Genomic DNA, 487,587 nt, shown 5'->3' with positions numbered 1-487,587 from the left:
AAGTTGATAGAAGCCTTACCTAAAGTGGGTTGATCCCAGGTCCAGCTTAATAAAAAACATTTTTTTAAAGGCACTCTCCCCCACATGAAGATTCAAGCTCCCCATCTGCCCCCTGAAGGGGGCCAGACAAACCTGGAAACTCCAGGTCAACCTCAAGATGATGCTGAACTGCAGCTCCCATCATCCCTGGCCATGAGCCATATTAGCTGGAGCTGATTGGAGTTCCCCCATACTATGCTAACTGCAGCAGATCTCCATGGTTTCCAAGAGGGTCTTTCCCCCGCTGCACCTGCAGAAGCCGGGGGTAGAACCTGGGACTGCCTGCATGCAGAAGGGATGCTCTGCCACTGAGCTGCAGCAGCTGCTTTCCAGCTAGCAGGAGATTGGAGGAGAAAGGGGTTGTTTTTATCCAGAGCTGCCACCCCAGATGCTTTGATCTGAGCCTCTTCTTCCCTGTGTTATCAATGAGGGGCTGCCATCCTTGCTCCATTGGGACTGCAAGGGGCTACACTCCTCTTGCCCCCATCAGAAAGAAAGAGTTGTTTCCTCTTGCTGGGCCAAGGTAGCCACTGCAGCCATACAGCTCCATGTCCCGAGAGAGCCGGCAGGCAGGTTAATTATAACAAATGGCTGTAATTAGCAGAAGGAAAATCAATGCAGGAAAAATTACCCTCCTGCTGCCTCTTGTTTTTCAACATGGATAATTGCCTGGGACACAGGTCAGCACTTTGGAGAAGGAGGCTTCTTCAGTCAGTTTCTCTCTCCCTCTCCTCTCTCTCTCTCTCTCTCTCTCTCTCTCTCTCTCTCTCTCTCTCTCTCACACACACACACACACACACACACACACACTAAAAACACCACACACTCTTACCTTGGAGGAAGCTTCACCAAATACAGCATTAAACAGGACTTACATTCTATCTATCATCTATCTATCTGTATCATCTAACTACCAACCTACCAACCAAAAACAACAGGACATATCTTGAGTAGATATTGTTAGGATTGTGCTGACACATGGGATTTTCCTGATCGGAGGGTGAATGCACTATATATCTATCTATCTATCATCTATCTATCTATCTATCTATCTATCTATCATCTATCTATCTATTTAAAAAATGCTTTGGGAACCTAGCTGGTCTGAAAAGAGGTAATGTAAATAAATTCAGTAAACTGTGTATCATAAATACTGCACAGACATTTTCACCCAGGCATCCTTTTTGCTTAAATGTGCACAGATTCGCAGACAGTCTTAATGTTTCTATTCATGTCCGGAGAAGCAGAGAAGTGAGTTGAAGAACAGAACATCTACTGTTTTTAACCTGGCCTTTCAAACATGGAAATCTGGGCCAAGGGAACCTCAGTTGCGGTCCTCCCGGTCTCAGGGTCCTCTCCTGGCCACGTCCCCATTCTAGGCCACACCCCTCACCTGGTCCAAGCCCCAGTTTCCTTGAGTGCTTTTGCCTCCCACCTGCGTGGGAGGAGAGGGGTGTGAATGGAAACCTCTGACTGCCTAAGAGCCTCGTTTATTGCTTCACCCATTTTTGTCTCCATTTTGACTGTCCTCCCACCCACCCCCGGCATGTGGCCCCAGGCTGGTTATCAATGAGAAAATATGGGCTGGAAAAGGGCCATAGCTCAGTGGTTAGGGCATCTGCCTTGCATGCAGGTCACAGGTTGAATCCTTGACATCTCCAGGTAGGGCTAGGAATGAGCCCAGTTTGCAATCCCAGAGAAGTGTTGCCAGCCAGGGCAGACAATACTAAGCTAGATGCTCCGATGGCCTGACGCAGTAGGAGGCAGCTTCCTGCGTTCTTGTCTCTGATCTAGACTATACAGATGGCTGGCAGCCGTTTGGCATGGACGGGTTAAAAATATATCGAGAATACAAAATGTGCTCATTGCTGTGGCGCTGAAAACATCGGAGAGCTGAAAACCTGCCTGGCTGAACACTCAGCGGATTCAATAAAAGCACCGTGGGATTAATTCTGCGATGCTGCCTTAATGTTTGGAAGAGGGCTTTGAATTGACAGGCAAGTCCCACTATTGACGGATTTCAGCCGCGTCCCGAAGTATTTATCTGTTCAGCAGCAACAAATCGTTGATGACTCATTCGTCAGCACTAATTCTCCTCCTCTTCATGTTTGTTGTACATTCACTCTCTGCCCCCCCCCTGTAGGTTTTTCTCAGCCTGCAATTTCATTTTTATTGTTTGCCGCCGAATACTCCAACATCTGAAGGTCATTTTTTAATTCACAAGTTCTTCCCAGAAATGTCTACACATCCGCTCTCGCCTCCCACCCACTTTGTGCAACAGGCACCTCTAACATGCCCTCCTCTTTCCACCGTGATCCTGTCCCTGAACGTAACCACGTGGAGGCACATGCCGCTGGAGGCACACGGCGTCCTTGGAACAGTGGTGAGGAGACCCCTCCTGGAAAAGCTGGTGTCTGGCTCTATCTCTCTAACTCAGCAGCGGCAACCTGGCAACGCAGCTTCCTCTCCCACTACGAAAGGGAGGCTCACAGAGCATACGCAGAGTGGGTACACCTCCCCTCATGGGGCCCTTTCCTTTTGCACACATCCACCCTTCCTTCCAAGGTGCAAGCGATGGCAGGAGGAGGAGGAGGAGGAGACAGCAATATAAGTGCAGTGGAAAAGAGAGCAGAGCCCAATGCTGGCTGTGAAGGCACAAGCCACAGTGGCTGCTATCCAGAGCCCTCTGAGGCAGCACCTAGAGTGGCCTTCAGGTGTTTTGGAATACAACTCCCATGAGCCACAGTTGGCTCAGCCCAATAGAAGTTATGGTCCAAAACAGATGGAGGGCACCAGGTCGGGGAAAGCAGAGCTGGGGAACATTTTTCAGCCTGAGGTTCACATTCTCTTCAGGCCAATATGCCCGCGGTGATGGGGGAACCAGAAGCAAAGGTGGACAGACCAGTTTGTTTAAGTTTTATATTTGCAGAGTATGTTAGTTTCTGCTCATTCACAGCCTCCTTCATGCTGCTCCAGAGAGTAGGGCTCGAACCCATGGATTCAAGTTACAAGAAAGGAGATTCCGACTCAAGATCAGGAAGAACTTTCTGACTGTAAGAGCTGCTTGACGGTGGAATGGACTCCCTTGGAAGGCGGTGGGCCCTCCTTCCTTGGAGGTTTTTAAGCAAAGGTTGGGTGGTCATCAGTCATGGATGCTTTAGTTGAGGTTCCTGCATTGCAGGGGGTTGGACTAGATGACCCTCAGGTCCCTTGCAACTCTGAAATTCTGCCATTCTGTGATTCATTTGAAGGAAACCAAACTCTGGAAGCACTTGGAACCACAGGAGTCTCCTAAATAAATAAGCCGTATCTTAAACCACTGCTTGACTCTTCAGTCCCAAGAGCCTCCTAGTGATGTCTTCACCAAGCCAGGGCGAGATGTGTCAAAGAATCCCTGGAAAAAGCAAAGAGACGTTTGACTCGAACACATCCAAACTGACTGTGTGAATCAGGCAGAATGCTCAGCCCCGTCCCCTCTGGCCCAGTCAGTGACTTTTTGTGGTCCACGGAGCCAAGAGGCCTCCTTCCTTCCCCCTCGCACAGCAGCCCAGGTTCAGCTGCCTGGGCCAAGTAGCTGCCAGAGAGTCAGGCTAATTAAGCCACTCAGTCAAAAGGTCGGTATTTGCTAATTAAATGAGTGTTAACAAGTGCCTGAGAGCCAAAAGGAGAAGGGGAGGGGAAGAGACTCGGCTCCATCACATGCTGAATTAATATCAGAGGGGGGGCCACTAGGCAGCCCAGCCTGGCCTGGAGACACTGGGGAAATCAAGGGCTTCCACCTCTCAATAAGCAACGCTCACCCGCAGATGAAAGGCTGTCCTTCTCTATGGCCATTTTTATACAATATGATCCAAGATCTTAAAAGACAGCTTGGTTTCTCCAAATGCAGCAAGCTGCCTTTTTATCAAGTCAAAGCATTGCCAAATATTATCTAAACTAGTAAGCGGTGGCTTCTCCAGGGTTTTAGGCAGGGCACATTCTCAGCCCTACCTAGAGATCCCAGGGATTGAACCCTGGACCTTCTGCATACAAAGTGGATCATCTACCCACCAGGGGTGTTGCTCAGGGTACAAGCCCAGGGCATAAATCTGCATGATGTTTGCATATGCTAATTTATATGCAGAGGTACAAACGGGTTGATTTCAGAGGGAAAATGAAGTCTGGCTCTTGCTGACAGGGCTTACTCTCACCCTCTCCTCAGTCTGTGGGCAAGAACTACTGCTGACGTATATAAGGAAACTAAAGCAAGTCTTAAAGAAGGTAAAGGGACCCCTGACCATTAAGTCCAGTCGTGGCCGACTCTGGGGTTGCGGCGCTCATCTTGCTTTATTGGCCGAGCCAGCGTACAACTTCCAGGTCATGTGGCCAGCATGACTAAGCTGCTTCTGGCGAACCAGAGCAGCACACGGAAACGCCGTTTACCTTCCCACCAGAACGGTACCTATTTATCTACTTGCACTTTGATGTGCTTTCGAACTGCTAGGTTGGCAGGAGCAGGGACCAAGCAATGGGAGCTCACCCCGTCGCAGGGATTCGAACCGTGACCTTCCGATCAGCAAGTCCTAGGCTCTGTGGTTTAACCCACAGCGCCACCCGCGTCCCTAAAGCAAGTCTTATCCACCATCTAATGCAGGGTAGGGAATTTGTCAGCCCCAAAGCCACATTTCTTTCTGGGCACCAGATGCCAGATGTCAGTGGAGGGCAGGACCAGATGCAAAAGTGGATGGAGCAGCAAATGCAAAGTTTGCCTTTCTATGGCAATCTGGTTTCTATGCACACTCACATATCCTGCTCTGTCCTCCATCCAGACAAGCAAGAGGCACATTCGCCTGCTCCAAGTCACCATCACTCCATGGAGAGATAGTGATTTTGGAGATAGCAACTGATACCAAAGGCTGGGAAACTCACACTGTGGCTGCTTAACAATGTTTCCTTCTGCAGGCCCCGAGGATTAGGAACCCCCTGGCAAAAGCAGCTGCCCCCTGTACGCTCATCAAGCTCCATGAAACCTCTGCCAAGCAGGCAAGCGTGTCTCCCTCACAACTTGCCAGCACCCGGGGTTTGATCAAGCTGGGTGAGATCACTATGCCTCCTGTTCCTCTACCAGGGTCTCTTTCTAGTTCACAGCGCATGTTAGCAGCTTCCCTGTGCCTGCAAGATGATTGACAGCTCTGGGGAAGATTCTGCTCATAGCAGGGCAGCCCAGAAGAAAGAGCATCCTCAGCAGGGCCAAAGGGTGGGGATCTCCATCTGTCAATTTCCTTCCCCATTTGCTCCTGACAGCTCCATAGGAGTGGGCCGATCTCAGCTCCTGTTTTAAAAAACAAAACAGATTCATGGAGGAGAGGGCTATCAGTGACTACTAGACACAATGGCTATGTTCGATCTCAAGTGTAGGAGGCAGTATGCTTCTCATTAGCAGTTACTTGGGAGCACAAGTGGGAAGAGCTTGTGGGCTTTCTGACTGACCAGTGTGAGGTCAGGATGCTGGACTAGATAAGCCTGAGGTCTGATCTGGAAGGGCTCCTCTTATGTCCTTACCTGACCCTCTGAACCTGACTGCTGCCTTCTCATTTTCACTGCTGGACACCAAACATGGGAAACAAGTAGACTGATAAAAGCAGAGCTGTATGGTGGGGACCGGGTAGGGGAGCAGGAAATAGAACCCATAGAAAAGCTGAAAAGGGCATCCCATGATCTGAGAAGCACCTTGGACCACTGGCAGAGAATGCATCACCCTTCCACCTGCCAGGCACAGCCAACATTTTGTCTTGTGCGAGGCCATGCGTCACAATGCACATGGAAAGGGCAGCGCTCGTTGCCGCATGCGCTAGGACGGAAGTCACTGCCTGCACTCGGAGGCAGCGGCTTCTGCAAAGCAGGAACATTACTCAGAGTAGCCCCTTCCCATCTGTGCTCCCAGCCCTGGCAGGTGCCCAAGAGTCTGCCTAGGACCAGAGCCCAGCAAAAGAGAAGCTGCGCTGGCTGAACACGCAAAGCGGGCAGCATTTCCTGCCTCTAATGAGAACAATTTGCAATGCTGGCTGCTTCCTGGTGAAGTCTCTGGAACACAGAGTTTCCCTTGAAATTTGCTTGATAGAGTAGAAGGCATGCTAAACTTCATTGTCCAAGGAGCTCTGGTGTCCTGGTCTCCACAGAAATTAAGTTCCTTCTAGAATGGAGGAGGGATCCAGCCACGGCAGCACGCAGGGGCATTAATTGTATTTCTTTACCGCATTTTTGAGAAGGCACCCAAGGGGGTTTATAATTCTAAAAATAACGAAAACGAAAACAAATAAACGATATTAAATGTAAAGAGCAGGGTGAGGGTGGGGGAGAAGAGAGAGATGCAGAGGTATTCACAGGCCGAGGAGGGATTTATGCCAAGGTCAGATTGGCTAGTGCCAATGTCTCATCTTTTCTGCTCTTCTCTTGCAGAACAGCTCAGATGGACTGATCTAGTGCAGCCCTGCCTTTCAAAAATGGCCTTTTCACTCATTGAAACTCTTACGCTACGTGCTAGAGGGGCCCATGGCCTAGCCTCAGGAACACAGGAAGCTGCATGATATGGAGTCAGACCCATGGATCAGTCTCGCTGGGCATTGAACTTGGGATCTTCTGCAGGTCATGCAGATGTCCTGCTATTGTGCTATGGGCTTTCCCCAAACCCTTTGTTTTTCCCAAAAGTTTTAAGGCTGAATCAGGAAGTCACCAGTTCTCAGACTGCCATCCACAGTAGCAGCTCTTCCATGTTAGAAGCAATGAGCCAAAAAAGTCGCCATAGAGACATAAGAGTATGAGATTCTTAATCCTGGGATCATGGGTTTGAACCCCATGTTGGGCAAAAGATTCTTGCATTGCAGACAGTGCACTAGATGACCCTCACGGTCACTTTCAACTCTATGATTCCATTTCTCACTCTCTCAATAGGTATTGCAAAGAAAGAAGAATTTCAGCAACTGCAACAACTCACCCTGTGAAGCACTGAGGAAAGTGATACCTAAACAAAGTCTAGATTCTGCACTGCCACCTTGTGGCATCTAGAGTCAGATGGCCCTGATCATTAATTACCCTTCCGAAGCTGAGCTGAGAAACTAAAGAGGCAGGGAGTGAGGGAAAGGTACCAAAGAAGAGATCAGATCTGATCACAAAGGTCAGCTCCTCCTGTCTCCAGGGTACTTCCACGTGGGTTATAGGTTGTAAAGAGGAAATCCTGGAAACAAAACTCTCTTACTTTCAACATCTTGAGTGTGAAACTTACTGCTAAATTGAGGGCTTACTGCCACCAAGTGGAACCAACATGTACCTGCAGGTCTCTCTTTGAAAAAAATGCCATGGAGAGGATTTCTTCTTTGGGTTAGTTAACTCAGCCAAGGAATGGAGATACTCCAGATGTGCACCCCCCCTTCAAAAAAGAAGAGCCTCCATGGCATTGGCACAGGCTTTGAGAGGCAGATTTATTAGACTTGTTAGTTAATGAATTCTCTCATGGTGGTCAAAACAAGAAATGTGATAGCCACATATGAAATCAGTTATTTTGGCACAAGCATTCATGGGCCATTTTCTCAGTTGCATGAAGCAGATTTGCAATGGCTGTCCTGGACTGTCAAGCAGTTTACCCCCAGCACCAGTGCATGATCATATGTGGACTGAAGCTGTACTTAGAAATGGGTTGACTTTAGATTTCCTCAGCTTCCATCCATCACGTGCAAGCCAAGTATGAAGAGGCTGGACGAAACCACACTTAAAGTTTGGCAGGATTTCAAACAGTGCAGAGACTTCATGTGCAAGCTCCCACTGCAGAACAAAAAGCACCACTCCAAGCTGTGAAATCTCCCTGAGCCAAACAAGAGATGCAATTGTGTCCTCCCAAATATACTATTGGAGCAATGCACACATGGAGTGCATGAAGCATAAAGGGAGGGGCAGTACCTCTGGTAGGTGACACATCGTGCTCCTTCTGGGGTAGTTTGTCCACCTTCGGTCCCCACCATACACTCAGCTCTCACCTATAGCAGCTGTCAGCATGCAAGAGTGACAATACCCCAGGAAGTTTCAACTGGCCAGCTAAACCAGGTGAGGGCAGCTGATGGGTCTCAAACCCTCAGAAAGTTAGGGACTTTCTCTGCATGCAAAGACAGGCTCCGGTGGATTGAGTGAACTAATAGTGGAATCAACAGTCAAAAAGGTGGTTTCTGCACACGCTGTACAGGGAAGCGAGGGGCAGATGTGGCATGTCAACCTGTGAAGGTAGCTCATCAAGAAGGAAAACTCTGGTCCTAAACCTCTGCTGCTTTGTGGATTTATCTTCAGGGGGGAAAGGCTAAGGAGCAAACCCTACACAAATCTGGAATGGAGTCCCCAAGACAGTTGGATGGCATCTTGTACACCTTCCAGCACCTCCTGCTGCCAAGCTGGTGTCAGGTGTATTGCTGGATCTTGTCATCTGGGCAGCCCAGGACCTCCATACACTATCCAGGCTTGTGCCCCAGGGGTCCCTTCAGTGCCAACACAGTGGTTTGACTTCACCCCCGAAGGCACAATTGCATCGTCTCTAGAGACAGGAGGATGCCAACTAATGCATACACCTATACCTCATTCCCAAGTCAGCCCTTCTTCAGAGCAACATGTGACATCTACCTGCTCTGTCCACAAAATTTCACAGAATGGACTGCTGAAGCATGAGGGGGGATTTGTAACTTTACCTGCTCCAGATCTGTAGCATGTCAAGAGAATTAATCTCATCTCCAGATGACCTATGGGGATGGGTAGATAAGTGGCAACGCTGCATTTATGGCTTGGCTAGTAAAACTAAACCAGACAGTTTGATCCATCTTTTAGATTTAGGGGAGCTAGTCTCAAACGTTTGTTGGGGGAGATATAGGTTTATTTGGGGGGATTTATTTGTCCTGTCTTCACGCTTTTTATGATGGAGGACCGCTGTAGTCACCCCCAACGACACCTTCTCAAGATGGAGGGTGAGGGAACAGCTGCAGTCGCCTGTGGTTCCTGCGCAATGTTTGCCATCTTGCCAAAGGTTGCAGGCAGCTTTACCTGCAGCAATTGCATGTTGATTGCCCTCTTAAAAGACAAAGTCCAGCAACTGGAGGAACGTGTAGCTACGCTCCAAAGAATTAGAGAGCTGGAGCTCTTCTTGGAAGCAACAGAGCACACCGTCTCCACCAAGGAGGAGACAGGGGACTCCCCTGAGAAGGAGGCTAGTTCACCAACACAGGAGCCAGATATATGGAGAAACGTGACTCAAAGAAGTAGGAGGCCCAGGGTTCGCTCTGATTGTTTAGAAATACGCAATCGCTTTGAGGTCCTTTCCCCTAGCATGGAAGACGAAGAGCAGACTCCATTTGAGGATCTCTCCCTCATTACAGTCGATCAGGTATATGAAGACGAGCAGCAAAGGCAGTCTTCAGGGAATGTGCAGGCGACCTTGGAACGGACAGCTCACGGAAGAACCCCGACCAGACCTAAGAGGAGGCGTGTAGTGGTGATAGGGGATTCCCTACTGAGGGGAACAGAAGCAGTGATCTGTGGGCCTGACAAGATGTCTCGGGAAGTGTGCTGTCTCCCCGGGGCTAAGATCCAAGATGTAACTGAACGACTGCAAGGAATCATAAAACCCACTGACAAATACCCCTTCCTCTTGGTTCATGTGGGAACCAATGACACTACAAGCAATAGCCTCCAGAAGATCAAAAGAGATTACGAGGCTCTGGGCAGGAAATTGAAGCAATTAAATGCACAAATTGTCATCTCATCTGTCCTCCCAGTTGAACGACGTGGCCCAGGGAGAGAGGGAAAAATAGTGGAAGTGAACAACTGGCTTCGCAAATGGTGTAAACAGGAACGGTTTGGATTCTTAGATCACGGAATGCAGTTTCTTGAAGATGGACTTCTGGCAAGCGATGGGCTGCACCTCACAACGGTTGGTAGGAATGTTTTTGCAAAAAATCTCAGAAACCTCATCAGGAGGGCTTTAAACTGACTAATGTGGGGGAGGGAGACAGTGCTCCTGAAGGTAGGAGTCTATCAATTGATGAAGATGATCATCCAAATGTCATAGACCGAATGGAGCAAACAGCACGCAGACCTTGTGGTGGGAGGAAAAAATCCTTAAATAAGAGACACGGGGGAATGATTAATGGACTTCAATGTCTGTACACTAATGCGCAAAGTATGGGAAATAAACAAGATGAGCTTGAGCTCTTGGTACAGCAAACTAAATATGACATAATAGGCATCACTGAAACCTGGTGGGATAAGTCCCACGATTGGAATGTAATAATGGAGGGATACAATCTATTTCAGAGAAACAGACCAGACAAGAAAGGAGGAGGAGTGGCGTTATATGTCAGGGATGTGTATACCTGTGAAGAGATCCAAGATTTAGAACCTCAAAGCCAAAGTGAGAGCATTTGGGTCAAAATTAAGGGAGAGAAGAATAACAGTGACCTCATTGTGGGAGTTTACTATAGATCCCCAAGCCAAACGGAGGACATAGATGATGCCTTCCTGGAACAGATGGCCAAGCATGCAAAAGGAAGGGAGATAGTAGTAATGGGGGACTTCAATTACCCGGATATTTGTTGGATGTCAAACTCAGCCAAGAGCATAAGGTCAAACAGATTCCTCACTGGCCTTGCAGACAACTTCATTGTCCAGAAAGTGGGAGAAGCTACAAGAGGAACAGCCATTTTAGATCTGGTCCTAACCAATGTTGATGACCTGGTTAGTGGGGTAGAAGTGGAAGGATCATTAGGCGCGAGTGATCATGCTCTTCTGAAGTTTACTATACAGCGGAAAGGAGCAGCCAAGCATACTAGGACTCAATTTCTCGACTTTAAGAAAGCCGACTTCATAAAACTTAGGGAAGTGCTGGGTGAGATCCCATGGACAGTAATACTAAAAGGAAAGGGAGTTCATGATGGCTGGGAGTTTGTTAAGAGGGAGATAGTAAAAGCACAACTTCAGGCAATACCAATGAGAAGGAAACATGGAAGGTGCCTAAAGAAGCCAGGGTGGCTATCTAAAGAACTTTTAACTGAGTTAAGATTAAAAAAGGATGTGTACAAAAAATGGAAAAGGGGGGAAACCACCAAAGAGGAATTCAAACAAATAGCCAGCACGTGTAGACACAAAGTCAGAAAAGCTAAAGCACAGAATGAACTCAGGCTTGCTAGAGAGGTTAAAAGCAACAAAAAAGGCTTTTATGGGTATGTTCGTAGCAAAAGGAAGAACAAAGAAACAGTGGGGTCACTCAGAGGAGAAGATGGTGAAATGCAAACAGGGGACACAGAAAGGGCTGAACTCCTCAATGCCTTCTTTGCCTCAGTCTTCTCCGATAAAGAAAACAATGCCCGACCTGAAGAATTTGGAGCAAATGATTCAGCAGAGGAAACACAGCCCAGAATAACTAAGGAGATAGTACAAGAATACTAGTCTAGAATGGCTAGTCTAGATGTATTCAAGTCTCCAGGGCCAGATGAACTGCATCCAAGAGTATTAAAAGAACTGGCAGATGTGATTTCAGAACCACTGGCAGTCATCTTTGAGAATTCCTGGAGAACAGGCGAAGTCCCGGCAGACTGGAGGAGGGCAAATGTTGTCCCTATTTTCAAAAAGGGGAAAAGAGAGGACCCAAATAATTACCGCCCAGTCAGTCTGACATCAATACCAGGGAAGATTCTGGAGCAGATCATTAAGCAAACAGTCTGTGAGCACCTGGAAAGGAATGCTGTGATCACCAATAGTCAGCATGGATTTCTGAAAAATAAGTCATGTCAGACTAACCTGATCTCGTTTTTTGACAGAATTACAAGCCTGGTAGATGAAGGGAACGCAGTGGATGTAGCCTACCTTGATTTCAGCAAGGCATTTGACAAGGTGCCCCATGATATTCTTGTAAAGAAGCTGGTAAAATGCGGTCTTGACTATGCTACCACTCAGTGGATTTGTAACTGGCTGACTGACTGAACCCAAAGGGTGCTCATCAATGGTTCCTCTTCATCCTGGAGAAGAGTGACTAGTGGGGTGCCACAGGGTTCTGTCTTGGGCCCGGTCTTATTCAACATCTTTATCAACGACTTGGATGATGGACTCAAGGGCATCCTGATCAAATTTGCAGATGACACCAAACTGGGAGGGGTGGCTAACACCCCAGAGGACAGGAACACACTTCAAAACGACCTTGACAGATTAGAGAACTGGGCCAAAACAAACAAGATGAATTTTAACAGGGAGAAATGTAAAGTATTGCACTTGGGCAAAAAAAATGAGAGGCACAAATACAAGATGGGTGACACCTGGCTTGAGAGCACTACATGTGAAAAGGATCTAGGAGTCTTGGTTGACCACAAACTTGACATGAGCCAACAGTGTGACGCGGCAGCTAAAAAAGCCAATGCAATTCTGGGCTGCATCAATAGGAGTATAGCATCTAGATCAAGGGAAGTAATAGTGCCACTGTATTCTGCTCTGGTCAGACCTCACCTGGAGTACTGTGTCCAGTTCTGGGCACCACAGTTCAAGAAGGACATTGACAAACTGGAACGTGTCCAGAGGAGGGCAACCAAAATGGTCAAAGGCCTGGAAACGTTGCCTTATGAGGAACGGCTAAGGGAGCTGGGCATGTTTAGCCTGGAGAAGAGGAGGTTAAGGGGTGATATGATAGCCATGTTCAAATATATAAAAGGATGTCACATAGAGGAGGGAGAAAGGTTGTTTTCTGCTGCTCCAGAGAAGCGGACACGGAGCAATGGATCCAAACTACAAGAAAGAAGATTCCACCTAAACATTAGGAAGAACTTCCTGACAGTAAGAGCTGTTCGACAGTGGAATTTGCTGCCAAGGAGTGTGGTGGAGTCTCCTTCTTTGGAGGTCTTTAAGCAGAGGCTTGACAACCATATGTCAGGAGTGCTCTGATGGTGTTTCCTGCTTGGCAGGGGGTTGGACTCGATGGCCCTTGTGGTCTCTTCCAACTCTATGATTCTATGATTCTATGATTCTGTGGTTCCCATCCACTCCCATAGATACCCTCTAGTTATTGTAAATAGGATCCTCTGCACTTCACATTAAGCACACTCCATTTTTCCAGCAGAGCTGAGTGATCAACCAAGCCCAGCTTCTATTAATCGACTAAGTACATTCATTTCCTCAGTGGGATGAAGCGGAGGTGAAAAGGAAGCTCATCCAGACAGTAAAGAGTAAATTCCTGGAAAATAACTGCATCAGATTCTCTGGTGGCTTGTTTGGTCTTCACTTCAGCTCAGCTCACTTTTGCTCTCAGAAAACACCATGCCTGGTCTACATTAATCCATTAAGGAGTTGACACTGAAATGGCACTGTGGTAAGAATCAAGTATCTCCGGTGAATCCCTTGCAAGATTCAGTGTAAAAAATTTAAGAAGCCATCTTGTACCAAGTCAGAAAATTGGTTCATCTAGCTTGGTAATGTCTGCACTGACAGGCAGCAGCTCTCTGGAGTTTCAGATGGGCAACATTCCCAGCCCTACAGGGGCTTGAACTGGGACCCTCTGCATCCAAAGCCCGATGCTCTACCACTGAGCTATGGCTCTTCCCCATACATATATAAGGAACTTGCATTTATCACCTTCTGTTCTACTAAATACCCAAATTACCCAGCTCTGTATCTGTCAAAAGGGAACCTAAGTGAGCAAGGAATGGTAGGTCGCCCCTTTCATCCCCCAACCAGGGAGTTAATAATATAAAATGGGATCCAACCAGCACTGCCTTCCATTCCCCAGGCTGCTTCAATACTGAAATCGCAAGTGGTACCAGCCTCCTTGCCCAACTACTGGAGTGCCCACAAAAAATGAGTGGGCATGAGATGGAGATGGCAAAGGGGCTATGCTCAAGTGCCAGGATTCCCGGCCCATGTTGCTCTTTCCCACATCTCTAAGACAAGCACCACATAGTTCCAAATCTATCCTTTATTGAGGTGCTCCGAACAAAGAGTTTATTTCTTCTTTTCCACATCCTGCTCTGCTGCTTCCTTGGCTCGCTTAGCCCGGATGCCAAAGAGCCGAGCATTTGCCCGGGCCATGCGCAGGCTGGCAAAAGCCTTGAAATTCTTCTCTTCCTCCGATATAACCCGGGCTTTCTCTTTTTTGTAGACCTAAGGAAAGAACCAGACAATCAGGGCACACACCAAAAAGCTGCTGCTTTCTTCCAATTTCTGATTCAATATTCACCCACACTACAGCTCAGTCTAACACCTTTAAGTCACAAGCTGTATATACAATTTACCTTTAAAGCACACCCAAATCTCATTCATTCCTTCAAAGAATTCTGGGCAGTGTAGTTTATCCCCCAGAGAGTTACAATTCCTAGCAACCCTCAACAAATTGCAGTGCCCAGAATTCTTTTCAGGACAAAATGTGCTCAAAATATGTAATATGTATGCAGACCCAGCCCCTTTCTGTAGCAGCACTCAGAACACCGGAAGAGCCTGCTGGATCAGGCCAACGTCCCATTTAGTCATGCATCTTGTTCTCACAGTGGCCAACTGGATGCCCTAATGTGAAGCCTACAAGGAGAGCCTAAGCACAACAGCACCCTCCCTCACTTGTGATTCTGAGCAACTGGAGTTCAGAGACATACTGACAGTGGAGTTGGAACCCTCATGGCTAGTCCAGGCACAGAAAAAATTCATTGCCAAAATGAGGCAGAAAATATTTTCTGCATCACTAGCAGAATCTAGTGATCAGTTAGAAGGACTGAAAATGAAGATGGTCAGCAGCATAAGGCCTTGGATATAAACATAGAGGATATCCACTTTTGAAATAATAGGAACAGTTATGGTCAGTCAGTCTCAAAAAGGAAGAGTCAGAAAAGGCAACCAAAATGACCAACAGGTTGGAGCATCTTCTCTTATGAGGGAAGGCTAAAATATTTAGGGCTTTTCTGGGGTGGGGAGAAGCATAGTAGATAGCTTCCCTCTTTCATAATTCTAGAGCTCATGGGTCACCCAATTAAACTGACTGGCTGTAGGTTCAAGATAGACAAGAGGAATAGACAAGGAGAAGTCCTTTTCTACTGAATGACTAATTAACTTGTGGAACCCACTGCCACAAGGTGTGACAATAGCCACTGGCTTAGGTGGCTTTCAAAGGAGATGAGACAAATTCATGTGGTAGGCGACAGTCAATGGCTTCTAGCTATAGTTGTATACTAGTTTATTTTACATTTACATACTGCCCCTCAATATACTGGATTTTCAGGGAAGTCACCTTTATTTCTATAAAATAAAACAAAAATAAATAAATTGAACGCCCATATGCAGAAATTCAGCACTGAGTAGCTCTTGCTGGAGGACAAGCAAGAGCAGAGAGGGCTGTTTTCTTTAAGCCCTGCTGCTGCTGGGCTTCCCAGAGGCACTATGAGAAGTAAGGCCTTTAGAAGAGAACGATCCCCAGCAGGACTCCACAAGGCTAACCACCTACTTGACTGCTAATATTCCATTTCTGTTAGAAATTCAGTAGCATCACAACTATCACCATTCACTTGTTCAGATTTCTTGTACAGCTTACTCGAAAATCAACCAACAACCTTCAATATTGATGGCAAACTTGTGTTTTGCAAGATTCCAAGGACATAACTATGCTTGAGTGAATGAGAAGTAGCCAACTCAACATTGAAGCTGCTCCTTTCTGTTAAGTCACAGAACATCATTTGACACCCAAGAAACACAGCCACTCTCAAGAGATCATTTCACTGAAGTTGGAAGCAGAAAATTTCTCATTATAAAGTCTACAAATTTCAGAGGAAAGATCTATGGAAGTCACTTACATTTTTGATGGGCATAACTGGTCCAGAGAGCTGTGTGGCCATCTTGAGCTCTTCAGCCTGTGGAGAGAAGAAAATGTTCAGGAATTAACTTAACTATTTATTCCACCTCACTTTTTTGGACAGCAAGAAAAAAAACCCTAGCTTGGATTATGTCATACAAGTGCTGAGGGAGCCTCTAAAAATCTTACTGTAGGGGCAAGGTTAGGCAGAGTTGAAGACGAAGAATACTGAAATTTCCAGTTTAGCCTTATATTGCTGTCATCTCACTTTTCCTCAACACTTCTGCTCTCTCTCCAATACAGGTAACTGCATTACCTGTATGTACCGTACATGTATGTGCACACTTTGAGAATCATAGCAACTAAGAAAGAGGGCCCTGGAACAAACTTTTTTTTAAAAAAATTATTATTAAAGATTTATTAGTTTACAAATATACGTGCATCCTCTCTTTTTTCAAGCTGCATTTTCTACAGATCAGTTTCATTTGTTGTGAGACATTAGTGTTGCATGCAGTATTGGGTTGGGAAGAGGGGGAGGGTGGGGGTGGTGAGTGGGGTGGTAATGCTTCTACTTAGTGGTTTTGTGTCAGCGACACTTGTGGGGGTTATCTATCTATTTGCTTGTTACGTTTCCTTGGTGGTGAGGGGACGGGGGTGGCCTTGTCTTTGGGTGGCTGTATTGGAAGACTTGTGATGTTGTGGCTGAAGTAGCATATGACCACCAGCAATGGAAAGTAGGTAGTGTTTCTGCCTCTTATACTGGCTTTTTTGTGCCCCAGTCATAATCAAGTACTCCTTGGAAGTTGTGTCCTTGGGAGTTTTATAGTGTGCTTTGCAGCAAAGCTTTCGCCCCACCAGACTTATTAGAAATAAAGCTCCCTTCTCCTGCAACACCTACTTCCCCTGAAATTCTCCCCTATATACTTACTGCACTGTCGCCCTTCTTAGGGGCAGAAGGTTTCCGGGGAAAGAGAATGATCTTAGAGCGGTATTCCTTCAGCCGCTGCACATTGGCCTGCAGGGCTTCTGTTGACCTGTTCCGGCGCCTGGGGTCTACTGAGATACCAATTGTCTGGGCAAACTTCTTGTTGATGCCAGCCATCTAGGGAAAGCATATTAACCTAAGCCATAAGTAAAATCAACTTGTACATTGCCAGCCCTGTACCTGCTATGGAGGCAGAACAGTCATCAGCTGGAAAACTGATGTTGTTTTGAAACTCTTTAATAATTATTTTTTTTACAAAGAGAAGGAAAGTTTCAAAACGTAAGTAATCACGGTACTGAGATTCCAAGGACAGAGCCATCATCTGATTGAAAGGCTCTCAAAGAAACGGCATGTGGCTTGCAAGGGCAACAAAGAGAGACCTTCTGGTAGGATGCTAATGTACCTGGCCAAACAATTTTTCTCCAGTACCTAAAAAGAAATCTCCACCAAAATACTGAATAAAAATGTGTAAGGCTAAACTCTTGTCCTTTAAGCAATTAGAAACAGACAACAGAAGAGTGTGGGTTTCAATTTTTAACTGCCTAAAGTTCCTCGTATAACCCACTCTGAAGGAACAGGGATTAGCTATACTATCGCTATAAAACTCTCCATCTGTTTAATTCAAGAACTTCCACTATAAATACAAAAACTAATCCTCCAAGAAATCTGATTCAATGAAGTTATTTGGTTATATGGAAGCTCCACCAACCACTGTACAAAACACATCAGATTCTGATATATCTTAGCTCATATTTCATATGCCACAAGCCAAAACAACCTGTATTTCAGAGGCAGGCACTCATGTGTTAAGAGACACCTATGCTTTTTTACTTACTCTCAGCTCCTCCAAGCTGAATCCTCTACCAGCACGGACTTTTGTGTGGTATCGTACAGTGGGGCACCTCACAATTGGCCTGATTGGTCCAGATACCGGACGTGGAGCAATACGACGGGCCTTCGCCTGTCGGGTCTTCCTCCTGGGTGCAGAAAGAAGTACAGAAGGGTTATGTTAAACCTGTTGTCTCTCCAAATATAACCCTTACTGAGCTCCCCTTACAGATAAACTTGGGATTGGTTGCAAGGGAAGGAGGCATAAGGCAAGCATAAGAACAAAGGAAGTCCTCGTGGATCAGACCAAAGACCCACTTAGTCCAGCAACATGGCCAATCAGACGCCTAAAGGAAGCCTGCAAGCAGGTCCCCAGTGCAATTGCTCCATGTAATTCCTAGCAGCTGGTATTCAGAAGCATACTGCCTCTGACAGTGGAGGCAGAACTAGCCATCACTAGGAGCCACTGATAGCCTTATCTTCCATGAATTCATCAAATCCTAGCACCACTCTTGTGCAAATGAATTCCATAGTTTGAGCAATGTGATGTGTGAAGCTATGCTCCTTTTGTATGCTTTACTGGAAGACCTGGAATTCTAGTATTATGTGAGAAAAAAAATGACTTTTTTCCAAATCATGCATAATTTTATGCCTCTTATGTCCCTCCTTACTCACCTTCGCTCCCACCACAAACTACGAGTTGCAAATCTAACTTTTCCTTATAGGAGTTGCTCCAACCCCTTAATCATTTTGGTTGCCCTTCTCTGCACCTTTTCCAGCTGAACAATATCATTTTTGAGATGTGGAAATCAGAACTACAGACAGTATTTAAACTGCGGTAACACCAGATTTAGATAAAGGCATTAAGATATAGACAGTTCCGTTTTCAATCCTTTAACTGAGTAGATAGAAATAAAAAACGCTACAGCCATCAGCTTATATGGGTTCAAAGGGTCATCAATGTGGTACAGCGATTCCGGAGAATTTTCATCATCTGGCTGAAGAACTGAACAAGTGTCTTGCAGAAAGCCAAAAATGGCAAGGCTCACACTTGCTTGCCTTTTGCATTATCCAGACAGCTCTATGTTAGCCAAGCACCGGACACAAAGAACACAAAATGCAAGGGGCTCAGCAGACCTCACCTGCGGATCTTCCTAGCAGGCTGATTAAACCATGTGGCCACTCGTCTTTGCCAGTCTTTGTGAAAATGGGGATTCAAGATCATGCCATTCCGGCTGGGCGCCATGGCTCCTTATGTCCCTGAAAATACAAACAGTATGGATTAGACTCCTTGTGTTTTCCATTTTAACATCTCTTCTCAGCATACAAAATATTATTTATCCTTGCAACAGTTCTGTGAAGTATACTGGAGACACATAATTTCATGCCCTTCTAAGCCCAATGGAAACCTAGCATTTGGATTCCTAATTGTGCCAAAGGTTGGAAACTTGCAGGCAGAATGCAGTTATGATGCAAGAAACCTTTTACTAGTAATATTAGGAAGAGCTTTGAACCATTCATCAAATATCCCACACTCTGTTTAACAATATCAAACATGCATCACTGCAGCATCTCTTCTGCAAGAGACCTTACAATAACATAAGGAGCTACCTACTTGCTTAATTTTGGCTGGTCCTGGCTACGGTGATTGGCAGCAGCCCTTCAAGGTTCAAAACCCTTCAACAGGAGATCCCAGAGAATGAACCTTCTACATGTACTCCTGCTGAACTATGGGGCCCTCCCTTACATATGAAACTGCTGTATAGGATCAGGCTATTGGTTCAGACTAGTACTGAGTCTTCTCTAGCAAGGCATTCAAGATGCTAAATATCTTTCCCCCCCCTTTCCTCCCCTCACTCTTGTCTTATCCCTCAACCCCATACTGCCTATTAAAAGTAATGTCTTATTCTGAATGTGACTGACTTGTCACATTGTATGAAGGATAAACAGACTTCATTTTTTTTAATGATACTAAAGATCTAACTTGGAGCCTCTTGCCAATGCCCTATCAGAATGGTAAAATATGGGGTCATCCCAGCCAAACTTACAAGGCTGCCTTCATTCGGATTCTGCACATTGCTTCACTGAGCCCAATACTGTACTGACTGATCTGGCTGGCTGTGGCTCTTCAAAGTCTTCCTCGTCCTGCTATCCAAGAGCTTAAACCTATGGCCTACTGCATACACCCACTAAACTAGACTCCATCCCCACACAGGAACCTACCTCATGCTGACTCAAACCCTGTTAAGCTTAAGAAAAATGTTTTATTTCACTATGAATAAGATAAAGCTGGTGGCTTTAAAACTGCTTGTTTTAAACATTCAAAAGCTCGTTAGCATTCAGGGATACAATGGTAAAGGGAAAGGGAAAGGACCCCTGACAGTTAAGTCCAGTCACAGACGACTCTGGGGTTGTGGCGCTCAGCTAGCTTTACAGGCCGAGGGAGCGACACTTGACTAAATCCCATAAAGGGGAAACCATTTCTGCAGAGTCAACAATAAAATCCTCAATGAACACGAAAGCACCCAGCAAAACAAATGCCCCGCACTTCTTCAGGACATTACATTTTAGCCAAAACTACTACAGTTAATGACTTGTAATAGGTCGTTCTTCACTAGCCAATATCACTCCGAAATACTGTAGCTGTGGCTTGACTAACCGGGCTACAAATCCTATTGATTGGTGCAATAATTCTTGGCCAGAGACAGAACCTAGTACCACGATATATGAATGAGCTACGGGTGCCCCTGGGACGCTGGCTTCACTTACCCACCACTGGATGCTCTCCTCGAGGGCCGCTAGCCGTCTTAACCGAGGCGCCAGAGGCTGGGCCCGCCTGCCTGCAAAGCCTGTGTCCTCCACTTCTGTGCTGTGGCTGGGCCTTTCTAAATAACGAGGCAGATCCAGAAGCTCAATGGAGCGCAAAGGATCGCCTCTAACAACCAGGCAAGAGCCCGTCAGTCTCCCCACCGGGACCCCATAACCTTTCCGTAACGTCCACAAGACCCTCTAGAACCCGGGAGTCCGCCCCCGGAGTCCCCCATCCCCGCGCAGGCTACGGATGAAGGCGGATAGCCAACCAAGCCTCCCCCAGCACGAGAACTCACCTCCCGGGAGAGAAAATGGCCGGCCGGAAAAAGAAAGAACTCTTGCCAGGAACTCTGGGATATCTGAGCCGCCGCGCGTGACCCGGTTCAGGAAATGCGAAACGCTCCGTCCGCGGCCAATCAGGGAGAGGGAATTACCCTCACTGGCGTCAGCCGCTATGTCCAACACATTGTCTTGCCAGTAACAAAGATGGCGCCCATCTTAAAGGTACCGCGGCCGTTCAATTCTGCCGGCTCGTAATGGATGGAGCGGCGTGGGAAGGGAGTCTCCTATTCCAAGAGTCACATTTACTGTTCCTTTTCGTTTGGCATTTGACCCCACCCACCATCGGGATGTAGTCCCTGAAGGTTGGCCAGAGAGAAATGCAGCCATCGGGCTGAAAAATGCCCCTCTCCCCACAGGTTTATAATGTGTCTTTCCTTGGTATCAGCACAGGAGGCAATAGGTAATGCAAAGGAACAAACTACTGCTGAAACTGCACTCACCATTGTGAGGGGTGGGGAGGTGATGATGATGCCTCACCAGCTACTGCCTGGGTTGGCTCAAAAGCACAAGAATTCACCTCCCACAAAAGCAAAGGTAGAAAAAGGTAATGTAAAGGACCCCTGGGTGGTTAAGTCCAGTCAAAGACAACTATGGGGTTGCGGTGCTCATCTCACTTTTCAGGCCAAGGGAGCTGACGTTTGTCCACAGACAGCTTTCTGTGTCGTGTGACCAGCATGACTAAACCGCTACTGGCAGATGGAGGACCATGATGAGTGCCAGAGCACACGGAAATGCCATTTACCTTCCCACCACAGTGGTACCTGTCTATCTACTTGCACTGGCTTGCTTTCGAACTGCTAGGTTGGCAGTAGCTGGGACAGAGCAACAGGACCTCACACGTTGCTCAGATTTGAACCACTGACGACCTGATGATCACAGCACCACCCATGTCCCAAAAGCATATAGCCTCTGACTGGATATAAGGGGCCAAGGGGAGAACCAAGGCATAAACCTTCCTGAAGAGAGCATGGTAAGCAACAGCTGTATCATTCAGCACTGGGTGACCACCTTCCACATGGAGGTGAAGTGGCAGACAGAAAGCAGCAGCTGACTGATGTCTGGTGATGGACCTGGTGGAAGTTGGCAGGTTTGCTGGGTGGAAGCTGGTGACGTATGCATTCAGAAGCCAGTGGATGCTGAAAGGCTGGAGCAGGCTGATGTTTGTGGATGTAAACTGGTTGAGGTGAATGGTGTGTGTCTGGGTGCACTCTGGAAGCCGCCCTCCTGGCACAGGGTGAATACATGAACCAGAGGATATTCAGGGGTGGAAGCCAGTGGAAGTTGGCAGGCTGAAGTGAGGGACGAAGTTGCCAGGCAGAAGCCAGTGGAGGTGGCTGGATGATGCTGTCAGATGGCTGCCATCCCCCTCAGTATGTCTGTTTGTGTTTCAGGGTTGTCTGAAGCTGGCAAGGTTTTCTCTGAGACCAGCCATGAAAGTAGTGAAGAGAACTGCAGGCTTTGCAAGTCCCCTTCTATTTCTGAAGAAATGTGCTCATTACACAGGAAACCCAACATCCCACTTTTATAGTGCACAAGTCCTGCTTACTGGTGTCCCATTGGCATCTGGTTAGCCACTCAGAATACAGAATTCTGAACAAAAATCCAGCATGCTGTTCTAATGTCCTTAGAATTGTAACCCCAATTGCACTGTGACAAACTTAATAAAAGTTCTGCAGGATCTGATAAATCAGAGTTCAATACCTTGCTCCCCAGTGGCCAGGCACCATGAGCACTGCCTTAACTGTGGCCAATAAGATTCTCCGTTGGGCCAAATCTAGGAGATTCTCCCCTATTGCCACTAAAGGGAACAGACAGCAGTGAATTGTACATGTTGAAAATGGCACATATTAATGTCATGGATAGCATCTGCAGTAACCTGAGCCTACAGTAGCCTGAACTGATGCACGCATATCTAAAGTCTTACTGAGCTTAAAAGGGCTAACAAGCAATATTGCATGCATAACATTGTAGCCCGAATAACACTGTGACACACTTAAAAAAAGCTCTGTAGGATCTGATAAAGATACTTCAGCATCCTGCTCCCCAACAGCCAGGCACTATTGAGCACTGGCATAGCTTGGCCAATGAGAATTTTTTATCGCATCTGGTATAGCAGACTCCCCACTAGCGGCATTTTAAGCAAGGGAACACAGTGCACTTCATTGAACAGACTACAGTGAGTTGCATATACTGAAAATGGCACATATTAATGTCATATATTGTATCTGCAGTAATAGAACAGTTTAAATGATGACTCATGCCCATTGAGAATGACGATAAATGACTAGTGAGCGGTATTTGAGTTCTGTAAAAGTTTATTTCATTTTTTAATAGATGGCAAAGATACAAGCAGCTGAGATGATAGAGATTTATTACAGTTTGTGCTAGGTCATGGTTTATAAATACATTGAGCAGGAACTCTTGGAAAGATAAGAAAAGTGGAAAAATCAAGGTGGGGAACACTTGTGGCTCTCTTACCATCCCTCCCCCAGTGACAACTTCTTCAATTGAACAATTTTCAAATTTCATTTTCCTGAGAAATACCCAACTGGAGAGACATACCAACCATTTCAGATGCCAAGACCCAGCACAGTTAAATTTAACATGACTTTCTTGCTCCAGAATTTCTTTCAATATGATGCCACTATAGATGGAGGTTTTTAAGCAGATGCGAGATGGCCATCTGTCATGTATGATTTAGCTAACATTCCTGCATTGCAGGGGGCTGGACTAGATGGCCCTTGGGATCCCTTTCATCTCTGCAATTCCATGAGCCAAAGCATTAACCACCCTTGTGCTAAAGCTTAGCTACTGCCAGTGAGTCTGGCGAGTCTGGCTCCCTCTTGGAGGGAAATGGGCTAAATTACTGCCACTGTGATTCAGAAACTTAGCATATTGCCCCACAGATATTGTCACAGATATACAGCAATTTGGTACAAATTTGTCAATAGACCACTAGGTGGTACACACAGATCACCAATGACTTTTCTTTCAAGGCCCACTGGGGGAGATGGAGAAAGGGACTGCTTACAGACCAATGCTGAAATGCTTGGTTTTCTTCTATGTCGTAGTGCAATATCACATGTTGAAATACATATTCAGGAGGATCATATCTCCAGGGATTTTGATAGCCGCAGTTCTAAATAGCAAACTCTCTTCACGCTGAGGCAATTCAGAGTGCAAATGTGTGCACGCTCATCCCATCTATGCACGAGGGTAGTCTCAGAAAAGAGGCAGTTTTGAGAACTGCCAATTAAATATTGGCAGGAGTGGAGGAAAATCTGGACAAGGGTTGTATAAGGATACAGACAATAGTCCTCATGGAAATAATCTATGGAGTGTGTTTGAAAATGCAGCTAGCCCTTTTCTCTCTCCACTCCACCTCCCTTCAGCTGTTATTGTACAGCAGGAAACTGACTATCCCTCCCCCCACCCAACTCCTGTTACAAGCTGCTTTAGAGACACATTCAGTCTAAAGGCCTGTGTGTAAGAACCAGAAGCTACCAGCCAGCCAGAGTACTCTCCGAAAGGCTTGAGGATTCTCTCTCCCTTCCAAGTCACTCCAGGGAGCCCCACCAGCATTCAGAGGTTGTGCCTGCCCCTATCTTTGTGGCCAGAGTTACATAGGTCAAAGGACCTATATCTTTGTGGCATGGTGACATAGGTCAAAGGAAATCTACATCTCCATTGTCCATATCAGACTTTCTACACCTCAAGAGACATGCGTAAAAAACAGGGAAATATTTGTGTTGTTGGTTCTAGGGAGAAGCATTAAACTCTGGATGCTAGTGATGCAGCTATTGCTGTCATGTCAAAGGAGGGTTGCAGTGTGTGGCACCAGAAAAAAGAAGAAGATGAAGCCGAGCACAGCAGCTGCTTTTGTGGGAGGACTATGACACAATGGCTGGTTCTGCCCAGACTGAGCACACACATTCCCATAACTGTAACCTGGTGACCCAGAGGCACTGGGACCCTTCCCAATGAGCCTTGATGAGCCCATACACATACATCAACCACAGCTTGATCATTTTTAGAGCAGGGGAAGCTGGACCCTGCTCGCAGCCCATCACAAAATATGAGCAGAGCAGCCTACACACAGGCATGAAATAACTCTCTTTGCGCCTCTAGTTCAGAAAGGAAGCTGCTCAGTCCCTTCTCTCACTTGGCCATTTTCAAACTGGTCTCTGGTCAAACTCTTCCTCCTCCTCTCGGCTCTGGGGTGACTGAGGTGCCTCTTCATCTCCCGTATCTTGTTTGTCCCTCTCAGCCTCAATCCAGCTCTGAGGGCTAATCATTTTCTTGGGCCCATGTGGAGGAGGCCCAATCAAGGCTTCTATGTCATCGTAGTTGATGACTTCTTTCTCCAGCAGGGCATCGGCCAGCTAGACACAAGAAAAGGTGACAGATGGTAAGCATTTGCATGCACACACAGGCCAGAGAAACCTAAGCATGGAAATAGGATACACTGGGGCTCAGCCATCCACTGGCTGAAGCAAGGACCAACTCACCTCAAGGAAAGCACTCTCAAGGACAGGGATGGAAACCTAAGACCTTTCAGACGTTGCTGGACTCCAAATCCCATCAGTCCCTGAAGCCAGCATGGCCAAAGGTCAGGGATGATGGGTGTTGTAATCCAACAACATTTGGAGCACCACAGGTTTCCTGCACCTGCTTTAGGACACTACATTCCATGGATTCTTTTTTTCCTTCTCTCCCCCCTTGATCTTAAAAGGAAGCAACAGTTTGAGAACAGTTTATCACATGCAGGAAAGAACTTGCATTCTACACACACCTCTCTTCTCCCATGCCAGGTGCCATTGCATACAGCAAAGATAACCATTAAGAGATGTATTGTGTATGTAGCTATGAAAGAAAAAAGTATGGCAGTGGTGTGAATGTACAAAGAAAGGGACAAGGATGCACATGTGGGGCCATTTGAGGAATGTTACATCAGGCCTCCTACCCTGCAGCTCTAAGAGTTTCTCCCTTCACACTCTTGGCATCACAAGGAGCTGAAATGCGCCACAACCCACTGCTTCTTGCCACTATCAGCCAAGGAAAAGGGCTGCCGTGCTTCCCAATGCAAGTGGCAACCAAAACAGTATCTAAGACTCTGCAGAGGAATCATCTTAGTTTTGCTCTCTTAGTTGGCTCTCAGCAGAGGAGCTGCTACCTTGTTTTTAAAAAACCAGTCCTCCCCTGCCAAGTTGCTCAAAGCACTTTTTGAAGCCTCACAAGCTACCCTGTAGCTAGGCTAAAGAGAAGCAACTTGCCCATGGTCAGCCACTGAACTTTCAACAGCAGAGCAGGGTTCTGAGTCTGGATCACCCCCGCTTCCCAGTCACCCCCACGCCCAATTCAATCTGAATCCCTCTGGTGTTCTGCAAGTCTTACTGCTTTCAGTTTGTCCCGATTCTCTAACAGCAGTTTCTCTGTGCGCCTGTAGGCTTGGGCCACCAGCATCTTTGCTTCCTAGAAGGGAAACAAAAACCAGAGGAGGAGTTATAGCAACAAGGCTGAACCAAGAGAGATGAAGATTCTGAGCTGCAGTTCATACCCCTTCAGCAAAGACACAGAGCCCCAGAGATCCTAATGAAAAACAGCTCATGAGTAAAGAACAGCTTAGTTGGGTGCAGAGTGTGATGGCCCATCTCACATTTAAAGTAGGACTAGGCAATGTTCAGCCTAACTATTTCCCTCCAGTTCTGTTTATATGCTTCCTTCAAGTGATTAGTCCTAACCTTTTTCTAGCACTTGCCGTAAGTCAATTCAATGAGCGGCTTTTATTGTGTGGGACCACTTTGGGGAAGGAAGGCAGTGACTTAATAAGTTGTGGGTCTTTATTGGTTTAGAATTCTACCAGCATCATCCCCTTAGGACTGGGACCTATCCAAGACTAGAACCCTTGAAGCAACTGAAAAGCACAGCAAAGATGCTGGTAGCAGCAACAAAAATGTATGGGAAGACATGGGATGGTGTTCAGCTAGACTTCAGGATTGGTGGTTTGCCTCCTTCCTACTCCATAACCACACACACTTTGCAGTGCCAAGCTAATCTTATTTGCATCCTGTTTACAAGGGTCAAGGCAAGCCAACTTGGGCAACAAAGCCCTCTCCTTCGAAAAGTGGCATTCGCACTGCGAATTCCTCTGGGCTAGTGGTTACAGTCTCAGATGATTAGCCTTATTCTCCCTGGGAAACTGCAACATAACAAAATGGCTCTGCTTCAGGGCCCTTTAAAACCTGTGAACAGGCAAGCATTTTTGTTGGAGCTTTATATCCATGAAGAGAACTTACATGGTCCATAATTTGCTGGAGTCCGTGGCTGAAGGGACGCCGTCCTATCCCTGGGGTACTTTCTTTTTCTGGGAAGGACAAGTATCCAACATTGGGTACCATCCCATATTGCTTCACCATTGAATAGGCTATCTTGGTGACCTTCCTCAGGTCATCTTGTGCCCCTGGAGTAAGCAATGGATAAAAAAGAACTTAAGGGGTGGTGCTACATGCATCAGAAGTGTCAAGATACCCCCTCCTATTCTGGGGGGGGGGGGAGAATGTCTATGCAAGCTCATTGGCTTCATTGCTCAAGCACAGTGGAAGGACATTTAACAAAGAGAAGCCTGCAGCACCACTGAAAGACAGGAGGTCAACAAGATGAAGCACATATTTGGCTTCCTCACCTGTAGTGACTTTATTAAAGGTGATGGCTTCTGAAACTCTCCCTCCCAGGGCCATGCACATCCGCTCAAAGAGCTGGTCCTTGGTAAGGAGGTATTGGTCCTTTGGCAGGATCTGGGTGAAGCCCAAGGCAGCATTGGTGCGAGGAGCGATGGAAACCTGTGAGATAGTGGGAAGGGAAGAAAAGAAAAAAGGAGAGGCCCAACTTGTATTGCAGAGAATGAGTTCAAGAGGCATCAGCTGCTCTTGATTACCATGTCCCATGTCCCAAGCTCAGGGCAGAGAGCAAATCTACCTTCATCGCTGCCTCTGTGTGCTCCAACAGCCAGCCTACAAGTGTGTGACCTGACTCATGAAATGCCACAACTCTCCGCTCCTCCGGCGACAGGATTTTGCTCTTTTTAGCGGTCCCTGTGGGGCAGATGGAGGACATAAATTCCATTTCCCAGGATATGCTACTAAGGTGCACCACTATTTTAATCTGCAAGGCTGAGAAGGGAAAAGGCTTTCTCTGCCCCTTATGCACTATCACTTAGCTGTAAGTCAGAGAACTCTCCGCTATCATGACCCAAGGCCTAAGAGAGCCAGCAACAATTCTTTATTGCATTGATAGTTGCAATAACACAGGTCTGTCAATTCATCCTTCAGACCCTGATACCACTTTTAAACAGCCTATTAAACTCTGGCCCTACGGGAGTGTATCCAAATAAATGGTCCATGTAGGATAGGGCAAGCCCTTAAGATTTCTCCCTGGAGAAGGCAACTGCTGAAATATATATGCACAGGTTGGATTCCAGCAATGTATCCCTTGATAAAAATCAACACACAAAAATCTCCTGCCACTCACCAGGCAGTCTTCAGAGATTGTGGCTATGCACGAAGCAAGATCCTAGCAATACATAGAAAACCCCCATTAAGGCCAGCAAAGCCGAGGTAAAACATATACACCCAAACAGAGAGGCTTCTTCGTGGTCTGTAATTAAGCAGACCTGATTCACACCACTCCATTTATGCTCCTCCACCCTGCAGCTGTCCACTGGCAGCTTGGCTGTGTTAAACTGGCGATGATGGCAAAACCCTTTATCATGTGACACTTTACCGTAGACTGAAGAAAACTGACCAACATGTCACCCAAAAAGAAACCTTACCTGCAATGACTCTCTCCACGGCGTACTCAAAATTGAATGTGTCGATGGACTTATGCCCCTCCCTTGCTGCGTGGAGAGCGGCCTCATTACAGATGTTGGCTATGTCTGCTCCTGTAGACAGAGCAACACGCACTCATTGGGTTTTCTTGGGATCAGAGAGCGGGAACAGAGCAGGTAACTATCAAGCCCAACATGCTCTCCCAAGCAATGATCCTCCATGGAACAACTCAAAGAGGGTGTATAAAAATAGTACAGCACTCTGCACCCAAGAATCCACCTGAAGGGTAGGTAATGACTCCAGGGGAATCAAGCAAACAAGCCAACCTGTAACACCAACACGGAAGGAGTAGGGGAAGAAATTGCCCAAGTCACCACTTGCCATTATGAGGAGGGGATGAAATTTCCTTCCCAACACCTCAAAATATGACCAGTTGGACCCTGAGAATGATGTACCATCTTCCCAAACCCCAGGTTGGGACCAGTTCTACCCAACTGAAGACCTTCCTCTTCCAACAAGCCTTTTAAGTGGAGGCTTTTCCCTGTCTGTGTCTATATTGGAGCATTTTTTTAATGTTTTGTTTGTGTGTCTGGCAACCTAGGCTCCTCAGGGAGGCTGGTATACAATTTTAATAACAATAATAACAGCAACAATGTCCTCCTGTCTTTAGCCACCAGTTTTTCTTAGGTTGCAAGAAAAGAAGATGAGGCAGTGCAGCCTTTGAGGTGCTGGCACCACCTTGCCTGATGTCCGATGCTACCTGAATGTTAACTGCTCTCCACTTGCATCAAGAGATTCCTCTTCAATACCTGAATGTGATGCCCTAAAATGCTGCTCGTTTGGGGTTAAGATTCTGCAACTTTTCAAATCCATTACATGCAATGCCCCATTACATCCCTGTGGCATTGTTAGGTTATGTAAAGAAGCTATGTGTACCTGCTTCGACTCTTGTAGCCCACCTGTTTACAGTGGCAACTTTCCCCCCCTAAATCACAGAACAGCATCAAACCTTAGTAGCATTGCTTGATAAGGTGTGGGCATTTCTAGTATCTGACAGAGCTGCTTCTTTAAGCTGCTTCTATGACATATTTTTAAAAACGAGATTGTTTTGTTTTAGTCAAGGTAATGAGAGGCAGAGCTGACATTCCAGGCTTGAAATGTTTAACAGTGTATTTATTATGTAGTTGTTGGCAGAATATATCCCTTTTTTATCACTCTGGCTACGTAACATGCTTGATCTCTAACTCTGATTTGTTATTTTCCCTGAATTGGACTTCCTGTTGTCAATAATGTTGCCACATCTTTTTAGGGGTACTACTGGCAACCATTAGTGCTTTCTATGAATTTCTTTTCAATCAGCTTCCCTTTGTCACATTTTACTGTGATAAAAAAAGTTGTTCTGCAAATAAGAATTTTTAAAAAGCAGAGTACAAAGGAGGGAGAATCAGGAAGTGAGGGGGGAAGGGGCTGTTATGCAAAGCAGAAAGAAGCAGGATCTTGCAAGCCTCTCGCTGTTGTGCTCTGTATGCTAGATTTAAAACCACAAGGTGACCCTCAAGGAGAGGCTTCATGGTGGACAGCAATGAGTTAATCAAGCGCCGTCTCAAGCTGGGCTTAGGAGAGGGTGGTCTGGGCTTGGCATTGCCCGCTGGGGCTCTTCTGACCACAATCACACAAGTTTCTCCAGGGAGGAGAAGGCACATCTGTTCTGAGTTTTGAGCATGTGGGTGGTGTGGGGGCTGCTCAAAGGAATCACGGACGAGGCAGAGCGGGGGCCACCAGCGGGGAACTCACAGAGGATACTCCACAAACAGGAAATTCACAGCTTTGTTCTGAGCTCAGAGATGGACTAGAGGCTCAGGAAAGCAGGAATGTCCTACCCGTTTCTCTCAAGCTAATCCAATGCTGAACTGCTCAGTTAAAATATTTTAGACTGCAGAAACATTTCCCCAGATAATTGCACTGATTTTCCAGCTACTAAGTTTCCAGCAGGCACAACCAGAAGCAGCAGCTCCAACCCCACAAAAATCTGGGTCACACACGCCAAGCACGAATTGTTTTTTACTACCTCTATTGGAAGAAAAACTAACAAAAATGCTGGAAAACTGGCCGATTCATGGATTTAGCACAACCAGGCTAGGTACTAGTCTGTGTGTCAATTTCCATCCACCATAACTACAGCACTGGGGGAGGGGGCTTTGGCCCTCTTTTCTTTCACATCACACACAGCAGCATTGGAAGGAAGCAGCCGGGTGGAAGGTAGCCAAGCCATACATGACTAAAGTGCGCTACAGAGATTGCTAACATGTGGCTGGATGCAAACAGCAACAACAACAAAACAAAGGAAAACCAGACAAACAGCTGCTCTTACATACCACTGAACCCCGGAGTGAGCTCAGCCAAGCGCTGGGAATAAAAAGTGCCAGCCTGAGACAGCTTCAGGCCCTTCAGGTGCTGCTCAAAGATCTCCCGCCTCTCCTGCAAGGAACAAGACAGAGCAGTTTTGCATGGCGCAGCGGATGCTGAAGGGCAGAAATGGGCATCAGAAGAAAGGAAGATGCTGACATCACCTTGTCCTCTAAAAGCAGAAGGGTGGGTAGAAGGGAGTCCCAGGTTCACAGCCTTCCTGCTTATTTATACTTATTTGTTTATTACTTATTCTTGCAAAGAATGATGGACTAGGTAGACCTTCATCCACCCCTGCAACTGCTTCTCTAGACTTTACAGAAGATTGCTATCATCCCTATGTCAAAACATGCATAAACCATCCAAAAACTATTGGAGCCAGTGGGTAGTCTCACTAGGACGTGGGCTTTGGCTTGAGAACACTGTGCATCCTCCTTAGCTTGGGATAAAGCAACTGAAAGGAGAGAGAAGTGTCAAGGCAAAAGGACAGGAGTCCACAACATAGTCTAAAAATATTAGATTTTTTAAAGCATTTTTTAAAGCCTGTGTGCCAGTGTGCATAGAAAAATGCACGCTGCCCCACAGAACCTGAGTAGTTTCTATTGAAAATACAGACTGTAGGCAAGTGGTAGTGAACAGAGTGCCCTCCAGATGTTCCTGCCAGCCTCAGCCAGCACAGCCAATGGTCATGATGCAAGTTGCAGACCAGCAATATGAGGCAGGGCTGAAACCCCTGTTGTAGGCTCAAATCAAGATGCCTTTTGGGAGAGGCCTGAAGAGGAGCTGGAGTAGATTGCCACCCCAGCAAGGCTCACCATGCAATTAGGGTTGCTGCTGCTTCAGAAGCAGGATTTCTGAAAGAAGGAATCTCTACTCAACGGAAGATGTCAGGCTTGGCAAAGCCATGATTATTACAAGGCAAAACCACCAGGGGGCAGTCTCTCTCTTGCTTGCGTATCTTTCCAGGCTCTGGATATTTCCACGGCTTCTTTCAAATGCAGGACAGATGTAAAGAAGTCATTGCAAGAAGTCATTGGCTCTTCCCTCCAAAGGTCATTCCTCTCGCTATACCCCCCCTCCTATTAATTTTGATTTATTCCTTAATGTTTCTATCATCATAGCACTTGCATGGCTGAGCAGGCGGGGGGTGGGGTGGGGGGAGACAGACAGACAGAGGGAGGGAGAGAGAATTGGGGCTTTGCAGATGCTCCCCTCTCCTTGAATGAAGAGAGGCAATTTGCAATTGGGGTGAGGGGGCCAGATCTAGCTGGCTACAGGCCAGCAAGTGACTCATTCAGCTGGTCCAGGCGGTCCTGATTAAAGCAGTGGGCTCAGCTGCCAGGATTTCCTTCTCCTTCCTCCTTCAAGGCAGCTGCACAGCTCACTTTTCCGGTGCCAGATCGTATCAGGCATTTGAGGTATTTTAAGCGAAAACCTGGAGGAGCAGGAGGATAGTGAAGCCCCAGATGGGAGGAGGGGATGCTGGTGCTGTTTAAAAAGGAAAACCCTCATCTCAATTCAGGTCCTGCTTACCGCCCAAGCGGATGCAGCCATTTATGAGCTGTTCCGGGGAGGGCAGTGGGGAGAGAAGGAAACCTTACATAGGATTAATGGAGGGGAGAGGAGGAGGAGGAGGACAAGGAGGTTCCTTTTCTTTGGGCCGTTTTCTATGCTTCCCACTGCATGCACTTAACTCTGCCTACTGACATCACAAGAAGCCCCAAATGTCTTCTGGAAACACGCAAGACTCTTTTCTACCTGGCTAGCAGTCAAATACCTAGGGATGCAAGCAGGGAGCTATTTTAAGTTCTGTGGGGTTTTTTTAAAAAAAAAAACATGCTTGAACCACAGAGATTTCAGTTGTGTGTGTGTTTTTAAAAAGCAGACCACGCAAGACTGAAGTCAGGCCAAGCCTGCCTTAAGAGTTCTAAATGCACAAATTCATACTGTGTGATTCTGCATCCATCTACACACACAAATCTGATTGAGAGCATTTGGTCCTTTGCTTAAAAGCACCACAGCAAAGGCACAAGGGTCATGTTCTGAGAACTATTACTGGAGTACTCCCAAAAGGTGCCTCTCGCATAACCAGTTCCTTTCCTTAGCACAAAAGTTGTTGCTGCTGCTGTTGTTGTTGTTGTTGTTGTTGTTGTTGTTGTTGTTGTTTTAAGCAACCTTGTGTGGAAATCCTCATAGTTCCTGACTGTCCGATTGACACTGACTACTGAACTTTATGGTTTGTGCTCTTCCAATTGTGGGTCAACATAAACCCAGCAGAAATGGTTTTATAGGTTTACTGAGCTCATATAGGCCTGCAATTTGAACGCACCATTCGCAAAGCCGAGATTCTGCTAGAGCTCCAACAGGAAGCAACAGAAACACTCTTATAGCAGAAAACCAACAATGGAGTGAATCCAGTTCCTGGGATTGAGTGCACCACTTTTGAGTCAAATACTAAAGAAAACAATCCACTGCCTAGCCTCTGCCACTGCCCAATACCTTAACCACAGAATCCAAGAGTCACAGCAGAGGTGGGTCCAAATAATACCTGCAGAGTAGGCAGATCAATAAAAATGTGGCGGTCAAGCCTCCCAGGTCTCATGAGAGCATTGTCCAAGATATCTGCCCGGTTGGTGGATGCTAGCACTATGACATGATCGGTGGTCCCCATGCCTGCAACAGAGAAAAATGTGAAGAGCAGAAGTGAATGGAATGTGCCACCTGTGCAAGAAGCTCCAGAGAGAAACATTTCCCTGCATGAGAGGTCAAATGTACACAAACATGCTTTAATATGCAAGGTCATGGGCGGGGAAAGAAGAGGCTGCAATCAAGCAGGTGCTAATGGACCTATCTAGCGAAAATTGACTGACGTGGATTATATAAATGCCAGAACGCTAGAGATCTGGACACAATTTCCTCCTTTAAATGGTTTATTGCACATTTTATACAACTAAGAACACACAGAAATATATATTTTTAATTGTCCTGTCCTTACAATTCCAATCCCTGAATTGCAGAAGACACTAAGCCCGCTAGACTCAAATGTGACCAGCAGTCATACAACTTATTTGTTAATCCATTGATGCAACTTCTCTCACAATTATGTTAACAGTTTGCATTCTAGCAGTTGTCAGTATACTGAAGATAACATTTTAGCGGCAGCGTGCATTTGGCAGAACTGCCATCTTTAAATGGCATTACCACAGCTGTGGGGCAATGCAGCCAGCCAAATACAAAGCTACACAGGAAGCTCTTGGCATGAGGCAGATATAGCTAGGCTTCTTCCTTGCTTGAACTGCAGAAGCACACACTGCTGCCTTAGAGTGGGGGCAGCAGGGGCATATTCTCCCCACGCTGCCCAAGAGATGAGCACAATAGCTCACCCAAGGGATTTATCCTCCAGATAACCCAGAGGTCCACTCTCTTACTGCATGCTGCTACCTAATGAGCCTCAATTCTGCCTCCTTGCGGGATGCTGTGGAGGCAAATTCCAGAAGACAACAAAGCACAACTGTGCATCAGTCTGTCAGGGTATTTTGCAAGGCAAGAAGGAAGGAAATAGAGGCACTGGGAGTCAGTCACGTGGGCTAAGCAGCTTCATTCCTATGGCAAGATTAGTGCAAGCAGAACATTAGCTGCTTTGCTCCTGGGAAGAAGTGCTCCCAAAATAGATCAGACAACCAGCAGATCCATCACCCAACACAACAAGCTTTCCAGTGCTCGCCAAAGACACACCATCAGAACAAGGCCTGGGAGTGCAAGGCTCCAGACTGAGCCTTTTATACTCCTGTGACCCCTTGTCAATCTATTCGCCGCCCTCCCCCAAATCAACACCCCTAGCTTCAACATGACTGAACTGGCAACGGAGTGTGATTAAGGCAACAAGACTCCTGGAGAGGAGCTGCCTCCCCCACTCCCAGGGCACAAAGGGCAGAATGAAAGGAAGCAATTCGGGATCTAACAGGTGCTCTTCCTGTTACACAACCACCCAGGCTCTCTCAACCTACTGGGATATGCATACACTTCTGTTTCCACCCAAAGTATGGCAAATTTAACAAAGCAAGCAACCTTCTATTCAGGGATGAAGAGTGGTCGACTGCTTGCACACTTTAGCTGAAAGCAGGGAGGCTTCTGACCATCTGGTGGAAGATTATTCAATTTTTGGAAGAAGCAAGGCTCAAATCTAAGTTTTAGTAGAGCCCAAGATCAGTATGTGCATGGAGAATGGACCAATCATGCTCAAAGTTGTATGGTAGAGTTAACACTGAATGTGAGCATGCACGCACATACACACACTCTTCATATAATCTTTCTGATGGAAGGGACCTTAGAGGTCAACTAGTCCCCCTCTGGCTCAATCCCGGACCTGCAATGCAGAATGCAAGCACAACATCCCTGACAGGTGACCACCCAGGCTGTAATTCAATACGCCCAGAGAAGAACAGTCTGCCACCTCCCAAGGCAGAGTCTGTTCTGTTGTCAAACAGCTCTTGCCATTCAGAACTTTCTCCTAAAGTTCAGCTAAAATCTGCATCTCTGTACTTTTCGCCCATTCGTTCTAGACCTGCTCACCCTTGGAGGAAAAGAGAGCAAGTCTGCTCCATGCTCTCCTGAATGACAGCCCTTCCTATATTTTAAGACTGCGATCATGTCTTCCCCCAACCTTCCCTTCCCCAAGCTGAACATACTTGGCTCTTTCAACTGTTCCTCACAGGAGCTGCTTTCCTCATATTCCTTAGTTCAGCTCGGTTCATTCTGATCAGCCAGTATGAAGCAAAAGAGGGTGCTTTCGTGCTTTAGCAGAGACTCTTTTAAAAGCACATCATTTCAACCTCACTCATCTAATTTCAGCTACACTAGCAGTACAGAGTGGCTGCATCAATATTAGAGGCAAAGCAAGACGCTGGCTGGGTCTGTCAAGCACACCGCAGACTGCTATGCTCGGGCCAGATGAAGCTTCGGCTGGCTCCCAGCCAAGGCACTTCTGAAGAGGCCTTCTCCCAGACAGACACCAGCTGAAGCAAAAGGCTAGCTAAGGCTTGAAGTCTTGGGCCACCTTTCCAGAACCACTTGGTGCTTCTTAGCATCGGCCTCCCCCTAAATGTTGTACTTATTTCAGGCAGGGTTTGGGATCTTGTGGAGCTCCAGGTGTTGCTGGATATCATGTCTGTCCATTGCTGGCTAGGACTGATGGCAGTTAGTGTACAACATAATCTGGAGGGCACTAGGGAGTACCTGAAAATATTTTCCCCAAGAGAGCTTAGGGAACAGGAAATTCTAGAGCTACAGACACATACGTGCACACACTTGTGCACACAAGTGGAAAACCAGCCAGGTGGTACATTTCAGAGAGTTTTAAGAACCCATCAATAGGTCCAGTCTCAATACCTTGAGTCCTATCAAGAGACCCAGTGATAGCAGTAACACACAAGGCATGCAATAAGCAACCAGAAGAAACCTAGCAACCAAGCAAGAATCTCTCTTGCTTCTTGCTGCCAGGTCCGAAAGACAGTAGGCAGAGCTGGGAGAGGAGAGCAGTGGGAGTGGCCAAAGTTTTGCTCTTCCTTACCGGGGGGTGGGGGTGGGATTGCACTGGCTGAAGGACTGAAGGCAGAAAGTTAGACAAGAGCAGAAGGAACTAACTGTATCTGCTTCTGCCCCTCTGCATCCAATCTTTCTTTTCCAAGTAAACAGGCTTTAAACTTACCCATCTTGGAAAAATGTTTATGCATTTATTAGAGTTATATCATTGCTTACCACATCTAACTAATCTTAATTGGAATGGCCTGCCTGTAACCTACAACTGTGACCCTCCCTTTCTGGATGCAGGTCGAAGTCAAACTGGAGAGTGAGGGTAGGTGGCAACATCAAGTGTGATAAGGAGACTTTGGAACTCTTTGGAGAATCTGGGAGTACTTGGGCAACAGAGAGAAGCTTAGCAATGAAGGAAAAAACGGGGAGAAAGGCAGGGAGCGGGTGGGGGCATGCTTGAGCTGCCATCTTCTGTGAGTAATACCATGGCAACAGTAGGAGGAGAGTTTTCCTCCTGGAGTGGAGAAAGGGGAAATATTTCTGACCACAAGCCAAGGAAAAAAGCAAGACTGGAGAATGCGCCTGAGCTACTGACCATCCATTTCTACTAGCAGCTGGTTTAAGGTTTGCTCTTCCTCTGTGTTGGAGAAGCCAGACATGTTTGTGGAGCGTTTCTTCCCCACAGCATCAATTTCATCAATGTAGACGATGCAGGGTGCACGGGCTCGGGCTTCTTTGAAGAGGCTCCGCACGCGAGCAGCCCCAAGTCCTACCGAAGGGAGTAGGGGGAGGGGGGAAGGAGAAGAGAGAACAAATCCATTCTAATAAATAGCCTCATGCTCTGCTTCCTGAATCTAGGCCCTCGCAAGCTTCCGCCAGGGTGAATCTTAAATGTGTCCCAAGGCTGCTGGTTGTGCTTTGTCCAACAGGCCTACAGTGCCCTTGTTGCTAATAAAAGTAGCTGGAAATCATAGGTGCTCTGGTGCTTGAATCCCACTTGCAGGCTTCCTATAGGCATTTAGTTGGTCACTGTGAGAACAGGATACTGAACTAGATGAGCCACTGGCCTGATCCAGCAGGGCTCAAATATGCTATTATGTTGTAGGTTATCAGAGGGCTGCCTGGTTTCAGGTGCCAGCAGAGATGGCAGCAGCAACAAGAAACCAAATTGAACTAGGAGGATATTTGCTGCCTAACAGCAGACCACGAAACAAGAAGCCCCCAACTTTTTTTGCAGGGTGCCTTTGCCTGAACTAGGTTGGCTCCTCCAAAAGGATTTTCTGCTGCTCTCCATTCAGAACTGGGTGTCTCAGTTAGAAAGTTCCAGGGTCAGAAGTTGAGCAGAGTGGAAGAAATGCAAAGCAGCAGAATTGGTGTCAAGAGGGGAACTCTCTCTCTCTCTCTCTCTCTCGTGTGTGTTTGTGTGTGTGTGTGTATTTGTATGTATGTATGTATGTATGTATGTATGTATGTATGAGATCAGTCAGTGAAAATGCCGTACTGCCCCAGGACACAAGCAGCAGTCTCTGTGAGAGGGCTTCAAAGTTTCCTACAAATAAACTAACTGAGAACAAAGCTTTCTTCCTGGTAAGCCACATTTTCATTAAGCCCACAGGAACACACTTTTTGTTTGTTTGCTTGTTTCAGGGGAAAGCTGAGCAGGCTCCCACAGAGTCCTCCTTCCAGCTCTCACCAAGGAGAGAGACCCCTCTGCCTTTTGATCAACTGTGGAAAGGAAACTGTAGTGGGCTAGGGAGGGAAGGTGTTTACATCTACCCAGATATACACCATCCCTATTCAGCTACTGCATTTCCCCTTGAGTGGATGCCTGGAATCTTGCTCAGGCCGCCTTCCTGGGGGTTGAGAGCCCCGAGTCAAGTTCTGCTCCACAGAAACAGATTGCAAGGACCACATTCCTTCTGTACAATGCCTCACACCTAGCTGGCTCTGTTAAATAAATCAAAGCTGACTGCCGAAGAAGCAAAGATTTAAAAAAATTAAAATACACACACCACCTCTAAGTGAATCCAGCCTCCCCGCCCCAGGACTTACCTCCTATCACCTCCACAAACTCAGAGCCAGCTATTGCCAGGAATGGCACCTGGGCCTCAGTAGCAACAGCTTTTGCCAACAAGGTCTTGCCACAGCCTGGTGGTCCAAGCAACAGGGCACCTTTGGGAACTTTAGCACCAAGCTGTAGGTAACGATCTGGGCTCTAGGAGTGGGAGGAGAAAAAACTTTTTTTAAGCTGCATACTCATTCTGCATCTTCTCCTGGAGGAAGCAAATCATAAACTTCCACTGATGTTCTTTCCCACATGTATGACAGCATGCAAAAAGAAACACCCCCTCATGTCCCTTTGTGGCTGGGCAGACAAGATGGTCGCCCATTCAGCCACACCACACCCCTTGCTCAGAGACAGGCCCTCTGCCCCTACACCACAAAGAATCAGGCCCACTACTACTCATGAGGCCTATAGCTAACAGTGTGATGGAAAAGGCATAATGAAAAGAGTGCTATTTGAAAAAGGATACCCCTATGCCCAAGAATCCTGGGGCAAGTGTGACCCAAAAAACAAATACACTACAAATAAAAGGTCCCACAACATTCCTGCACAGGGTAAATCAAGCAAGCATAGCCAAGAGATTATGGGAGTTGTAGTGCCGCAACACCTGGAGGGCCAAAGGTTCCCCACACTTGCATTACTGGATTCAAAGCATTGCCCACTCAATCCCTCCCATTCCCAACTTCCCAGCTGCACTTGCCAGCACTTGTCTTACCTTCAGATAATCCACAAATTCCTTGACCTCCATTTTGGCCTCATGCATTCCTGCTACATCCTTGAAGCTGATCCCTTTCCCAGATTTCCCATGCACAATAGTGAAGCGGGCCATCTTCAGCTGACTCTGTTGAGGATTGGGCAGGGTGGAGGGGAGAGAGAGAGAAAGATATGGCCGAATAAAGAAAAGCAGGGGTTATACAAAGCCCTGATTCTTATGAGCTTGGAGGAAGAGCAGTTCACTGAGCAATGAAGTGCTCACACTGCATTTGGCAGGGCCCATGTGCCATCCTCCATGGGGCAGACCATTTATTTGCCTTTCTGTTCTATTTTCTGCTTTAGGTAAGTAGGGCTGTGGTTCCACTCACTCAGCTGCTATCTTGATCTAGGTTTTAATGTTAGTAGCAAGCTGGAGGGATGCCTCAAACAATTGCTGCTGCCACCCTCCAGCCAAGAATCTACAGACAGAGAAATCAGATGGAAGGAGCTCTCTAGAACTCCTCTCTTGTAATTTTAGTTTTGCTAGCCGGGCTGGCGAACACTCCACCAAAATGGCAGCATGATCCACTCAATTCCCTGGCTTTCAGAATGCTGCTTATGCAAGAGATTTGGTGGTGGGGCACTTTTTTATGGTGGCAGGGGGAGAAGAAGGCGAACAGAACAACAGGGACCTCAAAAGCAACAGGCAACTGCATTCTAGCCTCCATTAAACCGCAGCGACAGACAAAACAACAATTTAGCTAAACAGCCTCTGCATAACTGCTCATTATCCTTTGCTGAAAACAGCTACTAATGTTGGCTTTTCAACTAAGCTTACAGTAGGCCACAAGCTTGAAAGTGCATCAATAAAAGTGCCAGGGGTGTCACCCACCTAAAGGAAGTAAAGAGGGAACCTTGGGAACTTCCACAGCTATGAAGTAAAGGGAGTAGGGCAGAGCTGACTGGGCTACTGAACTGCAGAACAATTTTTTCAGCCCATTTCCACCTCCCCCAGCCCCTCCCAAGCAGGCAGGCAGGCAGACAGACAGAAATCACCATCCTTCCCCTCAGCTGACCGAGCGGCAGGGGTTTGGCTGATGCTGGGAGGGAGGCATGTGACAGGAGGTATGAAGGCCAGCTCACAGCACAGTCCAAAAAGCTTAGGCAGCTTTAAAGACTGAAAAAAGTTATTTTGCTAAAAGCAAGGGATTTGTGTTCGCTGCTGCATGCGAGATTTGCTGGCAAGACAAAAGCAAAAGAAATGCCATTCCCAGCTGCAAGTCATTAGTGAGCCCTGAAAACAGCAGAGAACTGCCCTGCAGATTCCCTGAGCTCAGTCTTCCCAGCCTAGAGGGACAGAGGACGCCCCCCCTCCACCACCCCACCCATGAGGCCAAATACTGTAAAGTTCCGTCAGCTGATAGGAAAAGCAGCAAGACATAGCACAGGGCCGCCCAGCCTTTGGCACAGCTTAATTCTCATCCGCTGTTGACTTTGCTGGGGGAGGGAAGAAGAAGCCAGGCCCACCCAAAACAAAGCAGGAGGGAGAACTACTTACAAAGGCACTGAAGCCTCCTTCCCTTCCTGCCATCCCGGCCAGGCGAAAGATGTACCACAGGATGCCAACACCCACAGCAGCCATCCCCAGGGCATAGAGGACGCTGCAAAGACAACAGCAAACCAGGGTCAGACCTAAGCAACTGCTGTATCAGTTATGAACGGACAAAAACATAGCCAGTACTGTATTTGTGGGACAGCTATGGCAACATTTCAAGATGCAGGGACAGGAAACCTGTGGCGCTTCAGCTGCAATTCCCATCAGCCAGCATGACCAAAGGTTAGGGATGATGGGAGCTGGAGTCTTACAACATCTGGAGTACAGCTTTTTTTTGGGGGGGGGAGCCTGTCTAAATCAAAGAACAGGTTAAGAGCCCAATGAGCTTTGGGGGCAGTGTAAAGGGGCATCTTCTGTGCTCTCACTCTCAAGCGTTAATGTGCAGCTGGCATTAATTCCAATAAAGCTTTGGGGGAAGTTCTAAACAAATGTCGCTAACAGAGAATGTGTGTTGTCTCTGACTGTGGGCAGATTGCTCCATTGAAACATAGGGAAATCTAGGAAGCTGCCTTACTCAGAGTCCACTGGCCCATCTAGCTCAATTGTCTCCACTGACTGGGAACATCTCTCCGGCATTTCAGGCAGGGTCATTTCCAGCCCTGCCTGGAAACACCAGTGGGGACTGAACCTACAATTTTCCATATGCAAAGCAGTTGCTCTACCAATGAGCTAAGGCCCTTCCCCAAGTCAGTGAAGTGCTTCAGACCAGCTCCTCTGAGCGACTGTCGTGGAAAGCAGGCCTCATCCAGCATGTGGGGCAATGTCCTCAGGTGTCTGAGATTCAGTGGGCATAGGTGGGGAAAGTGGTGGGTTGCTGGGAGTGCTAGAGGTGGCCAAAGGATTTAATACCATCCTCATTCAAGTCACAACTCTCAATGACTGCAACTTTCAGGTAAATAACCAACCTTTCACAATGCAAGATTGCCAAGTGATAAAAGCAAAAGTTATTTTTTTTAAATGCCCACCAAAAATAATTACATGTGGTGGTTAAGGCACAGATTCAACAGTGAAAGCAGCACAAGGGTAGCTTCTACAAAGTTTACATTCCAAATGGAAAATAAGGTAATGGCGGAAGAAAGCATCAATTGATCTGTAGCCAGTAGCTCATGTTGAAGGGATCCATGGAGAGGACTTCGGACGTTCTTCATCGTGACTCCTGGAAGTGTCATAGTTCAGTGGCTGAGCATCTGTTTTGTATGCAGAAGGTCCCAGGTTTCAATTCCTGACAACTATAGGTAGGGCTGGGAAAGACCCCTGCCGAAAACCCTGGAGAGATGCTGCCAGTCAGACCGATGGTGTGACTCAGTTTAAGGCAGCTTCCTATGTAAGTCAGTCAATAATTTAGTTTGCCTGTCAGGCTCTGAAAGTAAAGCACAATGGGGAGAGTGAATAAAAAACCTTCCTCCCTCCCCACAAACCCAGAAATGTTTTGCCCATGAAACTCTTTTCATAGTCTCCTCAGAAAGCCAAGCCTGGCCCTGGAACAGAATGGTTTATAGGCCTCCTTCCATTCTTATTACAAGAGAATCTCGTCAGCCAGAGATGACAAGATTCCATAAATCATTTTTTTGTGGATAAAAGCTGCTGCAGCAGCAGAAAGAAGACCACAAGAAGAGCTGGCTCTTGCCATCATTAAGGAGAAACAAACGTTCCAAGCCAGCATTCCTGCATCTTTAGAAGCTTCTGCCCTCCTCCTGTTCTCAGCATCAATTCCCATTCTGACTTTACATCAGTATTAACAGCTTTAGCCTTTGCAAAATCCTTGTGACAAAGGATGTGAGGTTCTGCATAACAAAGTCCATACGTTTAATGGGAGCACTTGCTTCACATTGACATTTGGGGTTTGATTAGCAAAACATTTCTGCTCAGCATGGGGCCTATGAGTCAGTGTCCACCAAAGGTACAGTCGGCTGTTGTCTTAATGGGCAAACGCTCGGGAGTTTATTTTTATAAGCCAAAGATAATACCGTGTGGGAGGCTCACTCAGGCTGTTAAGGCATTATCTCCATTGGATCCCCCCCACTATGATCATTGCCATGTTCGCCAAGCCACCCTGCAGTATTCATGGGGAAAATAGATTGGCACACTTTTCACAAGAAAATACTTTTGCAAGTCTATGGTGCTTAGGCTAGGTTCTGGTTGCCCCAATCCACAGCCCCTTCCCTTGCTGTTCCCATGGAAAAATTCACAGAGCTAAGTCATACAATTAAGTTCTGAAGCAGGCAAAGTCACCTCCTAGCTGGCTAACCGCAGGAAGTGGTGTGTGTCATGCGTTTTACACATTTGTGGTTTGTGGTGGCTGCTGGTGTTCCAATCTAGGCCACCAAGTCTTTTTAGGACATGCTTTGCCAAGCTGGCACCCTCCTGATAATTTGGACTACAACTCCTGCCAGCCCAAGCCAGCCCAGTTCTGTTAGCTGAGCCTAATGGCAGTTGTAGTCCAAAGCATCTGAAAAGTGTCAGGTCAGGGAAGGCTGCTTGGAGACACTGTACACACAGCCATGGCAAGCAAGAGGAAGAAGCACAGAGGGCATGGTGGGGTGGAGAGAGGAAGGCAAGAAATGGAGGGTGGGGCAGACAGTGCCTTGCAATGGTGGAGGAGCTTTCTTCTAAATGTGTCATACTTTCCAAAGAAGCCAGTGCGCTTGTAGGAAACGGGGATCCTGTCCTTCAGGTCAATGCTCAGCTCTTCCTCAGCTGCCCGCAGCTTCTCCTCAAACTTGTCAATGTTTGCTACCTGCATTCTGTACATCAGGGCAAGCCTCTGGAGACACACAAAAGCAACGTTAGCAATGCCGAGGCCAGATTCAGGACACTGATCAACTGGGAATTGCACAGGTGGAAAAAAACTGCTCAGGGCCACAACCTGTCATGTGTGAGTAGGTGGGGGAATTCCAAGGGGGATGAAAAGTGGCTGCTGGGCAAGGAATTAAAAGCTACGTGACCTCTTAAGCTTGCCAAAATCTCAGGTTGGCTTAAGCACAGACAAAGGTGCACTTTGCTACAAGTCAGAGGAGAGGCTTAAGTAATCAACAGGCAACCCATTCTTATTAGCTGCCTTCTCTCTCAACCTGGAAAACTCACAAGGCCATGCAAGTTTCACTGTTTGTGGCAACTGCTATTGTTATGGGTACCAGTAATCAGTACAGAATTATTTTATTGTATTATAATAAGTTATTTTAGATCTAATGGAAGGGCCACCCACTGCAGGCTCACATGGGTCAGGTGCTAAGTTAGTCAGGACTCACAGGAGGATTTTTCCTGTGGCTGTACCCACATTCTGGAGGAAGGTTTGGAATGCTCTCTTTTAAACCTCCTCCATCAGGAGAAGGCAGTTTTTCTCGTGCAAGCCTATTATTATTATTATTATTATTATTATTAATAATAATAATAATAATAATAATAATACCCCACCTATCTGGCTGGGCAGCTTCCAACAAAAGATTAAAAATACATTAAAACATCAGTCATTAAAAACTTCCCTAAACAGGGCTGCATATTAAAGTTGGATGCTTTCATTATCTGTCATGCTATTTGTGTCTTTTGGTTTTGAATTGCATTTATTATTGGATATTTCTTTATTGTTAGCCACTTTGAGAGTACTCTGGTCAGAAGAAATCATAGAATCGTAGAGCTGGAAGGGACCCCGAGGGCCATCTAGTCCAACCCTCTTCAGTGCAGGAATCAAAACCCAGTATTCCCAGGCAGTGTCCCATCCAAGTACTAACCAGGCCTGACCCTGCTTAGCTTCTGGGATCAGCCAAGATCAAGCATGTTCAGGATAGTATGCAAATTGTTCCAGAAAAAGCAAAAAACTGCTCACAAAATTCTAATACTGTATTATAAATATGTGGAGTTTTCCAAGAAACAGTTTATGAAAGTCATCAGGATGACTTGTGCTTAAACTCTGCATTTAAAACCAAGACAATGAAAATCACTGTGATAGTTTCATTTAGATTCTACATAGGCAACTTCAGCTGCTTTCCCTTAAAGGTCTCCATTAAAGTCAGTGAGAGATTTCTCTGTTCCTCAAATCATTTAATGCAGGGATGGGGCAGAAGATGTTTCAGGATCTACTGGGTGAACTCTGGGTGACCTTAAACTGATCAGCAAAGATTTCTTATTCCAATTTTAAAAATAAAAATAAAAATAACAAAACCAAAAACCCTAACTCTCAACTAAAATGAAGCTGCTGAAACAAAGCACATATTGGAAAACCATAATTGATTTGTGTGTGAAACTCCTGCAAGTTCAATTCTAGTACAAATAACAAGTTCTGAGGCTAGACAAGTGCTCAGAGGTACCATGGTCTGAATTCTAAGTGTGCATCATCCTTCCACCCAAAGCTCATTTGGGGGACCTCAAGGTTCTAGTAACAAAACAAGAGTAGATCCTGCAAGTCTGAAGTCTTCCCTCCCTTAACTTGAATTACCTAAAAATTTAGCATAGATATTATGTTATCTTCCTTGTCTGAACAAGGAGATGAACAGATAAATGAAAACAATCAGAAAAGCATTCTTAATGTTGATATCCATATAGGAAAACTTCACAGAAGTTTGACAGCTTTCTGCTTATGAGGAGAAAAAGCAGATTAGGAAAAAACAAGATTATTTTTCAAAGAACCACCTCTGAGTTGACCAAGACAACAGGCCAATTTTAGGGGCTGGTGAAGAACTATGGAAGCATTTGGACGTTCACACAACTGTTTGGCAGGCACAACACCAGGAGAAATCTGTGAAACTTAAATGTGTGCGGAATTTCTACTACCAATCCTGAAGCCTACATTCCTATATCAATCAAAGTTGGCCAAACGGAAAAGTCTTTGCTTAACCTACTTTGCAATACTTTAAGGACTGATCTTGCTGAAAAAGACACTCACAGGCCGTCCAAACACAACTGCCCCTGGATGTAAGTAGATTTCCACAATGTCGCTCTCTGGCACCACTTGAACTCGCTGCACTTCCCCTTTCGCCAGCATCTCATTTACAAAGTCGTTCCAGGATATGTTGCCTCCACTGGTGCTCAAGGAGTTTAGCAGGCTCATGATGATGGCAATGAGAAAGAGGGTCCTCAAGCGCTCCCGGTACATCTGGTCCTCCCTCTCCCGGCGTCTCTTTTCCTCTTGAGAGAGGAAACATAAGAACACATCAAGATTAGCATTACGAGCTGGAGAGCAGATTGATTATGCCCCAAGCCACAGACCCCCACACAGTCTGTTTTTTGTTCCACATTTCATTTTCCTAGGAAAGCTAAGCTGAGCTAGGAGAGGCAGCATCTGGTTTGCAGTGTGCTATCACATTACAGCCCCTTTTTCCAGGGACTGAATGAGGAGAGACCAAGAGCAAGGTCACACAGCAAAGCTGCATGTAAAATGCCTGCTTCAAACTAGGCCAACAGCTCAGGAGCAGAGCATGTTTACGGAGCTGCCTACCTGGAGTTCCAACATTAACACACATAGGGAAAGGGGAAGTTTGCATTCGATTAGCCAGCAAATATTTGCTCTACCCAGCTCCAGCTTTCCACATTTAGCCTGTTTCAGCAGTTCTCTCTCATGAGCCAGTCCAGACAGCGTGTACAAATCAGCTCACATTCTACAAGAGGAAAAACAAGGAGATCCATTTTTTTCTCAGAAAGGGTCCTAAATGCTCAACCAGATAATGCTAGGCTAGACTAGGGCAAGATGCCTTCTGTCACACCACTACCACAAATACAGAATGAATGATGCAGTTTTGCACCAATTGAACAATTTGCAAAACCCGTTTGAATCATGCGGAGAAAGCTCTTCAGCCTTCACCTGGTCCTACTGCTCTGCATAACTTGCACTTGGTTCAAACGGATGTGGGATCTGAATTGGGCTCCTACCCTTTGAAATGAATGGAGGCAAACTGCACAGTAGCAGCACTCAAAGCTTGCAACTTCTGCCAACACTAGAAAGTATGGGCCATCTCTCCAGCATTCTAAGCCCCTTCTAAGGCAGGATTCTCCAACCTAGTGCCTTCCAGAGACTTTGGACTCCCACATTCCATCAGCCTCAGCCAGGACAACTGTACTCTTAGAGCAGGGATAGGGAACTTATCTCCCTACACCCAACACAGGCCACTATTGACCCATTTTTGCATAGCACTGTGCACGGAAGGCTCAGTAATCTGCTGCCTGCTGGTGCTTGTAAAGTGCTGCACACAAGGCTTTGCAGGTGCAAACCTCTCCCGGCCTGGCCTTGTCTTTACCTGCCAACATATATGATGTCAGGTGTAAGGAAAGTGTCTGTGGCTTCCCCAATATGGCCTTGTGGGCCAAATGGAGAAGACGTAGCAGGCCTGAATAGGCCCACACGTAAAAGTTTTTCCATTGCTGTCCTAGAGCTAGGGGCATTCCTAAAATTGCAGAAAACCATCTTGGTGGCTGCATCTACAGGTCACTGGCCTGATCCTGCAGGCTCTTCTTATTTTGGATTCTAAGTCTCATTTCATCCTGCCTTGCTCTTTGATCCAACCTGAACGGCCTAACTGCTGCCCATCTCTGCCAATGGCGCATCATCCATCGGAGCCATTAAGGAAGCCTCCCAAATAAATCATGGCTGTTTTGTTGGAAAATCTATCTGCTGTAGCCAAGATTAGATTTATGTTAACAAAGGCATTTATCAGCAACCACCACCAGTTTAAGCAGACGCAAAAAGAAAAAGAAAAACCCCACTGTACAGAGATCCAGCCTCATCCACAATTTCAAGCTGGAGCTGCCTGATCAGACATCCAGCACCATATTTCACTCATGGCTTGCTCTGTCCTCACTATCCAATGACCCCCACCCTTAGAGGAAAGTAGTGTTTCTCAGATAAAGCCATCATTCACCAAACACCAGTATCTTAGTAACTATGCCCTGCCCACACCTCTTTTGTCTTCTCCTACCATCTCACAGTCCTTTGTTATATCAGAAAGGCCCAGCTACAGCAGAATGAGAAAATCTATCACAGGAGTTGCAAGCAAGTGCCCGATAAAGAATTTTTAAAAAGCAACATGGTAAAAAATAAAAATAAAGCCCAACAACCCACAGAAACTTAACTCGGGGGAAGGATTCCCACAACATACAGAGTATGGGGTGAGATTACTTTCTGGGTTCCAGGTGTATACTAAGGTTGCATTAAACAACTTATCAAAGAAGAAAAGGGAAAGGGAAAAGGAAAAGGAAAAGGGATTCTATTGATCACAGGTATGGACAACTTTAACACCTGCTTTTCTGAACTTCTGCATATACACACAAAGATCCACCCACATTTGACCAAGAAGAACTCTACCGGTACTTAGCACCCAAGCTTACTAGTTTTTTTCAGAAAACCAAAATGACATCTAAGAGCTTCCAGGATCCAAAGACATATTTTGTCTGATGAGGTGTTCTGCGAATCATGAAAGCTTGCACCAACTTTAACCTACCAAGTCAAGTCCATAAAAAGCATCAACACACTAATGTCATTTATCTTGATTACCACAAATTATACCCTACATATAAAGCTCTAAGTTCATTAACCTCCCCATAGGCTTAGGAGACAACTGGAAAGCTATTGCAGTTGTATTTTCTGGCTTGAGAGCCCCCAGCACTGTCAGCCATGGGGTTCAGAGCTCTACAATTTTTAGGACTCATACCAGCAAAGCGTCTTGGTCTAATCAACTTCTTTTTGCAAGCAATGACCCCTTTCACTGACAGAGGAAATCCTAATAAAGTACTGCTCTCTCCTAAGTTTCAGAGGCAATCCAAACAGATGTGCCCTCTGCGTTCTTTGATCAGAGTTGTAAAGGGCTTTCCCCCATCACTTGGGCCTCTCTCATAAGGTGGAGGTAGAATTCAGAGGCTGCTGTGGGAAAATTCAGAGAGATGCCGGCTGGCCGTAGAATGGCTCTTGTCTGCAAGCACACCAGAAAACGGCAGGAGGAACAGATGAAGAGATCTGCCTGCACTGCTCTGCGTTTTGCCCCCCTCTGCCATCCATCCTTTCCAGTTGCTCAGAGCCTCTGCCACCCAGCTCTGCCAGGCTACCAGCAAAGGGACCCCACTTTTAGCAAAACAGCACACACATTCACCTCCCAACGCTGCAGAGTGGTCACACTAATCATTCCATAAATAAGTCATATACTAGCTGGAAGAGACACTTCTTGTCAGCAGCTGTGGGACCCATTCCAGCCTCAGAAAGCCTTCATGAAGAAATGATTTGCCATTAACCCCAAACCTGAACTCCATGATTAAAAGCTTGCAGGGGCTGCAGTGACAGGCCACAGGACTCTTTGTAAATAATTACTGCTGGGATGATCTTTCCCCCAAAGACACAGAGGAGGATTCCACCTCGCAAAGTCAACTTATCCATCCATTACAAGCGGGGAAAGGCTGTAGCGCTCAGTAGGTCATGGTGTACACACATCAAGCCAAAAACAACCACACCTCCTGGCCAAGATGACTGCTGCATATTATTTTGTGCAGCCTTTCAGGCACCGGAAAGGACGTACTCATAACATAACATACTCATAGTAGGAGCTCCTGAAAAGACCTTGCAACAAATGTAAGACTCTCCCTAGTAAATAGCTCAATCTATAGTATAAGGAAGGTGTCTTTTCTCCTCAGAGGTTGGGAGAGGGGTCATGATGAAAACAGACCCTATTCCTGCTCTGAAGTAACTGCTGACTGGTGTGAACTGGGACTGCATTGTGACAGCCAGCACCTCTTGCACTCAGCATGCACATTACAGCATCTAGATATCTCCTTGCTAACATGACACTGCCTGTTCCATCTGAATCCTGCAGTTTGGCTCACTGGATGCAACCCTAGCCCTGGATTTTGCAGATTCAGATTCATGTTCCACTACTGCCCTGGCCTCTCTCCCTCCTCCTTTCTCTCCCATACACACACTGTCTCAGTTACCTATCTGTAAAATGGGAATGGCAACAACCGCCTCAGAGGGCTTTTGTTTTAGCAAGCACAGCAAGAACTGTAAAGGTCTAAGCACTTTTTAATACACAATGCATACAGTGAAGTGGCATAGTTAGGGGCAGAAACTAAAAACTAAGATCTGACATGGCAGATCATTAGCCTCGAATACAGAGTATGGGTTTACTGGAGAAGAAATTAGCTTGAAACCACCTGGGTCCAGTGGCAACAAGCTGCTTGTTTATCCCCGTTCTGGACCACAAGAGACACTCATCTACTGTTGCACTTTGCACACAGAGCAGAAGGAAGGTCTAGTGTTGCTAGTGTTCAAAGCAAAGGAACAATGGGAGGAGATGCTTCCTCTTGCCTTTTTACCAGCACTGCAGGCTCACATGAAAGAGCAGGAAGCATCTCATTTCCAGCACCTTTATCCAAAAGAGCAGCACTAGGAATTTGCAGCCACAAGGCAGCCAAAGTGCAAGCCTGCTCCCTGCCCAGAAGCCCTTCTGGTCTCTCAGCACTGGGATACGCACACATGCACACTTGTTCTATGGAGGATATGTCTTTCCCTTTTTTAAAATGCAGAGTCAAATTACATCAAGGAGGAAAAAAGAGGAGGGGCAGAATACAGCCACCACTGCGGCTGTTTAGCTTCATCTATGAAATCTGCTGAAAGCTCCAAGGGAGGGATGTTAAACTTGGGGGCACTGTCAGGTCAGCTCAGCCTCAAAATGCAGGTTGTGTGAAAGGGGGGGGAGGGCAAGCTATTCTGAAGCTAAGCATCTGTGGGAGGCCCTTGTGATCTTTTTATAGCTCAGCAGAGGAAATTTTAAAGGAGCTCTCTGCAATATTTTCAGAGGGATGGGGGTGGCGGGACAGGACTATCACTGCAAGAGGCACATGCATACTCCCGCTGGCCCCCAAATCCTGACACAGACTCTGCTCAAATGCCTTGCCAATCTTCAGAATGCTTTTCCCTGGCAAGTGCCAATGTCCTCTCCCTAGAAGGGAAACAAAGGTTAAATACTCAGGTGCACATGGCTAGATCTAGGGATGCAATAGAATCAGGTGGTGGAGTGGACTGCAATGCTCAACTTGTTTAGGTGTTATTCTCGTTGTGTGATTACTCAAAATGAGAGCCTACGGGTATTTGGCAGGCTTCCTCTTTGCAGATATGCAGTGGGGTCAGCGAATGGGCCCCTGCTGTCTCCTTGTACAATGTGAATCATGGGGAGCAATAAAACCTGAATAGGGCTGCTATATTTCCCACAGATAGGGGATATGGTTTTTGAAAACCCACACATGTAAAAGTTCTATGCAAAACAGAAGACTTGGGCTACAATCCTAACCCTACTTACCTATGAGTAAGCCCTGTTGAATTCAATAAGTCTTACTTCTGAATAGACATAGCTAGATTACACTGCAATACATCAATAATCCTATCCCTTTGCCTGCAGTGCTGGCCTTTATTGACATAATATTTTTAATGTAAAGGAGCATTCAAAAATGGAAGAACCCCTTTGCACTTTAAAGTGGTGCAGTCGACTTCACCACCTCATTGTGTCACATATAATATCACCAGAGCCAATATTCTTCATCCTCATAACAGTTTCCCTGAAATTTCAAAGGTTTTAAATGTCCTAGTAAAATAATGGGTGCATCCCCATGGAGGCGAGTCTGACATATTCATTATACAGCTTTTGGAAAATAATCTTTACCCTGACTTGACCCCTGAGATGTATATTTTTAGGAAGCTGTTTTAAACTGTTTTAATTTACTTTTTTTAATTGTTCCAACCCACCTTGGATCCTTAGGGTAAAGGCACGTAAATAATAAGCAGCTGATAAACACAAACATGTAAGTACCCCTTAGAAAAATAATTTAGCAAGACTATCCCTTCCCATCTGCATATTTCAAGAACATTTTTTAATTAAAATAAAAAACTTTCTTCTTCAATGAACACTGTATTCCCCTCTCCTCTAATACAGCCAACATCTGCTAAATGTTAAAATATATTAATTGCCTCCCTGCCAGCAGCATGGCTCTCTCCACCCTGATGAAGGCTTCCCCTTCTTCATTATATTTGCATGGTTACTTGATACCCAAAGCAGGAGCGATGCTAAAACCACTGAGGCATCAAGCTGAAAGTCACTCCAAAAATGTTACAACTGTGCAAAAGCAAATTGGTTGAGAATATTGCCTGTGTAGACTCTGAAAAACTTTAGCTGGATCAATAACACATGCCTCAGTAGAAGGGTTTCTGCTCCAAAATAAGGCATCCATTTAATATTAGCTTCTAAATAGCTTTAATACCTGAAATACATAAAGCTGTATATATTCAAAAGAACTGCAATCAAGTTCTGGAGGCTGAGATGGGAGTGTGGACACAGTCTTAAAGCCTTTGCAAGTCTTCCTGTGCTCCCCTTTTAAATCTCCAGTTTCACAGGGGGAGGGGAAAGACTCACAAAGCCTCATGAGGAATTTTGACAGCTGGGCTAATACGCCCACTTGGCATTCATGTGAGAGCATAATGATGTCCTGTGATCGACAGATGGGTATCCTGCCCCCCGTCAGATCACCTGACAAATTTGGTCTATAAGACCAATGCTGATAAAGGCCCAGCCCATGGAGCCAAAAAAGTGTTCCACCTCTGTTGTAGTCACTTCTGACTGGAAACTTCAGAGCAAAACTGCTATTTGTACTTACCCTCATCTTCGTCTGGAGATTTCCCTTTGGATCCTTCACCACCGCTGCCATTGCGATGAGAACCAGAGGTAGAAAAATAGTCAGTGCCACCTGTCAACAGATTTACAGTCAGAGTTCTGAGCATCTCAGCTTGTAATAAACAAGGTTTAAATTTCTCAAACTTTCCTATACAATTTGTTGATAATGTCTGTTGAATTAGATCTCAAAGTCATTTGTTAATTGTCAACTCTGCTAAGAGCCCAGCTTCACAGAACTTCTCCCTGCTTCACCTGGAAGCATACATTCCTTCAGACAGGCTGAAGCACAAAGAGAGATGGGAAGAAGGGTCTCTCCCTGAGGCTCTTTCTCTCCCTCAGCTGTTTCCATTCCAGCTCACCATTATTAGAACTATCATGTAATTCTGTGTTTTCTGCCTGTTTGGTTATTTTCCTCTTTCCCTCCCATCCCCTCTTCCTTTCATGTTGTGTCTTTCAGATTATCAGCTTTCAGACAGACTGTCCTGTTTTTATTGATCTTATATAAAGCTGGTTTAGAAGCTTTTTCAGCTAAAGTGTGGGGTGAAATACTTCTAATAAATAATCAAGGCTTCTGTGGACATAGCACAATAAATCTTTCATGGGTGGGATTGAACTTGTGACATGCAGCAGCTAGGGGGAAAAAGAGAAAAAGAAAGTAATGGCAGGATAAGCAACCAAGGGAAAGTGTACATCTTGTAGGCCAGTTCTTCTCAAAACGTAAACCAGCAGCATGGACAAGAAAGTGATATCTAAGGAACTAATAAAATTTATTGATTGCTGATCACCAGGGCAACAACCAAAAATTGGAAAACTGCTGAACTGTTGACATTGAATACTTGGCACATTAAGCTGTGGCAAAGAGCCAAGGCAGAAAAACTGATTTACCAACTTAAATTAGCTAAGGCAAAGCTCAAAATACTTGATTTTTATATAGTGTGGCATGATTTTATCTCCTATACAAATTCAGCAACATTTATCCTAAGCTTTTCCTCGGATTATGGAAAAGTATAAACTGTAATATTATGATGAAGCATAGAAAAAGCTCCAAGTTGCAAACAGATCTTACATTTATGTTCACCTACATATAAAGAGGAGAAATGTGTTATATACATTGCCTTGTTAGCAATTTCAAAATGTTTGTTTTTTTATTTTGGAAATATTTTTTAAAAAGGGAATATCAGGAAAGCCTGGTGGGGGGGAACAATGTCTGAGCCTAGCCTGAGGCACAACTCTTTGGGGTGAGTCTGGTCACACCTGGGTGGGACCCAAGAAAAGCCCATCCCTTAGCTGCCTAGTGTGATTTCCCATGTAACCCTCACACTTTGGAAAAAGCGATTCATTTGTCCAATATATTCAGAGCTCAACATTTGCATTTCAATGGCTTCAGACTTGGCTTCTGTTTGTGCATCCAGCTTTGAGTAATTGAGGAAGCGATACACTTAAGACTGCAAAAAAATTGGGGGTGAGGAAGAAATAGAACAATGGCCAACATGTTGGCCACTGCCATGGCAGGAATAAGTTCCAGTAAAGGCACTATTGTCGTCAAGCTTTCTTTACTCACCCAGAAATTTCCAGAGTCGGAAGGGGATAAACTGGCTTTTTGCTACCGACCGAAAAAGTCTTCCAGGTGTGGGGGAAAGCACTTGAGACAGAAGGCTCTGAGGAAACAGAACAGTGCAAGGGTTACAGGGAATCATGGATAGATACCGGGGAATGAAGTCATGGGTGGAGTCAGGGGCTTTCTAGGGTGGAGTTTGATGGACTTTTTGACAGGCCAGGAGGCCACACTAGGAGTGATTAGCACAAAAGCATGGTTTATCAATTCCTCCTCCTGAGAATATCTGGTGTATATATTAGAATGTCCAATACCAGACTAAATGCAAAATAGCTACCTTACAATCCTGTATAGGAATAATTAATTACATTTACAAGAGATGTTGTAAGAATCAGTGGCAAAATGCATGTGAATTTGCTCTGCCCTCTCAAGCCTAGTTCGTAGACATGGTGGCAACCCAGAGTGAAGGCTATCACTTAAGGCTGCAGGCAAGGAGTTGCATAGTTAAATGTACCTCCAGAAGGTGGATGGTGAGCACAATAGGGCTTTTTCCATTGTGAGACCTGCAAACTATTGATTGCCACCAACTCTGCTGTCTTTTTGGAATCAAGGATTTTTGGAATCTTTTTAATTGCTCATGCCCTTAGAGATATTATGTTTCATATACATTCTTTATTTATTTTTTATTATTATTATTATTTGATTGCTCCTGACACTCTTGCTTCATGCTATATGATTGCATTTTTTAAATGGTTAAACTTTGATTCTGGAGGAGATTAATTTCTGAACAGTCAGAGACAAGCGCTCTAAACAAAGATGCAAGGAGCCAATCCCTCAATCTACAAAACTGGCACGTCAGGGAAAAGCTTATGTAAGAATGATTCCCTCTGATACACCAATTTTCTGGGTGCAGAGACTTTTTTGGTATTATTATTTATTTTGTGCATGAACATGCACTGCCTTAGGTTCCACGACGGAAGGTAGGTGGGATATAAATGTAAATGAATAAAGCCTTATCATTTCCTATCCCATCCTTCCCACACACCCAGCGTTTTATCCTCTCAATAACCCTGTGAAGTAGGTTAGGCTGCAAGAGAGTGAATGGCCTAACGTCACCCATTGCAACTCAGGGCTGATAGACCATTTGAACCCAAGTCCGAAAGGAACACTCTCCGCTATATCACGTTGATTCCCCCCGCTTTCTCGGTACTGTACAACCCACATCCTACTTTTTACCAAGGCAGGGGTTACAATCCTATACACGCTTACTTGGGAATAAGTCCCACTGAGCTTGATAAGGCTTTCTCTTGGACAGATGTGCAAAGGATTGCACTCTCATTTGCTGGTTGTGCAGCTGCAGAAAGTTCTGTGGAAACTGGGGGTGATTAATAGAAAAAACCCTCATGACTGTCACCACCAGGAGCTGGCAGGTTTAGCGGGTTCAGGCCGGGGGGGGGCTTTCCTCCCGGGTGATGAGGCAGTTTTAAGAGACCTCGGTGCCTCACCGCCTCAGCCTTACCTGAAGGCCGTCGCCACCGCTCTCTGTGCAGATCCTGGGCCAGCCGCTCTGCAGAGCCCGGAGCTCGGCCGCCGGGAAAGCCCGCGGCGCCAGTCGTAGAGCGCGGCGGCAGCTCCTCCGGAGCAGCAACAGCAAGGAGACCGCCCCGGTCATGGTCCAGGCACCGAGCTGTTCAGCTCCCCAGTGCGGACGGTGAGATCCAGGCGGGGGCCTGGCGAGAAAGCCGAGCGGAGACTGGAAAGGAGGTGGCTTCCGCCATCTTAAAAGCTGGCAGCCGCTCAGCGTAGCCCGCTCTCAAGATGGCCGCGCCTGGCTGTTCTCACCTAATGGGAAATTCGGCTGGAGGGAAACGCGGGGCCAAGACTTCGCCCACGCTCGGCCCAGAAATATGCACTCTTTTAAGTGCGGCCGCCTCCCCTCAGACACACTTTTCAAAACTTGCATTTCTTCTTTTTGACCCGGGGGGGGGGGAGAGGAGCTAGGGAGATATCTGGACATCGCTGTTTCGCTCGTCATTATTACTGTTTTTTAAGACTTAACATTAAAATCCAGTCATCTGAGGATGGGAATAAAACTGAAGGGACAAAATCGTACATTATTTCTGCAAGCTGTTCCCCTACTGCATCTTTGACAGTTTAGGACTCTGTAACGCTTTCAGCTCAATAAGCGTGAAGTTGTTTTTCAGCTATATTTGTGAAAGGAAGGTGGTTTCAGCTGCCTATTTGTGGAACTAGGATAGCAGCAGCATTTCCCCAGCGACTTGAACTTGACACCGCACTGATGAAATATACACAAACCGATTAAGCTGCTGTACTTGGATTTAAATAGATTTCTGACTACACACTATATCCTTCTATATCACCGCCTTTTAGAAATTTGCTGCTGCACACATTACAGATAGCTATGTGAAGGCGAGTAACTACTCCATCAGCCAGGCACTGCTTTCTAATCCTGAAACTAGGCTGAAAGCTAGCTTTCTATTTTTTTTTTAAATAAATTTTTATTAATTTTCCAATACATATTAAATAACAATACAAAACAATACAAAAACAAACAAACATATAAACATGTATAATTTCTTAACCTTCTTTTCCTTAAACCTTCTTTCAACGACTTCCCCATACCTCCTTTTTCTGCATCCTTGTTTTAAATTTTTCCAGCAACCCCTAATTTTAGTTACTTATGGCAGTTCCTTTAAATCCTTTTTCCCATATCCAATTGTTTATCGCTGCAATTCTATTTCGCATTACTCAGAACATTTTAGCACTCATTAATTTTACAACAGTTCTTAAGGTAAACTTTAAATTTTTTCCAGTCTTCTTCCACTGTCTCTTTCCCTTGGTCTCGGATTCTGCCGGTCATCTCAGCCAGTCCCATGTAGTCAATCACCTTCGTCTGCCATGGTTTGTACATTCAGATCAAAAGTGTGTGGCCAAGCAGAGAACCAGATTTCAAAACCTTGCTTTATTTTCTTGGACACAATAACTGCTATTCACAAGCTTTGCTTTAATGATACATCATATTTACTTTGTCATCATAATTACATTGACATGCATGTATAGTTTTATGCACACACTGTCAGAAGTTTAAAAGTGCACAACAGATAATGGATCATAAAGTATGAAGAAAATGAAAAATTATAATAGTTTTAGAAAAACAAACAACACTAAGAGAGTACATTGGTGGTTTTTTAAATACAGGAAGTGGGAAGGTTCGGCATCATAGAACACATATATTAATTCTGGTTCCCACACTGGGCGTAGTATGTTTTAAATTTGCATGTAGGGCACATGTGGGCTATTAAAAGGGTGTTAGCTTCATTCAGAGGCTCCTATTGAACCTGCACACAAAACACACACACACACACCTTCGATACCTCCAGGGCCCCCAAAACAAATGAGGAAAAAGCAAGGGATTAAATTTGCAATTTTTTTATTAAAAAAAAAAGCTGGGTAAGCAGGAGACATTTCTTAAGAGTTGAGCAACAGAACAAGGCTGTTGATAGAGTTATAAGATCACTGATGTCACCTTCAAGTTAATGGTATGCTTCCGTGCACAAATTTAAAACCATTAAATTTGCTTGAAGAACAGGTCTGCAGTGCTGTGAGCCTTTCACAATTTCACTGGCAGAAAGCTGTCAGACTCTTCTTCCCTAAACAAGTTGTTTTCTGTAGGGATAACATAGCAACAATCACTCCCAAACAACAATAGTGTTGCAAAACTCACTTCTCCCACTGAAGTATCTCAGTTACCATATTTGTCACAGACACACCCAGGATGTTAACTAGCTTCCTCTGGATATGCCTGGATAAACTTTCAATTCAAACTAGGAGTCTGTTACTAAATAACCTTTTTGTATCATATTAGAAGTCAGTATTACTGGCTTAACTGACCAACAGCTTCATTAATAGACATGAAATTCAAGTAGCTACAATTAAACTCTGGTAGCCAGACAAAATCTGCATCCCTACATTGGGATGTGATTTGCTGAAATGTGAGACATTAAATATGGGAGCACAATAAAACCATTAAGTTGGGGAACAGAATGGATGTGCATTGGGTGGGGACAAGGGGAGGTGAGTGTTGCCTCACATTTTAAGAGTTATGGAAAATATAGTGTATTTTGCATTCACACTTTTTTTTTCATAAGTAAATTTTACTGGTTTTGCTGGAGGTTATTTTCAAGTGAGCATCCTTAATATTACAGGATTATTTTAGTTTCCATGTTATGCTTTAGTTATAACTGGTATGACAGAAGTGCCTTTTCATTGACTAATGCTAGGGGTCCAACAATGGGGGTGGATGGCAAGTTACTTGACTGGAGGTGAGTTGAAAAATATGACTCTTCTGCCTCCACCACAAATATCTAGTACTAGAAGGTATGAAGTTCAACAGACAAATACTTTTTTGCATACACAACACATCTATCTAGAGAAACAGGATTTTTTTTTTATATAATAATTTTGTTAGTCAACAAGTGGTCTAAACCACTGAGCCTCTTGGGCTTGCCGATTGGAAAGTCGGTGGTTTGAACCCCCACGATGGGGTGAGCTCCCGTTGCTCGGTCCCAGCTCCTGCCAACCTAGCAGTTCAAAAGCACGTCAAAGTGCAAGTAGATAAATAGGTATCGCTCTGGCGGGAAGGTAAACAGCGTTTCCGTGCGCTGCTCTGGTTTCGCCAGAAGCGGCTTAGTCATGCTGGCCACATGGCCCGGAAAAACTGTCTGCGGACAAATGTCGGCTCCCTTGGCCAGTAAAACAAGATGAACGCCACACCCCCAGAGTCATTTGCTACTGGACTTAATTGTCAGGGGCCCTTTACCTTTACCTTTAATGAACTGCAGTATTCACAATCACAACACTTTTTGTGTGGGGTGCTTAAATCAAGTTTTGGATGTCCAGATAGCCCCAAATAACATTGAGCATTGGCATATGTGAAGCATTCTAAAGCAATTGAGATAAAACCCTAAGCAAAACAGGGCACAATTATCCCAGGTTCCTCATAATGCCTTCTACCTTGTCCTGACTTAGTACTCATGAGATGTTAGAGGCCTATCTGTTAGAGGCTTGACAACCATATGTCAGGAGTGCTCTGATGGTGTTTCCTGCTTGGCAGGGGTTGGACTCGATGGCCCTTGTGGTCTCTTCCAACTCTATGATTCTATGATTCTATGTTTTGGCTCCAGAACAAAGCTTAATAGCAACGGTTCCAAATTAATATAGCTGGAGATGTACTACATGGATTACATAATTACAAGCATTAGCATCCACTATCTGAACATGTGAAATGCAACCTTGAAAAAAGGTGACTTAATTCAATGCCATTTGAATGGAAATAAAGTTTCTTTTGGGAACATATCCAGTATTCAGATAACACAGATATAGCCTGATCCAGGCTGGCATTACTGGGATATTTTCCAGCTATGACATCATTGGAAGATATTGGTGGGGAGAGGGCACTGTTTTGAAAGTGATTTTACTGCTGCTGGAAGGAGTTGGTCATGAGAATAATTTAACTGCAACAGTTGTGTGAACCATTTCACAGGTGAAGCTATAAATATAAGCCATATTGTAAATATAAGAGAATACAGATTGATTATTAAAGTTAAATTCTAAAGTCTTGTCTTCTTATGGGGCCACTTTAATCTACTTATATTTTATGACAGAGGCACTATGGACAGTTAATGGGCTTCAAATCTGAGGCAGATGCCAGTTTCTACAGCTGTCCCTAATTATGCTTTTTCCCTCTTTGTAAAAGGTACACATTGTATAGGATGAGATGCAACCAGGCAAAAAGGAAGCTACCGTTTGACAATAAATGTAACCCTTACTCATGCCAGTACCTGAACTTCATGTTTAATTCCATGGCACTGCCACTCATGCAATGTAAGGGTCTCAGAGATTATAGACAGCAGACAAGTCAGAATAAGCACTTGTAAGTCTGCTGCACCCAAACCAACCAAGGTACATAATTTGGTGGCATAAGAATAGCGATTAAAATAGGAAACCATCACACGATCAATGCCTCCTGCTTAGAAAATAGACACCAAGATGCTTACCTAGCCACAGGAGCCTGTTTGCCTCTATCAATAACACAGTCAACTACATTGTGCTTTACGTTGTACAACTAGAGCTACAAGTGACAAAGGTTGCAATCTTATACAATTACCTGTGAACAAGTTCCATTGAACTCAACAGATCTTACTACTGAGGAGACTTGTATATTATTACAGTGTAACAGATGGACAATTAAAAGCAGAAGGGGGAACCCACTTCCCCACAGAATCCTATTCACGAACTCTCAGCCAGGTTCACTATCAATATACACTAGTTAGTAAATAAACTAAAGTCAGTTTGGCAGAACTTAATTCCCATACATTAATACTCCTCTGTGCTCTGGTCCATGGGGTCACAAAGAGTTGGACACGACTAAACAACAATGAGTCACACAGTGAATGAATCTGTGACATCAGAGTAAAGTGACTTATTGGAATAACAAGATGACTTCCAGTTAAATTTTTAATAAAAGCCTTTTGTTGCTGACAGCAACTAAAGAAGATTTAACAGAAAACTATTTTTAAAAGTTTACAATATTTATTTGGCAATAAGTCCAAACTAAACCAACACGGACACAGGTGGCGCTGTGGTCTAAACCACTGAGCCTAGGGCTTGCTGATCAGAAGGTCGGTGGTTCAAATCCCTGCGACGGGGTGAGCTCCCATTGTTTGGTCCAAGCTCCTGCCCACCTAGCAGTTTGAAAGCATGTAAAAGTGCAAGTAGATAAATAGGTACCGCGCCGGCAGGAAGGTAAACCGCATTTCCATGCGCTGCTCTGGTTCGCCAGAAGCAGCTTAGTCATGCTGGCCACATGACTTGGAAGCTGTCTGCGGACAAATGCCGGCTCCCTCGGCCTATAGAGCAAGATGAGCACCGCAACCCCAGAGTCGTCTGTGACTGGACCTAACAGTCAGGGGTACCTTTACCTTTACCCTTACCTTTAAACCAACATAATTTATTTCCAAGTAAAAATGGATAGGATTGGGCTGCATGTCATCTGTTGTAAAGGTGTTAGATAGTCTGCTTCTAAAGAATGCCAGGTCTACTCTGTTTTCTCTCATGTTTTATAAATATATCACATTGCTATAAAGAAGGCAAAGTTTTTAGCGGAAAGCTGCTTTATCTTAGGACATCAGTTCATTGTGAAGAAAAATACATATCCAGCCACTTCCCTTGTTCATTCCCTCTCCCATATGCAGCTACCTACCGTACTTTTAAAACCGAGTTGGTAACAAAACTCACACAAAAATGTTAAATTAGCACAATAAAGCTAGGAAGATTGTAGTATCATTTATTATTTCTGCTAGGAATGTTTAGCATCTTAAATACATTTAAACTTTACATAAAATTATCAGACTACTGCATTTCACAACCATTTGGCCTCACTGTTTACATTTTGTATTATCTACTGATAATCTATGTAGATTGGTTAACTGGAGGTAGCACTTAATGCATGGGATGAAGTGGGGTTAGGGTTGCAAGTAAGGCTCATTGAATTAAATAGTACTTCTAAGTGGGGTGTTAGGGGAGGGGTAGTACTTTTGCAGGGGGACATGTCTTGCTTCCTCTGGGGTAGTTTGTCAACCTTGCACTCAGCTGACACCTATGGCTCCTAGAAACTGTCAGCATAAAACAGCGGCCATGCCTCAGGAAATGGCTTAATAGAAAATATAAAGGCTTTATTGTCACTGTACCACTTGTTTACAGTGAGATTAACCGAACCTCCCCCCCCCCCAATCTCTCAGTCCTTGTTACATTCTGGCTACCTAAACTATGTGTGGGTAGCGGATGGGTCTCAAACCCTCAGTCTTTCAGGATATATTTGGGAGAATAAAAGGCTAAAGATTAAACCTACACAATTCCGGAGTAGAGTCCCAAAAACAGTTGGATGGCTCCTTGTACACTTCTGGCATTCATGTAGCCAAACTAGTACCAAACGCATTGCTCTGCTTTCCTTTGGACCACATCTGCAAGGCTGAAATGGGGGTTTTGTCTTCTGGGCAGCTCAGGACCTCCATACACACTGCCCAGGCTTGCACCCTGAATAAGTCACTTTGGTGCTGCTAACACAGTGGGTTGATTTCCCACCCGGAGGCACACTCCATTGTCTCTTGAGACAGACAGATGCCAACAACTTCTGAGTAGACATAGCTAACCAGATTGTAAGTCTGCATAGTTTTCACCACAATAAACATGCCTCAAGACTCTTTTATATAGTAATGAATTCCATATGCACTCATCCTTGAACAAGAAATATCCACCCTTGTGAGGATTTTACTTATAAGAACCTTTAAATTATTCCACAGAGTATAAAATCAAGAACTGCTAGATGGCCTTCTTTAATAAAAGGTCTTTGCTGCCTCATGGGAGGCTTAACGTTTCACTCTATTTATTGCAAGATCTCTGACCCAGAAGAAACATTAATGCTTCTTCAGAAGAATTATTACTGCCAAATATATTTAGGGAGAAAACAAAAAGAAACTGCCTATTAAGACGTGGCAATAAAAATGATCATATAACTTGCATCTAGGGGTTGGCCAGGTTGGCACCTGTCAAGCCAAGGGCACAGGTCCTGTAGGGGTGCAAAAACCATATCCCTCCACTCAGGCATGGTGTGGCTAGAGGCCACCAGTCCTTCTGCACATTTTGCAGACCATTCCTCCACTGCTCTGGGCTGCCAGGCAAGGTGCACAAGCTTCTCTGGGTGCCTTGGAGGAATCCAGTTGCTGGTGTGGGGAGAAGAGGGGGCATCAATATAGGGCACAAGGGAGCCTAGGTATGCCTCTGCTTGCATACAACATTGCAGAGACTAACAATGCGACTCTTTGGGAATAATGTGTCATTTTTCCTTTTAAAGTTTGTATGATATGGCATCTAGAGAGAGAAACATAGGAACAAAACCCATAGCAGGGAAAGCCACAGAAAGCTTAATAGTGAAGTTAAGGTATTTCCATTACTCTAGTGTCCTATAGTAGGTCACCTGTGAGGGGAAAAGGGGCCTACCAGTAGCAATATACAAGTTTGTCAAAAGAAGTCAGACGTGACCATTTTCTCCTCTTACTACCAAGGGTTGAAAATTTTAGACAAAGCAAGTAAGTGACATGCTATTTCTCTATCACTGCTTCCATTAGCTTAATTCAAACCTGAAGTGCAGTGTGGGCAAGCCTGGAAGTGCTAGTTACTCTCCCCCCTGCCCCCTGTTCATGCTGTAGCAGCAGCCAGGGGAAAAAAAGCTATTCCTTGCTTAGATTTCTGAAAAGTTTCCAATGACTCAATGGTGTACAAACACAGCTCTCTACCAATGTCACAAGCTAAATAAGACCAAAAGCAGCCAGCATTCAGAATCAGTCAGATGAAACACTAGTAGCTTTAGTTCAGCTTTTCACTGTTTAGATTCTACACTGTTAGTAGCAATACAATCCTGCTTAACAATTGCTTTTTGTGAGCATCTTAAAGGTTACAATTAAAGGCAACAATACATTGTTATACTATGTATTGTTTTGTGCTGTATTCTCTGTTTTATTGAATTTGTATGTATCCATTTTACTACATTTTTTAAAACAAAGAAACAAACAAGGTTACAATTCCATGCATGTTTAGGTGGCAGTAAACCCTACTGAACTCAAATGGCATTTACTCCCAAGCAAGCAGGCATAGACTGGACCAAAAGAGATTTAGCTACAATAAAGTGTTGGACTTTCCTTTGGGCGGATGAGAAAGGAAAGCAAGACAGAACATCCTATACATTGTTTTCGGTACTGTCGAAATATCTTTGATTTTGAGGGTTTGGGGAAATGATGAAGCCACCCCACCGAGCCCACACAGATTTATTCGCAACCTAGCAGAGACACAGCAAAGCAGACGACAGCTATATTTAAATGAGAAGAGAAAAGATGAGAAGAAAGGAAAGGGAGGCCTTGATTAGCTCGGAGAAAAGGCTTTCGCCCGGACTAGGCCCGACTTCTAGCGATTAGGCCCTGAATGGGTTACCCATAGCAACCGCAGCTCAGAAGAAGTAGGGAGGGGAAGGGGGGAGGGGAAAGAAATTTCAAACACGTGACACATCACGCGCTTGTCATCAACGACGCGTTAATCCGTTTGCCCAATCCCAAGATTTGCTTTCCCCCCTCCCATCGGGTCCCTCCTCCTTGCGCCCGCGCGCTCCGAGGAAAAGCAACGTTCCTTTAATCGCGTCGCACGCGCGCTCGCGTCACTCCGGTGTCTGCGGCTGCTCCTCCTCCCTGTTCACCCCTCCTCCCCCTCTTACGTCCCACCCTATATCGTTGCTGTGCCGGCAGCCAATGAGACGGAGTGTCTCATTGGGCCAATGGGGAAGCTCGGCTCTGGTGGCGAGAGCAACAGCGGCGGTGGCCGTGGAGGCTGGGGCTGTGTGTGTGGGAAGGGAGGAAACGGCGCTGGCTGGGCGAGAGAGCGAGCGAACGAGGCAGGCACCGCGGCGGACGAGGAAGGCACCGCTGGCGAATCGGCGCTCGGGACAGCGAGGAGGCAGCGAGAGCCGCCGGGAAGGCGGGTGGGCCATGGAGCGGGCGAGCCGGAGGAGGCGACGCCGGCACTCGTAAAGGCCCGCTGCCCCCTGGGCGAGCGAACGAGCGAGCGAGGCAGGCGGGCGGCCGGGCGAGAAGCCTCACGCACTCGCCCTCACGGGCCTCGGGCCTCAACGGCGCACAGGCAAGGGAAAGAGGCGGCGGCGGCGGCGCAAGGAACCACGCGCTCCGGGTAAGGAAGGCTCCGCACCTCAGTGAGGGCTCTCGGCGGGGGCGAAGGGCCTGCCCGGCCTGGCGGCGCGAAGTCCACGGAGGCCCCGCGCGGGGTAGAAGCGGGTGTTGAAAAGGTGCCGAATGACGGGGGTGCGGGCGGGGCGAAGGAGTGCTAGGATGGTGCCTGACCCGGGTTTGCGGAGCGACATACGTTGCATGCGTGAGGGGCGCCCTGGAGGGAGCTGCTGCCGCCACCCCCGAGAAACTGATGAGGCCTACGGTGAAAACGAGGGGGAAAGGGTAATATTGGCCACGTGTGTGTATTTGTGTGTGTCGAGTATGTGGGGGGCGGGGGGAGGGTTGGAAGAGGTATTTAGTTAAAACGAAGTGGTGGGGTTTTGCGGGGGATTAAAAAGAAAAGAGAGGCCTATCTGTATATGAGGAAAGAGCGTTGAGATTACATTGTAGGGCACGTTGGTACGTTCTCTTCTATTTTGGTGAGAAGGAACATTTTGTTTTATTTCCATAAGCATTTGTGGTAAAAGTGGTGGCCAAAGAGCATTGGAGTGTGTGGGATTTTAAAGCCCTTCAATCTCATCCTCTGGTAGATGCACTAGTGTCTTCCCACATTTCTAATTGCCTCTTTGGGGGTGCAGGTTCTAATCTGTATTACTGGTTGTAGGTACAGATCTGTTGTACAGGTTGAGGTAACTACAGGACTGTGTTGTATGTCACAAAAAGTGAAAGGAAGTGGGCAGAATGTGTTGGTGTTCATGAAGAAGCTGATGAGCTGGGGTGTGTGTGTGTGTGTGTAGTAATGGTACGTGGAAAGGAAGGTTGAGGGTTTGCGAAAGACAGACAAGGGTTGAGTCTCTAGAGTTTGACGGGGATGTGATGGGTATGAGAGATTGGGCACGCAGCAGAAATGTGGAGATGGAGTATATTGCATAGATGCTTTGTAGTTGGAAACCAGCTGCTGAAACAGGGAGGTGTGGAGCGCTGGTGCTGCAGAGGCAGATGGTGCAGGATTGAGTGGGGGTGGGGATGGGGTGAGGTCAGAGTCTGGTAAAACTCACAGCAGAAAGGAGTGGAAGTTATGGAGTTGAAAGCCTAAGGTACTAGCAAAATGTCTAGGAGGAGGGATGTTATTTGTTGGAATAGATTCAGTGAAGATTACGCTTGCTATGGTAATTTCCTTTTCCCATTTCATCATCTTTCAGTCAGTGTTAGCTCTGTGTATATGTGTAAAAGAAGAGCTCTTCTTCTGCCTTTTCTTGTTTCTTTTTCTTAGTTTCTTCTGTGGATTGTCTTCCTTTCTCTTAAAACAAGAAATACAAAGCAGCTGCATGTCTCCAAACAGAATTTAGGATCCCTCTCACTCCTCCTGTCTCTTAAGAAAGAGGATTGATTACATGTTTAGAAAGGCAAATCGTCCCCCCCCCTTCTCCAAGAAGCTTGGATGAGCTGAGCCCTCCAATGCCCTCTGCCCTTTTCCCAGAGAAAGCAGCTGTCTTGTGAGGGATGTGTGCATGTGGATTGAAAATCAGTCTGTTCATTGAGACACAAGGGCTGGTGTGTTCAGATCGGCTCCTGCTCATTAAAGTTGTGGCTCTGTTTTGATATTCAGTTGCAGGAAGGAACTTGTCCCCTCCCCCTCAGTTTGTACACAGATCTCCCTTGTCACCAGGAACCTGGCCTTATAGATTAAGAGTGAGCAGATCAGTCACTGTCTTTTAAAGCCAAATGCATCTCAGGGGATAATTCTAGAAACTGAATGGGGGACAAAATAGCTAAGGCAAAGAATGTAGTAAAATTAGGTAACATTTTTTTTTGTTTGAACACTTTGTAGTTTTAATTCACAGATGATCAACTGTAATGGATGATGGTAATTTTGCTTCTTAGTTTTTCCAGCTCACAGTATTTCTGTTATTTTTTTCAACATGGCCATTCCATTATCAGTTCCATTTCCTGGGTAAAACGCCCTCAGAAAACAAACAGAGGTGTTGATTTCAGAATGGATTTTAAGCTTTTGTTGCAGACGTTTCTTCTAGTTAAGAAGGGAGCTTAAATCTGTGATTATTTAAAAAAATGACTCCCAGAGTTGTAGTGAAAGGGAATTCCCAGAGTAAAATGTCAATATCTGAGGCACTTTTAATGGGCAACAGTGGGTATCAGTAGACTGCATGGTGTAGGGAGTTAGAGTGCTGAACTCTGATCTTAGGAAGCAGGGTTCAAATCCCCACTTATCCATGAAGCTCATTATCTGTCAGACCAACCAACCTCATAGAGTTGTTGTTGTGAGGATGAAATGGAGAGGGGGAGAAGTGTGTATGCCACTTTGAGCTCCTTGGAGAAAATGTGGGATATAAATATAAAAATCAAAACAGTAGTTGAAAAATAAGTGAATTATTTGAACTGAGAAGTTTGTATGTAGATAGAAAAGGAGCCTAAAATGTGTTTTGTTTTGTAGTCAGAAAGTATGCATTTCTCTCTCTCTCTCTCTCTCTCTCTCTCTCTCTCTCCAAGTCTACTGGAATTGGATTTCCACATACAGATATGTTGTTTAACCTTAGGAATATCACAGAGGTAGAGTTACCTGGTAACAAGGATAGAATCATACAGGCAGCCTCCATAGTTCACACATGGTTTTCTCATGCTTCTCTTTGCCCTTTTATAATTAACTGCCTAAGCTGGTTGAACAGGACAAGTTATTGAGGATGTTCTTGAGACTCCTGTCAGTCTAACATTAAAGCACCAGTAGCTCTTCAGGACTGGAAGTGTGGATGAGAGTGTTTCATGCGCGGTTGCCATAGATGGGCAGCATAATGGTTCCCGTATGCACAGCTCTGGTCTCATAGCAGAGGGAGATAAATCTGCTCTGCATTTGAAGACACAATTCTTTTTCACCAGAGAATTATTGTTAGTAACACACTGCAAGTGATAACATGGCCTGTCCTTCCCCCACACTAATGTGTACAATACAAAATAATGATTTGGTGGCTCATGCAGCAAGTACTAAAGTACTATATACAAGGAATTGATAAGGCTAGCCTGTGCACATCTAGGCCTTCTCCCAAGATTGAACTGGGTAATATATTTTACATCAGTTTGGGCAAGGCAAGGACAATGTGCTAGTTAACTGTTTCGGGCTAGGAGGGAAGGAATTGTCTTAGTAGGAAAGCTTTAGAAAAGCTGCAGCTCTGTCCCCATTGTATTTTGCATATATCTGGTTGCATGAATTACTTGAAAGCATTGTTACAATTTGTTCAATATTGCGACCTTTATAGTTAGTGCAATTTGATTATATTCCACTGTTCTAATATTGAGATCATATAGGTCCTTGAAGAATATTTGGTTCACAAGTATAGGCTTCTTTTTCATTCTGCTGTTATACTACTCTGAGTATTGTCTGGCTTTATTTATGCTATATCAATTAGGGAAATCTTTTAACGAAATAAAACCTTCAATTCTTGCTTTACATTTAGCTTAAAGTAAAATGAAAATATAATATTTTTATTTGCTTGAAAATACTTACCTTATTAAGATATAACAATAATACAAGCTTTAAAAATTGATGAAATATTAAGTACTTTATTTTTTGCTGTTCAAATAATAGAATGAGTATGTTGTTTTAAGCTTCTCTGCTTTGATATTGTTTCAGGCTTCTGTTGAGCTAAGCAGGCAGATCTTATGCTAGCTTGAGTGGTTAGCTGTGCTTAGTCAAGCTGTACTGTAAAAGCAGTATTACTTTTTTTCACTAAACCAAAATTTATATAACTTCTGTTTGTTTGATCCATATAATTCTAATGTAGTTCATGCAAATAAGGTGCAAATATTTCAGGGATTGGCTTTGAGTTTGCTCATTTCCTGTTCTAAGTGTGGTTTGTAAACATTGGGTTAAAATATGATATTTTTCGTGCTGTTATAGATAAACATACTGATTTTTAGCAATAGGATTCTTAAGTGGGAAAGGCAGCAGTGAGAGGAAACATATCAAGAAGCAATTGCATGTGTTAATGTTCAGACTAAAGGGATGTGTATGGTATGAGTGGTTATAGTTACTGAGCTGGGAGTGAAATCGAAACACCTGCATTGTTCTTTTATTTATACTTTACATCTGCAAAATAGAATGCCTATTCTCTTGGTTTTTTAAAATTCATTTTTTGTGGGAGAGATTTTCTGTACTTCAGTGAATCATAAATGTCTTTAGGATTTTGGTAAACCTTGCTGTTGGTGGAGACACTGATGGCAGGAAGAATATTTTCCTAAATTGAATGATATTTTTAAATGTCTGTTTTCTAGAATTCTTTGTAGATTTGAATTTAATGAATCAGGAGTATTTGCGAAGTGTGTTAGAATGTTCTGAATATTGCAGCACTTTTTTAGTAATTACTTCAAGGGCAACCTTTTGTATGTATCCATATATACACACACAGGTGGCAGCCATTTTGAGTGGGAGTTCCATTCCTGGCCCCTGCGTGTGCATTGGCAGAGCACGCATAACCCTGTTCCACCCCCATTCTGCCCTATTCCAGGTCCAAAAGGACCCACGTGCTGGTAGTTGTGTGTTGATTGGGCACGCACAAAATGGTCACTGCCTATAGTAGTCAAATGTACTGATCCTTGAGTCAGAACATTTAATCTGACTTGTACTTTGCTGCTAGACTGTATGGGGGGCAGTAATTGATTCAGCTTTTGGGAAAAGTATGTTTTGAATCCCAGATGGCATCATTTTCCTTATGATTGTTAGTGTTAGGTTTTAAAGGCATTCCCTGTTGTTTCCATATGAAGTCCAATAAGCCAAGTTAAATAAATCAGTTTGAATCAATGGGAAGAGTGGGGTCATTTATAGTGTTAGAGATGCATAGGATACTACAGGAAAGAAGGATAGGCAAGACACGAATACATTGTAGTGGAGAGAAGCAGAAAGCTGTAGAAACATTGTAAGTGACTTGCTGATTGATTAGTCATTGTAAGTGACTAAGGTGAATGTGGAATTGTGTGTTAATTAATAAGCAATTGGAGACCCATGCATCATATCTGCCCTCCTATGTGTGTTGCCTGGTTCCCTAGATGGTGAAAGAGGTTTGGAAAACATGATGTGAGTGACAAGAGAACTTGGAAGACATCACTTTAAGGATTGTGGGATGAAGGTTATTTCTTTTTATTAGATTTATATCCTGCATTTCCTCCTAAGGGATCTCAGGGCAATAGGGGCATCCCCTTACTTCTCAGAGTGGCTGTCCAGGAAAATTGGTTTCTTGCTTAATATGGATGGAGTGGCCAGAGTTCCAGTGCTGCGATGGAACTCAATAAAAGTCTGTTGACAAACTGGGTTTATTCCTCAGAGTACATGGGTGATGAGCAGCAGTGAGTGTGGTTTGCTTTGACAATTGATTAAATATAACATTAACATTTATTGTTAAATACTTCAGAATTATGATGTATTTGTAAAGTAACCTAAGGTCCCAGCCACAAATACTAACTTCAGAATAAATGTCAAAATTGATTTGTAGTTGAATTTGAGTATATGCTTAGAAATTTGACCTTTAATTGATTTTATTCTCAAAGTCAGAAGTATTTACATTCACTGTTGCCAAATCACTGTGGCTAGTGTTGGCATGCTGTCTACCAAGCAAATGGTGCAGCCTGACATACTGTAAATGTTTAGTTGGAAGTCAGTCCCAGTGTGCTGAATGGGGTTTCTCCCTAATAAGTGTGCGTGGGATTGCAGCTCTCTGGATCTGATGAGTTTGCTTGAGGGTAAATGGAAAGTGTCCAACACAAAGTATCTTAAGATCTACTTTGCAGTGAGCTGTTAAAGATGGATTCAGTAAGTTTCCCTTCAATAGAGCTGCTTTCTTAGTTGTCCTGTGTGTATTAATTTTCTTCAGATGAGTTACAAATGAAAAGGATTGCCTCATAAATAATGGTGTTTTTTGTTATATTAATGTAGATACTTCACACATACAATAACGTGTTTTAATTCTGCATGTAGTTGTCCCAGAGGTAGGCAAAGAGTAACAAATGTTTCCCAGAGTGGAAAAAAGGTGTTCCAGAAGCTTGTTTTGTCAGTTCGTCGTTCTCCATTTTTTGGCTGTGCTTTCAAATAAATTGACGACTTTGTAAATATGCTGATGGGGCTTGCTATCTTAGAGGATAACACTGAAACTCAAATAGCCAGGCCAGACCTGACCACCTATCCTTTTTATAAATCTATGGGACATGATATCCAGGTCTCTTCTGTTCTGAAGCTTTTGTTGTGATCTTTGGTTAAACAAACCTAATCATTGTTCAAAAACTGAAAGGCTTACATTGCATATCTTACATGACACCTTGATTATATTTAAGCTGCATTGTAGAGTTATGAAATACCATTTTGGGGAGGCTACTGTTGCTGTTATGAATAGTTTTATCTCCTTTTCAATTCCCCCTTTCATTATCTAAAACCAAGTTTTAGGTATGAAAAATAGCCTCCATGACAAACTTTTCAACTTCAGCAGTAGCTAAATCTGTCAGATTTCCTAGCAAACTGCAATATCTTTTTAGTTCACTATGTGAACCAAGTATGTTCTATTCAACACAATTTGTGTGAGCATAGATCAGTTGGGATATCATCATTCACTGTCCCATAGACATACAGTGAGTATTAGGGAGCAAGAGCTGAGAGAGAACTTTGGTAACAGTATTTTCTCCCCATTGCCTTCCCAGGTCACGTTTGCAGTTGCTTTTATGCAGTGATGTGAGGCACACACACGACTGTCTGCTTTGTCCCTGCCATCTGGATAAATGCAACATTCCAGTTTGCTGCACTGCCCTTGGCATTTAGGCTCTGAATTATTTATCCTCAAGGAGTCTGTAGGCAGTCTCTTTGCGTCTTTAAAGAAAGTCGAGAAGGGTCTGTTGGTTAAAACTAGTATTCAGCCTGCTTTATATACAGAAAATTTAAAGCGTAGATTCTTCTCTATTGCTTTAATAATGCAAGATTTTATAAAATCACATATTGTATTTAAAAAGCTGTCTGGTTAATGCTTTTGATCTCAATTCACTGTCACAGGCAGGGTTTTTATCTTGGTTGCTATCAGATATTTCATGTAAAAAAATTCCAACTTTTGATATGCTTCTGGTAAAAATATGACATTTTTTAGAAGTGTGGACTGTAATGTTAGCATGTGGAAGAAGCTACCAGGCAATATTTGTATATATTTATGCAATAGAGAAAGGAACTCTGAATTGTGGAGTAGATTGCCAGGGTGGGTGGATGACCATAGCTAACTAATGTCACTCCTTCTCAACCTCTGTGCAGCTGGCCTGTATATAGGAAATAAATTTTTTTAAAAAAAATAAAAAATTGTGTGTGGGGGCAGCAGCATGCCACTGTTAAAATCCAGTCATGAGGTGTACAGTGTGTGCTAACTGGAGTTCACACTGGAAAAATGGAGGACACTCAACATTTCAGAGGATGTTCCAGAATTGATCAAGTGGAGATGGACTAAAAATTAGTTTTGAGCATCTCATACTTTTAAAATGTTTGAAGGCCAATGGTTTTTTGTTCTAGAAATTTGTAAATTATTGAGTGACTAGCTTTACTAAAGATTAATCATTAAAAGGATTGGTATGTTGACCCCTTTCCCTAAATTTAAATCAGAGTTTATTTGCATCTCTGGTGTCTCCTGTAGTTATTCAAAATGACAACCCATTCTGGACTGTCTCCCAGTCATAGGATTAGTATATTGATGGTGGGCAGAAGAAGGAAGGTCTCTGGGTGATTTGGAGTAGATCATTAAGCCTTACCAACTCCAATTAAAATAAATATCATGATAGTTTACGTCAAGTTGCCTATATATTTTTACTGAATGCAAACATTCCCCCTTCCTTCTTAAGCCCACTGCATTTAATGTTAGAAAGTGATTAAAAGACAAAAAAGTAAGAGGAGAAAATGAGACAAAAAGAGGGGAAAACGATCATAAGTAAAAGGAAAAAAGAATACAGTATATATATATTAAGTGACTTACTATTTCAATATGTGTGATGAGCCATACCATGAATTGTATTTTAATTCTACATATAGTAGTTCCAAAAATCATGCCAGGTTGGTTGAAATTTAGTTTCTTTCAATGTTTTAGTGTATATATATGATCCTTTACTGAGCTGTCAGCTTAAAGTGATCATGTGTCCATCCATCAATATTGGGTGCAGTGCATGTTTTAAAAATTGACTGCCTTGAGTTTGCTATAGGATTTTACCTAAGGATTGTTGTATGTTAGAATTATAAAGGAAATGTAATTGGAAACAGCCTTCCCATGGTGTCTGCCCTGACTGAGACATAGAGAACTACATACCCCATGAATTGTTATTGCACTGTCTGTACAAACTTGGCATGGGAATTGTTCACCATGGAGAGCTAACATGCTGCAGGGCGCTGGATGAATTTGAGAGACCTGAATTCAAATCCCTGTTCAGCCTTGAAGTAACTGGGGCCAGTCCTCTCTGTTTAATCCAGTGTTAGAAATCAGCCAGGTGCTAGGCATGTTTTGCAATTGGCACAGGTCCAACTGCAACCACAAAATGCCAGGTTGGTTTCTGGGGAAAACAAAATGTAATTTAGAGAAGGATCTGAAATATTTTCCTTGAAACTTAAATTTGTTTTATTTTGAATTGTTTTATTTGATGTTTTAATGTGTTGTAAACCACTTTGATTTGTTCTTTAAAATATAAAGTGGTATAGAAATGAAAACAACAGCAACAAACTTCATTGGGGGGGCATTCCATTGTGGTGACTGTAACCTAGGTTTAAGGTGCCATTGGGTATTAGATTATATTTCTGAATTTCTAACACTGGTAAACTAATTAACAGGATTGTTGTGAGGATCAAATGCACTGACATAATATACTGCACCTTAAGCTTCTTGGAGGAAGGCAGGAATGCAATTGAGATTAAACCAGTGGTATCACTGTGGTTAAGTATAACTATTATTCCAGTTGTAAACTACTACTTTTTTGCTTTCTGAAACAATTAGTGCTTGCTAGAAATAAGCAAATGATCCCTAATTTCAGACAATTCCGGCAGTTAGATGCACATTTGGTGGCGGCCAGGTGATTGTATGCTATTGCCTGTTGTCCTCCTTCCTCAATCCAGAGGAATTCCTGGAGCATTTGTGCTTCTGTAGTTAATTTGTAGGCTCCTTCATATTCCAAGGCTTCCAGTTTGACCTCCAAAGCACCTAGAAAGAGGTAATGACACAATACAAACGTTAAAGCAAGATTTTATGGGTGGCCACTGCATTGCACTGATGCTATTGCTGACATTGAGCTTTGTTTTTTCATGCCAAAGCCCTAATAATATATAATCCAATGATTTAAAAGATAAGACCAATGTATGTACATGCATTTAGCTCTCTTTTCTTGTATTTATTTTTAGTTAAGACAGAGCATTAATTTCAGAAGAGCTATTTTTGATAGATTGGTGATTGCTTATTTCAGAATTTGATACGTGAATCGTTATGGGATTTCAACTGAAAAAATGTCCTTCCCACTGTGTCACAACAGTGCTATTTATTCAGCCTGAGTCCCCCCCCCCCCCCACTCTGGAGTTATTTGACATCTGAGTATTGGCTGTAGTCCTAAAACATACTTTTAAGGCAGGCAACAGTGGTCTGTAAATATGGTTGTGTAATTTAAAGATTTTGTTTTGCTTGGGTTTCTGCTGTGGCATAGTACAAATGTCCTATATCTGTATATAGTATTGGGTAGCTGATTCTATTGATCTACTGTACTATAATTGCCCTAGCCCTCTGTCTCTGAGTGGCAGGGGTCTGGATAACTTCCCAGGCAAAGTTTCTCCTACAGAGCCTTTCTATTAATGTACAAAAGGACATCTTCGGCTTTACATACCTTTCATCTTCTTGATCTGCCCTCTTTTTGCATCGGTGTCCTTATGACACTGTACTGTTTTGGGACTAAAAGTGGGTACTGTGACTGGGTGTCATCTTGACACTGGCACAATGCCAACCGTGGCCTCTGACCACTTGGGCAACAGAGCAGCTCATCACATGATCAGATGCTTAAGAGTATTTATTTTTGTGTAGTCAGTCTAGCAACCTGTTGGCGTATCTAGTATTCTGTTGCCATATCTCCTTACCAACCTGGTTTAGTATGACTTTTTATTTGCTCTGCAAAGAAAAGCAGGGTGTAGCTTTAAACATATAATTTTTTTTTTTAAAACTTCACTCTTGTCAAACTGGAGCAAAAAAAAATCACACAAAGAAACACATAATTTGTTGACTATTGCTCTGGCATGGCAGTTTTAACAATGTTGGAAGCATGTGTGCATGCTATTTTGTATCAGTTGTGCTCACTATGTTACATCGGGCAGATAATGAGCTTGCTGACCGGAAGGTCAGTGTTTTGAATCTGTGTAATGGGGTGAGCTCCCATTGCTCTCTCCCAGCTCCTGCCATCCTAGCAGTTCGAAAGCATACCAACGTGAGTAGAAAAATAGATGCTGATGCAGCGGGAATGTAAATGGCGTTTCCGTGTGCTCTGGCACTCCTCTTGGTGTCCTGTTGTGCCACAAGCGGTTTAGTCATGCTAGCCACATGACCTTGAAAGCTGTCCATAGACAAACGTCAGATCCCACGGCCTGAAGCGAGATGAGGGCTCTGGAGGCTAGTACTTGGGAGAAAGCTGGTGGAGCAAATCTGTAACACGCATTGTATAATGTAAGCTGTTCTTTTAAGAGTGTACTATACTACAGAACTCCTCTAAACACCTTATATTTACTCATTCAATTATTTGCATCAAATTGTGCTTCATATATTTAGATACTGAAGGTACTTATCTAATCTCTGCTCCCCAATCAAGTATATCGAAATAACTATGTTTAAACATTAAGCTTCGTGGAAAATAATATGCTTCTGGTGCTATCCAGTGAACAGCTTTATAAACAGGGTAGGGCAGGGTAGCCCTATGTAACTTTTCCAGTATAATAAAGGGTTACAGTTCTGGTGAGTTATGTACAGTGGTGGTGGACAGGGCAGGGGAATAAATATCAGGAACCTTGTAGATTCAAGGCACTGTTAGTTTCCAGGACATGAAGTGTCTTAATATTCTCTCTCCTTACAATGCTCCTCAAAATGGTTGAACTATTTGTAGTTAGCAATGTGAGAGTGAAATCTGTAATGCATAAAGTAAAAAACTGAATGTTTGAATATTGACAGTTTCATGTGGAATACAGTACAAGCTATGGTTTTGGGTCCCCCCCCCTAAATCTTTCTATAAGCTATTTGTGGTAACATACAAGAAAAAACAACAACTTTACCCAGATATAAGTACCGTAGCTAGAAAAATCCCAGCTTGTTAAAATTCTACAAATTACATGTCCATTTAAGTTGTGGAGGTTCTGAACCAATGTTTGCAATGATTAATGAGCTGGAGTAGGGCTAATAAAATGAAGCTTAATCCAGATAATGTGGGGGTACTGTTTGTTGATGGGTGTTTTCTGACCAGAAAGTTGGTGTTCATCCTGTTCTGGATAGGATTATGCTTTCCCCTTAAGGATCATGTTTGCATTCTTAAGGGTACATGCACCATTCACCAATGTAGACAGGTTTGCCAGCTGTGGCCTGTTTCGGATGGAGAATGTGGATGCAGCATCCATGATCTAGTAACATACTGTTTAGACTAGAGTAATGTGATGTGCATGGGAATGCCCTTTGAAAACTATTCAGAAAAATAAGTCAGTGAGAAGTACTGAAACTAGATTGCTGACTGGCCCTGGGTATTTGGAGTACCGGTATTTATTACTAGTTTTTAAAGCAGCCACACTGATTCTCGGGCCATTTCTGGACATGATTCAAAATTATGGCATTTATATTTTTTAATTCTGTGGTTTTAGGACTCAGTGTAGTTTACAGATTATGCTCTCACACAAAACTGTCTCAGTGTTTAGATTCTTTACTGAGTCCTTCTGCCTTTGGAGATGAAGTCCAAGATAAAATGTCTATGGTGGTGATTACCTCTGGTTTACTCTGTTTTAATGTGAATTTAGTTCTTTTTGAAATATTTTTATGAGTGTATGTTTTATTTGGTTCAATTTTTTTGGGTAAATTGCTCTGGGAGAATTTTGAAATTTAAGAGCAGGGTAAATATAAACAAATAATTAGAAACTGTTATGCTCACATTTACTTGTTGCTGATCTCAGCAAAATGGTTGATGAGTAGTTTGAATAAATGACCTTGCTATAGGTTTCTGCCTGTCTGACTTGTCAGTGTAATTGACATACCTGGTCTACTGTTGTTATTATTTTTCCTTTGTGGAATTCTTGATTATTTAAACAGGCACTAACTACCCTGTAAGCAGGAGACATTCAAAGTGCAAGTCCTTAAACAATGAAAACAATGTCTTGTTCCAGCCAATTCCAGAATTCTCAGTATCTTAATATATAATTCAAAGCCATATGTTCTCCTAGGAAGCAAGTTACAAACCTATTCACCAGCCATTGTCTACAGAAGTGAAAACTGCAGTCTTAGAATATCCAAATGCCAAATTTTAAATTGCCATATTTTTTTAAAAAAAGCAACAACTTGGTGTATTGCAGGTGTAAATGGTTTTATTTTCTTTATTTTTGTTACTTTAAGGGTGTTTGCACCAAATGGAGGCAAACAACTGTGGTAAATAAGTCTTCGCAATTATTGTAGTTAATTAATATTTTTCACTGACATTGTACATTGGGGCATTTCATCAAAAGCTGTACTGCAAATGTTCCTGCATTTTGCATGTATTGTCATGGAGTGTAATTTTCGCTTAACTGTAGTTTGCTTTTATATATTTTCCCCCTGGTTGTCATGGAAACTCAGTCCAGTGTTGCACTGGCTGCTAACAAGTGCTAGGTTACGTTGCCTTTTATAATGGAGCTGTGTTAGTCATGCTGCAGTTTTTCAGCGATGGAACCCCGTTTGGAGATGTACTTCATAAAAATTATAACATGATTGCAGCATTTTGAGCAGCTTTCAGAATGTAAATATTGGATATTTTATGAACAGTTTCTTTTGTTACAAGAGTTGGGTGCCTAAACTGGCTGTTGGAATCTTCACAGCATCTTTTCATGATAGGGTTTGAAATCTTCTATATTATATTCATAATATCAAATAGCTTGATTAGTGGTATTTTCTTCCTGTGTCATGGAGCTCTGGTGGAAGATGTTAATGTTGTGAAATACAGAAAAGATTTTGCATTCATGTGTTTTATAAGATACCTTTAAAAACGATACCTTAAAAAGTACTCACGGTAAATTAACAATTGCTTTATCTATTGGATCATAGTTTCATCCTTAAAAGCACTACTGTTTGTTCTTATGTGGAGAATGTATTACCATGTTGGTGGTTTAGGTATTGCTGTTAGAGGGAAATTCATTCTTCCTTGTGTTCATATAACTTCCTTAGTTTTTTGTTAAAAAAAAAACAGTGTCAAACTTGGAATATATTTAACTTTAGGGCCATTGAGGTGGCTTTTTTTTTTGAGCAATGGAGTTCTTATGCAAAATAAATCAAACTGAAAAACTGCATGTTCTTTTAGAGTGACAGAACATATCTTGTCTTTGCTTGCTAGTACAGAAGGGCAAATCATGGCCCACAGTACTAAATCAAAGCACAAAATACAGGCAGGCAAATTGTTCTGCGTGATGGGCCACTTTGCAGAATGTGGGTTGCTTCATATTGTGACTCTTCATATGTGTTGTTGTGATGCGAGACCATTAGTAATGGGTGAGGCTTGTAGATCATGGGTAGGCAAACTAAGGCCCGGCGGCCGGATTCAGCCCAATCGCCTTCTAAATCTGGCTCGCAGACAGTCCGGGAATCAGTGTGTTTTTACATGAGTAGAATGTGTCCTTATATTTAAAAAGCATCTCTGGGTTATTTGTGGGGCATAGGAATTCATTCATTTCCCCCCCCAAAAATATAGCCCCCCCTAGGTCTGAGGGACAGTGGACTGGCCCCCTGCTGAAAAGGTTTGCTGACCCCTGCTGTAGATGGTTTTCAGCCTTTCAGCTAGCGTAAGAAAGACCAAGAGCCCAAGTAACTTAATACCTTTGGTACTCAAAATTGATTTAGTTCTTGAGGATATTTTATAGGCTCAGAGAATAAGATATTGAAAAATAGCACAAATATTGCACAAATCTGTTAATAAAAACTGCCTTCATGTATTCAAGTTTGTCTGCTTAGTCATGTGAGCTGGAAACTTTTTTTAAAAAAGCAAAGATTTCAGGGATTTTTCATGAAGCTGTGGGCTGCACAAATATCTCAGCATGTGGTTTGTGGGCCTTACATTGCTTGCTGATTGAGCACAGTCTGTTCTAATTCAACATTTTCTTTTAGCCTTAGACATGATCTAAGATGAGCAAAGGACAGCTTGTGTAATTCTCCAGAACTGTAAATGTACACAATACAAGAAAGCTATGTATAGAAAAAAGCAGTTCAATCCTGCCTAAATCATGTGAACCTGGACTCTAAAATCTCCTTTCAGGTTATGCTTAGTGGTAAGATTTGCTCTTTGCAAGTTCCACCTCAGCTAATTGTTAAGGAAATTTTCAAAGTGCATTGCATAGTTTTTAGGAAAGAACAAATATATTATGTACCTTAGGTGTGTGTGGTTATAACAAACTAAAACAAGTTGTGTTTGTCTTTAATTTCGAGCATCTGTTTTGTTTCCATTTTTTATATTAAAAGGAAAGAGGATGGTATTTAGGATTGGGATAGTAGAAATTAAAAAAAAAAATCATTGCATGAATAGCTTTCTTGATTGTCATGTGCTTCATGTTATTGTGTAGACTTCCAAAATCATGTTATTTTTCTTGCTGAAAAATAGTCTGAACAGATAAAGGTAGGGTCCAGCAAGTATCTTCTGTGTATCCAAGTATTTCCACATGCATTCATTGGGAATACTCTGGGTCCCCCAATTTGAATGTGGCTGATTCATTGTGTTGGAAGCTATTACAAAGCATTTCCCTAAATTTCTGGTGTGCTTATTTGATTGACTACAGGCTGCAGTGAAAAAGGGGAGGCCTCTGTATTGCAAAAATGGGTAGAAGCATAGAGCAATATTTTCACACCTCTTTGCATCCTGCACATTAGCAGTAAGCCTCAATTGTGGAAATGGTGGGGGGGAACAAGAAAGTCAGAAATCTGAGTTTCATTCTGAAGGGACTGTGTTCATGAAGAAGCCTGTTCATGTGTGGAGCTGAACATGAAATGTATGAGTGTAAGGCTTATACCAACTACTGTAGGATCTGGGGAAGTAAGTATTATCTGCATTTTTGAAGGCAGAGCCTTTAACACTGGGTTGGCGAAATGTGACCTTCTACATGTTGCTGGGAGGAAAAAAAACCCATCATCACTGACTTGACCATCCTAGTTGGGGCTGATGGAGATAGGAGTCTGACAACATCTGGAGGGCCACAGGTTCCCCACCTCCACTTTAACTAATGGTTAAAACAAGCCAGATATAAATGGGTTTTTGCAGCTTTTTTGTGTAAAGAAATAAGATTATTATTTATTTATAGCAATTTATACTGCTCATTAGCAATAGGATTTTAGGTCAATGTACAGTTTTTAAACCATAAAATACACAAATACTGCATAAACATAGAATCAAAGATAATGTAAAACAACAGTAGTGCCCAAGGTTTAAAAAGGGCTCTGACATGTTTGCTTTTCTGAGTCCCTTTTAGACCTTGGGCACTGCTGAAAAGCTTTAGAAAATAAAAGCCTCACAAAATAAAAATGGTATTTACCTGGTGCTTAAAAATACTCAACACAGGCACCAGTTGAGGGCATTCCACAACCAGGACACCTCTACTGAAAATGCTTTACCCAGAGCAATTGTTTACCCCACCTCATTTGGCAGGGGCATTAATGTATTGGTGTCCAGTATTGTGAGCCAAGGATACCCATGTAAAACCAAAACAAATGGCTATTGTAAAGTGATATATCTCTTATTGGTCTAAATATATCACTTGCTAAAGTGATACCTTATGTACCACTGAGGTAGGTTAGATGCTATCTTAATTTGTATTGCATTGTCAGGGTCAGCTCAGCAGAGATACACCAAGAAAATGTTGATTTTTACTAGCTGGCTTTAGACGAATAACTGCTAGCTTCTAAGTATTTGACGTATAGGCTTGTAGGGATGTGAAGAACTGAAAGGGGTAGACAATACATATATTGTCAAAAACATTCTCTGAGCTCCTTAAATCAGGATTCATACTCTTTAGGTACTTAGCTTCTTTCAGTTTTCTCTTTACATTAATATATCAACATGAATAAATGTAAGTATGCTTACTCATAAAGTTCAGAGGCAGCCTTTTGAGCTTGATCAAAGATAATCGAGTGTTCAGAAGTTGGATGGAGAGTGGGGGAAGCAAGTTCCAGTTTTCAGGAATTTTTTTTTGGAGAAAGCTAGAATTGTATTAAACAAATACTGCTTTCCATACATGTTTTCAGTCTTCTTTTAGGGATTGACACATTGTGGTTCAGCCTGCCTTCTAGTAATTTAATGAAAAATGTCATAATTATCAGATAGAGAAGTTACCTGTAGTATCTTAGACAAATCTAATAATTGAATAATTTTAGTTTAAATTGGGGGTGGCTAACCGGCAGATGTTTATGAACTACAATTCTGATCACCCCCAGAATCTGTGGTTAATTGTCAGGGGTGATAGGATTATATTCCTGTGGAAGGGAGACTAAAAATGAACAACAAAGGTGGGCTCTGTAAGATATTTACTCTGCAAAGTAAAGTAAACACCTAGGTGTTTCCTTGCGCTGCTCTGGTTCACCAGAAGCGGTTTAGTCATGCTGGCCACATGACCCAGAAGCTGTCTGTGGACAAACGCCGGCTCCCTCACCTATAGCGTGCAACCCCAGAGTCATTCGCGACTGAACCTAACGGTCAGGGGTACCTTTACCTTTATCACCTAGGGTTGATTTTTTTTGAAGATCTTGTTGCGCTTTCTACATGTTTTGTTTATTTAAAATACTTGTTTTGACTGTTTATATTTATTTGTTTATATTGAGATTAATCAAATAATCTTATCCTTGATGGCAGCTGGTGATTTTTTGTTTCTTTTGATTTTTAAAAGATTACTATTATTATTTTTCTTATATTAGCAGACAACCTTTTTTTAGAATTATAGGAGTTATAGTGCAGCAGTGTCTAGAGGGAACCAGGTTTGCCACCCCTGCATTTAATGGCATGCTTCTCAGTAACAGTTGCATGCCCGTCTGTTCTGTAAACTCTTCCTCTTATCCAGGGTACCCCACTCAGAATTTTTTTTTTTAAGCTGCCAGTAGTTCTTTTTAGCTGAATACAACTCCTGTATTAGAGTAACAGACTATTCAGTTGGTCAGCAGGCTGAAATGAGTCATCTTGAGGGATCTGGTTTTGGCTAGAATTTTGCTAAAACAACCACAAAACACTGTTTACATCTGACAAGAACTTGTTTCTAATAAAAGGAAATTACACACAATTTCATATACAATATAGGTTTGTTTTAGGTTTCCAGACAAAAAGGGAGGTAAAGCCCTATTTACAGTGTACTATAAATCCAGCACATTTATGTGCTGCAAATGTGGCTGGAATAGTCCAATATCCCATCAACTGTGGTGTTGGTGACATCTCGCTTTCTGTTATACTAGAAGTAGGGATTGGCACAAGGGTTTCAGATGGCTGGGGCATTAATTTTTCAGTAGCATGAGCCTATTTACTTAGGATTCCCTAATCATTTATTGCTAATAGTATATAAAGGACTGTGCCTGTGCAAGAAAAGCTGTCAGTCTGTTTGAAACCAAAACCTGGCCTCTAAGATATTCTGTGCTATAGCTGCAGTTTTCCTTTTCATTTGAAGTTCAGTATTTTTCAGGGTGCTGCTTGGATGTCAGCAATGCAAAATATCAGAATTAAGAATTGGAGGAACAACACCAGAAATATATCAGTGTGAGCAGACCAGGGTGGAAAATAATGAATACACATAAGTGCTTGGTACTAATCAGTGGATGAAATACCCTGTGATTGTTGGGTGCACACACTAATGCAGGCTTCCTTAACCTTGGCCCTACGGATGTTTTTGGCCTACAACTCCCATGATCCCTAGGTAGCAGGACCATTGGTCAGGGATGGTGGGAATTGTGGTCTCAAAATATCTGGAGGGCCGAGGTTGAGGAAGCCTGCACTAACATAAATGAAAATAAACTTCTTGAGTTGTGGCATTTTTTAAAAAAGATCAACATTGTTCTGCAACAATTTGTTCTTTAAAAGGAATAAGGTAGAATTTTCAGATGGACCAGTGTTTTTGCCAAATAGAACCTCTATGAAGGCTTCCATTTACATTTCACTGAAAGATTATAAGAGTATCAGTTGTTATAAAGATAATTTTCAGAAGTGTTAGATTCCCCCCCCCCAATTTTTGACACATTCTAAGATTATACTTCTGTTCAACATAAAATGCATGTTGCTTGCTTTCTCTTTCCTAACTTCTGGAATAGACATCTGAATTAGCTTCTTAGACACTAAGTACCCAACTAAAATATTTATTTATTACACTGCTATCCCGCCTTTCCTTCAAGAGGGTCATACGTAGTTCTCCATCTTCCCATTTTACCACAACAATCCTGTGAGGTATGCTAGGCTGAGAAGTAGTGACTGGGCCAAGGTCACGCAGTAAGCTTCATGGCTGAATGGGAATTTAAACCCTGGTTTCTCAGGTCCCAATCCAATCCTCTAACTACTGTAGTATAGTGACTGGAGTGTTGAACCTGAACTGGGAAATGAGGATTAAAATTCTTCAACGATGAAGCACTGTAGATTGCTTCAGGCCATATTTCTGTCTAAATTGCTTAGCAGGATTGTGAGGATAAAATGGGATAACCTTTTGAACTTCTTGGAGGCATGGCAAGATACAAATACGATAATCAAGGATGCAGGATACTAATATTTTCTACATTATTATTATTTTTATTATTATTACCACCACCACCCCACCCACCCATCTGGGTTTCCCCACCCACTCTGGGCAGTTTACAGCATATAAAGTTTGCAAGCTTCTACAGTCTTTCCCATAAAAATAGGCCCAATAAAATGTATCACTTTACTTGCTTTGTTTCTTCTTTGTATTACATGCAGCTTCCATTCTGTTTAGCATTGCAAAAGATCCCTATGGCAGAAATAGAAGTGTAACATGAGAGAGGCATTATGCTTTGTCTTTTTTTTTAAGTGCTCTCTTGAAAACTAATCAGTCCTCCTTTGCTTTTCATTTCAACACTCCCTCCCCATCTGTTCTTTACTTTTACCTAGTTCCCTGGAAGTCCATGTACCACCTGCCTCCTAAATTTGCCCTTCTTTTCCAGTTACTTGTCTCCAGACTATATGCTTCTTTTTCATGTTGTTCCTCCTTTTTGATGTTCATGGTTATGTGTTTAAGATTGCTAGTCTGGCTTCACTCTTCTAGCTGACATAGGTGCTATGCACATAAATATTAAAATGTGTTTTCAGGTCATTGTATTAAACTAAAACCAGTTCTGGCTCTGATGTGTGGTTAACTCCATTGCTTAGGAGCATCATGTTAACAGAGCAGGAAATCCTTTGGGTTTTTCTCAGTACAGAAGGCTTGGTACTGCCATAAAAGGAGGGGTTGTTTGTTTTGTTTTTTGGTATATGAAGGGTTCCTTTCCAAATAAAGAGTAGTCAGCCTTGCCTTCATGATTAAATAAGTAGCTAATATTTATGTACATGAAATCTTAAGTAACAATGCATACATTTCATTTTTTAGCTCAGCCCCTGGAGTTCTTATATGACATAATTTTAGCAAACATTGGTGGTTGACTAAGCTGGGATACTAGTATTAAAGACTGCTCACCATCTGCTTCAGCATTTTTGAACATGTCAGAGGTTCTCTCCAAATGGAATGTTCTGTACTTGGCTAGGCCTCCTGCTGTCTGGATTGGTTTGTCATGCATTGTAGCACACTGGTTCATTTTCCTAGTTCAGTTCTGGCTTTTATTGTTATATTTGAAGTTATTTTTATATGTCTATATAGAGGTATCGCTATAAAGCAGGCCTGTCCAACTGGTTGATCACAATCTACTGGTCGATCACGGGCTTTCCCTGGTCGATCCTAAAAAAAACCCCTCAACAAACAACTGTGGTCTCTCCCCCTAAAAAAAACGCTCAACAACTTTGGTGAAGCCTCCCTCAAAAAAGCTCAACAACTCTGGTCAATCCAATGGGAAGATCACTGCCAGTTTATTTATAGTGGGAGTAGATCATAGTCTCTTGGAAGGTGGACACCCCTGCTATAAAATATTGCTAGATATTCAGGTATTGTAGCACAGTTTTTAAAATCCACAATTAAAAGACAGCTCATCCTTTACAAGACCAAAGAGCGTTTTTGGCCGGCCTGGTATGGAGACAGTATAATCCTCTCCTTTTGAATGAGTTAGTACTCTTCAAAGTGCTCTACAACTTATATTTTCACAATGACGCTGTAATGCTAGTTTGTAATTGAGGCTAATTTTTTAAAGGCCAATGTTCAATGACCACTCAGATATAGGTCTCTGAAGCCCTAACCTAACACTCCTATTACTCAATACCCCACAACCTCCAAAAGAGGTTTATGCACGGGACCCAGGTGTTTATAGGGCCAGGCGTGCTAAGCTTCAGCTGTAGAACTGCATCATGCATCCGGCTACAGTTTGATGGCGATTGTTGCATTACTTTGCTCAAATTTAAATAGCCTTGCCACCTTTTGTTTTTCTACTAGAGATTGGTGATTTTTATTGTAGTTGCCTAGTGCTGTCTTTTATAGGTTAGCCTTGACTTCTTTTACTTAAGAACAGCTGGCTTCACTGCAATTATGAGTCACAGTTTGCTTGTTCTGGAATGATAATAGCAAGCACCAGATATCTTATTCTTATGGTAGTGTTAGCTATAAAAAAATTTGAAGGTGATACTTAAAAAGGAAGGATATATTTTATTGGTGAATATTAGCTTTGCTAATGTTTATGTAAATGCTAGCATGGGATAGTTATATGATACAATTGCCAGTAAATTTCACGAGCTCTTACCTGTACGGTACTTACAGCATATTGTTATTACTTTTGTATTTAAACCAGGACAAGAAGTAAATAGTTTGATTTTAAAGTAGTATTTTTTTTCTGAGGGAGCAAACCTGTGCTACTCTCTTTCTTTGTGAATGTATTCTTTCTATTCACTTGTCTTGAAAAAAATTCAGTTTCTAAGAGTAACCAGAATGATTAGTAAATAAGTTATGTAATTATGTGAATCCCAGGTTATCTTGATCAAGTAGGTCTCTATAAGTGTAAGTGCAAATTCAATGGCTAAGATTCCACCCCTCCCCAAAACCTACCAAAGACCAGATATCTTTTCTTCTCATTTTATTCTGGCTTTCTGAAAAGATTTTGTCAAATTTTATTTCAATATTTTCTATGTATGTGACTCTGAAAATAGATTATTTTTTAAGAGGGCTGAAAGGAAAATCCCAGTTGCACAAGTAGGACATCACAGTGCTATCACCCAGTGGACTGTTGAAGTAGCAAAGCACATTGGGAATAGAATTCAACAAGATATTTTTATGAGGTGTAATAATTTTAGCATGCTCCCCCCCCCCTGAAGCTTGCATTGTGAGTCTTTATATTTATGTAAGATCATTTTTGTTTGTCTTTCAGAATACAGAGCTTCTTTGGAGACATCTCTTTGTTGGATTTTATCCATGTCCTGCTAACCACTACTTTCAGCTATGGAATCGGTAACTATTTTATTGCTTCCCCCACCCCAAGCACTCCCCCCCCTTCAGTGGAATAGCTTTTGTAATAGCGAATACAAAAACAGAATATGACTATGAATCGCGATAGTGATTTTTCATTTATTATTCTTAAAATGTAAATATTTAATAGGTTTTAATAAGAGTAGTTGTGTTAGAATTGGTTTTGTAGTGCAGATAAAATGTCTTTAGCTTATTAAGAAACTAGTTTTAGTTGTAGTGCAATGTATAGCAGCATCACAAATAAGGCCTGAGGGTGAACTTCCCTGCAGTACCTGACAAAGGTTTTGTAGGGAAATTACAAATACAGGCTATGGCTTTCATTTTATCATCACCAAGACATATATTGCGTAAGTTATCATCTCAGGGAAACTTTCTGATTTAGATGCTTGGATAAAGCACCACTGTGGCATTTTTCTCTGCAAAGACACTGTTGAATCAGCAGCCAAGGACTTATAAACTACCATAAAACCTGCCTTGCAATTAGGCACTTGGCTGGTTACCTGTGGCAAGCAACAACTATAAGCTGACAATCCTATTACTGTACATGCAAGTTCTCTACAAATTCACTTGCATGCAACACAAGGGAAGAAGGGGAATGATTGGAATCACTATTCTTAGAAGTAAAATTTGTAGAACATTTTCAGTGTGATTAAACAAGGTTTATATAACAGCGGTGACCAAGCAAAAAGAGTAGTCCAGTTATGTGCCATTCTACAAGACCTGCCTCCTGTGTCCACTCATACAGCTCTCCCTCTCATCCAGATTGAATCTGTCAAAGCTTATACATACCACACACTCCATGGTGCTAACAGAGACCCAGCGGTGAGAGGCAAACTTAGTTTTTTGTTCCTGAAAGGAAAAGGTCTTTCCCTACTTCTGGAGGATGGAGAGAAATGTCAGATATTTGGCTAAATTGGGGATTGTTTCCTTACTGTAGGTGAGAAGATTCATGCTGAATAATGTTCTCTCTTAAGGACTTTTTCTAGGGTAGTTTTTACCAATAAGAGATAATTAGTGAATGTGATCTAGGATTTAATTTGACATTATCAGGGTGAAATGTAATCAGTTAACAAGAGTAATGTTTGAACTTGGTGATTAAGTTTCTAATTAAAAGAGGATTCATTAAAATCAAGTCTGGACTTGGTTTGAGCTTGAAAAAATTCTGCACCTTCAGATGCACCCAAACTCTCTATAAGAGTGTGCTAAAAATATGTGCTGCAGGTTTTTGTCACTGCTGACAACTTTCTGAAGCCTGTCAGTGGAGCACCTGTCTCAGCAGTGACATTGAGATGCATCTTCTGATGTGGGTCTTGTGTCAGTTAACAAAACATTGGAAAAGACTGGAATAAAAAGCTGTTTCCTTAGCTTTGATGAGGTAGTAGCAACAGTAGCTTCTTGCCTATTTTGTAATTAGTATGATACAATGCACCCATGGTCGATTGCAGACTCCTGCTGAAGTCCCTTCTTCAAGAGTAATGAGAGAGGTAAAACCTGCTTCTTGGCAAATGGTGTAACTGAGTGTCCTAGTAGTGCATACCAGTGTCCATCACTGCCATTTAGCTCAGTCGGTGAGATGGGCCCTTTTAGGGCATTCCGTTATTAATTGTTGCTGACTTGCAGTTTGTTCACATTAGATTATTGTTTTTAATGTTTGTGTGTTTATTTTATAAGTATTAATCCTTTGGAGAGCAAATAAGAAAAATTGGTAGAATGTTGTTTTTGTGTGGAACAACTAACATACACACTTGGAATAGTAATTAAAACCTGAATTCTTTAGATAGAATTATTTAATATCTCACATTTTACACAAAAAGGTTTCTGCTCATTCTGCTCACAAGAGACCTGGAGAGCAGAATATTGCTGCTGCAGAGCTTAAAGGTGTATCGACAATTTTGTCACTTGTGTCATCACCATACCTGTGCACGTGTAGGTAATTTTCCTTACTGCAGGGGCCTTAATGAGATTGTCTTAAAAGTGGTGATTGGAGCATAAATTTTAATTTGTCATGTTGAAATTAGGTGTGCATTCTTCCCTTCCAGTATTGAATACCCAATAAGTAACAGTGCTAATTTGCACCTGCCACTGATGAATCATAAGGGCTTATTTGCCCAGAGTGATGATTTTGTTGGTATATAGAAATTAAGAATGTTTTCAAATTCTTGGAAAGCTTACTGAGTACTTGCATATTCTTGAGTTGGGGCAAAGTGCAAGACTGTCCAGTGAATTGGATGTGTGGTACTTGATTTGCAGAATTCTTCATGGCCAAGCTATTGCAGAATCTGTGACCAACAATATGATGGCTGTGTGTTAGTGCTGGGATTTCTGTGAAAGAATATGTTCTAATGAAGCTGGAGTTGTGGCAGTTTTATGTTCTTTGGTGACATCTATGCAGTTATTTCCACGCAATATTAGTGTACGAAGTGTATATAGGCTTCTCCTTAGCATTCTTTCTTGTAATAAAAATTGGGTCATGTGTAAATTAATGGAAAGTGGAATAATAATAAAAATGCAGCGCAGCCAAATCACTGTATACCACACGTATGCCACACTAATGAATATGCTCTGTGTATGTATTATTTTCTTGTTGAAAAGCATTTAGGCTTCCAATGTTTATGTACTGTTGAGTTTCTTGAAGAAGCATGATAATCCGGTGCCTTTCTTTAGCACAGAATTCTAGTGTAAGCTGGGAGCTGGTTAAACTCTCAATACTCACATTTTTCATTACAGAAATTGACAGATCAAGACTTTTGAGCAGAAGTGAGATTGTGATGGTGGTTTTGGAAGTAGTATTTCACAGAGTTCATAATGAATATGTAGGTGTCTAGGGAAGCTTTTAATATCTGAAGGACTATTGTATTTTAATCTTTTGTTGGAATCTGCCCAGAGTGGCTGGGTATAAATAAATTGTTGTTGTTGTTGTTGTTGTTGTTGTTGTTGTTGTTGTTGTTGTTAAAAGGATGAATATGGTGGGGCTGCTAAGCAGAATTGTTTTTCCAAGCTTGAATCTTGCCTTGTTCTGACCTTCCGAGAAGAACGCTATTGTGAAGCTGAGCTAGATAGTAAAAATTCAGTTTCAACACATGCTTTAAGAATTGAATTGTCTTTGGAAAAGTCACATTTTACAATGAAGATAGAATTGCTTAGACAAAATGGGGCCAGATCTTGGTATTCATTTAACTCAGGTCTTTTCCATTAGTGGCACTTCAGCTTGGATGCATTCACTTTTAAATATTTACTGATTCTTGACTGCATAGGGAAAGGATTTGTAAAATCAGGATCTGTCACAACCTTGAGTTAGATTTCACTCTCCTTTCCTGAATACATTTTTAGATGTAGCATAAGGTAACAAAAATGTTTTGTTAATGCAAGTTTTAATGACGAGTGAACCTTTGCAACCTAATCACTTTTAACTGTAAATTCAACATCCTTGAAACCAGTGTTAGAAATCCAGCCATATAAGCTAGGCTTCAAATGGCTCTTTAAACCAAAGTTACAGTCTCCAAAATGGAATGTCCAGTTGCCATTTTGGGGCAAGACGGCTCTAAAGTCTTATTTTTCAAATGATGGACAGACTGTGATTGATACTCAGTTAAACATCTGGCTAGTTCAGATGACAACCATGAGCTAGGTTAAGAGCTTTGAGAACTTGAAATGTCTCAGGGACAGTCCACATATATCTTGGCCTATTCCGACCTCTTTTTCTTAATGGTGACTGCTCCTGCTCAAGCTGCACAGAAATAGCATTTTGGTTCCAGAAATTCATTATGATTGTGAAGCTAATTCTACATGATGTGGTATTAGCATGTGAAAAACAGTCCAGATCCAATCAACTACAGGCATGCAGCTCCAAATGGTGGAGATGCCAGGCGCCATCCTGGCACCCAGGCACCTTCACTTGGTTGCAAGTGAACGAAAGCCAGGTGTAAAATGCGCCTTGTGCCTGGCTAATTTTGAACACTGCTCAAGACCAAATACTTCTCTTCAAAGACTTTGCGTGAAGGGATGTGGGTTGGAGCTAGAGGTGAATTCTCTGGAAGATGATAGCAGTACATATATTGCCTCTAGAATACTTTCATATTTAGACTTGGGCCTGGAAGCTCACTTCTGTGGGGTAACTCCGGTCTACCCACTTGGCAGGCATGCACTACCTCAGATAATATTATGGGAAGAGGCCAATAAGTTGAATGTAGCTTTCATATTTTTGAGCTTTGTCTTCCACTGGGCATTAGTGAGATTTACTTGTTCAAATTTTATGTATTTTTGAGGTTTTTCTGTAATCGTACTTTTTGCAACTATATTTGTTAGGGACATTGCCAGAGAATGCATATGAGTGGCCTATCCAATGGTCAGAATCCTGTGTTCACTGTTTACTTTAAATATTGTTACCAGAATATGTGAAACTTTCTTTTCTAGTCTGTGGTAGTATAGCTTCTAATCTTTGTCAAAGGGAAATACTTCTATTATATACTCCTCAAAATATTTGGAAAAACTATCTCAAAGTTGGGGAGCAAACTTGCTATAAGTTGCTTCAGTGGGTAGGACTTGAGCTAAAATTCAAATTCAAATAGGATTCAAATTGGAAGAAAAAGGATTTAAACTAAACATTAGGAAGTACAAGCTGATCAACAATGGAACAGATTGCCTTGGAAGCTGGTGTACTTACCTTCAGTAGAGGTTTTTAGGCAGAGGCTGGATGGCCTCCCCATCATGGAGGTTGTAGTAGTGGATTTTCAGCATTGGTAGGAGTTGGCGTAGATGGCATTTGCCATCACTTCCAACTTTCATTCTCTGCAGTTTTTAAAATGAAGCTTTTAGGTGTGTCTACAGACATGGATGAACATTTGTAGCTGATAAAACATTCTGGAGATCCGAGAGAAGCTGTGGCCAGGTTGGGATTTGGTGCTGCCCCAATGGACAATAGGCAACATTGTAAGCTTTAAAAAAGAATAAAGGAAGCTGCTTGTCTTAGCTTAGCCTTACTCCTCCTTTATTGACTCCCCCCCCTTTGCTTCTCAGAAAGCAGTCATTTCTTCCTGACGCCTGTTGTTCACCTTTCAGGCTGGTCATTTCCTTGTTTCTTTTACCACCTGTTGATTTCCCATCTGTGTTTAGTCTTATCTTTGGTTCTTCTCTTCAGTGCTCCTTCTGCCTCTGTGGTGGTTTCGTTCATTTTTGCTGCCTTTTAAGCCATTAGTTCCTTTTACAGTATTTGCAGTCCTTTTCCTTGGTAGAGCATCTTTCCAAGGTAAAAGTGACTGCTTAAAAAATCCTATACATAGGATCTAGTCACTGTAAAAATAATAAATATGGAGGAGTGTGTGTAAACTAAACAAAAACATAAATGCATTTACTATCCTTATCTAAGGATGGTGCATTTGGCTGTGGTATGACATAGCAGTTGTATTCAGGGGGAAGACTGATGTCTTATGAAGGCATGGATTGCAGCAACTGTGCCAATGCTAAGCAGGCATTGCCTGAATGGAAAATTGTTGGGGGCGCCTCATATACAGTCTCCTGAGTTTCATGGAAGAAAAACTGGACCATAATGTGCTTCTCGCAAAACATTTATTGTTATATATTCTCATAACATATGGACACACAAAAGTGGCTCATGAGGCCTTGGTGATGTTGTTGTTTCCAGATGTAAACATGTTTCCTCCTTGTCCTTTACTATTACATAAGCTATTGAGGAGAGCGTGGACATGGTGCACGAGCACTTTATTGCTCCGAGGCAGATCAAATGACAATTTTTGGAAGAGATGTTCAGTCATATAGTCAGGGGGAGACAGCCTGTAGATAGTTATATGGAGTGGTATGTGTGTCTGATAAACAGGTATGAGAAGGGAAAGTCCAAATGGCCTTTGGTTGGTTGAAATATTGAGGAACTCAAATTGATTCCTTCCGCTAAATTAACAGCCACTGCATTGGTGTTACAGTGTTACTGCATTGGATCTATTTTTGATGTGAAATTCTTTCTATGGTATAATCCTGTTCTTCTTTAGAACTAAGTCCCATCGAGTTAGAAGGGTTTAAAAGGTAAAGGTACCCCTGCCCGTACGGGCCAGTCGTGTCCGACTCTGGGGTTGCGCGCCCATCTCGCTTAAGAGGCCGGGGGCCAGCGCTGTCCGAAGACACTTCCGGGTCACGTGGCCAGCATGACAAGCTGCATCTGGCGAGCCAGCGCAGCACACGGAAACGCCATTTACCTTCCTGCTAGTAAGTGGTCCCTATTTATCTACTTGCACCCGGGGGTGCTTTCGAACTGCTAGGTTGGCAGGCGCTGGGACCGAGCAACGGGAGCGCACCCCGTCGCGGGGATTCAAACCGCCGACCTGACGATCGGCAAGTCCTAGGCGCTGAGGTTTTACCCACAGCACCACCCGCGTCCCTAAGGGTTTACTCCACTGTAAATGTGTTTAGCATTGCAGCCTTAGTTTTCTGGTCCACAAATGTCATTCTCTGTTACATAGACCCCTCAAATGCTTGATGCAATAAGATGTTGCTAAGTTTGGAATGTAAATCATGTGAAAATGGCTCTTAAATTTTGCTTGCTGAATGCCAGATAAAGTGACAGCCATTTCTGTCATTATTACATGAATATATTCAGGTTGCTGAGTTCATTAAGAAACACTGTGCAGTCCTTCATTCAATGTGTGTGTAAATAAATGAATTTTTGAATTGAAATTTTATTTTAAAGGGCCCATCTAACACTGCCAGTACTGGAATTAGGAGCAGCACCAGCACCCATAATTGTGTTGCTTATAACAAACAGAGGTAGACATGTTATTTCTGATGTCTAGGGATGAAGTGAACTTAGAAAAGAACTGGATAAAATATTTCTAAATATGGCCATTCACATATTGCTGTAGGCTTATTTCTTGCATTTCATCTTTTTACGATGATGAAAAGGCATAAACCTTGTGTACTGTGCTTTCCAAGCTGAGCACACCACAGAGGATGACTTGATTAAAATCATATGTGACAAGTTAACATTTTAATGACTAATGCTGCTATGGATCTTGGGAGTGGATCAGCTAATTTTAGATTCTCTCTCCAGAGGCAGAGCTAGAAAATGGAAGAGTCATTTGGGGCCACTATTCCCAATCCTGCATGGTGGAACAATCAGAGTTGCATTTCCTTTTTCTGCAGCATTCTTTTCCTACCTTCTTTCAAATAGCAAAATGATGGGTGATACTGTTATGTTTTCAGCCTAGAGGGGTAGCTGCCCATTACTTCTGTGTTGCAAATTTAACGCTCAGCCAACCTATCCATTGGTAGTTCGTAGTTTCAGATCAGTGATAGGGAATCTTTGGTCCATTAGCCTAATTGGCCCTCCAGGACTTCTCATTTGTCCCACAAGGCTGTTTTGGCCAAGCCACACTCACCTACCCTACACATAATGACATGATCTCTCCCAGCGGCTGCATGTAAATCATTGCAGGAGAACATGTGGCCCGTACTGGGCCCCGATGTTGCAGGTGGTTCCGCTAAATTGTGAACCACCTGAAAAAGTCTCTTGCTGCTGTTTTCTGCAGATGCAATAGAGGCGGAGAAGAAATTCTTCTTCGCCGTCGCTATCGCCACTTGGTAGGCTCGACGTTGAGCTCTAACCTGTGTCCGGTCAGATTCGGAATGAGTTATCCGCCACCGGCGCTCTAGCCGTCTCAACGATTGTTTCATTGCCCTCAGATCCGTGGAAAACCACGGGGCTGTCCGGGCTCCATGCAATCGGAGAGGGCGCTTCGGAGCCAAACAGTCAATAGCCCTGGTTAACTCCACATTCCACCGGGCCACCAGGGAATCAGCTGAAAGGCCATCAACATGGGATAAAGCATCCCCTGGAAACCATTTGGATCCATTAAATGGCGGGGGCGGACCATCCGAATTGGTCCCACCTCCCTGCAGAGGGGATGGGTCGCAGAGAAGTCCAGTTGCACCAGGAAGTGATCTGATCATGGCACTTCTTTCGTTTCGCTTTTACTTAGTGTCAGATCACCAACATCCATAGAGGTAAACACCAGGTCCAAGGCATGTCCGCGGCTATGGGTTGGGCCAGACTTATTCAGGGACAGTCCCATGGAGGCCATGCTTTCCACGAAGTCCCGAGCGGCCCCTTGTAAGGTCGTGTCGGCATGGATGTTAAAATCCCCTAGGACAACCAAGCTAGGTGTCTCCAGGAGAACATCCGCCACAACCTGAAGCAGCTCGGGCAGGGAATCCTTGGTGCAGCGGGGAGGTCGGTACACCAAAAGGAATCCTGTACTGCCCCTATTGCCCAACTTCCAGAACATGCACTCGGAAAACTGGGTCTTCCCAATAGGACGCCTGGTGCAAACTAATGACTTCCTAAAAATCACTGCAACCCCCCCTCCCCGCCCACATGACCTGAGTTGCTGTGCGTAAGAGAAACCTGGTGGACAAGCAGCGGCAAGGACAGGCCCATCTGCTTCATCCAACCAAGTCTCTGTTACACATGCCAGGTCAAGTCCTCCATCCACGATCAAGTCGTGGATGGCAGTGGTCTTATGAATCATTGACCTGGCATTGCACAGCAGTACTTTCAGGTCATGTGGGTATCCCTTGCTGATTCTAGTATCCATCCGGTCAGGACCAGACCCGGAGGCAGGAATAGTCCTCAGACAACGACTAAACCTGCCCCCTCTGTAATGACATGGTCTAGTCTTAGCGTAACTCCTCCTCCTACCCGTGATCACTGAGATCAGTTGTCCCAGTGCATCCCCCCCTATGGAACATGCCCCAGCCATTTTGTGGGCTGGGGCCCACTCCCCGGCAGCCCTGACCCCTCCCCCTGAGAACAAAAGAACACCTTAAACAAACAAACAAAACCAATAAAACAATACAAACAAAAAAACATGTAAAAATTACAAAAACATCAAAAATAAAAATTCCTCAGGCCCAACCAAACATCCATCCCATCCCCACCCCCCACATACAAAAAATCCAAAAGAAATTTTTTAAAAACATTTTAAAAACACTCTGTGCCCCTCCGGCAGTAACAGCTGTCCTAGTGAGGCCCTGGGCCAGGTGGTAAGTGGCAAGAGCAGGGCCCTCAGGGACTCACTCAGGGGAGTCCTCCTGGGCAGCGGCAGCAAGCAGTCCTTGTGAGGCTTCAGGCCCCGCCCCAGGCCAGATGGTAAGTGGCAAGAGCAGGGCCCTCAGGCACTCACTTAGGGGAGTCCTCCTGGGCAGCGGCAGCAAGCAGCAAGCAGTCCTTGTGAGGCTTCAGGCCCTGCCCCAGGCCAGATGGTAAGTGGCAAGAGCAGGGCCCTCAGGGACTCACTCAGGGGAGTCCTCCTGGGCAGCGGCAGCAAGCAGTCCTTGTGAGGCTTCAGGCCCCGCCCCAGGCCAGATGGTAAGTGGCAAGAGCAGGGCCCTCAAGCACTCACTCAGGGGAGTCCTCCTGGGCTCTCACTTGTGGGGTGCTTCAGGCTTCTCCGATAAAGAAAACAATGCCCGACCTGAAGAATTTGGAGCAAAGGATTCAGCAGAGGAAACACAGCCCAGAATAACTAAGGAGATAGTACAAGAATACTTGGCTAGTCTAGATGTATTCAAGTCTCCAGGGCCAGATGAACTGCATCCAAGAGTATTAAAAGAACTGGCAGATGTGATTTCAGAACCACTGGCAGTCATCTTTGAGAATTCCTGGAAAACAGGAGAAGTCCCGGCAGACTGGAGGAGGGCAAATGTTGTCCCTATTTTCAAAAAGGGGAAAAGAGAGGACCCAAATAATTACCGCCCAGTCAGTCTGACATCAATACCAGAGAAGATTCTGGAGCAGATCATTAAGCAAACAGTCTGTGAGCACCTAGAAAGGAATGCTGTGATCACCAATAGTCAGCATGGATTTCTGAAAAATAAGTCATGTCAGACTAACCTGATCGCGTTTTTTGACAGAATTACAAGCCTGGTAGATGAAGGGAACGCAGTGGATGTAGCCTACCTTGATTTCAGCAAGGCATTTGACAAGGTGCCCCATGATATTCTTGTAAAGAAGCTGGTAAAATGCGATCTTGACTATGCTACCACTCAGTGGATTTGTAACTGGCTGACTGACCGAACCCAAAGGGTGCTCATCAATGGTTCCTCTTCATCCTGGAGAAGAGTGACTAGTGGGGTGCCACAGGGTTCTGTCTTGGGCCCAGTCTTATTCAACATCTTTATCAACGACTTGGATGATGGACTCAAGGGCATCCTGATCAAATTTGCAGATGACACCCAACTGGGAGGGGTGGCTAACACCCCAGAGGACAGGATCACACTTCAAAACGACCTTGACAGATTGGAGAACTGGGCCAAAACAAACAAGATGAATTTTAACAGGGAGAAATGTAAAGTATTGCACTTGGGCAAAAAAAATGAGAGGCACAAATACAAGATGGGTGACACCTGGCTTGAGAGCACTACATGTGAAAAGGATCTAGGAGTCTTGGTTGACCACAAAGTTGACATGAGCCAACAGTGTGACGCGGCAGCTAAAAAAGCCAATGCAATTCTGGGCTGCATCAATAGGAGTATAGCATCTAGATCAAGGGAAGTAATAGTGCCACTGTATTCTGCTCTGGTCAGACCTCACCTGGAGTACTGTGTCCAGTTCTGGGCACCACAGTTCAAGAAGGACACTGACAAACTGGAACGTGTCCAGAGGAGGGCAACCAAAATGGTCAAAGGCCTGGAAACGATGCCTTATGAGGAACGGTTAAGGGAGCTGGGCATGTTTAGCCTGGAGAAGAGGAGGTTAAGGGGTGATATGATAGCCATGTTCAAATATATAAAAGGATGTCACATAGAGGAGGGAGAAAGGTTGTTTTCTGCTGCTCCAGAGAAGCGGACACGGAGCAATGGATCCAAACTACAAGAAAGAAGATTCCACCTAAACATTAGGAAGAACTTCCTGACAGTAAGAGCTGTTCGACAGTGGAATTTGCTGCCAAGGAGTGTGGTGGAGTCTCCTTCTTTGGAGGTCTTTAAGCAGAGGCTTGACAACCATATGTCAGGAGTGCTCTGATGGTGTTTCCTGCTTGGCAGGGGGTTGGACTCGATGGCCCTTGTGGTCTCTTCCAACTCTATGATTCTATGATTCTATGATTCTATTCTATGATTCTATGGTTCTGTCCTCTCCCCCATGCTTTTCAACATCAGGAGGTTTGGGCTGGGTGTTCATCAGTATGCGGATGATACCCAGCTCTACCTCTCTTTTAAATCAGAACCAGTGAGGGCGGTGAAGGTCCTGTGTGAGTGTCTGGAGGCGGTTGGAGGATGGATGGTGGCTAACAGATTGAGGTTGAATCCTGACAAGACAGAAGTACTGTTTTGGGGGGACAGGAGGCGGGCAGGTGTGGAGGATTCCCTGGTCCTGAATGGGGTAACTGTGCCCCTGAAGGACCAGGTGTGCAGCCTGGGAGTCATTTTGGACTCACAGCTGTCCATGGAGGCACAGGTCAAATCTGTGTCCAGAGCAGCTGTTTACCAGCTCCATCTGGTATGTAGGCTGAGACCCTATCTGCCTGCGGACTGTCTCGCCAGAGTGGTGCATGCTCTGGTTATCTCCCGCTTGGACTACTGCAATGCACTCTACGTGGGGCTACCTTTGAAGGTGACTCGGAAACTACAACTAATCCAGAATGCGGCAGCTAGACTGGTGACTGGGGGCGGCCGGCGAGACCATATAACACCGGTCTTGAAAGACCTACATTGGTTCCCAGTACGCTTCCGAGCACAATTCAAAGTGTTGGTGCTGACCTTTAAAGCCCTAAACGGCCTCGGTCCAGTATACCTGAAGGAGCGTCTCCACCCCCATCATTCTGCCCGGACGCTGAGGTCCAGCGCCGAGGGCCTTCTGGCGGTTCCCTCATTGCGAGAAGCAAAGCTACAGTGAACCAGGCAGAGGGCCTTCTCGGTAGTGGCGCCCGCCCTGTGGAACGCCCTTCCAGCAGATGTCAAAGCGATAAACAACTACCCGGCATTCAGAAGACATCTTAAGGCAGCCCTGTTCAGGGAAGTTTTTAACGTGTGATATTTTACTGTATTTTTGGTTTCTATGGAAGCCGCCCAGAGTGGCTGGGGAGGCCCAGCCAGATGGGCGGGGTATAAATAATAATAATAATAATAATAATAATAATAATAATAATAATAATAATAATAATTATTTATGATGTATGACAGATAACAGACCAAGTCTCAGCCAGTCGGTGTTTGTCACCATCAGTGATCACCTCACATGATTGCCAGTTGCTGCCTAAATACATAGAATTGCGGGGGGGGGGGGAGGTGAGGTTTGGCTACATCAAATGATCTATGCCATAGGGGAGGGGCCACTATGTCCAAAAGATAAAAGGAAGAAAAGAAACCAGGGAGAGGAGGAGGAGACGACAAGCATGAAAAAGGAAGGGGCCTGTCTTCCAGCAGTGGGACACTTGGAGGCAGAATGCAGAGGCCAGCTGAGCTAGAACCTGAAACCAGAGACAAGAAGAAGAAGAAGAAGAAGAAGAAGAAGAAGAAGAAGAAGAAGAAGAAGAAGAGGAAGACGACGACGACGAACAAGTGCCTGGTTGGAAAGAAGCAAAAGCAACCATATATTCCTAGGGCATAGGCGAGTGGCTGGCACATCCGTGAACCATTTATAGGGGGAAAGGGAAATGTATGGCTCCCTGGTTTGTAAGCATACTCACTAACCCACATAGGAAAAGTTTTGTTTGCAGCTAACAGGTGGATTCTTCGTTACTACCAGTGTAAGTAAGTATGGGATCCTTTGATATTGAATTTACCCCAGTGAGCCCTATTGAGACAGATGAGAACAAACTTTTGTGAGATAAGACTTGGAAGTTTTGGGACACTTTAGTTGGCATAGGGCTCCTCAACATGACTACACCTGCATTTCAGATCCCATTGACTTTTGCTTAATTTTGTGTGGTTAGGTTAATTGTTCAAAGTTATTTAACCATTCTGCTTATTCTCTGGCAGTGATAAACTTATTACTGCAGTCTTGCAAGAAGTAGACTTGCTCTTTGTGTTGTACAAAGAGAATAAAATCCATTTGTTGTACTTAGTCTTTTTTTTTTTAACCTCATTCTTGCAGTCTTGCCAATATCCTGTATTTGTTTTTCACAGGAAAGCTTTTAACTTTTCTTTAATGCAAGTTGAGTTGTGATAGCTTCTGCTTGTTTTAATGTTTTGCTGTTGTAACACAAGGCAAATACGCTCAGGCACTCAAGCTAATTTTTCAGTTAGTGAAAATGTTACTTTTCTCTACTTTTTGGAATGTTACTTTGAATTAGATCAAGGGTTTTTGTTGGACTTTGTTGATGCTCAGTTTGAAGTGAGAGTGCATTTTAGAACACAAAGCACTGTGCCAAGACTATGCATTACAGGAGAAGATGAGCAGTGACAGGGAAACTTGGCTGCCATTACTGGCCTCTTCAATGAAGAGTCCCTGATAAGTTTTCAAGGTACTCCAGGGCTGCCCTGAATGCAGTTTGGAAATCAGCAATTTAAATTTAGTGTAATGTGATGGTTATTCTAGTAGGTTGCCACCTTACTCAAACCAAATTGAGGCCAGTGCTCCATTTTCTAATTTATATCTTCTTAATAAACACTGAAAGCTTGATATTTTTCTTACATGATATGAAGCTGTATGAGTGTTTGCAGAGGATTGTGCTTGAGCAGATGCTTATTGGTAAATAATATACTTCTGACAAAACCAGTGGGTGGGTGGTGGTGTATAGATTTATAAATTTATCCACGGAAATCAAGGTCCGAGGGACAGTGGACCTGCTGAAAAAGTTTGCTGACCCCTGCATTAGTGGTAACAAAATGTTGATTGCTTTTACAACTCTTGGAGCAGCTTTGGAAGGAAGGGGATTACCGTATTTTTCGCTCTATAACACGCACCCGACCATAACACGCACGTAGTTTTTAGAGGAGGAAAATCCGTAGGCATGCCACCCGTAGGCATTTCCTCCATAACACGCACAGACATTTCCCCTTACTTTCTAGGAGGAAAAAAGTGAGTGTTATGGTGCAAAAAATACGGTAGTATATTTAGGTAGAGGATTTTAGTGTAAACTTTTAAAAAGTAACATCTGGAATGTTTGCTTTTTGTTCAGACATTTTCAAATTGAAATCCAAATCAGAAATGTTTTAAATAAAAGTTGCTTCCAAATTTAATTTTTATTTGTTGCATCATTACTTTGTGCTGCTTTGGTGGCTTCCTCACTGGAATGCAGCTCCACTGCAGTAAGGGAAGCTGTGATTTATATACGTTATGCCTTTTGTTGCTGTTTCAATAACTACATCATCATGTTTTGTCTGAAAACACTATACAACACCGAGAATGCTCTTACGCATGTTTGAGGCCAAGCAACAGGATTAAAAACAGAGCATTGATGGAAAAGTAGGGCACCGAGTTGAGTGTAATGAGAACCTGGAATTCTGGCAACATGTTCACAGAGTGCTGTAAAATAATGTAATATTGCTGGAACTATTTTCCATTCACACCCAAAGGTCTTTAGGGAATCTTAGTAGAATTAGTAAGCACAATGTGTTTGGCTTCAGTTAAGATATTGGTTTTTTTGGTAATACTTTATCACTTAGCTTTTGATTGAAGGTAAAACTGAAGTGGTTATTTTACAAAGACAGCTTGAAAACTTTTCTGCCTAGGAGTCAGGTGCTTGTACAGGGCCGTCTTAAGCATATCTGGCGCTGTGGTGCAAAGATTCCTCTGGCACCCCCCCCCCCTTTCCCAGAGTTGTTGACCTTTTCCTAAGCCTCTGCAGGGTTCGCTCTCCCGCGGAGGCTTGGGAAGGAAGCTACACGCCTGTCAGCCATATGGTTGATGGGGCACATGCAGGGAAAGGGGAGGCCGCTGGTAGCGCAGCTCCCCCACTCACTGGGGCGCCACTTAGAGGCCAACACCCTGGCGCAATGCTCCAGTAAGCCCAATAGGAAAGATGGCTCTGTGCTTGTAGTCGCCCTACACACCTGTAGACCATGCACACAGGGGCAGAGGTACTCACCCTTCAGGTGATTTGTGCAGATTTGCTGATGAGTGGACATATTGTCCCCTTTCTCATCATGATCAGTCTGATGATGGAAGGAGCAGTTAACATCTTCATCAGGTGCTGGGTGGGCAGAAAGTTGAAACTTCTATGTCCACCACAGTTTGTGTCTGCTTTAACTTTTTAAATTTTTGCTGCCACCAACATAGTAGGGGGGAAGCTGTGGCGCTGAGTACAGCCACTGGGTTGTTCACCCCTGCTCTGAACTGGAGCAGAACCTTGACTTTCAACCATATATGGGCACTGTTACACTGTTACATCTAATACTGAAATGTTACAAGGCTAAATAAATATTCAGAATGATCAGCTTTAGAATCGTGGGAAAACTCAGAGTGTTGCATTCCAGCTCACTTAGTAATTCAGTAGTGAGTTATCGTCAGTGGGGTGCAGGACCTGAGTTAGAGGATGTAAACTTGGGAGGAGATAGCAAGAGATGAATGGGTTGTACAACTCTGGTAGAACCTGGCCTTTAAATTGTTGTCTGATTAAAAGACCAGGAACCTTGTCCCAAGCTTCTTGCTTTTGAGACTCCAGTTCTCTTGCACAGAATTTCTAGCCTCTTTATACCAGCATGGTGCTTGGACAGGTAGAAATTTTTTAATGGAAAACTTTCCCAGGGCTTTATTTTTCCATCTAAAATTTTCTTAAGTTTATTAGTAACAGTGAATGTATGACAATTGCATACAACATTAAGCAACCCTGCAGTTTCAAAGTTGTAATTAATGTTTTTCAGGTGATTATCACTAGCAAGTATGTGAGTCAGCTTATCGTGCATAATTGTTAACATTGTTAACATTTATTACTGTCAACAGTTTTCAGCACATTCTCCCCTTAAATGTAAACAATTCAAGTAAAGTACATGCTATTGTCTTTAACTTTTTATGAGTATCCCAATTAAAACATATTAATTGTGCTTCAGTTTCCCCCTTGAGTATTTGTATTGGGACAAAAAAAATGCTAAACACAAGTAAAATAAACATGCTAAATTGGATCACTCTGGGAAATCAGATTTTTTTTTATACAAACTAAAGGTTTTCCCATGCTGATTACCTTATGCAAATTGACCAAATTAACCTCATTCATAGGGGGAAATCTGAAAAATTTTCTAATTCAAAACCTTTCAGAAATTAAATTTGAGAAGCAATGAATAAGCTGGTAGTTTTTATTGGTATTTCTAACATGTGCTAATTGTGTATGCAAATCTTTAAGCTTCATAATTTTGTTCTTTATCTATAAGCAGGTCATTTTGTCATGAAGCTTACTTGTGCCTTGGAGTGATGCAACTTGACTCTGACAACAGAATAGAAGGCTCAAGCACTTCAGAATGAAAATATCAGGCTAATGACACATGTACATTGAAATGTATCTGGAGTGTATGTAAGCTGTCCATGACGTGTACTACTGTAGAGTGTCTTACTATGAATATGCAGCAGTGTAGAGCAGTTAACAAAGCAGAGCACAAGCTGTTTGCATGCAAAATTGTCTAGATATCATTAGTAAATCTTACCAAAGAGCTAACAATGTAAACACTGCTTTTGTGACAGCTCAGTGAGAAGGCAAAATATGGGCATGTACTAGTAAAGGGAAGTGTACATTTCCCACCAGCCATGTGGTTCCCTTATTGAAACTATAAGAATGGAATCTTTTTCAAAACTGCAGGACCTCTACATCAGCTGAGAGATCCTGGTCCAGCAGGCTTCACTTAGCGTCTAGCTGTAGCCATTCCATCAGAATGCAGCAATAGAAGGGCCACATGATTGGCTATACTGAGAGACCACCTCCTTCAAGCTCCATTTGTCTTTCAGCTGTTTCCCTCCAAGCTCCTCACTATAAGAACCACATGACAACCTAGAAATGGATGCCTCAGTCCCCTCCCACCATCTTTTTCACTTTGTGCTGCATCTTTCAGATCTAAGTGTCGTTTTATTGCAGTTCACTCAGTATTGACTTGCAACAGATTTTATGTTAAGTCCATTTTTTTAAAAAACTGAAAACACTAGAGCTACATAAAGGTAAAGGTACCTCTGCCCGTACGGGCCAGTCGTGTCCGACTCTAGGGTTGTGCGCCCATCTCACTTAAGAGGCCGGGGGCCAGCGCTGTCCGGAGACACTTCCGGGTCACGTGGCCAGCGTGACAAAGCTGCATCTGGTGAGCCAGCGCAGCACACAGAAACGCCGTTTACCTTCCCGCCAGTAAGCAGTCCCTATTTATCTACTTGCACCCGGGGGTGCTTTCGAACTGCTAGGTTGGCAGGCACTGGGACCGAGCAACGGGAGCGCACCCCGCCGTGGGGATTCGAACCGCCGACCTTTCGATCGGCAAGTCCTAGGCACTGAGGCTTTTACCCACAGCGCCACCCGCGTCCCTAGAGCTACATAGAGCTCACCTATTCTAAGTGATTTGGAATGGTTTGGTCATTTTGACAAGTTAAAAAGAATGGGTAAGGCCATGTGTTGTTGTTTTTTTTTTGTCTCAAATTTATTCAGATCAGTTTGTGGCTCCGTCCTTTTCTTTTCCAGCTGCAATGTAATGCTAGCTTTTATAAATCCCCTCAGGTCCACACCCGGATCTGTAATATAGCTAGTACACAGATGCATTGTTTTGAGGTCCTGCATTTCACAAAGATCAAAGAGTCACTGGACCACATCCACTGAACATCTGAAGCTGTTAAAACCCTCTACAGCCCTTCCGGATCCAGGTGCTTCACAATTACTAGGTTAAAGGCAACAAGAGCTGTTGCTTCTAGGCTTTTTTGTTTAATTCTGACTACTTTGATTTGCTACAGCTGGTGAAACAGATTTGGTTCAGGCATGTATGATGGTAGTTCATTTCATGCTCAGAATTGTAATTATGTTCATTCCTTTCAAGCTCACAGCTGTAAAAAAAAGTATTCTATTATGCTTTACATAAAACTTGCATGGTGCGGGAAACGTTACCAAAATTTACTAGCAACAATAAACTTTTTAATTCTACCACAGTTCCTTGTTTACCTGCCTACTTTTCTTCACGTATAGCTGCTGTAATGTTACTTTTAACTAAAGGCGTGAAGGAGACCATTCCATAATGAAAGGTAAGCTGTTTTAACTTGCCCAGCTGTCATTGACATCTGCCTATGCAGCTTGACTATACCATCAGCCTCCATACTTTACTGCCTATTCATTATCTCCAAATCTTTTTGAGACTCTTGAAGGTACAGCCAGTTGTTGCTTTGCGTGTGACTATAATACATTTGATCTACACTGCACACTATTTTAGTTTTCTTCTGCTAGTGGGTTGGTTCCAAGCAATAACCAGCAAAGATTCCATCTGTGATGGAGTTTTAGGGAAAGCACACAAACATTCCTAAACTACCCCTGGAGACTTTGCCCAATTTAAAAATTCTTGACACCATAGTAAGATGTTCTTAACAAAATAAATTGGAAATGTGTGTGTGAGAAAGATCATGAGGTTTACAGAGGGTAATACTAAAGTAGTTTGAACTCTAAGGGAAGTATTGATGCATAAAAGGGAAAGGCACTTTAAAAAGGATTAAAGCAAATTGAAGTGTGTTGTGAAATCTGCATTGCTTATAGACCATATTGGTTGTGAGTCTTGGAAGACCTGCTCCCTGTCTTGTAGCCTTTTTTTCACCTGGCCTTGGAGGGCAGGGCCCTGACTGACTGACTCCAGTTACAAAGCCTGCTGAATAGACTCTTGGGCTAGGGTATTGTTTGGGAAGAAGGTTTGTAGCTGTAGCTGTTGCTTTTTTGTATCTTTATTTTATATCATGTTGTGATTTATGTAGAAATTGTTCAGTTTGGTTGTGTATATTTTAATGCTTTTATCAATGTTTATGACTATTTTTGTTATGTTGTAGTTATGTATGTTTTCATTGTATAAGCTGCCTTGGGCATGGTTTGAGCTGTGGAAAGGCGGAATAAAAATAAAATTATGTATCTCTAAAGCTTGAAGCCCGGCACCTTGATTTTACAGTTCTACATTAGTTGGTTATACCCGACCCGTTCTACAGGTTGTAGAAGGTGTATGGCTTGTGCAGCAGTGTCAATAGGGAACTGTTAAGCTCTTTGACCTCATCCTCTGAACATTGTTTTAAACAACTTTCAGAACCATCTTGGCATGTCTGGTTAGTTGGGATCCTTATTCTGAAGCACAAGAATGGAATGTGAGCCCCCGTTGGATAACAGTTCTTTGTGTCAGCATCTTAATACAAGTTTTAGTACCCCGTAGACTTAGTATTTTTACATACATGTTGTGTCCTTGCCCTAAGAAGCTTAATTTTGTTAATGGTTAAATAGTTAAGGCCAGAGGAGAGACGCCAGTGTTGTATTAAACTTTCCACATTGACTTGTCTACTGAGGAACCCCTCATCTGCCATGGACCTCTGTATGATGCAGAGGATTCTGGAGCATGCTTTAGGGCAAACATTCAGTTTGCTTGAGCACTAGTCAGTCCTGTCAGCTTGCAGTAGCTAGATGCATTATCCAGAACATATCTTATATTTCCAAGCAGATTACAGGTTAAGATCGATAGTAATTTTCAGGCCATCTCTCAAGAAGCTTGTCTGTCATACTCTGAACTTTTAGTTGAAGAGGTCTTGGTATGCTTCCATAGCATTCCTGGTTTCCCAGACCACAAGTTTAAAAGCTACTGGAAAATGATGTTGGGCTTACTGAGAATTCTGAGTTCCTTATGATCTTTAAATTCACCTGCAGGTGCAGCACAGGGGCGTTAATACGAATTGAAGAACTTTGTCAGTTTGCAATACTTTCCTGTAGCGTACAATGCTTAAGTATATCGAAGCAGGCTACTTGGATTACAGGCTTATTATTTAAAAAGTTGTTGCAGTGATGCCTCCTAGCATGTTTTGAAAAATAGAGTAGATTGATTTTAAATCAAGGTTTCTGTATTGTAATTTATACAGTACTCAAACAACAATGTATACTAATTGGTTACCAAAACAATAACAACATATTGTCTCACAACTAAACAAAGCCTTTATAAATTACTTGCAAACATAATAAAAAAATTCTGAGCACCCTGTTAGGAGGCCAACATTCTTTATAGACAGAGGAAGAATTGCAATCAGACCTGCATCAGCAGTTGGTCCTTGAAGAGGCTGGGGAAAAGATTTACCATCATTGCTCTTTCTGACATTTGCCTTTTGGTGCTGTTTGCCTCCTCTAGAGGACAGATATGGGCTCCAGCTTTATGTCATTTATCCCTCCTCTCTGAACTGAATTTAAGTCAGGTACCTTGGAGTACAGCATGACTAGGATAAGAAACTTTATTGTCAGTTAACTTTTTGTTTTGGTTTGTATTTATGTAATTATGCCTAGATTATGTGGGGGTTTTTTTGGGAGGGGGTAATATGTAATTCATTCTAAATCAAATATTTGCCAAATCATTTATTTTTGCTATTTTGAATTTCTGACATTTTCTGTATTTTGTATATTTGTATTTCCAGTGTTCTCTATTTTGATGTTTTGAATGTTTGCAGTAAGGCACTTTGGGTGTAGCTTGTTGTGGAAAAGCAGCATGTAGTAAAATCAATCAATTGATCAAGTATTGGGAATTAGGGGTTCTGAGCTCGGTACTACTATTAGTTTAGTTCTATTATGGAATGCAGATATGTCTAGGTCCTGATCAGAAATATTGCAGAAATATTGTTGCATGTGTAAGTAAACAGGTTGATTTACTTCTTAGACATTCTCGGTGGGGAAAAAGAAAATGGTTTACATCTTCCTGTTGCGACTTTTAAAGAGGGATCTTCAGATAGACCTTCATTTAAAATGTTATGCTGTATCCCAGCTTTCAGAATTTGCACGTTTCAGGTTTTTAAAAAATCAATAACCCCTCAATGTTTTTTTGGACATGTGAGTGCTTACTTGTGTGCACGCACACACTCCACTCTGGTGATTAACCTATTCCCAAAGCTGGAATTACAATCTGGTTTGCAGAAGTACTTTTTGGGATTGTCGTAGGAAGGTTAACACATAACTTTAGAGGAAACTATCAAAGTTTAGATTGGCTCCTTTCGCAGAAGCTCCCATTTGCTTTTTCAAATCTATAAAGAGATTTTAGGTGGACTTCAGTTTTGCTTCAGTATTCAGTTTTGCATCTGGGGCAAAGGTTCTACTTTGCTCTGGTCCACTTTATGTATTGTTCAACTTTGATAATCAAACTACAATTCATTTCTAGGCATTTTGAATGTGATGTGCCATTTCTGGGGGGCTCTTGTAAGATTTTGTGGGGCCATCCAAGTTTCCGTAAGATCTTATGTGAGCATCCTAGCCTCCAAGAGCCTGCATACCAAATGGGCTTTTTCCTATAAGCAGGGCGGAGGGCTTAATAGCTCTTTCTGAATTGGGTCTGCCTGGGTTACCTGGCACTAAAAGTTTTTAAGATCTCCACGTTGCTTGGGCAAGGCCCACTTGGTGCATGGGTTCTGGGAGTATGGGTCCTGTGGGAGTGTCTTCAAGGTTTTAGGTATTATATGGAACCCTTCCATAACGTGTGGTAATTTTGAAACTGGCTATAGTTGTTTAAGGTAGCTTGCTCAGCCCCAGTTCAACAGTCAGAGATAACCTTTGGAGACTGGAAATCCCAGTGTGTTCCGTTTTTGATCCAAACAGCTGTAATAAATAAAAGATTGTGTTATCTAAGCTCTACAGAAGCATTGCTGGTCTAGTGTGCTGCGTTTTATGCAGATCATGTTAACAGCAGTCTGACTTCATGGGAGCTTGGCATTGTGACTGAACTATTGTTGGATAGTATTTTGAGGGCTTCTGTTCTTGGTATGCTATTATGTGGGGAAAGCTTCAGTTTGTTGTGGTGCCATCCACTTGGTAAAAATGAAGTCTCAGACTTAAAACGTTTCAGTGCTATGAATGAAATGCTTTAGTTGGTGCTTTTTGTTACAAGCAGCTTTCAAAAAAGAACCTCTGTCATCATCACATCTTAAACATGTTATGAAAGGAGTATAAGTATGGAAGAAAGTTTTAAAAAATTATGAAGGGTAAAGAAAAAAATGTGTTAATTGAAAAACACTTGTGAAGCATTATGCAGCCTTTTCTTTCCTCTGAGTAACTTAAAAAAAAATTCTTGCCTGAAATAGGGAAGACTTAGATTATAAATGCTTTTCACATTGACTGCCTTGGTGCTAAGGAAGGCAGAACGCAAATTTAATCCTTTCTTGTGTCAATTCTTAAAATGCCCCCCTCTTTTTTTAAAGAAACCAGCATTGTTCAGTGGTTAGATTTGTTTAGCTTTGATGTAAGGAAGCACAAATAGAAATATCTGTTCTGAAGATCAGCTATGAAGGCATTGGCTGGCTGCATTTGAACATCACCTTAAACAATAGTTTAGTCTGTAAACTTTAGTGAGATATGAAAGATCTAGGTTCCTCCAGGGCTTTTACATTAACCCACCCCCCATTTCTGTTGTTAGTTTCAAACAAGCTAACTTCGATTTATGAAGGTTGTTTATTTAAACTAACCATAGTTCGTGCTACTCGCAGTTTAGGGTCCAGTTGACTTGGTAAGTTTTGGTTAACCAAGAGGTTGAAGCTTCCAAACTTCTAGCCACATGGGAGAAGCGGTGGGTGGGAAGAGTAGAATTCCAGGAGGAGGCTAGAAGTGGCCACATCTTTCTAAACTATTGTTTGGTGTAATATCTGAACATACCAACTATGTCTCAGGTTAAGTTACAGTGTGCTTATGAGCAATGTATTGTTGACAGTTGTCTAGCTGAGAGTCCAACAGTTTTTGGCACCTCATCACCTAGAACTTTCTACCCTAAATGGTCATTAGAAGAACTTGTAACTAAGAATTTGTACCTGTGTTTTTTTCTTTCCTCCTCTCCCAACCATTTGTCTGTTAGTTGTGTCTAGTATGATAAATGAAAGTTGTAATTCAGCAACATTTCATGGGCACCAGGTTGCTGCTCTAATCCTTAAACTAGATTTTCAGATACGAAGCAATTTATAAGATTCTCTTCATAATTTATGCACATAGATAAGCGAAGATTTGAGTGGTGTTAAGCTTCATTTATTCTGTAAGTAAGGCTTTTCTTCTAAATGTAGAGAGAGTGTAGTCTTAACTCTTGAGCTCTTTTAAAATTTGATATTAGGAAAACTGTGATCTGTATAAGATTTTGATTTCTACAGCTGAATTCAGCTGGTCAATTACAGATACAACCCTTTATGGTTTGAAAGCAAAATATTTGAAGGACTGCCTCCTGCCACATAAATCTGCATGCCCCCAGTATAGTATATATTGGAGGACTTATGACTGGGTTGCCTTGATTGCAGCATTCTGACTCTGGAATTCAGTCGCCCTCCCTACTGATGGTTTTTAGGTGAGAAATAAAAACTTTTATTCTGCAAGCACTTTAACCTGCTTTAAATTCTTGCTTTAAATTTCATCACTGACTTTGATTTAATTCTTTCTGTTTTTCATTTTTGTATTGTGCTATTTCAATTTTGTTTGCCAATTTGTGGGTCACTCTGAGGATAGAAAGGTGGAGTATGACTAAATTAAAGTGCTTGTAGCGTGAGGCAAGCTGCCTTGTTAATTCTTATAGCTATAGTGCTCTGCGGGTCTTGCATAAAATGATTGACAAGAGGATGCTAAGAGATCAGCCACTTTGGGTACTGGTGAAAATTGAGAAGTAGTTTGGTGCTTACCCATAGCAGCAAAGTTCTGACAATGAGAGCAATATTTGGGGGAGGGGAGGGTTCAGCATAGTTTGTTCAGATGGCTTCTCAGACTCCTACTTAATACTGCTAATACTTCACATTTGTATATGGCACATTTCAAGAGTTCAAAATGCTGTACATGCACTATTTTAGTCATTCTTAGAACAGCCTTGTGAAGTATTCCAGTGTTATTCCTACATAGCAGGTGAAAGATGAGGCTGAGAGAAGACTGCTTGAGCCTCCAAAGTTTCTAACTTCTTATTCCCACTCCTGCCTACTATGTCACACTGCCTCAAATGCTAATTTGTCTGACACAGATTAACATTCAATTCAGGGAGGGGAATCAAAAATGTGTGGATAACAGCAGAGGTTGTCTGCATTTGATCCAGGTGGACATGTCAGAAAGCTAATATGCACATACAAATTGGATCCAAATAATGCTGGTAGTTGAGTGGATGAAAAGACTTAACCTTTCTGTATCCATGGCATTTGCATCACGGACTGTTGAGTAGACAGAATGGTGTTAGATTCTAAGCAAAATGCTCTCAAAATTGGAAGTCTTAAATATGAGACAAGTTATACAACAGAATCAGGCTGATAGGCATTATCTGTATAGACTCCCTTGAGGACAAGTTGGATGAGGTCATATGAAAGGCATACATGGTGGCAGTTTGCCAGCTGAGGTTCTGTTCATTCCAATTAAATGTTTTGATTGAGGCACAGTCAGAAGAATTGCCTTTGTTTGCTTTTGGGCTTCTAAAATCTTGCAGTGCCCTTTTAGCTTTGTATTTCTGATGTTGCATCTGAACTGTCATGTTGAGGCATATTCCTCTAGTTAACCAGAAAGTAATTGATTATGCTGTTCTTTAGGGGTCAGGCTTTAATGTTAAAAACAGAAGCTGAAGTAGTCTTGGTCCCGAGGAGGTTGGGCATTTCATGTTTAAGGGTTAGGGTAGTCCTCTTCTGTCCAGGAAGCCTGACTTTGGGAATTTTTCCACAGTGGTGATACAGCTGTTTAAAAAGGCAGAACAGACTTTGAATTCTCAAAAGTCAATAAGAGCAGTGACTTCAAAGTGCTATAGCTCAAAGAACATAACACTATTTATATGTTTAAATGTTTGAACATAGTTCAGTTTTTGCAATGATGTGTCTCTCATCAAAAAAAAAAATCCTTACTCATCACTTATTTCAGGTCAGTAGTTCAAATATATAGTGGTATTCTCCTCTCCGATGAAAGTTATATTCTGAGAGGCTGGGGCTTGAGTTACCTCTTCCTGTTAGTACCTGGTGATTTTCTGCCTCTGCAGAAACAGGAAACCATTTTAAGTTGCAAGTGGAGCCGTTTTCTACAACCATAGCCTGGTTTTTCAGCTAAGTTCATGATTAAGTCCTTTGTTCCATATTGTAATACTGTAGTTTGATTCATTCCATAACTAATATGGCATGGAAATTAGTTGAGAAGAATTTTGGTTGTATGTGCCAGTCAGTTACTTTCCTTTGAATGAAACTAGCATGCATGCTTGTCCTAAATGCATTGCAGAAATTCCAATGACTTTCAGCTGAATTTTTCATACAGTGAACTCTCCTCCAGAGGTTTTCAAGCAGAGGACTGGTTGGCCTTCTATTAGTAGTAGAGTTGGACTAGATTATGTCCCTTCTGTTTTTTGTTATTTAATGATCACACACTAAATGATAGTGACTGTGGATGCTATAATGGTTTTACTAGGGCTGTGCATGTGCACAGTAGCTTAGAAAAATTACATTTTTTGTATGTGTACTGAATTCAGCATCCTGAGAACTCCAGCTTTTATGTTAAAAGAAATGTAGCATATATGCCTGTGAATGTAGGCTAGATATTTGCAGGTCATGTCTTTTGAAATCTTTGATGCATGAAATGTGTTTGTGGCTCATTTTGATTTCCAATCGTCAGTGGCCAGGGCTTCTGCATGCTGTATAGCTCTCTGCCTACTTCCAGGGCTAGCAAAAGTAGAATAAATTAGGCAAAATTAGCAAATGTGTTCAAATTTAATTTGTGTAATTTTTGCAAGTTGAAGAATATTTACTCTTGGATTACCTTTTTAAAGAGTGCATGAACTTGCTGGAGCTTTTGTTTTGTATTTAATTTATATCTGTAAAATCATTTTAATAGTGCACTGTCTGGGAGACAGAGGCTTTTGTTAGAGAGAACTTACGTTACTTAAGTGCACTTGTTATATAGCACCTTTTAAGTATAAAATCGAGTTTTAGGAAAGCTTTGGATATCTTTGGAGGTGCCTGTCTGTGTTACTGAGGCAGTTCTTGGCATGTTTTGCACACACTGGAATTTAATTTCTGCTGCAATTGAATAAAAGTGTGTTCATATTTGGTAAGCCTCCTTGCACCTGTCTAATCTGCTTTGCAGCCTGGACATTAACAGAACTGCCTGTCATTCATATAACAGTGTTGTCCTATGTAGTGAGTTTGCATTGCAGGAAGAGAAAAGTATGGTTCAGGAATGGGCTAAACTAAGGTAAACCTCAGTGCTCTCAACTTGAGAATGCAGTGGATGGAAATAAATTGTTGAAGGACTCAGGTTTCACATAGGTAAAACAACAACGTAAGTTCTCATTTTAATGTGGCCCACTTTATTTAACATATTTGTTAGTGATATATAGATGTCCTAAGGGTTGGGCAGATTTTGTACATGTAAAATGTGAAGACAAAAGAACCAGGTCACAACTGAATCCTTAAAACAGGCAACTAAATATGGTTGTGAGCCACAATGACTATGCTGTATCTGCATTAGGTGCAGTATGCATCTGAATACCAGCAGTTGGAAATCACAAGCGTGAAGCACTGGAGAGTGATCTTGTTTTCAGGTCCTGCTTACATGCTTCCCAGAGACATCTGGTTGGCCACTGCAAGAACAGGATGCTGGACTAGGTGTGTCTTTGGTCTGATCCAGCAGGCTTCCTCTTATGGAAGGTACCACTGTATATTCAAAATGCCTAGTCCATTGGTACACTTAAAGCTTCAGACCCATTGCAAGCACTCACAATATGGCCTTCTTGTAAAGGGATTGTTCTACACTTTGTTTCACATTCCTGTCCAGTAGTCTTGAATAAAGGAAAATGTTATATCTCCATGGAGCATAAGGGGAAGAGATTTTCTTGCTGTCAGTAAAAGCCAGGGCAGTAAATCAATCTTCTTTCTCTCAGAGGACAAAGAGACAGGCTAAGTTGCATCCTTGGTGGTCTGGCTGGGGCAGTGTTTATTAGTTAGCCACATGTTATGTTTAGAAGCATTGCCTTTCCCCATTATAACATGCCAGACTTGCCTGCTGTTCTTAGAACTATTTGTTGCATTCTGATGGTTAACTTCAGCAAACAGAAGGTTGGCCTACTTACCATGACATGATGTGTCTAGATTATGTTAAACTGAAGGTTAACATTTTGATGATGTTTGGGATGGTGTGACAGAAGTGGGATTGCATCATTATCTGGTAGCTAAGGGAGAATCCTTTGAAGGTTATAGATAAGGACAAAGCTTAAGGTAGGATAGGGTTATGTGATTAAAAATTACATGTGGTTGAAGCTCGTAAATTACTAGGATCTATATAATAAATTACAGAATCCTATATACTGCTTTAAATAACAATATTTAATTAAAATGGATCTGCAGAGTGGTAGGGCCCACTTTGAGTGCTGTAATTCAAGTTAATGTTGCTACATGTCAGAGGTTGGAGGCTTTGTGAAATAAATCCAGAGCTGCCAAACCATGAGTGCTTAAAGGCAATGCTTATTTTTGCACTAGCTTCGCCTATTTTGGGTGTATATGTTCTTCTAACAGTGGCAAAAGCCATTCTGTATGTCCCTGCTTTGAAGCTTTTTGTGGAGAGGTTGTTATATTTATGCCAGACTTTTTTCTTTGCATGTAAACAATTTTGAAGTAACTAGGACTGTGTCTAAGAACTTAGCTTTTAATGTTTGTGTTCATCTGCATATTGCTGGTATATAAATAGAGAATTTGAAAATTGAAATTGTGACTGGATTATTTTCTGTTGGCTAGTTCATCAATCCTTTAATAGCCTCTCTTGTTAAAAACAAAACAAAACAAAACAAAAGCCTCACAGTCTTAGCTAAATTACATCCATGCTGAAAAATCTCCGTGCTATTTCCCTGTCATACATTTTCCTTTAGATTAACTGTTAATTATATTTTACGTAGCCGAAACTGTGTCTGTTGGTACCTTAACAGATATATTGTTGCATAGAGACCACTTTGTCAGGTGCATGATTACAACATTTCTGACTCACTCTTGCAACATTTCTCGCTCCCTGATCCCAGACCCATATATATGTTCTGCCAACTGAGGATAACACATGAATTTGATAAAGTGGATTGTAATCTCCTCCTCAGTACTTTGCGAAATGAATTAATTTAGACTGGCCATCTTTCCTTAAAAAAATCTTATACAAAACATTCTAAAATTAAATGAAAAAATACAGAATTTATAATGTTTTAAAAACATTATCTATATATGAAGTATATGGTTCATTTTTCCAATAATCAATATATATAATCCATCTTGTCTTCCCCATCCATCTACCCCAGCCAATATTTTAAATTAGAAAAAAACTGATTTTGCACCTGTCATACAATATCATTAATAACTCCACATTTGGTAGTGACTAGAGTGCTGCATTTAGATGGGAGACAGTGGTTCAAATCTCTTGTTAAACCCCCAGGCTAGTTACCACTTTACCAATCTAACCAATCTACCAATCTAACTTTCCTCAATGGCTACTAAGAGGATATTGGTGGGGGAGGCGTATACCGTATTTTTCGCCCTATAGGACGCACTTTTTCCCCTCCAAAAATGAAGGGGAAATGTGTGTGCGTCCTATGGGGCGAATGCAGGCTTTCGCTGAAGCCTGGAGAGTGAGGGGGGTCGTTCCGCACTGACCCCTCTCGCTCTCCAGGCTTCAGGAAGCTATCCGCTAGCCGTGGGAGACCCAGCTCTCCCACGGCTAGCGGAGACCTTGCCGGCAGTCAGAAGCTTGGGGCGCGCTGAGCTCCGCACGTCCCAAGCTTCGGGATTAGTGCAGCGCTCCGCTAGCCGTGGGGCTCTCCCACTGCTAGCGGAGACCTTGCCGGCAGTCAGAAGCTTGGGGCGCGCTGAGCTCCGCACGCCCCAAGCTTCAGGATTAGTGCAGCGCTCCGCTAGCCGTGGGAGAGCCGCGCGGCTCTCCCACGGCTAGCGGAGACCTTGCCGGCAGTCAGAAGCTTGGGGCGTGCTGAACTCCGCACACCCCAAGCTTCGGGATTAGCGCAGAGCACCTGGGGGGAAAAATAAATTTCCCCCCTTTATTTCCCCCCCCCCCAAAAAAACCTAGGTGCGTCCTATGGGGCGAAAAATACGGTATCACCCGAGCTCTTTAGAGGAAGGAGGAATAAAAAATTAATACAATTTCATAATGTTTGAAATTAATTTCTGAGTTGCTACTAAATGTGCTACTAATGTTCTACTAATATCTTACCAGTGCAGTTATCATGGATTTGCCCCTGTTTGCATTGTTTAGCGTCTTTCTGGAAATCTCTGTTCAGTGATCTGGATATAATGAGTGTAGCTTCTAGCAGAGCATAGGAAATTTATAAAATGCTGCCCGATAGTTAAAAAGTTAACAGTTGCAGGTTTCAAAGTTTGTTTTTTATGATAAAATATATGTTCTGCTGAACAAAAGCACTTTGTATCTGATATCTTAGTGTATTAATGGAACCAAATGCCTGGACCAGGGTCCACAATGCTATGCAGTGATTTATCAGCAAGCATTGCTTAAGACATTTGTTAGATAATTCCTCACTAGTTTAGAGATTGCTAGGTGCCCTCTTTGGCCTGCCTTTGAGATGTCATATATTTGTGTGTTTCCACTGAAACCTGTTTTCAGTAATCTCTTCATTAGTAAAGGGGTGTTCTGCAGGTGGATAGTGGGAACCCAAATGAGTCCAAGGAGGTGGATGCTTGAGTCATGCAGTTCTATACAGAAGGAAAACTGACTAACCACTGGGGGCTTTGCATTTCCTCTGCTTTAGAACCCCAACAGCAGAGAGGCTCCTCAACTGGAAGTTAAACTAAAGGGAGAGAAACAGAAACATTTTCTCCTGTAAAGATGGCTTGCAATAACAATATTTAAAAGCAAAACAAGTTGAACAAATATTAAAAGCTATTAGATAAAATTATATATTGGGGGAAAGCTGTAAAATCAAGAAAAAGTTTGAAAGCATAAAAGTCTTTAAAGTCTGCTTAAAGGCCGATGGGCAAGTGTGCACAGATGGAGCTTTCCAAGGAGGGAATTTCACAGATGTAGGACCACAACTACAAATGTCCAGTCCCCAATTCACATAAACTAAATTGACAGAGAACAGGACATCTGGGGAGGTTTATATGGATGTAGGTCAGGAGATAACTAATGTGGTGCCCTCCAGATGTTGTTGGACTTCCGTTCCCAGCAGCCTCAACCAGCATGACCAGTGTCCAGGGATGATGGGAATTACAGTCCTTCATATAAGGTGGCCATAAGCTGTTCAGCACTTTAAAGGTTGGTACTAGCTCTGAAAATGAATGGCTGACCAGTGCAACATATTCAGAGTAGGTACATGATGTTAAAGTCACCTAGCTCTCACAGGCATCATGGCAGCTGAAGTTTGCACCAGCAGGCTGTCTTTGAAAGACAGTCTTACAGTGTCTTGTCTGGATGTAACCAGAATGTGTACAACTGACCAGGTTCTTTCCCTACTTAGCTTACTTATAAATAGCCTTTATTTGCTTAATAATATTTATATCCTGCCTTTCTATTTAAAAACATTCAAGGTGGCCCACAGCACATTTTTTAAAATAGTAATATAATAAGACAAATAAGTTAAAATACAGGAGTACATCAGATAAATTTCCAAGAGTTTAATGAAGTGCATTCAATTCATCAGGCCAAAGGCCTGCTGGAAAAGGAAAGTCTTAAGAAATAGTGGTGGTGGAAGCATCGGAGGAGGGACAGTATGAGCCTTTTTTGGTAGAAGTCTGGACATAATCACAGAGAAGGTTTTCCTTCTGTTACTGCCTGCTACACGTCCACCATTGGAGCAGAGCCTTCCTGGAAAATGTGATGAGTGAGTAGGCTCATATGGGAGTGAGTGGTGCTTTGGTCTAAACCACTGAGCCTCTTGGGCTTGCTGCATGGAAGGTTGGCAGTTCGAATACGCACAATGGGGTGAGCTCCCATTGCTTGGTTCTAGCTTTTGCCAACCTAGCAGTTTGAAAGCATACTAGTGCAAGTAGATAAATAGGTAGTTCTGTGGTGGGAAGGTAAATGACATTTCCGTGCGCTCTGCCTTCCGTTACGGTCCCATTGAGCCAGAAGCTGGTTAGTCATGACCCGGAAAGCTGTCTGTGGACAAAAGCTGACTCCCTTGGCCTGAAGTGAGATGAGCGCTGCAACCCCATAGTCACCTTTGACTGGACTTAACCATCCAGGGGTTCTTTACCTTTTTTATGGGGGGAAACAGGGGTTGTTAGAAATTAAAAGGTGATAATCAACACTTTGAATTGAGCCAGATATAGACAAGAAGCCACTGAAATTGTTGTAAAATAAGCAGTGTCATATGTTCTGGTAAGCACTTAAATTGCAGCTACCAAGTTAATCCTCTCCCCCTCAAAATACGCCATCTGATTTCTTATGCAAGATAGAAGCCTAGCAGTATATTTTAACAGCCTGCTATAGGGGGATCTTGCATATAATTTCTTTGGTACTTAAAACCATTGCAGGGACAGGGCAGCTGTCACTGCCTCTCCATGATATGTGACTGAAGTGGGTTTAACCAGAGTTGGCTGCATTGAGCCAGGAAATGTTGGGGTGAGGGAGAGACGAGATCTTTTCCCTGCTTTTTCAGGGAGTACACTGAATTCCCACATTCTTAATGGTTGAAGCATTGTATTCTAAGTGGTGTAGATTCAGAAATGGAGAAATAAGGGGTTGGAGGGACAGAGGAGAATGTTAATTTATGTAACCTGGTTTACTGCTCCAGGATTGAGGCTCTTCCACAGAATAGAAACAAACCTCCTGCTCAGCCAAGGATTAGATCTTGTTGGCTGATAAAAATAGAGCAGTTTATGATGTCAGTGTCAGTCTTTCTCATCTGGCTGGGTTTCCTGAGCAGATCTGAAACACAGCCCTTCGTGAATCAGTCTCTGTATATGTGGTTCATCCTTTGCCATCTTAAAAAATTGAAAAAAGGAGAAATGTGGCATCATTGCCATTGTTTGCACATTATTTTTAAGACAGCTTTGTAGAGGTGTCTACACTTCCTTTTCGGTCCTTGAATTAAGGGTGTTGTTGAAAGTGTTAATAAAAGGGTCAGTTTTCTCAGGATTAGAAATTACTCCTAAAAAACCTGAAGCCTGGATCTTAAATTTGCTGAATATGTAGCCCTTGACTACAAAGGCCCACTCTTGCAACTACAGAGCTCTTCAAAGTCTCATTGTAGTTCAGTGAGAAGGTGGTCCAACTGAAGTGGATCTTAGTCAAGTGAAATGACTAATACATACAAAGAATTGATTCAATAACTTGGATATGGGGCAAAAAAATTCAGAAAGGTTTTATCAAATAAAGAGCTGAAGTTGATTTGGAAGGGCTGGGTTGTCAATCCTGTTTTGGATAGCAGTCAAGCTTAGAAACAAGCCTATCCAGCATTGAAAAATCACCATTCCATTATAGCAAAAGACCCACATTCTTGAGGATAAATTAGGATTGCCTTTCTATTATTACTGTTAATAATATTAATATTATTGTAAATTGTGGTATTAAATGGGGAGGAAATCTAAGAAAGGTGTATATGTGCAGTAAATGAGACAGCAGTTTTAGATAGAAAAATAGAAGTTGGTTTTCACCTCTTGATAGTTCAGTTTGAATAATCTGTACAATTGTTTCCTTATGCACCCATTAATTGTTTTTTAGAGCACATTCATGCACACTTAGAAGTGCAGGTTTTTTATGTGGTGGGCTTACCGTATTTTTCCCTCTATAAGACACACCAGACCACAAGACGCACCTAGTTTTTGGAGGAGGAAAACAAGAAAAAAGTAATTCTGAATCTCAGAAGCCAGAACAGCAAGAGGGATCATCCGCTGCACAGTGAAAGCAGCAATCCCTCTTGCTGTTCTGGTTTCTGTGATAGCTGCGCAGCCTGCATTCGCTCCATAAGACGCACACACATTCCCCCTTACTTTTTAGGAGGGAAAAAGTGAGTCTTATAGAGCAAAAAATACGGTACCTTCAATCCAGTAGGGTGTTTGTGTTACTGCAGTTTTTATGTTACAGAGGAATTTGGAATTCTGTACTAAAAACTTTGCGATTATTCAAATTTTGCTAGGAGGTAGTTTATATAACATGTGGAAATATTTCCATATTTATAGTTATCCAGGCATTTTGTGTTTGGTTTGCACAGCTTGTGGAGTTTTGAGTACATGTTTTTGACCAGTGACTGTGGAAAGGGAAAGGGAAACAAATCAGTCATTTCTGTGTTCGTATACATTCCCTTCAATTGTAAACCAATAGTGGAGGTGGGGGAGTGTAGAATCTTATACTTTAAATGCCAAAATTTTAGTCAAGTGTTTACAACATTTCTCAGTGTGGTTGGTCTAATGAAAAGATTTGGCTTTCCCCTACAGTGGTACCTCGGGTTACATACACTTCAGGTTACAGACTCCGCTAAGCCAGAAATATTACCTCGGGTTAAGAACTTTGCTTCAGGATGAGAACAGAAATTGTGCAGCGGCGGTGCAGCAGCAGTAGAAGGCCCCATTAGCTAAAATGCTGCTTCAGGTTAAGAACAGTTTCAGGTTAAGAATGGACCTCCGGAACGAATTAAGTACGTAACCAGAGGTACCACTGTACTCTAAATATAGCTTATAAGAAAGATGGGCAGATAGATTGTCTTCTGTTGTGACATGAAACTTCCTGAAACACCTTTGGTAAGAACTGTGGTGGTTTCCAGAAGTCAACTTAGATGGGCCTGAGTTGTAGTTGAAGTGGGTTAATCTATTTTTTTTCTCATATTCTAAGCAAGCTGTGAACTGACCTTGCATCCTCTTCTATGGACATGGAACTTCACAGCAGAGTAGTTCATACATGTATTGGTTATTATTGCTACACTGCAGCCTGCTCACCCCCTCCTCCATCATAACTAACTCTCAGAGAATTCTCAGGCTTCTTAAAAAAAAAAAGACCAGAGATGGTTTTGGAAACAGGAAGCCACAATGAAAACGTGCCTTTAGCATAAAATGAGCTCCAAAGGCTCTGGCAGCCAGCACTTCAGCTGATTGAAGAGCCACGTTAACTTTGTTGAATGGAGCGCTTGTGTTCTCCCACTTAAAATTTTCAAATAGTGCAGTTGGTTCAAGAGGCAGATGGAGACTCCCCCCACCCCCTGAAATTTAAAGTGCTTAGTTCCAGTTCAGTCTAAAGGAGTGAGAGACAAGTGGTGCGGCCACTGTGTGTTGCTCTGTCCTGTCAGACATAGCTGCATAGCTGCTGCAGAGGTTATGTAGCATTTTCTTTATAAGAAGGTTTGTTTGTTTGTGCCTAGACTACAGGCAAACCAACTACATTCGGGCAAAGCAAGAGACAAAGTTGTGTTGTCTGAGTCATTTCACTGTAGGAATGCTGCCTTTTGTTATGCACAAGTGAAAGATCCTTAAAAGAGGTGGCTGCCCTCACTTCCATTGTTTCTCTTTCTTTTCTAAGGACTGTTTTCTGGTCCCAGTGCTTTTGGATGCTCAGCTGCAATTCTTTGTGCTTCTCTTTCAGTGCTGCCTTCTTGTCCTTTTGATCTCCACATCCCAGTTTGTATTTTCTTCTGTCTTCTCCTTTCCTGCTCCCTATTTCCCCTTTTATTAAAGTAGGAGATAGTCAGCTCTAAGGTTGAACAATACGCAGGTTGAAAAGGCTTTGAAGCTGAATTGCATTATTTACTTATAGGTTCCCCCAATCTGCAGATTAAACAAAATGACTTTTACCCTCATGAAGGCAATAACACTCTATTTTTGCTTGAAAGTGCTTTCCCAGACCAGACAATCAATTAAAAACTGATGCTGTGATTCACATAAAGTTCACTGAAATTGATACAGATGATGTGTTTGCTTAAAAATGCCTTTGTTTACATTCTATCAACCTAGCAGATTTTTTACTCCAAGAGAGTTTTCCTTGGAATCTAATTAATGTGGCTAGCTACAATATAATTCTGGTTGTGTGGTAAAATTTAGGTTGTAGTTCTCCTATGAGCATTAATTTTATTAAAATTGTAATAGACAATGATGGCTAGTTAGTTTTCATCTGGGTTACCGTATTTTTCGCCCTATAGGACGCACTTTCCCCCCTCCAAAAATAAAGGGGAAATGTGTGTGCATCCTATGGGGCGAATGCAAGCTTTCACTGAAGCCTGGAGAGTGAGAGGGGTCGGTGCACACCGACCCCTCTCGCTCTCCAGGCTTCAGGAGAGCCCCAGCGCCAGCCCCACAAGACACCATCCCGCTGTCTCCCGAAGTGGTTTGTAGGCTGGCGGCGGGGAGACCCCGCCGCCAGCCCCGCAAGCTCCGGAGACAGTGGGGAGGTGCAGCGCGTCTTCCCGCTGTCCCCGGACCTGGTCTGAAGGTGGGCTGCGGGGAGAAGAGCGCTTCTCCCCGCTGCCGGCCCCACAAGCGCCTGGGGGGGAAATAATTTTTTTTTCTTTATTTCCCCCCCCCAAAAAAAAAACTTGGTGCGTCCTATGGGGCGGTGCGTCCCATAGGGCGAAAAATACGGTATTTTAATACCAATGCAAATAATTTCTGAAGAAATCAAGTGTGTGCAGTTACACTTTTCATGTTGGTGACACACTTTTTGGACATGCATCATTTCGCGACACAGTAATTCAGTTTTACTAGCAAACTGGAGGTTAAACAAACTCCTATCCAACCCTGGGAGGAGCGTGGGGAGCGTTCATGCATCACACCTACACACTGCAGCTGACAAACTAACGTGTCACAACACAGTTTGGAAAGCTCTGGTTAAAGCAATAGTCAGAGGTGCCAGCACTATATTTGTATTGCTGAAGCATCCATACTATACTACATTGTACCATGGTGGTTAGCTCTGTACAAAATTAGGAAATTGTGCCTCCTGCTCTGAAGCTTTGAAAAATTTAATTGGTGAGTCAGATGGTCAGGAAATTAATTGACTGCAGTGGTGGCAAGGAACTTGTCATGATTTATAGATAATTAATGCTGAGTTAAGTGGTAGGGAAAGTACATAAGTCATTGTGGAGGTGTTGGAGGATGATTATGGGGAAGTAGTAGCAAAATTTCAGAAGGGAATGGATAATAGGGACTTGGGTATAGGAGATCTTCAGAGTACAGTGGTACCTTGGTTCTCAAACTTAATCCGTTACAGAAGTCTGTTCCAAAACCAAAGCATTCCAAACCAAGGTGCGCTTTCCCATAGAAAGTAGTGCAGAACGGATTAATCCGTTCCAGGCTTTTATAAACAACCCCTAAAACAGCAATTTAACATGAATTTTACTATATTTGATTCATAACATTGATTCATAAAATGAAAGCAATAAACAGTGTACTGTACTATAAAATAAATAAAATAGTATTGTAGATGAAAAAAAATTAAAATTATCCCCCCCCCCCGCACTGGTGATAGACATTGTTTAGATGGGGGGCTTTTATCCATTTCTGCAGTCACACAATCAATCAATCAGCAGCTGAACTGGGATCCACACAGTCACAAAAACAAATTAACTGAAAAAGCCTCAAAACAAAAAATGCAAAATAAATAGCAAAAACAAAAGCACCAAATATAAGCTTCAAATAACACCTTAGAACACTGCAATCAGAAACGGAAGGCTTGAATTACAATGGGGGCGGGGACTCAAATTAGCAGCGCAACGGGAAACACGGGGGGAAGCACGTTCGGCTTCTGAAAAAAAAAGTTCGAAAATCGGAACACCTACTTCTGGTTTTGCAGCATTCGGGTTCCAAGTTGTTCATGAACTAAGCTGTTCAAAAACTGAGGTACTACTGTATAATGCAAACCAACTTGTTGTGTTGAGATCGCAGCTTTGGTGGAAAGTTGTATTGACTACACTTCCAACTTTTCATCTGTGCAATGTCTACACATCATTTCAAAGCAACTGGCACGGAATCTGGCTTATAAGAACCTGCTTCAGAACTCTAAACCACCACCACCCAGGGTCAGCACTGTGTAGACTTGATTTCTACGTGCAGAATGACTTAATTTTGACTGTAGTTATTTCTTTGCCTAGCTGTGTGTACATACACATTGGAAGGTCAGCAGTTTGAATCCGCGTGACATGGTGAGCTCCTGTTGCTCTGTCCCAGCTTCTGCCAACCTAGCAGTTCGAAAGCACACCAGTGCAAGTAGTTAATTAGGTCCCGCTGCGGCGGGAAGGTAAACGACATTTCCGTGCGCTCTGGCTTCTGTCACGGTGTTATGTTATGCCAGAAGCTGCTCACATGACCCGGAAAGCTGTCTGTGGACAAACACCGGCTCCCTCAGCCTGAAATCAAGATGAGTGCTGAACCTTTAGTCGCCTTTGAGTGGACTTAAACATCCAGGGGTCCTTTACCTTTTTTTAACCCTCTTACATACACACAACGTATGCAATACTTGCTCTCCTCTGTTTTGGCCTTGGTTTGCATCAGCATGTCTGTTCTAACTAAATTTGGTATATATGTACGTCTGTGTGAAACTACTTTATTTAAAGAAGGTAGCATAAAGAAGGTAGAAGCATATTTCACAAAATCTGTTAACCCAGGTTTTTTTGGTTGAATGTATGTTTGGGATATACCAGGGAACACCTCAGGTCTGGTATTCATTTTGGGGACTTGGAAATTTAAAAATAAGTACAATGTTTGTTATAGTTTTTAATTTGTTTCTTCAGTGCCTTGTTTCGCCTGAAGTTCAGGTGACTGCAGCTTAATGCTACATGATTGGCTTGATTTTTGTCCTACCTGATGCCTCTTCTTCAATAGAATGTTTATGGCAAAATTTTGTGGTGAACAAAGGCCCCCCCCAACTCCTTACTGACATTTACTTGTTGGTGTTTGTGTTGCATTTTTTAAAAGTCTTCATTGAAGAATGAGTGGGCAAATTGCAGCATGAACTACCATGACAATTTTTAAAGGGTTTCTACCATAGCTGCAAGCCAATAGCTTTTAGTGCTCCAGTGATTTCTGATGTGTAATAGTTTCCAGACCATTTAATTATTTTCTCTTCAATTCCTGCTTGCATCCTCTTAGAAACACCTTTAAAAATCCTCTCCAGAATGTTTGTGTCGTTGGACTTGCATTCAGGTTCTGACTTCTCCCAATTATGATTATTGCCCAAGTCTCAGTAGAGAAGAAATACTTCCATGCATCTGGTTACAACATCACTCTTCTTTAGGTTAGTCAGAGCAGAAATGAAAGCTCTGCAGGACACCGAAATTAGCTAGACAGGGTATTTCCTATGTTTGTCATTTATATGCTATATGCAGCTGTCCAAGAGTGCAGTCTTTATGCACAAATTCTAGTACAAGCCTCCTTTTCTTCTTCCAAAGAAGCTGATTTGCATCAAAAACTAGCAAAGCAGCTTGATTGAGAATGAAAGAAAAGAGAAACGTAATTCAACATGTAATCTTAGTTTATCCTAGGATATTGCATTTTGAGTCATTAGGTTAGTGTATTGCATAATATTTACCAAAAGAACAGCTCTGCTGGTCTATAGCAGGAAAAAGGTGAATAGTTATATGGGTATCAAGTGAGCAGTTCCTTGGCAGAAGCCACTTCATGGTTTTTGGGACAGTCCCTCTGCTACTAGAAGAGGCTTTTCCCAAATAGCAATGGGGAGCCAGGCTTTGAAGTAAACCCCAGTGTCAGCTTTGTCCTTTCTTTTAGTTTGACAGTACTGTTGATGACCATTACAACATTGGCTGTGCTGCTAACATCACATTCATCAGTTCATCCTTGAATGTCATGTATGTCATCCATCAGTAATGGTCCTCCCAAGTTGTTAATTTGGCTTATCCTCCAGCTTCCTCTATGTGCATTATGTTCACACTTCAGTCTTAGTCCACTTCTGCAGCGAATGGTGCATTTAATCAGTCTCTGAGGTGCCACAGCACTTTATTTATTTTTCTTTAATTTAGAATACTTTTAACCTGCTTTCCAACAGTATAATCAATCAAAATATACAACCATGAGAAATAATTTCAAACAGCCATGGCAAGCAGTAAATTACATCTTTAGCTGGTCTGTTCATCAGTTGAAAGATAATCAGAGAGTTGGAAGGAAACTCGAAAGTTATCTAGTTCAACCCCCCTGAATAGAAAAGTTTTCGAGGCCAGCGTAAACTAATCAGACTTCAGGATCTGATTAATTTCTTACGGGAGATGGTGGCACAATCATGATGCAGCAGAAAATGCAATATTGGCCATTCCTACTATTACAAAAGTAGGAACTTGCAGCAATTTGTTGCTACTAGATTTCAGTGCACAGGAGAGTGTATTAGGGAATCGTGTTACAAGTGTCCTGGACCCAGTACAGTTCATAGAAACTGGAAGCTACCCCTTCTCCAGAATAGAACTGCCCATTTATTAAGACCTACTGGGGAGACTGAATTTGCTGTACCATCTTTAGTTGAGGCCTACTGTGTAGCAGTGGGGAACTGAGTGTCTTCTATTTTAGAGCACTCTCTCCTCTGTGATAAGGCTGACACCTACTCTTAAGTTTTAGATACCTGCTGAAGACCTGGTTACTGGCTCAGGCTTTTAATGGAAACACTTCTCAGCCTTTTGGCTAAGATCAAGTGTAGAAATTGCTATGCAATAAAAGAGCAGGCAAGAGATTTATTTATTTAGACAGTGTAGGTTTGGGTGTGGGGAGCAAGACCTCCCAAACTCCTAGAGTCAATGAAGGGTTACAATCTGAGCAAACACATAAATTTCTGAATTTAGCAAGGACTGGGAATACACCAGCTAGTTTCCTCATGAGGCCAGCCTGGTGATGGCTCACTGAGGATGGGTCATTGAAGAAACAATGGTGCTGATGGCCAGCCATAAGCCCCTCAGTAGAAGCCATCGACCAGGCAAGAGGCTCTGGCAGGAGGCACTGAGGAAGAAATTGCTGGGATTACAGTGGGCAATGGTGCTACCGAATGGGGGAGTTGCATTTTGTAAGGGTTTTCAGGAATAAGTAAGGGACCAGAAGGACATGCGGGGCTGGCCGAAAGGGGCTACACAGATACCGGGGGAGCATGGATGGCTTCTGTTCTGAACCCAAATTTGCTCAAGAAACTCTTGGCATGTAATGTTCTGCAGCCCTTCCTCAAAACTCAGATGTAAATATGTACAGTAGTGGCCCGAATATAAGCAGCATCTGCAAATAAGCCACACCTTTAAAATTCAAGCGGGGAGGGGAGAAAAAAAGGCAATACCCGAATATAAATTGCTCCCTTAAAATTCTGCAGGCACAATGTTCCGTTTTACCGTATGTCTGTTTCAGCAGTGATATAATAAAAGCCAATTTTTGTAAGGTCGTGAATTTAAACCGCACTTTAACTTTCCACAGTTGGAATTTTGGAAAAAGCGTGGCTTATATTTGGGCCAATACAGTATAAATAAACCATATTTCTTAAAGAAACAGCAGACTCTGCTGTGCCAAGACCCCTGGAATCTTCCCATCCAAGCTTGTATTTTGTGCTGTCTTCTCCTTTCCTGTTTCCCCTTTCATTAAGGTAGGAGGTAGAGCAGATCTTAGGCTGTTCCACAGTTACTGGTCAAAAATACTTCGTCTCCCTAAGGCAGGCATGTCCAAAGTCCATTTTGGGGGCCTAATCTGGCCCCTGTGGCAATTTATTTCCTGGGGTAAAATCCTAAAAAGCTCAGCAACTTTGGGGTAAAAATAATAAAAAAGCTCAGCAACTTTGGGGTAAAAATAATAAAAAAGCTCAGCAACTTTGGGGTAAAAATAATAAAAAAGCTCAACAACTTCAATCCAAAAAAAGGCCAACAACTTTGGTTGGCCCTTTGGTCAGCCCTCACAGCCCTTCACTTCATCAAATCTGGCCCTCTTTGAAAAAAGTTTGGACACCACTGCTCTAAGGTCTCTCTCTCTGACCCTCTGGCAAACCTATAACAATACTTTAGAAGCAACTTGAATTTGACGTGCCAACAGACTGGCAGACTGTGAAGCTCATGGGAAATTGGTGTTTTTTTTGTTTTTTGTTTTAAATCAGCACTAATAATCACCCTAATTGCTGTATTTTGTACAAGCTGAAATTTCTGAATTGTTTTCAAGGGTGATCCCACACCAAGTGCATTGCAATAGTATTAGCATGAGGTTACCAGGACATATAGCATAGTGGCTAAATTACTGTCTTCCCAAAAGAGACATAGCTGACATATAATCTATCATACTTGATAGGACAGTACCTAAACCTGAGAATTCTGGATGAGTCTTAGATCTAGCAGCATTCCCAATATACATACTTGTTTTTTTCCTATGGCAGTACATCTAGAACCAGCATTTCTATAATATTTTATTGTCATTGTGTCCCATGACCTTTTCCACATTTTCTGAACATAGCATCAGTTTATTTATCCTCCTTCAGTCTATTATCACCTGCAAATGGTTATTCCTTTCCACATAAGGAAATGAAAAAGAATTGGGAGGTACAGCCCACTCCAAAACTCCAGACCTCCCTAGTAGTTTCACATGGAGATTTAAAAGCATAGTGACCAGAACAGAGCCCTGTGGAAGTCCACAGGGAAGAGCAGCAGTCCACAGCACCACCACCTTCGAAAACCTATTGTGAGCAGAACAATCTGTGTACATCACTAAGTTTTGGGGCAAATCATCTCCTGCACCAACACATTTGGAATACAGATACCCTGAAATCCTGTCCAGTCCAGTACTTCATTTGGGTGCAAGTAATGCTCAAACATGTAGCCCCTATACCATTTTTAAAAAATACATACAAATGAATGACGAACAAAATAATCTTTGAGCAGTCACAAATGATACTGTCACTGCCATACCATTAGTAGACTGTCCTCTGTGAGACTTCTAGCATAATTTCTAGCCCAATACAGGCAACTCCCCATTTGTGTGTGCTCTGTTTGCATGTGACCGAGATTTGTGCAGTGCTGGGAACCCAGAAATGGATCCTGGAAATGAGGAGCACCCTGGAGAGTCCTTCTGGCTCATGAGGAGACCTTCCTTAGAGCCCAAAGAGGACATCCTCTTCGGAGAGTCTCCATGCGAGGCTGAGGGGCTTTCTCAGCTGACACCCAGGGAAGCAGTGACTGCTTGGTGTGCTGTCCCACATACCAGCTGTTTGGTGGGGAAGCTGACTCACCAGAATACTCCCCATTTTACACAATTTTGTTTATGCGCACAGGGGGTTGGAATGTAACTCTTGTGTAAATGCAGAATCACCTGTACATGTTTTAGGGCAAGTCATTCTCATGTATGCTATCCCACACCAATAACTGTCATTGTACACAGCATGAATAAGGAACTGGGATGTGCAGCAACCAATAAGATTTGAGCTACCCAAAAATGCCACTGCTGTATCACCAGAAGACTATCTCCTACAAAACTCCTTAGCATTGTGTTAGGCTTAACAGTAATTCTTTTGGAATGTATTTCTACAACTGCAGGGCCATCACCAAGAAAGCCCTTTCTCTTGTACCTGCCAACGTGATTGATCTTACTGGTGAGCATGCAAGTAGAACTTGCAGTCTTGAGCTTAACAAATGGGTCAGAGTGAAGATGGTTCTTCAGGTAGGCTGGCCACAGATTGTTTAAGGTTTTAAAGATTACTGCTATTAACTTTAACTGGGCCAGGAAGTTCATTGGCATTTTGCACAATTGGTGCAAAAATGGTGTTGTGCTTGGACTTCAAATATTTAGGCAGTTGCATACTGAACCATACTGAAATTTCCGAATCTTGTACATTTTCCAGAATAAACCACAGTCCATTAAGACTCTTGAAATGGTCTTTTGTTGCAAACTGAGACTGGTTGGGCATCTTGAGTGTAGTCAGCACTTATTGCTGCCACTTACTACCAAAAGGAAGACTTTAACAGGAATGGTTAGAGGTCCAGCGCAAATCATATTAAAATTATTAGAAGGCAATTTTGAAAGGCCAATTAATCAGTAAAATCTAATTCTACTGCACTGGCAAAGTAATAGAATAGGATTACAGGCTTATCCTTCCAGAAAGAGATAAAAATTCATAAAGATTTTGTGTTATGAAGTATTCATGTTAAAATAGCAAGAAATAGAATGCTGCAAAGATAAAAAGAAAAAAATGAGAACAGGAGCATGTACTCTCAAAATGTAAAACCTGTATAGGTAGTAAAGAAACAGACATCATATTAGTAAAATGTTGGGATGGGAGGATTGAGATTTTTTAGCTTCAGTTGGTATTTAGTTCATGCCATTTTAATTTTCAGAGGAGCAGCATCTTTCAGGAAGGAAACTGGGAGCAAGAACAAATGTTTTTAATTGCCTTTATTACTCACTCCTAGAAAGAACTGTTCAGTTGTTTGGAGTGTGTGCTTATCAAAAGTGAAGTGGAAAGAAGCCAGTATTCTATAAATTTGCATTGCATCTAGCCAACATTAATATTTTTTGTTGTTGCAATGAAACACAGGATCATCTGCATAGAAGTGCAGCTTATGGGGAAAATGTGTAAGGAATATTTATTTCAAAAGATTATAACCTTGCTTTTCTTTCCCATGGGATTTATACTCTGCTCCACGCAGGATACACAAGTATATTCGGCTAGTGAGTTCCTCTTCCTCCTTGCACTTTATTAATTCCAGCAGATTTTTAGTTCATACAAAGGGCAGCTGTAAAGAACAGCACGCTCATAGTTCCCTATCACGTGCTTCAAACAGCCAAACTGTTATCTACAGAAAGGGGGCGACGGCAAAGTGACAGTTCAGTTCGCCAGTCTTATTTTTAACTGTACAAGGTTTTTCTTCTCTCTATATTTTAGTTTGCTCGTCCACTCTTCAAGCCACTAGCCACCTGTCTCCTTTTCAGCAGAGAGCACAAGGCACTCCTTTTTACTCAGCGATACCTGCTCTGAATGCAGCTCATGTAGCAAAGCAATGTCAATGTGAGAGAGGCAGCACGCACCATTCTGCAGCCAGAGGAAGATGAATTAAAAGGAAGCCAGGGCAATATGAAAGGGCACAGATGTGAGCATCTTCCTTGCAGGGGACCGCACAGTTCACTTGCTAGCTTGTAAATGCCAGAGGAAGGGGTTCTTTCCCTCCCTTCTCTCCCCCCCCACACTTATTGATATGGAACATGTAGAAGCATGTAGTGCTCAGTGTGCAATACACAAATAACTATTAGTAGCAGCCTGTCAGTGTTTGAGGTTCCTAGCTTGACTTGCATCAGTCTGCTGACTGAATGAGCTTCACACATGAATTGATGAAGTAAAGAGGAGAAATGATGACACCAGCAAGCTCCAAGGCACTAGAATTCAATGAGTGACTTTACTCTCAGTAGGGCTCGGTTCACTCATCAGGGGATACCATCTCCCATTGAAGAGAGATACCAATGTATAAGTTTGAGGTGCAGGAGTAGACTATAGTCCAATCTTTTCAGGTCCTTGGTATGTATTTTCACTGTATGAATGCAACACAGTGCCAAGAATTTAAATTTGTGTTCCAGCTGGATTGCTGGTATTGGCATAAACGGGAAGCGGGTGGCACTGTGTCTAAACCACTGAGCCTCTTGGGCTTGCTGGTTGGAAGGTCAGTGGTTCAAATTCATGTGACAGGGTGAGCTCCCGTTGCTCTGCTCTGCCAATCTTGCAGTTCAAAAGCACACCAGTGCAAGTAGATAAATAGGTATCGCTGCAGCGGGAAGATAAACGGTGTTTCCATGCTCTCTGGCTTCCGTCATGGTGTCCCATTGTTCCAGAAACATTTTAGTTGTGCTGGTCACATGACCTGGAAAGCTGTCTGTGGACAAATGCCAGCTCCCTTGGCCTGAAGCAAGATGAGTGCCACACCCCATAGTCGCCTTTGACTGCACTTAACTGTCCAGGGGTCCTTTACCTTTTACCTTTTTTTATTGGCATAAATATCAGTCTGCCATTGCTGCCTAGGGCAAAACAGTTGCCATTTTCTGTCAGTAGAAGAAATGTACATAGTAAGGAGAGAATGAGCAAGAGAGTTTAAATCACGGATGGAGAATCTGGTGTGCCTGATGGTAGATTACAGTTCCCATCATCTCTGACCATTGACTATGCTGGCTAGGGCTAATGGGAATTGGAGTCAGCAACATCTGGAGGGCTCCAGGTTGCTTATCACTGATCTAAATGGAGTGCAAATATTAAAGTAAATGTACACTAATAAATAATGCAACATTTAACATCAAAAGAGTTTCACCATACATCTAGCCTAGTTGTTTTACATGCTGTGCTGTTCCAAACCTATAAAGTTACCAGTTGTTTATTGAAAGCTTCAAGTAGGTGTAGTGAAAATCCCTGCATTGCTGCATGGAAATGTCATTTGGAATATATTCAAGGGAATGGAGACCCCAGATGGCTGCAGTCACAGTTTAATGTACTGTTCACTTCAGAAATGACACGTGTAAGAAGTATTCTTGCCTTGCAAATAAGCTTACTGTTAGTTTGGATTGTTTATATGGCTGTGAAAAGCATTTTTTGTTTTTTTAAAGCAATGACCAACTGTACAAATGTAAGTTAAAAGGCTTAGATGATAGACTACAGTTGCAAACAAACATAATAAGAGCAGATGAAGTTGTGACACAATGTAAAAACCAAAATGCACTAAATCCCTTTTGCAAAAAGCATTTCCTCTGCCAGTCTGGAGTACAAAGGAATGCAAATGTAACATAATGAACACAGTTGAATGCACAACATCAGTGATGCATGTCAAAGTGCAAATACAGCTCATAGTTTGAAATGGTGGAACAAAAGTTGTGGTTGAGCAGCCTGCAAATTGAAAGAGGGCCTATGCACTATTGATGGGAAGGGAAGTTTGAAGGGCTGGAGATTGTGGGTCAGGGAGCCAAACAGATACATGGGTTATACAGAGTTGATAAGTCTCATTCCAGACTCTTAACAAGAATGCTGCGAAAACGTTTGTCAGTTTTTGCTTCTCAGTCATGAAACAGAAGCTATGTAGGAAAGTTGAGGTTGTTATATTTCATATACTGTATAGCTTTGAACTAAACAGTCAGTCTCAATGAAGGCTTCCAAGTCCTCCTCCTCTTCTATGGCAATCACTCATAGCCAAGTAAAGATTGTCTTCCATGAACATGGTCTTAGCGGTGTGTACAAAGCTGAAAGTGAATGAACTGCCGCTAAAACCTTATGTTCATTTTTCACATGGCCTAGTCCTCATCTGAAGACTGCAAAAACAAAGCCATGCTTCCCCTGCTCACCTCTTAAGAGCAGGGGTCAGCAAGGTTTACTTCGCCTGGGCCGGTTCACTCCAGCGGAGATCCCTCTGTGGGCTGGAACGTGTGTGTGCGTGCGTGACTGCGATTTCCAGTATCTGTGCCTGCGCAGACATGATTTCCGGTATCTGCGCAGATGTGATTTTCGGCACCTGAGCATGCGCACTGCAGAAGCGTAATTTCCGGCACTGTGCTGGTTTAGCGCAGCGTGCAGGGACTCGCCAAGTAGGCGGCTCGGTTCGGGGGTGACTTGGGGGTCAGTTAAACGACCCCCATGGGCCGCTTGTGGTCCATGGGCCTTAGGTTGCCTACCGCTGCTTAAGAGGGTCTCTTCTCCAGTCTTCAGAGAATGGCTGGAAGTAGAGAGGCAGAAAAAGGTCCTCCTTTTACTTTGCAGACAAGCCCTGGATTCTTCCTACACCTTCTTTCCTTCATATAAATATATCTTTTTGGCACCACAGTTAACACGTATTAAAGACCTTTACAGCTGATGGCAGACCCACCTTGAGTGTCCAGTTTGCAAACATAAGACTTACCGTATTTTTCCATGTATAAGATGTCCTCATGTATAAGACGACCCCTAGATCTATTGGAAGTCTGGCGGGGAGGAATTTCTCTTCACACACTCTTAGGCGCTGTACTGCACCAAATCTTAGGCGCACTACTGAACCAAGAGCTCAGAAACTGCTTGCGCCTATGAAATTCCCTGTTGGAAAATGCACCTAGAACAATGGGAGTTTTGAATGCTGCTTCAAAGTCCGTGGCACCTTTAGTAAAGGCTGTTCTCCAACTGAAGCACTCACGGGCCAGTGATTGCTTGTTCAAAAGTCACCTAGTAAACTAAATGGCTGAACTGGATTTTTTTTTTTTACCCAGATCTCTCAAATGCAAGTTCAAAACAAAATCCATAGCATCACACTGTCCTTCTTAATAGCCCCAGGGCTAGTATATATTACTTCTGTGGGGGTAATGTCTAAATCTGGCAGAAACAGAGGATAGATGAATGGTGTGGGAAGTCCCCACACTCTCACTGTTTTTTCCTATCTGATTTACCTGTGCAATTTGATAAGATTTAGATCTGCTGCAGCATGGAATCCAGCCATGGTGAAGTAGTATTAGAATTGGGCATGAGAGAATATTCAGAGTGGTTGTAATTTACATGTATTTTTTATTGATTTTATTTCCAGGCCACCTTTAAGAGTAAATCCACTCAAGGTGGCTTAATAATATATATACAAGAACAGCATCAGTTAATGAATCATAATTATAATAGGATCATAGAATAACACACATCCACCCACAGATATTAAAATGCAGTACAAAATACAGTGGTACCTCAGGTTACAGACGCTTCAGGTTACAGATTCCGCTAACCCAGAAATAGAACCTCGGGTTAAGAACTTTGCTTCAGGATGAGAACAGAAATCGTGCGGCGGCAGCGGGAGGCCCCATTAGCTAAAGTGGTGCTTCAGGTTAAGAACAGTTTCAGGTTAGGAACGGACCTCCGGAATGAATTAAGTTCTTAACCAGAGGTACCACTGTATAGCTAAAATTGTTAACATCAATTAAGCTGCAACCCAAGTGAAAGGAAAACAAACTGACCTGATGGCCTTTCCTAAAAGCATCTAATGATAACTCCTGGATGGTAGTGCATTCCAAAGGTGTGTGCCCCTGGAAGAAAAAGGCAGCGTCTCTGTGATATATTCCCTACTGTTACAATCCCAGATTTCTTCACTTTTTTGAAATTGGTGTGGAAAACAAGACCTATAGGCAAACTGAAAAATTCTCAGTGGCTTAAGATCTGGTTCACTTGTTCCTTTGAGGTCCATGTCTGCTAACAGAGAGAATTATTTGAAGATGGTCAACCACTGGTTTTCCCCATAAGGCTTAGTGCTCCCCATAAGGCTTAGTTTCCAGACCCTTAATTGTTTTAGTTGCCTTTCTCTGCACACGTTCCAGCTTGTCAACATCTATGATTTCAGTCAGTCAACCAGCTACAAATCCACCTAACAGTTACCTCGTTCAACCCACATTTTCCCAGCTTGCTGGAACTGTTGGCAAACAGGTTATCTTGGGAACTAAGCTATGTCTCTTACCCATTTTTGATGGTGCCAGTGCTGACCTTCTCAACAGTAATTCTTTATCTGTTGGTTTCCACTTGTCTAGGGTGGGAAGACACATCTTGTTATTCTGTGGGTGGCTGCCATAGTAAAGGTGTCCTATGCATCAATTGCCTAATCCCCATAATACTTGGGTGGCCACATTCTTAGCCATCTGAATTTATTGTCATCTTTAAAGGCAGCTCCACATAGAGCACATTACAGTAGTCCAGCTTGATTGCCATAAGTGCATGGGTAACCAAAACAAGGCCAGACCTTTCCTTATAGAGATACAGCTAGTGTACAAGCCTATCCTGGTGAAATGCAGTATAAGCCACCACTGCTACCTGCTCTTCCCAAGTTAGCACCAAGTCCAAGAGAACTCTTAAACCACACACAAAGTCCTTCATAGGAGGTGCAGCCACACATAAGGCAAGTTGTAGGCCACTATCTGATGTACTCTGTGTCACTGCCCATAGTGTCTCAGCTTATTTGCCCTATTCACCTTAGAACCCCCTCTAGGCACTGGTTCAGTAATTGCACAGTTTCCTTGGGATTAGGAGATAGAAATCCGAGATATTGATGAGACTTTAGCCCAAACCTCAATCTGACTTCCCCCAACAGTTTTATGTAATTGTTAAAAAGTTGGGGGGGGGCAGGATGGAACTTAGTGGCATTCCATGCACATACTTTCTTGACCTGCTTTCTCTCCCCACTTGTCTCCTGGTTGCTTCATTTTGCTTCTTCTAGTTTCTTAGACCACCCAGACTCTCTCCATCCCCAGTCACCCCACTTTCTGTTCAACTGTTTAGATGGCAGCCTCAGCCTCGTAAAGCACATAGAGTTGAAAGAGGAAGTGGTACAGTGTGTCACTCTTTCAGCTTCCTTCTGTGTACTTTCCAGTGCAGTGAGGGGAAGTAACCATGCTTGCCATCTCATGACAAATATGGCAGTGAGTGAAGGGGCTCCAAGGTTCATAGGTACCAGGGAAGGTCCTTAAGGGTACCATTGTACCCATGGGCCAGTGTTAGAAACTCATGTATATAAGCTAGGCATCAAAATGGCTCTTTAAATCAAGGTTATAGTCGCTAAAATGGAATGTCTAGCTGACATTTTGGGGTAAGACGGCTCTAAAGTCTTATGTTTTAAAAATGCTGGACTGACTGTGATTGATTTCCAATTAAACATCTGGCTAGTTCAGTTGATAACCTTGAGCTAGCTTAAGAACTTTGAGAACTTGAAGAAAAGTCACTTGGTCCAGGGCCAGTCCACATATATATTGACCTATTCCTGCCTCTTTTTCTTGATGGTGACTGCTGCTGCTCAGGCTGTACATAAAAGCCATTTTGGTTCCAGAAATTCATCCTGCGTGCAGATAAAATGCAACTGATAGAATTCTACAGGATGTGGTATTAGTGTGTGAAAACAGTCCAGATCCAGTGATCCCCAGGCACGTACCTCCAGATGGTGGCGACATCAGGTGCCATCCTGGCACCCAGGCATCTTCACTTGGTTGCGCCTTGTGCCTGGCTAATTTTGAACACTGCCATGGTCATCATGGTGGTAGTCCTGAGTCTAGTAGAACCAATAGAGTTGCACTCCTTCCTTCTATTCCCTCTCATAAGCCATCTACCAGGGTGACGTAAAGTCTTTCTATCATGAAACCAGGTCTGAAAGTAAACTGGAATGGATATAAATCAGAATCATCCAACACTAACAGGATGGCAGATGTCTGCAGCTCGAGACAGAAGTCATCTATACCTATCTGATTCATTTGCTCCTTCTGTCCTGCTCACAGAGAGCTTCTCTATCACATGGTGTGTTAAAGCTTAAAACATTGTTTGCCAAGCACTTTTGAGATCCCCTCACAAAGGCACTAGAGAGAAGCTATGGGATTATGTAGATTTTATATTTATATCTCTTGAGGAATGAATGAATGAATGATGTTAATTAGGTCTTCAACAGAGAGAAAAAGTGGAAGTCTTCTTTCCAGGCACTAGGCACTATTGGGCACTGTTTCACCTTGGCTCAACGATATACCCAGGAGCACCCCAGACCTCTGAATTTGAGTGACCCAGGGATGCTAAAACTAGGTCAAAGTTTGTTAGATTTACAGAAACCTACTGTTCAGTGAGATAAGGTATCCTGCTAGAGGACAGAACAGACTCTTCGCATCTGCAAACTGAATTTCAAAATAGCATTTACCTTAACTGTTACTCAAAGAAAATCCCACCATCCTCATTTCAGTCATTGGGGAGCTGATATCTGTTCTTAACTACCTAAATTAGTTAGATTACATTTCAAATGATATATAAGGCTTACAGACAAGAAGGGAGAGGAGCAGTTGTTCTTTCGTGGATGACATATTTGGAAGAGATGTCTAATCAACAGAACTGAATCAAAATGGAATCTATACAGTTAACAAAGCACAAGGACACAGAACAACCAGATCCAAGAGGCAAAAGGTTAACAGGCTCTAGTAGTGGAATGGAAAGACAGAGATGACTGTAGTTCAGCCAAAAGGAGTACCAAAAAGTACAGCATATTTCATATCCCCTCCTTCTCCCCAGTGTTAGAAACTGGGATAGGAATGCTAGGAGCCATGTGGCTCCTGAGACCTAGGTTGTGGGCACCAAAACAAAATGTCCAGGTGCCCTCCCCTTTTTTTTGCTGCCCCCCTCCACCAGACCAGGCAGCCCTGCAGCCAAAATGAAAAATAAAAATGCCTCTGGATGAATTGGGGTCTGCAAAATAGTGCTGCAGCAAAAGACGCATCTTTTGCTACATCTCTACCCCACCAAAAACCTGATTCACCCAGCAGCAGGGCAGTAAAAAATGTGTTTTAATTTTTATATATATAAAAAAAATTCAGCAGGGTGAATCAGGGGCTGCTGGGTAGACACTAAACACCTGATTCACTGGGTACCACAGCAGCAGCAAAAAACCAAAGACGCATCTTTTGCTGCTGCGCTACCAGGTGAATCAGCTGTTTGGCGGGTAGAACGGTAGTAAAAGATGCACCTGGATCTCTCCATCAAGTCACAAATGGCTGGTTGCCAGTCGCAAGATGTGACTGGCACCCGCTAATTTTGAACCCTGCTTTTCCCTCCATCCAGTCATTTGCAGCTGCCTATTTTGCAGCATACCTGACTTACAGATAAACCAATGGCCTCCTATAAGTAGTCTTGTGGTCACAAATCAGGCCAGTCATTGATATTATGGAGAATAGGCTGATGATTCAGATTTCTTTCCAAAGATAAACTTTTAGCAACTTCCAGCCACTTAGAATCCTATAAGTTAAGATTTTGCCCTAGTATTGGGTACACCCATCAAACAGTGGTGTTTAATTGGTTTCAGTATTCTAGATAAGTAAGTTAAGATTTTGTCCTAGTACTGGGTTTTCTTTTTTAAAAAAGAGATATCTGGGTTGAGCAGTTACTCTTTCTCAGTGCACAAAACTAACATATTTGCATGATCATGAAGTCTTAATTTATTGGAAGGGCTGTAACTCAGTGGTAGAGTATCTGCTTTGTATGCTGAAGTTCCCTTGTTCAACCTCCAGGTAGGTCTGGGAATGAGCCCAGTCTGGAATCCCAGAGAGCCTCTGCTGTCAGTGTAGTACTAAGGTAGATGGTCTTACTCAATATAATGCAGTTTCCTATGTTCCTATGAGGGACGTGGGTGGCGCTGTGGTGTAAACCACTGAGACTCTTGGGCTTGCCGATCAGAAGGTCGGCGGTTCAAATCCCCGCGATGGGGTGAGCTCCCATTGCTTGGTCCCAGCTCCTGCCAACCTAGCAGTTCGAAAGCATGCCAAAAAAGTGCAAGTAGATAAATAGGTAGTGTTCCAGTGGGAAGGTAAACCGCGTTTCTGTGTGCTGCTTTGGTTTCGGCGTTCCGTTACGCCAGAAGCGGCTTAGTCATGCTGGCCACATGACCCAGAAAAACTGTCTACAGACAAATGCTGGCTCCCTCAGCCTGTAAAGTGAGATGAGTGCTGCAACCCCAGAGTCGTCTGCGACTGGACTTAACTGTCAGGGATCCTTTACCTTTACCTTTATGTTCCTGTGACATGCATATTAACTTGACTGTTTTCTGTTGTCCAAGTGCCCAGAAACATTGAGGGCTGTATGTAGCTTGTGATTTTGCACTACCAAAAAACACTTCCACTGGAGCAATGTGGAGCACCCAGTTTTTGCTGATCTTGCTTCACACTGAACCATTTTATGAGTGGGGTGCAGTTTGCACTGCGCTGTGTGGGATAAGCAAAAATTGGATACCTGGTCTTTCATGAACAGAAGTAGTTTCTGCTAGGTGTAAAGTCATAATTGTGTGTGCATGTGCCTACTGAAGACCATCCTTTTTCAACAAGTATTTTACATGCAGATTTTTTATGACAGTCTGCATCTGTGTTGGATTTGACACCCTCACAAATAATAGTGTTTATTGGATTGTTCTGAGATGTTTTATGGGAAGTGATTCATCAAATAAATAAATGGAATTTGTAATGTTAACTTTTTACTTAATATGTAACCTACATCTTTTTCCACTGGCATCTCCAGGGAAGATTGGGAGAGATTACTTGTTTGAAATCTGGTGAGCCGCCGCCAGTTGTTGTAGACAGTACTGAGCTACATTGACTGGTGGATCTGATTCCGTATAAGGAAACTTCCTATGTTCCTCCATTAGGGCAAAGCTTTTCTGCTGTTCAGAAGCAAGAATTTTTCTGGCATGGATAGAAGTTTCAAACCTGGGCTTTGTAAATTCAGACTTTAGACATCTGAGGAGCATTCTGAAAGAGCAAAAATTTTCTTCAGTATTTGAGCATATGCATGTGTCAAATGTTTGCTTTGCTTCTGCTAGGAGGAGGTATGTGTGTTCTCTTCATGGAGAAAAAAAAAGAAAGCTTGGCAATGACTTTGTATAAAGATAGACAGTTAGAACCATTTGTTAGAACCATTTTATTGCTTGGTGTTGAGCATGGAGGCATTTTCTTACAGAGCACCTTCCAGGTATATTCCAAGCTATGGCTTAAAATGTCTTTAAAATTGCAGCTTATTGTTGGGGAAAGCACCCCCAAATTTATTTCTTATAACTTTTAGAGAAGAGCTTGTGAATTGTTTGTAGTCTTTGTTTCTGATTCTGCTGTACATATTCTGTAATCTTGTTAATAATATTTTAAGCAAATTTCCTGGCTTTCATCTACTGAGGCAATGTATTCCCCCACCCATCTAGCACCACAGAGTTCTCAACATGAGCCACAGAAGATGGACTTCAGGGTAGAGGGGTTGGGGGTATCAGTTGACCACATTACACCATGTTTCTCTTCTTTAGTGACCTAACCAGGCATTAGAAGATGGAGGGGCATGCATTTGGTAGAGGACAACTGAATTTGCCTTATCCAAATTTACAAGCACTTAAGTTTTAATTCCTACAAGACTTTGTCACATTATAAGAAGTGAAAGCTATATTTTATTTGCTCTACTCTTTAAGCCCCCAACCAACTAGTCCTATTCCAGTGAGGTTTGTTATTTTCCAAAACACAATAAGGGCCAAAAGCATGGGCTCCTGTATTTCCAGCAAAACTGATCGACCACAAACAGTGGGTCCGTTTTATTTGGGATGTGTTTAGGAATTTTGTGATGGGCTTCTCTCCACATGATCATTATTTCTTCAGGATTGTGTGTATCGTGTGTCACTCCAATCCATTGTTATTTCTTCCTTTTGCAGTATGTAGTGGAAGATCACGGATCGGCAAGGTTTACCTCTCTAGTGGAGATCCCTCCGTGGGCTGGATCGTGCATGTGTGTGAGCGCATGCACCCGCAATTTTCGGTGTCTGCGTCTGCACAGACTCGTTTTCTGGTGTCTGCATCTGCGCAGACACGATTTTGGGCGTCTGCATCTGCGCAGACACGATTTCCAGCGCCGCGGAAGCGAGTCCCTGCACCACGCTACGCTGGTTTAGCACTGCATGCGGGGACTCGCTGAGCGGGCGGCTCGGTTCTGGGGCGGCTCTTGGGTTGGTTAAACGACCCCTGTGGGTCGCTTGTGGCCCATGGGCCTTAGGTTGCCTACTCCTGTGCAAGATCTGAATTCATGAGATCTTGCTGTTCTTGTTGCATCTTGTGAGGTGTTCATAATCAGTGATACACAAGTGCTGCTATTGTCACTGGGTTTCCTCAAAGGTTCCTAACCATGGCTAGAGCAGAGTCTGAGAATCAGATTTGTATCTTGCAGGCTCTGGGTCAGAGAGTGGGGGTGTCTGTACAATGTTTACTTCATTGAAGAAACTTGCCCTGAGAGAGAGAATGAGAATGAATTGAGAAGGCTGAGTGTTGGGGGTGAAATCCTTACCATATCAACTTTGTCAATCTGTGTACAAGTAGCTGAGAAATAGAAAGCTTGTTCCTGCCATATTTTTCTTGAGCCTTGTCTTGGTGTACTATAAGAGGTCTTGAACTGCAGCAGATGATCTGACCAAAGCACGTAGGCTGAAGTAAGCATAGCTTTAAAGCTGCCATTCAGAATTGTGTTAAGTGTAATGTTGTGCTCTCAGCTTCAACCTCACTGTTTAATTAAGTATTTGCAGTTTAAGGGCAAAACTTTCCTTAGTGAGGACCACCACAATGCCATCTAGAATTCAGAGCAGATTTTGAAGGCTGCTCTACACATGACATTTGCTTACACAGGTGGTGAGGAAAATGTGTACATAGTAGTGTTTGGAGATGTTGGCATCTATATGTGTGTGTGTGAGTTTTGAGTAGCACTACCTACCCAAAGTGTACATGGGGGGGGGAGCCATGTGCCAAGTTCAGATCTGGTGGTGTACTAGTGCAGATAAAAATCAAGGGGGAAATGGGCCTTCCTTGAATGAGAGTTTGCTGCTCTAAATTTCCACACAAAGTCAGATCGTAACTAGACTTTCTGGCATTGCCTTGAAGGTTGTTCCTTTGCTTTGCCTTACTAAAAGTACTGTTGTACTTGAATCAGTTTCTGTTACATGGCTCCATTTTCACACAAAAATTGTTTTAAATACAGTGGTACCTCAGGTTAAGTACTTAATTCGTTCCAGAGGTCTGTTCTTAACCTGAAACTGCTCTTAACCTGAAGCACCACTTTAGCTAATGGGGCCTCCCGCTGCTGCTGCGCCACTGGAGCACAATTTCTGTTCTCATACTGAAGCAAAGTTCTTAACCCGAGGTACTATTTCTGGATCAGTGGAGTCTGTAACCTGAAGCATATGTAACCTGACGCACATGTAACCCGAGGTACCACTGTACTGAACTCATATAAGTTTCTTGTTAGTTTGTTTAGCAACTGTATTTATTATTTCAATTGTAAAATTGTGATTTATGGGTAAGATTCTTGTGTGTGCAGAGATGACCACAAAACTGTTTTTTCTTTTTCTTTTGAAAAATCATTTTAGCAAAACATAGTGCAGCTCCAGTTTGTAGGGTGCAGGGAGGCAACAACAGCATTAGCGGATGTAGAAGTAGCTGGAATGAGAAGCTTTTGTGCCATTAATAACAGTTTTGGCTGGCAGCCAAGGCTCAGAGTGTGGGATTAGCCTGAACAATCAAGACTGCAGGATCAAAACAAGGAGGCAGGAACAGCGAGGTCACACTGCTGCCATCTGTGTTGCCGCAGTGCTGGGAGGGGAACGGAAAAAGATGGGGGCAGGGCTGAATGAGAAACGTGCTGCTCATAGCTGCAGCCTGGAAAGCACCTCACTATCTTTTAGAGAGCTAGTCTTTTAAATTGAGAAAGAAACTGGTGCTGCTTGGAGATTAAAATGCCTTCCTACAGCTTACATAGAGCAACAAAACTGTAAAGGGAAATGTGCCTGGAGAATGTTGCCAATATTTCTGATGTTTAGCCCTTTTATTATCAAGTTGCACACACTCATCTTTTAAATGTTTGGTTTAGTATAGCAAAGGTTCTTGTTTCCGAACAGTATTTATATTTCAGTATTGCTTAAATGTGTAGCACAATATCTTATCACAACTATATTTTTAGGATATTATTTTGGACATAGGTCATTTTGTAACATGCATTCAGACTTCTCAGTAATCTAAGGAAATATTTCTTATTGATCAGGCTGCTGTATGTAAGTGATTGAAGCTATTTTGACTTATCTCCCTGTTCATGAGGTTTCTCCAGGCACACATTGTTTGAAATAGGTGGAAGTAGATGCCTTGCTTAAAGCTTGTCATCTCTGAAAAGTATTTTTCAGAAGGATATTTTAAGTGTTCTGAAGACAATTGCATTGTATCTTTTTGGGGCTAAAAAATAATATCCACATAGTATACCATAGTTATAAATGCAGAGGCAGAAATTTCACAGCAGAGTGTCTTAGTGCGTGCTAAAAATATTCCTGTCTAGTGCAGTTTACTCTCAGCATTCTTTTGTCTGACTGCCTTTGAATGCCCTAATTGAGGTGGGGTTGAAGGCAGTGTGTATGTTAGCTGAATAGCTGAACTCAGTTGTTCAGCAGTGCTCTATTTTTTTGCCTTTCAGTTTTTTCTATAACACAAATCTAAAATTTGGGATGCATTTTATAAAAGGTTTCCAATTTTCTGTGACATAGCCCTAGTTTATCCAGTACATCCATCCACCAAACTGTCTTAAAAGCTTTTTTGCAAATGAGCTTGGACCAAAGTGCCAGCAATGGTTTCTAATTTGCCAGTGATAGAGCTTGGGGAGCTTGCAAGTTTTAAGGAGTCATGCATGTTTTATGTGTTAGTGGGGGCAGGGGGAATCATTTTTGCTTGTACATACTTTAGTTTTCGTTTTTCCTGTTTAGTCCCGTTATGAGGATTCTTGGGCTTGAAATGCACTGAGGTTCATTCCACTTCTCTTGTATCAAATAGATTTTTTTAAAAAGTTTCTTCTTGGTGGTGCTACCCTTTTAAAGTATGCGGTTAGCTTTTTGGGTAAGCAGATCCTTCTGCAGTTTTTCGTTTACCTCCTTGAAGGAGAAAGTTTTATATATTGCAGTGGCTGAAAAGAGCAATTACTGCCTTTCCTGTTTAACAGTGCCAATTTTTTAGGGCCCAAAGGGGGGGATTTTCAGAATTTGATTCCAGCCAATTGGGGAACATGTGAGCAAACTGATGTCATAATGCTACCTTGACAGATTTTGAGGTAGGTTGGGTAGAAGTACATCACATTACTTTTCTCTCCCCCTCCCTTTATGAAGACCTTTCTCCTTTTTCAATTCTTTATCAAAAAAAATTCCAAGTTCATCTCTAGTTTTAGACTAGAGCATATAAGCAATTCCTTTGTGACATAGAACTGTGTTTACTCTTGATTTATTTTTATACTTTGATTCACTGCATATTTGGCTAAAAGGTGCAGAGAGAGCTGGCCACCGCTGGAAGCATTTGACTGTGTGCAGGTTTATGTGTAACTTGAAAATGGAAAAAAGTGTTCACCATAAATAATTTTTGGATGTGGCCATTGTTAAGTGGCTAGATTTCTTTATTAAATTGAAAGGAAAGCAGAGTTTCATGCCCCCAAATTCCTGGTTTGAAGTAACACATGGCTCTTTAAAAACACCTCTCCCCCCAAACTGTGTTAATCTTCCTGGCTTGTAAACCAGTGCTAGTATTGCATGCTTCCTGAACATGTATTAGGTGGGGAAATTGTACATAAGTCTCAAAGAAGCTTTTGTTTAGCTACATTTTCAGAAGCCTAGGTTTAGTCTCCACCATTTTTCCTTAGTGTGAAATGTTTCAAATCTGTTTGGCAGTGATGTCAAAGCAAGCAGAAATTAATCTGTTTTCTAGGATAACTGCAGTGAAGCATGCACGGGGAAGCCTCTGTCCTGCATGTTGTTCTCTCATTACCAAAGAATCTTACCCATCCTCCACTCACGTAAACAGAGCTGGGGAGCATCTCCTCTTTAAACAGAGAGCTCAGTGCTGCATGCAGCATTCTAGTGGCAGACTGGCTGAGAGCCATCCTGTCTTTCCAGCCAGCCCAGTGCCTCATTTACTTACCTTCCATTGGCAGGCTGGAAAAAAGGGTGGGGGTATCTTTCAGAATTATCCCTTGAGGTTTGGGTATTTTATAGTTGTGCTGAAAATTCAGAGGAACTTGATCCTCCTTTGTCTGCTGGAGAGAGGGCATGAGGAGCAGCTGGCTGAGTTGGTGGGTTAATTTCAAATGCTGAATACTCTGCTGCTTTGTGTTGGTTGAAAAGCAGACAGATAACGTTCTTTGAATATTTTCAATATGAGTTGGACTGAATCCTTGTGTCTTTGGGCCTTGGGGAGTGTGGAAAAACCCAGGAGTACAGCTTCTCGGTGCTTGCTGAACCAGTTTTTTAATCACACCACTGGTTTTCTGCGGGGAAGATGTTGGTGTAATTAAGAGTGGCCCGTGGTAGCAATCTACTGATCTGAATGGAGTAGAAAGCTACCAACAGCTTTTGATGGTGCTTGTGTTTGGGGATCATAATACAAGCCTTTCTAGCCAGCGCTGCACTACTCGTATCTTCCCTTTGTACATATAGCTTGGGGAAGCTCCATGCCTCTCCCCAAGGACAAGCCAAGATGATGCATCAGAACAACAAATGTGTGGGCTGCCTACACTTGTAACAGCTTGTTTGATCTGGAGCAAAATAAAACAGGGAACTTTCTTTGCTTTAGGCTTATGTAGTCCAATCTGTCCTGCACATCCTTTTTCTATGAGTTTGCTATGGGGAAACCCCCCCAAAGACCTACATTTTGCTAGTTTAAATTCACCTCACAATATCCTTATATGGTCTTAGGTCATATCCCTTGAGCTCTATTACACACTGTGGCCTGTCTGATCGTGAAATTGTCTGTTTTATGCAGAAGACACAATGGTTGCCAGCTCCTCTAGCTAGCAGGAAAGACATGGGCAAATAGCCAGCAAACCCCACACTCCACGCCTTTGGAATTTGGCTACAATAGGTGACTTGATGGTTTGCCTTTTGTGGGATGGGTGGGGTGAAGTAGAGACTGAGGGTGCTAGACAGCCTTTTAGAGAAAAGCTTGCTGCAGAAATTCTTGAGCCATTCAGATCACCAAGTTGAAATATTGTGATTTTATTTTCCATTTCAATATAACACTGAATATTATAACCCTTTAAAACTTAGGAAGTTTTAAAGGGACCCCTGACCATTAGGTCCAGTTGTGGCCGACTCTGGGGTTGTGGCGCTCATCTCGCTTTATTGGCCGAGGGAGCCGGCGTACAGCTTCCTGGTCATGTGGCCAGCATGACTAAGCTGCTTCTTGCAAACCGGAGCAGCACACGTAAACAGCGTTTACCTTCCCGCTGGACCGGTACCTATTTATCTACTTGCACTTTGACATGCTTTCAAACTGGAAAAACACACAGAGACACACGGTCACACTGCACAGATGTTATAACTGGTCAGAACCTGTACTGGTACTGTGTTCTTGTATAACATGATAGAGGTGAAAGGGGAATAGCACAGTTCATTGCTTGGCCTCAGGGATGTACAACAGGAATGTGAAGACTCACTTCAAAGTAATGTTCTGGTTTCTCAGTTGTCTTTTGGTCTGCTTCAGTTTGCATTTGAATAGTCTTCCTTTTGGGTGCCAACACTGACATTGTCTTTCCCAATAGTAAACTGGACCATGTTCTTAGTTGTTATTGTTGTTGTTGATGATGATGTTGTTGTCGATGTTAATTATTATTAACAATAAAAAGTGGTAATAGTATTATATTTAAATACCACCCATCCTTCCTAGGAGTAGTAATGTGAATTAGGGTCACAAAACTGCTGCATTTCTGTAAGCTCATTTTTTTGTTGCCTATGCTTCTCTGAAATACTTTCCCATGAGTCAAAAATTTTCCAAACTTTTTTTCAGGTCAGAAACAACACAGGCAGTGCAAGCCAGGTTTGTGAAATCTTGCAGTGAGGCAATTGGAAAATATTTTCCATTTTAAATAGGAGAGCAAGCTGCCTAACAACTCAGAAGGCTGAACTGGTTCAGTATGCATCTACAGATCCCTTATATACTTTATTCAGAAGTCAGGGAGCATAGATCTTTGTGTTTTATCATATTGGCTATATTCAGCTACAGAAGGTGTTGCTCTGGAGTTCTGCAGATTCTGCTATATGTAGCACAAGTGGGAAAGTGGAGCATTTTTTACTTAGAAGCTTGTTAAGGAAGAGTAGCTGCACTTAACTGTCACACTTTGCTCATTCTAAATTGCCCTCACTTCACTGCACAGCCTTGGTTTCTCTGGAAGGTATAGCCCTGTGTGTGCTGGGGATGGAAGAATCATTCAATTAGTAGAACTGGATATGAAAATAATAAAGGAACCAAGGGACATTCGCCTATATTCATTAGTTACTTTTGATGTTTTCAGGGATTGTGACCAACATTACAGAATAGTTTTGTAGAGTAGCATCTTCTAAGAATGGAGGGTGCCGCTTGATCACAGTTTAATAGGCATTGGTGTTAAGTGAATGGTTGTGACATGGTGGTGCAGACTTCTATTCTCTGCATCTCACTCAGGTAAATAAGATAAGGATAAGGTAGAAGGTAGTATTTATAGAGAGAAATGCAAAAGTGAAAAATGTTTCAATATAGAGAATTGGGAAGTGAGTCGTTGAGTGTTGACGTCCCCCAACTATGCCATTGATTAATTAGTTTTGTATTGGATGTTCAGTTTATTTATGCCCCTTTCCCGCTTCTTTGCGATTGATTTTTAATTTCGAGTAACAAAACGTACCCATTCAAGGAAAGCAGACCATAGTAGTTGTTCAGAAAAGAAAGAAAAATAGTGGCTGGTTGTAGTTTTAGGCATTCCAAGTAAAGCAATCAAATGAAAATGTCTCTGCATAAGGTTCCAGGAATCAATGGAGGGTGAAAACCGTGTCTTAACAAAGTCAATGACGTATAGAAGGTGTGAGATAGTCTCCCCCTCCCCCCCGATCAATATTCCTTTTGTGAAATGGTTTATTTGTCTGTAAGCGTGATGTCCTATTCTTGCAAAATCCAGGCTTCAGAAAGATTTGTATTTAAATTTTTTCAATTTTTTTTGCAATCACTTATATAGCTGCAGTTAATAAATAGAGGATGTGGTCTTTATTGGTTATGTTATTAATCTGAGGACTAAAATAAGATAGTAGGTCTGAATTTGCATCTGGTTGTAGTGATTTCCCCATCATTCCATTAATGGTTTGAAAAGCTTTTTCCAAAAGGGAATATTTATGGGCAAAACCATCACATGTGTACTAGAGTGCCAGGTAAATTGCATTCCTGCCAGCAAAGGTTGGATGTGTTATGATTAATTCTGTATTATCTAGCTGGGCACATGTACCAGGAATGTGCTATCTTTAGAGCATTTTCTTGAGTTCTAATCGAGTTCTAATGGAGCCAAATGATAGTTTATTCCAAATATATTCCCAGAGTTGTTTTTCTAATTCTTCTCCAAATTCTTTCCCCCATTTAGTCTTAATGAAGTGAGAGGAAGGGTAGTCAGTTGTGTGAGGGTTTTATGTAGATAGATGAATCCCTTTCCCAATGTGTTGGTTGAGTCGAGTAGATGCTTAAAACTACTTAAGCTGTATAGTGTTTGAGTCCTTATATTTGACTCATATGGATTGACTTTCTGCATGAAATAGGGGAATCTTATAAAATTAATGTAATTGAAATAACCTAGAGGAGACAAAGTTTAGTGTGCAGTTAAAGAATGTAATATGGGAACCATAATGGGGTGACCGGAGGCCATTTTGAATCCAACTACAAATTTTTACATACAACAAGCACCAACTATGGAATGAATGTTTATTTTTTTTAAAAAAATATTATTTTCTGTTGATTACTTATGTTACACAGTTTTAAAACCAGTAAAGCATTAAAAAGAAAAAAAAATTTTTTTGACTGATTTAGAAAATGTATAATCTTGTATATCTGTAACCAGCCACATGATATATCTCCCAATATAAAATTTATTTCTGAAGCTGTAAGGGGCTTTTGATGAGTGTAGAAGTCCCTGAGTTCATATAATCCTACTTTTTCCCACCTAGCAAATGAGCCTGATTTGGCTGTTGTGCAAAAGGAAGTGTTGAATTATTGGGACTAAAGGGGAATTAAAAGGGGAAAGTTTCAGTCTCTGTCCCTTCTGTATACTTATAATGTTTTATAGTGTCTTGTTGTCCATTTTGTGATAAGGGAGTGAACAAAGTCTTGACTTTTTAGATTGGTTCATAAAGTCTTGCTCTTCCACTTTTAACCACGGGACCTGGTCTGAGCCTTGCAAAATCAACAGGATGTTGTGTAAGTGGAGTCTTTATACCATTTTAGGTTAGGTATTGCCATACCTCCTCCTTTCTTGACCCTAAGAAACATAGCCAGCGTCTTTTGTTTTGTTTTGTTGCATAAATAGAATTTAGTAGAATTTTTAAAGCAATTTATTAACATAAAAGATGGGTATGTTTATTGATAAGACTCAGAATAAGTAAAGAAAGTGTGGCAATAGCATCATTTTTGTTATGGATACTCTGCCCAACCACGAGAATGTTATATTTCACCAGTTTTTTTAGCTTGGTTGTTAATTTTATCAAGGGAGAAAAGTTCAATTTTTTCTTGTTTAGATAGATTAGGTATATTCACTTCCAGGTATTAAAGTAGGTATTACCGAGTTGCAGGCCAGTTGTTTTCTGCCAATGCAGTTGTAGGTTTGGCGGGGTGTGCATACACATCAACTCAGATTTCGTAATGTTAACAGTGAACCCAAATATCTTGCCATATATAGCAAATTGGTTCATAACAGCAGGGAATAAATTTTCAGGATCAGAAAGGAATAGCACACCATCTGTAAACATATAGATAAGATAGGTTCCCCCCCCAAAAAAAAAACTCATTTTGTTTTACACATCATCATCTGCTTTCAGTGCCAAAGCTAAAGGTTCCATGGCTAGGGCAAAAATAAGGAGAGACAGTGGGCAGCCTTGCTTTGGTACCCATCCAATGGGAAATGTCAAAAGCGTTCCCCATTCACCAAAACTTGGGCCAATGACCCATAGTATAAATTATAAAGCATACCAACCTGGGATGCACTAATACCTAAGGAAAGTAGAATTGTAAAGAGATATTGCCAGTTTAAACAATCAAATGCCTTGACTGATTCCAGCATCAGGAGAACAGAAGGTTCTGGATGTGATTGACTCCCAAAGAATTGCATTGAAAACCTTTCTAATAGGGAAAGCTAAGCCTTATTAATCTGACTTGGTCATGCTGAGCATATTTGGGTAAAATTTATGAAAGCTTTTAAATTTAGCATTCACATAATCAGTGAAATATGTCTATATAATTCAACTAGTCTGAGGTCTTTCTTTGGTTTGGGCACCCAAGTTTCAGGAATTCATCCTCTATTCTATATGTCAGTAAACAATTTCAAAAGAAAGGGTGTTCTATATATTTTTAAAAATAAAAAAGGCAAATGAGTCCATTGGGACTTGGGTGCTTTGTGGAACTTAATATTTTTGATCCCATTTTAGATTTATACTAGAGGAAAATCTATTGATTCCTTGTGAGTCTACTGTAGTTAAATTTGGGAATTTTATTTTTTGTAAAATGTTGTGAACATTTCTTTTTGTCTATAGACTTTTTTCACCTTTATGCATTTCAAGAGAGTCCACCACTTGTTTGCCTTGCTTTTTGTGTCATTGTCTCGCTAGGAGGCTGAGTTGTAGTTGTAGTTGTAGTTGTAGTTGTAGTTGTTGTTGAATCAAAATAATATTTCTTTATCTTCTGAGGTGAATTAAGTATACGTGAGTTTTCTAGAGATCTAAGCTCTGCTCCTTTTCTTCAGTATTTTCTGTACACTCTTTGGCTTTGCATGTGTTTGTCTCATTTCCAGATCTTGTATTTCCTGAATTAGTTAGAATTTACCTTCCGTTTTTCTTTTTAAATTCTGTTTCTTTCACTTATAGGTATGCCATAGACCACAGCTTTAAACATGTCCCAAACCACAATAGTTGTTTGTTCTGCTTTATCATTAATCTTAAAAAAACTAGGAATCTCTTTAAGGACTTTCTTTGTAATAAAATAAAAAATATTTAATATCCAGGGGTCTAAATTTCAATAGAAAGGATTAGGTTTGTGTACTCCCCATTGCATTCTGGATAACAGGGGCATGGTCCCGAGAAATTAAGAAGACCAATCTCCAAGCTGTGAACCTGGGAAAGAAGGTCTTCTATGGTTAATAAATAATACAATTTGGCGTAATTTTTGTACCTTGCTGACCTATGTGCATAGTTCCTTAGCTCTGGGTTGGCTATGCATCAAGCATCAAAATAATTGTGATTATGTAATATGTTGTAGAGGGATGTTTTAAAAGAATGTGGCTTGCACGAGTTTTGTGATAGGTGAGGCGTTTTGCTTTTAGCCAAATAATCAGTAAGTACAAGATTTAACTCATCACCTATCACCATTTCTCCTTGTTTAAATGAGGGAAGTAATGTAAAAGTTTCATCCAGAAATTGTTGTTGCTGGGTATTAGGTACATAAGTAAAGCATAATATCAGCCAGGAGTTATCTTTCTGACCAATCTTCCTTTAGGGTCACTTAGTATATAATTTAATTGAAAATAGAGTTTGGGAGAAATCCAGATTGCCAACCCCTACTTTTGGAAGTACCATATGAAGTACACCAATCTCCACCTCCACCTGGGATGAAGGCTTTTGTATTAGTATTGTGTTTCATTTGTTTGTTATGTGTCTCTTATAAAACACACACACACACACACACACACACACACACACACACACACACTGCTCTGAATTCCAAAAGAGAGTTTGAATGTTTAACTCCCCTTCCCCTCAATCTTCCCAATAGAGTAATCCCTACACCTATGGTTGAGAGCAGGATATTCCATCTCTTCCTTCATTAGGTGAAATTAGGATACGTAAACATTAACCTAGAAGCAGATTTTTTTTTACTTTGTTATATTAAAGAAAGAAAGAAAGAAAGAAAGAAAGAAAGAAAGATAGCCCAGTTCTTCCCATTTTGGTTATAGGGGTCATAGCTCTTGGTCAAACTTCTAGTTGGTAGTTTCAGTGGGATCTCAGGCAGAGAAGAAGTCACCTGTGGTTTTTGTTGCTGTTGCTTTTTTCTCATTTTTTTGCATGTGCCTTTTTCGTCATGTTTATCCCCCACCCACCCACACTTTCCCCCATTTTGCGCCAAGTCTCCTCCTTTGAGTTTTGTGCCTTCCTTATCACTGCCTACTTCTCTCAGTTGTCTTCATTTGGTTTTTAGCTTCCTTTTGTGTGGAGGTAGCTTTAGTTACTTGTTCATAAGTTAATATTTTGAATGGGTAACACCTCAGTACCTGCTGTGATGTAAATTTTAAGTTCATCTGTGTTGCATTGTACCTATGTAGAGATCCTGGTAGATGTTTATCATTGAGTTTTCTATTATGATTTTACCCAGTGTTCTGAACTTTTGAAATAAGTCATTTTAAATATGAAGGAGCTAAAACAAACAATAATGTCTCTCGAGGGTTCACAGCTTTTTGGCTTTGGACGGAGTGCTCTGTGTATCCTCTTGATGTGGCCTGCTTGTATAATGGCAACAGAAAGTAAAGTAGATCCTTCATCCAGGACACAGAAGCCTCATGTAGTTTTGAAAGCTCTCCAGAGATCCTCGGAGGTGTAGATTCTGGTAGTGGTCCCGATCCTGCACAGTTTGCTGTGAGGTTGAGGTTTTAAAATTTTTTTAAAAATTATAGTTCTATTCTTCATGCTGAGTTCAGTTGCTTCATTAGCTGTTGTGGAAACATGTGAGACTGTTGGGTTGTTTTAAAATATCTTCTCTAAGAGGTTTCAGTGCTTTACCTCAGGCAGTTTTAATTAGGGCAACTAAAGCTGCAGTGTCAAATGAAGCTTCTGATCTTCCTTAGGTTTTTTTTTTAAACTGCCTTGAGCCCTGGTGGCCATTTTGAAAATCACTGTGGCCTGAGCTTTTGATTCTCTGATGACCTGGGAAAGGGGTGAAAATCTGTCGTCCAGAGTGCTACTTTGTGGTTCTCTGATTCTGCAGCTCATAGCCCGTTTGAGCAAGACTTTGTTTTGGATCAAGCTAGCTATTTTTACTTCTGGAGAAGGAAGGAGAAGCAGATCAAAAAACCATCTTGCCTAGTTGACGTCACACCCCTCTATGCCCATTTCCCTCTTTGTGATGGGAGTACAAATCACTGCCTGCCTGCCTCTGCAAAGTCCTTTTTGGTGATCTGTAGCCAATTTCTTTTGTATCTGCTCTGATTACCATCTTTATTATAGTAAAACCTGGGCTGACTTGAACACAAAGTTGTGCAAAGACTGACTATATATTGTCATGGCATTACAGAAGGTAGCATGTTCAGTGCTTACTTAAGTAGTTGGGTGGATGGGCTGTGATCTTGAGGCTCATTGTTTGCTGCTGTAAGTGTCCGTGCTCTCTCTTGTTCCAAAAATAGGGATGGAATGGGTAAAGAGAAACATTTATTACAAAGACAAAGCTTTGTTTTACAACCCAGGAATTACAGAATTATATTCCACCAAGGTGATCATATGATTGTTTTCACCATTGCTTTCTATTCTTTCTGCATAGTTACTTTTTATGAAACAATCACTTTTCTCCAATTAACCTAATCAGCTTGCTACGAAGATCAGGATTTTGTCAAACATATGGTCAAAAGAATATTGACACCAATTTTCCTGGAGTTTCAAAAGGCAGGAGGTAATCTGGAAATAGTTTTGCCTATCTTTTGTAACCCTTCATGGTGCCCTTCAGTTAAAAGTGGGGTTTTGCTGTGCTGTGTTTGAGATGCAGTTGAGGGTAGTTCATGAGGTTTTTTATTCTCTCACATAAATTATGAACATTTACTTTATCAGAGATGGCTTTTTTAATTAAAAAAATAGAACCTGTGACTCTTCACAATGCATATTTGCCAGTGATCACTATGACTTTATAGAGAATATAAAAAGTGTTAATTACAGAATGGCAAAAAGTTTGGTCCATTCATAATCACAGTCTTGTATAGAATCTTCATTTTACAGCTTTTGCTGTATGCTGAAGATACACCTCTTTACCCTAGCTGTTGACAGTGAATATATTTTGTTTTGTGAGACCCACCTCTTTTGCTAGATTTATGTTCCATTTGGAATGGTTTTACTTGTTTTTTACTTGTAATGACTTTATCTGTTTTTATAATTGCATATTCTCTTGAAAACAAATATGTAAATAAATAAAATAAAGGCAAGCTAATTTTGGCGAGGCAAAGAGTGGTTTAAAGTGTGTGTGAGACAAGGATTAAGATAGGTTCTTAGGGCAGCCATATTGACATGTCTGCTTGATTCATAATTTTATTAATAATTCTAACATCAAAGGAGGTGCACAGTTAAGGGAAAACTTCTTCCATATCTGTTCAGGCACTTTACATGCAGAACACCTTTGTGAGGGGCACTGGGAAGTTCTGCTGCATATTTCTTTTGGTGTAAAAATCAGAACACCCTACCCTGTACACAAACTAGGAAGTCATGTCAGCAGTCGTGGCTACCTCTGTCCTATTTAGTTTGTCCCTAAGATGCCTGCTTGCCTGCTACTTGTTTTTTAGGCATCTGATTAAAGTTGAGCTGCAGCACAATAATATGTGCATCGCAGTCCTGAACTATTGACCCCCTTTTTCCCCTGTGCTGCACTGTTTTCCTGCCATGGGATTAGCTAAACCACCACCTTTACCGTTTGTGCTCAGATCCATGCTGTTGTCTTTGGCCAGAGGTGCCTCTTTCATGTTTAATAATAATTCTGTAAGTTAAATGTTACTGCTTTCCATATGTTGAAGGTTAATTACTGGGTTGTGTCTTTCATTTGCTTGATTCACAGTAATATAAACATTGACTTATTTATTAAAATAGCCTTGCCTAGGTGAGACGGTTGGTTTTGAGGCCATGTGCCTTAAGTAATGAAGGATTGTAATTTCTATTTAACTGGCAAGACACTTGTTGTGAAATTTTGTTTCCTTTATCCAAGCAAATCAACATGTAAACTTCTAGACATAGTGGTTGACTTGGTCATTCTGGCCATTCTTTTTCAGAAAACAGGTTAATGTTAGATGTTTGGTGTATGACCCCATCACCACACACAAACAAAATGTACACACACAGAGGCTTGATGTGCACATCATATTAAACCAGGTGTAGCCAATGCGGTCTCTCCAAATGTTGTTGGAGTACTCCCATTATTTATTTATTTATTTATTTATTTTATTAAATTTGTATACCACTCTATATCCTTAGATCTCAGTGTGGTTAACAACATAAAATTATTTGACCATTAGCCATGCTTGCTGGGGCTAATGGGATTTGTAGTCCAACAACACCTGAAGTGCACCACATTGACTACCCCTGCTTTAAACTATAGTTAAAATAAACTATGGTTTAACATGAACAAGCGGCATGTTGTTGAAAAGGTAGGTGCTTCACTCCTGCTGGTGCTACACTACCAAGAAACAAGCTATTGTCTGGTTTGTCAAGTCTGAATCCAGACTTGTCGTTTGTTTCTCTCCAAACACAGAAGCAAAAGCCACATATGGTATGTGGCAAGTGTTTTACAACTGGTGTATTGAATGTGTGTGTTGGGGGGTGTTATTGTTTCATTATTTTTTATTATGAATTTTATGCTTTTATTTTGTATTTTTATGTTGTAAACTGCCCTGAGATCCTTAGATGAAGGACAGTATGCAAACAAACAAATTGCTGACCAACTAACTAGAATACCACAGAATTCAGTAAAGTGGTACCTCGGGTTAAGAACTTAATTCGTTCTGGAGGTCCGTTCTTAACCTGAAACTGTTCTTAACCCGAGGTATCACTTTAGCTAATGGGGCCTCCCACTGCTGCCGCGCGGCTGCCACGCAATTTCTGTTCTCATCCTGAAGCAAAGTTCTTAACCCGAGGTACTATTTCTGGGTTAACAGATTCTGTAACCTGAAGCGTCTGTAACGCGAGGTACGCCTGTATAGCTTTCTTCAAAAGGCAGCTACTTCATGCCACACTGATCTCCAAAGAAGTCTGTGACTATTCTGCTGAAAATACAGGTGTGGAGGCAGGCCCCTTTATGACTACCTGTTTTGAAATAAAAAAAACATTATTTACTAGGTTGATCCATTGCTGATTTTAAATCTTGGCAGAAAAATTCAGTTCACCTTCTTTTAGATGCTTAGAATGCTATCTGTTGATAATTGTAACAGAATGCAACATGCTACTGGGAGAGTTGAAAATATTGTGCCACTCATTTGAAGATAAATTCAAACTCTCCTCCAGGCTGAAGTTGTGCTTCAGCCCATAAACAAATATATACAGGCTAGCTAGAGGTCATTAATCTAAAAGCAGTCCAAGCACTTAAACCTATTTGGGCAAAGAAGACTTTCTTGTGTACTATTCCATTGTCAGGGATAGATGTACCAAGATATCTGGGATTAGCCTTTTGGATTAAAGTAATAATTGTTTTAAGTAGTTAAAATGTAAATGTGGTTGCCAACCACAAGGTGCAGAGGCCTGTTTCCACATCTTGGGCTGTGCTTTTGCTGATGCAAGTTGGGTGTTTTTAAATATGTCTTACCTGCCTAATGGCTTCAGTTAAGGTTTCTATATTTTTGTAGCCTTTTGGCTGCTCTTGATTTTCCTACCTGGTGGGATTTGTTTAGATAATTCTTACCTTTTTTATTTTGGAGTTGCAATCTCAAAGAAGAGATTATGCTTTGCATATGCTGCTCAGTACTTTGTCCAGCAAAAATCTTTAGTGAACTTGACTTTCTCAGAAGTCTCAGTAGTACTACAGGAATTGTCTGGAGTCATTGATTGTGTTGTCAGCTTTTATTGAAGGCCAAAGGCTGCTGGCAAGCTGTCTGCCTGCAAATTCAAGAAGGTGACATAGCATGTTGGGTCATACCAATACCAGTTCACCACCTCCCTAAGTAAATGAATGATTACATATGCAGCAACACACAATCTATTCATAGAGATTATCCCTTTAGTCAAAAACAACTACAGTCTTAGTTTTACCCATTTCTGCTTACGCTCTCAGTGAATTTGTGCCAGAATTATTAAACCAAATATAAAGCAAGTTACTGAGAAACGGAATTCAGGGAGAAGCTCCTGTTTCGAAAGGCATGTATTGATAAAACAGTTATTGATATTTTTAAAAGGCTATGTGGTTTCAGCTTCTACTGCAGCAAGGACTTTTTAGCTTAATGCAAAATGTATTTTGCCATATGTTATATTCATTTGTGGAGTTGCACACCCTGCTAGACACTGAGCAGGCATAGGGGTATTTCAAGTCCCAGGGCAATTTATTATTTAAAAGCAGTAAAATTACATTGCAGATAAGGAGAACACAAAGTAGAGAGAAGTAATGATGTAATGGGCATTCGTACTCCAGTAGCTGTAAGAGCCACTCTGTACATTAGTGTGTTGGCTAGGGTGGTTGCTCCTATCAATTATTTATAGTCTTCTGGCACACTGCCTGGATAGGGTCACATCGCTGAAAGCTAACTTTATCTTCATTGTTCCCAGCCTCCTGCCCAGCTGTCACTCTGTTCCCTAATTTAATACACTTTGAGTGTGGTGTGAAAGGATGCAAGGTTTCTGTTAGCCAATGCCCATCACTTAATGCTGAAAGTCATAATTTTAATTTAATTTGGTGGCTAATACCCTAGTGTTTATCTGAGTTTTTCTTCACTTTATTTGCAATATATTCACAAAGATTATTGAGCAGCGTTTTTGAGACCTGCTGTTTTCCCTTTGTTTCATATCTCCGTATTAAGTATGCACCAGTGAAACGCAAGGCAGCTGTACTTCTGAGGTTCACTATTATGCTAACATATCAGATGCAGGGCAGGTGACAAGCATGCTAAGTTTTTCTTCTGTCATAGCAAAAGGTCCTGAAGTAATGGAGTTAAGTTGATGCTAACAGCAGGGGATCCCTGCAGAGTTCTGAACCAAAGGCAAGACAGACTGTATCCTGCTTAAATTTGGTTAGGTGAGACACATACTTTGTTCTGATAGTATTCAGAGTGCAGTTGTGGCTTTTTAACAATTAACAGTTGCTTAAACTAGGGAGGATTTTGGATATGAGGTAATGCCTGTCTACAGTGATTGGCAGGGGCAGGGAAAATAGAAATTTCTCAAAAGTTAGCACTTCCTTGTCCCATATTTGTGTCTGAATGTTTTACTTACTAATAAGCGTATTTTAAAATAGGCTATTCTGTACACTAGATTGTTGTGTAGTTGCTAACACTCTGACCATTTTCTATTTATAGCTCTGGCTTATTAAATTACATTTTCCTGTTCTCTAGCCTTCTGATGCAATTGCTATTGTTAAATACTTGATTTACTTCTGGCTGTTCTGTTGCTGATTTGTTCCCCTTACGGTAAAGACTGTGATGATGATGATGATTATAATAATTCCCACTACCTTGCCAGCTGATAGGATGGGAATCATTGCATAATTTATGCAATTAGATGGAATATTTTAGCAAAATATCCCCCGGCTTTCCAAGGCCTACTTAAATACCTGTGTTTCCTGAGAAAGGACGGAAGAGAATAACCCTGGACCAGAGGTTTATGCAATCAGCCCATAAATAGAACACCAACAGCTGGAGACTGTTGTATTCTAATATTTTTTGTTCTTTAAAATTTGCTTTATTGTTTTAACTTGTAAACTATCTTGAATGCCTTAGCAGAAAAGCAGCGTATAAATGTAACAAACAAACAAACAAACAAACAACTCTTCAAATAGCGTTCATTGTAATTGGGAATATTATTTTTCTTTATAAAGTACCTATTCTAACGTTTTCCAGGCACTGTGCAAATATTTTAAAAAGCTTGATGGAAGGGAAGGCTGTCAGTGACTGCTAGCAACATTTGCTGTGTTCTGCCTCCACTGTTGAAGGCATGGTTGGAGAGGGTTGCTGTGCTCAGGTCCTGCTTGTGGGAGGGATACTTCCCATTGGCATCTGATTGGTCACTGTGAGAACAAGATGTTGAACTAGATGGGCCACTGGTCTGATCCAGCAGGCTTTTCTTGTTCCCTCCTGCAGGCTTACAATTTAATAGACATAATACAAAAGGAAAAGGGAAGGGGGGAGTGGAGTGGAAAACCAATTCAATCACAAATTTTACATAAAGTTAGTAAATATTTAATGATAAGATTGAATGGCAATTGAGGAAGACAGTTATTGGAGAGGAGGAGCCAGGGTGCCAACTTGAAAACAATATTTTGTGGGGAGGTAAGCTCCACCCCGCATAATCAATCACAAGATTTGAATTGCAGTGCCCATCAACTTTGGGAGACCCCGCCTCCCTCAAATATTTTATGGGTAGGCAAAGGGACTTTGGCCCCTATGAGTTGGCATTTGGTCCCAGTGAAGCAGTTGTGGGGTGGGGAGTGCCCCCCCATGCTCTCAAGTAGAATTGCTGCTAATAGGATTTAGTTAGAATTGGAGGAATCAAATGCAATTCAATGGGAATTGACAGCAGGGGAGGACTTTTCTAATAAAGTTTTTTTTTAAATTGTTTTGTGTCTTGGAAAATTTCTTATCAGATGACATAATTACTTGAATATCATTGCCATAGCATTCTGGTGAATTTTACTTTGGCTATATTCCTTCCAGCTATAAAGCTCTGTTCCACAGAAGACTCAAACCACTTAATCTTGGATTTCTTCTTACTTCAGAGAGCAGATGAACACGAAACTAACTAATCTTTCCATAGTTACATGGCAGATTGTTAGTAAGTGATGGAGAGCTCTAAACCAAGTTGCATTGACTGTTGTTTCCCATACTTGCAGGAAAATGTCACTGCAAGCATCTGAAGGGTTTCCATAATTTGTGGGATGGATACATTGCATCGTTATTGATAAATTCAAGATGGAAAATAGCTGGGTAGAGAAAGTATGCAGAGAGATATAACAACCCTAAGTATTTAGGTATTTTGGAAATGTGTCTCCTAATGCTGATAATGTTGAATGGTTTATTTAAATATTAAGGTTCATTATTGTTTCACAAGATGTGTATCTCTTTAAAGGCCAGAGTAAATATCATGACCTAGTTTTATAGCTGTGAAGCAGTATAGCAGGTGCTGTTAAGTTGTGTTAGTTAAGCTGTGTCAGCAATTGGGTGTAGTATATAAAGAGCAGCGTGTATCTCTCTCATTACCCTGGTGAATGGGTCATACTTATAGATTTAATGTAAGAGACGTTTTTGTAATTAAAGCCAAGCAAAATATATTTTTGCGTTTCTTCACTGTTTCCTGAACATGTGGTCTCCCCAGCACGCTTTCTGCAGTGCAATTAATCTGCTAAATACGCAACAGATAGGAGTCAGGCGTGCCAACACTATAGGGCCAAGGTGTCTTCAGCCCCCTCAATATCTGTTGGGAAGGGGCTGGGCCTTTTCAACGTTGAGGAGCCCGAGCGGGGTAAGGCACCAGAGGCTGGCTCCTCCTGAGCGTGAGAGAGGAGGAGATAGCAGCCAATGAAGCTGCGCTGTGCTGCCTCCACACTTGCTCTCCCCCTGACAATGCAATGCAGCATGTGTGTCACGTGTGTCATGCATATGATGTTACACGAGTCACACAACAATCACATGACATCACATCTGTGTACTGGACTCCCTCAATCTTGGCACCTCTGATAGGAGTGCAAGAGTTATATGAGAGATGTGAATTCAGATAATCGGGGTGGGGGGTGCAGTTTCCTGCTACCTTCATAAATGTAACTGTATTATGCAATTTCCCCACTGCATTAAGTGTAACTGAGGTGGCTGTTAGTCAGATACTGGGCATCATTTGCCCCTTTAGCTTTGCCTCTGCATTCAGTTGCATGCTATTCTCATCTAACACCTCAGAAGCCCTTTTTGAAAAAAATGTGATAGCCAAGTACTTTTCTCAGCCCTCAATTCTGCTCATCATCCTGGTGTTGAACTTCGATATTAGTCCTACTCCTTTTTCATTACCCACTTCCTGGTGTCCCTTGTTGACTCTATACAGTGTGGTTTACTTCAGCAAAATAGCTTACATCATGTAGATAAGTGAAATGCTGGACAAAAGTCAGCTGCTCGTTCTCAGAATTGAGAACGGCTTAGTGGTGGGGAACCAGTGTTTCTCCAGATGTTGAGCTTACATCAGCTCCAGCTTGCATGGCCAGTGGTCAGGATTATGGAAGTTGTAGCCTAGCAACATCTGGGGTGGTGGTGGCAAGTGGGAAGTGTCATAGGCCTAAGGGCTACTTCAAATGGTTTGTGTGTGCATGCAACAAATATATTTACAGCCATGTAGTTTCAGAGAACTAGGAGTGGCCACTTATCGTCCCACCCTGTGCACGCATGGCAAATATGCATACGCTGCCATACAATATTAGGAATAGAGTTTAGATGGTTATTTTGCAGTTATGTGTTACGTTTTTTAGTTTGCAGGGAGGTTTGATCAGTTTTAGATAAAATGACATTGTCAATACCTGTGCCATTATGACAATAGTCTTGTGAGAGCCATTCCTTCTGTTTTTCATTCTCACCTGTTTTACATTCTCATGTTTTTTGCACCTTGTTATGAGACCACAAAAACACAGCAATCTCTGGTTGGTACTGCCCCCCCCATCATGGGATTATATGATGAATGACATACTTTTTTGAGGGGGGAACCCCACTCTTTCTGGTATAGCCAGACATAGTATAATTACAACCTCTGTTATTATTTTCTATTCACTAATTTTTATAGGGCACCAAGCTTGTTTCAAAAAGGAAATGATACAGCATGGGTTTATTTGAATGTGTTATTAAGCAAGAGTATTAAGCAAGGCACACGCCTTGGTATCCCCTGAGATCATGAAGCAAGGAGGAATACAAACACTCTTGAGGTTTACAGTTAAGGTGGTCCAAATACATAAGTGGGTGACTAATGCAGTAGCTGTGCTGTCTCCTACATTCATTTAACATGCAAACTGTCATCTTTGCACAACAAATTTAGCTTTCAAACCCACTGTGCGTGTATGCTGTGCACGAATGGTACTGCTCAAATTTTTATTATTATTTGAAAATTCTATTAAGCCTATTTCCTGTTTCTTTCTCTATGTTGCTTTACCCTTCAGCCATTTAATGCATAGAAACAAGATGCAAAGCAGAGGCTTATTCATCTTCCTAGGCACATTCTTTTTTTAAAAAAAATCAGAAATATAGGTCAGAATGAAATGAATAAAAAACAAAAGTATATTGTCCTCCTGTTGTGTTCTGGTAGCTGCTGAGTGGGAGGCTCTCTAAATAGTATAAGATCTTAATGAGGTACCAAACATGAGGTAATGCTGGAATATGAACTGAAAGTCTTTCAGCTGCCTGCTTGTCAGCTTGGCTTCCAGCTTGTTCCTGCTGACCTTATTGCTAGCAATGACTTTTGCCTGCCCTTCTCCCATGAATTGAGATTGGCAGCAGCGCTGTCTTCCCTCATAATGGTCACACATATGCATTAGGCGGTATGCTGAATGTCACCTAGCATATTTGTTAGTAGGTACCAGCAACATATGCGGGTGGCGCTGTGGGTAAAACCTCAGCGCCTAGGACTTGCCGATCATCAGGTCGGCAGTTCGAATCCCCGCGGCGGGTGCGCTCCCATTGCTCGGTCCCAGCGCCTGCCAACCTAGCAGTTCGAAAGCACCCCCGGGTGCAAGTAGATAAATAGGGACCGCTTACTAGCGGGAAGGTAAACGGCGTTTCCGTGTGCTGCGCTGGCTCGCCAGATGCAGCTTGTCATGCTGGCCACGTGACCCGGAAGTGTCTTCGGACAGCGCTGGCCCCCGGCCTCTTAAGCGAGATGGGCACACAACCCCAAAGTCGGACACGACTGGCCCGTACGGGCAGGGGTACCTTTACCTTTACCAGCAACATGGGGAAAATACATCTACATCAGGGAAGCTGGTGGAAAATCCTAGGCATTGGTCTCCTTAAATCCTGGAAATACCATTTAAAAGATGACGCTTCCACGTCTAGGAATGTGAAGTATTTTTCCTGACCACACCAATTTAAAATAGGATGTGTGGGTGTGGGGAGGGTGAATATGCATCAGATAGCAAAACAAACAACTGTCTTACTCTTCCCTCTTCTAAATTTGTTTTGAAGGCCCTGGGCAATGTAGCCCTCTTCCTAGCTTCCCATAGGTGGGGAAACCCAGAGGGAGCAAAGAAATATATGGTTTGGGGGGAAGGTGCAGTAGCAAACAGAGGGAAACCCCCTTAGCAAGTGATTATTTCAGGCCTCTGGTAAGGATAGTCTGTCCTTCCCCTGACAAGCCCACAGGGCAGAGAGGAAGGGAGGGGATGCCCCAGCCCACTTTTGCTCTGCCCCTGCCCCTGCCCCCAATGATTTCAGCCCTGCCCACTGTTTTCATACAGTCCTTCACAGATTACTCTTGAGGGAATGTGAACCTTGACAGAAAAAATGTTCCCCTACCCCTGCTTTAGTAGCCAGCTGGCTATTTTTAAACCATGTGTAATTTATGCAAGGACACGAAGCTAATGGCTTTAACTGTAATTATACACCTAACAGTTCCAAAGATTTGAGGGAAGAGGGGTGCACAAACAAGTTTGCATACATTGAATTACTGACAGTATCTTAATAGTGTGGGTTTTTAGGGCTTGGCTTGGATCCAGGACCCCACCCCCATGCTATTATCCTCTATTTACAGCTTTCAAAAATCAGCTGATGTCACTGCACATATGTTTAGAGCTGTTGCTAAGGTGATTAGCTGCAGAATTCAGCACCTACGCAGTCCTGTTGAAAGGCTGAGAAGCTCTTTGGTTTAATGCCTGTTCTCATATCGATGCATGATCAACCCAAACTGTTAATAAGCATGAAGGAACATTCTGTATTTGGGGTTAAACGCTTTGGCCATGAGTGATAACTGTTGTGATAGCCAACACTTTTCACATTTGTAGGTTTTCTTCTGCACATTTGCCTGTCATGAGCTGTAATTTGCACAGTTCAGCAGAATGCTGTTCCTCTGTCATGAAACTGCTTTATTGTGCTAAGCATATTATTAGTCCCATTTATGTAGCTCACTGGGGTTCAAAACTGTAGAGTTATTATTATGCCTGTTTGGCGACTGGACTTCTGAAGCAAAATGAACCACTTCCTATGACAGGCAGGATCGGAACTCAGATCTGCTTGCCACAGTGGTTCATGGCAGATTTTGTAGGTGCCATAGGTCTAACAATTGTGCATCATTTTATTAACACTTTCATCTAGTTAATTCTTTCAGAGGAGAGCTGTGGTAGTCACTACACATGCTTCTATGCATACCTATATTGTTGGTAGCTTTCTGATTCATCAAAAGGGCTTCTACTATTGCAGTCACTGTGCTTAAAATCAGGTTCCCCTGTATCTTTGCATGCCCAACCATTTTGCTGCTTGGGCTTGTGAATTCTGGCATGTCATGTTTTGTCCGGGGGGTGGGGTGGGGGTGGGATCAAACCCTGATCTGTGTTCTGCAAGTCTGTTCATTTCTGGCAGGAATGAAAGCAATTTATCTTTCACCACCCTGCCTTTAAAAATATGGAACTGTATCCAATTGCTTTTTTACGCCACAGCTGAGATTCTATTAACGTGCACCCTCCAGACTTTTTAGTAAAGCAAGAGAATGCCTTTTATTCATAACAAGGAAGCCGTGAAATACAATAAACCCAACCCACAGCTTCCACTGAGCTTTGGCAAACAAATTACTCTTTGACAGCACTATAGGCAACCCTCCCTCTTGGTGCATGCAAAATAAAACAATATTTCCTCAAAGACCTGAGTAATCATTAGCTTCATTTAGAAAGAGCTTGTTTTTTCAAACATAAAGGGATTTTGTTTTCACTAACAGATGCACTCCAAGTTTCTACTTTTCTTGATGTCAGCATTCTGTGTGGAGGTCTCTGCCTTCCTCTGTATAGTTACCTTTCAGTATAAAGCTGGAATTACTTGGTTGTTGGGGCCCAGAGACAATGTCTAGGATTAGCAGCCAGCCATTATTTCTAGAAACCATGGTCCTTCCTCTTTCCTTCTCAAACCCGCTCTCCACTCATTCCCTATCCCCCTCTCAGAATTGAGATTACTAATCAGAACACCGGAGTAATTATAATTACGTATCTAAACAAATACAAGTTTCTTTTTCACAACTTCATTTCGCTTCCAGAATTAGATAGTTGGGTTTGTTTTAAACCCGTCCCCCGCCAACTTCAAGGGAGGGGTGAGAGGGGAAGCATGCTTCTTTGAAACAGTCTGCTAGCATTGTTTGACAGGAAGATTGCAAAGGAAGTCAGGGGACAAAGATAGCCCTTTTCAAGGCAGAATCTCTCTCTCTCTCTCTCTCTCTCTCTCTCTCTCTCCCCCCCCCCACCCCCCCACGTGTAGCAGGGGAATAAGAGCTAAATTGATCTAGTGGAATTTGAGTTCCCAAGTAAGCATGTGCAGATAGTACTTTCCCCTCACATTTATTAACCACAGCATATATGTAGGGCAACTCTGTTTATTCATTAAAAAAAGGGAAATACTGTAATAAACAGTTGGAATCAGAAATAAGGTGCAGAGGAAAAAAAGCACATGACAAGAAGCATACTATAAAGACAGAAGGAAGAGAGCAAAAAGAGGTGATGGGAGTTGAGAGAAACCCAAAGTAGGAAGGGAGGGAGGTAGAAGAAAGATATGAGTATCAAAACTTGAGAGAAAATGAGTATTGATGTAAGTAGAAGGTGCACAAGTAAAATAGGAGGAAAATAAGAAGATGGGATGGGGACAGAAAAGTTGCAGGAATATTTTACTGAAGTGAAGACGTGTCCCTTTTTTCTTGACAGCACACAGGAAAGCAGCTTACCGTATTTTTCGCACGATTGGACGCACCGGACCATAGGGCGCACCTAGTTTTTTTTGGGGAAAATAAAGGAAAAAAATTTTCCCTTTATTTCCCCCCCAAAAGCAGGTCAGGGAAACCGAACCAGGTCGAGGAACAGCGGGATAGTGGCGCTGCGCCTCCCTGCTGTCCCCCGAGCTTGTGGGGCTGGCTGATGTCTGCCTGGCGTGCGGGGCGCTCTGATTCAGGGCGCCCTGCCCGCCGGGCGGCAGGCTGCTATCCGCAGCTTGGGGAGCCTTGCGGGGAACTCCTGCAGGGCTCCCCACCCTGCGGATGTCTGCCCGGCGCGAGGGGCGCTCTGCTTCAGGGTGCCCCGCCCGCCGGGCGGCAGGCTGCTATCCGCAGCTTGGGGAGCCTTGCGGGGAAGTCCTGCAGGGCTCCCCACCCTGCGGATGTCTGCCCGGCGCGAGGGGCGCTCTGATTCAGGGCGCCCCGCCCGCCGGGCGGCAGGCTGCTATCCGCAGCTTGGGGAGCCTTGCGGGGAACTCCTGCAGGGCTCCCCACGCTGCGGATGTCTGCCCGGCGTGAGGGGCGCTCTGATTCAGGGCGCCCTGCCCGCCGGGCGGCAGGCTGCTATCCGCAGTGTGGGGTGCCTTGCGGGGAACTCGTGCAGGGCTCCCCACCCTGCGAATGTGTTCCCGAAGCGCCGGGCGCTCTGCTTTCAGGGCGCCCGACGCTCCGGGAAGCAGGCTGCTATCCGCAGCCTAGACATCCCTGCGGGACCTCCCGCAGGGTTGCCTAGGCTGCGGATGTGTTCCCGAAGCGCCAGGCGCTCTGCTTTCAGGGCGCCCGACGCTCCGGGAAGCAGGCTGCTATCCGCAGCCTAGACATCCCTGCGGGACCTCCCGCAGGGTTGCCTAGGCTGCGGGTGTGTTCCCGAAGCGCCGGGCGCTCTGCTTTCAGGGCGCCCGACGCTCCGGGAAGCAGGCTGCTATCCGCAGCCTAGACATCCCTGCGGGACCTCCCGCAGGGTTGCCTAGGCTGCGGGTGTGTTCCCGAAGCGCCGGGCGCTCTGCTTTCAGGGCGCCCGAAGCTCCGGGAAGCAGGCTGCTATCCGCAGCCTAGACACGGCTAGCGGAGCGCTAATCCCGAAGCTTGGGGCTGCGGAGCTCAGCGCGCCCCAAGCCTCTGGGTGCCGGCAAGGTCTAGACGGCTAGCGGAGACCTTGCCGGCACCCAGAAGCTTGGGGCGCGCTGAGGTCCGCACGCCCCAAGCTTCGGGATTAATGCAGCGCTCCGCAAGCCGTGGGAGAGCTGGGTCTCCCACGGCTTGCGGATAGCTTCCTGAAGCCTGGAGAGCAAGAGGGGTCGGTGTGCACCGACCCCTCTCACTTTCCAGGCTTCAGCGAAAGCCTGCATTCGCTCCATAGGACGCACACACATTTTCCCTTGCTTTTTAGGAGGGAAAAAGTGCGTCCTATGGTGCGAAAAATACGGTAAATGCAATTCAGCATGGAACTGTGCTGGTAGGTGGGTGTGCAAGGGTTTTGGGTACTGGCTCCACAGACTGCAAACCAGAAAAATGTCAAGAGGGTTGGCTTCTGCAGCTTAGTGAGTCTTAAAATGTTATCACCATTGTGCCATACCTTCTCTGCATCTTGTTGACGTGCATGTAACTAGCAAACAAGAAGTAGGAGGATGATCACTGAAAATCAGGTGCTGCTTTAGAGCTTGTCTTATTTAGAGCAAAGGTTACAATCCATACAAAATCTCATTTCCCAGAAATAAATATATTGTCATTGCTAGCGATCTGACATATGTGTTCCCAGTCTGTTCATTATTACACAATTCTTCTTGGAACCCAAGTTAGACTTGCATCTTCACTTAAGGTCTTGGGAGGATCTCTGTTGTATTACGGCCTGTTTTAGAAGCATCTGAGTGGGTGTGTTTAGTATACAAAAGAAGTTCCTTGAATGCTTTCTTTCTTTCTTTCTTTCTTTCTTTCTTTCTTTCTTTCTTTCTTTCTTATAATAGAAATTCAGGACAGATGCTGTCCTCCTACTATTTAAACCTATGCAACTTCTTAGCATTTACTTTAAGGATGGATTCTGCATGTTGTCCACAAGACTCCCCAAAAGTCAATTTTATTTGAAAGTATTGGGCACAAGTGCCAGCTTTAAAACCTGTTCGGCCACCAAATGACTTTGAGTTTGCAAGTATTTCTGCAGTTTTCTAATAAATGCTACTGGAATCTTCAGAAAGTCTCTGTTGTATTTTCAGTTCCTACTACTTTAGTAGTGCTTAGTAGGAAAGAAATTGATGGAATTTGAATGAAGTAAAAGCAGATGGAGAAGTATCAGGTGTCAGAGCTTGCCTGGAGAGGGCAAAAGCAGGATTTCATTCAAAATCTACTTCCTTTCCTTGGAAACTTGGCTTTTTAATGGTAAAACCTCTTGCAGAGCAGCTTACTTTGTTGGGTTCAGTGATGCTCAGCTACTGTTTTATGGGAGTCAGTGAGGAAAAGGTTCATGCAACATTTTCACATTTTTTAAAAACACTCATAAGATCATTCATTCACAGGCCTGCTTATGGAAGCTTTTAACGTTTAATAGGTTATTGTATTTTAGTGTTTTGTGGGAAGCCGCCCAGAGTGGCTGGGGAAACCCAGCCAGATGGGTGGGGTATAAATCATCATCATCATCATCATCATCATCATCATCACATTGTGTTTTTGCTACTTTTAGTGCTAAGGATGCTGAAAATGTTAAAGAGTGTATCTGAAGTAGCATATACAAATTTTGAAGGCATTCTTAGGATAAAAAGGTAAAGGGACCCCTGACCATTAGGTCCAGTCGTGGCCGACTCTGTGGTTGCGGCGCTCATCTCGCTTTACTGGCCGAGGGAGCCGGCATACAGCTTCCGGGTCATGTGGCCAGCATAACTAAGCCGCTTCTGGCGAACCAGAGCAGCACACGGAAACGCCGTTTACCTTCCTGCTGGAGCGGTACCTATTTATCTACTTGCACTTTGACGTGCTTTCGAACTGCTAAGTTGGCAGGAGCAGGGACTGAGCAACGGGAGGTCACCCCGTTGCGGGGATTCGAACCGCCGACCTTCTGATCGGCAAGCCATAGGCTCCATGGTTTAACCCACAGCGCCGCTTAATAAGGTAATGTTGGTTCTGTTTTGACAATTTTGCTTGGCTAGCTTCATGACACTTATATATTTTGCAGTGCTAATAATCTGAGCATGACGTGCCCATGTTTCAGCATTCATCTCAGTACTGGCCTGAGACTGGTCCCCACTTCCAAGGTAACATGTTTCAGATTAGATCACTGTGGTTAAAATCCTGTGCTGTTAATCAGTGCAGATCACCTTAGAGCTCTTAGTGAAGGAAAGAAAATAGGTCAGTGCAGTATGTCATCCCTTCCACATCAGTCTTGTTCTTAAACTATCTAAACTACCTAACTCCTCTCTCTTACCACCCCCACTCCCCTGCTCTCCTGTCCCATTCCCACTTCTCCTGTCACACATTGCAAAGATGCCTTAAAGAGAATTAACAATTGCCTAACTGGACTTTAACTTTTAAGGGCACGATGGTACAGAATAAAACACAGATGTCCTCTTGTGAAGGGTTAAAAGGCTGGAGAGATCACTGATGTGCAGGTGATCTGTGCTGGAGCATTGGTATTGCATAGAGCTGTAATGTTCAAGACTAAATAAGCAGAAGTAATGATCACTTTATTATCTTGAACCATGCATTGACAAATTATTTACCATGTCGATCTGTTGTTCCAAGGAGCTCATTATGACATACCTTCTGCTGTCCCAATATATCCTCAACAGCCCTGTGAAATAGGTAAGGCTTAGTGTGTGTACGGTAGGGCTTAGTGTGTGTGACTGGCCACATCCACCCAATGAGCTTTAGAGCTTTTTCAGAGCCTGAAGGCCAGCATTATTTCCAATCAGCCACGTATGTTCTTATATGAGGGGTGGTGTGTCCCATTTCACTGCACTCTGCCACCCTCCTCTGCCACTGGCAGAAAAGTAGCGCCAGCCTTGGCACCAATTTTTGGTAAGATTTCAGTAAGATTTTTTGAGAAATTGGTGGCAGGGGCAGGTGGGGGAGCTTCCACTGCCTGAGGTGGCTGCTTCATACTGCCTCATGGGATGAAAAAGAGCCTAAGAACAACCAAACTGTGATCCAGTCCATCTAATACTGCAGTCTGTTCTCACAGTTGCCAGCCAGATGCTGATGGGAAGCCCACAGGCAGGACATAAACGCAATGGCACTTGCCCACTCATATAAAGCCCAGCAGCTGATACTCAGAAGCATACTATCTCTGATGCTAGAAGTACTACGTAGCTGTCATGACTTGATAAGTTTTTTCTCCATTGATTTGTTTAATCTCCTATTAAAAGCTTTCTAGTGGATGTCCATCACTACATCTTGTGATAGCAAATTCTACGGTTTAACTGCACCCTGTTTGTAGAAGTAATTTCTTTTGTCTGTCCTGTATCTTCTGTCATTTCAGCTAAATTGAATAAGCCTGAATTCTAGTATCGGAGGGAGTAAGATGAGCTTCTCTTTACCCTGTTTGTCTACTTCATGCACAATTTTATATACATCTGTCATGCCCCCCTACTCATCTGTCATGCCCCCCTACTCAAAAGACCTAAATTTTTCTCATAAAGAAAAGCCCCTTGATCATTTAGATTGCCATTTTTCTGTGCCTTTTTCAACTCTACAACATCCTTTTTAGAGGTGTGGCAACCAGAACTTGTATGTTGCTTTAATTCATTGCTTTTTGACACGACGTTCTACAGAGGCAGATTGTATTATTATTCCAAGTTACAGGGAACTAGGCAGAGGGCCTTCTTGGTAGTGGTGCCCACCCTGTGGAACGCCCTCCCATCAGATGCCAAAGAGATAAAGAACTATCTGACATTTAGAAGACATCTGAAGGCAGCCTGTTTAGGGAAGTTTTAAATGACTGATGTTTTAATGTATTTTTATTCTTTGTTGGAAGCCGCCCAGAGTGGCTGGGGAAACCCAGACAGATGGGTGGGGTATGAATGAATGAATGAATGAATGAATGAATAAATAAATATATTTAGACACTCATCATTTTGATTGCTAAGTAAGAAATTTAGCTGATGTCTATTCCAGTGCTGTCCACTGACATACTTGTTTTGAGTAACCCATTTGTTCATATAAGTTCAGTCTGCCAGCCTGAGACGGCTGTGGAAGGCATCTGTGTCTGTTCTGTTCTGCTTGGTTTTTTCAGGATGATACCCATTTAAGTCATATTCAGAGTAGATCCATTGATTTCTACTTGAGTACTATACAGCTATCACTATTGGTTTCTAAGTTGCAACTGTATATTCTACACTATGAGTTGGGGACTTTGGGAGAGAAGCTGATGAATTTAATTCAGATTAAGTATTTTTATTTCCAAAACTTGTTATACATATTTTTCAAATAACACTTTTCAAGACACCAAGGAGGCCCTGGTGCTTTGGGTATTGATGAGATTTCATTTTCTGTTCTCAGTAAGAAGGCTGTGCTCTTACACAGTACATCCATTTACAAGGCCTAATACAATGGGAGTGGAACAGTTGGAATGTAGATTAGCAGGCAAATCCCCAGACTAATCAGTGTGTCTGTGTTGTGGCCTTAGCACCAGTGTGAAAAGCTGAGCATTGCTGCTGCACTGCTGGCTTAGGCTTTATGCTGGGAGGTAAATCATTGTGAGCTACTTTCTAGCAAGTTTTCAGACAGGAAAATAAATCACATCCCAGTAAGAAGGAGGTATGTGAAAAATGGCCAAGCTTTAAAGGAAGGCCAACAAAAAAAGCAAGCCTTGTTTGTTGCTGTTTAATCACCATGAAGGTCAGAGACCAGTTTTACAGAGGCAAGCGGGGAAGAACAGCCTTTTCTGTAATTTGGATTATTTTTAAAACAATACAAAAACTCCCAAATGAAAAGAATCCCAGTAGTAGTGGTAGTATCATTTTTTGACTTTTGAAGTGCAAGGCAGAAGCATTAACAGGTAGATGGTTTATTTTTAATCATTTAAATTTCTGTAAAAATTTTATGTCAGGGGCCTAATTTGTTGTAAAATGAATTTAGTGTGCTAGCTGTTGGCTCACAGTAGTTAGGAGCTCAGGGCTTTCTCAGGGTAATAGTCAGATTTGCTTAACTGATTGGGAGAGACCTAGTTTGCTTTGAAGCCCTATATTTCCTTGGATTGGCTTTTTATCTGCTCTGTTTTATATCATGTGCTTGAACAAGACAGCTGCTGCCAGTGTTCTAAGTGTACTCTATAGTAGCCATAGTTTAAAATCTCATACAAACACACTTCTTGTGCATGAAGAGTCTACTTGCCTCTCATACAGGTCTAACCACTGTTTCAAATTTATATTTGAAATTCTTCTATATGGCTCTTTGAATAGCTGTGTGGTGACAAATATGGGAATAGAGTCAAAACAGGAAACAGCTTTTCCAAATGCCATTTGCCTGATGCTGGAAGCAAGTACACACTATAAACACTTGATACCATATCTCTCTCTCTTGTACAGCCTGGACAGTTTTGTTAAGTAACCCCAAATGACAGTAGGCAGCAGGACGGGTCCAGAATTCCATGACACCAGATTATGATGCTTTGATGTGTTCCAAGCAAACTGATACCTAGGCCCTACTTTCACTAGCAAATCTGGCACTGTGATGAGGAAATGCAGTTTGGCACATTTCTGACTTTCTACTGACCCAGCTCAGGCTTACTGCATCAGTCAGCTTGACACTCTTCCATTATTATGTTGCAGTGTCTTTCCAGTGAGTCCAGACTCACAAACCATTAGGGAAGGCTTTCAGAAAGTAACATTAAAAGATGACATTTTAATGAAGTATTTTCCATAATAAATTCCCTACCATGCAATCTCTTGTACCAGAGACTGTTTCTCTCCGATACAGCCACTTTTTGTAGTTTAAAATTGGTAAAACCCGGTGCTTTGAAGTTTTCCAGCTGGAACTGTTGTGTTTCCAGAGGAGGTTACCAGCCAAGCCTCTATTAGTTTTTCACCATATTACTGCTTTGATAAAAGCAGCATTAGAAATTAGAGAAGGGCAGATTGGAACACAAAGGAAAATAAGCATGAAAGAGCCTGGACAAAATAGCCCAGAAGATTAAATGTGAGCAACCGGTCTGAGTGAGTGTGTCAGGCAACTTCAGCAGCAAAAGCCAAGCATCTTTCACACAATTTAAGCCAGGGTAGGCATACTTCTGGCATCTTGGATCTACTTTGTTTGTGGTTTTTTTTACTAGAACCCCAGATTTATCCAATAGCTAGGTGCAATACAACAACAGGGTATGTTGGAAATCTGTACGAGACTATGAATTTGTTTTCAGTAGTAGAATGGAACTGAGCTCACGTTCCTTTCACACAGAAGTCTACACCTGGGTAGCTTGATTCATTTCAAACACACACACCCCAATTTAGGTGAAAAAAGGTAGGTTTGTTGATAATCAAGTTTGCAATCAGAATCACTTGCCAATTCACGGCAAAATTCCCAGATTTACCAGTGGATCTTAATCTACCTTCTGCCTACCCCTAATTTAAGTGAGTGAGACTGAAACCTTAAAACTGAAACAGTTGCTTAATCTATATGAAATTTAATATACTGTACAAAGTTAAGCAACCACCCATTTTGCCTGTATATCTGGACCTGAGAGACTGGCTGCCCTCCGTGCTTTCAGTTGCTAACTACATTAAAAGAAGCCCCCCCAAAACCTATCTTGGTAGTTTTCTAAGTACAGACATACCTCGGGTTGAAGTAGCTTCGGGATAAGTATTTTCGGGTTGCGCACTGCGGCGACCTGGAAGTAACAGAGCGCGTTAATTCTGGGTTTCACCGCTCACGCATGCGCAGGTGCTAAAAATGACGTCACACGCATGTGCAGAAGTGGCGAATCGCGACCCGTGCACGCACAGACGCGGGTTGCGTTTGCTTCTGGATGCGAACAGGGCTCTGGAACAGATCCTGTTCGCATCCAGAGGTGCCACTGTAAGCAATTGCATTAGTTGCCCAATGGTGTATGCTAAAGCAAATGGTAATTGCTTGTAGCATCCCAACCAAATTACTAAATTATTAAAATATTGAAATGAAATTGAAGCTTCTATTCCTACAACTCTATATTGCAAGGCTTTATGGCAAGAAAGGCACCACATCTTTCTTGCATTGAGACAAGAGCATCTTATCCCAAATGAGAACAAAGATTCCAGGTTGCTATACTACCAAGGTGAGACCAGTGCTGGATTTATGTATAAGCTAAACAAGCTATAGCTTAGGGCCCCACTCTCTTCGGGGCCCCCAAAAAAATTTAAAGGAAGAAAACAATGATGTACATTTCCAAAATATAAGATAAAAAACAAAATGGCTTTAGATACCTATTGGGTCCATAAATTAACCATATAGCATATACCATATTTTTCGCCAAATAGGACGCACCTAGTTTTTTGGGCGGGAAATCAAGGAAAAAAATTTTATTTCCCCCCCAAGGTTTGCACAGCCATCCCCAAGCTAGAAGAGGGAGACGGAGCGCTCCGTCTCCCTCTTCTGCCTTCAGGGACAGCCTCTCTAGCCTCCGTGGGGCAGCGGCTTGCCCCGCTGTCCCCGAGTTTGTGGGGCTGGCGGGGGGGGGGAGAAGCAAGCTGTCCTCTGCGCGCGCGCTCTCGCTCTCGCGCTCTCTCTCTCTCTCTCTCTCTCTCTCTCTGGAAACCACCTGTATTATGTTTTCCCTTGTGAAGGTTGACTCCTGGAATCTCATGAAGTACTCACTATGCTTCCCCACTTGTCCCTCATATCTGCCTTTGCCTTGCCTTCATTCAAATTGAGTCCTGATTTTGTGATGCTATATGGCCTCTAATTCTGTCCTACGGCCCTGGTCCTGAATGTGCAACAGACTACAGCCCACTTTCCTGTCAATAACCATTTCTGTTGACAGCTTTCAATACAGAATTCTTCCTTTTTTGAACATGGGTGTTCTCTCTCTGATGTTTTATTTTTAAATTGTTTTGTTGTTTTCTGTAAGCTGTGTACACTGTAGGGTGGAGTATAAATGTGCTTAAATACATTCTTAGAAAAGACCGATGAAGCTAAGCCAAGAGACTGTGGTGCAGGCCACCCAGTGTGGATCATAATTGAGTAGGGATTTGACGCTTGGCCTCCCATGTTCAAAGGCAAGTTTCTCTTCACTGAAATGACATTGAACTGGACTTTACATGAACTCTGGCTTTAGTTTCTCTCTCTGCTGCCTTTTTCTGTGCCTTCATGGTTGAACCTTCTATCAGATATTCTGTCACGTGAGGGCTCCCCTTTTGCAACTCTGGAAATGCACGAGTCCTTGAAGGACCTCTAGCAGTCTCTGATGGAGAGTGCTCATACTTTCAGAAAGTCATCATCATTTATAAGAGAAAAAAAGAAAGGTTCCTTCTTTTAAAAATGAATGTATTTATGCTTCCATCCTCAAAGAAAGATTTTAAAAGGCTTGGAACCACTTGGGTATTCATTTCAAGTATTGGTAGATGTGCAGCCTGTTCCTTGCTTCCAGAAATAATCTGAAGGAAGGACAGAGCTTGTGCATGAATGAGAGCTACTGCTTTTCTTTGGGTCTCTGCAGGGCATGGGGCAGAACCAGAGAGGAAATGAAGGCTGTCTCTTCATGTTGATTTCCACTTAAGAGTAAGAGGGGTGTGGGTGTGGACGTGCACGTGCTCATGCACGTGTGCATGTACTTTCCCAGGAACAGCCATGTCATTCATTTTCCAGGCATCTGTATGAAAAATCTATAGCTTTTATTTCATATTTGCCAAGTGTTTCTCCAGAAAAGCCAATTATAGTATCAAATCGTATGTAGTATCAAAACAACTTGTGTTTGTCCAGCATTTAAAATTGTGCATAAGCCACATTGAGAGAGAAAGAGATTCTAGTAATGACTAGTTGTGCAATATACATGTAAAATTGTTTTGTTAATAAGAATTCAGATCTCTTTACCTTGGCTGGGATTATTTTAATACTATTCTCAAAGGAGAGCTGGATATTGAGGGTGAATGTGGGGGTGGGAGAATGGGACATGTGGGCAGATAACCAATCTTTCATAACACTAATGCAGGGCTAGGTTTGCTATTGGGGGCCAGTGGCCAGTTAGAGGGAGTGATTACTCTTCCTTTGCTAGTTGTATTCACCCAGGATCCCGCCCCCCTTCTATTATTTTTTACCACAGCTATTCTCTGAAATTGTTGGGGGAGAACTGGCTTTTGGACAGGGAGTGGCATTTACAGGTGACAATTGGCAGATGCAATAAGCATTGAGCACCCCTTCCAAGTGCTCCCCACACAGGTGACCTCTGTGTCTATAGTCCTTTTATCTCTGCAAACACAGGCTTGGACCTTGCCTTTTTAAGATAATGCCTAGTTCTGCTCTCAAACACTTAAATCAGAACTAAATTGCAGTGCGCTTAGTGTTCTCAGTATGCGGCACCCCTCCCCCTATAAGATACATTGTGTGTATTCACAGGTGATAATGCTTTTTCTCTGTTTATAACTCGAAATACAGTTCTAGGGAGTTCATAGTTGTCTTGGTCTAAAGGAATATCCGAAATGTTTGTTGGTTAGCCCCCAAAGGGCTTTCATTGTCTACCATGGAACCAATTAGTTTGGCCAGCTACAAAAAAATTCATGACAAGAATATCTTTTCTTTCTGAATCCTTCCCTTCAGTCTAATCTCATAGATAGTCATCTGGTTTCTTACAGCCTCCCTGTAGAACAGGCATGGCCAAACTTGGCCCTCCAGCTGTTTTGGGACTACAACTCTCATCACCCCTAGCTAACAGGACCAGTGGTCAGGGATGATGGGAATTGTAGTCCCAAAACAGCTGGAGGGCCAAGTTTGGCCATGCCTGCTGTAGAACATGAGATGGGCTCAATAACTCTAGAAGTTGAGGAGGACCACCTCACTTTCCCTTTTTAGGATACTGCAGGTAGGGTTGCCACATGCCCTCTTTTTCATGGGTAGAGTCACCATAGCGATCCATAGTTAAAAGTAGAAATCAACAAAAGTGTCCTCTTTTTTTGCTTTTCAAAATATGGCAACCCTACCAGGTGCATAGCTCACCAGAAATGATAGAAACAATTCAGAGTTTGAGAACTGAGAATTAAAATAGCAGACCATACAGAAATCTGAGGGAAAAGCACATAACAGTAGTAACATTCTTGCAGGGTGGATAAAAATCAATGATTTTTTAAAAATTGTTTTTTAACATTTAAATCAGATTTTTTTGATTTAAATCAGATTTTTAAAATGCAATGGTTTTGGAGGAAAAATCCTTCTAAAGATAGTTTTCTGTTTAAGTTTCTGTTTAAGTCCAAAGGCTGTTCATCAGGAAATACAGTGGTGCCCCGCAAGACTAATGCCTCGCAAGACGGAAAACCCGCTAGACGAAAGGGTTTTCCGTTTTGGAGGTGCTTCGCAAAACGAATTTCCTATGGGCTTGCTTTGCAAGACGAAAATGTCTTGCGAGTTCCTGCGGGTTTTTTTTCTCTCCCCCCCTTTTCCCCAAGCCGCTAAGCCACTTATCAGCTGATCTGCTAAGCCGCTAAGCCGCTTAACAGCTGATCCGCTAAGCCGCTTAACAGCTGATCCGCTAAGCCGCTTATCAGCTGATCCGCTAAGCCGCTTATCAGCTGATCCGCTAAGCCGCTTATCAGCTGATCTGCTAAGCCGCTTAACAGCTGATCCGCTAAGCCCGCTAAGCCGCTAATAGCGCTAATCCGCTAAGCCGCTAATGGGCTTGCTTTGCAAGACGAAAAAACCGCAAGACGAAGAGACTCGTGGAACGGATTCTTTTCGTCTTGCGAGGCACCACTGTAAGGATTAGTTTTAAGTTTTTCATGTTTGCTAAAACTTAGTCTAAGTTGGGTTGTTTTTTTTTTTAAAAAATTGTTTAACCACATCATTTAACAAACATGGATACATATGCTATAATGTTATTGTTTTAGTTAAATAAAATGTTTAAATTGTTATTAAGGAAGTAATTATTTTTCTCCTTCCAATAAAGTACAGTAGAAAAGTTGTCCAAATATAAACAGTTAACTTATTAAACCTCACAATAATTTCATAATTATCTGTCTATGTATTTCTAATAGTATAACCAAATCAGTAATTTTTTATATAACTGTAAAAACTACTCTGAAAATTTATTATTCCAAAAATGAAACCTTAATCTGGTTGTAAACATTAAGATTATACCAACAAGAATGATCCTTTCTGTAAAAAAAATGATTTAAATCAAGTCTTTCTGACTAGTGATTTAAATCGTGATGTAAATCGATTTGATTTTAATCAAATCACCCTACATTTTTCTCAATGTAACTTGTGTCCAAGTCTGTCCGTTTATAGAGGTTGCATGAGTAAGAATGGGTAAATTGTCTGTTTCCTCTTCTGTATTTTCCTTAGGGTTTCTCAAGCAATATGATGAGAAAACTCATTCCTAATAGGTGATAATAAGCTGAAAAGATTTTGTTTAACTTTCTGAAGCACCTTCCTTTTGAAACCAGCATCCAATGATGTTTAGATATCTACAGCTTAGTACCAGGTGTCATGTAGGGATCTGTACTAACATCACGGAATCTGTGTGTAAGCAGTGTTTGAAATTAGCCAGGCACCAGATGCATTTTGTGACCGGAAACCAGCCTTTTGTGACTGGATGGAGATGCCCAGGCGCCACCCTTAGCACCTATCATGTCCACCTGCCTGACTGCAGTCACAGCGGGCAGTAAAAGAAGCTCATATTTTGCTGCTGTGCTCCCCCCGCCAAACACCTAGAATCATAGAATCATAGAATCATAGAGTTGGAAGAGAACACAAGGGCCATCGAGTCCAACCCCCTGCCAAGCAGGAAACGCCATCAGAGCACTCCTGACATATGGTTGTCAAGCCTCTGCTTAAAGACCTCCAAAGAAGGAGACTCCACCACACTCCTTGGCAGCAAATTCCACTGTCGAACAGCTCTTACTGTCAGGAAGTTCTTCCTAATGTTTAGGTGGAATCTTCTTTCTTGTAGTTTGGATCCATTGCTCCGTGTCCGCTTCTCTGGAGCAGCAGAAAACAACCTTTCTCCCTCCTCTATGTGACATCCTTTTATATATTTGAACATGGCTATCATATCACCCCTTAGCCTCCTCTTCTCCAGGCTAAACATGCCCAGCTCCCTTAGCCGTTCCTCATAAGGCATCGTTTCCAGGCCTTTGACCATTTTGGTTGCCCTCCTCTGGACACGTTCCAGTTTGTCAGTGTCCTTCTTGAACTGTGGTGCCCAGAACTGGACACAGTACTCCAGGTGAGGTCTGACCAGAGCAGAATACAGTGGCACTATTACTTCCCTTGATCTAGATGCTATACTCCTATTGATGCAGCCCAGAATTGCATTGGCTTTTTTAGCTGCCGCGTCACACTGTTGGCTCATGTCAAGTTTGTGGTCAACCAAGACTCCTAGATCCTTTTCACATGTACTGCTCTCAAGCCAGGTGTCACCCATCTTGTATTTGTGCCTCTCATTTTTTTTGCCCAAGTGCAATACTTTACATTTCTCCCTGTTAAAATTCATCTTGTTTGTTTTGGCCCAGTTCTTTAATCTGTCAAGGTCGTTTTGAAGTGTGATCCTGTCTTCTGGGGTGTTAACCACCCCTCCCAGTTTGGTATCATCTGCAAATTTGATCAGGATGCCCTTGAGTCCATCATCCAAGTCGTTGATAAAGATGTTGAATAAGACCGGGCCCAAGACAGAACCCTGTGGCACCCCACCAGTCACTCTTCTCCAGGATGAAGAGGAACCATTGATGAGCACCCTTTGGGTTCGGTCAGTCAGCCAGTTACAAATCCACTGAGTGGTAGCATAGTCAAGACCGCATTTTACCAGCTTCTCTACAAGAGTATCATGGGGCACCTTGTCAAATGCCTTGCTGAAATCAAGGTAGGCTACATCCACTGCGTTCCCTTCATCTACCAGGCTTGTAATTCTGTCAAAAAACGAGATCAGGTTAGTCTGACATGACTTATTTTTCAGAAATCCATGCTGACTATTGGTGATCACAGCATTCCGTTCTAGGTGCTCACAGACTGTTTGCTTAATGATCTGCTCCAGAATCTTCTCTGGTATTGATGTCAGACTGACTGGGCGGTAATTATTTGGGTCCTCTCTTTCCCCCTTTTTGAAAATAGGGACAACATTTGCCCTCCTCCAGTCTGCTGGGACTTCGCCTGTTCTCCAGGAATTCTCAAAGATGACTGCCAGTGGTTCTGAGATCACATCTGCCAGTTCTTTTAATACTCTTGGATGCAGTTCATCTGGCCCTGGAGACTTGAATACATCTAGACTAGCCAAGTATTCTTGTACTATCTCCTTAGTTATTCTGGGCTGTGTTTCCTCTGCTGAATCCTTTGCTCCAAATTCTTCAGGTCGGGCATTGTTTTCTTTATCGGAGAAGACTGAGGCAAAGAAGGCATTGAGGAGTTCAGCCCTTTCTGTGTCCCCTGTTTGCATTTCACCATCTTCTCCTCTGAGTGACCCCACTGTTTCTTTGTTCTTCCTTTTGTTACGAACATACCCATAAAAGCCTTTTTTGTTGCTTTTAACCTCTCTAGCAAGCCTGAGTTCATTCTGTGCTTTTGTGTCTACACGTGCTGGCTATTTGTTTGAATTCCTCTTTGGTGGTTTCCCCCCTTTTCCATTTTTTGTACACATCCTTTTTTAATCTTAACTCAGTTAAAAGTTCTTTAGATAGCCACCCTGGCTTCTTTAGGCACCTTCCATGTTTCCGTCTCATTGGTATTGCCTGAAGTTGTGCTTTTACTATCTCCCTCTTAACAAACTCCCAGCCATCATGAACTCCCTTTCCTTTTAGTATTACTGTCCATGGGATCTCACCCAGCACTTCCCTAAGTTTTATGAAGTCGGCTTTCTTAAAGTCAAGAAATTGAGTCCTAGTATGCTTGGCTGCTCCTTTCCGCTGTATAGTGAACTTCAGAAGAGCATGATCACTCGCGCCTAATGATCCTTCCACTTCTACCCCACTAACCAGGTCATCAACATTGGTTAGGACCAGATCTAAAATGGCTGTTCCTCTTGTTGCTTCTCCCACTTTCTGGACAATGAAGTTGTCTGCAAGGCCAGTGAGGAATCTGTTTGACCTTATGCTCTTGGCTGAGTTTGACATCCAACAAATATCCGGGTAATTGAAGTCCCCCATTACTACCTGATTTGCCCAGCAGCGCAGCAGCAAAATAGGTTTGTTTTTTGCTGCTTTTTTTTTTTTTTGCTGCTGTGCTGCCAGGTGAATCATGTGTCTGGCGTGGTAGTGGGGTAGCAAAAGACATATCTTTTGCTCCCATTCTAACTTACAGACCTTCCGATTCCCCTGGCAGCAAAACAAAAAAACAAAACTATCAGGTGTTTAATGCGGTAGCAAAGAAGAAGAAGAAGAAGAAGAAGAAGAAGAAGAAGAAGAAGAAGAACGTCCTTTGCTGCCATGGCACCTTGCAGACCCCCTGATTCGTCTGGCAGCAAAATGAACATTATTATTATTATTATTATTATTATTATTATTATTATTATTATTGCTGCTGCGCTATCAGGTGTTTGGTGCTGTAGCAAAAGACACATCTTTTGCTGGCTTTCTACCCTGCAGATCCCCTGATTCTCCGGGCAGCATTTTGTTTTTTAACTTTTTTTTTATGCTGCAGGACTGCCTGGTCTGGTAGCAGGGCAGCAAAAAACAACAACACAAGCACCTAGGTCCCAGGAGCCATATGGCTCCTAGCATTCCTGTCCCACTTTGTAACACTGTGTACAAAATAATTTCACTCAGCAGGTTGTAGATATGTGATTGCAATTATCCACATAAATTAGAAAAAGTGAAGTACAGTGATGGGTCACGCTGCCATTTCTAGTCCTGTATGTTCCTGGTCACCAGCATGTGCATTTGTTCAAAGTTATTACAGTAATAGTTCTAACTACGCAGATAAGAACACTTTGCAGTGAACATTAATGACCCTCATTTTCTTCCATCCCTGTGTGGGAGTATTAATGTTCTAAGTAGTGTAACTACTGGATTGAAAGCTGGCTTTGCTGAAAAAAGGCTGAAAAAGTACTACCAGCATCTTACTTGGGCACAGACTGATCACAACAACTGCTGTGGTGGTTACTGATTCTGTAATGTGAAATTCATGCTTGCTGGCAGTTTGCTTTGTTGAAAAATAACATGATGCAAACAAATACTAAAATACTGTTGTTATTTCCACTGTTTTGGGAAGAAGCCAGTTGGACAATAGCTTGCTTCTGTACCAACATTTGTATTTGATACCTGGTCATTTTTCTTGGTCTTTATATATGTGTTTGCAAGATTGCAATGTATGTAGCCTTGTGTTCATTATTATTGAGTTTGCTCATGCATCAGTTAAAAGCTTCACATGTAAATGCTGTAGAGTTTTTAATAGAGGTTATCATTTTTAGAATTTTTTAGAAAGTAACACACATGATGGGGTGTAAAAATAATAACATTTAAATACCCTGAAAGATTCTTTTTAAATTTGCAGATTATTTTAATTGATTGGTTCCCTCTGCTACATGTAAATGCTCTACAGCAGTTTTAGATAAGCAAGCTAAAAATCTCATTCGAAAAGAAAGTCGGGCAAATGGGCTAAAAGGTAGAAATCTATATCCATCCCCCTGCATAGTGGAATACAAGACTTCAAAGTTTACCTGTTTACTACTGCTTCTGCTACTCACACCAGGTTAATAATTACCAGAATGTACTTTGGTGCCAGGTATTTGTTCTCCTTCCTCATGATGTGCAAAAGCAGATAATGAAATCAGTTTGCTCATTTTGTAGATCCATGAGGCTGACTTTAGCCACGTTGCCAGGAAACTGAAATGGGCCAGGCTGCTTCCAGGGCTTGTGTTTGCACAATCAGCTTTGGGGCAGCAGCCTGCTATCATTTGCAAACAGTGCTCACAAGAGAAAATGTACTGGAATCATAAGAGGAGCTCTTTTCAAAGGCAGCATCAAGCACGTAGGTGGATGTGTTAACATCATGATTTGAATGCAGAACTTTTAGTTTAGTTGGTACAGCCCTCCTATACAGTTGCCTACATTCATAGAGTGAGGGGGTTGTGAAAGCTCCATGAGGTTAATAGTCAGCAATCTCTGTGCCCCAGCTTGGCTGTTCTTAATCCTAGGATTTTTTTCTGAAGAGACTCTGGGAGAGGGGAATCCTGAAAATGTGCTTTCATATTTTGAATAACACAGAATTAATATATTTTGTACATAAGCTGCTCTGGGAGCCTTTTCAGCTGAAGAAAAGGATAACAATTCTTTAAATAAACAGACTCCATCCACCCCAGAATTATTATTTTGGAGGAATGAAAGGATACAAATACAATAAATAAACTTACTGTTTTGTGTACTCATGTCAGGGAATGCCCATGAGCCTGATAGTTGTGGTATGTTAGTTCAAAAGTGATTTGCCAGAGGTCCTTAATATCTAATGTTAGTTAAGGTGAACATAAAGGCACTTGTCTGATGAGCTTATTGTAAAGCAGGGTGGCTCATCTGTGCCTTCCTGATAGTCTTCAACTTTTATTAGCCCCAGCCAGCATAGTCAGTAGTCAGGGATGATGGAAACTGTACTGCAATAACATCTGCAAGACCACAGGTTAGCCACCCCTGTTTTATAGAGCACCCCCATCTCCACAAATAAAGGGAACATTTGCCCAAGCCTAATATTAAGTAGATTGTGAGCAAGCCTTACTCGAAACATAGGCAAGTTACACCCACCAGGAGTGACACCTCAGTGCCTTCCATATATGCTGTGCCAGGAAGATTTTGGGCATCACATGGCAGGACACAGTCTCAAACAAAAATGTGCTCTCCCAATCCCACATTCCCAGCATGTTCAAACTTCTCAGCGATGTCTATGCTGGCTTTGTCATGTCTACAGAATGGAAAATGGCAGGATCCCCAAGGATGTGCTATCCAGGGAGCTGGCTTCAGGCACCAGGCTTGTTGGGAGACCAACTCTGTATTGTGCCATGAAGACTGGCAACTACTACTACTACTACTACTACTACTACTACTACTACTACTTCTTCTTCTTCTTCTCCTTCTTCTTCTTCTTCTTCTTCTTCTTCTTCTTATTCTTATTATTATTATTATTATTATTATTATTAATTTATTATTTATACCCCGCCCATCTGGCTGGGCCTCCCCAGCCACTCTGGGCGGCTTCCATAGAACCAAAAATACACTAAAATATCACACGTTAAAAACTCTGCCATGTGTGAATTACAGACAACCATGCTGCCTGGAGACAGACAGACAGACAGACAGACAGACAGACAGTGTATCCACAGCAGTGACCAAAGGAGAAATGACCACTTGGAGGAGCTCCATGGTGCATCTGTAAAAGTGAAACCAGATGCCTTCATCTGCCACAACTGCAATAAAACATTTCTCTCCAGTACATAGTAGGCACTGTAACTTGACTTTTACCCCTGATGGCACACTCTTCCATTGTCTCTTGAGACAGATTGTAACAATGTTGTGGGAAATGAAGGCTAACAATATTGATACATACAGAGTTTAAATGTTTCGTGAAGGAGGAAATATAGTTGAGGCCTGCAATTCAGAGTTAAATAATTGAGGACATTATTTTGTTAAACAACCAGTAAGAGGTTTAGAAAAGGAGAGATGGTGCTGGATGCTCTCCTTAGAGCAGGTATAGGTAGATTTCTGGTAACAGTATTTTAAATGAAAGTTAAGCTGTATTCATCTTTTAAAGGCATTTTCAAAACTGAGCATTCTCTATTCTTTGTCTTGAAAATAGCAAATTGTAGCAAGTCTGTTATTTTTATATAGAAGTGTGCCTGCTTTTGTTTAACATATTTTCTGTTTTGTTATATAGTGCATGCTTCCCTTAAACATTTTTTTCGTGGAGGGGTAGATATCAGAGATAGATTATTGGATAGCAGGGCAAGGAAAGGAGATCCCTGAGACTTTGGGGTACTACTCCAAGTTCAGTTCTGGTGCTAGATCAATCTTCCTCAACCTGGTGCTGTTGCAGTATTTTAGAATCCAGCTTCCATCACACCTGCCTAACATTGCCAATGGCAAAGAATTATGGAAGTTGTAGTCCAGCAACATCTGGAGGGCACCTGATTGGGAAAGGCTGGGCAGTTTCATATATTCATACTTTACTTTGAATTTACCTTTTTATTAAGTTTGGTGGGGTGGGGAAAATCAATATCCTTTTTCTATGTGCCATTGTGTCCATGGCCATATGGATAAAATGTAAGAGTTCTATATAGCTTGATTATGGGAGGATGTGTGGCACACTACTAAGATTCTTGGCTTGTGTGACAGTATAAAAGTGAAGATACATAGAATATGTACTATGTAATTGTTTTTCTATAGTGGTGAGAGCTATAAGTGAAGACAAAACATCTTGGGCTGTGGAAATGTATGGAAGTAGGAATAGCTGGAGTGGGGGAGTAAAATGGTACAGTGCACAACCAGTTCTCCAGAGAGCAACTTATGTAGCAGAAGAAATCCACTGACATACAAACAAAAACTGCTGCATTTAAGCAGTTCTTGGAATCCTTCTAACATGCTTAAAAGGAACAAGTTTAATTTGAAGGAGGGAAAATATTTTATTCAGTTCTGGAATTCCAGCTTTGGCCATCGCATTTGTACTATAACACAAATGTTCAGGCTTTCTCTTGAAAGAGAATTCACAGCAACAGTGAGGGGCTCATAAGCTATGCTAGTCTGGCTGCCTTTTTAGGAAAATTGGTAGGAAGAAGGATGATAGAATTGTGGAATGGTGTTTCCACGACATATGCTCTGAAATTTGCAGTTTCTTGCCAAAACCCAGCAGTACCAACCGTTTCTTTTGCTGTCTCATTGCCTAGTTAAACATTACGAGGATAGTTCTTTTTCTCTTGTGAGGCTGCTGCTCTACAGAGATCTGTATCTCATACTTGGGGATGAAACAAGCTCATTGAGATTCTAAGCTCCCTTTCAGAACATTTCAGACGATATGTGATCCTTCTTATCTTCTAAAGTAATATGAGAGGCAGCTTTTTCTAGGTGCACATGCTAGACGAGAAAAGAATCAGAATAGGATAGTGCACGCCATATGAAGGTACAGAGCAGCAGGAGAATGTGTACTGTGTGTGAATTTCCTGGCTTCTGTGCAACAGACTTTCTGTCACTTGAGTTTTCTGTATGCACATATTAAACAGCCACCAAATAATTATTTCCATGTGGGAGAAATGTATGAAAATTCATCTGTCTGAACAGACTCCTCAGCAAAGTGCATCATGACAAATCATCCTCCCATTGGAATTCTTTTTTTTTTAAGTAACAAAAGAAAGCTTATAATATTGTTAAAGGACTGGCAATATCAATGTGTGCTACTTCCAAACTTACTTGCCCTTTACCTTAGAATGTTACAAGAAGAATGAATAAGCAACATTCACATCAGTTGGGTGGCATTACTTAACTTTACAGATAGGGCTTGGCTCACAGTTTGTAAAAACCTAGGTTACTAGTTTGTCTAAAGTTAACTGAGCCAAAGGGTAAGTAAGCATATTTGTAATCAGTAACCTGCTAAATTAGTTGATAATTTCTGCTTCCTTGTATTCCTTGTATCTGTGTATTCTCAAGGAGGAAATGAGAAACTCAGGAAAAATAATTGAAGCCATGAAGGTGTTGCCCTTTTTTCTTTGTTCTTGTTATCACAATAAGGTTCACAGTATTTCATTGCTTAGTACTATAAAACACATGTCTGCAGTACAGTAACCAGTTTGTCTAAGATGGGATGGGTATGAGGAGCTGCTTATTCCACTTGAAACAAACCTATAAGCCAGTATGACAAGCTGAATCTCACGGGGCTTCAATCTCCTAAGCACTGTGTAGTAAAGCTGAGCCAAAAGAAGGAAAAGCCAACAAGTCTTTATTTCATATGCCTTTCACTGTAAAACATGAATTCCCAGTTTCTTAAAATCAAGAATAAAAAAATGCAGGTTAAAATTCAGCATTCTCAATAGTGACTCATTTGTGCTAAATGTGGGCCATCCTCCTGCTGTGACAGTGATGCTATTGTGTTTCACAGAATTACCTTTGCATTATTGTTTCCTCTCAGCCTTGTCTTTTCCTGGCTCTAGCATGTAGGCATGTTGAATCATAGTGGCAGACTTCTGGTCTAGCCTGCCCTCCACCCATACAAACCAGGAAACATCTTGCTAAAAAAGCTAAGCTTGTAGGATCTTAAGCAGATCCAGAGAGCCCACAGTGATAGGAGTCTGCAACAATGAAATGAATATAGGGGTTTGAGTTCTCATGCATGGCTCTGCTCATAAGTCACTTGAATCGCACTTTCTTTTTCTTTGGTTTTAGCAGAACACCAAGAGTGAATTTGCAGCTTTAGAGGCAGCCAAATCCTGTGAACAGTTTGCACTCCCCCCCTCTCAAAACACTAAGATGGAAGGCTTTAATAGCTGCTGTAGTACATATGATGCTTAGTTTTTGTCAATAGCATCTCTTAGAGTGGTGAATGGCACTATTTAGAGGGAAGAAATCACAATGAAAATCCTCATCATTATATATTTTACATGGCTGTTTATTTGTATATGTTTTAAAATTTTATATATTGATTTTTATGATGGCCAATATTTGTAATGCCTAATAAAGGACTGGTGAAGCGAAACCTATCATGCTGTAGTATCATATCTAAAGAGGCTTGCATTTCAAATCTTTCATCTTAATTCCTGATTATAATTTAAACACAGGAGCATGTTGTATGCTCCCTGGCATTCTGGTTCTTTGCAGGTGCCTCTCCAAAAGCAGTATTACTTTGAAACCATATTTTCCTGCATGTATTTATAGAGATGAAGCTGACAACCTCAATTACCAGACATCCTCTAAAAGTCAAATCATATTTTAACATCTGGCTGGATAATAATTAGATCCATGTCTTAAATGAATCAGGGCAGGGGCCATAGTCTTGTATGCAGACAGTCCCAGGTTCAACACCTGACATCTTCAAGAAGGGCTGGGAATGTCCAGTCAGTGTAGATAATACTGAGCTAGATGAACCAATGGTGTGACTCAGAGTAAGACAGCTTCCTGTGTTCCCATAGTGAGGCAAATGTCTGGAATCTGATTAAATGAAACAAGTGTTTGAGGTATTTGCCTTACTACTTGCAAATTACAAAGATGGCAGCATATTATTTATGTGCAATAGAGGAAACCCACGTGAGAAATGGGTGAATTGCTATAAGGCTCTAGACTAAAGGCAGCTTACATGGAACAAAATAACTAGGTCAGTGGTTTTGAATCATGCTTCCAGGACCTTCATTCCCAGTATCTTGTGTTTGAACCTCCTCTGAATTTAATATTTGTAGTGAGTTTACTTACCTAAGTATTGAAATCTAATCAAGTCATGTAATTACCACTAAATTACAGTCTAATTTAATATCCAATTTGAGCTATTGCTTGAAAAGAGAGACAGCCAGGATGACTAGAAATGTCACTGGCATGTGAGAACAGTTTTGTGGTTCTTATGGGACTAGCCACCACACAATATTTTGGCAATTAATTCCTTAGGTTAACTTAAACATTTGTAAATGACCCCTATACAATACCATGCAAATTAGAGTTAGAACTGGCACATGAAAACCCATCTGTTGTTTTTGAGATTGCCCTTCTGCTGAAAGCTCTGTGGTGCTTTCTAGAGGGGATTCAGATGAGATTGCTTTTTGGTGGTGGGGTGCACGCGATCAGATGAACAAAGGGAGCTAAAAAAAGTAAACTTGCTGCTTCCTAGCCTCTTTGATTTTAAAGAAGGGATGTTAATGATATTTAAGAGAAGATGATAATGCTTGGTTGGGAAGGGCAACAGGAACAGAAATAGCTTGCACATGACAGCTCAGATGTTAGTCCCATATCCAGCTTTACCTATATCAGCCTGACCATAATAAGGTTTCACAAATCAGCAGGCAGCTTTGATTTATGTGCTGTTATGTCTCAGGAAGACTTTTCCCTTACCCCATGCACCCTTCGTACCATTCCTCCCTGGAGAGATCTTGTTGAAACCAATATATAAAAAATATTTGAAAATGAAACAGCTTCTTTTGCTGTTTCTTAGATGTGTGGAGGATTATATAATGTTTCTGAGCCAACTTGGTCTCCTGCTTCCTTATTTTCTGACAGCCATTAAATTCTCTGGTTCAAGGAGCTAAGTTAGCTGTTTAGAAAACAGAACTGTTTGATGACAGAGTTCCAGCACAGGAAACAGAATTCTGAAAAGTAGATAATAGAAATGCTAGCCTACCCATGTTGGGGGTTAGAAGGGATTTGGGCCAGGTTTTGTATAACATGGGCCCTCACATTTTTTAGCTGGAGTGCAGTTGTACAAAGTGAGCATTTGTTGTCTCCTCTTTCCCCTCACCTCAAACTCCTTAACAATGTGCTGTAAAACAAAATGGGGATTTCAGGCACTGCTGGTAATTGTTGTGCAAATATAATACTCCCTCCAAGCTGCTAAATAGGCCAGTACTCTGTTTACATGAAGAGGCAGCCAGCTTTCCAAGTGTAATGAGTCAGCTACATGAACAGAAGGGGTGCGGAATTAATCTGGCATCCTTTTGACTTTCTCTTAGTGAACTCGGTTTCAAAGCTCCCTGTAAAATAGGTGTGTACCCTGGTAACAAATGGCCACATTGACATCCAGAGCAAACAGATTTTTAAAAATCATAATTGATCTCCGTGCATGGGCAAATCCCTATGGTTCATTTTGAATTGGAATCCTCATTTGGATGTAGTTGTCAGTGACTGAGCCTCTGAGAGGATTGAATGTCCTGGGTCCCATTTCCCACATGTTTCTTTTTATGGTACCTTAACTGTGTGGCCAAAGAAGTTTAGTACACATGCTAATATTCAATGTAGCCTGCATCTGAATTGGCATCAGCTGAGGCCAAGTTATTTTGGGTATTTATTATGCGCCTGGCTGTGCTATCAGTTTGTGGCTGTTTGCATACAACAGTCAAGGTGGTGCAACTCCTTTCCCAAGCTAACAAATACCATACACCTAGCATTTCTTCTGTGTTTGCTAATTTACTTTGAGTCCTAGATTATAGATTAGACTTTTAAAGAAGAAGTTTAAGAAAAGGTGTAGGATATAATGGCAACTTCCCGTCAAAGGGCTCTGGAGTGAACTATCCACCTTTGGTTTCATATTAGGTACTGGTGGGGGGTTGCTTATTTAAAGATGAATGCCTGAGTAGCATAGACTGAAGAGAAGACAACATACTTTCACTGTTTGATTTAGCAAGAGAAGACCTCAAAAGCCATTTAAGCAAGGAGCAGTGCACTGAAAGTGAATGTTAATTGACCCTGCAGCCGGCCTTTCAGATTATAACATACAAAATGAAATACACACCCTGCACCATTCCCCTTCAGTTGATTATTATGTTCATGGCATTGAATACACAAAGGCAATCTTACTTGAAGGGTAGGAAATGTGATGCCCTCCAGATGTTGCTGGACTCCAGCTGTTCAGCCCCAGCCAGCATGGTCAGTAGTCAGGAATGATGTGAGTTACAGTCCAGCAACAACATTTAGAGGGCACTATATTAGCTACTGCCTCTTAATTCCAGTTTAGGTACTTTGCCAGATTTGCTCAAATTGGTTCTGCTCATTCCTGAGATGGAGGTTCCATAAGGTGTTGTTTGTCATCCAGTCAGAACCTTTCCTATAGAGCAGGCATGGCCAAACTTGGCCCTCCAGTTGTTTTGGGACTACAACTCCCATCATCCCTAGCTAACAGGACCAGTGGTCAGGGATGATGGGAACTGTAGTACCAAAACAGCTGGAGGGCCAAGTTTGGCCATGCCTGCTATAGAGGTTGGTAGGTCAATCATTTTTCAAGCAGGCCTGTTAACTTCAGAACAAAAAAGATGGGTTTAGTGAAGAGTTGAGGGGTTGGTGAGAAAGGATCTGACTGCCATACTTACTTGTAAAGATTATTTCTTTTTACACAGTTGCTATGTAGTTGCTACACATGTCTTTCAATTAATTTGATCTCTCCCTATCTTATCACTATCATTGCATCCTCAGTCTTGACTTTTTTTGGGGGTGGGTGGGAATGTAGCATCAACAGTGTGCATGTAACCTTTACAGAGATATAGATTATTTACATATTATTGTCAGTTTCTTCTTGCTGTTCCATTGGAATGCTGAATCCATACTTCAGACACATGAAAAGAGTGTCTGTCTGAATATCTTCTGAAGTCATCATTACACTTTTTGTTTGCTGAATTTTGGTAACTGGATTTGTTGGCTTATTTGATTCAGTGTTTACATCCTGCTTGTCTATCCAACACCAGCCATTCTAGGGAATTATTAATTTGTCTTTCATTAGGGAGGACAGGGGTGTAGGGATTTTATCAAGTTAATGTTTTTTAGGGTTCAGTTTTGTATGATAGCATTTTTTCTTCTTAAAAAAGAGTTGCCATAATTGGGCAAGAGCTCTTGAAATAAGAGTAAACTAGATGTCTGGCTGAAGTCATGTGATGCTCACTCAGACTGTAAGTGAAATCACTATTTTATATTTTATAGTGAATATTTGTATTTGAGGAAGCTTAGCATGATCATAACTCAGTGTGTTCTTTCTCTGGAGTTAGTTAAGTTAAGCAGGTCAGTTTGGGATTGTTGTGCTTTTCTCTTTTCTTTTTTTCTCAGTACAGCTACATGTGTGCTCTCTTCTGTGTTTGATATCCTACTTAAGCTAACATTATGTATGAAGGTGATGTTTTGGTTTGATGAATTTCTCATGTTGCTGCCCAAAGCGGGAGCATGAAGCATTTTGGATGTATGATGTATAGGGTCCACCCAAGCCTTGGGGTGGATTGGGGGGGAAAAGAAAGACTTTATGTAGGACTCGATGATGTACCCACTGCTGATGAAAGGTGCTGAGTAGAAAGTTGTTTAGGCTTTTGACCTCTTATATTGGGGCCAGACACTGCAAAAGCCACTCCTTTCCATCCAATTTCCCTCAGGTTTTTGTCAGTTTCCCCAGATTTTAAAACTCATATTTGGGGAGGGGAGACTTTTTGGTTTTCATTGTCTCTCCCCTTTACCAAACCTGTTCCTCACTGACAGTGAAATGGGGAGTTTCCCTGTTCCTGGACCATTTCCTTTATTTGTTTATTTAAAAGGGAAATAAAACCCTGCTGTTTATGTAGCTATGTTGCTAAATAGTGTCTATCTTATCAGGTGGCAGTTAGATTTTTCCAGTGACCATTTCAGCATTTCTGCTTCATGGCAAGTAGTGTAGGGTTGCCATATTTAAAAAAGTAAAAACCAAGACATCCCAAAAGTTGTTTAGCTTTTTTAAGGAAACCCCCAAAATTGTTTGGTTTTTTAAAGGAAAAGCTATTTTTTTTTTTACAAAAACGCCAAAAGAACCTGCAATTTTTCAATTGACATGCATAAAATCCAGGACAAAGTGCTGCCTTTTGGAAATTCCCCCAGACATAAATTCCACCTTTGAAATTCCAGCAATGTCCAGGAAAATCCAGATGTGTGGTAGCTCCAAAGTAGAGTAAGAACTTTACACTAGCACTTAATTGACTGCTCATATGATATTTACCCCAGGGGAATGATAAAGATGGCTGTATACCATGTTTCAGATCTCTGTTACAATGCACACTTCTTATTGTATATTGCAGGTGTCAGTTGCCTTTTCCACCCTGTAACTAAGCAACTCATAGCATAGGCAACAGAGTTTTGTTGCTGTGCTTCTAAATTGTGCCTCACCCAGACTTATATACAAAGGCAATACTGACCCGAAAGCGAAGGCTGCATATTAACTCTGCTGAGAATATTAGAAGTTGCTTTTATGGTTTACCATCTTTGCTTCAATCTAGAAATGGTTCTGCATAAGAAACATATTTCTTAGGCAGATTGCAGTTCACAAATTGCTTTATGTGATAGTCATGTGAGAATCAGGCAGATTAAGTTTTAATTGCCTTAAGCATGTGCATAGGACACCAAGGTATCACAGAAGTCTTTATGTGTGTCAACACAAAGAAAGTTTTTGGATAACTTTGGTCGCTCTATGGCACCGAATACCTGTCCCTGAGAGCTATAATGTCTAAAGGAACCATAAAGTATTACAGTCGTACCTCGGCTCCTGAACACCTTGGGAGTCGAACGTTCCAGTTCCCGAATGACTGAAAACCGGAAGTGAGTGTTCCTGTTTTCAAACTTTTTTTGGAAACCAAACGTGCGGTGTGGCTATTGTTTCTGGCGCGCCTGCACAATCAGGAACCAATCGGAAGCCGTGCCTTGGTTTCTGAACTTTTCAGAATTCCGTTCAATACATCTGTATTCACAGTTGGTATTTGAGGGACTGTTGTCTATCTTCTATCTGTACAAAGGAAGACCATGTTGGTTCCTGACTCTCTTTCAACTCCTGTTTTGGGAATTTGCAATACTCTGGGAATGCCAGCACAGTACTTCAGTTCATTAAAACAACAATTACTATGCCTCACCCCCTCTTTTTGTTAGCTGTGGCTTGAACATCTGTGTATTTCCTTTATCATTGCAGACTGTTGATGATGAAGCGATGGCAGCATAAATGAAGGCCAAGTAAGGAAGGCAGAACGATGCCCAAGGGTGGGTGTTCTAAAACACCACAACTGGAAGATTTCTCTCTCAGCAACGACATGGTGGAGAAACAAACTGGGAAAAAGGTACTGTGCCTTTAGTATACTTGTCTTCCTCATACTCCCCCCCCCCCATAGTGTTTTTGTTTTATAGTGAGATGGTAGCACAACAGGCCTATGTTCTCAAACTTCTGTGTATGCTGTACTGATTACCTCCTGTGAACTACCAAACAGAATATCTTTCCTTAATTTATTTTAGATTATGTCCCATTTGTCTGTCCCCCCCCCCAAAAATAGTAGTCCATGGGCCATGAGTGGTCCATCAGCTTTGTTTAAGTAGTCTCTGGCATGCCTATGGATTTGTAGTTGAAGACAGCAATGAGTATATCCATATTATTAAATATTTGTGCTAATTTTTAATGACATTTTAATTGCTTATTTTATTAAATAAGGCTGTGAGGCGTGAAGGCCGCTTCCTGCAAGGCCATTTCCACCTGGCCTAGGGGGTAGAGCTCAGACTCACCCAGCCCTACAAAAGAGGCTCCTCGTAAGGCTGGAGGAGCATCGCCTAGCTGTGAGGGGTGAAGGCCGTTCCCTGCAAGGCCCTTTCCACCTGGCCTACAAAAGAGGCTCCTCATGAGGCCGGAGGAACATTGCCTGGCTATTGTTTTATTGATTTAATATGCTGTAAACCGCTTTGAGATTTTTAGTAAAAATATAAAGCTGTATAGAAATAAAAAAATAAAAAAATCTTTTATTTTATTGCATTACAGTTTGAATTCTGTGGAATTACATTTGCTACAACAGGCAGACAAATGATTAAGTGATCCACCAAGACCCTCAGCAATTTTCAAGTGGTGTGTGAGGGGAAAAGCTTGAGACCCACTGATCTAGGTGATGCTACATAAAGTTGATAACTTCCCCCACAACTAGCTTCTGTCATGGTCCATAGCATAGCTGAGAATGAGAAAGCAACAAGAATTAAGGTAGAAAAGGTACGCTGTGATACTTCCTCCTTCACCCTACTACTAGCTGCGAACTATTGTTTTAGTTAGGTAGAAGCTTTCTGTCTTTAGGCCTCACCTACTGCTTGCGTCTGTTGATTTGTTTGTTTGGTAGTGAATTCATCACTGCATTGGTCTGAAATGGTGTTCAGTAAATGAATATCCACCCTGTCTTTTAGAGTTAGAGTAGAGCTTAGAATCTGTCAAGATGGTTGTGAAAGGTAGCAAAAGGAGACCTGAATGTTGAGGCACAGCTGCCTAGTGTTAACTGATTGGCGTAAGGAGAAGGTGCCAGTGTGGCCTAGATCATTTTGTGCAAAATAAAGCTGAAACCCAGGAATTATGAGTGCAGGAAGTTGCAAAGGGAAATACCAGTTTCGTGTGGTGTAAGGCTTTTGCATTAAGAAAGTATGCTGCACACTTGATTTGTTTCTGTTCTGCTTTGGTTTTTTGCCCTATTTCATTTATCGTGTCTTTTTCAAAAGATAAAGCTACATGTCAAAATTTAAAATTAATAAAAGCTGAGAAGAAAAACCTGTTCTAACTTCAGGCTAGGTTTTGTTGCTCCTACTCATAGTTGAGAAGCTGATGTTTATATATGATAGTATGAATCAAAAGGCATTCCATTACCTGTGAGGGTACATTATACATGACATATTTTCCTACCTACATGAATTTGGGGTTTGTGGAGGGGCCAATATGCACACATTAATATTTGAAGATGCTCCTCTTTACCAATGTAGCTAAAATGTGTCATATGAAGCAGTCCTGACTTGCGACTTTTCAGGCTCAGGAGCACTGGGAACAATAACCAGTTTTGTAATAAAATAACCTGGATGTGATTAAAATGACTTTCCCACCATATACAACAGTGCAGATTTGACAAGGTTTAGCAAGAATAATAGAATAGAGTGTCCCTGCATTCCTATCCCTGAACTTCTCAACCTGTAAAGTGTTCAGTCTAGGGTTCCAAAGGGACTGAGCTTTAGAGCTTAGTTAATTGGTTGAAGGAGACTGCACCAACATATCATTGCTTTCTATTTAACTTTAGTGCTCTGAGCTGAAACAATGACTAAGGGGAAAGGGAGTTGGCCATTAGACCTTTGCTTCCAGGGATTGCTGTGTGGGAGCATAGCTTTTAATTTATCTTGTGTTTGTCAACACTTCCTAAAGGCCTCTCTGCTTACATGACTTCAGCTGTCTCAGATTCACTGCTGTGAATACTATTCCAAGACTGCGTTTGTGGAGCCAAAGGGCCTGAAAGCAGTGATAGGGGCTGTGGTGTTGGAAGTAAAAGTGCGTGTGTTGTCCTTGCAGAGTGAAGAATTTTTGGAACCTAGCTGCATTGTGGGATACCAGCTCTGATAGAAATGGATTAAGAAGTTCAGATCACATTTATTCATGACTGAAGTACCATTCTAGGTTCCTCCTAAATTCAGTTGTTCCAGCAATCACACACATATCTGTCCAATTGGAAACATCAGCCTTTGCAGCAAAATAGTGCTGGCATTATGTGAGATCTCATTGCAATTTCACAGAATTTGGCTTAATGGTTACATGCAACCAAGTTGAGTCAATGGAGTGACTGGTTTTTTCCTTCTCAGCTTCTCTTCATTCTGCTGTTACTTTTCCACTTTGCCTCAGTTAGGCAAATTATCTCAGACCCTGACATTTTCTTAGTTTTATTGAGTCAAAGGGCAGGGAAGAGGGTTCCAACCTTAAACAGTAGTTTCCTGTTCTATTATTGAAGGTATCTGAGAACTTCATTGCTGCAGTGCAGTGTTGGTTTGGGGGAAAGCTGACTTAAATATCATTATTATTTTCATTTAATTGTGTGAATTGCAACTTTAATGTACACGACACTTTATAGAGTGTCGTTGAAAAGGTCAGTTCGCTGAGGAGTTTGTAGTTGTAAGGTTCATTAGAGAGGAAGATGCCATGGATGAGGAGCATGGCAAAGGCACAGATAGTGGGGGTCTTCGAGCTATGCTCGCTTCTCAGGTAGGACAGCTCGATTGTATGGTTGCTATGCAATCTTTGGGCACCAAGAATTTGCAGAATATAAATGTTGACATAATCTGGCTATCCTGTATGGAAGCTCAACTCATATATTTACGGTCTCATGTAGTCCCAACCACAGTGTTGCAAGGATATATGAATCAGCCTTTAGAGTTTGGGGCTGCATGTGAGAGCTATTCCCTACACACACTCAGCACAGTGAAGCTGATGAATACACATCTGTAGAGCATGTGTTAACCGTCGTCATGAGCCTATAATCTGATGTACTTATTCCAGCCACAGAAGAAACATTACATTCTAAAGGATGTTTCCACTTCAGAGTGTTGTTAAAAAGGAGGTGCAAATGCTGCTGGGAATTGTTTTGGCTTACAATTTTGTCTTCAGGAGAGGTGGAGTACAATGCATTACCTTTTTAGCTTTGCTGTACATTTCTCTGAGTAGTTATAATCCAAAATGTTACTGTGGAACTTGCCTTGTTGCAGCACAGCTGGGATTGGGGATTTCCATCAGCCTGTTATGCAAAGCTTTCAAAACATACTGGAAAGTTCATTGGTTTTTAAGCTTCAAAGTGAAACTAGCATCCTGGATGAAGTGCAAAGAGAATCAGAATTGTGTTGCCCACAAGCAGGCATGTAATAGTAATTCAACTTTTAGGATAAAACTTGTGATGCCGCTGTCTTGACCAGCTGGATTAGACCAAAGATCAATCTAGTCCTTCATCCTCTTTCCCATAGTAGCCAACCAAATGAATTGGTTCCAATCCATTTTTACCCTGCCTTGCCAATAATAATAATAATAATAATAATAATAATAATAATAATAATAATAAATATTTATACCCCGCCCATCTGGCAGAGTTTCCCCAGCCACTCTGGGCGGCTCCCAATCAAGTGCTGAAAACAATACAGCATTAAATATTAAAAGCTTCCCTAAACAGGGCTGCCTTCAAGTGTCTTTTAAAAATAGGATAGCTGCTTATTTCCTTGACATCTGATGGGAGGGCATTCCACAGGGCGGGCGCCACTACTGAGAAGGCCCTCTGTGTGAATAATAATAATTTCAACGAACACAAAGTGGTTTACTTGATTCCTGTTATAAAAACAACCCTATGAGGTTGTCATGACTGTCCCAAGGTCACCCAGAGAGTTTCATGGCTGAGTGGGGATTTGAATTCAGGTCTCCCTGGTCTTCATCTGCCATTCTAACCACTGTACCACACTGGCTCTGGAAAGTACACAAACAGGGTATGAAGTCACCAGTCTTTCCCAGTGCTCAGCATTATGGAATTCATAATACATGCACTTCATTCTTAGGTATAGACTTTTCTGTTAGATTCTTAGTCTGGTACACTGTTACATTCTATCTCGTCCATCATCCTGCTTCCCACAGTGGCCAGCTAGATGCCCCCAGGAAGCAACAAGTTGGACATGGAGGCAATAGCATTTTCTCATATTTGCTCTCTAGCCACTGGTTTACAGTAGCATCCTTGTCTGAACATAGAGTTGCCATATAGCCACCATGACCAATAACTGCTTAATATACCTGTCCTCCTTGAATCTGTTTAATCCTCTTTTATAGCCTTGTGAACATTCAGCTACCATCACTTCTTGTAATAGCAAAATTCCATATGTTGTGCATTGTTTGTGGGGAGTTGCACAGGAATCTTCTTTTGAGCGGCTTACACGGTATGTAAGGGGACTTGGGGCCAATCACTGTAGAAGTCTGTCCCAGGGATAGCCAACATAATGCTCTCCAGATGTTGTTGGGCTTCAGCTTCCATTATCCCAGCCTGCATGGCCTGTGGTCAGAAATGGTGGGAGTTGTTTTCCATGAACACCATATTGGTTGCCCTTAGTCTATCTTGTTCAGTAATCATGTGAACTAGTTTGTCTTGTTGGTTGAGACTTAGGCAAGTAGTTCCTCACTCCCCCTTGTCCACACAATTTGCCTCTTGCAGCCTGTGTTTTACACTTCATAATTAAGTACAAGCACCCTTGTATTTTATTTTGAAAATGTGCACCCTACCTTTCCTTTGCAAAACCCCCTCAAAGTGGTGAACATTATGTTTGAAATATAAATAGAACAGTAACAAAAACATGGTATTGCAGTAGCAGCAGCCAGCAAAATTTCTGCATTAGCAACAACACAAATAACAAAACTCAGTCAGCAGGTGCCACCATCACCAAAGGCCGTTTTTCACCTGGCAACACAGTATTGACAGTGTATGAGGCCAGGTGTGCCTTTTGGGTGGCGTGGGGGTGAGGGCATTTCTAAGTGAAAGTGCTGTGACTTGTGTAGCTGCTCACTAGTGGATCAGACATGGAGTAGCACATCTGATATGGCTCAAAGCATATAGAAGGAAACTAATGTCTGGGGACAATAAAGTACTGGATAGAAGTGAACAAATGTACTCTGTGCAAGATAGGACTAATATCTGGGGGAACAGTAGGTCTATGGATAGGTGTACAACCAGCCTTGAATGAAATCATACTCTCTCCTTGAAGATGCAGGTTCACAGCTTGGGGTGCTTCTTGACCTAGCACTACTCTTGAATGCCCATGTGGTATCAGTGACTTTCTTTTACCTGTCACATTAGTTTGTTTTATTGTATTGCATGATGAAAAGTTTCAATAAAGTATATGCAGGGGGCAGACAAAAGGTCACATGCAATGAATCTTAAGTTTCCTAGCATATGGATTTACTGTATTTTTCCATGTATAAGATGCCCCAATGTATAAGACACTCCCCTATTTTGGGGGACTCCAAATTAAGAAAACACCTCTTAGCACTACCCGTGTTCAAGACGAGCCCCAATTAAAAAATTTTTTTGGTAAAATAAAAAAACCTAGTCTCATACATGGAAAAATATGGTACTTGCCATGGCATCTTTTTGAAGTAAGCATTATTAAAGTTGCTTTGGCAAGTTTATAACTGCTTCTTAAAACTATGAGCAAAAAATGAAAGCAGGATAACAAATCCAATTTTGATTTCAGAAGGGATCTTTTAGGGTTCTCTTCATGAGAGACAGAGAGCACCAGGAATTTTCGCCCACTGAAATTTATTCTTAAATAGCAAACAATGCTGGAATTATAATTTTTGGCATGTATACACAAGCACAATTGACCCCTTGTTACTGCTGTTCTGAGATTCTCTGCATCAAGCTTTCTACATAAGTGTTTATTGTTTAAGAAATCCCAGTTTTAATGGTTTAACTGGGACTCTGCCTTTCATCACGGAATGCGCACACATGCTTATGTACTTCAGTAAGCGCTCTGCATTCTCCATGTTCTAGAAGTAAGAGTTGTAGCAACTTATGTTCCCAGGACTACATGTACTATGAAGATGATATTATTATTCCCTGTGATTGAAATGGGATTTCTGAGTGTATTTGAAGAGGTACTGGTACATTTTTTGGGGAAAGGTGATTGATTCAATTAACTCAAGGTTGTTCTTCAAGAACCTGCACTGTGGGAAAATACTTTTACAGTGTTGTTAGTTTCCAGTGTCAGGATGGGCCGGGGAGACAAAAACACCCATGAGTTTGGTAGTGGGAAAGATTAACTGCATTGTTACCACACTATTTTTCAGCAGGACTGAAGAAAGAAGTTGCCCATATTAACATCCTAAGGCTTTTCTTGATCAGAAAAAGGCAAATTTTGTGTGTGTGTGTGTGTTACTGAAGTCTCACTGTGGAGTTTGCCAGTCAAGTTTCTGGCCCATTTGTTGCTGAGAGATTGGAAAGGTGGGTAGGAGCTGAGAACTGTGTACATGGATTAGGCAGGGCTTCAGTGCCCTACATAGTTCTGTACCCTTTCCCCTTGGCTATTCAATTCTACAGTTTGCAACCAATCTTGTTCCTTTCTGCCCTAAATGAATTGAAAACTTAGAGACAGAATAAACTACAAATATGAAAATATGTGCAGTACACTGATGTACATCACTACTCCAATCAGAACCTTGAAGATAGTATCTTCCATCTCTCCTACGAATGGTTCACAGGCTAGAGAATGCTTTTTAAAAAGAATGTTCATAAAGAGAAATTATAGTTTTTATTTTGGCTCTTGCAAATTTGTTCTGACACCCTAAAATTTCAACAATGAGAGAATTTCTTTTAATAAGGGCACTTCTCTTTTTTACTTACAAATATTAATAGCATGTCCCCCTTTCTGAATGTCGCTTAATTCTTGACTGCCCACAAAAGCAGAGTTGGACTCTTGTTACATGAAAGCAGTTTAAGAATTCTTGTATGAAACTGAAGCTGATCATACTGCATAGGATTCCTGATTTATTAGTTTGGAATCCATTTGGAAATACTTTATGACTGAAATGTACTTTTTGTTGCTGGTGACTCTGAGGAAGTGGGGAGTAAATAGAACAGACCAGTAGAGGAAAACATATTTTTTAAAATCCCCATCCAGGGCCCATGCCAGAGTATAACCAAGAAAGAGGAAGGAGTAATGTGTATTCATTGGTCTTATGACTTCGAGTCACCTGCCACAATCTTATGAGTGATGCAGTTAGCATTGTTGTGTTGTGTCTCTCCCCCCAATCCCAATAAATTGTTGATACCATTACCCATGTTTACTTAAAAGCAAAATTAAAGTGCATTCCCTTTGGTCTGGTACATTCTTGAAGTAAAACAGAGTCCCAGACACACATACACAAGTTTTTGGTGATGTTTGTGCAGGTAAACAAATGGGCCCATGGCCTGTGCAAAACACATCCCAGAAACATCCTAGAGTTGAAGCTTTGGTGCTGGCACTCATATCTCCTCTCCTGAATGATAGACATTTTGCCTCTAGTGCTAGAACAAGTGACTTCCTACTCAGTTCTAGTCTGACTGCTACAAGAGCAGCATCGCAGAGAACTCTCACTGATTTAAAAAGCGAAAGTACTCAAGCACATGCCAAGCTTAATAAAATAATTTATATTTTAAGCTTCCAAATGCAAATTCAAGAACAATAACTGAGCTGGGTTGATGTGAATGTGAAGCTCCTGGCAAAGTCTTCTTTTGGAGATCTAACCACTTTTATATGTAGGTTTCTTACAAGTGCTCTGGCCCATCAAATTGTGTTTGCATATGCATCAGAAATGAGGATAGCCATCATATGGAATGCAACTTTGATAAAAGACTCCTTTTAAATAAACAGATATAAGGCCTTGGTAGGTCCTTGATAGCTATTTGAATCATTGGTCCGTAACCTCTTGTTCGTGGCATCCTTAAAACGTCTGAGTTTATAAGACATGCAATGGTACATGGTGCAGTAGGTCATTTAGCAGGTTATTTTGAAGCATTTCATTCTGAGGGAGAGGGATCTGTGGTACCAAGAGCTTCCGAAGTCTCAGAGGAAGAATATGTGTGTATGTGTGAGAGGTTTTCCATAAAAGGCTTCAAGCCTCAGTCATCTAGCTGCTTAAGATTATAGTAGATGCTTCTAACAGATTTGGATTTTAGAAAATGTATACTCCCTTTATGGGGATTTTTAAAAAGCTGCCTCTCCACCCAGATGTAAAACCAGAAATAGGTTTGAGAGTTGCCATTGTTATTTAATGGGATTCCACAGTGACAGTGAAGAGTGAAACACTCACTGAAGTGGATGTTCATAGGAGATTGTTGCCATCTTTTCCTTCTGGTGGGAGAACTGACCATCCTTCTCCCCCCTCCTTCTTCCCCCATCCCTTCCTGCACACAGCGAGCACAAGATTACAAGCTGATGTAGACAGAACATATGCTTTAAGTACATTTTTTTCTGGTAGGAAGGGTGATCCTATAAATGGCTGGGAAGCTTTGCAGCAGGCTGATCAGCTGCCAGAATATTCTAATAGTTTGAGCTCACAATGTTATGTGCCACAGGGAAAATCTCTGCCATTTTGGAAGAAGGAATTTCACTTTTTAAATCATAGGATGTATTTCCTCCCTATACACGCCAAATAAGTTTTCAGGAGAAGAAAAGAGCCAGTAAATATTTTTATTTTATTAAAACAACAACCCTAAGCAATGGAGAGGATGTAAATAGTGTTGCCCACTGTAGGCAATGGCACAGACAATATTCAGTGGTGCCCGCACCACTCATGTTCAGAATCACAGTGATTCCTATTGCTGCCAGGATGAGTACAGCCAAGCTGATTCCCACTCCCCATCCATTACATGTATATTGGATGTAGCACACTTGCTACCTAATCAGGTATTTCAGGACCATTCTACAAGGCTAAAATGTTGCAGGGGTACCCTTTAAATCAATAGTCTGGTCAATCCATTGGTGGTGGAAAGTCCTGCAGCTGCCATTTTGGCTTCTGGGAATGTGCAAATGTGTGTTTCTCTATGGACAAACAGGTTTGGTAAGGTCTGTTGAATATCCTCTGGCACTATAAATTTGCTTAGCAAAAACAGCCTTGCTGATTGCAAATATTAGATTCTTATGAAGATCTCTTATTTTCCCTTCTAGGATAAAGATAAAGTTTCTCTAACCAAGACTCCAAAATTGGACCGGAGTGATGGCGGCAAGGAGGTGAAAGAGAGAGCTACAAAACGGAAGCTGCCTTTCACTGTTGGAACAAATGGAGATCAAAAAGATTCGGATACAGGTAAGGGACTGTTTTACAGCTGATTTTTATAAGCCTTTCTGAGAGCCTCTTAGGCTAATGAGCAGGGTATAAGCACTTGAAATAACTTCGTATTTGCAAAATGTGGCCTCCTGTGTGGAATGGTGCAGGAAGGAATGCCAAGGTCTTAAGCAGCCTTCCTCAATCTTGTGTCCTCCAGATGTTTTCGCCTACAACTGTCATAACCTCCTGCCAGGATATTCATGCTAGCTGGGGCTGATGGGAACTCTAGTCCAAATATCTGGGAGGCATTAGGTTGGAGAATGCCGCTCTGAAGGAATGTCAGTCCTCTGGGTGCCTCCATTGTAATTGAGGTGGGGAGCAACTGGGGAGAGGAGCTTCTTGGTGGTGACACCCTATTTCTGGAATTATTCCTGCAAGTGGCTTGTTTGGCTCCTATTTTGCTTTCTTTTGGCGCTAGGCAACCATTTCCTTAGTTTCCCAGACTTTAACTGTTAAAATGTGTTTATTTTGTTGCTTAGTTTTTATCTGATGTTCTGTGCTTATTGATTTTTAAAATTCAGTTACGCAGTTTTTATTGTATGAGTTATCCTGAGATTATATTGAAGGACAGCATATAAATTTTACAAAGAAAATAATCTCAGCCTCACTGGATAAATAGAAGCTTTTGACTTCAAGGGTTCCAATTACTTTTTTAATTACCGTATTTTTTGCTCTATAAGACTCACTTTTTCCCTCCTAAAAAGTAAGGGGAAATGTGTGTGCGTCTTATGGAGCGAATGCAGGCTGCGCAGCTATCCCAGAAGCCAGAACAGCAAGAGGGATTGCTACTTTCACTGTGCAGCGATCTCTCTTGCTGTTCTGGCTTCTGGGATTCAGAATATTTTTTTTCTTGTTTTCCTCCTCCAAAAACTAGGTGCGTCTTATGGTCTGGTGCGTCTTATAGAGCGAAAAATACGGTAATTTATTAAGAAAGCTGTTCTGAATGACATGCTAGCATGTGCTTTTGACATATTGCATAAGGCGTCTTTCTTTCTCCTCAACAAGCTGCATCTCTGTTCACTCTGGTCAACTTACATTGTTTGTATATTGCATAAGGCATCACCGACTGTCCTAAATAGTATGCTTTAGGAAGTTTAATGTTTCATAGTAGTTGGATTTACTACACTTTTGAGCCCTTGCTATGCAAAATTCTGAATTCACAACATCAGTTTACACTTTCTTCTCTCTGTGCCATGTCTTACTGTTTAAAGTTTAAAGTTATGTTGGTATATATTGTAAGGAGGGAAAGTTGGAAAGAGGAACCTAAATTTATAGTTTACCAATGGACTCCCACTACCAAGAAGAAGCCATTTGCTTAACATTTGCACACCATATGCAAGTACCTAATCTGTGCCAGGGATATCAATATGGTGGTAATTGAACATTGGATACAGTTGAAAAGGTGGTGATTGTTTGTTTTGTAGGCAGTGGCTGGCAGTTTACAGGAGGAGGGAGTGGTGCCAGTATTATGTGTTTTGATACATTTGTAGTTATCATACACTTGAACGTCTTTGCTTCTGGCATTGTTGAAATACACTAAGGTGTGCTTGTTCTTGCCAGAGGAATGGGGCAATTTATAGTGCTTTCTTCTTGTTTTGGTCTATGCTAGCTTTCTCCAGTCTGCTGTCCTCCAGATGTTTTGGACTACAGCTCGCATAATCCTTCACCCCCTTAGCTGCACACATTCACTTTCTTGACCCATGGATGTATCTGGCAACTGGATCTGGGAAGCCACCTTCAGTTTTATGTACCCAACATCCTCCAGAGTAACTCATGCCAGTCAAATTGTAATATTGTGGAAAATAATGCTAAGATCTTCCATCTTCTTGCACAATAATTTGAGTGCATGTTCTGCAGTCTTCCTCTAGGCTGAGCTTAGGGCAATGAGGTTGGCATTCAATACCCCTGCCAAAAGAATGAGGAAGAGCTCCATTTGTTGGTCAGTCCAAACATATTGGTTCAAATAGAGTTCCAGCAAACCCCGCCCCCAACTTAATACCATGTTAATGTCCATTTTTTTCCTGCTTTTTGCTTGGTTTCTGGTATTGGGGCAAAGCAATATTTCTGATAGCTGCTAATTTATAACTTTCAGGGATTATTTTTTTTGGGGGGGGGAGGAATTAAGTTGCACTTCTCTCTCTTCTCCCCCATCTCCCATCTCAATGAATTTGTGTTGTGTTACCAAAACAGCGCAGCAGTAAAGTACATCTGTCACCTTTTGCTTCTTACGATGAGTGTGCTGCATAAATAGTGGGCAACACAGGAAGGCTGTTGTCAGATGTATTTTTACTGTTGCCTGCACTAAGAAGCCACAGTTGGCCCCATTATGCTGAGTGCAGTTATCAACATGGCTAGATGTGTCTCACAGATGACTAATCATTCCTATGATGCAGCCTTCCCCAAGCTGGTGCCTTCTGGAAGGTTTGGATGGGTGGGAGTTGTAGTCCAAAACATTTGGAGTGTACCAGCTTGGTGAAAGCTACCATAGTGCATCCTTGTTTGTGAAAATGCTGCCTCTGTGATTCAATGTCTCCAATGACTTCTTTTCCCCCCAAGTGTAAAATTTGCTTCTAAATATATATAAAGTGGGAATTAGGAAGTCTCACTTGATGCTAGATTTTCTCTGTCCCTAAAAATCACAGTAGAAATTGGTGGAGCCCTTAGTATAGCAGCAGGTATACTGGGAATTAGAGGTGCCTTTAGCTGTAAGCCACTATGTTGGGCATGTCAGTCCTCAGAATATAAGGTTGCCACCTTCAGGGTGACAAGTTTCCCAAATGTCATGGTTAGTAGGAGGAAGAGCACCAACCCCATCCTGCTTTCCCTATCAGTGCAGTGTAGGGGCCTTATGCCAATATTGTGTTAAGCTGCTTGTGGGCCCTCTCATTTTTATGAGATTTTTGCTGTGTAAGCTTGCAGGGTTGTGTGTGTTAAGGCAAGTGAGCAGTGATCAACAATTTATGCCGTGTCTAGGTAGCCAAGCCAAAAATTATGCTTGCCAGGACGCTGTGCCCCTCCTCTGGTCTCTGACCTTATGAGGTCAGAAACAACACCTATCTTCATGTCTGGACCTGAGAAGGGGGATAGCGATCATATCTGCAGTTGCATCAGGCTTCTACAGCCCAATGTAACTGCTGCAATGTTCACTACTCCCTGTTCCCTGCTCTAGCTCCAAATGTGGAATTATGGGAGGGAGAGAGAGCAGGAGATAGTTTTTGTTCCTGGCTGCCAGGGTCCTCTTAGTGTTGACACCCAAAATACTGAGCTGTTCTATCCAACTTAGAACTGGAGTGGGGTCTTGGGTTTCCCCCACTGTTGCACTGTGCTTCTTTGTACAGTGCAACTGCAGGGAATATTTCAGACCCTTTGAAGCTGGACAGGAAGACTGGAGTTATTTGATCACAAACATGGGCTGATGGAACATTCAATACAGCAAGCAGACTTGTGGACCCCTTAAGGATGCAGACAAAACTAGGTCTCATTTTTTTAAAAAATTGCCCCAGCCCACATTAGAGAAGGGAACGAATGCTACAACTTCTCCTTCACCCCCGCCCAACTTATACTAAGTCAGTAAAGCCCAAGTCCTTAGATTCCATAACTTCAAGAACAAATCATGACAAATCAAACTTGTGAAATAAATGGACACATGAGAGTGAAGTTTGCCATCTGAGTTGATTAAGCCATTGTCTCCATGGCTGCTAATCCTGGGATGACAATCCTCCTCCTCCTTCTTCTTCTTGTTGTTGATTATTTGATTGTTACACAAAAAATCTTTAATAAATACAGTGGTACCTCGTGTTACAGACGCTACAGGTTTCAGACTCCGCTAACCCAGAAATAGTACCTCAGATTAAGAACTTTGCTTCAGGATGAGAACAGAAATCGCGCAGCGGCAGCGGGAGGCCCCATTAGCTAAAGTGGTGCTTCAGGTTAAGAATGGACCTCCAGAATGAATTAAGTTCTTAACCCGAGGTACCACTGTACTAATAAAAAACCCAAAGTGAATTCAGCACTTGATTTGTTTACAAAGAGAGAATTGGCATTGATGTCATTTGAAAAAGGAGGGAATACTTAAGGATTAGAAGAACTCTGGGTGGAGATTGCTCTTGAAGCAACTCTATATGGCTGTTGCTTCTGGTGTATGAATAATGCATGGTTGCACTTATGGTCCAAAAGTGGGCTATGTGTTCTGTCCATTGTTTCCCTGATGTGACAGATTACACATGGTTCCTTCTTTCTTGTTTATTTTACTCCCGTGTCCACTCATGTGATAAACAACAGCAGCCTCCAGAGCTCTTTCCTCCACTCCTAGTGGTAAGATGCAGTTAGTAGGCATCTGTTCACTGGAAATGTTTTTGAAGTCACTCCCACCCCTCAGCTTGAGCTGAAAACATGTAGGGCACACAGGAAGGCTGATGTGTTGAGGAAAAATAAGCAGCTTTATTATTGAGCTGCGTTATTTACATCTCAGTGTGATGATTTAGAAGCACATTCTCAGAATGCTAAACAAAGGCATTTCCCCCACTTAGCGTGACATGGAGAACATGGCCTGCACACAGTGTTCAAGCTCATGTTACACTATCATTTTTTATTACTTGTAGGACAAATATCATACTTCTTGAACCCATTCAAATAGTCAGGTTTATAGAATCATAGAGTTGGAAGGTACCTTGCAGGTCATGAAGCCCTGCTGGTGGGAAAAGCACACTGCAACATCCCTGATGTCTGCTTAAAAATCTCTAAACTAAGGTGAGTCTGCCACATTTAAAGTCAGTTGAAGCTTCAGATCTTTCTGCTGCAGGCAAAGCACAAATGTTGGTGATGTGTTTGTTTTAAAAGGCAGACCAGCATTATACAGAATGGTAGAGGTGGCATATTTTTATTGGTTCACAGAATTCCTGAGATGGTTTCCTGCCTTGTTCTATATAAAAAAGTGTAATCTGTTTGGGATACCTGATACGACACTCTCTGTTTTGAAGGAACAGTCCATAGTCTACCTGATATTTCCCTCTTCTGACAGGTCTCACATTTTGTTCCTCTCATTCCCCCTCCCCCCATGCCACACCCAGCAGCCTCCAAAGTGTGCTAGAAACATTGGCCGTTCCCCATTTTGGGCAACTGTATTCTGTATATAATTATGTATGATGCAGCCAAGACAGAATGGAACAAGAAAGCAGAGGCCAAGAACATATTTTAGAAATCCTTTCTCACTAATGCGGCCCCAGGCAGCTCTTTGGTGCTGTGTTGAGACAAGGGCTTGGAGCTCTTCCAAATCTAAGCTCTGCACTCTTCAGATCACTAAATCTGGTGATGGGGTGTCTCAGCAGCAGGAGCCATAGTACAAGGGCTTTGAAATGACCTGAGTGATGGTAAAGCTGCTGCAGTTGGTCAACAGGGGAAGCTTCCAAAAATTCTGTCTTTGCTCTTGTTGGCTGTAATCTCCTGCCTGATTTTTTGTGAGCTGCTGGCTGAGTCATGGATCTGACTGAAGGTGCCAAACTCCCCCTCCTAGAGCTGTATGCCTTCTTCCTTTCTGTATATCTGTATTGTGTCATGTAGTCTGCCTGCTTCTACAGTTTCAACACATGCTATTTAGTGGTTGGTATGCTGTTTCAGTTAGGCCACACTGAATGCTTTTAACGTATGCTCTGAATTCCCTTGAGTCCTCTGTTTCTGGAAGATGCAGCTATGGCTTTCTGAAACTTGATTGGGTTGCAGGGCATAGAGTATGGATGGAGAACCAGTGGCTTCTAGGTGTTTTCAGACTCAACTCAAATTAGCCTTGGCCAGCATGGCCAGTGGTAAGGGATGATAGGAGTTGTGGTTCAGCAACATTTGGCGGTCCATAGGTTACTCACCCCTGGCATAGAGAGAGGCCTGTTTAATATCAAAGCCTTCAGGAAATTGGCCATTTTGAAGCTGAGGAACAGAGCAGCTTCTCAAAGCCACACACAGGCTACCATAGTCCTTTTTGCTCCTTTCAAATGAGAATAATATGGCTGCTGCTGTTACAGAGGGAGGAGAGAAAGTGTGGTAGACTTTGTGAGAAGAAAGCCTTTTCTCTTTATGGAGGTCCAGATGGTGGTAGTGGGCAAATGTCACGTAATTATGGGAGACTGTTTATTTCTCTCTATATTAAATATTTATATCAAATATTGATATACCACCAAGCCCTCCCAAGGTAGCTTTCATAAAACTCTTAAAATAAGCAGTTTCCTTTAAAACATAAAGAATTGTTTATTTTTTCAAAAATCCAGTGATACAGCTAAAAACAGCAGCACTTTAAAATATTATGCATCCTGCTCGCAGCACTCATAATAAAAATACTGAAACAAGCCTTTGCAAATTCTAAGTTCCAGGTTGCTCCAAGGTGAGCTATTGTGATCTGATGTCTAGGCTTTTAGGAATAAAAAATATATATATAAAAATTGTCCAGTAGCACCTTAGAGATCAACTAAGTTTGTCTACCTGAATCTAGGCTTTTAGGGTTTAGTCTTGTATTGGGAATGCAAAATGGGTTGCAGTATCTAACAATTAAATCCTTGCAACAATACTGTGAAAATTCTCATTCTGTTTTGTAGAGGTAAAATGACTTTTCTTAGCTACAAGGGTGCTCCATGGTTGAACTGTTGTTTAAAACTAGGGTCCAAGTTCAACATTCCTGCCATTGGCTGCTATTTAGTAATGTTATTTTGAGGGGGAAATGAACTTCAATGGCACTTCTCCCTACCACAGTTTTATGGCGTAAAGGAAACCCACAATACTAGAGAAATAAATAAAAGATTGTACATTTCCTTTATCTGTCACCAAAACATCTTAGGGAACTCTTCCAAATATTAAATCATTCCAACATCTCTCCTAAGATGCAAGTGAACAGCATGTTATGGGCAGTCTTTGGGTCAGTCGAGCTTGGCTATCTTTGGAGTGGAATGCAGCAGTTGTTTACCAGCACAGTGCAAGATTTCACTGTTGGTTACTGTAGGAAGAGAGAATCCAATGCTCATTCGAAACTGGGGGTGTGGGGAAATCTTCAGAAGGCAGAAGGCAATTTAAACCCAGTGTGTGGTAATCTGAAAACTGCTGCCCTTAGATCCATCTGTGGAAGATTGATCATTAACCTGCCTTTTTGCCTGTCATTCTAGCAGCTGCAGATTCTGCCCTGTCATTAAGCTGCTGTGTTTTAAGCTGCTTGGGTGGTTTTATGCACACACACACACACACACACACACACACACACCCCTTGTCTTGTTTTAACTTTAATCCTGTGTTCTTCAGGTCCTTGTTAAGGTAGAAGAGGGAGTAGATGATGCCTGACTCATGATGTTTGTCAGAGGTGCATAGTCCTTGCAGTGTGATAGCAATGCTGATACTGTGAATGTAAGAGATTGTGTTGCTAGCCATGGTCATCTTCCTGACCGCTGTAGCAGTGCATTCAAGTTGTGAGTCACACTTCAGTCCAAGTCCGGAGTCCTCTTTAGCACCAGAGCAAGAGAGAGTACCGTAAACAAGCACAGGTGGAAATAATGGAATTTCCCCAAAACAAATAATAAAAGGTCCCCAAAACCTCACACTGCTCAGCTTCTCATCTGTGCAGCTGCTATGACTAAGACTTAGTTTAGGTGGAAATAGCCAACCTGTGTTTGGGCTGTGCCACTTCAGGCAGCAGGGGTGTGTGCACATAACAGTATGATCCTTCATACAATCAATCAATCAATCAATCAATCAATCAATCAATGCATTCATGCACATAAGAAAACTATCAAGTCAAAGAGAATGACAGGCTTGAACATTCTTCCTGATATACCTAAAGTCTAAAGTGGTACAGCCCAGCCACAGTTTTTTTTTTAACAACAACAACAACAACAAAAAACAAAACCTCATGAGGACTAGACATAAGTTTTGGTTACCTCCCAGCATTGGACATGTTCATAAAAATTGGAATTTTGCATTGCACTTTACCCAGTACATACATGTGATTAGGGAATTTGTGGAGGACACTTAGATTCTTGACTCCAAGTGATGAGAAAAATGTTTTCTGCTTCTTCAAATACAGGCCTTTCATGCTGCAATAGGATATAAGTTTCCTCTGAAGTAAAGAACCATAAAACACACCGGTGGTCTCTGAAAGCAAGCCTTGTATTTTCACTTATCTGTCTTACTCCAGTCCACCTCTGTTCAGGCTCAGGAACAACTTTTCACATACACAATCACAGTAATCCTTAAAACAATCTGAATGACCAGTATTATCATCTTCATATTGCACATGGGAGACTGAAAGGAAGTGCTTTGTCTAAAGCTAAGGGTTCATGCCTGAACTGAGATTGGAACTGAGATGCACTGATGTGATCATGAGATACTGGGTTAGGAGACCTGACAGGAGGCTACAATGAAGCACTAGAACTTAGTGCAATGTGTTGCAGGCTTTCAGATAGACTTCTTCACATCATGAGAGCCAGAAAAAGTCTGTTGCTACTTTCATGAATACACATATGCACATCGTGTGTCAGATTCCAGGACTAGGAACCATATTTAAATTACTTTAGAGTCAGTATTGTTGTTTCTGTTGTTTGTTATTACTATTATTGCAAAAGTGACACAAAGTGACTTACAATGCAATAATGAAAACCTAAAACCAATTACAGCAAACATACGTATTAAAAGCAAAAGATCCCCACATCCATGATACAACCAGAAAGATACGTCTTATAGAATCTGTCCACTAAAAGAGGCCACAAGTATTTGAAATCCGTCAAATAAAGAGCAAGGTCCATATCAGTTCATAGTCAGCTGTTGAATATTTCCCCTAATAAATTCCATGGAAAACTCTGAACAAAATCAACTTTGGCTACAGTGTTATATTTACGATATGCCATTTCTGGCATCAGCAGCTGCTCCTGTTGAAGTGATGTTACATCTTCATGGCCCTGCGAAGCACCAGATACACTAAGGAGAGGTGTTGCCTAACCCCCAGATTGTCTTCATTTAGCAAATAGGTGGCACTGAATCTTTCAGGCTTTGAAAGAACAGGGTTATATTGTGACCTACCTTGCTCTACACACCTGATCACCTTTGTGGCATGAAGAAAGGCAGGTCTAGTTGACTCCAGTGTCTTTACAAAACACTGCTGTGTTTCAGCATCCACTGTGTTAATCTTTAAACGTGTTTGTGATGCTAATTAGTGGATTAGCAATGCGTGATGAGTCAGATGAACTGTCAGCTATTCTTCCCCACCCCCCCATCCTGGAATATGAACATTGTTGGGTTGCTTAACCGGCTGCTGCTGATATAGGTTGAACTGGCTTCCATGGGAACAGGCTTGTTAGTCACAAGTTGCTTAATTGGCTGGAGAATCCGTGAGAATTGCTGGCTTATTGAGAAATGTCTTAGTGTATGAAACTGTTACTTGTTTGCATTTCTGTTGCTGGCTTTAATACCATCCGTGCAGCTGTGGACTCCAATGGGCTGTTCTGCATTGGGTCTTTATTTGTGTAACTTTAGCCCTTTTGCTTAAGGGAAAAAGCCAAGAGACTGTCCTCACCTAGCAACCATAGAATTAAATGAATGGGGGGGGGTGTCCTTCCGAGCCGCACCCTATAATGGTAGTACATTGTACCTAGTCTAGCACACATCATTCTTAGAAACTGCAGCACTAGCTACTCAGCCATCTGTGAAATTTGGCATCGAGGATCTGGCTTGGGGGGGGGGAAGGGGTGCTGTCCTGTCATCTTGGCCCTGGCAACTTCCTTTCTGAAAGGAAGAAATTGAGAGCAAGCTTCAGGGACCAAGAAATATATCCATCAATACTAGCCTTTCCTTGTTGACAAATGCTGTTATGAACAGTGTCAAATACTTCCCAGCCTGGTGGGTTGGTTTAGGGATAAGGAATAGAAATGGCTTCTTTTCATTTCCTGATGGGCAACAGTAAAAGTATGAAAAATATTTTTAATTCCTTGGCAACAAAATAATTTTTAGGAGACTGGGCAGGAATAGAAAGTATGTCAGAAATATTTTCATGCAACTTGTCCCTAAGGAGGGAGTGGAAACCTCAGACTCAGAGTCTAGAAATGGCCCTTCAGCCTTCTCCATGTGGCCCTGGAGATGCTCCCCAATCCACACCCATTACTGACCCTGCTCTGTGTTCTCCTTGATTGATTTTGGCTGACTGGAGTGTGTGCTTGAATTGTGATAAGGCCTTGCTTGCCCGGATGGAAAGGTGTGAGGGGTGTGTGGAAACCTCTGACTTCTCTGTGGCTGTATGTAGCCTGCTTCTCAAAGGCAAAAGTCATACCTGTTGCTCACTTTAGCCTCTGTCTGTGGTCATCACTGTGAAATGCTGTCCACAAGTGAATTCAGCTGTTGGACTGAAAAGGGTCCGTCACCACTGCCATACATTTGTGAGTACAAAACATGCCATTTGACCCACATTGTTTGTGGAACAAACCACAGCTTCTAAGTGACAATTTCCACAATTGCAGAGAAGCATTTTCCAGCTGTTGTGATCACAGGAATAATTTTCAACTAACTCTATCTGCATTCAATCAAATGCTTCCCCAATAGCAACCAGGGCACATCTCATTTTGGATGTCTGAATCCTCCCTAAATTATTGTATTTGTGTGTCTGGGGCTGCATTGATCACTCTGATTTAGACAAGAGCTTGAAGAAGCCTCTAAATGGGACCACGGGGCTATCTAAGCTGTGAAGGGTGGTGGTTGTTTTTTAAATAATTTTTATTGACATTTTCAAAAAAATAATCCATTAATACAATAATACTTCAAGCATCATATAAATCATTTCTATCCCAATTTTCCCCCATCCCCCTGGACTTCAATCAACTCCCATTCTGGTTTATTTTCATATCACCCCAGTTCTTGCTATTTCCCTATCCTATCCTAATTTGAACTTTATAATCTTTTAATAACAATTAATGCTGCTATTTGTAAGTGTTTACTCGAAACTTACTAATGAGTCCAATTCCTTATATTGTTTTTGTAAATAAGCCGCAAATGGTTCCCAGTCTTCCTTAAAGGATTTTTTTGTCCTTATTTCTTAATCTGTCCGTTAATTTTGCCATTTCGGCGTATTCTGTAAGTTTTCTTTGCCATTCTTCTTTAGTTGGTACTTTATCACTTTTTCATCCTTGCGCCCATAATATCCTTGCTGCCGTAGTCGCGTACATAAAAAGTCTGTGTTTCTTTCTTGCCAAATCTTTACCTAAAATTCCAAGCAAAAAATCTTATGGGGATTTTACGAAAGTTATCTTCAACATTTTTTTCATTTCATTATATATCATTTCCCCATAACTTTTAGCTATATTACAATTATACCATAAATGATAAAAAGTACCTTCCTTTTCTTTACACTTCCAGCATTTGTTGGAACTTGATTTATACATTTTAGCCATTTTTCTTGGCATAATATACCATCGATACATCATTTTGATGTAGTTTTCTTTTAGTAAAATACAGTCAGTAAATTTTAAATTTACTGTCCATAATTTCTCCCAATCCTCCAATTGTATGTTATGTCTGATATCCTGAGTCCATTTAATCATTGTAGATTTTACTTCCTCGTCTTTAGTCTCCCATTCAAATAATATATTATAAACCTTTTTTAATAGTTTAAAATTTTCACCTACAATTTCCTTTTGAAATCTAGCTGTGAAGGGTTTTTGATTTCACTTGGATGCCTATTAGAACAATGAGTTTGGTGCCTCTTCATCTTTGCTTTAAATTGGATTTACAGGTAATCTAAATGGGATAGCGTGAAAATCTATACTTGTCATTCCTGTTTTGAATAGCTTGGATGAGGATTGCAATCCTTTTTTCTTTTACTTTTTCATGTGTGTTAAGATAACGTGCAGGTCACCGGGGTCTAACATGGAGGATGCATTTGAGTAGGTAACACTGAGATCAACAACTCTGCTTTGTTTTGTCATGAGGATATCAGCCACGTACTACATAGGTCTGATGGTGGAGGAGAAACATAGGAGACAAAATCCAATTTTTAGGAGCCTGTATTTAATTTTCAGGCATGTGGGATTTTTTCCAGAATTCACCTGTGCATGTGAAGCATTTGAAGATTCTGCGCATTGCAGTAGGAATCATAACTACCTTCAAAAGCACCAGGATGGTTAGAACATAAGGCATATACGTAATCATAGAACTGTAGAGTTGGAAGGAAATTTGAGGGTCATCTAGTCCAGGGCCTCAACTATAATCTCAACTATACCATCAAACAGGATATCACCTGCAGATCCTGCAATATAATTTAGGTCAGACCACACCTGGAATACTGTGTCCAGTTCTGGGTGCCACAATTTAAGAAGAGTATTGACAAGCTGGGACATGTACAGAGGAGGATGACCAAGATGATAAGGGGTCTGGAAACCATGCCATAGGAGGCATGGTTGAGGGAGCTGGGTATGCTTAGCATGAAAAAGAGGAGACTGATAGCCATCTTCAATATAGGAAGAGCTGTCACATGGAAGATGGAGCAAGCTTGCTTTCTCCTGCTCCAGAGGGTAGGACCTGAACCAATGCATTCAAGTTACAAGAAAGGATCTTTCTACTAAACTTCAGGAAGAACTTTCTGATGGTAAGAGCTGTTCAGTAGTGGAATGGACTCCCTCAGAAGGTAACAGACTGTCCTTTCTTGGAGATTTTTAAGCAGACATTGGATTGCCATCTGTCAGGGATGCTTTAGTAGAGATTCCTGCATTCCAGGGGGTAGAACTAGATAGTTTGCAGTAGCTCCAAATCTGGGAGAGTTTTGTACAGTTAATACCAAATGGTTAATACCAAATGAAAAACTACAAAGCCAGCGGACCTGATGGGATACCTGCCGAAGTCTTCAAAGTGGACAGAATTGAACTTACACAACAACTTCACAAGCTCATGGGGGGGGGACTGGGAGAGAGAGGAGATCCCAGCAGACTTTAGGGATGCCAAAACTATCCATCTCTTTTAAAAGGTGATAGAATGGATTGTGGACACTATCGAGGCATCTCTTTGTTAGCTGCGGACAGCAAAATTCTTGCAAGGATCTTAGCAAACCATCTCCTAACAGTATCTGAGGCTACCCTTCCTGAATCCCCAAATGGTTTTTGACCTTCTAGGGAGACAGTGGACATGATTTTCACCACTCAACAGCTTCGCTTCAAGAAAACTGCAGAGAGCAAAACAATCCCTGTACATGGTGTTTATTGACCTGACTAAGGCCTTTGACACTGTAAATCATAATACCCCGTGGACTGTCCTTCTGAAAATTTGTTGCCCAGATAAATTTGTGAACATCCTTCGGCTCCTCCATGATAATATGACAGCAACAATTGCAGATAACAAGGGCTTTCAACGTGAACCACCCACCGTGGGATCAGGTGTTAAACAGGGTTGTGTTATTGCCCCAACTCTATTTGTTATTTTCATCACCATGATCCTACACTTTGTCGAAGGGAAACTCCCCACCGGAGTAGAAATCATATATCGGACAGATGGAAAGCTCTTTATTCTGAGTAGGCTGAAAGCAAAGAGTAAGGTTACCATAACTTCTGTCATAGAGCTTCAGTATGCTGATGACAATGTAGTGTGTGCACACTCAGAGGATGACCTCCAAACCATCCTAAATATCTTCGTTGAAGCTTACGAAAAGCTTGGCCTATTGCTTGACATCCAAAAAACAAAAGTGCTGCACCAACAAGCACAAAACAACCGCTCTGCAGCGCCACAAATCCAACTCAGTGGTGTAACGTTGGAAAGTGTTGATTGCTTCTTCTACTTGGGCAGTTATCTTTTCACAAGGGCTGACATTGATGCCAAAATCCAGCATCGCCTGAGCTCTGCGAGTGCAGCTTTCTCCTGATTAAAGTGAAGAATGTTTTAGGACCGGGACATTCACAGGGAAACAAAATGCTTGTTTAGAAAGCTATTGTACTACCAACTTTACTGTATGCTTGTGAAACATGGAGCACTTATAAACGCCTTCTCCAACTCCTTGAAAGATTCCATCAATGGTGTCTCTGATAAATTTCACACATCACTTGGAAAGACAGGCAAACTAATGCAAGTGTACAGTGGTACCTCTGGATGCGAATGGGATCCGTTCCGGAGCCCCGTTAGCATCCAGAAGCGAGCGCAACCCACGTCCACGTGTCTGTGCATGCACAGATTGCGATTTGCCACTTCTGCGCATGAGCATGACGTCATTTTGACCGTCTGCGCATATGCGAGCGGCGAAACCCGACTTCTGGGTCGCCGCAGCACGCAACCCGAAAATTCAACCTGAGGTATGACTGTACTGGAAGAAGCAAAGATCACCAGTGTTGAAGCAGTGATTCTTCAACATCAACTTCATTGGACTGGTCATGTTGTTTGAATGCCTGATTGTTGTCTTCCAAAGCAACTGCTCTATTCTGAACTTAAAAATGAAAAGTGTAATGGTGGTCGTCAACAAAAGAAGTTTAAAGACTCTCTCAAGGCAAATCTAGAAAAAAGGTAGTATAAAAACCTACAATTGGGAAACACTGGCCTGCGAGCACTCCAGTTGGAGAACAGGCTTTACCAAAGGTGTCATGGACTTTGAAGACACTTGAATTCAGGATGAAACGTGCTAAGATGATGAAACGTGCCCATTTGGCAAACTCTCACCGTTATCAACGCCCACACAGAAACCTATGTCCCCACTGTGGAAGGACGTGTAGATCCAGAATTGGCCTCCACAGTCACTTACGGACTCACTGTTAAGACCATGTCCATGGAAGACAATCTTACTTGGCTACGAGTGATCGCCAAAGAAGAAGAGTGGAGATTCCTGCGTTGCAGGGGGTTGGAGTAGATGACCATTTGGAGTCCCTTCCAACTCTACAATTCTATGAGTCTATGATTCTATAACTATTTGTATTTTTGTTAGAGAATTTGTGTGAAGCTCTTCTGTTTATTAATGTATTTCAGGGCAACTTTTCAGGTTTCCTCTTTTCTTGATATCCTTCTCTTCTTTCACCCCCTCATTTCTCCTTCTCAAGCAAACCTACTTGGCTCACCAGCCTGACCCCCATTTTCAAACTGCTAGCTCTCCCGTATCAACTACTGACATGTTTGGCAACTTATTCCATTTGATTGGTCAAGCATGCTCTAGGCTTGTCCTTCCTCCCCTGTCAGTTACTTTGTGCTAATTATGTACTCCTCTTTCAGTGTCATTGCATGTTCCTCTGGTCCCCAGCCCATTTTCCTCCTCCTGCCTTTTGTATATTGTGGTCGTATGTTTGTGCATTTTACATTAACAAGCTTCAGCAATCTCTGTTTGTGTTCTCCCTACATGCATTCCCTTCCTGATTTCTTGCACTATGCACGGCTGCCCATAGAAGCTGGAGCTCCAACCCACACATTGCAATTCTGCAATCCCCCCCTCTGAGCCTTGGATGTGCTCAGGTAAAACCCACTTCCTTCCATCTGAACTGACATTTGCTAAAGCACAAGCATTTTTATGTACTGCCATGCCTACTGTAAGAATGAGTCACACTCTGCATATGAGACTGTGAATAAGAAACGCAAGGCCTGTCTTGTGCTTCCTCCCAGGGGCATAATCTATCCTTCCTCACTGTCTGTGCAATTCTGATTTATTCTTATTGATCCTTTGTTTGGCTATGTACTTGGGAAGGCACTCTTCAAAAATGAAAGTCTTTTAACAGGACCAGGAGGTGGTCCCTTCTCCACAGTATCTGTAAGATATTGTTTGGGGTATTACCTGCCTGTGCTTTTCTTGCCTTGTCTCTGCAATGATGCTTCCATCTCCCTCCCCCCCAAAGTCCCATCTTTTGTAATGAGTAGAATGCTGCCTTTGGATCTTCTCTACCCTGTAGTCTTAAGAGATCAGTATCAAACCCACCCCCCTGCTATTGCATTTAAACATTCCTCCTTCCATACCCCATCTCCTCAACCCTGAGCTTCACCTGTGATTTAGTTCACTTGTGCTAAAAATGAAGTTGTAAATGGATTGGGGTGGGGGGAATTTCTGGTTAGATCTAAACTAGACTTATGACTACCAATTCCAGATTAAAGCATGTCTGTTTAATGTATAACCGGAAACCTAATAGAAATCCCAAGAACCATTTGAATGTAAGTGAGCAAAGGTTTTACTGTCCTCAAAATTATATTTATTCTCTCCTCTTTGATTTACATGTAATAAAAAAAAGTTAAAAGCAAATTCCTATTTCTCCACTGTAGAGGAGCAGCAGAGTTGAATCTTGAATTCTTGGCTTGTGTACATTTTTCATGCCAATATTGACTTAGGATGAAGTTTGGAGAGTTGCATCGAGGAAAGAAAGAAAAGCCACTGAGCTGGAAATAATAAGCAGAGCTTGAAAAATCCCAAGTGCCTGGTTCCTAGAAAATTGAGACTGATGCCTAATTTTATTTCTGGCTTCTCCAAAGCACATGTTGGTGCCAGGATATTCAGCACTTAAAGTCTGCATTCCTGAGAGTGGCAGGCTGTCCAATCCATGCATGGCCCCAGCAGTTTGTGCATGCTTGTAACTTCAGGTTAGGCCAGGCCTATTCTACTGTTCCTGTCCACACCTGAAGGATCAATAAGAATACATTACAATTTTATAGACAGTGAGGGAGCATGCACAAGTTAGGTTTACCTATCCACATTGCAGAACAGAAAAGTTGTGGAATCAGCCCAGCCTGTTTAGTTCCTTTAACACGAGTCCATGCTGTTCCTTTTACTGATGAGCCACATGGATAGCTCTGGAACAAAGTATGCAGATGTGCCTTAACCAGAAATAGAGATTATCAGATTAAATTTCAGTGGTGGGGAATTATAAGAAATATCCCTGACTTGGCTTAGACTGGGGAAACTATGCTTTTGCATCTGTTTTCTGGCAGGGAGATTACTTTGCGAATGAAGCAGTTTCCTTGATACGTAAAAAGCCAATAACAACTAGAATTGAGTGCCATGTCATTGGCCTTGTTCCTCCATCTGTGCTGTCTTTTGGTCTCTGCTTGCTTTTGCTTCTCTTGTGCCTATAAAATGGACTTGAGGCACGTGCATGTTTCTGATTATGATTGCCCAGTATAGAAGAGACGTGGATGACATTGCCCTAGCAATAGACAGACAGACATATATATACCGTATTTTTTGCTCTATAAGACGCACCAGACCACAAGACGCACCTAGTTTTTGGAGGAGGAAAACAAGAGAAAAAAAATTCCAAATCTCAGAAGCCAGAACAGCAAAAGGGATTGCTGCGCAGTGAAAGCAGCAATCCCTCTTGCTGTTCTGGCTTCTGGGATAGCTGCGCAGCCTGCATTTGCTCCATAAGACGCACACACATTTCCCCTTACTTTTTAGGAGGGAAAAAGTGAGTCTTATAGAGCAAAAAATACGCTATATACATGGTTCTCATTTATTCAGTGTAGGGAACCTTTGGTAAATTAGTCCTGCTGTTTGTTTATGAAATAGATTCCAAGTCACAAATGTTGCTGTAAGGAATTATGAAATAACTATGACTTTTCAAAAACATCTTCAGCTTCCAGTTCTGCAAAAGGTAGAGAGTAATAAACCAGCCAGATAACAAGTTAAATCTATAGTACTGTGTTTCCATTTGTAAATCTAGTGAAATTCAGGAAGGCCTGTTCAAACTCCTTTTTAAATAGAAGTTGTGGGGGGAGGGGTCACAACGTAGAGAGGATGTACACATTTTTATCACAGATCTCCTGCAAATCCTTTAGTATATTTTCCCAACCACTAACTATTTCCTGTCATCTGCCTACCTTCTAGGAGAGTAGAGTCTTTTCAGTTGATTTTTCTGTCTCAGTTTCTAAACCAAACACAAGAGGATGACAGCACATCCTCTGCAGTTTCTAGTCAGCTTTTCCCACCCCCTCTTTTGTCCTTCCTGTTTACATACATACTTGCTTGCAGGCCAGCTATGGGTCTTACTGTTACACTTAGTTGACTTTGCCAAAACTTTTCTGAGTGACTTACAGCAGACTTAACCCCTTGAATCTGAGGACAAAGTCCAAAGTTTTCCTGTGGTTCTTCCACACAGGACGGATATAAATCCAGATTTTAAAAATGCTTTTCAAAATTTAAATAGGATCTTTCAGATTTCTCAAATCTTCAGTTATAGAACATGTATACTGTTTGAAAAAATATAAATTTAATACAAATGTGTTAAAGCATGCACATAGTACCTTACAAATGAATTATGACCACCTGACAAATATACTGCGTTAAAAACTCCTTTTTTGGAGGTGGGGAATGGAAACCATGGGCACAGTGGAATACTAAATTCATAGGTATACAGGAAACTGGCTTATATTGAGTCAGAGAATTGGTCCATGTAGCTCAGTATTGTCTACACAGACAGTGGCTCTTCAGGGTTTCAGACTGGAGTCTCTCCCAGCCTTACTTGGAGATGCCAGGAATTGACCTTCTGTGTGCAAAGCAGATGCTCTACCAGTGAACTGTGGCCCTTCTCTGAGGTTATTGTTGTGGGGGGTGTGTGTGCTGACTTTTCTAATTCCTGCGGTCCTGGTCCAGCAAGGGTTAAAACAGTGTAGTAAGTCTAGAATAGATAGAATTTAGTAGGTCCTTGGTTGAGAAATGGGTCTGCCTGATCAAACTGTCCTCTGCATCTTTCTTGTGTGTCATGTTAAGACCAGAAATCAAGCAGAGTGATCAACATGTGCCCTATCTCTTTAACTGAGCACCAGCATTTTGAGGTCAAAGGGGCAGTATATTTCATATACTTTTTCCTTCTCCAGGGTCTCAAGCATTCCTAGTATAGTTTCACTGAGCAGTTTCCATGATTTGCAGCTCACTAAAATACAGATCTCCTGAGCCTGAAAGTCCTCTTCAAATTGGAAACACAATTTGCCACATGAAGCAAACTATGCAAGTGAACCAGTTTCCTTTCTCTGGATAGTTTATTCTAACTAGAAAATATGTAGTTGTATTTAGAGCACTTGGAGTCAGGGGCTAGGTCATGGGTAGCCAAACTAAGGCCCAGGGGCCAGATCCGGCCCAATCGGCTTCTAAATCTAGCCCGCGGACAGTCTGGGAATCAGCGTGTTTTTACAGTTTTTACATGGGTAGAATGTGTGCTTTTATTTTAAATGCATCTCTGGGTTATTTGTGGGGCACAGGAATTCGTTCATCCTCCCCCCCAAAAAAATAGTCCAGCCCCCCACAAGGTCTGAGGGAGAGTGGACCGGCCCCCTGCTAAAAAAAATGCTGACCCCTGGGCTAGATGAATGAACAAAGGCAGATGATAAGCCTGGCAGGAGAGAATAGCCTCACAGATATGGAACTAGGCAGATAAAAGGCAGAGCAAAAATAGCCTGTCCCAGCCAATCGGGAGGCAAAGCTGAATTTGTAAAAAGGCAGAACCACATATCATTTTGCTCAGTTTTGCTGTACTGCAGTACACCTTGTAGTTCAATTCTAAAAGGCCTTTCTCACTCAGATACACACCTGATGCTATCACTGTTTTCCCCCTGACAAGAGACCCTAACCCTTCCCATCACAAGTGGTGTAAGCTGCTCCTTAGCTCAGAATTCCCAAGGTGTAACCTTTATGGTACCTCAAACTGCCACCAATTCTCCAGACACAGTGAGGTAAATTTGAGTTAATTCTCTCCCTCATAGCATCATTGGAGTGGAGCATTTCTCCTCCACTAATGATGTAGGCCCTTTTGAGCTGTCTCTCTCCATTTCATAGGTAAAGAAGGTGAAATACCAAAAGAGACAAAGAAGATGGTAAAAAAGTTGAAGCAAGCACATGACAAGGCTAGGAACCAGATTCTGCATTGCGTTTACTGTAACCACAATATTCCTTCCTATGAAGGATGTAAATTGAGCATCTCCCAAAGTCTGCATTCACTCAGGCAGGTCCATCTGTCTAATTCCAGCATGTTAAAGTGAGAGTGCGGAAGTCTCTTCAGTTTATTTTTATCCCTATCGATTTCAGGCTTCTAATGTTAAGTGTTCCACAGAGGAGGAATTTTCTACAGTTGCAGAGTTGGTAAGATTAAAAATTTAACAGTCGCAGTCAAACTTCAGAGGCAGAGTTTTTGTGCGGAGGGGAGGATGACTGTGGGCTCGCTCTGACAGCCCGGTAGCATCTCAGTAGTATTAATGAAAGCATTGGTGTTCTAGTTATATACTCACTTTGTAGGAATATGCAGAAAACAGCCCTTCAGCTTCTATTAACCTTCTACTTCAGTTTGTTAGTATTTTGTAGATCTTGGGTAGAAGGGTCTGTCTGGGATTTGTTGGATTTCTTCTGTTACACAAGTATCACCAAGGAAAATCTTACCTTCCTTGAAAAAGTTACATAGGTGAAGAAAATGCTTGCTGCTTGTTTCACTCTCGTGGCTCCTATTACTGGTATTTTCCCCTGATCCAGGCACTGGCAACTTGACCGCAGCACAGACACACATGCAGAAAATATATGAGCTGGAAGACTGTAGCTCACTTGCATTTCAATATACAGACAGTCTAGCGTACTCTGCATGAATGATCATTCTCCCCTGAAAATCTTGAAAGATGTTGAAAAAACTTACATTGCTCTGCTTCTGCTGAGTGGCTCCCCTTTTGTCTTTCTTGTCCTGATAGGTGGCACATAGACAGAGGCTTCGGTGAGCTGTGTAACGATTTGCATTGAATCAGGTGTCTTTGGTTAATTGCCCAGTATACTTGTTTTGTAATTGTCCCAAACTAAATCTTCTCTCCAGTGAAGTCATATTCCAGTTTGGGTTTAGATTCAATAGGAATTCTTTGGAATATACATTATTCTAGAACATGCTTATTTCCTCCAGTAAGTGTGGGTGCTCACCCATAGCCCTGGGGCATGTTCCTTCCTAAATATTTTCTACGTGGTTCAGAGTCCCCTGCAATCTGTCGCATTAGAGGATATGAAGGGGTCTTTTTGGAAATAATTTCAAAGAAATTATCCACCATGATCTGGATGCCACAGTTAATGCAGATCAGCCAAGGGATCTGCTCGGGAAACCATCTGGTTCAATTTTGTTGGGTGATTTTAATTTATTAAGGGACAAGATTCTTGGCTGAATCCAGCCAACCACCTGTCTTCTCAGTCACTGCCCATCTTGGCTTATTGCATCTAGCAAGGAGCATCTAGCAGGGAGGGAGGATTGGCTGAAACCAGGAAATAACTGTTATAGAGACAAAGAGAAAGAAATTCCAGCTACCTTTAAAGGAGGCTGTAGTAAAGTGCTCCCAAAGAAACCTACCTTGGACTCAAAAGCTGAGAATAGCTGTTGGCTAACATTCCATTATTGGGTGAGGTGCTTAAGAGGGTAGGTTGTAGCCAGTTCCAAGGACAAAATGTATGAAACCAATTTTCTCACTCCATTTCAGTAGGGTTTCAGATACGGTTTTGTAATGGAAACTCTTGTTTGCTCTGTGGTATTACTTTTGACAGGAGACAGAGAAGGAGGAGCATAATTCTCCTAGACCTCTGAACAGCTTTAAGTACCATTGACCATGATATCCTTCTAGAGATACTGTCAGAGTGTGTTGTTGCACGATCCAGTCATACCTGAACAGCTTATTCCAGAAGGTGGTGCTTAGAGGGCTTCTGCTGCATTCCATAGCATTTATGCTTTGGGGTCCTTAGGGTTTCATGTTATTCCCCATGCTTATTCCCCATGAAACTGTTGTGGTCATCTGGAAGTATAGTGTGAGGCATCATCTATATGTGGTTGGCACCCAGCTCTCCATTTCTTTTTTATCTTATGCAGGTGAGTTGGTGGGAGTGCTAAATCAGTTCCTGGAAGTGGTAATGGGTTAGAAATAAGGCTAATGAACTGAAGGACAATCTAGTCAAAAGATGGAACTAAGTGATTCATCTACCTAAGAAAGTGGTGTTCAACCTTTATAGAGTTGGCTACATTTCCCCTAAAGAATCAGGTTTGTAGTCTGGGGTACTCATTGATCCAGCTTTGTCATTGGATCCACAGAGTATCTAGCCTTGAGCACTTTCTATCAGCTATTACCCTTCTTGGACTGATAGCCTTGCCTCAGTGGTAATCTTCTGTTCAGACAGTTGAAATGCATTGTATGTAGAGGTGCGTTTGAAAGTGGCTGGGAAACTTCAGTTAGTTCACTATATGGCTGCAAGACTGCTAACTGGGACAGGGTAATATGAGGCACATCATTCCAGTGCTTTGCCATCATTGCTATCACACAGTTTGTTTCTGGGCCCAATTCATTGTGCTAGTTTTGACCTTTAAGGCTCTTCATAGTTTGGGACTAGGGTACCTGAAGGACTTTCTGTCTCCACATTCACTACCTGGACTTTAAGCTCTTCTTCAGAGGGTTTCCTCTGAAGACTACCATAGAATGAGGGGGATTTTCCAGTGGTGACATTGTGGCTGTGGAATACCCTCCCCAGAGATAGTAATCTAGCTCCGATCTTTCAACACCAGGCAAAGACCTCCCCCCCGCCACCGCCTTTTACAGTGGTACCTCGGGTTAAGTACTTAATTCGTTCCAGAGGTCCGTTCTTAACCTGAAACTGTTCTTAACCTGAAGCACCACTTTAGCTAATGGGGTCTCCTGCTGCTGCTGCACCGCCAGATCACGATTTCTGTTCTCATCCTGAAGCAAAGTTCTTAACCTGAAGCACTATTTCTGGGTTAGCGTATGTAACCTGAAGCGTATGTAACCCGAGGTACCACTGTAATCTGGTTTAGTTTTAAGCCATTTTCACTCTCTGCAGTAATGCCTGGGGTTGACTGTGTTTATAATTTTATTGGGTTTATGGTTGTGGAATTTTAAACATTGTTACTATTTGTGAGCTGTCCTAAGAACTTTTCTTTTATAGAATGGCCTATAAATACTGCAAAAAAAATAATAGAAAGTTATGGTTGTGGTTGTGTGGTGGTAAAGGAAATACTCTTCACACATTCTTCTAGGCCACATTTTCCAGGGTTTAGTCCTTGCTCTGGAAGCAGGTATTGGAATCCCCAGTAAACTGTAGCTTAAAGAAGCTGTATGTTATTTTGGCCTCCATAAACTGCTTATGCCAGGGTGGTCTTGTTAGCTTCTGTTGAAATTTATGTCTACAGGCTGGTCATTAAACTGCCTGCAGAGTGCAGGATGAATTGGGGAAAGAGTTTTTTCTGATACAGGACAGCAATATGTTTCTTTAAAAAACAAAAAAACCAAACTTAAAACATCAAAGGAAACATCCCAGGGAATGTACCTGCCTTCCCCTTTTGTTGTTGCAGTCCTGTATATGCAAAAATAAAGTAAAAAGTAATAAAAGGAGCAGCTGACTGTTGCCATACTTAATAACAGGAATCTTTCCCCATGTTTAGTACTAGCTAAATGACCACAAAGAATAGAAAAAAATGACCAATAAAGGGGTTGTTACTAATGCACTCTAGGGATTGGTGCAAGAAGCAACATTTGGTATGTACAATATAAAAATGGGTCAGGAAAGGGCTGCATGGTGGGGAGGCAAAACTTTGCTGACTAACAGATTTTAGAGCTTTCGAGGCTTAAGGACGTGACAGAATTGGGTAATGGCAGAGAAACAGGGACAGAGGATGCAGGAGGTGTTGGAGAGAACAGTATGCACCCATTGTTCTTGCTTTGTTTTGATCAAGTGGCAGCCCAGGGAAACATCCAAGTGTGTTTAGCGGGGTTAGATCAAGGAGGCCACAAAAATGATGGCTGCTTTGACAGAAGATATTCCCCTCTCCCCTTCCAGTAGGAAAAGGGCCCCAGAGAGAGCACGTAACAATCTTATTTTTTTTATATAGAAATGGTGTATATACCCTGCTTCAGCAATCTCTCAAAGCAGCTTACAAAAAGCAAGATAAAATACATAAGCTAGCACACAAGTAACATTAACTGGAGACATAGAAAGTAGACCCAGAAAAAGTACTACTTCGTACAGCCCCTTGTTGTTTATGGAATCCATTGCAACTAGATATGGTGGCAGCCAGTGTCACAGGTGGCTTTAAAGGAAGTCTAGACAAATTTTTATTGAGGATGATGGGGATTTTTTATCAATGGCTATTTGTTAGGATTGCTATGTGGAACCTCCATTTTCAGAGACAGTCTACCATTTAATTCCACTTGCTGAGGGACAGCAGTGGAAGAGCTGTTGCCTTGTGCCCCGACTACTTGAATCTTGTAGACATATATCTGGTTGACCACAGTTATAAACAGGATGCTGGACTAGAGGGTATGATCCAACAGGGCCTTTCTTACATTCAGTACAAGAAGCAGTGTACCTACAAAATGGCAGCGAATATCAGCAGCCTTCCCCATCATCACCCCAAAGCATTTATGAAGTTGGCAAAAATGAAAGTGCTGAAGGGAGGGCTTTTTACTTTTGTTCCTAATTTTTAATGGAACCACCCCTGGTGGTGGCTGAGGTACTGGAAATTTGAGGCAAGTAATTGCAAAGTACAGGCTACTTCCCAACACAAAAGTAATAAAGCCCTTCTCAGGCCCTGTAAGAAGGAATCCAGCAGGTTTCCGTTCCTGTCCTCAGCCAGCTATGATGGGCTGGTAAGTGGAGCACAAGATTTCCACATCTCTTTTAAGTTAATTGATCTCTAATATATTCAAGTGTTGACTTTTTGGTGTCTGAATTGTTGTAACAACCATTCCTCTTTGGGGCATGAATGAAAAACCTTTCCTCTATAGAAAGTAATTCACATTTTCAGCCCCTGAGATCTTGAACCATTTTTGTATCAGGAACAGAGTCTGTCCCCCCCCCCCCCATGCTAAGTTCACGAGTCCATCTCCACTGAGTCTGAATTATGTTTATATTTTTTGCAGTGTCACCCTTGTGTGATGAAGGTTCTTTTTTCTTTGTTTTTTTAACAACAGAACTGATGCTATGATTCATGCTTATGAAAAGGCTGTGGTCAGGTTAAACTGGTCCTGGTAGCCTAGACTTCATTTCCTCAGTCAGAAGACACCTCTGGATATGGCCACAGCCTAGTTAGGAACAGAGTGCTTGGAGGTGGCCTGGTGGGGAATGAAGTTCAAACAAACTCCAGCTATCCTTTCTTTGGCAAAATAGGCACCCAGGGAGTGTAAAGAGATGTGACAGGTAGCATCTGGAATCTCTGCTTCTTAAGTGACATTTTTTGAGGGGAGAACTAGATGTTAAACAATGGAGGAAAGTGTTAATTTGAGATGGTGCAATAGAACCGAGTAAAGCCTGAGGTTGGCTGTCTTGAGATCAAGCATTTTGCTTCCAAGGCATTTCATTGCCAATACTCTGGGTTCAGGAGTTCACATTTATCTCTTGACTTCATTTTAGTCAGGCTATTGAAGACCATCTGTCCACTCACTAGGTATGGTTTATCCCACTGAGGCTTTTGTTTTCAGAGAGAAGATGTCAACCAAAAACTTGAGCTATTTAAGCAGTGTTGTGTTTGGTATGTTGCTGGCTCAACTGTGACTTCGCTGATAAGGCATCCAGACACAAGCACTACTATGCAGTGCCCTGGTTTATTTGGTGCCCTAGTTCACTTTAGCCACTGAAATGAGGCAGCACTCCACCAAGACAGGTTTTGTCACAAGCAGCATTTTTATAGGACATCGAGGGGGGAGCACAGAGTCAGAATAGCCCATGCTATTCCAGAATCAGAGCAGCATGCTCTTTCCCAGCACGAGATCTTTTTGCTCTATCTGTAGTTACATTGTACACTGTGGATAAATATTTGTCAGTTAGGATATGTTGTGGAAAGGACTGAACCAATGAAGAGGGGAAGAAAAAAAGAGGCTGTATGTTTCTTTTTCTAATAAATTTTATTTTATTTTACTTTTTTCATTTTGTGTCCTTTTATGCCACTGATTTCATTTTTGGCTCTACTGCATCAGGATGAAAGAGCATTGGTCAAAGATTTATTGTTGAAGCAATATAAATTCTCTGTTTAACCAGGCTGTGGAACATAATTTCTTTTCTTTTCTTTGTACAGTTGTTAAGCAACATATGCTACAGTTCAAACTGGTGTGTGGTGTGTGTGTCTTTTCATTTGTTTTTGCCTGGGGAACATATAGTTGTAGTTCCCTTCTTGGAACAATCTAGATGGTGTTTGTTGTGGAGGAATCACATGGTCCTAGCATTCAAACTGCAACATTGAGTGGGGAGGGAACTCTAGGGTGGGGAGGGTGGAAAGACAGGTGTTTGGGGAGGGTGTGGAAAGAGAAAAATAGGAGGTGACAGATTGGGGTCCAGAGGTCTTTACTAGTAAAAGAGAAAAGAGCTGCTAAGGAATGCAGATAATAAAATGGACTAATAGAGATGGGGTGCAATGAGAACTGTGGAGTATTGAAAAGCAGGGGTGCCAGTTAACAGATGGGGAAGAGAGAGAGAATGCTATAGGATGCAGAGGGGAAAGGAGACACTAAGAAGCAAACAATTAAAATGTGATAAAAATGTTTTTCTATTAGCTGTGCAGTCCTCTTGAAATAATGAAAAGGATCCTCAGTGATTTGTGTAGCCATATTATAACTGGTCAAATAAGCACATCAAGGTTTTGATTGGATTTGGTTGCATATATATCCTTCTCAGTGTTGCTGTGCATGGGATGTCTAAGTTGTCTCCTATCAGGCACTGACCAGTTTGAGGCCTGCTTACCTTGTAAAGGTTAAAAGTATTGTTTGTGATCTGCCTAGTCACTGGTTGGAAGCAATTTAGAAAAGGAAAGAGGAAGTCTTATGCTATCTGTTCTGTGGAGATTTTAGAAGATTGGCTATTATACTCAAGGATTCCAGTTGTTTAAATCTCTTGCTAATTCTGGACAGAGGCTGTGAGAGATAACAGTCTAGGGGATTTCCTGTCCTCTGGAACAAGATACTTTCAGCCCATCTACGGCAGTGTCCCTAGATTTATTTTCATTCTATGAAAATCCTAGTTATCTTCTGCCAATTGATAACGGAGTCATCAGGTGTGACCTGCTTTAAGAAGCAAGGAAACTTGCTTAGTTGAAAATTATATTTCCCCTCAATCTTAGGGCTCAGTTTTGAAGATAGCAATGTTTTCTGATATCAGCATAATCAATTAAATAATTGCATTTCTATTTATCTAGCTCCTGTGCAAGAGTGTTGTATTTTGTGTTCCAGTATTTAGTTTCTTGATTTTAAAGGAAGGAGTGCTCACTTAAAGTTGAGTGTGTGTTTCTGCATTTAATTTGGGTCTTTCAGGAGCCATGAGATGCTTGTCTGTTTTTTCTCTGGATGCCTAAATATATTTGTTTACAGTGAGCCACTGCTTGGGCTGGACTAAAACTTCTGGTAAAGAAGTTGCTTTAGATAATGCTTATGTTATTCACATTGTAAGCCACACAAAACTACCATATTTTTTGCTCTATAAGACTCACTTTTTCCCTCCTAAAAAGTAAGGGGAAATGTGTGTGCGTCTTATGGAGTGAATGCAGGCTGCGCAGCTATCCCAGAAGCCAGAACAGCAAGAGGGATTGCTGCTTTCACTGCGCAGCGATCCCTCTTGCTGTTCTGGCTTCTGAGATTCAGAATATTTTTTCTTGTTTTCCTCCTCCAAAAACTAGGTGCGTCTTGTGGTCTGGTGCATCTTATAGAGCGAAAAATACGGTAGTTGGCACAGATGTGTCCAGTATAAGTTCAATGCAGCATTTGATGTGGTTATACCATCTTTTTCTATTCAGTCTTCAATCATCGTATGTGTTAAAACTGAACTGGGACATGCTCTACTGTCTACTCCCTATTCGTTGATGCTTCTCTAACATATTCTGGCATTACTAAAGCATATTTAGGCTTGTCAGGACTAGGTTTTTATTCTACCGAGCACGGAAAAAGTAATAGGAGTGAAACCTCCATGGAAAACAGAAGTGTTTACCAGTAAGCCATGTGATGTGCGTGACAGTGGTTGTTCCACTTTTCTCATAGAGTGTAAGCAAGTATGATTTTGTTGACTTATACCTTCTTATTTGGACGGTGTACAATAAGAACTTTATTTTCTACATATACTTTTGATTACATATTTATTGGTCCTGAAACTTTAATTGCATAGAAATACTTGTGTCATGCCTCCTGTAACAAGTTAGCACTTGAATAAGAGAGTATTGAAATGGCCACATTAATTTTAACTGCTTAAAATGACCGCATTAATTTTGGGGAAGGTGGAGTGGGAGCTATGGAGAAGATAACTCTTCTGGCAAGGAGGAAATTAGAATGCTCCTGAAGAAGAAAAGAAATCACATTCATTGAAATTTGCACACTCGAAGCTGAGGAGAATGGGGGAAGGAGGAGACTTAAGGGAGGGAATGGAATAGCAAATCACTTTGTCAGGTCCTGCCTTGGGGCTCAGGGAGAATGGTGTTCATGCTCGGCCACTCATTCAGACTTGAAGGCTGCTGCTGCTTATGCCATAGGTCTGTTTGTTGTACTAAAAATAAAGCTTCCCATTAAGCCATCACAAGCCTTCTGAAATATAAATATGGGCCTTATGAACAACTATGTAGCCCACAGTGACCTCTCAAAATCGAGTGCTCCAGATGGAAACTGTTGGTAGATGTTCAGTGAAGTAAACCCTTTCCCCCAGAATTTGTGAGTGGCAGCACTTACCCATTGCTATTGCAGTGCACACGCGCGTGTGTGTGTGTGTGTGTGTGTGTGTGTGTGTTGATTTGTCTTGTTATAGTGCTGTAAGTCTGTATGTGGAATGGCAGATTTAGTTATACTGTATTCTGATTTTTTTATCTCAAGTGGCTGATCTGGCAAACTCTTCAGACTCTACCAGAATGTTAGCTCCATCCGATACAGTACCATGAGATTAACACTCCCCTTTAAAAGGAATGATTGGGGGGGGGCTGGCTTTGAAAAGCCAGGCAGAGCAGGGCCTACTTTTGGAAGTAGGAATACCACCACAAGACTGAGGGAGTTAACAGTACCACTCTGTTCTGCCTTGATCAGACCACACCTGGAATACCATGTCCAGTTCTGGGCACCACAATTTAAGAAGGATGTTGACAAGCTGGAATGTGTGCAGAGGAGGGCAACTAAGATGATCAAGGGTCTGGAAACAAAGCTTTATGAGGAATGGTTGAAGGAGCTGGGTATATTTAGCCTGGAAAAGAGGAGACTGAGAGGAGATATGATAGCCATCTTCAAATATCTGAAGGACTATCACATGGAAAATGAAGCAAGCTTGTTTCCTCCTGTTCTGGGGGGGATGGGGACGGGACTCAAACCAATGGCTTCAAGTTGCAAGAAAGGAGATTCCAACTAAACATCAGAAATAACTTTCTGACAGTAACAGCTATTTGTCATGGGAACACTCGCCCCCAGGAGGTTGTGGAGTCTCCTTCATTAGAGGTTCTTTGTGTACCATCCTGCTGCTCCCTTCTTCTCTTCATCCCAACTATGGCTGAAGCAAGACAAGTGAAATGTGTGAGAGAGCCTTCTCCCTGGCTATACCTAAATTGTGTTACTCTTTTCTATGGGAGGCCCAGTCGACCTTGTTACTGCCTGTCTCCTGGCATCTTGCTAAGATGCTTTTATTTAGACAGGCTTTTAATCTGCTTGTTTAGAAATTTGTAATGCTAACCCTGACCCTGCTGTTTTTAATATTTACTACTTGTCACAATTGTCTCTTTTCATTGATATTTATTAAGATGTGGTATGTTTTGTTTTCAAATTTGTAAGCCACCTTGCGTACTGTTTTTAACAGGGATATAAATTTTCTAAAATAAAAACAATGAACCCTAGGACTTACTTTGCAGGAAGTTAGACAAAGGCATCTTCAGTATCTTGACACTGTCAGGAGCAAAGGTTTGAAAGGGAAGCTGCTGTTAGCAAATATAGCAAATATCTTCAGAACGAATGAATTTCAGTTGCAATTTTTTCCCCTATCTCTGTTTTCACAGAAAAGCAGGGTCCTGAAAGGAAGAGGATTAAAAAGGAGCCCGCAACTCGGAAGCCCAGCCTGCTGTTCGGAATGGGACTTCCAGGAATCCGTGCAGGTTATCCGCTCTCTGAGCGCCAGCAGGTTGCCCTTCTTATGCAGATGACAGCAGAAGAGTCTGCAAACAGTCCAGGTGTGGACAGTATAATTTGTGTTTAAGGTAGAATTAGGCCCTTATGGTTCTCCCTCAAAGTCTGCAGTTGCTGTCTTAGTTGGGATCTCAGAAACATCCAGTTAGGTGTTCAGCATACAAAGCTTGGAGAATTCCCCCGTTTGCAGCTAGTGAATCGACTTCACTTCTTCCCTTAGATCTCAGGCCCCTTCATTCCTGAGAGGAACCACAGCTGCTTTCTACAGTATTTGCTTAATCACAGTCTTCCATTAATGTCTCCATTGTGCCTGCAGAGGCATTCCTCTGCTTGGAAAGATTAACTCTCCCATCCCCCAATCCCCCAGCCATTTCCTCTGCTTCAAGGCAAGATTGTAACTATATGGCAACAGCTCCCTCTAAAGGCTTTGGGGTTTTGGCTTTGAACTGAACTCCTCCTTCATGTGTGCTTTTCCCCACCTCTCCTGCCAGCAGTAGATACAACACCAAAGCATCCCTCTCAATCCACAGTTTGTCAGAAGGGAACTCCTAATTCTGCCTCCAAAACCAAAGATAAAGTAAACAAGAGAAATGAACGTGGAGAGACTCGGCTGCACCGGGCAGCTATCCGAGGAGATGCCCGACGCATCAAGGAACTCATTATTGAGGGTGCAGATGTCAATGTAAAAGATTTTGCAGGTAACCACTCTATTCATTCTGAATTGACTGCTGGAGTATGTTGGGGTGGGGGTGGGGTGGGGGTAGAAAAACAATACAGTTGTTTCTTGGCTGAGACGCTGAAGAAAACATTATACTAGAGCCCACATAATTAAGTTGCCCAGCTTGAACTAGGATAGGACTAGATTCATCAGAGGAGTAGGTGAGCAACCTGTAGTGGAACAGTCAGAGTAAGTTGCTGAACAGTGATCCAGCTTGGGGATGTGTTGTATTTTGTTCTGTTTTTTTGCTGTCAAGAACCTTGTGATGTTGTCACTGTTTCAAACCCCCCCCCCCAAAAAAAAACACCAAAATGCGAGCAGTGCTGTGAGGAGGCCTAACAGATCCATTGCCTTGGATCAGGGATTCTATCTATGACTTTCTCTTGCCCATTTCATGTTGGTTGCATATTTCTAGCTGTGGCAGAGCTCAGTTACCTATAAAGTTTTCACCTTCCATGCTGTATTCTCCCTCCTGATAGTTGTTGCTGTTCTGTCTTTTCTTTTTATTCTTTCCTCTTTTCAACTGCAGTGTTGTAGCCTCTGTTGTCCTAGCTTCAGCCACTGTGATACCTTCACATGCTAATGATTGTCGATCAGGTTTCCCCCCCTCATTCTTTAGGTAGTCCAAATTAATCTCTTATGTCCCATTATTTTGCCAAAAACTCCTGTTGTGCAAAATTTAACAGGTGCCAAATTGTGTTCATTGGGAGATCTAGGACTTGCTGCTTTGCTATCTTAGTATGCAATTCAGAAGCTACAATAGATGCTTATTTGAAATGACCTAGCACCACCATGCAAAGGTTAAGGTTCACTGCACTTCTATAATGAGCAGCAAGTGCCTTGTCCTGAGCCTTGTAATAGTTAGTACTGGTTAGTACTAATTATAAGTCATTTATGCATCTAGATAACACTCATTCAGTAACTCAGACAGAGGCTTTCTAATAGTGAAGTTGTAGAAATAACTCTTTTGGGGGAACTTTTAAGGATTATTTTATTTGGAAATCAGCCTGTTAGCATCATTTATTCATTACATTCCAGGAGGCTTCAGTTTTTTATTCATTGCATTTTGGTATTCTTGTTTCTGTGGCAGCATTCTCTACCTACTACCTGATGCTGCAAAGCCACCAGAAAGCCAAGCAGACCTGTTTGTGGCATTGCAGCTATTTGTTAATATTCCAGACACTAAGGTTCAGGTGAGAACAGGAATTCTGTGAAAAATAACATTGACCATCTTTCTACATCAAAAGATGGTCCCTCCCTCATGCCCCTTTATTAAACTTCTGTTCTTTCCTTATTTCTAGTGGGGAGCTGGATGTATTTATTATGTTGCCAGACAAAAGAGCCTGGATGGGCTAAATACCAGGCAAGAGTCAAGCTTCTGATGTCTTTACACTAATGCAGGGCTGGCGGGTGGTTCTACAGGCAAGCCTCTGTGCTGCCAGCCAGCATAATCAATGGAGGCACTGCTGTGTGACATAGTTACTGATCTAAAATAGGCCATCCATGTTATGTGTATGTTTTGTATATGCATTTGCAGGTTGGACGGCTTTGCATGAGGCATGCAACAGGGGTTACTATGACGTTGCAAAACAGTTGCTTGCTGCAGGCGCCGAGGTCAACACCAAGGGCTTGGATGATGACACTCCGCTGCATGATGCAGCCAGCAATGGGCACTACAAGGTCAGTTCTTGCCAGATTTGAATAGTCAGCTGTTACACAGGCCCAAATGATCTCTCCCTGTGGCCACCATCAGGCTCTTCAGCTCTTTACTGTGTACTTTTTAGTTTATTCTTCCCTTCTACTATTGAAAACTTGTGGTTGAGGATAAGTTGCAGCCTTTGCCTTCTTCCATTTACCTCCAATAATGCAAGATGTGTCCAGTGTCCTTATTTCTAGGTGTTTGAAGTGTAGCTACCCTGTTCGGTCCCAGAGAAACAAGAGAGACAAACTGGGTAAGGTGATAATGTATGTAAGGGTATTCCCTTATACTGAGAAAGGGCAGTGTCTATATCTAGCTGCTTATCACCTACCGTGAGTGACAAGGGCCTTCTACATGATCTCCTTTGCAATAAGGGAGGCAAGGAATTCAACTAAGGATCTTATACTTGTAGAGCATATTCCCTACCACTTAGCTTTAGCTCATATTTCTCTGATCAATGTGCTAGGCTTTAAGCTACTTTATTACTAGCTGATAGTGAGCTGGTTTGTCAGCCTTTTGGATAATCTTCACTTCTGCTCCTTTGACCATTATAGATGCAACTTAATGAGACTTTGTTTATGTCTAGGTGGTGAAACTGTTGTTACATTATGGAGGAAATCCTCACCAGCTTAACAGGAGGGGAGAGACACCATTAAAAGTAGCAAATTCCCCCACAATGGTCAATCTGCTCCTGGGGAAAGCCACATATCCTTCCAGTGAAGAGAGCTCCACAGGTAAGAGGTGGGAAGTGGCAGAAGGGTGTGGTGCAAATAACCTGTACCTCCATGCATAAGGAGACCTTCAGAGGGCTGTATTGTGCCAGGAGCACACCCTGAAACCTTTTGCTTAGTGCCTTCAGGGCCTTTAATAATGACCTCTGCTCCCTTGAGATTTGCATATTGTTCTTTATTGTTGCATCCTTGCAACAGCCCATCATTGGAAATCAAAGACTAGGCAGCTCCCTAACAAAGACTCCAGGAAATGCTCCAGGTTAATGTGGAACTGAATGCTTTGCTGTTCTACATCCTAAGGTTGGTAGAGCAGAGGCTGAATGTGATGGCATTACTTACCATCACTTTCTCGTGATCCTGAGGAAGATCAGATTTTAGTATTTTGCTATTTTGCTTTCACTAGAATTTATTTGTGAGGTTAAGCAATCAATTTGCCTCTCACCATTGCCTGTAGTAGAGTCAAGGCCTCCCAAACATCACATGAAAAGACAGAAGCAGGCCATTTGATACTTTGCCAGACAACTTTGCAGTGTGACATATCCAGAAGTAGCACAGTTAATGCATATAATAAGTGGGGTCAGGAAGACTAAGTGTGTATCATGAATGGAATAAGATACCCACATTTAGCATCCTCACTCAGCTGGTACCCTCTCTTCTGCCTATAACAAGCCTCAGCTATAAGATGCTCTATGATGCCTATTCGCTGCCTCCTCCCCAAGCCACATGTTCTATGCTGTAACATAATGATGCATTGTGCAGGTGGTTTTGAAGCTCAGCAGGGATGGGATTTTTAAGAAATTTGCTTGGCAAAGAGAGATGCAGAAAGGACTTGTGTCCAGCATTGCTTTGCAAGTAAAAGCTTGTAAAAGGTAGAGTTGTACTTTTTTGCGTAGGGATGAAGAGGTGAGCCTTTGAGAAAATGCAATAAGAGGAAGTTTTTGCAGAGTGATGGGGAATCTGTGCAAAGAAGTGCTGATTAGCCAAGAGTGTGAGGTGTAAATACTTCATTCAGATCTCACCTTCACCTTGGACTTATGCCCTTACACAAATCACTGTTTATCCTAGTGTCATCCCTTCATCTGTAGCAGAAGGAAAACAGCTGGCCTTCCTTATAGGGGCATTGTAACAGTTAGTGGTGGAGTGCACACCAAATCCCCTTAAAGCACTATATAAATACTGTGTAGTAGCTTTGAGGCCTGTATGAGGGTGAAACAGTTGGATGTGGTAGGGATGGGGCTGAGCATGACCAGTGCTCCTGTGTTTTTTAAAAAAAGGCAGCACCTGAGATGAGGGGAATGGATGCACCATTTGCCTGATAATAAATTGGCACTGCAGATGTCTGGCTGTGCTGCAACTTATGGAAGCAGTCCCCTTTGAAACAAATGGATATTACACCCAGCAATCGCTCTTATTGGATTTGCACCCTTTCTGCCCAGATGCTCCAAATGGATTCCTGTCATTGACTCCCCTGCGCAGCTTTGGCCTTTTATTCCAGAGGACCCAGCAGACCACCGAGTAGGTAAAGCAGCCACAGCTATGCTTTGCACATGGAAGATAGATTGTCTGTTCAGGTATTGTGAGCAGGTTTCTGTGGAGAATGATGCTCCAGCTCCAGGTGAAAGTAGGTGTCGTACCTTACTCTTTATTTGTGCTCTTGTTTTTTCAGAGAGCTCAGAAGAGGAAGATGCTCCTTCGTTTGCACCATCCAGTTCCATTGATGGCAACAACACAGACTCTGAGTTTGAGAAGGGCCTGAAACACAAGGCCAAGAACCAGGAGCCTCCCAAAGCTGTCACACCCGTGAAGGATGAATATGAGTTTGATGAGGATGATGAGCAGGACAGGGTCCCACCAGTTGATGATAAACATCTTCTGAAAAAGGATTACAGGAAAGAGACTAAAGCAAATAGTTTTATTTCCATCCCCAAGATGGAAGTAAAAACTTATACTAAAAACAGCACAATCACACCAAAGAAAGCATCCCATCGTATCCTTTCAGACACATCTGATGAAGAGGAGACCAGCCTGCCTGTGGGGACTGGGGAAAAGCTGCGGCTGACAACCCATTCTATCCTCCCCAGCAGCAAGGCTCGAGAACCTTCTAATGCCAAACAGCAGAAAGAGAAAAGCAAAGTGAAGAAGAAGCGCAAGAAGGAAGCAAAGGGCAAAGAGGTTCGGTTTGGCAAAAAAAATGACAAGTTTTGTTCCTCTGAATCAGAGAGTGAAAACCTGGAGAGTGAGGAGGATGACAGAGACTCTGTACAAAGTGCTACCTGTGTAAAGGACTCCAGATTGGTGTTAAAGGAGTCATCCTTGTTTAATTCCCTTTCTGCTTCTTCTGCCTCTTCCCATGGGAGTTTGGGGTCTCAGAAGCATAATGCTACCCTTGCAGAACAACACTCCAAGCACTGGAGGACAGACAACTGGAAAACAGTCTCTTCTCCAGCCTGGTCAGATGTCAGTTCTTTATCGGATTCAACAAGGACGAGGCTGACCAGTGAGTCTGATTACACGTCTGAGGACTCAAGCCTGGAATCATTGAAGCCCGTGAGGAAGAAGCAGGAGCCCAAGAAGCGTGCCCAACATGGAGCTGCTGTGATTGTGGAGAAGAAAAATTCATTCCATGCCAGTGTTGATGGAGCTATTCCAAAGCGAGACAAGGAGGGGAAAGTTGTAAAAAAGCATAAAACAAAACACAAACACAAAAACAAAGAGAGAGGCCAGTGTCCTGCCACCCAAGACATTAAAATAATCAAAGCCTTTTCTTTTGACTATGAGGACTCTAAGCAGAAGACCGATAAGGCTTTGATTGTGGAGACTGAATGCCCTGTTGAGAACAAGCTCAAAGTGCTTAAGCATGAGAGGGAGCACTTCAAGAAGGAAGACAAATTTCAGAAAACTAAATCTGAGGAGAAGGAGTGGCTGTTTAAAGACGATGCTGGAAAAACCTCCAAAGAGGAGAAATCCTTGAAAAAAGCCAAGGAGGCAAGTAAAGATCTCAGTAAAACTTTCAGAGAAGAAAAGAACAGCAGATTGGAAAAAGAGAAGCCCATAAAGGAGAAATCTCCTAAAGAGGAAAAACCTCGAATACATAAGGAAGAGCGAAAGAAAAAATCTAAGGACAAGCAGTTCAAGACTGATAAGAAAAATGAACTGAAGGAGGAAAAACCAGTAAAACCAGAGAAGGAGAAGGCCCTGAAAGAGGAGAAAGAGAGATGTAAAAAAGACAAAGGTTACAGGGAGGAGCCCAACTTTGAAGAGTTTAGTAATAAAAACCAGTTTTTAGAAAGTGAGGACACAAAGTTCAGCCTCTCTGATGATCAGCAAGATCGGTGGTTTTCAGATTTGTCATCAGATTCTTCTTTTGATTTCAAAGGAGAGGATAGCTGGGATTCACCAGTGGCAGACTACAGGGAAATTCAAAATGACACTGTGACAAAACTCATCATAGAAACGGTGAAGGAGGAGATAAAAGACAAGAAGCGGGATAGTAAAGCAAAAGATAAGAGGGAGTACAGCGAGAAACGTAATGAAAAAGACACTTTTCTAAAAAAGAAAGAGAGGGAATATGTTGAGCGGAACTCTGAGAAGAAAAAGGACCAAGTTGAAAAGCATAAAAGTATTTCTAGTTATCTGCCTGAAAAGAAAAGAAAGGATTCTGCTGAAAGCTTTAAAGAGAGAAAAGAAAAGGAGGCTAGTGAAATTAACAGAGAGAGAAGAGATTTGCCCGATAGCTCTAAAGATAGAAAAGAAGTTAAAATAAAACAAGAAGAATCCTACAGAGATGAATTTAAAGACTATGGCTGTGAAACATTCTTCAAAGAAAAATCCGAACCCGAATTTAGTGGGAAAAATGTGGAGAACTGGGATAGGCATCATTCAGGAAAAGAGAAGAAAGATGTGCCAGAGAAGGACAAGAAAGAGAAATTAAAAACAGAAAAGTACAAGGAGAAATTCAAAGTAGAGGACAAAGAGAGAAATGAGAAAGCTTTGCCGGAAAAAACCCAGAAGGACAAAGAATTAGATAAAGGTTTTAAAGAGAAGAAAGATACAAAGGAGAAATATAAAGATCCCCACAATAAAGATAAAGAGAGAAAGGGTTCACTAGACCAAGTAAAAGAGAAGAAAGAGAAGAACTTTTCTGGAGATAGAGAGGATTTCCACGAGAGGAGGGATGAGAAAAAAGGCCGGGAGAGGACATGGTATAACATCTTAGATATCTTCACAGATGAAAGTGAAGATGAGAAGGATGATTACAGCCTAAGTGGGTTCAAACTTGGAGAGGGCCTTGGGAGCGAAATGCATCGTATGGATAGCATGCAAGACAAAGACGATAGCATGGTAGCTGAGAGAGACCTTTATGTCCCTGACAAGCACAGGAAATACTCCTCTGATCGGCAGCATTCCACTGAGAAACAGAAAGACAAAGAGTCAAAAGAGAAGAAGAAGGACAAAGGGTTACCAGAGGGTGGAAAGGAGAAAAAAGAGAAAAGCTCCTTTGAAAAACACAAAGAGAAGAAGGACAAAGACTCAGCAGAGAAGTATAAAGACAGGAAGGAGAGAAGCTCAGTGGACTCAGCCCAAGAAAGGAAGGCAAAGCAGAAATTCCCTGAAAAGGTGGAAAAGAAACATGCTGGGGAAGAGAAGGTTAAAAACAGGCACAAGGAAAAGCTAGATAAAGAGTATACTAAGGAGAAACGGTCTTCGAAAAGCGGAGAAGCAGAAAAGAGCTTGCTGGAGAAACTGGAGGAAGAAGCCCTCAATGAATACAGAGATGACTCCAATGATAAAATCAGTGAGATTTCTTCTGATAGCTTCACAGACAGAGGGCAAGACCCCGTACTCACCAATATCTTTGAGTCTTCCAACCTTTCACTTGCAGATGCCAACGAAGAGAAATTTAAGGAGTCTCTGCCTTTGCCTTGCCTTCCAGATAAACTCAAGGAGAAAGAGAGGCACAGGCATTCTTCATCCTCGTCAAAAAAAAGCCATGAAAAGGAAAAAGCAAAGAAAGAGAAAGCTGAAAAGAAAGATAAAACAGATGAGTTTAAAGACTCCAGCAACAGGAAAGATTCTACTCAGTATGAGAAGGACTTTGCCATGGATGGAGAAGGCATTAGTATTTCTTATGGAACAAAAACAGAGGCTGAAGAGGAACTGGACAAAAACATGGAGTATTTGTTTACTGAAAAAAAGGAAAAGAATGATGCTGAAAGAGAACTTCCAAAGAAGGCAGAGAAAGACAAAGCGTACAGCTCCAGCACAGTCAGCACAACCAAAGAGAAGAAGAAGAGGGACAGGCATAAAGAAAAGTGGAAAGAGGAGAGAGAGAAGCACAGAGACAAACACACTGATGGTTTCTTTAGGCACCACAAGGAGGAGCAGAAGTCTGCCAAAGACAAGGATAGCTCTCAAGTGATCACTGTTAAAGACAAATCAAAAGAGGAAACACCCAAATTTAATGACCTCAAAGTAAAGGAACGACTCAAGGAAAATCAAGAAAAGGACAAATCAGAGTGTCTTAAAATGAGCAACGGGAATGATAAAATAACCTTACCCAAAGAAGGCACCAAGAAGGACATCAGACCCAGGGAAAAGCTTTTGGGAGATGGTGACCTAATGATGACCAGCTTTGAGAGGATGTTGAGCCAAAAAGATCTTGAGATTGAAGAGCGCCACAAGAGACACAAAGAGAGAATGAAACAAATGGAGAAGATGAGGCATAGATCTGGAGACCCCAAATTAAAAGACAAAGTCAAGGCCAATGAGGATATGCGCAAAAGGAGTCTGGATTTGACTACAAAGAAACCACTAGCGCCTGACACTCAGTTAAAGGACAAGAAACTCAAAGATCTAGGCCCACTGGCTCCAGTAGTATCCCCAGATAACAAGAACCAACCTGTTGTTGGGGTGGATTCCAAGGATTGGATAGCCGGCCCCCAAATGAAGGAAATCCTACCTGCGTCTCCAAGGCCAGATCAGAACCGGCCAACAGGGGTTCCAACACCAGCATCTGTTGTTTCTTGCCCAAGCTATGAAGAGGTGATGCAGACACCAAGGACTCCATCTTGCAGCAATGAAGATTACACAGATCTGATGTTTGACTGTGCTGACTCTCAGCATTCATTGCCCATATCCACCATGTCCATGAACGCTTGTTCTCCATCTTTCTTTGACAGATATTCCAACTCTTCAAGTGGATTCCCGGAGAACCCAAGTCAGACCCCAACAAGGACTATCCCCTCCACAAATCTTCACCGTTCAATGTCTGTAGATATCAGAAGAGCAGCAGAGGAAGAGTTCAATGTTGGGGACAAATTTTTCAGGCAGCAAAGTGTCCCAGCCACTTCTAATTATGATTCTCCAGTTCAGCACTTGATGGAGGAGAAAGTATCTCTCCCCTCCATTCCCATAGAAAAGTTCCCATGTTTGTCCCCAGAATATTATTCACCAGACTATGGAGTCCCATCCCCTAAAGCAGAGGCATTGCATTGTGCACCAGGAACTGTGGGCAATGTTGTTCAGTCCCCTGAAAGTGTATTTTCTGGATTGCAAGCCAAATCTTCCCCTTCTCATAGAGATGAACTGCTTGCCCCTTCTGTTGAAAGTGCTCTCCCTCCAGATCTTGGCCTGCCTTTGGATGCCACAGAAGAGCAACAAGCAACTGCTTCCATTATGCCCCCAGAGTCCAGCTTTTTACCACCAATTGAAGACAATGAGTTTGGCTCTAGCATTCCGGAACAGAATAGTACTGAGTGGGAGACCACTTCAACAAGAAATCTGGATCCTCCTGTGCCTCAGAGTTTGATTGGCAATCCTTCTGATCATGCTGTCAGCTGGACAGTGGGATCAGAGCTGCTCATTAAATCTCCCCAACAGGGTCCTGATTCCCCAAAGCCTTTCTGTTCTCCAGACATCCCACATCCCACACCTGTGCCCTTCATTTCTGCAGATTCCCTACATCCCAGTTCCCCCGTTTCATACTCTCTCTCGGTGACTGAATCAAGGCTTGATACAGCAAAGGAAGATGCTGAAGAAGCAGTTCCAACAGAAATGGTGACTGCAGAACAGCAGGCTTCATATGCAGATTCCCCTGCTAGATTAGACACTTTCTTTATTAGTGGTAGTAAGCCTGTTCCAGAGGAAGCATCTGACACACCTTTGCAGCCAGCTAGCATGCCAGCAGAATCGAAAGTGGAGGCTGTTAATGCTCTGGAAAACTCGGAAGAGAGCACCATTGCCCCTGTAAATCCTGAGGAACAAGCTGCATGGCCTGATCCATTTCCAAATTCAGAGGATGACTTAGACCTGGGTCCTTTCTCTTTACCAGGATTGCCACTTCAATCAAAAGATGTTCCAGAGGAAGAATTGGCAGAGTCAGCTGAAAACACTCATGCGGCAGATCAGGAAACCACCAGTGCAGACTTTGTGGATGTTGGGGTGTCTTTGGGGGCTACAAACAAGCAGGATGATCTAACTCTTAACCAAAAGAGCATCCTTCCTGAGGAGCCAGATCTACAAGCTGATGAGCAAAAGGCCAATGAGATTTCACTAGAAGTTGTGTCAGAAGCATCAAGTGCCCCAGAACAGAAAAATATAGAAGAAGTGGAGGCTCCCCAGAATATTCAGGAGGTGACACCAGCAGATCTTGCTCAGTCAGAGACCAAGGAGGAGGAAACCAATTGTGAAGAACTCTCCTCAGCTACTCTTGCATCAGACAGTGGTTCTCAAGTTAGTTTGAGCCAAGCAATCAGAACTGAGAGCACTGATGTTCAAGACGTAGTGGTACCCGGAAGCAACAGCCAGATCCCTTCCTCTCAGACAGAGGTGCTGCAAGGGAGTACCCAGTTAGAATCTACAGAGCCACCACCCAAACCAGTCCCTGAAACCCCAAAGCCCCCCAAAATCGAAGAAATCCCACAACGGATCACCAGAAACCGAGCCCAGATGCTTGCCAATCAAAACAAACAGAATGCTGCTGCTGCTACTACTGCTACTGCTACTGCTACTACTACTACTACAACAACTACTACTACTACTTCTGAAAAAGAGTTCCCCCCTGCTTCTGCCCCTTCAACACGAGCAAAAGGGCGTGTCTCAGAGGAGGAAGATGCCCAGGCACAACATCCGCGGAAGCGCAGGTTCCAGCGCTCCAATCAGCAGCTGCAGCAGCAAATCAACACCTCCACCCAGCAAACACGGGAAATGATCCAGCAGACACTGGCTGCAATTGTTGATGCCATCAAGTTGGAAGACATTGAACCTTACCACAGCGACAGGTCCAATCCCTATTTTGAGTACCTACAGATCAGGAAGAAAATTGAGGAGAAGCGGAAAATTCTCTGCTACATCACTCCCCAGGCACCCCAGTGTTACGCTGAGTATGTCACCTACACAGGCTCATACCTGCTGGATGGCAAACCTTTGAGCAAGCTGCACATTCCAGTGGTGAGTAACCTTACACCGCTGTCTTTATAAACCATGCTAGCATGGAAAAATCCAATCCCACCAGCAATATCTACCCTTCCTGCATCACAAGTGCATGCTGTAGCCCTGGGGAAGGTATACCTGAACTCTGTTACCTTGGCAGAGGCCCCCAAATCAGTGCTAGTGCACTCGGATCTGCTGCCACTTCATATGAGGAAGGAGCCACCATCACACATCCCTGGGCACTGGTGGACCAGCTGCTGTTTGTGGTGTGTGCAGACCAATGGATGTGAATTAAAATTCACTAAATCCCAAATCAGGCATTCTAGACATTGAAAGCAGATCTGCAATTAAGCACAGACATATGCAAGTTCTGCATGTCTTTGTTTGAGTATATAGGAAGGAAAAACTCAGAAAGCTCAGCAGTGGAGCACCTGCTTTGTGTGTACAAGATTCCAGGTTCAGGTAGCACTGGGAAAGGCCCCTGCCTGAAAACCTGGAAAGCAGCTGCCTTCTGTTTGTGTAAACAAGACGTGAGTTAGCAGCTGTGGAGAAGCCCTTTACCTGTCCAGTTGCAAGACAACAACCCTGCAGTGATGCCAGTAGGTTTTACACTACCCTCCCACTTACTTTTGCCGCCCAGATAGGAGGAGACCTGGGATGAGCCAGTGCACCCAGCACTCCTTGGTCCAGTCTACACACACAAATTGCTGGGGAAAGTAGGGCTTTTGTAGTCCAAGATCAAATCTGCTTACTCATTTCTCTAACAATAAAACAATGAACAGGGTGGTGATGCAATGACTACTGCAATTGACACAAGATAATATCACCAAGGCAACTATCCGTAAACAAACAACAAACATCCATAAAAATAGCAAAAGTAGTTTCTTTCCCAAGTAGGTTTTATCTTAAATAATTGCAAGCACAGTAAATAAAGAGTTCACTTGTAATATATCAGTGGTTCAGTGCTCATTTCTTCTTGTTCCAAAATAGATGTTATTTTGAACCATTGCAAACCCAGTAATAAAAAGTCCACTTGTGAGATACCTGTGGTTCAGTGCTTTACAGTAATCAGACGTTTCGTCGCTAAAGAGCTTAGTCATCGAGCTTTGTAGTAAATAATATACAAGAGAAGACAGTATGTAAATGACTTAAAGCAGGGGTATATCTGTCCCCATCTGCATTTTTCCATTGGGAGGAGCATAGAAAGATGACAATATTCTTCAGTTAAACCTCCTTCTCGTTTCTCTGGCAGACCCTCTAAACTTCCTGAAACCCAGGAACGCTGAGACCCACACACCTTATGTTTTCCAGACAGTCTCCTTATAAGCTACTCAGAATGTAAAGGCAGCCCACAGTCCCCAAGTTTCTCCCAGACCTCAGAAGAGTGTGCTCATCTCTTACAACTCTGATCCTAAGCTTGAAGTTTCACACACACTTACTTCAGTGGTCAGATTGGTCAAATTATGAAACTCTACTAAAAATAAAAAAGCAGGCAAAAGGTCAAGGCAGTATACAAAATAAACCAGAGCACTGTGGCTCTGAAACTGGACCAACCATAACCTATTCACTAAACTATAGTTGTTCTGATCGACTTACAAGTAAGCAGTGAGGATAGTCCGTTTCATAGAAACTCTCGTCTGCATCCCTGATGGTGGGAAGGGAACTCAGCTGCAGAGCAGCTCAGCTTCTTAAGTCTTTCTCCCCAATGCTATCCAGAGACAGTTGCTCAGATAGCCATCTTAAATACCCTTTTGCATTTGATTGACTTAGGCCCCAATCTGCCCCACCATTCTCTTTCTTGACAGCAGCTTCCTGTGATCCTATTTGAATCAGCCCTTTATTGAGAACCGTGTGAACTGGATTATTATTTTTTAATACTTAAAAGAAACATCACTACCCAGGTAGAGCACATGCTGCCCATGCAAAACGGTCTTAGGTTCAATCCCCGCCTCTTAAACCCTGTCTGAAACCCTAGTGAGCCACCACTGCCAGTGTGGACAGTGCTGTGGCAGATAAACCCATGGACAGTGTCAGTGGCAAGGACCTTTCCTATTTATCTGAGTACAAGAAGGAGGAAATTAAAGCAATAGATGGAACAAAGCTCACAGTAGTAGGTTCTGCTTATCAGCTGACCTGTCTGAAAGAGGGACATAAACTTTGGTGCTAACAATGTTGTAGGTGCTTTGCTTCCAACTTGGCATTCTGCAGCCTCTTAGCACATTCCTTATGCTCTGCAACAAGGGGAATGTGCAGGTACAAAAGCATCTGTTGGGAAGGAATGGACTCCTAGGCTCTAAAGGAGCTGAACTCAGGCCTCAGTGCTGTGTTGGCCTGTATACCCTGTGGAAGCTAATAGACAAATACTGAACTACGACGTGCAGAGTAGAGCTGAATTCCTTACAAGTGTGCTTGTGGAAAGCATCACAATCAGCTGGTGAGTGGGCGGCAGCATTTGCTCCTTGCTTTACCATGCAGCAGTCAGTTTTCAGCTCACTGTTTTCTGTTCTTTGCAAAATCAGCATGGAGAGGGGCCCCTTTGTGGGGGGGACAGCTACAAGATGCGGGGGAAAAGAACCTCTCCTCTCTCACCTCTTATTGTGTAGCACAGGGGTTAACAAAAGTTGGCATCCCAAAGCCAAGAAAATTATTGTCCAAGTCTTCAGAGTTAAAGAAGCAGTTGCAACAAGAGACCCCATGCGAGTTGGCTATTGATTTTAAGCAGGCTGTTGGTGGCAAACTATCAGAACTGCTCTCTGTGCCTCCTTAGAGAGACTATATATTAACTTTGGGAGATGCTAGTGTAAAGGGGATCAAGGGCGGGAGGGGGGCTGTATGGAGATAAATTAAGTATGGATTGGAAAGTGTGTACTCCAAAGCCACATAAATGATTAACAGCCTCTTGGTTAGAGTATCAGAAAAAAACAGCATCCGGACTGAACCCTCAGGGGAGCCTGGCGATTCTCCTGCATGCAAGAGCAGGGTGTAAATTGCTGAATATGTTGTCTGCTGCAGGAGCGAGATGGCAATCACACTCCAAGCTGCATCTTGTTAGACTGGTTCAAAGAGCTGCCGCTTCCCTGCTTTCTACTCCACAGCATAAACAGCCAGACATTTGGTGTATTTGGGAGGAGGGGATGTCTCTGCCTGAAAGGTGAACAGGAAGAGTACATGAGAGTTCTAGCCCCAGCTGTGTCCTGCTGCGTAAACAAAGCTCTGTTTGGAGCAAGGATGCCTGTGGCTGGGTCTTGACCTCACTGCAGCAGCAGGAAACTTAAGACTGCTCCAGGCACTGCTTGAATGTGAACAGATCTGTTCATTGGAAACAGAAGTGGTGGCTGAAGGTGCTGCGGCTTTGTGACGTTTTTTCTGTTTTCTCTGCATTTCAGATTGCACCCCCTCCATCGTTGGCGGATCCCCTCAAGGAGCTATTCAAGCAGCAGGAAGCAGTCCGTGGCAAACTGCGCCTCCAGCATAGCATTGAGCGGGTAACAGCAAATGCTTAGGTGTCCAAAGGCTGCTGGGGGGCAGGCCTCCCCACTACCCTTCAGGAGCAGGGGTGCCTTTTGCTCCTTGGTAACTCTGTCCTCCTCTCTCCAGGAGAAGCTGATTGTGTCATGTGAACAGGAGATATTGAGGGTTCATTGCCGAGCAGCAAGGACAATAGCCAATCAAGCAGTGCCCTTCAGCGCATGCACCATGCTTCTGGATTCGGAGGTGTACAACATGCCTCTGGAAAATCAGGTCTGGGCCCGTCTTCTGATGGTGATAATGAGTGGGTGAGGCAGAGATGACGCTTTTCTCACCAAGGTGGCTCTGACTTCATCACTCATGCATTGGGCCTGTGCCCAAAAGAATCTGCACTTTTTGTAGCTTTGGCTGGATCGAATAATTATTCAAAAGTGTGTGTGTGTGTGTGTGAGTGAGAGAGAGAGAGAGAGAGAGAGAGAGAGAGAGAGAGAGAGAGAGAGAGAGAGAACACGAGCAGGTATCTCCTGGTGAGCAACACTAAATTTTCCACAGGGTGTTTGCTTTTGTAATTCCTTATGGCATCTTCTCATTAAGCTAATAATGTTGCTTCAGAGCTTTTACATTAAAAAAAGAAATGCTGGGCAACTCTGGGATTGTGGAAACTGAAGCTCTGTTCTCCACCTGCATTTTCTTCCCAACCCCAAAATAATTTTAGTACCAGCAAATACCAAAGATCTGGAGCTGTAAATGAGTCAGACTTGAGCACCCTGTGTTGCTTTGCAGCAAGAAAAGAATTTACAAGTGGCTGCAGCTGAACAGAGCAATGACACCAGCACCTCCTACTGGCCACGTGCTTTGCAGCTGCTTTGCTTGCTTGCCATAAAGCTGTCATTTCAGTGGGAAGCAAGTGCTGCATTGCAGACGTCGGTCCCCATGCACTAGGCGGGATAAGGGAAATTTATTAGCTCTCCATCGTATTGATCTTTTTCATCTGATTTAGAGCTCAGCAGTTCCCAATACATACACTAAGAAAGGAAGATGCTTGGTGCCACATGGTTGGAGGGGTGAAAGTTTTGTTTAAAACAATGGTAGTCAATATGGTGCCCTTTGGATATTGTTGGACTATAACTCCCATAAACCCCACCCAGATTGGTCAGGCATGATGGGATTTGTAGTCCAGAAACACCTGGAGGGCATCACATTGATTAACCCAGAAAGATCCAAGGGAGATCCTCTTTGAAAGGACCAGCTGAATGGTGTGGTGTACTCCTTAAATATTGCAAAAGTAGAAGGCCCTTCACCTGCATGCTTTAGACTCTTCTGTAGTGAGTCATATTTGTGTGCGAGAGAGCGCGGGGGTGGGGGGGAGGGAAGAGAAAACGAGCTCAGAACTTATTTTGGTCTGTGTTTGCCTCTCCTAAACTCCCCTTCATTCTATGTCTCAGGGAGATGAAAACAAATCCGTCAGAGATCGTTTCAATGCTCGTCAGTTCATTTCGTGGTTACAGGATGTGGATGACAAGTATGACCGGATGAAGGTGAGCAGTAAAGCCAAAGCATTGGCAGCACCAGGTCTATGGGGGACCCCCCCCCCACTTGCATTTTAGTAGAGAGGGTTGGAAATAGAGACTTCTTCTGAAGCAAGTTGGTTCTTACCACTTGCTGTTGCCTGCTTGGGAAGTAGGCCCTCTTGCCTGAAATGTGGAGTGATATCTGTCCAGAAGGGTGGGGGTGGGGCAATAATAATTGTCATCACAGAACATCTCCACAGTGCATCTGATGCTTCCCAGTTGAAGGTGCTGTGGGTTTTGAGCATGGTTAACTTGGACACAAACCAGCTGGCATCTGCTGGAATTAGAGAATTGTGGAGTTAGAAGGGACCCAAAAGCTTATCTAGTCCAACCCCCAACAATGCAGGAAAAAATTAAGGCAGCTTCAGGTGTTTATTTATTTATTTATTTACATCCCACATTTTACCCTGACTGGGACTGTACGCAGCTTACAGATAAAATGGAAAAAAAATTAGAAAATTTAAGTATTAAACACAAATAGAATTAAGACAATATATAAAAAGATTTATTAAAAATACAAATAACATCAATAAAAACATAACAGCACCAGCGCTTTCCTTAAAAACAGTCAGTTCCTAAAAGCCTGTTGGAATAAAAAGGTCTTTACCTGCTAGCAGAAGGACAACAAGGAGGGAGCCAGTCTAACTGCTCCAGGACAGGAGTTCCAAAATCTGGATGCAGCCACCAAGAAGGCTCTCTCCCACATCCCCACCAAGTGTGCCTATGAGGGAGGCAGACTGAGAAAAGGGCTTCTCAGAGCCCCAGCAGGTTTGTATAGGAGAATACGGTCTTTCAAATAGCCTGGATCTAATCCTTTCAGAGCTTTATAGGTCATAACTAGCACTTTGAATTGTGCCCAGAAACAGACCAGTAGCCTGTGGAGCTGTGGTAACAACCTTTGGGCCCTTCCGTGTTGGAAAAAGTATGATGCACTCAAGGTTTCCATATTTTCCAAGCAGAGCTTTCATGTGCTGTTCCAAAATGCAAAGATACTTTTCATCCAAGAAATAAAGAAGCTATTATTGCCACAGATGAAGAGTGGGTACACTTGAAATACATTATGATTCACATCTGACAGTCAGAATGCTTTTTTCTTCAACATCTTTTGAGGTTTGCCTCTATTTCATGGTTTGGAGGTTGTGCCTCGGCATCACTCCCACTCCCAAGACTGGTAACATTTGAGGTTAACCTTACAATAAGTCCACATCTCACTGTGCCGTACTCCAGGTAGACTGAGCATGTTGTTATTGTTGTTTAGTCGTTTAGTCGTGTCCGACTCTTCGTGACCCCATGGACCAGAGCACGCCAGGCACCTCTGTCCTCCACTACCTCCCGCAGTTTGGTCAAACTCATGCTGGTAACCTTGAAAACACTATCCAACCATCTCGTCCTCTGTCGCCCCCTTCTCCTTGTGCCCTCCATCTTTCCCAGCATCAGTGTCTTCTCCAGGGAGTCTTCTCTTCTCATGAGGTGGCCAAAGTACTGGAGCCTCAGCTTCAGGATCTGTCCTTCCAGTGAGCACTCAGGGCTGATTTCCTTAAGAATGGATGCGTTTGATCTTCTTGCAGTCCATGGGACTCTCAAGAGTCTTCTCCGGCACCATAATTCAAAAGCATCAATTCTTCGGCGATCAGCCTTCTTTATGGTCCAGCTCTCACTTCCATACATCACTACTGGGAAAACCATGGCTTTAACTATACGGACCTTTGTTGTCAAGGTGACGTCTCTACTTCTCAAGATGCTATCTAGGCCTGTCATTGCCCTTCTCCTAAGAAGCAGGCGTCTTTTAATTTCGTGGCTGCTGTCACCATCTGCAATGATCATGGAGCCCAAGAAAGTAAAATCTCTCACTGCCTCCATTTCTTCCCCTTCTATTTGCCAGGAGGTGATGGGACCAGTGGCCATGATCTTCGTTTTTTTGATGTTGAGCTTCAGACCATATTTTGCGCTCTCCTCTTTCACCCTCATTAAAAGGTTCTTTAATTCCTCCTCACTTTCTGCCATCAAGGTTGTGTCATCTGCATACTCATCCCCTATTTATTGTGTTTGTTTCCATTGCAGAGCAGGCTCACAGGGCCCATTGCTCCAAATGCCTCTCTCATATGGCGGTGTTTCAGCTGGCTCTTCACTGTCAATTCCTCTGTTCCCATCCTATCTTCTTCCTTAAACTATTCTGTTGGGGTTGCCAAGTTCGCTTAGCTGCTCATCGTCCACCTTCTCTGAGTCAGGAGGACTCTTTCTTGATGCCTGACATGCACAACCCCAACGGTATCAATTCTGGGGGAGAGGGTACACCACAGTTCATGTTCCCTGCTCCCAGCCTTTCAAGTAAGCATTGCAAAAAGCAGGTCCAGTTGCAAATGGCACAACTCCTCCTTTGATTCCCTCCCATACAGTCAGCTGCTTTTTCCATTAGACTTTGAAATGTACAGAAAACGTACTAGGTTATAAGTGACTGAAAATGTTTACATTTCTGATAACAGTCTGTTCATGAAACTCAAAAACATTTGCTTTTCTTTAGTTCATTTCCCAGGTTTGCTAATGCCTCATTGCCTATTTATCAGTAATGTAAATGTTTTCAGCCAGTTGTACCCAAGCGTGTGTTCTCCATCACCAGCCACTTACTTTTTGCTGCCTTCTCCCTTTCTTCAGAACTTGAAAATTTGTCAAGGCTCTTGCCCGATTTAAAAAAGACATTCTAATAAATTAAACCTGCATATATACTTCATAGTTTTGAAGAAAGCAGCATTCTTTCCTTGTCTTTGGAGGAAGCACACACTCAGCACAGCAGGCACCATCTGTGATGAGACATCCCCTTCTGTGTGTGAGAGAAGAATGTATGTGTCTTCTGAGTTGATGTTTGCTGCCTGCTATCTTTTATAAGTACTTGCATTAACAATTAAAATTTAATAACTTGCTGTATTACTTTTAAAAATTGACTGAATGCCTTATGCCTGGCCCTTTCCTTATTTCATCCTTAATTGGCCCAAGAAGAGAGATCATATTGCCTGCTTAGAATCTCCTCACACAGCAGCTACTATCTGAGGACCTAGTTTCTCTCTGAAATGAGCTCATTGGCCTTTGGATCCTATTTATGGTTATCATTTTGCTTTTACAAGAGTAAAATGAAACAATAGAAAAGCACAACTTACAACAAAACACTGATGAATAAAACAGTAAAAAGTAGCAGTCAGAAAAGCAGGAATTAACAGCGGAATAATTAAATGCCCAAACCCTAGTGAGATGGAAACATCTTCAACAACAGATAGCTAAAAACAGAAATTGGGGCCCCAGAAGATCTCTATCAAGAGGACAGTCCACAGGAATAGCCAACATAGTGCCCTCAGTATGTTGCTGGACTACACCTCCCACCATTCCTGACCCTTGAACATTTTGACTGGGACTGATGGGAGGTGTAGTTCAACATCATCTGGAGGGCCCTCGATTGGCTATCCCTGCTCTATTGGTCCTGGGCTGTTCCCAGGCTAACATCATCATTTTAAATGCTCCACCCCCACCTAATTGTGTTTGGTTTTCTTTTCTGGTCCAGACGTGCCTGTTGATGCGACAGCAACATGAAGCAGCGGCCTTAAATGCAGTGCAGCGAATGGAGTGGCAGCTGAAAGTGCAGGAGCTGGACCCTGCTGGGCACAAATCACTCTGTGTGAACGAGGTGCCCTCGTTCTACGTGCCAATGGTGGACGTGAACGATGACTTTGTGCTCTTGCCGGCATGACAGTACCAAGCCTGGAGACATTCTCACTGCAAACTGGCATGGGTGGGTGCCCCCTGAGGATGGGTGCAGGCGCTCACACACACCCCAACCGCTTGCTGATGAATCCCAAGTCAGACAAGGAGGAAGCAGGAAAAAAAATCAATGAGAAAATCAATGGCACTTTCTTCACACTGTCTCCCTGCGCACCAGGCAGCAGGAGCAGGGGAAGGTGAGGTGCAGGCAGCTCCTTTCATACCGGTTGCTGTGTCGGAAGGCAGGCAGCTTGCGCACGGCAGCATCTTACCAGACTGGAGGGAGGAAGGAGAGAGACCGATGGAAGCAGGGAGCAAGAGAAACCCTGAGACACCCCCCCTCTGTGCTTCATCGGCTGCCAAACAGCGAAGGGAGGTGACCAGGGCCGTTGACACACTCACAATCACAGCAGTTGTTTCAAGCGCTTTGATTCCTCCCGCCCCCCCATTTGCCTGTGGGTGGATCTTTCCTCAGATAAACTGCAGGGCAAAACTGTGGGGGTAGGTGGGTTCTTGGGAGGGGTGGGAGAGTTCTTTGGTTTCTTCTTGCATCCAGGCTACAGTAAAATAAGTTGATAAGAAAAGAAGAAGAGAGCACTCAGCCAGGCCCTGGAGGTGGCACAGACAAGGGCCAGGCCACTGGACTCGAGACCCAGGACATGCTCCAGGTCTCCTTCAAAACCATGGGGAGGCAGCAGCCACCTGACCCTGTACAATAAGTGGCGCAGAGCAAGGACTTTGCAATTCAGTTTTTAAATGGAGTAAAATCCGTATGGTTTATATATATATATATATAAATATATATAAATATATATATTTTTCCTTTAATCTTGGGCATTTTGTTTCTCTTTCTGAGAACATAACTTGAAAAAAAAAGATAAAACACTACAAGAGCCAATACTCGTATAAAGATAAATTGTATCCCATAAAAGCTGTACAGTTTTTATATTCATTAACAATGTACTTTTGCTGCCTTCTAGATAATTTATTTTGCAACACATTACTGCACAGTTGTAAATAACTTATGTACTGTAACATCACTTTCAGTCATGTGTAAAGAAATAAATAAATTAATTAAAATTACCTTTGTATGTATAGTTCACCCTAGGTAGCACCCTCCCACCACCACCCCTTTCCCACTGCTCACCCCCAGGGAAGGGAAAAGCAACACACACCAATACAGAGGCCAAAAGGGTGAGGGATGTGGCCTTGTTGATCCTGTGGAACAGGTGGCCTGCAAAACAGGCAAGAGCAGAGCATGCCAAATGCTCATGTTTTTACGCTCATCCGGTTTCTTTCCTTCCCAGTTTTGAATTTTGAGCAAAGACCCGGTGCCCATTGTCTGTGCAGAATCTACAGCTACATAACATATTTAAACAGGGTTGCCTTGGAAGGGTCTAAAGGGATGAGATCTCAGGCAGGCCCTTGCGCATTCAGACTTGTGAGAGTCCTGCCTCCTCATGACAGGATGGAGTGAACCAGGGCCCCTGTGGGCTGGGGAGGGTGGGGAGTGGATGAGAGGGAGAGAGAGCAGCTGAAGCCATTTCTCAAACCAAAGCCTGAAGCTGTGACAAAAGGACACAGGTGCTTCAGACGGATGTGCTTGGAAGCAGCCCCCAGCCACAAATGCTGTTTGAGAAGGCAAACGTGCAAAGCAGGGGGCCCTGTAAGCCCCAACATCTCTTCCTCTTCACTGAAGAGGTTTCTGGCCCAACATTTCTCAGGGTACGAGTTGCTGATAATATGCCAGAACTTCAAATTAGGGAAGTTCAGTGCAGACATTCTCCTTGTCCTGACGTGGCTCCCCCATTGTTAGTGTAGGCCTGCTGGATTGCTTGCTAATTTGGTGGTCAACAGGCTGAAGTGTGGTTTGCAGTTTGATAGTTTGGGCTCTGCCACTCTTGCCTTGGAGCACAAGATGAGGCCAGAGTATTCCTGAGTTGAGCTAACAGAACTAAAAATACACCCCCTTCTCCTGAACTGCGTCAGAAGGTGTTATGTGGGCTTGTGTTGTTTCCTATTCCATAGTTGCCTTCTGATGTTGCCTTGGCTCAGTTGCAGAAAATCATGTTGAGCATCTGTGGCACACTATGTAGCCCCTTCCAGATGTGTAGCCACCAGTCAATCACATTCTGGGCAAGAGGATGGCTTAGAGAAGCAAAGTTTATATTCCCCCAGAGGAAAATTTTTGTGGAGGCAGGCTGAAGAATTTGTGGTTCTGTAGCTTAAGGTCTTGTTCCTAAATCCTCACCATTCAGGAAAAGTGCATGTTGTGTTGCGGGGGGGGGGGGGGATGCCTTGCATTGTGTGGTTCCTGTGTTAGCAGAGAGCATCATTTCATTGGTCTTTTGGTTTAGCTAAGTTGAGCTCTAGGCCCACTTTCTGGCTGGTGTGTGACATTTTCTGAGAGACCTTGCTTCTTTGCATCTTCTGTGATTGAAGAGAACCCATTGCTCCCCAGTTTTCCATCAGTGTAAATCCCCTAGCTGAGGCAGGCAGCAAGAGTGTTGCAATGTGGGTTGCTTGATCATGCCCAGTCCTTGTTACATATTCTTAGGTGTGCAGACACTAGCCCCTGGTGACTATGTGAGAGGAAGCAAAGTGCTTGTTGATGTTAAAAGCCATTCTCTTCAGTGCCTGGTCAGTCTGCCCTCCTCTTCTTTGGCTGACCCACATTGGTAGGAGTTCCTCCCACTCCTCCCAATTTTTTAAAAAATAATTTGTATCAGGCCAGGTGTTCCTTTGGCACTGCTTCTCTCTCTACTTTGAGTCATTGGGTGGGGTGGCAGCATGATAATCTGTGAACCATTTTAGAAGACTGCAGGGAAGGGGGAGGCAGGCAGCTAACAAGCCATCAGTCCTACATCATGCCTTAGCAGGGAAGGTTCCTTTTGAAATACAGTTTAGTGAAGGAGAACCCATCTTCCTTTAAACCTTTTGGAGGGAAAAACCATCTAGCAGATAGATGCCAGTTTGGCATTTAAAAAAAGAAGTAAAACCCAAAACCTATACACAGAACAGGCCAGGAAGACTATTTTATATTTTACTTTCACGTGCATATGATATTTTAAAAGTATCACGACAGTTGCCTCCTCTGAATTGTTTGTTGCTGCTTTAAAGGCAGGGCAGTAGCTGTGGCAGGTGCTGTGGAAGACATTTGCTAACCTAGTGATTCCCTTACCCTAAGCAAGGAGGTCTTCCAAATGGCCTTCTCACTCACCATTGGTCAGAATTCTGGGGCTTTGAGAGCAGCCTCTAACATCGATGGCGTAATGATTTGACTTCCCAAAGATGGCATCCCCTGCCAATGCCACCTCAGCCACATATGTCTCCCTTGCTGATTGGCTCCCATATGCCCATCCTTCACACACAGGTTTTTCATGCCTACCTCTAGCTCCTTTGCTCTCACCCTAGCAAACTGCTTTTGTGCTGCTTACTGGACTGTTTGGGTCCTTCATGGTGGGTGTCTGTGTGCAAGAGACACATTGCCTGTAAATGTTTGTGTTCCAACGCTTTAGAGCCTTGAGAGTGAACATTCTGTGCCCTGGAAAAAACGCCGGTTGCTTTTACCCTGTGTTTCCACAGGAACAACTTAAAAGCACTGTACTGTTCTCCATTCACAGCCAGGGTGGCTAAGGAAAGGAATGGCTGGTTTAGCTAGCCTGCCCTGTTCAGAAACTTCCTTTATAACCACACAAGGATATAGCCCTGAGTCACAGTGTAGGCCCTGACATTCTCCCCCCCCCCCATTATTATTTTTTATATCCGTGAATGGAAAGGCTTTCTAAAATCCTCAATTTTAAGACCAGGATACTAGCACGAGCATAACACCCTTCGACACATGCACTCTGTTGATTTGGACTTCAGTGTAAATTCCCCTCCTTGTTAAAAGGCTTCTACCAGACAGTGTATATACATGTAAATAACTCTCACAGGTCAATTCACAACCTTCTATTTGTACTAGTGTGACTTGCGTAGAATGTGGGGTTTAAAACAGCGGCGGGGTGCGTTGTCTGTAATGTAACAATGTACTTTACTCTTTTTTTACAATGTAGTTTGTGTACATATTGTTTGGTGGTGCTGGTGCTGCCGAGGCCCCTGTTCTGCCACCACACAACTGTCCTTTAGCTGTACAACTTCCTGCGGAAAGAGACAAAGCGAATACAGATGTTATTTTCTACAGTTGCATGTACAGAGAGAAGCGCAGAGATACTGTTGTCCCTCAAGAGATAATGTTCATAAATAAATTTTTATAAAAAAACAACAACTGGGCTCTTAATTTCTCCAGCTTTGCCGGGGTATTAGTGTTGCGTCCAGTTTGAGAGGTGAACACCATCTTCTTTGTGTACCCAGCCTTCAGTTTTAGCAACCTGGTGCCCACCAGATGTTTTGGACTACAATTCCCATCATCCCTGGGAGTTGGGACTGATAGGAATTGCATTCCAGAACACTTGGAGGGCACCAGGTTGGCGATGACTGATCCAGACTTTTTGGGCAAAGTGTTCCACATACTCTTGTACTACTAAGTCCTCATGCATGTCCGTTTTTACAGATACGACAGGGATAGAATCAGTCCATGTCTGGAGTGAGGTTTGAACCCAGATCCCCAAGATTCAACTCTCCCTCCTACAACATACCATCTTGGGCAGGCAAGGTAAAATCTCACCTGTGTCATTCTAGAAGATACCAAGGGTATTTGGGTGGGCAGCTGGGGTTCTCTTGCACTAGTTGCTCTGCACTGCAGAAGATCCCAGGCTCATTCCCCAGGCAAGACTGTGAAATACTCCTACCTGCAACCCTGGAGAACTGCTGCTAATCAGTGTAGATTATTGTGCTAGTTGGATCAGGTATCTGACTGTAAAATGCAGTTTCCTTTGCCCTTTGGTGTAGCCCCAGCTGCAGGACAGGCTCATCACATCCAGTACATCCATCAATCTTGACCCGAACAATTTCCTGCCTGCCTTTTGTATTTATGCAAATTATGTGGGTTTAATCCATACTTCGCCCCACTGAAACCAAAGTTGGACAACTAACCTGCCACTTGATTTCATTGGGACTAAAGCATAACTAGCTTAGTCTGGATCCAACTCTGTTCTTCCCCCTGCCCCTTTTATACCACATTAAATGCACAGCCTTGGATGTATGCTGCCGCCTTGTGTGTTAATGTTGTAAAACCTTCCCTGAGTTTTCAAGAATTGAGCAATGCCAGATCTATACCACAAGCTTTTATTGAAAAATGCAAGCTTCAGGCATGAAGACGCCAGATGTGGCTGGCCTGACTCACTCACCTTTCAAGGCCTTAATGCTGACTTCTCTGCTTAACTTCTAAAACAAAAAAATGGGGTTGGGATCCAGGTGTACATCACCTGGAGCACTCCTTTTTTTGGTTCACTTAGTGGCCCCTCCTCTTAATTCAAAGGAACTGTGAGGACTGAACTGGGATTAGGCACTGGAGAAAATGCTCTAAGTGGCCATAACACGCCAAAAGAACTAAGTTCTTCCCTTAAGGGAGAGCTCGGAGCATCTGTTCCTACTTTCTACCTCTAGCATTTTGCAACATCTCTCCACACAAGTACAGGTCCCAGGCAAAGGTCATGAAGGAATAGACTGCATCCACACAGAATAATCCATTTTCTAACACACAGCATCAACAGATCTTGTAAATAACCCCTCTTCTTTCCCTTCACCGGGTGTGGTGAATTTTTGGCCCTTGAGCCACTGAGCCGCAGCTCTTATTATTCGTAGCCATTGACCAGGCTTGTTGCGGCTGATGGGATTTGTAGTTCAACATCTAGACCATGGGTAGGCAAACTAAGGCCCGGGGGCCGGATCTGGCCTAATCACCTTCTAAATCCGGCCCGCGGACAGTCTGGGAATCAGCATGTTTTTACATGAGTAGAATGTGTCCTTTTATTTAAAATGCATCCTTGGGTTATTTGTGGGGCATAGAAATTCCTTCTTTTTTTCCAAAATACAGTCCGGCCTCCCACAAGGTCTGAGGGACAGTGGACTGCCCCCCTGCTGAAAAAGTTTGCTGACCCCTGATCTAGACACTCAAAGGGTTACCCACACCTGGTTTACCCACACAAATACATGTCCCGAATATCTCTCTCTACAATACTACAAGGCCAGGCATGTTAGCATCCCACAGGTGTTTTCCTTCATGTTTTGGTGAGGCTCTTCCATGAAGCTTGACAAATACCGAATTGTATGAGGGAGGGCAGGGATAGTGTGTTCACCACCACACTCTGTGTGTGTATGTGCGCGCGTGCGCACACACATGCATTCACTACAACTGCTCTGTGTATCTAGTGCCACTGCCATTAGGTGCTGTCCAGTAGGGATGGAGAACAGCAACTCTTGGCAGCTGTGACCACCATGGTCGATAAGTTTGGGATAATTGGCAGCTGAAATGCATCAACATTTGACTGCAGGTTGCCCCTTCCTGCCATACCAAATCACCAAAGTGATGCAATTCCAACCCCAGTGAGAATATCTTGGGAAAGAGGCATAAATAGGGTACAAAATTCCCAAACAGCCCCGAAGCACACTGTACGACCTTGGAACAGTTGCTGCTGCTCAGCCTAACTTACCTCACAGGGTTGTTGTGAGGATAAAATGGGGGAAAGGGAAACCCTCATATGCCACCTGGAGCTTGGAGGGAAGGTGGGATGTAGATGCAATAAAATAAAGATGAGGTCTGGGGAGAGGGAGATGAACATTTACATGCCTATCTTATGCTGAGTTGGACCATCTATTCCAGCATTGTTTCTTGACTCGCAGGCATGCTTATGGTGATTTTGTTGTTTTATCACTTTTTTTGCCACCCTGGGCTCCTTTGGGAGGAAGGAATAAATTGAATAAATGAATGACTAATAAACCGGGATGTGCTGTGATTTAAGCTGGAACCTCTTAAGTCCAAGCCACATATTCTGCTGCTGAATTATAGCTTCACTCCAGGCTATGCTTATGAACATAAGAAGAACCCTGCTGAGTCGGGCCAAAGACTCCCCTGAAATTGGCATTCTTTTATGGGCAATTTGCAGAGTTGGAGGCATAAATAGGAGACAGCCATGCACAGCAATAAAGAGTGCAAGGTGAGAGTTTCCAGAGTCCCTGACAGCATCAGCTTTGTGGCTTCCAGATGTTTTGGGCTAGCTGGGACTGGTGGAAGAAGACAGGCTAGTGAAGTTTGCTATATATACAAACAGGTGCACAGTGAACTTTCATCTTGCACCACTAGGTGTCACCAGCAATTTGCTGAAACTTGCTCACCAGACAGAGGCTGATCAAAAGGGCTGAAATCCCAGCTGCTTGTCAAAGCACAGCCACAGCTTGCAGGGAGGTCATGGCAGGGAGCAGAGAAGATTAGCAGCAGCTGCAGCAGAGGTAACCTACTGTTTTATTACATTTAGACTCTGCTTTTGCATGTAAAGTGACCAAGGTGGCTTAACAATTAAAAGCTACTTCTAGCCCCCTTGGGATCAGCTGGGGATCTGGAGAAAATGTCGTCTTTTCTGCGTAGTGTGTGGACAGGGTCTTGCTATTCTGGAAATATTAATTACCAGGGTGAGAATGGAATGGGACACTTTGTTTAACACCTTTGTGCCGATCCTTCCTCTTAAGATGCTCAGAGGGCTGTTTTAGCCACGCATTGTGAGGTTTGCTCACTTTGGCTTCTGCTGCAAAGATTGTGAAAGAGTTGTCGCTTCCTCATTGCAAGGTTTCCATTTCTTCACTGGAAAGTAAGAGTGTTTCTGGCTCAAGGCACTCTGAATTTTGCAAGACCTGGAAACACAAGAAACGGCCTCACCTGGTATCAGATCACTGATCCATCTAGCTCAGGGTGGTCTATTATTTATTTATTGCATTTATATTCCATTTTTTTCCTCCAAGGAGCTCAAGGTGGCAGAGACCCTCTGTTTCTTGCATCCCCCTGTCTGAATCCTTGCAGCAGAAGTTGGACACCCCACTGCCTCACACAAGCAGGTGCTGCTCCCTCTTCCCTTGTTAAATGGTCAGCCTGACAACCAGGAAGGTGACGGTTTGCATCCCCATCAAGGTGCTGTGCTTCTCCACTGCCACTCAAATGAGAGGTCTTGCAGAGAGGGAAAGCAAAAATTGCTTGGGGGCTGAATCAGGTGCATACAATACAGGGCTAGATAGACCCAAGAGGCTGACTCAATATACAGCAGTGTTTCCTTCCCTTAAAAATAATTTTTAAAAGGAGTTCTCAGAACAGTCACAGTTGAGGGCGCCCCCTGCCAACAATTATTTTGATGATGGCAGGCTATTTCCTGCAGTTAACCCTGGGATTTGATGCACATGGACAAAGTTTCACAGGATCTGTTGCTACAGCTCAGCTTGCCATGTTCTAAAGATTTGTTTTGCTGGAATAATCAGCTGGTGAGACAAAAGCTGGCTGTGTTGTGTCCTTTCGGAGCACTTTGGAGCGATGAGATAGCATCCTGATTCACCTCTGCAAACAATAATTTGAAGTGGGTTAAATTGCTGAACAGTCCAGAGATTTAAAGAGCAATTTTCAGGACATGTCTTAGCACTGGGTGAGATTCTGATGTTTAGCAATTTCTATCACCTGGGGGACGGAATATTTAAAGACAACACTGACATAGTGTTGCTTTGCTGGAGGGAGATAACTTCAACCTAGGCTGAAAAAACACAGAACACATTTAAAGCACATTCTCTGCCCTGCCCCCACAAAAAAAAAAAAGAATCCTGGGAACTGTAGTTTGTTAAGGATGCTGGGAGTTGTAGCTGTTCCTGGGATTTTTTTTGTTTATGTGTAAGGGGGGAATGAGCATTAAATGAATAGTATGCATACAGCCAACGTGTCCCAGTAGACAGAACCAGCCTTTGCCCTGCAATACTTGTGTTAAGATTCACCGTGACTAGTCTGATGGCCCCCCAGTCTGTTGAGGTGCAGTGACAAGCTTCTCACAGGGGTGGAGGCTGTTTGGAGCAAGCACAGCAGCACTTGTCAAACACACTTGGCAAGCTTAAACCTGATATAGGATGCAATCACTCAGAGGTAGTAGCCGAAAGAAAGCTGCTTGACCGGAATGTGCTTGCTCCTTCTCTGTTTCAGCTGCCAGAGTGCCAACAATCTTTCCTCCCTCTTCCCCAGATTCTCTCTCCCGGCCCAGATGAGTAAATTGATAAGAGCTCCATTTACAGACAGGGAGGGGCCCTTAGAACAAAAGGCCTTTCTATCAGCAGCCACTCTGTCCCAGCTGTGCAACCTCAGCTGCTGTCTCTGAGCCTTCTCACTGGGCAAAGTTGAAAGCAAGGCCTCTTCTTGACTGTGCACTCCCTGCCCCTGCCCCCCCACCACTTAGGAACAACATTTAGATCTGCATTGTAACATGGAGACATTCCCCCACTACCTTGGGAAAGGTGAGTCTAAGAGGTGGGAAGCCAGGGAGGGAAAGCTGACCAGTCCCTGGGATCATGTGACTCTCAGGCAAGGTGTTTCTAGGACTTTAGGTGGCTGGTGAGTGATTTCAAACTCTGTTTTTATGCAATAACAGATGGGGAGGCCGCTCCTCACTTCCCTAAAAGGCAACTGCAAAGCTCTACCACCAGCAGTTAGTTCTGCTATGGAGTAATATGTAAAATACTATTTAATTTTTTTGGGGGGGGGCGGGGGAAGCATGGGGATTTTTAAAGACTAGAAATAGGGAGGGGTTGTAGCTCAGTGGTTGAGCATCTGCTTTGCACAGAGCAGGTCCCAGGTTCAATCCATGATGTCTCCAGATAAGACTGTGGATGTGCCTTGTCTGAACACAGACAAGAGAGCCACTATGTGTTAGCAGTGCTGAGCTAAATGGCCTGACTTGGTATAATAAGACAACCTCCTATTTTCCTAAAAACAAAAGGAAGTACCGGTAGCTGTAAGCTGGTTGGAGTTTACATTTGGGCGCAGATCTTGGGTTTGGAGGGGGCTCTTTGCGAAAGAATATTGGGTCAAATTGCAGCACCTGTCTGCTCTAGTTTCTTATTATAAGGGTACACCAGGCTAAACGGTGCACTTGTCAGTCCAGGTAAAGGGCCTGTGTTTTCCAGGTCCTTTTTTCAAGTAGCCATAGCTAAGGGCCTATGTATGACCTCCTACCATCTTTCCTGGGTCCTGCACAGTCTTCCTTAATGTAGTGGGAGAGGCCATCCAATGAAGATGACATGGGCGTCGCCAGGATTTTTGTTGGGGGGGGCAAGCCTTTTGTTAGGGAGGGCAGTTCTCTTGTTGGGGGGTGGCAGAACCTCAGTTAGCTATGATTTTATTGATTTGGGGGGGGGGAGCAGCTGCTCCTTCCTGCTCCCCCTTGGCTGTGCTCATGGAAGCTAAATGCAGGAAAATTCAGGACAGACAAAAGGAAGCACTTCTTCACAAAGTGAAGTTAAACTGCCAAACTTGCTCCTACAGTTTGTAGTGATAATATAGCTGTAAAAGGCTTGGGTAAATTCATGGAGGACAAGGCTGTGTTCTACCTCCACTGTAGAAGACAGTGATGCTTCTGAAAGCCAATGGCTAAAAACCACAGGAGAGAGGGAGATCCCTTGTGCTCACATCCTGCTCGCAGGCTTCCTGTGGGCATCTGGTTGGCCATCTGAAGAACAGGGAGGTGGGCTAGATGGGACTTTGGTCTGATCCAGCTTCAGGGCAGAAGCACACCCAAGAGGCAGCTTTGGTCCCTATATGAGTTAGAAGCTGGTGGTGCCCAAGGAAACTTGGTTGAAGGGTGGTTTAAAAAGTGTATTATCATTACTCTCGCAGGATCAATGACAACAAAGAGTCTTGTGGAATTGCCTTCAAGGCTACCTGTTTTGGCTTAAGCTTTAGTGGACTGCAGCCTGTTTTATCAGATGCAGCCCACTCTATCCTCCACAATGTCCAAAGGAAGAATGCTGGACACACACACACACACAGTAATTTGCAAGGCTGGTGGGTGAGCTTTGCAGAGGAATCTGCCTGGCCTCTCCTTCTAGGATCCAGGACACAGTACTGGGCTGGATGGCTCGCCCCAAAAAGTCTGCTCCAGCCAGGCTCTTGATCTAAGGGGGTGGGACTTCTGCAATGATCCTCAATCTCCCTCCTGCTTTTGAAGGGAGAAAAGGCTTTTATTTTGCCTACAGCACTCACACTTTGGAACTCCCCGCCTATCACAATCAGGCAGGTGTCTTCAATGACTCTTTTGGGCACCTGCTAAAATATTTTTGTTTAGGCAAATGTACCCAGGCATGCAGAATGTTGTAATGTGCTTTAATCTTCTGTTTTGTTTTGTTTTTGTTTTTAGTTTATCGTTTATTTTAATTATTTTTGAATAATATATAGTAATTTTTACTTTCCCCCCCCTGATAATTTTATTGTTTTATCCCTTTTGTAAACCGCTTTGAAATTTTAATGCTATCACGCGAATATATGTTGCCATCCCACCACCTTGTTTTCTCATGTAAATCAACAGGCAAAACTTAGGGAAACGTGTCCGGAATCCTTTGACGAATCCACCCGGTACGCCTGCTTCGTGTCCTTACTCGACGGGGCGGACGAGAACCAGTAGGCGGCGCTGAGGAGGAAAGGCTTGTGTCTGCGTCGGCGAGCGGGCCGTCTAAAAAGCGGGAGTTGCAAGCAGCCCTCCTTTCCCTCGACGGCTCTCTTGGCGCAGTCAGGCCGAGAGGGAGGAAGCGAGCGACGGCACCAGGGCGAGGACCGTCGAGAGTCGCTGCCTCGCCGTGCGCTCCCCAGTCCTTTCCTCCTTCCGTGCTCCCAGGGGGCGGCTCCCTCCGGCCGGCCTCCTTAAGCACCCGCCCCACCGCGGCCTCCTAACTAGCCAGCCAGCCAGGCGGTGCTGCTCTTTTGCTCCAGGTGACCGTCCTGCCCGCGGCGCATGGACTTCGACGGGCAGCTGCTGCGGCAGGTGGGCGGCTTCGGGCGGCGCGCCCGGCTCCTGGCTGCCGCCTCGTGGCTGCCCAACGTGCCGCTGGCGCTCGGCCTGGCTGCGGGGCTCCTGCTGGCCGCCACCCCGCAGCACCGCTGCCGCCCGGACCCGGCGCTGCTGCCGCCCGAACTGCGCAACGCCAGCGGGCCCGAGCTGCGCAACGCCTCCATCCCGCGCGGCAGCCACTGCCTGCTTTACCGCTACCCGCCGCCCGGGGGCGGCCTCGAGCCCAACGGGACCGGCCCTTGCACCCGCGGCTGGGAGTACGTTCTGCCTGAGGCCGGCCTCCTCTCCACCGTCGTGACGCAGGTCCGTGGGTCAGAAGGGTGCCTCTGAGGATGTGCAGAGTGGCCCTGGGAAGGGGACGGAAGAGGGAGACCCAGGGTTCTGACCTAGGCAAAACCTCTCGCTGTTGCACATTTTGTAAAGAGCGGGGAGGGGCTTGGCTTGGGCCTCCAGATTAAAGTAGGCCTCAAATTTAGGGTTAATTTTGATTTTTAGGTTTAAAATTAACTTGTTACTTTTTCTGCATTTGATAATTTTTGCAGCTTGTTTTTATGCGGGGGTGAGGGAGGCATTTAAACAAATAAGAGGTGCCATTTGGTAAAATCCATGATTTTTGTTGAACATGAACATGAAATTTATTACAGTCAGAGACCAGCTTGATAATTTTTGTTGTTAACTGATTTTTAGATCATTTTGCATTGTGCGCCATTATTTTTAAATTTTATTATGGCTGGGGCCCCAAAAGCTGGAAGTGGCCTCTGGGCGTCTCTATATCTACGAGAAGACCTAAAGGCAGGCAACACCACCAGCCTCCTGGTTCTGAAAAGTCTCCTCCCTTTTTCTTCTAGTGGGACTTGGTCTGTGCCAACCACTGGCAGGTGCCCCTGGAGCAAACCACCCACCTCCTGGGGTGGTTGATTGGTTACATGGCTTTTGGATCGGCCTGTGACAGGTAAAATATTTCCCCATCACAATGCTGCTTTGCCTTCCCTTGAGCTTGTAGCAACCTTACCTGCATGCTGTGAATCCTCAGTGAGGACTGGAAGCTTGTTACCATGTTCTTAATTAGCGTCCCAATGAACCCAGTACACTCTTAGTGTACAGCTACTGTATGATGTTGTGGTGCTGCAGTCTTGTTGAACCAGGATGTTCTTATCCCCAAGGGAAGCGAATGTAATGCTCAGTGGTAGAGCACTGGTTTTGCATGGAGTAGAGCCCAGGTTCAGTTCCAGTTGTTTTTGTTTTAATGATAAAATGGCAAGTGGCAGGGAAGATCTTTCTCTTCCTGAGACTTTGGAGAGAGTGTTGTCACTCAGAGTCAATGCTAATAGTCAAGAGCAACAAAACAGTTTGACTTGGTATTAGAGCCAGTGTGGTGTAGTGGTTAGAGTCCAGTCCAGCATGCATCATGTTCAGCATCCTGTTTTCACTGTGGCCTCCCAGATGCTTGTGAGAAACCCTCAAACAGGACCAGAGAACAAGAGCACTCTCCCCTCCTGCAATTTCCAGCAACTGGCATTGAGAAGCATGATTTCCTTTGGCCATGGAGGTAGAGCACAGCCATTGTGGCTAGTAGCCACTGGTAGCTTTATTGGCCATGGATTTGTCCAGTCCTCTTTTAAAGCCACTCATATTGGTGGCCCTTGCTGTGTCCTGTGGGAGTGAGTTCCACCGTTTCATAACATTGCTATTGCAAAGGACTTTTTCAAAAAGTCCAAGTTAAAAAAGCCAGACTCCCTTGCTTGTACACCCGTGGACTGGTAACTGAACTGGCCACTTCTGCCCAGGGGGCTGGGGTGTTTGAGCAGAGATGCAGCCAGTGAGAGCTGTAGACTTCTTACTGGGGCATCTGGCGGAGAGCAGGATGCTGGATTAGATGGGCCTTTGGCTCTCCTGTAGAATTCCCCAACTTTGCATCCTTACTCACTGCCCTCCTTTGATTTTCTAGGTTTGGCCGCCGGGCCACTTTCATCTCCTCCTTGATGCTGTCCATTCCTCTGGGCATTGCCGTGGCACTGGCTGTGAATTACGTTATGCTTGTATTTACCCGGCTGCTCTTTGGGGCACTGCTGGCTGGCACCTTCCTCTCCCTCTATGTTGCAAGTGAGTGGCCCTCTCTGCTACCCCACATCCTTGTTAGGTCCTCCGCAGTTGCCTCTGCTTTCAGATAATGGGTTGGGAACTCTGGATCCTAGCCAAAGCAGACCCGTGTGTCTCCCAGGCTACCAGCAAACTCTGCCTGCCATGTGCACCTCTCCTGTACATTCCGCCCCCCGTCTCCATTTCTTGTGTTTCTCACTGGCTTTTCCTCCCCAGGGCTGGAGTTGTGTGACCCTCCGCACCGCCTGGCAGTCACCATGGGCGCTGGTTTCTTCTGGGTGTCTGGGGAGCTGCTCTTGCCAGGGCTGGCGGTGGCTTGCAAGGAGTGGCGGCTCCTCCAGGGGACAATAGTGCTGGGACTCACTCTGCTGGCTGCCTGCTGGTGGTAAGTTTGCCTCTCAGCCCTGAATACTAAGGGGGTGGGAAGCCTTACAATGGAGACACATGACTCCTTGAAATGAGAGGCGCAACAAGCATTGCGGACCTCATGTCAAGGAGGAGATCAGTGTGGTTCTCACGCTCCTGCCGCACTTCGAGCAAACTCTTCTCAGGGTGGGAACTCCCTGTAATTCTCCTGGTGCCTTAAAATATGGGTAGGGAACCTTTTTCAGCCCAAGGGCCACATTATCTTCTAGGCAACCTTCTGAGGGCTGCATTCCATTAGGTAGAGGCAAAGGCAGGCAGAGCAACACACATTTTGTCCAATAGGCCAGTTTTGGCACAGACATCCCTCTCTTTCCTCCATCCAGGGAAGCAAGAGGCATTCCAGCCAGGCAAAAAACACTCAGGACCTGAAGTTGACCAAGTGAGGGGTGTGGCCTGGGGAGAGTTACGAGGGCCAAATGGAGGGTCATATTTAGTCCCTGAGCCTGAAGTTCCCCAGCCCTGCTTTCTCAGAATAAGTACCGTATTTTTCGCTCTATAGGACATACTTTCCCACCTCCAAAAATTGAGGGGAAATGTGTGCGCGTCCTATGGAGCGAATGCAGGCTCCTTGGCTTCAGCAATAGCAACACTAAGCCTCCGAAGCCCAAAGGGAGCACTCCCTCCGTTCTCCAAAGGCTTCGCGTTGCTTTCGCTGAAGCCTGGAGAGCAAGAGGCGTCTGTGCGCACCGACCCGTCTCTCTCTCCAGGCTTCAGGGATAGCCCTGCGCAGACCCTCCGGCAGGGAGAGGCTGCATCTGGCTATGGCTTCTTTAGCCCCGCGCAGCCTCTCCCGGCAGGGAGAGGTTGCGTGGGGCTAAAGAGGAAGCCAAAACAGCCAGCGGGATCCATCCCGCTGGCTGCCTTGGCTTATGACATAGCAGCGCGCAACCCCTCTGGCAGGGAGAAGCTGCACGGGGCTATGGCTTCTTTAGCCTGTACGCTGCTCTTTGGGGCTGGGGGGGAATAAGAATTTTTTTTCATGATTCCCCCCCCCCCCTAAAAACTAGGTGCGCCCTATGTTCTGGTGCGCCCTATGGAGCGAAAAATACGGTAATCTACGCCTATATGACAAAAGTCCTGCAGCACCAAGAGTTGTGTTAAAGTTGCTCGATCCCCTAACCTGGTGCCCTAAAAAGCTTTCAGCTGACACTATGCTGTGGCATTGCACATGTGTGCATTGTTAAATATTGCCCACTGAATGTAGACAAAACACAGCGGTACAGCACACCCAAGGTGGGAAGGGGTCAGAGGGCAGTGCTAATCCTGTGGCTGCCTGCTGTCGGACATGCATCCCCACTACTGCTGCCTCCTTTGCACGATTTCCTTGCAACCCTTCCAGGCAGGAGAGGGTGCTGCTTTGAGCCACTCTGAAACCTCAGCCCCCTTGGCACTTCCTCAGCCTTGCAGAGGTCACTGCCTGAGTGTGTTTGGTGCTGAGCAAACCCTCTTCACTAGAGCACCTCCTTGGCAGAGCCCTTTAGTTCAAGGGCTGAAGGAACACACTTGATCCAGCTGCAACTTGGAGCAGCTTCCTTTAGGCTTGAGCAGTGTGGGGTGTGTACTGCAGAGGAAGGAGTGGATGTTTAAACATTGCAGGGAAAGGGAGAGTCATGCTGGGACACTTATGGGAGAGGCCCTGGATCCATACAAGAAAGCACTAAAAAGCACTTCCCCTTCTTTCTCTCTGCACTGCACAAAGGCAGTGTCCCCAGTTTGAAACCAGGAGAGGGTACGGGCCCCTCCAGAAAAAGGTGGTATTGTGGGTGTCTTCTGCAACATGTTTTTGACATAATAGTAGTGCATCAGTGGCAGGTTTGTTCTACTTAAGTTTGCTCTGCCATCCTGCCCCAATGCTGCCATATTATTGCGCTCCAGAGGGGCTATAGCGCAGCAAAAGCAGGGCAAAAAATAAACCAGAACGCTTGCGGTATAAGACATTTTACAGGATTCCAGGGCTATGCACTGCTTGGAAACGAAGCAGTGTGACTGTTCCAAAACATCTTCAGGCACAAACAGCATTGAGTGTGGGATCCGGTGTGATAGTCCTGTTAGCATGATGAGCACAAATCCTCATGAACACCCAATAAAATGGACGTCCGGAAGGGGGGACCCCAAGTTGCTGTTATGTAATACAAATGACTCCCTCACCCTTTCCTCCCTCTCTTCCTTCTGGATTTTAAAACACTTTCTGGTTGGCGGGCAGAGGCCATTAGTATGGCTCACTGACCTAGCAGCAGAAGGCTGCACAGTTCAGCTGTTCCTTGCTACTTGAGATGTGGCAAGTTGACTGTTCTTCTGAAAAGCCCCCGTCTCACCACACAAGCCACACTTCCTTAAACGCCACCTAAGGAGAGTTTTCAGTGTCATATGCACTCAAGGCTCCCTGTCCCCATAGTTCTCCTGAATTGGTTCATGCTTGGGAACATAACAACCATCAGCTTTAACCCCACCCCACCAAAATTCCTAATAATAATAGTAATACATGTTTTAGATTTTTAATAAACTTTGGGTTGTATTCTCCCTCCCTCTTCTCCCCTGAAAGTTTTGCCTTGTTTGTTTTTGCACAGTGTGGTTGTGGTTACTCCTGTGTGTGCAGGCTGTAGCCAAGAGGCTGGGTTTCCTAAGAATATCCAGCAAGCTTTGGGCTTTGGGTAGTTGCTCTCCATGTGGGGATACACTGTCCAGAATGAAGGAGCAGCTACGCTCCAGCTCTGCCTGCCAGGATTCCACCGGTGCTTGTTCTTCTTTTTTGGGAGCAGGTGTCCTGCCCTCTCCCCTGAGTCGGGCCGCTGGCTCTTGGCCACTCAGCAGCTTGAGGAAGGCAAGCAGGTTCTGCGCGATTTAGCCGAGGGCAATGGAATCCGCCTGGAGGATGACTCCTACACTTGGGAGCACCTGTTTGCAGGTGAGGTCTGAAGGGCTAGGCTTGACCCTCACTCTGAGCCTTGCTGCTTTGTCAGTTTCTGGCTTGGAGCAACGGGATGCTGGGTGCTCATTTGGAGCTCAGGTTGGTGGGGCTGGTGAATATCTGCCCTGCCAGGTTACTTTGGGTGCAAGGTACGCCATCCCCATGCAATGGTAGGCTGGAAAAAGCACCAATTGCCTTTTTGGGATCGATGCCTCTTGACGCACTGTGAGAGAAGCAGGTGTGCAAGCCGCAACATGGGTGGATGTGTTTCTCTGATGTGGGTGGAGTTTTTTGGTCCCCTAGAGTAGGGAATGGGGAACCTGTCACCTTCCAGGTGAAGATAGACTTCCATCCCCCATGAGTGTTAGTCATGCTGGATGGGGCTGATGGGAGTCCAACATTGCCTAGAGCACAGCTGGAGAAACTTTTCCCCTACCCCATCAAGCAGGCCAGATTCCTGTAACTGCCCTCTCAGGCCAAATTTGACAGGAAGCAGGGCTGTCTATCAGTTACCTGACATCACAGTGGCTTCTCTTTGAAGGTGTACTCTCAGCACCCCTTCCAAGGGGCTTGCTCCAGGGGCAGCCACTGTGAAAACTTGAGTCTCTTTCTTTCCCATTTTAGCAGCAGTTTCAGTGCAAGCTTTTTCCTGCTGAGGAACAAGGTGCACTGATGGGTAGTGGGAACCCACCTTCCTCCGGCAGAGGAACAATCAGGAGCTCCCGTTAAGCTCCCATTTGTTCCTTGGAAGTTGCATATGCGGTGTCCTATGATGTCAGTTGTGGGGCAAGTAGGTGATGGTTTCTCAGGAACAGCATCCTTGGCCACATTTGGCACATGGGCTGGAAGTTCCTTATCCCTGCCTAAGAGGATAAGCATTACTTGTGAATAACTCAGGACAGATAGCAAAGAGGATCCACGCATATGTCTGTGAAATGATGGAAGAGGACCTTTTTGGCTTTGGCACACCCAAGGATTCTTGGCTGCCCTTTAGGCACCTGCCACTGACCTTGAAAATGTAAATAAATCTCAAGGCTTCTTAATTCATCTGACATTTTTATTTGCTGTTTGGTCTGTGGTTTTTCCTGCATTGTTGAGAGATTATTTCATTGTGTTAACTTTTTGCTGTTAGTTGCCCTGAGAATATAATTGAATGCCAGCATGTACATTCTTCATGTCAATTAATTTAAAAAATATATATGCTGCGGGTTTCCTGGATTAGTGGTGCTGGTTGTCTCACAATATGTTTTTAATTCCGTCTCCAGAGCTGGACAACCTGTCTGGAGGGGCCCCTCTGCCACAGTACTACAGCATCTGCAAGATCTTCCGCACCCGGGTCATTTGGAAGAACAGCCTTATCCTGGGTTTCACTGCGTAAGAGCCTGATGTGTTGTGGGTTCTTTGAGAACTGGTTGTGGGAGCTGGGAGCTGTGCTGGGAAGTGTCGGCAGCCACTCTGAAATTGCTGTGGTGGTGAAATCTCCCAGCAGTGACAATTAGTTGTAATGTCTTCCTGGAACCTCCACGTCCAGAGGCAGCCTACCTTTGCATACAGTAGCAATTGCTAGGGAGCAACAGTGGGAAGAGGGCTGCTGCCTCTCCCCCCCCCCCCTGCTGCCAGTAGGCTTCCCAGGGGCATCCACTTGGCCTCTTCACAGACCTATACATTGATCCTCTTTGCTATCTGTCCTGAGTTACTCACAAGTACAGTGGTACCTCAGGTTACAGACTCCGCTAACCCAGAAATAGTGCTTCAGGTTAAGAACTTTGCTTCAGGATGAGAACAGAAATCGTGCTTTGGCAGCTCAGCAGCAGCGGGAGGCCCCATTAGCTAAAGTGGTGCTTCAGGTTAAGAACAGTTTCAGGTTAAGTACGGACCTCCGGAACGAATTAAATACTTAACGCAAGGTACCACTGTAGTGCTTCTCCTCTTGGGCAGGGATGGGGAACTTCCAGCCCATGTGCCACCCTCTTTATTTGACCCACGGGACCCATATCCCTGCTCATACTGTCAAACTCTAACCCCTGGTCCATCCTCCTAGAGTTACTGCAGAGCATTTTATCATCTCTCTGCCCCCGCCTCCTGTCTCCCCTACCGTCCAGGTTTATTGGGAGTGGGATCCGCCACAGCTTCACCCGCAACCTGACCTCTTACGCACCGGGCTTCTACTTCCCCTACTTCCTGCTGGTGGCGAGTGAGGCGGTTGCGCTCCTCTTCCTGTGCCTGACCGTGGACCACTTTGGACGCCGCGCCGCCCTCCTGCTCAGCACCATCCTGACCGGCGTTTCTTCGCTGCTGCTACTGGCCTTGACTCAGTGTAAGCAGACAGTGATATGGGTGGGTGGGTGTACCACAAGTTCCCAGAAGAGACCCCCAGCCCACCCCTCCCAGGCTCTCTTCTCCTGGCTGGGTTTAGAGTGATCAAAGCTGCCACGAGCCATCCTCATCCGTGCACATGCAGCTTGGCACCCTTGCGCGAGTTACCTGCGAAGGTTGGGAGCCTTGGGCCTGGAGCTGTGTCCCTCCAAGCCTGTGTCCCTGGCCCTATTTTGACCCCTCCCCGCTCCCCAGTGTGTTTGCTTGGCTGGAACAGTTCCTTGACTTCTGACATGGCCTCTTGCTTGCCTGGTTGGAGGACAGAGAGGGGTGCAGCAAGTGTGTGGGGAAGTCTGCCAATGCACCAAAGGGGGAAATGTGCATATGTCACTCCACCTACTCTGGCCCTCTGGCCCCCCCAGCACTGGCATGTGGCCCCTGGAAAGCAGCCCAGAAGGGAATGTGGCTTTGGACTGCCATGGGTTCCTCTCCTGTGCTAAGGTTTGCTCTATGAAGGCCTCTCTGGGCCATCCACTTTGGTTAGCAGCTGGGCAGACCTGCTTAGCCTGCCTGCCTCTCTATTCTTCCTCCCTTAGACCTGATGTCCTGGCTCATTGTGCTGCTCTCTGTCCTGGGGATCCTCGCGTCACAAGCTGTTTCCGCCCTCAGCGTCCTGTTTGCCGGCGAGGTGCTTCCCACTGTGGTCAGGTGAGGCGTTTCTCCTCTCCCTGCATGTGCTGTGCAGGCACACAAGGCCTAGACTGTATACTGTAAGCCGCCCTGTGTTCCACTGATGAAGGGCGGTATAGAAATGTAATTATAATGATGAAGACGATAATAGACTGGCAGGCCCAGAACCCAGAGTGGGAGGGTGACTGCTGCATTATCTCGGCTGGGAGTTGGGATGGGAGGAACAGGAGAGGCCCAATTTGCGCAGGTCTACCCAGATGAAAGGTCCTACCCAAATGACCGGTCCTATGAACATTTAAATCCCTGGTTGCCACTGGGGAAGAAGTAGGTCTGTGGTAGAGCATCTGCTTTGCATGCAGGAGGTCATATAAATACAGGCATCTGCCTTCTACGGAGTCTGACCATTAGTCCATTTGGCTGAGTGTTGTTCACAAGGGGCTCGCACCCCTGCTTGCTTTGCTTGCCAACCATGCAAATCCAGGACTGCGATGAAGCATTGCAAATCCTCCCAACAGGAGCAGTGTGATGACAACATTACATTTTTATGTATATAGGAAGATATACTGGCAGTGGCAGCTCTCTAATTAAGATGTCATTGGGGTGGAATGTGGGAACTTCTGGATGCAAAGCAGCTGCTCTCTAGCACTGGGTGGCCCCCTCCTGAAGCTCCAGTCATCATTCTCTGATACTGGGTTGCAGGCCTGGTAAAAGCCTTCCTGGGCATGAGGCCAGCCCTGGGAAGAGGCTGCCAGCCAGAGTTTGACACTGATCTGACCTGGGCAAAGGCAGCTCCTTTGTGTGTTTCTCACACAGCCGCACTAGCCATTAAAAGGAGAAGGGGCATCTGTTTTGTAACACAAAAAAATCCTCAGTAAAAACTACATTTTTTTTTTAAAGGAGGAGTGGGCTTGGGGGAGGGAGGAAGATCTTGGACATGGCCCACAGGGAGCCCCACTCTGTCCTTAGCTGCTGAGCTTGTGCCTCATGTAGCCAGGCGGGACTCCTCTCTTCTACCCCCCCCTCACCCTGTCCAGCACTTCTTGTTCCCAACACTGCTGCCCTTTTCTCTTCTGCAGGGGTTCTGGGCTGGGCCTCATCCTGGCCGCTGGCTTGGTGGGCCAGGCCACCACTCCACTCATGGAGATCCACAACAGCCATGGCTTCTTCCTCCACCATGTGATCTTCGCCTCCTTCGCCATCCTGTCGGTGCTTAGCATCATGCTGCTCCCAGAGAGCACCAGCAGGCCCCTTCCGGACTCTCTGCAGGACGGGGAGAGTCAGCACCGGCCCCCGCTCTTCCGCTCCAGTCAGCGCCAGCGCCACAAGGACCATCTGCCGCTGCTCTCCACCCGTTCCACAGCTGGACCCTACGACCCCGACAGCTACGCCCGCCTTGTCTCAGCCACCAAGAAGATGCTGGGCTCCCACCATGGAGCCAGCTCCGGGCAAACAAGACCGCTGCTCCCGGTGCGCTCCCGGAACAACAGCACTCTGGAAGGGATGTAGAGGCCTGCTGGCCACTGGACTGCATGCGAGGAGGGTGTTTAAGTCCCCTCCCCGCGGTTGAAGGACTGCACCATGTTCCTAAAAACTGGAGTGAGGCTGTGAGCACAGAGGGCGGCTGGCCGTCACACAGGATCATCTGCCTCTTGCCCCCCAGACGTTTGGGGCTAGTATGGGAGTTGTAGTCCAAAACACCTGCAGCCCTACCCTCAGTGCCTTATAAACTCTGGTGCCCCCAAGCACGTCTAATAAAAAACTGTGTGACACCTTTGTAGCTCCATCTTCAACTGCTTTATTTCCAGCTGCCCTCCCTTCCTCCCCTCACTGCTCCAAAGCATCCTGGATCTCTTTCTTAAGGGGTGCAGCTGGGGCCCAGCAAAGTGTCTTGAGTCTTCTGCCTTAGCCTGCTCAGGAAGGGGTGTGGGGGGTCCAGAGCCCTCATCTAGCCCAGTGAAGGTCCCTTCATCCGGGGGCTCCTACTACGGTCTTCTCCCCCCCTACCCAATTTTCCCAACCTAGGTTGTTGTCATCATCTGGCTCCACCTACTTGCCTGCTGAGTGCTCAGAGCCTTGGGTGAGAATGGCCAGTGGGCCTATAGCAAAGGGCCCTCATCCCTATCTATGCCTGGGACTCTGTGACTGGAATTGCCTTCCCTCCCTGCTTTGGGCTGGCTCTTCCCAGGAAATGGTGCTGACTTCCTGGAGCACCTGAGTTTAAGGGTCGCTGAGCCCCTCCTTCCCCACGGTGGGCAGTGGTTATTATCTGCAAGGCTGCCTGGGGAAGTAGGTGGCATAACAGGAAGTGACCCCCATAACTGCAGCAGCAGCTGCTGAGAGGAGGGGGGTTTGCTGGCAGTGGGGCCAGCCAAAGACCAAGAGGGTAACTGGGCTGCGTGGTCTCTGTCCACAGCTGGCAGAGTCCAGCACATACTTGGCTGCTGGAACTGCCTCTCCTCTCCCCTTCCCGCCCCCCATCTTCCCCCTACCCCCACTATTGACCGTACAGCTCTGCCAGGCGCCGGAATCGTGGACCCCATTCGTTGAGATAGTCGTAATCCTGGTCTTCGTCAGCCAAGCTGGAGAGGATGGAGCTGAGCGAGCCACCGGCCGAGCCTTCGCCCTCGTAGTCGTAGATGAGAGCCGTGTCATACGGGGGCACGCTGGGGTCACTGTCGGCCGCCTCCAGGCCCTGCGGGGGGAGGAGAGGCAGGGGCGCTCAGCAGAGGACTACCAAGACAAACCACATCCTAAGGACCCTCTCCCCTTAACTGAGACTTGGGTGGTGACAAGCGGGATATACAGTTTTTAAATGATTAAAATAAGATTTAAAAGTTCTAGTTGCAGCCCCCATGGAGCCAAAAGGGCAAGCCTGCATTAAGGGCTAGCTACTTGCCAGGCCTCCTTTTTCCTAGCCATTACCTCTTGCTCCGCAAGGGTAGGATGCCTACAGCTCTGCAGCAATTGCTGGACTCCCAATTCCCAGCACAGCCAGAGGCCAAGGATGATGGGAGCCAGGAATTCGGCAACATCTACCATTTGCCAGGTTCCCCACTCCTGCTTCTTCAGGCCCTGCAGCTTCTTGATAACTTGTGCCAGCACCAAACTGAGAAGGGGGTAGCTCCGTGTGGCCAAAATCAGGGAGGGTTCCCCCCCCCACTTCCAGCTCTGCCCCAATTGGCCTCTGCCATCCTCCCAGCCCCTGATGTGTCTCTTCAGTACCTCGTTGATGAAGTCCTCTATGTCGGAAGGACAGGCAGGCAGCCGCCGGGGGTACTGAGGCAGGCCGTAGCTGTAGGGGGCGTCCCTCCGGTGCGGCGGCTTGCTCCGAAGAGATGGTGGGGGGAAGAGGTCGGGGTTGCGCAGCTGGTTGAGGTCGTAGGCATCCTGAAAGGCAGGAAGAGGGACCTTACAACCATGATGTGTGTGTGAGAGAGAGACAAGGCTTCCTGACCCTGCTGGGGCCTGGCAGATGAAGTAGGGGAGGATTCAAGTTGGGAGACCCCCAATCAAAAATGCATACAAAATCCTGTTATCACCATGGCCAATGGGAAACCTGTAAGGAGGACCCGAGTGTGACCTCACCTCTCCCCACCCATAATTCTTGGCCACTGGCATTCAGAGCCCTCCTGCCTCCAACAGTGGAGTTACTACCAGCCGTTGTGGCTAGCAGTCATTGGCAGTCTCATTTTCCATGAATTTGTCTAGTCCTCTTTTAAAGCCAAACCCAGTTGGCGATCACTGCCTCTTGCGGAAGGGAGTTCCATAGTTCTTTAAGTCCATCATAGATTGTTCAGGCTGCCTTCTCTGCCATGCTCTCCCACTGCACCCCCACATATAATTTGGGGTCTCACCTGGTCCTCTTCTCCGCCTCCTTGTTCGTTGTAGTTGACGATGTTGTCCCTCAAGTCATCCTGAGAGCCCCCCAGGAGACCCTTGTGGAAGGCCTGACGGCGGGAATGCTCCAGCGCAGCCACCAGCAAGGCCAGGACTGCAAGCAGAGAGGGAAAGGTTAAAAGCGGCAGGAGCCGTGTTTGTGTGTGTGTGTTTGTGTGTGTGTGTGTTGTAGAGCATCAAAACATGTCCTTTCCCCATGTTCCTGCAAGTAGGAATGAGCAAATCTCTCAATTCTGGTTTCTCTCAGTTTTTCGTTTTTGTCCAATCCTAAATTCAATTCTCCGTATTAGTTTTCTTTTTCTTTTTAAAGTCCTCATGGAATTTTTTCAGCAGTTTTGCGAGAATTTCTCCTCATATGCACACCATTATGCATTTTTTCCTAATATGGGGGGGCGGGTGTTTGCACAGCAATTTTCCTTAATATATTACATTTTCGGATGGATGGATAGATTACAGCAGAAAATCGATGCAGTGTGAGAAAAGTAATAATTAGTACTCAAAAGGCCAGTGGAAGCAGAAATGATTCTCCCCATTTTTGGAGGAGCAGCAGGGAGGACTTGATGAAAAGTTCCAGAGCAGGGGCCCAAGTTACTTCCCAAAAGGCCTTGCTATATGTGGTGGCTGCCCAGGCCTCTGCATAGCATGACACGCAGCTGTTTGGCAGCTCCTACTCATGAGCAAGTAAGAGACGCAAGAAGCCTGCTCTAACATTGTACCTCAGGTCCCACTGGCCAGGCCGGCCCTACCATTAGGTTGAGCTTGAGGGACTGAACCACATTAGACATGCCCCAGCATAATGCCCTTTTAGGAACAGGTCCTGAATCTCATGCCAGAAGGCGTGTTGCACTTACGCAGGAGCAGGATGGTGCAGCTCAGGATGATCATCAAGGCCCCGAAACTCAGGCCTGCCACAGCACCCACCACGGCAGCAACGTGAGCCTGGCAGGAGCCCCACTTGTCACAGGCGCACACAGAGACATTCAGGAGCTGCTCTCGCACCTGTGGCGGTGTCCCTGAGTCACTGATGAGCAGCGGCAGGACGTGGAGCCCTAGATCCACTTCTCCTTCAGTCTGCAGCAGCGCATGGGTATCTGTAACAGATGAGGGAGTTTCAGGGAGGAGGATGGAGCAAGCAGGAGCCTGCCTGTATCTATTCTTCTGCACCCCCTCCCATAATGCTCTCTGTTACCTTTGCAGGAAGACCAATCCAAGTGGGTCTGAGGGGTCCCAGGACAAGGTGCCCACTGGCTGGCTTACTTGGGAGCAGCAGCAATGGCAGAAACAGCTGTGTTGAGGGACAGGCAGTGCCAGGAAGCTGAGCCTAGCTGCCACTTTAATACCTTGGAGTGATATTGAAGGAAATTAAAATGGTGGCTGGACTTTGTGGTCCAGCCTTGCTCAGAGAGCCAGGTCAATGTCTTTTTTTTTTAAGGTGGGTGCTCAGGCCCCTAGGAATTGACTGGGAATGCCAAACGCTGATGCCATCCCTGGTTGAATCTCTTTCCCACCCTCTGCTAAATGTAGGGGTGCTGACTTCCACCAGGTCAAGGTTACCATTGATGTGTCCGAGAGTCCAATTCTGAGCCATGTCAGGGCTGAGGCGAAAGTGGAAGGGCTCAGCGTGGGGAGCCAGGTCATCATCAGTGGCGCTCAGCACCAGGCGTCCGCCCTGGCTGCATAGCTCACTAGTCACCGGAAGCAGAAGAGGAGCATGGTCGTTGACTTCCAGCACCTCAATGGACAGGGTCCCCGTAGCTGTCAAGGACGGGTTTCCTAAACAAAAAGCAGGAGAACGTAGATGCATTCCTAAGGGATAGCTTTGATTGTGACTAGGGCCGGCCCTAACAATAGCCACTCTCTGCCCGACCTTCTCACCATTATCGCTGGCCAGGATCTGCAAGGTGTACCAGCCGCCTGGGAATGTTGAGCGTGGGGGAACCGTCTGTCGTGTCTGCACCAGGCTGGAGTCAGGGTCCACTTGCAGCCAGCTGGCCAGGTCAGAGGCCTGGAAGTACCTGAGGATACAGGTCAGAGAAAGAGATGCTAATATTCTGTGTGTGTGTGTGTGTGTGTGTGTGTTCATGAACAGCATTTGCTTTCCTAGAGGCAAAGTCACACTCGCCAGGATGTCACACACATCTGGGAGGCAAATTGGGCTTGTGTGGTGGCTCATCCAAAACACTGTCATGACAACTATGCTCTCCCCTGACTGCTGGAGGCTGTATGCCTTTGAATACCAGTCACTGGGAATCACAATGGGGAAGAATGCTGTTGCACTCAGGTTTTGCTTGTGGGTATCCTACAGACATCTAGTTGGCCACTGTGAGAATAAGATGCTGGACTAAATAAGCGTTTGACCTGATCCAGCAGGACTTTTCTTCTGTTTCTGCAAGTTGGTACGTTTTTCTTCTAGGCCATAAAGTCTAGAGACTTATTTAAGACAAAAAGGGGAACAGGAGCTGCAGTTCTTGCAGCGCTGAATTTTATGCCAGGCACCAAGCCATGCCTTTGGTCTGCAGCTCTGGAAGGGCAGAATCCCACCAAGCCCTGGAGGCCAACCCTGCCAGGGGGTTTTCTGCTCCCTTCCTCCTTAAAATCACCCACCTGCTCCCAATGCAAGCTAACCTGGAGTATCTCCTTGGACAGTAGCCTGAAGCCCTCTGGCCCAGCTCACCTGAGTTGCTGCCCTTGCTGGGTGTCTGGGTCACTGGCACGGTAGAGGGTTATCTCTGTGCCAGGGGGCGCACCTTCATTCACGCTTCCCCTCCAGGGATTCTCCCGGAAGAAGGGGGCTTCATTGGCATCGAGCACGTGCACCCGCACTGTGGTCAAGGCCCTGGCAGCCTTTGGGGCAGACAGCTCCAGGGGACTTTGGTTCTGGACAGAGACAAGCAGTTCAAACCGGTCCCGTTCTTCATGGTTGAGGGCCTGACGATAGGGAAAGAGAGTTGGTGAAGCCGTGGTTAGTGGCATGGGACCCTTTTGCTCCCATCATTGCAAATCCCTCAAACAGGGCCAGCATTCCTGCTTCCCAGCCTTTTCTCTGTCCGCTCTGTTTTGAGCTTCAACCAGCTATTGATAGCTAAAGCAAGAGTTGCAAGAACTCAAATCCACTTTGTGGCTTCTGGCCCCAGAATCCTGCTCCCTTCATCCAGGCAACTGGTTGTGGCTACCCTGTGCTGATGGACCTGCCCTTAGTGCATGGTGAAAGGTACTCTTGTTATCATTACCTTGCTTGTTTAAAGTTTGGGATTGTGTGCCTTTATTTAAACTCTACAAAGACAGCTAGCCTGTAAATCCCTCTCCCCTCAAAGTCCATACCCCAGGCCTCATATTTAGGGAATGGGGGAGGCTATGGCTACTCCATGGTGAGCGGAACACACTCTGTGCATGCTCATTAGCACCCGGTGCTTTGGCCATTGTTCCCAGGCTGAACCTGGTGCTCTAAACAGGCTCCAAGGAGGGATCCAGCTGAATGCCATTCCTTACCTTCACCAGGGAGATGACGCCATCGTTGGTGAGGGGGTCGGTGTGGATGGCGAAAGCCCCGTTGGGGTCCCCCTCCAGAATGGTGAACTTAGCCAACCAGTTGGGAGAACCAGGGAGGTCCTTGTCTTGGACCAGCACTCGCCCAATGACCACGCCTTGCTTGTTCTCAGGGGCCTCCATTGAGAACTGCAAGAGAAGGGGGGGGGGAGGAATTATTCAGTTTTTTGGCCTGGCTAGATCTCCCAGTGCACACTTTGCAAGGCACAGTCTTCCCCTTCTTTCTGGTTTTTGAGGGAGAACTGGAAAAGGGGCAGAACTATGTGTGACATCTTGAACTCTTTGTGGGGGAAGTGTTGGGAATAAACAATAATGAAAAATAGCAATTAGATGCTGCCAAGGGGCTTGGCAGGAGCAGCCTGTGCGCTATGGCCCGCACTTGATGTGTTTTGTGGGCTGCACTGATTCATCGGCATGGATCACCTCCTGCTTCACAACTGGAGTGGGTTTCGTTGCTGTTGGTATTATGCAGGAGATATTGGAGAGGCCCAACAAAGCCCTGCTCCACTGCACTCTCAAGCCCCTAACTCCATTCAAATGGAGCAGAAGGAACTTCCAGCCACACCAGCCGGATAAAGAACCCAGCCAGGGTCCTTTATAATCTCCTCTCCCACCGGTTCCACCTCCTGCCTCCTCAGTGGGAGGGGGGTGGGTTCCCCACCTCTTTCTCTGTGAACTCGGGCGGGTTATCATTTATGTCATCCACGTAGATAACGGCTGTGGCGGTGGTGGCCAGGCCCTCTCCGGACATATCTGCCACTTGGAGCGTCAGGTTGTAAATGCCGACGACCTGCACAGAGAGGAGCAGAGGTAGGTGACGGTGTGGGGAAGAGGGTACGAGCCAGAGAGGGAAGCATACCATTCACACGGTTCTAGGACCTGCCTATTCCTCCCTGGCTTCCATACCTACAATACCTTTCGGAAAGTTGTTTGCAGTACTCTATACGTTTGGACACCTCTTAAGATGCGGTACCCAAATTGCACGGCGGTTCCTGAGCTTGAGTAGCAGATTTTTAAAAAATCTATATTTGGATACATCTAGGCATCATTCTGAATCAAGATGGTGGAGCGAAACTTTAAAAATTGCACCGATTGAAACCCCGATTTCAAAACTGCACTGATTTTTGCTGTTGTTTCTTAGAATTATTCAGCAATGCTGGGTGTGAGGCTACTAGTGTCAGATAAGTTTAAAAACCTGGTTTTCTGTCCCACTTTTCTTTCCAGAAGACGGTAGGTCAAAGCTTATCTGTACTGGCCTGGATTTTTGCAAATAAAGTAAAATTTTGGTGTATTTTTAGAAAACTGCAAATCATTTCCTGACATTTCACTCTTTCAAGTATAGTTTTGAGACGTTGTGTGTGTGTGTGTGTGTGTGTGTGTGTGTGTGTGTGTGACACTATTAAAAATAATTCAGGGCAATAATGTTACAGCATTAATGTGCTGCATTCAAAATGATTGCTCCCGTTTTTTCAAAAACATCTCAGCCCAATCGCTTTCAAAATTGGGAATGTTGTAACAAAATAGACCCTAAGGATTCAAATGATCAAAGTTTGTGTGCAGATTCAAATGAGAAATAATGTTTCACCCCAGATTTCCACTGGCTTCATTCTTTGGTGCAGCATACAGTCCACTCTGCTCTTTGGCGCCTACTGACTGGTCACCCACGACTGCATTCCACCCTCAAGCTCTGAGATGAACATTGACAGGCTTGTACCTCCCGGTCAAACCCAGCTCGGGCTGTTTGAACTTCCCCTGATAGCTCGTCAATTGTGAAGACGTCTCCCATCTCTGGTCCCAGGATGGAATATCTCAATGCGGCATTGTCGGTCTCAGGGTCGTCTGCGTCTGTGGCTTCTACCGTCATCACGTAGGTACCTGAGAAGGAACAGAGATGCCTTATTCCACCAGGACAATCTATTTTCCCATCTAGCCCAGTGGTGTCAACACTGACTGGCAGAACTCTTGAAGGTCTTTTTTAAATATATATTTTTATTGATTTTAATTATAACAAACATCGTATACAGCAAACATTAAAAATGTTTATACCATCAATACAATATTGATATGTGGGATTTCTCCAATCTCTTGACTTCCCTCTACCCTCTCCATGGTTCCATTATATTTATTGTTAATTCATGCATGTCCAAATAATATTTTCTATCTGTACATATCTGGTTCGATCTGTTATCACAATACTGCAAATGTTTTTTAGAATCCTGCTGATGTATCAACTTGTATACAATGCTTTGACATATATGCAATAAAAATTTCCCACTCATTTTTAAATTTGTTGTTGTCTTGATTTCTGAGTCTTCCTGTTAATTTAGCCATCTCAGCATATTCAATTAACTTAATTTGCCAATCTTTTTCCGTGGGAGTTTTTTCCCTCTTTCCAGTTTTGGGCTATCAAACTCTCAAAGGTCTAAGGCAGGGGACGGTCATTCCTATCAGCTGCTACTTGTTTCTCACAGTTCCCCACCCTCAGCTTCCAGTTCAACCCACCTTGGTGGGCTCAGAGAACTGGCCCATCCGTATTAAACAAGAACCATGCGAGGGTCTGGCACACCCACCTGGAGGAGCCTCTTCCACCACGTGCCCAATAAACACAGCCTGCCGGAAGAGGGGCCGGTTGTCATTCTGGTCCATGACCAGAATCTCCAGGTCTGTGGGATCCTCCAGTGGAACTCCACTCAGGTCTAGTGCAAAGGCCCTGAGCTGGGCATGGGTAAAGCAAGAGGTGTTGAGTTATTATCATCAAGATAAGCCTAGTTCTGTCTTATAAGATCCACACATAACCAGGGAGACTGTCCCCTTCAAGATCCACAATAAGTATCTTTCATCAAAAGCACTATTTTTCTGCAACATTCACAAATGCATGCATGATGACCCCAAATTAGGAACTGGGGATGTTCATCCCATATTAAGCTTTGGGCCACCCAAAATGACGCCCCACAGCTCCAGAAGAGTGTCCTCTATGAAATGACATTGCTATTGGGCCCAGGCTAATGCTTTGGTCAAAGGACGCCATCAGGCATGGCACCCCCAGTAGGTAGAATTTTTTTTTGGAGAATCTCGGAGGTGACCATTTCCTGAGAGAGATAATATGGGGCAGCCTCAAGTTTATTTTGGAGCTCTGAGAACTTTAGTTCCTTTTTCAGTTTTCTGACTGAGCAGGGTTTCAAACTTTTGGCCAAATAAGGAACTGGCAACCAGCCACCAACTTCACCCCTGTCTCTGACTACTCAGTTGGTCTACCTGTTGGCTTGCAGCACAGACTTGTTCCTCACCTCCTGCCCCCTTCATCTGCCATGACCCTGCCCCTCCCCCCACTTTGGAACAAGGCACTCACTTGTCTGTCTCCACTCACAGTCTGTGTCCTGCCCTCCTTGCTGACTGGGGTGTGAGTTGCCTTCTGCTTGGGAGGTGAGAGAGAACTGCTTGATGGCCAAACTTATCTGCCCTTTGGCTTATGTATTCTTGGGCCAGATTTTGCATTTAGTTGTGATTCCTGCATTGCAGGGGTTGGAGTTTTTGAGCCTTGGGGTCTCTTCCAACTCTACAGTTCTATGATTCTTCCATCCTTAAAATATTCTGGGTCTGGAAACTCTCATCAGCTCCAGCCAGCTTGGCCTATGGCTAGGCATGATGGTAACCCAACATCTCGGACATCTCAGGTTTGGCGGAGTCTACTCAAGGAAATACATTTTGCACATGCTCAGAAGCACCTCACTACCACCATTTGCATGTGTTCCGGAGCTCAGCCCTGACATTTAAAACACCCTCCAGAGCTGCAATGAACCACGAAGCAAGTTGGGCTTTCCTTACCCGAAAGCGTTCATTCTTTTCCCGGTCCAGCACAGTATTGAGGTAGACTTTCCCATTGCGTTTATCGATGGAGAACACACCCTTGGGATCTTCATCCACTCCTGGACCCTTGATGCTGTAGATCACACCTCCGGGCTGCTGCTTGTCTGATTTAATCTACAGAAGGGAGATTAACCCTGTGTGCTGGGAGAGGGCCGGCACTTCCCCTGCTCCTGCCCACAGGTGCTGCCCTTCCCCCTCTCTGTACCCAGATGTGACTTAAATCCCAACCAGGCTCAGGGACATAGAAGGCTGCCTGATTCCATCTAGCACGATATTATCTCTACACTAACTGGCAGTGGCTCTCCAGGGGGATTCAGGCAGGGAGTCTTTCTAAGTCCTGTTTGGAGATGCCGCTGGGGGTTGAACCTGGGAGGACTTTCTGCACGCAAAGCAGATGCTCTGCCACTGAGCCAGGATCCTTTTTTGATGCATGGCGCAATGAAAGGCTTGATGCACGGTGCAACGTCCTTGGAAGGCGAGGGCCAGGTTTCCTGTGAATGCATGTGCTGTTGTGCAAGGAGGGGCTGCCACGTGGGTGCCTGCAAGTCGCAGGTGTGGGGGAGCCTGCTGTGGCAAATGGAGCTGTGCCTTCACCATAACAAAGGCCACACACACATATTCAGTGCTTAAGGTCAACATTCATGGTGTAATGAACCGGTGTGGCTGTAGGTGAAGAAGAGGAGTTTGGATTTGATATCCCGCTTTATCACTACCCTAAGGAGTCTCAAAGCGGCTCTCATTCTCCTTTCCCTTCCTCCCCCACAACAAACACCCTGTGAGGTGAGTGAGGCTGAGAGACTTCAGAGGAGTGTGACTGGCCCACGGTCACCCAGCAGCTGCATGTGGAGGAGCGGGGAATCTAACCCGGTTCACCAGATTACGAGACTACCGCTCTTAATCACTACACCACACTGGCACTGCATGTATTGAAGGATGTGTGCCATTGCCAGACTGTATTTTTAACCTGCCTTCAGAGGCAGAGTGGGAGGGAGAGGAGCAGCCACAACCTGGTTGATTGTGATGGGGCTGTAAGGAAGGGTGCACTGGATCTAGCAATGAGCACAATGAGCAAGTGGGTGTGTTTCTGCAGGGTGCTGTGCTATTGGCACATGGCAACACTCAGCATCTCAATGAAGTTCACTCAGGGCTGGCTCAGTCCAGCCATTTCCTTCCAAGGCACAATCCTGGGTCTGAAGCAGACCTTGGTGGGATGCAAGCAGAGAGCAGGAGCAGCCATGGAAACATCACACCAGGGGAGAAGAGAAGGGCACTTCTTTGCTTCCCAAGCCTTCTCCTGAACCAACACTGTCCACCACTGTTGAATACCAAACTGCCCATTCTCCTCCTTACCTGCACCAAAACATGGGGGAGCCGCTTATGGTTCTCTGACACGCTGATGGGAGGGATCACCCAAGCCCTCTTCACCCTTCCTGTCCCATCCTTCTGCTGCTTTAGATGCAGTACTGGGGGGCTGCTATGGACCTCCTCTTCAGAGCAACAGACATCCTGCCAGGGGGGAAAAGGTGTTATATCAGTCTCTGACATATTGAAGACTTCAGAGGCTTATTATTGTGTCTGCTACACCTCCCCCCCCCATTTTTTATGCCTTCTGTTCTGACTTCAATTTCATGGTGGCTCTGTGTTCTGCACAAGCTGCTTTGGCTCATCATGCTTTCAGCTGAAAAAGCAGGCTATATGTATTGTAAAATGAAGATCTGGCAGAAAAAAACCTCCTTTGTCCTCCAGGGGCCACAGTCCCTGCCTGGCCAGCTCCCTTACTCCCTGCCGCTACAAAACTCCAGCATCTGATCCAATTAGGTTGAGAACTTGGGTGTACAATCAGTCCTTGAGTAGATTAAAAGATAAAGAAATTCATGGAACATAAGGCTATTTATCAATGTCTCCTAGTCACTGTTCTCCCTCCATGTTGGAGGCAGCATGTCTCTGAATACCAGTTGCTGGAACTCACAAGCAAGGAAAATGCTGTTGCACTCAGGTGCTGCTTAGGGGCTTCTTCCAAGAGACACTGAGGGTTTGTCCACACTTCTGCTGGTCCCGTGACTAGAAAGCATGGGCTGGAGTGGTCTCCCACTTGACCTGCACTTTCTAGGCATGGGTTGGAGTGGTTTTCTCCTTGCCCCACTCCTTTCCCAGAGAAAATGTGCTCTTTAGTGCTAATTCGGAGCAAACGTCAACCCAGAGAAAACCTGAATTGACGTTTGCTCTGATTGAGTGCCAAAGAATAGTTTTTTCTGGGGGAAAGAGCAGGACGAGAGGAAGTGTGGATGAGCCCTTATAGCTGGCCACCGTGAGAACAGGATAAGGACATAAGGACATAAAAAGAGCCTCCTGGATCAGGCCAAAGGCCCATCTGGTCAGCATCCAGTTCTCACAGTGGCCAATCAGATCCCTGTGGGAAGACTGCAAGCAGGACATGAGCGCAACAGCTCTGTCCCTATCCTGAACTTTCCAGCAACAAGCATTGAGAAGCATCCCGCCTCCAACAGGGGATGAGGCTGGACTAGATGTGCCTGATTCAGCTTCAGGGCTCCTATGTTCTTTTCTTATCTTGCAGCAGCCAATGGCTGAAAGCATCTAGCTGTGGGATGTAGTGATTCCTAAGAGCCAGGTGTGGGCTGTGCATTCCTCTCTGGTAACCCAAGAACCCTTTGTGGTAGGGAGCAGCTGCATGCTTGCCATCTTTGGGGGAAGGGCCCTACAGTCCTGGAGGAAATGGTGAGGAAGGGTCTTACACAGCCCGGGAGCTGCTAGAGCACAACAGAGGAGGCAGGTTGATTCCAGGGAGTCAGCACAGCAATGTTCTGATTGACAGGTAAGCATGTAACAAGGCGGATTCCTGGTTTTTGGTATATTGCAGAGAGACGAACGGCTGTCAATGAGTGGTCTCAGTGATATGGACAGTGGCTGGGAGTTTGTTTGTTTAAGGCAGAGTCCCTAAACTGTGGTCTGTGGACCACCACTGGCCCACAAACACCATGTTGGTCCTTGCTGTGGGCATGGATTTGTGGTTGAAGGTGAAAGACATTCTGTTGGTTAAATACTCATTTCTTTTTAACTGGATTATTCTTACATTGCATTTTATTATATTGAAATTTGAATTCTAGGGAATCCAAGGTGTAATACAGTAAAATATACCATATAAAAAAATACAAGAAGCAATACAAAACTAAATTTAAAAATACAGCATCTAGTACAGCACATTACAAAGGCTACAACAGGCAGAAAAATCAAGACCAGCAGCAATTTCCAGGTGGTCCACGGGCAAAAATGTTTTGGTGAACTACTGGTTTAAGGCATTTATATGTCACCTAATCACCAAGGTTTTTTAAGCAGAATACATTAAAATTATTCTTTGCGATTTGCTCAACCCCATATTAGGAGGATGAATCCTAGCTTGCTCTCCCATCAAAAGTAGCCCAGACTCTTATCCCAAGCCCTGGTCACGCATTTGGGCTTCCCAGAAGCATTTGGTCAGCCACTGCGAGAAGAGAGTGCTGGACTAGATGGGCCCCCTCTGGCCTGAACCAGCAGGGCCCTTTTTATCTTCTCCTCCAGGCCAGAGGGGGCTCATCTAGTCCAGCACCCTCTTCTCACGGTGGCCTGTGGGAAACTGGCAAGCAGCACCCAAGCACCAGAGCCCTCTCCCCCCCTCCTGCTGTTTCCACCATCTGGCATTCAGAAGCATGACTTCCTCTGAGTGTGGGGACACAGAGCATAGATATCATGGTTAGTAGCCACCGATATCCCTCTCCTCCGCAAATTTGCCCAATCTTCTTTCAAAGCCATCCAAGTCGGTGGCCATCGCTACCTCCCTGCAGGAATGAGTTCCTTAAGAAGAAGAAGAAGAAGAGCTTGGATTTGATATCCCGCTTTATCACTACCCGAAGGAGTCTCAAAGCGGCTCACATTCTCCTTTCCCTTCCTCCCCCACAACAAACACTCTGTGAGGTGAGTGGGGCTGAGAGACTTCAGAGAAGTGTGACTAGCCCAAGGTCACCCAGCAGCTGCATGTGGAGGAGCAGGGAATCGAACCCAGTTCCCCAGATTACGAGTCCACTGCTCTTAACCACTACACCACTCTGGCTCTCTTAGTTTAACTATGTGCTGCATGAAGGAGCACTTTCACTTGTCCTCTGACTCTTCCAACATCCAGGTCCGCTGGGTGTTCACAAGTTTCTAGTGTCGTAAGAGAGGGAGAAAAAGCTTTTATCTGCTGCCTGTCTCCATGCCATCACGGTGTGGATACTAGCAGAACCTGTTGGCTATAAAAAGCAAGGGGACTGTGGGGGCTGGCTGAGAATGTGCTGCTGCTCCCTGCTCCCTCCACATCTCCCCTCCCTGAAGCAGCTGCATGGAGACGGCTGGACTTCTTACAGTGGAAGCTGCCTTAGATTGACTCAGGCCCATCAGTCCCTCCTAGCAGCGGCTTTCTAGAGGTTCAGGCAGGGGTCTCTCCCAGCCCTACCTGGAGACAGAAGCTGGGACATTCTGCATGCAGAGCAGATGTTCTAGCACTGATCTGCTTTGGCCTTCCTCGTGAGCCAGCCAAGATCCCAGCCCAGATTTTGGCACAGTGCAGGCTACGCTACTGCGTTTCTGACCCAAGGGAGGTGATGGCTGCTTCCTGCCTCTCATTCCTTCCCTGTGAGATCTATTTTTGTTTCTATTTTGAACGGCTGGACCCTCCTTCAGCTCCTTTCCCACGTTATTCCCATCTTGCTTTGGCAGACTTCCCTGGCACCCAGCCTCTAAGGAAAGACCCGCTTGCCCCACTGCTGCGGCTGGGAGCCTTGCAGAGAAGAGACTGAGCTGAGCTTCTGCACCGCCTTCACACAAGCCCCATCCCGTCAGCCGCTCCAGGGGTCGGGCAAAGACAAGGCTGAAGTGAACACTTTGGCAAAATCTCTCCAGAGACCGGTTGCCTTGTTCAATTTTTATGCTAGTGCATTTATTACATTTACGTTCCCCCCCTTTCCTCCGCGGAGCTCAAGGTGCAATATATGGCTCTCCCCGTCCCAATTTTATCCTCACAACAACCTTGTAGGTGAGGCTGAGAGACAGGGACTAGCCCAAGTCATCCAATGAGCTTCATGGCCAAGCAGTAGATTTGAACCCTGGACTTCCTTTGAAAATGACCTTTTTATTGAGCATTCATCCTGATTTGCTTGTGGGGTATCCATATGTCTTCCTGACAGTCATTTCTTCATCCCACACTGCGAAAGTCTGATTCTTTCTTAAGGATTCGTTTCAATAGGGAGACAAGAGCATTTTTTATACACAAACCTAAAGCTCCAATAGGGACGCGGGTGGCGCTGTGGGTTAAACCACAGAGCCTAGGGCTTGCTGATCAGAAGGGTGGCAGTTCGAATCCCCGTGACGGGGTGAGCTCCCGTTGCTCAGTCCCTGCTCCTGCCAACCTAGCAGTTCAAAAGCACGTCAAAGTGCAAGTAGATCAATAGGTATCGCTCCGGCGGGAAGGTAAACGGCATTTCCGTGCGCTGCTCTGGTTCGCCAGAAGCGGCTTAGTCATGCTGGCCACATGACCCAGAAGCTGTACGCCGGCTCCCTCGACCAATAAAGCAAGATGAGCGCCGCAACCCCAGAGTCGGTCACAACTGGACCTAATGGTCAGGGGTCCCTTTACCTTTAAACTCCAATATGCGCCTGAACCGCCCACCCGCCACAAAATGGTGACAGTATGGAGGTGCCCCTGGTGTCCTGGGTCACAGGCCAACACTCTAACAGCAACACCACACTGGCCAGGAGAGATGCTTTCGTAACTAGTGTGAATTTAACTTCACATTCCCATGCAGCATTTCTGCCAGTCGTGACCCCCCCCCCAATCCCTTCTCTCCTGCTCCCGACTTGCCCTGAAATGTAACCCAGCTCCAAGCCCTGGATTCCGCAGCAGCAGGTGGCCAAGGGGGGACGCATACACGCATGCGAACCTCCTGGAGCGCAACAAAGAATGCCACACACCCCCATCCTCCGCTGTAAGGGGATCCTTTCACTCTGCCCTGCTCACGCAAGCTGTGAGGGGCCCCTTCGGTGGAAAGGCTTAGGATTTGGGTCAGGGCCTTACAGATCTGCAACTGCATGGAAGGACATCTTCTACTTGGAACAGGGTGCAGTATAAAGTTGGGGGATGCAGGATAGGTGTATATGCACATCAGTGTATACAGTGGTAACCTCGGGTTACATACACTTCAGGTTACATAGGCTTCAGGTTACAGACTCCGCTAACCCAGAAATAGTACCTCGGGTTAAGAACTTTGCTTCAGGATGAGAACAGAAATCGTGCTCCGGCGGCACGGCGACAGTGGGAGGCCCCATTAGCTAAAGTGGTGCTTCAGGTTAAGAACAGTTTCAGGTTAAGAACAGACCTCCAGAACGAATTAAGTACTTAACCCGAGGTACCACTGTAGTGCCCACCTTCCAACTTGTTGAAGGGGGTGTACATAGAATCATAGAGTTGGAAGAGACCCTGAGGATTATGTAGTCCAACCCCTGGCAATGCAGGAATATGCAGCTATCCCATACGGGGATCGAACTTCCAGCCTTGGCATTATCAGCACCACACTCTAACCAACTGAGATATCCAGGCTGATGTGCGCTCTCTCTCTCTCTCTCTCTCTCTCCTTCCCAACCAAGCAAGAAGCTGACCTCACAAAACAGAGCATGAGGGGCTCACCTCTCTGCAAGGAGGCAAGAACCCAGAAATTCAGCATAGAAGGGAGGTTTGTGGAAGCACCCAGCAGTCAAGCAGAGGAGAAGGGTCACACCTCAGGATTTTGTATGGGACTTTCCTTCCCCGCCCCGCCACTTCACTCCCTGGCCATCATTCCAGGAAGAGCTCTGCTGCAGGGTGTCACTAATGCAAGCCACATGGAATTCCAGCTTCTTTGCTCTCGGTCACTGGGGTGGGTTGCATTTTTATGCTCCCAGCTGCCGGCATGGACATTTCACGCTTGTTGTTGACTCAGGGGGCAGCTGGCAGAAAGGGGGAGGTGCCTCCTTCACTGCTGCAGAGCTGCAGGATATCCAGGAGCTGGCTCTCCAAAGTTTGAAGGGCTTTGCTCTCCTCCACATCTACACCACCCTGCCCCCATGAAGAACCCTAGAACTTCCCTTCCTTTTATCTCTGAAGCTTCATAGCCTTTAATGTTCATTGAAAGAAAGTTTCCCATTCCAAATAGGTGGTTGTTGAAGGGAGTAGGGGTCCTGTGCCCTCCCAGGAGTCAAGAGTCTCTGCGTCTTTCTATGCAAAGCAACTGATCCCATCCAGCTCTTTGGAGGGGGAGGTCCAAGGGCCAAAGTGCCATAAGGGAAAAGCGGCTTCCAAGGTGCAAGGCGGTGGGATGGAGAGGACATTCCAGTTGCACAAGCCCTCCGTGAGGAAAGCAAAGGCCTGATGCAAAGGAAGAGGAGAAGGGCTTTCCTTTGCAGGAGTCAGAAAAGCTGCAGCAGCTGAAAGACATGCCTATGAGACTCATTGCTGGTGGGCTGGGGGCATCCTTCTTTACATGTCTTCTCGCCCTAACAATTGAGGATTGTGAAATGAGAGTGTGGACAGGATCCCTCTCTCTGTGCGGCTAAAATGAAGGCAGGCTCCTTTGGGACCTGGAGACCTTTCTCTCGCAGGGCACAACAGCCCACATTTGTAGAAGGCCTGTCTCTCCCTGAAAACACATTATAGTTTTCTAAGCAGTCTGTTGGGACTTCCTCATGAAGCCACCCTGTAAACTGTATTTCCCCCCAGGCATTGAAAAGTTCTGTTGGAGAGAGTTCTAAAGCCCCCTGATAAAGCGTATTTTTTCCTTCAGTTATGACGGAATAGAGCGGAGAGATCCCAGGACATTTACGTGAAGGTTGGAAGTTAAAGGAACAAGCCAACATCTCCATCTGAAGAGGCGGGGGCATTTCCCGAGAGTGGTGAACTGCTACAGGGTTACCAACTTGCACTCCAAACAGAGTCACCACCACCCTTTCGACATAGGTGCTCTCCCTATTGCAGAAATCAGAAAATGGCCTGTAATGGCAGAACTTCATTACTTCTCCCCCGACCCAAGCCAGATGTTTCCAGGCTAAGTATTCTCCAGGGACTTGGAGTTTCCTTTCTGAAGTGGGGTGAGACTTGTTCAACTTAACTCCCAACAACTCCCCCTCCTTCAGAACACAGGTGCTGGACTTACAGTGGATTTGTTGTGGATTCAGTGCCACAACTTGGTAATTTCACACCCTGGACTTAAAGGGTCTTACGGGGAACACTTTAGAGGGCCAGGTGTAATTATGTCAGTTGTGGAGCACACCACGAGCATTCCTGTTCTCCCCACCCCCATTCCATTTGGTGCTGTCCTCCTCCTCCAATCCACAGTTTGCCAACCCAGATTGAAAGAAAAGAAGCTACAAGTGCAGTTTTGCATTTGGAACACATGTAAATGGCAGCACCGCTGTGACTATGGGAATAAAATGAAATTTGCTCTTGCTGCCCTGATGCCAAATGAATTTACTGGGGTGGGGGATGTTATAGAAAAGGGAAAAATATATTTTCAAAGTAAAAATAATAACATAAGCATCTTCATTGCAGGGGGTTGGACTAGATGACCATTGAGGTCCTATGTCTCTACAATTCTATGATTCTGTGAATTGTGTACATGCCTGCCCAGCACCCCCTGACTATGAAAATGTGGGTTGTTGTTTTTTCTAAGTTCAAGAAGCTTTAAAAAAGAAAGAAAGAGGGATGGTGTGGGATCTGGCGTGCCAATGCCGGTCTCAGTTTTCAGAACTTTCTAAGAAGGGACAGAATGATGTGTAAGAATTTAATGTTTAATTAGGAGATTTGTTTGATTAGGTGAAAGAATTTTGATCTGGAAACTGCTACAAACTTTCTTATTATTATCTGGTCCACCAAGTACATTCACCTGAGTTCCACCTTGGTGCAGTCGGAGACACTTGTTGGGTTATGGTTTAAGTAAAGCTTTATTAGAGAAACACACACACACACACACACAGTTTTGCACAAGCATTCAAAGAGAAAATTAAATCAGAGCTTGGAAAATTCATTTCGAAAAGGAACAAGTTCTCACTCACGTTCAACATGCCCAAAAAGGAACGAATTCCAGTTCTCGTTTGTCCCTATACAAAACCAACTAGTTTGGTTCACATTCAGTTCAGCTGAATTCAAGTTTATCCAAATGATCCTCAGCAATTTTTCTTTCCCAGCACTCAAACTGTTACAAGCTGCCTGTTACAAAACACACTTAAGAAGACTAAGAAAACATCCAAGAGCACACACAGTGGCATGTGAATGGTTTAATTTACTTTTCCAAACAATGATCATCTTGAAGCTTAAAGACCCAAAGAGGAAAAAAAACCCCACACAGAGTTGAACTAGAGAAATTGTCTCAATGTCTACCCCCATAATGAACAATATCTGCTCGGTTCACCTGGCAATTACGGGAGCCGCTTTGAATTGTGCTCCAGACATTTCTGAACTAATTCAGTGAACTTCGTTAAGCCAAACCAGCTCATTCCAAGCACGGAACAAAATACAATCGCACAGGTGTATACAGAAAAAGCACAGATTAATCTCTTAAATTCCCAAGGCAGTAGAGATCACAGGTAGAAAAAACGACCTGTCATCCAGGATCCCATACAACACATACAAAAGACTGAATTCCTATATTATAAGGAGCAGACTGCTGGGTAAGATGTGTTTTTTTGGGAGTGGGCTATTGGGTTGTTGTTTTTATTTTTTTATGCATTGTGTGGTTTTATATCTTGATACTATTCTCTGAGCCACCATGAGACCCCCGGGCATAGGATGGTATATAAATTCAATAATTAATAATCATTATCTGCAGGAAGCCCTCACCTTCAGAGCTCAGTGACTGATTGGCTAGATAAGGGGGGAGACGATGCTTCAGATATCCTGGTCTCTAGCTGTATATACACCCAAACCAACACCTTGAATGTAGCTCAGCAGCTAGCTGGAAGCTTGGACGTGTATATTCCACCACATGCTCTGTCTACTGTCCTTGGCACAGCGTAAGCCTTGTCTAGGACAGAGAGGCTGGCAAAATTCCTCCTGGCTGCAAATCAGTCAATCAAATGGACCCTGGTGGCGAGGGAAACCCCCTGATTGGTTCTCCAGGTGGAAATGCCTTTGGGATGGGACTCAACTGCATGCAGGACCCGCCGCCTAACTGAAGTCCCTGATGCCCTGGAGTGCAGAGAAGGATCTTCACCGCCCCATTGCTCTCTGCTCCAGGCTGACACACCTGCCCTCTCCGGTGCTTACCTGAGCCCACAACATGGCCAGCAGGAAGGAGATGAGCCAGAAAGGGGTGGCCATAATGGCTTGCTAGTGGTTGTGCCTCAGGCAGAGCGCAGAGCCGGACAGCCTCCGTTCCCTTCCTTCTCTCTCTCACACAGAGGGAGCGCCTCTGCTATGAGCAGAGCTAAAATAACCGAGACCAGGCTCTGACAGACAGCACATGTGCTGGGGCCTGGGAGAGGAACGCCGGATGGTGGCGGGGAGAGGGGGGGGGGGAGAGATGGCCTGGGAGCTGCATGGCCTGCATATCTCCCCTGCCCACAGACACCCTGAGAAAGGAGTGTGTGTAGAGTGTGTGTGTGTGTGTGTGTAGAATTGACACTTGCTATCCCACCCACCCCTCGCTAGAAGTTTGTAGAATTAACTTTTTGAAAGAAATATTAAATCCCAGATACTAAAGCCAAGTCACAGCGAGGATCAAGAATGGCCTGAAAAGAGGATGTGTCCTCTCTTTGGCCCTTTCCTCCACAGTGGGTCAAACTGTGGACTGGTTGCATGGCAAGAGAAAAAGAATAACTATAAGGAACCATGGAGAGTTGATGCCTACTAGGAGTGGGCCCCTAGAAATTCCATCCCTTCCTCTCCTTCTTTAAAAAAGTAATAGCTTTGGGCCCCTCCAGATGCCCCATTTATGAAGTACCTGATCTGATTTGCTCGGACCAAACCTACACAGAGGTTAGGCTCTGTCCAGCCTTTATCCAGGATTCGTTCTGATATGTTTGCAGGGAAGTTACACAACAAGGAGCATTCATCCTGATTTGCTTGCAGTGTGTTTACAGAGCTTCCTGCTAGTCACCCATTCATCTCACGCATTTGAATGCATCCCCCCATCGCTTTCCAAAAAGTCTGTTTTTGCTTTTAAGTGGATTTGTTGTGCTAAGCTGACAGAGCACCTGACTCCACTTTAATTATGCAAATTCCCGGCATGTGATCAAATCAACCCTGCGAAACAGCAAGAGTCCGGAGGCATCCTTTGCGGTGAGACCTCACCCGTGCAACATCACTCATAGAGACCTGGATCCGCATCTATTCCTTTTATGCAGATTCTGTATGAGGGGCCTATGCTCTGGGTCTTTTAAGCACTGAGACGTGCCCTGATGCAGAAGTTATTTGTAGCCCACCTTTCCTCCAAGGAACTCGGAGCATTCAGAGTTCCTAGGCTGTTTCCCACTCAGGTGCTCCCAAGCCCAAGTTTAGCTCCCAAATTTGGTTTCAGAGGAGCTCTTTCTCTGGACTACTTGGGTGGAATAACAAGGCCTGACAAGCACTGCCAAATGGTCAGGATTGGGTGGTCAGGAGGTTGGCCACTGGCTGGAAAAAACTCAGACGGAGCTGTTTCCCCCTGTTAGTTTGTCCTGTGTAATTTACTTATATTTTATTGATTTATATACCGTATTTGGAAGGCTACGTATTCTTCTATTTTAAAAAGGTATTTTAAAGAGAAAGGAGAAATATAAATTATTATTGATAACAATAAAAAATAGAAGTATGTAGGATATACATTCTACCAAATTTAAGGCTAATATACCTCTCCTGAAGGCACTTTACCACCACTCTGAATGTGAATGAACTTAACCAGAGAAGGAGCAATTTTTTAAAAAGTTGTAATTGTTGTCCATAGGAAATTATTTCTCTGCTTTGCTGTTTCAGCTAGTGTGCACTTCTGTATTAGTTTAAATTTGCTGCATAATGTTATCAGCAATTAGAAGAAGCATCCTGAATTTGCCAGAGATATTTCAGATGATATGGAGAAAAGCATAATTAAATATACTTTATATGAAAAAAACAGCAATAATTATTGATATCACTCACGAGGGCTTACAGCCATTTAAATCAGGAGAGGGGAATTTGTGGCCCTCCAGATGTTGCTGGACTCCGACTCCCATCAGCCCCAGTCAGTATGGACCAATGGTCAGGGATGATGGGAGTTGTAGTCCAGGAACCTATGGAGAGCACCAGGTTCCTCATTTCTGATTTACAACAACAAAATCAAGCCTGCCCCACACTCCAAAAGCAATACAGAAAATCAGAAACGACAATAAAAAAGTGGTGTAGGAAACAAAGCTAGGGCCCTGAGCAACCTTATTCAATAATTACATGGAGTGACAGTAGAGAAGATGTACCTCTGCTATGATGGCCAAAGCCTACACATCTAGGGAGGGAAATATTTTTCAGACTGAGGACTGCAATTCCTTTTTGGGCATTCTTCTGAGGGCCACATATGGGTAGAGAGGCAAGTGGGGGAAGCAATGGATGTGTATTGTTTCTGCACCCCCCCTCCAACCTCCATCCAGATAAGCAAACATGATCAGAGTTCAAGGACCCATTGCAGCCGGGCAGAAACCCCCCAGGAGGGTAGGAGGCAGCGCTGTGGCCTGGGGAGAGTCCTGAGATTCCTCACCCTCCGGGGTTTAAAGACATTGAACAGACATAGTTGAAATAGATCTTACTAACAGTCACAGTCAGCCTCCCATGCAAAAAAAGGGTAGGTTGGGAGAGAGCAGAGTCTGGGGTTGAGCTTTCCTGGCAGAGCCATGGAAAGTTGGTTCAGGGGCAGAAGGGAGAAAAGACGAGAGGAGGTGGCAAGGAGCCAAGGGCCTGGAAAGAGTTGTGGGGGAGACAGGGCAGAAGATCGCTGGAGGCATTTGAGTGCATTTTTGGTTAGCTGTTCTGTCGCCTCGAGGGCTGATTAACCATGACCGCCTCTCCCTCCTTGCAAGCCCAGGTCTGCTAGCCGGGATGTTTCTGAACAGCTGCTGCAGGAATTCCAAATGCTGACATGGGAGGGAGTGTTGCCCAGGGTGGTGGTCACAATGGGGGAGGGGGGGCAAGCAGAAAACAAGAGCTGAGGCTTTTTTGCTGCTCCCTACCAGGCTCTGCTTGTGTCTCAGAGGTCCATGTTTCCTGCTTGCAACAGGTCGCAATGTGAAAATCAAAGCAGGGAGGGAAGAGTTTTTCATCCTACCAAGTTCTCACTCATCTTAGTTCCTTAAGTCTGCATTCCCACCCGCAGCCACCAGCAACCTTGAGCTGCATTGAAGGTGAAGCCCAATCAAGTTTGTAAAGAAAGAAGGGGTGAGGATAAAGTAAGGAGGATGAATATTTAAAGTATTGAATGAAATTATTTAATTTGCATTTCATTTTTTTTTATTAAATATTTATTGGTATTTTCAAGAAACATGTAACAAACAAAAACAAAAAATAAACAAAATAAAAACAACACAAAAATACATAAAATTCAAAACTTAACAGAAAAATAGAAAAAACACATAAAGTTTCAATACTTATTTTCCTTAACCTTATTTCTCAGACCTCCTCACACCTCCCCTTCTTGTATTCCAATTTAAATTGTCAATTCAGCAAGTCCTTAACTTATTTCTTCACCCTAGCTTGAACATTTATTCCAACATGCTATTATTTTACTTTACTTCTTTTTTCCATTTCCTCAATTTATTTTTACCAGCCTTATTTTCATTTAGTTTAAAAAAGAAAAGAAAAACCAATTTTACCTTATCAAAATTACATATCAATACTTATACCTCATTAAATATTCTTAAACCTTTTTCCTAAAGTCGACCAAAATTTCCCTTCCACGGTTTTCCCAATTTCCATACAGCTAACAAAAAATATATAAAAAAACAACAAGGCAGATTATACTTATATACCCTTTGGATTCCCAACCTCCACCCACCCTTTTCCCGGTTCCAGTCCCCAACCAATATCCATCAGTCTTTATGTTATTTAGCCTGGAGATCTCACGTCCGAGGCCCTTATATCTCTCTCAGTTCCTTTCTGCCGGTCTCTTTGATAGTCCTTAATGTTAAACCCCAAGTCTCGGAGAGGCTCCGGCCCAACAGGATCCATGTTGCTTCCAGCCCGTCCTCCACACTTAAAAGCAAAGCCTATGGGGTACTCCAACTCTTGTTTCAAATTTCTTTCAAATCCAAAGCTCCAACTTTCACCTTCAGCAAATTTGTAATCCTCAGGTCTTCGGATCTCCTCCAAAGGGGATCTCTCCATTTTTCAGACTCCCATTCAGACCGGGCTTTCCACATCCAATTTTTATTGTCCTTTTTTATCATCATGTCAGGCCTCATATTGCAACTCTCCTTTGACTCCTGCAGAATTCCAGCTCCTCCTTCATTTTCTTCAAAAGCAACATATTGTTCCATCGTGTCAACACTTTCAGTTTCATTTATTTGTTCAGTTGAATGGGCTTCCTGTTTCAAATCCTTATCAGGCTCAAGACTGTTGTTTACTGTCAAGTATAGTACTGAAACCTCTGTAGACAAAGCACTGTACTCATCTTGTAACTTTCCCAGGAGAACAAATGCTCTGTCCAATTCTGCTTGAATTTTACATGCTCCAGCCATTTTTGTAATGTAATGTCCCTATTACCCCTCTAGGGGGATTTTAGTTCCTTAATATTCCTTTCAGCTCAAAGCCAAAAGTCCAGTTATTTTGTATCAGCCCTCCTTATTTTCAACAAGTTATACCGAATGAGCCAGCAGAAACAGCAGAAACAATGTTCTCTTTTTCCAGCTGACAGCTAGCTGACTGACAGCTAACTTGACAGCTGTCAAACTCTTCAATACAGCAGGCTTTCTCATAGGACGTTCCCGGGTCTAGGGGGGGGGTGAAACTTCAGCTCCCAAAAAATTCTTTTTATCCTCCAGTAAATCTTCTTATAATGTTAAAACCGTGAAGTCAAGATCTTTTATTAACAAGCAAGAAACAGATTCTCTCGACCTTAGCTGCTCGGTCCTTTGCTTTAAGTTGTTTATAAAGGGGGGGGGTGGACTTCCTTTTTAGCCCCTTCCCGCTCGTTCCAGATCCAAAATAGAAATTTTTTTTAAAGTTCCAATCTCCGTATTACTCACGGGTTGATGTTTTGTAGTCCAATCGATCAAAAGAAGAAGTTGGCGCTCTCTGTCAATGGCTTGCGGCTTCACTCCGTAGACGAGGGAGTACTCTCAGCACCACGCCTCACCCTGCCTCCGTTCCGAAGCCTTTAAAAAGGCTCCGTCCCGGATTGGGGGGGCGCAAATGGTGCCCGCCGAGTCTCTGTGTTCACAGGCATCCGCGCCTGTGATTTTAAGGGTCCCCGCTTCGCCGCAGCGGCCAGACCCAGACGCTACGGAGCCGATTCCCTCCGGAGCTCGGAGGGAATCCGCCATTAAACAATGGCGCCAACCCGGAAGTCTATTTAATTTGCATTTCAGGCCAACAGCTTTCCTAAATTTGTGGCAAATGCAAAACCGCCAAGGCATCTGATCCCATTCTGTGGTTAAGGGCACACAGTACATCACACAATGCACAACCCATCTGCAAAACTTACCGCCACACAAGGGTGGGGTATAATATTTTAAAAACAAAATAGTGATGGCCAATAACTTAGATGCCTTTAAAAATGGATTAGGCAAATTTGTGGAAGTGGGAAGGTCTGCCAGTGGCTCTAAGGAACCTCCAGATACAGAGGCAGTCTACCTCTCTGAATACCATTTGCTGGAAATGGGGTCTTTCCTTCATGCCCTGCATATGGGCTTTGGAGGCACTGTGAGAAAGAGGATGGTGGGCAAGGCAGACCTTTGGTCTGATCCAGTAGAACTGCTCTTGTTCTTAAAGCAAAAAGGAAGCCACAGGGTACGTTTTAGAAATGAGTTCACTCAATAACCCAAGGAAATACAGTTGTGATCTCTAAACATCATTTGATGGCTGTTTGGTTTCCATCTATAATTTTTATGAATGGAGCAGTGCAAGGTGGAAGTCCTGTGGAGCTGCACCTTTCATTCTGGAGGGACCTCCTGAAACTGAAACATTTATCCCACCTGCTTATTGCACTGGTTGCCTAGACCTGTACTTTCAAGGCCCATATAAGCAGTGTGCCAGAGGATTTTCACCATGCTTGTTTCTTAGGATAAAAGAAATACAAATACTTTTTAAAAACAAAAAAAACCAAGCTCACTCAATGCAATCCTATAAAATAAAGTGGTATGGACTTTCCAAAATAGGTTCTGGGACGGGGGATGCCCAGCTCAAATCAATTCCCAGGGGGTGGTCTGAAGGCACGTGATGCAGCAGCCTTGCTGAAAACATGCCTCTTTACATCAAGTCGGCACCAGGAGGGGATGCTGGTCTGGGACAACCTGCCCTGTGTTCCACCTGGAGTTCCACTGTGAATGGAAGATGGGAGTGAATAGAACAAACCTATCCTCAGGGGCAAGCTTAGGTAGAGAGCTACCTGGATGAATAGCTGCCATTAAGAGGGTGGTTGTCCAATCAACAGAGCCTCCTGTGCCTGGGGGTGAGGGTGACCAATGTGGTTTTGAATTGGGGGCCAATAGGGACTACTAGAAAAAGCTGTGCCTTGAGGAGCTGTTGGGTTCCTCTTCTGAGTACTAAGGATACTGGCTGGTCAGCAGGAGTCCGCAGGACAGCCGAGAATCAAGCTAAGTGCCTGCAGGATGTCCCAGTCAGAGAGGAATGTCACAGTTGTTCATTTCCTGGGGTCCCAATGCCAGGAATGAGCCCTTCCCGCTCTGCAGGCATCTTCTTGTCTAGCTAACACTGGAGCCAGCAGGTTTCTCTGGGAGTGGAAACTCTCTCTCCCCGCCCCTCTGGTGACACCCAGAGGGGAAGAAAATTGGCTCAGTTCAGTGTAATATGTGCTTATGAAACTGGCACTCCCCCAAAACAACACACAAATTGCAAAGCAGCTATCCTTTAAAATGCACACTTCTCCAGATTTTGAAATTGAACTCTCCAATGAAAAGAATGTGCAGGAATTTGTACATTAGGGGAAAGTGTACATTACAACCCATATATTAGGGAGGACAATATACCAACATGCACATATATTGGGGGGAATTGCTCACATATAAAGTTGTATTTAGGCAAAACTGTATACAAAATGGTGTTTGCGTCCACTAAAATGCTGTCAGTCGCTTCCCAAAGTGTGTGCAATATGCACACTGACTTCAAAAGAGATTCGCAAACCAATACAGAGATGTGGCGAACTGAACTTAAGACTGGAAAAATGAGAAACAGAGAGAATGATAGAACTGTGGAAATGCAGACTTTGAAGAGTCATCTAGTCCAACCACCACTAAAGAATCTCTGAGCAATGGGCACCCAATCCAACCTCCAATGAGAGTCTACTACCTTGCGAGGGAGTCTGTTCAACAGCCAAACAGCTCTTACTGTAAGAAAGTTCTCTCTAATGTTTAGCCAGACTGTTCTTTCTTGAAATTTGAATCCATTGCTTTGGGTCCTATCCTCTGGAGCAGCAGAAACCAAGCTTACGTCTGACAGCTCTTCATATATTTGAAGATGGCTATCATATCCCCAAGGGTGGCGCTGTGGGTAAAACCTCAGTGCCCAGGACTTGCTGATCGTAAGGTTGGCGGTTCGAATCCCCGTGGCGGGGTGAGCTCCCGTCGTTCGGTCCCAGCTCCTGCCCACCTAGCAGTTCGAAAGCACCTCTAAGTGCAAGTAGATAAATAGGGACCGCTTACTTAGCGGGAAGGTAAACGGCATTCCGTGTGCGGCGCTGGTGCTGGCTCGCCAGTGCAGCCTTGTCACGCTGGCCACGTGACCTGGAAGTGTCTTCAGACAGCGCTGGCTCCCAGCCTCTAGAGCAAGATGAGCACGCAAACCCTAGAGTCGGTCACAACTGGCCCATACGGGCAGGGGTACCTTTACCTTTACCTTATCATATCCCCAACCCCTGTCTTGTTTCCTCCAGGTTAAACATACCCAACTCTTCAAGCCAGGTGTCCCCTATCCTATATTTAAAAATGGAAAGCATAATGCTGGTGGTCAACAAAAGAGGTTAAAAGACTGTCTCAAGGCAAATCTTAAAAAATGTAGTATAAACACTGACAACTGGGAAACACTGGCCTGCGAGTGCTCCAAGTGGGGAACAGCCTTTACCAAAGGTGTCATGGGCTTTGAAGACACTCGAACTCAGGACGCAAGGGAGAAACGTGCTAAGAGGAAGGCACGCTTGGCAAATCCACACCGTGATCAACTCCCGCCCGGAAACCAATGTCCTCACTGTGGAAGGAAGTGTGGTTCTAGAATTGGCCTTCACAGTCACTTACAGAATCACTGTTAAGACCGTGTTTATGGAAGACAATCTTACTCGGCTATGAGTGATTGCCAAAGAAGAAGATTTGCACATCTGATTTCTCCTGCCCAAGCATAAAATGAAAAACCAAAATGGACAGAGATTCATTCATCCCTAATGGCTCCTTCTTGGCTTTGTCTGCCTCCCTTGCCTTTTGGTACCCTCTAGATGATGCAAAGGCATTAGGAGTGCAACACAGGGCACGCTGCTGCCCTATGGGCTGAGTATCAGTGGTCTGCGGAGTCATGCAGCATGTCCTACTTTCCCCCTTCAATGCCCCCCACTCTTTGCGCACGCACACACACACACACACACACACACGCACAAATGCATATTGTGGGGTTGTGCCAGCAATTTCCCATCCTTACCTAGCCAGAAGGCCTCACTCAAGGATAATCTATTCTTTGGGCAGTGCAAGGCCTTCCCTCAACTGATGCTTGGCCCACTCTGCTGCCTCTGCCTCCCCTCCAGTCTGCCGCTTTGATGCCCAGGTGCCGAGACCATCTGGCTTCCTGCAGGGCCTGGGCGAAGTCCAAAGATGGCGTAGCAGCACCAGCACAAATATGACACACTTGGCTGCCATGCGCGAGTGTGAGCAAGAGAATGCAGCGCTTCTGTCCCTTCTTTGCTAGGCCTGGGCAGCACCCCCTCCCATCAGCATGCCAGCTGGTATCTGTACTGGGGAGGACAGTGGCAGAGGCGGCAGGAGGAGCTGTTTTAGTCTTCATTTGGTGGGCATCGCATCCTCTGACCTGGGAGGGAGGGAGGAAGCCGCAGTCACCTCTGCTGGCTCCGAGGCTGAAGCAGATGGCTATTTTGAGGATCCAGGAGACGACAGAGGAGCAGCAGGCGCCAGCTGCGCATGGTGCTCTCTTGTGCCCTTCCCAGGTATGGCCGTGGTACAAAGAGGCTGCTCCCAGTGCAGCAAGTCACATGCACTTGCAGTTTGTGCCAGCCAAGGCAATTAATTTGCTAGCAGATGGCACAGCTCTTGGCAAAGGGCTCTCTCTGCTGTGAGCGAGGTGCTGGAGGGAGCCCCTCTCCTTGCTCTCCGCTGGGCGTTTAAAAGTGCGGAGGAGCAGAGGATGGTCCACAGACGCCATGGCCAGCTTTCTCTTTCCCTCTCTGTGCTGATTTTCAGAGTGGAGCACATAGCTTCATATTAATTTTGGAAAGGCCATTCTGCTCATGTGCAATCAGCCTCACAAATCAGTGGTGCTCAGTGAATGGATACGACTGTGCAGAGTTTGGCAGGATAACGCAGAGGAGCTGAAAGTTATATTGGGGGTGGGGAGGGAGGCTGCTGTTAGGGATGGGAGAGAAAGCCACACTTTTTGAGGCAGTACACAAACCGAAACACAGCCCTTTGAAATCCACACTTCTCTGAATTTGGCAATGCAGTTCTCCAGCCAGGTAATGTACACCAATATGCTTATACTAAGCGAAATAGCTGTGAAAATAGCTTCCTCCTCCCTTTGCAGTGTATATAACAGATGTCAGTATTGCACCTTGCTCCAACATTGCTGTTCTTTTTTTTTTTTAAGTGTTGCAATACTTTTATTGGTTTTAACCTTCATTCATTGCCTAATTGAACTTATTTATTTATTTATTTTTTAAAAAGCACAATCAACTTAAAAAGCGTCGCAGAACTGCTTTGGGGATGCGGGAATAAAGGAGGGTGTATGACACACAGGTTATAAGCAATTGGTGCTGTGCACAGCTGGTTTCTGCAGAAATGGTGCAGAACCACTTTCCCTTCCTGAGTTGAACCCTGAAGAGAGAAGAGCACCCTCTTCCAACAAAACCAGCTCCACCTGGTACGCAGGCTGAGACCGTACCTGCCCGCGGACTGTCTCGCCAGAGTGGTGCATGCTCTGGTTATCTCCTGCTTGGACTACTGCAATGTGCTCTACGTGGGGCTACCTTTGAAGGTGACCCGGAAACTACAACTACTCCAGAATGCAGAAGCTAGACTGGTGACTGGGAGCGGCCGCCAAGACCATATAACACTGGTCTTGAAAGACCTACATTGGCTCCCAGTACGTTTCCGAGCACAATTCAAAGTGTTGGTGCTGACCTTTGAAGCCCTAAATGGTCTTGGTCCAGTATATCTGAAGGAGCATCTCCACCCCCATCATTCTACCCGGACAGTGAGGTCCAGCACTGAGGGCCTTCTGGCGGTTCCCTCACTGCGAGAAGCCAAGTTACAGGGAACCAGGCAGAGGGCCTTCTCGGTAGTGGCGCCCTCCCTGTGGAACACCCTCCCACCAGATGTCAAAGAGAACAACAACTACCAGACTTTAAGAAGACATCTGAAGGCAGCCCTGTTTAGGGAAGCTTTTAATGTTTGATGTATTATAGTAATATTTTTTTGGAATCTTCCCAGAGTGGCTGGGGAAGCCCAGCCAGATGGGCAGGGTATAAATAATAAATAAAATAAAATAATAATAATAATAACAACAACAACAACAACAACAACACAATGAGCTTGCTTCTGGAGTGGTGCAGGCCCACACACATCCTAACTATGTTTGTATGTACATAATGCTGTGAGTGAACTACAGGCTAACAAGTGACTGGAAATATCTGCACTATTGGAAAACAGCTTCTTCCAAAGCACAAACCATTTTTTTATTCCTCTTTGAAGCTTGCAAATGTGTTCCTCCGCCAACTTATGCTGGTCCAAAGAGCTGATTTTACCCTGGCATCTGCTGAACTCAAGATCAGCCTGATCACAAATATTCCCCTGGAATGGATGTCAACCACACCTCCTGCACTGGTTGCCTTTACACCTGCAATCTTTAACAGGAAAAGGGGAACGTCCCAAGCTCAGCTTGTCCTGGTAGTGCAAAATACTCTCTGTGGTTACGGATAGGATAAGCCGCTCTTTTTAGGCGGAGCCAGCAGGGGGAGCTCAAGCACCGGCAAACAAAGCCTGGAAAATACAGCCATACATTCCTGCTGCATCCAGGCGATGGGCTGGAGGGGCAGCTATGGCTCATCATGGCACAACCAGCCAAGAGAAGCCTGGCAGTAGTTTGACTCCAACGGAGTCCAGCTTCTCTCTTCTGGTAGAGATCCTGCTCCCACCTGTGGTCTTTCCCACTTTGCAACTGGGGTGCGCCTTCTCCTGTGATGAGCACCTAGTCTTGTGATGGGGGTGGGGCGGCTGCTGCTGCCACATGGCAAGGAGGAAAATGTGTGTGTGCACGCTCTTGCATTTTCAAGGTAGGCTAGCTCTCAAGGTTATGTACTTTGAAGATGCAATCCATACATCTGATGAAGTGGGCTGCACTCCAGAGATGCATGTGCCATAAAAAACGTGATAGTCTTTAAGATGCCACAAGATGCTTCGTTGCTTTTGCTGCAAGAGATGGAGGCTGTGCATACCCACCACACCTTTGAAAGTGCATTCAAAGCACCTTCTTTTCCCTCAAAGAATTCAGGGTGCTATAGTTTGTTAAGAGTCACTGTAAGTCTGTGAGTGGTAAACTACAGTGCCCAGAATTCTTTGAGGAAAATAAGGGGCTTTGCGTGTACTTTAAAGGAAGAGTAGCTTATCCCTCACAGAGCTACAATTCTCAGAACCCTCTACAAACTACAGTTCCCAGGTTTTGGTGGGTGGAAGTGTTTTAAAGGGAGGTACTTTATATTACAAGCAAAGTAATTATTAGTCTGGATCAAATTTGGGTGTTTTTTTGGGGGGGGGAATACATCAGGATATTTAAGGATTGTGGCTAACGTTGTGTGCACACTGTTTCCCAAATGAGCAAAAGGAGTACACTGGATGCAAAGTGAAACAGGAGTGTGTACACCTCTGGAATTTGCAGGGTATATTTCAACAACACATATACTCTTTTCAAGCCTTGCTGATGAATTTTAAGACAACAGCTGTGTAAAAAAAAAAGTGGTTTAAAATCCACTTGGAAAAGTTGTTCTCTATTTTTATGGTGCTTTTGGTTTGCCTATTTATACTTTACTGAATGTGGAAAATAAAACCCCAAGGTGGTTGTCACCAATGGAAGTGAAGGCTCAGAAAAAGCTCAATATGGAGGCCAAATGGCCGAAATATTGGGAAATATTGGAACAAGAAGGAGACAAATTGAAATTGCAGAGTTTTGAGAAATTAAAAGATAAAGTGCGAGACTGGCTTCATTATTATCAAATAAGAGAGGCCTATAATTTGGATAAAAAAATTGGCTTCCAGGTGGAAAAATCAAAATTGGAAACAGAACTGTTAGACCCCAAAACTAAGATACTTTCAAGAATGTATAACTTGCTCTTAAAATGGAATACGCAGGATGAAACAGTTAAATCTGCTATGATCAAATGGGCACAAGATATTGGTCACAATATTATGTTTGCTGACTGGGAACAGTTGTGGACCACCGGTATGAAATTTACGGCATGTAATGCCTTAAGAGAGAATATTATGAAAATGATTTACAGGTGGTACATGACACCAGTCAAGCTTGCAAAAATATATCATTTGCCCGATAATAAATGTTGGAAATGTAAAGAAAATGAAGGTACATTCTTTCACCTTTGGTGGACGTGCCCAAAGATTAAGGCTTTCTGGGAGATGATATATAATGAAATGAAGAAGGTATTTAAATATACCTTCCTGAAGAAACCAGAGGCCTTTCTCCTGGGCATAGTCGGCCAATTGGTGCTAAAGAAGGATAGAACTTTCTTCATGTATGCAACAACAGCAGCAAGAATACTTATTACAAAGTATTGGAAGACACAAGAGTTACCCACCCTGGAAGAGTGGCAGATGAAGGTGATGGACTATATGGAATTGGCGGAAATGACTGGCAGAATCTGAGACCTGGGAGAAGAGTTGGTGGAAGAAGACTGGAAGGAATTTAAAGACTATCTTCAGAAACACTGTAAAATTAATGAATGTTAAAATGATGTTGGATTGAAAATAAGTGGCATTAGCAACAAAGTTATTAAGAATATGCAAAAATGAATTGATAAATGGATGAAAATATAGAGTTATAATATGTTAAGATATAGAGTTAAGATAAACGAAAGAGGGTAAGGATTTGCTGATTTGATTATTTAAATGGGAATACAAAAAGGGGAGGTGTGAGGAGGTCAAGGAAACAAGCTAATGAGTTTAAAGTTACTAAAAACGGATTTGTTTTTAATTCTTTTTTATCTTTTTTTTGTATTTTGTATTTTTATTCATCCTTTTTCTTTTTTATGTATTTTTCTATGTCTTCTTTTTTGTATTTTTTTTCTATGTGATTTTTTTTCTATTTTGTAAACTTATGTTTTTGTAAAATCTCAATAAATATTTTTTTTTTAAAAAAATACTTTACTGAATGTAAGAGGACAGGTCCCTGTCCCAAAGTGCTTGCAGTCTAACATTTGACCTGGAGGTGGATGGGAACAAGAGAGGAAGGAGCGGGAATTGGAGGCGGGGTAAACGGGGGAACATTATCAAGCCGCATGGCTCTCTACCTCCATGGGTCAGAGGTAGGATGGTTCTGAACACCAGTTGCTGGGAACTGCACAAGGGGAGAGGGCTGCTCTTGTGCTCAGGTCCTGCTTGAGGATTTCCCACAGGCCCCTGGATGCTGAACTAGATGGGCCTGGTCCAGCAAGGCTGTTCTTATGCTCTTAATTGTTCCACCTGCTGAATGCACCAGTGGCCATAAACCAAAACTGTTAAAATATTTTTAGGTAGTGTATGACTTTAGATATTGGCAGTAATGTCCGGCTGAACTGAAATGGTTTGAAATCCTGCCTCCCTCCAGCATTTCTCAAGCAAAGGGACCATCTTCTTGTTCCGACTCCCTCTGAGAACTTCCAGTGAAGACCTGGGAGTGGGGGCAGGCGTCAGAAGAGACATTTCCAAGTGGAGTACGGGGCACTGGACCTTTTATTTCTCTGCTGAAGATGCAAAACCTGAGCCTGACCTCGTCGCTGGAATGATGGCAGAGGACATTCCGAGGAGATCGGAAAGCGATGGGTTTTAGGAGAGGCAAAGGCCAGACCACCTTCCATGTGGAAAGATGACAGGGACAGTTCATACCATGCCCTGGAGGATTTGGAGGGGATCAAGCAGCTCCTCCGATACAACCCCTTCCCCCCCTCCCCGTGTGTGAATGTGTGCAGCGTGTGCATTTGAAGGAGGAGAGATGGGCGGGCAAGGGAGGTGTCGCCTAAGGGCCTGAGTCGAGGCAAAGAATCGCATAGAAAGGCCATTGGCTGTACTGTAGTTGTCACATCTGATGTTGTCGAGCGGAGTCACTGATCTGTGCAGGGTGGCTAGTGGCGATGCCACCTTGTCAGCCCACATATGCCCATCGCCTGTGATCCGAGGGTGACGTGTGACAAAGAGGCCACAATGCCAGCTGAACGGGAGGCATATGGGAAGGGCCCCCAGGTGGAGACATCCCTGCAAGGCCTCCCTTGTCATACAGAGACTGTCAGGCTTGCTAAAGTGGAGGGGTTTTTATTTTTGTTTTTTTTGAGCTTGGGTTGAAAAAAGTGGGTGGGGGAGAAAAGCTTTGCAAGACAAAACGGCTAAGTGCAGAAACATCTTTCTCGCTTTCATGCTCAATCTCTTTTTGACCATCGTCCAAGGAAAGGAAGAGCCCTGTTTGATTTGAAAGCTTGCACCGTGAATGTGAAAGGCAAGTTGAGCCATAAGAAAATAAGAAAAGTCTGGTTGCTAGATCAAGCCAAAAGGCCCATCTAGTCCAGCATCCTGTTCCCCATCACAGTAAACTAAACGTCTCTGAGGAGTTGGCAAGCAGGGGTGCAACAGTGGCACTCTCGCCATTTGATTCCCAGAAGCTGGTGTTCAGAGTCACCATCTCTCTGATGGCAGAGGCACAACACTGCCCTCATGGCTAGCAGCTGAAATAAAGAAAGGCTAAAGAAAGTGTTTGCCTCACATGCGCTGCATTTTGGGCTGTCAGATCAATGACTGGGTTGGAGCCTTTTCTTCATAAGGAACATATCCCAACTTCCTGATCATTTTGGTTGCTCTTTTCTGCAACCACTTCCAGCCCCAGAAAACCCTCCAGAATGATGTGCTCAGCCTATCTCCCTAGCTGCCTTTGGACTTGGAAAGATGTACTGGCTGTTCTATAAGAGGAAAAACTTCAGCTCCTCCTGGTCTGCCCTAGTACAGTGTCACCAGTATGCACTGAATTCTCATTCAATGTACCATATTTTTCGCCCTATAGGGCGCACTGGCCCATAGGACGCACCTCGGTTTTGGGGGGGGAAATGAAGGGTGCCCCGTGCTTCGGGCTGCAGGCTGCCGTCCGCAAGCCTTGCGAGCCCGTGGGAACTCCCCCCGGGCGTGCAAGGCTTGCAGACACCTGCGCGAAGCATGGGGCGTCCTCCGGAGGGCACCCCGTGCTTCGGGCTGCAGGCTGCTGCCCGCAAGCCTTGCGAGCCCGCGGGAACTCCCCCCGGGCTCCGCAGGCGTGCGGATAGCTTCCTGAAGCCTGGAGAGCGAGAGGGGTCGGTGCGCACCGACGCCTCTCGCTCTCCAGGCTTCAGCGAAAGCCTGCATTCGCCCCATAGGACGCACTCACATTTCCCCTTCATTTTTGGAGGGGAAAAAGTGCGTCCTATAGGGCGAAAAATACGGTACATCCAAACAGTGGCATTTCCAGCACTCATAATGAACCACAGTACCCAGGATTCTCTGGGGCAAACCATGTGCTATAAACATCCGGTGTGGATCTGCTCATAACACATTTGGTCAGGCCCTTCCTGAGAGCCAGGGCAGGGACACCTTTCAGTGCTCTCAGACTCTTGCACTGAGCAAGGCAACAGTGGCAGCATCTCCAGGCCTGATAGTTTCCAGCCATAAAGCTCAGAAGGCTGTGACTGGCTGAAGTTAGCTTAGGCAACAATGATCACAAAACCTGTCCCTGGACTCCTCCAACCTTGCTGGACAGCTCAGCTCCACCCAGTTGTGGGTCTTGCTAGCCTTTGCCAATCAATCTGGGGAGGGCATTCCACCCACCCCATCCTCCCCTGCCATTTGTCTTGTCTTTAATGCATGGAAACACAGAGAGAGAGACTTTTCATTTCCTGGCAGTGGGCAGAATAAGTGTTTTGACTTTGCTGCTTTGGGTCCCCGGTGGCCTCTGGCCGAAAGAGGCCTCTTTCCTCCCTGCGGGGGCCCTTGATTAGCTGGCTCCAGCCTGACCCTAATGCGCTCTGGCAGGAGGGCAGTCTAGCAGATGGTCCCTGCCACTGGCACCCTGGAACTCCGGTGAAGTGGGTCAGGCTGGGGTTGGCATGTCAGGAGACGGAGAGGGAGATTATGTCAGATCATCTTTGACAAAGGAGGAAGAGGGGTGTGCGCAGTGCCATGGCACGGTGGGGACGGGCGCAAGAAAAGCATATTGTTTCTATCTTGCCCTCTGGCTCCCTCACGTGTGCATGCATGTGTGCAACTGGGTTCGTAATTCAGAAACTTGGGTGGTTGTGAGGCTGGTAGACTTCAGGGCTGAGTGGGGACTTGAACCCTGCTCTCCCAGGTTCCAGTCCAACACTCCAACCACTATGCCACACTGGCTCCCAAATACACTGGCTGGCAGGAGCTGTTTGGGGCTTCAGACCATGGACCAACCTGGAGGTGCCAGGGATAGAACCTGGGACCTTCTGCATGCAAAACAGATGTTCTACCACTGAGCTACAGTCCTGCTTGCCAGACACTGAAACTGATTGCTTTTAGAAGGCTTCACCTCACCTCATCCTGCACTCCTTTCCTTTCATCTGCATGAAAGTTGGCCTATGGTCCACCCGTTTCCCACCCTTTCCTTACAGAGTTCAAACAAATGGTTGCCACACAAGTCCTTTATGGCACAAAAGCCCCACCAGAAAAATACAAAAAGTTGGCCGCTCATCTGATTCTAGAGAGAAATCACTGTGGGTGGGTTGGAAAGCAAAGACTTCCTCGACCTATATTGGCACCAGGAAGAGAGTAAGCCCTTCTTGACACTCCCCCTCCCAATTTGGAGCTGCGCAGGGTGTGATTGGACACATTCATTATATTGCACCCCGCAGCAACTACAAATACTGCTGATTTGGTTCCAGCTAAAACAAACTGGTTGCATTTTGCATTCAAGCAAAGAGGAGCGGGGAGCCAACACACGGATTGTAAATGGGAATCATGTTGCTTCACTGTTCTTCGCAGCACTTAGCACTCCATTGGCACTGCATAAATACAAAGGCAACCCTCCTGCATTCCTCTGGGTTACAAGGGCCTTGGATTTTTGGTTGTGATCCACATAGGACACACTCACAGAAATAAGCTCTGTTACAAGTTACAGCAGAGCTCTCTGATGCTTGCATTGGGTAGTTCCTTAGGTAGACTTTCCCCAGCTGCAAAAGCATGCATCTCTTGCTGCAGCTGTCGTTGCATTCACACTGGGCCAGCAATGTACACAATGCTTTACATAGATAGGCCTCTGCTTGAAGGATCTCACAATCCTGAAAGTCTGAAAGGTGGCAGAGAAAAGGGAGAGAGAAACAGCCACAGTGACAGTTCTATGACAATGTTACCTGGGAATTTGGACGGCCAGCTCACCAACTGGAAAGATTTCAGATGAGGTTGTCATGCCCAACATCCCCTCCAGACAGCCTTTTGATTTTGCATTCATAAAAGATTTGTGCTCATGATGGTGTTTGGACAGTTATCCTGCTTTCAATACCATTTGCACCTCCAAGAGTTTCAGGGCGAACATTCATTTCCAATCGGTGCGTGTATTGGAAGACTTCAGGCCAGTTACTGATTGGAGCTCTTTGGTATGTTGAATGAGCAGTATATGGCTTGTTAATTTTTGGTTAGAGAGCAGACTTCACGCATTGCAGTCACATACAGAGAATGCTTGTAGAGTAAGAAAATAACCAAGCAGGAGGAAAAGGGAGTTGTAAATAGGATGCAACCTAAGACATATCAGTCTAGCTTCAAACAAATAGGGATGTCAGCTAAAAGGTCAAAAGTGCAGGGATAGTGTGGGAATCTGGAGGCCCCTTCCTCCATCTGTCTCAAGCCCAAGCAAATCCCTCTTCTGAAACTTCCAACAGCATGTCCCATAACTTCCTGCTATAATCCTGGAACTTTCCATACTACAAATGTTCTGGATTTTTTGTTTTCTCCCACTTTTGTTGCACTACAACACAGGAGTGTCCCTGTGCACAGCAACGGTGCAATAACACAGACCTGATAAAGTAGAATGATGTGTGAATGGCCTGGTAGAAATCCACCACTAACACAGCACTGTTGCATCAATGGTATGTTGCAGAATACACGCACAGCAAGCCAACCAGTCTGGAGGGGTTTAAAGAGCATCCTTCCCAAGAAAACTGTGGCCACCCTCTCTCCCCACGCTTGTCTTTGTAAGCTGTTTTCTGAACTCAAGATCCAAGAACTAAACCACATAGGCTTGGTCAAAGTAGGGTACTGGGATGAAGGGGCTGTGCCAAAGGCTTCAAGGGAAAAGGTGGGTTTTGAGGAAGGATTTGGATGAGATAAGGACAGTGGAATTGTGTAGGTGTTCTTCAAGGCAATTTCAAGCATAAGGGGGCAACAAGGGAAAATGGGCAGAGTAATTTCAAGGTGTGCAGGAGACCTTTGGCCAGTGGAGGCTGGAAGAACAAAGATCACGGGTGTCATGAACTGGCAGGACAGCAGGGAGGAGGAAGAGGATCCCAGAGATGGGTGTAGCCGGGACTGGGACACGCCGGGGCAAGCAGGGAATGGGGAAGAAAGTACTCACGGCATTGCAGAGAATGGCGAAGGGTGGAGGTCAGTGCACAGGAACCAGAGCAGCAGGACCCATCATCAGAGCCAGAGGGGCCCCTGTCTCCATGAATATGACGGGCTCTGAGGCATAGGGAGCAGCAGGAAGAGTTCTCTAAGAGGCTGAGGCAGGCAAGGGCCCCCAGCCCAGCTCACTAGCTGGCCAGGTGGGGCTCACTAGCTCTGGGAGGAGCTGTGTGATTTCTCAGCTGGAGTAGGCTCAGGACAGGTGAGGGTCATGTGCCTCGTCAAGCCCAGATGCTGCAATCAGCAGGCAAAGCAGGAAAGGGAAGCAGAGCTGAGGTGCTAGGTCTGCTCAACCTCAGCTTGGATGCTCCAGGATCTCTGTGGGACAGTGCTTTGGTTTGGACACTTGACATAAATCCCCAGGTAGGGCTGGGAGAGAGTGCCTGCCTGAAATCCTAGTGGGCACCCCCTGCCAGTCAAGGCAGACAATGCTGAGCTAGATGCAGCAATGGGTCTGACTCAGTATGACAGCTTCCTATGCTCCTATTTAAACCAGGCCTTTATTCAAAACCATGAGGACTGGGACCTAACTTTATATTTAGGGTCAGTAACAAAGTGGCAGAGCAGCTGGTTATTATTATTATTAATAATACTAATAATAATTTTATTATTTATACCCTGCCCATCTGGCTGGCTAACCCCAGCCACACTGGGCGGCTTACCGCATATATACAAAACTGTAAAACATCAGACATTACAGGACTGCCTTCAGATGTCTTCTAAAAGTTTATCTCCTTGACATCTGATGGGAGGGCGTTCCACAGGGCAGGCGCCACTACCAAGAAGGCCCTCTGCCTGGTTCCTTGTAACCTCACTTCTTGCAGTGAGGGAACTGCCAGAAGGCCCTCTGGGCTGAGTGAATGGGGTGGAGAAGCTCCTTCAGGTATACTGGCTGAGGCCGTTTAGGGCTTTAAAGGTCAACACCAACACTTTGAATTGTGCTGAGAAACGTACTGGGAGCCAATGCAGATCTCACAGGACTGGTGTTGTGGTACCGGCGGCCACTCCCAGTCACCAGTCTAGCTGCCGCATTCTGGATTAGTTGTAGTTTCCAAGTCACCTTCAAAGGTAGCCCCATGTAGAGCACATTGCTGTAGTCCAAGCGGGAAATAACAAGAGCATGTACCACTCTGGCAAGACGGTCTGCGGGCAGGTAGGGGTCTCAGCCGGCGTACCAGGTGGAGCTGGTAGACAGCTCCCCTTGACGCAGAATTGACCTGCGCCTCCATGGACAGCTACGAGTTCAGAATGACTCCCAGACTGTATCGTTGGTCCTTCAGGGGCACAGTTACCCCATTCGGGACCCCATTCATGGTTTGCATGCAGAAGGTCCCAGGTTCAATCCCTCAAGTTTCCCAAAGTTGGAAAACAGCTGCTGCCTAAAATCCTGCAGAGCTATCACCAGTTAGCCTCAACAATACTAATTTCGAGGGGGCCAATGGTCTGACTCAGGATAAGGAAGCTTCTTATGTTCCTGTAGTTTGGGAGGGGCAGAGAAGAAATAAGTGGTTGGGTGAGGGAGTAAGTTCATAGAGGATTTAGAATGTAAGGACCTGGAGGTTATGTTGAATGTGGGAGCAGACTGGGAACCAGTGCAGTTGTTGAAGGAGAGGCATCACCACCACATACTGTCCGTGCAGTGAGAGACATGAATGGTTTTGGCATCGCACACACAGGTGGAGAACTTGACCTTCTGCTTGCTGAGCGAGGTGTCAGACCCCCAAATGAACAAAGGCAGCCTGCAAAAGAGGGTGTGTGTGCGATTGGCTTGCACACAGGCGCACACACACATAGCAGGGAGATGCACCACCAGGGAGAGGGAGATGCAGCAGCCCGTCTCTGCATCCCCCACTGCACAAGATGAGATGTGCCATTCTTGGCAGACAGCAGCCCTGCCACTGAATGCCGAAGCAGCAGCAATAAAGGCACCCGAGCCTAGGATTTTATATGGCAATAAAAGATAATGTCAGCTATAAAGAGCGCAGGCAGTTCCCAGCTCTGGAGGGGTGGGGTGGTGGTTGGGGAGAGATGCTGGCTTCCCTTTCCGCACGCAGGCAGAAGAGCCAGGAGCAGCTGAGGGAGAAAGGGAATAGTGTGTGCATTTGGGGAGGGGGTCTGCTGTGTGTGAATGTGTGGCAGGGAAGAGTTTCCTTTTGGCCTTAGGTAGAGGCACAGTGGGGCCTTGCTGTGCCCCTTGCCACCTGGACGAATGCCCCTGAGAGTACACACTACCCTCAAAGGCCAGAGGCCGGTTCCTCTAAACTGCGTCTCATCATCCATGCTGATTTCGAGCCTAGCTGTAGAGCTGTAAAAGCCGCAGAAAGGAGGCCAAGGAAAAGGTCATGGGGCTGGAAAAACTGCCCCAAAAGGAAAGGCTACATTGTTGAGGACTTTTAGTTTGTGGGGGAAAGTGAGAGAGAAGGGATAGGACGGAGGTGTGTGGAAAGAGGGTTTCTCTCCCCCTCTCTCAAAACGCTAGAAGGCCACAAGGTCATGCAATGAAGCTGATTGTTGGAAGATTGAGGACAGACAAAAGGAAGCATTTATTTAGAGAGAATTCTCTCCCCCAAAAGAGGGAGTGAGAGCTAACTTGGATGACGTTATAATCAGTTTAGACAAAGGGCTAATCCACACTTAGCTTTTGCCCTGCTCTTTCCAGGGGGAGGTCTGCACTTTAAGGCTCTGTGTCCGGTTCTTTTTTTATGCCCCCTCCCGAGAATGCCCACTCTTTAAAGTTGAAGTGCAACGAACGGCAATTGGGGTTTCCTGCAGATTGTCGTTGGTTCAGATTTAGCTTTAAAGAGCGGGTTTTCATGGGGAAAGCTCTGGAGAGGGAGAAAAAAGCAGACTTTAAAGTGCGGACCGTGCCTGGAAAGCACAGAGGGAAGGTGAGTGTGAATAAGCCCAATTCCCAGGACAGGTTCTCAAGGATTACTAGCTACGATGGTTATGTTCTCCCTCCACTGCTAGAGGCAGTATGCCTCTGAGAAACACCAGTTGCTGGGAATCACAAATGGGGAGAACACTGTTTCACTCTGGCCCTGCTTGTGGACTTTCCGTAGATGCTGGACTATGCTGGGTTTTCATCTGATCCAGCACAGCTCTTAACTTATCAGCTCCTCCCATACCAGCTCCTTGTTCTGCTCACTTGGGACCTCAAAAATTTTTGTGTCAATGCAGAAAATTTGTCAAGTTCTTTGCAGCACACGCCCACTTCTTTCCCACAAGAGCTGTTCACACTGGGGTTCCTCTGCAGCATCGGAGCTGTGTTGGTTCAGAATGCAGAGAATGAGCATCGCTGAAAACCTCTGACTGGATGTGTGTTAGATTTCACAGAAGGTACTGTGCGATTCACGAGGCTGCCAAGATTTGAGGGGTAATATGCCAAGTAGTGAGAACCCCCAGAGTTTGACCATTTGACTTACCCAGCTGTCATTCCATTGATACTTCACTGAATCCTTGCAATTCAGATGTTCTTTTAAATGCAACTCTCTTTATTTATATGAGCACATACTGCAGCATGGGGGAGAGCTGTGTGGTGCAAAAAGATGACAACCTAATGACCCCCACCCCACTGAAAAGACTGCCCCAAACCAACCAGTGGAGCTGATGTCCAGAGAAGGTACACTAACTTAAGCCAGAGATAAAGCTCCCCGGGGAAAGTCCGTTCAATTTCAATTTGGCCATTTTATCTACTAGCTGAAAGGTTTGGAGGGGCTGAGCCATGCTGGATCAATGCAGGTCTGGTTGGGCGGCTGTGGCTCCTTTCCTCACCCTGATCCAGTCAATAGCAGGGGAACCAGTGACAAATTTAAGAGAAAAGCATGCAGAGCAGGTATATCCATCACATTAACGATCCGTCCCAATTCAATCAATGGGAAGAGTCGGAATCTGCTCCTCGGTCACTTCCTGTCCCAAATTCTTTACACTGCTCTGTTGCCTCTGCACTTTGCATGCTTCCTGAAGCTACTCCACAGGCCCTTGCTTTGAGATTAGCCTCTGCATGGGGGGGGGGGATCCATGGACGTTATGATGCCTGAATCAGTGGATGCTATCGCTGAATCGTTGGGCAGCATTGTCTGTCCATGAACACAAGGGCCATTGCACTGGCAGACAGGTTGAGCTTTGATGCTGTGCAACAGAGCAATCCAATACAACAGATACACCAGTGGAACCTTGATGCTCAACAGACAGCACATTCTATTGTGCGGCAAAGTTACCAGCAACCTGCTTATGCCTTCTTTTGAGCAACAACGCTCCGCTGGTACAAAGCTTCTCACCACCGGGACAAGTATAGCGCTAAGTCACTTTCACATTGGATACAACCCCATGGTTTCATAGATAGCTTATAAGACCCTCTCATTTTAGGCTATTCTCTACTTGCTGCAAGAAATCCTGAACTGAGGACTGTTCACCTTCTGGTTGCAGGCCTCCAGTGAGGGGCAGCCTACTACCCCCCCCCCCTGACTGCTCATGCCAACCAGACATTTCTTCAACCATAATCTACCCTCCTGTGACTTAAAGTCAATTTGATCTCTAATCCTGCCCTCTGGGGCAGCAGAGGACCAGCCTTTGCCCTCTTCTAGCTGACAGCCCTTCAGGGATTTGAAAAGTGCTGTCATGTTTGTTGTTTCAAAATTCTATGGTTTTCATTTGCTTTAATTTGTTGCATTTTATCAGGTCAGGTGTATTTGAGACGTTCTCTTTGGTATAAAATGACTGATAAATGTATCGAGTGACTGTAATAACTAACTAACTAACTAACTAACTAACTAACTAACTAACTAACTAACTTTGACGTATCAGGTCCCTCTGTACTTTTTAAAAACCAAGCCGCAGTATCCACCCGGATAATAAGGCAGGCGTGATAGAGAATGGCACTGATCTGCTAAGGTGGGAGCAATTTGGGAGGTTGGCATGTTTTTAATTGCTTTTATTGCATGGTGTCACTGAAGACTCCTGCAGGCAGCAGTGAAGTAGACAGATGACTTAATAGCCTGTTGACGTTGCAGTCTAACAGAAGGGCTGGCTGCATATGATCCGACTGTCAATGGGGCACACGGGTCACAACTAGAGAGGAGGATGGCAACGAGCAGGAGGGAGGAAGAGGAATGAGCTGGTGGCCAATGGCAGCAAGAGTTCATGGGTCATGGCTGCTTCCAAAGGGGCAGTTTCTAGTGCTACCCAGGCTGCAAGTGGAATTGAACTCTACACTAAGGAGAGCACTGTGCTCTGACTGTAGAGCCCACTATGTTCCATCCACACGGTGTGACATGGGGGGGGCACTTGAAACTCAGCATATAATCACTTTCTGCCCTACAACCCATTTATCACCCCATATATATTTAAATTCCATCTTGTAATCAGCACTAAAATGCTTATATGCTGTTATGAGTTTGCGGGGGAAGGAAGTGGGCCGTTTGTGAGATCCTTCTAACCCCTGGATCCAGCAGGTATTAAAATATAAGCCAGGCTAGCTTCCCGTGTTGAGGAGATTGACTTGGTGGCGGGCCATTAAGAGAACAAAGGAAGGGGTACTGCGCAAGATGCAAAATTAGGGGGCTCCCTCAACTCAGAGATAGTTAGAAGGAAAAATCCAGGGTTCATAGCTGAGTTGAAGAGATGTCACCTAGAAGTAAAGCAGCAAGCTGGAGGGAGAGTCAGAGCAAACTATGAGAGCCGCGTTTGATGTCTGTTTGAATCACGCTTTGGGGTGTTGATGCTGTGAACCCCTCCATCACAGGCTCAAGTTGTATATATGTGCATCATAAAGACACAACAGTCTCTGTTGGGCTTCACTTCAAAGGAAACACAAACCCTGAGTAAGTGCCTGGAACCCCAGGAATCTCACACCTCTCAGAGATTGGGTTGGTGTGCAACGATATGTGTGTAGCAGCATATCAATATAGCACCATAACAATATAGTGTTAATCCGTTGTGTTGTGGTATTACAGAGTTATATGGCACTATAATGCTAGAATAGAATGCAAATTTAAATTTATTTATATAATATATATATATATATATATATATATATATATATATATATATATAAAAACCATATACACACATTCTCTGGTCATAGCAATTTTATCCACGCTATTAATGGGGTGATTGGAAAAGGCTTTTAAAAGAGAACTTTTTAATATAAGATTAACATGATACCCTCATGGTGTTATAGCACTGAACCTCTTTTATTTAATTAATTACTAAAGCAAGAAATTGGCGCTAATAATAAAAAAAGATAATAAATAGGGGTCCTAAAAAAATGGTTCCTGTCCCAAAGGTTACACTTAAATCTGTTCTGCTGCTGTGGTAGGTTCACTTTTAGAGCTATAATTTCTAGAGTGGTTTCAAGGCCTCTCCACAGGGAACCCTAGAAACTGTTATCTCAGTGCAGGGAACAGGGGTCTCCTAACAACTCTCAGCTCCCTTAACAAACTTCAGCTCCCATAATTATTTGGGGGAAGCCATGATTGTTTAAAGGGGCACCACAGTGCTTTAAATGTATGGTGTGAATGTGGTCTTCATGTCTGGCTAAGTCCCTCATGTCGTCTGCTCTGGAGATGGGGAAGCTTTTGGTCCTCCCATTCTTCCTGCCAACTGACTGTGCTGCCTGGGACTGCTGGGAGCTGGAGTCTAGCAACATCAGGAGAGCCACAGACTCTGGCCAGGACTCTCCAGGACTCTCCAGTGCCACTCACCTTTTACCTGGCAATGCTGAGGGTTGAATCTAGGGGCTTCTGCAGATGCCCTTCCACCCAGCTACTGCCTTCCCCTAGGACAAGCAAGCCCAGCTGGACACAGCTGCTGTCCCTTTTGGCACCTCCTACTGCAAGGAGTAGAAATGATAAGCAGGGGCAGAGACAGGAGGGAAGCTCCCTCTCCTTCCTGCTTTAACTACAACACTGTCCCCTCCCCTCCCCACTTGGCACCAGCAACAGTCTCCCACCCAGGCAGGGAGCTCAGGTGCTGAGTTCAAGTGTTCATTGGCAAACGCTGAATGGCCTTTAAAGATCTTGTTTTTCCTTCCTTTCAAAAGAAAGCCCCAAGGAAAACGTCGCAGCCTACCAGCAAGCCCCCTTGGCGGAGCTCACATCCCTCACCCAAGCATGACAGGCAGCTGTTTTACTGTATTTGCTACCTGTGCTCATCCATCAAACCCATCGATCGGGCAACGGCGGAGTTTTATTAATGATCTTGTCAGTGGCCTGGTGCAAGGTGCAGAGGCTTGTCGGGAATGATAGATCACGGAGCGCACCGGCTGCTATTTATTCTCCAGTGACCTTGTCTCTCCCCATTGTTGCTTGCTTAAGAGTTATGAACGCGAGACATGATAATTTGATATTGATCTATATGGTAAGTGAAAAAATTTACTGCGTCGTTGATGTTTTAACCAAGGGGATGGCACGATAGCCCCAAACAGAGTGCTCCTTCCTGGCACCCATGGCTTGGTGATGTGCCCCAATGGGTATATGGGGGTGGGAGGAGAGGAACTAAGGATGCTTGGCTCCTGACCCCCCCACCTCCCCCATTTTTCACAATAAGCTCTATGGTGCCGCTGCGATCGGCAGGATCTGTTATAGCTTGGCAACAGAACTGCAACAGAAGTCAAAGGGAAACCTGGGATCCCCCCCATTCTGGGTTTTTGGGAAAAAAATGTTGCCTGGGAGAGGGATTCCCTCCCCCCTACTTTTAATTATTTTTAAAACTGCCTTCTTCTTGCAGACCATATGCTGCAGCTATGGTTCCAAGATTTTCTCTACAAGCAGAAAAGCTGGAAAAGGGACTGGAAACAATCTGCCATTATCTTTTTCTGCAGAAAGAACCCCAAGAAAATGAATGGTCTCCCCAAAGCCCTGGAAGATAATAGGAACAGAGAGGGGTTAGCGTTATGGCAGGGAAGAGGCTAACCTTTGGGGGCCTGGGGGCCACATTCACCATAGGCCAACCCTCAAGGGGCTACGTGGAAGCACTGGGTGCTTCCAAAAGTGCATGTGGCCCCCTCTCCCTCTCCCCCCCCACAGAGCCCCCCCTCTGCTCATCAAATGATCACTCCAATATCTGGCAAAGCAGTGATTATTTGCATTCAGGAGGCTGGGCAGGGAAGAGAGGTTTAAACCTGCGCCATCCAACACAGCACTCCAATCTGTTTATTTATTGCAGCTCTGCCAAAATCATTAGGGTCTTGGGGTAAAGGGAAGCAGGTGGAAACGACAGGCATCTGGTTGGCCACTCTAAGAACAGGACTCTGGACTAGATGGGCCATTGGCCTGATCTGACAGGCTCTTCTTATGTCCTAAATTTTTTTCTTGGAGGCTGGATCAGGTCCCTGGACCAGGAGCTAGCCAACCCTGCTCTATGGACCCTAGAAGAATGCAGCTACACCCTGATCTAGATAGGCATGAATGACTGCTGGTGTTGGGGTTGTAAAAGGAATCAGGAGAAATCTATGGAGCAAAATGCGTTTCAATGGCCAGTGTGGTGCAGTGGTTAGAGTGACAGACAATGACCTGGAAGACCATTGTCTGAATCCCTACTCGGCCACGGCAGTCCCTGCCTCTCAGCCTGTCCTACTTCACAGGGTTGTTGTGACAATTACACAAGGAGGGGAAGACCCATGTACAGCACCTTGAGCCTCTTGGAGGACTGAAAATTTCGAATATATATATTTTTAAAGAGCCTCTTGGAGGAAAAAGCTGAGATACAAATGTAATAAATAAAATAAATATTGGCTGTGGTGGATTGACAGGTGAGGGCTATTGCTCTCATATCCTGCTTGTGGTTTCTCCTGGAGGTCAAGGCTTGTCCACTGCGCTTGACTACCTGAAACCTTCAGACTGAACCACAACGGCTATTCTAAAATTATTTTGCTCTTAAGCGTTTCTGGGTTATCTCAAACCAGAACCATCCTTTGAAATCTTCCGAGTATGCAGACCTAAGTGGGTTGTGGATTGGCCTTATCTTGGCATGTGCATTAGCTATACTTGAGCAACACTGGCAGGAAGCTCATGTGTGCAGAGCCAGCCCCATGGATGAACACAAGCATGAGCAGGTCTAGGCCTGTGGGGTCTCCAGGTTGAATTGACTCACCCTAGGAAGCCTGTTGGGAGCAGCGCAGAGAGAGGGGGGGAGAGAGAGGCATGCCTGGGTTATTAAGAGAGGCTGACATTTATTTGCTCTTCCCTAATGACTACTCCCTCCCCTTCACCACCCTGCATCTGTAGCCAAACAGAAGGAGAGTGTGGCAGAGCGTGCAAAAGGACAGATCGCAATTTACGGTGGGTTATTAGCCGTCCTCGCACTGAGATTACACTCCCCTAATGAAGGACTCTTTTACGGCACCATAAAAATAGAGGGGAAAACCCCTCAAAAAGGAGAGAAAGAGAGAGAGAGAGAGAGAGAGAGAGAGAGAGAGAGAGAGAGAGAGAAAAGCAGGGAGACTTGGCTGGAAAGAGTGGGATGAAGAAGGGCAGGAGGGGACCAGGGTGCGAAGCAAAGGGTGTTTATATGCATCTGTGATACCTGCTGAATGAGATATTATTTCATCTGAGATGGAGCCGCATGCAGGTTGAAGGTGAAGTGGATCGAGGACTGATGACAGAAAAGGAGCACCAAACGGAAGAGTCTCCCCATGGGGAACGTCTTCAGCCGTAGGAGAATGGGAACTGAGTAAAAGCATTTTAAAGCACATTGATCAGAGCAGCAGAATTCCCAATGACGCTCATTCCACAGCACACGCGAGAGCTACAATGATGCTTCTCCCGTCTCTTGTGGAAGCACATGATAGGCAGAGCCACTTAGGTGCTGGCCACAATTCCACATGTGCCTAGAAAGAACGGGTCTCATAGGTTTCCCCCTTCTTCCACTCCTTTCCAAGGGAAAATCGCTCTTTAGTAATAGATTGGGACAAATGGCAATCGGGGGAAACCCAAATTTCTGTTGGCTGAGTGCTAAAGAGCTGTTTTCCCCAGAGGAAGAAGCGGGAAAAGAGGAAGTATGGATGAGCCCTCAGAGAATGCACTTTTGCACTTTGCCCTTTGATTGGCAAAGTGCTGCCGCCGCCCAGAGTGTCTAATTATAAGAATTAGTGCAAATTGAGATGTTGCTTTAAAACAGAAAAGCAAACAAAGGTGGGTAGAAAAGAGTTCAGAATTAAGTAGAAACTGCCAATTTCATATGGGGATTCTACGTATGTTGAATGTTGCAACACCCCAAAGACAACGGAATTTGTAACACGAAAGGTTGCAGCTTACAGCTTTGTCACTTTGCAACATTCAGTTACGGAAAGCATATGAGCATCAGTACAATGGGCTCTCATAACATTCCAGCTTCCTAAACCAAGTAAGGTTCACAGTCTGAAGTAGGCTGCAATCCTGCACATATTTGCTAAGGTGTGGAAATTGCGGGGGGGGGGGGGGATTGATCTGGTATCTCGTTTGCAGTTCTCAAACCAATACACAAACTGAATTGCAGCTATAGTTCTAAATTCCCACTTCTCTGAATTCTGCAATGCAGTTCTCCATCAAAAAAGAAAATACGTAAATAAACGCAAACATAAAAAGCATATATTTAGTGGGAAATGTGCAAGAAAAAATTGTTTATAGCAGTCAAAACAATGCACAAAAATGCATATTAGGAAAAACTGTTTTTAAAAAAGTGTGCATATTTGGCAAAAATGTGTATATTAGAAATGTGCATGAGCATGTACACATGTTCATGCAGACTTTTTAAATAAAAAACTCAAAATGGTGCAGAAATAGGGCAAAGTGAACTTAAGACGGAAAAAACGAAAAACTGAGAGAAACTGAAATTGTTGTCAGATGCATCCACCCCTAATATATTTACTTCTGAGTAAATATGGACAGGGTTGCATTGTTAATCTCTTCCAATTGTGCCATACAAGCCAACACTTTCTGGTGGCTGTTGTAGCACAAACGTTGCCTGCATTATACATTGGGGGCTTGGGTGGATGCTCAGCCCCACAGGTGAGATTGCTGAGGAGGAGAGAAGGGGTTGATGGAATACACCCTCTTCTGGACTTCAGGATGTGTGTGTGCACGCATGTAGGAGGGAGGGAGGGGATAGCAACAATTTTCATTGTCATTCCCTTTTTAGGAACCCAAAAGTATACAAGAACACCTAAAGATGGGGGTGGATGATGACAGGAGCCACTGGTTTGTTTTATAAAGTCTAAGCAAGTCCATGTTTGCAGAACAGACAATCAGTTTGGTTGTACATGTAATTGTTCAACTGATGAAAACAGGAGCCTTCTGTGGGTAGGGGTGTGTGCTCTTGGGTGGGGCCCAGAGCTTCTGTTCAAAACGCCTTGAGTTCCCCCAGGCCCTGGAAGGTAAAGCCAGCAACCCTGATTGACATGGAGCTCGAAATTGCATCAGTGCCAAACCCTGAACTCGCTGCAGGAAGAACATATTGCCAGCCAAAAACAAAAAAACAAAAAACAGACCGAGCAAGAAGAAAGCCAGATTTTATGAGACGTTGATTCACAAGTTAAGAAAATAAATCGCAGATCCTGTCAAACCTTACTCATCATGAGATAAGGACTTGTCAAAATGCAAGGGTGGCACCAGGGAGTTGGAAAACAGAGCACTCAGTCACACTTTTGGAAAAACCTCACCACGCTGCCCCACATTTCCATGCCAGGGTGTTGTCACGAAGCCTCCCCGTCCTGCGTGACTCCCGCCAGGCGCCCATTGCTAGGTGGAGTAGAAATGCTTGAGAAGCTGCTTCTTGTCCACTTTGCCCATTTGGTTTCGCGGGATCTCCTCCACCACCAGCAGTTCAGAGGGGATGGTGTAAGGTGCCATGAACTCTCTGGGACACACAAGCACATGTTCTGGTTAAGAGACTGCTGCTGCAAATGTCCATCTCCTCTCTACTCCTGCCCAAGCGCTGAATCATGGCTTCCCTTGTGATACAGAGCTGGACAGGGACACTGGAAGGTGCCTAATAACAAATCAGACCCTTGATACATCTAGCTCAGTGTTATTTACTGGCAATGGTTGCCCAGTATTTCAGTGGTGAGTCTCTCCCAGTGCGGTATACCTGGAGATGCTGAGGACTGAGCATGGGACCTCCTGCATGCAAAGCAGTACCTTTCCCACAGAGCTACATCCCTTCTCCAAAATACTCTCAAGGAAAGGACTGTGCACCCCTCAGTATAAGAGTCAACAGATATAAACTATGCAAACATTTGAGCCTGGAAATAATCCAGTGAAGGCTTCCAGTCATTAAGAGCAGGGAGACACTGCCCTGTTCAACTTGGGCCAGGTGAAGTGCTCATGTTTCTACTCCCCCCCCCCACAAATATTCCGTATATACTAGAATACAGATCACTGTGTCATGAGGCCTATGGCCCCCTGACCAGAACAAGCAAGGACAGAAATGTTCAATCTGGAATCAAAACAAGAAGTGGGGCAGATGAAAAGAATGCACTTCTTTGCACAGTGCAAATTCCACTTCTGTCCTAATGGCCACTGGCATAGATGGGCAAAGGAAAGGGTCTCCTATAATAAACGTGTGAGTCTTCAAGGTGCTGCAAGACCTTTTATAGCTTCAAAAGGGGATTAGAGAAGGTCAAGGAGGAGGAGGAGGAGGAAGTCTTTCAGCAGCTGTCAGCCATCATGGCAAATAAGAATTTCCATGTTTAGAGGCAGCATACCACTGCTGTGGAAGATCAAGGGCTGCTGTTTCTCTCATGCTTGTGAGCTTCCAGAGGAGGACATCTAGCTGACCACTGTAGGAAGCAGAATGCTGGACTAGAAGGCAATTTGGCCTCATCCAGCACAGCCCATGTTAGGCTCCTATGCAATCGATTGTGCCTATTCTGATGGAACGCTGTCCTTCAACCAGGGGGTTTAGAGCAAGGGTGGCACAGGAGGAGCAGCTGCTTGGAGGGCGTTCTGTACCCACATATTGCTCTGGGTCACCCAGCCATGCACATGGATGCTTAAGGCTGAGTAACAACGTACCACAGTGTGTGTGTGTTTGTGTGTGTGTGCGTGTGTGTGTGTGTGTGTGTGAGAGAGAGAGAGAGAGAGAGAGAGAGAGAGAAAGTGCCCAGACAAAGCACCTCCAAGAAGCAGAATGGATCACTTTTAATGGGTTCTCATCAATCCTTGCAATTAGATATGGCAGGAAGAGCAAATGACAAATTGTCAACATAAGCGCTAAGGAGCCTTGCAAACACCCGGCCCTCCACACAAGCCCCCCTCCTATGTGCAACCACCTCCCCCCCATTCCTCTTGATCACAGGCATGCATGATGGGGAGGATGCCAAACAAGTTCAGCTTCTTATTAAAGCCCCACCAGGGGACTGTCTGAGCACGAAAGAAAGTCACCTTGCCCACTGCAAAGTGTGCGTGATCATATGCATGTGGGATGCTTTCCCTCACTACACCACTGGCTGCAGGGCATGCCCTGCTCTGACGGGTACAGAGTCTGGAGTGACATGCCAAGCCCGCCCAGCATGTCAGGGCTCTTCTCCTCCCTCAGTGCCTCCACTGCTTTCAAACTATCGATGCCTTTCTGCCATGTGGAGGGAGGCCTCGAGCTCAGGACCGGCTTGTCACCGGGAGCAGATTGGAGGCGAAAGCCACAAAATGAATCACTCTGAAGAAGGACATGTGTCTCCTGCCAGAGAATGTGGCGGGGGGCGGAGGGACGAAGGGAGGCAAGTGGCGTGGAAGATAAAGAGGAGAGACAGGACGAGCGGCAGTGGAAGAAGCCGGCAGGGGTGTGAGACCCGGGAGGCGGCGTGCGGAGAGAGCGAGAGCGGGCCAAAGACTCTTCCCGAGGTGCTCAGACACTGCTGCTCTGGAGAGACCTGCCCTGCAATCTTGGCTGTGAGGAGACAGGCAGGAAACTGAGGCACAAGGGCAAAGAGGGGAGATGTGCAAGGAGATAGCACTTGTTCCCCTGCTGCCACCACCCTAACAGCTCTGACTCGAGAAGTGATGGGAGTGAAGGAAGTTAAAGGCTTGATAACAGCTATGCTGGGCCCTCTGCGCTTGACACGGCTGGTTTTCAGCTTTTGCACCCTCTTACAGCCTTTATGCAACACACCTTATTCTCCCTGCGCAGCCTGCTAAAGAAGCTTTTGTAACACTGGTATACCATTCCCTCTTCTGGCCATCACTGGGCTGTTCTTTCTATTGAGGAGCTGGGCATGGATAATCTTTGCCTGGGAGGAGGAAGTGGGGCTGTACATGAGCACATGTGTTTGGTGGTGACGGGGAACCCACCTCCATAGCACAAGAAGCAGGAAATGACCAATAACCAACACTGCTGGGCTCATAATCAGCTCAACCAGTTTCCAGGGCCACACTTTCAGATGCCACATATACCAGTTCCCAGGAGAATGCTAACGTGGGCATGGTGTAGTGAGCACCCCAGGTTGGTTGCAGTGGAACTATGGGAATGTAGGAACCTGATTTACACTGTCCGTCTGGCTCAGCACTGCCTATGCTGATTGTCGGTGGGTCTCTAGCATTTCAGAGAGAAGAGGTCCTTCTGCATACAAAGCACATGCTCTGCCACTGAGTTACGGTCCTTCCCTAGGGAAGCAGAAGGCTAAACTAGATGGGCTTTTGGTATGACCCTTTAGAGGTCTTTCTATTCTGTTATGTAAAAAAAATGTATGGGTGATGTGCAAGTGCACAGCCAGCCTCTCAAGTGTTATGCGAGGAAGCTGGCATGCAGGCAGGGGAGTGAGAGGCCAGGGCTCAAGGCCTCCACACCTCTGGATTTCTTTGTGAGTTTTCTTTGCTGTTTATTCAGAGCAACAGAGGCTAGCAAGAGTATTCCTCACATTTGCTAAATTGCAAACCTCCCACTGTGATTTTTGCAAATCCTGGGGACTGTTTAATTGGGCAGCTGTGCAGCCCTGGATGAAACAAGAATGCCTGTGGTTTGTGAATAGCACCAGTTTCACATACCCTCTAAAAAAGCATCCAATATGTTTTTGGGAGTGGGGGGTGGAGCAGCCACCTGGGACAAGGGAACCCTTATTCAATTTGTATTAGTTGAACTGCTGAAAAATGGTGTGTGTGTGTGTGTGTGTGTGTGTGTGTGTGTATTCTGCTTCTATCATTTCAGCACACCTTGGAGACTAGCTCTCTAATATAGGCCCAGCTTGGTAGCAGGGGAGGGCAAGAAAGCACATAGGAATAGCATTGCACACAAAAAATCTAGAGCCATGTTTGTAGCCTCATGAGTCAGAAGGAATTAACTGTGTTGTTCCAGACCCATTGGCCTAGAGGGAAGTAGCAATAGATAGTCCAACAACAGCCCAGCCTATACTTGAATAACATATACAGACTAAATAGCTAGGATGCAACCAGCAGTTTTATAGAACCAAGTGGACCCCTATTGGCTCCTGGTGTCACCTGACCCCCTCCACTAAATACTGATAGCTGCAGTGCCACCCTCTGGTCAGTGATGGCATTAAACTGCAACAGAGGACAACTGTACCCTCTTGGCTAAATAATCGAAACACAGACTTCTACAACCAGATGCTAGTCTGATGTTCTGGACTACAACTCCCATTAGCTTCAGCCAGCAGAGTCATGGTCATGCTGGTTGGAGCTAATGGGAATTATAGTACAAGATATCTAGCGGTCACCAGGTTGGAGAAGGCTGAAGTAGGAAATTCACAGTGGAGTAAAGTAGAGGAATGAATGGCATTCTACCAGTACAGTCATACCTTGGATTACACACGCTTCAGGTTGCATTTTTTTTGGGTTACGGACCACTGAAACTCGGAAGTACTGGAATGGGTTACTTCTGGGTTTCGGTGGTCGAGCATGCGCAGAAGCGCTAAATCGCGCTTTGCGTATGCGCAGAAGCGCCGAATGGCAACCTACATGTGCGCAGACGCGGGTTGCAAACATGCATCCCACACGGATCACGTTCGCAACCCGAGCGTCCACTGTATATTTACTTTTTCATTTACCAGCTGAATATATTTTCATTCTTACCGTAGGAAAAATATCATAAATGTTGGGAAGTTTGGAAACCAGCTTGTAAATAACTTTAGTTTGTACCCATTGGTTTGGCTACTGTTCATCCTGCATTTATTCATTTTACTTATTTAATATATTTATACCCCGCCTTTCTCCCAAGTAAGTATTCAACTGGAATAGACAATGGCCTGCCCTAGACCTTCCCATGACACCCCATACCCAGTGGGTGCTGCCATGTTACCTTGCCCATTCCTTCAGGTCCGTGAGAGACAGTGCCTGGCCCTCATGCAGCCTGACCACAGCGCTGATCTTCTGACCCCACGTCATGTCCGGGGCACCAATCACAGCCACATCTGGAGAGGGGGAAAGTGTGAAAGAGTCACACAGAGAAGGTGGGAAGAACTCCCTCCTACAAGAAATTCACCTTACTTTGTCCAAACTTATTTTTGGTCTTTGTGTTAAACTTGGTGCCTGTTTCAGTTTGGTGGGCAGGCTGCTAGAACTGTTTTAATCTGAGGTGACTTATTTAATTTATTCATTATGCTATTATTTATTTCAAAAAATTTATATACCACTTGATAGTAAAAAATCAAGGAAGATTTACAACCCTACTTTAAAACATATTAAAATTACCCAATTTGCAATAGCTGCACTATTTTCTCCCTCTTTCTTTAAACACTCTGCAATATTTTGCCTTAACTATAGCTCGTTAGCTGCCCTGAGTGCCATTTATGGGAGAATATGTCTCAGGTTCAGGTCCTGATGTCTTCAGGTAAGGCTGGGAAGGACCACCTAAAACCTCAGAGAGCCACTGCCAGATACTGTTTACAATCCTCCAAACTGTCTTAGTATACAGGGCAGTTTCGTTTGAGGTGGTGGGAGAGAGAGAGGGATTGAGTGTGTCTGTGCAAGTGAAGGAGGGTGGGTGGGTTTACCTGGAATGTGGAATGCCATTGGGGGACCTGTCAGACCTTGCTGCACTTTGTAAAGCACTAAGTACATGAACTGAACTATGTTAGCAAATCAATAAGTAGCTGCAGGGCGTGGCTAGGCTTTACCAGCAATGCTGGGGTGAGCCAGCAGGTGGCGCTCGACTTCCAGGGCACTGATTTTGTAGCCGCCGCTTTTGATGATGTCAACTGAGGTCCGTCCTCTGATCCAGTAGGTGCCCTCCTTATACACAGCCGTGTCACCTGGAAAAAGAAAGGAGCTGGTAAGATGAGGCAGGTGACATTTCTAGGGGTGGAACAGCAGGGTGGAGATCAACACCTGGAAGCCACTAATAATGAAAGAGGAAGAGGTGTGGCAGCGATGGCAGAGAAGGCAAAGACAAGAGGCAATGGCTAGTGAGGGCAGCTAATAGGATGGAAAAAGGAGGGATAAAAATAAGAACGAATGGATGTTGTGCCTGTAATATACGAAAAGCATTTTAATACCAATTAAAAACAATGCATGTCTATGACAATGCACATACAATATTTGACTTATTATTTGCTGTATTATAGTTATTTGTTATGACCAATGAGGGACACCGCGAGTGAAACATATTTGGCTATGGTAAACATTGCTAACTTATTGGTTCAGTTTGTTTTCATTCTTTTATTTTATGACAGATTATGAGCCATACCTAGCAGTTTCTGGACACCTGGCTGTTCTAATTTGGAAACTTTTTTTTAATAGCAGCTGCTGATCCATACCAACTGGGCAGCAGCACCATCACCAAGGAAGACATCACTTGCCAACTCTAGGGCCTGAGATGGTTGTATTGGGGAAATGTGCTCTTTAGGTACTTTCGTCTCAAGCCACAGGGCTTTACACACTCGAACTAGCACCTTGAACTGGGTTGGTAGCTCAATAGCAGCCAGTGAAGCTTCAGGACCAGTGTGACGCATGGGACCTCCATGTTCACAGCCAATATGCCACTGAGCACTTTCATGGCTTGCCTGTTGGGCTTCCTGGAAGAATCTGGTTGGCTGCTGTGATAAACAGGATGCTGGACTAGATGGATCTTAGGGGTCTCATCTAGAAAGGATTGGTTTGGTTAGATTAGGTGAGCTTGACCAAAGGCTTACCATTGTCCTTTCCGCCATGAGGGAGTCCACCCTGGCCCTGACCAGGTTTCCTTTTGTGGCTTGTCTCCCAGATTCTTCTGCCCTCTCTCTCACTTACCCTCCCTCACATCCTCCAGGGCTCTGGGAAGCTGCAGCCTCCTAGGCAAGAGAAGCACAAGCCCCTCTCTCTTGCCTGTGCCATCCACTGCCATTCTGAAATGTCAGCTGAACACAAGGCTGTTCTCTGAAACATCAGCTCAACATAGATACGGAGGGTCTGTCCTCTGCGGACTGGTCATAATGGTCCTCTTGCCTCAGCCCACACCTGGCTACAGCTTGTTGGCATTCGAGGTATGAGGTAGCAGAGAGAAATGGGATGAACTCACTAGGGCCAAATCTGCACGGTACATTTCAAGCATGATGTCACCATTTCAAACAGTCATGGCATCCCCCAAAGAATTCCAGGTGTACTTTGTTATGGGTGCTGTTAGGGGGCCCCTGACACCCCTTCCCCAGCTACAATTCCCAGAGTGGTTTAACAATCAATCTCTCTTCATAGGGAACTCTGGGAACTGTAGCTCTTGGAGGGGAACAGGGGTTTCCTTACAATTCTCTGCACCCTCAACAAACCACAGCTCCCAGAATTCTTTGGGGGAAGCCATAGCTGTTTAAGGTAGTACAGTGGTACCTCAGGTTAAGTACTTAATTCGTTCCGGAGGTCCGTTCTTAACCTGAAGCACCACTTTAGCTAATGGGGCCTCCCGCTGCCGCCGGAGCACGATTTCTGTTCTCATCCTGAAGCAAAGTTCTTAACCCGAGGTACTATTTCTGGGTTAGTGGTGTCTGTAACCTGAAGCGTCTGTAACCTGAAGCATATGTAACCCGAGGTACCACTGTATCATAATGCTTCAAATGTATGGTGTGGATGTGGTCTAAAACTCTAAATTGCCTTATACTGAGTTGCATCACTGGTTCATTTCACTCAGTATTATTTGACTGGCAGAGGCATTCCAGAGTCTGAGGCAGAATTCCTTCCCTGCCTTCCATTGCTTCCTCTGGAACTAAACTGGCTATCAGGAAAAGCTCCCAGACCACATAGTTGCATTTCTCCCTGCTGGTGCTCCTGCGGCTGCTGACTCAGAGCGCTCACTGCTGGCCTCCTTCACCCTGGGTGGGGGAAGGACCTGCCATGTAATTGATGTGCAGGACAAAAAGGGGTTGGATTGTGCTCATCTCCCCCCTCATTATCTTAAGGGGAAGGAAGCTGTGGATGCAGCAGTGTTTCCAGAGTGGCTGTTTTAAAATTCTTGCAGGTTTTATTAAGAGTGCCTGAGATGGAATTTGCATATGAAGATGCAGAGGTGTCAAGTAGTATAGCTTTGTGAAGGAGAGGTGTAGAGATGGCAAGCGAAATCTTCTTCCAAGGAAGGGTTGGGGAGGTGGGCTAGAGTACTTTCCAACATCTTTCTATGCAAGGCATCTTTCTAGACAATTACAACAAAAATAGCATCTAAGCACTTGTAGCAATCTCTATTTTTATGAAGGCCTCCCAGAACAGAAGCTTCAACAGTGAGGTTGTGTAGTGAAGGTACTGGGGGATATTTAGTTCAATCCTCCTATTGAACTGCAGCGTTCAGTTAATTGCTTTGACCTTATTACTGGACTGAGCATAGCTGTGCAGATGCACCCCTGCACCTCTTCATTCTCCCCCAGTGCTGCTACATTTTACAGGCCTCTTGTCATTACACTGGTGACATGCCTCTTTGAACTTTTTACACCTGAAAATTTGTGGGTTGCTTTTTTAAAATCAAAACAAGAGAGGGAAAGGGCTGATGGCTTCTACATGATCATAGTAAAAGGCTCAATAGTGCCTAATGAATACCCTCTTTTTTTACCTAGTTCCTTGACTAGGTGCAATCCACATACACCTGCTATATTCTGTCAAATATATTCCTAGATGTACCAAGCTGCAACAAGCTGTGCAACAGGAGAAGTCACAAAGATTCCAGTGCAGGCCTGTGATATCATTGAAAGCAGATGTGATCTGCTGTTGCAACTTCCTTCCTTTAGAAACAACGACACTTTGAAAAGGGCTCCCCTCTCTGCTTCTTTGCACCTTCCACTCTAGGCTCCAAAGTGTTGGGCGGTAGGAGCTTCCCTGGAAGCGAGAATTCCAGGTCCCTCTTCGACTTCTGAGAATGTCTTCCTTTGCTTGACAGACTCTCCCAGGGAATTCCCAGCTGCCAGACTCTTTCAGTAGCACAGAGATCATTCACTTTGAGCAGGTACAGACAGAATGAGGCATCTTCCCTACTGGATTCCTTTGCAGAGGCCTGCTACTTGGAGAGCTCCCTTGCTCTCTGAACTAGCATGTTAACAGGATAAGGCTGGGCGTTTCAGCACAGAGACATCTCCCTTCCCACCCCCGCCCCCTTTGGGGAAGGTCTCCTCTGAAGCAGTCAGAAGCAGAAGCAGATCTCTGTGCTCCTCTGGTGGCTTTCATCAGAGAGATATTGAAATTATCCCGCAAATGCAACTAATTAGTCTGAGAGGGGAACAGCTGGAGGGGCAGCTCGTGGAGGATGTGATGGGTGGAGAACAGACTCCTCAAGTCTTTCATGGCACCAAGTGAAGGGCATCCAGGGGTGTGCAAGATGCTTTGAACTGGAGAAACATTCTGGTTCTGTTGGCGGGTGGAGGTGGGGGAGGAGAAAGGGTTGTTCCTTTTGTCTTTGCCACCTCAAGCACCTGCCTGGGGGCACTGGTGACTAGTTCCCACTGGGACTGGTAGGGCAGAAGACAGGGAAACCAACAGTCAGAGGAACCAAAGAGGCTGCAACAATTAATTCTAGTTTTCTCCTCCTCTTCCTTGTGGAATTCTAAAAAAGGGCAATACTGAGACTGAGGAGGAGGAAGTTGATGGGCACTGCCATCCCCTGGACTGGTTGGAAGAAAGAAGGCAGGCAGGTGGGGCAGGTTGAGGTCAAAGGGGCAGTGACCATTCATCCAAATGGATCAGCCTCCAGTGAAGAGCAAACCATGGACAGCAGCACAGTGCTCCAAAAGGGATCCTTTGCCGGGGTTATGCCAGCCTCCTGCTGGACTTGACAACAGCCACGGCTGAAAACTGCCCCAGGAGGTGTTAGTGCCACACTCTGAAAATTCCAGTGCAGGGACAGAGTCTCAGGGCTCACATATAACACAGAGAGAGCAGCAAAGCCCTTGGATAAAAGGCACTCTGTACAAAAGGAGGCTTGTGGAGAACAGGTGCGGGAGGGGATGCAGAATGACAAACAATTAGAGGGAAGGAGTAAGAGATTAATGACGGGATGGGAATCGGTTGTCCCCACAACAGCCATGCGAGGTGCAGAGTTTATGGCATGCAAGGGTCTGTGATGTGTGTACGTGTGTGTTACGGACATAAACCTCCCCACACTCCCCAAATGAAAGCTGCATCAATAGTTCCCCATCTGCTCACATATATCACACACTTCATTCCAGTTTATTAGCCGGAATAAATCATAAATATTTCATTATACATCAACGGTGCTCGACTCCGGGAAGGCACAATCCATCACCCCGATGCTCCCCGCGACCCGCCACCGCGCATTAAGCTTTCCAGTCTATTAAACAAGATTGATACAGTGTGCTGGGATGGACTGAGGGAATGTATTTATAGCACACTGGGGGAAAGGGAGGGCACCGAGAGCACGCAAGCAGCCTGGACAAGATGAAGCTCCCCTCAATGGTACGTGGGCCACGCAGCTGCAGGAGAAAGTGCAGCATCCATCAGGGGCCGAGTCTCCCAGGCACCCGTGAATGATTGCATCAGCCTGGTTTTCTCTAGTGCCATGTTAATTAAATTGTGGGGCACATCGGACACCCCCCTGACCTGTCAAGAGGCTGTCACCTCATGCTAAAAGAGAATATGGAAAAGAATTGGGGAGGGAGTGAGAATCCAGTGGACTTTCCCTCTCCCAGTCCAACAGATGTCTGGTCAACTTTTCCATCAAACAAAAGCCTGGCAGATTTTGTAACAATAATTTGAAATGAAATTGGTCCTATAGCAGGGAGGTTCTTCCTTGCATTTAATCTCCTTAGGGTTCAGAAAGCAACATCTTATTTATTAGTGGACAATGTGAACAGCCATAAGTAAATATGTAGGGACCTGCTGGGTCAGCCAAAGACTCCATTACTCTGTTCTCCAAGTGGCCACCCAGATGCCCACGAGAAGCCTGCAAGCAGGATGTGAGATTCAACACTATATCTCACAGGAGCGTGTTCCATATTTTACTATGTGCTTTGTGAATAAGTCTTCCACCAGCTGCTTCTGATCCACAACCCTCTTGAATATCCATGAGACGTTTTTGCCTATGTCCTCTTTTGCCCTCCTCCAGTACCCCAGTTGAACTGTAACTCGAAATAAGACCCAGGAAGCCAAAAGTGAAACCAATGTTCACTGTGTCAAAAGCAGGGGACCATGTGATGTTGCATCTCCTGTTCGTGTGCATCCAAGTCCCGAGTTAAAATCCAAAATAAGTGAAGAGGAAGAGGGAAGAGAAAAACTGACAGATCTCTGCAGGTGACGACTATGCCTCAGAATAAGAAATTATATCACTCATCAATTTGCAAAGCTCCAGAACTCTGCAGGTGACACAATGCCTCAGACTAAGAAATTATACACCACTCATAAATTCACCAAGATCCATTTTAATACTAATCAGACTTCTTTGCTGTCCCCTGACTATCTCTGGGGCAGATTTTCACTCCCCTGGTGGTTCAGATCTTCCTTCTAATTGCTTAATGTACATTTCCTTTAAGATTAAATAACTTACTCCCACTCCTGTTCACAGTTCACCTCTACCCCTAATATGTCTAGCTATGGATCCCCATCATAATTCCTGGCTCTGGGTGGATGACACAGTTTATATTTCATTTATGCAGGGCCAAATGTTTGCTGTAGAAGACAAAGAACCAGTATGGTATCTGCTTGGAGGGCTTGCAACCTATATTGCTGGACATGGCAGGGAAGAGAGAAGTGAGTGGGCAGGGAAGGAGATAAAAAAAAACATTCAGGAAAGGCTTAGCTAGGCAAGCAAGTCTTCAGGGAGAGGGATGTAACTGAACTGGGAGTGCAGGGAAAACGAGAGATGAGGAATCCAGTTTCTTAAGAATTTGAACAACAACTTCTTCCTCCTGTTCTTCCTCCTCCTTCTCTTCTTCTTCTTCTTCTTCTTCTTCTTCTTCTTCTTCTTCTTCTTCGCAACCAATATCCTAGTCCTTCTTTAATAAAATTAACTCTGAGATTACTGTATGGAGGCAGAAAGATTCCTACATGCCCCAAGGAATGCAGCTCATTTTCAGTAACACCACTCTGAGAAAACAGCCAGTGTTACCAACTGGGGCTCTGATTCCTTTCTCCTTGAGGAGAAAAAGAAAAACTCTCAGGAGAGGATTTGACTTTCCAAATAATTCCTGATACCCCTATTCTCCTCTGAACTCTCGTCACCAGGAAGGACCATGAGGCCAGCCCCATTTTGGCCTGCATTCTGTCCTCAGATTCCTGCTCCAAATTCACCACCACGCTATAGTCAAAGACTCCCAGAGCAAACAAGGTCCCTTTAAAGGTGAAAGCCTCATTCATTGTGGCAACAGAGCCAACACCCTGAAAGAAGCCAAAACCCTACTCAAGGCTCAGTCAGAGGAGACTAGTTGCTGGAGCAACATTCAAATATAGCTTGACTAGCTTCTAGTCCAAACTCCACTTGGAACTCTCCATGGTGCTGACCGTCTCCCTGCTCTGCATATCTTAGATAAGGGGTTCCCAGCTGTGGTCTGCTGAGATGTCCATGAGGGTAGTCTGTATACACACAAATAAAGACAACACAGCATCTAGCACCGTGCAATACAATGATTACAACAGGCATGAAAATCCACACAGATCCTTAGCAATTTTCAAGTGGTCCATTGTTGGGGGTGTGGTGGGAAACCCCGTCTTAAACCTGACTTTCCAGTTTGTCTGAACACATATGTCAGAATCTGACTCCTGTCTGCTAATCAGCCTTGCTGCACTTTTACCCTGGCCTGACCAGACTCTGATCACCAGACTGTGGATCTCCTAGCTGTATCCCACCTAAGCAGCAGGCACTGCTGCCTGAAACATAACACACTGTAAGGAAAGTTTGGCTTGAGGTGGCTGCTAGAGATTCCCTCTGCATCTCTTCCTATAGACTCTTGGTGTCTTCTGGATTCCTACTGCTGCAACGACTAATAAAGCATCAAAGGCTTCTGTGGGGAAAGGAGACAGGACAAAAGGACAGTCCAAACCTTCCTCAAAACCTTGCCATCTGCTTATTATCTATCAATACTTATAAAGAACTTGATTCTCCATTGTAGTCGTCCATCCTCTCGTAGTATCTAGGTTTCACCCTGCTGAGACTCATTTGTGGCCAGCAGGCTGCACAGAAGACACAGCCATTCACAGGTTCCCCCAGATTTTAGGCAAGACGAACTAGGCAGGATTATCAGCTAGGAGTGGGCATATTTTTTCCCCTTTCCTTGCGGTGTGGTGGGTGCATGTCACCTTTCTATAGGCTATGAGATATTGAATACCAATCACAATTGGCAGGTGGGACAGTAAGGCATGTAGGTTTATTATGTATTTATTAAAATAAAGTTTATACTGCTTAACATAATAAAAATCTCGAGGCCAAAGATGGGGAACCTGCAACCTTTCAGATGTTTTTGGACAGAAAAAAGAGACACCTCTGACATATGTCCTGGTCACAGTTTTTCATTTATGAACTCTATCTAATCAATAAAGCTGTGACTGTATTTTAAACCCAGAGGCTGGTGTCCACCTCTTCTATGCCAACCGCATATATTTATGAGTGCCCTGTTTTTCCTTCCATTTCTCACACTCTCCATGAGGAGAAGCTGTGCTCTGCTGCCCTTCCTGGATGTCAGGACTCCGTGGCCAGGAGAGAAGGAGTTAACCAGGGAAGCGGATCTCAGAAGCTCTCGCAATGGAGGACCCTGGAGCACACAGCATCCTGCCTGCCTGCAATGGAATTCTTGTCATGCTCCGAACTCCGTGAGTTTGTTTGTATTCTGTGCACAGCAGCACAGAGCCTGCTGTCGGAGTCATGCTGCGAGAAAGGGCAAAGCCCTGCTGAGATGAAAGAATGTGAGGCGCTGGTAGAGCCTCCCCTGGCATTTACACCTTTAAAAAAGAACAACAGAAAGACAGAAAAGGAAACCCACTCAAGGGCTTTTTTTTTTTTTTTTTGCAGAGAACTCTGCTAATAAGCTCTTCCTCAACAAGAGGCAGGATGGAGGCAAGCCAAGAGTTCTGGGAGAGGCTGCAGAGGAGCTCTCTCTCACACACCTGCTTCAGGTACCTAGGAGGCAGGAGCCTCAGAAAAGGTAGCCTTCCATTGACGAATGCCAAGCCACTCACTCCTACATCTCCATTTGGCTACTAACCACTAATAGTGCTGTTGAGGGACCTGCATGGCAAGCTCCCTGTGCAATAGGGTTTGGGCACACAAAAGTCAAGCTGGTAATTGAGGAAGTGGGCAAAGCAAGAAGTGCCTGCCTTGAAGCACAGGTGGTTTTTTATAATGTGCCAGAGCCTTGATTCCTTGTTGTGCAGATCGTACTGGCCCTGTCACCTCTCCCTGAAGGCAGAAAGGACAGATCAGTCACTGGAATGTGCAGAAATCTCTGGTGTGTGTGTAGACTGCAGACCTTAAAATTAGATCAGGTGCAAATCTGGTATCCCAAAAGGATGGGCCTCCAAAGGGCTATACCTGCACTGGGTGTTTAATGCACCCCCATTGTTCAGCCTGGACACTGAGGTCCTCCTCCGAGGGTCTTCTGTGGGTTCCCTCACTGTGAGAAGTGAAGTTACAGGGAACCAGGCAGAGGGCCTTCTCGGTAGTAGCACCCTCCCTGTGGAACACCCTCCCTACATATAAGCAACTATCTGACTTTTAGAAGACATCTGAAGGCAGCCCTGTTTAGGGAAGTTTTTAATGTTTACGGTGTTTTTACTATTCTGCTGGGAACCGCCAAGAGCGGTTGAGGAAACCCAGCCAGATGGGTGGGGTATAAATAGTAAAATTATTATTTTTATTCTTAAGCGAGAGCTGACTGAACTGCCAACTACCCAACCCTCCTAGGAATGCTACATGGTGATTTGTCTCTTAGCTGTAGGGCAAAATATTTTACAATCCATCTCTCCACCCCCCCATTAAGCCATATCCATCCATAGAGGCACATAGCCCTCTCTTCAGACTAGCTGTTGCTCCCCAGCAGCATACTGCCTCTAAACATGGTTCCACATGGCAAACTCATTCTCTGAAAGAAGCCTTATGCAGTCAAGATAGCACCATACAAGCACAAAAAGATTTACAGAAGTACATTTTTTTGGGCGGTGGGGGTCTCTAAGGAGAGGTGGGTAGGAGACCCAAAAAAGCCCAGGCCTGAACATACACAGGGGCCATGGAATGCTGGCTGACTTTTAGAACTGAAGGAAAGGAAGACTGAAAACAAGCAAAGAGGTGGAATGGAATGGACTATTCTGAAAGAAGACATGGCTGGCTGCCTAGCAGGCTGAAAAGGAGTACTTTGCATTGCAACATTCTGTTGCATGTCCCCCTTATGATGACTAACAGCCACCAAGAGATCCATCCTCTATTAATTTGTCTAATTCCCTTCAGAGCCACCGAAGCCAGTGGACAAGACCACATTTTGTGGCAGTGAGTTCCATAAATTAATTATGCAATGTACTCTGGGATGCAGATAATTTTGGGCAGTCCTGAAGTTCCAGCCATCTGATTTCATTGCATGACCCTGAGTTCTTGTATTATGAAATAAAAATGTTCCTCCCTGTCAACTTCCGTCAAGGTGCTGTGGAGAGTTTCTAGAGAAAAAAACAGGTCACCATAAATAGGAAACTTCCTTCCTTCCTTCCTTCCTTCCTTCCTTCCTTCCCTTTTTCTACTTTCTCTCACATTAGCATTTAAGTATTTATAGGCATCCCTGCAGATGGTGAAAAGGAAAAAAGAGAGTCTGCCATGCCACTCAGCAGCTTGAGAGGCTGAAGCTTGGCAAAAAGTAATTGCAATAACCAAGATGCTGGAGTTAAAACCCCTTTGCTCCGCTCCTGCCCTTTGCAGAACAGCTCCGGGATCAATTACACGTCTAGCTAAAGCAAGCAATAACTCTCTCCCCGCTACGCCCATGCAGTGACCTTCCCGTTGTCTCTCGTGAATGAGCAGGATTGTTAAATAGTCCACCAAGGTAGCAGCGGGTGGGCATAGTGGCAGCAGTGCAGAGGATTCCCTGCAAAAGGTGTCCAAGTAGCCCTTTTATTTAAAAATAGAGAAGCTTCCTTCTCAACCACTGTAAGCAAAGCGCTGCAGCCACCCTCCCTCCTCCCCCCCATTTCTGCTTCCATCACAATGCCATTAGTTCTGAGTAAATATGTTCTCAATTGTCTTGAGTGAAGCCCACAGGGAGGCTTCTGTTGAAAGCAAAGAGCCTGGGGCTATCACTCCCAATGATGTTATCTGCCCAGGATTACAGAGTGGGAAGGAATTGGAAGCCCTTAGAAGTCAGAGGCTTCTTCTTCTTCTTCTTCTTTCACATGTCCTTATCAGCTGGCTGGGCAAAACACGAGTTAAATAAAAGGCTAACTGCTTACAAGGCATTTGGCCTTGAACTGGGGAGGTTGCAAACAAAGCCACTGCTTCCAGACACTGGGGTGACAGAAGGCAGCGTGGGGAGGAGGGGGAGAGGGGATGAAAGCTTTAAAAACTGAGAAAACAAAGCCCTGGATACTGTGATATTATTTCTTATCAGATTCCACCCCCACCTCCATTTTTGGGATGCTGTTTTTCCTTACATGCAAGGAAGAGGAGGATCATAGGATGTTGCCTGCTACAGAGTTGGCTCAATATTCTTTACAGTGCTTTCCAAGAGTTTCAGACTGGGGACATTCCCACCTCTACCTCTGAGCCACAGTGGGCCCTTGCCAACCAACCTGCCAAGTCTTGAAGATGTGAGTGTGCTACATGAAATAACAGAAAATGAAAAAAGAAAGAAAACCTTTATCAGCTGTATGAATGGAACTCAACGTGTACGGTTGTGTCATGACTCCAGAATACTATGGATTCAGAGGAAGTTTCTGCATGGAAGAGTGAAACACCTTCAGAGCCAGCCCCTGAACTATCACGTTCTACAACTCTAAAAATGCTGGCACAAAAGCAGCCCATAGCAACAGTGCCCTTCTGGCTTGAGGAGATTCCATTGCCTTTCTCTGACTCCAGGCCAGAGGCCTCAGTGGAATCATGGTCACCTCTGTGTGGCTAGAGTCAAAACACGTTAAAGCAGGCTAGGTAATTTAACTGATGAGACTCCTCTCACCAAAGGCACAGCTGGAGATGGAGCTGTGTTTAATGTTTCTTTTGGGGTTGCCTGTTACTGAAGCAAAATTTGAGTCTTGCTCAGCTACCTAGTCCTAAGCTCGCAGTGGAGCTGTCCAAAGTGCTATCTGCATCTTGCTGATTTCCTTCTAACGTGGAGAACCTTTGGCTCTTCAAAAGTACACTCTCATTAGTTACAGCAAGAATGGCCAATGGCAAAGGATGATGGGAGTTGTAGTTATCAAATGCCAAAGGTCCCCCACACCAATTATATGTGAACATAAAGGTAAAGGTAAAGGGACCCCTGACCATTAGGTCCAGTTGTGACCAACTCTGGGGTTGCGGCGCTCATCTCGCTTTATTGGCCGAGGGAGCCGGCGTACAGCTTCATGTGGTCAGCATGACTAAGCCGCTTCTGGCAAACCAGAGCAGCACACGGAAACACCGTTTACCTTCCCGCCGGAGCGGTACCTACTTATCTACTTGCACTTTGAGGCGTTTTCGAACTGCTAGGTTGGCAGGAGCAGGGACCGAGCAACGGGAGCTCACCCTGTCACGGGGATTCGAACTGCCGACCTTCTGATCGGCAAGTCCTAGGCTCTGTGGTTTAACCCACAGCGCCACCCGTGTCCCTTATTATGTGAACATACCTGGCTTCTATTACTAGAACCTGGGAAAAGTAAACATGTCTTCTTTGACCCTGCCTTGTTGAAACCAGAACTTTGCACTGCTTTGCCCTGCCTGACCCTGAACTCCTGCTTGGGTCAGAACCTCCATGCTGCTGTGGCCATTGCTTGGAAAAGAACAGCTGAGGTTATGGCATAGCTGGTTATAACCTAAGTTGGAGAGAGAAGACCATATATTCTGATAGCTGGCTTTGAAAACGTAAATATAATGCACAATCTAAACATAAATTTGTGCTTGCTAGTGCATCAAAGCTTGAACAGTAAATGAGGGACAATTACATTTTCTTTGTGCAGTAACTACCCATACTATCCTGAGAGACTGGATAATATTATTCAATGAATTCCAATTTTGCAGCTGCTCATTTCAATGGTCTCAGGGTTTCTTTTGATTGAAGTACAGCAGCTATAAGGCCAAATACAGATTTGTCCAGGGAATGTCCATCTTTAATGTCCTATTTAGGAATGCAGGGAGCTGCCTTATATTCAGTCAGACCATTGATCCATCTCAGTGCATACTGTATACACTGACTGGCAGCAGCTCTCCAGGGTCTCAGGCAGGAGACATTCCCAGCCCTACTCAGAAATGCCAGGGATGGAACCCAGACTGGCGGCCTCTTATGTATTTATGTATATATTTGGGCATTTAGAAATGGCTTCCAAGGCAGTGATGTCCTTCCTGTGGAACCGAGGAAGCCCTGGTGTTGTTATTGGCCCAGTAATGGTATTCCTCATTTGCTTCTATCATATTCCCTTGCGAGAAATCTATTGGGGACTGTGTGCCAGTGATGGACAGGGGCAGAGTCAGTGGTGGGCAAGCCCCCCCATTCCTGTCCCTCCCCCACAACCAACAGGAAATTAAGTTGAGGTCTGCACGTGACCCCTAAGCCAGATGTTCCCATCCCTGGGCAAAGCTAGAGTTCAGTTCCTTTCTGCTGGAGCTAATTAAGTTAGGGGACCATCCATAGGCAAGGATATGTCAAAAGAGACATAATCCTAGAGGTCAAGGCTAAGCAGATCTTCCCAGTCCATCTGAGTTAATCACATCATCCCACCAGGCCACTCTCTGGATCTCAACCTCTAGCTACTAGAAAGCTCCCCCTCTTCCCAGCCTTGGGCGTGTGTATTTCATGCAGCGGGCGTACCCTGCTGATAAGTCATATGCAACATTTGCAGGAGCTCATAATTAAGCAATAATTTAAAACAAAAAAATAGTATTAATCGAATTTATGACTGGGAGAGACAATGTAAACAAACATGGGGAAAATATTGCATGCTAGGATTTTAATTAGACATGTTCCTATTTATAGCTTGTGCCGAACAGGCGCAAGTGATTCCTATCTCAGGTGTGAACGCCCATGAATGGAAACAAATGCCCACCCCGGAGTGGGGAACACCTGCTTCTCTCTGGGGATTGGAAGGAGCCAGAAAAAGCCACTGCCAACTCAGTGTAGTATTGCGGCGTGCCATCTGCTTAGCCTTCTCTGTGCTAGCTGGCATTGAAGGGAACAGAACAAGACCAGCCAAGCTCAAGTGAAGGGGTGTTTTTGTTTTGTTTTTTTGGTCTTCTATCCTCTTAGGGTTGAAGGGCAAAAGGACTCACTGGGGAATGAACAGAACCTTCAGGGCTAACCACAGAACAGATTGAAATTCTGTGCCAATATGACATCTATTCTACACCTGAATGGATTCTGCAAATCAGGCACATCTGCAAATCTTGCATAATTTATCCTTCTTCTATGAGCCATTGGGGGAGGGCCAGGAGTTTAGCAGAGCACTGGCATTCTGCCCTCGAACTGCTAGAAGTCCTGGTCGGTTACCTTCAAAGGTCCAAACATTTTAAAACTTGACCTGCCAGAAGGAAATCCATCAATGACTGAAGTGGATACTGCCAAGTAGTTCCACAGGTGAGGATAATTATGTGGATTCTACCAGATTTACTTTCCTTAGATGAAGGGGGAATTATCTGCTGTGAAAATATATTCTGAGGCTCGTGAGGAATACAGTGACAGCTGTTTGCTTTAGTAGTTCCTGAACTGCAAAGTGTTAAGAAATGTTAGATTTTAAAATAACTATCATTGCACATTAGTGCCATGTTCATGATTTGAAAATCCCCTGCTGCCCCCTTTTTGGTATTCTCTCAATTGTGCTCACAGTCCACCAGCAGCAGGCAGCATCCAAATTTGGAGAAATGTAAAAAGCAACAGACAGAACCTGCATCCTACCTGAACAATGGAATCATCCACACTGCAATCCACACTCCAAAATGTGTCTGATTTACAGCTGTGATCCCTAAAAGCAATGATATTCAAGGTGCTCTGTAAAATGTCAGAGAGTGTTGGGTAGAAAAGCAGAAAACTGCAGAAATAGCAGGAAAAAAATTCTCGCATCCTCTGGGTGCCTTCGCTACTTAGAAACAACAATTAAGATTCTCAGAATGGTGAAATCAAGCAGTCTGTTCTGTGTGGTGCACAATGCATTTGCAGAAACTTGCCAGGCAGCCCCATTATTAGGCAGAGAGAGGTAACTGCTGCAGGCTGCAGAAGCTGGGCAGTGGGACGGTATCCCCCTGACTGGAAGACAGATCACTGTGTGTTATACAATTTGTCTTGGGCCCCTTAAACTAGCTTGCTACCCTCAGGTATCATGGACAATGTTGTCTCATCATCTGTGTTCAGGCAAGATTCAACCACAAGTCCGGTCAACTCCCCTGTGTGTGCATGCACCATCTTATCCTTTGCCTCAGGCTGCAAGATGTCTTGGGCCAGTCCTGGAAGCTTAAGGTATGCGAATATTTATTTTGGACCTATAAGAAATGCATTTGAGAGGTAGAAACAGGGACTTCAGTAAAAGGAACTGTAATATAAACTCTGAATACCAAAATACAGGATTTGGTTACATGCAAAAGAGCAACATTGATCGCATTTATGTTTTCTGCACAGCTCAAAAGCAGGGGAGCTTAATAGAAATGAGTCATCGGTTTAAAGCCCGCATCAAACAAGTTAAATAACTCTTGCTTTCTTAACGACATATTAATCAAACTGCATTGATTCTTGAATCAGATTCCGTTACCAGCCAAGGCCTCTATCTTCCTGGCCCTGATGCAGGCATTAAGGGAGTTTTATTCTGACAGATACAATATAGCAATCAATAAAGTCTTATTATATGGAGCTGATATACATGGATTTGCTTGCAGGATTTATGCACCACTTTCAAAGTCGGCACTATTTCATGTCTCTGCCTCACCCTGTAATTGAAAATAAATCTCACCAAATACTCCCAGGTTCTACTTTCCTAGACGTGTGGGCAAATGTGAATGGAGCGAGCCTATCCTCGGGGAGAACATAGCTCTATGATCTTGCCTCTCCCTGCCACTCATGCTGCACAGCGTGCTTTTCCTTTGGGAGAAATCCTTTGCACAGCGGGAGGGGGATGCACACAGACACTCAAGATGAAAGCCCATCTTTCAACCAAACTAGTGTAGCCACTCTGCGCTCTTATATTCACTTCCACAGAGTTACAGCAGGAAAAGCTCCTGGCGGACTATGTCTGTATTTCAAGGTACTGGGAGAACACAAAAGCAACAGTTGGATTTATGAAACCGTGGACATGATGCTAATGCGCAAGGAGTGCTGCTTTTCGCCCCACCATTTCGTAGCACTTTGTAATTTAGGTAGTACCGTACTCTTCATGAACTTCAGAATGCTGCATGTAACTGCTTGAGTGATTTTGTGAATACTTACATTGAATTCACCTGGGTCACTTCTTCTTGTGGAGAACAGTGGTCTTCGTGATGTGGACTGCATTTATTGCATTTTATGGGGCTCATGTATAAAGGTCTATCTGAACCAAAGTGACCTTTCACATCCCTCACAGGAACACGCACTTTGTCATCATTCCATGGATAAGTCAGAATGTTAGTGAACATTTCATGACACCACAGAAGCTCAGCCAATGACAGAGAGAGTGTTGTTCACACACAGCTAGGCAACCATAAGTTTTTAGCCCATCATATGTGGGGTTGTTTACTGGCATGTCAAGACGCAGAAGAAGATGCTTCTTTATATAAGTAAGAGCCTGAACAGTTGCAAGGTGAGCCAAGGCCAGCTACATTATTTCCTTTCATAAATAAGCACACACAGACACACATCATTAACAGCCCTCCATTATATCCATGGGGCATTTGTTCCCACCTCTAGCTCTCTTTCTGACCCTGACAGACTTTAGCTACCCTATCTGCCTAGAACTTTGGAGCTCCATCTTAATGTGGCTCAATCCATCACCAAGTGCAGCATGTTAGAATCTGCATGTGCTTTCTCTGCTAGCGATTATTCTTCATTTGCTGACCTGCTGGTTTCTAGGATTGTCATTAGCAATAAGCAAAATGCTCAATTATGGCTCAGAAGTTATTAGAGGCAGAGCAGCGCACCGTCGCCAGGTTTACTTTGCTCCAGTTGTGCTCCCACCCCAACTGAGGGCCAGCTTCCACATGCCCTTGAAGAATGCCTCATCAGCAGCCTTGCCACATTGGGCCCCATGCCCAGGATGGGAAGGGGGGGACATAAGTGGCCGTATTCAGACTTAAGGTGGGTCTGGTGGGGCCAGGTTGCCTTTTAATTGTGCTCGGGGGTGGGTTGAGTATAATTCCTTCCCTTGTTCACTGCTGCTTTCTCTATCTTTTCTCTTTATCTGTGACTAGGACTGGAAAAATCCTGAGTGCCTGGTTGCATGAGCAGTTAAGACTCTAATGCTGGCAAGTAGGATTTTAAGGTATTTTCCCCAAGCCATGATAGAGCTGTGTCAGTAAATGCCCCTGTTGCAGTTATAATCTGCTTCATTTGCATTCTTTGGAACACCATGGCAGTAATTAACTCTGTTTAACTCATTCAAATGCTTCCTCTAGAACTCATTTTGCTGCTGCTACAAAATGCTTTGGAGTAGGTACCTCTCTGGGATTCATAATGATAGAAGAGGAAGAGCATGCTGCTCCTCAGTCTTTTGGGTATGGCTGGGTATGTTCTGTGCACCCACAGCACAACAGCAGAATTCAACCTTCTCAGTATCTCATTATTTGCTCTATTTCTTTAAAAAAAAGTTTGTAGACCTCATTGCTACGGGGATCAAGTTTCAAGACACAAGGACAGTATCTGCTAAAACCCCAGAATACAAGTGGGGAGCTCAGGACGACTTTCAGTTTGAAGAGCTGGTCTTTTCTCGGTGAAGCATTCGTGTACCGAAGGACTGTGATGCATGCTTTACCTGGAAAAGGCCCCAGGGTAAAACCCTGGCATCTCCAGGTAGGGCTGAGGAAAGCTCCTGCCTGAAATGCAGGAGATTGGCTGCCAGCCTGTGTAAACAATACTGAGCTTAATGGACCAGTGGCCTGGCTCAGTTGAAAGACAGCTTCCCTATATTCCTTCCTATGCCTCCATACAAAATACATAGTTTTCTGAATAGCTAACAAGGCAGTCTCACCTGCAAACCTGCATCTCACTGCGGACCAAGAGGTGTCAGCTCTGGAAATATGTTGCCTACCATTTATTTTTTTTCAAAGGATCCAAAAGGGGACAGGAGGAAAATTGGGGGGAGGGGAAGGTGGGGTGCAACCAGAGGGAAACAATCAAAATGCCATCACTCTGTGTCAAATGAGATTAACAGTGGTAGGACGGAGGGTGGCTTCTGAGGCTTCTCCAACTTGCTTCTAATTCAGAAGAGCTGTCATTTTCTCCCACCACCGCCCCGCTGCCAGCATTTCTTGCTTGGAAGTTAAAATTTGCCCAGCGAAAGGGTTAAGTTTAATTTATACTGATTTCCATTTAATATCATTCTCTCCCCGTAGGAGCCAGCAGCTGTGAGCTGATTGTAGTTTCTCATTATGCAGTCTGTATCGCTAATGGTCTGTGACAAAGGCATGGCATCTTCCAGGCCATACCCCCGAGAGCCAATTAAACACACATACTCCCTTCCTGTTTGCAATGCATTACAATGAAATTAAACTGAATTTCAAAATCATTTTCTCCTAAAGACATCTCTTTACAATAATTAATGCATGCCATTCGTTTGCATCTGAAATATTCATCAGGAGGGTCAACTTTTTAAAAATCCTTTCGTTCTTTTTTTTTTTTTTAACGGATTGCCCCACAATGCTGCATTGCCCACTAACATCAAGCCGCAAAATCTCACTGCTCACAGGAGGACTGCGGCATGAGCAAAACTTGCCAAACTGCAGCTCTCATTTAAGTCACAAAACCAACCAACCAACCACAAAATGAATAGAATACACACAGTAAAGCCACAGAGAAGGCACCAGAAAGTCAGGTTGAAACATTTAAGTCGGTTATTAATGTTATTATCATATAGCATTTTACTGTCCAAAGTGCTTCACATATGTTATCCTGCTGTAATCCATACAACAGGCCTGCATGGTAGGCCAGCATATTATTCTGATACTGCAGATGAGACGCTGACAGCCACTTGATCTAGAACACTCAGCAAACTATCACAGCGATGAGATTTGAACTGGGGCCATTGTTGGTTTGCAGCTCATTTTATTTGGTGCCATGCTGCATGAGAGTTGTCTTCCTCTCACATTCCTCCTCAGCCCAAATTACATTAAACAAGCAGCGATACAGAAAGGAAGTGCCCCCTGTGTGCAAACAAAGACCTGGGCAGGGGTGGGAATAGACTGAGTGACAGGAATGAAATTAACCAGACACCCAAGCTTTCTGCAGCCTACAAGATTAATGACAACCAGGGCTGAACGAAGAGAGAACAAATGTCCCATGTGTACATACTTACACTGTCGCTAGTAACAGGAATAGGAAAGAGTCAAAAACAAGATGGCTTTGGGTCAAGAGACTTGAGAGGCCAAAATGTAACTCTTAACGGGTCCCCCTACATTCCAAGGCTCTGCTGAGGGATGGAGAGGCATGGAGCTAGCAGAAGGAACCATTCCATTTTTAGGGCACAACTGTATGGCGTCCCCATCAGGGATGGGGATATTTAGTTCCTGAGACTCAACTCAGCCAAGGGTTCATATGATCAGTGGAGAATCCTTGACTGAACCCTATGGGCAAAACACCACTTAACCATATTACTGCTGCAGACAGAACACAAGGAGGTCCCAGCAGGGCTTGGGTTCAAATCCCTGCTCAACGTGGAACAGGAAAGATAAGTGGACACCGAACGGGAACTATGCTACTCTTGACTTGTTGCAAGGGCAAATTGAGTTAGGCAAGTCCAGAGTTATTTGCATACAAGAGATATAAATGATATATTAATTTATGCTTAGCTAACACGGTGCCCTGCAGATGTTGCTGAATTACAACTCCCATCATCCCTGACCATTAGTGACGCTGGCTGGGGCTGCTGGAGATGGAGGACACCACGATGTCTACTCCTGTATTAATATATCAATATTACTAACACTAGTCCAGTAACTTTGTGCGAGCAGCAGCCAGGCGCAAGTGCTGCATCAGCTCCTGGTTCCCAGCCAAACAAACCAGGGCTGAAGATCTTTCCCATAGTCTTGTGCCATGAACCAATATATAGGAGTCTTGCCACAGGGCACACTGCACTAAGACTCTCTCACTTGGGGGTCCTATAAAAAATGTAGTTAGTAGTCTTATGTCAGGTCAGTTACTCTGTCCATCTCATCTCTCTGGCTGGCAGTGGCTCTCCAAGGTCTCAGTTACAGAAGGGACTGCCCTACCACTGGCTACCTGACCTTTTTAACTGGAGGTGCTGCCAGGGATTGAATCTTCTGCATGCAAAGTGAGGCGCTCCAGCACCTCCCCAATCAAGGTACCTGTTTTAAACCAGCCGTCAGGAGTGAAGGCATCCCTGGTCTCCTTAGGTCTGTTCCAGTATTCCAGAAATACCGTAGGCCCCTTCACAAAGAGCTCCCCTTCTTTGTCGTCCAAACCTGGGGTCACCTGGGGAAACAGAGATGCCATGTACTCCACTGCTAGCACAAGTTGCTTGCACCCATCAACCCAAAACAGCTGCACTCTAGCAATGAAGCAAGGGAATCCTGACCCTCCCAAGGCACCTGCATGACGTAGCAACTGCAGCCTTCTCAGACCTATCCTGCTTCACAATACTGGTCCTAGAGCAAAGATGGCAGGTCAGCGTCCGGATGTGGATAGCCAAGTCCCAGGCTGCTGACTCTTCATGACAGGGCTGATGTGTGCAGAAGATGACCAGGCTTCAGATCCTGCCTTCCCCAGCTCTCCTGGAGTTTCAGGACCCAAGTGCTGCTGACCTACATAATGTGTCATCTTGCACTGCAGTGAGCAGAACAAGCTGACCCTTTCATTTTCATTTAAATGCAGCATGTCCTATGCCCTGGGAATATGGTGTGGGCATAGTGGTAGCAGCAGCACAATTCCCCAGCCAGATGGGCAAAAGGGAGTTTCAGCGGAGTTTGTGCACCCCTGCTTGTCTGAATCAAAAAGCTGGATGGGTTCCAAATTCCTTATCACCTGAACTTGGATACTAGCAGAGGTTCAATGCTCCCCCCCATCTTATCTACAGCACAGCTCCTTGGCAGCAGGCACCTCCCTGTTGTGCCATTTTGTGATACTACAGCTGGCTTGCAAACAGTAAAACAGAAAACCCGTGACGTTATCTTAATAGGATTTTGCTTCTTGAACTCGCAGGGTTCGTAGCTGTGCTCCCCAGTGCCTGGGAACATGTGGACCAGTTTGGCACTATCAGCTTGCAATGCCTGAACACTACAGGCGGTGGCAGGGGGTGGGGTGGGGGGAGAGGCAGAAAGACCGGGGGGAGGTTTAAAATGGAGGTTCAAGATGCTTGTGCATCTATGGCACATCCACAAACTTGACATCCCTTCAAAACAACAACAACAACAACCCCTTGAAGTTCCCAATGGAGGGCTTCTTCTGCAGCCAGTAAGCTTGCTTTCCTTTCTTCTTCAAAATCTCCAAGGTACCCTTTTGTTGATACACCGGATCTAACTTACAAGCAGCTGTTGAAAGCATCAGATGGCTAATTGCATAGATATCCTATTCTCCAAGTGCCATATTTTAATGCACGTTTCAGCTGCTTTAATGCGTTCAAGCAACTTTAACATGCAGACACGGTGTGCCCTGGAAGACTGGCGTTTGATAGCTTTCCGCCGCAAAACGGATTCAGCAAGCTGAGCTAGGCCAGCCGGCGCGCCAGATAAGATTACATTTGCCACGCATGAAAATAAAAAGGTTGTAATAAACTCTCTGAAGGAATAAATCCGGGTGATTATAAAATGCATATTTTCAATGCTTCAATGTTACCTCTCTATTAGCAGGCAGCCAAGGTGGCTAGTAGAGAGGTGAGAGCTTTTCTCTGATACTTTCCTCAGGCAAGGCTCAGTTGTTTACGGGTGAGTTCCAGGATAGCCCTAAAGCCTGCTGCCCTGAAAAAACTGCAGCAGAGGAACTGGAGATGGACATCAGTGCTGCTGGAGGCAAAGGACTTGGCTAGACAACCTTTGCTCTGGCCCAGCAATGTTATGGTCTTCACTTGTTTTACAGGATGTCTATGTCTAAATGTAACACTTGCATAAGCCCAATATTCTTGTAAGTTACAGTGGAACAGACTCCATTGGAAAGTGGTAGACTCTCCTTCATTGGATGTTTATAAGCAGAGGTTGGAAGGGCATCTGTCAGGGCTGCTTTAGTGGAGATCCTGCATTGCAGGTGGGTTGGACCAGATGACTCTTCAGGTCCCTTCCAACTCTACGATTCTATTATTCATGCTACTCAAGGAACAGGTGAACTTATGCCAAGTCATTTCATTGGTCTATCTAGGTTACTGAGTGCTAGTCCACATTGACTGGCAGAGGCTCTCCAGGAATTCAATCCGGGTTCTCAAGCAGATGCTCTACCACTGAGCTATGGCCCTTTGCCTGAGGCCTTGGCTAACACACCCATTCACCAGCCACTAGATGCTCTGAATTTGCGTGCTGACACTGCTGTATCCATCAGCTGCAATAATTAAATGGAAATTCTGTGCGCCGAAGAAGTACACCTTGGGATTCCAGATATCAGAAGCAACTAGCCAAGCTCCTTGGAGGAAAAGGTGAGATATAAATGTAATCAAATCAAATAACTATTAGCTGTGATACCTATATGGCACTCTGATGTACATCCAACTGTGTGGGCTGACAGCAGGAGAGGGCTATTGCTCTTGTGTCCTGCTTGTGAGCATCTGGGAGGCACCTGTTTGTCCACTGTGTGAAAGAGGATGCTCGACTACCTGAGACCTTCAGCCTCATCCAGAAGGGCTCTTCTAACATTATTTCAGGCAGTTTTCATTAAAGACTGAAGCATACCTCCTCTGGGCAACAAATGATGGAGACAAACCAAAGGGAAGCCCTTTGTGTCCTGTTTCATGCTGACCATTACTGGAGAGAATGCTAGAGGAGACTGTCAGATCCACCACCAAGGAAATTTGTATGTTCAGCAGACCATGGCCTCTGGGAACTCCTCTGGTTGGGAGATGCTGCCAGTTGCCAGGTAAAAAGCCCTGTACTGAGGTGGGAGAGTCAAAATAGACTGCATATCATGAAATTTAGATAGCCAAGATCACTTACTGTCCTTGGACGTAACATGTTGGGCACATCTCCTGTGCAAGTCCCTTTGAAATCCATGAGAGTCCCTCGAAAATTCATGGCACCATGGGAACTTATGCCATTTCCTTACACAGGAGATGCTCCCTATCGGATTGTGCCCTTGCTCTAGAGAAGAGTCAAGCTTAGGCACCATGCATGGGCACCAGCATTCCCTGCAAAGAGCAAGCAAAGGCAGCAAAAAGTTTTTTTAAAAAATGCTAATCTTCCTAGTGGGACGTGGTTGTAAACGCACCAGCTGTGCTCTCCAAGATCACCGGCGGCGGCACGCAGAAAAAGCAATAAAATTTAAATTTTAAAGAAGCACTTCCAGAATGGCATATTCCCACTCCCACCATCATCACCGCCTGGCACTGGTTAAAAATGCAAAGGGTTTGCACTGCTGGTTTATATTTGCAATTAAATGATTACCTGAATCAAAGTACTTAAGGAATACTAGGAAGTTTCTTCTTGGCGGGGGGGTGGGGAGTTAAGCAGGAGAAAATCATTTCTGCTTGTGCCGTCTGCATAAATGAGTCATTTTATTAATCCATTTGCTTAACAAAAATCAGAAATCTGAATAAACAATTTCTAATCAGAGCGAAAAAAACAGTAGGGAGCTCTTAGTCAGCGCCCCCCTCCTGGTTTGACATGGCCACGTGACACTGGCCATACAGCACCTGCCATGGAACAGGCACAGGCAGTTGGGCGCATAACATTCGGTATATGCTATTGATGACAAGGATGGGGGGTGGAATTGACCAGAGGAGAGAGGTTAAATCCACATTAGCCAAGGGCTCACCAATGACAAACTACAAGGCACCACCACCACTGCAAAGGTCCACATTCTCAAAACTGTGTGTGATCTATTTATGGAATTCACAGGCACAAAGTGTTATGACTTCCACAAGGTCAGATGGTTTAGACAAACTCATGGGCAGCAAGTCTTATTAATGGGAGGAAGATACGCTGCAATATTTGGGTTGCAGGTCCTCACCTCTCATGATAACAGCAGTGCTCTGCTTCTAGGTTCCAGCCAGCCACGGCCTCTTCTAGGACGTCTTTCTTTGTAAATAGACACTCAACATTCCTTGGCTGCTCAGTCCTTCTTGGACTGTTTTTTTTGGGGGGGGGGGCTAAAAATGGTTTGTTTTTTTAAAGTAATTTTTGTACTTCTGCAAACTTCAAGAGTTCTCCCAAGCAAGTTGGCACCTCCTTCTAGTTGGCCCCATTTTGGATTAATTTCTGTTGGCACTCACCACCTGAGTCTGCTGTGAGGGGGAGGAATGGCTGTGTGGAACTTCCAAGTTCCCCTTAATACCAGTTGCCACAGTGCTTTCATGCCCTGCTGGGAGATTCCCCAGAGCAATCGAGTTGGTCCCTGTGGGAAGCAAGACACTGGACTATATGGGCATTCGGTCCTGACCCAGCAGGACTCTTCTTATATTCTTGTGCATGCCTTGAACAAGAGTTGTCATCCAGAGGATGCTGTCCACAGAAGTCATTCAGTTCAACCTTCTGTACAAAAGGAGAACCATTTGCCTGCGTCAGGACCTGTTCATGCCCACCTCATCTGTCGGCATCAGGCCTATGCAGAAGAACGAAGCAACAACCAATCAACGCGTAATCTGGATCAGGATACTGCTGTTATTCCACAACAGGATGGGTGTGACTGGGCAAGTGAATAAATTGGTCACTTGCTGCCTGGGCAGAAGAAGGCTGTGACACCTTCTTCTGCCCAGCCACCTGCATTCCAACATGACTTCTTGCTGGATAGCTTCCCTGTTAATTCAGGACACTTTGCCTTTAACCTGCCTTTGCCTCGCCACACAGCTTCCTAGCCTCAACAGAATGATGGGGAAACCAGTCATACTACACAAGCTGGCAGAAACGGGACCCTCGCTTGCCAGCTCCCCACGGGGAAAAGTAGTAGCAGATGAAGGCAGAGGCAGCCAGCTTCTTTTTGACTTCTGCAATAAACACACCTCACCTGTGCCCTGGGGCACAAGCGCCACTTGGCCAGCGGCATCCTGCCTGCTGCCGTGGCTCTGCATGGGGTGAGCTAAGAGCAAAGGGGCTTATTTTTCACAAGGCCACCAATCCAGGCATCAGATAAAGCAATAAACTTTTAATCGTCTATTCTGGCAGATTTGCTAGTAGTAAAACGCTCAGCAGCACATTACCCATCTCCTAGGCAACCTGGTCCCTCATACCCATTTGTAATTAAAAATCCCCCCATAAGCCCCCTTTCCGCACAAGCGGCATTATCTCTGCTACGAGCTGCGTGTCCTGCAGCAGAGGCTACAGAAGGCAATTGCAAGGCAGCGCCATTTCCCTCCTGCTGGAGAGAAGGCAGATTTCAGCTCCTTGGGGAGACAACACCGAGGATGAGAAGAAGAGGGAAGAAAAAAGTCACCCAGAGCCCAGACTGTAATCTGCAACAGCCACATTTCACATCTGGCTTTGCAACGGTAACTTTTCATAAAGGAGGGTTAGAATAATGCAATCAATTCGCTTTTCATTTTGGGAGGTTTCACATTTTTTAAAAATGAAGGGAGAAAACGAAATGAGAAGAGGAGGAGGAGAAAGGAGAGGAAGCATACGGGAGAGAGATCCTAAATACTTGGCCCAATCTGTAAATCATCAATAATGATTTTATTTGCATGGGTAAAGAATCTGTAATGCAATAGCCAAGTGATCTAGTTTTTGTATGTATGTATGTTTGTTTGTGTGTGTGTGTGTACACACACACACACACACACACACAAATCTAAAAGCAGAGAGTCCAAAACCCAATTTTTTGCTCGTGGAACTGAACCAATTTGCATTCCTCAAGACATTCAGTGCTCACAAGTGGGGAATTGGAGGCAGTTGGAATGACCCAGAAATTCCCATGCATGGTTTAAATCATTGTCTATTCTGTTTTAAAGAGGTGATTAATTTTAATTCACAGGCATGCCTCGGAGATGAGAGAGATCAGAAGAGGACCTGTCATACTGGGAATTCAAAAGCCTGCCTATTCTTATGCCAGTCTATCCTTTATTTATTTATACTCTACTTTTCTGCTTAAAACACACACACACAATCACCAAGTGGCTTATGAAAGGTAAAAACAGGCAACCCAACACAGCAAATGGTCCTAGGAAGAAGAGAAGAGAAGAGAATACAAACATCTGTCTTCAAATATCTGAAGGGCAGAGGATGAAGCAGAAGTGCCCTGTTGCTCCAGAGAACAAGAGCAGCTGAGCGGAAATTTGTAGAGGAAGCGGAGTTAAACATTAAGGTTTTGTTTTTTAAAAAAAGCCCTAATGATAAGAGCTGTTTGACAGCGGAACTGCCTGCCTCAGGAGGTGCTGAGTTCTCCTTTGCAGGAAATACTTAAAGCAGAGGATGGACAAGCTACCTGTCAGGAGTTATATAGTTATATAGTTGATTCCTGTGTAGCAGATCCTGCACTGAGCAGGGGGTTGGATTAGGCGAATCATACTTCTTATGATTCAAAATCCCTGCCATAAATGAACATACAAAAACAAATCCCAAATACAGCAACACCCCCAAAAAACAGCAGAGCAGGTTAGCAGAATGAAATCATACACTAAAAACACACTGGAAAAACTAATGGCCTATGCCAATCAAAAAGACAATACCCTTCTGCATCATTTGTGGTGCCTCCTTCTTAGCATCCACAAAACCACCAGTCCCACAGAAAATGGGCTCTCCCAGAGGGCACAAGGCCAAGTTTTGGCTCTGGAGCAGCCTGCTGCTACTCTCTCCTCCATCCACCCCTGCAGGGAAATGCCATCTGCTGAGTAATGCAGAATGCAGCAGCCTTTCATTGGGGGGAAAAGTCCACTTTGCTAATCTTTCTAACCAGCTCACCACTGGAAAGGAAACATTCCCTGCACTCACAATTTGCTAAATATTTAATCCAGCTCCAGCACAGCTCTTCAAGATGCATCTTGGTGCATCCATTTGCACTGGCCTTGAAAATAATAATAATGGGAGTCCAATATGAGGTGTGGCAGACCTGGGCTCCTTGGAAGGGCATAGTTTCCCAGAGGGACCATAGCTGGAGCAGCTGCCTTGCATGCAAAAGGCCCCAGATTTTATTTATTTAATATTACAATTATATCCCAACTTTTCCGCCAGAAGCTCAAGGGGGCATGCACTGTTCCCCCCCTTCCCCGTTCTATCCAAAAACAGCCCTGTGAGGTAGGTTATCCTGAGAGTGTGCGACTTACCCAAGGGCACTCAGTGAGCTTCATGGCTGAGCGGGGATTTGAACCCAGGTCTCCCTAGTCCTAGTCCAATACTCTAACCACTACACCCCACTGGTTCAATCCTAGCATCTCCAATTATGTAGGAAGTAAGGTCAGACTATTTGCGCATCTCAGTTGGGGCGGGGAATAACGTGTGGTCCTGCACCCCACATGGACTCCAACTTCCACAGCTAGTTGTGAGGGATGATGAGAGTTATGCTCCTGCAACATCTGGATGGCCACAGGTTCCCCAGCCCTGATCAAAGCCAGTGCAGTCTGTTCTGACTGATAGCAGCTCTCCGGGGGCTCAGGTAGAGAGAGGCCCTTGGTGTCACCTGCTCCACGGCCCTTTCTTCTTCTTCTTTTTAAAAATGGGAGATGGCATGAATTAAAGTCGGGAAGAGTGTGCTCCACCACTCATCTAGTCACATGTTGCTTCCTCTCTTCCTGAAGCCCCTGTAGCAACAAAACTGCTCACTCTCAAAAATCTCCCAGTTAGGAGACGTGGCATTTCTGTGCAGCTGCAGAGCCCGTTTTATCTGCTGACAGCGCCCCACTGCCAAGGCTCAGAGTTCGGCTCTTGGATCTAAGCAAGCGCTTCTTTTCTTTTCCCCTTTTTAAGGGGAGGGGGAGAATGGTGGCGGAGTTTGGGGGGGCGGCTTTAAAAATAAACAAACAAACAGACAGACAATACCCGCTATGCTCCAAGAGTTTGCAAGCTCCTGCCAGCTGGGAAGCTACAGCCTATGAAATATGCATCCCAGTGAACAAAGCAAGATGAAATATCCAGAGCTGAGCAACAAAGAAGAAAGGGGGGATTAACCCTTTCCTGCCCCTCAATGCTGATAAAATTAGAGAGCCCCTCCAGATGTCCTTTTTATTGTGATTTTGCGTTCACAATGATTTGCGTTCACGATCGTACTGGGGCCAGGGCAGTTATATGTCATGCCGTTTGCAAAAGTTCCATAGCAGTCATGCCACTTCATTTCCAGTTGGGGAATGACTAGTGATTACCTGCTGAAATCCTGTACTTTTTCATACCACAAATGTTCTGGGTTATGTTTTATTATGTGTTTATATGTGTTGGAAGCCGCCCAGAGTGGCTGGGGCAACCCAGCCAGATGGGAAGGGATAAATATTATTATTATTATTATTATTATTATTATTATTATTATTACTACTACTACTACTACTACTACTACTACTGCGTTCCGAGGCACCGCACGTGCCAGTGAAATCGCTTATATTTGAAACACACTGAAAAGGCCTGCAAACACCCCGTTCCATCCCAGCTCCATTCCATTCCTTTATGTGACTTTTTGGATCACTTCTGGGTTTGGTGTGATGTCCGTGTGTGTAGTCACACACATACTGAACGTGCATAAATGGGGGGCGGGGTTTGCCTGTACTGTCTCTGTGATAGGAGGCAAAGCACAGCCCTATCATGGGCTTATCTTCCATGAAAGTGTGTCAAATCCTCTTTTAAAGCCATCGAAGTTGGCGGCAATCACTGCCTCCTGCGGGAGTGAGTTCCATAGTTCGACTATATATTGCGTGAAGTACTTTCTTTTGCCTGTCCTGAATCTTCCAATATTTTGCTTCGCTGGGTGTCTATGAATTTTACTGAGAGAGGGAGAAAAAGTTTTCTCTGTCCACTTTCTCCATGCCATGCATAATTTCCTCCTACTCACCTTTTCTCTAAACTAAGAAGTCCCAAATGTTCCTCACAGGGGAGCTGCTCCATCCCCTTGAGCATTTTGGTTGCCTTTTTCTACTTTCAATTGCAGTACACAGAGCCAACATTTTCATATCTCCTATGACTCCACGAGCTCTTTCCCTGGCTAGTCACCACCAGTTCAGGCATCATTAATATATAGAATAAAACCATTTTAAATAACCATGCTTTATATAATATATGTGTGTTAGGAAAAACCAGGTTCCAGGCTAATAGTTATCACCTACTGCTTCTGTATTATAATCAAAAGAGTATTGGGCACCTTAAAAGTTGACAAATTTATTACCGCATAAGGTTTTGCGGACTCGAGACCACTTTGTCAATGACATCTTAGTTGGCAGGTATACAAAGGAGAAAACGGTAGGGCAGGAGCTGAATGGCAATGAGATGCAAAAATTACAGCCAGTGATAATTAAAGCTTAAATATCTGTTAAACAGGCACACTTGTAACCTTTTACAACAGCAGTGATAATTGCTGAAATGATTATATTAACACCTTCAGTGAGGCAGGGAACCATTCTCAAGAGTTAAAGATAGTCATCTTAAAGGTGCCACAAAGCTCTGAGTGTTTTTGCTACAAGACACTAATGCAGCTACCGCTCTGGAAATTTGTACATTATAGTTTTCTTACTTGTATTATAAAGGCACTAAATCGCAATAATATATAATATCACATAAAATATACTTTTAAAAGGAACTATTAGCAACAGCGCAGTGGGGCTTGATGCTGATCCTTGCCCTCCTTCAAGCGTATATCAAGGGCAAAAGTATGGGATGGAGGTTAATAATCACTGAAGCCAAAGAACTGCTGAAGCCAAAGCGGAAACTGTGGATGGTGCCGAGGTTCAGAGTGAGGTTTCTCTAATGAAGCAAAGTGGGAGAAAGGAGAGAGAGGCAGCGCCAGCAAACTTCCCGCTAAGTAGCTTATTGATCTTTGGGCTGCGCCAGAAACTAGCTTTGCAAATGACATCAGCTCTTTTGGCACACTACTGCACGGCTCTCGGACTTCCAAGTGCGACTTTCTGAGATGACTGCAAGAATCTTGTCCATGGAATTTAATCCTGTGGGTTAAACTTTCTATCTCTATCTCTCTTTCAAGAGGCAGGTTTAATTAGGGATCTCATAAACTGGAGGCAGGAATTACAGAAGCAAACGCTCAAGTAAGTTAGACCACGTCCAAACATTGGAGTTCTAAAGAAAAAACCTCAGGTGGAGGAAGGAAGTGTTCTAAGCAACAACTGGTCATTCATAACATTTTTGAAGCACCACCTTCTACCACATGAGCCCATCCACTATTTCAAATCATCATCTGGGATGCTGCTCCAGGTGTTCCTTCATTCCTCAGGCAGCAACTAGGGACTGGACCGTTTCTCTGCAGGTGTCCCAATTATGAGGAAGAGCCATGGGAAGTGGCAGAGCACCGCTTTTCTGGCATCTCCAGGTAGGGTTGGGGAAGACTCCCTGTTTGAAACACTGTAATGCCACTGCTGGTCAGAGTTGATGGTGCTGAACTAGATGGACCCTTCAGAGTCTGACCAGGTCTAAGGCAGCTTCTTCTGATCCAATTTTGAAACTTCCTTTACAGATATATTTGCCAGGTGCCTGCTTTTCTGTAACGCACCAAACCCCAAACCTGTTATTTTCTTGTGCTTTGGGCAAGCAGTAGTATAGCAATAAGATTTCTCTTGCTATTATAAAGTTGCTGCATTAGTGATAATGCCCTCTTGTGGATGTGGCTGACAGGGGCAGAATGAAAGGGGAGAGAGTACGAATTCCACAACCAGGAACTCCAACTTTTTCAAAGAGAAACGTTTTCATCACTTTGCATAACTTATTTTGGTTCCAGCCTTTAAAAAGAAAATGCAAAAAAATAAAATCGATAGGTTTAGGGAGGGGAGCAGCAGCGAAGCGAGGAATGGGCAGCCTGTTAATGTCAGCTAGAATGAGCACTGCTTCTGTCTGGAAATCACCCACAGCACAACCTCCAGCACAAGTGGACCTGGAGAAATGCATGATTGACCAAACTGCCTTCTTGCAAAAGAGATAAAAGAATAAAATCATTGGCTAAATTTGTAGAAATTTGTTCTGCCATGTATGGCTTTCTTTACTAGAAAAATGTTTATATTTATATTAAATAGATAGATAGATAGATAGATAGATAGCTATAGATAGATAGATAGATGAGCATGCCAGGCCAAAGACTAAATAAGTGATTTATGCAACCATTTCTTTCATGGCCAAGCTCCTCTGAGTTTACTTTCCCGGTAGATTCTAGAGTGCGCAGCTAGTCTTCTGAATGTGCTGGCATTTGTCCAGGTTGGGTTGAACCAAGAAACCACATTTTGGAGGTTCCCCACTTGAATCAGTATTATAGTAGGAATAGAGGAAGCCGCCTTCTAGCAGAGTATTGTCAGCTCTGACTGGCTGTGGCTCTCTAGGGTTTCAGGCGGATAAACCTTTCCCATCACCTCCTGCTTGACCCACTTTTTAACTGGAGATACCAGGAACTGAAGTGGAGGCTTTCTGCATGCAAAGCAGGTGCTCTGGCTTTCAGCTATGGCCCCTTTCCAGTATTCACAACATGTGTTCAGGAGGCCTAGGCCTACTCAGAAACATAAGTTGAGTTTGCCTCTCCACCTAACAAAAAGAAGAAAACACCAACTGCCCCCAAAGTAGCCTCAGTGATACTTCACTCCTCCTGGCAATGAGACCAAAGCGGACAGGAGAAAATAACCCTTTCCTAACCTCTTTGCCCTTCCTGTCCTCTGCACAAGTTTGTTAATACCTTTGTGCCATTCTCATCGCCTTCAGCATGGATGGTGTAGGCAGGGCCTTCCTTTTGCGAGCTTTCTGAGGCTATGCGCACTTGCACTCCAGGCAGTGGAAGCCCCACCGACCCTAGGGGGAAAAGAAAGAGGAAGTTGAAAGCCAGTGGGTGGAGCAACTGGACAGACAGCAAACCCAGCACCAACCGCTAACAGCAATGGGTCAAAATGTGAGCTATTTAGATCAGGACATTTGCAGAACATTTCCTTGTTCCAGTGGAAATCCATTTTCAGAGTTCTCTCTACTGTGGCTCTCCATAAAAGCTCTCACACACAAAAACATCCTAAGTGTTTACTATTAAAGAAAAATTGAACAGCTTTTGCCCAGTTTGGTTTTTTAATTTGAATCAGATGGCACAGCGTAGCTCTCTTGGCACAGAATTTGGGAAGTAGTACAGCAGCACAGCCCTGGGTCCAGGGCACAGGTCCAGTTACAAAGGGGCAGGCAAGCTGAAGAGGGCCCCAAACTGCTGGAGCTGGGGAAGTCAAGATGGTAAAGGCACAGCAGCAGGAGAAAGGCCACACACTTCTCATTTCACCCGGAAGTCATGCAATGCAGAGAAGAGGCAGGATAGCCCTGATGCTGGAGAGGAGTAGTACACCAGCTTGCATCAACACCATGAGGGAGGATGCAATGGGGACACAAAAGCCCTGACATGACAGGGGAGAGCACCAAGCAAGAGGCAGAGGCAGCTAAGGACCAAGGATACTGCATACTAGCAGGGGCCCAGCAGAATTATTATCATTATTATGCCAACATTTATCAGCTGCCTTATACAAAAGAAAAAGTCTCAAAGCAGCTTGATAAGATAAAATGCAACACACAAAAGCAATTTAAAAATCTGAAAATTTTAAAATGATCAACAACAACACACCAAAAAATCAAATTCCCATCCAGTAACATAATAATGACATGTCCTACCCACCTCACTAAAAAAATGACAAAGGCCTGAGTATACCAAAAGGTTTCAGCTTGGTGTCAAAAGACTGGCAGGGATGGTGTCAGGTGTGTCTTCCTAGGCAAAGCATTCTACAGGAGGAGGAGATGGGACATACTACTGAAAAGGTCTGTTCCGGTGGCCATCCTCCATACCTCCCTTGAGGGGGGCACACAAAGGGGGGCCCTCTAATGAAGGGTGTGGGCTGGTTCATATGTGGAGAGGCAGTCCTTGAGGTACTGTATTCTGAGCTGCATAGGGCTTTAAATAGGGCTGCCATATTTTTAAGAACCCCCAAAATTGTTGAGCGATTTTTCTATTAACTTGCCTAAGATCTAGGACAAAGTGCCGCCTTTCAGAAGTCCGCCCCCCCCCCCGGACGTCCATTCCACCTTTGAAATCCCGGTAATGTCAGGGAAGATCCCAGCGACGCGGACTTATAAAAAATATTGGGGGGGCCCGGGAAAGCTCATGAATAATAAATAAGCTCATGAATATGCAAATAAAGTGGCGCCGCCTCCTCGTGAGCGAATAGGGGAGAGCGTGCTGCGCCTATTAATCAGCTCCAAAGGAAATTGGGTGGAGCTTTTGCTCGGGAGGGAGGGCAGGAGGCATGCAGCCCGCCCCCCCTGTGCATTTTGGGCTGGGGGAGGGGCGGCGATGGCGCTCTGCTGGAGGGGCGCCGGAGATTATTGGGGGGGCGGAGCCCCCCCAAACGAATTTTTGAGGGGGCTCGGGCCCCCTCAAGCCCCATGGAGTCGGCGCCTATGGAAGATCCAGATGTATGGCGGCCCTACTTTAAAGGCCCAAACCAGCACTCTGTAGTGAGGCCGAAAATTAACTGGTAGAATGTGAGCTCCAACATTCCTATTGGGGTGTCACCAGTTGCACCCAGAAGACTGGAGTGGAGAGTGCTGGCCCAACAGCAGCTTTTTCTGTGGCTGCCTCTGAAGAGAACGACCATTTCAAACTTGCCCTTTGACTAACCTACTGACAATTGGCTTTGAAGCTGCTACATCAATCAGAAATGAAAGGACTCCAGCCACCCGCACCCAGGACCTGAAGGCACTGCAGTGTTTTGACAGAGATTCCTCCAACACCAATTTACAATAGATGGAAACAATGGATGGTGCATCTTCCTGAGTGAGTTGTACATGTGTGCCTGATTCACAACCACTGCATGCGCTCTGAAGACATGACAGCAATTTAATTATTGCAAAGATAGGGAGGTCTCTGTACTCAGACTATGCAACAATCCCCCCTCCCGTGCAGAGGAAAACCAACCGCAAGTCTCCCATACTTTAATTCAGTCCCTATATTGCCAAAATAAACTCAATGTATAGATATATTTTAAAAGGAAAAAGCTACCCGCTGAGAGCTGACTTATCGCACTCTTTCCAGAAAGGGTCTATTTTTTTCCTCCCCTCCCAACCCAAAATGACAAACCTTTGAAAGCAGAGGTCTATAAAAGGCTGGGAAACGCTGACAACGTTAATTATAGTGATACCAGCACGACAGTGCAATTAAAGTCTTCGTGCAAAGACAATGACTCGCGCTCCTCGGGGCCGAGTGACATATAAAAATTAAGTCTGTATGGGTAACAGAGGGTCCAATTCGGCTCCCCGGTGATGCCAGGCAAAGATGGCCAGGGGGTGGGAGTGGAAGAAGAGAAAGGAAGATTCAATCCTATGCAGATGGAGAGATGTTTTGGTTGTTGTTGTTTTTTTAAGCAGCCTTGGCCTCTTCTGATTCTTGCCCGGAATCTCACCATATAAACCAGGGGAGAGGTCTCTGCGCCTGTCCCCTTTTAGTTTGTGAGCTCCTGGACTTTTGGCAAGCTGCCTGCCAAGCTAAGCATCAGCCCCGGCAACCCAAGACAGGCAGCCGTCAGAGAAGGGAGCAACCCTATTAGCCCTCCACCAGTTCTCCCCCCACCCCTGTTTAAGTTAGTTGTCAGTTCTTCCCTGATAAATTTAATTGGCCCTGCGGTCTGTGTCCTTTGGTATCAGGGGACCTGGATGCTGTTATGTGTGGTGGTGTCCTCGGAGAATTGAAACAGGCCAACGATAAGGCTCTCAGCACTCTCCCTGTCAACAATCTATGGAGTCCCCGCTGTAGGAGCTATTAGCCGCCTCTGATCTAAACCTCCAATTAAAGTGGTGATTAGGCCCAGTGAGGCATTCGCTGGCCATGAATTATTCATCTCCCTTCACAGTAACAACACCGGGGGGATAAGAGAGAGAGAGAGGAGGAGAGAGAGAAAGAGTGTGTGCACACTGCAGAAAACAGAAGCATTTTAAGCAGGGTTTTAACCATGTACGAGCAAAGCGCTTATCTCCAAATCTTTCATCTCCTCTTCTTTCGGACAGAACCTCTTCTATACTTTTAGATCTCAGCACCTTGAGAACAGAAGTGTCAGGGCTCTACAGATGACAGGACATGGTCCCTGGAGCTAGGGGTGGAGGGTGGAAAGGAGACAACTGGGAGGCAGTGGAGAGGGAGGCTGGGGCGTAAATGCCTCTGCAAATTGCAAAGGCGGCAGGAGGAGAGGGGAACCCCCCTCCTCCTATTTTGCCAGCACTCTAAAATAAACTTGGGATGAAAAATATATTGCACACGTATGTTACATGTGAAAAACTGAGCAGGGGTATGAGTCCTGGCAGCAGAAGACACAGGCAGATCTGCCGGCACACAACAGCTTCCCCTGTCATTCCAACAGAGAAAGCAGATCTGTGGGGAACATTCCTTTGCATGTGCAGAGCTGTATACCTGCCTTTGGAATGAATGAGACGCCCTGTACACATCTGGGCACCCAGTTGCCAGCCAGGTTCCTGAGAGAGGTTATCCAAGGGCACAGGCCACAGGTTTCCTTGAGCTCCTCCTCTATCTGCTCACGCTCCTTCCAAACAGAGACTCACTGGTTGTTCTTTTAGTATGGAGTTCAGGCCTTGTGCAGGTTTGCCCCCATGGTGAGGCTCCCTGGGAACTGACTTGGCAATACGTTTTCTCATGCTGCCTGATGACTCCATACCCCGCAGTGCCAGCTGTCCAGTCCTGAAGCTTTTGGTTGTTCTAATTATTCTCTTTTGTCTGTGTTGTGTCAACCTCAGCATCTCGCTCCTTTTTCATCTTTGTCTCTAGGGAGATTCTTGGCATGCATCCTACTACCGAACACAGCGCTGGAAGAGCGTCATGGCGCTGGAGCACTTTGATCGTGCCACTGCTGCTTAACACCTTAAGCCTGAAAAGCTGCAATCACAGAGCCCAGGATGCTGCCTTTCGCCACCTCCGCTGGGCAGTTCTAAAGAAACCCTGTTCTTTGGGTCTGCTACAACACGGTGGCTGAAAGAGTCTCCGGGGAGCAATATCCGCACACATAAGCTGAAGATGTGTTTGAGGATGAGAGTTTTGCTGGCCTGGGCTGCAGCATTTGAGGTTTTTCAGCTCACGGAAGAGGAGGAAAACTTATAGAAGCATATAAAAAGTATACATGGCATGGAGAAAGCAGATAGAGAAAAGTTTTTGACTTTCTCTCATAGCACTAGAACTTGTGAACATCCAATGAAGCTGAATTTTCTGGGAAAACCAAAGAGCTCAGCACATAGTTAAACTATGGAATGCACTCTCAAAATGAGGCAGTGATGGCTACCAAATGTGTTGAATCCTCTTTTAAAGCCATCTGACAAATTCATGAAAGCTGCCAATGGCTACTAGCCCTGACGGCTATGCTCTGCCTCCATGGTGGAGGCAGTATGCTTCTGAATACCACTGGGGAGGGGAGTGCTGTTGAGCGTGGGTCCCACTTGTGGGTCATTAGCCAGATCAGCAGGGCTCTTCTTTTGTTCTTATGTCTAAAGGGGCAACAGAGTTCTGCTCCAGCTGGGAATAAGCAATACAACAGGCCAGGCCAGCCTTCCCCAACTTGGTGGCCCACTAGTGCTTCCGACAGCTCCCATCAGAACCAGCCAGATCAGCTGTGATGGCAGGGTTTGATGGAGTGTTACTCCAAGGCAGCTGGCGGGACACCAGGTTGTGGGAGAGAGGCTGGGCTATCCTATAAGTTTCTGGCCTCCACACCATCTAAACTGGGCCTCCAGAAGTAAATAAAATAGATGATAGATAGATAGATAGATAGATAGATAGATAGACAGATAGACTCTGATGCAATGGGGAGAGAGCTGAATGAGCACCTGGGAGGTCATACCTCTGCCTCAGAATCACAATGTGGCCTTGGAGAAGTTGCTTAGTCTCAGTCTCTTGCCTGTTCATCTACTGCAAGGATGGGAAACCTATGGTCCTCTAATGTTGTTGGACTCCAACTCCTGTTGGCTCCAGACAGCACAGCTCGTATGTCAGGAATTATATGAGCTGGAGTCCAACAACATCAGGTGAGCCACAGGCTTTCCCAGTCCTGATATACACATTTAAACAGCAGTAGCAGCCTTATTTGTGGATTTAAAGGGACGAGGGTTTACCTGCCAAAACAGACCCTTAGTACAGTCCTGATCTGAAAGCACCTCCCCTTTTTTCTCCAAATGTGCAGCACCTAAAGCACTTTAATCATCGTAGGACAGCTTGCAGCTCTCGCTAGACTCTTACCTGGGATACGCGGGCCATGGAGTGGGTTTGAAAGCGCCATCCCAACCTCCGTCATCCCATATCTCTCCAACAGCGTGTGCCCAGTGATGCTCTTCCACCTCTCCAGGATAGGGACTGGGAGGGCTGCAGACCCTGACACCATCAGTCTGCAAGGAGGGATGCCAGCGAGAGTTAAGTTGCTTAACAACTGCAGAGTAAGATTATTGCCACAGCCGTTCAATATCTATTTAGAACCAAGTGCAGGGGCCTGCCGGATTCTGCTTTCAGCAGCACTACCTAGAAAAGGGGAACTCAGCATCATGCTACCACTCCCTTACACCTTAGGATGGATTCAGACAGGATGGACATGTCTGGGTGGGTAACCGAGTAGGATATTAACTGGGGGTGGTGAGAAAAAAACAATTTAAGATGACTTTGGTAGAGATAATGAATGGGGGTAATTGAAAAGGAATTGAATTGATTTGGAGCAGGATCTGTTGGGAAATTAAGTTGGGGTAAATGAATGGAAGAGAAACTGATCTGGAGTGATCTGTGGTGGGCTGCAGGTTAATTGAAGAATTCCCATCTGGATGGGAAATCAGTTGGCTTGCATTCTGTGATATTAACGTTTTAAATGTGAATCTCGGCCTACAGTTTAGAATATCCATGTTTGCCTCTTTGGGCCCTTCCCCCAAAACTTCTGCATAACTAAGTAATGGACCTGGTTTCCTGCAAATGCAATACAGGTTGCAAGAAGTGCTTGTCCCCCGTGAGCACAGGAACAGCCTCTGGACAAAATGTAACCGAGAAAAAACACCTACATGAGACAGCCACCAGGAAAGCAAAACGTACTGGACAGGCTACTCTCTAGGGCCAGTCTTGCCCCGGAGCAAGACGTTCCCTGGCAATCGCCCCACAAGCAGAGAAGAAAACAGGGCGGCATTTGCTGCTGCAAAGTGGTGACAGCATGATGAGGGTTGGGCACCTGCCAGAACAGAAAAAGGGCTTTGCATCTACATCTTGGAACCCAAACCGAGAGCAGAGACATGACAGATGGTTTTTAACAAGATAGTAGGAGGTTAGCCTGGAGAATAAGCTGGATCCCTGGCTCTTGTCTCTCGGAGGGCAAGCTGTACGGAATCATGGGCTCAGTGTCACCAGATTGGAAGGCGACCATGTAGCTCAACATCCGCCCCAGAAGCAGAATATCCTGTCCCTGAAGTATCCCCTGCCAGGTGCCTGGTTCAGCCTTCTGAAAGCCTCCTTCCGAAAGAAGGAAATCGTCTGTGGTGGGCAGTTTAATTCACTGCACAACTGCAAACCTCCTTGGAGAGCTTCAGAGTGGGGGCCAAATGAAGTGCCCATTGGAATCTAGGAAATCAGATTCTGCAATCTGCACCGCAGCCCCATGGGTCCCTGGACGACCCTTTCCCACAGCTCTCAGAAAGGGCCTGGCAGGGGCCATGGAAGAATTTTAATTAGTTCACATTTAAAGGCAAATCTACCTAATACACCCTTTCCTAAACAATATGTGAGAACTGAAACATGTGCATTTTTCCACATTTTGCAATGCAGTTCTCCAGCCATGTAATGTGTACAAAAGTGTATATACTGGGGTAAAGTGTCCATAAAACCCCCCATATATTAGTGAAAATAGCATTTTTGGGGGGAAACAGCATTGCAAAAATGTGCATTTAAGATTGGAAAAAATGAGAAAAAGAAAGGAGTCTGCTAACTGGCACGCCTCCCTCCCATGATTTCACCCTCTTTTCCAACTTGAAATCAAGGTGCTCTGCCTGCTGTTGGAACTGATCCCTTGCCCATGATGTGGACATCACCCACCCTCCAGCAAAGGTAGTGTGCCTTTGCTAAACTGAAGGAACGGCCTACATGCTTAATTCATGGCAGAACCCATCAGCGTCAGATCTGGGATTTGAGCATGTGTTGAGGATTGTCCTCTGTGCATTCAGAGGGGCTGGAGGTGACCTTAAGCACATGCAGAGAGCCTTCCTTTCAACTGCAACAAACCAGTACCAGCCTCTCAATACAGAATAAATTAGCCCATTTCTGTGATCGGGTGGGTACCTAGGAAAGGATAAAAAGTTACCATTATGCAACTAAATTCAAGTCAGGGGAAGAGGGAGAGGAAACGTGGCTGTGGCTTTGGCTCAGGTAGGACCACCTACCTGATATTTTCCCGGCAGACAGCATGAATGAAATCTTGGACGTGAGGCTGTTGGAAATGCTTGTCATAATGCTCCATCAGCTTGGCATAAATGGTGGGCACTGCCATGAAGACATTCACCCGGGGAGCTTGGGGTTTCAGAAATGCCTCCCAGACCTGGTACAAGGACACAGAAAAGCCACTTGTAAAGGCAACCCAACAAAGCTAAACAATGCTTCCTGCAAGGGTCTCTCTGTCTCCTTTATCCCGGTTGAATGTGTGGGAATCCTGCCCCAGGTCATTTGGAGCTTTCAAGGTTAAAACTGGCATATAGTTGTGTGTGTGTTTGTTTGTTATTATTGTTTCTGTTATGGGGATTTTCACTTTTTAATGGTTGGAAGAGAATCTAATAAAAAAATTTTTTAATGGCATTTTGAATTGGGTCTGGAAATGCACCGGAAGCCAGGGCACATGCGAAGCACTGGCACCATGGGGTATCAGCCTGTTAGGAAAGCTTTTTCCATCCCCCTGCAGCTGAGAAGAGGACTCTAAAGGACCAGGCAGAAGCAGAGTGAGTTGCACTGAGAGCAGAACCTGATCAGCCATATCTAAGCTCTTTCGGGATCAAACTCAGAGAATGACAAATAGCCACTTCACATCCAAAAAGGGGGAAAGAAACATCTTGCTCACCCGCAGTGCCCCACGCAAAGTGGGTCAGACTCCCACATCTGGCTAAGCTGACTCTAGGGTCTTTGGGCTTGACTGAGCAGCCAGCCTCGAGAGCATCGGGAGACCAAGTCGTGAAATGAATATTTAACCTTGGCTAGTGTGCCCCCAATGCTGTTGCTCGCCTCCCTCAGTGCTGCCAAGCAAGAGGGAGAAACCCCATAAATAAATAACGAGACGGCCCTTGCCTGTTCTGTTATGGTAACCTTCCTCCTCCTCCCCTTCTTCCCGGCTCCTGCCCCATTGCTGACAAATGTATTCTCTAACAATTCATGACACCATGGTGCTTCCCTCCCCCCCCCCCGCCAGCTCACCATGCTCAGGCACAAAGAGGTGCATGCAACAGGGAAGGAAGGCATGATATGACTGAAGGTGATCAAGCCACTCTCTTTCCTAAACCAAGCACCCTTCTTCTGACACCAGCTCTGTCCATCAGCTCTTTGAGCCACAGAAATGCCTGCCAGTACATCCAAGAAAGATGACTCCCACATCTAGAGGGTGCTCTGAACAAAAGAAGAGTCTTCTGGGTCAGGTCAACGGCCCATCACCCTGTTCGCACAGTGGCCAACCATATGCTTACAGTAAGTCTGAAAGCAGGACCCCAGCGCTACAGCTCTCTTCCCACTTGTGGCTCTCAGCAACTGGCATTCAGAGGCATCTGTGGAAGGAGAACTTCCTTATGATGCCTGGAAGGAAGTGGCCATGAAGAAACTAGCTACAGGTCCACGAGGCTTGCCACCCCTTCAGAGAACCACAGGGGTTCTGGAAGTCGAACCCGTTCCAGCAGGCTGTTTGACTTCCAAAAGGTCAAAAACCAAAGCACGGCTTCTGATCGGCTGCCAGAAGCTATATTGGAATCCCACTGTTGGCCCTAATTTTCCAATGTGGGCAACCCTAGAATATATGTACATAGCACCTTTGGTTGGTTGAACAATACTAGGATCAAAATATATGAAACCCCAGGTGACTCTGGAAACAATTAAATCACTTAGAAAAATGGAATATATTGATTAATAAAAACAAATTTGATCCATTTTCACATGCTAAACTTACTTTGTGGGGAAACCCCATACTAAGAATTGCATAAAAGATGGTGATATGGAAAAAAATGGATGGAAGCAGGTGTATCAACATTGGACCAACTGATAGATGGGGAAGATGAATTTTATACTTTTGCTATTTTAAAACAAAAATATCATCTATCAGATGCAACATCTACAAGTGTGTTTGGGCCACCAGCTCTTTCAGCTTCTGAGATACCTGAGATATTGGAGCAATTGGACAACTCAATTCAAAAATAAAAAGCCAGCAAATTACTTTCTATAGATATCTATTAACAATACACAAGTTCAATATGCAGACTGCAAGAGTTGATTGGAATAAAGAATTGGAACTTTCATTATTACCCAGACAGTGGGAAAATGTATTAGCTTCAATACCTAAGGTGTCATTAGATTTAAAATTAAGACTAATACAACAGAAAATAATATTCAGAGTTTATTGGACTCCTTTACGGTTGTATAAAAAAGGGTTAGCTAAGAAAGCTCAGTGTTGGAGATATGGCTTAGACAATGCCTCTCTGAAACACATACTTGTACAGTGTTCTTTACTTAACAGGTTTTGGGAGAAAGTGCTGGACTGTGTAACTATGACTGTACAGAAAAAGTTAAACCTTTCATCAGAGAATATTTTATTGAACTATATACCTGCAGTATGGAAATTATCAACAGGAAAACATAAATGGATTTCCATGCCCTAATGGTGGCCAAGAGATTGAAATTGAGGAATTGGAAAAATAAAGATATGATACCCTTCAATCAATGGATTGACGATATGACATCACTGGCAATTTATGAACGGACTGATTACAGGCGCAGACTCTGTAAAGATAAATACTATAACATTTGGAATGAGTTTATACTAAATGTAGTAGGCTATTAACATTTACGTAAGCACTAGGACAATAAAAGTATACCAATTTATACACGAATGTATGGGAATATCGTATATTGCTTTTTGTGTGTGCATATTTTCACTTTTATACATATCGTTTTTGTTGTTTTCCTTCTTCTAACTTTCCCTTCTTTTTTTCTGCATCACTTTATTTCTTTTAACTGAAATCACCTTAATAAAATATTTTTTTTTAAAGATTTGATAATAATAATAATAATAATAAATTTTTATTTATATCCCGCCCTCCCCAGCCGAAGCCGGGCTCAGGGCGGCTAACAACAATCAAATAATCAAACAATCAAATAAACCAGCATTCTAAAAATATTTCATTATAAAAATTAATTGAAATCAAGTTGATGGCAACCATTAAGCAAAACTCTGTGCAGGTTGCCAGAGGAGGGAGTCAGGCTGCGCCCTGACCAAAGGCCTGGTGGAACAACTCTGTCTTGCAGGCCCTGCGGAAAGATGTCAGGTCCCGCAGGGCCCTAGTCTCTTGTGACAGAGCGTTCCACCAGATTGGAGCCGCAGCCGAGAAGGCCCTGGCTCTAGTTGAGGCCAGCCTAACCTCTCTGAGGCCTGGGACCTTCAGGATGTTTTTATTTGCAGACCGTAGGTTTCTTTGTGGGGCATACCAGGAGAGGCGGTCCCGTAGGTACGAGGGTCCTAGGCCGTATAGGGCTTTAAAGGTTAAAACCAGCACCTTAAACCTGATCCTGTACTCCACCGGGAGCCAGTGCAGCTGATATAGCACCGGATGAATGTGGTCTCGCAGCGAAGACCCCATAAGGAGTCTTGCCGCGGCATTCTGCACCCGCTGGAGTTTCTGGGTCAGTCTCAAGGGCAGCCCCACGTAGAGCGAGTTACAATAATCCAGTCTGGAGGTGACCGTCGCATGGATCACAGTGGCTAGGTCAGGGCGAGAGAGATAAGGGGCCAACTGCTTAGCTTGATCCCTGGTACAAACACACAAAGGTGTACAATAGCACAAGTTAATACAGAAATTCCTGAGAAATATATCATGGTTTCCATTCAATCTCTTCTCTCATGCTCTCTCATCTAAACAGCCCCCCCCCCCAGCTTTCCCTTTGGAGTGTTTCTAATTCTCAAATCAGATTTCCAATTAAATAAAAACAAAAACCAAAGATGGAACCCCAACCTCCCTGCCCTAAACAGATAACTGTATCTATATGCAATCCACAAGGGCCTCTTTGGTGAACCAAATGCAAATTGGCGTATCAATTCATGTTGTTACCAAGAAAAGGGAAAAGGGGCCTTTTCACAAGTAACAATCTTCTAATGCATGTTAAATCATCCCTTTACTTTTCTTTTGATCTCCAAGGCAGCTTTGTGTTTCCGTCTTGACTGACAGGGTGCTGGTTACATCGCCTGCAAAGAAATAAATAAAATGCTGCCAGGCTTCTCTCCACACCCCAACCCACCCCCAGCTTCTCTAAAGCTTTCAGTCTAATCCAGATAGCTGAGCATCTTCGTGTCCAACTGAATAGTGCTACTTGGTGGTGTTCTGCTTTGTGGGATAAAAAACTTGTGCAGAGACTTTCTTTTTGAACTTGGTTCCCTTGAGCAAGGATGGGGGGAGAAATCTGATTCAGTTCGCATCTAAAATTTCACATTTTATCCTTTGAAATTTGCACTTTTCCAAATTCTGCAATGGAGCTCTCCACGCAAGTAACACTTATAAAAGTGCACACGCCAGAGTAAAGTTTGTGAAAATATTGGTGAAAATAACACACACAGATTCAGTAGGGAAAACTGCTTTGCAAAAATGTATATATTGGGGAAAATTGCACCTAACGTGTTCAGACGGAAAAAAAACCTTGCCCAAAACTGAATTTTCATGACCAATGTAGAAACGTGAAGAACTAAACTTAAAATTGAGAAACAAGTAACTAAAAGTGACATATTTGCCCATCCCTACCCTTGAGTCACCTAATGCTGTCTTTATCACACTGCTACACAAACACTTTATTGCCATTCTCTGCTAATGGATTTTGGTGGGGAGAGATGCCTCAAGAATCCAGCCTTGAAGTTGGATTCGGCATTTGGCCCTTCTAACCCCAATGTATAGTTAACTTATGGAACTCACTGCAACATGGTGTTAGAAGAGAAGTTAACACCAAATGGTTTTTAAAGGGTTCAGATAAGGGGTGGGGAAACCTGTTGCCCTCTAGGCATTGTTGGACTTTCATATACCCACCCAAGACAACACAGCAAATGGCCAAAGAGCATTGTAGTTGGAGTCCAACATCTGGAGGGTCGCAGGTTCCTAACCTCTGGTTTTGGTGAATACATGGAGAGCAAAGTTCACTTTAATTCAGATATGGGGGACCTGTGGATGTTTTTCTTCTGCAACTCCCATAATCACTGACCATTGGCTATGCTGGCTGGGGCTGATGGGAGTTGTAGTCCAGTGTTGTCTAGAGGTCCAGATGTTCCCCATCTCTCTCTTGTCATAACAGCCAAACACACAGCTGCTGGGCTCAGAGGCAGGTGCCCTGGCTCCCGCCTAACACACACAGACAGAGGCTCTTACATGTAAGTAAAGGTACCCCTGACCGTTAGGTCCAGTCGTGGATGACTCTGGGGTTGCAAGCTCATCTTGCTCTATAGGCCGAGGGAGCCGGCCTTTGTCCGCAGACAGCTTCCAAGTCATGTGGCCAGCATGACTAAGCCGCTTCTGGTGAACCAGAACAGTGCACAGAAACACCATTTACCTTCCTGCTGGAGTGGTACCTATTTATCTACTTGCACTTGACACACTTTCAAACTGCTAGGTGGGCAGGAGCTGGGACCGAACAACAGGAGCTCACCCCATCGCAAGGATTCGAACTGCTGACCTTCCAATCAGCAAGCCCTAGGCTCAGTGGTTTAGACCACAGCGCTACCCGCGTCTAAGTAAGAGATCTTTATTCAGGAAAGTAACAGTACAAGCTCAGCAACAGATACAGGTCCCAGGAGTCACCATTCAGGATTTCAGGAGCAGGAAAAGGAGTTCCGAAACGGACAGGGGCAACACAGATATCCCAACAAGTTCCCCCATCCCTCCCACCAAGCTTTTAAAGATGAGCCATGGCATGCTCACTCGCGATACTCTTTTGCCTTGTGGGAATATGAGATTGCTCCATTGGGGCGGGTGGCTCTGCTCCCATCCACAAAGGCATTGCTAAATTCTAGGTGACAAGACTGCACCTGTCTGTTCAGTCGCTGCCAACTTCTGTTCAGACTCCCCCCACCTGGTTGATCAAATCCCAATATGCTGCTACTGTATACCAGGTACAAATGACAGGGCAGGGATACCACCCTGCAGTGGCTGGCTTGGGAGCTTCCTGAAGGAATCTACCTGGCTGCTGTTGTGAAGGCAGAATGCTGAGATAGGTGGACCAAGGATCTGGTGCAACCTAGCAATTCTTTCACCACCCCTGCCCATTGAGTCTCCACTGACTCCTCGGCTAAGGCAAGAGGTTTTCAGCACAGAGGGGGAAGGAAAAACCTCCTTCTTCCAAAAGCGGCCTGAGCTCTTGCTGTTTGTGATACCCTCCAACTGTTTGTGTGCTCTGCATGATTCTGTTTTAATCACTTATTCATCTGCAGGCTCTGCTGTTCCCTGAGCATCCCAGGCTACAGCTTTTAAACCCTCGCTACGCTGCGGGCATGCTGAAAGGAGCAAACACTTTCCCCAGGACCCAGGAATCTAACAAAATATGACAGGCTCCAGTTTCCTTTCTTCTTCTTCTTCTCATCATCTCCCTCCCTCCTGCCTCTCCCTTCTCCCCCCTCACACTTCAAAAGGCATTACTCTGCAACAGATGCTGAGGACAAATGGCAGATCTGGCAAGAAGGAAAAAAAGATATAACTTTTTCTTTCACCCGTTCCCCAAGCTGAGGATTGTGAAAAAGGATCCGGTATAAAGTGTTCAATGGTGATGTGCCCCTTCTATGCTCTTGCCAGTGTCCCCTTTCAGATGGGGTAGGGGGGTGGAGGGTAGAGAATGAGATTTAAAGAAAGTGAAGGGATGAAACCACCAACAACTTTCTCCAGGAAATATAGGATTGGGAAACCCCCTCCTTAATAAAATAGACCTGTTTCCTAGAGCCAGGGTTTTTGCCCCAGACATATGCCACGAAATATGCCCTGGAATTCCATTTACCCATTATCCAGTCCATACAGCTGGTGAATTCGAAACCCAAACTGGTCCTTCCTCAGCCATAGAGGACAGGCAGGAGCTAAGTAATTTGCACACCTGGTTCCCTGTAGTGACTGTAGGGCAGTCCCTGGGGGTGGGGAGAGCAAGTGAAGGATGGTAGGGATTGCCGCCTTTCCCACAGGCATATCCCACCATTGTATCAAGGTTCCTGCAAGGCCAGGAATAAGGGACTCGGGAGGTGAGATTCAGGAACAGGAACTGGAGCACCCAAAGGAAGCTGTTAGAACAAGTGCAGAAAGGAAGAAGCAAGCCCCAACCAACCAGCCAGCAGTGTTCACACCCGGAGGGTCCAATCCCAGGAGGAGGACCCCTCCAGTCTGGTGTTTTACCACAGGTGTATTCTGCAACATATTATTGACACAATAATAATGCATTAGCACCAGATTTATTCTGTTAGAGGAAGTAAACCTCTGGATACCAGGTGCAGAGATCGCTGTTGTGCTCAGGTCCTGCTTGCTGGCTTCTCATAGGCATCTGGCTGGCCACTGCGAGAAGAGGATGCTGAATTTGAAAGCCTCCAGCAGCCTCTTCTTATGTTCCGATGTACTTCCTTGGAAGCTTTCAAGAGGAGCCTGAATGATCATATTGTGAAGGTTCCCCATATACAAGATATCCTGCTTTCCAGGGTCCCTTCTGGCCTTGCAGTTTGTCGCTGTTGCTGCTTCTATTTGACTTCAAATAAACTTTTGCTTAGAAGAGATGTGCAGCCCCCCAGCCGGAGGAGATTTTGAGCATTTCTGATATTCTGCTCACAAGGGCATAGTTCCACTGGGATCCCACCAAACACTAATGCCAAATTCTCTGAAAGAAGAGGAGGAAAGCAGCCACTACAAGCGTCTCTTGGGGTGTTCTCGCTGTTTCCCTTGGATGCACAGACTGGCCACAGGGAAAGATGCTACAATGACTTGTGACCTAAGGGCACCACTGCGCTGACCCTGCGAGGAGCCTATTGTCACAAAGACCAACCGAACCAGGCTGCCACATGTACGTGTAACTGTAAAGGCACGTCGTGAATTAAGTAATCTAATAAACACTGTAATAATAAAGTATTTATTGCGCATAATGAAGTGTTAGTGATTAGAAAGGTTGGGCACACTGCTGCGGTTTCTCCTGAACCCTTGCCAGTATTACTCAAAGCTGATTCTGGAGGCAGCAGTAGCTTTGGAGGAAAGGTTCCCGGCTTTGTTTTGATCGGCGTGTCGAGTGTTTGAGCTGCCATTCGGGTTTCTTTATATCACCCTGTAATTGACTGCTCTCTCGAGGTGCAAAGAAACAGAAATACAAAAGGCGGAAGGAAAAGCTCAGGCTCCTTCTGCGAAATCCGCCGCTGAAACTGTGCTGCTTTCCCGAGAGCCGATTTCGGTAGCAAAAGGGCACTTTGTAAACAGCTGGTGAAAATAGACTGGAACTCAAAGTCAGCTTGTGTTAAACTCCACAAGAAAGCCCGATTTACCCTCCTGCACCTCCTTTGTCATGTCAATCAAACCACTTTCCTGCTCCCTCGGGAGGCGCTCACAAAAAGGATAGAGAAACAGGGGGGAAAGTAAACAAAAATAAAAAGGCACATAAAGTCCTCCCAAGGCCTTTACTGCACTAGAGAGCTTGTGGAAGAGAACAGGCCAGGCAGCTGGTCCCTGGCCAACCATTCTTGGGCCAAGGCAGGGCAAGTGAGGGCATCCCTTAACCATCTCAAGTTGGTGCCCTCTCTTGCCCTTGCTTGTCAGACTCCACTGAGCTCTCCGGTCAGCACACATCAGTTTGGACTCCCTCTCCCCACCCACCAGAACACAGGCTGCAACATGCAGATGTTGGGAAGGAGATGCAGAAAAACTCAAGTGTGTAAGGGGCAAACAGTATCTTAGTAGCACAGGATTCACATACACACAAGGGGGGTTACTTCAGAAACACTGGGTGGTACTCAACTACTTAGAGGAGACGCACTGAAATGAATGAACCTAAGTTAGTCATGTCCATTAACTTCAATGGGTCTATTCTGCCTAGGCCTATGGTTGAATGGCACCTGATGTTCTCCTTGGACCCCTGCCAACGCATACCTGTTCTAGAACAAGCGTCTGTGCAATACACTGCAGGCAGGCAGCATTTGCTGAAACTGCTTTGCATGTTAGAAGGAGGCAGATTACATTTCAGTGGGGCTCACCCAGAAGAGCTGATGCTCCTGTGATTAGAAGGGGGAACCCACAGCTCTGTACACAGCTACATCATGTGATGAACCACCAGGGCTATAGGCTAGAAATCTCGCTGGCTTGGCCCAGGGGGTGTGTGCCACCCAGGCTGGCCATTGGCTTTCCTCAACAGGAAGGGCTATAAAAGCTTCCAGTTCAGTGTAGGACTTTGCCTGGGCTAGGATAGTATTTCCTGGGTCTGGCTTGGCCTGGCTATTAGTTTGTTTCCTAGCCTGGTCGCCAGCTGAACCTCCCACAGATCCTCAGTCCTGACACTGGCAGATTGTACTTGCTGGTTATCAGCCTAATATTGCCAAGTTCTACAATCAATCCTTAAAAACGATTTGGTCCCATACATTTTATCACCCTTGCAATTCTCCTTTGAAGCCTGTCAAATTTATCAACCTCCCAGCACCCAAAGCAGAACATTTAGAAGGCATCAGGTTGGGGAAGGCTGGCTAATAACTTTAAGAAGAGTGTTCATATGCCCCTCTTCCCAACAACAGTAGCTCTGGCTGGGAATTCAGACAGCAGGAATGAAATTTTCACTGTTCCTAGAAGCACCTGGATTCCTACCTGACAGACAGATCATTTTAAGAAAACAACCCCTTTCCCCTCCTAAATAATCCAAGCGGGTTTGGCTCCTTGGTGTAAATGCCATCGCCAAATGCTCAGGCCTCTTCATCTCCTTCAGTACCATCTCACATCACAAGCGCTGATGAAGGGGCTGCTGGCGTGCTTTTCATCTGCTCCACTGTGGCGCTGTCTCCAGGGATGGAGAGCGCGCATCAAAGCTGTCTCCTCTTGCAGAGCCATGATCTCAACATCTGGCACAGAGTTTCCATCATCACAGCAATGGGTGACAAAGGGACAACCGTCTCTGGGTGTGAGAGAGGCCAACCAGTACAGGGTGTCCTTCCTGTTAATCACCCCCCCCATCACCACAAGGCACTGAACTGGCTAGAAAGAGCACATGGTGGGACTCACTTCTTCCCTGGAAAATTGTCAAAAGCATGGGGAAAGCCATGCCAGCAGAAGATCAGCCAGACTTGTTTGTCTCTCTCGCTGAGAAATATACATTTCTAGTGCATATTTCTTTCATAATGTTTATTAATGCTGTTCATAGCTTTGGGGAGCCTTTGGGCCCCAAAGCAGTAGATAAATAAACTATACCATACCATTAAAAGAACAACTACTCTTTGAGGAATTGCTGCAATATCTGCACTTCCAGCCAGAGGGAAGCAAAACACAGGCACAGAAGTCATGCTAGCTGAACTTCCTTGCTCCTGAGCTGGCAAGGGCAGTTTGACTTTGCAGCCCTTTATTCTTTTGAAATTCCAAAGGCGTCTCCATTTTGCTAAACCTCTCCCCTATTTGCTTATTTATTTATTGGCTTATATACCACACAGTGGAAAAAAGCATGTTGGCAGTGAATGTAACACATCCGTAAAGCAGCATTTTTTTAAAAAAAAAGCTTTATCAACATCTGGACAGTGATACACAATAACTGATGCCAGAGCTGCACATCAGAAAAGGGTTGTGTAAACAGAACGGTCTTGGGCAGGTGTTGAAAACTAAGCACTGCTGGTGCTTGCTTGATAGTAGCAGGCAAGAAGATTCACAACTGAGTCACAGATGCACTACATATCCTCTGTATCTTAAAGAAGCCAGACATATATCATGGGCCACCCTTAGCTGTGCCATTCCAGTCAAATGTAATAATTGGGCTGGTATATGTGAGGCAAGGCTAAGCTATTAGGAGCAAAGGAAAAGATCTACTGCTTAGTCTTAGCATGGATGAATGAATCAACATTTGCAGAACACCTCAGAGCCAGAAAGCACAAAGTACCAGAGACAACCAGCCAATCTTACCTAGGGCAGCAAGAACTCTGAAGCCTTTAGGACTCGCCATGTGACACATGGCCCAAGCCAATCAGAGCATGAAGTAACAACATTATTCTGAAGGAAAACCACAAAAACTACCAGAAAAGGAAAGATGGGAGGGCAGCAAATGAAGGGATGCAGAAAGGAAACCTCAAAAGGTGCTCAGGTGATGAGTATGTGATGGGAAGATGTTTTTGGTCATTTGTTGGAAAAGTCAAATTACTGTAGTTACTCCAATGAAGAGAGACAATGGACTCAAAACACATTTGGGCCAATGAACCACAATCTGTGCACCTTTGAGGTCATGACACAAAAGATACTGGACCACTAAGACTTTCTTTAGCCTCCCACAAAATTCTTATATTTATCATTCATTGCACACTTCCAGTCTAAAAGAAAAGATCCCATTCTTGTTTATTTTAATTTACAAAGGCTTCCCGTTTTGCTCATCTGGAAGAGGTTGTTACCTGCTGCGAGAGCCTATTTACAGCGAGCCTCCCCCCACCCACCCCAACCTCACTCTAATATGCAGTCTCCTGCCGCACTTCATCTGAAAGGTTAGCAGACAAGTGGCAGCCCCCCGCCCAGCAACCCTGGCAAACTTACCGCCTTTGCGCTGAACTCAGGAAGCATGATGCATGTTGCGCCAACCCAGAGGGGACATAGCAGCTTGTTGACCACCCCGTGGACATGATGCAAAGGCAGAACATGGAGAATAATGTCATCCTTTGTCCACTCCCATTTGTTAACCAGCCCAGTTATCTGCAAGGATATTTAAACAAACAAACAAGCAGCATTAGGAGTAGAGGCTACAAACAAGCATGCACACCATTTGTTTCAAAAGTGAGGGCCCCAGAGCTTAAACTACTGTCAGTGGGAGACATAAAAAGAACAGAAGAGTAAACCTTTAAGGTGTGTTAGAAATACAGTTTATCCAGCCCGACACGTTTAGAGGGCATCTACAGCATCTCCTTCTGCATCAACCTGCTACCTCTTTGCCATCCCCTCTGAACAGAGCTTTAGACTAAAAATTGGCAGGATTTAAACTGCAGCCAGTGTGTCTGCTTTGAGCCCTGTTCTACAGCAGGTCTTTGTTCAGGTCCTTGTCAGGAGAGCCAACAGCCCATTTTACCACGAGCCACAGAAAAAGCAGGCATGTGATTGGTGCTTTTTTAAAAAAAACCTGTTAGAATTTAGTTGCTATTGTTTTTGTTATTATTATTATTACTGCAGAGAAAGAAATGTGTTTCTTAACCATGATCTGTAAACAACAGAAACCCACAAACTGTGGAGCATGTATGAGCATGTATGGAGAAAAGAGCTCCAAGCTCTTTGATTTGCTCAAGCCACAAGGTCTGTGTGTTTCTCCCTCCCTAAAGGTACATTTTTATCCACTGCAGGCAGAGACCTTGTGCTGCCATGGCAGTCAGCAAGACTCCAAACTTCTAACTTTTTTTTTTGCTCAGGGAGCTAATGGATTTTTTCTGCCTTGGGGATACACAGCTAAAGAGTAAACAGACTTTTCAAGATGCCTTTGTAGTCATCTTGTAGCAATGCAAATGGGTAAGAGAAGAAACTGCTCCAAGCTGGAACTGTCACCTCTGCTCTGCAGGGGAAGAAATACAGCAGAGTACTGGGAAGTGTCTTAAAAATTAGAGTGATGGTGTTTAAACCTGTCCTAGAGCTCAGCCCCTGATCCTAAATACAGGGATGATGGCTGTGATTAAAAGAGGTTTTTTTGTTTTTTTACAATAAAACAGTATATAAATTGTATGAAACAAATAAATAACCAAACAAACATCACCCCACAAAGACTCAAAGGCACCCCTCTCTTTTCCTACTACTACTACTAATGTTTTCCTACTACTACTACTAAAGTTGAGCCCATCCACAACAAAACAGGTTCCTAAGTGAGCTGCTATTGAGTAGGTGAAGAATAAACTCACCACAGCTTGGACATTCTGGTGGGTGCTGAGGACACCTTTGGGTCTCCCAGTTGTGCCACTTGTGTAAATGATCATGGCACCCCTGCCCTTCCACTCTGAAATGGGGCAACTGGCTTCGAAAAGGGATGCATCCACTTTTGAACCACATCTCCCAGATTTGGGAAGCGAAAGCACAGGAACCCCAAGTTTCCCAGCACTAGGGGTGATCTTCTCCACATACTCTTCCTCTACAACAAGGAGAGCACTTTGAGAGTCCTTGATGAAATACTCCAATTCCGACACAGGGTGTTTTCTGTAAAGAGGAACAGCTGTGCCTCCACTCATCCATGAAGCCCACTGTGCAGTTACATAGGAAGCATCATTGGGGCACAAAAATGAAATCCGTTCACCCTTCAAGTCTCCGCCTGAGTTCCTGAGAGTCTTGCAGATCATCTGGGATAGATGGAGGCTTCGAGCGTACAGATCTTTGTAGGAGTGCTCTCCATGTTGGTCAACAATGGCAATTTTATCTCCAAAGGCCAGTGCTCTGGTGAAGACAGGAGCAACCTGTCCATGACAAGGTGTCCTGCTAGTATGCAGGCCTTTAAAGATGCAGTGAGCAGCCCATAGGCCAGAGGAGTCCCAGCCTTGAAGGCATAAGACACGAACTAGACATTTGGCCAGATAGCTCCTATTTGAAATTATGAAGGAGCCTAACATTTCTCTGGTGCCTCCTGGCTAGCTGTGGTGCTGGAGAAAGAAACAAAAAAACTCAGTCAATATGCAGAGCGTGACCAAAAGATCAGCTGAAAGACCATAGGAAGGGAGAAAGCTGCTGCGCTTCAGTCCTGCCTGTGGGCTTCCATTGGATATCCAGTTGGACACTGTGAAAGCAGGGTGCTGGAATAGATGGGCCACTGGCCTGAGCCAGCAGGCTCTTCTTAATTTTTTAAGACACACAAGAAGGGCAATGGTATCACCCTGCAAGACATGTTTCCTTTTAGATCAAAGACTGCCAATGGCAACTTTATTGTAAAGAAAAAACATGCAGCATTCTGCAGGACTGAATAATAATTTCTCATCACAGAAGTGCTGCCAGGAAAATATCATGCACCCCAGTGCTCTGGTCTCAAAGCTGACTTGGCCCTTCAGGATACAAGATGGGCCATGAAGTATACTGTGTTCTCAGTTTAACAGACATCGGTCCAACAAGAGAAGTGACCTTGCCAGATCTAGAGATGTGTTTCATCTTGAACATTAAGAATGGGAAACCCTGGGGTAGAAGGTAATTAGGGCTCAGCAGTACTGTTGTAGTGATGTAACCCAGCGGAAAATGTTGGCACAAAACGGCAAAAATGTGAGGTGTTTTCATGCATCCAGGCGATTCACTTAAGGAACACTAAGCCAGAGGATGTAATAAAGCTGAAAGTTTAAGCAGGAACCGAGTGGAAGGGAAGAGTGTAAGATGGCATGTTGGGGGGCTGCTCACAGGAACTGAAGCAATTTATAGGACTGTTTATAGCCACCTCACAATTAAATTTAAAAGCTCAAAGGGAAAAACTTTCCAAGATTCAATGCATTAATGAACAAGGTGTGGTTTTAATATGAAGCCCAGCTTGGCCAAGTTGTACGCATTGATGTGCACAACCGCTGACAACAAGCTTAATTCTCTCCACCCGCCTTAATTTCCTCTAAGCTAAAAGCCATAAACTTTTTGGCTTCAACATTCTCCACTTTTTAAACCACTCTGAAAGAAGCTGCTGATTTTGCGTGGGAAGGGCTTTTAACCAAATGTGTCACGCACCAGTGGAGAAGGAAAAACACATCCGATGACAGCAGCTTACCCTCTTTCCATTTCACACATTCCTTCCTAGCCTAGCAGAACAACTTAAAAAAGGTGTGTGTGTGTGTGTGTACCTAACAATGAGGTTCGTTAACAAAAACCAAATCACCTTCTTTATAACTTTAAAGCCCCCTCCCCAAGACAAATTCTTGCTGCTGAAGGTGTGTGAGAGAGCTGTTAACAAGGGTGCTAATTGGGAATGTGTATATCTTATATATCTTCCACATGCATGGAACCAATCCATAATAGGACACATATTCTCAGCAGAAAATACTGTGGCACGAGTTGCTACACTGGAATGGAATTATCAAAGGATTTTCTGTGTATATACACAAACAGCACAAATTCAGGAAATCTGGCATATATTAGATACCCTTTTATACATTATTAACCTTCTGTTCTCACAACCAGAGTTGTGAAATGATGCTAATTTCCCAGCCTTTTAATAAGAATAGAACAGCCCTACTAGATCAGATGTAGACCCATCTAGTTCTCACAGTGGTGAATAAAATGCCCTAATGGGAAGACCACAAGCAAAAAATGAGTACAGCTGCATTCTCCCATCATATTCCTGAGCAACTGGTACTCAGAGGCACACCGCCTCTCATACTGGACAATACATAGTCATCATGGTTAGTAGCCATTTACAGCCTTATCTTTCATGAATGTGCAGCAAATTCCATAATTTGACTGTGCGACAAAATCTTTCTTTTTGTCTGTTCCGAACCTCCCAACATTCAGCTTCACTGGATGACCCCTTTGGGTTCTAGTAATATGAGAAGGGACATAGCCTTCTCTGTGTCCACTTCATGCATAATTGTACATACCTCTATCATGTGCCCCCATATTCACCTTCAGTCTAAACTATTTTAAAAAACCCAAATTTTGTAACCTTTTCTTAAACACAAGTTGTTCAAGCTATTGGTTGCCCCTTTCTGCATCTTTTCCAGCTCTATGATACTTCTTTTCAGACCAGAACTGCATTCCAAGTGTGGTCGCAACTTTATCTCTCCCAAAGGCTCATCTAGTTCAGCATCTTGCTCTCACGATGTCCAGTTGTTTCTGGGGGAAGCAGGACTTGAGGGAAATATGACCCTCTCAACTTGTGATTCCCAGCAACTGGTATTCTGAGGCATTACTGTTTTCGACACTGGAGATAGAACATAGCTATCATAGCTAGCAGTCATTGATAGCCCTATTCTCTATCAATTTCCCACACTAATTACATCAGCACAATCCCTGTGACAATATTTGCCTTGCTTTTTTAAAAAGCCATTCATGTTAGTGGTTGTCACTACTTCTTGTGGGAGATTGCCAACATTGCAATCTCAAAAGCTTCAGGAGAAGGGAATTCAGTTTCCCCTTCCAGTTTACCCATGCTGTGCTTTAAATGTGCATCCTACTTTATAAGCAACTAGCAATACCTGCATTGTAAACAGTGATCATGATGCTGTAAAAAACTAATGTGACCCCCAAGGAGGGTCAACAGGCAAGAAAGTAGGGGTACCCCTACTGTTGGTCTACCATTTTCATAGAAACAAAAGCACAGCACAAAATATAGCACTGCCATCAGAATAGATACCCCCCATAGAGACAAATAAATAGTTCCTACACAGAGGGATAGGCTGTGGGTTGCCACTTTCCTCTACCACAACCAAGTGCGGTGTAGCACTTAAGATGGTTGGAAAAGGACCTGGGAGAACAGGGTCCAAATCCCAGCTCGGCCATGAAGCTCATTTTGAGTGACCTCAAGCCAGTCACTGTCTCTAAACCTAGCCTGCTTCATAGGGTTGTTGTGAGGATTATTTGTTTGGAGGGGGGGGCATGCATGCCATCTTGAGCTCCTTGGAGGAAAATGTGGTTTAGAAAATAAATAAGCCCTGTTCCTGTGCAATTTAACTGCAAGGGTTTAGCAAATGAAGCCTTTCCTGGAATGGAGAGAGAAATGGTGGAGGGAGGGGGACTTTAGCTGCAAAATGTGGTCAGGCAAGAGCAGTGAGGGTGCTGGAAGATGGAGGGTGTGGGAAAGGAAAACCCTACTACCTCCCCGCCCCCACGCCCTATGTGTAGAGGGGGTAATGTTTATTTATTCCATTTATATTCGCGAAGGAGCCCAGGACGTCAACTAACTAATGCACCTGAAGAGACAGGAGGTGCATCGCCTGGGCTGGGGAGGGGGTGGGTGAAGGTGGAGATGAAAGGTCCCCGCTTCACTTTCAGGGACCAGAGAGGGGAGGGAAAGAGCAGTGACACCTTCCTCTCACCCCGCCGCCGGTCATTATTTCCACTCCCCAGCAGAGAAGAAGACGGAAGCCCCTTCCCTTCTCCGGGTCAGCCTCCGCTTCCACCCCCGCTTTTGTTCTCACCCGCAAATCAAGACGGACGGACGGCGTTCGTGCTTCGGCCTGCCGGTCCGTCCGCCAACGACGTCCCCCGTGCAAACGAGGAGCGGCCACGCGAGTTCCGGGGCATGCGTGGGAAGGCGAAGGTGTCGGGGAAGGAGGGCAGCTCCCGCGCGCCTGACGTCGTTGCAGAGCCCTGACGTCGTCACTGGATGTTAGGGTAGAGGAGTCCGATCTGATGTCATTGGCGTCCTGTGATGACGTTTTTTGGCAACATTGCCTATGACGTCTTCATGTGTTGAGCCAAGAGGATCAGGGTCACAATTCGGGGGTTCTCAACATGCAGAATTTGGTTTGCAGCGAAAACAAACGCACCATAATAAGCATAATAATCACTCAGACCCTCATCGTTGTCTCATCATATATTGTTTTGCTGCCCCCCTCCCCACGTCATCGGACCTGTGCCTAATATTAGAATTTACTTGCCATCTTTTACAGTTTGGTTGGCACAGCTATACTATAGACTCGTAAGTGTTGACCATGTGATCTGTGCACAGTCATCTATTTGAAGAGCAGCTGGGTTTGAAGGACTTTCTGGTCCAAGTCTCATTTAAATATAAATATGTGGCCAGGCACCTTGAAGCTGTCCATCCACAGTTAGCACCTGGCAGGGGAATGAGCAGGCACACAGATCACCTGGTTGTAGTTGTGCCCATTGGAGTGATATATGTTATGTTTCTATTTAAATTATAGCAATTATTACTAAATTTGCATATATGCAAAGTTTATGCATCTTTGTACACTATTTTTAAGTGACGTTTCTTTGTTCCAAGGATACATAAGAGATCAGCCCCATTGCCTCTCTGACATGACACTTGAAACACAGAATTTGCTTATGTTCATTAAAATCTGAATTTTATGTAAACTCTGGATTGTGGTCCTGTTTATGTTTCTGGAGTGAGATGATAATAGCGGGATAATAAAAAATCTATGAATTAATGATGTCTAAATATTAAGGGAATCTTTCAGAGTTGTGGAACTATTTGTATTCTGAACTTTTTATTTTAAAAATACATTCAAGCTGAATGAAGATTTTCACTTTTGTGCTTTGTTATACGTAGTTTACTCTTTCAAATATTGATAGGTACAAAATTTTAATGCATCAGCAATGCGTGAGCTGCCACAGCAATATATATTTTTAGCCTTGCTCCAAGGTCTTCACAAATTTAGAGGTAGGTGTGTTTTATTCATTTATTTAAATATTACTATTTTAGTAACCCACCGCTCAATGGTTTAAGAGTACTTGTCAAAAAGAGAGGACAGAAAAGGGTTTCATCCAGAGGCTTCCCTGAATTATGTCCTACAGAAGTCTTCCAGAGCAGTTTCATCTTAAATCTCCCTGTTTTTTGTATCTCAGCTTTCATTTAAACAAGGCCTATGTCAAGCCCATCACAAATGCACAGAGCAGCTTGCAAACCTGACTGGAACAGAGACCCTAAAGGCTCAGAAACGAAAACGCCAATTAAGCAGGCCCCTAGAGTATTCTGGTATAAAGGCCTTGTGATCTTTAAGTCAATGTCATGATTTTTTTCTTCTTCCTGGAGGTGTGATGTATAATTGATCAGCCTTTGGGACTGCCAAACCCTTGTTGCCCCTTCACACATCTGTGAAACACTGTACACTTGTTAGGGCCCTTTACGTCAAGCTTAGTCTACGCACACTTCAAGTACGAGGTGTTAGAATCCTGAGGTGGGAAAATGGACTGTGTCACCAGACTAAAGATGGGAGGTCTCATATTTAAATGCTCCCTTATATTTAAAAACTCGCTGTGAATTCATAAAAATTACACATACAAAAAAAAGCAGAGACATCACCTTGCCAACAAAGGTCCGTATAGTTAAAGCCATGGTTTTCCCAGTAGTGATGTATGGAAGTGAGAGCTGGACCATAAAGAAGGCTGATCGCCGAAGAATTGAAGCTTTTGAATTATGGTGCTGGAGGAGACTCTTGAGAGTCCCATGGACTGCAAGAAGATCAAACGTATCCATTCTCAAGGAAATCAGCCCTGAGTGCTCACTGGAAGGACAGATCGTGAAGCTGAGGCTCCAATACTTTGGCCACCTCATGAGAAGAGAAAACTCCCTGGAAAAGACCCTGATGTTGGGAAAGATGGAGGGCACAAGAAGAAGGATGGATGACAGAGGATGACAGAGGATGAGATGGTTGGACAGTGTTCTGGAAGCTACAAACATGAGTCTGACCAAACTGCGGGAGGCAGTGGAAGACAGGAGTGCCTGGCGTGCTCTGGTCCATGGGGTCACGAAGAGTCGGACACGACTAAGCGACTAAACAACAACAACACACATACAACAGCACAGCCACCAAAGGGCCTTCCTAGAACCTTTCTCCCTGATGTGCTAGCTCTCTATTTGCAGGGAGGTTATTTGTTTTTTAAAAAAACAGACATGAGAGAGCAATTCACCTGCATCCTTAAGCAATAGTCCTTTTTTCCACTGGGGCTTTCTACCTTTTAAACATTATTTATAGAGCATCTTCAACCCTTGCCACTTGAGATGAGGTGGGTGGTGAATGGGGATGAGGGCTTTTTCAGTGGTGACACCCAGCCTATGGTTTCTCTTCCTTGAGAGGCATGTCAGGCACCAAGCCTACTGCCTTTTCAGTACCAAATAAAGACCTTTTTATCTACCCTGGTCTTTTTAATCTATTTTTTCTGCTTTCATTTTTTTAAAAAAATCTTACATTCGTATCCTACATTTCTGGGATGCAAGATGGTATATAAATGGTTCCCAAGTGGTTTCCCATCAGCAGACTCAGGCCTGCTTAGTGTCAGCAAGGCAGTGGGCTCTGTGAATTCAGACCTTACCCTGGGATATTTTTGTACTGTTGCGGTTCCTCCTTTGCACTTAGGTTAATCTGCTGCTGTTTTTAGATCACACCTCATTCTCATCATTCCACACAAGTGTAGACTTAGCTCAAGTTTTTAAAATTATGTTGCATTTTATGGATAATTTGTTCTGTTCCTTTTTTTAGATCTGCAAGCCACTCTTCAAATTCAGAATGACACTGGAGGGCAGAAAATATTTAGCTTCTAGTCCTGCATTCTCTTCCCAAGAGTGGCCATCTAGATGATCCCTTAAGTGGGGCAGCAAGATACTAGACTTCCTTGGTTATTTCCACCAGCTTCTGACATTTGTAGGTATACTGCTTCTGCACACAGAGCCAGAGGCAGCTTCCCAACACCTGGGATTGGAGATAGGTCCTCAAGTCAGGGCAGAGACAGCTGAGGCCCTGCACCACTGCAGGCTTGCTGGCCAGCCTGGCATGGAGAAAGCTTATTGGACTGTGCAGAAGCTACGAGGGGATTCCTGCTGCACCAGAGCATGTGCGTTGTGTGGCAGACGTGCGTGAGCGGCCTTGGCACAGCCCTGTGCTTTCGAGACTCTGGCTCTGCTTTCAGACACATGGCAGAACGTTGGGCGCATCTGCCAGCTCCAAAAGCAGCTGCAAAGGGGGCTTGCCTCTTTGCCTCCACTCTGCCACTCTGGTTGAGGGAAATCAGGCAGTGTAACACTTTGTCAGCTACCTGTGGCTGCGGCCATAGCACCAGGCAGCTGGAAAACGGATTTGTTTCCAAATAGTGGCACATGCTTTCGGAGCGTGCCTTTTCCGCTCGTTCTGTTTATTCGCTGGCTTGTTTTTAAATCCCACTTTTTGGCTGACGATACCGGGGTGGCAGATTCCGGTTAAATAATTCAACAATGCTTCATCATTCTCCAGCAACCTGTCGTTGCCTTTCCCTCTGCCATATGTGAAGCAGTAACCATCAGTTGCTTCAGACATCTTGTAAAGACTCATCTGTTTGCGCCAGCCTTTCCTGGAACCATAAGATTAGACCCTGTTTTATTTGTTTGAATCACTCAGTTACATTTTTTAATGCTTTTTTTGTAGCACTTTTATTGATTTTAGGTTGTATTATTTATTTCATAAAATCTATGCCCCACTTGATTGTTAAGAAACAAGTACCTCAATGGTTTACAAAGACATTTTAATGATGGTTCTTTTTAAAAGAGAGAGAGAACGTGTATATAGTACACCGCTTAGAGATTTTTAAACTATTAAGCGGTTTATAAATGGTTTTAAATAAATCAATAGGCTACGGTTAGCCTATTGGAGTCTAGCCAAGAGTGTTGGATGCATTAATGCTCCTAAATACCTGCTGTTGGGAATCACAAGTGACTTCAGACCCTCCAGGTGTCTCTGTTTTCCAGGGACCATCCAGGATTTACAGAAGCTGACCCGGTTTCTGATTTGATCCAATAATGTCCCACTTTTCCTTAGGCATTCCCCATTTTCATCGGATAAATGTTGGGGGGTATGCAAGTGGGAAGGTTCTGCTTATGGGATTCCCTTTGGAGTTTCCGGTTGTCCACTGTGCAAACAGGATGCTGAACTAGATGGGCCTTCGGTCTAAGCCAACATACGAGACTCTTCATGCATTATAATGTTCTTAAAATTCAACACTACTGTTCCCAGGAAGGGGAGGGGGCAATGTGCTTTAAAGGTACACAAAGTTAACCAAAAATAAAGCAGGATTCTGAGCCTCCTCACATTCAAGCAAGACAAGCATGTTTCTGGCTGAGCAGGCCCGTTTCAAAGCCCCTCAGTGAGTCAGGTGTCAGTGGGAACCAGAAGTGCATTGCCCCTAAGCAGGCAAGGAGGGAGCTTGGTTCAAGCTAGAGAAACAAAAGGAAGCTGTGGAATCAAAGAGTAAGAGAAGCCCCTTCAAACAAGGAGGCAGCATCAAATGGGCAATTCTACCTGGATGTCTGAGGCTGGCTAAGCACATTAAAGGATAACCCTGCCATCCAGCAGAGGGCAGTGGTGTTCAGTGACAATTCCCAGCACATGGCTGGGCTCTGTGGGTTGTGGGGACAGTTGCATTGGCCAACTCTTTGGCTGGTTTTTAGGGGCTGTCTCAACCTCTCCACCACTGCAGAATTTGGCATAGCCTGCTTTATCTCCTGCTTGTCCCTGTCTGTTCCCAGCAGTGGCAACAAAATATTTTGCTCAACTTCCATATGAAAGGTATAAGCAAAGTTTTGCAATGCTATTGTGGATGAAAGCCAAGGCAGGATACTGAAAGAGTCCAGCTCCTCTGCAAATAAAAATGGGGGAAAGGAAATGCGATTTACAAAGTGGGTTTGCAGGGTAGCTCTTGGCTCGGAGCTTTTGCACTAAACCAGAAGTGCATAATACGGACGTGGGTGGCGCTGTGGGTAAAACCTCAGCGCCTAGGACTTGCCGATCGCATGGTCGGCGGTTCGAATCCCCGTGGCGGGGTGCGCTCCTGTCGTTCGGTCCCAGCGCCTGCCAACCTAGCAGTTCAAAAGCACCTTCAGGTGCAAGTAAATAAATAGGGACCGCTTACCAGCAGGAAGGTAAACGGCGTTCCGTGTGCTGCGCTGGCTCGCCAGATGCAGCTTGTCACGCTGGCCACGTGACCCGGAAGTGTCTGCGGACAGCGCTGGCTCCCGGCCTATAGAGTGAGATGAGCGCACAACCCTAGAGTCTGTCAAGACTGGCCCGAACGGGCAGGGGTACCTTTACCTTTACCTAGAAGTGCATAAAGCAGAGCAAAGAAAGGAAATCACAGTAAAAAAAGACACAATAAAAAATAATGAAACAAAATGCTTGCTGTGTTACCCAGTTGTGGCAAAGAAGGAGAGGGGTGGTGCAACTGATGGCCCAGACTACTCCAGCAGTCATGCAAATGTTTTCAATCCACATGTCTGAAAACTTCCTGGTTTTTTTTGTAGTGGTGACAGATTAGCTTTTCATATGTGGCCACAAAGAACCATGGGAACTGTACTTTGACGTGGGTGCTGGGAATTGTAGCTCTGTGAGGGGTAAACTACAGCTCCCAGGATTCTTGGGGATAAGTCATGAACTTTAAATGTGCTTTATATGTATGGCACAGATGCAACCTATAGGACCCTGCAAAAGCAAGCTTTAGAACAAAAGCAAGCATTTTGCTCCTGTGTAAATGAGGTCTGATCAGAGAAGCCTTAAAAGGATTAGCATAATTTGTAAACTGCAGAACAGCATAGATTGAAATCTGCTCTTCAGTTTTAGAATGGGGCAAGCCAGGAGCAACTCTTACTCCAATGACACTCCCATGTCGCCTGCTTCCATTCTGGAACAATGGGCTCAGGTGATCTTGGGGTTTCTCCCTCCTACTCTTCTTCTTTTTAGGCATAGTGATTACTTGGGAGGGGGTCTCACCTGCCCCCTTTTCTTAAATTTGGACAAAGTGGCATCTTCTGCCATGGTGGGTAATGAGGGAGGTCTCCCTCTCCCTCTCTACTAGGGTTCCAGGAAAACGCAGAACAATTCATTGAGTCTTATCAAGTTCCTTGATGCTTTGCATGGAGAAGATCCCAGACTCAATCCCGGCATCTCCAGGCAGGGCTGGGAGAGAACACTGCCTGAAACCCCAGAGAGTCACTGTCAGTCATGGTAGACAGGACTGAGCTAGATGGAGGAGAGGACTTTCAATGGCTCCTATTGATGATGGCTGTGTTCTGCCCCTGTCGTTGGAGGAAGTAATGCTTCTGGGTGCTAGCTGCTGGAAACCACAGGAGGGGAGGGTGCTCTTGTGCTCAAAACCTGTTTGCAGGCTTCCCACAGGCAATGGGTTGACCACTGAGAACAGGATGCTGGGTCAAATGGACCATTGGCCTGATTTAGCAGGCACTTCTTATGCCCAAGGATCTGACTAAGGCAGCTTGCTATGTTCTCTATCTTACTATAGTGCACTGATAAGAACACTTGTTTTGCATGCAGAAGGTCCCAGGTTCAGTCCCTAGCATCTCCAAGTGGGGCTGTGAAAGGGGACACATACACACTGATCTAAAGCCCTGGAAAGCTGCTGCCAGTCTGTATAGACATTGCTGAGCAAGATGGACCAATGGACTGGCTCCTTATAAGGGAGCTTTCTGTGTTCCTTTGCAATGACCTTGCAAGGTCACAGGCACACTGCGCATCCTTATACCTCCTCCCTGGCCTCTTCCATGCACACACGCTTTCAATACAAAGGTAACATTATCCCACAGGCCTTGAAGAGGAAGGAGCCTATGAACTGGCAATAAAGCGTTTGTCAAGTGGGAGACAAAACATTTCAATCAGAAGCTGCCATTGTCAGTGGGGAATGCTGAAAATGCCAAGCTCCCCTTCTGCATGGCTTGGGGTGGAATATTAACAAGTGCCGTGCTGTGCCATGCCATGCCTCTGCTCTTCTTCCAGACTCAACAAGGATCCCAAACTCTTGCAAAAGTCAGGAATTCACTTCTGCACAAACCTCCCAGGAGACCAAAGGGAGCAGGTGGTGCTGGGGGAATACGCAGTTTTTGTAGCCCTGAATTCTCTCAACCTTTGCTGGGTGCAAAGTTAGCATGTGACGTACCAAGAAAAGGCAACTCAGAAGGAAAACAGAAAGTGGAAAGGGGCAGTAGGAGACCCTACATAGGAAAACGCCGCTTTCCTTTGCATGGGTCAGGGAAACCAGGCAAACAGCTTTGCTTTCCCAACTCACTCCCCCTGAATGCAGAGCTCTCTGCTGGGAAGATAGGCCCACCTCCCAGTCTCTCAGCCAGCTTTCGAAGCTCATTCTTGGGACTCCCTAATCAACACTAATATGACACCTCTGACCCCACTGCATATTTAGCCTCCAATATAAAGCAGCAGCTTTTATGCCACGATTGTAATGACTTTTTAAAAATAAATAGGGACACTGTCGCAAGTAAACTTCAGTGCAATAAAAGCTTCTCCTTCAATCTATAATTAATCAAGGAGCTGCTTAATGTAGGGGAAAGAGAGGAAGGAACGGGGAGAAAACAGGACTCAGGATAAGCGTAAAGCACCACTGGAGGCATGTGGGGAAGGAGGCCACAAATATCAGTGAGGCCAAAAACAGGAAGGTGGGGAGCATGAGTGGTTAGGTTTTTGCACAAAAACAAACAAAAAACCCCCAAGAACAAAATAACAGTGAGGCTGATCAGGGGCACAGGAACATAGGAACCCCCCTATACTGAGTCAGACCATTTGTGCAGCTAGCACAATATTATCTACACTGGCTGGCAGCAGCTCTCCTGGGTTTCAGGTTAGGAACACTCCCAGCTCTGCCTAGAGATGCTGCCAGAGATTAAACCTGGGACCTTCTGCATGCAAAGCAGGTGCTTTATCGCTGAACTATGGCCCGTCCCTACCCATATCACATACTGTAATTGCTTGCTCCTAAAACAAGGCACCATCAAAGCAATAATATAGAGGATGGTCTTGCAACAAATAATTCATTTGTGACATGAGCTTTCATAGGCAGGAGTCTCCCTCTTCAGGACCTCTGACCTGCTTTCCACATCACATTGTCATGCATTAGGCTGTAGCCTAATGAAAGAAACTCCTGCTTTCATTTCATTTCATTACTTAGTTTTAAAGTTGCAGCCACCAGCCAGACTCTTCCTTCCTAGTACACCAGCCTCCTTTTCTGGAATTTATCCAGAATACCATAATTCCCCAAGGAACTGGGCAGAACTGCACTGCAAAATTCAGAGAGGTGTGAATTCTGAAGGATGGTTTTGTTTCAGTCGCTGTATTGTTCTGGGAAGTGCACATTAGGAAGCTTTGCCTTTTAAATGTGACCTGAACTGAATTCTCCCCTATCTCTGCTCCTAATAGATTTGGCAAGTCATAGACACATCCAGAAATGAACAATTCAGAGAAAGCACTTGGGGAGCCTTGAGTGCACCCCTTTTTCTTTCAGAGATAGACAGAAAAGCCCCTTTTCCAGGCCCTGTCAGCAATTTACTCCTCCCGGCTGCATGGAGTGGGGAAAAGATGGGGAACAGACCCATCTGGAGGAACATACAGGGGACTCCAGATGGACCAAGCTCATGCAACAGGTGCATGGATGGGGTGGATGGGATTTTCTAGGCTGCACAAATGTCTCTCTGTCTGGCAACCAACTATCCATGGGCCAAGGGATACAATCTGTCCCTTTAATAACACAGCCTGAGGTCTGTCACCACCCTGAAAAACCATAGAGGCCAGCTCCCAAGAGACAGATGGAGGGCAGTTTAATCCAATTAATCAGAGAATGTTGGTTCTTATTGTGCCAAGAAACTGGCCTGTCTGCTCTGATGTCCTGCTCTGAGACCCAGGGGTCGGCCTAGAATGCCTGCCTTCCATCAGAACAGTGTGCCTCTCCCACCTTCAGGGCACACGGCTCCTCCTTCCTCCTCTAAACTAGGAACAGGGAACTTTTAGCCCTCCAGATGCTGCTGAACTACAACTCCCATCAGCCCCAGCAAGTATGGCCAATGAGCAAGGATGGTGGGAGTTGCAGTACATCGACATTTGGCAGGTCAGAGATCCTCCAATGCTCCTGTAACTGCCAGGGGTGGCCCTTCCACGAAGCAAGGTGAAGCCATTTGCTTCAGGTGGCAGATCTGACCACTGCTCCTGCCACTGCACTGCTGCCAGCCCTGCAGGGACTGCTGCAGCACCAACATCCTCGCCACCTTGCCACTGCAGCCACTGTGCCCTTGCTGCTGCTGGGTTGTGGTGGCAATAGAGGCTCAGGCAAAGTGCAGTGGTGATGATGGTGAGGCTGGTGGCAGCGCAGATGTGATGGGGGGTGAGTGAGTCTGGATCTGCAGAGAGGCAGGGATGTCACCAGGGCATTTTGCTTACAGTAGAAAAATGTCTTAGGCTCTGCAGGGATACAGGAAGTTGCCATATCCCAAACCAGACCATCGGTCCATCTAGCTCAGAAGTGTCTGCACTGACTGGCAGTGGCTTTCAAGGGTTTCAGGCAGAGAGTCTTTTCCCTAGCTCTATCTGGAGATGCTGCTGGGGATTGAACCCGGGACCTTCTGGTTGCAAAGCAGATGCTCTGCCACTGAGCTTTGGCAGAGATACTGTACTGAGATTCTGTGAAGCAGACCGATCCAGTTGCCCTGGAAGCAGAACCAAGGTGGGTTTCTAATGCCGGAGCCCTGGAAGCAGATGATGACCAGCTGGCAGCCAATGAGCCTCAACTCCTCACTTTAAAACTTGCACTCCAGATCCACTCTAGGCCTGGGTTGGGCAGTGTCTTGCCCGCCACATATTGGTGGACTATAATTCCTATCATTCTTGACCATTGCCCATGCTAGCTGGGACTGATGGGAAGTGGATTTGGAGAGCTCCAGGTTGGGGAAGGCTGGGTTGGAGTTTTGGACTAGAACAGGGCAGACCTGGGTTCAGATTCCCACTCAGCCATGAAACTTGCCAATCACCAGCTCTCAACCTGACCTACCACACGGGGTTTCTGTGAGGATAACAGGGAAGAGAGGGACCATGTATGCCTTCAGAAGCTCCTTTGAAGGGAAGCGTGATATTATTACTAATAATGCCATTCATCTATTTGGGAAGTGTGGATATTTATTTATTTATATTCATATATATATTCCACCTTTTCCTCCAAAGGGCTCAAAGTACATAATTCTCCCCTCCCTCTTTAGTCTAAGAGACAGTGACTAGGTTACCCAGTGAGCCTTGTGGCTGATTGGGGATTTGAACCCTGGTCTGTCCAGTCATAGTCTGACACTTTAACCATGACACCACACTGGTGTAATGTTACACCACATCGTCCGCAACTCTAACCATTAAATACTCTGTCGCTGCAACAGAAGAACACTATAGCAAGCAGGGTCATTTCTTCTCCCCCCCCCATCCCACACCCCAAACACAAACACAAAGACAAAGACGTTTTCCTATGTCCAACAGCTCCGACAGCTGAATTCCTTATGGTGTTTGCAATAAACACTGCAGTGTAAAATATTCCCTGTCTCCCTCCTCCCTGCCTCCATCTGCCAGGGGTTCTAATCTTTAATCCTGTCCTAATCTGTTCCACAGAAGGGACCCCTACCCAGTTGATATCTGGGGTCCAAAGAGCTGTCTCCTCCCCCATCCTCCCTTTTCCCCTGGGCGCAAAGTAGTGATTTAATCAGAGTAGGTGGAGGGCCGAGGAAAAGGGCAAAAGTCAGTGTCAGGCTGCAGCTGGGGGGTGGCTGGGCAGGAGGGTCAGGCAGCCATATGCTCTGAGTCAGGAGAAACCCAATTCATTAATTCACCATTGCAGAGCCTTCCTTCCTCATATCTTCCAGAGCTCAAGCAAGTGGGATTTAACCCTTTGGCCTGTGTGGGGAGTGAGCCTTGCTCTGTTTCTCTCCATGGTAGGATCTAAGCTAGATAACATTGTGTGGATATGAATCCCTATGGGAAACCTTCTTTTGGCCCAAGAGCCACTTACCCTTCTTCCAGGGCCATATGCCAGAGGCAGGTAGGGCAAAAGGCTAAGGTAGGCAGAGCAACAAATGCACATTTTACCTTTGTAAAGTAGGCTAGTTTCTGCACACACTCACACACCCATCTATATCCCCCATCCAGACAAGCAAGAGGCACAGCCTTGGTGTTGGGCATCGCTGTGGGTCTTGACAATTGCCTAACGATAGGGCTGGCCCTCTGGTTTTGTATGAAAGATACTTGGGACATAACCCCTGGCACACACGGAGCCCTGGGAAACAACAGCCAGCTGCCATCCACTGGGGATTAGGACCAGTGTTTCCAGTCTGAGGACCTGATGCTGCCGCTTCCCCTTCCAGAAAGCAATTGTGCTTGGATGGGATACAAAAGGTAAACAAATAAATGCAGGCTTTGAAATCCCTCCTGGCATAGCATCATCTGTGAAATTGATAAGTGTACCGTTTGCTGCTTTATCAAAGATATTAAACAGAGCCCGACCCGGGAGGAAAAAGCTAGAAATTCAAAATGAATAAACTGCAGGGCTGAGAGACTGATAGCTGTAAAATGAAATTCAGCAAGGATAATTGTAAAGTGTTGCAGACTAGAGAGGAGACGAGCAAAAGTCGCTAGTATAAGAGGAAGATGAATCAGCTCGGGAAGAGCCTGTGAAATAAGAAAGGGGCTGGTGCAGAAAAGCAAAGCTCGGTGCTGAGGCACAGGTGCCAAGAAAGCCCAGGTTGGTTTGTTTAGGGAATGCCCCTTTCGGAAACTTGGCTTGTTGCAAAGCATGGGGGGGGGGTGGACAACAACCAGGAGGAAATTTTATAGCTCAGTTTGAATGAGTTAAATCTGAAGGCAGCCTGGCTCCCTGGGATTGTTTGAGTTCATCTCTAATTATTAGCTGAAGCCATAACAATGTGAGTCCTGCTAAGGGAAATGGCTTCTGCTTTGAAGCCTGGGCAGGAATGCACAGGATGCCTGTCAGCTTTACAAGGAAGATCAGGACTCTCCTGCTTTGCAATCCCTCTCAAGCTTAAACGGCTTGGCTGATGAGGCACAATGGCGATGGATGGGAGTGGAAGATATGCCTGTTCTGTGTATGCTCAGCTCTTGCTGTTTGGCCCCAGAGCTTAAAGCAGAATGATGGCCCAGGACTCACAATTTGTGTTATAGAGGGGGTGGTTGGATCTTGACCAGGAGTGGAAGTAGCTTGGGGATTTTGGAGCTGGGAGACCCTGGCAGAGGTGTAGCAAGCCCAGGTGGTATCTGGTGCAGAAATTTTTTTATCACCCCCCCCATCGACAGCTTGTATAGGTATAGGTAGGCTGGGAGTCGCAGGCAGGTGTCAAATGTCACCCCCTCAGCGATTACACCTGCAGTGGTCCACTCCCCTTCCTACGCCTCTGCAGCCCCACCCCTGCGACCCCCAAGTACCCTGAGCCATCGGGGCAAGTGGGGAGCTAAGACGCTTTGCCGGGGCGTTGGCGAAGTTGCACACATCATCCTCTTGGGAGCCATGGCTCCCGTCTGTCCCCCTCCCTCCCTCCCCAGCTCACTGTAAAGCAGCACAGCAGGAGCCGCTTACGGCGAGCTGGGGGGGAGGGAAACTGGGAGGCCCCCCCCGGCTCGCTGTAAGCAGCTCCTGCCAGCGGTGGAGGGATCCCACCGCTGTCCGTACAGCGCTCCAGCAGCGCCGATGACAAACCGCTATGTACAGCACGTCTGCAGAGTCGCTATGTACAGCGCATGCATGCAACACCGCGCATGCATTGTACGTAGTGGTTTGCCACCGGCGCCACTCGAACACCGTATGGACGGTGGCAGGATTCTCTGCTCGTGGCTGCAGCCGTGAACGGAGGATCCTCCACATGAGGCTGCAGTGGTGCAATGGCTGCTCACGCCACTGTGCCCAGGCCGAGGCAGCAGGGCAAGCATCCCATGGGGTTCCTTCTTGTCACCCCCCAGACATGGAACCCAGGGTGAACTGCCCCCCCACCCTCACCTTGTGACACCACTGGACCCAGGGAAGGGTCCTAGAAAGATGGGAGAGGTAAAATTGGGTCCCCAAGAAGTGTCTGAGCCTGGGAAGGGGGCCAGTAGCCAAGTGGGAGAAAAGTTGGGTCCAGGGGAGCAACCAAGAGGGTTGGCAAAGGGGTGCTCAGCCCCTGTTCTGTGACCTCCATGCCACATACTTCCTGCTGTGAGGCATCTCCCTCCCCCCTTTTGAGAGGCAACTGAGAGTAGTGCCAACACTAACTCCATCTCTAAGGATAGGAAGGTAACACAGACTTTGAAGGAGTACCCATTTGCTTGCCCACTCCCGGGACTCTGGCTGTGCTAAGGCTGTGCCTGCCCTGCTCTTCAAAAGGAAGATGCAGGGGGTGTTTTGCTTGTTGGATCAAAGTCTTAGCTCATGCTTAGCCGTACATCTGTACCTCTTATTTACCTGCTGCACCTTGTAATCTATGCCTTGCCTGTGCACTGGTCTGATTTATCCATTAAAGGCTTTGACAGAAACTGGACTGTGAATTCTAGATCTTTATCTGGCAGTGAATGCCAGGACAATTTGGCACAATGTCTCGGGCACCACATGTAATCGGAGGTGGGGGGTTACTTTCTTCTTGAGTTAGAATTCCACCCTGGTTTCCTACACACACACACACACACACACACCTGCCTCCTCCCTATGGTTGGAAGGTTTGTTACCTTCCCCTACACTGAGGGCACTTTCTTTTTAAGACATTGCAGGAAAATCACAAACTCACTCCCAGCCAGTCATTTTACTAACATAATGCATAGCTAGACCTCTGCAAATACATTTCCCAGTCACATTATGCATTTTTGGCATCAGCTCTAGCCCACAAAAGCTTATACCACAACTAAATCTGTTAGATTTCACACATCACAGGACTTTGGGTTGTTTTTGCACAACTGATGAACATGGCTAATGTTCTAAGATTTGTTTATATGGAGGAGCCACCCATTTCATGGTTTTTTCAGAGACGGTGAATCCAACTCAGGGCTTGCATTAGAAGTAAAAGCTGTTTCTGTTCTCTTATACATTTGAGAATGCAGATGAGGAAGGTCCCCTAATATTAAGAACCAGTATGGTGCAGTGGTTAGAGTGCTGGACTAGGAGCAATGCAGAACCAATTTTAAATCCTCATGAAGCTGATTTGGTGGCACTGAGGTAGTCACCTATCCCTAAGCCTCACAGAGTTCTTCTTAGGAGAAAATGGAGTAAGGAAAAGCCATGTGTCCCTCTGCACTCCTTGAAGGAATGCCAAAATGATGATGGTGGTATCCTGTTCTAGTCTGGGACCTCCAGGAGGTAAAATCTGGCAAGCGTTCAGGTTAGTTCCCAGGAGTTTCAGGACCACGGTCAGCTGCTTGCCTCAGGCTGGACACAAGACATGCATAAGCATCAGGCTTGGAATGCTGCTCCAGCAAAGGCCTGGTCCCAACTGCTGTCAGGTTGGTGTCCCAAACTCTGGCCATTTTGGTCAGTGGGGGCATTAAAGGTGCTATGCCCTATTCCTCAAGCCCTGCCTCAAGGGAGATGGAGAGAGTTCTGGGGAAGGTGATCCTCATCATTACTCTGGTTGCCCCTTTCTGTGTTGGCAAAGGTTCAGAAAAGGGCAGAAAAAGAATAAACAAGGGACTGGAGCAACTTCCCTATGAGAAAAGGTTACAAAATTTGGGTTTGCTTAGTTTTCAGAAAAGGCAAGTAAGCTGTGACATGTGTATAAAAGTATACATGGCATGGAGCAAGTGGACAGGAGTTCTTTTCCCACTCTCATAACACTAGCGCTTGGGGACATCCAATGAAGCCGAATGTCATAAGATTCAGGGAAGGCAAAAGAAAGCTTCCCCAAGAGGTACTGATGGCCACCAACTTGGAAGGCTTTCAAAGAAGATTAGGCAAATCCATTGAGGATAAAGCTATCGGTGGCTACTAACTCTGATGGATACATTCTTCCTCCACTGTCAAAGGCAGTGTGCTCCTGAATAACAGTTGCCAGGAATCAGGAGAGTGCTGCTGAATTCAAGTCCTGCATTCAGGTTTCCCATTGGGGCATCTTGTTGCCTGTTGTGAAAACAGAATGCTGGACTAGATGGGAATCTGGCTCTTCTTATGCTCTTAACAATCCAAGGAAGAGGCAGGTTGACCTCCATAAGCTGTGCAAGTGAAGGCAGAACTTACCCGGTTCTCCCTCCACATTAAGAGGTTGTTGTTTTTAGGAGTGGGAGTTACTTCTAAGGTTGTTGCCCCCAATCTTCCCCATTGTCTATGTCATCAAGCCCTTCCTTTGAGAGCAGGGAATCTGAGTCCTGAGCCATGATGAGACACGACCCTATCTTCTACCAGTCCTTGTAAATGCCAGTCCCCTCCCGAAGACTGGAAAGATGTAGCTATCAGCATGAAGTCCCGGGAGACCAGAGCACCTCAGTGTAAAGTGCTTGCACCAAGTGGCTGCCACATCACTTGGAAGGAGGAAGAAGAGCAAAATTGCCCCATTACCATAATTGTATCAAATGATGATTGATGGAGATTAGTTCCTTGTTCACAGAAATTAGGCGAATACTTTTGGTGATGCTTGGATCTCAGCTGCGAACTGCAGCCACATGTAAGATGCCATCAAGCCCTTGCAGTCAAGGAGCTTCTTGATGCAGGACTTGCCCAGAGGAAGACTTTTCTCCCTGGGAATATGTCTGAGATTCAGAGGGCTAAGCAGCCAAACAACCCAAGGTGTCCAGAACTGTCATCAAGAGCTGTCAAAGCCATAGCAAGTGAAGAACAACTCCGTGTGTGCGCGCGCATTTATTTATTGTTCTGGCTATTGCTGCTGCTGGATCTCCTGCCACCCTGGCTTATACTTATTTTTTTACAGATTTCATAAAGTTTCATAATATCTGTACACTTCAATTTCATGAAAAAATATAAATGAAGTTTACAATTATAATACGATAAAAGGCACACAGCCATTAAGCAAAAGACTGTTGGGAAAGCAGCGAACCAAACCCTCAAAGCTAGTTGCAACTCATTTAACATTAAAATGGACTTGGAAGTATGGAGCAGGCCCCTGCCCCCAGCTCCATTTAGGACAGCCTTCTTTAACCTCTTGCCCTTCCATCACCCCCTGGCTGCATGGGGCAGGTGAGTAACTCAGCGCAGCAGCGTCTGCCCTGCGGGCAAAAAGTCCCAGGCATTCCAGAGTAGGTCAGGGGATGTTAACTGCCTGAAACCCTGGAAAGCTGTGGCTGGTAAGTGTGGACACAACTGAGCTAGATGGACCAATAATCTGACTTGGCACAAGGCAGCTTCCTATCTATCTAACATCCAAAAGGCACCAGGTTGGGAAGGATGCTTAGGATGTATGGCTTAACTAAATAGCTGTCTACTGCTCATTTATTCATTCACGATCCTTGTCTGCAAAAACTGGGCTGTTGCCATGATGCACATCCCCAAGAATGCAGATACAAAGAGCTTTTTGTACATGTTCAAGTCTTTATCGGAAGATCCCTTCTCATATGCTCCAGCATTGCAGGCACTGCAGCTTCATGGCAAAGTGCAACCTTTGCAAATTTGAGGGACCAACTTAGTTTCCTGGTCTACCCAGTCTTCAGATGGTTGACTGAAATCTCAAACTGAGTTAACAGAGGGGTGGATGTTGCTGACTTGATAACACCTGTTGCCTGCCCACCACCCTGCAATGTCCTAAACACACAGGAGGCCTTTTTGGGGTTCTTGTGCAGTTGGCAACTTTGTCCCCGAGTAAGAAATGTATTGCCACCTCTTGTCTACAAACTCAGACTTGCTTCTGGTGGCATTGTGGAAGTGTGAGTGTCTCTTTTAATATTCACAGGGATTGGCTGCCAGAGGCACATCAGCTGATCCCTTCCAGTGGGTCATGTGTCCAACCTCCCTGGGGGACATTCCTGTGCCCTGGCCTGGGCTAAAACTAGCTGCTTCCCCAATCCTTCAGTGCAAAGACTCTTCTCAGCGCCAAGGTCTCTGCAAACCTGAGGCACAGAGGAACGATGGGTAAGGGGTGTGTCTTCGGCAGTTCCTGTTGCAATGCATCAGGAGGACCGATGTTTGTTTGTGAAAGTAGCCAGGGATTGGGCTGCTGTGTTACTGGAGCATAATTTCCCCCTACATACACACCTCTTTCTGCGCAGCAAGAGAGGGATGGAGATGAAAGCAATGGGGGCAAATATTCTGCTCAGAAGCCCGACAGGTCTCTGGTGACCTCCATACCAAGAGAAGGATAGGAGGGTAGGATTTGCTGGAACGTGCCAAGAAGGACGGCGGCCTTTTTGTTGAAAATCTGGGATGCGAAATTGATCAACATTCCTTTTTTTCCTCCCTCCCCGCCTTTCGTTTTTGGCATGAGCAGGGAAAAGCGGAGCTGGTGTGCTTCTTCCTGGAATACGTCTGCCAAGCCCACCGCAGCCCCCTGTGCCCCCCAGCCAGCTTGGATTCGGCATTTGCTCCAAACAGAAGGGATGTTCGTGGGCTCCTCTTCTTCTTCTTCTTCTTCCTCTCCTTCTCCTTCTTTCTTCCCCCTCCTCCAAAAATATGTGGCTCCACAATCAGCTGCTGAAAGGATCACAGTACTCTGGGTTTGTTCCCTGCCAATTTCTCTAAGAGCTCAAGCTGGCACTGCAGGCAGCTCCGGTGGCAACCAAAGGAAGAAGCCGGGGAGGCTGGATCGCAAAAGGAGGGGGAGAAAAAAAATGGACCCATGCCATCGACAGAGCGGTGTTCTCTGCCAGGATGCCAGAAGGCAGCATGGGGCCAAAAGGAACATACGAGGCTGAGAAGCTGGCAGCCCACTGCGAAGCAGGTGGCAGCTGGGTTGGCAGAGGTGCCATGGAGGATGGGTTGCCGAGACGCGGCAGCCCAGGCGAAAGAGAGGGAAAAGAGAGAGAGAAAGGAAGAAAGGAAGGAAGGAAGAAGCAGGGAATCTGGAAAGGCATGGCAGGTAGCAAGCAGGCAGTGAATCCGGAGGAGGAACGAGAAAAAGGTATTTGCCTTCCTTCTTCTTTTTTTATCCCAAGGAAAAAAAAGATTGTTTGTGTGCCTGTGTTTGTGTGTCCATCTGTGTGCATGGCTGTTTGCCTGCCAGCAGTGCGCGAGTGTGCAGTGACACACCGGTGTGCCTTTGTGCATGGTTATACCTCTCTAGCAGAAGAGAGCTTGGGCTGCTGGGGATTGCTCCCATGGAAGAAGCCACATCTTGCAGCCTGTGATATTGCCTGGGCTTTCTACCTCTCTTGCTTGTGTTGCCTGTGCCTACAAGTCTAACCTTGCCTAGGTTTGTCTTCAGCGCCCATCCATTTCCCCTGGCAGTGGAAGGCTTTGTCTCAGTCTGGGCAGGGGGCTGGATTTTGTAGTTCCCCCCTTCAGTTTGGGCCTCAGCAAGGCTGAACAGACCTTTTGATGGCGCAGCCCCAAATCCAGTGCATTAGTCTTGCTCTTGGAACAAGCTCAGTGAATGGAGGTGGACTAATCCACTCTCTAGCAATGTATGGAGCTGGACTGGCCTGCTCAGTGTGGGGTGGAATTGGGGGCTGGCATCCATAAAGATAAGGCAAAGGTGGGACACACCAGTGGCTGAAAGCCTTGCATGCTGAGCAGAGGAACATAGGAATCTGCCTTGGTCCATCTAGCTCAGTATTGTATACTCCGACTGGCAACAGCTCAAGATTTCAAGCGTGAGACACCAGGGATTGAACCTGGGACCTCCTGTATCCACTCTGGGCCTTCCACAATAGATTATGCAAATTGGCATCCCATGGAAATCCCAACAGCGCTCACAGCCAAAGGGGTAAGAATTTGCTTCCTGCCTTGAGCCAAAATGCAATGTTGCACAAGTGCAAAGATGGGACAAAATTCCAAACGTTGAAATTTCACTTTGGAAATTCAACATTGATACTTCCCCGGCAACCCCAACCTCTGAAACCTGGCGGATTACAGAAACAACATTTTTTGGCCAAACTCAATATTTGTTTTGCCTAGAATGCCTAATTGCTACAGAATTTGTAGCTGGGGATGCTTAAAGCCATTTCAGCTCAGGGTAACAGAAATGTCAATTTTGCAGGCAAAAATGAGATGGTTGAATATTGCTTGAGAATGCACTCTCTCTCTCTCTCTCTCTTACACACACACACACACACTTCAGCTTTTCTTCCCACACATATCAGGGAAATGCCGTCAAATAATGTAGGACAGCGAAGCAATTGAAATCGAGGCAGCTATGGTAAGCATAGGCCTATTAGGAAAAAAATAACTGCTTTCCCTGAGATTTTCTCACTGTGAGAGAGAAGGCACTGAAACAGGGTTGCTTCAATGCAGGTTCAGCAATTGTAAAAAATAATAACAATAAAATCCCTAATGGATTATCCTGGCTTGGCCTAGCTCTGTGTTAGTCGTCTCAAGTCTGCCGTGATGTTGCAGATCAGGCCAGGTGGAAATGGCCCACAGAAGACTGACTTTGCGGTCTGACTTTGGTGAAAGACTTATCTCTGGCACTTCAGGCTCAGCCGGGAACAGTGGGAGGAAACAGGGCTGGATTAAGACCTTTAGAGGCCCCAGGCACCAAAACAGCTTTGATGCCCACCATAGGTAATACAAGATAAAAACAATGAATGGCACAATAAAAATTTAAAACAAACAAAACATTTATTGCAACACATGACAGGATCTGATTGCCTTGCGTTATTTTCATCTAGGTTAGCAGGATGCCTTCTGGATTAGGTAAGGAAGAGAATTTTTTTAAAAAACAGAAAAATGAAGGAAGACTGTATAGTGGAGTGTAAAGATCTCCAAGAAAGTTCTGATTTTTCCCATGATGACTGCTTCAATGCTTTAAAAAAAAATCCAATGTCAAATTATTTCAAAAATAACAATAATCTCATTATTTTTTTATGTCTCTGCTTTGCTGGTGTCCTAAACACATGATTAATTTGCCTATTGGGTAACCCAGCACTGGAATGAACCCAGACTATTATAAAGTTGTGGAGCTGCCTTTCCCCCCATCCCACATGATGATTACATGCCATGCTGGAGAGATGCCGAAAGAATAACCAGTGCACTGGTGCTGGATAAGGGCCACCAGTTTCTCTCTGACTGGTTCTAAGCACCATGTTAGGGCAATATCTTTATTTGGTAGGTCAACCCAAAGATTATCCAGAATCAGGCTCGGTGGAGGACAGAGCAGGAGGAATGAGTAGGGAGAGATTTGGCTGGTGGTCTCATCTGCTGAAAGTCTTCAAGGCAGGCTGTGAGAGGAGGAAATGCACATTACTGTACAATGAGGCTGTTTTAGATGTCTGTGCAGGTATCAGGTTATGTTGCAGAAAGGCCTACTGTGAAGAAGAAGAAGAAGAAGAAGAAGAAGAAGAAGAAGAAGAAGAAGAAGAAGAAGACATAAGAATTGTGGATTTCCCATCATCTCTGGAATCCCAAAAACCAGCTGATGAGGAGTTCTAGAGGGCTTTCGGTTGGCCTAATGACCAAAGAACGGTCATGTAGTTTCCTTATGGGCTTTTGCTTGAAAACCAGTGAGTTGCAGAACTGGTGTCATTTCGTAATGTATTTGGATCTCTAGTATTTCCTAGAACTCAGGATCAGTTGCATCATCTTTAAAAAGCTGAGGTGGGAGGATGGGGGATCTCTGAAAAAGGCAGCAAAAAACCCACCTAAAATCAGAATAAATTCACAGCTAATCCTTGCACCCAGTTCCAGCTTGCCAGCTCTAGAGAGAAGGAGCTACCTCTGAGCACCCTGGTACCACACTTTCCCCATGCTCCATGGCTTTGCATTTCAACACGGTCTCTCTTTTCCTTGCTCACAATTTCCTGGTTTTTAATACTTATGAGTATTATACCTTGATGGTGTGTGTGTGTGTGTGTGTGTGTGTGTGTGTGTGTGTGTGTGTTTGGGAGAATATAGAGGATCTTGAGATATCTCTGAGATCAGGAGGCAGCTGCAGTTGTGTGTTGTCATAAACAGCTCCCACCCATGCACCCAAATTGAATTATCAGCAGTGATTAACCAAGGTGTCTGGTAGTGAATGGGTGGCTTTGTGTGAAAATTAGCTTGAGTTCAGCAGCATTGACCTTAGAGCACATAACTAAGCTGAAAGATAATAGATACACAGGGGGAAAGAGAAGGAGTGAGAGAGTTGGTTTTTAATGGACTCCCTTACACATACTGGGTATTTGTTTTACAAACTTATGAGTTGTTACAGAATTGCAACCCTTGGAGGTTTCCAAGAAAAAGCAAGGTAGCTGATAGGGATGGGCAAATTTGTCACGTTCAGCCCTCTCAGTTTCTTATTTTTCTACGTTTTTCTATCAGTTTGCAATAAAAAAGAAGCCCTCATTAAAAAATTCACCAGTATTTTAGTTTGAATTTCTCCTAATACACACACATATTTTTTTTTGCAAATCATTTCACATAGTATCATGCATTTTTGTATGTTATTTTCATTATATATGCATTTTATATGCACTTTCCCCTTATACATGGATTTCATAATCTAACAGTTGTCTTTTCCCAGGGCACCCTGAGAACTGTATTTTTGAGAGGGGTATTGGGTATTTTTGAGAGGGGTATTGCAGAAACAAAAAAAGTATTTGTACCCCCAGCAAACCTACATTTCCCTGGATTCTTTGAGGGAAATCATATCCATTACATGGGTATAAAGCTAATGCTTTATTGGTAGAGCTCAGCCCTATCTCAGTGCATAGAATGGCCCACCAGATCCCTTCTGTGCTACTCAAAACACATCCTGTGCTCTGAAACAGCTCCTCCCTGGCTGGTCCAACTGGGTAGAAGCCATCTAAAGTGGTTTCTTGGGAGTGCCATACACAATACTTTCAGGGGCCACAAATGAGACAAGGTATGAACCAGAAGGTCCACTGGAGCGAAAGACTTGGATGGTGCAATGATCACAAATACAGTGAAATTCAGAAAACCAGGCTGGCGAGAAGACTGTGGCATTGTGGCAACTCTTGCCCTTCCAGCATTATCTCTCTCTGTGTGTCTATTGAAAATGCAAATGGGGGAATTCAAGCATGCAGCCAGCCCAGTCCCAATCCCCATGGCGTGGTCCCTACTGTGGGGAAGCAAGGACATCAGGACAGGCGTGTAGAGCTATGCAGGCTGGGTTCTCTCCTCCTGCTCCATTTCTCCTTCCTCCTCTTTTCTAACCCACTCTCTCTCTCTCTCTCCCTCTCTCCCTTCCCTTTCCATATTTCACAGTCCCTGCTTCCTGCATAAAGCCTGGAGGTCTCCAGAGACCCCGGCCAGATGTTCTCTGCAGAGCAGCACATTGCTTCGCTAATGAAATATTCATAGAGCCTCGCTGCCTTTTGACATGAAAGCCTTCTGCAGCTTCCCAAACGATGGAGACCGGCCCTGCGCAGGCTGCATTCCGATAAAGGTGCAAGTCCCAAATGCTTCTTCCAATGCTGCTGCCACCAGCTCCTAGTTTTTTAGCAGGGAGCAGACCACAAGCCCATGCAGGCTGGTGCTGCTGACTGCTTTGGCATGGAGGGCCTCCTTCCTTCCACTGCCTCCCGCCGTTCTGACCTTGGCACCAGCCAGCCACACACCATCCCAGGGCAGGCAGCCATTACCTCTGGGTGAACAGCTTGTCAGTCAGTTCTACCATATACCAGCTTGCCCTGTGGCACTTGGCACATGCAGATAGGCTGCTAACTTTGGGTTTGGTGGCCTGGTTAGACGTTTTGTGCTTTACTGACGGGTAATGTATCAATCCAAGTGCTTATAGGGTTGTTTCTGGCCCACGAAAAGGAACAGCAAGGGAAACATTAGATTCAGTTCACATCAAAAGGTGGATTTACCTAATTTGCACGTTGTGAAACAATGTGCAGATTGGAACATAGCCATCTTTTGAAATTCGCATTTCCTTGAATTTTGCAGTATAGTTCTCCAGCTAAGTAATGTGTACAAAAACGCATATGCTAGGACAAAGTGTGAATAGTAGTGCATATGTGTGTGGGGGGGTTGGACCTACAAATATACATTATATTAGGGCGAATGCTTTCCAAAAATTAGTGTATTGGGCAAAATTGCACATACAAATGCGTATTGTAGGATGAATTTTCATGAGAATTTAATATTTCGCCCCTCCCTGCAAACTGATGCGGAAATGTGGGGAACTGAAATTAAGTCTGGAAAAAATAAGAAACTGAGAGAAACCTAAATTGACTTATTCACTCATCCCTAGCCACAAAACGAAGAGCGAGTGAGACATCAGTACTGGCTCCTGGTAGTCGATCGCTTGATGAAGATGTCGACCCAGCAAATGCCACGCTAAGGATCGTTAGGAAAGGGACTGATAATAAAATTGTCAATATCATATTGCTATTCTGTAAATCTGTGGCTAGACCTCACTTGAAATACTGTGTGCCATTCTGGTCACCTCAACTCAAAAAAGGAGGCGTAGAGAGGCTTCTAGTGGCTCAGTTGGTTAGAGCATGATGCTGGCAACAGCAAGGTTGCAGGTCCAATCCCTGTACAGGCTTGCTGCATATTCCTTCATTGCAGGGAGTTGGACTGGGTGATCCTTGGGATCCTTTCCAACTCTACAATTCTAGGATCAGAGCTGGGAAAGGTTCAGAAAAAGCAAATAACCCAGAACTGGCCCTACTAAACACCTTCCAATATAATAATGCCCACTTACGATTGCGGAGAGCAAGAGACCCTCTGTGGATCCCCTTTGTCTGAAAACTGAGAATTCTCACCTTCTGCTGACATCTTTGGGTGCTCTACACAAGGCAAGGACAGCAACACAGTAGAAGTGGGTCTCTTCCAGCAAGACTTGGGGACCCCAGAAGTTCCTGAATCTGCTGCAGTCTGGAGCTATCCCTGATTTTATTACAGTAGCAGGCAACTTCTGTTTTTCAACTTGTTTTCTCCCCTTGGACAACTCAAAGCCTTGACCAACGTGAGCTGATAGTAACCGCGTTACAGACTAAGCTCTGTGTTGACATAGAAGATCCAATATGGGATTGCTTACTTAAAAGCTGCCTTGATGGGCTCCAGTGCAGAAGCAGTGTGTGTGTGTGTGTGTGTGTGCATGCACGTGCATTTTAAATCCTTTCTCCTTTTCACTATTTTCCTGATCCAAATTGCCCACCCCCCAGCAAAGCGACTACAAGTCTCACTGAAGGTGTGTGTGAAAATACCAGTTTCCCACCCACCATGCTAGTAGTCACTTCAAGGGATGATGTAGATCAAGAAAATGGTGCCGGGGGGCAGGGGCGGGAAGAGTTAACCACCATCACCCTCTGTGACATGTGGCGTTGCTTGCATGCTTCAGGTCATAGCCTCTGTCTTGAAGGCATGTGAGAGAGCTAAGAAGAAGCAAGGAGGGGAAGGGAAAGCTATCTTGTTTATCTATTTTTGTTCTTTACATGCTGCTTTTCAAGTGGACGTCACAAAGTGGTTTGCATAATATTATTACACCAACACACATCATTTTAAACAAAAGTTACGAAATAATGGGAAATACAAGCGCTATGATTAGAAAAAAGTGATCACTGCTTCTTCTGAGCCCCCCTCAGGCCAAGATGGGCCTCCAGACATGCCTGTGATTACAATTGCGGGGAGGGAAGGACCACTTGGTGGTGACAGTTCCTCAAGCTTTTTTCTCCTCCACTTTTATATCAGGTGAGATTATTGCTCCATCGAGACTATCCTTCCTTTACCTACTTACCTGGTAATAAATCCCACCGAACTCAGTTGGGCTGCCTTCCGAGAAGAGTTCAATAGTTCACAGGCAAGGTTCATAGCTCAGTGGTACATATAGCAGCTGCTTTGTACACAGAAGGTTCAATTCTTGGCATCTCCAAGTAGGAGAGACGCTCATCTGAAATCTTGGAGAGCCACTGCCAGTCACTGTTGATTGTATCACTGTTAATTTCAACAGGCAGGGCAGCCCCAAGACATTTTAGCACCTGAGGCGAACCACCCTCTTGCCAGGGAAGAGGAGGGGAGTGAAGAGCTACATCAGGAACAGCAGGAGGGAATAAAGAACAACATTGGGAACAGGGGGTGGGAGGAGACCAGCAGGGCCTCCTAGTCACTGAAAGCCCACTGCAAAGGCAGCATTGGGGCAAGGGTTGCCAAGGAGTTCCAGATCTGGCCTCCAACAAGGAGTGTGTGGCAGCTGCTGTCGGCGCCACCTTGAGCTCCTTGGAGAAAAAGGTGGGGTATAAATGCATTAAAAATAAAAATGAATACCAAGCGAGATGGACCACTCAGTATAAGGAAGTTTCCTTTGCTCCAAGCCACAGACAGGACTTCACTGGTAGCCCAGTGTTGCCTACTGTGACCTTGCATCAGGCAGCTCTCAGACAGAGAGAGGCCCTTTCTCTTTTGCCTGCTGCTCCCTGACCCCTTTTAACTGGAGATGTGCAAACTGAGCTTGAGACTTTACGCATGCAAAGACAGGAGCTGCAATCCTTCCTCCTTACACCACATCCCGAACCCCTTTTGTCTCATTGCCCAATCCAGTCTTTCCTGCTTTCTCTAGGTTTCCTAGTTTTCCTTTTAAAAAGTAAATCTTTGCCCCAGAGAACCAGCTGAATTCCTGCCTGCTGCTCCATCCAAGGGGGGGGGGCCCTGCCGGTTGGATTCCTGCACTGAGTCCATGAGGATGCATGCCAGGTCAGCCTCCAGGGACCCACTAACCACCTTATAAGCAGGGGCTGCTTTGAACCCACCTCCTCAAAATAATATTCCTCCCACCATCACCCCTGAAACAAACAAAAAAAAACGGAGCCAGACCTAAGGGAATTGGCTGGCTCTGAGGAGTGGCTGGCTAATCAAAACATATGCCACATTGCTGGGAGAGGCTCCGCAACTTGCTGGCGGTGTGAAAGGGAAATTAGCATAGCAGCAGGCCTGTGAAGAGCCCCAGCGTGGATGCCAAGGCAAGCTGCCCAGCCAGGATCAAGGCAATCCGCTGGCTGGTGCCTGCTTCATATAGAGTGCTGGCCTAGAGGGTCATGAAGCTAAGCCAAGAGAACGGAAGGTCCACTACTGAGCTAAATCCGAGGTCTCTATCATGGTGTCCTTGGTGCCCACCTAGGCTCCATGTCCCTCTCAGTGTTTAATTGTAGAAGCAAGGGGGTGTTGTGGCTTTTTCTTTGGTGGGAGGGTTGCCTGATTGTGGGGAGAGGGGTGGCCTGCATTTTGTCTGTGTTTTGTTTGTTTTGGTGTGTGTGTGTGTGCGTGCATGCACGTGTGTGTGTGCCGCCTGGCTCTTTTTTTAAGCCGAGAGATCTGTGTACCATCAGTTTCCTTCTGTGAAATGGGTATCTGTGAGAGTTTTGTCTGTGAAGTGGGGTCTGTAACAGTTTCCTAGACTCCACATGTGCCCCCAGCACCAAAAGGGCCATCTAGCCCAGCACCCTGTTCTCACAGTGGCCAACCAGGTGCCTCTGGGGAGCCCACAAGGGTGACCTGAATGCAACAGCTGTGTTCTCCACACTTGTGAATCCCAGCAAGTAGCTCACTGTCTCTGCAAAGGAACATAACAAGGGCCTGCTGGATCAGGCCAAAGGCCCATCTAGTCCAGTATGCTGTTCTCACAGTGATCAGCCAGGGGCCTGTGGGACTCACGTAAGCAGGAGCTGAGCAAAAGAGCAGTCTTCTCTCCTGCGGCTTCCAGCAACTGGTAGGCAGAAGGATGTCTCTGACGTGAAGACAGAGCAAAGCCAACATGGCTAGTAGCCATTGATAGCCTTCTCCACCTCCATGAATTTTTCCAGTCCTCTTTTAAAGCCATCCAAGTTGGTGGCCATCACTGCCTCCTGTGGGAGGTGATAAACTTTGTTTTCTGTCCTGAACCTTCCAACGTTCAGCTTTACTGAATTATCTACAATTTATAGTGTGTGTGTGAGAGAGAGAGAGAAAGATAGAGAGAAATTTCCTTTATCTGCTTTCTCTTTGCATTGCTTATTTTAATAAACTTCTAACATGTCACTTCTTACCTTTTCTCTAAGCTAAAATGCCCACTTCCGGGGTGGCGCCACCAGCAATGGCGGACTCCCTCTGAACTGGAGGGAATAGCTCCGCGGGAAACGGGTCTTCTCCGCTACGGCGAAGCGGGGACCCTTTCAAAAATCACAGGCGGATGAAGCCTGTGACCATGGGACTCGGCGGGCACCTTTAGCGCCCCCCCAACTCGCTAAGGAACCCACTAACGGGCTCCGAAGTGAAGAGGGGGAAGCGGCGCGGTGCTGAGAGTCAATGGCTATTTCCGTGGAGCGAAGCCGCATAGCCGTTGCCGGAGAGCGCTGCCTTTTTCCTGGGACAATTTGGATTTTAAAATAAGCATCCATGAGTACTTAGATTTTGAACAATTGGACATCAAATAAGGACTAGCGAGCAGAAAAGAATTGGACCTTAAATACCTACTTTAATTTGGTACGGAACGGGAAGGTCTAAACAGGAAGTCAGCCTTCCGTTTTTTTGTAAACAGAATAAAGCAAAGACAACGAAAGCTAGAGCTAAGAAAATTGGCTTTAAAGGACTGGATTTCATCATTTATAATTGTGGAACCCCCCCTTTGACAGCAGGAGAAGGGGGAGGATTATTTTTAGATTGTTTAAAGTGAGTTTAAACTGAAGCAACTTTCCTCCGTCCTGATACTGGAGCGGGGGTGTCAGGACTGACGTTTGAAGTTCATTGACCAGAAATAAGTGTTTTTGACAGATAGCTAAAAGAAGAGAAACATAGTGATTCCATTGTTCCTTTTCGCATTTGAAAGGAATAAAGATTGACAAAGTATCTCAAAAAGGGAAACTCTGTTGCAAGAACAAATAGAAGTTTTCCCCCTAGAGGGAGACTGTGAAACTGTAACCAACTCCAGGGAGCCGGCAGCTGTTATAGATTACAACTGTGGGAACAGGCATCTGACCTTGCAGGACAATGTATTCAGAAGCCTTGTTGTGTGCTTTTTATAAAACAAATGCCCTACTGGAACAATTACATGAAAAGGTGAACTGGATGGCGACTTCGACTAGAAATTTGGAACAGGCAGTGGGAAACTTTGAACAGGCAGTGGGAAAATATGTGGAGCCCACTCAGGAATTAAATCAGGAGTGTGTCTTGACAGAACAGGCCCAACAGGAATATGAGTTTTTGGATTGACAGATGAACTTGGAAAAAACCAGATTTGGAAAGAAAAAGTTTGGTTTGGTTTGGAAATGGGGGGCTGAGATGTTTGGACTTTTCAAATATGGCAATGGGCCGGGAGATGGTTGGGATTGTGGGGGCTCTTAATCTTGGAGGGTTTTTGAAACATGCTTTTAAATACCATATGGAACTTAGTGTTGAATATGGAAAAGGGGCTGATCTGTTGAGAAGGGCTAAAAATATTGCCAAGCTGGAGCTATCACGAGCAGGAGACAAGGGAAAATACAGTTACAAATATGAAGAAGAGCTGCGGAAGGGACATGGAAGAGACTTGAGGGCCTCGGATATAAGGTTGCCAGGTTAATGGGCTAGATCGACGTGATAATAAGGACTGTCAAAACCCGGAACCAGGAGGAAGGGACGTTGGATGAAGATTGGATTTGTTTGTATCTCTTTTCTCTACCATTAGAATTGCTTTATAAAATTGATGAACGTTAGAAAAATGTTGGAATGAAATTACTTGGCTTTAGCAAAAATGTTTAAAGAATTATGAAAGAATGTTATGGTTATGAGAAGTTGGTAAGGGCAAGATTTAAGTTTTAAGCTTTAAGATTTATCTTATTATAGAAAGATAAGACTAAAACAGTTTAGGGTAATGTAATGACAAAATATTATGAAATATGGAAAGGGTTTGCTGGGATAATTAATAACTAGGATACAAAGAAAGGGAGGAGGAGGAGGTCTAAGAAAGAAGGTAATGATAGTTGAGGATTCGGAAATAATGAATTTGTTTTTAAATGTTTTTAATTGTTTCTGATGTATTTTTGTATTTTTTTTTCTTTTTTTTGTTTGTTTGAATCTGTATTTATATGGTGGGAGGGGTTTGTCTTTTTTCCTTTTTACCTTGTTAATTATTTTTATTTTGTATTTTTCTTTGCCTCTATTTCATTCTGTAACACTTTAGAAAATTCCAATAAATATCATTTTAAAAAATAAATAAATAAAATGCCCCAAATGCAGCAACCTTTCCTCCTAGGAAAGCTGTTCCATCCTAGTGGAGGTAGACCATAGCCGTTGCAGCTAGTAATTATTGATAGCCTTACCCTCCACGAATTTGTCAAATCCCATTTTAAAACCATCCAAGTTCTTGGTCCTCACTGCATGGTGTGGCTGCAGATTCCATCCTTTAGCCACGTGCTGTGTGACAAAAGTACTTCCTAATCTAAATAAGGGTGTTCTTTTTCTCTCTTCTGCTTTTTCTCCAGATGAGATGCAAATTTTATAGCGCACCTGAAATTGAATACACATCTTCCCCTCACTCATATGCATACCCTCTAATGGCAAGATGACAATTAGTCTATGTGTGACTGCAGCCCATTTAGGGCCAGAGCCTTGCAATTCTTTCTTCTGTGAAGGGTGTGTGTGTTACCAGAGAGTAACTCTCGGGGAACGGCAACCTCTGAGTATTGACAGCCCCGCAGCTTCTATACCAGCAGCCACCAACTCCCCTCCTTCCATTTTCAAACAGACAGGATCACACAGGGAGAGAAAATGGCTGAAGTTCTGATTTGCAAAAGGCCCTGAGCACAAAGGCTGCCATACAGGGATGGTGATGGTAGTGATGGAGGAGGCTGACGTTTCCTCGCCTGTCCTTTCTCCACAGGCCAGATTGAGGAAGGGACAAAGAAGGTGGGCGGGCGAGATGGATTTGATAGCCAAACCCGGGAATAGGCACCCCAATGGCCTGGCTCCCCCAAGCCGGCCGGATGGTAATCAGCTATGCATGTCGTGTAGAAATAAAAACATGTTCTGGAGAACAAATGATGTTAATTTGCTGAGAGGCTCCGAAGCCGCGTATTAGCAAGGTGCCTTGAGGGAGGGAAGGAGGGAGGGCGCAGCAGCTGTGCTGGAATTAATGGCAGTACGCCAAATTAGCTCTACCATGCATCATAGTCAGAGGGAGAAATACCAGCTGAAGGAGGGAGGGGAGGAGGGAGGGGAGCGGGAGCATGATCCTCCAGGAAGTTCTCCTGTGCAAGCCGCACTGAAATGAACAAGATATTACACTATTTAAAGAGAGCAAAGGCACATGGGTTGTCTTTCCACAGGCACCAGATATGCATTTGTACAGCAGTCCTGTCTGGGATGCCTTAGGCTGGGCACACATCAACCATGGACTCTGGCTTCAATGCAACCCCCCCCCCCCAACCTGCTTTTGAATCTGTGCACACATGACATTACACACGATGCACAGCCATGAGGAACACGGCTGCTTTGATGCATTTCCCCTCAAACCAGCTTCAACCCAGAAGGAACGCTTAAGCCACATGCACTTAACAGTAAAGATGAGGTGTGTACATTTGAAAACAGCCATTGAGCATGTGCAGAGGACAGCTTCACCAAATAAGAGTTTGGAGGGTTTGCAAGGGTAGGAAGTAAAACAGGTAGTGTACATCAGGTGAAGACATCGCCGCCGCCCCCCGCCCACTCTCTGTTGTGTACAGCAGTGTGCAAATCTGACTTGGAGAAGGGCACAAGGGAGGATGACGACCTTGCTGTGTTTTAATCTGCTAATATGTACATGTAGCCTTAGTTCTGTGGATTCTGGGTACTGGAAAAACAAGAGGATGCTTCTGTCCTGGATCATGGCCTGGGGAGCAGGTCCTAGGAGGAAAACGTCACCTGTTTATTTATGCATTCACACACATCCTTTCTGCCCTGGCACCCAAGGCAGTTTATAAATTTAAAATTTTAACCCAAACCAATGGTACAAAATATTCCCAGGTGCTGAAGGTCTGTGCTCCCTGGCTTGGACTTCCTGGCTTCTACCCTCCCTCTGGGCATATACAGTAGGTCTTAAGCAGACCCAAGGAAGGTGGAGAAGGGAAGGCCTCAACAGGTTGGAAAAGATGGGCATGTGATTGAGTGATAATATAGGAGAGCCATCTTCAAATATCTGAAGGGCTACTCTATAGATAGTGCAGCAACTTGTTTTCTCTTGCTCCAGAAGGCAGGAATACAACCAATGGGTTCAAATTACAAGTAAAGGGATTTAGACCTGGAGTTCCCAAACTGTGGTCTGCAGTGTGTCTGCAGATATGTGGTTGAAGACAAGAGGCATCAAATATTCATATGAACTTTTAATTCTGTTGTTATGGCTTTTTTTATTACAGTACTTTCATTGTATGACAATTTGAATTCTGCAGCATCTAGCACAGCGCACTGCAATTGCTACAAGAGGCAGGAAAAATCATTAAGTGGTCTCCCGAGATCCTCAGCAATTGTCATTTGGACTGTGGGGCAGGGGCGAGTTTAGAATGAAACATTAGGAAGAATTTCTTCATGGTATGAGCTCTTCAACAGTAGAACAGGCTGCCTCAGAAGGCAGTAGACTCTCTTTCATTAGAGATTTATCAGCGATGTTGTAGTGTGGGGCTTCTTGCAATGGGAGTGGGTTAGACTAGGTGGCATTTGGGGTCCTTTTGAACTCTGGGAATTCTATGTCAAGGTATCATAGGACTGGTTTGTGCCCTTTACTTGATTGCTCAGCCCTTGATTTGCAGCCAAATGTGCACTCTCTCTCCACCCCAAAGCAGAGTGTCTGATGTGATAGGAACCTCATCTGAGGCTCATTCATGCATGAGAAGTCATCACTTGATGACGCTGCAGTCATCAAGGGATGGACCGTGCTCATGCAATATGTGGACCCGCCTTAACTCTATATTGCTCATATCTAAATGCCATTGTTTTGATATCCCCTGCAGGTACTCCTCTTCCATTGGATCCCAGAAGACTTCTTGTCATTCATGACTGGAGTTGCGTCCAAGCTACCTAAGGAAGAACTTCAGAACTGCTTTGGTGTTTCAAACCAAAGGCTCATTTGGCCCTCATTCCGAGGATTCACAAGATGCTTACAAAACCCCAGCCACAGGGCACACCACCTCTTGTTTGTCCACTTCTATCTCATCCATGAAGATGGCAATTTCTTACAAATGAGATATCTAATGAGCCTCTTCAACTATTGCTGTGTGGCTTGCATGATCCCGAACTACTTCCAAAGCTTGGGTTTCCTAAGTAGTGCTTGCATTTCCAAAGGCACACAGAAGGGGAAATCAGGCAAAGAGTAGAGCTCTGAGAAGGAACTGTTACAAACAGGCTCAACGTTCGGTCCATAAAAGCAAAATAAAGTTCACTAGTTCTTGGCACCCTCTAAAGAAGAAAGGGATGAAGGAAGCCTAACCCTTTTGAGAAACTGGGGAGTGGGGATTTGTGGGGAGGAAACAAGCAGCAATGCATGGTGATCAAAAGCAAGGAAGATCTATGTTGCTTGGAAGATGAGGACATCAAGAGGGCTGGACAGCACTAGAGAGCTTGGCCCAGTCATAAAAGTGGGCAGGAGTTATGGAATTTCATATAAATCAGTGCCCTGGTATAATGCTATGGGAGCTAGCTTCCTATAATACATGCAACCCACACCCATCACCTTCCAGGTCCAACGTAAATGACCTCAGTAGTGAACATGCAGTTCACAGCAGCTCAAATGTTTGCTGCATAACACCGTATCTTATTCTAAGAACATGAGCAAAATGTGGATTTGGGAACCCAATGACCACTCAAGATTGAGCCAGTAATCCAATGGTTTTTGTGTTTTGGTTTCTGTATATGTTAGGATACGGGTTATCAGAAACACATCCTTTGAACCAAAAGCAACGGAGTGTTCTTGACGATGCTATGAGAATGTGTCATCCATTTGCTAATTAACCACAACCTCGTTGGATCAGAGGCATTATTGCAAATGTCTTCAGCTGAGCATACCCTATATCCACACGCCATGGGCTCTTAAGCGTACATTAGGCATACTTCTTATAGATGCCATTCAGGACTTCCATGTGGATGTTTTAACAATAATTGAAATTAGGAAACAGAATGGGTTGTTCAAGCAGGAGGAGTGGGTGACTGGGTGGCAGACCCTGCAAGTGAAACTTTACTAAGGAGAGTCCAAGGCCTCTCAACGACCTTCGGAGGATTAGAATTATCTTGGATCTTACCAGCTGGAAGTAGAGAAAGCATGTTACATCTGTATTCTATTATTAGACAATGTGGGAACAACAATCTCTCTCTTACCACCGGTTGAATGTCATGGTCACTCAAGAGCAAAATTTGAGTGCTCAGAGCTCATGGAAACGAAGGTACTACCATCCTAAGAAAAGCATCTGTTGGTGGTTTTTCAACACCAGTGAATTTGGCTGCTCTTAAAGTTTCTTCTGGCAATTTTGGGAAACCTTGCCTTGGGACGAAGGTGTAGCTAAGATGCCATTTCCCCCCCATCTTGAAACAAGAAAGGTGCTAACAATGATGGTTATTTAAAGAGTGTTGTCATAAGTGTATCCGGGGTTTCAGTCCAGAACAGAATATTGAAAAGGGATTCTCTCCATAGAAGTGTCAATAATGGAGTACATTAGTAAGTACAGTAGAAAAAGACCTCTAAAAAAATATATTTTAAAAATGGGGGGGAGGGGGGTCTTTGGATGGCACACAAAAACCCTTGGAGGGCCAGATAAGACTAGTGGGTTGTGAGTTAGCCAACCCAGCTGTAGTTTGCACAAATGCACATTGAAGGGTGAGACAGGAGGTGAGTTAAGCCTTCACTCTGTGATTTGCACTACAGTGCTCAAGCCTCATACAACAGCAGATGATGTAAAATATACTTCACCAGTAAGTGAATAAAAAAAAGAAGAAAATTCCTCAGAGACACACAGACAGTCATGGAATCAAATGTCCTTATACCTTGTTCCTGAAGAGGTAGGTTGGTGCTATGTGTGCAGGTGTGCTATTGTACACAAAAGGGCAAAGGGCATTTCTGTGGCTGCCTGGATATGCCACAGGCCAAAGGGGTGTGTGTGTGTGTGTGTGCTTGTGTGCGGATGTGGGTGTGTGTGAAGTGTGCTTCCTGGCAGTCCCTGTCTGGTTCCATGTACTGGGACATGCAAGAGCGATTCCAGATGCACAGAGAGCACCATGCTTGAATTTCAATTTCATCGCCTCACAATCAGCTCCATCCTCCTCTTAGTGCCACATTAACGAAGCCTGCTCGTTTGAGTGCATAATTAGCCCAAGTCTTCTACCTCGCTAATTTTGAAGCAGGAGGAGAGTGGAAGCAGGAGGGGGGGGAATGGGCCTTGGAATTTGCATATTAATTTAGCAGAGGGAGGAAAAAAATTGTTTACCACTTGCTTCTCGGTGTTGATCACAGAGGACTTAACTCTTTCACGGGCGCCATCTGGAGCTGTCGCGCTGGGTGCTGCCTGGAAACAGCCTGTGCAGCGAGGCTCAGGGGTTATCTGGGATCTCAAAATATTTCATGCAAGCCCAGCCAGGAACTTATGGAGGGAAAAGAGAACAGCAGCTTTAAAATGTAGTAACCAACACAATAGGGTTTTTTTTTATCCGTTGCATAGCATGCTGGAGGTGGAACAGAGGAGCTCATAGTGAGGAATCCGTGTGCTCCATGTGGGATCTGTCCCTCACACTGCTGACCCTCAGGCTTTTGCTCCTCTCCAGAGCCCAGTTTTACCTTATGGACTTCCCAGGGAAGAGACCAATTCCAAGCTGCCAGGAACCCGTGCAAATGCAGCCTGCAGAGAAAGTATAATTGACGGTACATAGGAGGAAAACTGGGTGTGGATGGTGGTGGTGGGGGGAACGAACGGAGGGAATGCTTCATTCCCGTGCACACCAGGGAATCCAGGTCAGGAACAGTTAATGCTGCAGACAAAGGCGTTTGCTACATGATTTGTCTTCTCTGAAAACAAAGAGCATTAAAGCTCTTCTGCTTTGAAGTGTTTAAGGCAATCTAGTAAAGCGAGACTTCAAGGGGGCGCAGTGCAGGGGGACCGAACCTCTTTGGAACTCCAGATGCGCAGGGAGCATGTGTCTGGTGAGCTGAAAAAAGATGCACATTGAATGGTAGTATAATGTGATCTGAAGAAGCAGATATGTGGGACCATTTGGGGAGTTTCATGGGGGATAGGACAGGAGATTGAAGCGGGGATTGGGGATCCAGACAAGCCAGACACTAAGGGCATTTCTTAACAACTGGTTTTATTGAGCTTGCAGGGAAGCTAGATGACATTGGTTATTTAATGAGCACTCACTCTGGTCTGTTTGCAGGAAGATAATGTTGCATCAAAGTAAATGTTATCCCACATTTCCCATTGCATTTCCCCATCACTTATTGCAAAAAGCCCAATCTTTGGAGGGAGCCAGTTGGTAGTGCAAGATATATCGATCAACTATAACTATACCACCTCTGAATTTGAATAAATCCCACCTGAAAATAGTGAGTCTGGAAGCACCCTAAGTCTTGATGTAGTCTCTTCTTCCCCCCTCCCCATTATATTTATGACGCAGCCTGTACACCTCTGGAAGCAAAGTTAGCTCTCCCAGCTGCAAGCCCACACTTCCAGGGAACCTGAATAAATGTTATATACAGAGTTAGATCATTTTTTGTCCATCTAGCTCAGCATGGCCTCCTTTGCCCATCAGTGGCTCTCCAGGGCTTCAGGAAGAGGAAAACTTTCTGCCTCAACCTACTAGCTGATCCTTTTAACAGGTGATGCTGCAGAGTGAACTTGGACCTTCTGCCTGCAAAATGTAAAAATAGTCCAGCTGGATCAGGGCCCCTGTAGTCCAGCATGCAGTTGCTCTGTGTGGCCAACCAGATGCCTGCAGGAAGTCTGCAAGCAGGACCTCAGTGCAACAGTGCTCTCCCCATTTGTGATTTGAAGCCATTGGCATTCAGCAGCATGGTGCCTCTGGCATTGGAGGCGTCACACAGCCCTTGTGGCTAGTTGCCACTGGAAAGCCTGATTTATCTTCCATGAATAGGTCTAATCCTCTATTAAAGCCTTCCAAGTTGGTGGCCTTCACTACCCCTTGTGGGGGCACATTTCCTAATTGCAATTATCTGCTGTGTCATAATTTCCTTTGACTGCCCTGATTCTTCCAGCATTCAGATTCAATGGATGTCCCTGAGTTCTGGTGTTAAGAGAGTGGAAGAAGAAGTTATCCCTATCCACTGACATCCTCCTCCTCCATGCATCTGTCTCATCCACTTTCAAAGCCATCCAAGGAAGTGGCCATCACTATTTATTATTGTTATTTTTAAATTAGATTTATATCCTGCCCTTCATCATAAGATCTCAGGGCAGTTCACAGAATAAAATACAGGATTAAAAACAAGTAAATGATTAAAACAAAACAGCAAAACAATGACAATAACTACGCTCTATCATCAAGCCTTACAAACAGGCCTTACAAACAGCTCATTACTTTACTTTCCACAGGGAGAGAAACCTTTTCACACCCAGCTAAAAATGCTGTGCTGTTAACATCTTGTTCTTAATGGAGCTCTTGGACTCTGTTCACATGTTTTCTGGAATTCTCACAGCCCAGAGGAGATAGAATCGTTCCATCACCCTCGAAAGTTCAGGGGATGGTGGCACAGGAGAGGACATTCTCTGTGGCAGCCCCTCACCTGTAGAATTCGCCTCCCCCCAGAGATGCATCTGGCACTGTCATTGTCTTGCTTCCATCACATGCTGAAGACACAACTCTTTACCTTGTCCTTTGATGCCTTTGAGGTGTATGTTTCTTATGAATGTGGTTTGTTTCAGACTGTTTTAATTACCGTATTTTTCGCTCTATAACACGCACCCGACCATAACACGCACGTAGTTTTTAGAGGAGGAAAATCCGTAGGCATGCCACCCGTAGGCATTCCCTCCATAACACGCACAGACATTTCCCCTTACCTTTTAGGAGGAAAAAAGTGAGTGTTATGGTGCAAAAAATACGGTACATTTTCAACTGTTGCAACCCTCCCTGGGACCTTAGAGGGAAGCATGGTTAGCAAAGTTAAAGAACAACAAAAACACCCCTTGTTAACCTGGACAGACACTTGCTCAGCCCTCTATAGCGATAACTTTTGCGTCTCTAAAATGGTTCTGAAAAGCTCTGAGACTGCCAACGCTTTCCAGGGTCCTGAATTTCACCAAATAGCTTCATTTAGTGGAGATACCTGACCTTAGCTTGGATGTTGTTATATCAATTCTGGGGAAACACTTTCTCTACAGAAGCAGTGAAACAGTATCAGAATAAAACAGATGGACATCCAGTAGCTTCAGCACTACTACCTACCTTTGAAGGGCGAAAGGAATTAATTTGGATTTATAGTATTCATATTGCAGTTCAGAGACTTGGGTCCACCCAATGAATCCAAAGGATTCACATGTCAGTATCCAAATAACAAGGAAGACTACCTAGTTTCAGGCACAAGTGACACAGATCAATCACCACCCAGACTTCTAATCTAGTCACAATTCTAATGGCTTCATCTCCAAAAGGATATAACAGAGTTAAACAAATTTTAGGAACCAGAGGTGATATGATAGCTATATTCAAATAACTGAAGGGCTGTCACATGGAAGATGGAGCAAGCTTGTTTTCTGCTGCCCTGGAGAGCAGGACCTGAACCAATGGATTCAAATGACCAGAAGGAAGACTCCAACTTAACATTAGGAAGAACGTTCTGGTGGTAAGAGCGGTACATCAGTGGAATGGAGTACCTTGGAAGGTGGTGGACTCTCCTTCATTGGAGGTATTTAATATGGGATAATATAATCAGGGATTCTTTAGCTGTGATTCCTGCATTGCAGGAGGTTGAACTAGAAGATGCTTGAGTTCTCTTCCAACACCACAATTTTCTGATTCTATTATTCTGTGGACATCAAGATTGTATGGCGTCTTGGTGATGGGCCATGACTCATTGAAAAAGGGCACATCCTTTGTATACAAAAAGTGCCAGGCTAAATCCCCAGCATCTCCAGGTACACTAGGAAGGACTTCTGCCTGAAACCTTGGAAAGCCACTACTAGTTAGTGTCAGCAATACTGAGATAGATGGACCAATGATCTGACTCAGTATAAGGCAACTTCGGATGTTCATGTGCTGGCTAAAAAAGGGAAACAGAGCAAAGCAAACCAGACTAGCAAACATACTTTTTTTCAGGATGGAAGTCCCTGGAAAAGCATGGCATCACAAAAAAATGCAGAGATTCTTAATTATGATGCCAACCCAAAAATGTCTGGAAAAGTTCTCAATTTTTCCTTTATTTATTTTTTTACCTGCAGAATGAAGCTGATGTCTGTATTTTAAATATTTTGGCTTACAAAAACTTTGGTGCTTGTTTGTATGTATGTATGTACGTATGTATGTATGTATGTATGTATGTATGTATGTATGTTTTGCTAGGTGATCTTTGGATCTTTGGGATTTCAGCTACTGTCAGAAGCACTAATGGCAATCTTCATATCTTGCAGCAGCGAATTTCCAAAATTGATTGTTTTGTGCGAATGACTTCCTTCTGCTTCTCCTTTCATTTCCCCTCACCGCAGATGAAACAAATCTCAAACGTTCCTCACACAGAAGGTGTTTTAGTCTTTGATAATTTTGGTTGTCTTTTTCAGAAACTTTTGCAGCTCTACAATATCCTCTTTTTTTTTTTGCCCTGTGGTAACCACACCCAGACACAGCGTGACAAATCTGGTTGCACCATGGATTTACAGAAAAGCATTATGATACGGGTTGTTTGACTTTCAACCTATTTCCTAGCTATCACCAGCATGTTATTTGCCTTTCACCACTGCTGCTCATTGGGTCGACATTTTCATTTTTGCCCCAAAATCTCTTGCCAGATTAACCACTACCGTTCGACATGCCTGTGAAGTTAGAATTATTATTATTATTATTGCCCCAGATTGCATCACACTGCATTTACATTGAACCACACTTGCCATTTCTTCTCTTCTCCAGACCAAACATACCGGCTCCCATCATAAGGCTTAATTTCCACTCCCTTGATCATCTTGGTCGCCCTCCTCTCCACACCTTCCTCCTTGTCCATATCCTCCTTTAACTGTGGTGCCCAGAATGGAACACAGTACACCAGGTGCAGTCTGACCAAAGCAGAACAAATGATTTGGGGAAAGGGCCATAGCTCAGTGACATAGCATCTGATTTGTGTGCAGAAGGCCCAGGTTAAGGTCCCAGCACCCTCTGTTTGAAAAATCCCAGAGAGCTCCTGCCAGTCAATATAGAAAATACAGAGCTAGATAAACCAGAGGTCTGACTCAGTATAAGGAAGCTTGCTGTGCAAATGCTCACTGTGCTTTTGGCCAGGCACTTTCTGTTAGAGGGGTGGTGGTGGTGCAGAAAAGGCCCCCTTGGCTCATTACAGAAGATAAGGCACTGCTTACAGTCTGGGGCTGTTTTGAGCTGCATGTGATGGAGAGGGTAGAGAGGGGGAGAGAGAGAGAGCAGAGCCTGCTACACAGCATGGAGCTGGTTTGAGGGAGCTGCAAGCAGGGAGGGAGCACAGCAGCTTGTCTCCCAGGCTCCCCGCTGTCTCTTGCTCATCCGAGTGAGCCGAGATGGCTCCCTTTGTTTGGAATCTGTGGGCGTCTCAAACTGGGCTTGGCAATAATTTGTCTGTCTCCTGCAGCTGGCTGTCATTTCACATCTGTGAACCGGTTTCATTTGCACCGTCATTAAAAAAGGAAAAGGAAAAAAGAAAACCCACCACCCAGCAATACATACACCAGGTTTGACAGGTAGTTTTTAAAAAAGCAAAAGCAAAAAAGCTTCGGCTTCCGCCGCTTCCCAAGTGAAGCAAAGGAAGAGCCAGGAGAGATCTCAAGGCAAGGAGTGGGGAGCGTTGGTTGACAGGGCTTCAGAGCAGGCCTAGATGGCAGAGGGACCAGAAACTGAGGCAGGTTACACTCATGGGGATGCTGGAGACTTTGACAGGTACTGAGCAGGCATGGGCAAGCCAGAAACATGGGAAAGAGAAGGGAAGAGGGGCAGGAGCTGCCACTAGAGAGCAGCAGAGAATCAGGACCTCTCTGGACGATGTAGGCACAAGCAGGCAGCGATCCAATGCTTTCTTGGGAATAAGTCCCACTGGACTCAGCAGTGGAGCCATTGCAGGACAGAGTGCTGCAGAATAAATGGATGCAGTTAGGAGAGCCTTTAGCAATGGAGGAGGTGGTTCAGGTAGCCGTCCTTCAAAGGTATAGGGCAGGGGTGGGTAACCTGTGGCCTTCCAGATGTTGCTTGAGTGGGAGGGGGGCACTCACCCGGAATCAGTTTGCTAGGAACTGCAGGAAGGGAGGGTGCACTTGTGCTTGGGTCTTCTTCCCAGAGAACAGGATAAGAACAGGATGCTGGCCTAGATGGGCCCTTGGCCTGATCTAGAAGGCTCTTCATATGCTGCTGCTGCTGCCGCAAAAATTGGAGTACAGTGGTACCTCGGGTTAAGTACTTAATTCATTCCGGAGGTCCATTCTTAACCTGAAACTGTTCTTAACCTGAAGCACCACTTTAGCTAATGGGGCCTCCCGATGCTGCCACGCCGCCGGAGCACAATTTCTGTTCTCATCCTCAAGCAAAGTTCTTAACCCGAGGTACTATTTCTGGGTTAGCGGAGTCTGTAACCTGAAGCGTATGTAACCTGAAGCATATGTAACCCGAGGTACCACTGTACAACTCCCATCAGTCCCATCCAACATGGTCAGTTGTAGTCCATGATGGTATATTGTAGTCCAACAGCATATGGAAGTCATCAGGTTGGGGGAAGCTGCAAGGGAGGGTCTCCTTGTTCCTTCCAAGGACATCCTTAACCGAGGAAGACTCTCCTTCTGCACCACCCTGCTGACTTAAAACCCCTGGTTTGGATATTTGTGCCACACTGCTTTAAAAACTGACAGCTGCTCCAGTTTAGTGTTGTTTTCTCCTGTTTTGTTTAATTGTTTGGCTTAAACAGAGTTGTCATATAAGCTTCTATTTTTACAGTGTCGCTTTGCAGGGGATGCTTTTGGCCAGAAAGCAGAAAAGACAAATAATATTAATCACCAAACATATGCAGGGAGGAGGAGCAGCTTTACCCAGGCTGCTCTTGATTTCCCTGGGATGGTTCTGCAGGCACAAGGTTGCTCTGGGAATTTAGTCCTCCCACAGGAGCTGAGTCCCAACAGAAAGTCAAGCCTAGCTGGGATGGTGCATAAGGAGCACACCATCTTGTCACATAAAAAGCATGGTGGATACAAACTGGCTATGGAAAGCACCTGACAGAGGGCATAGGGGGGCAACCACAGTGTTTGGGAAGGGGCTGCTCTCACTTTTGATGCAACTAGGGAGGGGCAATCAATCAGTTGCAGTTTCTCGCATTTTAAGGCAAACCCACTTAATCTGCACGTTCTAAAACAATGTGTGAACTGAAACACAGCCATCCTTCAAAATTTGCACTTTTTCAGATTTTGCAATGCAGCTCTCCTGCCAACATACATGTACAAAAATGCATTTAACAGGGTAATGTGTGCATAATAATGCATGCATTAGTGAAAATTACACACAAAAGGGGAAACTGCTTTGCTTAGGGGAAAATTGCACACAAAGATGTGTCTATCTGGAGAAATTTGCATTAAAATGCTGATGAATTTTCAAGAGGTTTTTTTTTTTTTAAATTGCAAACTGATGTGGAAATGTGGAGGACCAACTTTAAGGTTGGGAAAATGTGAAATGGAGAGAAACTGAAATGGACAGATTTACTCATCCCTAGGTGAGTGTGCTATATAAATAAAGCCACTGCCACCACCTGCCATCTGACCCTTTTCACTAGAGGGGACAGGATCTGAACCCAGGCCTTCCTGCCTGCAAAGCACGTAGGCTGCCACTGAGCCACAGGCCCACCCTGAAGCACCACATAACTTCTGCAGAAATTAACCCAGCACAGTAGAAGACCAGGCTCCTGGTCTTTCAAGAGCTGATCAGGAGAGTGAATTTTGGAAGGTGCAGCTTTTCCCACAACTGCAGCGCTACGACACAGCAAGCTGCAGAATCCCCTCTTCTACCCTGTTGCTAAGGATACATCTGTCCGCTGTTGCTAAGGAGACATTGTTGCATCAGTCCATCCTACCATTGCAGCTGACAAGCAACAAGCCCTTCTGTGGCTTCATTAGCCCCTTTCTCAGTGGCCCTTTGCTCCATCGCAGGCTTGCCTGCCAGACACCACTCACGGCTTCTTCTATGCAGGCAAAAGCGTCCCGGCTGCCCGCCCTGTTGAGAGGGCCTTGGCCCACCAAGGGTTAACCAGTGATTACTGCCTTTGTCTCTGCATCAGTGTACATAATGCACTGCTCATTTGCATACTGCAGTGTGCGCTCAATTAAAATGAACTTTTAATTTCTTCTAAGTAAATTACTTCTTCCCGGTACGTGACGCGCACAAATGTCAGAATAATGGGGGAGCCTTGATGAGTTTGGGAAGCAGAACGAGGCAGGGATACAAGCTGTTTTTAAGGGGGTGGGAGGTAATCTCCCTACCTCTCTCCCCCCCCATTTTTTTTAATCCCCACATTGTAAAGTTGGGGAACAGCTGAGTGTAGCAGGGGGGTGGAGGGTTTGTGTGCAGCCAGCCTAGTAACTTTCTTCTCTTGCATTCTGCTGTCGTGGGGTTTTATAGGAATCTTCTGCAGGGCAGCGAAAGAAGAAGTGTTATTACACGAACATATGTGCCTGCCTCCTGCAGGAATTTATCCCCAAGCTCTGAGCATAATTTCAGCACATGTCTCTCTGCTCACCCACAGAAAATCTCCCCGCTGATTTGAAGGAATGGTTCCAGGGAGGTAAGGGGCGGCAGGGGAAGGCAGAGACATCGAGAGGCAGCTGGCTACTAGACCTTTCCACTGGGGACTCCTTCAGCCTTCACTGGAAGGCCAGTGAAAACAAGAACAATCCCTTTCCAATGTACCATCCTCTGGCAGCAACAGAAGAAGGTAGTCACAGCAAGCTTCAGCAGGAACACGGGGACCTGCCTTGGTCCATCAAGCTCTGTATTGTCTCTACACCAGAGCGGTCCAACGTCTCAGATCAAGTGGGCCACAAGAGGAACCCACGAGCTGCACTGAAAAAACTTTCATATCACAAATTAAAGTGTTCCCAATATAGCTAACACACATGGCTAATATAGATTTAATTGAATATATATAATTAAATACACAAGTAATACACTCAATGTATTTATTTATTAAACATGCTTTCGTTAGCAGCACAGACATTGAGTCCCTGTCAGGATGAAAAGGTGGAGTATAAATAAGCACAGCCCGTGAAGAAGCAGAGAGCAGAGAGTGGGTTGAGGGCTGTGGCCACCTCATTCTCCTCACCTCCCTGTTCAGACTGGAAGACTGAATCTGTTCCAGAGAGGGATGCCTTCAGCTGCTATTGGGGCCTGTTGCTTTGCCTTTTATGCACAACTGCCCTTGAGTTGCTGATAGTTGTAGGCTTTAGTTGTAACTTCTCTCAGTCTTATAAGGCATTCTCAGATTGCCCCAAAGGGCAAGAACATGCAATATAACTGGAATTAATAACAAAACAAGTTTTTGTTTTTGTTTTTTACAACACCTTGAACACACATGCTAAGGCAGAAGCTTCCATTGACTCTTGAGCATTATTATTCACTGGTGTCAGAGGCATACTGCGTCTGAAAGGGGAGATACAGGTCATAGCCATTGGTATCTACCCCTGAATTTGTCTATTGCTCTTTTAATTGGACATCTTGTGGGACCAAATATCATAGTTTAACTACGTACTGTGTGAAGAAGTGCCTTTTTTTGACTGTCCGGAATCTTCCACCACTTCATTGGATGACACCTTCAGGTTCTGGTATTCAATAAATAAAAACAACAAGAAGAAAACATTCTCTTGGTCTACTTTCACCAGACATGCATAATTTTATACACCTCTCCTGCTTCCCCTCTTACCCTTTTCCCCAAACCTGAAAGCCCCAAATGCTGTCACTTTTCTGGGGACTCTCAGCCACTTTTGCTATTCACTAGGCAGAAAATGTCCCATGACATTCCCACTGAAACAACTGTATCTGTCTTTCTGTGTGTGTGTGTGTGTGTGTGTGTGTGTGTGTGCGTGCACATGCGTGCGAGTGTGTGCTCACGCCTGCTTGTGCCCATGCCCTTCTGTATGCAAGTGTGCTCCTGTCTGAGTGCCGCAGACACGAAACCAGATGGCAGGCAAGATTACTAGAATTTGATTTCCAGATAAATCGCAAGGCAGGATGAGTGAATGGTATTCCAGATGCATTATCCATAATCCTCTGGAAGGGAACCTTTCCAAACTAAGGAGGCCCTTGTGCTACCTCCGATAACAGCTGGGTAATCCTGTCCTGTGGAGAGAGGAGCCGTTCTGAAGCCACGGAGAAGGTTTAGTGATGCTGCAGGGCCCAGATCAGGTGGTCTACAACACCAGCAATTCTTCTGACACACATTTGAATATAAATATGAGGCCTGGTGGTGGGAAGATGAAAGCTTATCAAGCCGAGGCCATCAAAATGGCATTCTTTGATGACATCAAGCCACATGATGCTTTTAACATGCATGGCGTGACTACTTGGAGAATGTCTCTAAGAAGCAGGGTGATGCACTGAGTAGGAAGCTGCATGTTGACAAGGAAGAGTCAAGTTCAAATCAGAAGTGTCAAGAGGAAAAATGATTAAGACAGCAAAGCTTTTTACACATTAGGAGTGCAATGTAAACCCTGGTTGGAATGTCTGCCGGTGCTTGTTAAAATTACTAGTTGGCATGCAATTGCATTCCTCCTCCTCCTCCTTCATTTTTTGCTCTTCACCCTGAGGTCCCAAGTCGGGTAACAACAATTTAAAATGCAGCATTCAAACCAGTTTAAAACAACTTAAAATTACGGAAATAGGGTGGCTCCTAAGAATACATATCTCAAGTGTCAAAGGGCAGGGCAAAGAGATGTGTCTTCAACAGGAAAACTGCCTAATGAAGGTGCCAAACGCACCTCTGTAAGGAGAAAGTTTCACAACTTAGGGAGAGAGAATAGCCCCTCCTGGGTAACCACCACCCCTAGCTTCTCAGGGCTACTAAGAGGGTTCCCCTCTGCTGATCTTAATACCCAAGAGGATATGAAGGGCATGAGGTGGTCTTTCAGATATTTCGGGCCTAGGTCATTTAGGGCTTTAAACAGCAGCATGAGTACCTAAAAGGGGGTCTGGAAATGAACTGGTAGCCAGTGCAGCTGTTTTAAAACAGAGCTTATATGGACCAATTGAAGTTTCTGAGCAGTCTTCAAGGGTAGTCCTATGTAGGAGAAGCTTTGTCTATGCTTCCCTCCACTTGAAATGGATGGGCAGATTGCCAGCTCTGATACAATCTGGAAAGCATACAGTATGTTTGCCCTGCAAGAAACCCTTTGTTTGCCACATGTTGCAGAGCAGAGTGGGTAAACTGTGTTCAGTCCAAGGGCCTCATTCCCTCCTGGACAAATGTTTGGTTGATATCCATCTGTCTCAGGAGACAATGGAGGGTGCCTTTGAGGGTGAAGTCAAGCTGTTGGAAGGTTATAGTGCCTGCTATGGCTGTAGGGACCAATATGGAAGAGACATGTTTTGCTGCAGCTGGGGCAGATGAAGGTGTCTGGTTGTGGTGCTGCAGGTACACTACGGCATTTCTTCTCTCTGCACTCCTCCTAGCAGCCATTCCTCCCCTGGTCACTGCTCTGATCACAAACATATGGGGGCCATGGAAAAAGTGAGTCGGGCCAGATGCAATGAGACAATGGATGTGACTCTTACCTTTGTACACTAGGCTGCATTCCAGCCACACAAAAACCAGAAGCTTACACACACACACACACACACACACACACACCCTGGATGAGGTGAATCATCCTTATCTGTGCAAACAGGAACCATAATCATCATTCAAAGATACATTCTAGCAAGGCAAAAGCAATTGCAGAGGCTGCAGAGCAGGGCACTGGTAGGTGTGGCCTGCAGAAAGTCTTGAAGTCTGGATAGAGAGGGCCTGAGGGCCACATCCAGGTCAGTGGTTCCCCACTCCTGCCCTACAGCAACATAGAATCAGCTTCTCAAATGTGGAAGATGAAAAAGCTAAAACAAGGTACTCACAGAATTAAGGTTCCCAAATTAAGAGCTGATAGACCTCAAACTAAGAGCTCTATGCATTCATTTTGTGGAAGGTCCTCAAATATAATAGTACAGAGGTTTTAGCCTGATGTGGGGTCGATGCATAATATCTGTCAAAGTCTGACTGTGCTTTGCATGTTCAATTCAACTCTAGTCTGGCAGCCTCAAATGCAAACCACGATGAGGTCACGGTGAGGGTGCAATAAGCCTTCAGGGCAACATATAGCTCTGTTTTAATTATACACATTGCGGCACTGTTAAATACTGACGATGTTGATCCATCAAGTAATAAGACTCTATCTCCTCACGTTCACTTTATTAATCAAGATGGGGAAATTGCTCTGGATAGTCACACGCAAATAGAAAGTCTGCTCAGAGAAGGGGTAATTTAAGGTTTGGCATCTGCAGACAATTCCCACCGGTGCAATTGTGGTTCAGATGTTGGGGAGCTTTTCCACCTCCTGGAATTTGCAGAGCAACTACACATTGCCCCACGCAAACCAGCACTTCTCCTAACTCTTAAGATAATTTCATTCAATGTCTGGGCAGAAGAATTGGACACATTAGTTAGCAAACTGAGAAGTGAGGAAATGATGGTTAGGGGTTTTGTGGTTTTGTTAAAAAATCATTGTGCATCACAGGTAAGAATCAAATTTAATCAAAGGATACAGGCAGTCACCATGGACACGAGAGACCCCATTAACGTGGATATCTGTTTAAAGTCTCAGAGAAACCTCCTGGGAATATGGGACTAAAGAAAGAGTCTACTACACCTCTTAAACATCAGAATAAAGGGAGGGAATGGGAAATATAAAGGAAAGAGGATGGTTTGGGAGTCACCATTCAACATTTGAAAATTATCTAGGTATCAAAAGGGCCTCCAAAAGGCTAACAAAGAAAGGCAAGTGTGATCATTTATTTGGAAACACAGCCTTAATTCAGTGTAACTAAGAAGAAAACCTTCAACATAATGGCTGCCTCAAAGAAAAAACTCCATGTGATCTTCAACAAATCTGAGGTCAGGCAGCCCCTTCCATTCTTCCAAGGAACACACACACACACACACACACACACACACAGCCCCTTTTAGTAATCCGTTAAAGAATGACTTTCAGATGGCCCAACTTTGATTCTGCAATAAGTTCTAGAGCTACTACAATAGCAGGGAAATAAGATCTCTAGGCATAGCAAGATGATTTTGGTGCCACATGCAAGATTGTGCACTAGAAGACCAAATTCAAGGTCCTGAAAAATGGTGCTGAGGGTACTTCATTTCATTACCTCTTCTGTCAACATTTTTCCTGCCTTCAACCTGATGCAGAAGCATAGGCAGAACACCAACTTGCCCCAAACATTACATACAAGCAGGTGAACCAAGGTAGACATCTTCAATCTCCGAGTGAGTGATGCCCGAATAGGTGTAGCAGAAAAAAATGGCAGCCTGTAACAGCTCTCTTCTGTGGTGCTGACACAAAAATGACAGCCCTCATGTAGTGTGGCACAAGTACAGCAGGATTACGAGGTGATACTTGTGCATGTTTGTGTCTGAAGTTTGTTTTCAAAAGTAATGGTTCTTGAGTGTTTTTAACTGTAATGCTTGTTTTTAGAATGTTTGCACTGGTTTGAATGTTTTTGCCTTTGTTTAAATGGTTTATCTGTTTCCCAGCCTTCAGAAGGACATGTAGAATATAAAGTAAATAAATAAAATAATTCAAGCGCCATCATTTTACAAAGGTGGACTAGCTCTGCTCAGTGTGCCTAAATCTAAGAGCTGCATTTTTATAATAAAAAAAATCCACATGATTAACAACCAATGTCCCAAGCTCGTGGCTTCCTTGTCTTTAATACTGATTTAATCAATTTCAATAACAACAAAAAATCAAAGTTATGGCATCTTTAGACAGCTGCTACAGCTGGTTATAATGTCAGTGAACAGCTTTCCCTCTGGAGTTCAGCACCAGGGCTCTATGGACAGCTCCTCATCTTACAGCTTCTCAGAGTCCCTCCAGGAACTTGCAGTTTTTAAACATAAAATTTTCACCTGTTATTAAATTGAGGGATTGAATGTGGAAATGAATTGAACGTGGGATGGAATGTGGAAAGATCACCATCATCGGGTCAAATGTCCCTTTCTATCCAATGCAGGTTTTGCATTCACATCACAGAGCATTTTTGACACATAAACATATTTAAGTGACCATGCTTTTCATCACTGCTGATTGCAATGGGCTCAAGGGGACAAGTGGAGGCAGCAAGAGGGGGCAAAGGTGCTGGATATGGGCTGGAATCCATGCACATGTTAAAGCAAGGCTTTGGGGGTGGATGTCTAAGAGCCATCCCAAACCATGTGATGCTCTCCACACAAGTTGAGGGAGAAGTCTGAATTCCCCAACACTGCACTGCTAAGAAAAGGAAAACCAAAATGACTGAGGGGGATGGAGTGACTGCCCTATGAGGAAAGGTTGCAGCGTTTGGGACTTTTTAGTTTAAATAAAAGGTAAGTAAGAGGCAACAAAGTGGACATTTAGAAATTTGTGCATGGCATGGAGAAAGTAGCTAGAGAGAAAAAGTTTCTCCCTTTGCCGTAACACTAGAACTTGGGGACACCCAACAGAGATGAATGTTGGAATATTCAGGAGAAAATAAAAGAAAGCTCTTCTCCATGCAGCACATAGTTAAATTATGGGGCTGACTCCCACGGAAAGCAGTGGCAGCCACCAGCTTATATGGCTTTAAAAGACGATTAGGCGAATTCATGGAGGATTAGGCTACCCATGGCTACTAACCATGACACCTATGCTCGGCCTCCATGGATGGTCAGAGGCAGCAATGATTCTGAATATCAGTTGTCAGAAACTGCAGGAAGGGAGAGTGCTCTTGTGCCCAGAGGCATCTGGTTGGCCACTGTGATAACAGGATGCTGGGATAGATGGGCCTTTGGCCGGATCCAGCAGGCTTTCCTTATGTTCTTATGCTGCGGTATGCCATTTTAGGTGGCAGAGTGGTCAAATCTCCACCACTGTTGTTCCCCATGGGTTGATAATGGTATGAGAGGAAGGGAGGGTGAAGGAACCAGCCAATTTATTTTTAAATTGCCTTGTTAACGAGGTTGTCTTGACTTGTTCTTGCTCAGTATGTGTAGTGGTAGAAAGTTGTTTGGATTTTTCCAGTTCTATTTGACCATCTCAACCAAAATTGTTACGTTCCTCAACGCACACACTTCTGAAACTCCTACCTCCTATACTCCTCTTCTTCCTTTCATAGAGAGAACTGAGTCCACTTTCAGTTCCTCCCCCTTTGTTTTGGCAATCCAGCTTTACTTTCTCTCTACCCCCCACCCTCCAAAAAGAGTCCCTGCACCTTTAAGAGGATGAATTATTTCTCCCATTTCCTCTCCTCTCCTTGTTTTTCATGCCCGTCTCTCCCCCTGGATACCTTCTGACAATTACCACTTCCCCGGCAGCTGGTGTGTGCTGTTTTGTGTGTGCGTGTGTGAGTGTGGGCACATGCTGCTATCTATGCGCAAGAGGTGATTGGAGCCACGCTTTTCCCCCCATTGCTGAAATTTACATTGAACCACAAATTAATTTCATAATTTTTTCCTCTCTAATTATGCCAACATCTGCTGCAAAGGCAAGCTGTGTGCATGCATTTTAATAACTCGCTTTCCCTGGGTTCCTTCTCTCTCCCCCTCCCTCTCTCCCCCTCCCTCCCTCCCCCCTTCTCTTTCTCTCTGCTCTGAACTTTCCAATAATTATCACCAAGAGAAGAGCTTTCTCTTTTAGACACACACACACACACACACACACACACACAGAGAGAGAGAGAGAGAGAGAGAGAGAGAGAGAGAGAGAGAGAGAGAGAGAGACCCAAATAAGCAAACCTTACTCTGCCCAGAGATGAATGGGCCTGCATAGTGGTAGTTGGCCCATTAGGGTACAGTGGGGTACAGATGCACCAGCCTCAGTCTGCTGTCAGTCAGCACTACCTCCCCCCCAAAAAACCCCACCTTCTTGCCTTCTTACTTATACAACCAGTCCAGGTGTGTGGGGGGGGGAGAGACACTGGCTGTCAGGTTCCTCCTCCTTAGTGTTAGTTTTGCCCTTGCAGGACTCAGCAGGGAGGAGTTGGGGGACAAAACTAAAATGAGTTGGCTCTTCCTGTCTTTGGCTCTGAATCTACCTCCTGTTGGACTCCCTGCATTCTGCCCTGCCAGTCCTAATGGGCAGCAGACAACAATGGGGCCTGTGTGAAGTTATGGTCTGCCATGGAAAGTCCATAGCGGGTTTGAAGGCTTTGGGTAATACAGTCATACCTCATGTTACGTTTTTTCAGGTTGTGTCCCGTGGCGACCCGGAAGTACCGGAAAGGATTACTTCCGGGTTTCGCCACTCGTGCATGCACAGTAGTGCTAAATCACACTTCGCGCATACGCACAAGTGCCAAATCGCGTTGCGCACTTGCGCAGATACGGCGCTTCAGGTTGCGGGCTTTTCACGTTGCAAACAGGCCTCCAGAACAGATACCACTGTATATCCAGGAGTGCAAGTGTGGGGCGATTGGGTATAAGCTCCTTCCATGAAAGGCCTGCTGTACTGTGTTGCTTTTTTTCCTTTTTCCCCCCTTCCTTAACTCCTTTTCTGAGGGCCAATTCCAGTCTCCACATTACCTAAGATACATGATGACTTGAGCTGGATGGTCTTCCTGCCAGCAAGGCTTTTCTGTGTCATAGAGGTCCAAGAGATGGCATGCCTGGGGAGGCATAACAGTCAGTTGCCTGCTCTGGATGGGGTTGCACTCCCTCTGAAGGAGCAGGTACATAGCCTGGAGGTGCTCCTGGATCCATCTTTGTCACTGGAGGCCCAAGTGCCTTGAGTCACTTAGGAACACCTTCTGCCACTTTGGGATGGCAGCTACAGCTGTTCCTGAACTGGGATAGCTTAGCTATAGTAGCTATATAGCTATAGTAGCCCAGGCATTGGTAATCTTCATATCGGATGACTGCAATGCATTGTATATGGGCCTTCCCTTAAATTTAACCCGGAAGTTGCAGCTAGTGCAGGATGCTGCAGCAAGGCAGTTGAAGGGGGTGTCCTTTTGACAGTGCATTGACACCTGTGGTGAAATAAGACAGGCCAGGTTTCAGGTCTAGTAAGAGGCACATAAAGCCTTGCTTGTGGGAACAAGGGAAGCTGCCTTATACTGAGTCAGACTGGCCCAGTATTGTCTACACAAGGGGGAGGCAACCTAAGGCCCGTGGGGCGGATGCAGCCCAATTGCCTTCTCAATCTGGCCCACGAACGGTCCAGGAATAGTGGGATAGTGGAAGGCCATGAGTAGAATGTGTGCTTTTATTTAAAATGCATCTCTGGGGCATAGGAATTCATTCATTTTTTCCCCAAAATATAGTCCGGCCCACCACATGGTCTGAGGGACGGTGGACCGGCCCCCTGCTGAAAAAGGCTGCTGACCCCTGGTCTACACTGATTGGCATTGGCTAACAAGGGTTGTAGACAGGGGTCATCTCTAGCCCTTCCTGGAGATACCATAGGCCTTCCAGGAAAAGCAGATGCTCTACCACTAAGCTATGGCCCTTCCTCAAACTTGGGGCCATTGTTACCTCTGGGAATGCCTTGCTTGGTATACCGCTGCCCATTCACCTTGAGGTCCGCCTTATGTCCGCTAAGAACAGTGAATAGGAGCACTCCACAATTATTATTATTTTTTTGCAAGTCCCACTTGTAGTGACTGTGATGCCCTAACCCAGTGTGCCCTCGGGAGAGAGTAGCCCAGGACATTTCAAACATATAAGAAAGGTGGATTTTGTGTGATGTCCCTAATAATTTGGCTCATGGCCTTCCACTATCCCATCCCCAGCATGAACAGGTGACACAAATGACCGGCAGCTACAACTGCCCCATCCTTCTTCACATCACTATGTATGACTCATTTCCCTCCCTACCCAGCCCATATCCACAACTATAGGCTTGTCTCTTCACTGGGGATAGGTGAATCATTCAAGTTCACTTTCCGATCTTTTAAATTTTTTTATTGGGTTTTATAAACAAGAATAATGTTATACAAACAAGTATACCAAGTTTTTTCATGTCATTTGTATATCACAAAAATAGCATAATAAATGTGGAAAAATATCTACATGTTTCATTATTAGTGGCCTTAAGTGGACCTAATGGTCAGGGGTCCCTTAACCTTTAAGTTCAGTTATCTGCATTTCCACATCAGTTTGTGTTTCATTTATTTTTAGTTGTGTTTTTTTAAAAAAAATGTAATGAAGATTCATCAGCATCGGAGTGCAAATTTCTCCTAATAAACACATTTGTATTATCCTCTATATGCGCATTTTTTGCAAAGCAAATTCCCCTAATACAATGCATTTTTGTATGCCACTTACACAAATATATGCATATTTTACTCTCCTCTGTGCATTTACTTGACTGGAGAACTACATTGCAAAATTCAGAGAAGTGCGAATTTTGAATCTTGGCTGTGCTTCAGTTTACTTCTTCTTTCAGAAAGCGTGAATTAGGTAGGTTCACCATTAAAAGAAAACTGAATTAAATTCCTCCTCCCTCGCTACTCACCACAGGTGCCTGTGAAATGTGTCCATCCTGTCATTTGGTCAGATCTCCACTAGGGACTAGGCTGAGACCATCCAATTCACTCTCTCTCTTCCAAGAGGACAGCTCTCTGAATTCACAGCAGGCAGCCTCATCAGAGGTCAGAAGTTACTTTCCTGCCATCTGCCCCAAGTGGAAACAAGTTTCTCTTTGGCAACCTGTGAATTGGCCCACACCAGTGCAGTGCAAGGAAAGAGATGGGCTCACCCCTGGCCCCTTGATATGTGAATCCAAGCCTATTACTGAGAGCCATGGGCTCACCTGTTTGGTTCAAACAGGAATTGAGCATCCCCAGCTAATGTGCTGCCCTTTTATGTTTCCTGTGGTTGTTAATTCCTTGGCCAGGTAGAATTACACATTGTGGGGAGCACCCAGCTGTTGCAAAAGGTCATCAGCAATAGGCCCTCCTGTGCTGGAAAAAAGGGATATTACAAACTCCATCAATAGCTATCTGTCATGACAGCTATATGGGACCTCTTCCATGTTCAAGGGCAGTCTACCTTGACCCAATAGTCTGATCCAGCAGTCTCATCTTATGTCCATCCTTGTAAGGTATAAAGTTGCTTTTTATCAGTGATGGGGAAAAGGGAATGGGCTCCTGGTCACCAAAATAGGCTGAGTTTCAAAGGCTCAGTGCTGGCTGGGTGTTCTTGGGGTGAACTTTGCATGAACCTTATCCTAGAGACTCCACAGGGCTGGCCAGCAAATCCAAGCCCTGACCAGCTCATTTCTCCATTCCAGCGAACCTTGCTCTAATGACGGGAAAGTCTGCTCTGTCCACTTTTGCCTCTGGCCCCACCCACGACTGGCATGTGGCCCTTAGAAGTTTGCCCAGAAGGGAATGTGGTCCTGGGCTGGAAAAGTCCAGAGCTTTCACCACTGCTCACTCCAGAGCAACCCACTCATGCTGGCAAGAGCAGGGCGACTCTCAGCCTCAATATTCTGCTGGCGGTGCCTGCCTGCCTTTGCAGTGAGGAGCAGATGGCAGGTAACAGAAGCTTGTGATGAGTAATAGATGTCTAATGAGAACAGCTCATTCAGATCCTCACCTTTTTCTGCTCGCTCATGCACCCTCCCCCTCTGTCCTCCATACATTTTGTTGGCACCTTCCCTCACTCCTTGGAGCTCTCAGTTTGGCCTGATTCCCAAGAGGGCTTTCTCCCCCATTTCTGGGGTTCCCCTTTGCCTGCCTCGCTCACACAGACCTCTTCTCCCTCACCGGCCCCAAAGCTCACCATTCTCTCCTGCTCATTGGGCCTAGCTAGGGCTGGGCCTGCTATTGGGCAAAACAAGCTGTCCATCTCAGGCAGCAGTTTCTGTGTATCATGAAAGGGCAGGATTTCATTCAGGTGTGGAGAACCTTTTTCGGTCTGAGGGCCACATTCCCTTTGGAAGGAGGCATAGGCCAGTGATGGGCGGGGCCTGAAGCAAAAGTGGGTGGAGCAATAAATGTAATTTTTGCTTTCGTACAGTAAGTTAGTTCCTACACACACCCTCACCCTTTTCTTTCCTCCACCCAGGGAAACAAGAGGCGTTATCAGAGATCAAGGACGCTTTCCAGCCAGGCAAAAACAATTAAGGAAGGTACAAAGCAGAGCCAAAAGGACATGAGTCTGGGGCCAAAGAGAGCCTTGTAGGTCCTAATGTTTCTCATCTGTCATGGATAGGGTTGCCATACGTCCAGATTTCCCCAGACATTACTGGGATTTCAAAGGCAGAATTGACGTGGTGTCCGGGAGGAATTTCTGAAAGATGGCGCTTTGACCTGGATCTTAGGCAAGTCAATTCAATCAATTTTGGTGGTTTTTTTTTAAAAAAAAGCTCAACAATTTTGGGCTCTTCCTAAAAAAAAATACTTTTGGAGTGTCCTGGTTTTTACTTTTTGAAATATGACAACCCTTGTCCTGGACTGGCTGGACACAGAGGAATGGTGGGAGGCAGCAGCTGGGGAACTCCTAAGGGAAGAAGGCTCACAGTCTGGGGATTGGTGGTGGAATGACAATGAGTGGTCAGAGGGAGAAGCCTGGGAGGAGGAGGTGTCAGAAGCTGAAGAGGTAACAGGGTTTAGTGAGCAGGGAGTCTGTGGAAGAGGAAAGTCCAGAATCAGAGTCAGAAACTGAAGCAAGAGGAGGGAGGCCAAGAGGCAGAGATGAGTCAGGCTGGTGAAGAAGCCAGGGTGTCTACTTATCCTACTGCAACAAGCTCCCCTGACCCCTGGTTGCTGAGGACCAGAAGAGGTATGAAGAGGGGGAAGCAGAGGCAGGAATCTCAGATTGCTTGACAAAGACCTGGGGGAGGATGAGATTTAGGCAGCTGTGGGAAGGCAGGGATCTTCAGCCTCCACAACTGCCTCATGGGGGCAAGACCTACCAAGAAGAGTTGCTGTGCTCATTACACCTAATTCCATTGAGCTGGGCTGGTTTCTGCTAAGAAAGAGTTAATGTCATGTACTCCATGTGATTTATTGTGGGCTGATTCCCTGACATCGTCCCTGATTTAATTCATCATTGCTGTCTTTTTACCATCACGGCAGGAGAGGCACAGTTGTGGGATTTCCTGCCAGCCTCAGGTATCTAGAAAGGGCTCTTTTGGATGCTTCAGGGAATGAGGGAGACCACAAGCAGGACCTGAATGCAACACTAGCCTCCCCAGCTGTCATTCCCAGCAGCTGGCATTCAGAGATAGACCATAGCTTTATCCACCATGATTTGGGAAACAAGATGCTAGATCCAATGGACCCACAGTGGACCAATCCGGCAGGACATATTGCCCAGCATCCTGTTCTGACAGTGGTCAGCCAGATGCCTCTAGGATGCCCATAAGGAGCACCAAAAGCGCAAGAGTGCTCTGCCCACCTGCAGTTCCCAGAAACTGGCATTCAGAGCCATTGCTGCCCCATGACACTGGAGTTAGCACATAGGCTGCTGATGGCATTCAAGGCTGCCAGCCTGCAATCAATCTGGTGCCATTCTCTGCAGTTCCTCTGGTGGGAGAGGCAGCAGCTCCCTTGGATATGGCAAGGCAGCATCCTTAGGGAGTCTCACGTTATTCCAGCAGGCGAGAGAATTGGGGAATCGTCACGCCTTGGCCTGGTTGGCTCATTAATAGTTGATTCTGCTAAGAGCTTCTCTTAATGACTGTACGTCTTTCTTATAAAGTAAAGCCTGGATGGGAGAGATACATCAAAGGGGGCAATTAAAGCTGCTATTTAAGCAGCTCAGTTCAGTGGAGGGAAATCATTAGGGTTGTTAATGGCTGGTGGGAGAAGCAGGCATAGGCCTGAGGAGGCTCTTCTGAGCAGAGGTGGGTTGTGGAAGAGCTGCGCAGTCAGAGGGATCAGGAAACACACACACATCCTCCCCCCCAAAAAAATTGCCACTGAATATCAGAAGATTTGAGCTTTTGTGCCAGCAAATTTGCAGCATGGAGAAATTGGGTGCATCTCTAAGAATGCTGTTTAGGGAACAGGGGCAGCTTTCATATTTGAAACCACAGGCATTCAACCCTCTGCCCACCGAGGGACTCCTGATAAAGAAAAATAACAAAACAAACAAGTTGCACCCTAAAAATGAGCATTCATTGCAGCATAAGTTTTTGCGGACTGGAATCTACTCCATTAGGTTGTCCATGAAAGCTTGTGCCACAATAAATCTGCTTGGTGTGAAAAGCAGGTGCTTTCCCACTGAGCTACGCAAAGGCAATATAGGGAACATGCAAAGGTGCCTTATAGAGAGCCAGTGTGGTGTAGAGGTTAGAGTGCTGGACTGTGAGAACCTGGGAGACAGGGGTTTGAATCCCCACACAGACACAAAGCTCACGGGTTGACCTTTGGCCAGTTACTGTCTCTCAGCCTAACCTACCTCACAGGGTCATTGTGGGGATAAAATGGGAGAGAGGAAGAGCCATGTAATCAGTCTGGTGCTATTCTCTGCAGTTCCTTGGAGGAAAGGTGGGATAGAAATGCAATAAATAAAAAATGAATACCCAAGTCAGACCACTGGGTCTGCCTAGCTCAGCATCGCCCACACTGGCTGCCTTTTCGGGATTTCAGGCAGCAATCTTTCCCAGCCCTACATGGAGAGGCTGGGGATTGAACTTGGGACCTTCTGCATGCAAAGCAGCTCCTCTGCCACTGAGCTACGGCCCTGTCCCCAAAGTTCTAGCAACTCCACTCTTCTTCAGCCTCCAGCCAGTTACAGCAGCCTCCCTGCTGGGTCAGGGCACCCAATGTGCTTCTCAGATGCCACTGCATACCAGCTCCCACCTGTCTTCCCTCCCCACACTGCCCCCCCACAGCCACAGAAGTGCCTTTGCCTTCCCATTTTATCAGAAAGTTTGCTTTAAAAGGGAAAAAATACAGGTCACCTGGGACTTGGAAACAATAGCTCAAGGGATGGGGGCGGGCGGGGGAGGGGAGCAGAGAAAGAGAGAGAAATGTGATGAATTGGAGAGCTATTGAAGCACTGAGTAGTAAACTCCATATTTTTAACGCCATTTAAATGCCTGCAAGCAGATTAATAAGGTCTAGGTAATAGCAGAACCAGCCTATATTTATTCTATCTTAAATGCCAGTTTGTCAGGCTGTATTAACATTGATGGTAAGACTTGGATTGAGGACAGCAAGTGCTGGGACTCAGGCTTTATCTCTCACAAACAGGCAGCCGCAGACCCTTTATCAGTCTCCTGTTCTTGCAGCAGCCTGCCTCTTCAAGGGCTGGAGCACCCCCTCCTCCATCAGCCCCCCCTCCACCTCCCCTCTCTTTTTAATCAGAGGAGAAGAAGTTCCCGGCTTGATCGTTCCATTTTTATCTCTTTTATTTACTCCATTTTAATGTCTTTCAGTGCATATTTTATTCCCATCAAGGCAGGGCCATTGATAGCTAAGGTTTCTCTGCCTCCTTCCCTCCCACTCCTTGCAATTTTTCCCCACATTGCAGGCACAAAGAAAAGGATGAGAAGGGTTGTTGCTTTTTTTAAGAGAGAGAGAGAGAGAATTATCCTGTCAACCGCTTCCCCCAGCTTGGTTTCTCTTCGAGATTGGGCAGAGTTGAGCGCTGGGCCCCTGTTTCGCTGCTTCTGCCGCCCCCCACCCCCTTCTCCAAGTGGCAGAAAGTTCACAGCCACCTTTGAAGGAGAAAGTGCTGGAGATCTATTTGACTGCTGGTTCTTTACAGGTGGGTGACTCAGAGGGCTTCTGCGGCAAGCGCAGGGAGGGCCCGTCCCCAGGTGCTAAGAACACAGGAAGCTGCTTTTTGCATAGGCTAATCTCTATCCTAAATGGGACGTGGGTGGCGCTGTGGGTTAAACCACAGAGGCTAGGACTTGCCGATCAGAAGGTTGGCGGTTCGAATCGCCGCAATGAGGTGAGCTCCCGTTGCTCGGTCCCTGCTCCTGCCAACCTAGCAGCTCCAAAGCACATCAAAGTGCAAGTAGATAAATAGGTACCGCTCCGGCGGGAAGGTAAATGGCATTTCTGTGCGCTGCTCTGGTTCGCTAGAAGTGGCTTAGTCATGCTGGCCACATGACCCGGAAGCTGTATGCCAGCTCCCTCGGCCAATAAAGTGAGATGAGCGCCACAGCCCCAGAGTCGTCCGCAACTGGACCTAATGGTCAGGGGTCCCTTTACTTTTACCTAATCTCTATCCTAGGAGACTGATCCAGGCCTCAAAGGAGCATTCTGTCCCCATCCAAAACACTCATTTTGGCTGCAGGGGAAAGGGGTGGAAAACACTTAGACACAGCTCTGGGGTGAGTGGAGAGGTTTACATCTCTCTACTACGCACTCTGGTGGGGATTGCAAATTACCCTTTCCCTGGTCATTGGATTGATGAACAAAGAAGGCCTGATAAGTGTCTCTGCCCTGCACATACACAGCCCTCTAGACAAATCAGCTGAGGAGGGGAGCTGTGTGCCTATGTGTGTGTTTGCACATATGAGAGTGCCGAGGAGGAACACTCACCCCTGGCATGTGGTAAAGGGTGACTGGGGCAGGCCAAGAAAGGTGAGCCGCTTCTGGTGTCAGGTGACTGGCAGGGGTGGAGCCACCTACCTGCCCTTTTTGGCCCGCAAGGTGAGGAGATAAAGATCTGGCCTGCTGGGCCAAAAAGGTTCCCCACCTCAGCAATAGTCCAACCTTAGTGTGGCTGTGCCCTACTTTACAGTGTGCGGTCCTCTATTGGAAATTAACTTCTGTTGGAAAGGCTGTCCATCCAAGTCTGCTTCAAATATAAATAACTGCAAGACAGGAGGCCTCGTGAGGCCTCAGAGATGCCGTCCGAGGCCTTGTGAGACCTCGGAAGTTGCGTCAGGGGCCCTGCGGTGTGGGGGCTGAGCACCCACAACAAGCGCCTTTAGTTGGCGCTCCTGCTGCTCATCCATTCCTCGTCTGTTCTTTAACCACAGAGGTGCCCATTAATCCATCTTTTGCATTTTCTCTTGCAGTCCTTTTACATAACACAAAATGGCAAAGTGGCCTTTCCCCGCCTCTCTTCCCCACTCCTCCTTTCTCCCCCATCAGCTTCATTTGCCTTCTGATCAGCTTGACAAAGTCCATTCTGGAAGAAAGGTCAGGCACCAGCCTTGGTCTCCTCCTGGGCTTGGTGGTGCCTGGAGAATGCTCAGGACGATGGGAGTAAATGCCCCTCAGCCCAGGTCCCTGGGGCCTAATGCGTTGCCCTATAAACCACAGCGCAGTGTCCTGGGAGGAGGAGAGGCAACCTTTTCAGCTGAATAATGATTTTAATGGCACAGTTACTATACATTTTCTTTATGCACAAGTGCAGGCTTTGGCCGGGGGGGGGGGAGGAGGCGGGGAGAGGCTTTGCTGCTGAGCACACCAGAGATGCTAAAAGGGTAAAATCACTTCATTATACAAAACCAATTCCCTGCTCAGTTCCCTAAGCTTCTCTCCCCCCACTTTTCAGCCCCACAGCTTCAACCCAGGTGACTGCCTTCACAAGCTCTTAACCAAGGAAGCTGGGGTGGGGGGGGGGAGAGAGTGAGAGAAGTAGAGAGAAAGAAAACCAAACTGTTTTAATTTAGCAGCCATTAGCCTTCTAAAACATCAAAGGGCGGAAAAATGGAAATCCTTATTAGCTAATAAAAAGCCCATTGCTCTCGCTCTCTCACTCTTTAATATAATTAACAGCAGCCAGCACTTCAATTAAAGCTTTTGCAAACTTCATTCTCTCTCACAATTACAACCAGGACACGTGCTCGTCTCCCTGCAAGGATTTGCCAGTGGAGAGGAGCAGACAAGGAGCTGGAGTTGACCCAGAAACACCCCAGTTCAAAGAGAGGGAAAGGGCTGTGGCTGAGTGGTAGAGCGTAGGTGCTTTGCAGGTAAATAAGGTCCCGGGTTCAGAGCCTTGCATCTCCAGGTATGGCTGGGGAAAACCCCACTTGAAAACCACAGTCATTGCAGAGACAATATAGGCAAGGCAAAGGCATCTTTCTATTCAAAGCCAGCCCACCCATTGGGTAAGCTGAGGCAGCTGCCTCAGGTGGCAGAACTCCAAGAGGCAGCACCCCTGAAGGAGCCCCGCTGCTGGCAGGAAAAGAGCAGAGTCTTCTGGCAAGATCTCACCAGAACCTGCCATTGTTGCTGCTTTGCGGATGCCACCATGCAACCCAGATTAGGAAGGTTTCAGCAGCAGAGAGGCAGTAGCAGTGGCAGCTTCCCATTTGCTTCAGGCTGGGCTGCCCCTGTTCCTGTGTTCCTATATCTGCTCACAGTGGCCACCCAGATGCCTGTGGGAAACCGACAACCAGGACCTGAGCACAAGAGCAATCTCGTTCATGATTTCCAGCAACTGGTATTTAGGAGCATGCTGCCTCTGATCATAGAGGCAGAGAGCAAAGACAATTTGCCAGTAGCCACTGATAATCTTATCCTCCATGAATTTGTCTAATTGTCTTTAAAGCCATCCAAGTCAGTGGCCATCACTGTCTCCTGTTGGGAGTAAGCTCCATAATTTAGCTATGTGCTGTATGAAGGAAAGCACTTTTGCTGCTGCAGCCATTAGAGAGGGACAGATCTGTCAGTTTCAGTCCTCTTGGTTTCTCTCCCCCCCCCCCATCTTAAACTCATCCCTCCACAATTCTGAAGCATTTTATTGCAACTTTCTCCTAATATTCACCAATTTTTATATGCGATTTTGTGTAATGTACACATCTTTGCAAAGCAGTTTTTGCCCAAATATAATGTAATGTTGCATGTTAATTTCAATAATACCTGCACATTTTACCCTGGTAGGTGTGTTTTGTGCACATTACTCGGCTGCGGAACAGCACTGCAAAACTTGGAGAAGTACAAATTTCAAAGGCTGGCTGTGTTTGGGTTGTGCATTGTTTCGTCAAGTGCCAATCTGATAGGTTTGCCTTTAAATGTGAATTTGATTGAAAGCCTCCCCCATCCTTAGCAGCCTCTGATATTTTCTCTTTCTGGTATTGCCCTAGGGTAAAGGTAAAGGTAAAGGGACCCCTGACCATTAGGTCCAGTTGTGACCGACTCCGGGGTTGCGGCGCTCATCTCACTATATTGGCCAAGGGAGCTGGCTTACAGCTTCTGGGTCATGTGGCCAGCATGACTAAGCCACTTCAGGCGAACCAGAGCAGCGCACGGAAATGCCGTTTACCTTCCCGTCAGAGCGGTACCTATTTATCTACTTGCACTTTGACATGCTTTCGAACTGCTAGGTTGGCAGAAGCAGGGACCAAGCAACGGGAGCTCACCCCATCACGGGGATTCGAACCACCAACCTTCTGATCAGCAAGTCCTAGGCTCTGTGGTTTAACCCACAGCACCACCCACATCCCTTGCCCTAGGGTAGCAAGCATAAAAGGTGAAGTGAGCCAGTTTCATGCTACTGGATGCTGTTGCAGAATTTTGCTTGCCTGATAATTGAAGACCTTCCCCCAGTTTCTAACCCCAACACATCTTATGGCAAAGAGGAATCATTGTTAGTGGGTGGGTGTTGCTGTTGCTTGTATTTTGACAAATATTGATAGCATCACTGAAATATTTCAGTTTAGTCCCTTGGAAAAGAATTCTTACTCATTATTTTCCTTTTTAAAAGGCTAAATATATACTAAGTGCTTTGCAAGAGGACAAAGTGAATAGGTTCCTTCCCGCAAAGCAGATCACTATCTAGAATGTTTACGGAAGGTCAACAAGCAGCCGGGGCTGTAATGAGTTTCATCAATGCTCTCGCTATGCTCACAATCTCCTGCTCCTTTCCTCCTGAACATGACCAGCACTGGAGCAAGTTAAGAATGGTTGCAGAGATTTAAGGATGCAGCTGCTGAAATGCCAAGTCTTCACTTCTCGGATAGACTGCTCCTGTTAAGAAGCCATTGTTTAACACTCACATACCACAACACCCGCGTAACTCCAATTTTCTGTTCCTCTGCCACTAATGCCGCATGTATGGATGTGCTTTGTGTGACAGACTGCGAACACAGGGCCACAGAGGAGCCAGGTGGGTGCTGTGCTCTGTGCACCATGCTGCTCTCACTAAGAGAAAGAGCCTGCTGGATCAGGCCAATGGCCCATCTAGTCCAACACTCTCCCCTCCTGTGGTTCCCAACAACTGGTATTCAGAAGTATTACTGCCTCCAGCTTTGGAAGCAGAGCATAGCCAGCATGGCTAAGAGCCATTAATAGCGCTCTCCTCCATGAATTTGTCTAACCCTCTTTTAAAGCCATCTAGATTGGTGGCCATCACTACCTCCTGTGGGAGTGAGTTCCATAGTTGAACAATGTGCCTTGTGAATAAATGCTTTTTTTAATCTGCCCTGACTCTTTCAGCACTTAGCAACTCTTGAAATTGCACATTAAGCCTTGGGTAGATACCTCAGTCATCCTGCCCTAGTGACACCACAGCAAAAAAAAACCAGTCATACCTCATGTTATGTTTGCTTCAGGTTGCGTGTTTTCAGGTTGCATCCCGTGGTGACCCTGAAGTACTGGAAGGGGTTACTTCCGGGTTTCGCCACTCGCGCATTCGCAGACACGCAAAATGACATCACGCGCATGCGCAGAAGCCATGAATCGCGACCTGCAGATGTGCAGACATGGGTTACATTCTGCTCATGTTGCGAACGGGCCTCCGGAACAGATCTCGTTTGCAACCAGAGGTACCACTGTAATGTAAAAGGCATTTATAAAAGAATAAAAATAAAAATGAAGCCCTTTTCTTTTACCACACGAGGAGGCTATTTGCATCTTGGCTGAATGGGGCTGGGGCTGGGAGGTCTCCAGGCCTTTGTGGAAACAGGATCTCTGGCACCTTTCCTCCAGGCCACCAATGCTTTTCTCTCCTTGACCCGCCTGGGCTGGTTGTGACCCCAGAGAAGGTCGAGGGACATCCTCGTCCTGTGGAAAGAAGTCGACAGCTTCCCTCTGATGCCTCGCACTCCCCGCCTGCCTTTCCAGCCTATTGTTCCCTGGCAGGGAACTTGGCCAGCTGCCTTGGCTCTCCTCCCCGCCTGGAGGCAGATTCTGGGCAGCCGTCTCCAGCCGAGCCCCGCTTGCCAGGCCCCGCCAATGAAGCCGCTCTTCCGTTGCAGCAGCGTGGCAGAGCTGTCAGCCTGGAAGGAACAGCTGGGTGGGATCTGCTGATAGGTGCACCAGCGGGTCCCTTTGGCTTCCATCTGCTTCCTCGACAAGGTGGCCCCTGTTTATGTATCACTTCAGCCTTGGCAGTCGATGTGCCAAGCGCAGCCTGGGAGGAACGAAGGAGGTTTGTGGGCATAGGAGGTGAATCAGGAGAAGGAGCATGCAGCGCAAAGCATTGCACTGATCCAACCCAAGGGGCTGCATTGTCCACATGGATGAGGAAAGTCTCAGGATCCTGTGCAAGAGAGAAGATGTCCACTGCAGAGGAGCAGTTACAGAGCTCTAGTGCAGCCTGAGGGGTTTAGCAAGCCTGGAGGAAACTGTGTGGGTTTATTGGCTAATGCCCTCAATGTGGTATTTGCAAGGGGTCAGAAGGGCTAGTGCTGCTCCTCTCAATATTTCCTGCCACCCCAATCATACCCCAAGCTTTCAGTCACAACCATAATTTTAGATCCTCTACAGCAGTGGTTTCCAAACTTTTGGGGGCCATTGGTTTCATTAACACATCCCTAGTGCCCTCTACCCTGTGCTATAGAAAACATTATTCAGAATAGCGGTTTGCACAACTCACTAAGGAAGTTAGTAACACGATAAAATTCAAAATAGTAACAGATAAAGGCACATTTATTCAAAATCCAGTTAAAACTTGATCCAATGATACCAGTTTTTCCAAGGCTGATAGTCTTTTATGCTTCCAGGGCTGCAATTTGGGAAGCACTCCTTCATACCATGAATCTAATATTTTCTCCTGTAATAACAGGCTTTGCTGCCTCTTCACACCCCTAAACTAGTTGTTCTGAAGTTTGCACACTTGCCCAGATAGAGATTTTAGATAAGCTCGGTTTTGGGGATTCTCCCTAGGCTCAACCCCCTTGTGAGGCCACACCCCTCACCGCAGCCCTGCACCTTCCTTGAGTGAGTCCTTGAAACTGTGGCCATGCCTCTTCCTTGCCAGGCTGGAGAGAGATGTGTGTGGAGGGGAGGGTTGCAAGGCTCAGTACAGATCAAAGTAAGGCTTTCTTCACACAGTGCATAGTTGACTCTGGAACTCGCTGCCACAAGAGGCAGTGATGGCCACCAACCTCGTTGGCGTTAAAAGAGGATTGGACAAATTCCTGGAGAAGAAGGCTATTGAAGGCCAAAGAGGCTACTAGCTCTGTGTCCAAAGTCAGAGGCAGTATTGCTTCTGAACACCAGTTGCTGGAAACCACTGGAGGTGAGGGTGTTCCTATGCTCAAATCCTGCTTTCAGGCTTCCCACTGAGGCCACTGTGAGAACAGGATGCTGGACTAGTTGGGACACTGGCCCGATCCAGCTGGTTCTTCTTACGTTCTTACGTTTTCTCTTTGCCCAAATTGAGTGGACCTGAAATCCTTGAGGCCTTTCCAAACGACAGCAAAACTCCTCGTTGGATTTTTTTTATTCCTGGGCAGAAGGGCAGCACATGGCCATATGTGCAGATGGAAACCCCTTTGGAAAGCCAGAGGAAATCTAATCCCTCTCCATCCCCTAAGGGCCCCATCATGATCACCTCTCTCTCTCAACTCACCCCCCAGGGCAGCTAATCCTAATCATCCTGCACCACACGGGGCTCCTTCAGATGGCGTGGCCACCACCAGGTCCGGCCACGAGCTGTTCTTGACGGCATATCTGTATGGCCACACAGCAGAACTGGCAGAGCGGAGACCCTACAGGCCAGCACTGCTGGGCCTGCTTCTAATCCCCCTCCCCACAAGGGGCTGCCGTTAAAAGGGGATTATTGGCATTTATTCACTTCGGGGCTTGTGGGATTGTTACGGGGTCACCATCTGAGCAGAGGGATTCCCCGCCAGGCAATCACAAAAAGGAAAAAAAAATAGTCACCTTAATTTGTCTCTGTGTGTGCTGCCCTGTTAGCTAACATGAAACAAACTAGCCTCTCAAGATGGAAGGGCCATGGCTCAGAGGTAAAATGTATATGCTTTACGTGCAGAAGGTCCCAGGTTCAATCCCCAGTGTCTCCAGGTAGGACAGAGAATTTCTCCTATCGGATACCCTGGAGAGCCACTGCCAATCAGTGTAGACAATAATGAACTAGATGGGTCAATGGACAGACTTGGGGCAAGGCTGCAGTGCTAGCTATGTCCTTGGCTGAAAGGGGAAGGATGACATAGAATCGTAAAATTGTAGAGTTGGAAGGGTCATCTAGTCCAATCTCTTGCAATGCAGGAATATTCCCAAGCATGTCAGCTGGCTAGTAACTACACCCAGGTGCCAAATGTACAGCTGAGCTATGAAGAGCCTTGGTGTCAGAGTCCAGCCTGATCATGACCCCAGGGAGACCCCTCTCAAGGATGAGGGGTGGGAGCCTGCAGTGGCCTCCAGTGCAGTTGGAAACCCTGAGGAACCTGCTCCCACACCAGTAGAGCAGCCTGAGTTATCTGGCAAGAAGGATGCCTCATCTGCCCACCTCTATCTGGGTTAGATAGTCCCTTTTTAATACGTGCAGGTTTGTTTCTTTTAAACATGCCCATGGCCTTACTTGAAGTGGACAGTCTTATTCCTGTAAACACTATTGACCAAAGCTAGATTGAATCTGGTTTAATAGCCAGCACATTCCTCAAGGAACCCAGGGGAAATGCTTTGTCACAGGCATGCTAAGAAACCTTTTAGGAATGATGTTTCCCATGGAACCATTGGCAGAGAGACAGGGCGGACTTCGGACGGGTGAGTTTCAGTTGATCCTGACAGCACTGATTTGCTGAGCCACAAGGGGAAGGCCATGCCAAAAGGTGCCATTGAAAAATGCCAGTGTCAGCATAGTTTAGGACTCATCCAGACTTCCTTTTGTATCCTGCTTTCCAGGCACAGGTCAGCACTGTAAAGCTCTGTTTCTGAGCGTCCCCCAATCCTGGCACTTTCCACAGGAAAACCCATGTTTTACTGCAAATGGCCGTCGGGTTTTCCATCAAAAAACCCCTCTCATGGACATGGAGCTTTAAAACCCGGACCTGTGTCATTGCCTTGAAACTCAGCACAAAAGGAATTCTGGATGAGCCCTGAGTCTTTCAAAGGGAATGGGTGTTATTTGCATACAGTTGCTTTTATGGTGGAATTATTCAAAGGATGGAGCTGATGGAGCCCTGGTGAGCTTCACAGATCTTTCAGGAGAAGAGCCTTTCCAGCAATGCGGTGTTTGGATCACTGAGCCATTTCTGACGCAGCGTTTTCCTTCCCAACATAAAGAGGGGGAATCTAAGAGCTGATGGGCATTGAAACAGACCACCTCGGAAGGTGGTGGGCTCTCCTTCACTGGAGGTTTTTTAACGGGGATTGGATGGCCGGGGATTATTGAGCTGAGATTCTTGCAATGCAAGGGGTTGGACTAGATGACCCTTGGGGAACTCTTCCAACTCTACAATTCCACGATTCCATGTTCAAATCCCCAATAAGCAGTGCTGAGCAAATGCCGGGCCTGTGTTTTGATCTGCCTTTGTCTTCCCAGCACATGCAGACGCTCTTGGTATTACAAGTGTTGTTGCATCTGTACGAGAGTGACAATCCCTGTTCCTAACAGCTGTATGTCTACTTTGGGGTGGGGTTTGGGGAACCGCATTTCTGGCGCATATATTCTTTTCCCCAGCGTATTTTCATATTTGCCCGTTCGTGTTTATACAATAGGCTGTCAACAGCATCAGTGTGTCCGAGGGGGGATGATTAGATCTGTTTACGATACACATCTCCTAAAGCTAGCTGGGGGTGGTGGGGGTTGGTTGCTTGGTTGGGGGTGAGGATTTCCCCCTCCCTTTCTTTGCAAAATTGGGAGGAGGGAGAGTGAGGGGATTAAATCGAAAAGGGGAACAGTAATGGTGCGGCAGGTGCAAGTTCTGACAGTTTTGAATGGTTGCCAGCCAGCCTCTGAAATCCTCGGCACATCTGCTCTGATCAGTTGGACAACAGATGGGCCCTGGTTTTAATATTTTTGGATTCGGTTAGATTTAGGAGCTGATGTGAACTGATTGCAGAGCGCAGGTGTAAAAGAGACATGCAGCTTTCAGGCAGGAAGTGGAGGGTCAGACCGCGGCAAAGCAAGGCAAGTCAAGGCTTCCTTGCACGGGTCTGGGAAACCTTGGTGGGGGTGGGGGGAACCAGAGAGATGGATTGATGGGGGGGGTGGAGCAGGAGGAAGCCCACAGGCTCCAGGGTTTTTCACACGCTCCTCGGGTTTCTGATTATTTTTAGTCGGTTGTTTTGAGCATCTAAAGCCAGGGGTTTTTGCTGTTTGGGAGGGAGCCACTGTGCCTTCTGGGCAAAGTTTCTAGGGAACCAGCTGCAAGGGACTCTGCCAAAAACACACACACAGAGAGAGAGAGACACACAAACTTGAGGTTAAGAAGAGAGTGGAGGGAAAGCGGTGCTGGCTGCAAGGGACAGCTTGAAGAGAGACAGATGGGCAGAGAGGACACTTCCAACCACCACCAGCAGGCCTGTTAACAAAAAAGAAAGGAGAGGAAAACAAATGGAAAACAAAACAGTCAGAGTTGTTTTCAGTTATCAACTGAAATAACCTGCAAATGGAAATGTCGAAAGACTTTGCATTTCTGCAAACACAAAATTCCAGATCATGCCTTGCTAAGATGCCAAATGGGTTATTCAATGCCTTTTAGCCACTCTTTGCTTCCTCTGTCTAGGCCATCCTTCCCCTATCTGGTGTCCTCCAGTTGTTTGGGACTGTAGCTCTTATCAGTGTCCCCCTGCCATGAGCCAGCATGGCCATATGATGTTGGGGCCATTGGGAGTTGCAGTCCACAACAAGTGGGGAGCCCCGGGTCAGGGAAGGCATTCTAGGCATGGCTATACGCCACTGTCAGAAGCATCATACCTCTGAATACCAGGTGCTGGGATTTGCAGGTGGGGAGAGGGCTATTGTGCTCATGTCCAGCTTGCATGCTTCTCATGGGCATCTGGCTGGTCCTTGTGGTGAACAGAATGCCAGAGAAGATGGGCCACTGGCCTGATCCAACAGGCTCGTCTTATCTCAATGTATAAGCATGTTGAGTTTTTATGGTTCTGTTAACATGCATTTCTGCAGATTCCACCCCTGCGGGTGCTCGTTCTTCCTCCTCATTATCAGCAAGCCAGTAGCTAACTTGTGAAGATCCACAATTGAGAAGATCCATGTGGGAGTGCCAAATGTTGGCCTTCCTCAGAGCAGCATATTACAAAAGATGACCAAAGTCTCCCCCTGCTAGCAGCCTAGAATGGTTTACAAGAGAGCAACAGCAAGCTTTCCACCACTGATCATTTTCTTCTTTCTTTCTTTCTTTCTTTCTTTCTTTCTTTCTTTCTTTCTTCCAAATCATCTATTCAAGTATTTTGCTTGATTATTGCATTTCTACAGCATTTGAACTGCAACACCACCACCACCACCATTTCAGCTGTGAATACTGAATACACAGAATTGCCCAAATGTCAGGGGCTCTTATTGGACAGCGCCTGTGACACCAAGGATGATTGAAAACCAACCATTGTCACCCTTTCCTGAATTTAATCCCTAATCAGGAGTACCACAATGAACAGGATGCAGGGGAGGCTGTCCTCTGAAGGGAAGGACATGTAGCACTGTGCTGCCTCTGCTTGCAAATTGTGAGTCTGGGCGGTAGACCATAGGGGCCCTTCCATTTTCTGGTGCGATTCAGTCACAAATGTATAAGATGAGCCTGTGGGATCAGGCCACTGCCCCATCTAGTCCAGCATCCTGTCCTCACAGTGGCTAATCAAATGCCTGTGGGAAACTGAATACCAGCAACTGGTATTCAGAAGCACTACTGCCTCCAAACGTGGATGCAGGGTATAGCCATCATGGCTCGTAGCCATCAATAGCCTTCTCCTCCATGAAATTGTCTAAATTCAGCAACTAAAGCTGTTTCGGTGCTCTTGCACAACAAATCTGCTCTCCCCAAGCAGGCTTTTTTTCCTGTAAGGAAAATGCACTAGAACGTGTAGGGTAACAACTGCTGAATGGAAATTGCCTCGCCTCCCTGCAAACAAATCAGAATGAATGCACAGTAAACACCAGGCAAACACCTGAAAACCTTGGTGCAAATGAAACTGGATGAACGTTCCATATGCAGGCCATCTGGAAGTGACCCGCATCTCCCAGGTCCTTAAGTATGGCTGAATGAGAGAAAAGCAATAGGAAGCCAGGGGCTTCTGATTGGCAAAACTACATAGCTCCCTTATTGATCCAAGTGGCAGACATAAACTCTGTCCACTTCAATCAGATGCTTCCATCTGCTGTGTAAACTATATGGCCTGTCCCTGGTCTTTGACTCTTTCTGATTCCACCTTCCAGAACCAATCCCCGTGGCGTGCTCCCATGATCTCAGCCTCCACCTGATCCTGTGCAAAGCTTGTGGGGCCCATTTGTATGCAGCACATAGCTAAACTATGGGACTTGCTTTCACAGGAGGCAGTGTTGACCACAACTTACATGGCTTTTAAAAAGGATTAGAAAGAATTCGTAGAGGAGAAGGCTATTTGTTGGTTACTACTAGCCATGAGGGTTAAGCTAAACTGGAGGTGCAACTTTTGCTGCACAGAGTGCAGACCAAGTGTGCAAACCAACTTTCCCTGCGAGTAACCTATCCACGCTCCAATCCTTATCAGGATGGGGCCTCGCGAATCAAATTTGATAGGTGAGCAATCTATGTTTAGCCTGGCAAACATGCCTGAACACACATACACATGCACACAAGCTTCAACACTGGTTTTATAAGAGGGATCAGGCAATGGCCCATCTAGTCTAGCATCCTGTTCTCACAGTGGCCAACCAGATACCTGGGAGAAATACATAAGTAAGACCCATATGCAAAACCACTCTTCCCCTCCTGCAGTTTCCAGCAACATGTATTCAGAAGCATTGCTGCCTCCAGCAATCCCAGCTAGTCGCCTTCAACAGTCTTCTACTCCAGGAACTTGTCTCATTCTCTTTTAAAGTCATCTAGCTTAGTGGCCATCACTGCTTCCCGTGGGAGTGAGTTCCATAGTTTAACTCTGCACTGCATGAAGAGGAACTTTATCAGTCCTAAATCTTCCAACATTCAGCTTCACTGGATGTCTAGGAGTTCTGGTGTTACGAGGGGAGGGGATTTGGTTATTGATCCCTCCCACCTCACCATCCAGTTCTAAGTTATATAAACTGCATGTATTATACATGTACAGATATTTACAGCAGTTTAATCAGTGATGGCACATTCATACATGTGAGCCACAGAATCATAGAATCGTAAAGTTGGAAGGGACCCTGAGGATCATCTAGTCCAACCCCCTGCAACGCATGAATATGCAGCTTTCTTATACGGGGATCGAACCTGCAGCCATGGTGTTATCAGCACCACGCTTTAACTGAGCTATCCAGACCTCGTGTGTTTTCTCTCTTTCTCTCAATTCTACCCATAAAATAAATAATAAGTAATGGCCCATTCATTTATTCCAGGTGAAGTAAGCGCTCTGGACTCCAGTTAATACAATTAGTTTAGGGGGCTGTCATCACTAAGGAGGAAAGGCCTTAGGGAGGACCCACCGGAGAGAATTAATAGAAGGCAGGTAGCAAAAGAAGGAGAAAAAAGAACTACATTTGTGTCTGAGAAAGGGTTGGACTGTCATTTACACCCTTCTATGTGCATGGGAGAAGATGAGCCAGAGAGTTACAGGTGAAGGGGACACAAGCGCGCGCGCTCTCTCTCTCTCTCTCTCTCTCTCTCTCTCTCTCTCTCTCTCTCTCTCTTGCTCTCTCTCTCTCTCTCTCTCTCTCTCTCTCTCTCTCTCTCTCTCTCTTCACACACACACACACACACACACACACACACACACACAATGCCTTCCTTCAAAAGAAAGTCCTGTTGAGAAGCAAAAGGTAACCAGCTTAGTGGCTCGCATGATGGACCTTTGCCCCAATAAGCTCTCCCGGTGGCGAGAAAGCAGGCAAGGTTCATAGCCCCATTTAATGGCTTATTACTCCTTCATCTCTGGCCTAGAGAGGCGAGAGGATGAGAAGGCAGGGAGGGTTCTTCAGACACTCGGAGCAATAGGATTATAGGCCAGCCAAGCAGCCGCACTCAAGAGATAATGTAAGCCCTGCCAGCCAACTTTAATGCACAGCTCTCTTCCAGGAGGTCTGGGGGCTTCAGAAGCCAGAGCACCTTGTTCCATCTGTGTCCTCCATCCTCTCTATCAGTGACCCTTGGCCTGACGGGACATAAATCCAGCAAAGGTTTGATGATAAGAGGGTGGTCTGTGTGCTGAGAGATGAGCATCCCGGATGGCAGAAGACGAGGCGAGAAAAGCACTTGCCTTGCTCTTATCTGCTACAGACCCCGTTTATACTAGGACAAGGACACTCTTATGAGGGGTTTAGAGGAGGGAGGAAGCAGACAGAGCAAACCTGGGTAACACAAGGGTAACACACAGATGTACACACTCCAAATCAGCACCCCCCAACTTTGTGCCCTCCAGATGTTTTGCACTACAACTCCCATCAGCTTCAGCCAGCCTGGATTTAGACTACAGTTCCCATCAGCCCCAGCCAGGACCAGGTTTTGTAAGGCTGCTCTACACAATCCTTGACAAGCTAGCTTTTTGTGATGGTGAGGAGTGAAGATAGTTACTCTAGTCTTGCCTTCCTGGGCAACTAAAGGGATCTCAAAGCTACTTCAGTTTATTGAACTGCATTTCTGTCTCGCCTTTCTTCCATTGAGCTCAAGGTGGCATGTGTGCTCATCATTCTCCCCATTTTATCTTCACAACAACCCTGTGAGGTAGATTAGGCTGAGAGACTGACTGACCCAAGGTCACCCAGTGAGCTACATAGCTGAGTGGGGATTTGAACCCTGGTCTTCCAGATCCTAGTCTGACTCTCTAACCACTACACCACACTGGCTTTCATGAATGTTTGCCACTGGGAGATCTGCAGCATGGCAGAGGGGCTCACACACATGTGTATGCATGAGCTACCAGAGGCAGAAGGGATGCCGGTGGTGCTGTGGTCTAAACCACCGAGCCTCTTGGGCTTGCCAATTGCAGGGTCAGTGGTTTAAATCCGCTTGACGAGGTGAGCTTCCGTTGCTCTGTCCCAGCTCCTGCCAACCCAGCAGTTCGAAAGCACACCAGTACAAGTAGATAAATAGGAACTGTTGTGGCGGGAAAGTAAATGGCATATCTGTGCGCTCTGACACTCATCACAGTGTTCCATGCGCCAGAAGTGGTTTAGTCATGCTGGCCACATGACCTGGAAAAGCTGTCTGCGGACAAACATCAGCTCTTGGCCTGAGGCAAGATGAGCAAGATGACCCTATGGTCAAATTTGACTGGACTTAACCATCCAGAGGTCATTTACCTTTACCTTACCAGAGGGAGAACTTTCATGCCACTTCAGATCAGCCTTTTCCAAACTGGTGCCTTCCAGATGTTTCAGACTACAACTCCCATCAGCTCCAAGTCATATGGCCAATGGGTCGGAGGGTAATGGGAGTTCGGCAGGGCTCTCCTTAAGTACTTAACCTGGTGCTTTCTAGATGTTATTGGACTATAATGGTCCCTCTAGTCCAGCATCTGGTTCTCACAGTAGCCAGCTAGATCCCCATGGGAAGCCCAAAAGAGGAGTGTAACAGCCCTCTCCCACTTTTGATTCCCAGCAACTGGCATTCAGAGGCATCCAACAATGGAGGCAAAATATAGCCATTGTGGCTATTCATAGCCATAGGGAGGGCGACCTCAGGTGTACACCAATGTTCTTTAAAAGTCTGTGTACACATTCCACTGACAATTGTCAGGTGGTGGAAATGCACGTGTGAACCAGCCCTAACTTCTAGAGCAGGGAGGGAGCAAACATTTATGCATTTCAAACTCTGTCTCTAAGGTGAGACCACCTATTCACCAGCCTCCTTACATGCCAACCCATTCAGTCCGGAGTTCCAGTTTGACAGGTTCCCTCTGATTGTGAACAAAAGGCGCAGTACGAGCCCAATTCTCTGCAAACTTTGCCAACCTGAACTTTGTGGAGGAACTCGTTCCCTTTGTGAACTCACAGTCCAGCCTTTGAAGCCTGAGTATGCAGCAACACATCTCCAGCAGCAGATGGATTTAGGACCATTCAATGGGGACCACTGAAAACAGACTTGATTTCAAATTGCACAGACTGTGTCATGAATTTGTGGCAAAGAAGAAAGTAGAGGGCATGACTTGACATGTGAATACTGCCAATATCATAATGCCATTAGAATAATGGCACAACCACCCTTGGAATATTGTGCATAATTTTGGTTGCCACTCACCTGAAGGGGAGGGGGAGATATCGTAGAGATGGAAAAGGTTTAGAAAAGCGAAATCAAAATGAGCAAAGACTGCAGCAACTCCTATAGGAGGGAAGGTTACAACATTTGGGACTTTTCTGCCTAGATAAAAAGAGTTGACAGAGGTGTTCAGAATTATGTATGATGTGGAAAAAGGAGAAGTCCCCACTCATTTCAAAATATTCTGCTAGTCACCAGCCTGGTGCACCAAGCTGGACCCACTGAAGGGTCAATTTTGCACCACTTCCAACGGGGTCCCCTGCACCAGCACTAAGAAATCCATACTTGGTCTGGCACTTCCTTTCTTGCCCCTGCCATTCCCCCCCTCTGTGCTTCCCCCTCCTCTTTCCTCTCTCTGAAAATTGATAATTAACCTCTTGTCCACGTGGCTGTTGTGTTTATTCGGTTCGAGCGGCTGCAGGGTACTGATATGGAAATTGCAGTGCACAGCCAACACCTCATCCCCAACACAATCTGTAGCTGCTCACAGCCGTTGGGCAGAGATAAGCAGGTGCTTATTCACCAGCCTAGCAGCAGCTGCAAGGGCCAGACTACCTGATCACTCCAATCTTGGTGAAAAACTACTCGATGTTGGGCTAATGCGATGGAGAGGGCCGATAGGCACTGGGTGTGTGGCTGGTGATGGGGTGGCCACCTCCAACCCCCCCCCCAACTTTCTTGCTCTCATCTTCCAGCTTTCACCCCTTCCCTCTCTCTTCCAGGCTCATTTCTCTTTCCCTCCCTTATGCTCACCCCTTTCTGTCTTCCCTCTTATCTTTTACTCCAAACCTCCCTTTGATTACTTTTTTTTAAAAAAAGAATAATTTATTTCAGTTTGTTGTGTCCCTTTTCTGCCTGTTGTTTCCTTTCTCCCCAGCCTAGTAATTCACGTCTTCAAGAGTGACTTTGTACCTCTCAGATTCCCATGGGAATCATATCCTGTGATGGTGAAGAGATTAGGTGCAACACGGTGCCTGGGTTCTGGCATCAAAGCAGCGCACCTTCCACAGCTGGAGTGGGCTGGCCAGGATCTCTGGAAATGTGACGACAGTTGTTAAAGGCACTTGCTTGCAGGAGAGGGTTGTTGGTTTGTTTTTGGAGATGTTAGAGCACTAACCTGACACCTGACACCTCCAAAAGGACTAGGCTGCTAAGCACATTGATGCCCACCAACCCAAACAGCAGATCAGAACATTAGTAGGTACATACAATGTGAGGTTGTTGCACCAAATCCATGCAGCTTTGCACCCCTTTGCAGACTCTGCCCCCTCCAGGTATTGCCCAGGTAATGGTTCTGTTACTGGAGGTTCCCATCTGAAAACTCCACAAGTTCTGCAACTTTCTCATTGCCAGAACGTAGAAGGATTGTCTGAACTTTCCCCAGATGGAAGGTCATGGCTGCAGAGAGCAGCTGCTGCTTTGCATACAGAATGCCCCATGTTTGATCCCTGGCATCTCCAGTTAAAATGAACTCAGGCAATCTGTGCCTGGGCTAGATGAACCAAAGCTCTGCCTTTCTCTGCATCAGGCCACTGAATAGCTTTGTATGATAAGCGAGGGCTGGAACGCCTGGCGCTGGAAAGGTTCCGAGTGAGTCCTCTGCCAGTATCAGAGCAGAGATTGAAGGAGTGGTAATCCCTGTTTTATCTGGGCAAACCAGAAGGGTAAGGCTAGCAAACTGTGCCATGTAAAACAATCAAACAGAGATGCCTAGCAAAGTGGCAAATCCCAGATGCACGCTCGGCTTTTTCAGTCGTCCATTACATGGTTGTTTTTGTTTTTGAAAAGTTGGGGACGATCCAGGAAAAAAAAGTAGAATTGGGTAATTATTGAGAATCACTTTTTAAATGAAAACCTAAAGTATTTGTTTAGCAAACTTAGATGCAGACAAACACATCTTCAGCCTCAACCCCTGGAGCACTGAAAGCAAGGAACACCAACTGGCAATTAGATCGGTTCATAAACAAAGACAGCAAAAGCAAAAAACCAGGAGGAGGCCTGAGGACCTCTTTATCTCTTGTCCCAGCTCTGCATGCTCTTCGTGCTTTTGCCTGGTCTTCTTGAACTGGGATAATGTCATGCTCCAATAGATGCCCTCAGGGGTGAGGGTCTAATTCTCAGGTGGGTTAGCAAAATACCCAACAAGGAGAGCGGGGTTGCATGTGCAACACTGTCCAAACTAACTAAGGTCAAGCACAGAGAACCAGTCTAGGTCTGAAACCTGATCCAGCAGCACAAGGTCAGTATCACAGGGAATTGAGGTAATGCAAAACACAGAAAGGAGGGCTAATTGAAATGAGGAAGAGGAATCCCCAAACCTGTGTTAAGTTTCAGCAACGGGAAGGCTCGAGATATATTCATACCTTTGTATTCTGGACAGTGAGAACCCAGCTCACTGGACAATGAGGTTCCCACGTCTTTGGAGAGAAAAGCAGCTAGCCAGGGGGAGGGATTTTGAGCAAAACTAGAATAAAGCCTGAAGGTGAAGCATTAAGGAGCTGCTTCCCAAAGTCAGTCCTCTGTTGCAGAATGCATCCCTCTTGTGCAGTCTCTTATGCATGTGTGCTAATACAACATTTGACCCTTGCAAATGCAAACTCAACCACTCGAGCCAAAGACTCCTGAACGCCATCTGCCCTGGTTTGTTTATCTGTGAAAGTTGTCAAAGGTGGCAGGAAAGGTAGAGAGATGCTGCTCTTTCTTTCTGAGGAGGCATCTGGGAGAATTTTCTCTCTCCTGCCTTCCAGCTGGTGGGTTAATGAGGTTATAAAATTAGGGAATTTACTAGGAAGGAGAAGGTGGAACACCTCTAGCTCAGTGTTGTCTACCCTGAAAGGTGGCTGCTTTCCAGGCTTTCAGGTTGGGCTGCTTTCCCTTCCTTACCTAGGGATGCCAGGGATTGAACCCAGGAGCTTTCATATGCAAAGCAGATGCTCTGGGACCGCATTGCAGCCTTTCCCATAAGACCTCTGGCCGTATGAGATTTGGAGTAGAGAATGTCAAAGGAGTAGAGGACCACCGGCTGAAGCTCCCAGCTACAGATGGGAGAAATGTTCAATTCAGTTCTCACTTAAAGGTGGATCTTCTTGATTTGCACTATCAGAAAAACAGGAAGTGAACCGAAACACAACCATCCTTCAAAATCTGCACGTCTCCAGATTTGGTAGTGCAGTTCTCCAGCTAATGACTGTGCACAAAAATGCATATGTTAGTGAAAATAACATGCAGAAATGCATTGTGTTAGGGAAAAATCACTTCCAAAAACATAGCAAAGAGTATTTATAATCCAGTTAAATCCACAATCAATAAAATACACTGGACAGCAGAGCATAATATAAAACGATAAAAACAACAGTGATGAAATATCAAAGTGGTGCTAAAGCACACACACAGAAAATAGTTTTAACCGGGTGCCTAAAGCACACTTTACCTGCTTTATTTATTTGCCTGATTTTTTTTTATTCACTCAGTGGTTTGTTTATTTGTTCATTTTTATTGATTTTTATACTGCCATCAGTCAGTTGACTTAGTGTGTCATGAAAGAGCAGCACATGGTTTATTATTTAATTTAGTAGTGGTGGTGGTAGTATATTTTTACTCCCAGGGAGAGGCAGTTGTAGGATTTTCTTCTTCAAGTGCCAAAATATCTTGGCCCCAAAGCACTTTGCACTTTGGCTTGGAGAGAATGCCTCATGTGCTTTTCTGCCTCTGTCCCCCATTATTCTGACATAGCATGGAGAAAATGAATAGAGTTTTAAAAAATAAAAATAAAATATCCCTCTCTCATATTACAAGAACCTGCAATCACCCCATGAAGCTGAATGCTGGAAGATTCAGCATAGACAAAAGGATGGGCCTCTTCAAACAGCACGATTAAGCCATGGAATTTGCTCCCATGTGAGACAGTGGCAGCCACCAACTTGGATGGCTTTAGAAGAGGATTCCACAAATTCATGGAAGAGAAGGCTACCAATGGCTACTAACTATGATGGCTATGTTTTCCAACAGTGGAGAACAGTGGAGGCAGTATTGCTCTGCATACTATTGGCTGGGAAGAGTGCTGTTGCACTCAACTCAGAAGGACCATCATCCATTCTAGAGCATCATCTTTGCATGCAGAAGGTCCCAGGTTCAATCTCTGGCATCTTCAGGTGCTGCCTGAAATCCTGGAAAGCCACTGCCATCACCCTGGAGAGTAATGAACTAAATGGACCAGTGGTCTGGCTCAGTAGAAGGCAGCTTCCTATGCTCCTACTGTCCTACTTGCAGGCTTCCCATTGGGGCATCGGGCTGGCCACTGGGAGGACAGGAAGCTGGACTAGCTGGGCCTATGGCCTGATCAGTGAAGTGGCTGTGTTAGTTCTGTGCTTAACGCTGGCAGATCCACCTTATCTGACCTTCCCCAAGCAGAGAGAGAGTGTGTTGTTGGGTAAATGAAGGCTACCACCACGTGCAAAGTCCCAGATCCACCCTGTTAGGCAGCAAGTGAACTGAAGTGCCTGGCAGCTGTTGGAAGGGGGTGTCCCTCCCAGCCCTGTTCCCTCTTTGGGCCTGACTCATGGGAGAGGATGTGAGAGCCGGTGCAGCTTCTCTGAGCTGACAGGGGGGTTTTCCGTTCTGCTGAGAGCAACAAAACGTCTTCCCCTCTTGTTCATAATGAAACTAGAGCGGGCCGGGAGGGGGGTCCCCACCCAAAAATAACAAGCCGGGCTCATTGCGTGGCTGCTGGAACAAATCTGTCTTGCGGCCCAGTCACTGATGCATAGAAAATGGGGCATCAGGAGGGGCAAGGCCCCAGCAGGTGCAGGGGGCATCCCAAGTTGGAAACTGGTGTTGATCAGAGTAATGAAACAGGCTGCAGGTGTCAGCACAGGCAGGCAATGCAGAGAGACGCAGCTGCCTGCCCTATTGGGACACAGACGTACACTCCAAAAAGGCTGCAAGGATGGCCTCCTTGCTATCAGATGTGGTGGCAGAATTGCAATGGAAGCAGCTTTAAGGAAGGGTGATATAAATTCAGAGGCAGAGACAGGGTCGGGGTAGGCATGGCTGGGCACCTGCCAAAATAAGAAGAAGAGGAAGAGGAGGAGTTTGGAATTTATATCCCGCTTTATCACTACCCTAAGGAATCTCAAAGCTGCTAACAATCTCCTTTCCCTTCTTCCCCTACAACAAACACCCTGTGAGGTGAGTGAGGCTGAGAGACCTCAGAGAAGTGTGACTGGCCCAAGGTCACCCAGCAGTTGCATGTGGAAGAGCAGGGAATCGAACCCTGTTCACCAGATTACAAGTCCACTGCTCTTAACCACTACACCACACTGTCTCTCGCCAGAACAGTCCACACTTCTGCAGGCAGTGGAAGACAGGCTCTTAGGGTGAAGGGGGCACTGACCCCACCAGCCTCAGTTTGCCATGAACTCACTTCCCAGCTGCTTGCTTTCTTATTTAAATCCCGTCCAATTCTGGTAATGTTTCAAGAGGATTTAAAACAAAAACAAAAAAACACAAATGGATGCAGAAATGTGGCCAACTAAATTTAGGATTGGAAAAATCAGAAACTGAGATGAACTAAAATTGGCACATTCATCCACCCCTAGTTTAAAACCATAACACCAAAACTCTATGCCCCAAAGCCAGCAAGTGCCCTGCCTATGGAGTGGGGGGTGGAATAAAGGTCTTCAGCATGTAGCAGAATGAGTATGGGGTGGGTTATCAAACAGAGAGGCACCTTTGCAATCAACTCCTGCTACCCAAGATCCTTTGACTTGGAGATACCAAGGACCGAACCTGTGTGTAGCAGCACTCCCTGCTCTTTTGATTCCTAGCAACTGGTGTTCAGAGGCCTGTCCTGTCTGTCCATAACATATGAGGTCACCTTCTATGGAGGCAACCCACTGGCCCACCTAGTGCCTTCGTCTCTGCCTATCGGTATTTCTCCGGGGTCTTTTTGAACCCTGCATCTTAGCACATTTTAAGTGGAGATGCTACTAAATGAGCACAGCACCCTCAAGCCTGTGCCCTACCATGTGGCAACAGACCCTCCCCAAGTCATGAGCCAAGGAAGGAAGGAAGCCAAGAACCTGTTGCAAGAACTCCCCAAGGTGCAGATGTCATGCTGCCCGGTTAGTGGGGAGTCAAACTGGCACCACTACAGAATGTGGAAGCAAAAGGGAAGCATCTTCTGCAGGTCGCCATCACCTCCTTTTCCATTCCCACCCCCCAGTGGTGCATCTCAAGGGAGCCCCAGAGGGCGTGTGGTGCTCTACTTTAAATGTGCATTTCCTCCAGCCTTTCACTTCTCTCTCTCAAACAAGCCACATCCTTTCTCCAGTGCCTCCTTCTCTTGCCTCCCTGGTGCTCTCCTACACATTCTTGACCGATAAGAGGGAGAACATAGCCATTGGTAGCTTCCTCTTCCTCCACCTCCTCCTCTATGAATTGATCTAATCCTCTTTTAAAGCCATCCAAGTTAGTGGCCATCACTTCCTCTTGTGGAAGTGAGTTTCATAGTTTATCTACAGTATATGCTCTGAGCATGGGGGGTGGGAGAGAACCTTTTTTGCTTGCCCTGAATCTTCCAACATTCATTGGATGTCCCTGAATTATGGGATAGGGGAGAATTCCACTTCTTCTTCTTCTGGGGCCCTCTTTGAGAAAATATTCCAGTTGGGGGGTTGTCCTGCCTGGAAGTCCTGCCTTCTCAAGTCCTGCTTAGAAGAATGAGCAGTGGGACATCAGTGATGGGGACAAACACAACAGGGGTGGCTCTTCACATTTTTAAGTAAGCGCACATTATAAACCCTCCACTGCAACAGGGCATTAAGTCCGGAGTATAAAATTACTTTGCTGTTCCACAAGTGGCATTAAGGCACGATCAAAGGCTCACATTCTCATGCCACACATTAACCTGGCTATCGAGTGGGAGGGGGAACCTGGATCTCCTCCTGCTCTGCCCCTTCCTCCTGCAAGTGCTCTTGATGGCTGAGGGATGGAGAATTCTTGGGTTGCATGCCTGTCCACAGCTCAGGCCTTGCTTCCATGTTTGGGGAAGTACAAAGGGGAAGTTGTTCGGAAATCGCTCCGGAACGGCTGGTAGGGCTTGTGGAGCTGGACTTGCCCACTGACACAGATGGTTCCTGTTGGGGGAAAGAGGATGGCGCAGCTGTCTTCCCTCCCCCGCCTTCTGCACTATCACCACAGCGCAGCTGTTTTGCCTTCCCTTCTCGCTGTGGGGCATGACCCTCTTTCCATCTCACAACCCACACCCAGCCTGCGAACTCTGTGCGCACCAGCTTGCCAACTCTCCCTGCGTATGTGTTTCTAATGGTTCTCCTGTGCATCAAAAACAACACGAAAGGGGTGAAATCCAACAGGTGAAGCTGTTCACTGCCTTGAGGCACCCGGTTTTTTCTGCTGAATTTCTGCCTGCCATGCCATTCAAGCGACAGGGAAGTTCATTGTGGACCACACAGCTGGTGCCAACCCTTTGCCAGTCCCCCTTCTGCTGGGATGCATGACCAGGAACAGAACAGGAGTGGGTGCAGACCCTGCACCTCCAGTTGTGTTTTGCACCGCTGTGCTCAAATGCCATTCCCAAGCTCCCCCAGTGGCAAAGGCTTTGGCAGTTAGGCCCTTGAGCAGGCAGCAGCAGAAGCAAGGAAGAACATGCATTCCAATGGGGATGGAGGAGAAATTTGATACATTTTGCACATTCCAAAGCAAGGCATGAACACAAGCACAGCTGCCTTTCACAATTAGCACCTCTCTGAATTTTGCAATGCAGTTTTCTAGCCAAGTGATGTGTACAAAAATACACATACTGGGGGGGAAGTATTCATAAAAAATGATATTTCAGAGACACACAGAAAAATACACTACATTTCGCAAAATTGTACAAAAATGTGTATATTAGGAGAAATTTGCAATAAATGCTGATGAATTTTAATGAGGACCTTGTATTTTTTTAAAAAACACAAACTCATCTGGAAAGGTGGAGAACTAGACTTAAGTATGGAAAAAAGAGAAAGTGAGAGAAAGTAGAATTGACCGATTCACTTCTATGGGGCTTACTCCAATAGAGGAGTTTAGATTTCAGCTGTGGTTACTTATCCTGAGGCGAAAGGGGGGAGAGGCAAAGGCTGCAATTCCACGCATCCTTACTTCTGGGTACCTGTTCATACAATCAGGCTGCCTGCAATCCTTCCTTCTAGTAAGCATTCTTCACTTTTAAATAAAACTGTTAGCCTCCATCTGCAAGCACACTTGCTGCTGAAGCCATTGCAGGACAGAGCACTGCTGAGTAAATAAAGGGGAAGAAAGCATTTAGGGACAGAAGACAGGGTTCAGGCAGCTGTCCTGCAAGGCTGCTGGGCAGGGCGGCTAACCTGTAGCCTTCCAGCTGTTGCTGTCAGAAACATTGAGGGCTGTAATCCAGCAACATCTGGAGGGCCAAAAGTTGGCTAGATGTTTGAGGTTTAATGGAGGGACATTACCAGTAAGAATGTAATAAAGTTCTTCTTGAGAGCCAGTGTGGTGTAGTGGTTAAGAGCAGTAGTCTCGTAATCTCGAACCGGGTTCGCGTCTCTGCTCCTCCACATGCAGCTGCTGGGTGACCTTGGGCCAGTCACACTTCTCTGAAGTCTCTCAGCCCCACTCACCTCACAGAGTGTTTGTTGTGGGGGAGGAAGGGAAAGGAGAATGTTAGCCACTTTGAGACTCCTTAAAGGGAGTGAAAGACAGGATATCAAATCCAAACTCCTCCTCCTCTTCTTCTTCTTCTTCTTCAGGCAGTGCACGGTTAAACTATGGAACTCACTTCCGTGGGAGGCCGTGATGGCCACCAACTTGGGTGGCTTTAAAAGAGGTGGAGAGGCAGAATCATGGAGAAGGAGGCAAGCCTCTCCACCTCCATTGTTCTGCCTGGACGCTGAGCTCCAGTGCCCAGGGCCTTCTAGCGGTTCCCTCATTGAGAGAAGCAAAGCTACAGGGAACCAGGCAGAGGGCCTTCTCAGTAGTGGCGCCCGCCCTGTGGAACGCCCTCCCATCAGATGTCAAAGAGATAAACATCTGAAGGCAGCCCTGTTCAGGGAAGTTTTAAATGTGTGACATTTTAATGCATTTTTAATCTTTGTTGGAAGCCGCCCAGAGTGGCTGGGGAAACCCAGCCAGATGGGCAGGGTACAAATAATATATTATTGTTGTTGTTGTTGTTGTTGTTGTTGTTGTTGTTGTTGTTGTTGTTGTTGTTGTTGCTATGTTCCACCTCTACTGTCAGAGGCCTTGTGACGCCACCTTATTATCAGGACAGACCTTTAGTCCACCTGGCTTAGCACTGAGCACCCTGACTGGAAGCAGCTCTGCAGTTTTCATGCTGAGAGAGGCTCTCGGTGCAGCTCCAGGGTCTCATGAAAAGGGCTGTAGCCCAGAGGTAGAGCATCTGTTTTCCATGCAGCAGGTCCCAGCTTCATCCCCAGGTAGGGCTGGGAATCCCTAGAGAGCCGCTGCCAGTCAGGGTGGACAATACTGAACTAGGAAGGCCAGTTGTCTGACTCAGCATCATGCAGCCTCCTGTGTTCCTAGAGATTTTGCCCCTCGCTTGCAGCATGAGATTATTATAGCTAGAGGCCACCGGGCAGGGTTAAAGCAGGATGCAAAGCAGGTGTTTTGCCACTGAGTTTCAGCCCCACCCCAAAGTGTACAAGTGTCCTCCCTACAAAATGTTGTGAGATATGGAAGGAACCAGCTCAGATTATCCACCCTTGCACACACACAAACACACAAACCATTCATTCCTCTTGGGCATCAGAGTCATCAAACTCTGTTGACGCACACACAGGGCCAAGCTGTTGACTCTTCCCAAATATCAAACAGTATTTCAGGGCAGAAGGGTGGCCTGTCCCAACAAGGCTGACAGGTGTCAGCCGAAAGGGAGCTGGCCACAGCAAACACAACACACGGCGCGGCTCAAGTGGCAGATCCTGGCAGAGCAGGTGGGAGGTGTGCCTATTGTCCAAAGGGGAGGGGAGGAGAGGGGACGGCTGTTATGCACAGGCCCAGGCTGAGTGGAAGACCCAGGCTACATGCACGCCACATTTTTAAAGCACATTCCCCCTCCAAAAGAATCCCGGGAATGGTAGCGTGTCCCTCGCAGAGCTGCAATTCTCAGCACCCTTAACGAACTACAGCTCCCAAGATTCTGTGGCTGTGTAGACTGCGCGCATGGTCAGCTTAGAAGGTTGTTCTTTTTCTCAGTTCGGGTCAAAGCTGGTTTGTGGGGGAATGCATCAAAATGCAGCGTTCCCTAAGAAACAGCAGGATAGATATGGAATGGCAGATATAAATATTGCTAATGCTATGTGTACACCGCTTTGCAATATAGCAGTGGGGACGGGGACGGATTTAGATGAAGAGAGGCCCTAGGCTACTCCACTTGTGGGGCCCCTCCCCATCCCTCACCCTCACAACTAGAAGAAAATGGAAGAGTGATGATGGGGTATTAGAATTCTGCAATTCACAATTTCTCCTTTAACGAACACAATATATTATTGTTAAATACCATGGTGATTTTTTAAAAATGCATAAAATTAACACTGAAAAACTGGGCAGGCCAGGTCTTCCCTTTATTTCCATAACAAGTCCTTGAGTCTGTATTCTGAATAGTGACACCAGGGACCTAGAAGGTGCAGGGCTTGTCAGTCCAACCCCTGCAAGTCTCCTCAGGGCTGACCTTAAGGCAATTGGAGCAATTGGGCCCCGAGTGCCGCTCCTAAGGGGCCCCCGCACCAGGGCAATCTAGATGGATTTTATTTATATAAGATTTTGCAGATTTTGGCTGTGAACTGGGGCCCTACAAACAAAAATTCAAGTTGCTCCCCACTGCTTCAAATTGGGCCCCACTGGCTAGCCCTGAGTTTCATAGTTGCAGAGCCTGAGTTGCCCTGCCCTTGCATGAAGTCTTGGGTTTACACTTTTGGGAGAGGGGAGACTACAGCACTGGGGAGCAGGCAGGCTGGCAAGGCCCCCTAGAAGGCTATGTCCCATCCCTTATTGTACCAATGATCCAGAGTATGGTAAGTCCTTTTGAGTCTTTCCAATTTATTTATCTTTAACCAGCGCATTTGTCCCCTGCTCTTCAGCCAAAAAGGCTCCCAGACTGGCTTACATACAGCCAGTTAAAACAAGGCAGCCCCTGCCCACACAGGCTTGCAATCTGTAAACCAACCAACCAACCAAACAGGGCACACAAGGAAAAAAGGGACAGGGAGGGAAGGGGGGGAGACTCAGGCACCAATTCTTAAACAAATCTTAAAGCTGGCACAGTTCCGGCTTCCCCTTCAGCAGCCAAGATCACCCTTTTTAGGGGCTATTAAATGTTGGGCTATTAACATTCTAGAAAACCTATTAATTGCTTGTAAGTATCAACTTGGTTTGCTCCCATATGCAGATTTAATGGTGCAAATTCTGGTGTCGCTGCTATTGCGGCATTTGTTTTTCATTTCTTTATTATTTCTGCAAAGGCTAACTTGTTTCTAACATCTGAGTTTATTAGTCGTTTAATTTAGAACACTTGTAGGTTTTGATTACTAAGTGGTATATAAATCCTGTTAACTTAATACTATAAAATAAACAAATGCCGCCAAGCCTTTAATACCCACCAAGGGCTAGGAAAGAGAACTCACACACAAGGGGAAAGCAGGCTGACTTGCAAACGTTGGGGGCAGTGATTGTAGGGGCAGCGATATACTATTTGGATGCTGGCAAGAGAAGTGTTTGTCTTACTAGCTGAGCAGCTCAGCAAACTTCCCGATCGCCCCCCCTACCCCACCCTGTGGCCCTCTGCAGAACGGTATTCCTCCCTGGCCCACCCTTCATCCTGGCTGCACAGTGGGGAGAGAGAGAGAGAACCTGTTATCTCCATGAGCGCACCAGAGCAGGCAGGGTGGGGCTGGGGAAAGGGAAGCAGACTTGAGAGGACACAGTCCCTTGGCCACTGATAACAAAGCCCTGTTTTTAGCCTGGGAACTTGGAAATGGGGCAGGTGGCCAAGGCCAGGCCACTCTGTTGCTTCCCACAATGTTTCTCTTCTGTTCCATTCACAAAATGGTGCTAGGGATAGGCAATGGCCCAATGGTCTGAGTGAAACTCTGACTACAGAGCAGTGCACATTTCAAACATGTACAAAATCACACTGAGCTCACATACCCAACAGTAGGGACAGGCAAATTTGCAAAGTTCTGTTTATCCCAGTTCTTCCTTTCCAGTTCTAAATGTTCAGTTCAGTTCTTCATATCTCCATACCAGTCTGCAGTTTGTTTTTGTTGGTTGTTTCTTTTAAGTCCTCATGAAAATCAGCATATCAGCATTTCAGAAAATCAGCATATCAGCATTTCAGTGCAAATTTCTACTAATATACACATTGTTCACTTCACTTTGCCTAATGGACACATTTTTGCGAAGAATTCCCCCCCTAATATAACGTTTCAACAGCTATGTTTAAAGTTTGCATAACATTCCAGAAACTTGACAGGTGTCATCTTGAGTTATTTGAAGGAAAGATGGGCCTCAGCCCAGTATACCTGAAGGAGCGTCTCCACCATTCAGCCTGAACACTGAGGTTCAGCTCTGAGGGCCTTCTGCTGGTTCCCTCCCTGCGAGAAGTGAGGTTACAGGGAACCAGGCAGAGGGCCTTCTTGGTAGTGGCACCCACCCTGTGGAATGTCCTCCCATCAGATGTCAAGGAAATAAATAACTAGCTGACTTTTAGAAGACATCTGAAGGCAACCCTGTTTAGGGAAGTTTTTAATGTTTGATGTTTTATCTTGTTTTTAATATTCTGTTGGGAGCCGCCCAGAGTGGCTGGGGAAACCCAGCCAGATGGGTGGGGTATAAATAATAAAAATATTGTTATTATTAATCATTGTGCAAAGCACGGTGTGTGTGTGTGTGTGTGTGTGTGTGTGTGTGTGTGAGAGAGAGAGAGAGAGAGAGAGAGAGAGAGAGAGAGAGGACCCAGAGACCAAAATGCACCCCCCCCCCCAGTTTCCTTGGCAAGCGCTTGAGACTTTCCCCAGGCCAAACCCTTCAATGATACCCTCCCTGGGTTCTTTTGCCTGACTAATAAGCATTCTTGAACTGTGTTGATGCCTCTGGCTTGCCTGAACAACAATTATTTAACAACAACCTATCATACATTTAATTTAATGACTGGGCATTGGCTAACATCATTTCAAACTACCAGATCATTATAAAATTCAGCGTAAGGATGACCAGGCCGTTCTATCTTATCTATATTTGCTCTCAAAACCTTCTTATATCCTTATCCTCATTTATAATCCACATCGGTCTGTGCATACCGTATTTTTCGCCCTATAGGACGCACCGTCCCATAAGGCGCACCTAGTTTTTTGGGGGCGAAATAAAGGGAAACATTTTTATTTCTCCCCCAGGCACGGGGCTGGGGTGGGGAAGCCTGAGCTTCCCCCGACCCCAGCCCCCAGAACAGGCAACTCTCCGCAAGCCGCGGGAGCCCAGTGCCGGGCTCCCGTGCCTTGCGGAGAGCTGTGCGAAGCCTGGAGAGCGAGAGGGGTCGGTGCGCACTGACCCCTCTCACTCTCCAGGCTTCAGCGAAAGCCTGCATTTGCCCCATAGGACGCACACACATTTCCCCTTCATTTTTGGAGGGGGAAAAGTGTGTCCTATGAGGCGAAAAATACGGTAGTTCTAAACTTCATGCATTGCAAGTAACTCAGCTTGCTACTTCTGCTACAGTATCAGAAGAATTTATCTAAACAACTAAGAGTTCTTTAATCCGATGACAACCCTGTGAAATACGTTTTGACTTCTGTTTTCATAAGGTACCATCTTCTGAGACATTCCCCGTAATGCTTGTTGTAGGGTTTGTGGGAGTGGGGCAGGAGGGCAGGAGGGCACCTCACCCACATTTCAAGTCAGCCTCCCTTTTCCTTTGGGCTCTCCTTGCAGGAATACCTTTCCTTCAATTCCGCCAGCCACAGAGTTCCCTGCCCAGACCAGGGTTGATAAAGCTGTCTTCCCTGCCGCAATACGTCACCCAGAGCCTTGTCTGGCTGGGCTAGATTGACGGCTATTAATTCATCTTGATTTGTTTCGCAGGAACAGGAGGTGTTGGAAGCGCAACACAAGCTAATTAAAACCCCATCATTAAAAGGCCTCCTGCAGCCCGTTCCACCCCACAGGGCTCAGAAAACCCCGGCAAGCCTCCTGCTACAGGGCTAAGCAAGAATAGAAAGGCTGGTGAGCCCTGCCCCAATCCCAATGTCTATCATGGGTCCTGCCACTCTCAGGGAGGGACAGCAAGGAAGGTCCCCAAGTACCAAAGTTAAGAGCTGGCAGGAGGCTGTGGGAGTTCGGGATTGGCTGACACATTCTCCAATCAGAGCAGAGATGGGCCATTTTGGGATGGGGGGGATGATAGATTATGATAATCCACAGCTGGGCAGGAGGGGGAAGGGAGGGGAGGGTGCTGTTAGGATGCAGCAATAGGTTTGGCTGCGGGAAGCCAAGTTTCAAATCTCTCCCAACCATGAAACTCACACTTGGTCATGTCTCTTTCTCTTTTGCCCCTTCTCTCTAGCCTACATCACACCTGTATGCTGTAGGTTCTAGGTTTGATCCCCATCAACTCTACACAGGGCTGGGAGAGACTCCTGCCTGAAACCCTGCAGAGCCACTGCCAGTCAGTGTAGACAGTACTGAGCTATATGGGCCAATGGCCTGAATCCATCTAAGGCAGCTTCTAGATTCCTAGAAGAAGAAGAAGAAGAAGAAGAAGAAGAAGAAGAAGAAGAAGAAGAAGAAGAAGAAGAAGAAGAGGAGTTTGGATTTGATATCCCGCCTTTCACTCCCCTTCAGGAGTCTCAAAGCGGCTAACATTCTCCTTTCCCTTCCTCCCCCACAACAAACACTCTGTGAGGTGAGTGGGGCTGAGAGACTTCAGAGAAGTGTGACTGGCCCAAGGTCACCCAGCAGCTGCATGTGGAGGAGCGGAGACGTGAACCCGGTTCCCCAGATTACGAGACTACCGCTCTTAACCACTACACCACACTGGCTCTCCTAGAAAAGCCATTCTTCTTACTCAGACCATTTGTCCATCTAAGATCAATGTTGTCTACGCTGACTGGCAGCAGCTCTCCTGTGTGGATTCTCCTTTGTCAGAGGCTTATAAGCTGAAAGCAGATAGCCTACTTATCCGGGATGGTGTAGTAGTGGATCACCTGCACCAGCAGGCCTTTGAGATCCCTTCCAAGACTTTAGAAGTAGGATAGATCTTAGGAGCATAGGAAGCTGCCTTATCCTGCACCAGATCATTGGTTCATCAAGCTGAGTACAGTGACCTGCAGAGTTTCAGGCAAGGAGTCTCCTGCAGCCCTTTCTAGAGATGCCATTGAACCTGGGACACCTTCTGCCTGCTGAGCAGATGCTCTACCGCCACTGAACGAAGGCCCTTTCTAGGTAACAAACAAATAAATTTGGGAGAGGAAAGTGAATAAGAAGAAGTGACTGGCAACCACAAAGCAAGACAGCTCCTTCCCCCATCCTGTCTACACACACACACACACACACACACACACACACACACACACACACTTTTCTCAAGAACTGGCAAGTGGAACTTCCTGCCTCACAGATGTCACCCAGGCGGAAGCAGCTGCAAGTGGCGATAACTCCAGAGCACAGGGGAGCTGCCTTCCTCAGCCCACTGGTTCCCTCCAAGTCCCTTATCTCCTCCGTGCATTCCACCCTGAATTAAAAAAAAAAAGCCAAGAAAGGAGAGCGCTTCTGTTTCAAATGAAATTAAAAAGGCAACAACATGCCCTTCTGCAGCCTGGCTCTTGGGATTAGCTGCGAGCTGGATTTAGACACTGAGATTAAGACAAACACACCCAGGCATCAATGGGGAGGAAGGGGGTGGGAGTGCGGGGAAAGGCACCACCTCATGAATACCAATTGCCCACCTTGGGCAGCAGGGAAAGTGTTATGCGGCAGCAGGAGGAGGACAGGAGCAGCGGGCTGCCTGTGCAGTGGGGCAGTTCTGCAAGTTGCTTGCGCAGCGCATGCATGGCTGTGTGCGGCCCATTAGGCATCTTCTGCAGGGCTTCCCTTGAGCCTGGTCCAAGATGGGTCTTCAAGGCTCTGCTGATACAAACACAGCTCTAGCCACAAGCTCTATTCCCTTGCCACAGGGGGCCTCTCCAGACATCCTTTTTATTGTGCATTCATGATGAATTGCACCCATTATGGTATTGGGGCAGTTATACATGACCCTGTTTTCAATACTCCTTGTCCCTGGAAAAGTTTCGGGGTGGACATAGTGCTTTGTTTCCAATCTGTGCATGCCTGGTAGCTTCCTGTGGAAATCCTGTAGCTTATCATACCACAAATGTTCCAGTTTATTTTGGTGGCTCTTTAGAGCAGAAGCGTGGATGGCAATAACATGCTAACATTGGGGAAGAAAATCACAGAAGAAGTACCGTAGTCAAATGGAATGATGTGTGGATGGTCTGGTATAAATACTAATGTATCATTATGGTTATTTTATTATTGTTATGCTGTCTGTTATTCTGCTTTTTATTGTGTTTTTATTATTGATGCTCCATAAAATGTGTTCTTAATGTTGTACTTTGCCTTACGATCTTTTGATAAAGGCCAATAAATAAATTGAAACAACAACAAGAAGAAGAAGGTTAAAACAAAAAAATTTTTTCTTCCAGTAGCACCTTAAAGACCAACTAAGTTAGTTCTTGGTATGAGCTTTCGTGTGCATGCACACTTCTTCAGATACACTGAAGAAGGTTAATATTACAAAGACATGTTGCAGAATATATGCACCAAAAAAGAAAAGGGAAAGCCTGTAGAGGTCCTGAGAAAGGAGAGGTAGCCCACAATCAGGGTTGGAAAGGGTCTGGCTTGGGTCTTGACACGGGCATTGCAGACAGATGCAGTGATAGCACTGGTGTCTCACAGTATTGACAGCAGTTAGTACTGGATTACCCCCATTGGTAACAGCAACCTAACACCAGGTCAGATCATTTGTCCATTCATCTCAGCATTATTGTCTATTCCAACCAGCAGCAGCTGTCCAAAGTCCTCCTTCCACCTGATCCTGTTCAACAGGAGATGCTGGGGTTTGAACCTGGGACCTTCAGTGTGCAAAGCAGGTGCCCTACCCTCTGAGCTATGGCCTCTCCTAGGATTTTACTTCTGTTTCCTTGAGAGTTCTGATAGTGCAAAAGTGTAACGCTGTGTCATAAATTCATTAATTTCTGCCCTAGGCAAAACTTTCTGTTTGCAGAGTTGATCAAGACACCAAGCAGCTGTACCTCAAGAGATTTAAGAGGCCATCTCCAGAATCCCTTGGAATGTTTCACAAGTTTGCCAGGAAGCAATTTCCAGATGTTTAGGGCTGCAGACTGCAAGGGACAAGAAACCTGTGGGCTTCCCATGGGCATGTGGTTGGCCACTGTGAGAACAGGATGCTGGACTAGATGGGCCACTGGCCTGATCCAGCAGGGCCTTCTTATGTTCTTGTGCTCTCACACCCCAAGAGCTGTCCAGACTTCCACCACCATGTTGTTGTCTGCATTTCACTGCCTCCATCCAGGCCTCGAAATGGGGAACAGGTTTTAACAATTCTCTTTCCTTGTTGTGACACTGATCTGACTCTTTCTGGCTGACTCTTCTGCTGAAGCCGGCCGCACTCAGCGAACAGGGGGAGGATTCCCAGAGTGTTGTGCAGAAGAAAGTGTGATAAATTAATGCCACCGGCTCTTTAAAAAAACCTACAAAAAAACCCCACCCTTACACTTATGAGCAGGAAGATGTGGCTTGAATACCAATCAGCTCTTCACTGTGTACTCAGAACTCTATGATCTCAGCAAATAACTTGGAGCGGGAGCTGTCAAGGGAGTAAGAAAAATTAGCAGGCAAGAAAAGAAAAGGAGGAAAACAAAAAGGAGGAACAAAGACACAGAGGTGGCAGGTTCTGAGCCCAAGGACAGGAAGAGAAAGAGCCTCAGGCTGGGTCAGCCCTGGGTGGAGCCCATGCCATCACCCCCACTGCTTCACCAGAGCCACAGCTCCTGTCTGTCTCCTCTGCAGAGGATTATTGCACACGCCAGGCAAATGTTGCGCAAAGCAGAGGTTGGTGCTTTTGACCTGAAACACAGTCTTCCTTTGCTTTAGTATGTCAGGATCATCCCAGACCCTGAGATTTTAGAGCCCAGACCTGAGACCTAGAGGCAGCCCCTGGTGATATCATGGGATTCTTCCTCCACATGCCCTCCCACCACTGAGCCCTGGAAATGGAGGTTAATTGGGAGAGGGGAGGAGGGAGATGAGGGGAGCAGATACCCCCACCCCCAGCTGAGAATATACAGTATGCAATAATGTTCAGCTGGATCCTGCCTGGCTAATGATCCCTGCAAGCTGCACATATAGTCTTCTTAATAAAAATAAATCAATTAAAGGCACTCTCGCTCACCTGAAGATTCGAGCCCTCCACCTGCCACCTGAAGGGAGCCAGGTAAACCTGGAGACTGCAGGTCAGCCCTGGACATCTGGCCACACTGTCTTTCTTTCTAAATTCTCTTGCTGGCTTTGCCTCTGGCCAACATGCCTCAGCATTTGAGGAATAAAAAGGGAAGCCTGGATCTCTCCCATGTCTCCTCACTTCAATTGCCTCTGGGGCAGTATTATTTCTGGGGGCACCGACAGAGAGAGTTGCCAACTTTCCAGCCTGCCTCTGTTCTTATGCCTTTAAACAGCAACTTTGATCTGCAGCAAGGAGCAGATGATCTGCATTGACCTGCATGCTGTGAAGTGGTTTTTACCTGCTGGATTTTGGAAATCCAGTTCCTGTCTGAAAGACATTTGTCCCAATAGTTGGCAGCATTGAAGCAATGCAGGCCTGCACACTTTGAGAGGGAGACTCCAAAATCATGGGAGAAATTGAAGATGATGAGGCACAGAGCACAATTCTCAGGCTGCCACTTGTGAGTGGCAGCAAGTTGGAGGCCAGCCCTAACTCTCTTTCTCTCTCTCTCCCCTTCAGCACTGAAGCATCAGTATTCAGAAAGAGACAGGCCACCAAAGGCCACCCTGCTACTGTTCAATGCAGAACACAGGATGTCACCTTCTCTTGCTTCTATTGGAGGAGGGAGAGAGCAGTTGATAGTCCATCATACCTTCAAAGAGAGGTTTTCTGGAGGGGAAGAAGTAGTGCAATCAGAACTCAAGGACTGGAGCATCTCTGGGTAAAAGACATAGAGAACAGTGTCATTTAAAAATAGCTGTTTCATTCATGTTGGGCATTAATAGCAGTCTAGGATTAAATGGAGATTCCAAACAGATAAAAGAAACTCGCTCCACAGGAGATATTGATGGCCACCAACTTGGATGGTTTTAAGAGAGCCTTCAGCAAATTCATGGAGGAGAACACTATGGATGCATAGTGTTCTCCTCCATGAATTTGCTGAAGGCTCTCTTAAAACCATCCAAGTTGGTGGCCATCAATGGCCATCAATGGCCATGATGGCTATGCTCTGTTGCCGTGGTTGGAGTCTGTTGTGCCCCTGAATACTAGTTGCTGGAAACCAGAGGAGGGTGCTCTTGTGATCAGATCCTGCAGGTGGGCTTCCCAGAAAAGGCAACTGGGTGGCCACTGTGGGAAAAGGACAATATGCCCCCTTGGCCTGTTCCTCTTATTCTGTTCTTACGACTTCTCTGCTGGGAATGGAGAGAGTGATGTTCTCTCTCTCTCAGAGTTTCAAAGAGACAAGGCAAGAGGAGCACAGCTCTCACTTAATGCAATTATTTTTTCTGGAACCCCAAATCCAGCCCCTTTCCAGACCAGTGTTTTACTGAGGGTGTCTTCTACATCATGTTTTTTGGCACAATAATAACTCCTCAGTGGCGACTTCATTCTGCTTTTTTAGTTGTTCTGCGGTGCTTCCCCAATGTTATCATGTTATTACTGTCCAAAAGGGCTATAATACAATGAAAGTGGGACACCCCCCCCCCAAAAAAGCGACAGAACATTTGTGGTATGAAAAGTTGCAGGATTTCAGCAGGATGTTACAAGACATGCACTGATTGGAAATGTCGGCCCTGAAACTTTTGCAGGTGTGAATAATATTGATAGCAGGATCATGTGTCCAGATGCCACAAATGCACAATAAAAGGACTTCTGGAGCCGCTCCCCCAGTTTCAACACCCACAGGCTGTACAACCCGCCTGCCCCCACCCTTCTCAGAGGAAACTGCATCTCCTTGCCTGGATCATTTACCCACTGAGGAGTGGTTGTTTGTTTGTTTGTTTGTTTGTTTGTTTGTTGTGGCACAGAACAACATTGGAGAGGCATCCTCCTTCCCTCTTCCATTTTGGAAGATCCTCCTGACACAGCTCAGAGATTGACAGATGAGCGAGTCTAGGGATCTGCTTAGTATTAAAAGAGATCCGCACCCGGCCAGCCGCTTTCTTCCAAAGCCCCGCTGAGAGGCACCATATGTCCCCTGCAATATGCACATCGTCAGAAAAAGAAAAGAAAACAAGGACACCATCCGTTGCCCGTTAGGTTGCAGGGAACTGAACCCTGAGTCGTGCCCACCTCTCTGGTGGTGGCAAACCCCTTTATGGGCACAAATCCCAGAAGGAACAGTCTGTAGTTTTAGGCTGGCTCCTGTTGGCAAGAAACACATTTTTAAAAACTCCCCGCACTCCCCCAACTAGTAAGGATAGAAGCTTTTGTTTAAATAACAAAGAGTAGGCATTGGGGTTTTTAAAAAACTTTTTATGCAGTTGATAATTTGCATAAGAGGAGTTAATTTTAATGTGGGTGGCTCTGAGGGATGGAGGAAGTGAGGCTTCCCTTTAAAAATATCAAAGTGCAGGAGAGAGAAGAGGGAGAGCAATAGAGAGGGAGAGAGGAGGAGAAGTTGACAGAACATGTACCCTTAATCTCCAGAGCTCAATCCTTGCACAGGGAGCCATCAATCATGTGTCTGGGTGACTGACAGAAACTCATTAGAACACTTCCCCCCACCCTCCTCACCCCCCCCCACACTCTGGCTGCCCACTTGCTGTCCCAGAATTGAGACCCTTTGATGGTTGTAGGATTGGAAGGGAAAAAACAGGCAGCGGCGAGAGCAGGGAAGAAAGCAGCAGTGAGGATCCCAGGGCCTGTAAGGAGGGATGGGAAGAGCAATTCAATTCAGACGGCACTTAAAAGTGAACATATAAAATCTGCACATTTGAAAGCAAAATGCAGCCCTACTTCAAAGTTCACAGCTTATCGAATTTCGCAATGCAGCTCTTCAACAAAGCAATGTGTGCAAAAATGAATATATTAGGGTCAAGTGTGTCTATAAATGCATATGTTACTGAAAGTGACATACAAATATGCATTCTGATGGGGAAAACAACATGCAAAAATGCACATTTTGGTCAAACCGGCATACAAAAATGTGTTGATCAGAGAAATTCAGACTAAAATGCGGGTGAAATTTCATAAGGGTTTTTTAACAGCAGCAGCAGCAGCAACAACAACATCACAAATTGCTGCAGAATTGTGGAGAACTGCCTTTACGTTTGGAAAAATGAGGAACAGAGAGAAATGAAAACAAACAGATTTGCCCATCCCTACCTGTAGGCTCATGCAGGCGAGAGACAGGAACACCCAGGTTCAATCCCACCCCCCAATATCTTCCATTAAAAGGACTGTCAACATCAGGGCTGACAGAGTCACCAGGGAGCCATTAGCCAAGCGGGGAAGACAGTCAGTCCCAGGCTAGACAGGCAGACCATCAACCTCAGGGCCACTCACATGTTAGGCTAAAAGCAGGGCTGATACAATAGAGGGAGTTCATGTGAGAGCATCCTTCCTCCTGGCTTCACAACTAGAATGACAGGTGTGCAATGGGGGCTGGTCCATTAGGCAGACAGGGTGCTGTCCCACTGATCACATTCAGCCCGCCTTCTTACTGAAAGCCAGTCAGGGGGTGGTTCTGCCTGTTGTTGGTTCTGACTTCATCTGCTATAAAGGTCTCCCTGCCTTCCAACCTATCAGTCCCAATGATCACCAGCTGCCACTGCATCCCAGCAAGTTAAATGCTGCCTTACAACCCACATGCTCCAACCAGGCTGGTTGCCTTTAAACTTCTTTTTGTAAAAGAAAAAAAGGGGGGGACACTATATGTGATGTCTGTTTATTCGTGTATTTGTCATCTTATTCCTCAGGTGATTCAGCTCCAGGGATGTGAAGGGCAACATCACAGGTATGGGCCAATCAGCACTGTGCACGGCCAGCTTATACTGCCAATTTGCCACAACATTTTTTACTAGTGCAGCCCTAGAGTGGGAAGGTGCATTAGGACTGCACATGCTGCGGGTGTTTCCAAATCTGCCCAACTTTTCTAAAACAATACACCATACAGAAGCTGCAGGTATACATGCCATGCACCACTGTTTCCTGTAACATGAAGATGCATGTCTCTTTGCTTATTCTGCTCTAGTGTAGCACAACACATTTCTACATGCATGCAATGCAACTAAGAAATAGTGTCTGGGTTTGGGTTTCCCCTCCTCTGTACCAATCCCTTTTCCTTTTGTGTCATGCTTTTTAGATTATGTACTAAGGGCAGAGACTTCTCATACTCTTTGTTTGCAGAAGGCCACTTTGGGATACTTTTGTGGCTGATGAGTGGAATAAAAAGGCAATGTTCATGTAGGGAAGAAAGTAGGTTGTTTTCTGCCAGCACGCATGGGTGGCACAAACCAGTAATTCAACCGGAGACCTCATGTTCCCAGTTTTTTGGTTGTTAATATTTCTCTGCCTTGACGTATTGGAAGGCCTTCAAACAATGCATTAGGGCCATGCAGAGAACATTTCTCCCCAGTGGTTTATCATTTCTCTCTCCTCTCCTTGCTCCCCAAAGGGAACCAAGTGCATGGTGAATGCGGAGAAAGTTTCAGGTTGGCAGGATTCGATGGAAGAGGGGAGTATATTTATGTCAGTTTTCAAAGCTTTGCCAATCCCACAAGCTTCCAAGTACCAATACACAAAACAGAGGAGATATGGGAATAACTAGCTAGCTAAACCTCCCCAATGTTAAAACCCATTTATGGGCATCACCCCCAAACCACAAGGCTTCAACAGTCCTGCCACAAGATGCTCAAGCTCAGTCTTCAGTGAATCTCCCCGGGTTCCACAGTTGAAGTGGTGGCTGGTGCCCATTGGGCTTGGAGGGTGAGGTGACAGGAAGGTCAGCCCAACAAGAGGCGGAGCCAGAGCCTGTGAGAGAGGTGGAGCTAACTCATTCAGGTTTTGCCCCACCCTCCTCCCTGCTGAGTTCTACAAGGGCAACACTTAGACTAAGGAGGAGGAAGCTGGCAACTAGGGTCATCCTCTGGGCTGGTTGTCAGAGCGCTCCTCTGCTAAGGACAGCATAAGACCTTTCACTACCTGAGGTAGAGGACAAATGGCTCTTCCTGGCCATTTTGTGCACTGGACTGACAGTAGAATCTTACGTCAGTACTAATGGTGGGATGCTGCCCTCCACTATATCAGAGGCAGCGAGCTAGTTTAGGTTGCTCAGGATAAGCCATGTAGGATTAGGGATGTGGTGGTGGTGGTGGAATCTGTCTATTTCAGTTTTGCTAAGTTTCCCATTTTTTTCACACATTCAGTTCTTCACATTTCCACATCAGTTTGTAAGTTTTCTTTTTCTTAAATCCTCCTGAAAATCCACCAGCATTTTAATGCAAATTTCTCCTAATATACACATTTTTTTTTGTATGCAATCTTGCCTAATAGACATGTTTCCCCTCATATAACCCATTTTCACGACACGAATGTCTGCATTTTTATGCATGCTTGACCCTGATATAGACACACAACTTGGCCACAAACCCAGACTGCAAAATTCAGAGAAGTGCAAATTTCAAACACTGGCCATGTTTTGATTCACATACAGTGGTACCTCTGGATGTGAACGGGATCCGTTCCAGAGCCCTGTTCACATCCTGAAGCGAATGCAACTCGCATCTGCGCGTGCGCGGGTCACGATTTGCCGCTTCTGCGCATGCGCATGAATTCATTTTGACCGTGCATGCGTGAGCGGCAAAACCCGAAAGTAACGTGTTCTGTTACTTCCGGGTCGCTGTGGAGCACAACCCGAAAACGCTCAACCTGAAGCAACTTCAACCCAAGGTATGACTGTATTGTTTTGGAAAGTATGCATTATGTACATTCACCTTTAAATGCAAACTGAATCAAATTTCTCCCACCACCCATCCCTTTGCAGGACCCACAACTGTGGTGGTGTGCAGGTGCAGGGAGTCTTGGAAAGAACAACTAAGGGGGTGCGACTGCTACCCCGTCTCCAGCATCTGCTTCCTGAGGCCGTCACCTCACTTTACCTAATGATAGATCCAGCCTGCTCTCTGCTGGCACAATGCAACCCCTTGGTGCAACCCCCCCCCAAAAAATGCCTTTATCCACCCCTGGATAAAAGCTGTGGTTAAGTTGCAATTGAACCAAAGTGGCATGCCGTGCGTTTAACATTCCTACACAGCTCCCGGAACAAAACCAGCAAAAGCAGACCGTTATTTCTCCTGGAGGTAAATTATGATTTCAACAGGCTAAAATTACAGCCTGTGTTGTGCATAAATTGGGGAGTGGGGGGGACCTTGGCAGCCCAAACTGACATTCAGAGGGCAGTGGGAGGGGGCGGGGAGGGAAAACATGTCAAGTTGTCTTCAGCCAAGAGGCCAGTTTTTGTTGTGGTTTTATCTGCCAGCCAAGAAGGAGCTTCTATCTACTCTTCATGGTGCCAGGGGCTGGAGCGGGTGAGGTTTGGAAGCCTGGGCGAGGCGAAGGCCACCCTTCCGCAGTTTCATCTTCAGCTAACATCGTGTCAGAAGGGGCTTCTCTCCTGCACTTGACAAAGCCCTTTCGTGAGTCTGTGTCTCAGTCGATAGCTGCCATCAGCATGGCAGGAGACCTCTGTATCCGGAGGATATTGATCACTTGCCTCGCCAGTTGCTCCTTGGCTCAGTGATAGTGGATGTGTAGGGAATCCTCCCTTCTCCCCTCTACCCACCCACCACCACCAAGGCAGGAGGAGAGGGAGAGAAATGCCATTCAGTTTGCACT

The 487,587-nt window shown here is 44.8% G+C and overlaps 5 protein-coding genes, 1 long non-coding RNA gene and 1 other non-coding gene across 18 annotated transcripts; 3 read left to right on the top strand and 4 right to left on the bottom strand.

Moving 5' to 3' along the window:
* Window positions 1-13,987: 13,987 nt before the first annotated feature.
* On the bottom strand, window positions 13,988-20,904 carry RPL13 (ribosomal protein L13). 2 transcript variants are annotated; one of them, XM_053400024.1, is made up of 6 exons: window positions 20,780-20,904; window positions 18,815-18,932; window positions 17,680-17,821; window positions 16,788-16,961; window positions 15,861-15,917; window positions 13,988-14,187 (listed from the first exon to the last, which is right to left on the bottom strand). In XM_053400024.1, exons 2-6 carry the CDS (start codon window positions 18,916-18,918, stop codon window positions 14,029-14,031), a joined length of 636 nt encoding a protein of 211 aa, XP_053255999.1. In that variant the 5' UTR covers window positions 18,919-18,932; window positions 20,780-20,904; the 3' UTR covers window positions 13,988-14,028. The 2 variants fall into 2 exon arrangements, with proteins under 2 accessions (XP_053255999.1, XP_053256000.1); XM_053400025.1 differs by lacking the exon at window positions 20,780-20,904 and adding an exon at window positions 20,442-20,461.
* Window positions 18,584-18,665, bottom strand: LOC128420439 (small nucleolar RNA MBII-202). Its single transcript, XR_008332041.1, has one exon. It is a non-coding gene; the product is annotated as a small nucleolar RNA MBII-202 (small nucleolar RNA).
* Window positions 20,905-23,118: 2,214 nt separating the features above from the next.
* On the bottom strand, window positions 23,119-55,973 carry SPG7 (SPG7 matrix AAA peptidase subunit, paraplegin). The gene is made up of 17 exons (XM_053400023.1): window positions 55,670-55,973; window positions 54,157-54,253; window positions 52,579-52,668; window positions 45,842-46,083; window positions 43,587-43,726; window positions 40,906-41,008; window positions 39,370-39,495; window positions 38,642-38,804; window positions 37,185-37,358; window positions 33,606-33,730; window positions 31,027-31,129; window positions 28,654-28,764; window positions 27,801-27,916; window positions 27,508-27,664; window positions 27,122-27,285; window positions 26,220-26,297; window positions 23,119-25,207 (listed from the first exon to the last, which is right to left on the bottom strand). The coding sequence occupies exons 1-17, from the start codon at window positions 55,820-55,822 to the stop codon at window positions 24,998-25,000; spliced, it is 2,352 nt and encodes a 783-aa protein (XP_053255998.1). The 5' UTR covers window positions 55,823-55,973; the 3' UTR covers window positions 23,119-24,997.
* Window positions 55,974-64,565: 8,592 nt separating this feature from the next.
* Window positions 64,566-254,928, top strand: ANKRD11 (ankyrin repeat domain containing 11). Of its 5 annotated transcripts, none has more exons than XM_053400020.1 (13): window positions 64,566-64,962; window positions 86,681-86,760; window positions 193,768-193,912; window positions 203,295-203,433; window positions 233,355-233,525; window positions 234,012-234,179; window positions 235,737-235,879; window positions 236,485-236,632; window positions 238,296-245,077; window positions 248,446-248,544; window positions 248,657-248,821; window positions 249,973-250,065; window positions 253,649-254,928. In XM_053400020.1, the coding sequence occupies exons 3-13, from the start codon at window positions 193,826-193,828 to the stop codon at window positions 253,832-253,834; spliced, it is 8,181 nt and encodes a 2,726-aa protein (XP_053255995.1). In that variant the 5' UTR covers window positions 64,566-64,962; window positions 86,681-86,760; window positions 193,768-193,825; the 3' UTR covers window positions 253,835-254,928. The 5 variants fall into 5 exon arrangements, with proteins under 5 accessions (XP_053255995.1, XP_053255992.1, XP_053255997.1 ...); XM_053400017.1 differs by having other exon boundaries at window positions 233,973-234,179; XM_053400022.1 differs by having other exon boundaries at window positions 64,567-64,962; window positions 233,976-234,179; window positions 248,657-248,800.
* On the top strand, window positions 245,724-246,519 carry LOC128419389 (uncharacterized). The gene is made up of 2 exons (XR_008331843.1): window positions 245,724-245,994; window positions 246,088-246,519. It is a non-coding gene; the product is annotated as an uncharacterized LOC128419389 (long non-coding RNA).
* Window positions 254,929-265,501: 10,573 nt separating the features above from the next.
* SLC22A31 (solute carrier family 22 member 31) lies at window positions 265,502-275,772 on the top strand. The gene is made up of 9 exons (XM_053400016.1): window positions 265,502-266,108; window positions 266,654-266,757; window positions 267,754-267,908; window positions 268,122-268,290; window positions 271,091-271,236; window positions 272,505-272,613; window positions 273,342-273,556; window positions 274,152-274,263; window positions 275,322-275,772. The coding sequence occupies exons 1-9, from the start codon at window positions 265,749-265,751 to the stop codon at window positions 275,749-275,751; spliced, it is 1,800 nt and encodes a 599-aa protein (XP_053255991.1). The 5' UTR covers window positions 265,502-265,748; the 3' UTR covers window positions 275,752-275,772.
* A 252-nt stretch (window positions 275,773-276,024) lies between these two features.
* LOC128419385 (malonate--CoA ligase ACSF3, mitochondrial-like) lies at window positions 276,025-388,321 on the bottom strand. Of its 7 annotated transcripts, none has more exons than XM_053400010.1 (14): window positions 331,081-331,177; window positions 286,906-287,061; window positions 285,514-285,669; window positions 284,259-284,403; window positions 283,403-283,563; window positions 282,350-282,478; window positions 281,632-281,817; window positions 280,817-281,070; window positions 280,018-280,157; window positions 279,697-279,915; window positions 278,994-279,233; window positions 278,100-278,236; window positions 277,468-277,632; window positions 276,025-276,937 (listed from the first exon to the last, which is right to left on the bottom strand). In XM_053400010.1, exons 1-14 carry the CDS (start codon window positions 331,087-331,089, stop codon window positions 276,740-276,742), a joined length of 2,295 nt encoding a protein of 764 aa, XP_053255985.1. In that variant the 5' UTR covers window positions 331,090-331,177; the 3' UTR covers window positions 276,025-276,739. The 7 variants fall into 7 exon arrangements, with proteins under 7 accessions (XP_053255985.1, XP_053255984.1, XP_053255987.1 ...); XM_053400009.1 differs by lacking the exon at window positions 331,081-331,177 and adding an exon at window positions 295,877-296,059; XM_053400012.1 differs by lacking the exons at window positions 276,025-276,937; window positions 277,468-277,632; window positions 278,100-278,236; ... (8 more) ...; window positions 285,514-285,669; window positions 286,906-287,061 and adding exons at window positions 326,325-326,691; window positions 331,898-332,032; window positions 351,811-351,937; ... (4 more) ...; window positions 384,027-384,755; window positions 388,215-388,321 and having other exon boundaries at window positions 331,081-331,192.
* Between the last annotated feature and the right edge of the window lie 99,266 nt (window positions 388,322-487,587).

Source organism: Podarcis raffonei, chromosome 8 (assembly GCF_027172205.1).
Source record: "Podarcis raffonei isolate rPodRaf1 chromosome 8, rPodRaf1.pri, whole genome shotgun sequence".
Classification (NCBI taxonomy): Eukaryota; Metazoa; Chordata; class Lepidosauria; order Squamata; family Lacertidae; genus Podarcis; species Podarcis raffonei.
Note: the sequence above shows the minus strand (reverse complement) of the source record. Positions and strands in the feature narration are given on the sequence as shown.

Coding starts and splice junctions, on each gene's coding strand:
- RPL13 (XM_053400024.1), bottom strand. CDS start 18,918: ATGGCGCCCAGCCGGAATGGCATGATCTTGAATCCCCATTTTCACAAA. Junction 16,962..17,679: donor TCAGCTTGGAGGAGCTGAGA/GTAAGTAAAAAA, acceptor TGCTTTCCCTAG/ATGGCTGGCATCAACAAGAA. Junction 14,188..15,860: donor CAGTTATGCCCATCAAAAAT/GTAAGTGACTTC, acceptor TTCTTTCCTTAG/GTCTACAAAAAAGAGAAAGC.
- SPG7 (XM_053400023.1), bottom strand. CDS start 55,822: ATGACCGGGGCGGTCTCCTTGCTGTTGCTGCTCCGGAGGAGCTGCCGC. Junction 31,130..33,605: donor TTGATCTGCCTACTCTGCAG/GTATTATTTGGA, acceptor TGTTCCTTGCAG/GAGAGGCGGGAGATCTTTGA. Junction 28,765..31,026: donor GCTCACTCCGGGGTTCAGTG/GTATGTAAGAGC, acceptor CTCTGTCTACAG/GAGCAGACATAGCCAACATC.
- ANKRD11 (XM_053400017.1), top strand. CDS start 193,826: ATGCCCAAGGGTGGGTGTTCTAAAACACCACAACTGGAAGATTTCTCT. Junction 235,880..236,484: donor CCAGCAATGGGCACTACAAG/GTCAGTTCTTGC, acceptor GTTTATGTCTAG/GTGGTGAAACTGTTGTTACA. Junction 250,066..253,648: donor ACAAGTATGACCGGATGAAG/GTGAGCAGTAAA, acceptor TTTCTGGTCCAG/ACGTGCCTGTTGATGCGACA.
- SLC22A31 (XM_053400016.1), top strand. CDS start 265,749: ATGGACTTCGACGGGCAGCTGCTGCGGCAGGTGGGCGGCTTCGGGCGG. Junction 267,909..268,121: donor CCTCTCCCTCTATGTTGCAA/GTGAGTGGCCCT, acceptor TTTCCTCCCCAG/GGCTGGAGTTGTGTGACCCT. Junction 271,237..272,504: donor TTGGGAGCACCTGTTTGCAG/GTGAGGTCTGAA, acceptor TTCCGTCTCCAG/AGCTGGACAACCTGTCTGGA.
- LOC128419385 (XM_053400009.1), bottom strand. CDS start 295,930: ATGGCCACCCCTTTCTGGCTCATCTCCTTCCTGCTGGCCATGTTGTGG. Junction 283,564..284,258: donor GGTGGAAGAGGCTCCTCCAG/GTGGGTGTGCCA, acceptor GTTCCTTCTCAG/GTACCTACGTGATGACGGTA. Junction 280,158..280,816: donor CAGCAAGGGCAGCAACTCAG/GTGAGCTGGGCC, acceptor CTGTATCCTCAG/GTACTTCCAGGCCTCTGACC.